This window comes from Copadichromis virginalis, linkage group LG10 (assembly GCF_057382275.1).
Source record: "Copadichromis virginalis isolate Kocher_CV1m ecotype Utaka linkage group LG10, C_Virginalis_male_GT1.1, whole genome shotgun sequence".
NCBI classification, from domain to species: Eukaryota; Metazoa; Chordata; class Actinopteri; order Cichliformes; family Cichlidae; genus Copadichromis; species Copadichromis virginalis.
This window is the reverse complement of record NC_140627.1, coordinates 31,919,109-32,432,943: the sequence shown is the minus strand read 5'-3', so window position 1 is coordinate 32,432,943 and position 513,835 is coordinate 31,919,109. Positions and strand designations below refer to the sequence as shown.

General features: G+C 41.4%; 1 protein-coding gene and 1 long non-coding RNA gene across 4 annotated transcripts; one reads left to right on the top strand and one right to left on the bottom strand.

Annotated features, from left to right (window-relative positions):
- Positions 1 to 57,290: 57,290 nt before the first annotated feature.
- On the bottom strand, positions 57,291 to 488,558 carry sgcd (sarcoglycan, delta (dystrophin-associated glycoprotein)). 2 transcript variants are annotated; one of them, XM_085471058.1, is made up of 9 exons: positions 487,789 to 488,558; positions 323,403 to 323,464; positions 218,132 to 218,317; positions 160,354 to 160,455; positions 146,779 to 146,866; positions 143,000 to 143,119; positions 91,642 to 91,714; positions 71,773 to 71,896; positions 57,291 to 63,324 (listed from the first exon to the last, which is right to left on the bottom strand). In XM_085471058.1, exons 3-9 carry the CDS (start codon positions 218,315 to 218,317, stop codon positions 63,139 to 63,141), a joined length of 879 nt encoding a protein of 292 aa, XP_085327184.1. In that variant the 5' UTR covers positions 323,403 to 323,464; positions 487,789 to 488,558; the 3' UTR covers positions 57,291 to 63,138. The 2 variants fall into 2 exon arrangements, with proteins under 2 accessions (XP_085327184.1, XP_085327182.1); XM_085471056.1 differs by lacking the exons at positions 323,403 to 323,464; positions 487,789 to 488,558 and adding an exon at positions 253,629 to 254,039.
- LOC146700815 (uncharacterized) lies at positions 188,172 to 192,480 on the top strand. Of its 2 annotated transcripts, XR_014922617.1 has the most exons (5): positions 188,172 to 188,557; positions 189,976 to 190,065; positions 190,402 to 190,560; positions 190,884 to 190,979; positions 191,390 to 192,480. It is a non-coding gene; the product is annotated as an uncharacterized LOC146700815 (long non-coding RNA). The 2 variants fall into 2 exon arrangements; XR_014922616.1 differs by lacking the exon at positions 188,172 to 188,557 and having other exon boundaries at positions 189,143 to 190,065.
- Positions 488,559 to 513,835: the final 25,277 nt, after the last annotated feature.

Genomic DNA, 513,835 nt, shown 5'->3' with positions numbered 1-513,835 from the left:
ATGCACAGCTGTTGTTTCAGAGCTTGTTAAATTTAGAAAAGTTGATACTTGAGCCAAAACAGTAAAACGCAGCATAAAACCGAAAAATTACCGAAAAGCACCACTGAACGACACAGGAAATCATTCCTGCCTGTGGCCATCTCCCTGTACAACGCATCCACTTAACACACTGTTTGCTGCTACAACTACACATGTTTCTTTTCCAACTATTTATTTATGAGTGACTTATGTATGTATGTATGTATGTATGTATATATATGTATATATTGTACTATTCTTAGTTAGTGTATTGTCTGTCTTGTCTTAATGTTGGTTTAAAATGGAGCACTGTAACAAAAAATAATTTCCCCCAGGGATCAATAAAGTATTCTGATTCTGATTCTGATGATTCTGAAAACCATCAAAACATTAGCTCCATGGTTCTTTTATTAGATCTATTTTAGATGAATTACTTTAATAATCCTGCAAATTCAATATTGTGTTTTTAAAATTGTATCAGAACTGCTTTTCAACTATTATTATCACCATGTGGATTGATTGTGGACTACAGCGACTGTAAAAAGAGAGAGCGAGTCCAGCAGTGGGTATAAAACGATGCTGGTTGTTAAAATCTGTCAGGGGGTCCATTATTAATTTCCCTTCAGGGATGATCTTTTATGTGCACCTTGCTTCTCTCGATTGATTGCCTCGCTTCTTACCTGAGGCCTTGGGCTACAACAAGTCTGAACTACCCTTAACCTTTTTATCACTGCATAGCATTAAGGCAGCACACACAATCAGAGTCCAGCCTGGGTTAAAAATGAAATCAGTTACGTGCTTGTATCTGAGTGTATTCATGCTTCGTATAGTTAGAGGTCTGAGGCAGCAGTGAAATGAAAAGCCAGACCCCAGAGGATTAAATTTGGGAGAATATGCTTGTAGTTCTTTGTGCGGGAATGTCATTGATGAGGCTTCACCTTCATGTAAAGACAAAGCATCTGTACAGGAACACCTGTAGCTTCTCTAAAATGAGCCTGTTGGCTCCCAAAATATCGATTACAGATAAATTTGACCCGTGGGAGGCTGTACCTGAGCTCGGCTCGGCTCGCTGTTTGATCCCAGCAGCGCTCTGCACCAATATAAATTTCTTTCATCACATGACCTCAAAGCCACAGATCAAAAGTACCAGCAGCTAAGTGTAACAACCAATCATGGCCTCGGTTCATCAGATGTCTGAGCACGCAGCGTCCAGCTGAAGGGGAGCGATTCGGTACCTCGAGAATCTGTTGTAGTGTTTGAGTGTGGAGAAAAGGATGAAAACCTCAGGCAGGCTCCGGTGATCAAAGACACACTGATGAGCGGCGCTAAGCTTTCCAGCACAGGTAAAACAAAACATTAAAAACACGCTCAGCAGTGATTTAAAGTCCTGATCTGATCAAGAGATTCAGAATTATAAATTAAAGGTGGTAGACGAGCAGGAATACGTACACAGAGCAAACCGTGAGGGAGGCTTCGCACAGCAATGTTTCCGATGTTAGAGCGGATCTTTGCTGATCACTTATTGTTGGTTTGACCATCATCACAAGGCAAAATAAATCGGAAGAGCAATGAAAAAGCATGCATGGGAATCCATAACATAGTAGTTGGATACCGTGTACTCAACTCTTGATGCATGCTCAGTCATCCAGATAAGTAAATCCGCAAAAGTTGATTCTGTTCATCTGGACGTAACCTTTTCAGTGGGAGAAACGTTTCGTCACTCATCAAAGTGACTTCTTCAGTCTCAGCGCACTGCAGGTTTCCCCGGTCTTATAAAGAGATTGGCATTGTGTGTTACGTCTTGGGATGAGAACGTGTTGTTTTTCCACATGGAAGAAAGAGTGGTGACACAATTAACTCTGCTGTGGATAGTCCACTTATCTGCTCAGTGAATTCAGTCTCAACATATGCTAGAATCAACTACTGTAACCTCCTAACATCCAGCAGGTCATCACAAACAGGTTTGGTTCATGTCTACTTCTTCATATGATTTTTTTAATCATCTGGCTGAAATGCAACCTAAGTGATGACCTGCTGGATGTTATGAGGTTAGTATATGGTAATAAATCTATCATATTTCCATGTAGCTAAAGTAGCTGTCAAAAACCCCCCAACTTTTTAGTCTTTTGTAGGACACAGTAGCATTAATCACACACCGTGAGCATTCTTCAAGTTGGGCAATAACTTCCTCAAAGTCTTCAGACATGCAACTGGAGTCTGTGAGGTCGCATTATTTTGACATATTTCGTGTAAACTGAGGACCTCAAATGCAAACCCATGACAAACTTTTTAAAGGTGAACCAAAAGCTGGTAAAACAACAAGAGCGCTGCGTTTCAGGATGTTAAGTTACAGAAACACGAAACTGATGCAACAAAAGCCAAGAGGAACAGTGGGAATAAATCAGGCATAACGAGACATGGCAAGTTAAAAACAACACAACACAACTGGGGGAACAAGACAGACAAGGCTAACACAAAGATGAAACTGAGGGAACACAAAGGGAACGCTAAAGGGAACTAAGACATCTAAAGCCATCTATAACTAAACTAGGAACTAGATGCACAAATAATAAAACTATATGTTTTTACTTTACTGTCAAAGTCCAGCTGGTTTTGTGCAGCAGTCAACAAAGCATAAGTTTAACTACAGTGTTTGATACACTGACCTCATTCCTCCAGTGTCTATAATAACCAAGACAAACTATCTGAAAGGCCGGCATGCAAAATTAATGTTACTTCAAAGCCAAAGTTCTCAGTTCAAACCGAGAAGAAAGCCTTGAGAACAGTGGTGAAAGCAGCATGATGTGGAAGCTCTCAGCAGCCTCAAAAACAACATCTCACACAGAGCCAAAGTAAGCTGTCAAAGAAAAGTCCAAACCAGTGTCCTCCTGCCTCACGTCTCCTCTCAGGAGATTGGCTGATTGGTAGTCTTGCTCACATCTACACACAGGGGACAGACTGAGCCAGGGACGGCTTCCAGGATCGGTGTCACACCTCAGGGTCAGGATCACGTCAGAAGGTCGTAAGCAGCCTCACAGGTACTGTAAACCCCCGTGTTTAAAAGTACCAGCTTGCACCACAAGATGGGGCAGTTAGTTACTGTAACCTTTATTTAATTAACCAGGTAAGTCGTTAAGAACATTTAATGGCAAAAACATCTTTAGCAACAAGTTAAAGAAGCAGCAGACATATGAAAACATCTCAGCACAGCACAGGTAAAACACCACCTCCTGGTGGTGAAAGTTTCAGTAAACCTTTGCAGAAGGTAAATACAAAAAGTACCTTTACCATAAATCTCCGTGAGTCAAGGATGTTCCTAATGTATTTAGAGAATGCATCAGAAAACAACTGATTTCTTATTCAGGCTGAACAGGGATTTGTTCAGTGGTTTTATTGTTCTGCACACTGCAAAGATCACACTGTTGACAGAACAGATGGAGAGCAAACACACAAACAGAGTCCTTTGTAACGACTACTAAATAATTCAGATCAACATAAGCTACGCCATCTTCTGAAGGATGCTGGATGTTGCTCCTTGTGAAGTCAGAAAATGACAAACAGAAAGCAAACTAATTAATCAGCGAGTTCTTGTTTTACCATCTGAAAACACAAACTCACAACTCGGTGATGTAATCCCGTTGATTATATTAATAACTGTTATGGAGGTGTAGCCAAGCAGCAGGAGGTTTGGTGGCCTTGGGATCACGCTCATGCTTCATCGAGCGGTGACCTCAAATTTGTAATCTTAAACCGGCAGGTAGGATTATAGAAATTACCCTTCAGCTGACCTTTCCCATATGCTTCCCTCTGAGTATGCATTTTATGTATTCTTGAAGAACAGACAGAATTTATGTAAGCTCAACCATTATTAACATTCATCTGTACCTTTGTCAGTTAAACTGGCTCATTATTATTTTATTGTAATGCTTATCTCGTCTTGGGAAACTGCAACACTAATTTCCTCATATCTGAGACAATAAATTAACCGTAACCTTTAATCTGTAATCAAAACAAGATTGTTATTTCCTTTCATTTAAAGTTGGCAGCACGACTCTGGTCAGGAATCTCCCAGCTGCTCTACGCACCTACTTATAAACATATGTGCACGAGGTGGGGAAAAACATCCAATGAGAACAGAGCAGGCACCACCACAAAGAGAGGAGCTTGGGATACACGTGGGTTTCAAAGCAGCTTGCAGAGGCGGCTACAACTGCAGACAGGCTACAGCAGCTTAAATACGGAGCAATGCAGAGATTTTCCAGCTGTGCCTTCTAATCTATGCTGCATTTGATGATCTGGGATTGTGGCTTAACTTACCTTCATGCCCTGCCTGACCTCCTTGTATATGAGCTACACATTTCCACCGTGGTTTGGCTGATTCAAGGGCAGGTTTCTAATACACATGCGGATTTAGACAACAGCAAACAGCAGTGTCCTTATTAGTATTTGGACAGTGCATAATTAGGGAATTCACTTACATAGTCTCCTCCAACCAAACTCTCTGAGCCCTGAAAGCAGACCGACAGCTGATCGGCCTCCATCAGAAACAGATACTGCTTCAGATGATGGTTTAGAGGAAAAAGAGACTGAGTGGCAAGGGAGTGTGGGAAACGAGGATGCAATTAAAGGAAGTGGGATCAGTGAACTGATTCTGCAATGTCAGAGTTATCACCAATATAAAGTTTGAGAATATTAGCTAATGGTCACACCAGGCCAAAGAGCACAGCCTGAGTGTGTTAAACTGAGCAACTATGCAATACAGTGCTTATGAATTTCACTTTTCATTTATGTGACTAAGATTTTATTAGTTCTTTGAAAAGTTACACCGGCTCAATGTGAAGACATTCACCCCGGCGAGATAATGAGATCATTGCCTCCTTTTTAAATATATGAATATTTGTGTAAGTGCTGGGTTGTGGTTTGCGTCCTCGGGGAAGTTTCTGCATAGAGGACCTTCTCAGCATTGTGGGTGAGACATTAGATGGTGGACTGGCAGATTATCCTCATAGTCCGCATGTTTGTTCCTCATAGTTTTGGAAATTTTTGAGGTCTTGAAGTCCTATTAAGCATAAAACTTAATCCACAGCTTGATAGTAAGAAAAAGAGCAAGAATTACAGTTATCTTCAGCTTTCATAAAACAAATGTGACCAAAACTATAAACTAGAAATTAGGTGCTTGCTCAGAGGGGTTCATTTGATTGTTGAGATTTCTTAGTCGTGTTGAAGGATCTTTACCGGGCAGCATGGTGGTGTGGTTCTTAACCCTGTCGCCTCACAACCTCAAGTGTGTTTGAATCTGGGTGGGGCCTTTATTTTGCATGATAGATTTGTATTATGATGTTTACATTTTGTAAAAGGTTGTCTGTCTCCGAAAAATCCGTCACCCTCTGCCACCCCAGGAGGGAGACAATGATTTTTTGGGCAGTGTTAATTACCCCCTGCACACTCTTCTTGTTGTGGCCCCTGCGTACCAAACATCCACTGAGGCACTGTAAGGCCAGCAGCAGCTTCTGGGCCGGGTTGTTCATCCTCAGGACACAGAGGACGTGCAGCCGCTGTTTTTTTTTTTACCAGGGCGATGGTGTTCTGGGTCCAGGTGAGACCGACGGTGATGTGGGTGTCCAGAAACCTGAAGGTGGAGACAGATTCTGTTCTCCACTTATAATGAGAGGGGAGTGGACGTTCAGCTTCAGGTTATTTTCTCTTTCTCCGACCTGTACGCTGTTTGATTTAAATCAGGGATGAGTCCAATCACAGTGATGGAATACTTTACAATGACGTTGGTTGGGTGGTTGATGTGCAGTCGTAGGTGATGATGGGGGGCCGATTCAGACTGATTGAATCCGGTTGGTTTGGAAGTCTTTGATCCAGGAGCAGGTGGCAGTGGTAACTGAAGCTGGTCCAGTTTGGTGTGAGGATGTCTGAGATTATGGTGTTATAAATGTCGTAAATGGTTGTCTGTCTCCGACAAATCAAGCTCAAAAGCACCAATTATCAGTCAGCATTTGTCAAAATATTTTCTGCTATTACGTGTTTTTGCTGCAAAGATCATTGTCGAGTCACAGTGCACAAGCGACAACCTCATTTTTCACTGTTAGAGACGTTTGTAAACTGTGATTGGATCAGCAGAGCTGGAGTATTTGACTAAACAGGATTTGTTAGGCTCCACTGAACCAGCACTAACACCTGAATCATATTACGTATGCATCTCGCCTCAAATTCAGCTTTAATGTCATTTCACTGACGGACTTCCAGGACGTCCCACATCAGAAGGCTAGAAAGTAATGAGTCTTCATATTATCAGACAGCTTCCCCTGACAGCGAGGCTGAAGAGTTAAAACCGCTTGTTATTGTCAGGAAATCCATTAAAAAGTTGCTTTAAAAAGCAGACACATTTTCCTCCTCTTCTGCATTATTAATAAATCGTGTGTCATGATTGCAGTTTGGATTTCTGACAGTCTTAAACTAGTTTTTAAAAGGGATTCTCACATGAATGCATTCTCTAAATACATTAGGAACATGAATGCAATGCGAGTAAGTCACTGACTGACGGACTTTGATGTGACTGGTTAACCGACTGCTCTGACACTCTCCACGTCGGGCTGAGTGGAGGGAATAATGCTCTGAGGATCAATACTAAACACATTTTATCCCCTGAAATCACATCAGGAAGACGCAAACTTCCAAACTGGAAGGACAAACGGCTTTTTCCCTTTCACCTTTGCCCACAAACCAGTCAAAATCAATCATGAAGAAGGACGTCTTTACGTCGCTTTGTCTTTTCAGAATAAAGACATACTAAACTGCCTGAAATTAATGTGTTAAAGGATTATAGCATTGCAGGAATAAACTTACCCAGATCCTTTGGTACTGTTGATGAGCTGACATGTTTTCACTCTTTCATGAAGACATTTGATGATCTCCCCTGCCCCCTTGGTGCACTTAAGAGTTTTGACACCTCTGCGTAGACCAATAGAGACGACCATTTGAATCATTTCTAGGTTTTTCCACTGGTAGCTGCTTCAAGGATTACTCGTAAAGCGTTCAAGGCCCAGAAGACTAAAATCTAGAAAAGGCAACAAAACAAAACAAAATGACAAAATGAAACGAAGAAACAGTCGAATTGCCGGTCAACTTTTCAAAAAGGAGGACTGGAGGGTGTGCTCCAATTATCGAGGTGTGTCACGACGCTTACCTTCCCTGGGAAAAGTTTACTCCAGGGTGATGGAAAGCATGTTCCAGCCAACCTGTCGAACCCTGGATCCTGGAGCAGTGCGGACTCCATCCTGGCTATGGACCAGATGTTTACCTCTGGAAGGGCCGTGGGAGTTTCACCATCCAGTCTGCGTGTGTTTTGTCGACTTATAGAAAGCTAAGGCTTATAGAAAGAGAGACTTCCACTAGCAAGATCCAGACTGGAAATTGCATGGATGGGTGATTGGATGGATGGACCACAGCACTGCGGCTAAAGAATTATCGGTAGATATAGTCAAGGCTTAAACCCCGAAATAATGCAGCTCGTATGGCCGACTGTAACGCCGAACACGATGCCAACTTCTGGCTTCAAATGGGATTCTAACCCCCCTCACCCAGGCACAAGTGTTCTTATAAACTTACCGCAGCACTTCATCTTACTTTGTAGCACTCAGATGATCTGGAGTCTCAATTCCTCTCCAAAAGCTTACATTTCAATATGCTGAAAGGTTTTGATGGATTTTTTTTGTCCAATGACATCAGAAACATGATCCTTTAAGCTCAGAGAGGGCCAGGTGCTAAATTAGATCTGAAGGGTATTAAAAAGGATAAAACGGATGATTAAAAACGATGGAAGATAACTTCATCGCCATGGCTACATGGAAAAGTTGTACAGTTATTTAAAGCTTCACAATAGAACAAAACAGATTTTTTATTTTGAACTTAAAAAAAGAAGAAAAAAACAGACTCAACAAAAACAACAACAAAGTAAAGACATCAAGTTTTCATGAATATCGCTTTTTAAAGTCAAAAAAGAAATGATAGATGTGTTTAGAACAAAAAACCCTGAAGGTAGAAACTACAAGTTCAAGCTAAGACAGAAGATTAAATGAATCTTTGTATCAAATATTATGTACGAGGTTCAGAGGAAAACAATGATCAGTTTGATTTTTGCAATAACATTCTAGTGTTAAAGTCGTTTACATATAATTACAGGTTTTAAATAATACAATTTTAATTTTTCTGCACCCCAAGTAATAATTTAGTCCTTAAAACATTGACACAAAAGCGTTGGCGGTATACTGTAGGGGCCTCATGCTCACTGATTGTGACTCTCACATCTGGAATCAGCCAAACATGGAAGAAGCAAAATTACAGATGTTTTACCCGTTTTTTTGTTTTTCTTTATCTAAATAAAAACATTTAAATTCTAACGTGACACTCCAAAACTTTCAGTCGAACGACCCGATTTACTCAAATGAAACCGAGGGATATGCGGGTACAGCATGGATGTTTGTACTCCGTCAGTGACTATGATTGCGAGGAGGTTTTTGCTGCAGCATCCTGTTCATCCAGCGCCTGCCAGCAACTATCTTCTCTAACGAACGAAGGTCTCCAGGTGCTCTGTGGGCCTGTGTGACCTTTGTATTTGTTAGACACCTGAGAATAAACAGCCTGGAAATACGAACAGGCTTTCCTCCTGAGTTCTAGTTCTCACTCAAGGATCTGAAAAGCATCCTGCTACTTCTGTTCCCTACAATCATGGCTGATTATATTCAACTAACCATTATTAGTAAACCGAGTCGCAGCTCTGCAGCACTTCTTCTGAAAATTGTTCCAACTGTAAACCTGGATTATATGGAAGTTCCCTTTGGAACGGTACCTTCCTAAAAGAGTGCACAGAGTGTTCGCCTCCCAATATTCATCCTGCAGCTTCAATCTGAGGAGACAACCTGCAGTGCGTCAGCATTTTAATGATCATTCCAACCTACTCTGAAATATCTTGACAGAAATCGAGGCTCAGTGAGGCGATCATAATGATGAATGTTTGTATATGCAGCAGAGAGTGCCCTGGCAGGACTGCTTCATAATTCAGAGACTGACCCAGAATTTTATTCTTTATTCTGAGAAAACCCCCAGAAACTGTATTTATAGCATCAGAGGACACAGAGTCTATTTTGGGCTTTTGATGATAAAGACGATGCAAAGAAAAAAAACTTGTAGTGTTAAAGCAGAAGAATGTTTGAGTCTGATGGTAAAGTCGGTCAAATCCTGCAGGCTTGTTTCAGTCCGGCACCTAAAAATGTCGTGCTGCAATATCGCAGGCGGGTTTTTTTTTGCATCCGCTCACAGAGCACCACTGCTGCTCCCTCCAACAGGAAGTTCAGCCTGAATGGTCAGAATGTGAAGAGGTTTGCGTCCCCGAGGGAGCCTGCTGACAGAGAAGCCTTCTCTTTCACACGGAAAAGTTACCGACTCTGGGTTTTGTCTACTCCTGAATAATTGAAGACGCCCGTGCATCTTGTGTGTGTGCGAGTGTGTGTGAGTGTGTGAGCTGTCTGAACACTGCCACCGTCTGTCTGACCTTGTGGCTCAGGAAGCATTCACACTCAGCATGTCTGAAGGCAACAGGAGCACAGGTGCACATGGCAGTGACGAGCCAATGAAGACGTGTCTGTTTGTTTTTCCTTTTTTTGTCATCGCGTCCTGCTTGACTTATGAAAAAGATGCCAGTCAGAGGCAGAAGTCATCCACGACGAGAGCGATCACACTGGACCTGAACTTTTTCTACATATTTTTGTATCTAATGAGATAAAAATGAAATCTTTCAAAGGAAACACGCTTTTAGTATTCTTCATTTGTATGCTCTTACTCTTGGTGTTCACATTAAACATGGCAGTGCATGTGCAAGCTCAGGCTTCACTGCTCTAAACACAGTCAGACGTTCCTTATACGGTCACCTCAGCCACACAGAGCTGGCTACTCAGGTTTCTCATGTGACATCACGCACACACGGCTCGAGATTTGTCCACCATATTGGGACACATCTCCCAAGGATGAATGAGTTTTCCCCGACTGGTTGGCAGTGGCTCCTGGACCAAATCACGCGGTTGCCACGGTTGTTTGGTTGGTCATGCTTGTGCGCAATTACTCTCTAACTACTAGCCCAGTAGTACTAAACTTGGAAAGGTGCGGTGCAAAGAAATGGAGAAGACTCACTTTCAAAGTAAAAGCTCTGCTTTGCAGCCAATATATTTCAAAAGGGGCAACTTTTATCTTGAAGATAAACACTCCTGGTTACCGGTTTGTGTTGAACTTTCCAGTTTCAGTAGCAGTCAGAAAGAAGCTGGACAGTGTGCATGTAGAGTCCACGCTAACCCTCAGTAAGAACAGAAGCCCCGCCCACCTGCTGTTAAAACTGTCCCAACTCAGTGCGGCTGCTAATGAGTTAAAACTTTTGTTACATTCTGTTGATAGTTACTTTTAGAAGGTCTTAGATTCTCATTAAACAAGCATTTACCTTTAAAGTCAGGCTGATGCTGTCAGTTTGGTCTCGTTCGTCCACATGACATTGTTCCATGACTGTTCTTCCAGGTTTCTTTTAAAGAGACGAGGCTTTCTGTGTGGAACTTTTTCAAGAAAACGGTTCAGCCCTATTCTAATTGTCCTGTCATAAACTTTAACCTTTAACATGCTAACTCGGGCCTGCAGAGTCTGAGATGTTGCTCTTGCGGTGTAACGTGGTGTAACTCTGAACGTGGCACGGTCTGACCTTGGCTCAGCTCAGTGTGATGTGAGCTTTGGCTGGCGTGCATCATTAGAATCACTTCCCACTGCCTAATAAAACTCCTTCGAGTGCTAATACTGAGAGGCTTCAGCAGTGGCAGCCATGTTGGTGCAAACGGTTTACAGAAAGCATTGGTTTGTAGTGCGTTAAAGCAGAACATTGTTCATATTAGGCCTAATCACGCTGAATGCATGCCGACGCTATCCCTTATTGGTCAGCTGATGATCCATGCACTGAATGTTTTGTGTAGGAGGTACAGAAAGCCGTGCACACTGGACAGAACTCATTTGCATGCAACCGTCTCATTGTCTGCACGCCACAGCACGTTGTGTAACTGCAGCATTTCTTCAGGTTGATTTCTACTGACCTATTTTCATCTCCCTGTGACTCATGTCTGGGTATCACACGGAGGCGGTCCACTCCCTCCATCCCCCTCTAACACCCCCTCCCATTTCCCACATTCCTCCAAAGTGACGTGTCCTGCTGTTATGTAACATCCATCGCCCCGCAGAGAGGCCCAAACCACTGCAGGGTCCTGACAGGTAGCTCCCAGGACGACCGTTTGCCTCCAGCTGGCAAACATTAATCCCACGCTCTGCTCGTTAAAAAAAAGAACAAAATGCCCCAGAGTGTGGAAACCATTATAGATACTGTAGATGGATCTGGAAGAGAGACAGACAAATAATAGAGGAGAGACAACGTAACACGACTTTTTCTAATTTTGCCTCTAAACCCACCAAAGTGGATTTTACATCAACCCATCAAAATGTGAATGAAGAGCCTCTAAAAGTGAGAAACTGTGGACAAAAACGTCTGTATTTCCTGAACAGTTCATTCAATACTCTTGAAAAAACCTTTGAAAAAAGCTGAAAGTCTACACTGTTTGTCATGCAGCGCCTCAAATTAAAGTTTATTCCAATAAGAATCTGTATCTCCGAACTCCTTTGTTCACTCTTTTTAGCGTGCCCACTTGAAATAATGATGAAATCAAGCTTCCAAACCACAGAAGGAAACCCAGTTCAGACTTGTGGACATCCCTGGACCTTTGTTTTGAGAGATGGAAATTAGCCCCTGAAACTTTTGCATTTTGAATCGGGTCTCAGTGGGGGCGCCCGGGATCAGAGCTCATTACATAAAAACAGGTTTTTTCTAAAAACGACCCGCCGGTGTCCGTCCTGAGAGGCGCTCGGGGTCCTGACCCTCATCTCAGAATCACCACAGTACACTCGGAGTCGGTCTCCGGCTCCCTTCAGGCTAATGCGCTCGCTCTGTCTCCTGTCCCGAGGTCATGCTGTAAACACTGAGGTGAGGCTGTAAGCAGTTAATAAGGAAGCGTACTGTGTGATGTTCCAGCCTTTGCTGCCGTGACTCTGTGATGTGGAAGTGGCCAGAGTGGGCCAAAGTTCATTTCAGTAATGCGAGAAATGAATCAAGTTAATTTTACTGTTTCCATTGTTGAGTGTGAGCTCAGAAACTTACAGTAAAATTAAAATATTATTTAACTTCTCTTTTAACTGCGCTGCGATCCAGCGACGTGTAGTTTGGATTCTTATGGGAGCAAACTGTGCGTATTGGTGCGGACTGGACTTCAAAGCGAGCACAGCAGGTTGTGCACTCACCAGCACCAACCTGCTCTGATCCCGGCGCCTCGCTTAGTGTCCTTTTATCAGGACCTCAGGTTGGCTCGTTTACCCACACAGCTGTTTGGCGTCTCCGGGTGATGCCACTGCTGACACTTGTCTTTTTGAGTTGACTGTCACGTCTGTTGTTTATAGCTGTGGCACAAACAGACCCACACAGCTGTTTGATTGGGACGTGTTTGAGACTTTATTTGAACAACAGCAATCTTTTGTTGGTTTGGCACCGTCCAGCTCTCTCTGCGGCACCTGAACGGCGTCTTTTATTGTGGAAAGTAGAAATGCTTCAGTGGTCATTTAAATTGGTGTTGGCAATACTTGCCCTAATTACTTGGTTTTGGATCTCCATCAAAAATTTGCAGTATCACACAGCAGTAGAGCCTAAACCAAACACAATAGGATTTCTCTGGTTTCTTTCAATAAAGCTCTTTTCAGCACCAACACCGAGTCCCCAAAGGTTACTGCTGTGAAGGTGTCTTTCCCCGACTAAACTAAACAAACAAGTGGAAGTGAATTTTAAAAAATAAGTGGGAAAAGAAAACACCGAGGTCCCAACGGGATGCAAACCGAGGTCTTGTAGATTAAATGCAGATTTCTCTGAAACAAACAGGACCATTATCTCACAGCAGGAATACTTCCGCAACATCAAAGGACACCGTGCCCGTGATAATGAGGCGCAGGAGGAATCCCGACAAAACGTGTAATCTGCCACCGCTACTGGCTGAAAATTGTGTAGCTGGTCTTTTTTCCCCTGCCGTACGTCCCCCGCCACATTTCAATAAATATATTGAAAAATTTCCTTCAGTTTCGTTTGTCCTTCCAAGATAGTGTCAAAAACACAACTTTATCGCCGTAATGTTGTCGGTCTGGAGTTTTAGTGCGCACACCTTCAGTGTGAGGAGCCTTTTTATGGATATGGTGGCTTTAAATTGAAGGCGAGTCATGGTCCCGTTCCAAAAGTGTGCAAAGCTGTCATCAGTGGCTACTCTGAGCCATATTTTAATCATTTTTCTACAAAAACACTGCAAAAGTGCAACTTTGGAGTCGCTTTCATTTCCAGCATGATTGCAGTTGCTTTGCTACAGATGTGCTTCGTGATTTGATGAGGAGGAGAAGCTGTGATGAAGGGAGCCGACGTGAAAAAGCGGGAGAATGAGACGCGGGCAGAGTGAATCCGATGCTGATTAGCATGCAGTGCTTCCTGCTTTCACCTGATTACAGCTGACTCCGTGTTGACAGTGATGCTCAGTATGTGTACAGTTGAGCTTGTCAGACCGCCTTAACCTTCCTGTACTTCCTGCGGCATCCTGCACGTGTCGTGTTTATCAGCCTGTAAAATGTGAGTCACTAGAGCCGCAATCTGTCAGGAGCAATTTCCCTAAAAGTGTACTCGATGTCGTGTTTATGGTCCAAAAATACGAGGCCCGCTTAGAATGAAGCTACAGACTGCATATCCCAAAATAAAGTGTGAGTGAGGGCTGCACAAAGCACACTGTCTGTAACAGTGCCATCATAAACCATCACATCCACTGTCAGGTTATAGTAGGAACAAAAATAAGAGTCCACATAACGCTTTTGTCAGTGTGATTCTGTCTCTAACATGAAAAGCCTGATTTAAAGCTGGCTTCTCATGTCTCCTTGTAATTACGCCTTTGAGATGGAGGTTGGATTTCCTCCCGTCTGTCAAAGGAAGTGGGAAGTGGACGAAGTCATGCGGAGGTAAATCTAACAAACAGTGCAGATGGGCTAGTGTGGCAAAAACAAGCTTCCTGTGTTTTTAACGTGCTCTGCTGCAAACTGACACTTTTTTCTTATTGTGAGCCACAGAGTGGATCATTTCCTGCCTCAGATATCTCAGGATGTTGTGGCAGAACTCACCTTACACAACACTGAATGTTAAAAAAGAAAAAACAAGCATGTTTATGGTTTTGTTTCCCACCTGATTCGCTGCCTCTGAGCTCAGCAAACTGCAGATTCTTCCACGCTGTAGCCGGAGACCCTGCTCCTGATCCGCCACCTTAAATTTGGGTCAGTCTGAAACAAAACTTAATGCAAGTGGTCAGGACTGGACTTCCAGGGAGAAAGTTTCTGAGCTGCCTGTAAGAGTTGATCTCAGATGGGAGATCAGCTAATTCATACCGCGCTCCGAACGTTTGATCATCACTGTTATTTACCTTTACAAAACACAACAACACAAACCACAAACATTAGATAAAAAACAACATTTCCAAAAGTGTCAAAAATAATTAATGTTTATTGAAATTAATTCTATATTTAGCTTGGACAGCTTGGGAGGAAATCCGTTTTAGTCATGTGCGATAATTGATCTGATACCAGCTTTAAACAGGACCAATACTGATACCAATACTTTTAACCTATCGGCCAAAAACAGATTTGTGAGATGAATCATTATGAATTTGCAAACTCTGATTAGACTTTAATGAACACTAAATGTTTTTTACTCAATTCTTTAACACAACCAAAGACACTTTTCAGCTTTTTGTGTATTTTCAGCTGTTTTTTGGAGTCCTGGGATGTAAATGTGCCACTTCTGTTGACACCGACTGTGCTTTAGGGTGTAAATAAAACAGACATCACAGTCAACACAAAAAGGTTCAGACAGTTTTCATAGTGCGTGAGAGGATAAAAACAAAGTATCGATCCCATCGCATTTGCATCTATCTGACACCAATACCAGAGTCAGTATCGATACGATCATGGACTTTGTCATGTTCTGTTTGCAACAGTTACACTTGTGTGCTTTAGTTATCGATAATGTTGCTTTTATGAACTCTGGCGCCCGCCTCCATTTTTTGTAAGAGAGTTTGGTTCCTTTTATGACTCAGGGACGTCGAACTCCAGTCCTCGAGGACTGTATCCTGAAACTTTTCCATGTGTTCGTGCTGCAACACACAGGAATAAAATTAGTACATCATTAGCAAGACTTGACTGGATGCCGAGGTGACAACCCTGTAACCCTACTCAAGTAAATTTAAATAAAAGTGTAACTTTAAAAAATAAAGTACTTCTAACAGTACTTTTATTGCATCATGTTCATTCACTCATGAGCTGCTGTAACATGAATCAAATGGCTGAACTGCCACCTCAGCATGCAGACAAGTTCTGTAGTCTTGCTAACAACCTACGAATTTTATTCCGGTGTGTTGCAGCACGGACACATGGAAAAGTTTCAGGACGGCAGATCGTGGACTGGACTTCAACATCTGTGAGCTACGTTGCTCAAGTTGTGCTTTCTAAATTAGTTTTTAAATTATTTCATTTAATTTTTTTATAAAGCTGTGATTTTCTATGTTACTTGTTGTGTAAAATTTCATGTCAACTTATTTTTTCTCATCTTGTTTCATCTTTTCTCAGATTGTCTTTTGTTTTCCTTTGGTGTAAAATATTGTAATTTTCATTTTGCACTGTGCTTCACAGGAGCCTCTTTACCAAAACACATTATTCGGTTGAGACAACAAAGCAGCACACGGTTAGATTTTTTGGGGGTAGAAAAACACTCAGCTTGTCATCCCAAATTACAAACAAGGAATGGAAAACAATTTCCCTCAATTTGTAAATCTGCTGCATTTTAACTGAATTAATGGATTTAAATGTTCTGTGAAGAAGCTTGACTGAATATTACATTCTTCAAACATCTGCTCCTCTCGTTAGCTCTAAGATTTTCTTTCCTTTCAGCCTTAAATTTCAGTTTTGGAGTTTCCCATATGCTCAAACTTGTGCAATGTTATACAAAAAGTCCACTTAGAGGAGTTGGTCCTTATTTTGAATCGTCATACATCTTATACTTAAATCCTCTGTCTGAAAAAAGCTGCTTTACCTCCACCCCCTTTACCTTTCTCCTGATTGGATGCCCCTCATTAGAAGAATTTTGCTAAAAGTGGGTGGAGCCTCACTACCGCCTGCAGTTTGGAAAGCAAACTTTTAGGAAGTTGGACGAAGTGGTGGCATCTTACCCAAATAAAAGTTCGGAAGTTTAACATGGGAGTCTGTAGGGATTGACTCTGTTTTGGCCTCCGGTGGTCACGAGAGAAATTTTTTTCGTGTCCATGTTGGCTTTATTTTTCAGCCCTCAGCCCTGGAGGTTGCCACCTGGTTTAAAAATTCATACTCTCTTTTTTCTGGCGCTCCGGGGGACTTATGTTTACACTGTCCACACCTTTAAATACACACCATCACCCGGGGTCACGAGGTGTTTCGCATCTTTCAACACTCCTTGCCTATCCAGTGTAGCCAGAGGCAATCAGGCCACGTCTTGGTTGCCATCCGTGATCCAGAGCTGTCTTTCCGCCTCTCCTGCTGCCTCTGTGATGCTCCTGATTGTTCTCTTCTTCTACTGTCCTCTGACCCAAAGCTGTTTTAAAGGCCTTGGCGGCTTCGATGGGTTTTCCACTGCTGCCGTCACCTTCGAGGACAGCTCCGGCAGTGCAGTTTATTTAGACGTTTTAACTTGGGAACTTTGTCATTGACTGCACACAAGGGAGGCTTCCCATTGAAGTGCTTAGAGATGCATCTGTGTGTTGCTCTTTTCTACAGCTGGTGAATTTAACCACACAACTATTTGTCATGCTAAGTCACCTCACTTGGTATGGTTGTGTTAGAGGGAATTCTTTAAATTAAGGTCCTCATAATAAGCTTTAAAGGTAACAAGATGTCCTGACAAGATGCTTATTAACATAATAATATGCACTAATAGGTCTCGTCTTTGTGTCATTATTAAATGTTTACTTGTTCTCCTTTTATCTCCTCCCACTCAGACTCTCAGGTGGACTCCCAGATTCACACCTGTTCTTGATTTTCTCATTACAGCACGTACCAGCACGAGCAGCCGTTATCAGCCACATAGTTGCCGACTGGTTTGCTCTGCTTACCTGCCAGAGCTCACCTGCCTGCCCACCCTCCACCACTCCTGAACTCCTGGAGCTTTCTGAGATCAATGCAAGCTACGACTCAGCTTTTTTCTGCATTAACAGTCTTCTTCCTGTGATCTCCTGCAGTCCTGTACCTTTTGTTCATATTTAACTTGTGTAACAATAAACCTTGTTAAAATGGCAACTCTGTGTCACTCTGAGTCCTGCGTTATAGTTAACAATCCTGACTCCATTTTACTCAAATCCTAACATTGATCTGAATGAGCTCTGGAGGCACCTGGATGGTACTTCCCATTCCAGACTTTGGAAATCGCTGCCCTAGACCACTGATACTGATACGACCAGCAGAGGACGGCCTATTTCTGATCATATGGGCCACATTAGCAACTCTGCCTTATCAGCTCTGAGCTGTATGTGAGGGGACATAGATTAAAATAAAAGAACAAGTTGGCATGTTGATGTGATTTCATCCACACATGCTGTACACTGGATCCTTGAAGCCACGATCCATCCATTCTGATCCCAAAGCTGCTCAACCCAGTTTTTCCTGAGTCTCAGTGTGTGTGTGAGAGAGAGAACAGAAACATGCCCTAACCTCCTCCATTGTCAGACATAATCTCACCAGTTAGAGGGATGACATGGTTGGCTTAGTTGTGCTGAACTCTGTCCGACGTGGATCCCAGTTTCCGGGGGTATTAAGGTAGACATGATGACATCTTTCCACCGAAGCACCAGCTACACTCACCACGCAGCCTTCAACCCCCCGCGCATGTTCCTCACGCTGAGCCCATAGGAACAGACATGATGGATTTCAAAGTGAAGTTGTGTTGAGTCTCCGGATAAAAGTGGGCGCTGTCAGGATCGCTGCTGCAGCAAACACATCTTTACCTGTAGATTGTCCTTGAAAGGTATGCGGGGGATGTAGGGGGACTATAAAAGTGAAAAAGAAACATGAGGGAGAATAAAAAGAAAATTGAGGAAGAATAAAGGAGACAAAAGGAAAACGAGGAGAAAACAAGATAGGAGAAAAAAATCAGAGGAGTACAAAAAGATGGTCAGAGATGCCCTGTGAATTTAACAGGATCCAAAGCAACATTGAAGTTATTCATCCCGTTTTGAGTAGAAGCTTTTATCAAAGTAGCAGTTGATATATTAGCAGGTTTCTCAAAGAATAAAAATCACCACATTCAGCTTTTAGTACAGTTTAATAAAGTGTGATCTCTCTTCCCATTATGATGCCTTTAAGTTACACTGGCTCCTCTTGAGAATACTGGTTGCCCAAAGACCCAAAACCTCAGAGGCTGTGCCTTTTCTGTCTAACTGCAAACTGGGAGAAGCTGAAACATAAGGTGTAAGCATTTGTTGTGGCTTTTTTTTACTCTGTAGATAATGGTTTAAAGGTGCCACCATTTACAAATTTCCGCCACAGAAGCTACTACCACGTTTTTTACTGGTTTGCGATGACCCATTTTTGAAGCCTTGAGCTAATCGTTTTCACCGTCACAGTCTTTTGTAAAAAGATGTGATAAATTGAAAACATATCCTGTATTATCATCATGGTGGATATAACATGCTCCAAGTCTGGGTTCAGGAAAGTTCAATGCTCCAAACTTTTCCTTCTAACAAGACTGATAGTTAGAGATGAATCAGGTGAACTTCAACCATCCATTAGTTAAGCTGCGATTAGCTTATTAAGCCTAATGTCATTAGCCAGGTGCTAAGTTTCACTTGGTTCTCCAAAGGAAACAAACACTGAGGTGACACAGAGTTAAATGTGCTTCATATTCTTTCATATCCAATAAAATGATCAGTGTTTAGCATCCAGGTATCAGTGAGAAATAGATTAGCTTAGGTTAGCGGTGCGTTAGCTAGTTAGTCCATCCAAAGGTGGTAACACTGTACCACAGTCTTTTTCTTTTAAATACTTTAAACTAAAAAAGAATCCATGGCTACAATTGTGAGTGTAAAAAATATGGAAATCTAAATAGCTGTAACATTTACAGTGTTATTAGTAAAGTTGGCCTAGTTCTAGTTGAGCTAATGATGTGCTACCTGTTGCTAACTATGGCTAGGCTAATATAAATACAATGCTACAGGGAAGGGTTAAATTGTTCTCAAAGTTCATATCACGGGTAGAAGAAGAAGATGCTGAAAACAGACCAAACATGAAAAAACAGACACGGTCTATCTAAACACAGGGTCAGTCGTTAACATGCTGGTGCGTGGTTTGAAGCGCTCATCCAGAGTTCTTAAATCTTAAATCGCAGGCCAAGAGTACATCTAAGAAACTGAAGTGTCTCTTGTGGTGGACTGTTTGACCGTTGTAGTTATATAAAGCGCGTTGACTAGTTGATAACCATTGTTGTCAACTAGTGCTATGTGAAATTGTATTAGCACACTGTAAGTATTCTTTCTGGATTTCACATCCATCATTTAGCGTTCAGACTATTCAAATTTCATTTTATTCAGATTAGTGCAGTTAAGTGCGTTTCATCACACATGACGAGGTGACAGGAAGAGCAACTGTAATACAGCAGAACAAAATAAAACAAGACAAACACTGAACTAAAACTAAAAGCCTGTTCTTTGGATAATTACCTGCAAGCAGATGCAGAGTCTATAAATGAACGCCACCAACATGTTGTACCTCATCAGCTTGTTATATGAATCCCTGCCATCGTCATATTGCAGCTTTACGTGGCAGAGAGTGTGCCAAAGATAAAGCTTCAGTGAGGCCAGAGGACCCTGAGATCTGCCAGCAGCCTCTCAGTTTCTCATTTACCACCGCTGAGCTATCAGTAGATAAATCAGTCCTCTGGCGTGGACATACACATAACCTCCTCTGGCCTCTCTATAGTCTTAGTTTTGGCACACACGCCTGTGCCAAACAGCTTCGGGCTCTGTACACATGAAAAGTCGAATGTCAGCCGTTTGTGCTGCTCTCAGATGTTCTATCAGGGGGGAACAGCCATCTTCTAATACTCCACTGCTCTGAACCTGCTGGATTTGATATATCACTGTAAGTAATCCTTCTCTCAGGCTCACATGAATGAAGTTAAGCTTGCTATCAGATGCAGCAAAATGTTTTACATTTTTATTAAAGCGATTCTTCATTTCTCTGCTGCTTTTAGTTTTCTGTTCTACAAAATTGGTTTACAGAATGTGTAACCTGCAGTACCTGCCTGTGCATACATTACTGGAAAAAAGCATTTGGCCTCTTCCTGATTTCTTAGTTTTTTGAATGTTTGTCATATTTACATGTTGAAGGTTATCAAACACATTTTTAGGTTGTTTGCCATCCTTGACAGACAAAAACTTAATCAAGTGTTTGTGATAACTGGCGATGAGTCTTTCACATTGCTGTGGATGAATTTCGGCCTTCTCTTCTTTGCAGAGTAATTTCAATTCAGAGCTTTTTTTAAGGTCAGACCAAAGCATCTGAATTGGATTTAAGTCCAGACTTCAACAAGACCACCCCAAAGCCATGTTTTAGCCATTCAGAGGTGGACTTGTTGTGTTCTGGATCATTGTTCTACTACATAACTCAAGTGATCTTGAGCTTCAGGGCAAAAAGCAGTCCCTGTCTGTCACCATTTTTGATGTTGTTGTTATGAGACAGATGAGACAGAGTACCGGGCTGTGGTCGACTCCTTTGTCACGTGGTGTGAGCAGAATCATCTGCAGCTCAACGTGGCAAAGACCAAGGAACTGATCGTGGACTTCAGGAAGACCAGGAAACACTTGACCCCTGTTTCAATCCAGGGGGTCAGTGTTGACATTGTGGAGGACTATAAATACCTTGGAGTACACATTGACAATAAACTGGACTGGGCTAAAAACACCACAGCACTTTACAGGAAGGGCCAGAGTCGTCTCTATTTTTTGAGGCGACTGAGGTCCTTCAACATCTGCCGGAAAATGCTGAGGATTTTCTATGAGTCTGTTGTGGCCAGTGCGATCCTCTATGCTGTTGCATGCTGGGGGAGCAGGCTGAGGGTCGCAGATGCCAACAGACTCGATAAACTAATCCGTAAGGCCAGCAATGTTGTGGGGATGGAGCTGGACACCCTCAAGGTGGTGTCGGAGAGGCAGATGCTGTCCAAGATAAAGACAATGTTGGATAACACCTCCCACCCACTCCATGACATGCTGGTCAGTCACAGGAGCTCGTTCAGTGAGAGACTGAGATTACCGAAAAGCACCACTGAACGACACAGGAAATCTTTCCTGCCTGTCGCCATCTCCCTGTACAACACATCCACTTAACACACTGTTTACTGCTACAGCTACACATGTTTCTTTTCCAACTATTTATTTACGAGTGACTTATGTATGTATGTATGTATATATATGTATATATTGTACTATTCTTAGTTAGTGTATTGTCTGTCTTGTCTTAATGTTGGTTTATAATGGAGCACTGTAACAAAAAATAATTTCCCCCAGGGATCAATAAAGTATTCTGATTCTGATTCTGATGACGTTATTTTTGTGTAATGCTGTTAGTTTTACATCAAATGTAACCAGACTCAAATCTTCCTAAACATTCAGCTTTTGTCCACAGAATATTTTCCCAGATGTGTTGGGGATCCTCCAGATGTTTGTCGGCATATGCTTCGTGTTGTTTTTGCTCAGCGGTGGTTTTCTTCTTGAACTCTCCCGTAGATGTCATTTTTGCTCATTCTTATTGTTGAATCGTGAACTCTCACCTTAACTGTGAGGCCTGCAGTTCTTTAGATTCTGTTCTGGGTTCTTTTGTGACCTCTAAGATCAGCGGTTTCCAACCCCCGGGGCACAGACCGGTACCGGTCCGGGAGTCGTTTGGTACCAGGCCGCGAGAGTTGAGGCTCGGGTGTAAATTGATGGTTTTTAGAGCTTTTATTGTTATTTTTTTTAAAATCGTTTTTATTGTTAACTCAGTTTCCCTGGGTCTTTCCCCATGTGTTATGAATAAATCTTCTGTTTTTTGATACTGGTAGTGGACATATGTAGTTGTATTTATTCGCGACACCTTAAAGGCCGGTCCGTGAAAATATTGTCAGACATAAACCGGTCCGTGACGCAAAAAAGGTCGGGGACCGCTGTCGAAGATGATTTGTTGATATGCTCTTGGAGTCACTTTGGTAGGCTGGCTACTCCTGGGAAGGTTCAACAATGTTCCACGTTTTCAGTTGTGGATAATGACTCCCATCGTGGTTCAAAGAAATGTCTTTGTAGATGTTAGTAACTTTGTTTCTCAGCTGTTTCTTTAGCTCATGGCACGATGTGTTGCTTTTATGAGATCTTCTAGCCTGCTTCATTTTGTCACATGGGTTCTATTTAAGCGATTTCTTGATTCAGCAGGTCCACCAGTAATCAGGCCCGGGTGTGGTTAGTGAAACAGAGCTCAACTTTCCAAAAAAAAAATGTTGTTAATCAAAGTAAATTCATGATTTAACAAGGGGGCAATTATTTTTTTCACATAAGGCCACAATTTGAAACGTGACAAATATGCAGATAGCACAAAGGGTCTGCTTTAGCATTACAAGTTTCTGCACCTGCTCAGACCTTTTCAGTGTGTGCCTGAGTTTGGCAGCATTTCATACAGGTGTAATCATTGCCATTCGATGCTACACACATACACACACAAATACACAGGTCTTACCAGGACATCTGATGCCAACAGACTGATGCCAGAGGTTAAGGTTAGCTTCTGCGGCGCCGTAGGAGCACAGCAACTAATAAACATCAGTCCAGCATTGTCTGTTTCCTCAGCACCTCGATGCACAGGTTCTTCATTAGCTCTTGGCAGCTTTGTGGCAGTCGGGGCTTCACATGCACCACTTTTTCTTGCAATTTACATGCCAGTTTCAATGAATAGTAATGAGCACCGCTGTTGTTGCGCTGTTTGCTGATGACCTTCTGAGTCTCTCCTGGCATAGATATTGTTCTATCTTGCTGAAATGAATTGCATACAAGTGGACCATCAGCAATTTTAATGCATGCTTAATAGGCCTTCCTGTATTTGACATCCACTGCTGCCTTCCATCATCCCTGTTAATACATGGCTGTGATGGCTTATATGCATTATACATACATTAAAGCAGATAAGCATTGTTGGCTGAGTGCACACAGGAGGTGCTTTGGACGCTCAATGTGACCCAGTATGTGCTACATATTGTCAAAAGTATTTCCTCGTGTGCCTTCACACACATATGAACTTGAGTGATATCACACTCTTAATCCATAGTTTTGCTACTATGACAGCTTCAACTCTTATGGGGAAGCTTTCCACAAGGTTTAGGAGTGTTTATGGGAATTTTCACCATTCTTCCAGAAGCACATTTGTGACGTCAGACACTGAGGTTGGTCGAGAAGGCTCGCAGTCTCCGCTCTAATTCATCCCAAAGGGTTTCTGTCAGGTTGAGGTCAGGACTCTGAGTTTGGTGTGGAAGTACTCGACGGCCCTGCACACTCATCCATGTCTTTATATGTTTTGTGCACTGGGGTGCAGTCATGTTGGAACAGAAAGAGGTCATCCATAAACTATTCCCAGCGTGAAATTGTACCGTTCTCCTGGCAACCGCCAAACCCAGACTCGCCCATCTGAAGCTTGATTCATCAGTCCAAAGAACACTGCTTTGCGTTGCCCCCGGTGATGTAAGACTTGGATGCAGCTGCCATGGAAACCCATTCTGTCTACTACTACTGTTTGTGAGTTTGGAGGTCTGTTGTGATTGACTTTGCAGAAAGTTGGTGACCTCTGTGCATCCCAGCATCAACTGATGGATTGGAACACCTGAATTTAATGATTTTGATGGATGAGTGAATAATAGAAACAAATAAAATCTTAATCCTATATGACAATGTGATCCTGACAGCGTGCCATCATTACACCTCAAACAGAGATCAAAGAGGCTCCTGCACCAGAGCGCAAAGTGTTGTGGCCGAAGTATTGTGTCATAATAAAAGAAATAAAGCTACTTCACATCTGAATTGCAGCACAGTTGTTACGGTACAAACTACCCAAAGATTTGGCATCTAGGATGTAAAGGGTGTGGCTCTGAACGAGCTGCAGGTGTAATGAATTGCCCGTAGTGAAATGACAGGTGCAGGTGGAAGATGCTAGGTTTTCGAATGCTACCATCTTCGGGTTTCACTTCTCCCTCTTTAATTTATTTGAAAAACATTGTTACTTTTTTGTCTCTTCAACCATTGATCTGTCCTTGATGTGAGGAAGTGAGTGACTATCTCCTGACATACAGCATTTCAGACAGCGGGATTTGTAACCCTGCAATAAGAAGGTCTAGTTATTTCAAGTTTTTTTCATGATATCTATTTAGTCAAGGCATTGAAAGCTGTTTCCCTCTCTGGCAGGGACTTCTGGTACCGTAGAAATCAACAAACGAAAGCTTAATATATAATTGTCTTGAAGGTTTATTTTAATATAAGCACTTTGGTGATTTCCCTCATTTCTATCAATTACTTTGATCATTTTGATATGTTTTGTGGACACTGGGCAGCATGACGGTGTAGTTTAGCATTAATACATATTAATACATTGTTCACGTGAAGGTGTGGATTTAAAGCTGCAGGTGGTAAACTTGTATTTACTTCCTGAGAACCATATTTGATATCACTGGAACAAGCACTGCAGGCTCTGGCTCTAATTAGCTGTTTAGGTTATAAGTTCACGCTCAACGGAGCGCTTACACCTTCTATGTGTCGGTACAAAGACACAGCTTATCTTCTGAAAACTGATAACATGAAACACATTTTTTTATTTTGCTGCTGTAAAACTGAACAAACATAATGATGCCAACCACTCTCCGGGAGTGTCCATCAAAGCGATTTAAAGGAAAGTCAGTTCCAGTCTGAGCGGCGGTGGTGGTAAGACGCACCCCTTTAACAAGCAGTAAAGGATGTGTTGATGTTTTTATTTCGTTATGTCTCGCTGTAAGAGATCATTAGGTTTGTTAAAAATACACTTTCAGAACTGACAGCTAACTGAGCTTTTTGTTAGCTTTAACTTCTCATCCACAAAAATGACTGCACTCCTACTAGTGTTGGATTCAGTCATGATTTGCTACTGCAACGTGGGCCACTTAGCGAAATTATGCCTTTAATCAATGTACCATGACTAAATATGGCAGCCTGTGGACGTGAAAGTCCTGTGGCAAGATTAAAACCTCGGTGTTTTGAAACTGTATGGCACAAGTCAAACTTATTAGCATATCACAGGTATACTCATGAAAATAAGCTAGGATTACTAACAGAACCTTTCAGTCGACACAATGAAAATGAGTGACTGAACCCGTGGATGGCTGCCCCTTCCTGAGACTGGTGCTGCCAGAGGTTTCTTCCTGTTAAAAGGGAAGTCTTCCTCTCCACTGTTGCCAAGTGCTCGCTCAAAGGGGTTCGTTTGATTGTTGGGGTTTTCTCTGAATTATTGTAGGTTCTCTACCTTACAACCACTTTTCCTACAAACTAAGTCTTCTAAAGATCTGACAACAGAGCATAAAGGAGGTGCAGGAGTTTAACTCACCTCTCAGACTACTTCAATCACAATAGGATGAAAGATAGATTTTTCTTGTCCACTGACACAAACACAGGCTCCCCGAGCTCTAATCAGTCTGTGTTGATCTGTAAATCGGATGATTATTGCCCCTTTTGTAGCATTTCTTTGGACAGGAGTGTGTGTGCATACGGGCCACAAAGAGCCATTAATGATAGACTTTGAAGTTTCTAAAGGCTTCACATGATTACACAGCTGCCGCACATGGACACAATCTGAGCATGGACGTTTTATGGCCTGCACACTTTCCCTTTGGACACCCGCAGTGCTGGCGGCCACTTGCTTGACAAACAGCGCTCACTAATTGCAACCTGCCAGAGACAATAACAAACCAGAGGCAGACATGCACAAAAAGTTTAGCTGAAGGAGAGCGGCATTTTTCGTATGTGAGTGTGATCAGTTTACGTTTCCCCTGTCCCGTCAGCCCAGATTCCTCCCAGCTGTGTTGCCCTCCTGTCTCTCATCCCCTGATTACTGGTGTGTGTATTTAAGCCCTGTGTGTTCTCCTGCCTGTTGCTGGTTTGTCTGTGTTCCTCCGTGTCAGTCTGTGTAACGCTGTTACCCTGTGTTCCACGGAGTCCTGTTCCTCGTCTGCGTCTCTCTGCTATTCATCATCCGTTGTCATATGCTCCCAGGTCTGTTATTTTAGTTCTCCCAGTTTAGGTGTCTTTAGTTGTTTGTTATGCCCCACTGTTTGTTTGCCACTACACCTCTGTAAATAAAACCACCGGTATCTCATCCACTGCCTGCATCTTGGGTCCTCCTTCTAAATCCACACGGCTCGCCTCGGCAGCCGTGACACAAACCCAGACAAATAATTAAACTCTAATACAAAACTCGAAGTATGTACCAGAGAGAAATGTACAAGGACACCTTATCCATGCTATTTGCGATGTTCAAAGAGAGCTATACTTGTTTACTTTCCTTTTTCTAACTGTGCTGTCTTGAGCTATAACATTTAACATGCTCAGACTGTAGAGTCTGAGGTCCTCTGGGGGTTTTTGGTGGAAGCTCCGCTCCTGTGTAGATTGACAACTCTCTTGAATGTTTCCTTTAGTGAATAATCTTTCTCTCTGTAGAATATTTGTTTTGAAATGGCCTGATAACAATTCTCAGATTGATTGGCAGCAACAATTCTTTAACGCTTCTTTAAGAGCATTTCTTTTGCCACTGGTTTCCCACACACCTGAATGATCAGAGCTGCTCACACTCACTGATGATCAATTAATCAAGCATATTTGATTATAAGCACCTGGCTGCTAGCTACTCTCTTAAAGAGTTTTTCATCTGTACATTTTCTTTTCAAGCCTTAAACTTGTGCATTCTGGGAGCAAACTGAATGCATCTGTGTGAACCTAAAGCCTTTTCTCAGCTATAAACAGAATTTAATTCAATTCAATTCAATTTTATTTATATAGCGCCAAATCACAGCAAAAGTCGCCTCAAGGCGCTTCATTTAGATTGCTGTAGACAGATTTTTATGCAAGAGAAACCTTTCTTTCAACTAAACCTTTCTTTCTGCTGAGAGTTTCATGTGTTTGGACTGCATTCACGTTCTTGAGTGTTTACTACTTGAGTTTGTTGTGGAAAGGGAGCAGTGTGTTCCAGCTCTGCCGGCTTTGCAAATTTGGGTGTCACTTCTCTTCCAAATGAAATGCAGAGCTGTTAAGATTCAACTTAACAACAGGAAATCAACACAGAACACATTGTTTTAATGAGGATGGATGTTTACATGTGATCATCAGGACTTGGAAAGCAGAGGCGAACCCATTAAGGCTCATATTACTGAAAAGTTCAACAAACAAGCTGCTCGTGAAGTAACTTTTGTGTACATGCCTTGGGTCTCTGTGTGTTTATGCCGAGTGGTTCTAAACAAAGCCAAATTCTGCAAAGCAACATTTTCTACACTAGTTCAGGCTGAATTAAACAAACTGTAATCACATTTAAATACCAGTCTGGGCACCAAAGCTGGCAAATCAAAACCATTTGATAATTAGACTCCAACATGTGTAAGCACAGACACTCTTCAAAGGGCTGAATCCAAACACATTGTCACACACCGGTGCATTACGGCCTCAGTCTATAGTGCCTTTATTCTTTGGGACTGGAATTTCAGTTTTTTTATTTGCGATGCCCACATTTGTACCCAACCAACCAAAAACAGGGCACGGGTGATTGTTTTGTTTGTGAGCATCTTGGTGTGGTGGCCCGTAGTTTGTTTCTGGCCAAGTGCTAGTAAAATTTGAAAAAGTAGACACGCAGAATCTTGATACATAATTTGCTAACAACTGCAATGCGACTACAATGTACTGATTCACTAATGGTTCAATTTAAATTGTCACCATGATTGTCACACATCCAAAACTGAGGACTAGTTAATGTTACTTGACTAGCAGCTGTGTGTCTGCTATACTTAAATACTATATGTGTATCAGATTTGACTAGTTAAACATAGTTTTCTTCCAACACAGATTGCTTTCCAACTATCGTGTAGCAGCTAGTAGATTAAGCTATTAGGTTCGGGTTTTCTTTTTTTGTTTTATGGCAAGATGACTGTTTGTTAGCAGTCATGATTAATGCATTCTAAGCTAGCATTAGCACTAGCTGGTGTTGCTCAATGCTGCCTGAATTTGGCCCTTTCAAAATGGTCAGCTGATTTACCAGTTATCATCAGAGGTCTTATGAATTAATTGATCATATCCAATAGAGAAAACATTTCGCTTCATGGGATAGTCAACCATTTGTCCTTGCTAGCAGGCGCAAGCTAGCATTAAATAATCCTATCCAGAAAATTTTGATCCTCAATACCAAAGAAGTAACATATTCCCTGTTTATTTTATTCCAGGTTTAACCCTGAGATTGGCTCCATTCCCATTTGACTATTGGGTAATGTCAGTTTGCCTTCTAACTCATCTAAATAGCTAACTATACCGTGTAACAGCTAGAAGGCTAGAAGATTATCTGTCATTTGGGATCTGTCATTTTCTTGCCCTTATGTAAAGTTAAACTGTGCTTTAATGTTAATTTTAGTGATTAGTCCAATCTAAGCTAACATTAGCTAGTGGTGCTCATTGTTATTGAGCAGAATCAGAATCAGAATACTTTATTGATCCCTGGGGGAAATTATTTTTTGTTACAGTGCTCCATTTTAAACCAACATTAAGACAAGACAGACAATACGCTAACTAAGAATAGTACAATATATACATATATAAACATACATACATACATAAGTCACTTATAAATAAATAGTTGGAAAAGAAACATGTGTAGTTGTAGCAGCAAACAGTGTGTTAAGTGGATGCGTTGTACAGGGAGATGGCCACAGGCAGGAATGATTTCCTGTGTCGTTCAGTGGTGCTTTTCGGTAATCTCAGTCTCTCACTGAACGAGCTCCTGTGACTGACCAGCATGTCATGGAGTGGGTGGGAGGTGTTATCCAACATTGTCTTTATCTTGGACAGCATCCGCCTCTCCGACACCACCTTGAGGGAGTCCAGCTCCATCCCCACAACATTGCTGGCCTTACGGATCAGTTTATTAAGTCTGTTGGCATCTGCGACCCTCAGCCTGCTCCCCCAGCATGCAACAGCATAGAGGATCGCACTGGCCACAGCAGACTCATAGAAAATCCTCAGCATTTTCTGGCTGATGTTGAAGGACCTCAGTCGCCTCAAAAAATAGAGACGACTCTGGCCCTTCCTGTAAAGTGCTGTGGTGTTTTTAGCCCAGTCCAGTTTATTGTCAATGTGTACTCCAAGGTATTTATAGTCCTCCACAATGTCAACACTGACCCCCTGGATTGAAACAGGGGTCAAGTGTTTCCTGGTCTTCCTGAAGTCCACGATCAGTTCCTTGGAAGTATTAAAGTATTAAACTATTAATTAAATTAAATTAAATTAAATTAAATTAAATTAAATTAAATTAAGAAGTATTAAACCCTGAAACACTGAATGAACATAAACCCCACATCATTTGGATTTCTAGTCCACAGACTCTAAGAGGCAGTCCTGAAAGTCAGGTTATGTCCAATTTCTTCCAATCCAGTCACACAATACCAGTAAACAAAGCTCCTCCACTTAAAATGCTACATAGTGCACCTTCCACCACATAAACAAGTTGAGAGAAACAAGCTTCCACCTTTCTAGTTGCAAAGTCACAGCATTAAACGGCTGCTTCCTCGCACTTTATTCCCCTGAAATGTTTAAAACTCCCATAAAGCATGCTGAAGGAAAATATCAATACAGCTTAATAACTGATGGAAACACTGCTGCAGGAAATAGGAAATTGCTCTTCCTTCAGTGTCCTTGGCCACTGGCTGCTCCTCGCTCATTTAAGACAATGAGATTTCTCAATTAGGCCATCCAGAGCTGATTATTAATCCAGCGGCATGATGTGACTCAGCAGCAGCTTATGAGAGCACGTTTCACCGCGTCTCTGCTCCCTTCACCTGTGCTTTGTTTCTTCCTCCCACTGTGGCACCGTTTGTTAATCCTGTCAGTTCCACTTTCTGACTGCTCTCGCTAACCTTTTGCAAAGCTAAAACATCCTGTAGACTTACATAGATGAGAATTATTGACACATTAATATGCTAACTATAGCAAGCAGTTGAAGGGAAATGGACTTTTTTCTATTCATTATTACCTTAAAATAGCAACTGGGGCCATAGAGTCAAACATATATACATAGCCCTGTTGCCATCTTCTGGAGCCAGATAGCTTGGTCATTTGGATGGTTCAGTTTAAATTCAATTCAATTCAGTTTTATTTACACAGCGCCAAATCACAACAACAGTTGGCTCAAGGCACTGTACATTGTAAGGTAGACCCTACAATAAGACATTCGGAGAAAAACCCAACAATCATATGACCCCCTATGAGCAAGCACTTTGGCGACAGTGGGAAAGAAAAACTCCCTTTTAACAGGAAGAAACCTCCGGCAGAACCAGGCTCAGGGAGGGGCGGGGCCATCTGACTGGTTGGGTAGAGAGAAGGAAGACAGGATGAAATTGGTGGTGAAATAACAGGCAAACTTTTAAAATGTGTTGGCTGCAGTAGTGAGGCAAAAATCTTACTTGCTGACTCTTGAAAGTTTCAAGTTTTACTACTGCTGCACTACTTGATGTTTACAGACAGGTTTGTGTTTTTTATACAAACTATTGGCAATTGCAGCAACCTGCCTGCAACCAAAGCAATCACAAGTAAGTTTTTGGTGAAGCACCCACTTTGCAACTGAGCTCACCTGTTGACTGCCAACAACCTCCAGGAAACACTGACCAACCAGTTGGGGAATATACCTTTTTCCCTCATGTTCAGTAGCTGTGTCACATCCAACCTATTGGACAACCTTCGAGCAATGTGTGCATGAGGTCATTCAAGCAATCTAAGTAGATTGCACTGACTGTTTAGTCAAGCTAGCTTCCATACAGAAGCCAACTGCAACCATGCGATGACAGTAATATGCATGATAGATGCAAACAGCTTAGGCTGCTGCCCCAGTAACGCTGGCCTGGATAAGTTGTAGAAAATAGATAGATGGATAATGAAACAAACAGCCAGCGTGAGGTCTTTATGGGACAGAATGTAATTTGAGATGTAAGGAGAAAGAGATTGCTTTCACTTTTTTATATTTTAATTATTACCTTTTTTAAGAATTCACTGGGCGTGTACTCCTTGCCTTGCTTGTCTTGACTAAATGCCCATTAGTTAAGAAATGCGGGATTGAAATGGTGTTGCACTAGATGTTTTTAATGTAAAATTTAGATTTAAATGTGAAAATAAAGCATACTCTTTTAATTTAGAACTACACTCCCCCTGAATTGAAGGTTATCTGTAAGTTCAGTAAGGAAGATATGTAATCAATCATCTACCTGCTTTGCTGGGCGTTAGTCTGTTTTTCTGTTCTCTACATCACTACCTCTTTCCCACGATGTCTCAATACGGATGATCTGATTTCGTCGTGTTGGTGTTCATCATGAAAATGTTGTTCCAGGTTCAACATCGCAAGTGACCAATCACATTGTTGTGACGTTATTCTTTTGCGCGCCAAGCCATTCGTGCATTTATGAAATCCCAATTCTGCTTACCGTTTATCAAAGGGTTAGGGTCAGAGTCAGGGTCCGTTGATCGGCGGACAGAGGCGGTTTCTTGCAGCTTAAGTACAGTTTTTGGTTTTACGCCGGTTTTTCCCAAAGTCGCAAAAGTATAAAGTCACAACATTCTGATTGGTCACTTGCAATGTTGATCCTGGAACAACATTTAGTATGATGATCTAGGAACAACACCAACACGACGATATCAGATCTTGCGTCTCAATACTGTCATCATTACTCTAGTCCAATCATCTTCTCACCTGCCTTATTTGGGCCAATCAGCCTACACTTTGCATAGTTTAAATCTATGCTCTCCATCATTCTACCTTTCATACTCTCATTCATGCAACACCACATCATCTTGAACTCCTCACAGACGCCTCAGTTGGAGCTGCAACCAAGTCTCAGACTTCAGCCTCACCACCACCAGAGTCTAGACTCCAGGGAGTCCTGTCCTAAATCCTATCACGCTGGGATTTCGTTCTGACATGATGGGTCATCGGAGTCTAATCGTCAAAAACATTCATTTATTTGTCGTAATTAATCATGTTCAACGTCTTTCAGCGATTCCTCCTCATATAAATGGTGTGATGGTAAACCAGAAGGAAGTCAGACATGCGTGTCGACATTTTGGGGAGACCTGAAAAGGTCAGGATGAGTGGAGCCTTTTTGAGCAGAATGACATGAGTGTCTTCTTTTTGGCATGTTCTGTTTTGCCTCTGTGAAGGGCTCAAGGACAGCCTGGCTCTTTGCTGTCTAGTTTGGTTAGTTGGTGCAGCACAAAATCTGATGATATGAATAATAAATGCGTCTCACAAAATTTCCATACCCCTGCCAGTAATCAGCTTATGCATGGTTGCAAGAAAAATGCAAAAGAAAACATTAAGTAATAAAACAGAAGCAGCAACGAATCAAGATTCTGAAAACTCTACAGTCTTAGAAATGGAAGCAGAAAATAAATATGGTGGAAAAGAAGCCATAAAGCAACATGAAGATAAAAAGGAAAACGTGTCAAGAGAAATAAAAGTGTTCTTCAGACGGGCTGTTGGTGCTCGTTTTCCCTCAGCGCTGAACACTCTCGTTGATTCGATTTATTGTTGTTACAAGCCGACGACAGACATGTGGGACGGGACGAGCTGTAAAGGATTATTACGCTGTAATGAAATCACATCCCAGGTTCTGGTGACTTACCACCCACAGCCAACTGAGGACAATTTTCAGAGTTTCAGTGTGGAATATCAAAGGAAGCGGAGCCGCTTCTCTTTTTGTTTAGAACAGACAGGTTACAGAAGTGGCCATCTTTTTTGGCAGCACTCAAACACGCCGCTCTAAACAGAATGATACACATGGTAAATCCTTATTGGGCTTAAGGTTAAAAAAATGTTACTCCACTCCCTTCCTCTTTATACGCTTACACAGAGCTGGGATATAAAACTGCTCTGGAGACAGGAAGTACTCTCAGTGCAGCCGCAGCACATATAAGCTGAGGTAGTCAGGTTTGTTGGTGGTGATGATTAATAATTACATACATGAGTAGCTTTTCTGTGGTTTCTGTCATTACTGAATGCATGAAACAGCTTCATTTCCTCATTGCGTGCAAGAGCCTGCAGTAGTAATGTCTGTACATCATCCCCACTGTTCAGTGGGAGCTCCTGGGTGCAGTGGGTTGATTTTGCACTGTGTATGTGTGAGTGGAAGACAGATCCATGCTATCTGTCTTTTAGCAAGTGTTTTAATTACGGCTGCTAATTGAGCTGTTAAGCCAACCTCTGTCTTGATTATACATCTTCTAACTGCTCTCTGGGCAGCTCTGTGTTTTTTGGCTGCAGCAGTGCTAACACCCCATGTACTTATGCACACATGTTTTATAAAATTAAAGTTAATTAACTTCAGTTTTATTTCTGCAGTGCCAGCTCACAATAGTTTCCACAAAGCACTTTGTAAAATAAAGAACTTACAATATTAGAGAGAGAATCACTGCGATTATTCGATCCCCTAGGAGCAGCACTTGGTGACTGTCGGGAGGAGGAAATCCAGTTTAAAAGGAAGAGACCTCAAACAGAACTAGGCTCAGGTGGGTCAGCCCTCTTCCGTGACCTGATTGGTTGTAAGGAAAAGAGAGGTGAAAAAGTGACAATGAAACTTCTGGTTCCTAGAAACTGTAGGTAAACTCTAAGTAAGCCTGCAGTCTGACACCAAAGTGCTGTGCTGGAATAATATGGTACTATGTGGTCACATGGTTAACAACCACCAATGGGTAATTGTTGGAAGTGGTTTCTGCAGATTGTTGGCAGTTGCTGTGAAATCTATTGCTAAAGCCTGGTCACACAAGCCTTGAGAATGGTTGGTCACTGCCAGGCAACCATTGGTTGCTACTAAAAATGCAATATTCCCTAACCAGTTGGAGATTGGTTCCCAAAGGTTTCTTGCAGTCGTTAGGTGGTCACAGAGGTATATTTGCCGCACCAAAAAACAACCTTGTGATTGTTCTGGTTGCGGCAACCGCCTGTAATCCATATGGAAGATTGTGACTTGTCTGTAAATGCTCGCCACCTGCTGGTTGCGAGGGAGTTGCTGATTGGTCTCTAGTCCAGCACAGAAGCAACAATGTTTTTTAGCAACACCCTGGACCAGGATGAAACCCTAAAATAATATTTGATCTAATAATTGTTCCATCATGAACATCTTAATACTGTACCTACATAATACATACGATGCAATGCAACAGCCGAGCAACATCATGTTATATTTTAACTTTAAAAAATGTTTTTTTAAATTAATGTTCTTATACATGTTCAATACCATCTTAGTATATATTATTTTATTGTTTACTGTGTAACTGACAGTTGTGCCACAGTCTTGGTCAACTTGGTCTTCTTTGGTCCTATTCATTCACTAATAGTTCATTTAGAAGTTATTTTAATTATTCTTTTTATTATACATTAAAACGTCCAGAAACTAATTACTTTAGATTTTTATTCTGTTTATACAAACGTTATTAAAGTAATTTCTAATTGTAACAGTTAATTTTTTATTTAATATTTACTTTTTTTTTGCTTTTTTATATTTCTATTATCCTCCAGATTCTCTAAATCAGCGGTCCCCAACCCCCGGGCCTCGGACCGGTACCGGTCCGTGAGTCATTTGGTACCGGGCCGCAAGAGTTGAGGCTCAGTTGTGAAATGTATGGTTTTCAAGGTTTTTATCGGTTTTCAGCGTTATTTTGTTATCGTTTTTATCGTTAACTCGTTAACGTTAACTGTGTTATGAATAAATCTTCTTTTTTTCGGTATCGGTACTAGTTTTATTTTGTTGTATTTATCCGCGACACCTTAAAGGCCGGTCCGTGAAAATATTGTCGGGCATGAACCGGTCCGTGGCGCAAAAAAGGTTGGAGACCGCTGCTCTAAATCATTCATATTGTTGGTAGTTTTCAAAAAAAGGTTTCAAACTGTATGCACTGGGAAAAAAATAGATGAAAACTTTGAAAAAAAGGTTTTTATGTGCCGTACTTTTTCTTCTTTTTAGTTTTAGAGTTTTAGAGCAAATGACTCCACAGCCTGCAGATGTCTTTAAATCATCGTGCTGATGAATGCTGGGTAAGCATTGTGTGTCACTGATGGCTCAGCTGTTTTCAGGGGGGATGAGTTCATTTATTAATCACCAGCCCTCCAGTTTGTGTTCACTGATAGCTGGCTGTTATTAATGTCTCTTTGGAGACCCACGCAGACCCTTTGTTTCGCAGTTGTTGCTTTTTCTTGGCTCACTGATGCTCACTTCTTCAGGCTGCAGTCATGGAACCAAGACAAAGTCCTCTACACACCCGTGAGCCAAAACACTGTGACCATTCACAAACCTTTTCTTCCTGCAGGTCCCTACGATGGGCCTGTGTCTGTTATAAAAATGCACGGCCTGAAGAGTCTGTCTGGTACTACTGGGATTAAAATGGATGCAGCATCTGTTGTGCTTCATTTCTGTTGCATCAATTAGAGTGGAGTTGCACTTGAGAACTTTCACAATAGCCTTAAATACGTTGGTGTCAGTGACTCTTTGTTATCTAACTGCAGCCTGGTGATAAGGATAAGGAGAGTTACAGAATAAGAATCAAAACACACACACTGCCAAGGTCAGTGAAATCTGCAATCGGTCAAACATGTTGGATAAGCTTAATCCAATGTAGCATTCACAGATGCTACAAAGCAAAATTCACAGTTGATATTTGCAAGATTGAGACGGGAGATTTAAGTACACCATTTAAATCTGCATCAGCGTTAGAGAGAAGAGTCAAGAATCATTGCTACATCAAACCTGAGCTGTCCAAGACTGCAGACGTCTCCCAAGGCTCAAAGTTCCCATCATTCTACTCATTAATCAAATTCCTGGTTTCAGAATGATCTGCATCTCCAGATATACCTGGAGAAATTACTTTGGATAAGCTAAGGCCATAGATGTCTGTGAAGTTTCTCAGTCATCCAGGTCATCGTAGTCAAAGGAGCTTGCAAAGAAAAGCGTCTGGACTTCTTTAAGTTGCTTGAAGACCACCACATCAAGAACTCCACCGACTTCACCGACAAGGTCCAGAAACTTACCCTGGATCCAGATGAAACCATGGTGTCCTTTGATGTAGTCTCTCTCTTCACTTGCATACCCACCACGGAGGCCGTGGAGACTGTCAGAAAACGACTACAAGAAGACAGCTCCTTGGAGGACAGGACCAACTTCACACCCGATCAGATCTGCACACTGTTAGACCTCTGCCTCACCACTACATATGTCAAGTACAACGAAGGCTTTTACAGACAAAAACATGGCTGTGCCATGGGCTCCCCCGTGTCACCTATTGTAGCCAACCTTTACATGGAGGAAGTGGAAAGGAAGGCTCTTGGCTCTTTCAAAGGAAGAGTACCCAGCCACTGGTACAGATATGTGGACGACACCTGGGTCAAAATCAAGACACAAGAAGTGGAATCCTTCACTGCGCACATTAACGCTGTGGATAAAAACATCAAGTTCACCAGGGAAGACACAAAGGACGACTGTTTGCCTTTCCTGGACTGCGCTGTGCACATTGAAGAAAACGGCAACCTCAACATCGAAGTTTACCGAAAGCCCACACACACGGACACACACATGTAAAGGAAGCACTCGAAACGTGCGGCTATCCTAAATGGGCGTTCTTAAGGTCAGCAAAGACGCACAGAAAAGAAGACCAGACACCAGCGAGGGAGGATAAGAAGGACAGACGCAACAACATTGTCATCCCCTATGTAGCCGGTGTATCAGGAAAAACTCAGGAGAGTTTTCTCCAAGCATGACATCCCGGTGCATTTCAGACCCAGCAACACGCTCAGACAGAAACTGGTTCACCCGAAAGACAAAACGCTAAAACACAAACTTAACAATGTGGTGTATGCTGTACAGTGCAGCGAGGAATGCTCAGACCTCTACATTGGAGAGACCAAACAGCCACTTCACAAGCGCATGGCACAACACAGAAGAGCCACCTCCACAGGACAAGACTCAGCAGTCCATCTGCATCTTAAGGATAAAGATCACTCTTTCGAGGATGCCAATGTTCACATTTTGGACAGAGAGGACAGATGGTTTGAAAGAGGAGTGAAAGAAGCATCTATGTCCACTGTGAGCGACCATCTTTGAACAGAGGCGGGGTTTACGACACCAACTCTCTGCCATCTATAATCCAGTTTTGAGATCCCTTCCCAGACGCCTTAACGCCCACTCACATCCTGGGCCATCTGACCTCAGGAATTCGCATGATAAGGTGGGGCCAGGTTTCACAATGAACTCACCCGAAACTCTGGCTGATTGTGACCCACACCCAGTTTCACACCTTGGCTCAGGCGATTAGAGGATCATCAGGGGGTCCTTTTGTCCCTCTGTGGGGGGTCACTCCCACTAGGTTTATATCTGGGACTCTCCACCATTTGACCTTAGAACTGAAGAAGTTTCTCGGATGAGAGGTGAAACGTCTTCAAGCAACTTAAAGAAGTCCAGACGCTTTTCTTTGCAAGCTCCTTTGACTAAGGCCATAGATATTAAAATAATAATAATAATAATAATAATAATAATAATAATAATAATAATAATAATAATAGCATATCTCAGTGGTGACTTTAATTTAAGCCCTAATTTTACTTTATATTTTACATGTTTTCTGGTAGCGTGGTCATTATTAATGAGTCATATTGCTAATGTGGGTGCCATGACATTTCATGATGATGTTATAGATTCTTTGAAGATGTGTACAGGGTATTTGAGGGGTTAGCGATGCCTTAAATCAATAACAGTCTCTTGTGTTTCCATGTATTGAGCTGGAGGTTGCTTTCAAGGCACCAAGGGGCTTCTCTAGCTTCCACCTCTTTTTATCGCTTTGGTTGTTAATCCAGTTGTGTCATCTGTATATTTGAGAATGATGATTGAGCTGGGTTTTAAAGTAGTTTGTGTTGAGATAAAGGACATATTCACAGGGCCGTCTGTACCATGTTCAGCAGCTTATTGATGAGAATGACTGGATTTAATTATATTAAAGGCCAAAGTGAAGCGAATTTAAAGAATACAGTTTTGAGTGACTGTAGATATTGTTGTGAGATGTCAGAGGTGGAAATGCAGACATAAAAGAAGGAAAAAGCTAAATTCATTTAGGCTGGTAATAAGCCGAGCGCAAAAACAAACAAACAAACAAACAAAAAAAAATCTAAACCAAGCCTGAATGTGAGAAAAATCCAGTAGAAAACAAAAATCATGCAAAGAAACTACCAGGACAAAATGAGGAGGAGAGAACAGGACTAAACACAATACTGTGAAAAAGAGCTTCAGGAAGTCTGGAGAACTATTGAATCCAGACCAAGAGTTAAAGTCTGGCTCCTTGGAGCCAATATAAAGCAAAATATAAGGAGGGTTTGCTCAAGACGCACAGCACTGTATTCACACTGAGGACTAACTCGGTAACTAAAAGAGTGGAATGAAACATAGGTTCATTCAACTAATGCAAAGCATGAAAGAAAAATAACCTTCAAAGTAAAACAGGAACAAAAAATACAACTAATACTGGTTACATAACTCTCACAAAATGTGCAGATACAGAAGCTACAAGACAAGACACAGGGAACACTGAGCGAACTAAAAACATGCCAATAGGTATTAAACTTAAGGTAAGAGCTAAACCTTAATTCCCAGGAATTCAAGAATGTAAACACTGGAATAGTAAGCTGATCAAAACAGACACCTAACCTGTCATAACTTGAAATGCTTTTTTTCAGACAGTTTTTTTCTAGTCATGGATCTGCATGATGTCATAAACAGCAAATATTCCTAATATGGTCATCTCAGCAGCAGAAGCTCCACCCTCCTGCTCTAAGAAAAGATAGGGCAGCCAATAGGGCGGGGCTAAAGCAGCTTGTTCCAGATGGAGAATGAACTGTGGGACTGCATCACTGAGATAGCTAAGGATTATTTTGAACTGTGACTCATGCAAAGCTACTCTAATAGAGTCCCAGAATAAATATACACAGCTTTCAGTATAGCTGAACTCATCATGAGTCTGCTGGTTTGCTCTTGTTATTTTTTCTGAATGTGGGCATCTTTTCAATACCACCTCACACTTATTACAGAAGAGAGAGACTGGGTGGATGAGGGAGGACAAGAAGGTGGTTTATTCATCCCATTGAAATCACTGAGATCGTCAGCTTCACTTAATGCATTCCTGTCTCACTTTCCTTGCATCTGTCCCTCTTATCATTCATTCATTCATTCATTCATTCATTCATTCATTCATTCATTCATTCATTCATAAATAATCAGTTTAATAACCCCTCCATCATCCATCCATCCATGCTCTGTCTGATTTCAGCAGCAGATTGTCTCTTCTCCTCCCTCCTGATTCTCTGTCTGTTCTATTCCAGAAGATTCTTCTCTCCAAAACAAACATGGCCGTCTGCCTCACAGCCCCTTGGGAGCTTCCCGATGGCAGCTGATAAACACTCGTACATCTCGTCCTCGTCTGTCAGTCCCGACGCCTGGCGTGGGCAAAACAACTTTTCTAAATTTGACATAATTTCTTGCTAATATTCTGCCTCAATCTTCACGGTGTCAGGAGGCGACACAGGAAAACAAATTATGGCGTGAAGGGTGTTTTCTTTTGTTATTTTCCCCCCTCTATCTAATGTGTGTGTGTGAACTCATTAATGCCGGGTGGTTAGTTCAGCTGTCAGTTTGAGGCACTGACAGCGCACACAAAGACATGTGCATGCTTACACAATGTTGTGCACACACACACACACACACACACACACACACACACACACACACACACACACACACACACACACACACACACACACACACACACACAGAGAGAGAGAGAGAGAGAGAGAGAGAGAGAGAGAGAGAGAGAGAGTCGGGAATTGAGCAATAACAGTCAAAAACACTATTTGTGAAAAAGCAATAAAAATGAATTTTTTTCATCTGAAAATGAAAAAAAAACCTGAAATTGGATCAAGTCTGAGGCCATTATGGACACATTAACCTAAAGGCCCTGCACAGCATCACAGGTATATTCAGTTATTAGACATTCACTCCAGATGAAGACGGACCTATATTTGCTGGGAAGTAAGTGTATAAACATACTAATGAAGCTAAACAGTTTAACTTGTCAACATAGCAGCTTTTTTTGTCTTGACAAGCCAAAGTTTCTGCAATTAAAAAAAAGAGCCAAAGGTTTAATTCCACTATATGGAAATAAATATTCCACATAGTCCCAGCTAGTCAAAGGAGCTTGAAAAGAAAAGCGTCTGGACTTCTTTAAGTTGCTTGAAGACGTTTCACCTCTCATCCGAGAAGCTTCTTCAGTTCTAAGGTCAAATGGTGGAGAGTCCCAGATATAAACCTAGTGGGAGTATCCCCCACAGAGGGACCAAAGGACCCCCTGATGATCCTCTAATGGCCTGAGCCAAGGTGTGAAACTGGGTGTGGGTCCCAATCAACCAGAGTTTCGGGTGTGTTCATTGTGAAACCTGGCCCCACCTTATCATGCGAATTCCTGAGGTCAGATGGCCCAGGATGTGAGTGGGCGTTAAGGCGTCTGGGAAGGGATCTCAAAACTGGATTATAGATGGCAGAGAGTTGGTGTCGTAAACCCCGCCTCTGTTCAAAGATGGTCGCTCACAGTGGACATAGATGCTTCTTTCACTCCTCTTTCAAACCATCTGTCCTCTCTGTCCAAAATGTGAACATTGGCATCCTCGAAAGAGTGACCTTTATCCTTAAGATGCAGATGGACTGCTGAGTCTTGTCCTGTGGAGGTGGCTCTTCTGTGTTGTGCCATGCGCTTGTGAAGTGGCTGTTTGGTCTCTCCAATGTAGAGGTCTGAGCATTCCTCGCTGCACTGTACAGCAAACACCACATTGTTAAGTTTGTGTTTTGGCGTTTTGTCTTTCGGGTGAACCAGTTTCTGTCTGAGCGTGTTGCTGGGTCTGAAATGCACCGGGATGTCATGCTTGGAGAAAACTCTCCTGAGTTTCTCTGATACACCGGCTACATAGGGGATGACAATGTTGTTGCGTCTGTCCTTCTTATCCTCCCTCTCTGTTGTCTGGTCTTCTTTTCTGTGCCTCTTTGCTGACTTTAAGAACGCCCATTTAGGATAGCCGCACGTTTCGAGTGCTTCCTTTACATGTGTGTGTTCCTTCTTTTTCCCTTCAGGCTTAGAGGGAACATGTTCTGCCCGGTGGTGTAGGGTCCTAATTACTCCAAGTTTGTGTTCCAAAGGGTGATGGGAGTCAAAGAGGAGGTACTGGTCCGTGTGTGTGGGCTTCCGGTAAACTTCGATGTTGAGGTTGCCGTTCTCTTCAATGTGCACAGCGCAGTCCAGGAAAGGCAAACAGTTGTCCTGTTTCACACCTTGGCTCAGGCGATTAGAGGATCATCAGGGGGTCCTTTTGTCCCTCTGTGGGGGGATACTCCCACTAGGTTTATATCTGGGACTCTCCACCATTTGACCTTAGAACTGAAGAAGCTTCTCGGATGAGAGGTGAAACGTCTTCAAGTAACTTAAAGAAGTCCAGACGCTTTTCTTTGCAAGCTCCTTTGACTACGATGACCTGGATGACTGAGAACCTTCACAGACATAGTCCCAGCTAATTTAATAATCTACCTAATAATCCCTCCATCGCTTGCACTTATCTGTGTTTTGTTCAGCAGAGAAGCCCAGACCTCACTCTCTCCAACCACCTCCTCCAGCTCCTTTGGGGGAACAGTGACGCATCATCCCAGGAGGGTCCTCCTCCTGATACCCTGAACACCTTGCCTCGGAGACGTTCAGGATGCATCCTGAACAGATGCCCGAATCACCTCAACTGGCTGCTTTGGATGTGCAAGAACAGTGGTTCTACTCTTAGCTACCCTTTCGAAAAATATAATTTCCTCAGCTTGTATCTATAATCTGTGGATGTAGCTCACGAGGTACAGCAGGTCATGTACTAAACAGAAGGTTGGTGGTTTAAATGTTAGTTGATGCTCCAGTCTTCATGCCAAAGTATCCTTGGCAAATACTGAACCCCAAGTTGCTCTCTGATGTGTTCATCGGAGTATGAATGTGTGTGAAAGTGAGATAGAAAGCACTGAAGAAAAAAGAGCTTGTATGAATGGTTGTGAATGGATGAATGAGGTATGTTGTATTTGGTGCTTCAAGTGCTGTGTGGAAACGTGCGGTATACGAACCAGTCCATTCTATCCAGGTATGGGTAATCACTACGCAAACCTTGTGACCATAGGTGAGGGTAGGAACGTGGGTTCACTGGTAAATCAGCAGCTTTACGTTTACACTCAGCTTTCTCATCACACAGAATCTGCATCACTGCATCACCAATCTGTCTGTCAGTCTTGCTCTCCCCTCACTTGTAAACAAAAATCCAAATTCCTCCAAGCAGCCAATGTCCAAAAGGCCTTCAGAAAGCCAGGAGAACTTTAGCTCAAGACTAAGGACCCTGGAAAGAAAGCAACTGGATTTCTTCAAATGTTGTGAACTGAAGAAGCCTCTTGGATGAGAGATCAATGCATTCAGAGCAGTCGCTTTCCTTACTTTCTTTAGATTACCATAACCAGGATGACCGAAAACCTACACAGACAAACTGCTCAAGGCTCAAGAAAGGCTGGCTCCTTGGAACCAAAACATCAGGAAATGGGGGTGGCTCAAGACTTTTCCACAGTCCTGTACACACAGATGCACTGTCACTTCATTAGGTTTGCCAATTTAACAGATTTTCAACATAACGTCTGGTAAAGCAGGTGTGTTACAAAGTGGCTTGCTGAGGTTGAAAACAGGGTATGTGCCAAAGCATGTCAGCTCATGGGGACTGGCACTAAGTTCAGCTTTTACGAGCCGCCCGGTGAAAGCAGCTTGAAGAAAAACAACCCTTCTGACAGAATCAATGAAATTAATGTTCACATTAATGCCTACAAACCAGTCAGTAGTGTAGAACACACTGAATAAAATGAATTTATTCATCATATTCCTCAACAGTACGATATGCCAAAGCTGTCAGTCTGTTTTGACTTAAATGTAAGAAGGAAGAAAGAAGTTTAACACGTAAGATGAAGTCTAGAAGAACAGATCTTTAAATTAAAAAGAATTTTTTTTCTGCATTGAATGTTTTATTGCAATGTGATGGAGGCAACATGTTAATAGGCCTGTCGGCTTTTCTTCGCAACAGAATAGAGCTGCCATCCAGATGAGAAAAAGGATTGTTAAAGTGAAATCTCACAAACGAAGAAAAAATCTCTTTGTGGCCAGAATTGCTTCGTTAAACTGGTTTTATGTCTCCTGCTGCTCAGCTGCATTCAGAGCATTTCTGATTTTGTACTTAATTTTGAAAAGATAAACAACAGGTGACCGGAGGCACTACAGGACTTTCTAAACCTCACTGGCAACATGAACAAATATCTACTGAACGATATCTCAGGATCTCGTGTTCGACAGAAAGATTTGCATTTGCGGTGTTTTTCCTAAATATTCTCTTTGAACTGAGCCGACGGCATAATGAAGTCTACATCAGGTGCATCAAAGTGAAGAGATCCATTTAAGCAGAGCTACTTTGAAAGTTGTGTTTCACTCTTGTACAAACTGATGAATGTTTCACTTTCCTGATGTTTTCTTGCTTGACAGGCTAATAGCTCAGGGAATGGGTGTTCTTAAAAGCACATTAAATGATAGGAAGTTTTACTCCTCCACCAACTTTCCGGACTGATACAGCTAATGTTGGTAAGTTTAAATGCGGCGATGATGAATATGATCTACAAGCTTAACTTTGTCTTTGTCGGCTGTTATCAGAACATTTTCCCAACTCGTTTAATAGACGTCTATGAGAGAACAGCCCTCAACTCCCTTGCTCTGTGACCTCAGTAAACGCTTTTCTGATGGGCTTTTTTTCCCCTGACTCAATCACTAGTTTAAAGTCTTGCTGAATAAAATATGATGTACACTTTGTGAATTTTGAACCTCATTGGTATCCAGAAGGACAATAAAGCAGGCGTTTGTGATGGATAAGCTGTACTTTTTAATTGTATAGTGTACCTCGGTTTCACTCTTATCATTCAAAGGGCGTTAGCGAAAAGGATCAGTGTGAGATGTGTCTGTCCAAAGGATATGAAAGGTCTCCTTTTTACCTACAACTTGATACCACATTTATGCTGTAGTCTTGATTCCTTCTGCATTAAAGTAATTTTCTAATATTGTTGGATTTTAAGACTGATAGCTGGTGTTAGCGCTGCTGCTGTTAGCACTGCTACTGTTAGCGCTGCTAGTGTTACCGCTGCTGCTGTTAGCCACACTCAGCAGGTCAGTGCAGCACATTTCAGCAGCATGTTAAATACATTTTGACTGTCAAAGAAGAGTTTTAATGGATTGCTTACAGACATACAGCAAATGTTAGGTTGTGCTTGAGTTTTTGAATGTTTTCTGACGTCCCTAATGCTAACTAGCTGCTGCCTGCAGCATGGACTTGGGAAGAACTTCATTTTGTCTTACCACTCGTGTTCGAGCAGGCATTTACTGAGTAGCTTTGATTTCTAATTTCCATTTGCTCAGCAGGCCAGTGTCTCTCATGGGTTCATTTAATTAATTAAGGTGTAAAGTCTAAAATGACCCATAATCCTCTGTGAAGTTTTAATTCAACAAGCGATCGCATGCATGGAAGTATTTGTCCAGGAAACATGAATTTGATGCGTTTATTGGCAGTTTCCGGGGAAAAACTTGTTTTAGTGACAAAGAGATTCATGCGATGGGCCACTTTTTATGACACAACAAGAAATCAGATTTCATTTTGTTACTGGGGGTACACTCTAATTCCTCATATAAAAGTATGGCCTCTAAATCATATCAGTATTCAGTGTTGATACGAAACTCATGTTAATGTCAGATGATATTAAAGGGCCCCTTTGTCTCTTTGTTTACATCCCAGCATGGCAGGAAGCCTCGGTGGATATCATCAGTCTCACGGCTCCCGGCGGTCTCACACTCTCACCATCACCCACTTGTTTTCTCTCCCTTTATAGCCATCTTCTCCTCCCCTCTCCATCTTTTACAGCCCAGCAGAGAAGCAGGGCTCAATGAATTATCAGCCTGTAATTAAAAAGTTTACTGTCTTGATCGAATCTTCTTCTGAAGAAGAAAAGATATGGTCATGGTTAAATTCAAAAGGGTGATTGGCTTTATGCTGGCGAGCATTTTAAATAAAATATACAGTATATCATCTTTATGTGGTATACTTATGGTTTCATACTGCACAGCATCAGTATTTTAGTGTTTAAGGAAAAGAGAAAACCGGGAGGAAACACAGCAACTTCAGCATTTTCCTGATAAGCTATATTGCTATTACATAAATATCTATATCTATCTATCTATCTTTATATATATATATATATATATATATATATACATGCATACTGACAGATCAAAGTCTTGCATTTTAAATGCATTTCTGTTCATTCATGCACTTATTATATGGCCAAACTTTAAATCCTTGAAATAATTTCTTTGCTTCTATGTTTAGTCAAGTGCTTTTAGTACTTACATCTACCTTTCACCATGTTGCGCCTTTACTCTTCTTATTCTCGTGGCTAGAATGAAAAACAGAGTTAATAGAGCCGGCAGATTACCAGCCTGGTGTTAGCAGCTGATGGATCGTGAGCCTGGATGGCCAGAGTAAGGCTGCATGCGGCAGCTGACCCCAGGAGAGCCTGGCTTTGTGATACAGGGCCCAGGCCTAAGCTTAACTTTCTTATGAAAGAAACCCCGTGACAAATAGACTCAACCAAGATGTACTGCAGTCTCTGTGTGTGTATATATGTGCAGAACCTGATATATCTTATTCCTGTGTGCCGCTGAGCTCCATGGTTGGCCAAAATCCTATTTAAACTGGGGGACATGTTCCTTCATTTCCATGAGCCCACACGGTGTAGTCTATTTCCACTCACTCCCACATAAATCATCCTGCTGCCTCAGATGCTACAGCATCAAATGTGAAAATAGACCCCACCAAATGAACAGTTTCCTCCTCCTTTATTGTACTTTGATAAACGGTGGTGTCCAGCTGCTTGGACGACGTTGAACGTCGTTGGGGTTTCAGCACAAATACAGCGCACCGGCAGCTTTATCCCTTAACTCGTTTGTATTACAGCTTAGCTTCCAGTATCGTGTCTCAGGCTGTAAAGATTTTCTTATGGATCAACCACAGCCCTGCAACATACTGTCCACAGTGTACCCCGCCCCCCACCCCATGGTAGCTGAGCTAGGCTCCTGTGACCCCAACTGGAGGAAAATGGATGCATCATATAAATTTTGTGTTCTTTTTAATTCATTGTTTGCTGGCTGTGTGGGTTCTGAGTCAGAGCATTGAAGTCTTAAGAGACCTGAAACATTAGCAAGCATCCAAAAAAGTTTAGTTCAGCTCAAATGCTTCAGGCCTCAGACACACAGGGTTCTGATTGCTGGGCAAACTGGCACCAACTGGTTGATGTGGTTGCTGGAGGTTGTGCTTGAAAACGTGCCACTCTGCTGGAGATTTCTTCCAGTTAAAAGGAGTTTTTCCTTCACACTGTCGCCAAAGGGCGTCATATGATGTCGGGGTTTTCTCTGATTTCTTTGTATTACTTTAGGGTCTTTACCTTACAGTATAAAGCACCTTGAAACTACATTTGTTGGGATTTAGTACTTTATAAAAACAATTGCATTGCACTGAAAAAACTCTGACTGTAGACTTATGTGAATGGGGCTTTAGTTATTCATTTCACAGTGACTACCCATATGGAAAAGAAATAGTAAAAACTTATATGTGATTACTCATGAAAGTGGCCACTTTCTCATTACTTTCATACATTGTTTTAGTAAGTATCCAAAACATACAAGTTTCATTATATAATTTTTCAAGGGATCTTATATCTGTTTTCACTCTTATATACTTTTCATACAAGTTTCACACAAGACAGATACAAACTTTATAAGATTTATATCTTTTCCATATGGGTACCTGTTATAGCTGCCAAATTGGCGGCAGTGTCTAAAATGCCAGTGACTGAGGATAAGCCTGTTTACATTTGGTTGTGCTTTGGTTAGTTTCCTGCTCTTTCTTTCTTCAATCAAGCAACATGTAATATATATTTCAGGGTGTTAAATACTGGTGTTATGTCAGGTACCAAAGATTGCAAAGCTGTACCAAGGTGCCCTTCTGCACTGGTGCATTGATGCACCAGCTGCAGATATTACTGGGTGCCAAGAGAAAAAACATCTTTTGAAGACATGCAAAGTGTGGATGTTGGAGGAGTGGTAGTGGAGCAAGTTGGATGTTTGTCAGTCATGAGTCATGTTTTGTGCTCTGCAGTGTTTTGTTCACTTTAAGCACCCAAATCTACTTGATCAGGTTCATGAAACAACATTTATCCTGCAACAGTGCTGAAAAAGTATGCCCTCCCACTGTGGGTAAATGAGGCACTGAGGGGTCTTTTAAAAGCATTTATACATGATGAGTCCTGGAGACCTGTCTGACTTGTGACCCAAACCTGGTGCATCCTGGCACATGTGCCAAAGAACACCCAGTGCACGGAGGCTTTCACGAAACAGCAGCAATAGAAGCACAAACCTTCAACAAGTCCGTATTTGTGCTATGTTTTGCACAGTAGTGAAATGCTGTTTTGCTTATTAGGAGACTACACCCTAGTGGGTCGTGCCAGGCCCTGAGCTCTACATAGCCTGTGAAAATGGTCACCAATGTAAGATTATTAATCAGGCTTTAGTCCCAACATTTGCATTTATGCAGCCAAACCGACTGCACAGCTACCCTAACGATAAATAAAGTATCCATACCCTGGCAGTATAGGGTGATCGAAAAGGCCATTAAAATACTTTTAAGCTTAATCCAACTGCTTTGCTGCCAAGCAACCACCAGTAATTATAAAATTGCTGCTCTTTCCTCTGTAATAGAGCAGGGAATGCTTTTCTTTCCTACGCTGAACACCTGCAGCTAATTAATCCACAGCTTGAACAGCAGACCTCCTGCTGTTAAGAGCAACAATTCATTAAAGGTTTCTCAATACTTCAAACAAAGTTTAGAGATTCAATTACCTCCAGCAGGTGTAGCATTAGCAAATTCAATTTGATTTAGCGCTCACAACTTTTCATTGCAACCAAAACAAAATGCTAAAAGAGGCCAATTAAAGAGAAAATGAGAATCAGCAATAGAAATGATCCTTCTGAGATCAGAAGACCGAACTGTAGACTTTGACCTTTTTGTGCATGCACATACTAGCGTCAGAAATTCAGGACAAAGATGCCCTTCACAGCTCATAAAAGGACTGAATCAAACATTAGCCACAACAATGCCCTTTAACAGACGTTCACCCTCTCCGCATCATTTAGTTGTTACTTAGTCATGCATGAATGTGACCATTGTTCCCTCGTGTGAATACAACCACTGTGATACCACTGTATTCATGTGATTCATGTGAGCATTGTGGGAGAGAAAAATGGAGCGGTTTTTGATCGCAGCCAGCAAGCGCTCAGTCCAAAGCCCGAAGAAAGAAAATGTTGGCACCTCAGAGCGCACAGAGGGAGAGAATTCCAGCATTGCACAAAGCCCTTGATCAGCACAAACCCAACTGACAGACCGCTGTGCTATCGAAACACAGACGGACCTTTTTATGTTTCTAATTACAACAAATGCAGTTTTGCATGGGTCAGGAAGTATTGATGTGCACAGGAGATCTCCAGGGATAAAAATACTGTTGTCCAATCACCTCAACAAGGAGCGCAGCCTGAGTACTCCCACAGCGTCCCAACGAGAGGTGCACAGTGTTCCTGCAGTTTCATTTCTGCGGGTGGAGTTTTATGTAGTGTTTAAAATAGCAACACCCCAAAACATACACTTATCAGGTGTGGGGAAGCAGACCCTTTCATACCAGAGGCCACGCCCCTCTCTCAGGTGCAGCCAGTTCCCAAGAGAGAACAAGTCAACTTCCTTGCTTCTAAGGCTACGTTCACACTGCAGGCAAAAGCGCATCAAATCCAATGCCCATATCCGATCATGGTCTGACAGTGTGAACGGCACAAATCCGATATTTTCAAATCCGATCTGGGTCACTTTCGTATGTGGTCCTGAATCCGATACATATCCGATGTTTCAGAAAGCGACTGCTGTTTGAATGGTCAAGTCGCATTAAATCCGTCTTTTACGTCACTGACACAAGACAGACGCCAATTATCAGCTCCGGAGAAGACATCGTGAACGCTTCCTGGCCATCCGGTGAAACTGCTGGGAAGACAACGTTGGAGAAACGTGAACATTTTATTTGTACTGTATAATCTGCAGATTCTGACAGAAATCTGCAGCTATCCTTTGAAGCAGCGCTCCTCTAAAACAGCAATAAGGATCATTATTAGGCCAAATGTAAATAACAAAATAACTTTATAACTTAAAGAAAAAGTCCGAAACAAGTCTTTATATTAAGGCCATCAGTCAAACAATACTGTTGCTCTGGGTCTAAACAGAGCGCGTTGTGTGTGATGTCTTCTTTTGCGCATGCGGGCCGCTTTGAGCGTTCACACTAGAGCACACTAGGGGTGGCTGTAGCTCAGGTGGCAGAGCAGGTCAGCCACTAATCAGAAGGTCTGTGGTTCGATCCCAGGCTGCCTCCTGGCTGCATGCCAAATATCCTTGGGCAAGATACTAACCCCGTGTTTGCCTACTGGTGGTGGTCAGAGGGCCCGGTGGCGCCAGTGTCCGGCAGCCTCGCCTCTGTCAGTGCGCCCCAGGGTGGCTGTGGCTACAATGTAGCTGCCATCACCGGTGTGTGAATGACTGAATGTAGTGTAAAGCGCTTTGGGGTCCTTAGGGACTAGAAAAGCGCCATACAAATGCAGGCCATTTACCATTTTTTATCTGTAGTGTGAACGAGCAGTGTTCTCGTGTGTGTTATAGTTCCTCCCACCAGAGACACGAGAAGAGAGGAGTCGAAGCCAAATGCTACGTAATGCTGACTCACAAAACTCCAAATTAGGGCTGGGTATCGTCACTGATTTCTAGAATCGATTCAATTCCGATTCACAAGGTCCCGAATCGATTCGATTTAATTCGATTCGATTCGATTCGATTTGAAACTGGGAAATTTTGACAGTCAGAAATATTATAATTCAGATCAGTACATTTACATATTTTTGTATCAATAAAAAGGAAGCTGACACACGCAAGACTTTATCACAGGTGTGAGCGTCACAGCAGATGCCTTTGTGATCAGCGCAAAAAGGGCGTGAACACAAAGCGCGGACCCGCGGATCAGAATCAGCGAGCTGTCGGCTTTCAGCCCCGACCGTCAGCTGAGAAAGGCGACATCTCACTGATTCTGATCGGCGGGTCCGCGCTGTGTGTTTACGTCTTTGTGCAGAAGCCGTGTACCTGCTCTCATTTACTGTCTTAGCTGTTTGGTGGTTGTTGAAATTTTGTGATCTTTCACCTGAGATTCTGGCATTTCAGACAAAATAAATTAATATTAAAAAATCGATTCAGGATTTTAATGAATCGATTTTACGTTATCCAAGCCAGAATCGATTTTAATCGATAAATCGATTATAAAAACCCACCCCTACTCCAAATATCCAAACAATAACTAGGGCAAGAACAAGAATTCCAAACACTAGGAATTTTCAGAGAGGAAACACAACAGGTTGAACAGAGGGAAACCAGACGATATATTCAGTCACAGGATAACGAGATGAGAGACAACAGGTGGGACGCACAGCTGAACACTATAGACATAACAAGGCAGGGGAAGGAAACGCAACACAAGTTACCAAAATAAAGCAGGAAGACAAAACTAAATGAGGAACGAGGGTTACCTTGACACTGGGGAGGAACGGGGAAGACGGGGAATATAGAAAGACAAAGGACAAACGACAGGACTTGGACAGAAAGGAAGACAAGAGGAAAACAACTAAAAGCAACCTGCACGTCAGCTGAAACAAGAGCAGAAACAAAGAGCCACAGAAAAGACTTCTTCATTACTAAACAACCACTCAACTAAGTAAATACCAACTATTACAAGGACAACAAGACACAAACGATAACTAGGGTACGCACAAGCTCACAATAAATAATAAGTCAAGTGACACACACTAGCTGACCAGGTGCAACCTTTGGGTAGATTTCATATCACTGGTATTCTGGTTTGCTATCACAGGCCACAACACCAAGAAAAGCACAGTGGGGGGGGACTGTGGAGAAGGCAAACGAACTTAACAACTTCTTCAACAGGTTTGACCAGCCCACAACCCCCCCACCCTCACCTTCACTACAGAGTCCTCTCCCCACTCTCCTGCCTCCCTCGCTTCCCCCCCTTCCTGACACCATGACACCCCCCTCCTCCAATCCCTCTCTCAGCAGCAAGACATCTCCCCCCCTCCCCTCCTCCCAAACATCTCCCAGTGTCACAGTGGATCAGGTCAGGAGACAATTGAGGAAGCTTCGCCCCAGAAAGGCAGCAGGCCCAGACAAGGTGTGTCCTAGGATGCTAAAGGCGTGTGCTGCTGAACTTGGGGAGCCGCTACAACGAGTTTTCAACCTCAGTCTGCGACTGGGGAGAGTGCCCGCCCTATGGAAGACATCCTGCATCGTCCCGGTCCCCAAAAAGAACCGGCCCAATGAGCTGAATGACTTCCGACCGGTTGCACTGACGTCACATCTTATGAAGACTCTAGAGCGGCTCTTCCTCAACCTCCTCCGACCACAGGTACAACATGCCCAGGACCCACTACAGTTTGCATACAAGGTGGGTGTCGGAGTGGAGGATGCCATCCTGTACCTCCTACACAGAGCCCACTCACACCTGGATGGGGGAAAAGGCACGGTCAGGATCCTGTTTCTTGACTTTTCCAGTGCCTTTAATACCATCCGGCCCTGTATGCTTCAGGAAAAACTGAACAGGATGGAGGTGGACCCCTGCCTGGTGAGGTTCTGTCTGGATTCTGAATGTAAGCAGTTCATTTATGTGCATGTAGACGGCCACAGATTTGTGATTCCTGCCAATTTATTACAGTTAACGGCCAGTTTGACCCCATTCAAATGCAAACTGATGACTGCAGTGACTCACAGGTTCGAGCAGGTGAGCCGTATGCTGAAAGGCTGATGAGCTGTTTAAATCAGGTAAATTGTCCCTCAGTGGGAACTTCCACACCAGACCAGCCTCACTGACCCACCAGTTCATACTAATAAATATATTTTCTGTAGTTTGCGTGAAGCCGTTTTGCATTTCTCAGACTTCACTCCTGTCCGTGCAGCTGACAAGCTTTGTAAAAGAGCCACTGCCTCACTGCCAGCTTTTATTGGAACAATAATCGGAGAGAAAAATGATCATCTTTGTGTGAAGAAACAGCTCTTCTACTACAATGGCACATTATGTCAAAAAGACCTTTCTGGATGAAAAATAAACAAAACACTTGACCTTGAAACGTCCTCAGAGCCATCAGCTTTGTTGAAATGAGATCAGCTGAATGACATAATCACCCGTCCCACTGGTTATCAGAGAAAGATGTTTGGAAATTTCTGCAAATCTAATGCAGGACAAAAAGCTTTAATGACGCACTAAGATGAAAATTTGCTTGCGGCATATCTGTTGCTCGAGCTCTGCCGTCGCTCTGTGAAAATTGTCTAATGAGCCGACCAGCCGAAGCACATTTTCCAGGCCTCCAGCTGTTCAGCAGCACAGATCACTCTGCAGCCTCGGCAGCGTAAGCCGAAGAAGGCGAGGAGCGCTCCTTAATCTGGGGTGGCACCGGTTCTCTCAGCTGATAACACAGCAAAACAAGATGGGAGGCGTGACCCCATCTGCACTCTGGCACAGCTCAGAGTGAAGGTCGGGTGAAGAAGATCAAATTAAAAAGACGCTGCAGGAAATGTAAGTTTATGCTGAGTGAATGTGGCCGCTGCTTTCTCACAACAGCCGAAAAGTCCTCATTTGTCTGTTTTTAGGGGGTCAAAGATTGACTTTTAGTGACAGGAAAGTTTCCGGAAGAGCAGTTGTTGCCCCTCTTGGCATCTTGGTGACGATAGTGGCTTTGACTTAGAAGACTGAAAATAAGTTCTCCACTTTACTCTCCAAGGCAGAAAGACTTGGACTCGAGTAACCGTCTGCAGATTCTTACTCTTAAAAAAAACACAAACAGACAGTTGGGACTACTTTGTCTGGAATAAAAAGCCTCATTAATGCCTAGCAAAAAGCCCCAGGGAGTGCTTTTTGTTCAAACCGAAGAGTGCCTGTCTCTTTTACTTCACTGATTTTTATTTGCACGTCGACCAGTTTTACACTCAGAGACAAAGAAAGCCATCAAACTTCGGCGAACCAATTTCACACATATGATTACTCATGCCGTCGGAACGATAGCGCCGCAATGATGATGAAGAAGAAGACGTCAGCAAATGTGAAAACTAGATGAAACAGGAAACGACATCAGATAACGACTCCAGTGGGCCGCCGTCTTCTGTGAAGATTAAATCCAGCATCACTGTTGAAAGTCCCACGTTCAGCTTGGATCGCGCTCGATCATGACAAGCACGATGTAGGTATGGGAGCGGCATAAACTTGAAAGGATGTATAACTGCTCACATTTTGATCTTGCCTTGTCTAACAGAGATTGTTATCTCCAAAGTGAAAGTACCATTTAAAAGTTGCATTTTTACTGTATTCAGAATGATGTGGCAAGTGAAGTGGTATTTTTCTTTGTACAGTCAGAGATTTTCACATTTTCTCCACATTTTGAGTCAGACGTAAATATTCTGCACTGAGGCTAGCTTTTGAAACTATGCAAATATTGTGTTGGTCTCCTTTTGCTGCCAAAACAGCCCTGACCAGTCGAGGCATGGAGTCCACTCGAACCCTGAAGGTGCGCTGTGGTATCTGCACCAAGATCTTAGCAAAAGTCCTGTAAGCTACGAGGTCGGGCCTCCATGACCTGTTTGTCGCTGAGATCTGGAGAATTTGTTCTCCTCAAACCATTCCTGAACAGAGATGGGCAGTAACGCGTGTAATCTGATTACTTTTTTCAAGTAACCAGTAAAGTAAGGGATTATTATTGCAAAAAAGTAATTAGATTACTGTTAGTTTACTGTGTTACTAAACCGTGATTTTGTTTGTGAGCGTGTCTCAAGACAATGACGTGCGAGCGTGCAACAGTAACGGTCGTGTTCGGATCAACAATGGATCATTTGAGTGCGGGAGACAGTATGACCGTGCAGCGTTTAAAGAGTGGATGTACTCACATTACTTGAGTTTGGTTCTGTAAAGAGTGACAAAACACTAGCGTCCACTGTGCACTCTGAAAACTTCTTTTTACAGCGAAAATGAAAACTTCAAATCCGAACACGCTGCCACGGGAATGTGACATTCACAGAGAACCCCCTGGATCCCCCCACTGACATGACCGCTGCATCACCGGGCAAACCTCCACCCGCCCCACTCCTGCTGAACAAGAGCGACAGGACTTAGTGCAGCTGAATCTTTGATTTTATTTATTGTTTACTGTGTTTTACTTGCATCTATTTGAATATTGAGTGTATTTTATATGCTGGAACATGCAGAAAAGGTTTAAATGTTAAACTAATTTCTTCCAGTCAGAGACTGTTGCATATAACTTAATTTTTGCTTGATGCAATGAGTTAAAAGTTAAAAGATTAAAACTCATAAAACAAGTTTTATAAAGAGATTTTTTAATTTAATTACATTTTATATGATGAAATATGCAGAAAAAATAGAATTGGGCTGAAAGGTCTACTGCGTCATTACGTACTCGGGTTGTGCATCCTGTTTTTAAAAAGTAACTAAGTAATAAAGTAACTAATTACTTTTGAAAATAAGTAATCAGTAAAGTAACAGGATTACTTTTTTGGAGAAGTAATCAGTAATGAGTAACTAATTACGATTTTCAAGTAACTTGACCAACACTGCTCCTGAACCATCTTTGCTTTGTGCTGCAAGAGACCACAGCCGTCAGGGTGTGCGGTCACCATGACAGCGTGTACATGGTCTGCAACAAAGCTCAGCTGGTGATACGTGCCAAAGAAAGATCCATATGGATGGCAGGACCCAAGGTTTCAGAGCACAGACATTTCCTGACGCTGCCTCGCCTCCTTCCCATAGTGCCTCCTGGTGGCAGGTGTTTCCCAGGTAAGCGGCGCACAAGCACCTGACCAATCGCGTGATGTAATGGAAAACGTGAGTCATCAGACTAAGGCACCGCCTACTGTTGCTCCGTAATCCAGTTCTGATGCCCACGTGACCATTTCTCGTGCCTCTAGTGTGGTCAGCAGCTATGCAGACCCACACACTGTGATGTTCTGAGTCTTCTCTGTGGATCCTCAGACACTCATGACCTGGTCACTGGCTCACCACTCGTTCCTTCCTTGGACCACTCTGCCCGCCCCACAGGTGCTGCAGGTTTTCGACGCTCTGACCCATCTATCCATCACAGTTTGGTCAAATCGCTCAGATCCTCACACTTTCCCCTTTTCCTGTTTCTAACACATCAGCTTTGTGGACAGAAAGCTCACCTGCTCCCCAATGTCTCCCACCCACTAACAGGTGCTATGATGAAGAGATAAATGATGTATTCACTTCCCCTATCAGTGCTCATTATGTCACGCCTGATCCGTGCGTATATATTAATGCAGATTTAGAACAAGGGCATAAACTCATCGTCAGCCTTGTAACATATAAATAAAAGTACATTATCTTGAAATGTGTGCGTAACCTTCTCCGTGCTCCATTCACCTTTTTACAAATGTTTGCAGTGCAGATGAAAAGTAATTGAGTCCAGCGATCCTCAGCCTGAGGGAGCAGAGGACTTCCTGTTTCCCTTTGAAATGTTTTTTACTCAATAACTGTCAGATTCACATGAAAGTCCGATTTTTCTCAAACTGCCTGAAGCCAAGTGTATAGAAACCTTAAAAAAACCTCCTATATTTACACTTTTCTATTGTTAACTTACTGCTCCATGACATTGTGTTTTTTGGGAGACACATGCATTTGAGATAAACTTTGTTTTAAAAGAGAGATGAACTAACCATCAGCACGAATCCTGTGGGGAATCAGCTTTTGTTGTTGAACTAAAGTTTAATTACACATTTTGTTGGGATTTTTAACATTTCTGAAACCATGCGTCATAAAATGAAAAAGGAGGCCTCAGTCACACTCAGACAGTCTCTCGTGGAAACTTCACCAAACAGTTGGGTGGTTGTTGGCAGTTAGAGGCTGTCGCTAGCAGAAATAGGTTAAAAGAGGGTGATGCATCAAATGCATGCTTGTGATTGCTTTGGTTGCTAGCAGATTGCTGCGGTTGCATTAGCTTGCATGAAAGATGGCAACTTGTCTGCAAGTACAAGCCTACTATTTTTGCAGGACTCACTGACTGGACACAGGTGCCAACAACCTCCAGTTACCGGTTGAAAAATACTCTTTCCCCTGGCAGCCGGTGGTTGGCAGGCAGTCTACAGCCCGGCTCAGGGCTTGTGTGATCGGAGCTTGCAGAAAAAGGCACGTCATTAACTGTATCTGTAATTCCAGTGTAAAGACTGGGGATATTTCCCATAAAATCAATGGACAGTTAGCTACTGGTACACTGGCAAAAGTTAATGCTCATTCTTATCAAGACTATAATTAAAAATTATACTGAAATATGAACATGTGTTGCTAGTGAAGGAAATTAGCCAGGACTTTGCCTTTGTTTCAGGATTTGTAATTCAGCTTGTGGAGTTGCTTGCGTGTCAGGGAGGATCCAATGACCACTGCACTGATTTAAACAACGCCTTTTTATTTTGGCATCTTTGAAAACTACTCCATGAACGGCAGTTTCAGATTCAAAATGAAGAAAAATATAAATACTCAGGATGGATGTTAACCTCAGTGCGTAGCCAGAGACAGAAGTACAGAGCGCTCAGCATAAACACAGGGCTGGAAGAACTGCTTCCAGAGCAACACCGCCCGGTCAATCACAGAGATCGATCAGCAACAGCCCGCTGGATGAGATGAGCGATGGCTAATGAGTAATTATTTACTTTCTTAAGTCCTTTTACTGTGAGTTAACAACACCAGCTGCTGTTCCTTTCTTTTTCTTTTTGGGTATGCCCGATCAAAACACTTCTCCTCAGCCCTGTGCCACATCCCGGTCTCTGCTTTCTGTTTCTTTGTACTTCTCTGAGCGTCGTTCAGTACGTTCTGTGGAGCAGAAGAACCAAAACAAAACAAAAGCTCACTCGTAGTTGCACAGATTTACACACGGCACACTTTGAGAGAATGCAAAGACCTCGGGCCCAACAGAACGACAACAACAACGGCAACAAAACCAAATGAAAGGCAGGTCTGTGTGTGACTGGAACATCTGAGCTCAGCAGGAGAGACGGGCGTAGGAAGGAGAAGGCAGAAAAACAAAACCAGCTTGTTCTCCACAGGCAAACATTGTATACATTTCTGTACATGCTAACTCAGTGGACATCCTCTAACACTGTTATTTTTTTTGCCCCTTTTGGTATAAAAACACATACTGATGTACAATATAAAAAGAGATTTTCCTTTTTGTAAAAGAGCAGTGTTTCTCTTCTGTCAGTGTGAATCATCTAATGCTGCAGCGACAAGGTTACATTATTTACATATACAACCGTATAAAAAAGAAGAATTCCTCCTGTGTACATGTAGTCAAAAAACAAATACATCAGTTAGGTTCAGTTTTAGTGGTGAAATATTTGTGAAGGTCCTTTAATATACAGCGACCGAGAAGCTGGAGACAGCAGGAAGGTTGGTACACCCGACTCTGGAAAAGGATGTGACACACGCAACAACTGAGACATGAATAAAATAAATGCTGCGCACTACTGTGACTGCGTTTAATAGGAAATGTCGAGTTCCTTTTCGGTGCATCGATGAAAGATCTTCACAACTTTGCACTTCCAGTTATTGCATCTTAAAATGTGCTTTAAGATGTAAAATGCCTCAATTTCTGCCACATTTACACATCACAGGTGAGCGATGTTTTCATACCACCGGCTGGCTGCCCGACCCAAACGGAAACAGAAACCGAGGGGGAACTCAACGCATCGTCAGTGAATGCTTTTGCTGATGTATTACTACAGCCTTGCAGATATGGTAATTAGGCAACCTTCCATACTTGCTGCCGCAGATTTAATTCTGCAGCCAGACATCAGCCAGACAATATTGATACTGCACAGTTCTGCAAGACTTGGTGGAAAACACTTTATGTTAAATTGAAGATATTCTCGATAGCTTTCGACAATATCTGTGCAGTATCGTAGGATGGTTTTGGGAATTTCCTTCTGATCTCAAAACACTACATTGAACTGACAATGTCAAGACACAAAGACCGAGTGATACACATGAGATGTCCTTTGGTGCCAGCGGCAAAAGTGAGGCTGGTCTAACCCACAGACAGTATAAAAGATTGGCACACCAACTGGATCTGAAAAGCAAAGTCACCCCAGAAATAGGGCTGTGCGATATGACCAAAATCTCATATCCCGATATAAGACATCTATCGTCGATATAAATCACAAAAATGTAACATTTTCTGAAAATTCTGTGAATCTCGGGCAGCTCGACTTGCGTGAAGTGTTTCCAGCTGCGCGTCATGTAGCTGGAGTTGAGTGTTTTAACCGATGCATGAAACGATACATTTTTAGACATAAGTTGAAACGGCCGCCGTTTTCTTTGTGAGTATTTATTACACGGCGTGCTGCGGGGAAAAGCCTGTTCTAACGTTTGAGTCTAAGGTTTATTTTTTAGCTCCTGACGGCTCTTTTTACTTCTCATCCGTAAATACTCTGCATCTTTCACATGATTCAGTTTATTTTGAAAAGTCTCAACAGGATCTTGAGCTTTATTGTGAAAGGTTTATGTGGAACATAAACAAGCGGACACGCGATGGTTTTACCGTCGTTGTTGCTAACCACAACGCATAAAAACAGGCGCTTGTCCGTCCGTAGTGTGGTTATATTAAATATACGAGAAAGAGAGAACTTTAAGAAATTAATAATAACTACAGTGACCATCAAAACGATGAAAAAATGTTGCCGTAAACAGTTTATTTTGCGACACCACGAAACAAACGATAGCGTAAAATGAAACGATGTTTTTATATCGTCATCCGATATATATCGTTATATCGAACAGCCCTACCCAGAAATGCCTGAAACCTGCATTGCTTTTAATGGCCACCAGGGGGCGATACTTCTAGAACAACAAGATGGTGAAAACAATCAAATAAAGCTTCACAGACTTCACTAACCACTGGGCAGTCATGAAGGTTCAATTCACCTTTCATACTGTTTTTAGTCTTAATTTTGATGACAAAACAAATTTCCCACGTGTGGGACTAATAAAGGTTATCTTATCTTATCTTATCTTATCTTATCTTAACCATAAAAATTTAAAATTAATTTAGATTCTGGTTGATCATCGCCTCCAAGATCGTCCTCTGAAAATCCGCATGAGCATTTGGATGGATGACATTTGATGACCTCTCCTGCAGCTTTAATGATGAGTTTTGACAACCATTAGAATAGATCCAAGCTACTCTTTCCAAGGGTAGCTGCTAAACCAAACACCCCCTTGTGTATTTCTCTTGGACGCCAGCACTTGTGACAAAATGGCAGTACGTGACTGGATATTTTTGAGCTAGTGGTTCAAGATAAGCAGTGGAAATCAAAGACACTGGCAAATTAAACTCCAAAGGATCACGTTACACGTTTTAACCTCAGATTTTGAGCATGTAAAGCAACAAGAACTTAAAGTGATACTTGAAAAAAACAAAGCCGGCACTTCCTTTTGCAGAGTCAGGTGTTGACAGCAGGGGGCGCTACAGTCAAATATGGAACAAAGGTCTTTGCATTCGCACACAGGGAAAGATTTGTGATGAAACACAACTGAAATCAGAGATCATAATACTCACTGATGCCAAAGAAAGTCTGGGTGATGTGCTTTTTCTTGCCACAAGTGCATCGACGTAAGGCACAGGCACAGTTCCCCTCTTTCAACAGAGTGGCTCGCTTTAGGTTTTTTTGTGTATTTTTATTTTTTTAAATCTTTTTTTGTCCTTTTTAAAAAAATGTCCCAGTGCAAGAAACAAGTAGGGTGACCACCGGCGAGGTTCGAGCAGCTCACGTTGGATGTTTGTGTTTTTATATGCGAGGTTTGGAAATATCAAAGCTGTTGCTGTTTTTCGTCATTTTCTTCAGTGTTAGGACGACAGGAGGGAAGCCGATGCTCTCTTTTCAGGGGTCAGAATTTATGCAGGCAACAACAACAGTTAGCATACAATCAATACATGAGATTAAATAAAATATCCACAGAATTCAAAGTTAACACAGTTTGCTTTAAATGTTTAAAGATTTCGAACAGATTAATGCTTCAGCCTCTGGTGCCTTGTTCATGTCATATCACGAGGAATACAAGAGTTAAGATTAAAAGATTAGGCCGACAAAGTGAGTCTAGACTGGAGATCTGAACCAGAGACCTTCTAACACAATCTAAAACTGCAACTCTCCAACGTTAATGGGGCACGTTCAAGTGATCGTCCGGAGTGAAATGGGACCCTGTGGGAGAGAACAGGAATAAAAAGATCAGAATTCCAACTTTAGAGAACAAAAGTTGGAATTTTGATCATTTTTCTTCTGACAGTTTTAAATTTGCTTTACCTTATAACACAAAGCGCTTATAGGTGACTCTTATTGTGGTTTGGTGCTATATAAATAAAAGCCACCCCCAACCACCACACCCATGTGGAAAACATGAACGTTCCTGATGTGGTTTCATTATGCTTTGAATGTTAAGGGAATGATTTCCGTGAGAAAAACGTAACCACGGGATCAGCGTGCTATGGCTTTACCGTTCAGGATCACCTCATACAAGCATGAGGCCACCACACTAACATGTTCTTCCACTTGAAACATCGCTCTTTGACATATTTTAGGATGTCCAGATGCACAATTATTTTAACTGTTTAGCTCCATTCCCTTCAACTGAAATTTGATAATAATTCCTCTTTTTTGGCTCGCTTAGATTGACTCTGATTTTTACACAGACACTGACGGAGACTAGTGTAACTACACTGGCAGTTGATGGTTGCTGGACTGCAGGTGACCATATTGTGGCGTACTTTCTAGACTCGCTGATCTGATGGTAAAGTTAACTACATTGAAGAGAAAGTAACTTCAGGGTCCCGAGAAAAACTCAGAATTCTGAGATAATAAACGGGATGTGAAGGAATCCCTTCACATCCCGTTGAAGGACAAAATTTTAGATATTTAATAAAAATTCTGCAAATTCAAAGAATATGAAAAGATTTGCTTTAGAAGAAAACAAACTGAGCACTTTGCAGAACATGCAGTTTGTTTCTTTGAAGCCAAATATTTTTTGGAAACGAACAGAAGCCCAGCTGAGTAAAGGCAATATGATATGAACATGGCTTCACAGTCTGATAAGCATAGCAACTTGCACACGGTCTTACTGTCACAATTTAGCATCAACATATCCCCACAAAATCAAACAAACTCATAAAGGAACTGTGACAGAGGCACGCTGTAAATGGTGTTTGCTTAAAATTGAACTTAAAAAGTTTTGAAAGTCTTTGCGTTCGTTTTATGTCCCGATCGAACTCTAGGAACATTCGCCATCAGTAGTTCTCAAACTTTCTTTCAAAGGCTGAAAAATGTTAGGATCCCACAGTTGTTGGATGCATATACGTGTATTTGTTTTATATCAAACATCAAAAATACAGAGAGGATCCAAGTGGAATCTTTGTGAAACAAAGGTCTTTCCAGGCTGTCCTTCCTTCAAAAATCATTTCTCTAAATTAGCGCCCACCCTCTAGTTTGAGAACCACTGGTGTGAAGTTTAAAACCTCAACTGAAGCAAGCTACAGGGAAGGAAAGAGAAGATGGAGGCAGAGGAAAAAAGGAGGTGATCACCCTAGTGATTCTCGTACTGAAATGCTCTTGACAGAGAAAGGGAACACGTCAGCATCTCTTTCAGTAACTCTCTGGAGATCCTCCTTTTAGTTTCTACCAGGAGGCTTCTACAAGCAAACAATGTGTGTGTGTGTACCATGTTGACGTGTTAAAATATGTGTGGTGTGATTACAGATCTCTGCGTATGACTGTTAGGATCACACAGATATATTACAAATACTGGCCTTTTGCTAAATAGAGTCAGTTTATTCCCAATGTGACGGAGACCTCAGCTGTATTAAAAAACTTTTTCTTTGTTTCTTTTTGTTCTTGTAATGATCTCTATGTGTGAAGAGCTTAGCGGAGACTTTTAGGTTCTCATGATGATCGACTTCAACTCAGGAAATTAAGGGAAAGAAAAAGGTTGCATTAAACTGGAACATGTCAGGAGCTTAAAACATATCATTTGGGCCTAAACATCAGTCTGTGATTGTAAAGTGTTTCCATCACTGTGTCTGTGTAAGTACAGTATCTATGATTGTTTGTCCATCAGCTCTGGCAGTCTTTGTATTTCTGTACGTGTTATCTGTGAATCAGTCCTAAAGGCAGGCGATATGTGTACATCTGTCTGTTTAGCCCGTCTCTCTTTCAGGATGCGTTTATTTATTTTTGTACGTATGAGTCCTAGAGGCAGACGTTGTTGCTGATCTGGCAGGTGGATCCGGTGCCAGCCTGGGACAGGAAGAGCCTCCCGTTGGGGCAAACGCAAACCTCGTAGACAGTCTGCCTGGTCCCAGAGGACGAGGAGCTGGTGGAGGCCTTCCCCTCCGGCAGCTGCAACAGCCGAATCCTCTGAGCATCCAGCGAGATCTGCCGTAGAGGGAGAAGAGCAAACTGGTGAGATTAGGGAAAGTAAATAAGAGAAATGAAATGGGTAGAGATGTAGAAACAAAGCATGAAAAGCAGATGGTTGAAAAGTCTGGAAAAGACTGCTGCAAAAATTAGCTTTCTTGCATCCACATGTTGAGGTACATAGTGCTGAAATTTGAAATTATAGGTTGGTGAGGTGGCAGAGTTCAGCTCAGCACAGTCCCCATCACAGCGAAAAGGTTCTGGATTTTGGATTTTGGACTGTTGAAGCCCAGAGAGAAATCATGCAGGCACACGGAGAACATGCAGAAACGTGCATGTCAGAATAACCAGTTACTCTAAATCGGTCAGCTGTGATAGTCGGCAGCAGGCTCTGTATGTTAGACCTGCGATAGATGTCACAGCTGGTATAGATTCAACACCCCCCCCCCAAACTACCTTCAGTTAGATTAGTAGTTAAGAAGAAAGATGGATTTATGGACACATCGGTGCAAAGACCCATCTGAGTTAGCTAACCCAGTTAGCTGAATTAGCTTTGTTTTTGTGTTTGTGAAAGATATCACAACTGTTTTTATGAATGTAAAGCATAATAAATAAAAAGCAAGGTGACTAAATGCTGCCCTGGTAAATTAAGGTATTAATATTTTATTAAGACACAATGCAGTTAACTGTTGGTTCTGAGATGTCACACAGTCACCCACCACTCGTTGAAGCTAGCTGTGACTGAAAGTTGTAAAACAGCAATGGGAATGCTAGCCTTGCTAACCAGGACTGTTCTGTAGAGCTAAATAAAGACTGGCTGTATCGTGGTTGTGTCGGGAAACTCCAAGCGTACGTACATACTCGTGAGCAAAGAAGGCTACTTCTGCTAGCACAGCTAATGTTAGCTGCATTAAGTAAACATGCTATTCGTGGGGAGAAATTGTCCATTTCATTATTCTCAGACTATTTTCTGAGTGTTTTCTTACTCAATGACTCAATATTCTGATTTCTTCCTCCCGCTTAATCAAATATTAATCAGTTGCCAGGAGCATCCACACTAAACAGAGATAAGAGTCTTAGTTGTCTCAGAGAGACGTCGGCGGGGGTGGAGGTTCAGCTGCCTTTCTGCTTTGCACTTAATTTGGCTGACTTTTTATTTTCATCTCCTGATTGTTAGACGTAGGCACTACAGACTGTGTTTGCTTTTGAGAAACAGGTTTTTGGGGTTAAAACGGGTCACAGCAGTAACCCTGCTCGTTGGTAAATGATGACTCAGGAGTGACAGACTAACCTGATGCGTCAGTGCAGTGACACCTTATTCAATTTAGATTCAATTCACTTTTATTTACACAGTGCCAAATCCCACAGTTATCACCTCAAGGTGCTTTATATTGTAAGATAAAGACTCTACAATGACACAGAGAAAACCCCAACAACCAAACAACCCCTCTGAGTAAGCACTTGGTGACAGTGGGAAGGAAAAACTCCTTTTTAACAGGAAGAAACAGAACCTGGCTCAGGGAAACACGGACCTCTGCTGTGTCTTGTTGTGGGTTAGAGAAGGAAGAATTCTGACACTAATTTCCACCCCAGAGTTCCTGGGATGTAATTCCTGCTTGTTTTCTTAATTTTCATTTTCATGTCAATGATACTTGGCATTTTCACTGCTTTAGTTGCTGGTTTTCATTTTAACCTGAATAATCTTCTACATATTTTATGGACTCAACTCATCAGTCATAGTTTATCATCTTTACTGTCTGAAACAGAAACTGTCTCCCGTTTCAAGGGAGAAAGAAACCAGATAATTCATCCTATAAATTAAAAAGTTGCACTGATGCAAACTCATTAACATAATTTGCATAATGTTATGAACAGAATCAACTTGCTGAGATTTTCTGACTTGTATGATTGAGGATGGATGAGTGAAAAATAGGTGTAAATCTTATACATATACGTTGTTGGTATATACCAACAACAAGAACCTTTGTGATCATCTGACCTGCAGACACGCAGAACTGTTTTCTAAACCTCTTAAACTCTGTTTCCAGCTTTTCTCAGCTTTGACAAATTTACTTTTACTCTTCATCTTTATCTTTTCTCCTCCTTCAGGGATTAAAACTGATGACATTTTGGTAAAAGGCATGCCTCTGCAGTATCCTGTAGGACAACACCGCCTCAATCTAGAGAGATTTCTGCACAGATGATGCCAGGCAGGAGCAATCTCAGTGACTTTTATCATAAATATGACTCTACTGTGCAGCGATGCTGTTAACTTCAAATCCAACACATGACCTTTACAATTCATTCCACTCATGTCCACTGAAAGGGCTGGAAAACACTGGGAAATGTGGGAGGAAAAATCTCAAGTCAGAAAAACTGGATAGTTGCTGCAGTTGAGTATCCAGGTCACTTAACATTCTATGCAACCAACGAAGGGGAGAGCGAAGGTGTCAGGAGTTTCAGACACTATTTATGTGAGTCAGAAGTCCTGAGAAGGAAAATAAAAGCCAAGGAGAACGAGTGAATGATTTACTTTGAGGGCAGCTAAGAGTGACAAGAGAAGAAGAGCGATTCAGTTTAGCTGAGGACTGGCTGAGTTCAGGAGAGAAGAGAAAGACTTCTTGGTGACCAAATGTAGTTGTGATTAACATGCTAAACATAGCAAATACAGTACAGTGTTGTAGTCTTATACCACCCATCATTTCTTTCTATTTTGCTAGGAAAATTGGAAATAGGTGCAGAGATTTATTAAAACCTGCAAAGATACATCGAAATACACCATATAAGGCAAAACACAGCATTTGTAAAGTATTTGGACTGACCACCTTAATTCCTCAGCACAGCCTGAGCTCTTTGGGGAAGCCTTCTGAAATTTAGTCCTCAGGAATAGTTCTCCAGTCTTCTAGAAGCGCATTGAAAGCTTTTCTTTGGATATTGGCTGCCTTTTGCTCTGTTCTGTCAAGATGATCTTGGACATCTGTCAGATTTTCATACCTCATCCTTTTCTCCCTGTTTCCCATCCTTAAGATTGGCTTCTTGGTCTATTCTAAAGGAAGCCACTTCCATTTGATGATGCTTTGAAAAAAATTGTAGATTGCTCAACTGAAGGACCAGATACATCCTGTGTCAGGGCCTTTAAGGAAATCACTTTCAGATTCTCCTTGTCTGCTGTAAATAGTTTTTAGACTTCTTCTGATCTCCACTTGTCCAGTTTCCTCAAATTTTTAAGGACACACTACATATCTCGGCATTGTGTGCGGTGTTTGTGACTAATAGCTCCTTGGGAATTACATTGTTGTTGCAAAAGTATCAGCTAAAGAAATGGGAAAAATGTGTTTAGCAACAGACTGCTAGTAAAAAGTTCTTGAAGATATTGAAGAATTCAACAAACATCAGCAGACAACAAAAGAAAATTCCTCAGAAAATGGTCAGGTACAAGGACTTGACTGAAGGAAATGACTGAAAAAGCAGCAAATGGTAAAAGAAAACATTTGAAAGACCTTCAGAAACCCTGGAGAACTACTGAACAAGAGCATTAAAAACTGTCTGGCTCCTTGGCCATTAGGTCCATCTAGGAGGTTTGAAATTTGGAAAACTAAAAACTGTGCACTTATTAGGAAACCACACTGTGCTTTGGACCAATCAAACCTGAAGGTAAAACTAGAAGTTGTTTAACTGGTTGCCTGATCATATTTCTCCTCAGCACTTAGACTTCACTGTAAACTAAATTGCCCTCTACAGCAGGTGTTTTGTTTGAGGAGGCCCCAAATCCAGATGAACAGAGTTTTATTTTGGGATATTTTCAAGTATTTTGTTGGCAGAGAGCCCCAAACAGGGTAAATAAAAAGCAAAAAAGCCCTCTACAAGTTTACAGTCGGCTCATTCAAAAGTTATTCCTCTCGTCTCCTGAGCAATAAAAGGAGAGCAAAACCTAAGAAAAGTTGTTCTGCAAGCTGCTCCATAAACACATTAACCCATAACTCATTTTACTCCCCTCATTGATTGGAACAAACCATCTCTCTCGGTCTGCACAGCCACAAACCACCGCTGCATGAATCCCCTCCTCCCCCCATCCTCCCGGGGCTCGTATGAGGCTGGTGTTGCACCGGCTGCGGACAGGAGGAGCTCTCCAGCCATAAAAAGGTAAAGGAGCCATTACGGTGCACCTCGGGGAGGCATCGCCATCAAATGACCTGGAACACTTTTAAAGCAGAGTCTCAGCTGACTTCCTCAGACAGCTGCTGTTGAATAAATCTTTCACCACGAGGGGCAGACGGTGTGAGACACTCCAGAACCTGTGTGTAAATGTGTGTGTGGGCGGCGGGATAAATTCGTGTGTCTGTGTGCTTGTGATGGGCAACAGTACAAACAGGTTGGGCAGGTAAAGGTGAGGTGAGGTCAAGGTATCAGTTCGGTTTTATTTCATGTCTCCAGAGGTTTTCTGTTGCTTCCTGCAGCTTGGAGGGAAAAGACTCCCGTAGGAATACAAATGTTCTCTGCATGAGCTATATTATCACTTACCCTTTTTCCCCGATGCTGACTTCTGTGGCTTTTTTAGCCCTCAACACACCGCATATTACTTCCATTTAGCAGGGTGGAACGACCACCCTGCTAAATGGTGATAGGTACCTGCTGTTAGGAGGAAGACATCACCTAATGGCTAAGCTAATATTTCTTTAATGGTTGTTATCAGTCCTGTATAATGCATACATCTGCAGTTTTTATTATCTTTGTCTGATGTGCATATTTGTGAAGATATGATGGTAAATCCATCCAAGTGAGCCACGCACTATATGAGCAAAAACATCGGGCCACATCTACACTAGCTTTTCCAAAAGCCGTGCCCCTACTGCAGCTTCCACTCTTCTGTGAAGAATTTCTACAAGATTTTGAAGCATGCCTGTGGGAATTTTTGTCAGTTTATCCAGAAAAGCTTTTGTGAGGTCAGACACTGGATGTTGTATGTGGAGCCCAGGCTTGCCATTTCCATTGTAGTTCATCTCAAAGGTGGTTGATGGGTTTGAAGTCAGGGCTCTACACGTTTTTCCACACCAAAATCATCCAGCCATGCTTTTACGGACCTTGCTGTGGCATCCTATTACAGTACCATGCACGAATTCATTGAGCGCTTTACAACAAGACATTCTTTGGGAAATGTTTGCAAAGGCAGACTGCATGGCTAGGCGCTCGATTTTTTACACCCATGTCAATGGAACTGGGAAGTGAAAAAATATGTGGCCTAATACTTTTGTCCACGTATCTCAAAAGAGAGAACCCTGGTTCCACAAATGAACACTTTTAGGATGGGCTAAGACCGACATTTACTCACGTGTGATGTGTAATAAATTACTTTTTGGAGCAACGACACCAACACTTAACAAACACCCACATTTGTTGAGTTTATAGATTCGACAAGGTAACGTTTCTTTTTGTAAATGTATGTACAGTTATGGTTTCAGACTCTTGTGCATCCGAACTTAGCTTCTAGTTTGTTTCTCTGTATTCTGTCAGAGAGAAAACAGCTTTCGAGGGTCTCGTGATGAAAATGTTTAAATGCATCTCCGCGGGCTTCACAACAGTTTGTGCTTGCATGTGATGACTTTCTTGTGTAACTGCCAGTGTCTTCCTTGCCCGTCTCAGACAGACTGCGTGGCCTTTCTTGCTAACTGGTGCGGGCTGTGATGTAAATCTGCACTGGTCTGTCTCACCTTGGTGGATAACCAACAGAGAGTCAATTAAGGTTGAACTATGACAGCACCGGTGTTCAGCTCACACTTGATGCAGCGTCCTTGTAATTAAACATGCCAGCAGCTACACATGTGAAGTGCAGCCTGTCCAGATGGCTGTAACAAGGACGCCTTAAGTCACTGCGCATGTGCGCTCGGGAATTACGGGTCGTTCTTTGCGTGCTTTAAAAAAATGCTTCGAGAAGAGTGTGCACGACTCTATTTCATTATCTGCCTGTGTGGTCTGTGGGTGTCTAATAGCCAAAACCTTTCTGTAATTGCAGTGGCGGCGCCTGAGGAGAGAGGGGGAGCGTGAATGTGTGTTAGACAGAGGTTTGACAAATGGACATTTGCAACCCTAATGGAGTGTGAGAACGCGATTCTAATTATATGCACTGCCCACCGTTAGTCCAACAGCCTCATTTCTGACCACACATCCATGAAATCTGTGAGATTGCATTTAATTGGACTAAACTGGATTCAAGGGCACCTTCCTGAGACCGCCTCCCGCCCGCCCTCCCTCCCTCCCTGTGTCCATCTCATATCAGCAGTCTGTCTTAATGTACGAAACAGTTTTTGTGGGAAACTTTTAAACACTTTCTTCTTCCTAATCCTCCTCCGCTGATTTTAGCAGATTTGACATGACACGACTGGTGCAACCTAAGGAGGGAAATCCTTTTATCAGCGCAGCCGGCCGTGATGAATGTGAAGACTGATGTGTGTAACGAATCAGGGGATGGTTGGGGGAATTTAGGAGCAGGAAGGAAAGGATGAAAGAAGGAAGGAAGCAGCATGAGTGGATGAACGAATTTGGAAGGTGGGGGGGTAAACAAGCAAAGTTTACGACAGAAAGAGGGCAGAGAAAGGAGGAAGGAAGGACGGAAAACTGGAAAGATGGATGGAAATGGAAGCTAGCAGCACATAGGAGACACTGTGGGGAAATAATTAGTAAAAGGAGGATGAGAGAGTATAAAACAGACCACCAATCATCTTATGTTCTCTTTTTTCCGCGAGGCTCTTACAGATCCTGGTGCACGGCCAGCATGTGGGAAATTGCCACCAGCCATTATGAGAACGCCGGCCCATGTTGGCGAAGGAAGCCAGCTATTGTTTGGATCGATGTTTGCTAAAAATAAGTTTGGACAGGAGAAAATGCTGAATTGAGATGGATCCCCATCAGCCAGCATGGCCGCAGGACAAGAAAAGTTAATTTGTTAACTTGTTGTCGGTGCGCAGAGCGAGAGCTTTGTGCAAAAACCACTTTTAGAGTAACAGGACTCAAAGACAGGAAGAAGTTTTTACCTCAAACCACTCATTGTGTGCTTGATGGCTAACAGTGCAGGCACAGATTTTTAAAAGAGAGGAAGTTAGATACACAAGGGCAAACAGGCTATGTGAATCTATGTAGCGCTATAATGAATCCTGCACAGGTTGCAGCATTCATACTGTGCAGGCAGAGTCAATGGCAATGTGATGCTAATGCAGTCAGCCCCACCCACGTGCATGTTAATCAGAAAGGGCAACCAATCAGCAGAAAGCTGGCTATAAATGAAAGGAGGTTTTGATCTGAGGAGAGCACATGTATGAATACGTTTACTGTATTATCTTGAATTGTAAATAATGCAAGTCTACCAGCATCTAAGAGGGTAACATGGAACTGAAAGTGAATATAATCGATTTTTTTCTTTCCTCTAGTCCTTAAAAAGAGACGCCGTGTTTCAGATCGACGATGACCTGAAGGCTCGGTATAAGAAAATAAAGAATATTTATTATTCGCTGGGATTTTTTTAGCTAATTGAAACTGTGTTGGAATACATTCATACATACAGTCACTTCTGCTGGCACCATTTTAATGAGGTTAGTATGGGAAGCTTCAAACTAGCCTGCTGGCCCTGTTTGGTGGAGTTCGTTAAAGTCGATTAGAAATGAATGAACAAAACTCCAAATGAGACAAATAACACTCATTAAAAAAACTGTCATTTTCATAACGAAGAGAGTGATGAGCAGAAGCAGAGAAATCTTAACAGCGATTAATCAATTATTCTTTTAATCGCTGAAAGCTACTAAAGAAAAAAATACAAATGAATAAAAAGATGAAAATGCTTCTTCTCACAGCAAAGTTCAGGACGAGTTTGGTGGTACAGCAGCAGATACTTGTGTTTATCTGCCAGATGGCAGCGTGGTAAACAGGCTGTGGATGGAGTGTGGGTGTCGTCTTTAAATATCTTTCAGAATTTTATAAAAATAGCAGCCTAGTTTCATTCCTGGAAATCTTGAGAATGGAGGTCAATGCAAATAGATGCAGTTGGTGGTTGAAAAGTTTTTTCTCATCTTTGTGAAGAAAAAACACAAAAATTCCACTTTTAGTGGCTTTTTGGTTTTTAAAAAATGCTGAGATCCTTTCTGATTCAAAGGCACTCTTCAGAAAAATATGTCATATTGTACATTACGTTGCACTTACACATGTAAGCAAGCAACCAAAAATTGCAGATACTAATTCTGCAGAAATCAAGCTAGAAGTGGGTCCATAAATTGCAACAGATAGTTTAGGTAAAATGTTTAATTGTGGTTTAACAGGGTCTGAACTCTTGACTCTTTGGCTTTCTTGACTCGTCAGACTTATTCTTACCCCGAGACCCTGGTGTGGTGAGATCTCATGCCAAAATGCAGAAAATAACATCCCAGTTGTATTAAACCCAACATAACCCCATAAACTCCTGCTTCGGTGGACACACAGTACCTCTCCGTCTTTGGACTCCAGTCGCAGCTCGCTCCTGCAGATGGCCTGGATGTCTCCGGCCTCAGCCAGGATCTGGATTCCCTTCGGGGCCTCCATCAGCAGAGAGCGGGTGGGAGACTCCAGCCTGGAAACATACAGAGGCAGCAGCTTACAAACGGCAGGTACAACGTTCAGGGTGAGGGGCTGAAGTGAACTCTAACAGGGTAAGGAAGAGCACCGATTCATGTGTGATGGGTGGTGAATAGTTTACATGATACATATGGCACAGGAGCCTTCAAGGTTTACATGGAAACCAAGCACCAAGTTAACAGATGTATCAGAAAATAAAGATTAAATTCAGCAGTTGTATAAGTTCTATTAGTAAATACACCCACAGCCAGTGCTCATCAGTATCAGACTGAAAGTGGAAACGTTTTAAAAACTTGATTCACGTCAAACTAACATATTTATGTAAGGAAATCTGCTCATTAGACTACTGCATTACAGACATTTACAGCATTACTTTTACCAGTAAATATTTGTTTCTATGAATAAACAGTTGTATAGAATTATGTGAAGGCCGTTTTGGGTACGTGGAGCATCTGTTCAGCTAACAGAAAAACCAAATGAATGGATTATCCACTTCTATTTGTGAATGACAGTGGAGGTTCCAGACCTCTGAATCGCTGCTAACATGTCTTCAATTCCTTCAATGATCTTAAATTATACCAACATTTGTTTTATACCTAATTCACCAAGACGTCAACAATTTGTAGTTAGAATAAGCCACAGGTTTCAAGATGTCCAGAAAAGTTACAAATTGGGAAAAAAGTTGAAAGTGGATGTAGAGTACTGTGCTATCTCTATATTTTGCTTCCAAGTGTTGAGTGAGCAACAGTGGTCAAGCCAAATATTGACTTTCAAGCTTGTTAGAATTGTACAAGCTCTGTTTTTGCCTTTTATCCTCTATTTCCATCTGTGTTTGCACACGTTTCATGTTTTTCTAGCTAAATATTTAAAACATGAGGGCTAAATCAAGACTTGTGCGCACAGTACTCTATTACCCATTTTTATGTCTTTGCGGTTCCTCCACAGTGACCTGAACTTACGTGTAATGAAAAAACAAAAACAGTCTGAAGAATTGAAGAAAAACGTGAGAACAGCCACTCTGAAACCAGTGCTGTGAATGGAGCACAAAGTGGATCTGACACTCGAACACTACGGCCCCTCTCTGCATGCTGTGGCTGTTCAAAATTTCTGCATGAGGATTAAAAAAAAATCAGCCCACTCGGCTTCACATCTTGACAAAACCACTCAGAGGCACAAGCCGATCTCTACAGGAAGCTGCAGAGATGTCAGAACGCCTCACGACAGTCAAACCTAAACAGGAGCGCTCTGTACACTTCCTGTCTTCCTGTCACCACGCTGGTTGTGGATAAAATACGTGATGGTTTTTTTTCCACATGGAAGGTTTTAGCTGATACCACAACGAGAGAATGCGAGGTTTTGTTCTGAATGAAGCGTAGCTAACGAATACTTGGATTCTTTGCAGTCAGCGACTGCCTGAAGTCTACAAATGATGGACATCACCAAATGTTGAGGTTCCTCGCTTGATGTTCTCCGTCAGGCTTTGACTGTAGTCACCCACAGTTGTTCCCTGTTTGTGGGTCTCTCTGCATTCTGTTTGCTATTTAATAATGCAAAACCTGCTCTGCTGGATACGAATCAGATGACAAACGTGACAATCAAAGAATATCCCATTTCTTTGCACTGAGAAACTCGTGGATTGGATCTTTTGACGCAAAAGAATCCAAAACCATGGATCTTTAGCAGTTTGTTTTGGGTCGTTATTTGCTGTCTGATCAGGTTTGCTCTGTTTTCTGAGTCTGAGCAGAGAGAACAGCTCTGTACACATCAGAAGTCATCCTGTTTCTATCAGCAGTTCCACTGGCAGCCACACATACAAACTAAATCCACCGTAACTAACAGGTGATGCAGTATACTGAGAATGTGAGTGTTTCTCTCCTACTTCATATTTTTTCACCTTGGTTTCATCTGTCCAAAGATTTTTTCCAGAACTTTTCTGAAACAGGTTCTTTTACAGGTTTTCTTTGGAAAGTGTCATCTGTCCTTAAAACCAGTGGTTTGTGTTGTAAAGCTTCTGTGTTCATGAGGGCGTCTCATTTATCCAGAACAATGATAGGCCCACCTCTTTGAGTGTTCTTAATTTGGTTAAATGTTGTGAATGCGTTTTTGTTGGAAACAACGTTGTTATTGAGTTTAGCTGCCGTCTTTGGTCTTTCAGGCCTTTTGGTGTGGCTGGAGAGTTTATTATAAGCAGCTGCAACAACCACCGTGGGTTGGTTGTTGGGAGGCAACCTGTTTCCAAACAATTGTGATCCAATTCAGGCTGGTAACATATTAAAAAATTCATTTATCATCTAAGAATTATACACAGACTGCAAACACAACCCAGCTAACGTAATCTCTAGCAGAGTCAGTCTGTGCCGATGAGCACAACTCAACTGCAACACAGCTCTTGGGAACAGGGTCTCGTTTCAATTGGTAGCATCTAGTTGTGTTGTGGTATTCCTGTATAAATGCATGAATGCAGCGTGCCTATGTATAACTCTTCAGGTAAATTACTATCCTGCAGCAACTAAATTTCCGAATATTGTATACTGAATATGATTCAGACAGTAACAGAATTGCAAATTTTGCAAAGTTATCATAAACAGATTGCATGTAATTGCCAAACTGACCTCATTCAATTGCAAACCGATGAGAGCGACAGCTGTTGGCTCCGCCTATTTAGGTGAAGGTCAAGGTTCTTTATTTGTCACATGCATAGTTATACAAGTATAACACACAGTGAAATGTAGCCTGACACGCTCCTCGACATGTGCAAAAAAATTGGGGGGGGGGGGGTGTAGAGGAAAAACATTATATATATACATATATATATATATATATATATATATTATATATGGAATATATAGGAATTGAAATGTACATTGTGCCTTGGTTTAGTGTCTGGAAGAGTCCTGTCTCAGTCAATTAAAGATGACGTGAGAGGGCGGGTGTGTGTGTTTAGGGCACGGATGGCTTGGGGATAGAAGCTCCTCTTGAGTCTCTCTGTCCTTGCCCGGAAGATGCGGAACCTTCTACCAGATTGCAGAAGTTGGAACAGTTTGTTGCCAGGATGGGACGGGTCCTTCAGTATCTGCGCTGCTCTAGTCCGGCATCTCCTGGTGTAGGTGTCCTGAAGCGGGGGGAGAGCAATCCTGCAGCAGCGTTCTGCTGTACGGATCACTCTCTGGAGAGCTTTTTGGTCCTTCACACAGCTGTTCCCAAACCACGATGTCATGTTCTGTGTGAGGATGCTCTCCACAGCGCCTGTATAGAAAATCCTGAGGATCTTTGGAGAGACCCTGAACTTCCTCAGTTGTCGTAGGTGATACAGGCGCTGCCTAGCCTTTTTGGTCTGGACCTGAATGTGGGCAGCCCATGTCAGGTCTGAGGAGATGTGGACACCAAGATACTTGAAGGACTGCACCCTCTCCACTGGAGCTCCATTGATGATAATGGGCTTGTAGTCTCTGTGCTGACCCCTTCTGAAGTCCACCACCAGCTCCTTGGTCTTGCTGACGTTCAGCTGGAGGTGGTTGTCCTGGCACCACGATGCCAGATTCTTCACTTCATCCATGTCGGCCGTCTCATCGTTGTTGGAGATGGCTGGGTGCCATCTCCAACAACTGATGACACAGTGGTGTTGGGTACACCACTGTGTCATCAGCAAACTTCACAATGGTGTTGGAGCCATGGTGTATTTACTGCTTTATTATCATATGAAGACAGCAGCCGACGGAGTGGTCACAGATCCAAAGGAACCACTTTAGTGCTGCTATCTCCAACCACTGTTTCCCCCGTGTGGCCGTAGCTTTAGCCTCTGTGCACTCAGAGTGTTAATCTGAAGCATGTTTTCACTCTATTTCCTCAGCTGAGACTCTGTTTCCAAATCTTTTTTCATGCATTTAAAACCCAGATAAACATGATGTGTTGACTGGTTTATTTATTACAGCAGGGATTCTCGTTTATAAAGTAGAAAGGTAAGACAGAAACTACTCGGAGACGGCATTGCTGAAGAGTTTTTTGGCGGTGGTGGTGGAGTAAGAAACAAACTCATAAATCAAAGCTTCTATATGACTTGCAAAGTGTGATTAATCACTGGCTCTGTGCATATTTTTAGTCTACTGTAAATTACCCTCTAAAGTTTCTTTTAACTGTATTTTAAAGCTAAGATTATAACGAACTCCTCCACTCTTTAAATACACAGTCTTGAACTGGAAGTTGTGTATCTGCTTGAACACTCCGCTTTAAGTTTAAAATGCACAAATAATTACAGGAATACTTATGTGAAAGGTGTAGAAACATCGATTGCAGTGAGGAACTATTACCCAGCTCTGCAGTTCAGCTAAGTACTACTAAACATTCACCTGAGCAAAAAACTGCAAAGTAAATTAAAAGTGTGCACACCTGTATTTTCACATTTTTCCTTCCTGTCAAACATGATGAGAAAAGCTAGAAATAAGAAGAAAGTTTAAAAAAAATACACTATAAATTTCTGAAAATCCATATAACAGAACTCTGAAACTGTTTATATGCAATATATAAGAAATCTATATGAGAAAAATCACAACAGGGAGTAAAGTCATGCAAGTTGCATCGGTGAGAGTAACAGAGATTACAGAAGAAGCACAAGAATAAGATGGTAGATGAACCCATGTGTGCTAACAATCTCTAGATGCTGGTGTCATCCCTCGAGTTTGCTCCTGGCATCATTAATGAATAAATTCACCTGGGTGGTGACCTGCGTTCCCCCGAGAACAAAGAACACTGAGGCGCTGTACTACAGTTGCACCAGATGGAAATGTTGAAAGAGGCAAGAAAGAAAACCAGCAGCAAAGTTCACTTTAGTTTCAGAGTTCGGCGTCGGGTTATCTGGGAGGAAAGAAATTCCAGGATTTTCTTCGTTTCATGACCAAAGTAGCTTAAAGCTCTTCAAATGACAGGACGTCAGTTCAGAGGAGTTTAATATGGAGAGAAAGATAAATTTACAGTACTGACTTTTTTATATGCGTACGATTGTGTTATTATTCTAAAGTCCTTCTAGAACAGGTTATTCATTCTTGCATTAAAAATAGAAAATCCTGCTTGTGCTGATGCCACATATACCTGTTTAAAAAGAAAAGAATAAAGCTTTGTTTTCAGTCACACTTTGATAGTTTGTTGCAGTCTACTTGGTAAACGGACTGACTCTTATGTAGCGCTTTCCACACTACCTGAGCACCAGAGCACTTTATACAACATACCTCACTCCCATACATACAAACACTTTTTTCTATGCTTAAGTGCTTGTTGTCTAATATCCACACAGACTCACACTCCAAAGGATGCATTGGAGAGCAAGTCCGAGGATATTTGGCAAACGGGGCTCAAACCACGAGATTACCTGCTCTACCCCATGAGCTACAGTAACTCAGCCAAGGAAAAGCAAAAATGGACACTAGCACTGGACAGTTGTTGATTGGCATTTTTTTCGGGAGGCAAGGACATGAAGACCAGTCTCAATTCCTTCTGTGGCATTCAGTGGTGAATTTATCACAAACAACATGGATCCATCCTGCCTTGTAGTTTCAGGTCAGGGTGGTGGAGTAATGATGTGGGGAGATATTTTTTGGATCCCACCAGCTGAGCCTCTTCAAACACCACAGCGTACCTGAGTATTGTTGGTGACCACGTCTACGTCTTTATAACTCTGTATCAATGGATCAAGCTTGGCTATCTAAAACTGGCCTCCAGAGTCACCGGAACTCAATCACATCTCTGATGTGGTGGAATGGCAGAGCTACATCGTTGATGTGCAGCTGACAAATCTGCAGCACGTGTTGGTAGTGATGCTATCATGTCAATACTGACCAAAATCTCTGAGGAATGTTTCTAGCATCGCGTTGCATTTCATAAAGACTTAAAGAAACAAGAAGGGGGTCCAACCTGGAAGTAGCAAGGTGTACGTAATGAAGTTGGTGAGAATATTGGTAATTATTTCCTATTATAATGTCCCTGACATTACCCTTGGTAATAAAGTAGTTTGATTAAACTAAGAAGCCATGCTGACATGTTGTTTTTTCATTTAAAATCCCAGCAGTTACTGTATTTGTAACACCAGTGAGCTCGAACTAAAGAAACCTCTGTTCCAGGCAAATGAGCGAATTACCAAATTGAAACTTCAGCTTCCTTTGCTTTATCCCTTGATCTCTGCCACAAGGGTTAATCCCCACTGCATATTAATTACTGCACATTGAACAGAGGCTGGTAATTAATTAAATACATAGTCGTTAATAACATAATGTCATTGTGGCTGATTGACTTGACCGCGTGCTTAGTCTTTATGATAAGCGCTCTTATAAAGACGTGCTCTGTATAGATGGTGTGAATCAGTCCTTCGGTTAACTTCCTTTCTCTGCTACTGAACATTTCTGACGAATCACTCATTACTGTATATCAGCCCCGTGCTCATTTCTATAGTTTTTGCCTGCCGTGATCGATTTGTATTCTCAGCGAGCTGTGTCACTGGAGGGCAAATAAAAACAGATTAGAGACAACACAATTTAAAACTGTTGTATCTGGACATTAAGAGAGCATGGACTAGACTTTAATCTTACACTTTGCAAAACAAGGGAGTAAAAATTGATCCCATAGAGGTGGTTCGGAGAATACTGAAATGCCTCTTCAAGCCAAAGAAAAAAGCCCTGAATGCCGATGACTGAGAACATCCAGCTCCTCATTACTCTTCGGACTTTTCTCATCGCCTCTCAAATTCAGGGTTTGAGTGCAAGTTTGATGACGGAGTATCACGATGAGTGTTTTCAAACTAAGTAACCCACTTTTTTGGAACCTGACCAACTGTATTTCAGCTCCTTGTCAACTCTGGTAGCACTCAGAACATAAAAGTCACGTCAGTTGGTGGATGTGGCTAAAAAACCGGAGACGCTGTAGCAACTCATTCAGAAGAGAGTCCCACCCTAAAGCATAGCGTGCTTGATCATCTGTTTGACTCTAACGGGGAACATAAATTACAGCATAGCCATTGTATTGCATTCAGTAGGATTTCAAACTAGTGATTAAGGATATAAACTCATCAGCCATGCGTATAATACAGTTATGTATCAAGAGAGCTCACTCCTGTTTTCTCATGGACTTCTAGGTCAAAACGCTATCAGTTGATGACGATGTATTACTCGCATCACTTTGCTTAGAAGTCGGAGGAACCCCTGCTCCAAAATCAACACCTTCAGGCTTGATAGATATTAGAAGGCATTTAGCTTTCCTGTTGACAGCTTAAGTGTTTTATTCAATTCAATCTTATTTATACAGCACCAAATCACAACAATAGCCGCCTCAAGGTGCTTTATATTGTAATGTAGACCCTTACATACAGAGAAAAACCCAATAATCATATGACCCCTATGAGCAGCACTTTGGCGACAGTGGGAAGGAAAAACTCCCTTTTAACAGGAAGAAACCTCCAACCAGGCTCAGGGAGGGGCGGGGCTATCTGCTGCAAACGGTTGGGGTGAGAGAAGGAAGACAGGATAAAGACATGCTGTGGAAGAGAGACAGAGGTTAATAACAGATATGATTCAATGCAGAGAGTGAAGAAGAAATACTCAATGCATCATGGGAATCATGAGAATCAGCATTACTAAGGGAGGATTCAGGGTCACCTGGTCCAGCCCTAACTATATGCTTTAGCAAAAAGGAAAGTTTGAAGCCTAATCTTGAAAGTAGAGATAGTGTCTGTCTCCCGAATCCAAACTGGAAGCTGGTTCCACAGAAGAGGGGCCTGAAAACTGAAGGCTCTGCCTCCCATTCTACTTTTAAAGTGTACTTATGTAGTTTTACAGTCAGATGGCACAACAATAGATATTTTGCCACAATGACAACATGTATTCTTTTAGAACAAAGGTGAGGCTTTCAAACCCAAGAGCTTTATACTAGCTGTCAAGCATGGTGGGGGGTCGCATCATGCTCTACAGATGTTTTGCTGCCAGTGGTTTTGGCACAAAGTGGATTGAATGATGAAGGAGGACAACTTCACCTCAAATCAACAGCAGGATGGTTGAAACACAAATGAGTGTTCTAACAGGACAAAGATCCCAAACACATGGATACAAAGCAGGCAAACCTCCTAAATCGTAAGCTCCTAAAACCTCTAATTTTAATTTGTGACCACATTTAACAGCTGAGTCCATGCAAGGAAACCACACTGCTACCAATTCTGCCACGAGGTGAAAGTAGAAAATACAGAACACGTGATGGAGCGAATTCCAACAAAAGGTGCTGATAAAGAAATATAAAAAGCATAAAATCTAACAAATCACAAGAGGTAGACACAAGAAGGAGGACAGGAATATTTATATACTGAAGGTTGATTGACAAATAACAGCAAGTGGGACTAGACACAAGTGAAAACCATGAAACAAGTAAAATCTGCACAGGATATGAAAAGAAAACTAAGCTTCAAAGTAGAAAACAATCGTAAAGCAAATACTAAACACAGACTAGAGACATTAAAGGTAAAGAAGGATGAAGGTATAAACAGGAAAGACAAGAAAGAGGCAGGAACGAGGAGATACTGAGGGAAATCCAACGGAAACTGACTTTAAATAATCCAAAGGTCAAAGGCTGCTGCTCGTCCTTGTCCTGTATAAATAAATAAAAATGAATACACCGCAAGACGAAGAAGTTTGTTCAGCGTTCAAAGGACCTCAGACATATTCTGTGTCAGTGGAAGGCAGGTTATAAAAAGAAATCCTCCTCTATTACTCCTTCTAAAGGCCTTCCTCCTCTCTCATCTCCGCTCATTCTCCCAGGTTGCTCCTCGGGGAGTCAGACAATGAAATATTTCTCTCTCCCCGGCTTGTATCCGTATTCATTTCCTCTTCACCACCCCTGCAAATTGAAACTTTGTCTCATGCTCTTTCCCATCTCCTCACCTCTCGTTCTAATATAAAGTGTTTTTCATATTTTAAAAAAATCCAGACTTAAAACAGAAGCTGTGTGTACAGAACAGATGTCAAAGTGAAGAATGCTTCTTTAATGTGATCCTTCCATCAGGCTGTGGGATATTTATGTACTTCCACTTTATAATAATATATTCCTCTGCCTGTTATTCGTCTTTTGACTCTTACCTTTATTCCCTTGCTGTCGCCTATTAGTTTCGCGGCTGCCACCGCCTCATTTCCCCACAGCGATCAATACAGTTTCATCTCGCTCTCTTTCATGTCTTCCATTCCACTTTTGGACATCCTCATTTCCTCTCTCTCCTTTCTCGGCCCTGCCTCATATCTACAACTACAATCAAAGGTTAATAACTCTTCACACTTCCTCCTCATATTGTCTGCCTTCAGATAACAACTGGTGTGTTTTTTTTAATGACATCGACTGTAAACTTGCACAGACCGAAGCCTGCAGGCGGCGTCTGCACGCTCCCCGTTGGCTGCGCCTGACTCCTTTGTCCTTGGCCACGGCGCCTTCGCCTGATTAGCTGCCACCGTTTGCAGCGGTCAGAGCTGTTTGGTGTTATAAATATAGTGTAAGCTATGTTGAGTTGGAACGGGCTGCCTTTGTGCTACATAGAAAATCATAGGTTAAATGGCAATCTGGGGCAGTAAGAGTGCTGCTGATCGCTTCGCGGGGCTTTATGATTGGTCACTCGTACACTCTGCTGGAGAGCAGGCCATCCTCTCAATTACCAAGATCAGTGTGAGCAGAAGGTGTGGAGGACAGCGAGGAAGAAGAAAGGAGTGGGTGTGATATTAGAGAGGACAGACAGAGGGGGGAGGAGGGGAAATAAGGGCTTGGATGTGCTGTCTTAATTCTTTTCTCTTGGTTGTGATAATGCTCAGATGTGCTAAATGTGCCTGCAGAGGGAGGCCACCTTGAGTCGTGATCTCTTTTGTCATGGCGCTATCTGCTGAATAAATATTTCTTTTTGTTGTTGCAGTTTTGTTCTTTTTCAAACTGCTTAGGCTCGGATTAATGAAACAAAAAGAAAGGGTGACATGGGAGGACGAATGAGGGATGAAAGGAGGGAGATCAGAACCTGGTGTGACAGGGAGAGGTGAATGAAGATCGAGGTAATTGAGGCAAGAAGATGAGGATGAGGAGGAGGGGCAGGGTGAGGATGGAGAGAGAAGACGGCAAATGAAAGCGAGGCGAGAGAAGGGAGAGGAGATTGGAGATGGAGAGGAGGGCAGATGGGATATAAGAAGAGGAGAAAGAGCTGAAGGCAGCGCTCATTGAATCTGTGATTTCTTCACAGATCACAGTGGTCAGCTTGGTTGGCAGCGCCGTGACTTCTGCACTATAATTTCAGTTTCTGCAGCGCTGTTGCCTCGTGCTGAAGTACTCTAGAGGACAATAAAAACACGAGACAGAGCGGACGTCCACGTGAGAGTTATTTAATACAAAAGGAACAGGTGATTTTAAAGCACCTTTAAGGTCAAGTCCTTTCATTGTGAACGTTCACACTGAGCCTCAAGCAAGTGTTTAAATCTGTCCAAAGCATAAAAAGCAGTCTGAAAATTAATCTGTGGGACAGCTTTGGAGTTTGGCCCCTTCTCTTCTATTGGCCCGCACTGCTGTCACATGACTATCAAGGCTGTGTCTCTTTGCAGCAGCAAAAACGTCTTGAAGTAAGGCTCAAATTCAGGACGTTCACAGAGTTTTTGTTGTGTGTGGTTATTTATTCTGTTTTCTATAGTTTTGCATCTTGATTGTTTCCATATGATCTCTTCATGCTCTTCTTCTTTACCTTAAAACAGGAAGAATCAGCGCACATCGTCACCGCCGTGAGGCTGGCGTCTTTCTCAGCACTGATTTTTTGTGCCGAGGAGATATGTATTACTCCTAGATTATTGATCAGCTGTTTGTCCTCTATAAGACGTGGTTCTGATTGGATATTATTCCCATTGGTTGTGGTCATGTGACCTATCAGGTGATTTAAGATGGAGCCGCCCTGTGTTTCATTATTTGATGACGAACAGGTGTGCTTCACTGCTAGCTTCGATAAAGAAATTGCATTTCTACAGTGTGTAAACTGTTAATCCTCTACACTGCCCTCATCATCCCAACCTGTATGTATAAATGGCTGCACCTGGCTTCCTCCCTGTGTTCATCATTCTACCATCAGCACACGGGGATGTTACGGCCCTAGTGGGCCCTCCTCTTGAAATTGCCCTTGTGTGGGTGTGGTGTTGTTCTCTCTCCGCCTCCTCGTCTCTTGCTCCTCCTACCCCTCTGTCTCTCTTTCACTCTGCCCTCTCTCCAGGACGCACCTGCTGCTCATTACCCTCATTTGGCAGCTGGACCGAGTCAGCAATCACCTCTCTGAGGTTACATAGGCTGGGGGAGAACTGTGTGATGTGGGGGTTGGTTTGTTTCTGTGACTCTACACTGTTGTTCTAGGTGTTGGAAAAGACCGCGCGTGTGTCCTGGAGTCGTGGGAGTTTGTGGGGTTTAAATAGAAGCCGACTGAATTCAGTTCTATTCAGACTCACTTTCATTTTCAGTTTGTTTTATTAGGCCTAGTTAAAATGATGAACCTGTTAGTAGGGATGCACTGAGCTGATATTTGGATTGGTTTGGATATCGTGACCACGGGCTGATCTATTCAGTTCAGTTCTATGTTGCTCATGGTTTACTGTGTCATGGATTAGCAGCAGCGCACTGCCAGCAGCTTTTCCTTTACAATATGTTTTTCACCGAATCACAAACTGTGGTCAGGAGAGTTGACATGACGGCTAACACGCTCCCGTCTGCGTCTCGCTCTCCTGCTTTCGCTGCTGTGATGTTCTGTCTGATGCTTGTTGGAAAGGTTTTACTGCACTTACGGCAGCACAACATGTCATCAGCTCGATATTGTTTAACTCCACCGGTCTCTCCAGCTTCACGCTACACCTAACACGTGTGGTTACAAGAGGAGGTGCAGTCGCAGGGAAAGCAGGCAGAAACTAGCCTCATTTTCAAAGGCAGCAGGTGGGCCCTTCTGGCTGTTCCAGAACATACACGGTACAGGAAGACGGATGTAATTTCTTTACTGGCTTTAATATTTTAAGTATTTATTAGGATTTTTAAAAAACTGTTTAGTATTCAGTATTATTTTGGTTTTACTTGCCTGTCGAAGCCTTTGCGTCATCATTAGAGTGTCTAACGGTGCTAACAACGTTAAAATGATAAAAATGTAATCAATACAGGCAGAAGAAGAGTTACTGGAGTTACTGGAGGGAACGCTGGGTTCCCGACTGTCTCTAACCTTTTTTGTTTCTGTCCATCACCATGGTCTCAGTCCCAGTCCCATTACGCTACCGTGCACGGCGAAGCGCTACAAGATACACGAAGAACCGAGGGACAGATCAGGCTAATGCAAGTCTACCAAAGTTTCCATGAGGACCTTCACGTGTTATTTCATTCAAAGGGAGAAAAAGTTCTTCTCACTGATGCTCCCATTTTGTTTCTGTTCTGCTTTTTTGTTCTCTTCCCCTCCTGCATTCGCTTTCCTTTATATTGCTTCATACATATATTCCCTTTATCTCTCAGTTGGTCGGGATACAAATGAAGCTGCGCTTTCAAATTTGCCAGTGCGGGCGAATCACAAAGGCATTCTTCAGATGCAAAGACACATCCTGTTGACAAGGTATTACCACGCAGATGGATGTAACGGTTATGGCTTGATGAGAAGCGGCGGCTCTGGCTGGGATGTGTGTCTGGCTGCCCGAAAATGTGTTAGGGGTTAATATGATATCCTGAAATAGGATTTGATTCCTCGATTGCTACCTGCCAAGGAGCTGGGAGAGATTAGGGTAAGATTAGATTTTAGCCATGCACCAACGAGCTCGCTCGCCTTTTTCTGACATAATTGGATAGTTTGGGCCATATTTCATTCTCAATTGGCTAGTTGTCACCAAAGATGCATCAACAAAGGGGAAGAGGGAAGAAAAACTACGCCTGACTATAGACTCTTGTGTTGTGTGGACAGTGACCTGACGACAGGCTTTGGAGTGTCACCTAGGAAACGATGTATTGCATCAGTGATGTAAAAGTATCACTTTCTTATTATTTGAACGAATGATTCAGAAAGGAAGCAGCAGTGATTGATGCTTTCAGTTCATCTCAATGCAAACACCACTGAAATGCTCTTATTAGTTATTTGTCGTTTTCTATTTGACCCCTAAATCCCATCAAAGTCGTCTCCATAGCTTCGCTTCTATCACACGAAGCTCTTTTTATTTCAGTTCTCTTCAAAATCCCCTTTTGTCTCGTTTTTCTCTTACACGCTCTTTTTTTGGTAACTCTATTCTTCTCAGACTTTCGGACAAAAGTGATCCTCTTTCATTTTTTCCATACTGTGTTTTTTCTTAATAACCCCCCCCCCCCCCCCCCTCCCAGTTTCTTATACTTTCAAACTCTTTCACTGTCACTTGCGTCTCTTTTGTTCTCACCCCCTCTTATTCTTTAATCTTCACGCTCCATACTTTTGTCACCCCTTTTCTCCCCCTTTTCTTTCTCCAGATTTTCTCATTTTCACTTCACAGTCTTTCTACCGCTGTCCCTCTCATTCAGTTCAGATCAAAGAATACCATTGTGCTATATAGATAGAAAGATCATGCATATAACATTTACTGCAACAACATGAACATTTTCCGTCTAAAGAGCACTGCAGTCTGCTGTAGCTGGAGTGCTGCTGTGTTAAGGCCAAACCTTTGTAACTGCTGGGGTCATGGTAGGTTAATCCAGTGGTTGCAAATGGTGTACTGGACCGCCTCGAGGCATGTTGATGCGCCTTGAGGCAAGTCCAAGTATATTCCTAAAAAGAATAATGGAAACTCTGCAGTCATGTGATAAAGAAAGTTTTCACAAGACTCTGCATTTGAGGGGTAAATAACAGCTACATGCTGTCAATCATATGTAGCTGAACAGCTGATCATCAGGAAGTGTGAGCACCTCTACAAAAGCAGAAGTTTTGGTTGTTTGCAGGTGTGAAGCATTCAGGTGTGCATTACCAAAGCCATAATCTTTAAGTTACTATAATGTTACCATAAATTCAACCCAAAGTCAGACCACAAGTTTGATCAGGAGCAGGACAATGATCCCAAGAACAGCAGGAAATCTGCAGCAGAAATCAAGGTGTTACCATGGCCCAGCCAAAGTCCAGACCTCTGATTGAAAGGAACTAAATGAAAACTAAAGAAGAGTGGCCCAAAATCTCTCCACGATGATTCACATTTCACTTTGTGGGTTTAGGGTAAAGTAAAGATCCACATATATTCTTATCATCTCAAAAACAAAAGGACTTTAACACTAAAAGGTATGTAAGAGTGTTTCTCTGAAGGATACATTTTATAGTTTCTGAAACTGTTTGTTTGGCATGTAGTTAAAAATGCAACCCACTGCTAAATGGTGTCTACATGAACACGTGGATGTTGAGAGGTTAATAAGCGAAGAAAGAAGATTCTTGTCTGTTGACAGCATTATCTAAGCTACATCTTTTATTACTTCAGCTGGACTGAGGTATTAACAGCTCTAAGCCTTAGCCAACTTCTTCTGGAGGGGAGATGATGCACTAAGGCTTAGATGGTGACAAGCAAGCTGAAATCACTGGATCTGAACCAAAGACTGTTATTTGCTTTCTGTTGGATAAGATGGAAGAAGACGAAGTACATGCTAAAACAGGACTGTCAGAAATGACTACTCGTTGGAACTGTTTATAGACAAGTGTTTTAACACACCACGTATTGTTTTTTGGGCTTTAGCCTAAACCTAGTTCCAATGAAGGAAAATATTAATGCTTCAGTTGACCATGAATTTTTGGAGTTTTCAAACAAGGTCCAAAAAGGAAATGTTGGATGAGTTTGGTGTGGAAGAACTTGATTGACCCACATAGAGCCCTGATCTCAACCCCATCAGGCACCGTTGGGATGAACGAGAACAGAGATTGTGAGTGTCCCACGTTGGTGTCTGACCTCAGAAATGCTCTTCTGGATGAACGGGCAAACATTTCCACAGACACTTTAAAATCTTGTAGAAAGCCTTCCCAGGAGAGTGGAAGCTGTTGTAGCTGCACAAGGCTCAATTTGAATGGGATGTCGTAAATGCTCCTGTAGGTGTAATGTGTAGATAGGCTCACACAATACTGCTGTCTATATAGTGCATGTGATAAAGCAAAATAAACAGCTTACTGCTGCCTGGGTTAATCTATGGGATGCCATTAGGTTACTTTGTTTAGGTTGTTTTGCATGGCCAGAACAGTTAAACATGTTACATATAGAGTAAAGAAACTGTCCACTTACTTCGATACACCGAATTTTAGTTGTAAGAATCAATGTTTAGGTAGCAGCATTACAAAAAGAAAGTTCTCGTCCTTTGTGTCCTTTGCTGCAGTGCAAAAACAACACCCTACTTCAAGTATTGAGGAAAAATGTCGGTAAAAGCTCACAACCAAGGACACCTTGACAGAGAACCTGTGCTGCTAAAACGCATCGAGTAGATGGAGCCAAATAAAATGAGGAAGTACTGCCAAGCTGCTTTTTCACTTTTGGGATTGATATGGAAAGCTAGAAGATGAACAATACCAATGAAAGCAGTGAGCTTTATTTGTAGACAATAATTAAGTAATTGACCAGGTTGCAACAACGAGAAACTCCACACTGAACACATTTTGCAAAACGTACAGCACCAGGGTTTGTTTGAAACAGCTGTTCTGATTCAGTCACAGTAAAAACAGCACGGCAACATCCCCACGAGTATGACAAACTGGTGGTTGACTGCATTGAGTGTACAAGACTATCAACCTATGGATGACTAGTTTTGATGGCAAGCCAATTGCACAGGTTGCCCGGTGGGAGGTAGCATGCCTCCAAACAATCCTGGTCCAACTTGGACTGAGTGCAGTCACTCTCAGACAGATTAGTGAAGGTTTGCAAAAATTTGCCAGACAGATTGCCAACTGGCTGGGTTCAGTTCATGTGAATTTCTGTTTAATGCGAATTTCTGTGTATGCAAACAGCAACAGATTTGCAACAGATGGGAACAGATGAGCGATTTATAACAGTTAATTGGCAGATTACAGATTGCTTTTAACTGCCAATTTGACCAATTACAAACTGATAGTGGACTGACTCCATCCTATTGTTGCTTTGACTGTTGCAACACACCAGGACTTGCTTTGACCTGGTTCTCATCTTCATAGCAGCTGTTTCAAAGACAATGAGAGCGAAGTTCATTGCACACAGGTGCCATTGTCTCCAACCACTGTTTTCTGGATCACGACTGTAGATATAGGGCATCAGGGGATTGACTTTTTGCCTTAAAAAAAAAAAAAAAGAAAAGATATATATAAGTCTGTACTGAGTGTGTTTAGCAGGGCTGGAAGTTAAACTTGTTTACATTATGAGCTACCTTGCATAAAAAAGTGCTCTGATGGATCTATAATTAATAATGTAAGCATATGGATGTGCTGGGAAAACTGCAACGTTTTTATGGTGGCACTCTAAAAAACAGCAACTGAGTTTCTATATCTGTTCGGTTTAAGACAAACACAACTTGGTCTGGAAGGTTAAAATTTGATTTTCCTTTGGGGCAAAACTACTTTGTAAAGGTCAGCATACTTTCTGACACCCTCAGTCTCTGGACAGCATCACATCACATCCTTAATCAGGGTCATAACTTTACAGATATTTGTAATACACCTTTAAATCTATCTGATTTAAGAATTTAAATTAGTTTTGACTGTAATGTCCTCTTCTCCATGCACATTACAAATAAATGAAGCAGGGCCAGAAACTTCTACTCAGCTTGCGCATTACTAATGGGATGGAAACGCCACAAGGCATTCTAGGTCTGTTGCTGTTTACGTTATACCTAGTGAGTAATGACCTTTTTTGTTTTTTAAATGTAGTTTTATATAAACTTTGCCTGGTGAAGCACCTCCGCGATAAGCGGTGGCATCACCCAGGAGGATACGCACAGAGAAACAGACCTAAATAGCCTCTGGTTTACAGAATTACAAACGAGCTTCTTGGGCGGACACGAATGAGAAGTGAAAAAGTCTGTATTTCAGTAAAGGCAAATAAAACTCACTTCTCCATCAAAACATACCCATCAAACACACCCACCCACACACTCGCAGCATTTGTTCTGGTTGATTAGCGTTCTGCTACTGTAGAGTATACGTGGGTGGATCTGTGATGGGAAGTGGAGCAAATTTAATAGTTGCAATAGGAGAGTGAGAAAGACACCAATTAGTTTCTACACACCCCGTCAGTCCTGAGGAGAGGTCTAATCAGGTAAAATAGGTGAACAAACATTATTAATAAACAAGAGCTCAACAGAAAAAGGCTACCCTCGCTGACCAGTATTAATCTTGACCGTGTGGACGTTATCTCTTCTTGTTCCAACTTTCCTTTTTCCCTTCGCAGACATCCCTACGTCCCGTTATCCACAGTCACACCAGGAATCCGTCTCGCTCACTTTCTGCTCTGATTGACTGTCATCACATCTGACAGCACAGACGGGAGAAAGATGATAAACAAGACGTTTACACCACGGAGACATCCACGCCTCACACACATGCAAACACACACCATGTACACCGTGGAGAGGAACGACGAAGTACGGAGCCACACACTCAGTCTGAGCTGAATTTGACTGATAGCTGTTCTACCTCAAAATCTTTCATCATAGTCATCATCTGGCTTTAAGTGGTTTATTCTGTTCATTGTTTTACAACAGTTCACTGTTCAATTTTACAAGAAGGGACCTGCGAGGCTGAATTAATCAGGATTTTCTTTGGGGAAAATGTCAGGGAACTGGTATTGTCATGTGAACGAGCGTGTGGTGATCAAAGTGTGAAGGACGTCAAAATCACAGCTTCATTTAAATGCGGGTAAAAAGGCGAAGGAAACAAAAACCCGAAAACAACAATGGAGCCGAACAGGAACAAACGACGACTGGAGAGTCACACACCATGAGAGGACCCGACATGAACACAGGAGGAGATTAGGGCAGAGTGGACACACCTGGAGCACACAGCTGAACAGACTCATCACTGATGAGGACATGAAACTGACCCTGAATCAAAATGATACAGGAAGTGACTAGCTCAGAGACTAAGGCTGTATCCCAATTCAGGGTCTGCAGCCTTAAAGTACGCAGCCTCAACGATCCTCAAGGGCCGCGTACTCAAAGACCGCTAAGGCCGGAAGTGCGAGGCTTGTGAAATGGGACGGTCTAGCCTCCGTTGCGCTGCCCAGGTTGCCTAGCAACCATGATACTAACAGCTGGAAACGTGTCATACAGCTTTGTTTGACAGAAATGAAGGAGAAAATCTTTTGTTCATTTGTTTGTTTCTACATGAGCTTTGATCATTCTCTGATTAAGCTCAGCTATTGAACGGCGTATATTTTAAAGTAAAGGCTTTAAAACCAAGTTAGTACAAACGTCACTAATGTCACATAACTTTGCCGACATGTGGCCAACAGTAATGTTTTAATGTTCTTCGTTATTAAACATTTGCACATAAATAAGTGACATAATATTCAGTACTTACTTAAAGTTTACTCTTCGGCTGCCCCTCATCCGCCGTTTTTTTTCAGCAAAGTTATCCACACCCACCGCCGCGCTATGCATTCTGGGATATGTTGGGCCACAAAGTCTACACCGCCACATCCTTAAAATTCAGGGAAATGAAGGACGCATTTCAGGGCCGCATTTCGAGCAGCCTTTGAATTGGGACAGCCTTCGGCGCACCGCTGTGACGTAATCGGCCTTGAAATGCGGCCTTTAAGGCTGCAGACCGTGAATTGGGACACAGCCTAAGACTAAGACATGAACTTGTCAGAACAGACGGGGAAAACAGAAAACGATGGAGACAGAACACAGGGACACGACTGGGACATGACTTCACATAGGTGATACCAATCACAGAGACGGGATTAGGACAGACTGGAAACGAAGGGGAACTAACATGAAGAACCAAGACATATACATAACAAAAGTCAAAGGGTTTCAGGACCTTGAACATATCTAATTCCAGATAACCAAACCAAAAATCCAGAACAGGCTTCAAATAGTGTGTCAGAGACCCAGGACCATGACAATTAATGGGAGAATGTCAGGGAACTAGTATCGCCAAGATTTAACCACTTTTTATTAAAAATGGAATATTCTCCCAGAATAATCATATTAGCTGTTTTAATTTTTATTGCTGTACCACTTAAGTACTGCAGTAAAACAACTCATAAGTGCCTTAATCCTGCATTCTCTTTAATGGCCTACAGGGGGTGACTTTTCTAGTTGCAAAATAAGCCTCATTGTGTAGAAGTCTGTGTGAAAAAGGCTCTCAGCTCCTTTTAACTGTTATGTGAATAAAAACCTCGCGTTTTGTGATATGTTTGTGGTCTCGGTTATACTCTGAAGTCTTACTGAATACAAGAGGGTGATCATTTTTGCAACTTATTGGTATTATTAAAGTCAGAAAGGGCATCAAAGCAGTGTAATCTTTACGCTCCTGCCATAGGAGTGCAGTTGAAGTGTACCTCAGTTTTGTCAATCCGATTCACATTCATTCAAATGCTTTTCCATTAATTAATTCCCATAATTTGTGCCATCTGTGCGGTGTACCGATGTGATGGATTGATCTGGTTTTCTGTGAGCACTTTATTTCACTACACTGCTGCAGTATTTGTGAGCTTTGACGTGAACTCAGGGTACATCTGTTCATGTATTGCATGAGACCGAGCGCTTGCTGTGTGCCGTGGAAAGACTCACCGCAGCTCTTTGAACGGCTCAGCTCTGACATGCGGCGTCTCCACTGATTTGCTGAACACGGCTCCTTCGGCCCCTGAAATCACAAAACACAGAATCAAACCACAAACCCCTCCTGTCCGATCAATGGACATAATCTCCAACACTCTGCTGATCTATACGGCTCCAGTCAGCAGGCACAGCGGCCCTCAGCTCAGCTCGCATCACTGATATAGTAGACACACACACGGATACACACATTTGAGATGAAAAAAAGAAGAAGCAACAATCGGGGCAAATAATAATGTAAAAATAAGCTTTGTCTGCTGTTTAGATTCCTTCAGCTTTTCTTCATCACCTCCTCTAAGCTGTGAAGTGACTCTCAGTGAGAGAAAGAAGCAACTGCTCTTGTTTCATGAAGGAACCCAGTGTGTGTGTTTCAGACATCAACATTATTGAAAAAAGAGAAAACACGAGACTGTTACCCAGAAATGAAGTCCCCTCCAAAGTCGAAACTTTATTAATAACCCACAATTTCACTGTTCTCAGAACTCATATATACTTCCCTCTATCTTTAGACTCACTGTTTGGAAAAGCAGAAATCATCTTATTGGTGTAAAGTTCAGTAGTTTTGCAGAGAGCTGTGGTTCCCAAATGACATGCCAATAAAAAAAACAACAACTTCAACTTATAACCGCACAAAAAGTTGTAAATGATTTACACACACACACATTTCCCCTAACAAACCACCAGTGCAGACAAACTAAGGACCAGCTCAAGAGAAAAGCTGCTGGTCTTTTGGTTTCACCCAAACTGGACACGCCAACAGCACTCAGTCCCAGTTTACCATCTACTGGAAGGTGTTGGCTAATGCTAACATGTTGCTTAGCACACACCTGGACAGCAACCATCTCTTCTTTCAAACATCCCAAGTCTTAAACTCAAACATGTCTGCCCCTGGCTCTGATTCTACTGGACGCCGCTTCCTGTTTAAAGGGAGTTCTTCCTCCCCACCATTGCCAAGCGCTGCTCATAATGGATTGGTGGTTCATTGGGGTTCTTTTTCTTTGATGTACAATATAAACATCTTACTACACTCGGATCTTAATCGGACATAGCAAGAGTGATTGTTGAACTGAGGGAAGGTTTTGCTCAGATAATGTGCTTAACAGACTTTGTTTTGGTATAAAATGCATTGAACAGGTTGAGAATTGCGGTGATAACATGAACTGCAAAGAAGTGTGATTGCCAAGCTTCTCCTGGGTACCAAGAACATAGGAAGTATTTTCTAAATCTTCCATCTGAGCCTGAGAAACACTGGTCTCAACATCTTTTATGTAACACTGACCAGGCCTTTGTAAGATGGGAATGACGCCAGCTCTTATTCTTGACTCCAGGCTGTTTCTTATGTTAGACTCCTGAAGAACTGAGAAAAACATAAATGTTATTTTTGTTTTCTGATTTTCTTTGGATGGACAAAAATAACACCGATATGTGGATTCACACTCACGACTAACTTTTGCGTTTTTATGACGTGTATTAAAAACGACAGCCTAAACGAGGCCATCAGCTAAACCATATTCTGGTTGTTTCTGACATTCTGAGTTCCTAAATCTCCTGCATATGACTTATAGTGCAGTGCTTGTTAAAATACAAAGTAATGCTCAAGTGGTCCTCAACCCTGGGCCCTGATCGATCGTAGCACCAATATAGCAGCAGCAGCGGGTCGTGTAAACTGGAGCATTCAGGGACATCAAATCAGCCAAGCATCAGGTGCAGATCAATGGGCATGACTAAATACATTTCAAAACATTTTGACACGCTTCTGGAACCCCAAACACTCCTCGCTGTGAGACAGGCTTTTTAAGTACCACGACAGATGAGGACTAAAAGAAAAAAATTCCAATTATGTGAGACACAATATTTGCAGACATTTAACCTCAATTCAGAGCGATGGAGTGTGTTTGTACAGGTGAAGCCAGCGTCCCTCTCAACCCGTCAAATCTTTGACATTTCTATTATGAGACTGTCAAACCTACAAGAGACCAAAAGGTAACAGGTGATGACAGATACAGTACTGGAGCCACATTCTGCTCCTCCTCCTTTTCTGACTCTGAGGAAGACCATCATTTACAAAATGAACACCATGTTCATCAAGTTCAATAAAACACAAGACTTATGACTAAGACCAGAAAGTCATCAGGAAAATTACTTAAATCTATTGGTTATAAAAAAGTTGTTCCCTGTTCAGAGCAGTCTGGCCATTCTCCTCTGACCGCTGACATCAACAGGACATTTTCTCCTAGAGAACCTCCGCTCGGCGGATATCTTCTTCTTTTCAGACCATTCGACATAAATCCCAGAAATGGTAGTGTTTGTGCCAGACAGGGATCTACTGGGATTTTCAAACACCCATGCCACCTTTCAAAGTCTCTTAAATCTTTCTCACTCTGACGCTCTGTTTGAACTTTAGCAGGTTGTCTTGATCACGTCTACATGCATAAATTCATGAGCTGCTGCCAAGTGAGTGGCTGATAATTGCTTCAAAGAGCAGTTGAAAAGGTGTGCCTAATAAATTGGCTGGTAAATGTATATGACTTTAATGTCAATTTTTTTGCTACATTCTTTGTCCTCATAAACATAAACAAAGACCATAAAACAGCTCAAATATATCAAATGAAGGGTTTCGTTATTTAAATAATTAACCATGAAGTTAAATATACTTGGTATAAATCAATGTATACCCATCAAGTAGGTTTCATTTGAACGGTTTCCATTACATTTACTGTTTTTAACAACTCTATATACCGTATTTTTCAGACTAAAAAGGCGCACCGGATTGTAAGGCGCATTAAGCGAAACAAAACAGTCAGATAAGTCAAACTTTTCTCAACTCATTCTTCTTGCCTCCTCCACTTCCGTACCATTGATTCATTAATGTTGAATTATCTGGCAGCTGCTCTATTCCCATGTTGTTGCAGTATATTAATGGCTAACCTCGTATTGTGGATGGATGATCTGAAGTTTGGTCCGTTTACAACATCCTACGTTGCGATTGCATTTGTCCATAACCATCGGGAACGCTCACGTTAACAAGTGGAAAAAGGTTAGCGTTCATCCTCCAGCTTCACTGTGTTTATGCTATGCTAACATAGCTGTGTAGCTAGCTAACGTAGCACATCATTATATACCAGCTAGCCCAACTTCAGTAACCCTACAAACGTCACTGCTGTTTAGTTTTCTGTCTTCATTTATGTTGGAAGTGACAGCAGAGCTGTACGTCTTAATTTTTTCAGAAATCTCTCAGTCAGAACATGCTATATCATGTTTAGATGAAAACTAGCGAGCTAACTCCCTGCTAACTTCAAACTCAGTTAAATCTAATAAATTCTGTTTTAATGACAATAATAATGGATTGCATTTATATAGTGCTTTTCAGGGCCCTCAAAGCGCTTTACAATTCCACTATTCATTCACTCCCACATTCACACACTGGTGGAGGCAGCTACAGTTGTAGCCACAGCTGCCCTGGGGCAGACTCACAGAAGCGGGGTTGCCATATCGCGCCATCATTTTCATGGATGCTAAAATTAATTGTTACACCTGGTAAAGCAGCAACGCTGATCATTTTAATAAAGACGAAAGAATTTAGACAGTTTTTAACTCTCAGTGATGCCGCAGTGTTCGTTTGACTTTGGGACCTGAAGGGACGGAGTTTTAGACAGGATACTCCGCGAGGCTCCTGACTATGGTAGCTGTAACGCTCCAACAATCCATCAAGAGGTGCGGCTTCGTAGCTTACCAAGGTCGTACAAAAACATTTTTTGACAGATTTTTTGAGCGCTGTCTACCACATAAAATCGGTTCGAGGTCAGTAAGCACAACCAGAATTCAGACATAAGGCGCACCGGATTATAAGCCGCACTGTCAATTTTTGAGAAAATTAAAGGATATTAAGTGCGCCGTGGAAAATATGGTATACAGATTAGTGAGCATTTTGGGCATAAATATTTGAGTGTACACTGGCATTCTTTTATATACAGAAAGAAGCCATTTCTTAGTAAATATAAAAAAATATATATATATAAAGAATATATGCTGCTAATGTTGGTAGAAACAAAGTGCAACACTAGTTTTGAAGCTACTGAAAGTCTTTAACAGCACACTCACCTGTACAGAAACAGATTAGTTTGTTCGATGTGTATTTTTTATTTAAAAGGCATTTAATGCACAAAACTCCCCGATGTGTGGATGTTTACACTCCTGGTCCTTCGAGAACCCTTTTCATTACACAGATCAACCTGTCAGCCATTCAGGGAAATAAAATCTGTTTACACAAAGTGGTGCTCCAGCTCGGCCTTATGGGATAGATGACTCTCCTCTTAATCACTGCTACAGGTGAAGCTGCTTCTGTTCTGCTTTGGTTTTCACCCAAATGGGCGGCAGTTGTCACGACAAGATCAGCAGCATCGGATGTTTCACTTTGTGTGTCAATATATTTTACAATATTTCAGTCCACGCTGGAAATAAATGGGAACAAGTACTTTATTCTTTTCAATCTGCATTTTAAAAAGTTTAATTTCTCAGTTTTTTTCATGTGAAATTGAAGGTTAGAGAAAGACAAATAACTATTTCCAGCAGCCCATGAAAGCTCTGGTGACTTTTAAAAGCCTCCTGCTCAGTCAGTTAGAGATGCAGCGCGTAGATGTAAAGTGAAGTGTAAGCCTCAGTGCATGTCACCCCTCCCTCTACTCTTTCCAGCAGAGAAGTGAGTGAAGATAAAACAGAAGCCTCACATTAGAAATCCCAGCTCTCATTTGGAATAAAAAGAACAAAAAGCTCTTTGCCTTGCTGCCGGCTGTCACTCTGCTTTAACGCACTAGTTTAAAGGATAAAACCAGTGCCACTTTATTCTAATTCCACCACCTTTATTAGCCCATTTAAAAAATTCAAATTGTACAGACATTTTTTAAAACTCTCTATTATCAAATCGCCCAGATGTCTGGAGCTGCCGTTTTATTTGCAGTTGAATCATTTTTTAAAAGAAGATAACTTTTATGTTCCTCAACAAAGATTCTCCAGGATAACTGCTTTTAGAAAAGGCAGTTTTAGAGACACCGTTTCCTAGAAGTGAAGGTGTATTTTTTATTAACATATTTTGGTGGATTATCGTTCTGTATAGTTCATCTTTAGCGTTCTATTATATCTTAGTGTTTGTGTGTCCTCTTCAGAAGTTGTCAACGTCTCTTTTAAACATACTTTCACATTTACATGCAATCATTCCCATTCTGTTCCCTCAGTCTTCTCTGGAGTTTTTCCCTCTTTCTGTACCAAGTTTGTATGTTTGAGCCTTGGCCTCATTGTTAGTTATTTCCTGTTTTATTTTGTTAGTCTATTATTACTCTCACTTTGTATTTCGTTCTGCTTCCCTTGTCTCATCTTCTGGGTTTAGTATCAGCTGCCCTCCCACCTGTTTCCTCTCGCCATCGTTGCTGTCTCCGTCTCCACTGGTCCGGTGTCATGTCCTCGCTCATCATTGTACGTTTCTGGTTTCCCTTGGAGATTTCAGCTGATTGTCAAGTGTTTTGTACTTTCTCTTTTACCCTTTTGAATGACCAACATTAAAGCTGAGTTCAAGTTCATTTCTGCCTCCTGAGTCCTGCGTCTCGGTCTAGATCCTGTCTGCCATATAGCCACTTCATAACAAAAGTAGAAACAGCTGAGATCCAACAATCTGAATCTTTTTAATCTCTACCATTCTTGAAATGACAAAGTAATTTTGTAAAGTGATTTAAAATCTGAAAATAAAAAAAATGGAAGAAAACTGTTGCTAAATTTATTCACAGCAGAGTTTCATGACCTCCAATTCTTCCATGACAGTTGGGGCTGAATCACATAAAACCAAAGTCCTTGTAATTGGTCCTGAGTGTATTTTTAACAGTGTCACTGCCTGCCTAGTCTAGTCCAGTCTTGCTTCAGTTTCCCCGTCGAAAGCTGGTAAAAAACATGGCAGCAAGGCTCCCCACAAAACCTTATTCAAGTTCAGTTTTATTTACACAGCACCATCTCACAACAGTCACGTCAAGGTGCTTTAAGGTTAAGTCTAAGTAATGGAGAGAAATTATATTACAATGATACAGAGAAAACCCCAACAATCAGATGACCTATGCACAAAGACTTGGCAACAGTGGGAAGGAAAAACTCCCTTTTAACAGGAAGAAACCTCCAGTAGAACTAGGCTCAGATAGGAGCAGCCATCTGCCATGACTGTCTTCCTCTGACACTGTGGAAGAGCCAGAAGTGCATTAGAGCTACAGAATCCAATGTAATAATTTATTGTAGAATGTAAATCTGCATTTTAAATCATCAAACTGAACGTTGAATACGAGTTAAAACAATCAAATATCAGGATCCGTCCTAAAATCTGAAATAAGTTGGTGTGGAAGCTCTTCATGCTCCCAGTAAACACCACGCACTGTCACACCAGATGTTATATTTGTGCCTCGCTGATATTATTGGTATTCTGTAGTGGGAACACTTTTTTTCAGGCAGAGTGTGACGACTCCATTCGTGTGCACCTCCATGAATAAGACTTGATTTATCTGATTTTTCTGGTCACAAGCGCCGCATGAATTCTGAGCAGACAGCAGCAATACGTCACAGCGCTGACATGTTCACGGGCCGGCGTGGGAGGGGTCGAATGGGAAAATAAATGAAGCCATTAAAGATTAATGTGGCCGTGCGAGCAGCTGCGTGGCCATGCGTGGCCATGTATATGTGTGTCTGTGTGTGCGTGGAGGTGTTTATGAGGGAGCAGTCAGACCAGGGGCAGATACCATCATCTGTGTCTTGAAGTGTCTCGGAGGTGATGAAATACAGAGACACGCGAGGCCTAGAAGATGCTCCCTCCAGGAATAATTCCAGTGATTGGTGGCCGTTGTGGACTACACATGAGCAACAATAACGCTACACCAAAGTCCTGAATTTATCTTCAAGAATTTATGTGAATAATGCAAAATAAGCTGTACACATTTTTCACATGCTGAAAAACTTCTGTGTGTTCTCGTACTAACTGATATATTTGTTTTTCACCAGCCGATCCAACTTAGTTTCAGGGTAAGAACAACTACGCTGATAATAACACAAACAAAAGGAGCAAAACACTTGTCATCACCGGAGAGACTTGAAGTGGATGCCACATAGAAATGTCGCTATTTGGCCAAGGGTGTCAATTAAAAACTATTTTGCTGGTAGAAAGCCAATGAGGGATGATGCCAATCCACAACAAAGCAACCAGAAAGACATATTCTTAATCAGAGAGTTTCATTAAAAATATACTACAGATGCACAAACACCACAAACCTGATGGAGAAGTCCAGTTTCTATTAGCTGAGCTCGAGTCTTGCAGAGAGCTAAAAGGGCCCAGCTTCATTCAACGTGACTGAGAGCTGATAATGCACATTTCAAGCCTCAACACAAATTGAAACAGGTTAGGGACACCAAAGTTTAACCACAGTCCAGCTGGTACACAGGTGAATATAAGCAATAGAGACCAAAACCGTCACAGTGTTCAGGTTTTTAATGTCTACGGGGATTCACTCACTCTTGCACTGATTAGAGGACCTGCAGTTTTGGGACCCAGTTGCCACCTCTGGGGCTTCGTTTTGGAGCCACACTTGTTGATGTGAGATTTGATGTCACCATGCTTCTACGTGTCGGATAATAATTTTGCCTTTGTTCTTTGATCTTTTGAAGAATCTTTTCTTTATTCCGTCGCCTATATCAGCAATATAAGTCTTGAGTTGCATGCATCTTCCAGACGTCCATCAACCATCTATCTTATCCCGGGTGCACTGTCACCAGCCTTTATTGGAGCTACCCTCTAGGAACATGCTTTTAATGGTCTGAGTCCAGTGACCCAAACTTGTTTTGATGGCAGATGGTAAGGTTTAAGACGCTTCAGATACAGTAATCATAGAAAAGTTGATTTAACATTGTGGCCTTCACTAGAACTGTGAGCTACACCCTCAGAAAAAGGTGTCCAGTAATAGTCCCTACATCTAGACACCCTTAGGGCCAATACTGGACCTCAAGATAATTATGTGTATTTTTGAAGGTCCTAAAGATACATACAGGTTTGCAAGAACTAAAAAGGGTCATATTTGCAACTTTATTTTGGTAGGTCCAGTATCTGTTCAGCTAAAACAAATTAATTAAAATATGAGTTTTACTCTTATTTTTGAAGGTCTTGACATTTCCTTATTTATTCAAGTTAAATGAAGAGCTGATTTCGTTTCTGTGGGTTTTCTTCTGCATCTGTCATGTTTATTGGTAGCATGGTGGTGCAGTAGTAGGGCATGTGTTAGCCTTCCTGAGGTCTGGTAACATTAGCATTTGTCGCAGATATTAGGATATACCTATATGCACCATACATTACATGAAAGTACAAAATAGTCATTAGAAGTTCAAGACTGCTGCGAGTAAATGCCCACTGTCAGAGGTGCAATGTCAGTACATTACAAAGCATTGCCCCAGTCACAATTGTGTACTCCGAAGTTACTGAATGTTAGTAAATGAGCTCCTCACTCTGTCTCTGAGGCTGAGCACAGACACCCTTTGTGTCATACATTTAGCAGTAAATATACAGGTTAGCCTTCAACGTCAGCTCTCTTTCCATGACAACAGGTAGCAGGTATAGCATCTACACCTCTTCAGATGGCACTGATAGATTCTGCGCGTGCTGAGACAAATCCCAGAAAGCTCCCGGGGTTTCTAGTTAGTTGCTCAAACTCAAATGAACATGAACAGAAAGAAAGCGACAGATGTGTCCCCAAATCTGCCACAATTCCCTGTGGGTGGAAAAAATATGCCACTAATGCACAATAAAAAAATGTACAATTTGAATTTAAACTATCTTCACTTTATGGCCATGGCCATGCAATATACAGTGCTGGGTTTGATACAGGGTTTGATCTTCCATGAAATTTAATGTCACTTTCTTCCATGCACACACCTGCTGCTCACACAGTAAGTCGCTAACGTATATGTTCCCCATAAAAAGTGCATTTACATGATAATTATAGGAAGCAGACAAAGCCCTGCTGGATGTAATTAACCAGCAGTTACACATTCATCTTTCAATTCAATCTCATCTAATTTGCACGCACAACTAACAACTGATTAGATGATAACAGCCCCGTGGGATCTGTAACCTTTCAAAGAAAGCCACACACACCCACATACAGATCCATAAAATACTGCTGGTGAAAGCTCAGCAAATCTTTGCTGCTGTTCCGGTTTTTTAACCATGAAATTATGACCGCTGACTGGACGTCCAACTGCATGAAACCCACTCTCATCCTGTCAGAGAAAATTCTGCTCTGACGGCGTTGGATAAAACCGATTTGTGATGTTCAGTGCACTGCGTAGTGATTTTGTGATGAAGTGTTGTAATTTACTTTCCTGGTACACCCAATTTCCCTCAATCTGTCTCGAACACCTCTGCTGCAACTGGTGATTGCCTACATTTCCCAGAATGAGTCTGAAAGCTGAGAGAAGGTGTTTGTTATCTGGATGTGTAGAGAGACAAATGAGAGTGGTAATTGATTCGAAAGCACTGAAAATGTGAATACGAGCGTGATGACAGGGTTTAAAAAGCCCAGTTATCAAAATAACAAGGTGCAACATATAATTTAATACAACATACTAAACACAAAACCAGGGAATAAAAATCCCGCTAACCATTTCAAGTATATAGCAGTGCTAATGCAAGCTAATTCAAGAGGCAATGCTAATGCAAGAGGCGCTTACCGCTAAGCTAATTTTAAATTTTTCAAATGTGGAGGCAAAAAAATCTGTTTGGGTTTTATATAAAGTCTGTGTTTTGTTTTTATTTACCACTCCTACCTGGTTTGTCAGTGGCATTTACTACACTACGACTCATAACGACCCAGGAACGAGTGTTTGGTAGTTAATGCTAGCTAATTAGCTCTGATGACTGCTTTGACACTTTAGCGTGTTTCTACTGTAAAGTCCTGGGGGCAGTGAAAGGAGAAGGACTACGGTGGCCCTGAGAAGTCAAGCGCACTGCAACTTAAGAAAGCAACAGCAGATAGCAACAGCAGAAATACTGGAAAAGCACGCCAAACAAGACGGAGGTTGGATAAACGCAACAGCTGCTAAAGCTAAAAAACCTTTTAAAAAGATGTGAAAACAAAGTAGATCCGTGTTTTGGGAATAACACGGAACAGCTGCGGAAGTCGCAAGCTAACGGTAAACAGCTAATAGCAAACATTTATTTACAGTATTATATGAATCTTGTGATTAAATCTTTTTCTCCCTCACAACACAGATGAACCTTTTGCTTCTTTTAAGTGTGTCTCAGTGCGATTGTTTGAACATTTGGTTTTCCTGACGTCCATAGCTGGTCTGTCAGGTTATTACGCCCCCCAAAACACTACTGTTAGATTGTGTTTTTTCCCCTCTTTCCTTTCGGTTTTATTCAGCTTCCTTTGCATTTTCTGTGCTTTTGCAGAATTTTTCTGCAAACTTGAAAACACTGCAGGGCTCTGGCAGTGAATCAGCTGTTTTGAATATCTTAAATCATGCGGTTGGTGCTGCATGTGGGAAAAAGCCCAAAACTTGAAGTTTGTTCATGATCTTTATTTTAATTTCTTTCAGAGGCCACTTATTTGCCATACTGCCGGGCACACTTTGATTTAGAAACTTTGGCGTGCCCTCCTTGTGTCTTTACCATGCCTTAAAACTTTAGTCGTAGTTCACTGATGGATGAAACTTGACAAACTGACACGATAGCACCCCAAGACGATGACAGTGAGGGGCCAGTCAAACTCACGTGGAATCACAACTGAGCCGTTATCACATGAAATCTGCAAACTCCTGGAGGTGAGGAGCCTCAGAGTCCTGCTGGCCGGGACCCTACGACACCTCAAAGTTTAATTCTCTCCGTTTATTAATTCTCCCTCTCCCCCTTCCCCCTCCTCTGCAGAGTATGGCATATTCTTCCATTTTAGTATTTCAGTCAGACTGGAGGTGTAGCCTGCAGCCTTTTCTAATAAATAGCCAGCGCTCCCTGCTGAGACGCTTTGCCCTTTCTCCTCTGAATGGTGGAAGGAAATCAGCAGCTTTTTATTAAAGAGGGCAATTCTGCATGTCGACAGTAAGTTTTAGGCTGTCAAATAGTGTATGCAGCCAGCGGATTAGTGGGAGTAAAGAAGGGGGAGTGAGATCAAAGTAAGCCCTGGATATAGAAAGGGAAGGAAAACAGGGGGAAAAGGAAATGAACATCTCGAAGTAAAAAAGCAGAAGGAAAACGTGAGCGTGAGTCAAACGGAGAAGCTAACTATGGCAGCCAGGTGACAGATGGATCCCTGCTGCTCACCTCCACTTCAGCTCCTCACGTACAGTATCTAGTCAGCAGATTACAGACTGTAAGGAGAGATGTGAAAAGCCACCGACAATTTCTCCCACACTGCAGGTGAATATAAATCATTTACCCTGGGTTATATCGTTCCCTAACTTCTGCTCTCTACAACTTTTTTCCCCCGTGCCTGAATATGCAGCCAGAGATGCCGCCGGAGTGACAGGCGAGCTCGACAGTGATCGCAACAAAAGCATGAGACAGCATAACGAAGCTGGTGTGGCAGAGACGACAGTGTCAGCCGCCATCATCCATCGCAGCCCGCGCCGAGTGACAAGCTGCCATCCTGGGCAGAGTGACACTAAAGCGACGGTGTGCTGTACGAGGAGCTGCTTGTGGCTTGGAAGATTAGAGCGCGTGCAGTTTCTGGATAAATCTGGAGAGGCAAATTTGTCGAGACATGCTGTAGATGAAAGATGAAACTTGGCTTAAAGATTACAGAATAAGAGACTCGATGGCAGAAAACTCACTGCAGGAAAGAGGCAGGTGTAGTCTTCATTAGCACTATTCGCCACAGGCTAGCATCTAATGCTGACACTGTGTCACTAACATGATCCCAGACCTGCAGGACTCCCCACTAAGTCTCGAACTGAGCGCTACCTCCTTCTGTCTTGCGGACAAATTGGCTCCACTGCAAGCAGCTGACCTCTCTGTCATTCTTGCAGCGATGGTGGGATATAGTGCTCGGTTTTCAAGCCCCATTCTGGTTAATGTTGCGAGTGCGGGGTGTCTGCCAGAATATTGCACACCACTGGGTTTAAGTTGACCTCCTCCTGGGTCAATGCAACAAGAAATATCTTTAATTTTAGACAATAGCTATAACCTTCAGCTTAATGTTATGTAGTAGCTATTATTCTCATAACAATTTTCAAAGAGATATTAAGTTAACAAAGAGAATATTTAGTTTCAGCTGGTATCCACTCACTTCAGGCCACGGTCACAGACAGCTCTACACACTGGCTGGTGATAGTCACACAAACATTGGTGTATTTGCTGATTGGTTGTGAGAGGTTAGAGGTTCTGTTAGTTGCTGTAAAAGTCCCATTCATGCAAGCTCCCTCTAAAATCCCTGTAACACGACAGCATCACGTGGTCATCACGATTGTTCAAGAATAACTGTATTTCATGCTTCTACTCCATGGGCCTAAAGGCAAGGCCTGCAGCACGGACAGAGATGTTCAGAGAGACTTCATGACGAGATCACCTGATAATTTCTTATCAGAGAAGCAGAGGAAATTGAGCCCAACGAGGTTCTTCATGCTGCATAAACATGTCCTGATTTAGAGCCAGCACCTTTTCAAATTAACTTGGAATCAAAGATTTCATTTCCAATATGCGGATGCCAGTTACCGAAGCAAATATACTGACTAGTATGACCAAGCTGTAGCACAAATCTGCAATCTCATGATTTTGGTACAAATGATCGACTGTATCGACCATTTGTTTTCTTTTTCTCATTACTTTAAATCATTTTTAGAGCAAGTGGACGTTGTGAAAGCAGGTTTTAGCTTTTGAGTGCAACATTTGGGCTAAAATGTGTAAATGCTCTGCAGAGTAAGAATGGATGTGATGGCGTCTCGTGAATGTTCTCTATGATGGACTCACTCCCAGCTGTTAAATCCCACACATACATCCTGAATATTCAACTACACGGCACGAATCTCAAAATACCCAGTGGACAAACATTACATGTTAAGGCTAATTTATGTAATGAAGTCCTCCTCTTAAAAACTGTCATTGATTGAACTTTTCCCATCAAGCTGGATTTAAGAAAGTAAGTGTAAAGCAAGTCTGCTAAGGTCTGCTAAGTCAGCGAGGGTCCGTCTGGATATCCAAGTGTCTGCGGAGAATTTCAACTCCAGTGCCCCAACTACACAAGCGCCCAGGCACCGGACTTCAAAGTAGTGTAATAACAGTGTACTATTCTGCAGTATAATCTAAGCTTTACAGAATTTAGAGCTTGTGTAGCGCCATCGTGGGCTAATGCAGGATGTGATGTCACTATAGGTTGGTTGGTTCCTGCTAGTAGACTTTAATTCACGTGCGCTAATGATTGACAGCACCAATAACTTGGAAAATAAGGAATCTAAAACAAAAAAACTAAAACAGGAAACAGGAAACTCCACCAGCCAGCTGTTATGCCCGAGTTTGTAGAGATCTTTATAAATGAGGACAGAGGAGTCAGGTGCACTGCTGGTTCACCGGACCAACCACCTGAAGTTGACACGCTCCATGTTGTCTTTGAGTTTTCCTCGTCAGTTCAGGGTGCAGACAGAGCGCTATTTTATCCATTTAATTATTAAAGTCTAACCCCCAGTTATCTCAGGGTTAAGCCTTTGTTTTGGACTCTTTTATGTGGATACAATCAAAGTCATGAGAAGCAAAATAAAAGTGCCAGATTTGATCAAAACTGCTGTTTTACACTTACTAAAATATGTTATTTAATTTTAAAAAAAGCTAAAAGGAATAAAGTATCCACATCTGACCAGGTGTTGCAAAATTACGAATTAAATTTGTACGACAAATAAAGTATTTCACTCTGCCACTGCAAGGCCAGCAGGGGGTGCAGCGGGGTGCTGAGATATGTGGTTTTACGCTGCCTTTAGGATCTTAGTGGCGGTAATAAAAGTAATCCCAACTCTCAGAGCACGAGCAAAGAAAAACTCATGCAGAGCGAACTAGAAAGAACATGACCGCATGCTGCATGAACAGACCAGTGGGGGCCAGCGAAGCTGAGGAGAGACGGGACAGACAGATGGACGTCACTATGTGCACAGAGACTAACGTCGCTCAATCATTAGCAGAGATTGTAAAAGAGAGTTAAGAGCCCGAACCTTCACGTCTGCCTGTCCGTCCGTCTGTAAGTGTTTGAAGCCCGCAGCCTGAGGGGTGGCGGTAATGAAGTCCTGAGCCTCTAATTGGAAAGAATGATAGTGTGCAGGACGTTTGATATTCCTCTGAAAACAGGCCTGCCGGGGACGCCTAGCTGAAGAGTGCTGGTCCAGGCTGATTAGTGTGGCAGTGTGTCTGTGTTAAGTTCATTTCAGTTCAGTCAATTGCCCTTTGTACATCTTGAAAAGAGCATATGCTGTACATTCAGAGGGCTTTTGAGACGTATTTTCTGAGTCACCAGCAAGTTTCCACAGATTTAGATTCCCCTTTAATCTGTCCAGCAGTACTGCAACAGACACCCAAGTAGAACCAGGGTTGTTGTGTATTAATGAAGACTTTGATTTATATACGGCCCCACAAAAATCACAAAACTATTTGATTTGAATTTAACGGTTAAATTTACCCGCCCACTGTTCAAGATCGTTTTCTCGGCCACGTGCACGTAGTTTCCAGCATGCCGGCGATTTTAAATTCCTCCATATAAGTCCCGCTTTTTTACACTGTGCATCATCAAGAAATCAACTTTGTGTTTATGCACCTCTCTGCATATAATCATTAGTTATTATTAATCCCCGCCTCTCTTCCACAGCGTGTGTTCGTCCTGCCTTCCTCCCCTCACCTCTAACCGGTCGCAGCAGATGGCCCCGCCCTTCCCTGAGCCTGGTTCTGTCGGAGGTTTCTTCCTGTTAAAAGGGAGTTTTTCCTTCCCACTGTCGCCACAGTGCTTGCTCATAGGGGGTCATCTGATTGTTGGGATTTTCTCTGTGTTATTCAGACAACTGTTGTTGTGATTTGTGGCTATATAAAAAAAATTGCATTTAACTGAATTGTGTTTCAAAGTGACCTAACCATTAGTGTCGATGAAAGCTGCATTTCTGGCCTACATGCCAAACATTTTCAGCAGATTTCAGTGAAAAGTCCACAGTTTCCAAGCCTGAAGGCAGCACATCAGGTTAGACCAGAATGCTTTCACATTCACAGCGTTTCGCACTATAAATCCCGCAGGGTGTGAAAGTTAAGGCTGATTTATGCTGTAGTGTCCAGCAGTGTCTAAGTGGGAACAGCACACACCACATACTGTGGTATGTGCTAGAGCCCCCCCCCCCCTCCAACATATACAAATCTTCACTCGCCACACTTGGATCCTTGCCTCTTTCCACTTTCCAAAAGTGAAAATCAAGTTCAAGGATCACTCTGCAGAATGTGCACAAACAAAGCAGCCTCAGAAGAAGGTGCAGGAGAAGAGCTTCAACGAGAGATCGGCCAAATTTACATCAGGTAAAGTTCCTGACTTTTAAAGGCCGCTCCTGCCACTGTTTTTATTGTGACACTTGACAGATGTGTGTGAATTTATGGAAGATCATTGGATGTTTCAGTTAAAGAGCCATCTTTCTCAGTTTGTGATGACGCTGACTTAAAAACAAATCCAACTTTTATAAACTGATGTACCGACTGTGAAGTTCAGTGCTGGACTCCTGCAATGCGCTTGAACAACACATGGTAGAAATCCTGTAACTGTATGATTCAGAGCTAAGAACTCAGGGTGATGAGTTTGGAGTGAGACGTGTCACGCTAATTACTGTAACCCAACCCAGAAAACACTCTGATTTTTAATAAAGCAAAACAAGTAAGTTTTAGTGCCTGAACTTAATGACAGTAAAACCAAAGTAAAAGGTGAGCAAACCAAAACACACGGCTCCCAAATGAGGCAGAGGTCACATGTCAGAAAGGGATTGGGAGTCAGTTATGGAAAGAATTCAATCGTAAAGAAAAGATGAGGGTCTTCAGGACTCCAAAGACAAGTGTTCTTATAAATAAGGGAAATAATAAATGGTGGAGAAACTGTGGTATGGTTGGAGATCTTACCCACATATTTGGGAACACTCCAAACCTTGGACACGATGGAGAAATATCAAGGAAGGACTGGAAAAAAAAGTTCCAGGTGTTGACATTCCTTTGACCTCTTATGAACTTTTATTTTTCTTTTGGAAAAAACAAAACAAAAATATATTTTACACATCTGATGATGAATGCAAAAAGAATATTTGCCATTAACTAGATGAACCCTAACATGGTTAAACATGCTCACATGGTGGGAAAAACCACTGCTATCCCACAGCTTAAATGTTTTTCATGCAGATTTTCTAAATGCTTTGATTGTAGCCAAATAATGCATCCTACGCTCTTTTCATATCATAGATTCAATCAAAAGTCTGTAATTTCAAAAGTGGACTAAATCATTGCAAACTACAGGTCTGAAGAGTTAGACTTTCACTTCAGAGCCAGAAAATGAAAAGTCTAATTAACTCGTGGTTTCTGTCAACCTCTATTTTTGGCCGATTGTTGATATAAGGCTCATACACGTGCAAATAACTGCACAATGATTTCAATTTCAGAGTTTAATAAGAGTATATAGCGAGTGTAGGTGTGTTAATATAAAATTTAAATAACTTGATTTGATAAGGTAGAAAATCTGAGCTTCTAGCAGAAAAAGTAGTCTCGTTTGACATTGAAATAATGCAGTGAAAGGTGTGTTCAGGTCTCTAGAGCATAATTTCCACCTCATGTTATAATGAAGTACTATATTTTAATGTTACAGGCCATTAACTACGACTGGTATATACTTTATATCACTGAGGACCATTTTCTAAAACAGATTGGAACGGATTGATTTCCTTCCTTCTTGGCTTTCGCTACTGAAAAGCAGCTCGCAGAGATCTGAACGTCCTTTATGGACATTTAGTACGGCGAGGATTAAAGGTCCGAGACCACTAGTGAAAATACTTCAATCGCTTATTTGAACTTGAACTTGACTCCTCAGAAACCTTTGGTCCAGCCATCACTTGTCGAGGCCAGCTTTGTTTAAAATAGTCTGACACTGCACACCTGATTTATGTTGCAGTGCTTCTGCTGGAAACTTGAGGCATTTTACAAAAGAGTTAGGCCCCAATCACCCAGGCCTATGCAATGATCAGGGACCCCCGGGAACCAGTGGGTTGACAAGTGGTTGCTAGAGATTGCTCACAATGGCTAGAAGAAAATGGTTGTGAAGACGGTGCTGGACTAAACACCTCCCTGGGAATGATTTGGTCGCTGTCAGATTGCTGCAGCTGTCGGTAGTTAGAAGATGCCAATGACTCTTTTAAGAGTTCAATGCCAACACAGAACATCTGTGTTTGCACCTGCGGTTACAGCTGTTGAAACTTACTGCTTTCAGCAGACAACTTTTACTTTGAAGTGAGAGTTGTGTCGAAGTTAGCAAGTGTAGGCAAAGTGGCATCTTCCATCTTTTTTGTGCCACGGACCAGTTTATGTCCGACAACATTTTCACTGACCGGCCTTTAAGGTGTCGTGGATAAATACAACAAAATGAAACCAATAACGGTACCAAAAATAAAAAGAGAAGATTTATTCATAACACACGGGAAAAGACCCAGGGAAACCGAGTTAACGATAAAAAAATAATGATAAAAACCCTGAAAACTATAATTTCACACCCGAGCAGCCCGGTACCAAATGACTCCCGGACCAGTCCGGCTGATGTAAACTACAGGTAACTGCAGTAATCACCAAAGAAAACACAAAGAAATATTTTGGTGCAGCACTGTTTTCCTCTTTCCAACCAATTTCATCTACTGACAGCCGGCAACTTCCAGCAACCAGCTGCCAACTGGTTGGTGAAAACATATTTTCCCTGCCAGCTGGGGCCTGTCGACCAACAAGTTTGGGCTTTTTTTGCAAATAAGATCGTATCCACTGAAATCTGTGCAAAAACTCTAAAATAGATACAATTTAAAATTTCCAGCTTCGTATTGTTGACACATTCGTGTAGCTACTGCTGATTGCACTGCTGCCCATCTTCACCTTTTAAAAGAGATCATTAATCTCAAAAGTTATATTTTTCTGGTTAAATAATTTTCTTGTTTCATTTTGTAAACACATTAAACTCACAGTTTAGGGTTTAGGATATCTTTTTACTCCACACGTCAGAAAATACAGCCATCACCATGGCTTTAGGAGTAAAAACAATCTTTAAATCAGGATATAAATGATATATGACCAAACTCCTCTCTGAAAACTTTCAGAATATAAATAGGAATTGCACTTGAAAGTTATGTGGATGTAAGTGTTACTGACACGGGGTCGGCTCAGAGTGTGAGGGAAACTCATTCTGGGCAGTGAGCCTTTGAAGATGTGTTTTGGAAAGTTCCAACACTTTATTGATTTTTTTTCTTTTTTACAACCCCAATCCTCCCAAAATTGGGATGCTGCCTAAAATGCTAATAAAAACAGAATGCAATGATCTATGAAGTCCATAAACACAGAAAACACAACACATTTTACTACTTTGTGAAAAATATGAGCTCATTTAGAATTAGGTAGCTGCAACAAGACCCTCCAAACATGCTTCGCCCCGGGGTCTCTAACAGCAGAGCAAAACAAAATAAATAATAAACGGTCAGATGTTCAGCTCAGCACGGCAAAGCCAAGCAGGTCAGCAGTCATGATGATCCATGTATAATAATTACACTTTCCTCAGTTGGAAGCTTTGCATGATCTGCATGTTTAGACCTGAACTGCACGGACAGCATTCAGCACAATCAGCGTAGCACATGACAAAGTCATCAGTGACATGTTGGCTACTTGTTCCAGATCAATATACCACAGCAACCCTGATGGGGCACAAACAGATTATATGTAATCTATCATTAATAAGAGGCCACCAGTGTACAGTCAGTCTCGTGACAACCCTATCGTCTGAATGTGGTCACTTCTAGTTCCAAAACAGCAAGATGGTGACGGTATTTTAGCCACAGTGGAAGAATCCAAATGGGTCAAATCACTGTGGTTGAATTTTCCTTACAGGAACCAACATCCTCCGAACGTTAATATAGACAAAAGCTTTGATATCTGGTGTGTGGAGGTGAACACACGTGAACATGTAAAAGACAGCACAGAGACTGATCTTACTCATCGAAGACTTTTCCACACACGTTTTCGATTCCGCGTCCTCAGAGGTCACATCTCGGACAGGCGACTGCATTCATAGAGTTATTTTCAAAGGCGTTAATGGTCGCCGAGGGAGGAGGGAACCCGGCCGACCCATTACCAGTGTTTCCTTTCATGTGCTTCTTAACTGCGCTGTAATCAGTCCTCATCTGCTGCTCAGTCGATGTGAGGCCTGCAGACTCGGATCGATGTGGCCCACCTGCATTTACGCACACTCGCCGCCTCCACGCTCACTCTTTACCACTCCGTTCGCCTCGCCTCTCCCCCCTCTTCCTCTCATCAGCTTCCCCTCTCTCTATTTGCCTCGTAAACATGTACAAACAGACTGCATGAGGGATCGATAAAACCCATCCTGGGGCTTTATTTCCACTTCCTCCAGACAAAATATCACACCTCCTCCTTTGAAATGATTTCATCAGGAGGTTTTCAAAAATGTGACCTCACTGATAGTCAAACTTTCTTCTGTTTTCCTTTGTTTTCGCCCTCCTTTATCTCTTTTTCACACTCTTGTTTTATGTAAATCCAAATTTCCTCCTCCACTTTCCTGCATCTCACAACTCCTCTCTTCCTCCTCTTTCTTTGTCTCCCTCCTTTTCTTCTTCTGCTGTTCACAATCCCTCAGAAAAATCCACTTGTTTTCTCCACCATCTCCGTCACATCCTTTTTTCCTTTTTGGTCATTTTCACCCCCGGATCCCTCTCCTTTCTCTCTAATCCCCCCTTTCCCTTTATTCCTCCTATCGTTGTTTGCTCCCCTCTTGGCTCCCTCATTCTTCACCTCCCACATTTCCATCTTCCCCTCTGTATCACACGCTCCACATATTACCATTCATCACCTCCGTTTCCTTTTTCTTAAGTCTGCTTGGGCCCACACACCTTCATCCTGCTTTGCTCCTTTAATTCCTTTTTGATATATTCTTCCACACTGTTTCCCACAGAAATATAATATAGCAACACTACATACAATATACATGCACTTTGTGACAATACATAATGGCTTCCTCTCCAGTGAGTCCCTCGGACACGACTCCAGCGGATGTCGGTGGTTCTGCACTGTTTGCTGCAGCAGGATGTTTAACAGCAGATGTCCACATCAGATTAAGGACTGCTGTCACCATCTGCAGCCCAAGATTGTGGAGCTGGAGTCTGTTACACCACGAGATGAGAGACTCTTTAAATGGGCAGCTGAAGAATGAACCTGGATACACGAGACTGTGATGAGCTATGAGATCGTTCACTAGTAAACTGAGCTGATTGGTCCGACACCTTTCTCTTCTCCACCCACCTGTTCCTCCACCACAGGTGGTCTTTAACTCTTCCTTTCAACCATCTCACATCCCCCATTCTTCTTCTACTCATCCTTGCTTTCTTCATTTTTTCTTCCCTTATATTTGACTGATTCTCTCAGTGTTTCCCAAATAATTTGATTCTGTTTCTGCACTTGTACTTTCTTAAACTAATTATTAATTAAAATAACAATAGTCAGCTGCCTCTCCAGTGACTCCCAGGTGAACGCAGTCGTGGGATGCAGCTGGTCATGGCAGGGCTTGAACCAGTTATCTGCCTGCTGCTCGCTCTCGTTTGGAGCTCTTCGCTTCCTGTCTTTCCCATCCCTAGAAATTCCCTTCCTGTCTCTTATTTTTTTCTCCTCTCACTTCTTAACATTTCTGTCATTTGCCATATGCATTAATTCCCTTCCTTGCATTCATCTTTCCTTTGGTTATTTGGTTTCCCTTCCATCTCCGCTCTCAGTTTTCCTCCAATGTTCTGTTTTTTCTTCTTTTTATTCACAATCCAAAGCCAAAATCAATCAGAAATTTATGAAGCATGCAGCAGGATAAATCAGTGGTGTTCAGAGGACTCATGAAGATTCGCTTGATAATATTTCATGTTGGCTGGCGACTGTTACCGATAAGGAACGGCAGCAGTGGTGAAGGAGAGAGAACTGGGAGAGGAGGAGGAGGGAAAGGAAACAGGAAGAGAAATGTGGTGGGTAAAGAAAAATGCCCCAAGTGAAGAGAACAAATAAGACAACAAGAAAATGGAAAAGGAAATATTAACAGTATTTACAATCCCTGTGATAAAACAGACACACTAGAATTTCTGTCTGCTTGCTACTGAGAAGTCATTTTGTTTATTCACACCGACCCCATTGGTGGCTGGCTGGGAATTATGGGTAATATAGGGTATTATAAAGACCTGGAGAGATATTACAGAGCCAGTGGGGAACTCTCCGTGCTGCAGAGCTTTCACACAAATCTTATTGTATGTACAAGGTGCCACAGCCAAGGTGAATAAAGAGAGTGAAGCCAAGCAGTGTACTGCTGCTGTACAGGTCAGGACAGGTGCAGCTGGAAGACTGTGGAACAAATAACTGTAGAAGTTAATAAAATGCCTGTGAAACCAACAATGAAGGTGGGTGACGGCATTAATTAGTGATGATACCGTCCCACTTGGGGAGGATGGCGATCAGAATGTAACTGAGCCTGATGCACAAGATGACTAAGAAGAAACACAACAGCAGCTAGCAGTCACGTTAGCTAAAACAGTGACTGGAGACTGTAAGAAAGTTATTGTGAAAGTGTGTAATTAACTTGCAGTCTTGTTGCCTTTTAAGTAATTGTAAGACCGGGATCAGGTCTGCAACTTCTCGCAGTAATGTGCCGTTTCATAGTTGAGACAGAACCTCACAGATCTGAAATTTAGAAATTTAACTGGGCAATAAATAGGCACCTGGCCACCTCACTTTTACAAAGGAATATAAATGCATTACAATCAACTTGCAACTGAGTCAAGTTGCAAAGAGATGTGTTGCAGATGATTGGTGCTCATCAGCGCAGACTGTCCATGACGCAGCGTGTTGGCAATCTGAGAATGATCGCACTTCAAGTTGCATCAAGACAGTTTGGAGACAAGCGGCATCCAACCAGGCGACCATTCACTGGACAAACACTATATTTTTGTAGTTGCATGGAGAATACTGTGTTTTACTCTAGTGTGATTGAGCCATTATCCAGCTAGGCAAACCTGTAGAGTTTAACCTTCACCCTGTTGGGCCGCAATGCTAACCATTTTACCACTGTGCTGCTCTCAAGCTAGCAACACAAGCACAAAACATTACAACTAAAGCTTTGGGCAAAGTACTGCTGAGCTTTTCTGAAGCATGTTTAGATGCTGTATCTATTCACTGCCACCAGGGGGCAGCGCAAAAAAAGAAATAAATATTGGCATCGGCTGGTAACATGGGTTACTCTTGTATGTTTGAGCTGTTGCTGGTCTTTTAGCTTAGCTTCCACCACTGAGAACACAGGAGTCAAAAGGGGAAGCCCACAGAGAAGATTCATGGATGTAGTGAAGGAGGACATGCAGAGGGTTGGTGCGATGGAAGATGCTAGGGATAGGGTGATACTGAGCTAGGTGATCTGCTGTGGTGAGCCCTGACAAAAAGAGCAAACTAGTTGAAAAAAAAAAGGATTTCCAACATGCTGCAGAAACCTTTTCCTGTTATTGTCTTCATTTCATGATATATTTTACAGTTAATTAAAGCTAATATTGAATTCCTGCCCACATTCACAACAGATCAAACATGCGCACGCGCACAACAAGCACGACAACACATTAAACTCCTCCAGTTACTTTAGTTCCATGGTTGCTGCAGCCCACAGAGGCTCTGAACAGAAAATTGGAGTTGCTCTGCAGCCTGTCAGTCAGGTGATGTGGCTGCTGAGCTGCTGGAAGAGGTGACAGCAGCAACTTAAACCGCTGGGGAGGCTCTGATGTATTTTTCTATTAGGTCTATAACCCAACCAACCATCTGTTCAAAAAACCTTCCTCTGGGAGACCGTACCGGGCCATTAAGACCACAACTACCCACAACCTTAAAAGCCTCTTCACAAGAGCTGTCAACCCCACTTGCTAACACTCACATGAGCAGCATGTACACATATATCTCCCCAAAGGCAAACTGAGCCCTAGAAACTGTCCCAGCAATTCCACCAAGCATTGTACAATTTCAGCATTACTATTCTTGTTTTTACTGCATTACACAAGGCAGAACCAGTTTACAGGTTTGCATTTACTGGTATTTCATTCATGGACTTTTACTTTTACTTTAATGCATGACAACAGTTACAAACTGTCAATGTATTTGGCAGCAAAGCAGAAAAAGTACAAAAAACCCTCATTGTGTATTAAAAAAAAACACAAAAAAACTCAGTGTAGCCACCATGACATCACCCCTGCAGCTGGGAGCTGTTGATCACAGCTTAATATGGATTCAGTTTTACGTCTTTAACATCACTTGAACAACAGCAGATAAGGGTTTTAAACTTTAATGTAAAGACTCCACAGTATTAGAGAGAGAGACTCCCAAAAATCCAATGGTCTCCTCTGAGCAGCACTTGGCAATAGTGGAGAAAGAACCCCCTTTTAACAGGAAGAAACCTCAGCAAAACCAGGCTCAGGGAGGGGCAGTTATCTTCCTGTGTCTGATTGGAGTGAGGGGGGAAAGAGACGAGAGAAAACGGGTAGCATCACATGGGGCTTGAAAAGAGGGGAAGGACAAGAAATGCATCATGGGAAGTCCCCTCATCACTCTGAGCCTACAGCAACTAAACTAAGGGATGGTTCAGGGTCTCCTGGTCCAGGTCTAACTATATTTATCAACATTTGAAGCCTAAGAAGGTGTCTGTCTCCTGAACCCAAACTGGGAGCTAGTTCCACAGCTGCCTCCCATTCTACTGAAACTCAGAACCCAGAAGTAAGACTTTAGCCTGAGAGAGAAGTCCTCTGTTTGGAAGATATGGTACTATAGTGTAGTTAAATATGTTGGGGGCAGATCAATCTAGAGAAGGATTGCTTTTACCTGAAATGGAAACGATCAATCAGACTTTTATGTAGTTACACCTCGATTATTTTCATTCATTATTTTTTCCCTGAGCAAATCTTCCCCGTATTGCCTACAATACCTGCGCGTCTGCTCGTTGTCTCTCCTTAAAGTTTAGGGTTCAGGTCAAGATGGTGCTGATCACTTGTATCACCACCATCCTTATTAATGAACTACTTCATCCTTATCCAACTGCTAAGTCTCTGAAATCAGCTGATCAGTGCTTGTTAGCTGTACACACTAGCTTAAAGGTTGAGTTAAAGATGAGAGCAGCCTGTGTTTTTAATGTTGTGGTTCCCAAACTGTGGAAATCACTTTCATTAGACTTAAGAAAAGCACCATATAAACAAGAGGAGAAATAACTTTCTAGGCCTGTCAGAACTTTAATCACCATCTATAATATGAACTGCACATTGTATTCAGCGTGACTTAAAATAGTTAAGGAGAACAAAACTCATGAGGAAACATTTACTCGGTTCATTTCCTCAGGGTTCTACACAGTCGCCCCCTGCTGGACATCAGAAATAACACAATTTAAAATGTGTCTAAATCAGGGGTGGGCAATCTCAGTCCACGAGGGCCGGTGTCCCTGCAGGTTTTAGATGTGTCCTCGAACCAACACAGCTGATTTAAATGGCTAAATTAGCTCCTGCAGTTCTCCAGAGGCCTGGTAACGAACTAATCATGTGATTCAGGTGTGTTGACCCAAGGTGAGATCTAAAACCTGCAGGGACACCGGCCCTCGTGGACTGAGATTGCCCACCCCTGGTCTAAATCCATCTTTGTACAGTCCAAGAAAGACCAGCTTATTTGGGAATATAATTTACTGGGTTATAAAAAAAGTAGCAGATTAATGATGGTGAACACGCCTCATAAGGTTTGGTGTGAAATGAAGTCTTTAGATTACATTTGGGGTTTTTTAGCCAATAAAAAAAATTATTTTTGGAGTTGCGTGTAGTTTTGTATGCTGTAAGAAAAAAACCCTCAATAACTGAGAATCCTTGGTTTTGTCTGCTGCCTGCTTTGTTAAACCGATGTCTTCTTCTTCTGTTTCATTTGAGCAGAACCAAGATAAAGACACGCACAGCAATGTGAAAGTCTCAAAGTGGTCCCGAAAAAACATGGAGGCCGAAAGAATGCATTCTTCAGTTGGCCATGAATGAAGCCAACATTACATGTGAACCACAGAGTATAATAATCAGACCTCCGCTGTCACTTCAGCTCGAGGCGGCGTCATGATGGGTCGTGACTGCAGACAAAGGGAAATACAGTACGTCTGAACAATAAGTTAGATCAGAGAAGTTCCAAAACAAGAGCCGCCGGTTGTGGTTTCAAAGAGTTATATTATTTATTCAGCCTTTGTGTTATAGATCAGGATGTGTGACACTTTCTGAAAGCTGTATTTCTCTCCCGGGAACAAAACAGGCCATTTTAATTAAGATTGTGTCTGCACATTGACAATGTGTCAAAGCAATTCAAACACTATCCAAAGTTAATTGTCTAGCGAGATGAAAGACTGCGAGCAAACTGCAAATGTCAGGCTGCATTCAAATCCATAATTAACAGAAATGTTGTCTAAGTGGTAAATTATTTTCAATAAACGTGTAATGAATGTGGTTATAATCCCAAACAATAAACCGATTGCAAACAAAATCTGGAGTGTTGTTTTTTTGTCACTTTACTGTTGGCCTGCCGTCTCTTTTGCATCAGTAGACTCCACGTTACCCCAGCATGACCTGATAATGTTGCTCGTGTGAGGAATGTTAGTTGGTTTGAGGTCAGATGACTGCGGAGGAAAGTCGGTGACAGTCAGGACGCCTCCTGTCAACCATGTTGCTACAACTCTCACATGTCTGTAAACTGCTGGGCTTCTGTAGTAGTTTGTCTGAGATCACAAGCAAACACACTCGTTTTAACAGGTGAACAATGGCTGCAGGTTGGGTTTCTTCAACAACGAGTTAATAAAATCCATCTCAACATCATCTGAGCTTCGAGGGATGGATACAAACTCCAACATGTTCAGTGGAAATAAACTGATTACATCATCTAAATCAGGGGTAGGCAACTCCAGGCCTCGAGTGCTGGCGTCCTGCAGGTTTTAGATCTCACCCTGGGTTAACACACCTGAATCAAATGATTATTTCATTACCAGGCATCTGGAGAACATCAAGAAATGCTGAGGAGTCAGTTAGCCCTTTAAATCAGCTGTGATGGATCACGGACACATCTAAAACCTCCAGGACACCGGCCCTCGAAGCCTGGAGTTGCCTGCCCCTGATCTAAACTGTATATGTCAGAAATCATTGTCATCTTAAATCGGCATGTATAAGTAATCTCTGCATCAAAAGCTCAGTTTAGACAGTGTTTTTTTCTAGTCTTGGATCTATATGAGGTCACAGAGAGGGGGCTTGGTTCACCCAACTGAAAAACAGCCGGCATGCTCAATCATCCAGGTAAGTAGATCCCAAAACGTTGATTCTGTTCGTGTGGACGTAACGTTTTCAATGGGAGAAACGTTTCGTCGCTCATCCAAGTGACTGAAACGACTGAAACGACTGAAACCAGCCCACTGAATGAACAATGGGCTGTGAGGTCAGTTCATTGATCATTAATATGCAAATCGTCATGACCATTGACCAACAACTACTGTTCAAAGACCATTGATCAAAGACCAGTTTCAGTCATCGTGCAAATGTACTGTTTATAAGGCTGGGAAAGCCTGGATGAGTGACGAAACGTTTCTCCCAGAAAACGCTACGTCCAGATGAACAGAATCAACCTTAGGAAAGAGGCAAGTCCACCTCAATTCGTATAACATTATCACATTCGCCTCAAGGAGCTTTATATTGTGAAGTAAAGATGATAAAGGGAAGTCGGGAGGTAAAGGGAAGGAAGCTACAACAGCTGGTCTCAATGGATGAACCCAGAAGTAGAGAACTAAGCATTATTATGAACTGAATCGTGTAAAGCTACTGTAGGAGAGACCAGAAATAAAAATATGGAGCTGCTCATGAGCAGACTTGGAGAACTAGCTGACTGTTATGGAACAGGTTTTTTTGGGGATAATAGCTCGTATGTTTTAGCTTTTGACCAACAGAAGAAACCAAACGTGCCACGCTTGTTTGTTCAGGCCATCTCCCAGGATTCCTGTTACAGGAGAATCCAGTGGGCCTGTTTGCAGCGTGACTAAGCAGCTACAGATGATGGTGCACGAAGATGCTATGAAGAATAAGGTTTTAATCACAACACTAAATTCAAGTTTCAGCAAAGACGACAGCTAATGGCAGGAGGGCCCGCCTTGCATTGCTTCTGAATGAAAGACTGAATCCACCACTATATCTCACAGCAAGCAGCGAATGAAGGCGGCATTTACCGAACACATGCGTCCTGCTGCTAAATGGGTTGCTGCAGATGTTTGTGTCTATATTCAGAATCAGATTCTGACTCAAACACACACGGATGAATTTGATTCATCAACAGCAAGAAATAGTTTTTAGCAAACTGTTTGCTGTTAACTAAACTCAGAACATTTTGCTTTCTGAGCTGGTGCTATGAGCTAAAGCACCACCTCATCTGGAAGCTGTAAGTGCGCGTGATCTCGAAAGCAAAGTATCAAATAATTAAGGCTTATTTTGAACCGTGAATCATGCAAAGCTAATTGAGCTGGAGCCTCAGTTATTTTCATTATTTTCCAATTTGCATGTAAATATGGAGACGATTTGTCTGCAGCTAAGCTTTACTGCATGCGAGCATGCACATGTAGAGTATGCATGTATAATGTTTTTATGTGTATGAAACACAAGTGCTACTGAACCTCAGAGAGTTACTTAAGAGAAGGAACCTTTGTTCTTTTTATTAACGGCGTCTTTCCTCGGCTGAAACTTTGTGACACAGTGGGAGACAAAGAGCAATCTTAGCAATTTAGCTACCTGCAAAGCACATTTTTCCCCTTGTTTGCAGCCCTTCATTAAATTCAATGACTGCTATTAGCTACAAGCCAGATATAAGAGCAATATGTCGAAATTGTCTTCTGGAATAAGGAACCCCCTGCAAGTCGCTGCTGAAGATGCTCAAGGTGGTCCAGTCCAGTGAAATTGGTGTCATCCGTCTGCCTGAAGTGCATCTCTTTCCCTTTACCAACTAAATTACATAAATTTGTATCTGAGGAGGCCGTGAGATTCACTGAAAATAAATAGCTTCTGGTCTCGTCTCCCTCGAGCTCATCCGGAGGTCTGGCCGTCACTCTGCTTTTTAAATGCTCTTTCCATCCCCGTTCTTCCCGACTTTTATTGACTCAAATTATTCTTCCGCCCTTTTATTCCTCTTCTTCGCCCTTCACAGTTATCTATCAACCTTTGCTTCTTCTTCGTTTCCTCTGCCTCCACTCAGCTGTTCCTTTTTCCCTTTGCCTCTTCTTCTCTGCTTTTTTGGGTCAAATTTCTGCTTAATAGCTCTCGTGGTTAAGCCCAAAGAGGAGGCAAAGACTGGGAGGATGAAGGTGAATGTTGGATTTGATGGAGCGCTGATGAGGGTCTAGGGCCTGGACGGGGCCTTGGGGGGGCCTCGGGCTTTAGTCTCACAACAGGACAGTTAGATTGCACATTATCATGAAATATATTTAGCTCTCCTCCGTCTCATTATACCAGGTCAAAGTGAGCTGGAGGAGAGTCTGGGCGGAAGAGAGAAAACGAGCCACCGGACACATTTAACGGGGAGGGGGCGAGCAGCCCACGGCGCTAAAAGACGATTAAAATCCTTCATGACATGAAAAAAAAAGAAAAAGAGAAACTGGCTCGTTTGTGGTTTTGAAAGTGTTGCTTTGGGTAATTATATGCACGATGTCTGGATTTAAAGCCCACATGACTTATATTAGTATTAATTTAATCTTCTATGCATTTGTTTGTCATTAAAACTCATGAAATTTGAATAAGATGTCTGAGTGACTGCACACTTCCTTTCTCTGGAAGCTGATGTTAGGTATTTAAAACTGACAACACTGAATTCAGAAATATGATTAAAGGGGATTTGATTTACCACATCTTTCTATATCAGTTATTCGCTACAGTTGGTGACGATATTTAATAATAAGAATGAAGATCAGCCACTTAATCATTTGATCTAGACAAATTTTACTCGTTTTTATCTGAAATTACATATTTTCTGTTGTTTTTAATGGAACTTGGTTGGATATGATAGTGTCAGACGGTGGCATCGGACACAGTAAGCTCGGATGCTGCTGCACCTCCAACATAAAAACTCTTCCAGTTATGAGGTGTGGTCCAAAAACTCCAAATGTTGGGTAAAGCTAGCACATCACCTTCATTTCAGGGTCCAGGGTCACTGTGGGGCTGGAGTCTATCGGGGGAAAGGTGGGATACACCCAGGATAGTTTGCTAGTCCATTGTGGGACTTCAACAAATCATCAAATATTACTTCCTCTTTACCACAACAGGCCGCTACAGTGTGCTGTGGTCTGTCCATCTGCCAGGCACTTAAACTCCCCACTTAAAGCAGCAGCTTCAAGCTGAGCCATCTAGCATCGATGTTATTCAGTTATCCTCCTCTGTTACTCTCTTATTCTAATAGTTACTTCTGGCTTCAGGATGAGAGACAAAAATAGGAAAGCCCAAATCCCAAACTTGAGGCTCCCGGTGAGTACGTACATGCATTTCACTGAAGTGTGAGCACCTCTATAAAAGCAGACGTTCTGTTAGTTTGCTGGTCTGGAGAATTCAGGTGTGTTTTAACATAATGGAACAATCCCAGCAAATTCAAGCCAATGTCTGTGGAGTTCTCAGAGAAACTCCAGAAACTGCATCTCGGGCTCTGCAGGCCGTACTTAACATGTTAAATATGAAGTTCATGACAGTGAAATCAGAAAAAGACTGAACAAGCATGGCTGTATTGGAAGGATTCCCCTGGAGAAACCTCTCCTCTCTAAAGATGAGACAGCAGCACAAAAAACGACAAGAGCTCTGGGATAATGTCCTTTTGGACAGACCAGACCAAAGTGGAGATGTCTGGTCAGAGCTCAGGGCGCCACATTTGTAGAAAACCAAACCAGCACAAAAACACTTCAGACCAACTGCAAGCACGATGCTGCAGGGGTGAGGAGTTTGGCTTGTTTTGCAGCCGCAGGAGCTGGTCACCTCTCAGCTAGAGCTGCAGCGGGTTGAAGTCCAGACCTCAAACCTCAATGAACTGAAGCTGCACTATAAAGAAGAGGAGGCCAGATTTCCTCCCCAACGATGTGAGAGGTGAGTGGTTTTACAAGCGCCTCACAGGACTGTACATATACACTCGGTGGGTTTAAGGTCAAACCTCAAACAATGGTCTGAAATAACAGCAGCTCACAAAGTCCTTAAAACCACTCTTTTATTTCCTCTGTGATGAATTTATTATACAGCTGATTTAAAGAGTGATTTTAAAGCACAGACAACAGACCGAATGATATAACGCGTCTCAAAACTCGGCCGCTCATTTATTTCCATTAAAATCCTCACTGTGCATCCCTCCCATTCAATCAGTGCCTGTTATGATGATAATGAGAGAGCCATATGGCAGACACAAACACAAATGAGGGCAGGGCTCAGGCAAATGACAAGTATTTACACAACAGCAACAAAAAAAAAAAAGGAAAAGAAAAATCCATCGTGACAATTAGAACACGACGTGTAGGTGGGACGACTCGTGTTTGCTGTGTACATGTTTGCTTTCTTGTTTGTGCATTAATCAGCACCTCTGCAGCTGTTCCAGTCAAACCCAGGAAACACGAGGAAGAGGAAAGAAGGCAACGTGCGTCTGTCAGCCTCGGGAGCCTGGGCTCGATGTGATTTAATCTTACAGACAAGAACATTACCAACAGCTTGAACATAAGAAATATGAAAATGCTAGTTTAGCGCTTGGCTAAGCGGTTAATGTTAGCCTGTCAGCAAACAGGAGATGGAAACTGCCTGATGGCGAGATGCGGTTCTTTTGTGCGGGTGTCCTTTCTACAAAAGACAGACGATTTTAATCTTCTGACTTCTCCAAGTCTTTATTTGTTGTGCACAGTAACCCTGGTTTCCAGGCTCATTATCAGCACAAAGTGGACTTATTATTTTCAGCTCCATATTTGTATCCTTGGACTCTCTAGAGTAGCTTTGCATGATTCTCAGCTCAAAATACAACTCGTTCTCACTCCCAAAGCTTAATATTTGACGCTAGGTGACAAATCGTCAACATATTATGCCTCCGGGCAACCAACACGTCCCTAAATGACGAGATCAGAAAAATGAGGAAACATGAGAACCATTTAGAATCAATTTACACATGTTCGTTCATTTTACTAAAATTGCTTTGGAAAACACTATTTAACGTCATTAACCTGCTGGTTAAGGTTCGGGATGAGGTTTGGCTTAGGGCTGGAACGTGTATTACCGCGGGAGCGTCATTCTGCTGGATTTCATCCATAACCTGATGCGTAGCATAAGAACGTGGAAGGTCACCTTTCGCATTCCTCAGTAACGCCGCGGGATGTGACAAATCGTTGAGATGTTACGCCTCGGGAATGAGAACATCCTGCAAAATAATCCTCACTTACGTCACACTGTGTGTTGTGTCAGGCCCTCGCTTCGCCCTCTGTTTGAAACAAACCTTTTCAGCCGCTCTTCATGTAAAGCCACCCTCCCCGTAAAGCAGCTTTTTCTGATTGGCTGCACATTGTAAACAGAAGGTGGAGCGAGTGCAAATTCACATCCGCTCTCGGTTTTGTTTCTGTTTGCATTGCTTCCGAAACAATCTGCACATTTGCTCTCATCACTGAAGTTAAGATCTGGCGAATGAACGTGTGTTTTGTCAGCCGTCTGCAGAAGCAGAGACAGAGCAAAGCGAAGGGCCATGATGTAAAAAACCAGGACAAAATTTCAATCTTAAAAACTCTCAAAAGAGTTTTTTCTTGTTTTCTCTTCTTCTTCAACGCAAAAACAGATCTTAGAGGACTGTGAAAGTCACCTTAGAGGAAATTCAGCCATCAGCGACAAAAGAATGGCGTTATGGCTGTCGGTTATGCTTCCATGCTAGATGTTATGAGTACATTAGCACTAACTACAGTTGGCCTCTCTCTCGCACACAGATGGCCCATTACGTGTTGAGGGGGGATAACGACAGAGAGCACATTACGCTCCTCTACTGCCTATAGGACGCACACTGCCTGTCGCTGACATATCTGCCTTTTGAAAACAAACAAAGCCAGCCGTGATCGTTGCAAATGGCTTTGCCGGGACCTTCGCCTTGTTTGTCGGGGACGGCGTCTGCTGTGGATGCCCAGAGCACAGGGGAGGAGAGATGGCCGTTCCCTCCAACGTGCTTACAATCTAATCTGGCTTTGTGGCTGCTGGCACTCGGATTTATATCAGGGCTGTGGGAGACGTCCTCAAACTCCTCAGCCAGCCAGGTGTGAGGTGCGCAAACACACACACGACCCGCAGCACACACAAAGGTGTAATTTTTCATTCAGGTGCACAGCGGACAAAGCTTCACGTTCACGTCACAGGACCGCTAAGGTGCAAGGCACAGAGATCCAGCCAACTTGTGATTGTTGATGTTGTTGGGAGGAAAAAGTTTTGGAAGACTGTTTCTGCACCGCCTGCTCCATATAAATGTTGCTTTTACACTTTTAACTTTCAAATGAAATGAAGTTGGCGCCACCTGGAATATATCGATTATGACCCCATTTTATTGGTGTGTTTGAAATCTAATGCAGTCCCCAGGAGCTGCAGTCGCTGGAGGTTTAATGGATCTTTCATCATCTCCTTAACATGGTCAGCTGACAGGAGTGCAGTGGCTGCACACACGTGAGCACATTTCCCTTTCAGCTTCGATAAAGCCATAAAATGTAGCCTGCCTCCGTCTCGGCTTGAATAAATTCTCGGCTGTGACGTCGCCCCGTGCAGTAACTCCACAGAGTCTTTTATGGTCTTATTATGGCTTAACGGTGTCCACTCTGAGGAAAGGAGAGCTGGAAATAAAAGCGTGAGCCTGAAGCTGTCGGGGTGGATATATGACTGAGACTGAGAGAGCTTTGATGGAACATAAAGATGAAGATCATCCAGGTAGTTCGTGAAGACAGACATTTCCTCAAGTGAAGGTTTACCGCAGTCCAGGGTCTTTATAATGTGCTGCACGGAAACAGGAAGTCATTCTTTTGAGTCAAAAGCTCAGGCTTTAGACCTCACACTGTTTTCTTTTCACTCCTCGATGTGAGAAAAAGAGGAAAAACCCAGTGTGGTTATTTCAGCCTCAAAGCTCTGGTTGTGAGCGCTGAAGGCCCAACAAGCCAATCCAAAGAAAGTTGGCTCAAAGGGCAGGTGACCTAAAAAGATTGTTTTAAACTGGGTGAACCAAGGCGCCCAGTGGGAGTAAATACGGACCGTTTTAAACTTTAATAGTCTCCCCATAAGACAAGCCACCGCATTATATAGTTACGCAAGGCTCTGTTAATTGATAGAATCAAAAGTGCAAAAAAACAAGACTTTCATAAAGTGTAATGTCATAGGAAACCTTACAGGTGTTTTCTTACACAAAGTTTTAAAAATATATTCCTGCAGCGAATCACGTTTGAGAGTCGAAGCCTCCGAGGCGCCACTCAAAGCTTCTTATGATCCCCGAATCATAGCAAACGCTTCCCAGCTCAGTCAAAAGATAGAGACCTGCGTTTTATACAACATCCTACGAGTGTTCGCAGTGAACAAACATGCAGATCCAGTCCCAATATTCAAACACGAGTTTGTTCTCATGAATAGACTCAAGCAGCTGTAAAAAGTCATTTTTAATAAATGATAAACAGTGTTTGGTGTTAGTGAGAGCAAACTGATTCCATCTTATTGCAGTTTATCACCGTCTGGATGCATCAAGGCTACGTTGAAGATTACGGCTGACTGCCAGTGGCTGCAGACCTGGTCCTTGTTTTCTAAGCACCATTGCAAATAGTTGCAGTCTCCAACCACCAACCCCTAAAGACGAGGTGTCAAACATAAGGTCCGGGGCCAGAATCAGTGACTGTAACTAAATTTCTGTAACTTTTCCTACTGATACCGCTCTCCCCCAACCACCACCACCACAGCCATTCACACTACACCAAAGTAATTAAGTAACAAATAAACGTTAAAAGACAGAAAAGCTCCTGTTTCTTACAGTGGAGTCTGTGCAGTGAGCTGATGCTTCATTAATTTACCACAGCAGCATTTCTTTATAATATAGATAAACAAAGACCCACAGTTGAAACTGCATTTTGTTTTCTTATATTAAGATATTGCAGAGATACTAAATGTGTAGTTAAAGACAGACAGAAGACAGTCCACTTAAAGTGGATCAAAGCGAGCTGCACGTGTCTCACCACTTAAATGAGTTTGACATCGCTGCGATAGTTTGAATGCAGCGTTACGCAGTGATGCTGTAGGACTACATGTGCTCATGCAAAATCTTTCTGGAAGCCACAAACATAAACTCATTAACAGTTGTGCAATTACTGCAAAGCTCCTTCCTAAACCAGTGGTGAGAGATTCCTAACTTAATGACAGCACGTGTGGAGTCACCAGCAGCTGAACACCTGCTGCTTCTCTCACCCCAACCGGTCGCAGCAGATGGCCCCGCCCCTTCCTCAGCCTGGTTCTGCCGGAGGTTTCTTCCTGTTAAAAGAGAGTTTTTCCTTCCCACTGTTGCCAAAGTGCTTGCTCATAGGTGGTCATATGATTGTTGGGTTTTTCTCTGTATGTATTATTCTAGGGTCTTACAGTATAAAGCGCCTTGAGGCGACTGTTGTTGTGATTTGGCGCTGTATAAATAAAACTGAATTGAAGTTTGTTAAAGGTTAAAAAACAAATTAGACTTTTGCTACACATGCATGCAGCTCCGTACTCAGCATGCTAATTCATGTTGTGGACACAGTAAGCTAAGAACAGGTTTAAAAATACACTTAAATACATAAGTACTAGAATAAATATGCACTGACAAATACTGCCGCTACACAAAAGGAAGAAGCTTATAGTTCTTAAACAGATGAGGTGTCCTTTCTGTATAGTATCACAATACAACTGAACTTCAAGAGCAGCATACAGCGGGAGAAGATTGCTCCTGGCAGGCACAATTCAGGGCCAAAAAAGGACCCTTCTTCCTCCGAGGGGCTCAATTGGTTTGATATCCCAGGTTCAAAATTCTCAAAAGTCTCTCTCTCTCTCTCTTTTTTGCCCCGTCTTCTTTGAAATATGGTCCATGACACGAAATAGAAACACATTAGAAGTCCTCACAAGAATTCCTGAGAAACGACACGCTCCCAGGGGCGAATATTCACACTGAGGCTTCATAACATACGAGGCGACCCTGGAGCAAAAAGGTCTGGTGCAAGGTTAGCTTCAGGCTACCGAGGGTCCACAGGGCAAAGACAGACGCAGAATAATGCCAGCTCCCTCTGAGCGCTTGGCAGGAAGACATCAAAACACAAACAGACTTCCCTCATTACAAAACAGACGAGGCAGAGTCGGTCAGACGTGTCAGAGCGAGCGCGGAGAGGGCAGCTGATCCCCGAGCCCTCTCTGGTCACGACCCTGCGATCAAGAGTCTGCTGGAAGCTGGAAGGTCGGCGTTGTTTCAGTAATGACCGAGAATAAATCAGATCCTGAAGGGGAGAAAGCTGAGGTCAAAGGCGTGGGTAAAATAATTCCAGAGATCAACTGTAGAAGAGCAGAATGAGAAAGGCTTCTCTTTGTATGGAGCTGTCCTTTCAAAAATCTCCAATTAAATTCCTTCTTCCTGTCTGTCTGACATGAGGATGAATGTTTTAATGGCGATTTTTCTCTTTCAGAGCCCCAAATGCAGCTCCTGGACTTCGATCATCAAAACAGGTGAACGCATAAAAGAGGTCGAAGCTAAAATTGTTCTGCAATTTGACCTCGGAGTGAAATAATCTGCCCTCTGGTTTAAGATCGGCCTGTCAAGCACACAATAAAGATGCTGAAATAAGAGGAAACTGAGGGTATTTGGAACAAACTTTTTGCTCTTCAAGCAAGAAGTTTTAGTGAAGATTAAAACTGAAGTTGGTGTGTTTGGAAGATGTAAGAGCAGAGACCAGCTCCAACATGGCGTCCATAGACCGTGGAACCTCAGTGAAATTCAATAACTTGTAGAAATGACAGGCGATGCTATTGCAGAGTCATGAACGCAGCTGCAAAACACACAGATTAGTGACCGGCACTCAGCTTAAACTGAGTATGTCTGGATCACCTTCACCTCCAAATTACCACGAGGAGCCTGAGTCATTTTAACTCAGACTCTTTAATTCTGTGACTAGACAATGTCATTAAAATCAGGAACATCCTGTCCATGCAGCTTTTACTTCTGTGCTGAACTTTGGTCATTCTTGTCTCGGATGTTTGGACTGTCTAACTGCATCAGTGCAAAGTCCAACAAAGCTGTGAATTGTTGGAACATTTTAAAAACCGATGATTGTGTGCTTGCTTCCTGAACCCTGGAGGCTACAGAGCGACAAATGGAAGAACATGATGAGCTTTATTTACTTTGCTCCTTCCACCTTTGAGACCCCAAATGAAATGACATTAGAGTTGTTGGGCTACATTGGTCTCTAGTGATTGGTTGGGGAAAATTGAATTCCCCTTCCACTTAAACGTTGCTAGAATCAACATAGCGTCAGACTGACATCGGACTTGTAATTCCTTATTTTCTGTTTGCCCTTGAAGTTTGAAAATCCTTTATTAGACACAGAAGGTTTCCCATGTTAGCGTCTCTTCATCAGCTCCTTGTTAAAATCAGAATTGAATCTGAACTCACATCTTCACATACAGATGAACAATCGGGCCTCACCACATCTTGAAGGCCTCATAGCACCCACAGTGTATACGACTGTTGTGTGTCGTTAACCTTTGTGTGCTCCCACAGTTTTTACTCTGTGTGGTTTGTTGTTTGCGCGCTCTTCACCTGCCCCAGCTGAACATGACTGACCCAGCCTTAGGCTGGATCTCCTGCAGGTCCCACCCTGGTTAAGGGAGTTCCTCCTCCTACTGTGGCCAAGTCTTGCTCATGGTTGGGTTTATATATTTGGGGATGCAGTGGCCCAGGAGGTAGAGCAGGTTATCTACTAATTGCAAGGCTGGCGGTTTGATCCGTGGTTGATCCAATCTGTATGTCAACGTATCCTTGGGCAAGATACTGAACCCTGAGCTGTTCCCAATGTGTTCATCAGAGGGTAGATATTAGACCGAAAGCACTGAGATGCAGAAAACAGTGCTTGGATGAATGGGTGAATAACAGATGCGCTATAAATCTCTCCGGGTGCTCAAGCAGAGCAGAAACAAACTATATAAGAACCAGTTTAGTTCGGTTTGACCTAACTGTCATCTTGAGATGGGCCAAATCACATCTCAGGGCCAACTTAAATGTGTTTTTCTCTGATTTACATTAAAATCACTGCACAAAACCCAACACAGTATGAGAAATGCACGGGTCTACTTTGTATGTCCTCACAAAGCTTCAGCACAACTTAGCAGTGCAGTACTGTATATGGTTCTGCTCTGCAGACAGACTCAGGGGCTTCAGTATGGTTTCTACTTTCAGTTGCAAAATCATCTGGAAAGAGAGAAAAACTGTCTGCAAAGGGCTTATTTATCCCCTCTATTACCTCCATCCAGACAGCATAAATAATATAAAATGACATCGACTGCTAGAGAGAAATACTGAAAGAAAAACATTAGATTTTTAGGAGCCTTTTAAAATGTTTTCTTTGAGACATTAAGGAAAATGTAATTGAGACAAATGGGGCAAAGGTGTGGAGTTCGGAGGTTCACTGAGGTGCGCATACGTTGCACAGAGATATTCTGTGTTTTGCAGCTCTACAGAGAATCCAGAGCACCAGACTTTGGCCTGAAACGGTCTGTTCAGCCACAACAATAAGAGACGAGGATTTTACTCTCTGTAAATCAACTATAAGAATCACACCACTGAAAAATTCATTTTCCTCCATCTCCCTGGAGTCCTTGAATTAATATTTGATGCCGTTCTATTTTACTCTCTCAGTGTGAGTGTTACATTATACAGTTAAGCTGTGAAAGTGTTATGAGTTTGGCATTGTTTTCATCCATCTGCCAACTGAAACGCTTCCTCTGATCCCACTTTTAACACATCCTCTGTGGACGAGTTTCTGGAGTGACCACAGTGTGCAGATGTTGTCCCGTTAGCCGTGATGTGGCATCGTTTAAAACAGCCCAGAGAGATTTTTTTCATCTTAAATTTAAAACTGTGTAAACAGAAATTCAAATATTAAAATATTCTCTTTCACACTTTTCACTCCTCTCCTCAGAAACCTGTGAACTTGCACTCATCTGTGTGAAGTCCCGAGTCCTGACACTGAATCTTCTGAAACTTCATTTCAAAGCACCAAACTTAAAGAAGTTCGCAGCTGTCGGGTCTTAAAAGTTAAGCCATCGCTGAAGCGTCTTAAACTGCATTCTTTCTTATGTCCAGCAGGAGGCCGAAGGTTATTTTGGCAAAAGAACATTTGCTGATCAGTCATTCAGAAATTTATTTCTTTGATTAATTTTGAATTTGTGATGATTCACCTTTTAAGATTTGAACTCCATTAACAGTTTTACTTCTAGCCTCTAACAGCCACTGCTCCATTTCATGACCATTTCCTGCTAATAATAAAATATAAGAAAATTTAATATTTTTTAAACATATTACTGGAAGTTTTAAACTAATTTAAATGAACAATAAATAAAGTGTTTATATTTATTTTAGTGCTGTCAGCGTTAATCTCGTTAAAATGACGTTAACGCCATAACCACATTAACAAGGAAAATCTCCATTAGCGAGTTAGCGTGGATCGCCCCGTTCAGCCACGCGCAAACTCGCTAGCGGAGATTTGCCGCATTATGCCGGTTATGGCGTTAACATAATTCATAAGTTTTTTAATTCCAGACTTTAAACCAACCATGGTGGATCGTGTACTGATGTACAGTTCACCAAAAGCTTTCTGCGGTACTCCTTCCTCCTGTTTTTCCTTCGTTTTTTAGTCGCAATAACAACTGTCACTACCCGATCCGTACCGGAAACCCGATCGGTACCCCGCATGCGCGAAAGGTGTCTACTTCCGGTCGAAGCATTTTACGATAGTTACAGGTCAGAGTATCTGTTAAGATGTTAAGAATAATAAGTACCTCTTAAAATGTTTCCGATAATGAAAAATTTAATATAATGTAGACAAAAACAAAAAAATAAAACGATAGTGACGGATCAGGGCTCCCCGATCCGTACTGCGCATGTGCAGGGGTTTTCTTCTTCTTCTGTTCGTTTAATGGCAGTTTACACCCCAGTGTTCGAGGATACTGCCACTTGCTGACCGAGCGAATGTAAACTGAATTAGCGTCATTACAAACGTGTGTTAAATTTGATTTATTGATAGTCGAGTGTGTTTATGCTTGTCTGTGTGGAGAGGATTGATTGGAATAGTGATGATGATGTCCGCTATCACTGTCAATTGCCAGTAAACACGTCATCTGGCTGCTGAATCTTCACGTGACATATTACAAAGTCTGTATTATTAATTCTGTAATTAGGCGCCATTCTTCTTATTTTACGGTGCTGTTGTTCAATTGGGGAACGCTCTGTGTTGAGGAGAAAAGCATAAATTTCTTTGTATACGGATTATCCATAGTTTAAATGTCCCGGTAGTCGAAAAGGAGGCAGAGCTGTTGAGAAATGCTAGGAGCTAACTGGGCGCTAACAGTATCATTCAAATATATTGAACGTCGCAATGCTGGCAAAGAGAGGAAGTAACGTAAGATTTGCGCATGCGGGGTACCGATCGGGTTTCCGGTACGGATCGGGTAGCGAAAACAACAACAATAAAAAACCCCCAAAGAAGAAAAGTTTCTTTCTTTTGCTACTTTTTTTTTTTACGAACAGCTTGCCTCACTTACTAAATAGCACCACCTTGTGGCAGAGGCTGTGCAGTCCACATCCAAACATGGAACAAGAAAAAAAAAAAAAAAGGATAATTGATGTTAACATTAGCTGATCGTTGACCATTTGTATGTGATCAAATTGATTAATTACAACATTAATGGTGAGGTACTTTATATCTAACAGAATGATTTCCAAAACATTCAACATGCAGAGACCTGAGTATCACAACATCAGTTGTCCTCTTACCAAATTCTGCAAACATTCCTTGCATCTTTTTGCATAAACTAGAGTAGCATTAAAGCAAAAATAAACCAAGCACTTGTATTTCAGCCCGGTTTATTTCTCATGAAAAAGACTGTTATAGTTTGAAGGATTGTGCTAAATTTGAACAGAACAGCGATGGGTGAGGAAATGAGCACAAGACCCCGGCAGCTTTCCAGAAAAATGATCTAAAATCACTGAAACAATATTAAGTCTCATAACTCAAAGTGTATTTAAATGGTAATTTTTTAAATGTGCTTGCAGTCATAATTGTTTCAATGAACACTTCATTTCTTAAAATAAAAATATTAAACCCTTGAGGAAAAAAACGTGTGTTTAAAACGCTTAAACAATGCGAATGTCTTTTCTCTGGGTAAAGCTGGGAGGTTTCCTCTAAATTTGTCTTCAGCGAATCGTCTGTACAAATGCAACATGCTTCCATTTGGCCAAATCTGAACTGATGATTTTTAGCAGCGAGATGGCTCACTGTCACCTCCGACTGCCGGAGAAGATGAAGTCAGTGCAGTGAAAGCTTTCATATGAGATCGCACACAAGAAAGAAAAGAGAAAAATCGTTTGCTTTCATGATGCTTTTCTGTGATCACACCACCATCCTTGATTTGCCTCTGCAAAAATATGAAAAAGGCTGAGAACTATAATGTGGAGTGGTAATTACTCAGTGGGCGCATCAAAGCGGACCAAGTGCTGATAACGCGCCTCAAACAGGGCAAAGACTATTGCAATTACCTTTCCCTCCACTCACCTTTCTTTTCTTCCTCTCCTCTGCTCTCCTCTTCCCCCTACAGTCTAGCCTGCACTATCATCAGGGCCTGAATACGCTGGAATTGGCGCAGGCTTCAGAGAGTCAATGGGACATAATTGAGGGTAATGAAAGGAGTTTAATTATAATTCCAACAGACAGGAAAAGAAAGAAAAAAAACATTGGGTAACGTTGTGATTTTTGCAAGGCCTTTGGATCATTTTGGCAAGCTCTCATTACACCGAAGGCAGTGCGAGGTGTTTGTGTGTGTTTACATGTGGGGATGAAAGAAAGAAAAGCACAAAAATATTCTTAAAATTCACAAAAATAACAGAAATTTATCTGCCTCCCAAACACAGAGGGATTACGAGAGCTTAACGCAGACGAATTATTTTATGTTTATTTGGTTCAGAAACACATTTTACCTTCAACTCTGACGGCTCAGCTTCAATTCCCAACTCAGTCCAATTAGTTTTTTACATAAAGGTCTGTAATCACGCTCACTGTGTCGGCCTGCCAGACGGCACACGTCTTACAAAAAATCACTGCTGGGGTCTCAAAACAACATTCTCAAACAACTTATTTGCATGGGCAAATACATTGGGCAGGATACGCAATGCTCATATTGAACACCTCCCCAAAATAGTCACTGCAAACATTTACATTCGCCCCTCTGGTAACTTAAGACTGATTAACTTTTTGGCAGGGCCATCGTGCTGCAACACTGACAAGCAAGTCAGCTCTTCTTCCCACCCAGCATTAATGCCACGGCATCCTGAAGTGTGATCTTATTTATATAGCGCCAATTTACCATAACAGTTACTGCTTTATATTGCAGTGTAAAGACCCTACGATATTAGAAAGAAACCGCACCTCCGATGAGCAAGCACTGGGCGACAGTGGGAAGGAAAAACTCCTTTTAACAGGAAGAAACCTCCAGCAGGGTGGGACCATCTGCTGTGACCGGATGAGGGTGAGGGGCAGGAAGACAGGACAAAAGACAAACTATAGGAGTGAGAGCCAGAGATGAATAAGGTGCATAAACACGTAGTGAGTGAAGAAGAAACACTCACTGCATCATGGGATGTCCTCCAGCAGCCTGGGCCTCTTACAACCTAACTAAGGGCGGATTCAGGGTTATGTGACCCAACCCGAGTTATATGCTTCAAATTTAAATTAAGCCCCAAGATCGAAAATGACAAACATGCCTTTGTGACTGAAATATCAAATCTAAGGTCAGATTTAGTGTCCAGCAGTAGGACAAAAGTTCTAACTGGCCAAAGATACTGACAAAGTTAGAAAAATCGACATGAAAAAACCTGACATGATGCATCTCAAGGGGGTTTTTGCTCTAATTACAGTTTAAAATAGAAGGCCACTGAAGGAGAGCGCATCCTCTGCAGAGGCCACTGGCCTCTCTCTCTTTGCTGAAAGTGATCTACGTCCACACCAATTCTCTTTGTCCATCCACTTTCTCCACGCCTGGTTTCATTACGTGAGCCTCGGTAGTTTTAACACAAAAACAGAGACACTTCGCTGAAAACAAACAGCTCTGTCGTGTCCTGATCTGTTGCCCGAGCAAGCATTGCTTTGATCGCACCTCATAAGCACAGCTCATTGTCAAAACGCTTTTCACATTGACTGATTCTGTCCAATGCCAGCACTCTGGTCAGAGCAGGTTTCAACTGGAATCCAGTCAAAGCAATGAGGGGTGATCAGATTTAAAGGAATGGGCCTGTAAAAATCACCCATACCCATTTTATTTGGTCACATATCCCCTTTTAGTTCGTTTTTCTGGGCATGTCTAGACAGCTGCTATTTTTAAGATCACCAGAAGTCACATCCTGATCTCTTGAAGAGTCCACAGTTTCTAAGCCTGTAGGCAGTGGGTCAGGAGAGAGTGAAACCAGGACAATGCTTCTCTTCTTTTCCTTGACATTCAAGGGGTTGAATTCGTCCCTCAGGGTTAGACTGTCAAAGTGCAGTAGCATCAAAACTATCTGAACTGTGGTGCATGCCAGCGTGTGGCAGCACACAGCACACAATCTTCCCACGCCACCTGGACCACTCACCAGAGTTTCTTAAAAACAAAGTTGAACAATAACCACTGTGAGACGCTTCAGGACATCCAGCACTGACAGCAGAACACGGACATGGACGAATGGCAATAATCCTGGGAAATTGGGAATAATCGGTTAATGCCCACATTTCAATCTCAGATGAAAAACAACGTGTCGCGCTTTAATATTTTGGACCATTTTGTTCAGGGACATCCTCGCCTTTACAGACACACACAGAGGAAGACATGAAGAAATCAGTAGGTAAAGGAGGAATGGACTGGACATGGGTAACAAAGATTACAGATGCAAAAATATAAGAACTGCCAACTGAATCATGAACATAGATCTACCTTGACTGCAACAGAGCTTGGCATAGTGGTCTGCCTGAACTGTGTCCAGGAAGATGCCTTAAGACATGACAGTTTAGGTACTGCGACCCTGATAAGGACAAACGGAAGACAATGGATGGATGGATGAAGCTGTTTAATAGCAGAAAAACATGGCTGTGGATCAATGGGTCAGAGGAACTACGTAAACTGCTGTGGATTGCAAAGCAGCCTGCAGATGCAATGGGATGCCAAAACAGACGAATCAGATGTGGAGGAGGTCATCAGCTCTGTCATGTCAAGTGGTTGGGCAGTAAGATCAGCTGTAGCCAGCTACAGTAGCCGATCTACCTGGACCACCTGGATGTTTTTGACATTAAGCTCAATTTTAAAGAACCAAAGACCGAAATCTACCAATTTAATCAAAATTGTACAAAAGCAGAAAAACATGACTGACAACAGCAGTGATAACAGTTAAAATAATCTGTATTATTCTAGAAAAGTTGGAATATTCCTGCATTCGTAAATATATATAATAACCTCATACTGTATTTATCAGCACAGTCGACCGCTCTGCACTTTCTCAGCTCTGAGGTAAAAACCAGTCGGCACACTCACTCCACATGAGCGAGCAGTGCTTATTTTGGAGCTGCAGTTTGACTCGAGGAGGGTCCGAGCAGCTCACGAGGAGATATGCTGTGGGAATATCAGCTGACCCAGTGACTTACAAACCTCTGCTCCAGCCTCCCTCTGCTGGCCTTCAGGCTTTTTATTTAGCTCACATCGACCGGACACGCCGACGTTTCACAGTCAAGCAACACATTCATAAATGACTCTGAACACATGCGATCCAAACTATGTGCTCAGAGTTTTGCAGTTTATACTTCTGTTTCATTTTTTTCTTACTTTGACCTCACTTTGATCTCCAGCATGCCACACGTGTTTGTTTACATCGACTCTCAAGCTCAGAATGATACTTTACCTTGATGTAGTGCAGTTTCACTACACTATAAAACTGAACCCTGATGCAGTAAAACTGAAAGGAATTCTGACACAGACATGACAAACAATTAGACCACACTGTAGGTAGAAACCACAGTTCAGTTACATGTTTTAGTACGTAATAATAATTAAAACACTCAACATTTCTCCTGAATGTGGGGGAAAAATCCTGGGGAAGATTATAAGCAGCCATTACAGCTTGAAAAATGTCGTTGATATACAACAAACGTAACCGACGACGAAAGTCGATGACCGTTCCAGCTCCTTTTCCCACAAAGCAAAAAGCTGCTAAAATGAGCAAAAACAATCCACATAAAGGATTTAGGTCAGGTTTGACCCATCCTATCATTACATTCCCTCTGTTTGTGTTCTCATTTACTGTCCGTCAGCTGGGAGCCTGCCACCGTGTCTGACTAGACTATAAATAGTAGAAGGCACTGATGGCGGCGTCATGGATTTCCAATGACCTCAGTTGGACCAATTAAAGTTACACACAGGGGATAATTATGTATTTTATTGGTGGGGAGGAACGATGGGTCTGGTAATGACATGTGGCAGCTTTATAAGCCTCCGCGGTGCCTTCATACGTCAATGGGACAACAGAACCGACAGCAGCTCGTCTACAGCTGCTGTTTCAGCCGTCTGTTAGAAGAGCGCACTCACATGCAAAGTTAATAATGCATACTGTAACTGTGTCACACACTGCTCTCCAACTGTTTGTACTAGTCAAAGACCAAGCCATTGCACGTCCTTCCTATTCATGAACTAAAGAGAAAACAGAGAAAGGGACCGAGTGGGTGTAAGCAAGAAAAACGTGTCCAGTTGGATCTGAATACCAGAAATATATTCAGTCCCAGTGAAGGCCACACTCGGAAATGAGAATCTACTTTATTAGAGGTATTTTTGTCAGATCCTTTTTAGATATATATGTCTACTTCTCTACATAATTTTATGTTTGCTATAACACTTATAAATCATATCTTTTGTTAACATCACTGGTCTATTTAAGTCAACAGAAACGACACTATGTTTTCTACGAGTCTTAACCTGTTCTCAAAGTGATATTTCACAATAAATGCATTTATATTTCAAGCAAGTCATCAGACAAATACGTCTGTCTAAGGGCAACATGACATCATAGATGCAACAGCAGCGTTGACGGGGATGGAGGAGGTGGAAAGAAAAGATACCTCCTCCATCCCGACCTCCTCTCTAAAAGATTGTTGCAGTGCTACATACAACATGTTATTTCCACTCCTGCCTTTAGATGACAACAATCAATATTCGCAGTTCAAACTCCATCTTTAAGATCCCACAACAGCCAAATAAACAGAAGCAGTGACAGCGAATATAATATCTCTGCCTGATCTATCCAGGACTCCAATATTTTTTGAGCACGGACCGAATCATTTCTCAGAGCATGAAATGTGAAATATAAAGACTGAATCTTCCTTCGGCTTGTTCTCGTCTGGGGCTAAATTCTTGTACAAGTGTTTTTGTGTTAATGACAAAATAAACTCGAAGCGAAAAAAGAAAATATACTGTAAGAAGTGAAATTCAGGTATCGCAGCTACACTGAAAATCTTCACACGTTTTTTTTAGAAATTAGACAAATGCAGCGAAGCTCAAAGACAAGATTAAGAAACACAGGAGTAAAACAATAAGAGACACGAAGCGCAGTTCGGTCTAACACACCTACATTCAGAACCTTTGAGAATAACAGAAATCTTTCAGGAGCTGAAAGAGCTGACTGCGTCTGCCGAGGCAGCCGATGCCAAGGTGTTTGATTTTCCCCGTCGCCTTGAGCGGCCTCGTCGAGCAGCTGTGGAGATAAACGGAGTAATTGACAAATTGCGGGTGCTCTCTCTCTGCCACCGCTCCCGACTGCTTTTTAGTGTTGTTGCCACGGTGGACTGAGCTGCTGAGAAAGCTCGAGTTTCATTCAGATTTCCTTCGTTTTTCCTGCCGCGTCTGTCTCAAGAGGGCATAACCTGGAAGTACGAAGGGCTCTTTGAACTGTGTTGAGTAAAAGAAGAGTTAGAAGAAGCAGCTAATGAAGCTGGAATTCAAACTCAGGCATAACTGCACACCAACAGCAGCACTGATCATTTCAGTTTGTAACCTCCTGCAGAAATATTAATGAAATTATCTGATAAAGACTGTCAGTGAGGTTTGTGCTTATTTTTTGGTGAGTGAAACTACGTATTCGAGCAGCACTCCACCAAAAGCAATCACAACAGCAGCTGTAGCGCTGTGTCAAGCCTTCGTCTCTTTATATTCTGTTTCCAAGGAGCCAGACATTCCCGTCATTTTTAAAGTAGCCTTGATTAATGGCTCTCCAGGCTTACTGAGGGTTTTCACAGTCTTTCTCTGGACATTGGCTGCTTTTACATTCACCTTCAGTCCGATCCATCAGAGGAATGCTTCTTTGAGCTATTTAAGCATAAAAACACATGTAGCTCAACAGGTGAACCAGTGTTGTGTCTACACATAACAGACAACTTGAGGCACTTTTGCAAAAACACGTAATCTGTTCCCATTTCTTTAGTTGAAAGAACAATAAATATCAAAACTAACATCATCAATGAATATTTGACATGCAGTTTTCCTAATTGGGCTTCCATCAAGTCAGCAAAGTGGCACAGAAAAGAAGATCAGACACCAACTCGGGAGGAATAGAAAGACAAACGCAACAACATTGTCATCCCCTATGTAACCGGTGTATCGGAAAAACTCAGGAGAGTTTTCTCCAAGTACGACATCACAGTGTACTTCAGACCCAGCAAGGACAAGACTCAGCAGCTCATCTGCATCTAAAGGACAAAGATCACTCTTTTGAGGACGCCAATGTTCACATTTTGGACAGAGAGGACAGATGGTTTGAAAGAGGAGTGAAAGAAGCATCTATGTCCACTGTGAGCGACCATCTTTGAACAGAGGCGGGGCTTACGACACCAACTGTCTGCCATCTATAATCCAGTTTTGAGTTCCCTCCCCAGACGCCTTAACGCCCACTCACATCCTGGGCCATCTGACCTCAGGAAATCACATGATAGGGTGGGGTGGACCTACACCCGTCTTCACACCTTGGGTCGTGTGATTAGGTAGAAGATCATTAGGAGGTCCATTGTCCCTCTTGGGGGACACTCCCACAGGGCTTAAATCTGGGACTCTCCACCATTTGACCCTAGAACTGAAGAAGCTTCTCAGATTACAGGTGAAACGTCTTCAAGCAACTTAAAGAAGTCCAGACACTTTTCTTTCCAAGCTCCTTAGACTACGATGACCTGGATGACTGAGAACCTTCACAGACATCAAAACGAACAGTTTGACAGGCACTAAACAGAACGTTTGCACCAAAATAGGGACTCTCCAAGAGCATGAGCTCAGCACAAACTCAGCATATCTAAGCACAGTGTGTAGTGTTCTTAACTGGTGTAGTATATTTGATCATTAATTATTTTTTTGTTTTTGGGACGTCTGCATGCATCATGCATCGTCATTCTCCTCCCTGAAATTTTTAAGCAAATGCAAAAAAACTGGCAGATGTAGCCAATATGATAGAAATCAAAAATAATATGCAAACACTCCATTTTTTAAATGGAATTTTATGGCAATTATTTCATGATTCAGGCTTTAAATTGTCAAAAAAAAAAAAAAAAAAAAAGCTGCTGAACATGACAAGTGGAGGAATTCAAATCAGTTTATTTATACAGCCACAAATCACATCAACAGTTTCCCCAAGGTGCTTTATATTGTAACCTGAGAGATGGATCTGATCCTTCAGTTTGTCCACCTACTGTTCACTGAAGCTTCATCAGAAATGGCCTAAGTCAAGGGTGGCTGTCAATACGACATTTTCAGGAAGGGAAACGGGGAGAAAAAGTTCATACATCTAAGAAAGCACCTGACTGACAACGATCCCAAACACGCTGCCAATGCAGTGAAAGCAAACCTGGACCGAAAAACACCCAGAGCCTGATCCTCAACATTACTGAAGCAGAGTGGGATCATCCTGACAGACAACAAAAAGGGAGAAACAACCAAGGAAGAGCTTTGAATGTCTTTCAAAAAGCCTGGAGAACGATTCCTGAAGACTACTTATAGAAATCCAGAGAAGCTGCCACACATACGAGCAGACCATATATTAACTTTCAAACTTGTTACAATTATACAAACTCTTTTTTTTGCCTTGTTTCCATCCATTTCTCATTTAGCAGTATATAAAGAAATGATTTGAGACTTTTGTCCTGTTTTGTACCTTTGAGGCTTGGAAATGCATCAAAAACCAGTCCAGAAACCAACGGGTGAAGTCAAGGTGGCTACATCCATCTTTTAAATACAGTCTGGTTATGCCACCAAATGTGAGACATTGAAATAAATATTGCAACAAAAGCTACACCTTTCTATTAAACAACTCACAGCGCTACCTGTCCTTCCTCTCCTCTGTGCCGTCCGTCACCAGCCTCCGTCTGTGCCTCCCTCCATCAAGAGGAGCACTTTGCAGAGACCGGTGACAGTAATAAAGTCTGACTCAGTGAGGCTGGAAAGGATGTAAATGAATGTAGATGAGGAGGAAGAGTAATTGCTCACACAGAGTGCTGTGAAAGGTGTGTGTCAGAGAGAGTGAACCCTTTGGAGCTCTTAACTGGAAATGGGTGGCCCAGTCAAAGAGGAGAGACTTCAAATATCTGTTTCTCTATTAATGTTGCTGAATGGATGGAGCAGACGGGCGAGCGTCGGTGAATGATGGCAGATGCAAAAATAATGGGGAATGATGTCACAGAGGAAGCAGCAGAGAGAAAGAGAACGTTTTTAAGTAACAGGGAGGGAAGGAAGAAATTAAAGAAGGCGGCTATTATCTCACTAAATATTACATTTTTTGTATTACTGTTCATCTCATTCAGGAACGTACACTCATTCTGTTGGATAAGTGTGGAAAACTGATGTAAACACGCCAAAAAAAGTCTATAAAATGGTGCACACAACACCTACAAAAACTTCTGTATGGCAGACTACCTGACCTCAGTTTGGCCAGTCTCCTTCTCAAAGCGTACCAAATGGCTGCTTTGGCGTTTTCAGTGCATCCCTGGAAAGGTCTGCTTTGACCACATATTCCCTGCACTTTGAGATTTTACCACAGACATCAAACAAACATCAACTTCTGCAACCTGACTTTCATAACGAGGCGCCTTCATCAATGACTTAGACCACATTACAGTTTTCCGTGGAAGGCTCCACCATGCCCATTCCTGATCAACACCTCTGGATCTCTTAGCGATTGTATTACATGCCAATTTATCCTCCCCTTGCAATAATTCCTGAAAAGCCAAGAATCTTTTGCCCACATAAAGACAATATTCACTCAGCATGGCCCTAGAGTCTAGATCAGGGATCTTGAACTCCAGGCCTCGAGGGCCAGTGTCCTGCAGCTGATTTAAATGGCTAAATGACCTCCTCAACATGTCTTGAAGTTCTCCAGAGGCCTGGTAATGAACTAATCACCAAGGGTGAGATCTAAAACCTGCAGGACACCGGCCCTCGAGGCCTGGAGTTCGAGACCCCTGGTCTAGATGGTTCATACAACTCTATCCTAAGCCATCTCCGGTGATCAGCACAACCCTAGCCTCAAACCCTAAAACCCACGACCCCATCAGATCAAGAGAGTGAGAGAAGAGAGTGAATGCAGTTAAATGTATGTTCTGGAAAACCATCCTCAGCTCCAGGGGAAAAGCACGACCTCGCAGGTTTCATTCACTGTCACCATAAATCAAAATCCCATTTTTGCAGCGCTGAAAACACAGTTTCACCCTCAGCTCATTAACGACCCTCAGGCGGGGCATCCATGTCAAACAGAGTCTCTGTTTAAGTCAAAGCTCCAGTCTTGTGACATGACCTTATGAGAAAGGGCCGTCAACATTAAGCTTAAATCTGCCACTTCCTGCAGGCAGACTCCGGGATGATCCTCTCTGTTGGAGCGTTAATTGTATGCAGATGCTTTGTTTATGCTTGTATTCATGATGTTGTCTGTGAGCTAATTTTGTCTTCACCATCCTCCGTTACACCCCTCTGCTCTCACAGGAAATCATTTGTCGCAGCGGCGTCACTCAGAGGCCGACTGGCCGTGGCAGTCAGAACAACTCTGTCACTTCTTATCTCCCGTCATAAGCACAAAACTCATTTGTCTAAAGCACTAACATGTCAGCCTCTCCCCCCCCCCAAGAGTCCTGTTGATGAATATGAGCTCCCCAACACATCACTCTCTTACCTAGCTTGAATTTCTCTCTCTGGAAAAAAACAAACAAACAATCCTCCTCATCCTTTTTGCTAGTTGTCATCTTACTCCTGGCATACACGACTACAACCAGCAGAGATCTGAGCCTTGCTCTTCTCACTATCGACTGCTTATGATGCTAATATAAGCATTACATTACTCTGCTTTGCATTTATTGTATGTCAGTTTGACACATTACATCAGCTTGGATACAAATGCATGTGTGTGTCTCAGTGTGTTTCTCTGTGTGTGAAAGAAAGTAGTATATCTTAGCTAAAGCAGTTACTACTAAGATAACCCCTAAAAAGGCCACAATAAAAGTCCTAAGAATCTCAAGTTAAAGCTTTTTACCTTCCCAAAAGTGAGTCCACCAACAAACAGCAGTTTTAACTCCTTATTAACAACATCGCAACAAGAGCCGCACCTATAAAACAAAAGGCCACGCACTCACGCACATCAGCCATTTTCCCACTTTAGATCCTAACCGAGTATTCAAGGCTTTTGAAGGCGGCCACTCACCCATCACTCGGAGCCGGTCTGCGCCCACCACCACCTCCTGCTCATCGGCGGAGAACAGGAGCTTCCCAGAGGTGGATTTCACTTCAAACATCTTGCCTCGTGCTTTAAATCCACTGGATCCTGAACCGAAGGAGAAGAGAAGAGAGAGGAGACATCAAAGAGGAGGGACTGGAGCTGATTTCTTACCGAATTACCCGAGAACATGAAAAAAGCACCCTGGTGGAAGATGTGGGACTTATGACCAAACCTGTAATATTGATTTTGTTGTGATTCATGAGACTACTGAGAAAATGTCCAACAAACCGATCCGGTCTTTAAGTCTGACGTCATTAGCTGTGCCTGGGCCCAAACTCAGCTGCAGGCCCCAAAGTCAAATGAACACTGCGGCATCACAGAGAGTTAAAAACTGTCTAAATTCTTTCATCTTTAATAAAATGTTACATCTCTACCAGGTGTAACATCTAAGTTTAACATCTAGGCATCCATGAAAACAGAATTTATTACATTTAACAGAGTTAGAAGTTAGCAGGAAGTTAGCTCGCTAGCTTCCATCTAAACATGACATAGCATGTTCTGACTGAGGGATTTCTGAAAAAATTAAGACGTACAGCTTTGCTATCACTTCCAACATAAATGAAGACAGAAAATTAAACAGCGGTGGCTTTTGTTGGTTTACTGAAGTTGGGCTAGCTGGTATATAATGATGCTACATGATCGCTAGCAACACAGCTATGTTAGCATAGCATAAACACAGTGAAGCTGGAGGATGAACGCTGACTTTTTTCCATTCAATAAAAGTTAATGTGAGGGTTCCCGATGGTTAGGGACAAATGCAATCGCATGGCAGGATGCTGTAAACGGACCAAACTTCAGTCAGGAGAACAACTGAGATCATACGAGGTTAGTCATTTATATACTGCTGCTGGGCTGTAGTTACATCGTAAGGTTTTAAAAACTAAGCTATAAAATGAACAGTGATAATAAAAACCGAGAGAGGCCGACAGTGATCACTGACTGTTTTTAGGGGCTTATTGAGATTAAATAGAACAAGATACAAAGCATTAATATATGTTAAGAACATACATACATAATATATGTTAAGAACACAACAGCCTTAATAAACAGTCATTTTTTATCACTTAAAGACCGGATTAACTGTGTGTTCTGATCAAATGTAACCAGAGTCAAAGGAGGGATAGACATCCCCTTTGCTAAAGAGGCCACAGGTGTGATGTCATATTTAATCGCAGTGCCTTGTGATATTGTTGTTTGGTCACCAATGCCTAATCCCATTAGTGGAATTGCTGATCATTAATTCATATTGAGCAGACGAGTAAATGCCAATGTCAAGTGGCTTTGAAGGACAGGAAGAATGAAAATAAGGCAACAGTCACATATCAACTAAATGTCACTGTCTTTTCCTTTTATTTGGAATTTTGTTGCTATTCCTAGTTTATAAATTAGAAACAAACCGTTCTGATCTAATTAGAAAGCATGAATTATTCAGCCTAAGCCAGTTTAAGATATTACATAGAACAGAATAAACAAGGAAACATCTCGAGTCTAGTTGTGATCAAACGTTTAGAATTCCAACCATCCAGTTGTGACCTGTTGGTGGAAGCAATCCTCTCTGCAACACGGTTGTGCAAACCAGACATATTTCACTGAACGTGTGCCGGAAAGATCCTCATGCACCAGCTGACAAAACTCTGACTGGTGTCACAACAAACAAGAAAATGTAGACAACGCCACCCAATCCCAAATTGCTTTGTCTCACGCGGTGGTAGAAGACACCCAACGCAGAGGCTGACTGATTGACACGCGCACAATTGATTCTGTCACTCTCCATCTGGGGTGTGGAGTTCCTCCCCATACACCAACGCCGCTTAGTCATCAACGCATCCGAGCAGACTTCATCTTCCTCCTCTTCAGACTCGGGAGGCAAATGTCAGCTTGCTTTTTAATGTGAGAGACGCCTCCCGAGCATGTTTACGCCGAGTGATTTCACCAAAAACGGTCAACTCGATCAACGTGACAGGTGGCGAATGAAGAGATGTAAAGAAGAAAGCACAATCACAGAGTAATGGAGGAGAAACTGAGACCTCTTCTGGCATACTTAAAAGGATCAGAGGAGAAATAAAATCACGACGTGTAAATGCTTAATTATAAATAAGGCAATGACTTCTGATAGCAGGAGCAGCTGCTTCAAACATGAGAGTCTGGATTAGAAACGGTTCTCAGAAAGAAATTTGGGAGTTGCAAAATATTTCACATGCTGTAGAAGAACATATGCTAAACAAATGTTCCCTTCACATTCTTGAATCTTTGCAATATGGAATAATTTTAGCTTATCAGACCTCAAAAATTCACTGTGATGGAGAAGTGATCAAACTACTTGACTTTGAAATATCTCCTGTGAATATTTTAAAAGCTATAAGAAGTTATTTGTTGGGTAATGGAGCTTACACTAAAGCCTGTAGTATGAAGCAGGATTAGGTCGCAGTCATATGGGCCTAAAGACCTCCAGCTGGTGACCCCCAGGCAACTTCCAGTTGCTGGGGAAAAAGGTCTACTCCCTGACTGACTGGTGATTGGTTGCTGAAGGTTGCACAGATGGAACCAGAAACCTCCTTCTGATTGCTTTGGTCGTTACCAGACTGCTGTGGCTGCAGTTTGGATGGAAGACGCCGAATTGTCTGCAAACAATTTTTCTTTATACGTGAACGGTCTCCATTTACAGTTTTAAAGTTTCACTTAGTGAGTCGTTATTAATAGCAGACGAGCTAGCGTCTTTATTGCAACCAATGTGAGACTGTGGCAATCTAAACCTGACCAAAGCAGTCAAAAAGAGGTACGCACAGAGGGTTAACAAGGAGTGTGGTAACTCTGTGGTAACTTATGCTGAAGAGCCAACCTTCGCTGGAGTAGATTATCTTCTGAGTATTAGATTCGAGGTACAAAACCGATCGGTTCTCTGATCAGCACCTTTTCTGGAGGATTTCTCAAACCTTGCTGAGCTTTTGCTGCAGCAGCTGCTCTGCTGTACAAGCTGTGTTTTGGGTTCAATCTGCATATTTTACAAAGATAGTGCAAACTGTAATTTTACAAAAATAAAGCTTTGCCGCAAGTACAACTGTCCATGTTTGTGACATAATTTCCTCTAGGGATCAATAAAGAATTCTGATTCTGATTGGTTAGATCCACCAACACTGCCATTCTCGTGTGAACATGCTGACAGCTAGACTGTGAAACTCTGTGTTGACTTAACAACTTGGTAATCACCATCATGTGACCATTTAGTCCAGTTGGCTATATTTTTGTTATCTGGTTTCACTTTCACTGACATGAGCAGAGTATGTCAAACTTGTCCTTGTGATGGGCTGACGACCTGTCCAGCATATAGCACACCTAACCCTATCACGGCCCGGATGGACTCCAACCCCTTTGTCATCCTGAATTGGATAGCAATAGAGAAACTGAATGGACGGAGGTTTTGAAAGAATTGGTCCAATTCTTAAATGAGCCTCATTGCGTGGCTGCTATCTTTGCCATATCTCTCTTCTAAGACAAGTTTTAATCCCAAACAGCTTTCTGGCAAAATGAAGGTCAAGTAATAGAAGACAAAAAGGCGTCACCAGTTCCTGTAACATAGTTCATGAATAAACCTGAGGGGAAGAATCAAAGGAACTCAGATCTACTCCAGTTTAACCGCTGCCTGTGAATCTTTGCAGATTCTAATGAAAACAATGAAAATCAGCGTTTCTCCGGCAGAGTCTTACCTGTGACGAGCTGTGTGAGCAGCTTGTTGTTGTTGTTGACGATATTGACGGACACATTTCTGGATGACTGCAGGAACAGTGGGCGGCCCTGCGGAGAGATCGACCAGGTAACTCATTTAAAGCAAGGTGCAACTGTCATCAAGCTGCTAATGCTTATGCTTCTTCCTGCTCCTTTTTGAACATGGACGTTATTTGGAGTTGTGGTTGCTCGTTTTCCTTTTGTTTGCTTTGTTCATTTGTCTCTTTTAATTCTATTTTTTTTTATACTTTTTCAACATGTTCAAAATAAAGATTCAATCAATCAGTCAATCAATGCTTATTTAATCATGTGAAGTCCAAGTTTTTATCGATGAGGACAAGTAACCCAAACCCTGTTTAAAAAACTAGTTTTATCTGTTTCAGTTAGAATCTTTATTTTTCGTCCTCTGATTGCTGAGACTCTGGGATATTTTTCAAAAGCCAAACATCATACATTTTAATATATTTATGTGTCCAAATTTACGATAAGGGTTACTTATCACCGACAGCGACTTAGACTAAGGTATAAACACGAGTCGGGGACTGAAAAAAAATTAAAAGGAGTACAAAAAAAGAATGGGCCACAACCACTGCTTCATCTTCAACCTTTTATAAGATTTACTTCGCTTCTTCACATCACCTAATTGCCTTGAATTTTTTGGGCTTTCAGCAAAGAAATTGGGTGCAGTTGATTTATAACTCAATACAAAATAAGTGGTGATTGCACGCGAATCCAGATTACCTTCGCTTCATAGTAGTTGAAAATTTTAAATGATTAAAATCCAATATCTAATGTTGATGGTACAATTTTATACTGTACTGTGATATAAGAATGCAATATCTAAGGATGATGTTACAACTGAACCACTAACCAGCATTTAGCTGAAAGCACTCCCACTGCATGGCCATCGACTCTCTCACGCTTGCATTGCGTTTGATTTTGTTGCCTTATGTCTTTGCTGTGCTGGTCTTATATGGCCTCAGTCAGCTGCTAGATAATGAAAGTACAAATGCATCCACACACACATAGAGATGGCCACAAAGGTGTGACTTCAGACACACACACCGCCATAACTGTCCGCACTCAGCCTCCTGCTCCGTTTGATAACTTCCATTTCCCAGAGTGCCCTGCATTAATCTGTAATGCTGATCACGTTGGACACTCTGCGCTTTCTGTGCCCGACTAATCTTCATGCCTCAGTCAACTTCTTAATTAGAGATAACGGCCTGACCATTGTGCTGCGCTCGTAGCCGAGGAGGGGATATGCCTTGTGTGTATATTACAGATAACATTATGGCTCTTGCCAAACTTATTGAAGTTCCCACAGTAAATACATCCAATATATGATACACAAGTAGGAACTTATTACAATAACAATGAGGTGTGCACTGAATGTAAAACTAATAAGTTGGAGAACAGTTGACACTTTGTGTTGCATTAACTGTGGACTCGTTTCTGAATGTCACTTTGACAAATATTGCCCAGGTGTGTGTGTAAAGCACTTTTAAGTAGTTTTAAAACAGTGTCCTGAGGTAAACAGACTGTACTTATATACTGCTTTTCTACCCAAATTGAGCACTCAGAGAGTTTTCGTACTACAAGCCTCATGCTTCGACATTCACACACAAACGCACGTTCTGATGGATGAATCACGGCCAACTTGGGGTTCAGTATTTTGCCCAAGGATCCTTCGACATGCAGTCGGAGGAAGCCACAGATCAGACCACCGATCTTCCAATTAGTGGATGACCCACTATGAACCACAGCTGCCCCGAGGTGCCATGGCAGTAAGGTTAGATGTATTTATTTTTAACAGTGCGTACTAGTCGAAAGAAAGAGATAATTCACTCCAAAGAAGATAAAGTATCTGCAATTCAAAGTTTCCCCTCAAAAAAGGGAATTTATTGACTATTTCCAGAGTTTTCTACTAGTTGCTAAAGATTTTTGGTTAGGAGAAACAGATACCAGTGCAAAAACACTCAGAGCCCAGGTTTATAAGTGCTTCTGAGTCAGAAAGATACTAGAAGCTATCTGACTGGGATGCACTTAAACATCCTTAAAACTGCAGTGAGTTTCTTTACTGACAGCTCAATGCAAAGCGGAGCGAAAGCCTACCCAGACACACAAGACGAACGGGAGGTGACCATGTGTTCCCAGACAAACTGAAGTACTGGAAAACCTCATAGCCTCCAGCTGAACAGCTCTAAAGAGTGAGCAGAGACTCCCCAGCATGCTGAGGCACAATAGCAAACTTAACAGTGTTTACAGTGAGCTTCACTTAAATGCATTTTTAATAAAGAGTCACAATAATGACCAGAAATATAAGGAGGAGACGCGGCACTCCAAGAATCCTGAATAGAAATGCTAAAGATCACAGCTGCCCTTTTTCTATTAGCTGATCATGTTGCACTGATGCAGCAGTAGCAACAATCAGAGGGTCAAAGAGAAGGTTGTCAAGAATTCTCTGGAAAATGCTGCCACCATTCCCGGAGCATCCCGCAGAGCTCCTTGGGCTCTGACTGAAGCAACTGTGCTCCCCTCATCCATAATGTGAATCCGGTTAGTGGCTTCATTGGATGACAATGTGATTTTTAAACCTTATTTTGGGTCAAAGTGTGCAAACCTTTGAATGGGCTTTTATCAGATTTGACCTGCATTTCTATACACTCAATTGGAGTGCAGAGCTGCAGTAACCACTGAAATTGAATTTATGGCGCTCGTTCCTCATTTAAGTGCAGACTTCAAAATAACCATCTGGATTCTTTCCAAGATAACTGCTTAGATTTGCTTTTAGAAGGACTTTGACAGTGACAGAGACGGTGTCTCATACAGAGATCATGCTACATGATGCATTTTGTGTTTCATCAGCCATACAGACAGGACTTGCTATGATAAGGTAAGGACAAATGACAGACTACTCACTTGCCAATCACAGGCTTTTCCTGACAGGAAAGTTAAACAATGGCTCAAATAAAACCGTTAGCTTTTAAATCTTTCCACTTTTAGGCTTTTTCAGGCCACTTCTGAAAACAAATCTTCAAAGTAAAACAGGAAAACCAACCCAAGAGAACACTGAATGAAAAAAAAAAACACTAAACAAGAAGTCCAGGACATGGAAACACACAGTGCTAAGGAAGACTCACTACTAGAATACAGAAACACTGGAAACAAATACTCAATGTTCCAGGAAATAGACTAGCCCTGGCGCTTATTTCTCAGTCTTCCATGTCATGTAGTTTTTTTGCAGTCTGAAACTGGCAGAACTCACTACAACTCACTGCAGGTCCTGCTTGTACAGAATCAGTTTAACTAAGCTTTGCCTGCAAATCTGCATCCACTTGTTTAATATCACTTTTGAGGAGCTGAGAGAGAGTCCACGTTATATTATTCATACATTTCCTGAATATTAATGTTGTGTGGAATGTAAAGTTGGAGATAGCAGTCATCCCTACTGCTATTATGAATGCAAATCTAGTGATACCAATGTTTTAACTATATCACTGGCTCATATATTATTAATACTAAGCACTAGAGATATATTATAATATATCACTAATAGAACTGCCTAGAGTATTATTTTGTTTTCAGCCTGTTTGCAGTTTGGATTTGATTTTCCAGCCCTGGAGGATGCTTCATGTTAGAGCGCTAGCTGAGGCTGGCTCCAAAAGCAAGTCGAACCTCACACTAAATACACACTAAAAATGCATGTTGCCAATCTGATATAAAAATGGGAACAGCCTCTATGGATAGTTTCCCCCTTTGTAAGAAATGTAAAGTGGCTGAAATTTATTTATTTTTTTTAACTTGTAGCTGGAGCTGCAAATTCCAGTCACTAAACTGAGCCTGTGTTTGTGCTGCTGGAGCCTTTTGAACAGACTATGTTATATTAAAAATCCGTGCTTCAGTTTGGTAGATGGTTCTGTCACAGGCGACCTTCAGCAGTCACTGGGACGTCAGCGTCATGGTAACGGTCACTCTGAGTCTGTGGGCTCTCTACTTTTACTTATTTCCTGATGGATTCTTAGTTTTCTGTGTTTATAACTTCTTCATGTTTTTTGGGTGCATTTAGTCTCAATATCTTATTTCCTGGTTATGTTAGCATTTATTTCTTCACTCAGCGTTTCTTGTCCCATCCATCCATCCTCTTCAGCTTATCCATTTCAGGGTTGCAGGCGGCTAACACAGGTCCGCTTGTGTCAATTCTCCAAATATTGATACTTGCTTGTAGTTTTACTTCCCTCTTTTTTTCGCAACTTCGCAACAGCCTCAATAATCCGCTCGCCTTTCGTTGAATCCCACCTGTTTTCCATGTCTGCATTTTGGGCCCACAACATCACACTCCACATGGTCTGTATAATCTGTATAAACGTCATAGCAGAGACAGAGACAAGTAGCTGCAGCAACAAAAGGATTGCTCAGAGTTTGAGTGAGCAGCACGCTCAGCCTAGGCTGATTGTACTGGACATGTACTGGTGGAAGGAAACCCATCTCCAAACAATCAAGGACCAGCTTGGGCTGACTTCTGTAACATAACTGATTACAGTGTCATCTGCATATTGTTGTATTCTGGTTTCATTCCTATATAAAAGCAAGTTACTTACAAAATTAGTTACTAGGTTAAGTAACTTTATATAAATTTCTGTTTATGTAGAAAACAAAAAATGTGCAATTTTCAACAGTTAAATTTTTCTATTTCTGCAAAATTCCATTGAAGACAGCAACTGTATTTGCAGAGTATTTTCACACCCGTTCCCCATCTTCAAAGCAAACAGTGTGAGCTCATTGCATAAGGCTGCAGTAATTTTGGTCGTGGTCATTGCTCGGTGTTAGCGACTGTGATCAAAAAAGACCAATGGGTGATTTTACAGTGGCTACATCCGACCTTTTTACACAGCTTATGGCTTTTGGTCATCATTAGTTCATGAAACCTCAGTTTCTCTCAGAATTGTGACCCAGGCAGTTAATGGATGAGATCTGTCCAAATTTTTCACTGCATGCCTCACTGCTCACATCTTACTGTAGCTGTAATGACCTGCATCACTACTAAACTCACACAGAAGACATGCTGATGGATTTGTGGCGTGAATTCAGGTAGTAAGCTTACAGATATAAATCAATCCGATAACTAATTCTTTATTAATGTATGCTTTTATGATTCTCCCATTAATCAGTCCTTCCCAACTTGGAGTTTTCCTGTCAAAGAAACTTAATGTAGCTCAGTATGTGGAGCCAGACACACTTAAACTAATTTCTTTGGAAAGTCCTCCAACAGTTCAGATATTTTAATCTGGACCAAACCATGGAGCTGTCATTTCCTTGGGTACATAGCAGCCACACTGATTTTAGGTTATGAATACTGACATAACTATTCAGACATTTCTTATTACTTCTATGGCAGTACACAGCAGATGCCAGTACTAATCGATGAGTTTAGCCAGCAGCAAATATTCTTGGTTAACAACGAGTCCTGAGCTTTAAAATCATCACCGTGTTCCAGCAGCAGGTCGCTTATCGTTCCATCTTCATGTAGGGTTTTTTTCCCCTGAGATGCCTCAGAGAGGCTACAGCAGGAGTCCTTCAGGGCTGTTTGTGTACACTACACGTGTTTAGTTCATTGCAGTGCGGTGCCTTTGATCCGCTCGGTCTCCCTCTTCTCTTTGTTACTAATGGAACAGACCATATTACTCCCAGCAGGATGCCTCTCACACAGAGAGGAATTTGGAGGGAAAAATAAATAAAAAATAAAATAAGAAGGGAGAGAGGAGTTAGGCGAGAGACCAGAAGAGAGATGTGTGAATTACAGTTGGTTATAGAAATGTTTCTTGGTGGCAGAGCTGCTCCGGGGGTTGAATTAAATCTCGGTGAGATGGGCCAAAGAACCAATATGTCCGGAGTAAAACATTGGCTGATTTTGGAAATTTGGGTTGAATGAAAATAAATCCACAGTGTCGAGGCTCACTTTGAAGAGCTCAAAGGTAATTTCAAGATGCAGGAGATGAGCAGTGACTGAATAGGTCTGGACGGTTGACTAATCTATGAGCTTAGTTACTCAGTTATCGTTTTTAAAAGACACCATATTTGTAAATATTCTAAAAATATCTGGTTTATTTCAGTTTTGTCCTTTTGATATTCAGGATCGGTTCTTGTCCTCCAACCAAACCATCACATTGGTTTTTTGTTCTCATACTAAGTGTTCCTGAGACATCAAACTTTTCTTTGGTAAAGCTCAGATCTGAAAGCAGTTAACGTGGACGAGGTATAAACACCTTTGATTTGGAAAATGCAGGTCCTACACACCTTCTACGTGCACTTTGTTAGAGCTCACTTATCTTTACATGCACATAACCACAAGTCATAAAAACAGGTCGACACAGAACCAATCCAACGCTTTCTGAGAATTTCTGACAGTCTGCATTTAAAGGTTGATCAGGAACGAGCTCATAAGAGACACACGTCATTATTAGTTGCCTTAACACAACAGTTGTATTAATTAGTAAATGTCAGTGACTGAGAGAAGCATGTGTGTCTGTCAGTGTGCTTCGGTCACCATAGAAAGACATTTAGACAGTTCACAGAGATACTTTAACTTAAGTCAACATTTATTTTGATTTACTGGAAAATGCACAAGAGTGACTCTCTGCTGCTACATTAGATATTTAATGTTTGAGGGTTTAAAGGGTTAATGATGGATTTTTACGCCTCAGTATGTATCTATAAAAACCTGATGCCCACTAGAAAAGATTCTGGTTTTCCCAGGATAGAGGGTGGTCTCTGCAGAGACAGAGACCACCCTCGCTAACCTCTGATATCATTTGGCTCTACAAATATGGCTGAAATATGACCGAAACCTGCTAACCTGAGGGTGACGAGTTAAATGCGTTTTAACCTTCTAGATTAAAGTACTCGAGAATCTTTAGTGCCAACCGATTTACCGATGCTTCTAACGGCCTGACTGATGGCAGCTCTTCTGGAAGTCTCCTCTTATGTCAGCCCCGAAGCAGCTAACGATGGTTAGATTAAAAGTTTTGTACAATTAGTTGCCAGAAGAAGTTTGCTGCACTTGACGCCCCTGATTTGAATAAAATAGCTTGAACTTGAACTCTATGCAAATGCGGAGCAGCCAACTTGTTTCCCCTTCACTTTAAACACAACAAAGAAGGCACTGAGGACCTGCTGACAGAGACACGTCTTACAGCAGCTTTCTGTCGCACTTTGATAACAACGGTAACTTCACTTAGACAAGCGAAGCATAAAAGGAAGCAGGAAGAGGAGCGTTGGGAAATACAGAGCGGACTGCTAAATTTTTATTTAGCGGTTGTTGTTTACCCACTCCTGGTCGACTGTGTACTGGTCTTTTCCCATCGCCTCCTCCTGGTTATCATTATTCCTCTCATATCCTTTGCTCAGTCATCCATCCCTCTCTCTGTCCCCTTAAGCTCTGCTGTTTTGTATTATGTCCCGTCTTTTACTTGCCACTTGCCCTTTCTGTTCTCAATCTGCTTTTACGTTCATCCCTCTTCACGGTACAAGAGCAGAAGGCATGATCTGCACTTTCAGCGCTGGTCTGGTATTCATATTTTATGAGCTGCTTTGCTAGTTATCGGCCATCTATCCTGATAGACGAGTTCAAACTTTGGCTTTCACCTAACGAACATGTGGGAATGCAGAGCCCAATTTATGCTCTGGGGATTTGTTATCCCCTGTTCCTGCTTCTTGGACAAGTAGTGAAACCCTTTTATTATGAATATTCCACAGTGCTATGATACTGCATTGCAAACACGGTGTGTTTGTTTGAGTTGGTGTTGAACTTGGCTGTCTCCTGCACGCCGCCTGTCAAAGCAAGCTTGCTGGTGTTCTGATTCAGTCCTCCTCCATCTGTCTCGCTGTTTCTGTCTCTATTACTGCTGCTCCTTCTTCCTCATCTCCATCTCCGTTGTTGATATGCTCTCCTCCGCTCTCTGACTCGCTCCTGTATCCCCTCTGCATTATCGGACCATCTGTCCACTACCTGCACCACAGCAATGATTGCTCCCAGAGTAGAAAAGACAAAGGGAGAGAGACCCTATCGCTTTATTGTGCCCATCTCTCCCATTTCTCTGACATCTTCTAGGCCTGGATGCTCGTGTAGTTGCTGTTTGGACACCAGGAAGCACCCCAGAATGTTAATTTGTAAAGCCAGCATAACAGGGGACCTCAGCCAGACAGCATTTCGATTGGTAAACACCAAAAATCCTACTGCAGGAACACTGAAACTGTAGCTGAGTGCAGAACGCGGGGAGAAAACGTGCTGATAATACTGACGTGTTTGCTGCTCCTGTTTGTTTCCTCAGCAAGTCTGAAACATTTGCACTAGTACAGCCACACCGTGCTCACCGTGATCAGGCAACAACCTCCCTGAGGCTGAAAACGAAGCCAAAAACTGCATTTCCTCTAATGGCCAGTTCAATCCTCATAGACCTCTATGTTAAAAGGACCAGCTCCTCCAGCCATGAAAAAAACCAGTTTCCAGCCTGCCACTAAAAATTATTTTACCCCTTCCTGTATCATAGCAACTGCACGGGGAGGGTGATGCCTTTTTTAATATACCTCACCCAGTTGGATTTTGTTAAGGTTTGAAGTCTTGGGTGACTTCACCGCGGCCAAATGTGATGCAGTATGGAAAAAAACGACCAAACAACACAACCAAGCAGTGACGGCCTTTACAACACTTCAAGTGTTTCTCATCTTCATGTTGCTGTCTGCAAATATCTCCCAAAATTATGTCTGAAAAGTGGAAATGAACACTGGAACGTTTTGCTTCCAAACCTCTGAGCTTGTAGCAATATTGGTAAATAAAAGGGTTCCTTTTACCCCTTCTTCTCTCTGGCTGATTTAAATGGACGATACGTTATAGTAACCGGATCAATTTTTAATATTAATGTTACATTAGCAAATATATATTTATATTAGCGTCCTCGGCCTCCTGCCTCGTTTGAATACCCATTTACTTATTATGGGTGGTGACTTTGTGCTTGGACCCTGATGGATAGATCGTCTGTAAGAACTGGATACTCGACAACAAAGTCAGCTTCTTATTTACAGTCCTTTTTTTCAACCTACGGCATCTCGGACATTTGGCGTTTTTTACACCCACAAGACAGACAATATTCCTTTTTTTCAAATGCTCAAACCTACAGTAGAATTGACTATTTTGTTACTGATAACAAACTAACCTCTCGTGTTAAGTCATGTGATTATCAGCCTATTGTAATATCTGACCATGCGCCCTTAATATCGACACTGCATATACCCGGTATGGAGTCTCCTAAACGGATGTGGAGATTTAACTCTCTTTTGTTAAGTGATGAAAACTTTATAGAATTTATTTCGGATCAAATTACCTACTTTTTGGAATTTAATTTAACTCCAGATATTTCCATCTTGTCGGTCTGGGAGGCTCTTAGAAAACATTTTGATCTTCTGAAGATCTGCTTAGGCAGCCCAGTAGCTTCCAACTATGTTTTTTCCCCCTTCAATGTCTGATGCCACATTTCAGGGCTGGCAGAGGCGAGGGCTGAGATCTTTAAAAGAACTACTCATTGACGGCACGTTTGCCTCATTTGAACAGCTGACTAATAAATACAACTTACCCCCCTCTCATTTTTTTAGGTATCTACAAATACGACACTTTCTTTCAGGCTCTATCCCAGGGTTCCCAAATAGACCCCCTAATGATGTAATGGATGACATTATGTGTTGTAACCCGGCTAAGAAAAAGGCCATACCATCAATACTTGTTCTGATTTTGCGCCTGGGTTCTTCTTCTATGTCTGCAATTAAGCGATCCTGGGAAGAGGATCTTAGAATCTGTATTGCTGAAGCAGACTGGGGCAATGTTTTAAGTAATATTCACTAGTCCGACATGTGTGCAAGACATTGCCTTCTACAGTTTAAAATAGTGCACAGGGTTCATCTCAGCAAATCGAAATTGGCAAAGATGTATCCCCAGATTGACCCAACGTGCGAAAGATGTAAATTGGCAGAGGCCACCTTGATCCATGTGTTTTGGTCTTGTTCTGGACGGATGTCTGTGAGGCTTCGTCATGCATATTTGGAATGAGAGTGTCACTCTCAGACTTATTGCCTTCTCTACACTATTGGCAAGACGTCTAATACTTTTGAAGTGGAAGGACGCAGCCCTGCCCACAGTTTCGCATTGGGTTAAGGATGTTTTATTTCATCTTAAATTAGAGAAAATTAGGTTCGTTTTGAGAGGCTCTGTAAATAAATGTAATAAAGTCTGGAAACCCTTTTTGATATTTTTTGACCAACCATCTACATAGGTTCAGTTGTTTGCTTATTTTTTCTTCCTTCTTATTCTTTACACCTTGGCTGGTGTTATTTTGCACTAATTGAAAGTTTTTCCTGTTAAACTTTTGATTACTTGACAGCGAACAGGGGTGTTGTTTGTTAGGGTGGGTTTTTATTTTAAATTTTCTCTCCTCTTTTACTTTTATTTGATGCTTTGTATTTCATTGTGGAAAATCCATCCATCCATCCATTCGCTACTGCTTATCCTTTTCAGGGTCGCGGGGGGTGCTGGAGCCTATCCCAGCTGTCATAGGGCGAGAGGCAGGGTACACCCTGGACAGGTCGCCAGTCTGTCGCAGGGCTAACACACAGGGACAGACAACCATTCGCACTCACATTCACACCTAGTGACAATTTGGGTTATCCAATTAACCTATCCCCACAAGCTGCATGTCTTTGGACGGTGGGAGGAAGCCGGAGTACCCGGAGGGAACCCACGCAGACACGGGGAGAACATGCAAACTCCACACAGAAAGACCCCGGCCTGATGGTGGAATTGAACTCAGGACCTTCTTGCTGTGCGGCAACAGTGCTAACCACCGTGCCACCGTGCTGCCCCATTGTGGAAAATAATAAATATATTAAACACCAAAGCTCTGAGCTACGAAGAGAAAAACCCACCCCAACGTGTGTGTGTAATGACGTGCTACAAGTAAGTATTTATCTATCTGCATCACTATTAATTAAGTTATCGAATTCAAAGAGCATGAAGGGGATGAGTTTAAGGTAAGAATGTATGTATTGCATTCTGTGTGAAGTTTGGACTGTGGGTGGAAGCCACAGGAGCCACTGTGCAAAGACAAACATTTTAGTTTAACTGGTGATTCCAAATTGGCCACATGTGAGCTTGAATGGTTTTCTGTCTCCCTTGAAACTTGTCCACAGTGTAGGAGGCTGGGGTAGGCACCAACTGTCTGATGACCCTGAATTGGATTAGCAGAAGAAAACGGATGAATGGAAATAAAACTGGATCCTGTTGTTGCTGAAGCCCTCTGATGCCATGAAACATTCATTCTAATCTAATATTGTTTTATATTACAATATAACACGATTTAACAGGATGACAGCTTGACTTTTTGGTTCGTTATAACACGTGGTTCGGTTTTATTGTTAGAAAAAAAAATCAGTGAGAATTAAAATCCAATTGTGACCTAGCAGCACACAACATGAGTTGATGGTAACCTGGCCTGATCCCAACTTAGAGGCACACAGACTTTGTCTTGTGTTATTACTAAACACAAGAGTTCCCTTATATATGTTATAAACTGTTAAATTGCTAATATCCATAAAATATATTTATATTAGTATGATATTCGTTACCTGGGGCCTCAAATATGGCAGTGAGACACAGACTTAGGCATTAGAGAGAAGGTCAAACCACGAGCTCTGTTCATGAAGCTCAAAGGAATTCGCTTCATGTCGAGGTTTTGGACACGTCAGACTCAGAGGATATGCAGTGGCTGACAGCCATATCTTATGGGACTTGAGAATGCTTCAGGATTCCAGAGGAGGCGTGAATGCGAATAGTAGATTTACTGAGCTTTAGCCTGCTGGCATTATAACCTGACCCAAATACATGTGGAAGGAAAAGGAAGTCAGATCATCGGTTACTCTTCTGAGAACACGCGCCTGCTTCAACATAACCTGTTTTAACATAGTTTTGGATTTCTTTTTAGGTTCAGACATTTGCTGAAATCAGCTTGTCGTACGTGCAGCTGAGTTGATAGCACTCGGAGTCCCAACTGGATTGTCTCACATGCTTAATTCTCACTGTAGGAAGCTCAAATTCCCACTACCACACCTACAATCATTAGACACTTCACACCTTCTCAATCTCACCTCATTTCGAGTATTATCAGTCAAGTGTTTCACAGCGCACTAAAAAGTATGAGACAAACTGTATTTTTGCTAGAAGGTAATTTGCAAAGCAGTTTTTAGTTCATGTGATGAGTGATAAAAAAGACTAAGTGCTAATGTATCGATGAGCTGCTGCTGCTGATTTTAAAGTATTTCAAATGGTGATTTAACCACATTTCACACATTGCTGTGGGATACGCTGACTCCCTGTGCTACGGGAATTTGTAGGGCCAGGTTTGACTGTTTTGGATGGTTTGGATAACAAAATGAGCCAAAGTCACACTGAAGGTGATAACACAAGACCTAAATACAGTAACTCACAGTATTTTGCCATAATGGAAGAATATAAAGCAATGGCGCTCTAACAGGACAAGCAAGGCAAACTGTTTTTGCCTTGTCAAATCTAAAAATAGACACAACGTAATAGTTGTCAAGGTAAAACAATCTCCTTCCATCTTAGACAGTAACGCCATAAATGTCCTCACCAGTTTGCGTCCATCCTTTACTGGCTGCAGTCGGCTACTGTAGCTAAAAGCATCACTTGTTTTGTACTTATAGGAAACTGTAGCTGTCTCCGTTTTACGAGTGGTGGTTTGTGCATGTGCACTGTGGACAAACCTCTATGGTAAACTGATGGGAAGCCAGCTGCTGGCTGAGCTTTCACTACTCTGAGATCTGCTGTGCTTTGTGTCGAAACAGCTAGAATGATTAGCTAAACAAGCTTCAGTGATTTAGCATCATAACAGATGGGTTTAGTTTTGCTACCCACCTTTTTAAAAGTGTGTGATGTAGAGAAGGTAGAGGAGGATTTACAGAATATTAAACAGAATTAAGTATATAAAATGAGCTCAAGCTTAAACATATGCAACAGTAATATTAATGTATTTAACGCTGATGGGGAACATTTTTCTGAAGAAGAACATTTTTTGCTAATACTTCATGCACAACTTTCCATGTTACAGTTCTAGGTGTACTGCGGTGTTTTCATCATTATTGCTTCTTGTCCTAAAGGAATGGTTTGGAAAATTCCTGCACCACTTGTCATCGTCAGTCACAGCAAGGATGTACTCACTTGCTTTACTGTGTAGACTCCCATGTTAGAAGATAAATATTGTGCTCATACCACTGCCTTTTTCATGGCTCTTAAATGGTGTGCATGAATGTAGCTGTAAGGACCATTAATAGCAAAGTCACCCATGTCTGAATGACAAAGCTTCCAGTTTAACAGCTTACTGAAGGCACAAATGTTCCGTAGCCTAATCCATGTTTAAAAAAGGGTCAAATTGCAGGATGGATGTGTGCAGTACAGTATGTACCAAGTAAGGTGTGCATTCATGCGAGTCACTTACTGGTTTGGACTGGATTTCTTTGGCATAGAGGGGTTGGAGGAACTCAGAGTCCCCCTCCAGTTTCAGGCCCTTCTCTGTTATTCTGAGGTTTCCCATCCCATCCTGTGCAGGAGACAGACACGCTCTCAATTAGGACATTATCTTCACATACATATGTTATTTTTATTTCTACATCCAGCCAAATTGCATTACAGCAAATACAGATCACAGATGTGAATTTCAAATGAATAAAGTGTTGATGCTGCTGGAGCACAATCACTGCAACAATTACTGCTTGACAGTCTGGTATCAACAAACAGCACTTTGCACTCATTTAACATGAAAGTGTAATATTTGTGATTATATATGCAAAGCCCAGGGTTCACTTTCTAGATCTGCATTTATTAAAATAACCCCAAATGATGGGAAAACACAGATCTGTGCGAGCTAAGGTGAAACAGACTCATTTTCCCAGAATCATCTGAGTCTGCATGCAGTTACATAAAAACAGCTTCACAGGATTCAAGGAGGACATACAGACGATACGGTAACACGATGAATTCAACCTTTATGTATATTTTCTTCTTGTTCCAAACATCGAGTCTGAGCGTTTACACGCGCTAACCCTCTGCAGGCTGCTGTCTCCGTGTATTCTGTGCCAATATGGGGCTCAACCTTGAACAGGAGTTGCTGTGTGTGTCCAACACCTGCCACTTTATTTCGGACACCTGCAGCTTGATAACAAGCACCTGGTATTTATCTATATGGCGAGATGGCTGCGTGCAGGGGAAAAAATTAAACATCACATGCACACCTGATGGTACGAGGAAAGATGTTATTTTGTTTCACACTCACAGAGATACAAACTCTAAATACTGTACACAGAGCATATTAGACAAATTAAACTGTATCTCTGGGTGAGCAGCTCCTCTAATCTCTTCTAATCTTTTTTTAATGCAGTGATATTGGTTGAGACTTGACTTCAGCATTAGTAATACAAACTAAGCCATAGGCTAACATGATGTGCAGAATTCATACATACAATTGAGCAGTTTGTTTAGATATTTACAGCAAAAGGGTGTTCAGTATGTAACTGCAGCCAATGCAAACTGACCAGAATGCCTCGAAGAACTGAATATGCAAATGACATGAGGGATATTTCCATTTCAAAGCAGGATTCTGTGATTTGCATCCAATATTGTGCCAGAAATATTAAATTTATGCCAGGAAATAGCAGAGACAAACACTTTTAAAATTCAGATGGTCAGAAAACACATTAACCTATCGGTTTTATCGGAGACTGGTGTGTGATCTGGTTCTTCAGTGTAGGAAAGACAGTCACAAATCGCCCAAAATACAGCTGCACACTGTGCACTGCAGTGCTCTTACAGAACTTATATTTAAAACAGAAGTTTAAAAAATTGAAGGTGAATAGAGTCAAATTTGATTCGCGAGTTGGCAAGACAACTTTGACCACATTACAAGCAAAGCACAGACTCTATAAGCAGGCTTTGAAAACAGGAGATAAACATTCATGTTGTAAAATTTCATCTTAATGTGGTTGGTTAAATGGTACGCATCAGTCCCACAGGTCTACAGAGCAGCCGGTGAACACCTGGCAACCCCCGGTCATCCGGTTGGCGAGTGCTGGAGGTTGTTGCTAAGCACAATGTAAGAAAGTGCTGCACCAAAACCTCAAACTTTTTGCATGTAAAGTTGCTCTAGTAGAGTCAGGGAACAGTGAAAGCCAAATGAGTCTAGTTTATGTGCATTTAAAATATGACTTTGTTAAAATAGATTGTTTGTGTTTGTGTGAATGTCTTAAATAATCAGGTCACATCTTATCGTAATGACCTTGTAGTACCATATCACCTCATTAGAGCACTTCGCTCTCGCTCTGCAGGCCTACTTGTTGTTCCTAGAGTATTTAAAAGTAGAATGGGAGGCAGAGCCTTCAGTTTTCAGGCCCCTCTTCTGTGGAACCAGCTTCCAGTTTGGATTCAGGAGACAGACACTATCTCTACTTTTAAGATCAGGCTTCAAACCTTCCTAAACAAAGACCCACAGTTGAAACTGCATTTTGTTTTCTTATATTAAGATATTGCAGAGATACTAAATGTGTAGTTAAAGACAGACAGAAGACAGCGAGGGGAGTTTCACTTGTCCCGTCCACTTAAAGTGGATCAAAGCGAGCTGCACGTGTCTCACCACTTAAATGAGTTTGACATCGCTGCGATAGTTTGAATGCAGCGTTACGCAGTGATGCTGTAGGACTACATGTGCAAAATCTTTCTGGAAGCCACAAACATAAACTCATTAACAGTTGTGCAATTACTGCAAAGCTCCTTCCTAAACCAGTGGTGAGAGATTCTTAACTTAACGACAGCATGTGTGGAGTCGCCAGCAACTGAACACCTGCTGCTTCTCTCACCCCAACCAGTCGCAGCAGATGGCCCCGCCCCTTCCTGAGCCTGGTTCTGCTGGAGGTTTCTTCCTGTTAAAAGAGAGTTTTTCCTTCCCACTGTCGCCAAAGTGCTTGCTCATAGGGGGTCATATGATTGTTGGGTTTTTCTCTGTATGTATTATTCTAGGGTCTACCTTACAGTATAAAACACCTTGAGGCGACTGTTGTTGTGATTTGATGCTATATAAATAAAATGGAATTGAATGTGTGGAGAACACAAGAAAGAATGTTCAATACCAAAGTATTACAGAGGGAAGTCTGACTTCTTTAAATAACAAGCTAATGGAAATCTTAAACTAAAACTCGCCAATCCAGAGTAAAAATTCGTTTTAGTGTCGACTCTTTCAGGATCCAAGAAACAAGTTCAGATTGTCCCACTCTCGAAGTCCATTTACGAAACCTGCACCCACAAATGCTCATGGATACGAAACACCTGATTGGGAAATTAAGCAAGTTAAGGTGGCACAGGGCAAATACTTTACATTCTCAACAGAATCTGTGCAAACATATCTGCAAAAGTGAAATTACAAGAAATTAGTCACAAAGCAAATTCTCAAGTGCTTCGAAGGAGCACAAAATACTGTCAAGGTATCTGAAACGAAACCACATCTGTTACAGTTCATCGTTCTCCTTCCGTCAGATTGTTATAAATACAACAGAAGTTGCCAATCATTCGAAGGTATTGCAGCCGGGTTACAGAGGCTTCTGTTGCCTCCGCCTGTCTACAAAGCAGAGACCAAAGGATATTAACCATTGAAGATAAGAGGAGATTTGGTGAGAGATCTGCTATTGAGCTGCTTTGATTCAAACACAACCGGCTCAGCTGACCCTTCACTTTCCATCCAGTCATTATATAGATTATATGAGATTACTCACTGGATTGTCTCCAGATAAGAGGCGTCAGTGTGATAGTGAAATAAAGAAAAGAGAAAAAAGCCAGCTATCTGCTCATGTGATCTCCTTCTGCAAAGACTCTTCTTTTTGTTTTCCCTCCGTCTTTTGATCCCCGGTTCCAACGAGCAAATGGAGATCAGGACCCTTGAAATCCCAAAGTAACTGAGGATGGTTTGCAAGCCTCCTCCATGTAATCCGTCCCCCCGCTGTGCAAAACGTATTAAAATTCTGGCACCGCTGCAGAAACGAAGAGGTGAGTCCTGGACGTGTCACGACTGCGAATTATCCCCTGGTGGAAATCAGCGGGGCCGTTAGCGAAGGCCCACAGATGTCATTTAAACTCAATTTCTGAAACTTTGATGACGAAAGCCAACGGTAAGAAATAAGATGTGTTTATTTTCCGTCTTCTACATTTTTCAGGAGCACAGGTACTCTAAGAAAGAGGTAACCAGAGATTCATGCGATGCATGTTTACTGAAATGTCCAGCAGGGGTTCGGCCCAGCGGAAGGTTTAAAATCCCTGAAGATGCATAAAGCTTAAAAATGTTGTGCTTCAGACAGTTCAGAATCTCTGTTTCTACATTTCATACATTTTCTCCTCTGCTGAGATATCAGAATACGCTCTTTCTCAGTAGGCCGACATTTAGATAAACAACTTACATGGATTTGCTTCTTTCAAACACAATGGTTGAATGTTGAGGTTCAGAAAAATCCAAACTTAATTATGGGATAAAATAATAAAATAAACTGACTCTCATGGACTTTTCAGCTTCATCAGAAATGAATGTAAAGTCCATTCAAGAGCCAGTAATCATACTGATGGCAGTGTTACTCACCACCAGGGGTGTAATGAGTAAGGTTATACCTGAGTTTTGTGCATTTCTCTAACTTTGGTTTTTGGTTATGATCCAGTCTCATTCAAGTGGTTGAGCCTGAGGAAAAAAAATTTTATGAACTCTATTATTCTGATATATTTCCGGTTTACCATCAAAGCCCCCCACGCCTAACTATTAATCATCAGAGGGGCTCCGTAGATAAGTGATATGGATGTGCCTGAAACCTTCATTTTTCTTTTTATGTGACCACCAGGGGGCAACGCCTGTGGTATTGGGGTCTATGGGAAAATGGCCGTTGCTCTTAATGCGCAGTAAACATTTTCCTGACCAGTTCAATTGCTTGTTTTAAGACTTATTATATAAAAATCTGTTTATTTTGTGAATTATAGTCCCTAATACAGTCAGAAAGGGGGATGAAGCAGTAAGTGTTTACCAAGCATACAGTGGCCCCTGATTCCACAACCTGGTTTCAATGAGGTTGAGCAAAGCTGGAAGATTTCTACACATGTGATTTCCTTATTTTATATACGTTATGTTGAGAACATAAATTAATCTTGTGGGAAGATTGGATACAACACAAATTTTGTGTAATTCAGTTTAGTTGTATTTGCATAGCGCCAAATCAAACAACAGTTGCCACAAAGTGCTAATGTTAGCTGTTTGGCTAGTTAACAGCTATCATTTGTAGACACTGAGGTTACAACTTGGTGTTGTGACATAGTTTAGCATTTATGCATATTCAATTCTTGTATTAAGTAAAGAAGAATTGGACACTATGTGCAGTCTAAGGCTAAATAAGTTATAAAAGTTGATAAAATGTAGCAGCTAGTGCTGGTAAGCCCTGTTATATCATCACAGCATGGGTCTATTAAAATTCACACCCTATACAAGGAAGTATGCAGTAACATGTACTATGTGAACATGTCCAAAGAGAAGTATCCCAGTTAGACACAGTATCAGAATCATTACAGCTGCAGAGGGAGATAGGGGTCGCTAAACAAACCGTTTAATATGAGTATGTTTATGTATTAGTTTGCTATCAGAGTTTAACTGTCTCAGCACCACAGAGAGACTAAAAGCTGGGCTGAGTTTGAAATCAGTTCCTTTTTATTCTACACTACACCACATTGGCTGCTTCTAAATGTGAAATACATGCTTTATATAGTATCCATAGCATATGCACTACCCACACTTCAGGATTCAAGGAAATAACTTTGAACGTAACCTCGTCTCGACTCTTTCAGGGGGAACAAGAGACACAAAATCCTCAGTCTGTGTTCGTGACTCTGCTTTTGTTCTTTCAATTCAAGCCAGGTATTCTGCAAATGACAAAGTCTCCCTGCTGCCACTGTTTTAACCAAGCAGTTTTAATGGTTCACATTATGAGTGAAAGACTCCAAGCTGTCATAGCTGTGATACAAGGACTGCAGGACAAAAGCAACAATTTAAATTTCAGATGTATTTTTGGATATATGAAGCCACACTGACGAGGTGACTCAGGTGGTTATCTGTGCAGCCATGTTCGATGTGACATCATTCTTTCTATAAGATGGAAGTTGAAATCTAATTCTTCACCTTTCTGAAAAACTGCAGTTCGACTCGCCTCACCTTTTCCTTTTTTATTCTCTGCAGTGAGCAGTGCACTGCAGCCGGCACAGCGAGCCATGAATAATTCAGGATGGCTCTGACCAGGACAGAGGCCTCTGAACACTCAGGTGTGCCTTCTTACCTCTTCTCTCCTACCCTCTACCCTCGTCTCCCATTGTTCTCTTCTTCGTTGCGATTCGCAGTTTGACATTAATCATCTTCTTGCAATCCTGCCCCTTGCTCAGGCCCCGTGCTGATCATCCTGTTGTCACTTTTAGATACCTCTGGCTACGTGGTTTTTCCTGGCCCCTGCCTGCCACTCTTTTATTTTTACTGTCACTCGATATTTCTACTTGAACAGCAATAATACATTTTCTTCCATTACATCCATTCATTCTCTTCACCTCTGTCCCTCCTTGTCTGCCGCTTGAACTGAAAGGTGCTGCTACTCAGGCGGCATGAAATCTAAAGTAGCCTGCTGTCAGAGCCAAACGAACAGAGCAGATTATGACATGATTCAGACGGCAGCCGTTGCTTTGACAATAACGCCTAAACTGTTCAACAACACTGAGAATATCACTAAGAGTACTCAGCATCTATAATTTTATCTCAGAGCTGCTGCTGTTGACTATTTAAATGCTATTTAATGTGCACCAACAGCCTTCACAGTACAACTGCTTATTTTTTTTATTCAGTGTCCAGATATTTTTACTTCCATCATGAAGTCATTACCCTGAAGCCAACCAAAATATGCTCTCCATGTTCACGGCTCTTGGTCATCAGTAGCTTTTTGGGGAATGTGCAGCAAAAACTATGTAATTAAAGCAAAACTTCAGTAAAACAATGATCGGCTCCATGTGCCAGCAACATGAAATGCATTTCTAATGCACCGTTTCCAAATCAAATGGAGAGAATTCAAGATACTCAGTGGATAGCACCAGTTTAGGAGAAGCTTTTGACACAGTAACATGTTAATATTTTAGCAGTAGATCGGCATTTTGTGAGTAATTTTATGCCCAATAAACAAGCCTGTCATCCATGGGAGGATCTGCCAGTCCTACTTTATTCTCAAAAGACCACAAGCAGCTCGACAGCAACGTTACCATCAGCAACCATTATTGCCAAATCCAAAGCCACTACACGCTGTTGGGTCAATGCATTTTGCTTCTCTGGGGTCTGAAAGCCACCACTCGCCTGTATTTGATGCAATCTATAATCAATGGTATACTGTAACTGTGATCAGGAGTTTCTGGAGATTTTTAAAAAGGTAAATTGATTAAATTTATATATAGTAATACCATTTTAACAGTAAGATTTAATAAATATGACATTTTTATCTAACTTTTATGTAAAAACTCATTATAGTAATAAGCTTTCTTTCTTTCTAAGTTAGATGTCAAAAGCCATATTTCAGCTATGATCACAAATTAACAGCAGAGTGCAGTTAACAACAGTACATTTGCATTGTAGCAGTGTTTGACCACATTTATAGGTAATTTCATTGTTTTCGTGCGTAAAAAAATCTTTTATTTAAAAAACAACAGACAGCTAACGTTGATTAGGGTTGTGATGTTAACGTTAACATTAATTTTAGTAACTTATTTCTATTTTTCTGGCATCCAGACTACAGATTTTTTTCCCCTTTTACACTGCAGGTCTCTTATTGAAAAAGAGTGCACGTCATTAAGAGTGAAAGCTGGGGTTGGGTTACAAAGCAGCTTGCAGAGGCAGCAGGATCCCTGAGAAGACTAAAACAACTAAACGAAATGTGAGATTTGGCAGAACTGGTGTTAAGATTAGCTGCTGAATGGGTTCAACTTCACACACTTCACTTTTTTTCTCTTTGTAAAACATTTGTTATTTAAAAATCATGTAAGTATAAAATGTAGGAAGAGTAAAATCAAACCTCTCAATCATAACATCGAATCAGTGTTCTCAGAAGTTAAACCAGGTGAGCTGCAGGAATATTTGCCTACATTTCAGATAAACCTGCCCATCAATTTATGCTGTTTAAACTGTCGGTGGCAGCCTTTAGCTCTTAGCTTGTGTCTTATTTCCCTTACATTTGTGAGGCCATGACAGCTTGGTATATAACTCATCAGACATATACCGAGCTCCCTCCGTGTCCAGGACTCCTTATCTTAATCCCTTTTTTTGCTCTTTGTTCCTTTCTCTCTCCACAGCATTTGCTGCAATAAGGACTAAACTGATCTCCACTCAGCCCGGCATTCCCTCCACTGTCACCTCCCCATAAGCCTGATAGTTATTGAGAATATATTGTTTTTCGTGCGTGTTTACTTGTTTCATTGAGAATGTGTGCTATAGCCATGGCTTCTCTGTTTACCTGGACCTGTGTTGGTGTATAAGCGCAGGAAGAAATGTCTGTCTTGCAAATAACATTTGTGCCTCTCTTATTCTCCAGATTTATTTGGCCCAGCTGTGTGCTACAGCAGAGACAGAGAGGGGTTGATGACAAGGAAGGGGGAGAGGAGCAGCGAGGAGAACAGGCACATATAAAGACTGATGTAACACTGGATCTTCTCTCTGCTCATATCTGTCCTCTTATCTGTATCCTATTTCTCTATCCACACCATCTCTCTCTGTCTGTCGTGCTCCTGCTTCTCCTTCACCGAAGCAGATGTCTTCAAAGAGCCAGTAGTCGCTGCTGTCAATAATGTGGAGCTCTTGGCCTATTATTGAGCGTCTGCATCGATATGCATCAAGCCACCACCCGAGGCTAAAGCAAATATAGCCGTCTCTGGGGGAAATACTACAAGGAGCGAGACTTTTTGTATACCACCGAGCTAATCACACTTCTGCATGCTTAAAAGTAAAAGCTGCGTTTGAATACTCCTACACAGGACAAGTTATTCTGGGATCAAGTGCTGCACAGTTCAGTGCTACACTTGAAGAAAACTAGGCCCATAATAAAGACGATAAGATGCATTGCCAGAGGGTACGTTAATGTAGGTGGATACTTTATTTTTCTGTTTTCAATAAACAGAAAATATAAACTCTTCTTTTATTCTCACAGAGTGTGACGAGCAAACATCAGGAGCTGTGAAATACAGAAACACTTGTCCTGTACATGTCTACAGTAAGTGCTCTCCTCTGCCTACAAACAGGATCAGAAGTCAGTGACAAACAACAACCCAGTAAGATAGAACTCGTGTAACTGGATCTAACTAAGCTCCAACAAAGAGGCTTTTTAAAATATTTTTGGCTAAATGTAACCTCACTACATTTGGTGTGGTATGTTCTTTGTCTCCACTAATACTTCAGTTGAATTCTCCATTTAGAGCCTGAGGTTTTAAACTGGATACACTTAAATTATTTGGTAATTCTACATCGGCAGGTATGAACATGAATAGTCATTCGTCTCTCTGAACTAGCCCTGCGATGCACTGTAACCTGTCCTGGTGTACCCAGCATCTGGGATAGCTTCCAGCCACCCCCAGGACCCTGAATTAGAAAAGCAGTTGAGGGAATGGCTTGATAGATTGTAGGCAGAGGATGCCAGCTACACTTCTATCAGTACTTCTACTGGGTTGACTCCCTTTTGCTTTCAGAACTGCCTTTAATCTTTTTGGCAAAGATCTAACAAGGTGTTGGAAACATTCCTCTTGATGGCACCACACAGTCCTTGCATGCTTCGTGTTGTTTACACCACATTCTGACCCTACCATCTGAATGTTGCTGCAGAAATTGAGATTCATCAGACCAAGCAATACTTCTTCCAGGTTTGGTGAAGCCGTGTGAACTGTAGCCCACGTTTCCTGTTCTTTGTTGATATAGGTAGAAACCATTCAGGTCTCCTGCTGCTGTAAACCATCTGCTCATAGGTCTGATGTGTTGTGGGTTGATGGTTCCTTTTCTACGTCTTTGCTGTAATGAGTTCATTATTTGAGTTATTGTTGCCTTCAGATTGGTTTGAAGCAGTTTGACCATTTTCTGCAGTAGAAATATTTTCATCCTTTTGGACCATGGTCGTGTGGGAAGATCCCAGCATATCAGCAGTTTCCGCAATATTCACAGTAGACTGACACCAACAACCAGCCACAATCAGAGCCACAAAAATCACCTTTCTTCCACATTCTGATGCTCGGCTTGAACTTTAACTTCAGGTTGTTTGGCCTTTTCTACGTGCGTGTGACTGGCTAACTAGATATTTGCATTAGTAAGCAGTAGAATATGTGTAAAACAGACTAATAAAGTGCCTGATGAGTGTGCAAATCACCACTGATAACAGCTGAAAACTACCACTTAATGGGCTGATAACCTTTGAAACAAGTGCAAAGGCAGGTCATTGGTATAAACAGAGCAAAGCTCACAAGCAGACTGTTCTTAGTTACACAATCCAAGTTCAGAAGGCGGATCTGAAGGACCCACAGTAATGGCAGCAGAAAGAGATCAAACTTGGAGTCTAATATTAATCCAAGTTTGTGTAAGTGCATTTGCTCCCAAAAGGCAAAAATAATAACATTGGTTCCTCTTCACAGGGCGTCTTGTGTAAGGTGACATGTAACCTGACAAAAACAGGGTACCTGGGCGTGAGGAGTGGGTCATCAACTAATTGTAAGCTCTGTGTTTTGATCCCCAGCTTCAGGACATTGAATAATAATAAATAATAAATAGATGCACTGGGATAAATTTTTCCCTCGACTCGTCCATTTATGTGCACAAATGTGTGCATAACAGATAAAGTGCTGTATGCACAGAACAAAGCGCCCTATGAATGCGTGCATGAATGGGTGAATTTGGCTTGAAGTGTGAAGTGCTTTAAGCGGTCGATAAGAGAAGTGCTATATAAATACATTCCATTTACCTTATCAGTGTTTGTTTGCCGTAACCACAGTTTTTCTCTGGCTTTAATCAAACTGGACTTTCCATTTGCCAATAAAGTAGAAAGCTTACACTACAAACAAAAACTTTGGCCATCAGAACAATCTGAAAGATGCTATGTTCACAGTATTTTCTGCACACGCAGCAGCAGTGGCTTCAAATAATCGACTGACCCGAAATTGACTGTGGCAGCAAAGATACACAGGTTGAGTCCTCCCATTTCAGGGGAAATCAGGCTGCGTTTCTTGGCTCCATCAGAAGAGGCCTTTGAAACAGGACTTCAGACAATCTAGCCCCTGAGCAGGGACGCAGCAAGAGACAAAACAAACCCTTTCATGAATTTGTTACAGTCAGGGTGAAAACGGTAAAAGCCCAACAAATCTGAGCTACAGGTTCTCGGGAACTTATACTGTCCACCACAATATGCTGAAACCTTGTCTGCACAGGCTGCTTTGGTCATAATCCTTGTTTAGTATTTGTTTAGCATTAAATAGCTGCCTGTGTAAACCATGTCCTTCAGGTGGAATTTGAGTCTTAATTCTTTACTTAATTCCACATCGGCTAATAATAATAAATATCTCAAATGTGAAACCGCAAAGCATTCTTGCTTCAGAGATACGCTTTTCTCATCAATTTCTAATGTGACGAACAACAAAATCCCACAAACTAGGTGAGGGGACAAATGTCACAATCACACTTCCAGAAGAAAAGTTTGAAGTCTGGTCACATTTTACTTTTCATTTTGACTCTGTACCCCACCTCTCACCCTGACAGTCGAGAAAGGCTTCAGTGGTTAACTGGATGGACAGTTAGATGGATGGATTGTAGGTAGAGGTGGATATTCCCAGACACCTCAGTATATATCATCACATTACTTCACTAACGATGACATTATTGTGATTTTTTACATTTTGCAATATGCTGAGTAATGCAATAACATTTATTTATTCCCCTTTTCAACTGCTAATTATATCCTCGACACTAAAATTTGTTCAATTCAATATATTAACTTATCTCAGTTCAGCTAGTTTAAAGCAGATTAACACTGTGATTCAAACCTGCTATAATGTTGTCATAAGACAGAGTCACTCTGTCTGGGATTGAATGGGATCAAGCTGGCACTCACACGCAACCTGTTTCTGATAATTCAGCTATTAACTGTGAAAAATCACATATGTATACATATTTAAATAGCCTACTCTATATAACTTGTCCATGCTCTTAAACTTTCTTTTATTATTGTGTTTATTTCCTGTTTTTATGCCTGTCTGATTTGCTCTGTACAGTGTCCTTGGGTGTTTTGAAAGGTGCTTTTAAACAAAATGTATTATTATGATTATGATTATTGTTATTTGTTTCTGTCTACACAAACACAAAGAAACGCACATATAACAATTACATTTATGTTAAACAACCTTCCTGTTCTGCAGGAAGGTTGTTTAACATAACATAATTTTTTTTGGTTGAGTTGATTTAGCATAGAATAGAATAGAATAGAATAGCCCTTTATTGTCATTGTACATGTACAACTGTGCACTAATGTAAGTTTGCTCAGACGCTATCTCAGGATTTTGGTGATGTTCTCTCTCGTTCACAGTATTTTGACCCCCGACCCTAATGGATTGATGGTTATGTATCCCATGACACTGATGATACCAGTGGAGCACTTTTGCCCACGGTCTCTTCACATGTGTTTTGGATGCTGAGGGATTTCTATTGAACTCTGTTTTTTAACTGCAGGTAGAAAATCAAAGGTTGAGGTGCACCAAGTGTGCAACAACGCTGACTGGCCGTGACCGAGCACCATTATGTAGCCAGGTGAAAACCATTATGTGGTCACCACCTTACTACAGGGAAGAACTGTGTTTATTGTCTTATTAACCAACATAAACCTGCTTATGTTTCAAATGCAAAAGAAAGAGCCCTCCGGCCGGCTGGGAGCCCACTCGGAGAGTAAAATTTAAGCACCTTCGGACAGCAGCAATGTGTTTCCTGCAATCCATTCCCTCTACACTCCCGCATCACTGAGTGCTCTTTCAATCAGCCTCCGTTGTCCCCGTGTGGCTGCCAGAAGCCAACATGGCCAAACTCCAAACTAATACATTTTCCAATTGATCTATTTGATAACAACAACAACAAAAAGTTTTCCCTTCTGTCCTACAGTGTGAGCAAAGCACCGCCTGGCGCAGCATCGCTTTGAGGCCGCTCGCTTTCTCTCGTTCCACAGGTGATAGCTGCAGCGTCATGTAGCTACACACTGTGATGGCTATCAGTGGAATTGGCTTTGAGATTGCTCTCCGCAGTGAACCCCCCGCTCCTCTGATTGAGGCCCTCGATGCATCGCCACATCATCCATCAATGGGATGGGAAAGCAGATGGGGGCGGAGGTTCGGTGGAGAGTGAACCCAAGAATGAAAGATGAAAGAAAGGAGTGCAGGAGGGAGGGCTGATAAAGTCGGGGACAGATAAGACTGGGTAAAATAGATAGATAAACACAGAGAGCAAGATAAGGGTAAAGAGAAAATGAGTGTGAATGTGAGGAGAGGCAATGTGCCGGAGCGCAAATGAGGTGAAACATGCTGACTGGAAGTGAAGTCGAGAGAGGAGAGAGAAGGGGAGGAGAGGGAGATCACACGAAGACAAGAGGAGGAAAAAGAAATAAACGTGGGAAAAAGGGGACGAGCAGCCAGAGTGTTCATGTCCACACTAATGTGGATGAGTCTGAAATGCCATCTTTTTCTCTCTGTTTGGGTATTCCATCCAATTTAAACCACTGCTTTCCAAATCTTAGCAGTTCACAAAAGCTCTCTAAGGTATAAAACACCACACAATGCAGTCTGGAAGGAGGCAGGAGAGCTTTTTAAAACCACTCCGCTGTGACTGCCTTTAAAGCTTTTACAAACACACATCACCCCTCGTTTCATTATACAGGGTGGGCCATTTATATGGATACACCGTAATAACATGGGAATGGTTGGTGATATTAAAGTCCTGTTTGTGGCACTTTAGTATATGTGAGGGGGCAAACTCCTCAAGATGGGTGGTGACCATGGTGGCCATTTAGAAGTCGGCCATCTTGGATACAACTTTTGTTTTTTCAATAGGAAGAGGGTCATGTGACACATCAAACTTATTGGTAATGTCACAAGAAAAACAATGGTGTGCTTGGTTTCAACGTAACTTTATTTTTTCATGAGTTATTTACAAGTTTCTCTTTGTTCACAACCATTGGCATGTCGAAGAGGTTAACACGTGAGGAGCGGATCGAAATCGTGTTGATATCTGGTGAACGCAGTAACCGGGTCATTGCAGCAGATTTCAATGCAAGACACCCTACGAGACCACCCATCTCCCATGCTACAGTTAGCAAACTGCTTGCTAAGTTTCGTGAAACTGGTTCAGTGTTGGATTTGCCAAAATGTGGACGCAAGATGAAGAAACATCAGTGGCTGTCCTAGCTTCATTCAGCAAGAGCCCACAGCGTAGCACTCGCCGCATGTCACTGGAGAGTGGCATTAGTCGAACATCCCTTCGGCGGATATTAGCTACTCACAAATGGCACCCTTACAAACTCCAGCTACTGCAGCATCTTATCGAGGACGACCCAGATCGGCGCACAGAATTTGCAGAATGGGCAAAACAAAAATTGGAACAGGACCCTCAGTTCACGCTGAAGATTTTGTTCAGTGATGAGGCAAACTTTTATGTGAATGGTGAAGTTAACAAACAAAACCACCGCTATTGGTCTGACACTAACCCACATTGGATGGATCCCTCCAAGACTGTTGGAACAACAAAAGTGATGGTTTGGTGTGGTATATGGGGCACAACGATAGTGGGTCCATTCTTCATCAGTGGAAACCTCAAGGCCACTGGATATTTGAAATTGCTACATGATGATGTGTTTCCCTCTTTGTGCACTGAAGCTGGCACGTTCCCTGAGTTTTTCCAGCAAGATGGTGCACCACCACCACCCGATCTGACCCCCTTAGACTTTTATCTTTGGGGTCATCTGAAGGCAGTTGTCTATGGTGTGAAGATACGAGATGTGCAGCACCTGAAACTACAGATACTTGATGCCTGTGCTGGCATTTCTCCTGCGGTGTTGCTATCAGTGAGTGAAGAGTGGGAGAAGAGGGTTGCATTGACAATCCAACACAATGGGCAGCACATTGAACACATTTTATAAGTGGTCAGAAACTTGTAAATAACTCATGAAAGAATAAAGTTACGTTGAAACCAAGCACACCATTGTTGTTCTTGTGACATTACCAATAAGTTTGATGTGTCACATGGCCCTCTTCCTATTGAAAAAACAAAAGTTGTATCCAAGATGGCCGACTTCTAAATGGCCACCATGGTCACCACCCATCTTGAGGAGTTTGCCCCCTCACATATACTAATGTGCCACAAACAGGACTTTAATATCACCAACCATTCCCATGTTATTACGGTGTATCCATATAAATGGCCCACCCTGTAGTTTGCGAGGAAGATTTATTGAAATATGCAAACATGCATGGAAATACAGTTTGTAAGGCAAAACAGAGTTTGAGGAATTCTAAGAAGCTTCAAAGTCGGCGTGACCACATTTATTCATCAGCACAGTCTGAACTGTGAATAGTTCTCCAGGCTTCTTGAAGGACATTCAAACACTTCTTTTGATGTTTCCTTTGTTCTGTTTTCTGTTAAGATGATGTCCAGTATACTTCAGGTCCAGACTGTGGGGAGGCCATGACTGATGTGTTTTTCTACCCAGGTATCCCATATGGAAAAGAAATAGTAAAAACTTATATGTGAAAGTAGCCACTTTCATGAGTAAATCATATAAGGCTTACATGATTTACTCATGAAAGTGGCCACTTTCTCATTACTTTCATATATTGTTTTAGTAAGTATCCAAAACATACAAGTTTCATTATATAATTTTTCAAGGGATCTTATATCTGTTTTCACTCTTGTATGCTTTTCATACAAGTTTCACACAAGACAGATACAAACTTTATAAGATTTATATATATATATTCCATATGGGATATTTTTACTGCACAGTGTGTTTGGTTTTGCAGTTTTGCATGGTTTGTGTTGGCAGAGCCTCCACCATAGATGCTCACTGTTGTACCTCTCTCCACACAGACTGATGACAATTTGAACCACATGTCACATTTAATCACTCCATCAGACCTGTTGCCACTAATTTCCAGTCCAACCTCAGCTCTTTTACCGCGTTTTCCTTCCTTAAGAACGGCCTCTTGACAGACACCTTTTTTCTGACGAGGGGGCCAGGGAACAATAGGATCAGCTGAAGGGTCAAATGCATCTCTCAGGTCGTGTGTCGGGTCTTTGATGGATTCCTTCCTGTTTTTTTTAAGGACACAACTTTCAGATACTGTCGATCTGCAGTAAACAGACTTTAGGCCTCTATTTCTGTTAGTTAATCTAAAGTATTTTGACAGTATGCAACTTTTATTACTTTGAAATTACTGTTAGATGCTATAACGCTATAGCCAACGTTATCTTTCTAATAGCTGCTTATGCATAGACACAAGGATACTGTGCAGACTCACAGAAGCACAACATTTAGATTCTTACTTTTGGGTGATCTAACTGCTATCATTGTAATTCTGTAATTTATTTTAACAAATAGTCCTCTTTATATTAACTTTCCATACTAGTGTAGAAAGGAACCTAATGGAAAAACACATGTCTCTTGCCATCCTCTGCAGGCTCAGTTTGATGCTAATGTAGAAATCATTAACTTTCTGAATTATAAATCATAAAAGATTGAATGTTTGTGAGGGCATCATATGAATTTTAGGATTGTTGGCAGATTGTCAGCACATTTAATGAAAGTCACCATTTCCCCTACATAAGAATAATTTCCTTGCAAACAGCGTAAAAGCATCTATTTGCTCTCATTAAAAGATAAAGAGCGCAGGCAGGAACAGGTGAAAGTGTTGCTAGTCTTCTCTGAAACTCAGTCTCTGCTCTCTGTGCCTGCGGCTGTCAGTGTCACAGGCCGATAGATTTCCTATTAACTTCATCGTCATCTGGGATGGATAGCGTGGCCCTCCGAGGCCGATGGCAGCGCACCATCAAGGTCTTCACACTGACAGTGATTGACGTGTGAATACACACGCCTGCAGGCTCGCTGTGCTGGATAAGAGACACATCGAAGAGGGTGGCTTCTACACAAGATGCCACGCGGCCAGTGGATTTACAGACGCAGACAAGCAAGGCTGTATTATTCGCAGCACACAGTAGGTGATATGAAAACAGCTGCAAGATGAAGCAGTTTAATCTGACACAAGCTGACATTCTGCAGGACAACAGTTGCTGACCTGATTAGTCTCTGATTGCAGGAATGACATTGTAGGGCTAATTAGGGGCAATTAGGTGCAACTACTCTGCATTCATCAAAGGGCTTTATAAGGTTAAGGAAATGGAAACTATTTTAATATTTAGATTTGCTAAAGAGAGAGAATGTTTCTCTCATATTAGCTACTCCAGTTAAGTCAAATTCAAAATCCTGCTCCTCACATACAAGGTCTTAAATAATCAGGCCCCATCTTATCTTAATGACCTTATAGTTCCACATCACCCTATTAGAGCACTTTGCTCTCGCACTGCAGGCCTACTTGTTCCTAGAGTATTTAAAAGTAGAATGGGAGGCTTTTAAGATCAGGCTTCAAACTTTCCTTTTTGCTAAAGCATATAGTTAGGGCTGGATCAGGTGACCCTGAATCCTCCCTGAGTTACACTGCAATAGGTGTAGGCTGCTGGGAGATTCCCATGATGCACTGAGCGTTTCTCCTCACAACACTAACACCATGCAACCAAGTGAATGCCTGCTCAGTTTCCTCTTACACTTTCTCACTCTTTTCACCTTCAAACGTTGCAGTGATGGTGAGTATCCATAGGGATAAAAGCACACACACACACACACACACACACACACACACACACACACACACACACACACACACACACTGACAGTCATCATAGTGGTGCAATTATCTGCTGATTATTAAATAATTACTGCGGGCTAATTGGAAGCGGTTATTGTTTTTATGGTTCTCGGAGCAGCTTTGTGTCAGAGTTTCATCAAAGCCAGAAATGAGGATCGGTCACTGTCACAGCCACGACCACAGCAGTTTACTGCCAAATGGGAAGATGCAATCATGTGCCGCTGCAGTGCTGCTAAACGATGATTACGAGGTCCCACATTTTTAAGGCCGACTCCAAAAGCGGGACAATCCATGTAGACAGGAGAAATAAACACATTCATAACGTCTGTATGGATGATGATTTTCTTATAAACTCCCACATTTCAACCTTACTAAGTCTTGAAGTTGTGCATTGTTTGAAGTGTTGCTTTCATTAACAAGTAAAATTCAATCTGAGTACAAGTATCTGACAAATATCACGGCTCGTCCTGTGGTTAATTGTATGCATGGGATGACCCCGATGAAGGCCACAAACCAAAACGTGTTGGTCAAACAATAAAGTTGTTCTTTGTACTACAAGCGTGGCTGCAGCTTTAATTTCCTTGGGCATTTCGTTCTTCTTCATGCACCTTGGAAGTAGACGAAGTTGTGCAGGAGAACTCTGTCTCTGCTTGTACTAACAGCAGCAGGTTTCTGTGTCTGTGTGATGGACCCGTGCAGTCATCAGGATGCACCCTGATTAGGAGGCTGATAACGTAGCACGCCACTCTATTAAATATTTGTCTGCAGCCCACTAAAACCGTCTTTGCTGCAGTTTGGGTGAGAGCTATCCCATTACTTTATCTCTGTACCACTAAACACTGATTACCTTGTACCTGTGTGATGCACCCATGCAGTCAGCAGATGCACATCATTAACCATGCCTGCGATTGCTAGCTGATAACCTAGCACTTCATTCTTTTGTCTAAATCTGGCTGCAGAAAACCAAGATGGCAACAGCCAAAATGTTACAATAGATAACATCAAAGCGACTATACACAGAGCCCATGATTGTCAGTCAGGTATCTCAGTGGTGGGAAGCTAATGCAAAAACAGACGTGACGATGAGTAGGTCTTATTTTAGAAAATACTACAAGTCAATTGCGGGAAAAGATTGAAAATTCCAGAAAGGTAGTAAGTGAACATGTTTATAAGTGAACATTAAATCATATCATTAAAATATTCATCAAATCAGACATGCAAATTAAATCTGGATTATATCTGTTTCATGTGATGGGTAGAGGCTTGCTTTTCTGCATAATGATTACGGTACTGTGGGGGACGAGGAGGTTAAGAACCTGTTAAGTGATCATAATGAAGCAGCCTCAAAAAAGCTTAAAATAGAAACTTCACTACTTGTGTAAACATGCAAATTTAAGAGAGTTTGGTGAAAACTAAGAAATGAAACTCAATAAAACTGCGAGACAACCTATTTTGGATGAATCTGTTAAGAGACAGACTGAGGAATACAAAGTCTACCCCCCCCGACAACCTCGTGGTAGTCCCCTCAGCTGAAGTACAAAGCGCCGCGGCAGCGCCAACAAAGCTCTCCCTTTGATCTATGTCTCCTCCCCTCTCCTTCCTTTCTTTGGAAGAGACAGTTTAAATGAGGTCTTTGTGCTGCGCCCGAAGCTCGAGATGCCATCGAAGAAGTCTTCAATAAAAAACCTTGCCCTCATCTGCACCATGTAGAAATTTACGATGCACAAACTTTCATTGACTCTCAGGGTTGCTCAGATTGAATAGCCTTGTCTTCAAGGCACAAATGCCATCAAAGGGAGGGGAGGTCTCCATGTCCTCAGACAGACAGGGGGAGGGACTGGGACAGACAGACAAAAACAAGACAATCTGACTGATACTTTCATTTCAGGTTTATACAAACTCATGAAAAAGTCTGATCTGGACAGCTCCAGGTACAGAAGCAAAACATTAATGCTTTCGGTTCTTTTAACGTTATTGAACATCTAATAGAGAAATCCATAATCTTCTGTAACACCATAAAACTTTTATCGAAGTCTATAAAGAGTTTATTTACACATACACAAAATGTTTTTAGTGCAGGATGAATAATGAGGTTACAAGCAAACACAAGATCTCTTAAAGCGGCAGCCCGGCTCATTGTGATCCATCGACAGTGGTACCGACACTTCACCGGTGAATGCCATAAAAACGTGACAATGGATGGAAAGACATCTAATGGATGGACACTTTATAATAGGAACATTTTACACTGCACAAAAAAGTTTGTTTGAGACTTTGACTTCTCATTTTGGTGACACAGCTCGGCTAAGTTGGCTAATGGCTAATGAAATATGACAGAAGAGTTAATTAACCTCACAAAATGGGCACTTGAAAACCTCTGCAGTAAATGTGGGCATTTAAGAACAGCATCAGAGATCTCAGCATCAGCATTTCTGAGACACACTTGCTTATTTTCTTCTCAGCAGGTATGTTGTCCTAGACGTCGTGGAGGCACAACGATGCTACTCCGACAGACTGGATTATGCTACAGGGCAAGTCTTCTTTTGGAAAGACAAAAATTCCACATTTACAGTCTCTGTTTAGAGGTTGTTGGACTGCAGCACATACAAAGCAAACATCTGTTACATCTACACTATCTGTGGTTAACATAACCTTCAGAAAATGCAACATCTTCTAATGTATGAATATCTGCCTGTTTAGCATGGGGTAAAACAACCACAGTCTGAGGTCCACATGCACAGCTCAGACTGCAATTGACTCAATCCCTGTCCACACAATTGGGGGGTCCCACGAACCAGCAGATCCAGACCTGCACACGAGATGCTCACCTTCAAGTTCCCCTCAAGGCTCAGAAATCTTCACTTCATTAAGATTTTCTGAAGCGTTCTTTCTCTGATCCGTCCTCTGGTCCAATTTTGCCATGGAAGACCCTATTAAGGGCTAGTGCCCTGGACAACACTGCTTCCAAGATCCCATGGACATGCAAACCTTACCATCACGGTAAGGTGATGATTCATCAGGGCTGAGCTAAGTCTTAGGGATAGTGTGAAGAGATTGGACATCCAGAAGGATCCTGAAAGAAGCCAGTTAAGGTGGTTTTGCAATCAGGTTAGGACGGGTGCCTCCCTTTGGAGGTTTTCTGGGCACACCTAACTAGGAGGACACTTCACAGTAGATGCAGAACTCGCTGGAGAGGATTATCTCTTCTAAAACCCCAACTCACCCTCATTTTAAACCACATATTTTAGTCTGAGCTACACTAGCTTTACACAATCCATAGTTCAAAGTTTTAGCTCCATCATTGGTCGCTTTCCGGCAGCTTTCCTCTGAGTTGCTGCCCTCATAAACAAAAGGTTTGAACAGCAGGTGTGAAGGATCTCTGTGCAATGAATGGAGATGACCATATTATGGGTAACTGTACTCTGTGACATCATACAGAGCCAGGAGTAGAAAAAATGTCTGAAGGTTCTCAGTCATCCAGGTCATCGTAGTCAAAGGAGCTTGCAAAGAAAAGCGTCTGGACTTCTTTAAGTTACTTGAAGACGTTTCACCTCTCATCCGAGAAGCTTCTTCAGTTCTAAGGTCAAATGGTGGGGAGTCCCAGATTTAAACCTAGTGGGAGTTTCCCCCCACAGAGGGACAAAAGGACCCCCTGATGATCCTCTAATCGCCTGAGCCAAGATGTGAAACTGGGTGTCGGTCCCAATCAGCCAGAGTTTCGGGTGAGCTCGTTGGCCCCACCTTATCATGCGAATTCCTGAGGTCAGATGGCCCAGGTTTACGACACCAACTCTCTGCCATCTATAATCCAGAGTTCCCTCCCCAGACGCCTTAACGCCCACTTACATCTTGGCTCAGGCGATTAGAGGATCATCCGGGGGTCCTTTTGTCCCTCTGCGGGGGGTCACTCCCACTAGGTTTAAATCTGGGACTCCCCACCATTTGACCTTAGAACTGAAGAAGCTTCTCGGATGAGAGGTGAAACGTCTTCAAGCAACTTAAAGAAGTCCAGACGCTTTTCTTTGCAAGCTCCTTTGACGAGTAGAAAAAATGTCTAAAAACAGTGTTTATTTCAGTGGACTAAAGCATGAGCTTTTGGGATAACCTCCAATACCCCAACCTCATCATTTTAAACTTTTGCCATGTTAAATATGAAGGTCCACCATCGTAACAGTATACACTTGACAGAAAAGAAGGTAAACCAAACTAAGTCCCCTTTAATAGTATAGTTCTTCTTCTGGAAAACATCTTGGTCCAATACACACCCAGGAAAGCTTCACTACTTCTCTCTGACTTAAGACAATCTGCATTCAAATGCGTTACATCAACGACTTTGTCTATACGACAACAATCCAGCCTAAATTGAACTATTTCCCTTTGTGTTTGTTTTAAAGGCAAAATCCTGCAACCCTTAAGTCGGCTTTTCCAACCAAACACGATTCAATCAGATTTTTGTTTTGGCCTCAGATAATCATTCATATCTTACAGTCAGTGTCCTTTTGCTGCTGAAATAATTACTCACTCTGGGACAGATAAAGTTGACCTAAGAGCGATATTCAAGGGAAAGAATGTCACAGCATACTTCGCACTGTGATTCATTAGTAGTAAAGATGTCAAGGTCTTGAAAAGTCATGGTTTGTTCTTTCAGTAACTGGTGGTTTTGAGTGACTGGGTGGATAGACGGATTTATTGGTTCATATCAGTATCTTCAGCTACATGGCGGCCAGATAAGCATGGCAGCCATGCTTATCTGGCCGGCAGCCGGCAGCCGGTAGGCCTATTCAAATGTTACCAAAAATAGCAAAGAAAGTTGCCTTCTTTTTAAAGTGTGTCCTGTGTCCTTCCACTCTAATATGTCTGCCTATGTGACTGTGGCGAATGATTAACAAAGTGAAGATTCAGACTTTATTTTAGTTTAAATTCAGTGAAGGACATGAGGACAAATAAACAGCTACACAGTACTAAATGTGGCTAGAAGAACGCTCGCCAGTCTCTGCTCCCTGAAAGGTTAATAAGAAAAATAAAAAAGCAGATAAGACAGATTTGGCAATGCTTAATGCAGCCTATCATCTTCTTTATTCAGCCGTCTGCAGGAATTTTGAGAAGAAGACGGCCAATTTCTTCACCTGTTATTCACATTTAAGGAAGCCAGCAGAGAAGAAAGTAGAGAAATAACCAATCTGTCCACCTGTTTATGTATTCATGTATTTATATTTGTCGTCCCCGTGGATTGTACTGCCATGTGGCGGGGCAGTGATACATTTATTTTCAAATGAAAAATATACAGATGGGAAATACTTCTTGTATTCAGCTTTTGTAGCACTGAGAAGTCAAGCCTATTCTCCTCCCTTTCCCACTCATTCTTCACGACTTTTTCTTTAATACGTTTTCTTCTCACATGGCTGAAATGTGTAGGCTATGCATGGAAAATAATCTTGGCAGCTACTTTCCCTTCTGTTCAGTCCACTATGCTGTGTGTTAAATTGTATGCGTACTCCCCCAATGTTATCTCCCTCGAATCCGCCTTGTGAAAAAAGTCAGGCGAGTATGACTGGAAGTTGTCAGCTCTATCTGCCACTCCTGCCTTTTGATCTCTGCCTCATGGGGCTTTACTGAATGAAGCGAAGTCATGCATACACACAACATCACACAGCAGACAGAGAGATGTCCTCGCTTTCTCTCATACACGTGCACTGCACAGAAAGGTCCATGAATAGAACACCAGCAAACACGCACTCAAAACATTATCAAAACACGCACGCAGGAATGCAGACATTAACACTGCCATCCATTTAGTTGTTGCTACCCTAAAAAAATCCTCCAAGGGTGTCGAATACTGATGTTTTGTTGCGACCTGCTGATGTCACAGACACGCACTGGGTGTCCTTTTGCTTGTCTTTTCTGTGTCGTCTTTCTCCTCACCCTCTCATAAGATATGCATATGTATGTAGGATGGGAGCTGAGAACAAAACCAGTAACTACAGTTCCATTTAGTCTCATTTAGGCCCGAGTCCCAGAGAGCAGTCGGCAGTCACCGGTTGCTAGGGAAATAGTGCACCTCCTGAGTGGTTGCTGGCAGCCACTAAGTGAACCTGTAGGTTGCTGCAGTCACCTGCATTTTGCACAGAAAATGAACAGGCTGGTGCTTTTCTACTCTATTGGAGCATGAAAAGCACGACAAGTCTCATTCTCCAATGCAGTTTTTCCGATGCCTAAATGCTTCAAAGCTAACATTCACAGTCCAGTGGCATTGGGGAGCATCTCAGGGTTCAGCTTCTCGAGCATACTTTGGAGCAGGCTTGAATTCCCTGCCAAATTAAAACTTGAACCTTTTGAAATGTGTGGGTAACTTTTATGTTCTCCGTTTCCAGTTTATGAAATACTTCTACAGTTCTTCTAGTGTTTGCAGACAAATCAGCATGTTCAAATTATGGGTTTGCAACCTAAGCAATCATGAGGTGGTTTGTTGCATGCACCATATACCCCTTTGTGACTGATTTCACACAGCAATTGTTAGTAAATTCCACCAACCACTCACCAGCCTGTTGGGGAACACACTTTCTCTAGCAGCCAGAGGTTGCCTGAGGCCTTAAGAGCATTTTGTGTTTGGTTTCACTCACTATTTGGATAGAAAAGCACGGTGATTCGATTTAACTTAAACCTTTTAACTAAATAAAATACGCTGAAGATGCTGAAGGCAGCTGCTTGTCTCGGTCAAACACAATGACTCTTCAAATAAAGGATACAGTAAAGGCGAACCACAGCGGACGGAAGGGGACATAAAGAGATTCAGACAGGTTCACAGCATGATAGACCTTTTCTGAAGAGACTGTAACAGATGGAGCTGATTTGATCTAAAATATCCCCGAACCTGAACATTTTGTCATTGACTGAGACAGTCAGGTTCTTTCTCACAAGAACACCTGATGTGTGAAGCAGAAAGACCGAGCAGCTCTCACTGCTAGACTGGACATAATAGCAGCCCAATCAGTCAATATTGATCTTCACAGCGGGTCAAAAGAGAGACGGCATTTATCTGCATGAAATAGGACTGCAGCAGTGACAGGAGCACATCAAACAGTTAGAGAGAAGATCTGTCTCTCTAAAGGCTCTCTCTGCCAACAATAGCAGAGTTTGTCAAAGTTTCACATTTATAATCATTACGGCTTTTAAACTGTGCACAAGCACAAAGTTTTCCAACATTTTTTTACTTGACTCATAGTTTGCTTTCTGTAAGGAGCTACCTGGAGCTGTTGGAATTCAGTTCAGTTGTATTTATATAGCGCAATCGTCATCTCAAGGTGCTTCATGTTATAAGATAAAGACCCTAAAATCCTAAAGACAGCCCCATCGATCCAACAAGCACTTTGCAAGCATGGGAAGAAAGAAGTGCCATTTAAAAGGAAGAGATCTCCAGCAGAACCAGGCCCAGAGAGGCAGAGCCATCTGCAGAAAAACAGAATCATGTCACACATTTATAGTTACACAGAAATGCTTTAATGCAAGAGATACCTCTCAGCATAATTTGCATTACTGCTGAAGCACAGCAACTAAATAAGCCTGTTGTTTGCAGGTGCTTTGGCAGATGTTTTTTATTTAACCTCTGCTGATGGTGTTTTGTAAGCTTTAGGCACTGCTTTAGTTTATTCCAGGCTCAAGTACCATAGTCACGGTGTCATATTGGGTGACTACAGAGAAATCCTGACTTTTCTGCGAGCAATAGATGGCAGAGTAGATGTTGCTGAAAAGGATGCAGAAGGTAGTAATATGCAGAAGAAAGAAAACAAATGGACGATGTCAGCGGGGGTGATGTGCATGATACTGGTTAGCTACAGCATGTCACAGTAACCCCGGGTATACCAGCAACACTATCCTCTTTGGCTTTGCTATGTTGTACCCAAAACCTTTTCGACTGGCTGAGTGATCTAAGCTTATACTGGTCAAGTAAGCAAACCTTAATTGTGTGATGTCAGGGCGTTGTGAGACATCACAGAAGCAGTCCAAGATTTCTTTTCTTCATCCATCGTGAATAGAAAAAAAGTCATCAACAGCTATGCACAACCCCCATTTTTGTCCCTGTCACAAAACATTGGGAATAGGATTAGGGAAAAATGGTTACGCATCGGGATACAGTAACAACGTCAGCATAGGACCCTTTCCTGTGGAATTTACTGGTTTCCCCTGTAAAATGACACCGAAGTGATGCAAATGGATCCAGACCAAGTGTCAGCATAGGTGCTGATTCCGCGGGCGGCATGCATCCAGGTTAAATTTACATTGGATTGATATAAGGACTTCAGCTGGTGTAAGAGCAGCTTAACGGAAGGGACTGCCTGTCTGGTTTTTTCACTGTCAGTCTCCAAAACCTGCCCTAAAGATCCAATTTCCAAACTATTCCTGAACTCCTGTTCAGAAAGGTCATCAAAGAAATTGAACACCAAACAGCCGAGGCATAAATCATCACCTGTAAGTACGAGAATGTGATGGAGGGTTGACTGGAAACCAGACCGCTGAGACTCAACTGCTGAGCTAACACGAAAACTAAAACTATGACGTAAAAGAAGCAAAGGGTGAGGGTCTGCAGTGCTGGATCCTTTACATCGCATAGACTTTAAAGTCATCAATCCGCAATACTGATTGACAGTGGGACAGCAAACTGCATTATAGGTATTAATTGCCTTGCTGCTGTATCGAGAGCTCTTTTCTCCTTAAATACTGGACGACAGTTTTGCTTGTTAATTCAGATTTGCTTACACGTCCTTTTAGATGTTTAAAAAATGTCTAACAACGAGAACTAAATGAAACCCAGCAGTGAAACAATCCCCCCCCATTAAAAAACAGAGCTCTTACGCTCCTCTGGGATTCACACCACTTCAAAGAAACCCTGACCTTCCTACTTCCTCTGCTCCTCTTCAGCACTTCTTTACACCTCTTTATGACTCACTTACTTACTCTTGTTTATAATCTCGCACCTTTTTTCTCTCCTGTCCTTCTTAGTATCTTCTCCTACCTTGTAAGATCTCTCTTTGCTTTCCATCTTCCATCGCCATCAATGAAACGAGACATTAATCAATACAATCACAGATCTCCAGGAGTCAAAGAATTTGTTGATGTTCTGGAAGCTTTTTTTTAAGTTCTTCATTAAAATGTGCTCCTTGTGAAGCATCCAAAATAGGCATTTGTAAATCTGATCATTACCTGTGAAGCATATTGCACAACAGGAAGTGTGAATCTAAGATAACACAGCGAGGAGTCAAGTCCCTGGAGTTGGGTCTCTGCAAACATTAACTTTGTGTTGGCTTCGTTTGTGAGATAAGGTGCAATTTTGCACCACCTCAGTGATTTATTTGATATGTAATTTCCTGTTAACACAGTACAATTACCCGGGCAGCCTAAAAATGTGACTTGTGTTACCAAATGGTTTATTTTGGCTCAAACCTTGGCTTAAGGCTTTTACTAAACGAGTTGTTTTTTTGTTTTGTTTTTTACGTTTTTTTTGTTTGTTTTACAAAAAGTGTCTAAAGGCATATGAAAATGCCTTTAGACTGCTGTGACTGAGAGGGACGTCAGCAAACCAAGCTGAAAGAAGTCCAAAACATTAATGAGGTGAACGTTGTCTCATTCAAGCCATCATTACGGCGCCTGCTTAGATTGAGACTGGCATTCACAGTTACTAGCTTTTTAGCAAGCTTCCAGCTTTGTGGTTAGTTAATGGTAGGTTAGTTAACAGTGTAGGGATGCAGTTAATGGTTTTTAGAAGTCCTGTTTTGAGGCTTTGAGATTAGCATTTCCACTGGAGCCATCTTGGTCTGGAGACACATGGACTTGGACACATCCCCCCTTGGCTAACGACCTGTCAGTCAGCTACCTCCATGTTTTTTCACGTTTACGGTTCAGTTTGTGATTCAGTCTGGCTCCTTTGAAGAACCACTGTGGGTTTCTGATCCACCCAATCACCTGCTGGGTATTTAAACTTTTATTCTTCTTAATGAGATGACAGTAAATTTCTAAAATTCTGACTTCCACAGCGATGCAATCTTTCAAAGATCCAAAGTTTGTGCCGTGATTGTGCTCATTAGTGGGCTCTACATCGTATGGTTCATTGTTCTTTTTAGTTACATTTTTCCACATAGCGATACAGGGTTCATTCAAGTATACACTGTAAAAACGATAACTAGCAATTGTTGATTTCACTAAAGTTTTTAAATTAAACTGAGTTAGAAATAAAACTTTCCATTTACAACCTAAAAAAGCTTGTCTACCCAACAAATTTCTTTCATTGTTGTCCTAACTAAGATTTTCTAGACAGCATAACAAAGATTATCAACTTTTGAGCAGAGTTTCTGAGTCAAGTTGGGAACCAGTGGGAAACCCCGTAGATGACTGGCACATGTGGTCTGAACAAGTTTGAACTAAACCAAACGGACTTTCAACTGAGCCTGAGCAGACCTGAGCTGTGTGATAGTGGTTTACCATGTGTTCTAGACTAAAAACCTCCTAAGAAAATTTGAACCATCGTGGCTAGATTTGGATGTAAATTGCAATTTTTCGACCATTGAGGATTTTCACTTCTGCAGTTGGAGTGTATAATTCTTTTGGACAGGTGCTGGAGCTCCGACCATTTACCCTAGCAGGTAAGCTAACTACATGTGTTATTAAGATTTTCTACAAGCGCCTAGGCTGCATCCTCCTGAGGACCCGGGAGGATGGAACTAGTAAAACACTGAAAAAGGCCAACTATAGCATTTTTAAGTTATCTAAGTGACTTAATTGATTTCCCCCCGGCTAGCTATCGAGCTGGTGGGTAACAGACGTCTCCGAAAACGTCGGAGCGCTTTTGCAAGCATATGTTGTCTTAATAAACTGAACAGATATTAGCAATTTACACAGCTACATTAACGCCTGAAAATATCTTAAAAGTTTATTTTGTGACCCAGAAAGAGTAATATTAAAACTAATTCCACAGGTAGAATTTGCACATGCGCAATAAGGATCGGGGAGTCCGATCCGTAACTTTTTTTTCTTGTTTTTTTTCTACATTATATTGAAATGTTTCAATATTGCAAACATTTTAAGTGATGCTTATTGTAAGGAGGACGTATTTCTCGGACACATTTAGAGGAGTCCACTATGAATTTGGGCAGCCTTCGTCGCGCCGCTGTGTCGTAATCGGGCTACAAGCAGCCTCTGAAGGTTTTAGCTCAGAGTAGTGGCCCAGCGCAAAAAGTAATGTTTAATGTTAAACACTCTGATATTTAGACAGACATCACTAAATGACGGTATCTCACACTGGCTTTTTACAGCACTTCTGCCATGGTAAAACTTATTAGCTTATTACCCGTTTTGTAACCAGTTTCAATGTTATCTTTGCATGAAAACGTTATGTTAACCTTGACAACAAACTGGGCCAAGCACGCGTTGTCATGGAGACGCTTTCATGGGTCGGTGTAGGATATGTGCGCCAATTATATGACAGTGATATAAGTAACTTGCATATTGTCTAATATTGTTTTTTCACTTTTTCAATAGCACTGTTACTTTAAAGTAATGTTTAAAGCTGACTTGACAGTTTGTCAGCTGGTGTAAGATTGCCTAATGTACTGTAAGTTAATGTCACACGCAAATTAAAGTTGTACTTCATGCTCTGTATTATAAGATTGCTACATTTTCAGAGCTTTTTACATAATGGGGAAGGAGACAATATTTAAGGAATGATTGTGTGTTGTTGATGTATATTGTGTTACAGATAGTATTATTTTTTCTTTAGTTATTGCATTTTTTTTATCATAGTAACAAAAAAATGTTTGAATTCAAGCTTGCATTTATGTTACATGTCATGTATGTTATCAATCATATACTTGATATAGTAGACAAGTGGTTATATGTAAGTTAATATGATTCCTTACATATTTTTTTCATGATGTCTCTGGTTTTGGCTTGTTGATGTATTCAGCTCCTGCATCTATGGATTCCTTCTGTGTGTTAGATATGGATGTTTTATCCCATTGCAAAAGTGCTTTTGGCAAAATTGACTATGTCTCTTGTGTTTCAGGGGTGGATTTCATGCAATGCCGATTTTGCAAATTCACAAGCTCCAGTCAAGAGACTCTTTTGAAACATTTCCGCCTTCATCACGGACAAGGTGCACATTGGCCATGCATTCACACAGACTGTGTATGTGTATTTAAAACACCTGGAGCATTACGATCACACCTCTCAAGGTCACACTCAATAGTAAAAATCCACAAAAATTCCACATTTCAGTGTGAACATAATATATATTTGCATATTGATACTGTTTTTTGTGGAGGGTGTTTCTATTCCTGTGCAAAATGTGTATTCATGAGAGATTTTTGAAGTAGGTTTTGCGGTTGATAACACAGTCAGGCATACAACATGGTGCAGACTGTACAAGGCAGCTACCCAGAAATTTTCTGTGCTGAATAAATGGCAATATTTTGGTTATTGTCTTGTTTAGATATCTGAAGAATTTCATCGGATCACAAGCAAAGACCTCCTGGGGACGTTCAATGCATCCCTCGACAAATTTGTGCCTGGCCTGCTGAAACTATACCGGTCTAAGAAGGAAGCTCTTGGTGAGGACATGGAAGACCTCTTGGATAAACTTGATGAACAGGTAAGTGCTCCTTTACCTGACATTTTTAGAAGAGAGTATACCTTGGTCATAACAGAAAAAAATGTTGGCTTCAGCCAAAACACATCAATGGAAATGAATGTCATCAGTCATTACTTTGTTTTTATTTGGCGGTATTTTATTTAATTTGTAAAAAGAAAGTAAAATCGTTAAAATGGTGTTTTGTTTTTTTAAGTTTTACATGTTGCTGGGCCTGATCTGTATTTTATTTTCATTACTATAAGAGTTCTGATTTTGCATTGTGTGTAGGTACACCACGTTACTATACTAATTTAAATGCTTGTTTTCCACTGAATACTCTTTAGACATCTGACATTGTGTCCCACCGAAAGACAGCAGCACTGAGAGGCCTGCCCATTTTCCTCGGAGAGGATGCAACACAGGTTTTCCTGAAGTGCTTAGTAAGTACAAAAAAGTAATGCAAGAAAAACTAGTTGCTATGAGATGTTTTTAAAAGATGATTTAATCCAAAATGGAAATGTCCACTTCCTCAGTGCAGTCCAGATAATTTTATGGTGAGGATTGCAGTTGTCATAACTCTCGCTGCTTTTTTTTCTGCTGAGGAGCACCTGGGCATTTTTAGTGGGAGTTCAACAGCAGAAAATATTTTTGTACAAAACTCATCACAAGGTTGGTTGGTGAAAGATATTGTGCCGTTAATTAAAGGAAAATAAGCTTTTTCTTTTTAAAACCTCCATGAGTCAAATGAGCATCATGGTATAGAGGTTAAAGTTAAGATCTTTAGAAATGTACTTTGTCTTTAATTTTTCTTAGCTTTCAATAATTCATATTTTACTTTTCTTCTCTTCAGGACACTGACATTTTGGAACCAGTGTTGAACGGTGCATCAGTTGCCATCCTCACCATCCTGCAAGATGACGATGCCAATACTTCTGTTTGAGAACAGGCTGTTGTGTTGGAAGGGGACATCGTGCTACATAACATTCCAGACCTCTCTACTGCCTTGGCATACCTCTTTGGCCTTCTGTATGCCCTCAACATTGATTATCCAAAGCAGATGAGTTTACCTTTGAAGCAATTCAGGGCATCTTTTTTGAACTCGGTGGCTCTCGATGCTCACAGCGCATAAGGTCTCTAAAAACAAAGCTTTTGCTGTGTCTGTTAATGGGGAAGCCAGACATGAGTTTAACTTGTTCTTAAACATGTTCAAGTGCATTGTAGAGTCATGTAAAAAAACAAACAAAAAAAAAAAACAGTAGTTCAACCCCTTTCCCTCTATATAATTGTTCACCTGTTACAAAGAGTTGCATATTTAGTGTTTGAACTGTTAAAATTAATTAGGAATAAGTGAAGGAAAGAGGGAGGAAAGGAAGAAGGGAGAAAAGAAGGAACAGTCAAAACAGAATGGTTCATTTTGACCTGGTCGGTCAATATGAAGGTGAAGTGAATAAGTGATTATTTGAAATGTAAATATTAGTCAGATGAATCTGTATTATTGAGAATCTATGGTGAAATTTTGTCTTGTAGGATTTTAAAAGATTTGTTATAGTGTTTTTCACTCCACCTGAAGCATGGAACTGGTATTTTACCTGATAGTTCGCTGTTCATTGATGGTAACATTTCTAATAACTTTTGACTTCTGTAGTTCATCATAGTGAGCCCATGTAAAATGTCAATGTCTGGGTACATAGGCAATTGTTTGTTGCACTACCCTATTTAGTGTGCAATAGTTAAGTTAAGCTTTTACAGGACAGTCAGGGTGTGAACGTGAATGACTAAGCTGCTGGACACTTTTCTTTTTTTCTGGACTCTGGAATTTTAATGTCTCTGCTGGGGTGCTCAAAGCACCCTAAAGAAACTGGCAACACGTTTTTTTTCTGTTTGTTTGCTTTTTTACAGAAATTCACCCCACTGCCCATGACCTTCTGAAATATACTGAAAGTACTGTTGAAAAAAATAAATACGTTTTTACATAACATTCAGTTGTGCTTTGTTTTATTCTATATCTGTTTGAGTGTTTTTTCAAGTACGATAACAGCATACATTTTTCTTTATTAATATTGGTAAATTTTCAACTCACTGGAGTAAGAATTGTATGATTATTCAACAAGAATATCTGTGTTTGGTGAATTTAGGAATACATGGCCTTGGAGGGAATAATTTTATGTTAATTCAACAGGAATATCTTTGTTTGGTGAAGGCAGAAATACATGGCATTGAAACCAGAATTTCTTTGTTAGACTTACAGGATTATCCTAATTAGGTGAACAAGTAGATCCAAGTTGGCAGAACATGAAAATATTAGTTAAGTCAACTACAGTTGGCAGAAGTTGAGAAAACTCAAAAATCTCTTGCATCATGTTGCCTTGAAATTTTAAGTTTTCTCAACTTTTTCTTTTTTACACTGTATTTAGAAAGCGACTGAGTGCCTTTTATGTGGAAGTTTTCTTTTGAAAAACAGCAAGAATCGTTTAACAGCATGCTAACTGCATAGCTAGCTACACTGAGTGCTTGTCAGCTTTAAAAGCTCTCCAGGCTGTTTGATCTCCTTTGCGCTCTCTACGTCCTGTGGCCTCATTGTTCTGATTGGATGGCGCTTGCCTGTTCGAGGCTTAGACCGTGTTTAAAAAAAAGCTTTTCAGACTGAAAATCAGGGAGAAAAGAATTTGATTGGAATATTTTCACTCATTCCATTGTTTAGCCAAACCTGTTATGTTCTTTGTTGTGAAGGTAAAAACTAACTTTAGCCAGAGAAAGAAAGAATGCATGATGACACAAAGAAGCCAAAGCAAATTAGTTTCTTAGCGAGTAAACTACTGGATGACCTGTTGCTGGCATTAGCTGACAGACTGGGCGTGAAGGACCTTGCTCAAGGGTATGTCAGCAGTAGTAATTACGGGGATAGAGTCCTGGTGTTTGAGTCTGTCAGGCTCAAACTAATAACCCTCACGTCACAGTCGTTTAATCGTTCACAATAGCCACTTGATGCCTCATTAGCAGAGTATTTGGAGGTTTTGTGTGTGTGTGTGTGTGTGTGTGTGTTTTGTGAGTAATCAAACACCGACATCACTTCGTGCAGTGAACATCTAAGCCCAACAAAGACAGTGTTTATCTGCCAGTTAACTTCTGAAGCAGAGCTACTTGTTACTTCTTCTTAGTTGAGAGATGATGGGAATGTATTTTTTTTCATCGCACCGCTGTCAATATCAGGCTCAATACTGTTCGCAAAGCAGCAGGCAGCATGATGGATGAATCATTACTTGAGTATGAATTGAGTTTAAATCGCTCGGCAAAGTTTGACGCCTTGTTATATTCTTGAACTTGTCTTGAACCCGCTTCAAAAGCCTTCGTTTTAAAAAAAATGTCTGTAGTCAGCTGCTCCACTCGACCAGGAGGGAGACCAAACCCACTCAGACACACTCCCACTCAAACAAAATCACATGAACTGCTCTGTCATAAACAATGTCTGGATAAATCACTTTTCTTACTCTTACAGAACAGCAGATAAGAAAGTAAAGAAAGTTGCATTTAAGTAAAGAAACTTTCTGATGACAGTCAGCAGGAATTCTTCAGATGATAACATTATCAAATAATCTACAGAGTATTTCTTTGATTTAATTTAATTGTTTAGCCAGTAAAAAAAAAAAAAAAAAGCCCACCGCAGCTTCTTTGAGCAGACGGTTTGTTTTCCAACTGTTTATTATATATGAGCAGATGTTTGAACACTCAGGGGGAGAAAGAAAAAAAACACAATAAAAAAGTACAAGTCCTTGGGCAGAAAAACAAAGATCCATTCACTTATTAGCACCGAGATGGCGAGAGATTAATTAATCAAATTCAGCCTGTGCTGACACGTTAGACTCGTCTCCAAGCACACCATTAGACATATGACAGGAATCATGTTGGTGATAAAAACAAGAGAATGAAACCCTAAAAAAGTCTCACGGATACATCTTTTATTTATAATTTGAGCAAATGAATTAAAATTACTGGCATGAAAAACAAACTAGAAATTTGCATTTTTGTGCACGGTTTCTAACTCCAGTCCTGCACGGGCCGGTATGAACGGAGCTAGTCTATGCACGTGCTAATCGGTCAGCACGCTGCTGTGATTTGTTCCACGACGGTTAATGTCTGGACCAGTTAAGTTTTTAAGGAGACCTAGTTAATTACACATTAAGGGAAAAATTCATGTTGACTGTCAGTGTCTGATGAGGCTCCTTCTTTTTACTTGTTTTAACCTTTGTATGTCTTGTTTGGTGCAGGTGTCAATTACTGGATGTGGAGTGACAACAGCCGTTTTACTCCAACCACAAATCACAGCTACAGGTAATTTTACCCACTCGTCTCCCCACCGGACTGAATGCGCTAATCAGTGATTGTTGAATGTAATCTTGTGTCGTAAACCGCGCATCATTGTCCATCCAGGCTACCTCATCAGGACATATTGGTTTCCGTTGATGATAACCAACAGTTTACTTCTTTCAGTCTATTTCTAGCCTTCAAATGAGTTTCACTGAAATATTTAAGCTAGACTGCAGCAATGAACATGTGTGAAGCACAAAATTGAAAAGAACTGCTAGAATTTTGACTGAGATGCCACTATTACTGAGAAATGGGGTGCAGTAAAAGTCCATCCATACAAGTACAGTCTACACACGTCTACCCCTAAAGATGATTATTGGAGTAACAAGTTCAAGTATCTCTGGATCATTTTTACAAGTAATGGGAACATGGAGCGCGAGTTGGACTGGTGGATGGGTGCAGTCCCAGCAGTAATGTGGGCCCTGTATCCAACTGGTGAAGAGAGAGCTAAGTAGCTGAAATTAGTGTAATTTGTAGGGATGCTGGGCTCAGCCTTAGAGAAACTGTGAGGAGCTGGGGGTCTAAAAGAGCCTGTTAAGGGGGTTTGGGAGCCCAGGGTGCCTCCTGGGCACCTCCCTTTGGAGGTTTGTTCCAGGGATGCCAAACTGGAAAGAGACCCTAGGGCAGACCAATTGTTTATATTTCTCAGCTGGCCTGGGAGTGCCTTGAGATCCCACAGGAGGAAGTAGAAAGCATAACTGGTGAGAAAATGTCTGGAATACCAGCTTAGTCTGGTGCCACTGCAACCCGACATCTGATAATGAATGGATGGAGGACGGTAACTAAGTTTATCTTTGAAAGACTGAAAAGAAGTAAAATGAACTAACATATTTTACTGTTTGAGATCCAATATCACAAAGCAGTCTGTTTTTGACCAAACGCAAAAAGAAGTTATAGTAAGGGAAAAAGCTTACTTGTGAATTTCAAGGTTTAACTGCTTATTTAAGCTTAATGAAAAGCACTTAAAACACTCTGTGCTGCATTTGGAATGATTATATGGTGGTTGGAAGTTTAACAGATTCTGGGCCTTTATTCTCCCTGTGCCTTGTGCCTTTTCTCTGGATGCACTGTGTAACAGCAGTCTGGTGAGGAAGGAGCGGCTAGCAGGTCCAGCGAGAGTGTGGTGTGGAGGTTAGCCGGATAACTCGAAGCCAGTCAGTTAATTCAAACAGACTTTTATTCATTGTCAGCAACATAAGACCATACAAGCCTGGTCTCCACGGCTCTACTCTGTTTGTACATACATGAGCGGGGATCGGTAGTCGCCGGCGCCAGCCTGTTACAACAGTAAGGTTTCTCCTGAGAACATGACATGAGCTGCATGTAATGACTGCCGCTATACTCACACACCCACTAGACTCCCCCCAACTACTATAACAGTAGGGAAACCACCCCCTAGTGGTGCTATAACACAATAAGGGTTGTTGCAACTGGTTCCTGCCACACTCCCAAAGATGTGCTTGATGGGGACATTTGTGACTCTAAGTTGACCACTGGTTCAGATGTGACATAAATACAGGCTTGAGTAGTCAGTGAGACTAGATAAGTGCTTTACAAATGCAGCTCAGTTTTCATATAGATACATGAATAATATATCAAATAAATTCCCTTTCAAACCTCTGTATTAACCTTATGCTGGGCGCACACTGTGCGATTTTTGGCCCATTTTGAGCCGATTTTTGAGTCGTGCGACCGTTTTGGCGATCGGCCCGATTTTGGCCTTCATTGTGTGTCGTGCATCGTGTAGTATACATGGGGTAACGAGAAGCGATTAACATCTCACGATCATCCCGATCATCAATCGCTTGGTCGTGATGATTTCAAACCTGTTTGAAATTTCAAACCCGTTTGAAATCCTCGCGACCGTCGTGAGGCTGTCAGCGCAGTTTCTCACGCTGCTCACGCGCAAACACAAATGTCAGCGAAAAAGACGGCGCAGCACGGCAGTGCAGCGTGTGATCTGGACACAAGCGATGGAGGCACAACTTGTAGAACTATGTCAAGCTCACCTGAGCCTTTTCGATGTGGCCTCACAAAATTATCACGACCACAACAACCGTGAAAATAGGTGGATTTACATTGCTGCTCAATCACAGCTGCCTGATCATGTTTTTCATTAGCAATTTAGCAAAGTTGATGGTGGTGGTGTGTGTGTGTGAGTGAAAGACAGAGAGGGAGAGCAAGCGACAGAATTTCTTTTATAACCTTCATTTTATGGACGCACAGTGTGAGCACTCAGGTCGCATCAGAGCATCGGGCCGTATAGTGTGAGATCTGCATCGTGACCTATGAACTTCTAACCCCTGCGAGTCAATCGTGCAGTTTGAGCAGAAGCTGGCTAAAGTGACTGGAAAAAAAACAAAAAACGCACAGTGTCTGCCCAGCTTTAGAGCATATGGGCCGCCTCTGTCAGACTAGCAACCTGTCCAAGGTGTACCCCACCTCTCGCCCTGTGGTAGCTGGGATAGGCTCCAGCCCCCTGATAAGGATTAGAGGAAGAGACTGGACGTATGAATTAATTCCCTTTTCACATCCGTGTGTCCTTGAAAAAAGTTGGTTTTTGTACTGTTACATTAAAGAACAAAATTGCCACCATAGGTATAAACCACAGGGATACACATAAGTGCTGCCTGTCAGTGGTACTCACAGGTCTATTTGAGAGGGTGTGATCCCACTGACAAGACCACTGTCGGTATCAAATAAGGTTCTTTATTTCTTTAATTTTCGAGAGTGTGCAAGTCAAAAGAAGTAGTTGTTTATAACAAAAACAGGGACCCTTCCAGTAATGGTGCCGAGGTTCCTGCACTAGGGAGTAATTAGACGTGACAGTATTAAACACCCTGTTGTCAAGACTGAACAGCTGCCAATGCGGCGTGTGATGTCAGCTTGACTGCTCAGTTGATATTCTTATTTTTGGCAAATAGGATACACTAAACTGCTTTTGCTTCCCTTCAGTTACTGCAGCCTTTTGCAAGCCACTTTGCAACCCATCTCCAGCCCATCTACTTTTACATGCTGATTTCTCTACCAGGGGTCTTGATGGGGAAACAGAGCTCTACTGAATGAAAGCAGGTGGAAAGAACGCTCTCTTTGACTGTGATATTCTTGACTGAAATGGCTTTAATGTTCTGTGTTTTGATGTTCTTTCATGAAATAAAACGTTGTAATCGGTCTGATTTTGGGAGTAAAAATGCCCCCAGATTGCTTTACTTGATTACCACAATTAAATGTTGGAATTTATGTCTCTCCAAGTTTGCATTTAAGAGCAAGTTTTGAAATAAACTTGAAATAAAGTACAGCCATCCATCAGCACCCTTAGCAGTGGTAGGTGTGTACAAATCTTCATGTACTTATTTTCGTTTGGGGTTCATTAAATTCCTCTGATTGTTGTATTTGGGAGTTAAAAAGCAAGACGAGCATTAAGTACGTTAAGGGCAAGATTTAAACATCTCTCAGCCAGCAACCCGCCAGGCCATTCTTTTTCATTTATGTGTGCTTTTGTGTTTTTATCTCCTCATGTTTTGTAATTATGCATTTTGTTGAATGTCTTGCAGCGAGCTAATTTTCCCATTAGGGGCTATAAAATCTTGAAGTTTAGGTTTATTAGTCATCCCCTGAGTGCTGAATTCATGAATTTAGCAGACTCTGCCTCAAATATAATTAGTTTCTTCGTCTGTAACTCCATTTCACAGTATTAAATGTACGGCTTGCCTATTGTCCCTCTCTCATTACTTTAATTCAGCTAAAATGAATTGCATGTGAACTGTGAAAACAGACCGGCGAAGGTGTCGGGGTCGACCTTTTTTCCCCTCTCCCCTTCTCTTTCTTGGCTCTTTCTTCAATCTCTCTCTCTCTGATGACCTTTCAGTAAAGGCTGCTGAAGGTGCACGGGTTTAATTGTCCCCAGTGCGAGCCAGTAACTCGGATCTCATCAACAGGATGGGATTTAATGCTGCCAGTATCCAATTCTGCATTCTAGTGGCAAGAATGGGCTGTTTGGATGCAGCCTGGGACTAATTCGTGGGGGAGGAAGCTGGACTTGAATGAAGAAAACCATGTGAGCCTCGACCCTGACTGCTATTGTTTTTTTTCTCTTTTAAATCTATTTAAAGTTGTTCTTAAAGCCAAAACTCCACCTTCTTATGACCTGTACCTGTTTTTGTCAGGTATTACTGTAACTTTCTTAAAGCCAGATTGCAGACAGATGCATATTACAAAGAAGATCTAAATAAAGAGTTATGTGTTAGTCAGATTCTTTAATTTATTTAATGTATTGAATGGTTTCAATTCAAGTGCAGTGATAAAAAAAACAAAACAAAAAAAAACTGAGCCACTGATGCTGCCAAAACTGGAGCAACAGTAAAAACTTAATTTCCATTTAAAGCTTAATTCAACAATTTTTTTCTTCAAATCATTTGCCTCAGAGTTGTGGGGCGAGTAGCAAACAACTTTATTTTTAAAACTCACATCATTTGATTTTATTAGAGTTTAAAGTCATTCAGTATTCAAACAACGGGACATTTTGAGTGACAGCTGGGGGCTCCTGTCTGCAGGGCTTTACCTCTTCTAATTGGCGTTGATGAAGATGACCTCTTAGCCCTGTTTTTAGTGTCAGTTCCTTCTGGAGCATTTTTTATGTAATCGTCTGACAAATAATACAGAGTCCAGTGAGATTAATTGAACCATTCAGTGCATTTCTGCCCCAGTTTTGGTGTGCGAGGTTCTAGCGTGTTAACACTAACGAGCAGACACACATCCGTCTCATGCACATTTGCTGTTTGTGGATGTAGCTTGCTAACCAAGCTAGCTAGCTGACAGTGTAACACTAGAGGCAATCTGGAAGAGCCGCTCCACTTCTTAACCAAACACTTTCCAACCAGTCATGACAGATGGCCGCGCCTCTTTTATTGCAAGATCTGTACCTTACAAAAATAAAGCTCACTGAGGTAGCTGTGATTGTGATTTGGCGCTACACATCATCAAGCTGATTTTTCATTTCAGTTTAAGTTTGTATATAACAAACACTGAGTGGTGTACTAAGGATTTAGGACAGGACACCCTCCTTTCATAGTGCCTGTTTTCAAACATTAACATGATAATTAGAAAATTATTCGGGGTGTTACTTGAGCCTGAGGCTGAACAGTGTATGTATCAGAACCTTTGCTGTGACTGTATGAAGCCAGAAATATCACAATCCAACATCATGGTAAAATTATAGGTGGACAAACATTAAAAAGAATAATGTTGTTTGTTCTTTTATCTGTAATCAAAGGCATCAGCCATAATCATCTGCTCCATTAGCACCCGCTCCTCCTCCACTCCATCTTCTCTTTTTTTTTAAATTTCTCCCAGCCCACACCTTTTTTCACCCATGAAAAAGCTTATCAATGCTACTCGGAGGAAGGCAGGCTGCAATCAGAGGGAAAATTACAGCTCTTTCTCCTGTCACTATCACCAGCAGTTCACAGCAGACCCAGGAATGTTTATCTTCAAATGCATTATGACTAAAATGCTATCTGCAAAGAGAAAATGGTCTCGTATTGTAGCCTGTCCTTTTTTTACCTGCTGAAATAGTTATAATTGCATTTTCAGGAAAAAAATCACTTAAAGAGTTAAAAAATTTAAAGACCTGCTTTTAGGAAAAATGCTGCCTCCTAAAATGTAAGCATGCAATCTAAGTTTAAATGCATTTTTTAAAATAAAGTTTAATAGAGTTTTTAGAGCAGCCTAGGAGTAGCTGGTTACACCATCAGTGGTCTCACGTCTGTGTGATTTGCAGATGATGTGGTCCTGTTAGTGTCACCAAGTGATCTGTTGAATGCAAAGTGGCAGGAACAAAAAGTTAAAACTTCGCATCTGAGGCCGTGGTGCTCAATCGCAAAATCAGGTGGATTTTCTGCTCTGGGCTGGGGATAAGTTGTTGCCTCAAAAAGTTTAGCTACCTTGAGCTCTTGCTCTGAAGTTGGGGAAAAGCAGAGTGTGAGATTGACAAGCGGATCAAAGACGAGCTGAGCCTCAAGGCACAGCTGTCATTTGATTGGTCAGTCTTACCCTCAAATACGGCCACAAGCTGTGGGCAGTGACTGAAAAATGAATGAGAGGTCGAAGTCTAAATGATTTCTGGCTTTTTCCCCTTTTCTTCTACTTCCAACTCATCAGGGCACAAAAAGTTACAAATGCTTATCGACACAGATCAAAAACAAACTTTTGGTTTGTCTTAAGCAGAGAGGTTTACTCATCATCGCTAACAATCACTTTGAATATTTGGGGAGCTTTTTGTCCTGTACTGAGACCTGACAGCATCAGCAGCCTCTGCAAGACTCTTACAGCTTATGAGTCACAGCCCACTCCACTCAGTGAGCTATTCCAGTGCCCCCCCCCCCCCCCGATAATGACTGCGAATTGAACAGGTAGCACTGGAAATGACCTTTGCTTTGAAGTGGTTTTGGGTCCACTGTCAAAGATGGACGAGGAGCTCAGTCACTCAGGAGGTCTGTTCCTCCTCTACATCACGAGTAGCCAGTTGAGGTGTTTTATGAATATAAGGCGATTTTATTTAAACTGTTTTTCAGCCATAAACACAATACCTCTGAAGTGAGGCATTGTGTTCATTGCCAACGACCAGGAAACTTCAGGATAAATCAGGATAACTTTGGGAGAATTGATGACTCCGGGATCGCCTCAGCAGAGCTCTAAAAGAGCAGGAGATGGAGGCAGGAGGCCTCTATTAAGCAGACTACTCTTGACCCAAAGTGTAAGAAAACTGAATAGATGGATGGATGAAGAGAAGGAAGCACAGAAATACACAAGAAAATAATGCTACGTGCAGTTAAACAGTTTTAACTGACCCAGTTCAGCATGCCAAGAATACCTCCCTTGGACAAGATGGCGCCTGTGTTTGGCTTTGCCGCTTGTGCCGCTAGTACAGCTCGCTGGTATAGTTTTATACTGGCCGCTGTTGTCACTTGCAATATTATTTTTACCGTCCTGTGTTTTGATTTTGTCTCTGCCACCAATACTTATGATTGGGGCATGATGTTGTATATCAAAGATTCAATGGAGAGCTACTGTGACAGCTGGGACAGTTACAGGAAATTTTTCCCTCCACCCTTTGTGTGTTCCTCACCTGACTGCATGTTACCGTACATATCGGTGGGATTTAACACGAAGAAAAGAAGTAGGGGAACCAGGGCCGGTGTCCAGGTGCGACTGAGAAGGTACCGAAGATTAGCTTCTTGGATGTGGGAAGAATCCCGGTGCCTACGACCAATTCATCTACTGTCACCTGGTGCTGACGCTACACTTCAGTTCCCAGCTCGGAATCTATGGTCTGATGGCCCCAGACGTGGCAACAAAACATGGATTATATACATCTGAAGGAAATTTGTTCGTCTGGCTGCTCCGTCATCGGAGCTCCACGTCTTTCGGGACGTGGCGGAGGTCTCGCTGTTGTGCACCAGGACAGATTCACATGCAGACTGATGAATTCGGATTCTTTTACCTCATTTGAACTTCAGATGATCAAGGTCGGCTCTTTGCACACCTTTTATTGTATTTTAATCTACCGACCTCCTGGCCCTGCCGGAGTCTTTTTAACTGAATTTAACGACCGCGCACTTGTTTTAAAACTCGTGGTGATCGTGCCTTTCAGACCACGGTTGTGGAATTCTCTCCCACTGTCTCTTCGCTGCACGGACTCCATTGATTCTTTTAAGAAACAGCTGAAGACATTTTTATTTAGAAAAGCATTTGATTAATTTCTTCTTATGCTGTTTTTATAGTTTTATTGTTTTACATTGTTTTATTTACTTACCTTAACGGTACTAAAAAAGTCCCAGTGCCTTCAGGCACTCCAACATTGCAATGAAAAGCATCCACAGCATGCACTCTCATCCACCTGTGATACAATCAAAAATCACTCTTGTACTGCAATCGTTGGCAATGACACAAAATGATTATTATTTGCAAGTGAAAATTCAATTTAGCGCTAAATGCGGTAAAGCAGCGTTTACTAGAAAAGGGCACATTGAACGAAGGAGAAATGTCAGGCACAACTACGGGCTGAAGAGAAATACAAACAATGGTGGTTATTTGCTTTCAGGACACCTTAAATAGCCTCACCCAGAGGTTAATAGAAAATGATACTGTTTTAAGGCGGACTGAAGACTCTCCAGCTGCCACTGCACCACTCTGGCTCAAATCACTGGGTCCCATAAACCAGCACAACAACAAGCACCACAGCTTTTTATATGACAGGCCGAATTTAACTCAGCTGTGTGTGTGTGTGTGTGTGTGTGTGTGTGTGTGTGTGTGTGTGTGTGTGTGTGTGTGTGTGTGTGTGTGTGTGTCTCTGAGCCATAAATATGGGTGGCACTCCTCTCACAGATTACAGGAGAAGGTAAACAACTCGGGGGAGCTTTGAGGTCATCTCCCCTGCTCTGTATATTACAAACTGCTCCAAAGCCTCTACAATTATAACCGAGTATGGGTCATCGCATAAAGGACTGGTAAAGGCCGCCTCAACCAATCGATGGTTTGGCTTTTCTTTGGTAATCTTAAGAACGGGCGTATTTTAGCCCAAATCATGAGCTTTTCTGCAGCTAAATAACGAGGTTAGCATCTGAACCTGATTTAAAGGAGAAGCACACACTCAGGACATTAACAGCTATCTGGATGAGTCACATGGTTTATGCAGCCTACCAGTGGACCCAATATTAGCAGCATCGGGGCATTGTAACACCAGCATTAAACAGTGAGCCAGAGGTGCCAGCGCATTTTGATATAGTATTAGTATTCAACACTGTCCACTTCTGTCCACTTCCTGTCCACTTCCTGCTGTGACAAAACAAATTTCCCACGTGTGGGACTAATAAAGGTTATCTTATCTTATCTTAACTCCCTGGAATAAGAATGGTTTCAGGTACTGGATTTAGCTTCTGGTTGTAGACTCTTTAAACCTGTATCTTCTCTACAGACCTGCTGGTCTTGGTCCCCCGTTCTCTTGATTGATGACCTCAGGTAACACTGGTGAGGTCACAGCCTCAATTAAAAGTTTCAAGTCCTATTGAGTATAACATAATGTTCATTTTGTAGATCATTCCCCCTCTTTGCCCAATTTCAAAACACCAAGATGACCACAGCCAAAACACTCAACTCGAGGCTTCATAAATGCACTTCACTAACCGGTGGGTGTAGTTTAATTACATTTTATTTATATAGCACCAAATCACAACAACACTCACCTGCTTTATAATGTAATGAACAAACACTTCCTTTCAACAGGAACAAGCTTCCAGCAGAACCAGGTTCAGGCCAGGACTGCTATGGGTGACGGGTTGACTCTATAGCTTCCATCTGTATATACAGACTATAATGTCATAGATACAGGATTTACCCTCTAAGGACTTTTGCTTTGAAGTTCATCTCTGCTAATGAAAAATGTAATCTGTGCATTTGTGGGTCAAAAACTGCTCTCACTGTAAAATGTGAAACAATTGCAAAATGTGATCTGTGTTTGTGTGCATGCACGTGGGTGAGTGAATAATAAGTTGAGAGTTTTCCAGGAGCTGCAAAGCTTCCAAGCCTGTGCTAGCTGGTACCATCTTGGTCTAGCACCAAGCAGCTCCTCTATGTTCCCTTTGAAACTTGATAAATCTTGCAGGCAGAGATGTGTAGACATTTCTGTGGGAGATTTTTGGCTTATTAAAAGATACCATTGTGGCAAACATATCATTTTTTTTAGGATGCTAAAAGGGAGCACGCTTTCTCCACAAAAAAATCTGTTTGGAGTCACAAACAGCAACAGAAAAATTAAAAAAAGACTTTTACTGAAGCAAATTTCAAAGGAGATCTTTACCAGCCTGAAATCTTCCATAGCTGTGGAAGATTTAACATTCAAAAATAATCTGCATTTGTCTTGTACTCCTCCCTTCATCCTCTGTTTGAAACAAGCTGTTTTACCTGCCATTATGCCAAAAGCACCTGTCTTCTGATTGGCTGCCCCTCAGAGACACAACGTTTCAACAGCAGGTAGGTGGAGCCTTAATGCTCAGACGTCTATTTTGAGTCAAGTTTAGGCTGAAAACCTGAAAGTGACCATTCAGAGCATTTTGAAAACCACTGATGGCTGCCGTTGCTACCTCTCAGCCTCCCAATAGATTTACCTGTGGTATTATTGTGTGGTTTTCGGAATACATGACCTCTGACCTTTCCATTTCAAAATCCTGCATTGCCTTGTTCTCAAGTTTGATCACAAAGTTGAGTGACCACGCTGCGATAACGCCCCATAAGCCATATAGTTTAACCACGGGGTGTCCAACTCCAGTCCTGCAGGTTTTAGATCTCACCCTGGGTCAGCACACCTGAATCAAATGATTAGTTCATCACCAGGCCTCTGGAGAACCTCAAGACATGTTGAGGAGCTAATTTAGCCATTTAAATGAGCTGTGACACGTCTAAAAGCTGCAGGAGTTCCCCACCCCTGGGTTAAACAGACAAAACTAATTAAATCTCTGGCACAGCTAATTATATGAAACTTTGGCCATGTTTACTGTGAACAACCACTATTGTAAAAGCAGGCAAAGCACAACACAGGTCCCCTTTAGTTACTTGCACTCCTTTGAGGTTCCAAATGGCAGCAGGATATAAAACAACCTGCTCACACGATTACCACTGGCTCAAAGTGAAGGAATATGTAATCTTTTTTAACTTTCCCAAGAGCACACAAGATAATAAGTGTAGTTGAAAGGTCACTTTGACAAAGGGTGGCACAGAAAGCAGCGTTTCAAATTAATGACAACACTCCAACAGCCAGGTTAAAGAAGCTTCTTTTTTTCTAAGAAACTTTCAGGTCTGACTTTCTATTTTTAGTCTTATTCAGTAAAATTCCCCAGAGGCGCCCTGAGACGTTCGATAAAAAAAATTAATAATGCCGGTTTGGGTGGAGGAAGAGTGTCTGCATCTCTTTTATAGGGGAAAAGGATTCTCAAAACAGAACCAGTGAACACAGAACAAAGAGCAAAAACACAGGCGCACATTTAAACTTTCTTTATCTATTCTAAAAATGACAGCAGCTCCAACTTCAAATTCAGAGACAGTTATGGCCTTGCCAAATTTACTGATGGGATTTGCAATTAATGAACAACCAGCCACAAGTAAACAACATCTGACAGAGAGCATTCTGGGAGTTGGTGAGTGCTGGTGGTTTGACTGGAGAGGAAGGTCAAGCTCCCCCTCTGGGTTGGAGCTGCTGGCAGCACCGGCCTCACTCTGGGACTCGATAGAGCTGAGGCTTTTGGTTCTACAGCCCAGTGTGGTGCTGCTGCAAACCTCCACCTGCTGGCTCCGGCACTGTCTCCCAGGAGCAGTGATCCATATCACGCAGTCACAACAGTTCACCTAGCTTTGCTTTAAGTACAGGCTCCGGTGGGGATAGCGGGTACAGGAGAGTGTTTTCTCTTATTTGTCCCTCCCTCCTCTCATTAATCTCTCGCTGGCAGCAGGGAGCGGGCAGACCGACCGCGGTCCTGTTAAAGTGCTCCACTGTAACAAAGTTAACTTCTGCCCGTCTGCATAATGATGTTTTGTAAATCAATTGCCTTCTTTGAATATGCGCTGTGTACACAGTATTATGAATGCCTGAAAGGACCGGGAAATTATCTTTTTTTTTTTTTTCTTTTTTTTTTTTTTTTCTCTCTAAATGACATCAGAAACAGCAGTATGCGACATTACGTGATGGCAGAGCTTCAGTTCATCCTTTGTCATTTTTTTTTTTTTTTTAATAAATAGGACAGGGGGAATGAATGAGAGAGAGAGGGGGAGAGAAAGAAAGAAAACCAAAGGGGAGAAGAGACGGTGAGAAGGGGGGGGAAGAGAGACAAAAAAAAAAAAAAAACTCCTGGGTCACCTGTATGGAGAAAAAAACAAACAAACAAACAAACAAAAACAAACAGAGGAGACAGCAAACAACAAAGAGCAACATAATAATAGAGAAAACAAAGCACCATCACAATAAACTAGCTAGTCATAGATATCAGTATTTACTAAGTAATAAACGATATTGTGCAGCACGCAAGATAGACAGCGCACAGTGTGCTTTGAGGCAGCAGCCAAGAAAGCTTTAGTCCGCGTCTGTGAATACCCATGTGTGCATACCTGTGTGGATCAGCATGCTTGCATTCCAAAGGTTTCTCCATGTAATGATCTGCTAGGGAGTGTGGGGGGGCCACAGCCCCGTCCTCCAGGGTGTGAAGCGGGTATGGAGGAGATCAAAACTCCAGACATCCAGAGGCCCCCAGAACACAAGAGACCATGGAAGACCAACAGAGGGGCAGCCGCGCCACTGTTCCAGTAAGAGCTGAGGAGAGTCCCAGATGAGGGCTCGCCCAGCAGCCGCGGAGCAGAAGTCAGGGGGAGTTGCAGTGACGCGCCCGTGAGCTCCGCCGGCCCCCAGCTGCGCCTGAGTGACCGAGCCCTAGGCCGAGAGGCCGGGGGCACCCCACCTCCAAAGGGGCCCGAGCGAGCCCCAGGCCCCAGGCCGGGAAATTATCTAAAACGGTTCAAATGACATTATCTAGATTCAGACTCAGAGATGATCCAACCTTTCTGTGATGGACTGTGACTTCTTCTTCATTTTGATTCAGATCAGAAAGGTTTTCAGTCCCATTCTGGCTGCAGATACTTGAGTATTTTCGATTTAAACATGTGCACGATGACCGAGTGCAGTGGTTTCACATAAGCCATGTTTCAGTGACTATACCACCATTTCTTCAGCTTTAAAATTAAACTATTTGGACTCAGCTGCAGTTTAGGTAAAAGTAACCTGTGTTACATTACAGTAATACTGAAATTTGATACACTGCTTAAAGAAATTAAAGGAATGCTTTTTAATCAGAGCACAGCATGAAGTCAGTTAATCTTCTGGGATATTCATCTGGTCATTTAAGTAGTTTCATGTGCTTTGGTGTTAATGAACAGGTGCACTAGAGGGGCAACAACGAGACGAACCCCGAAACAGTTGTACCGCTGCCCCTGCGACCTGGACCCCGGGGGAAGAAGATGGGTGGATGGATGGGTTTCTTTTATCTCTAGTCTTAATCCATACTGTACAAGTGATGCCTTCAAATTGTTTTTTTCAGTTTTATTTGTCATAACTAAACCACAAAACCAACACCAGTGGTGCAAGATTTAAACCCAAATACTTGGGAAAATATGTATGTCTATATATATATTTTTTAAATGACCCCAGGCCAGGATTTATGATTTATTTGTAAGACTGAAAGTGTACATTGGGAAATGGCAACGATCCCATCCTGTGAATGAGACACTAAATGAGGCTAAGGTGGAATCAGAAAAGGTTTTTTGGACCAGCCTGGAAGGACATAATTCCTCTCAGGGTTTTTAAAATTGTATTTCTTTGACTAGGTGTGCGTGGGGGGCAGATGAGGTTCAGATAATCAAGATGAAAGGAAGTGTTCACCGAAGGCTCTCGGTTACACTGGTCGCCTCCTACCTGCAGCCAGCTCCTCTGGCTGAGAAACAGGCCTGGTTTGCTGGAGTGGAAAGCCCGGGTGGGAGGGCAGCTAATACATCACTCACCCTCCCCCCTTTAACTCATTACCTCACCGACTCCAGTCCATGTACATGAGGTGCAGCCCGTTTAATCTGTCTCAATCTGAGAGTCCCCGGCTGTCTTTGCTGCAGCGGCAAGCCTATTTAAAATAATCGGTGGCTGAAAACGCAGCTCTACGAGCTGTACGTCTCCTGAGACAGGCGAAGAAGTAACAGACTTGTACACAACTGCATGACGAACAGCACACAGGCATAAAGTCAGCTGGAGCCTGATTGAAGCTGCAGATCGTACAGACAAAGCGCATCATTACAGCCTACAGATCCTGCACAGATCCACACTTTCAGAGCAGATCGGCGCGTAAGTCTCCTGCCACATTATCCGCTCTCTGCACGACTGATGCAGCGATTAGTTTGTGGGTCTCGCAGACCTTTTCAGACAGAAGCAGCAGCACAAGAGCAGGAGCCCACGGGGGATTTCAGCTGCACTGTTGTGGCTGATGACATAATGAAAAAGGAAAAGTGGGTGAAATGAAAGTGGCTGCTCTAATTAAGTACAATCTTAATTAGCAGCATTTTAACTCTTCATTTGAAATTTATGGTGATTCTATTAACTTTTAATGACTTGCCTGCCCTGAGCTCTTCTTGTTTCTGACACGGCCTCTGAAGCCCACCTGCAGGTGGCCCACCGTCCACAGCTGCTTTAACCCCCACTATAGAAATGTTCAGCATTGCATACAAAACACCCAAGAAAAGTGTAAATATATTGGAAATCAAATTAAGAGGACAAAATGATCCAGTGCTAAAGATATTCTTCAGTACTGATGGAAAAACGAAAGTAGATTCTTACCCAGGTTAAACTAAATGTTTAGGAAAGGTTCCTAAATGCTTCCTTTATTATCTCCTTTAGCAAAGGAGACACTGGAGAATCCTTCCTAACGTCAACTTAGATTTCAAAGCATCAGGTCATTCATGGAAACAACATAACTGACAGGCGATGCATGTAAATGCATATCTCAGTCTGGATGGGGTCACTTTTACTAGAATGATAATGAAAATCTTAATAAAGGCAGGAGTTAAAGTGGATCAACTCTTCAGTGGGAAGTCTATATGTGACTGAACAGCAAGGTGGAAGAAGAAACATTTCCCAATAAAACCATTTTATTTCAACATTATGACAGACGAGTCTTTTTTTAAACCTTAATTATAATTTATTCTTAATAATCAGGTGATATTTTTCAGATGCATGTCAGCTCTTACAGCATCCCTGAACTAACACAGCTGCAAGCAGGGCATTAATGCTTAGCCAAAGCTGTGCATGTGATGCAGCGAGAAACGACATTAGTAAAAAGTGAACGTCGCTCCAAACTTGTCACTTTCTGATCTGAAGCCTCTCGGCTGGAGGCGAGTGCTCAAACCCAACCAAACGTCTCATGTAAACGTTTCCATTCATTTCCACGCACATCATTTTTACACTCCATGGTGCACAAATAATTGAATCGCATTGGTGTATCTTTGCTTGCTTGTGTGAACTCACAATTGTTCCAATTGCATCAATTGATAATCTGCTGACCTGCACTAATGCATGACTTCAAAGGGGCCATTTGTAGAGCATGGAGCTCTCAAGTTGAACTTTACACACATTTTCATAATAGCTCAGAATACCGAGGACAGCATTTCCTCAGATGGGGAAAATGTCATGCGTGACCTGATGCGTTTCTGCTCTAACAACCAGCAGCTGCATCAAGTGGATCTGATGCATTGATTTGTGGGATGTGTTTGAGCTGCAAAATGTCATTAGAAAACTTTCAGGACACCATAAGAAACTACATGTTTGTACTAGGTCACGGTACACTTCACTGATGTTTGTTCCCCTGAAAGAGTTGAACTGTTTGTCTGGTACAACAGGCTGATGAAATCTAAGTTGGTGAAATATATCAAAGAAGATCATTAGTGAATCCCTCCATGGAGGAAAAATACACTCAAAGCATTTGGATGTTATGCAATTTCTGTATTTTTGCCTCGATAGGCCACCACAGAGGATTGAGATCAAACAGTCAAGATGTGTTTTAACACAAGGACCCATAAACTGTTTAGGAACTTTTGATAACCATTTTTTAAACATAGTTCCCCATTTTCAGAGTCTGAAAAGGAACCGGAGGGAATACCAGAATTTTAAATATGTGGATTGTTTTTAATACTTTAATATTTTAATACTACTTTTCTGTTAATAATTGTCTGAAGCTAGGGGGGAAATGAGCGGTTGCACTGAATTCTTTTGCATTTTGCAAATGACTTGCAGGCAGTTGCAGTGCTCAATTTGTTGTCTGAAGGTTGCACATGCAACATTCCCAACCTGTGGCCGACCTCTGCACAGGTCACCTGGTGGGAAGTGATCACAGTCTGGCTTGGACAAAGTTCACTCACTCAGTGGTTTGCAAGCACTCGTCGTCTAATCTAATCTATAAACAACGTCTAACAATCGATTTGAGTCATTCTGCAACTCATCTGACTCAACTGGTTGCCAAATGATTCTATTTAAGTTCTATTTCTATATCAAAGCAAGGCTGCCCTTATTCTATTTTGCAGTTGTTATATTTTGTGGTTTTTCCCATTTCTGGTCTGTGAGGTAAAGCCTTGACTGTAGACGGCAACAACCATTTTGTGATTTTCACGGTGTTATTACAAACAGATTACTTGTAATTATCACCTTGAAACCATTTCAGTCTGATAGCAAACGGACTCGGTCTAACTGCCATCTTATCCCCATCATGAGTTGCTGTCGAGACTGGAGTTGATAGAATGTGGTCACAGATCAGGTCCTCGTCTTAGAAGCAACAATTTCACCGGACACTGTTGCAGTAATTGTGGTCATGCTGAAACTCTGCACTCGGATTACATGTCGAGTATGATTTGATTTAAAAGTTACCGTGCTGGTGCACAGAGACAAAACTACAAAAAGTGGCCTAAATTTAAAGAGATCTCTGGCAATTCCACCTTAAAAGTAAGAAATGTCCACCTGCAGTGTAGCAAACGACTGGTCGCCACTGACGCCAGGCCTATAACTCTTAACTCTTAACAATCATACATGCAGGGTGCTGTTGGAAGGAGGTTGTTTAAAGACCATCCAGGCAACAACAACAAGAAACAACAAGAGAAAACTATCTACAGCCATTTTTTGTAAGAGTGAAAGGCATTAAGGCTAAATGTAGGAGGATTTGATGTTTTGCTATGAGACATTTATGCAGGTCACTAAGTGGCAATATAAAATTCACATTAATAGTAAAAAAAAAAAAAAGCTCATGTGTACAAACATTTAGTGCCAAATTTTGGCATGCATACCGACACAGTACGACAAAGGTTAAACTTTGATTAAGGGGCGCTCGCTGTGCATTACTAAGTAACCTCAGAGCCTCCTGCGCACACAAGCATCCGTCTCCCTCATGTCCACTGCTTGTCCATATTCATTATTCACACGTTTCTATTATTGCAGTCTGGAAGTGACGGAGTTATGCAGAAATGAAACATTTACACTAAACCTCCTGTTCCTGCTCAGCACAGCTAATTTGAATACATTCATTGATTTGATTAAAAAAAATGTAAGAATTAAAAGTGATAATTTGACTCTGGATTAAACAGCAGACGCTGTGCTGGACGTGGCGTCCCTACGACGTCTTTAATTACCTTTGATGAGGAGAGATCAGGTTTGAATTCAGATTTGTGTAAATGCTGACCTTTGAAGAACTCTGATCATCGTATACGGGAGAAAGAACCCAGTGCAGTTTAGTGTTTAATTAAATAACGTTTTTTTGTTAAAACATGTAATATAACACTTTGGTTTAGCAGTTAAAGTAGGTAGTTATTTGGTGAAGTTTCCAAACTTGCAGTCTGTTAAAGTTGAAAATACTTCAGTTTTTTATTGTAAAGATAAACAAGTGTTTGAGTCTCGTGGACCCCCACTGTCTTCAAATCAAACACAATTGATGTCAAACGTTTGTGCTGTGAAAACTTTGGTTTGTGCTGTTTTTTATTTTAAAGATATTACTAAAAGTTTCTAGACCAGCCTCTTTCTTTACTGTGAAAAGGTTGTAAAACATAAACCAGTGTTGGATATTTTTTTATTCTGATCACACTCTTTATAGTGAAAAACTAGGTTAACTTTCTTAAAATAAATTATGCATTCTGCATTGAATTTGCAAAATACAAACCTCCTTCTCCCCATCCAGCCATACTCCTCTCCTTCATCTGGCTTTTGGATATTTAATTTCAATAATAATCATAATAATGAATAAATAAATAGTAAATAAGGTGTCAGCAGCTCTGCCATATATGCAAGAGCCTTTTCACATAAGTCTTTATATTTTTGTATGAATTGTTTTCTGGACTTCACTGGACGAGAGTAAAAGAAAGTAAGAACAGGGCTGAACTGTGAGCACTGGCTAGCTTTTGTTAGCCGCTTAGCTTTTGTGTCCTGGACCAAATAAATACTGAGACAGGGCTGCAAGCTGCACCTGAAAAGCATGTTAGGTGGTTCAATATAGTACTACTACTAATACTGCCCGTCCGAGGGTGTGGCCACCAAAGGCAGATCTCCAGAGATTTGTCCTGGACCATTTTTTCTAGTTGCATCCAGGTGTAGCCCATCTTTTGTGCTTCTGCCTCGAGGTCCGTCACCAGGTGTTTCTCTCTTTTGCTTTCCTCTGCCTGACTGGTGATGTTGGTTGGTGGTTTGCATAGAGCGCGCCCTACCCAGCGCCATCTTTTCCGCCACTGCCAGTCCCAAACCCAGATTAAAAAAAAGAGGAGGGTAGGACGTGGGGCCCGGAAAAACCTCACCTGCTACAGAAATGCTAAAAAGAAAAACAGGGACTAACTTCCTGGATGACCGTAGGTGGTGAAAGCCACCAAACCAATTCTTCTTTCGACCAGGAGAACCTACATTGGCACATAGGACGTCAGGTGGAATATAGTTCTAATAAAAATAATAATTAATGTTTAATTTGTTGTGGGGTCCACCTCTGTCAGAGGGACTTGCTGATTGGAGCTGGAGGTGGAAGCAGACGTGTCTTTCCTTGGTTTGCTGCGACTTTAAGTCCTTCCCTTTTGAAAACCATCTACCACATTTCAAATGATTTCCTTATTCTATACTCAGCAGGGTGACGCATTAAAAACATTCTAACATTCCCTGTGCAGCTCTGTCAGAACATACGGCTCAGCTTCAGAGAAACTGCTTTCTGATTTATGTAGATCTCATATTAAAGCCCCGCTGTGAAGCAGACTTCATGTTTTATTCACAGCAGCGGCCATGTGTTGTGCGCGCACGTGTTTCTATGTGCAGTGTACTGAAAATGTGTCTTGTACTCTGTTGCATCTGACTCGTCACAGGGACAGTGGATTACTAAGCAGGGAGACAGACGACAACAGCAAGGAGAAATAAACGGGAGAGAAGGGAAAGAGGAACAGTCTGAGGCACTTAAAGCTCATCTCGGAGTCTTAGAGAGAGCAACGCGGTTGATTTGGATGAGCTGGGCTGTGTAAGGATCAGTTTAACATTTATTACGCACACAATTTGTGATGTATAAAAAACATGAACTGCCAAATAGTTAAGTGGGATTAAAGATGCGCACGAGCACATACAGTAGATATTAGATTACACATCTTCAACAGAACCTTTTAGTTTGTTGCTTTGATGATGCTGTTTTTTGTTAATATAAAAGACTTTTGTAAAGTCTTTGCTATAAAAACAAAAATTCTAAATTTGATTTGTTGTATTTGCTGATGATAAAACAGGTGAGACGGCAAATTTCAATCTCTTCAAGTCCAAGATTGAAGCTGATGAAAGTCAAGAATCACCTGGACAGAAGCAGTGGCAGCCTACCTCACCAACTCTGTCTGAGCAGCAGTGAAAGTAAAGCACCACCAGAAGTCATCAGAACCATGATATACCTGCTGAAAAATGGCCAAAAACATTGTCTTTTTAGTGTTTTTGCCCTTTTTAACTTACTGGTTTTATTGTATGTCATGTTTTGAAAATGGTCTCCAGTATTTTCCTTTTCGGTATCAAATTTAGATTCTAGGATCGACTGCAGAAAGGCAGCAGAGCTGGTGAACCTCACACAGCCCAGTCTGGTGAAATGTAAAATAATTGCATGATAACCTATAAAAATAAATAAATGAAATCTTACCCGTTTCATCTCATCTTTGTGTGTGGCTGTTAGTGTCCAGAGTTTATCAGGCTGACAGCTGTGAGCAAGAAGCTCTTCTTCAGCGTAAGAGATTTATGATTACATAAGTGAGTTATTATCCGTCTCTCCTCTGTCTGTGGAAACTCTCCGATAAATACAAAACAGAAAACACATCACGATGAAAGACACTCCATACAGTTAACTGCAATGTTCTTCAAGACAATAAAAGCCTTTCTCCGCCACTCAGATCAAAGCTGTGTTGACCGTCTTGTTGTTGACGTGCAGTCTTAGCGGACATGTGAACATTCTTATTGTACTTGTTCTATCGATGGGCAGCGCACGACACCAGGCAATAACACAGAGTACGAATGAATGATAGGCAGGGAGCAGGCCATCGACTGCTGCAGCCTCCAGGTGAAATAAAGTGGAATTGTTGCCGTATTTGACAACTAAAAAACTCACTTGCGTGTGCACAACGTCGTGTTTCATCTTCTGTGAGCAAAGCAACAACCACTGCATCATCTGCAAACATGTTCACCTTCAGCTGCGACACCATTCGGTTGAGACGTGCTCTCCGAGTGTCAGTTGCAGATAAAAGTGCACAAACGCAGCACATTCGTGTTGTTTTGGTCGATCACGATGACGGCTGTAGGTCTTAGTGATCATGGCGATCATGTAAGCTCTTTATGTTTCGTGTTTTTGGTACAAAAACTAGTGAGTGAGGATTTCCAGGGTTTGTTAGCACTGAAACAAACAAACCAGTGTAAACATGAGTATTCAATCACGCATTAAACGAAAAGATTCAGGAGCCGATACATTACTCCGTAATTAATGAGCGGCGTATTTCCAGTGATTCTTAGTGGATTTCAGGATTGTAGATAATGACGAGAACAAACTGATCTATATTGATAAATCAGAAATGATTCATGAATATCATGAATTATGTGATAATGAGTACACTGACCGCTTTATCATGAGTGGTCCCTGATTAAGTCAGGACCTGCCGACGAGCAGCACAAAGTAGTTAAGGATTAGAAAATATCACCGAGTAGTGAAAGATGCCTCATACAGCCCAGGCAGGGAGTACTCCCACATTAATTCATCAGCATAAAATAATTACTTGCTCTTTCTGTGCTCTCTCAAGTTAAGTGGTGCATCAAACTGAGAGGCTACTGAGTACTGAATCATTACTGTCTGTGAGTTAACCCCAGCAACACACATCAGGCACGACTGCATCGCCTCACAGCTCTGAAGCTGGAGCTGATATTCGTTCCTTATTCCACCAAACGCTCTGAAGCGCATTTCACAAGCGTCCCAGAACCGCTCTCTGCTCTGTGCCACTTAAAGCAGCGTCCGGTCTGTTTTCCACAGAAGCCACTTCAAGCTTTGCAGAGCTGGAGGGCAGGAAGTCAGACAGAGAAACGCAAAGAGAATCCGGTCAAGCTCCAGAATGAAAGACCCCATGCTGACTAAACGGCCCACTGCTGAAATGCTCCCGGTGCGATTTGAACTGTGCGAAGAATGACACAAAAAGAAAACCCTGCATCAAACACGGGCCAGATCTCAGCTCGGCCTTTGATTAGAACAGTCAGCTGTTTTAATTTCTCTAAGCTTACATTATGCTCATTAACACACGAGGGAAATCCCCCATCAGTGAAGCGGACCGGCAATGACCGACATCCAGCGATGTTAACAATTTGCATCATGAAGCCAAAAATAGATCTGAAGCGTTAATCGATAAAAGAGGTTAGACAGGATCTGCTGTGCATGGGAGCATGACTGCTGGTTACACTGGTGACACTGGTGCCAGTTTGGATTCAGGAGACAGACACCCTCACTACGTTTAAAACTTTCCTTTTTAATAAAGTATATCGTTAAGGCAGGATCAGGTAACCCTGAATCCTCCCGTTTTCACGCTGCAGTAGGTCCAGGCTGCTGTGGGCTTCCCATGATGCACTGTTTATACACCACTCTGCAATAGTTATTAATAATCTCTGTCTCTCTTGCACAGTGTGTCCTTGTCCTGTCGTCCTCCGCTCACCCCTAACTGCACGTGGCACATGGCCCCGCCCCTCCTTGGTCGTGCAGGAGGCTTCTTCCTGTTAAAAGGGAGTTTTCTTTCCCACTGTCACCTGGTGCTTGTTAGGGTCTTTACCTCACAATATAAAATGCATTGAGGAGACTGTTGGGTGATTTTTTACTATGTAAGCAAAACTGAATTGAATCTAAATGAACTGTTTTTTTGCCATGAAGGAGGCTGGGATACTAACAGGCCTGTGGTTCAGATAACATTAGCAGTTCAGATCTGTTGTTAAAGACTTCCACTTGGATATGAGCAGACAATGACACTAAATGTCTGCAACAGAGTGAAAGCTCATCTACGTTAAATATATAAAAATACTGCTTAGCAAATGGGATCTGTGGAAAGTGCTGTATGAAAACAATCCGGCAGTGCCTGCTTAGCACAGAAAATAGAGCAATCTTGATGCAAATTAGTCTGCTGTGTGATTCTCCGGTAAAGTTATTCATATGTGAAAAAGCGGAGCTCCAAGCGTTTGTTTTGTTTGATGTAGTGGTAGCACGGAGGAGCTCCGGGAGGAGGAGGAGGAGGAGGAGGAGGAGGAGGGCGACAGCTTTACAGTTCAGGTTTTATCCTTTAGATCAGGTTCAGTTAGACAAAACGCAGTCTGTGTGGTGAGAACAAATTGTTTTGTGATTGTTTTTGTTTTTTTACAAGATGGAGACAAGTTGCAAAGGAGGAGCAGAAGAAAAAAGGACCGCAGCTGAAAATGGAGTTATACAGAGAAGTCGTATAAAGACAGTTTCTGAAATTAGCTGTAATTTCAAAACAAGTCCGAGACGCCTGACGTTTCTCTCATCACTCAAACCACCTGCAGAGGCAGTCGATCTGCCGAGCATTTCACCAACAAAGAGTGCAATCAACTGCATGAAAATTTAAAAAGCTATCACATCTGGAGCTTATGAACAAGCGAGCCCTGATGTGTTACGAATAAATAATAAATAAAAGCACAGCACCGGAGTGAAGCAGAGGTTTAAATGTCGCGCGGTTACAGAGATGAACCTCAAAGGCTAAGTATCTAATGATTCTGAATGGGCCATCATTAGCTTCATATTTCATGTAACATAAAGGTTGATTTGAGCTTTACATCATAACTTACAAAACTCCTTTTATCGCTACACCGCAACCTTCCACGCCATTCAGGTCGCTGTGGTACGCGCTGACCCGACGTGTACTTTTATTTCTCAGGAGGTTCACGTCGGGTCATGTAGAAGGTGGTGGTGTAGGGTTAAGATGGAGACCCAGTTATGGCGGAAGTTAAGATGTAGATGTGATGTAGACGTTTCACTCACATGTAAGGAGGAAATCTAAGCGGTGTGATGACTGTAAAACGAGCATTTTAAGGTCATGTGAGGAAACGCCAGCAGCACGCAAATGCTGAAAAGGTGCAACTTACTATGGTGAAGTTCATGACTTTGAGGATCCAGATAGTTAGTGCCAAGTTGATCAGGATCAGGATCATCAGCAGCAGGACGAAGAAGTAAAGGCAGCGTTTCCTCCAGCCGTATATTCCCACTTTGTACACTTGTGGTTTCTCTGAACTCTGGACATTGTTCCTATGAGTGCACTGTTCTTGGGTCATCTGAGAGGAGACAGAGAATAAGAAAGGATTATAGCCGAGGGCAGCACGCTGACCTTAGGGTTGCGTACTGCTAACAAGACTGTTTCTCTGGGGTTTGATGAAAGCCCGGTTCGCACTGACAACATTGTTTATTTGGATAGCTTTTATAAGGCAAATAAGTGTCATGATGCTGTGTTTTTGTCCCCTGTGGGCTGCCGTTTCATCTGAAGAGATTACAGGGCATCTGCGTAGTTAAAGCTGCATTAAAGCTGCAGTAGTCACAGATCTGTGAAAGGCAAATAAAACCAAACAGCACAAAACCAACTACATAAAACATCACAAGTACAAAACGGGCAATCCACTCCCCTCTCAGTTTTAGGACCCACTCCTAAAATAAGCACCGTGTATTTAGTCAGTGGGTAAATGTGCTTCACAAACTGCAAAAAAATAGTCATTTCTGACATTTGGCTTCACACAGGATTCTTCCAGAGGCCTAAAGTATAAAGCAGGACTTGGCTGGATAACTTCAGGTTTAATCTGGGATTTTGACTTCAGTAACTCAAATAACCACGATGAAGGTGAGCAGAAGAGCATCTTTGCAGAAACAACATTTTAAGCCTTGAAGCAGACGAGCTACAGCAGCAGAACACCATCCCTGTTAGCTGAAACGGAGGGTGCAGTTCATACAAGCTCACCAAAATCAGATAAAGGACGTTTGCAGCAGGTTAATACGTCACGTCACAAATCAAACATCATCTCAAACTGGTTTCTTGAACATGAGTTCACTGTACCCAAATGTACCTTACCGAATGCCACCAAGCTTTATGGAAGTTTTCAAAGTCAGTCTCAGCAAGAAGTAACCAATGAAGTGTTGGATTAGCGCGGGTGGCCTTTTCAGCACCACTGGCATCAAAAACATGTTTTGGTCGCACTGACGCAACATCTTTCAAACAGTAATGGTAAATATTTCAGCATTCATTAGGCAAAAGAGCAACATTTCTATTCATCACGGTCCAATCATCGTTTGTCTTTGAGCTCTTATTGGGTCTTCACCGTCTCCTGAGAAAACTGTCTGCCTGTTTAGCTGCTAAATGTTCCACTGGTGCTGGTGTGGAACAGCAATAACAGCATCAATTTACTCTAATCTGGCCTTTATGTATTCAGCCATTATTGTAGCCCCTTGGGGCTGCAGGATGGAGCTGACTATGATTGCTTGGATGCAGCTCTGCGGAGCCACAGAGGAAAATGACTTTAAGATAAGAGATTGGACACAACTGAACATTACTACAAATAACATGCCGTAAACATTCCTCTCACATACTCCTATCCAATAGCTCTCATTTGAGTCACTGACTGGCCACTCAGTCCTTGGCACAATGAAAGAGAGTTTAGTTAGCAATCCCATTGATTGATTACCCCATAAGTGGTCTATAACTCCATTATAACCCCTTGCCCCATTGATGTGCCGATAGCAGCGATTAATGATGATTCTAATTGTCTGCCTTTGATGATGAGGAGGCATTGTTCACTTCTAGCGCCATAATAATGGCCTAATAACTCTGTGGAAAAATACAATTTACTGTCGGTTGCGCTTTGGAGTGCGTGCCTCACACCACCCAAGCCAATTGTTTTTGACAACCACACACATTACCCGCTAACTGAAACAAATGGCACAAGACAGGGCCCCGGTGAGAGTGCTGAAGGCTACAGAGGAGACTCCAAAACACCAGTCAGCAAAAATGGGGAAATCTCATTGTGTATGGTCCGATTTTCATTTCTGTGTGAGGGGAAGATGCAGAGAGCTGAAGAGGTGCAGCTTAGCAACGTCCAGGCTGATAGATAAGCTTGAAATAAGCAGTGTGAGAATAAACAAAAGCCAAGCGAGGCGCAAAGCTATCCAAACGGAGATGGTTCTAAAATAGCATTTAAAGTGGACACACACACACATTCATGTAGGGGTGTGTGTAACTGTGAATCTTACTAGTTTTAAGTGCAAAAAAGCTGAAGGTTATTATCCTCGTGGCAAATTTTCTCCTTGTTTTTCTGGCTCTGAATTGGCCACCTTCCTTAATCTCACCCGTGAAGCTGTGATCATCTTGTCTGCTTATTTCAATTATCAATTATTATTATCAATAAGCACCAGAGACATTTGAGTTTCTGAAGAACTGAGGATACAAATGCTTCCACTGGATGAACTGGACTTGAAAAGCCACAGAAAATGTCAAAGGAACTCTGCCCATTTCTGCGTGAAATATCAGGGGCCGTTACACAAACACGACACCAACCCTGAGGTCTTTTGGCAGCTGGGATCAAAACCCCAAGGCCGTGTGTGATGTACGGGCCGAGGGACCTCTATAGCTCTTCCTGTACATAGTCCACTCTGAAAATCACTCAAAGCCCTCCACCACAGTGAGAAGGCACAGAGGGAAGAGATTAGCCTGAAGGCGAATGTCAGTTTAGTCTATTTAGGTTTTCACGCTCATCTATAGCCTCAAGTCGTGAATACCGACCAAAAAATAAATAAATAAATAAAAAAAATCAGGCTGCAGATACAAGCAGCAGAAATGAGCTTCAGGCCACTGGCTGCTGCTCTTCTGCGTCCCCATAGAGAAGGAGAGAGGGAATTTTCAGTTGCTCTGCTCATTCCTTCATCTGAATCCTGGACATCGGTGACCAAAGATAAGAATCCATTTTATTTATTTTTTAATTACATTACTGCAGTGTGGTAATTACAAGTTATCTGTATAGACAAAATCACAGGTTCACCCTTGATTATCTGAGGCTGACCTCGCAGTTTACCACCAGTGCCCGAATCTTTGGTTCAAAACATAAAACACGGGCACGAACACAACGACCAACAGCTGCATGAGCCAAAAGTGGCCAAGGCTGTTTGATCAGCTCTCTGGCAATATCCTCGCAGAGCCTGGGAGAGGGAATTAATGATGCCCCTCATCCTGCACAACACTTGCTTTTCTGCTTCCATCTGCAAGAAGCCCTTCCAAATATGGCTGCGAGTCATGGCAGACAAACCGCTGTCCTGTCCAATCACCCGTTTCAACAGAATCCAGTTCAAATGACATTTGTTTACAAAAAGAATCCCGATTATGAAAACACACAAACATTTGTTAAGCTGAGAAAATTAAAGAAGTTTGCGCAGAGTTAAAGTCTTCAGAAAGAAATTTGGAAACAAGTAGTGAATAAACTTTGAGATGAAGCTGAGTTGAAGTGAATAAAAACACTTTCTAATTCCCCCAAATCCTCGGGCCACGCCACTCAACTTTCAATTTCATTCAGAAATAAAGCTAATATCTTGATTTGATGTGGTTTTGTGCAACTCCCACAAAATCTGCTTTGCAGAAACAAAACAAACTGAACTGAAAAAATCCTTGAAGAAAAACCCCCACAAACGCACACAGAATGCTTCAGGAGTTGCCAAGCTTCTCCAGGTGTTGTGGAGACGACAGCCTCGGCAGCTTGGCAGGAAAGCAAGTCTCCCAGTGACACCAGCATCAAGTCAGATGGAGAAGTGTGTGTGTGTTCCCATCCATTCATGTGTAAATGTGTCACATTTCAGAAAAAACCTTCCACGATCTGAATGCTTCTGTACTGAATGTGTTTCCAGTCAGGGTGGTGAAGGGTGAAGCAACGTCTGCAGCAAGCAGGAACAACTACAGAAACAATGCCCCCCACTGAGACTCCACCTCCCACCTGTATGCGCTGAAGGATAATTGCTGAAGTGAATGGTGTTTCTTTTCTTTTTATTTGGTGTCTGTGCCACGATGATTTGGGCTTACAGCAGCACTGATACAGGACTCTCTTCAGATCACACTTAGGTCTAATTATGAGATGTAACCCTGAACCTCATCCTGTGGTTTCTTTCCACCATCATCTTTTCCTCACACTAATGAAGTAACTGCAAAAGTTGAGTCAATCAAAGAAATGTCAAAAAACTAAACAAACAATTTATTACAGAAACTGGACTCCTGGCTGGTCCCCTGGCAGACAAACCTCCACCACCACCACCCTTCCAACCTCTAAATGCAGACGTTTCCACTCCTTAAAAACAGGCTGTTACTTCTTGGTATCCAGTTATTGGCTGTCAAGTACCGACGCCGAGGGGAACCTTTCTGTTTATATCTCAGAACACGGCGGCTCGACAGACAGATGGCAACATTATTCAAAAATTCAAACGCAATAACAAATTGCTAATGGTTTTCAAAGTTTCAGGAAAGTGCACATTGCGTTAGTGGGTTCTTATTCCTTTACATCTACAGTATTACGCTGTGGATCTACTCGCCTCACAAAGTATATCACAAATCAAATAAATGCACTGCAGTGATGAAATATAACGGCTCTCTCCTCTGTGCTTTCTACACAATTTCCATCCATGCACAAAGAGTTCTGATAGCTTTCCAATAACCTCTTAGGCTAGTGGCTGACTGAGAAACGAATATGGGGCTGGGTTCAAGCAAAAATAATGGCCAATCTCATCAGAGCGGAGGTGTGTGTGTGTGTGCACGTTAAGAAAGTGGAGCCGAAGAGCTAGGGAGGAAGAAAATAAGTGGCAAATTGGAGGCAAATCAAAATCATTGGCCTTTGAGTCTTTTTCCCTTCACGGCTGCTTTCCAGTGGTGCCACTTGTTCAGCCAACTATTCATTCAGAGACCCTGAAGAAAACCCAATTGTGGAAAAACAAAGTCTGTCCCTGATTAGAGAGAGAAATGAGGTTTTACTAAATGTTATTGGTCATTCCTGCTGCCAAATAGTCGGGCAGCTCCACATTAGGACTTTTATAGACAACATGTGGATCGGTACCAGGACCCGATGGCTGCTGCCAGTGGATTGGCTATTATTGGGGCTTGCATGCCTCAAAATGTTTGAATACATGGAATGGCTGACAGCCAGAGGGAGTTTATTGGCCATTTCAATGTGTGAGTAAACAAGCAAGTGGAAATAAATCGTAATCAGCTGAATGCAAAGCAAACACTTCCCAGACTGTTGGTCATTTAAGGGAACCTATTGTGCTTTTCCCTGTTTTCTGTTGTGTTAATGTTACTGTTGCAATGACAGATGCTCATATTGAACACAGCTCAATTATGAGATGAGTATTGTAGAATTTCTGCTTTTATTTTTGGCTCTGTGTGGTTTCACAGAGTGAAGACATCCTGAGCAGAGTAGGATCAATTCCCAGTATGATTCAAATAAGGATTATTTTGAACTGTGAATCATGCAAAGCTGCTCTGGTAGAAAAACAAACAAAAAACCTGGAAATGACTGGAAAAGGTCCGCTTTAACCTCCAGACAGACGAAGCTCAAGCGTTTTCTTTAGTTGGAGCACCACAGCCTCAGTTTTTCAGCTCCTTTTGTAAAACTCAACAAGACCATCAGAGATCAGCAGTGATGCAGTGAAAGTCAGTGGGCGCAAAGAGCAGAAGAAATGTGATGAAACTCTGATGAAAGCTGCCTCCCATCTAAACAGGCTTTCGTTCAGGAAGTATTTAGATATGAGGCATTCCAATAAAATATGTATTCACAAACAAAATAAACTAACAATGTTTGCTATCGACACTATTTAGGTAATTTAATACTGCATCATCCAACTATCACTGCAGGAACCTGGCTACCATGGGTTGGGGGTGCAGGGAGCAAGCCGGGGACGAATAACAACTAATGTTTAAATACAGAGTAAGTGAAAGAAAGTGGGTATTTTTGGTAGTCAGACTCGGCTCCGTCTCCTTCTGGACACCTGGAATGTCTGTGTTAGAAGGCTGGAGGTGTGGTGGCGACTCTAGTGTTTCACACATTAGGTTTGGGAACTAAAAGGGAACAGATGATGTTTCTGATTCACAAAAACAATCCTGCATGTTCGAAACTGACAGGCTGGGAGCGACAGCCCCGTCTCACTCACGCTCTAACACGGTATGTCATCTATGAGCATGGAAATGAAGAAAGGCGGCTTCTCTTTATGGGTTTAAGGGTCTGTGCGTCACAGTCTGTTGGTATTGTTGGACCAATGGTCTCTTGGACCATTAGCTGACCAATCATGTTATCGTGATATCACAAGCTATGGAATAATTTTAATCCTAAACCCTTTCTACACAAATTTTTAATAAAATCAACATCGCTTGTTGTTTTACTTTGAAGAAGACCCCGTGTCTCCTGAGAGAAAGTCGTGATCTATTTACTCAGTCCAGTTTACACCAACGTGAACTTTGCTGCTGTTTTTGCTACACTGGCCACACGTTTTCACTTCACGGAGCTCTGACATCACACATGGACGTGTGTGTTCAGGCTAATTTGCAGTTGTCTCTCTGAATGTGCGGGCTCTGCACACCCTTTCCACTATAGCTTCATGATTGTTTTTTGATTTGTGTAATTAGATTAGTCAGGTTTGTTTGAAGGCAAAGGCAGAAGATGTATTATGTTGGCGAGATAAACGAACCAGAAGCACCTTTTATGTTTCTGTTCAGTGTCAGTAGGTTAAATGGTTGTGCAGTTATTGCACTTGGTAAATAAAGGGTTTTTTGACCCGTATTCTTAAGTGCTCCAGCAGTTCAGCCTTTTGTCCCACTTTGTTGCCCCTCATTAACACTAAGGCCATGCACTCAGTGCTGCACCACACTGCACCGTCTCACTGGCCCATTACAGATGAAACAATACTTACAAATAACAGTAAATAGTGTAATGAAAGGTGTGACCTGCCCACAATCAGACACAGCTGCTTTTTATCGATTAAACAATAAATATAAAAAGAAGAAGAAAGCAACCAATTTTACTAGTTTATTCTGCCATATAGGCGTGAAGCCAGGCCCAGAGCCAGGCCTGACTGCAGGGCATAATGAATACTTAAACAGCTGAGTAACTTCCTTTTCTTTTATAATTGGATACAACTATAAAGAAGGTTTATTCTTCACCTCTTTGTTATTTAAGTGGCTTTAGCAGGCCTGTTGACAGCATTGTTGAGCACATGATTAGGATAATTTGGCAAAACTGTTCTCCTCTACGCCAGGAGGAAGAATCGTATCGGTTATGCACGGTATCTCAACACACTATTATTTTTTTAAAGAAAAATGTGAATACCAAAATCTGTGCTAGCAAGCACACTCAACAAGCAGCGGGTGCTGTAACGCAGTCAGTTCTTCTTTTACTTTTTTACTCTTATGCTGTTTTGTAGATCACAAGGTTTAAAACTACTTATAAACACACACACAGAGTAACTCCACCAGAGTGCCTATTTCGGGTCACTTTTGCCAGTCCAAGCCCGGGTAAAGGAGCAGGGTTGGAATTGTGACATTAAAAAAAACAATAATTGCTAAAATAAATTTAATTTGTAGTTCTAAATAAACTCTAAATGCATTTAGGACGTTTTTTACTCACTTTATGTCTCTTCCACGATGTTATTTCTCTCTCCAACAACATAGGTTACAATTAGATTAGCATCGCCTCTGTCAGTGCGCCCCAGGGTGGCTGTGGCTACAATGTAGCTTGCCATCACCAGTGTGTGAATGTGTGCGTGAATGGGTGGATGACTGGATATGTAAAGCGCTTTGGGGTCCTTAGGGACTAGTAAAGCGCTATACAAATACAGGCCATTTACCATTTAGCATGACCAATTATGCAAATTAGGCGATGACGTCATTTAGCGACTTCTAGCGACTTTTAGGACAGCCAATAGCGATTTTCCTTACTGAGGAGTTGGCAACACTGCTTGCAGTAGCACAGGAACAGAGCGGGAGGGAGAGAGAGAGAGAAAGAGAGCCAGGGATAACAACGTCACATTAGAAAGGTATAGTAATCATCCACAACTACCCATATGGAAAAGAAATAGTAAAAACTTATAGAAGACTTGCTTCAGATTTGGCCTACTTCATATAGTGAATCTTATAAGGCTTATATGATTTACTCATGAAAGTGGCCACTTTCATATATTGTTTTAGTAAGTATCCAAAACATACAAGTTTGATTATATAATTTTTCAAGGGATCTTATATCTGTTTTCACTCTTTGTTTTTCACTCGTTCTGGTTTGTAAGTGTTTTGTGTTGTTTCACTTTAAATTAGTTTAAAAGGAAAAAGCTGAAAATTTAAATAGTTAAAAGTTGAAATGTGAATAGTTGTTTTTTGTATTATATGATTTATTTATTACATTTTATGTGGAGTGAATAAATAAAAGTATATTTACGGTGGCCCCTACAAACAAAGCACGTACAAACTCCACAACATGTACGAACTCCAAAACACATAAAACTCCCTAGCACGTACAAACTCCGAAGCACGTACAAACCTTGAAGCACGTACAAACTCCAAAACACGTACAAAACACAACATAAGTGCTCCAGGATGTGTTGAGCTTTTGCTACCTAGTGGCTACACAAGCCAGGAAGTACCAACAACCAGATTTGGTGTGCGGTAGTAACAGGTAAATGAACATTTTTTTAAATTATTTGAATATATATATATATGAGTTCTTGTGTATAAATACACAAACAATACACATATGCTTTCAATTGTGTAATTTAAGTGATCTAGTAGCTCTGTTTTGGAAGTTCAGTTAACACAGGAAATGTGTTTTGGACTTTGTACGTGCTTTTTGGAGTTTGTACGTGCTTTGACTCTAGGGGCCACCGTATATATTTATATATAAACATATATAAATAGAACCACTTATTTTTTACATTAGTAATTCCTTTCATGCATAATTTTATAATGTTGTTAATAATAAATTAATTAAAGCAACAAAACAACCCGAAGAGCCGGTTGGGAGCCGAAAAAGCCGGCTCTTTTTAGTGAGCCGAGCCGAAAGAGCCGGTTCTCTAAAAAGAGCCGGAAATCCCATCACTATAGCTAAGCAGCCAGGTGAACATGTGGAAATGCATTTGTGTGCAGTCCTCCAAAAAGCCAGCGTAGCTCAAAGATGATGCTAAAGGTTTAGAATGAATGTTGAAGTCGGCAGTTTTCATTGTTTCCAACAATCGTTGCTCTTTAATGTCACGGGGGAAGGTAAAGGACCACCAACAACACGAACGGTAACAGGAGTATCCCCTGGTTATTTTACATAACCAGACTCTGAACCTGGTGACATTAGCACTAAGAGCATCTACACACAGTTCTCCAAAGCTCTACATACCACCTATGCACTACCAACACAGCACCAATCACGGACTTTATCTAGCCTGATAGTTCCTGTGGCCCTGTTACCATGGTGAATGAACTCATGTATCAAGGTTACATTTGAGATTATACAGTATCTCTCTTTTTAAAGAATAAAAAATAAATAAATGTCCCTGACTCCAGCAGTAATAGTTTTATGCTCTTTGGTATGCTTTCATAAGTGCACTTTCTCTGTCTGTGGAATATTGAAGCTCCATTTTCATAGTAAAATATCTGAGAATTATATTTCTTTATTCCTAACAAGGAGAGATGTCGAGAAAGTTTCCATTCTGCTTCATCTCATAGACAGAAATCAAAACAGACATTAAAAAAAAATGTCTGTTTCATTTTAATTTCATTTGTTCGGCTTTTGCTGTATTTACTTTTAATAAACAGAGAAAATTAAAAGACAAACTGTGAAATAATTCTTACTTTTTTTCCCCAAATACTCCAACATGAATGTAGTTTAGAAAGAAAAGAAGTTGCCATATATTTTGACATTAACTACTACTACTCTGCGCCCAACGAGTGATGTCGCAGTAGTTCCATCAGCTAACTGCTAACAAGCATGGATGGAAGAACTGCATAAACTGTACGGGTGCAGTGTAGAGACAGATAAAACACTAGAAGTTCACCCACCAAAACCGAAACTTCATCAGATGAATCCAAAAACATGGTTCAGTGACTTAGTTGAGGTAAAAGCTAGCATACAGCTAGCATTAGCATTGTTTTGTTTTGTTTTTTATTTTGACTGCAAATTTTGATTTAGATTTAATCACTGTCTTTTGACTAAAACATTTAGTTAAGGCATAGCAATTCTTGAACTTTAACTATACCTAATCTAAAGTTGAGACAGAATAAAATAAGTTGTTTTTTTTATGTTTTTACCAGTGAGCTTTGTGGCACATGGTTTAATAAACATCTTGTTTTCCTTGACATTCAATATGAAATGTGTCCATTTGTCTGCTCTTCGCTTCCTTTAAAATGTTTTCATGAGAAACAGGAAGCACTGAAGCTAGCTAGTTGTACCATTTCCCCAAATGGGAAATGGTACAACTAGCTAGCTTTTTGTTAGCATGCCGTCTGTGCAGATGTTAGCAAAGAGCCGATATCGTGTTTCTGTCCTAAACTAATTTTGACATTATTGCGTGCTCTTGTCTTTTCATGCAATATAAATAAAGGTATTGTTCACTTCACTGCGTCATCATTTTCATCCTCCGTGCACATGAACAGTAGAATTAATAATACGAGTGACACCAGAGAAAATTCTTATATCTTTAGCAACATCTCCCTTTTAGGAAGCATCTGAGTGACTACAGGCCAACACTTAAGTTGTAACACATTCGAATGTGATCCTCTGTACCTCTTATTTTGTGCATATACAGGCTCCTGTGCTCAGACGTGTGTAAAAAGTATGCAGCAGAACATCTAACACATGCAGGTGCTATTGTCTGCATGCCACAAGCACAGAAACATCAGTGTTTGCTAATTTTAGCTGAAAACGTGCCCTCAGACATACGAGCCATACGAGCAGAACCTCATCATAGATCTACCTTTATGAACAGATAGGCCCGTGAGCCCTGAGGCCATACTTCACAAGTATAATTACAGTAACTTAATCTTTAATGTCACCAAAGCTAACAGGTTCTCTGCTAGCATGAATTTATTATCTGTTAAAACGTTTAATCACAGACTGGATTTAACGCGGAGAGGAGCAGAGAGGACGTCATCACATTAAAGCAGAGCAAAATAAAACCTGAAGATGTGGCTTTCGGCAAGAGACACGCAAGTATTAGCGGAGGGAAAAGAGAATCGGAAAGAAGTGGGAGTGACGCTGCCAAGCTCCGAGTCTGGATCGGCACCCCCTGTGGTGATTTAGATGTTTTGGACTTCAACCAGACAGAGCTGAACACCCTCCAAAGTGTGCTCAGACAGGCAGTGATGGGTAAGAGAAACAGGGAGGGGTGGGGAGAGAGTAGGGCGGTGGGGGGGTAAATGAGGGGAAGAAACAGGAAGAGCTGACATGATGGCAGTATTTAGACAGAGAGGCAGCAGACTGGGAGGTAAAGATGAAGAAGCATTTCCTTGGCAGCATAAAGAGGCTCCTGGGATCGACTTTTCCTGCTTTTACCATCACCAAAAATAACATGAGGCCCTAAATCCCTGCATTTAACCCCTGTGTGTCTCTGTTGGTAGTGAAGGAGGCTGTTTCTTTCCTTTCTACCACTGTAGGGAATATTATTTTTATTATTAAATCGTATTTCTCTAGGCTGCTAATGTTACCCCTAATCGCTTGCACACTCGTTGCACATAGTGTAAACTTTCATGCTCCACGGGTGCTGAGTTTTTCCTGTTTAGATAAAATCAAAATTGCAGCTTTTACTGAGATCTCTCAGATTTGGTAGACCCTCCCACTGCAAGTCAAACTCTTTGAATTTATTGTGCTGCTTTTGTGCAGCATTTAGAAATGTTATCCTTTAACTAATCTCTCTAAGAGAATTAATCCAAGTGGCGTCAAACAAAGCACAGACATCAAACTCACAGCATTTGCATGCTGCGTTTTACAGCAACATATGGCTGCTCTGCACGCCACATATTGCTGCATGATCACTGTTGCATGCACCCTTCACCAGTGAAACATGGCAACCCTTCAACGTGGAGATGGACTTGTTGTTTTTTTTTGGAGGACTACACTTTCAAAGAAGCTGATTATTTTCGTGGTTATAAGACTGTTTTCTCCCTCGGCATAAAAGGCCTACGGGGTATCGTCAGTACTCCACGGGGAAGGGTGGGTGGCGTGGGCGACCGACTTTGGGAACACAATATCTCGTGAATGATCAAATTGATACCACAAACGCATCTATTAAAAATCAACAGTGAATTTAAGTCTCAGAGGTCAAGTCTTAAACACGATAACTCAAGAATCGTAAGTATTTCAAATTGATACCATGGTGCAACTCAGTGACCTCAACCTCGTGATGAAGGTCAGAGGTCATGTTTTCTGAAAATCTCATGGATTTTCAAATTTATAGCTCACATCTAAGGAGAGGCTGAGGGGTAGCACTCGCACCCACCAGTGTTTCTTTAACGTAGGAACTGAAGCTCGGCTGTTCACGTTTAGGAGCTCATAATGAATGAACTTAAATAAATCAATCGGCCCACCTCTGGTTTTTCAGATCACACAGAAATTGTTTAGGATTCAAGGAATTGTGATATAATCAGAGTTAACGGGAGCAAACAGATCCCCAGCAAGGCGACACTGTCGTCACATTAACGTGCCGTAATGAACTGAATCCACTCGTCACATTACTAGTTACTAATCGAGTTGTCACCTGCATTGCATAAACTCTTCAGATCTCTGTTGGAGAATGAATGAATTATCTGTTGTGAGGAAGAAAATGAGGCAAAGGAGGAGAAAGAAAGGCTTTAGGTTGGTGTGAGAGGAAGCAGTCGAGAGTCCTCTTAGATGAGACCCAGCGCAGTGACAGGTCAGCACTGTGCTCCTCGCCGGTGTCCCAGGAGTGAGACACTGATGCTAAATTGTGTGTCTTTTTTCCCTGCTCGCTCGCTCGCTCTCTTCTCCCCCCACCCCACTTTTTATTTGCTCACTCCTTACCAGCTACTGGCAGTGAGAGGCTAACATCTTAATCATAATTGTGTCATGAACCATAAACACTCATACGCTCGGCCGTGGAAGCAGCCTTGGGGGAAGTATCGGTGTTGAATAATAACAACAATAACTTTAGTCGCAGAGCACTTCTGCTGAACTTTTCACAGCTTATTTGTGTTTACATATAACGGCCGACGCTGACGGCTGGAGGGGAATAACAATGCAAATTTATATTTACAGCGAATCCACGGATTTTGTGTTAACACGTCGTTTTAGTCTCACATTGTGTTAGTACTTGTTTTAATGACATCGCGGCCTATAAAAGCATCACTCAGTGCAGGATGCTGGTCTCGATGGGGAAACTAGTACATGGATGTTAGCGTAGCTTGTTCTGAGGGGGTTTAAGACGTCTAAAAGCTGCTTCGAGTTGCAGCACATGACAGGAGGCAGAGTTAAAGTCAGAGTGGGTTTTCCTCTCTGTGAAGCAATGAGCTGTGGTTCAGTTACAGGAGGGCCCAAGAAAAGAGTTCATGAAGTCAACTTCATCTTTAGTATAGTTTGTAGTTTTATTGAATCTTGTATTTCTTTCTGTATCGCTGCTTGGTTTGGTAACATGACTCAGAAGAACAAGGATCGACTGGGAGTTTTGGGAAAAAAAGCCAGCAAAATCTCAGGACGTTGGCAAGACGGACTTTTGGACATTTATAACAAACAGGTGCTGTGAGGCTCAATCTACTGTTAATTGTTTTAAGCATCCACTTCACAGCGAGTTCGACTTGTTGCTCTCTGGTCGTCGTTTTATGGTACCTGTGAGGAAGACCAAACAACTCCAGGTTTCTTTTATCGCTACTGCACCCGTCTCCTTAATAGTAACTAACTGTCTCGTCACTTTTTATTATTGCTTTGTTTACTCTTATTGTTGCCCTTGCTGCTAAACTAAATTTCCCCTTGCGGGACAATAAATTATTGAATTGGATAGAATTGAATTGAGTAAAATAACGCTAACATCCAAAGCAGCCTTGCAAAGCCCAGACACCAGATTCACGATTGTTTCGTCAAACCACCCAACAACAAATTGGCATTTAACAGATTTGCAATGAGCTGTGATTCAAAAACAAAATACCCCGTAAGTAGACCGGTAATCTAAAAGTCCACGAGGATGTTGTTTAAACACAGTGAAGAGAAGGAAATGTCAGTGACTTCCACAAAAAGTATCCTTCTGGTGACCGACGGGCCGCACATTCAGCACATCAGCCCTGGTCTCTTCATCAGAGTTCATCACCTCTCTCTGAAAGCATTTCCAACATGGATGGAAACATTGTTGAGTTTACATTTTCCTGGTGCAGATGTATCGAGCACAGGCTATTTCAGGACCATCAGCAAGTTCAGACTCTGATGCCTGTTTTTGCTGCTTTGCTGATGTGAATAGTCCAACTGAATGCACAGTTATTGCAATGCATTTCATTCATTTTCGTCCCGATAAAATTCTCGTTTGCCAGATTTCATGTCAAGATATCCAACAATGTGCAGTCTGTAGGAACAAAACTTCACATCACAATTTTTCTTTACAGCCATTGTCAACATTTTTTCCATATTTGCACATTTTTCACTTAAATTCTGTGTTTAATAACAAATATATATTTCTTCTAGTAATTTCCAAGTATTTTATGTGTTTCGGCTCTTTAATCAGCATCAGTGTGGCGCAACAACTCGACTTAACTGCTATTCTGAAGCTGCAGACGAGTGAAACTTCTGTTCTGTGCTGCAAAGTACTGCTGGCACAAAGACAGGGGATCCTCTCCAGTAGAAATCGTAGCTGGTGTAGTGCCTCAGTCTCTGTTCGCTGGTATTATACAGGAACTGACAGCGATCCAGGAAATATCAGACACCTCCTACTGGCTTAGCTGTGCATCCGTTAGCAGCATCTTTCTGCCTATCCGATGAGTCCTTGTGGGATTTTTCCAAGAGGGCTTGTGAATTTTCTGAGAATCAACCAGATGGCACACGACTCGTCTTTCCAAAACCACGGTAAATAAATATTAATGTCAGCCAAAAGCAGCTTCTTGGAAACGCATTCTTGGAAGCGTGACTGGTGTTTGCTGTGGGCTTCCACATGCCTTTCGAGATCAGCAGGGGTTTACCAAATAAAAACAGTTCTTGCAGCTCTAAATCAGGCTTCGGCATCGACGATCCGTCAGGAAAGAACATATTTGCTAAAGATGGCATTCTGTCATTACCATAATGAATATTTCAGTGTGAGCAGGGCAAAAAAGAAACACTGCGTTTTCATCACTGATCCAGTTATGACAGAATCACTTTCTAATTCTTCACCTCTTATTTTTTTTCGGCCATGTTGACATGACACCGTTGTCGTCTGCACATCCATGACCCAAAGGTGCTCTGTTAGGCTGACATCTAGTGATGGTGGAGCTCAACTCATCTTCATTTCCAGCAAACCAGCTGAAGATGATGTGAGCTTTGTGGTAGGCGTGCCATCAGGAGATGGGTACACTGATGTTCAGCTGGTCCTCAGAAGCCCAAACTGTGCTTTTGTCTAATTTGGTGTGGATTATATCCAAAACTGTAACTAAAACTGGAAGCAGGCATAAACAGAACGTACATCTTTTGTTATGGTTGTTTTGGTTTAATGTCAAAGTGGCTGCACTGACAGGTGCTCCAGCAGGGGCAGCTGTTACCAACAGCTGTTTGCTGGGCTCCCAGTATCTGAACTAGACTGTGTTTGGTGCCTTCTGGAACATTTTTACTGGCCGCGCTCCAGTGTTGGTAAATAAAATTCAAGTAAAATTAGACAGCAAAAAGAGCAGGCTTTGCCTTAACCTCCTAAGACCCGAACTTTTCCACAGCATGCATTTTTAATTTCTCTTTGATATTTGGGCTGATTGGGGCCCAATGAATGTAAAAACAAAGAATTACCAGTTTTTGTTTTTTACCTTATTTTTGTTTTTAAGAAAAATAAGAGCTACATATGATCATATTCGTTTAAAATTTTGATAGAACAGTAGCAGTATAATGTCCTCGTAAGTGGATATCAGGCCCATGTAGAGCAAAATTGAGTATTTTGGTCTACATAACCCAAAATGTGATGTCCACATATGTGGACGCCAGGTCCTAGGAGGTTAAAGCAAAGTGGTTCGCTGTATGAAACAACTGATATAGCGAATGTACTTAAGAGCAGGAAAATATTACTGATCCAGAGTGATGATCGGGATCTGAATGTGACATTGCTCTGAGGTCGCTCTTCAAATTAATATTTGTTCACCTTTGGTGATGAGGTGCATGACTTAGGAAACTCATTAACAGGTGAAATGATCTTTTGTAGTCTTCAAATGTCATCAAATGAAGTGGCAGGTAACCGCGGTCTCCATGGAAACCGCACATTATCTGGAAATATCGTAATAGTGTGTTTTCATTTATCCACCACTAACAAATGTGAAAATTTCCCACGTGTGTAACTGATAAAGGTTATCTTATCTTATCTTATTAAGTGATGAAGTGAAGAGCGTGATCTGTTATCATGCATGTACAGAATTACAGAAATAGTTTTAGAAACTGTTGTTTTAGCCATGCGATACAACAACGTCCTGCAAGTTTGCATTTACCGCACTTTTTATTTTCTTCCCAGGAGCCACACTTGTCATTTTTTTAAAGTGACCTTGAGCAGTTGTTCTCCAGATGTCCTGAAGTTCTTTCAAAGTCTTTGGACATCAGCCCCATCACAAATGGTCTCAGTGCAAGGTTAGCTGTGAAGAAGCCATTTTTAAAGGATGGGAAACAGAGAGAAAAGGCTGAGGTTGGGACTGAAGACAGTGACAACAGGAATCCAAAACTGAACGACATCGATATACATGAAGCCATCATTAAACCACAGTGGACACTCTGTCATGACGCAAATACATTTTAGCTGTTTTCAGATTCTGTTAACTTTATGTCCAGTATAGATTAGAGAATAAAATCCACTGCAGTGCTTCTAAGCTGCACATGCCATCTGTTTTCCAGCCTGACATGCCTCCATTCATTAACAAGTTTGAGGAAAAACTTACAATGTATCAGCTTTCACTGTGTCTCTTGCATGAAAGCACATTTCACTTATTTTTCAAGAGCGCTCTCTGTGAAGAGCACTTTTACCCAAAGTGCTTTAGAGTGATGTGAGCCCTTTGGTTTTTAGCACAAATGGGACCAAATAATGAACCTCCTGAACCTTCAGTGCAGCACGGAGTTAAAAGGCACATAATGGCGAGGCGTAGAGACAGGCAAGCATTCACACCTACGGCCGATTCACCAGGTAACCTGACAGAGTATCCACAGGAAACCCACACAGACCCGGGGAGAGCACGCCGACTCCACACAGAAAGGAGCCGGACTCACCACATCACATTAAAAAGTTTAAGAAGACAACGTAAAGATACATGCAGTAATTAAAACACTGAAACAAAACTTTTTATGAACTTTGCATGGTTTCAATGTCTTAATTACGGTCTACTTGTACCCCTTCATTAAACTTTAATCATTATTAGTTATGAAGTTAATTCAAACTCTTTTAGTTTATACAACCTCACGGACAGGCTGTTTCGATGTTACCCACACTCGACAGGTCTTTGTCTGCTGTTCTTTAATTAGAACACAAGCAGAGTCACTCTGTAACATGACCTCGTTTGTTTTGCAAAACTTAACTGGAGACAGTTTGAAATGATGTCGCTGAGCGAAGCATCGCCGCATCACCGCACTGACCTGTCTGTGCTCTCACAGCAGCACCCACGTCACTGCTTTGTTTATTTAATATGAAAAGAAGTGCACCTTAGCAATAAATATGATGTAAAAATCTTATACGGCTCAGCATTTACAGCTTTGCTTTTTCAAACCTCGATCTTTGATGGTCTTTGCTTTCACTTTAGTTTCCTACAGTGGAGAGTGCTAATAGGGGAGCATCGCTTTGAGCCATGTCATGTTGAGGATAAAATCATAAATCATATTAAAACAATATAATTCATCCTAAATCGACAAGATTGAGTTAAATTCAAGTTAATCTAAAATAATGTTGCTAATTAGCTAAAAGTGCAACTAATCTGCTTAAATACTTTTAGTGTTTAGGTTTACAGCGCTGGACAAAGAAGGGTAAATATCAAAACCTCGAACAGTGGAGGGATCACAGAGGGATCCTCAGAGCTAAAACGGACAACGGTCAGATGCTGGAGTTGCTCTGCAGAGATTTTACCGAATCCTAAAGTTTTGGTTTGTTTTCCACCGCTGAATGAAACCAGGGGGAGGGTTATGTGACCTTTGACAAAGGCAGGGTAAGTGAGTGTGAGGGTTTGTCTCGACAGATCTCGACAGCGGCTGAGTGGAAGAGGATTTAGTCAGTCTATTAACGAGCACAGACTGGCTGTCGAGTTGAACTAAACCCTGCGTGCATGTGCTCCACATCCTCTCCAAAGCCGCCTCTGGGGTGACTGTGGCTTTTTTTCCTCCAACACTGTTGTTACTTTTGAAATATATTTGTTAATTTTTATATGCACGGTTAAAAATGATAACCTTAGAAGTTATAAAACTCAAGAAGTTAAACTGTCAGGATTAAGAAGCTGTTTTTGAGCATCATCAACACATGAGCAGCATCCAGCTGGTGTGCAGTAGCAGAAGAAACTCAGCATGGAGAGAACATGCAAACTTCCCACTCAACTCAGTCGGTTCATGAAATGTCAGAACATCTATTGATTTTTAGTTCTTCACATGAAATCCATCTTGAAGAAGATTTTGCATAAAATAACGCTGATCGCATCTCGTGAACATGTGCTTTGCCAACTGATTGCACGGCTCGGTACACCGGCCTGATGAGGAAAAGCTGGAATGTGGAGTCCAGGCTGTCGGTCTGGTGACTCAAACAGGCTCTTCTCCACACAGTCCTCATTTGGCAGCTAGCCACAAAGTGAACAGCCACTTACTGCTAAAGAGACAGCTGTCCCAAAACGTCGGCTGCATCCTTCGGAGGCTGCATTTGAAGGCCGCATTTGAAGGCCGATTACGTCACAGCCAGGCGACGAAGCCTGTCCCAATTCGTCGACTCCTTCAAATGCGTCCTTCATTTCCCCGAATTTGAAGGATGGGTTGGGTGTGTCCTTCGTGGCCCACCATAGCCCAGAATTCATAGCGCGGCCCAGCCAAATTTCAGTTTCCAACAATGGCGGCTGCTACTAAGTTTTAAAATTACTCTTATTAATCTTTCTGGGTCACAAAATAAACTTTTAAGATATTTTCAGGAGAGAATGTAGCTGTGCAAACTTCAAATATCTGCTTAGTTTATCAAGACATCGCATATTTGCAAAAGTGCGCCGACGTTTTCAGAAACGTCTGTTACCCACCCGCTCGATAGCTAGCCGGGGGTCACTCGAGCCGGCAAGAGCAGCGGACTCCCGGCTTCATCATTTTCAGACCCCTGCTGTCTTTCGCTACTCAGGTTAAACGTGATATATAAGTCACTTAAAAATTTAATTATTTGGCTTTTTTCTGTGTTTTATTTGTTCCAGAGTAAATCAGTTTGGCTGAGATCAAAGTTATTAGATTATTAGATTAAGTAAAACTTTATTAATCCATCGGGTGGGTTCCTCCGGGGTTTTCACACAGCTGAACACGTAGACCACGAAGGCCGGGTCCTCCGAAGGATGCAGCCAACGTTTTGGGACACAGCTACAGTGAAAGTGGACAGTAGATCCTCGGTTTCTTAACATAAAACTCATCGTTCCAGCCAGGAGCAGCACTAAAGTGATCCACTTAAACTGATTTCTAGTTTTAGTGTCGTTTTCTTACTCTGAGTTATCAATTCTGTCCCTAGTTAGCTAACATAAACTAATGCAAGTCTATTAGCTGCAACCAACCAACCACATGACGTCATGTTCCATACTGACAGAAGATGGCGCTAAACACGTTTTTAAACTGTAACTTTGAGCAGTGATTTGTTGAGAGCAGAGCTCAGTGCTGTAAATTAGCTTTTAAGTCTTTAGTGTTTCATGTCCTCTTTAAAGAGGAAAGAACATATTACATGGAGGCGGGAGGAATCGATAATGGAGCAAATTATCTCACTGGTCACATCTGAGGTAAACACCAAACACAGGAACCTCTTGCCTTATACTCTGTGGCTGCAGTGCAAACCGCTGATCCACCGTGCTTGCTTCATTCATTACACCATCTCAGTTTGTTTCATGACAAACTAGGATTTAGTCCCTAAATGTATCAGTCAGAGAAGATCTATCACGGGCTCACCATTCATAGAAACACACAACAATGAAGCATGTGGACGTGACTCAAAGGAACACCGCTTCTCTCCACAAAGGGGTCAGTTTGAGTGTGCTATAGTGGGGTGACCCGGTAAAAACAACAAGTGGGAAACTCTGGAAATAAGTTGCCCAGATGTTACTGAAGAGCAGAAATCACACTGAGAATACAGCCCAGATGTGACAGATTCACATCAGTATTTTGTGAAACTGGAAAATGTCAGACGCTGACACGTCTCACTCTGCAGGACTCAAATGACATATTTCTGATTTTTGTTCCCCCTCTGCCGTTACATCATAATTACTAATTAGTTAATTCTTAATGCCTTGGTAAACACCAACAGGCCATTTTCGAGTATATTTAATTATAGTGAGGTCACTGATTTAGCATATTACACATGCAGCCCGTCAGGATTTTCATGTATTATACAATCTTATTCTTCTAAACCTCTTTGCATTCATTTCCTGTGCCGTCACAAGCTGACTGATGGCGGTTTTGACTTCTCTGCACTTCAAAGATGGTTTCCGGTAAACATCTGTGGTATTTACTGCACTCTGCGCTCATCTACAGCATCATCATTATAGGTGCTCGCCGCGGTTGTCCATCTTCTCTGATGCGGACCGAGCATTCATTTGTATGCACACTGCTGCGTTGTTTGGGTGTCTGGGACTATTTAGAACAACAATTTCTTTGGTAAGTGCCAATCGGTCATGCTGTACTCTCTCAGGGACGTGACAGAGTTTAAAAAAAAGAAGTCAGCAATAGGTATGCACACACAGAAGAACAGAAACAAGGGAGACAAAAGTGGAAAAGACAAGAGACAGACAAAGCAGGAGAAGCTAAAATACCTCTCAGGAAAAAAAACATTGAAAAACATCAAAGGAATGGAGAAGAGATGAGAGAGCGAGGAAGCATGAAGGGAGACAGAGAGAAAGAAAAGGGAGAAGCAAAGAGATCACAACCTTCACAGCAAAGGTGAAAACTAAAGACAGTTAAAGGTTATAGAACAACAAAGATTACAGAAAGAGAACGGACGTTTTGTACAGTTATGCACCGTTCTTTGGAAATACAGCTGAAATACTGACGCCTTTGAGAATAAAAACAGCAAACTAAAGTTCACCATTTATAAGATTTGTAATGGTTATTTCACTAATTGTATGTTCAAGCTTTGATAGCAGCAGACGTATGATGTTGTTTCCAGTTTTTGTGACCGGGAACAGCGTTAGAGTTAGTTTACAATGTAACGATTAATCATGTCAGAGCTCTCATCTTCAAGGTGGTGCAGATCAGCTGGTCTGCTGGACTCCCAGTGCAAAGATTAAAAAACACAGACGCATACGATGAGAATAGGGGTTATTTGATTAAAATCGATTCTAGCGTGAATAATATCGATTCATTAAAATCCTGAATCGCTTTTTAAACATAAATTAATTTTGTACGAAACACCAGAATCTCAGGCTAAACCTCACAAAATTTCGACAACCACCAAACAGCTAAAAACGTCAACTGCAGCAGGATTCTGCACAAAGACGTAAACACAGAGCGCGGCCGCAGACGTATCAGGATCAGTGAGACGTCAGCTTTCTCACCTGACTAAACGGACACGCCGTCGGGCTGAAAGCCGACAGCTCACTGATTCTGATGCGTCGGCGGGTCTGCGCTCTGTGTTTACGCCTTTTTTTGCGCTGATTCTGAAGCTGCAGGTTTTGTCTCTCTCCAACCAAATTTGACTGAACCAGCAGCAAAAGAAGATCCAAACTACGCTTCATGTTTCACTTCACATAAACATCGTCATGAATTCCCTCTGACCTTTAAATCACACTTCATGCACAGCTCTCTCTCTGTACTTCAAGACCAGTTTCCCATCTAAAAATCTGTTTTCTGCATTGTTCGCTTGCTTATTACGCACCAGTCTACCATCATGTACGGCGCTGCCGGCCGCTGTGTTTGTTTGTTTGTTTTTTAATTTAACTGACGTTCGACAAGAAAGCCTCATTTCCGCTGTTACTGACGAAATGTAAACTTTTTAAAATTACGGGAAATTTCAAAACGCTCAGCTGTGTCTCTAATTAAACCTCTGTAACTTTGCTCTGCTTCACTTCAGCAGCATCAGGTAATGTTTATATGTTGATTCATGGTTTTCTTCTCTTCTTGTTCTACTGCAGAATATTTAAAGCTATCTGCTATAAAAAGCCAGGAAAATCTCCTTCATGTTTTTTTTATGTTTTATGCTCTGTTACTTTGACACAAAGGCATCTGCTGTGATCCTTACACCTCTGATGAAGTCTCACAAGTGTCAGCTTTCTTTTTATACATATAAAAATATGGATATGTACTGATAAATGATTGGAATTATAATATTTCTGACTGTATGAGGCAAAATTTCCCTGATTCAAATCAATTCGATTGAATCGAATCCAATCGTGAATCGGAGTCGAATCGATACTAGAAATCAGTGACGATACCCGGCCGTAGGTGAGAAACTGAAGGCATGAGGATGAGTAGATGTGGATGTGTGGGACAGAGTGGGAAAATAAAAAGATGTATGTACTGTATGATAATGCAAAGCTTATGTCCTACACTTTATGGTGCAGTAAGAAACTAGAGTGTAGTCGCAGCCTGCAACATTTTTTCAAGTCTATTTAATATGATATAGTATGAAAATTAGAAACAGTATAAGTGGCCTCTCATGTCACTCTTGGTTGTTTTTAAAGCCCTATACATACTGTTTCAATAGCGATGTTCATATCTAGCTTCAAACAATGGGATCAGCATTTATAAGAATAATAAATATGATAATATGAGCAAAAAGTCGCTGACCTGTTGTATCTTGTGTTTACAAAGTGTAACCAGTTGGAAAAATCCCAGCGTAAAAGCAGAGGAGCTAAAAATGCCTTTTTCCAGACACAGGATGAACTGAGACGCTGCACCGAGGATCAGTATGATGAAGGAATATTTTACACAGTGAATCATGCAAAATTACTCCAGTCGAGTCTACGAATAAAAATATGCAGTAAGAAATGAGCATAATGGCTCCCCTTTTAAACTTAAAGTCAAAGTTAGTGCTTTTTTCTGCTTCTGGTTTCCCCAGGCGGTGTTTCCATGCTTCGCTGCAGCAGAGGGATACTTCCTAGTAGTATCATGCAGATCTATTGCTGGGCCAGAACACATTACATCGTGAAGAGAAAGTCACCTACCAGGAGCTGCTGGGTTTCATCATTTTTTCGGACAGATCAAATTCTGCACAGTCGTCTTTCAGCAGAAGAGTTTTTTTTTTTTTGTTGCGTGTACGCACAGCAGAATAAGTTACCAAGAACTTAGCATACACATATCACGACCTCTGCTTTTAAACCCCGCAGGTACAGACAGATTAGAGGCTTCACAAGCAGGGACTGCACATCACCTGTGTGAGAGCACAAACTACTCCCCAAACCCCACTTGTTTGCTACTAATTGGGTCTAAAATATGACAAACATATTGCTAATTATCGTAATACTTGAAGTCCCTCATCATGTTAAGTGCCTGTAATCAGCCTCAAAGTCGTGTAAACAGCAAATCAAAGTCAAAATGTGTTAGCGGTTCACTTTAACACGAGTTCTTGCTGAAACTGAGGAGATTCTTCATCGTTAAAACGATGGACTGATCAAAAAGATGTCAACAGAAGCGGGCAGAAGGACAAGGAGCTGTTTTTCTTTGTTTGCATGAAAACAGAACTAATTACTGTGAAGGTGATTATTTTTTTCACTAAGGGCCAGGTTGGCTTTTATCACCTAGTCAAGAAAATCATCAATTTGCAAAAGTCGGGGTATCCTTGTCAAAAATAACATTTGCTTAATGACTGGAAAAATGACCCTGCAAATAGAATTTATAAATCACACGATTCGGGTCAACCTATGATGCGGTAAAGTTTTTCCAGCTGCAGTCATTTATATTTGGCTCTGACGTGGGACATCCCCACGTCTGCACAGGTTGGGAAAGCACAAGGTGGGGATACTACCAGAAGCAACCCCACCCACACAAATGCATATGGAGGTGGGCTGCAAAGCAGCTTGCAGCTCAGCAGTAACTGCCGCTAAATTAAAATACAATACATTTATACTTTTATATTAAAATCCTAACTACAAACTCACTGCACATGAACAGAACTGAAGACAGCACATTTACAATTTTACAGTCACAAGAGCAACATATGTTTAAAAAATGAACAATTTTACCCTTACAGTGGTTTGAACTAGTTTAAATAAAACTATTTATCCTATAATGAATCTGAGATGCTAAGAAGACAAAATTTTCAACAGCATGAAGCTGATGATAACAGCATCGGCTAAAAGTTTAAGCTGGAAATCCAGTCAGTTGGAAACTTTCAGCTCTGGCGAGTCTTTCCCAGCCACGACTTTGGTCGAATAAAGCACTGCAGAAATGCCTTTTTAATAACAATTCCCAGCTGTTAACATCTGAACAAACAGACTGATTGATTGTAGTTGGGCGAGTGACAAAAACACACACGAGGAGTTGATTGCAGTTATTAAACCTCCACAGTCTGAACATATCGCAGCCTTTATTGCGAGGTTTAGAAAGGCCAACTTTAAGTATTATTTTGCTTTGTTAAAAATACGATTTCGATGTTTCAAATTTGTGGTTGCAATCACAGAGCTCACACTGTGCATAATCAGTCCAGTTATAATAAGTCTTATTTCAGAAAATAAACCATTAGATGCTAAAGTTTGAACTAAAGAGAGACAAGTTTTTCGCATTTTATTAATTGACTGATTTCTTTTTTGAGTCGTGGTTTATGTTTGAAAGCAGGAAACTAATTATATGTGTCTCCAAGTTTGGCCAAAGTCTGAGGAAGCCGTAATGAAGTGCAAAGACTGCGAGCTCTGCCAGGCCATCACACTAAATAAATAAAAACCCAGCCTCTTAATTGACCCGCCCGATGGCTGGATCACACTTTGATAGAAGATAAATAAGAGGACGACTGTAATGGATGGACCCTGCAGGTGTCCGGTCGGTTTTACAGACGCAGCTCATTAAACTGATGGAATCGAGGAAGCACGCACATCTCCATGAATATAATTTCAGCCTCTCTGTACATTTTGTTCGCTCGGCGTCTGAAGGTTTAGGTGCTATTTACCCTGCAGCGAAGTGGACACAAACAACGGGCGGGGGGGAGGGGTATAATTTCCATGGAAATGACTTTGCTGTGCAGTGCCAGGCGGATGTGGGAAGACGTTTGCTCCGCTCAGTTTGATTCCTGCTCCAAAGTCCAATCCTCAAATTATCACTCAGTCAGCAAATTCCCCCCTTCTCTGCTCTCAAACCCCACTTTTGTCCCTCTTCTCATTTTCCTCTCAAACCGCCCTGAAGCTCTATCTGTCCATCTGTCTGCAGGAGAGAGGAGACAGTATCAGAGACATTGCATAAGTGCAGACGGGTGTTTCACTGAGTGCCACGATAACTCTGGTTTAAACCAGTAATATCTCATGTAGAACATGTGAGCAGTTCATAAAAGGTGTCCATCAAACTACTGGTGCTCATGCAAGGGGAAAAAACCCATAAAAGCATAAAACATTCAAAACTAGTAAATGGCCTTTATTTGATAGAGTTAAAGAGATACATGAACGTGTATCGGCTTGAGTCGTCTTCTGGGTGTAAAGATAAAAGATAAAAAACACAGAAATTACAGCTTCATGCTCCACAGGTGTGTCACAGTAAGTGCATGCATTATTTCTCACAGCCTCTAGGGGCAGTGGTGAGTACAGCACTGATCTAACCTTTTGAGGCTCCGCCCAGGAACTGCTGAGCCCTCTGATTGGTTAGAAAAGTGTTTTTTAAAACAGTCTGAGATATGTAGACACACACAAAACATCAATAACCATAAAACAGAATCAAAGACACTGGAGTATTAAAAATGCGACACTGTTAGCGATGGATTGACAACACCATCGGTAGGTGAACTCTAGTCAATTATAAAAGCAGTGACCCTACTGTAGGACCAAGGTACTGACTATAAACAACATGAGGGGTCAAAGTGTTCATTAGCACCGGATGTACTGATGGCCTTAAGGACATAAATCCAGTATACCGCCCTTTGTTTGATGCACTTGATTTTGTCCCCGCCCCTGGCATCAAGACTAATAGTTTCAATATCTCACACTCTCAGTGTTAATCACTGTAATGATGTGCTTCTGTGTACTGTTAGGCCATGGGATACCTGCATTCACCCACCGCGTCCCTGAGTCTCCTTTAGTCAGACAGAGCCGACCACCAGAGCATTTGAGTAAGTATGCAGCACAGATGACACCAGTTTTATTCCTAAATACATTTTCAGGATGTTCTCATAATGTTATCTAGTAAATAAATAAATGACCACAGTAAAAACTAACTACAGACCAGTAAGTCCTTAATTGTTTGAGATCTTCTGGAGCTGATTCCCGTGGGTTCAGTAAAAATCTTGTGCACTCAGCTTCATAAGTTTGCTCTCTCTTTGGTTAAACATATCATAGATGTTGTGAGTTTGAAGAAAATACAACATATTCAACTTTTCTAAAGACCTAAAGGAAAAAAATTACTATTGTGAATAAATGTTAGTAGTCAATAAATTAAAACTGCAGACGTGGGAACACAAGCTGGTCTTTAGATTAATGTTGTAATTTCTTTGTTGTTTGCTCCATCATGTCCAACCAGCACGGTGGTAATACGAGCCAGTGGGAGAAGATTTGTGGCAACAATAAAATGCAAAATTCAACTGAATGATTTTTTAAAACAAAGGCTCTGCAAAAAATAGTTTGTTATTGATGAAATAGACTTATCCTTTCCTTTACCATCCCTATCCTGCTGAGAGCTAAATGAGAAGAAGCGTTCTCGTGTCTCTGGACAGCCTGTAGAGCAGAGAGCGGAAGCAGGAGGAAACAACTCTGCAGTCTCGTGTCAAAGAGCAAGGATGTTTTACTCTGCATCGCTTTTCACAACTTTCCAGACTTGAGGTGGTTTTATGGTTGCAAAAAGACCACGAGGCTTACTGCCAGATGGTAAATATAATGTTCTGCTGGGCAGCCATATTGCAAAAAAGCTCAGCTAAACAGTTTCCAGCAGCACTGGGAATTATTCAAATGCATATATCTCCTGTAGTGTGGAAGAAACTGTCACAGTAAAAAAAATTAATGAATGAATGACTCAAGAGTTTTTCAGCTGACTGTATCATGCACGTCTATTGCTGCATGATACAACCAGCTGAAAAACTTCTTAAATTATTATCCCAGGCACCTCATTTCTTTAGCGATCTCTGGATCAGATCGGGCTAAATGCCAACCTCGTGTATTATTTGCATGACAGTCATCTGTTCTCTTCTGCTTATTTAAACTATTGTCGTGGAGAAGCTGGAGTCTATCCCAGCTTCCTGCAGTGAGAGGTGGGTTACACCCTAGACATGTCCCACTCTGTCTCAGGGGTGACACAGGGAGACATACAACCACCCAATTTAAAGCACCAGTTATCCTAACAGGCCTTTGGGCTGCGAGAGGAAGTCAGAGCAGTTGGGAGAACATGCTAACTCCACAGAGAAAGGTCCCAGCCAGACGGAGGATTTGAACCTCTGTGTAACAGTGCTAATGTATATGTTTGGGGATAAAGAGGGTGAAGGGCAAACATTGCTGATTATCAAACTAAGTTTAGTACCTGCTGTTAGCTAGCACACATTAAATGTAACTTAAACTTGAAACTTTTGTGTTTCCCGTTACATTTATTAGTTGCGTAATCACAGTCCTTACAACACTTAAGGCATAAGAAGATCTTTCTTATCCTCTTACGCTCTTAACCAACAGGTCGCTACTTACAGCGTTGCAATAAATAAAATCATATCAGTATATATTAAAAGTATAGACGATTATCTTTGTGAGGAAATCGTGTGTTAGCAAATCTTGTGCCAGTTGGTTTTTTTAAAGCTGTTCTGAGAGTGACTGAGGAGCTGAATGCACCAAACAGCTGATGTAAATTCATGTCTGCGTAAGCAAGATGTCAATCAGCATCGCGACAATGTGACAACAAGCTGCAGTTTTGTGACAGTTTCCCTGTTTTTGTGCAGCTGCAGACACACAGACAGAAATAAAAGTCTCTCATTTTCATTGGAGGCAACATGTTGCTCTTATTGTGTTTGTTTAGCTGGAATATAAATGCTAAAAGTGCACACAGTGATTGTGTAATTTAACCCCAAGCTAGCAACTCTGTTTACCTGCTCTGCCTTTGCCTGATTCCTTCTCTTTCCTTTCTGTGGTCCTGTCTTCTTTAACTTTACTCAAATCTGTTTTCCTCCTTCTTCTTCATAATAATAATAATAATAATGGATTGCATTTTTAAAGCGCTTTTCGAGACCCTCAAAGCGCTTTACAATTCCACTATTCATTCACTCTCACACACTGGTGGAGGCAGCTACAGGTGTAGCCACAGCTGCCCTGGGGCAGACTGACAGAAGCGAGGCTGCCATATCGCGCCATCACCAGTAGGCGGAAGGAGTAAAGTGTCTTGCCCAAGGACACAACTACCGAGACTGTCTGAGCCGGGGATCGAACTGGAAACCTTCTGATTACACGACAAACTGCCAACTCTTGAGCCACGATCACGATCTTACTTGGTAGTGTTCGCTCTTACACCCTCAAAAGTGCACGTTCAGAAGTTAAAGCTTTACAAAGGCAACGGGAATTTGGAGGGAAATGTTCAGCACCTTCATAATAGCTGAGTTGAGTGGTCTCCCACCTGTTCAGTGCAGTGAAAGCTCTACAGCAGAGCTTGGTGGTTTGATGCTAAATGCTGATCAAGGCTGAGAGCAAAGCTGGTCTTTCGAAGCATGGGTCTTATTGTATCTGCAGAACTGCGCCTGTTGGGGAGGATGAAACCTTGGAAAACAAGCTAACAGCAAACAGCTGACAGCTCGCAGTGGCTCCTCCGAAAGACCATGTTGACTTTAGTAAGTCAGCGGGTGGAAACACTGCCAGGGTTACGGAGCCATTACGATGCCTAATATTAAGCGGTGTTAAAAACCTGCATTACAGCAGCCATGGATGAAAGTTACAACCGTGCCTGGAGCTGCTAGCTGAAGTTTTTGTTAAACCAAGGACTTTAGCATCTTTGAAACAAGGCTCACGGTTACTTTGATTCATTTATTTTATTCTGCATTAATGACATGCCTAAGGCCTGCCTTTTTTCTTTTTGTATAAATATTATCAAGTGTCTGCGGCCGTGCTAACAAATCTGTGAGTCTTTACTCGAGCTAAATGATAATGCCACAGCACCAGTCCTTTGGCAAAAACAAACATGGTGAGCTAGATCACTTTTGGAAGCTGACCTCATTTATTTCATGACTTTTTTGGTGATGTTGGAAGAAATCTGGTCTGATGGTATGTAATGACCTGACCCACAGGCCTGAGGACTTAGTGAGGAGACAGTTGTCTCCTGGCTGAGTAGCAGTCAAACTTGGAAACGTGTTTTTGCAAACAAAGTAACAAAATAAAAATGTCCATAACCACTGAAGCCAACACATTTTAAAAAACGGCAACTTTTACTTTGAAAAAGGAGAATGGTCACCATCTCCGGCGTGTGCTGCACTCTTCACAGTTTCCTTACTGTTTATTAAGTTTGCAGACAAGTGGGCGTCAACTGCAGGCAGCCGCAGCAATCTGCTAGTGACCAAAGCAACCGCAAGTTGTTTCTGAAACCAACCTAACACCCTAGTGACTGTTGGTTGATTGCCAGCGACCATCGATAGTAAAAAGCATGGATGTAGCTTCCTGGTAGGAAAAATGAGGATTGTGGAAGTCCCATAAGTCTGCACTTCCACAATCAGAAACTGTACAGATGACCACCAGATGGCGATAGCTGTGATTGTAAAAAGACTTCCAGTCTCGTATAGGAAACAGATTCCTGCTGAGATTATGGTCTCAGTCACTCATTGTGGGTCATTAGAATAAAAAATTACCAAAACGCATGTTTCAATATTGAGGATAAAAGTCATTCGCTAATGGACGTGCGATTTCACAGTCAGCCCCGCCCCTCCTTGTCACATCTGTTTATTTGCAACCCAGCGACAGTGAAAATGTTCATCTCGAGGCTTCAAAAAGCTTCACAAGCCAGCGAGTGATGTCACAGTAGCTACATCCATCTATGCTAGCAACCTCCACCAACCACTCCCAAACCGGTTGGGGAATTCCAGTGATTACCGGGCAGTACCATGTGGCGTTTACACCTGTGTGACTGGGGCCCGAAGTCAGAATCAGAATATGTGACAGATTAATTTCATACATTACAATGTGAATGGTTAAAGGATTCTTCTCAAAGGTTAGCATAAACACTGTGTGCAGATATTATGATGCTGTGTCTGCATGAGTGCAGTGTGGTTGTACTTGTCTTTGGCAACAGGCAGCTGCAGACAGCTGAGAGCAGACAGTAACGAGTACATGAAGAGACAGAGAGTCGACTGGGGGTTGGGAAGTGTGGGGATATCTGGAGCCGTGACTCTGTTCCTGTGGATCGACAGCTGCGATGTGTCCTGAAACAGTCGACTGTGTTACATGTCAGAGTCGCAGTGGGATGCAGAAGTTTCCTGGTGGAGTGCAAACATAATCGATGTATAAATAGTGGAAGGCAAAAATAGACGGAAAGAGCTGCTGGCTGCACGTAAGCCTGAAAACAAAAACATCATATTTCGATCCTCGGGTAAACTCTCCTGTCAGTGATGTTGTTAAATCACAAAACTGCTTCAACAACACTTTTATGGCAGTAATATCAACTTTCAAAAATCATACCAAGTTTCTAATAAACTGCAGCAACTGAGAAGCAGTCGTGAACTGCCTCCCATTCAAACATCGCAGCAGCAAGAAGGAATGTTTTACTGTCACCTCTGAGTTTTAAACTGCTGGATTTGACCTTTAGATGCAGCACGTAGTCATCAAAACTGATTAGTGTAATGGATAAATTAACAGTTCTTTTCTTATATAAATCAATATATTTCTGTAGATGTTAGACATTATCAAGCATGAAGTGTATGCGTACACACACACGCACACACACTAATTAGTGCACCAGAACAGAAGCAGAGACTTCTTGCATGGTCTGTGCTGCACAGCAAACCACATTGTTTCAAATAATTCTCTTAAAAATGCTTCAAAAGGCACAAATACCACAAACATAGTAAGAGGCCAATTTCAGTGGCCCCAATTACCAAAGCTAAAGGCTAGCAAAGAGCACTTGGCTACAGCTCGCTGTGTCAGGATACCTGTGAGTGAAAGCCACGCCCCCTTTCTTTAACCCTTACCAGTATTCAAAATAAAATTCAACTCCTGTGCAGCTGAAGGAAGAATCTCTCCACAGAGGCCTAAAGAGTTTTTTCCACTTAGGCTGTAACGTGTTAATACTGTTATTTCCATATTTTAACACAGGGCTCTATGGGCCGACTTGCTGTGTAGAAGTGAATACATTGGTTTGTGTATTCCTGAGACGTAGCTTCCCTCAGTTTCCTGCAGGTTCCCTGAGTGGCACACCTTAGAAAGCATCACCTAATCACCATGGACAAAAGTATTAGGCCACACCTCTTAATCTTTGACTTTAGGTGAATTATTCAGTGCCGTTGCCACTAGCATGTAAAATCAAGTCCCAGCAAAGCGGTCTGTCTTTACAGGCATTTGTGAAAAAGTCGGCCGAGAGTGGTAATATTGCAGGAGCCAATATTGCAACAAGTAAGACTGTGGAATTTCTTCCCTTCTAGATATTCTGTGATCAACTGTAAGTGTTGTTATTGCTAAGTGGAAGCATTTAGGAAACACAGCACCTCAGCTGTGAAGTGGCAGACCACCTAAAATTAGAGGGGTCGCTGAGTGCAGAGGCGCCAGTATCCAACTCTGTGCTGACTTAATAACTGCAGAGCTCCAAACCTCCTCTGGCATTAAAATCAGCATGAAAAGCGTGAGCCGGGAGTTTCATGGCACAGCTGTGAATGTATAAATATACAATGTTCAGACTCGTGCTTAGTTTGGCAGCTCCTGTGCTAACTGTTCTCTCTTTGTGCTCTGGATTTCCTATTTGTGTCAGTCGGCCTCCAGGAAGCCCCTGGAGGCCCCTGGAAGCCTACGTCAACTGGACAAAGCTCCTCTACCGACAAGTCACCAGCGTGGTCAGAAGCCCAGTGGGAACATCGCCGCCCTTTAACATCAATGTGGGCGTCCACCAAGGCTCGGCACTCTCCCCGCTGCTCTTCATCCTTTGCATGGACACTGCGACGGCGGATCTCCAGTCACCCCATCCCTGGACACTTCTCTACGCCGACGATGTCTTCCTGGCCGATGAATCGCGAATAGAACTGCAATACCAAACGCAGCAGTGGAAGACTCGCCTAGCTGACTTCGGCCTGAGGCTCAACACCAACAAGACCGAATACTTAGAGGCTGGCCCCCAGACCGACGGCACGATCAGCGTCGATGGAGAAGATCTGGCGAAAGTACCTCATTTCAAATACCTCGGATCGATGATCAGCAATGACGGCGATATCCTACTAGATGTACGAGCCAGGATCAACGCAGCGTGGATGAAATGGCGCCAAGTCACCGCAAAGCACGAACAAGCCCTTCACACGATGGAAATGCGGATGCTGCGATGGTGCCTAGGCCTAACACGATGGGACCACGTCATGAACACCGACATTAGAAAGAGGATGGGAATCGCGCCAATCACAGATAAGATGCAAGAAGCGAGGCTGCGGTGGTACGGACATGTGGTACGGAGCGATGAGAACTCAGTGGTGAGAACAGCACTGCGGCTCAGCCCCCAAGGACGTCGACCTAGAGGCAGACCAAAGCGGAGATGGATGGACCGAATCAAGGACGACGTGAAGAAGATCGAAGCCGATCTGACCGACGCCCTTGACCGACCCAAGTGGAGACGACTTTGCAGAAAAGCGGACCCTGCAACCGAGCGGGAAAAACGCTAGGAGGAAGAAGGCCTCCAGGAAGCCCCGCCTGTTGTTTTTTATTCGTCGAGTCGCACAACCTTCCTTCCTACTCTGGCTAGGTGACAGTGGAGCAGCCAGTGCAAACCACATTTCAATAAGTGTAAACTTGTGTTGCCAGACTTATGTTTCACCGTGCATGCAGAAGTCTGTAGAAAATCTCACTCTCAGCACAAATATTGGGATGAGAACTTTACATATCCTGATACAGCAAATTTAAATATTGAAAAGTCATCATTTTTCTGTCTCGATATTACCGGCTTCTCATAAGTGTAATTGTAAAAATATCTTTCTTTAAGTCTAACAGCATTCAGCAGAGCAGGTATGTTCACGTACAGCAGGGCAGAAGCAATGTACTGTATCCAACCATATTTTGGGCAATAACTGAGTGCAGGGACAGAACTTTATGCTGCATGGAAGTCAACACCATCCCCAACATCCCCAAAGCAACAGCTTTACAACCACGAGCCCAAAACAAACATCCTCAGGCTCCACAAATAGAAGACCCTCGGGTCTCCTGGTCAAGGCCAGAACCTTGGTCAGTAAACACTAAAAATCTCAGCTGCAACAGAAATGAAACACAACAATGCTACAGCCATTGAGTCACAGCAGGGCTGCCTCTTAAATGAATGTGCCACGCTCGGCAACCTTCGGATAATCATTTTGACATAAATCACAAAAAAGCAACAGGTACGCCCTGAAAATCCACACACACACACACACACACACACACACACACACACACACACACACACACACACACACACACACACACACACACCTGAACCAGCATGCTCTCAGCAAAGTGGTAAAATTCTAAATTACTTTCAGTGGCTGTTTTCAACATTTGAAATCTGGTCAATGTTGAACGATTCGAGCCTGGACGCTGTCCAAAGTGATTCTCTTTCACGTGTAGCACGCAGCACAATCTCACTACTGGAAACACTCTGTTTGGTCTCAGTAACAGAGAGTGTGCAGGAGGAGGCCACATGCTCGCTCGTTGTAAACGCACTGAAAAGACACTACACAGACTTTGTGTCACGGTGAGGTGGAAGATGGTGGAACATTCATCCAAATCATTGAATTCAGGTGTTCCAATCACTTCCAATCAAGCACTTAGACATGCAGATTGCTTCTCCAAACATTTTTCTCCAAACATCCCAGAACAGTTAAAGATTCTATAGCTGCACAGGGTGAGCCGACACGATGTTAAACCCTATGGATTAAGAGTGTGTTATCAGTCAAGCTCATATGTGTGTGAAGACACAAGACAAGTTCAAGACAAGTTCTGAGCTTCAGCGAATGAATGAACACTTTCCTCACTTACTAGCAAGAAAAATCCACTCTGCCTAAATGAAAGTGTCTAAAAGTTTGCTGTCAGAAGTCAAGTTAAAATGGTCCTAATTTGAGGTTAATGTGTTTCAACACTGTTTCATTTGAAGCTCTAAAGTCAGCATTTTAACTTCCCAACAGTAGTGCGTGTGAAGCTGGGCTCAGAAGAACCAAAGCTCCATCTGAGTGCCTGTAATGATTTAAAAACAGACATGACTTTTGCCCACTGAGCTATGTGACGAACAAGACCCTCACTCCCCTCATTCCCCCACCAACACACACGCCCCCGTCACCACAACTGAATCCACACACTCATCCGTCCCAACCAGAGCTGAACCGGAGTCCGTGTTGAAGCATGTGCCTCCTCCTCCTCAGAGACACACAGTAGCCTGCAGTCTGTCCACATCCACCTTCTTCTTACTTATTTATAGCATCTTGTTCCCCAGAGGTCCAAAGTAATTGAAACCAAATGTGTTGCTGACACTGATACAGAGAGGTGGAGGGGGGCAGATCAGCCCACCCACTCACCCGCCTCCTCCTCCTCTGCTTCTCTATACCCAAAGATTATAGACCAGAGGTGAGATTTACAGTCTTGGAAACAACTTTTCTTTCAATTTCATCTAGAAATAGGGGGAAAAAAAGTTTCTTCCAACTTTTCTGTTCACAACAAATAACTGAATTAAATCGTGTCAGTCTCAGGGGCTCTGCATTTATAAAGCAGTTATAATGTTTTGCTTTTTTTCCCAGGCCAGTGAGCACCAAGTGGAAGAAAAAAAAAAGCAGTTTTCTTCCATCTCCCCCCAGGAGAAAGAAGCAAAGTAAAAGGGACTAACTTTAATTTGCTCTCTTTTTTTAAAGCAGGCAGCTTGCAGCAATCAAAGCTCAGTCCACCTCCCCACCCACCAAAGCCACACCGACAACCACAGTCAATGAGCAGACCCAACAAGGCAGTGAAAGCAAACTTACCATGCTTCCTTCCCCCCCTTCTTGTTTGTTATTCCTCTCTTTAGTCCAACTCTTTCCTCCTGGGCTCCTGTTGAGCTCTGCTTCAAGTCGAGGTGTGTCAAGCAGATAAAAATGGAATGGAGCTGCTGCTAAGAAGCTGCATGAGGCCTTCACTGACCAAGTCAGACAGCCACCCCTCTTTCTTTCTGTCCCCTCCCTGCTGCCTTGCTCACTTGTCAGCTTTTCCAATAACAAACCAATGCCCGCCTCTTTTGGCCGAGTCCCCGAGCTGTGAGCCGCTTCCTGAATGCGTGGTGGACTCCCGTGACCCAGCTGTCTCCCTCTTTTCTTTCTTTTACTTTTTTTTTTGCAGCTGCTGCTCTGCTGTGGAGAGTCCTGTTACTCCAGCCCTCTGTCTGTGAGCTGCAGCCCTGCCTTCTTGCCTTCCAGATTTAGAAACAGAGACACATGTGGGTATGAAGTTTAAAGAGGCGGGGCTTGCCTGAGAGTGTTGTGTTGTCATGACGACCCCTCCTTGTCTACATCTAGAGTTCTGCCCCTGTTGTGTTTTATGAGCAAATACATGGAGCGAGTTGGGATTTTCTGTGTCTGCAGTCTGCACACTTTCACTTTTCCACCAGTCATTAGAATAAGAATCAACTTAGTAAGTATATTTATATGCATTTATAGAATCTGCAGGCAGGGAACAAAATGCCATGCACTGGACCACCCAGACTGGACCACCCAGAGATCAACCTCTGTCAAACTGTTCATGTGAGGACTCGAACAGAGGACTCGGAACTCTAACGTATCAGCTTTCATCTGGTAACAATTTAACTTTTAGTTACGCTTAAAAAAAAAGATCAAGTTTCGTAAACAATGAACAATACACGGAGCAGGAAGTGTTGGTCTGGATATCTGCACAGGAAGCCAGAAGAGGTTTCTCAGATTTCTTACACACTAACACACTTCTGTTCTAGCCTAAGGTAACTGCAGATATTTGATCCATTTATTTAATTAGTCTAATTAATTAAGTGCTTATTATAATTTTTCTGTTATTATGTACTTTATCTACAATTAGAAGGTAAAGTAAGTGTCAGAAAAATGTGAAAAACACCCAGCACTCCACCCTAGAGCACAATAATCCCTTTTCCAAAGTACCGAATGAATTATTGTATTATTACACAGAACTACATCCATGCATCCACCCAAACTGCTTTCTTATCTGATTGCTAGGACACTGGAATACAGCCCAGCTGACACCAAGCTATAGGTGGGTCACCACCAGTGTACTTTACACTAAAGGAAGACGCCCGAGTACTTGGAGAAAACCTGAGACAGACAGGACTGAGCCGACCAGCAGCCTCAGTGGATCTTGACTGAATATAATAGATATATAAAAGATAGCTTGTAGGTCTAAAACTAATAAGCCTGTATGGTCAGGAGAAAGCCATTCGTTCTAATGAAAAACAGGGAAGGCCTCAGGAGGACATAGAAATCTATCCAAAGATGGCGACCTTAATCTATGACCTCAGCTTTGATGACCTGATGAGTTCTTGGTCTCATTTATTAGTTTCAGGTCTTATTCAGTAAAACATTATGGATTTTTTTTTAAATTACAGTCCTCATTAGAATAAAAATGGAAAGTAAAACAGTTAAAAGTTGTTAAACTTTATAACTCACAAGTAGTTAAACTAAAAGTGTTCAGCGTCCCTTGGTTTCTCAGTCGGATCTGCACTCGTGTCCAGTTCCATAACACCAGGATGGTGATGGTGAAATGCTCAGCTTGAGGCCAGGTCATGTGACTCACACAGGATGTCAGAACAAGGCGCTGGACAAAACCATAATTGTGCACGGTTCTTTTCTTTCTTTATTTGGTTCAAATTAACTCCATTTTGCAAATTTACATTTTTCTACTGGAGTCTCCAGTGTCATGTCAGATGTCGGTGGGCCAAAAATAAACTTGCTATTAGTTGAAGTTTCAAAATCCAATCAATTACAGCCTGAGTCACTGCTGCTAATTGGTGAGTCACACTCACTGACAGAGTTCTAAAAATGTGGAAAGATTTTGAAGCAAAATTGTAAAAAAAGCTCAAACTGACACAAGCTAAGCTAAAAAGACAGAGCCAAAAAGTGGAGGGGCAAACAGCCCCTTGACCCCCTGATTTCCAGCACTCTTGGCTGTGAGGCAAATTGTCCCATCTGCAGAACTCTTCACCACAGATTCATTTGCAGCAGTAACACATTCTGCGACCCTTAGCGGCCCTTTTGCCTGCTGTCTCATTGCATCTCCTTCAGATTGAACTCTGTCTCATGTTGCACAGCAGTGCTACAGGCGTGCGCACTGCGCTGCAGTGTGACACTGAGTGTGACAGCAGGTCAGAACGTGCTGCTTGTGCTGCTGTTCCATTTTACTCAGACATATTTGTGATAGTTGTAACATCAGGAATGAATTGAAAATTAATTTTGCAGCAAGATAACAAGCCCAAGGGTCATAATGAACTTCCCATGACAGACATACGGTCCACGCTCATCTCAACATCATCTCACATCAGACTGTGTTAGGAGACAGAGACAGAAGACACAGAGAAAGTTGAAATCCACTTTACAACCGTGGCGAGTGTTTCTGGGAGAAGCACTCCAGTTTCAGAGGCAAAGGGAGGTCACGATAAGCACTGGTGTAGTGCAAATTTTCCATATTTTGTTCTCTCTCTGTGAAGCTAATAATATTTTTGGCACTGCCTTTTGGTGGGTGTAGCTTCTGCACACTTCACTTTATGAGCCTGTTTGTTGTAGTTACTCATGTGCATTCATATTCTTTTCCCTTTTATTTTGGATTGAAACATCACAGCTGCCCAAGTTTCAGCGACTCGAGACCGAGAGGGGAGCGTGCGCGCGCAAGACTCACCATGTGAGTTCAAGAGCGAGCGATTTACAGAATGCAAATTCCTCTCCTCCACTTTAATGTTCTGTGGCCTGACAGCGAGGGAGGAAAAAGCCTCACAAAGCTTCTCCTACAAAGCTCCACTTTCTTTTCGCCCCTCGTCCTCCCTCTTCTCGCAGCCACACTGATCCCATTCTCTTTGCCTGCTTGTTTGTGGTGAGACTGATTTTGTAGGTTGGGGGAATACTTCATGCTTTGATGTTACATCCAGGAGCTTCACAGTACTGCGCCTTTGATAAGAAAATGCAAGGTGCTTTTATTATTAAAAGAGGTTAAAAATCCTTTTATATGCCCATGAAGAAGGTTAAGCTCCAAATACATCCGCACTCCAAATTCACATTTGTAAGCCTGGTAATTTCTACATTTCTCATTCTGATATCTATATATATATATATATATTTGTCTTTTCCCCTTTAATTCTCACATAAGCCACGGCGAGAACGCAGCCACCCTCTCTTAGAAGCGCTGCCTAGAAAGAAAAGAATAATAGCGATCATTGTCTAACAGGCAAGACAAGTCCAGAATCTTAAGTGGGCAGCTGGGATGAAGGCTGCAGAAAGCAGGGGAACCTCACTATTGTCCCTTGGCTGCTGCCGGAGCTCCACTTGATGATGTATTAATCAATAAATAAAATGGGAAATCCCTAATAGGCTTGTGGTGAGGAGAGGAGGAACACAGTGAAGCTCCGTCTAATAATGAAGATGCAGCGTAGGCAAAGCCGCAGGGGAGGCGAGGATCTCATACACAGACAGATTGTTAAAGAAGAGTTTAAAAGAGGCGATGGTGGAGATACCGGAGCGATAGATGGAGTCGGTACATGCTGCAGAGCTGATGTGGAAGCAGAGAAGAAGATGAAGTCTTTCAGATAAATGTCAGTGGGCGGAGCTGAAGTCTGAGTCCAAAAAAGGATGAAAGCATATGAAGCCAATTTTCAGCTAGACTAGATTATTCATCATGTCTAAGATGGCATCAAATCCTCTTGAAAAGTGTTGTTGGTAAATTTTCATAGTTGTGTAGAAAATACACACTTTTCAGGAGACTTGAACTTCTTGCGGATTCACACTCGGCACGCTGGCAGCAGTTTATAAAATTATTCCTCTCATCACCTCCCTCTGAGTGCATGTGAAGGACCAGTGTAGTAATTATTCTCAACTTTAACGGCTCACGCACTCCTTCGGCTTCTTTCAGACGAAGCGTGGGAGGAAGTGCGCATAGGCAGGAGGACATGAGCCCTGTACGCTGCCCTTTTACCTCTGTCTTAATATATCAGAAACACAACATTTCAGCCTGTAGACATTCAATAGGCAAACCTTCATCAGGAGTGTGCAGGAGTCTTTTACGTGTAATTACTCAAATTCACTGGGCTCATCTATGTTAGCTTGTTTGGACTCTTGAAATTGAGATCTCGAGGTTTTTATCCTGATATAATGAAACTGTGTTACTTGATCCAGTTCAAGACACTAGAACCTGGGTCTGGAAAGCACGACAACAAGCTCTCTATAGCTACAGCAGTGTTTTTATCGGAGCATACCGTGAAAAGTTCAACTACTCAAAGCCAGATTAGTCAGGAACAAAGCGTGCCAGAGTGACGAGGGTGAAGGTGGAAGCCATTTGTGGAAGAAACATGTGAAAAGACCTGCTTATGTGTAGTCACAGCTAATACGCTTTAGTAGGCACAGTGCTGCCGGAGAGCACTGGAGGATAAACTAAATGATCAATAATGTCATAACTGAATTTAGTTTTCTGTTATTTGATTGAAAACATCAATTCCAAGAGGCTGATAGCGAAACCAAAGTTGAAGGGCCACAAACTGCAGTTCCCTTAGATGCCACAAGGGGCTCGCTCCAAAAGGGAGCAAAAAACTGGCAAAAATCTTTGCAGATTCCTCCTTCATAACAGGAGCACAGACTCTCTGCCATGTTCGTGCTATCAGTGCTTTCACAAGGAAACTACAATAATGCAGCGTAAACTCCAATAATCAGACAAACCTCGAACAGGCACTTGGTGTTTGTGGGAAGGAAAAACTCCCTTTTAACAGGAAGAAACCTCCAGCAGAACTGGGCTCAGGGAGAGGCGGGGCCATCTACTGCAACTGGTTGGGGGTGAGGGGAAGGAGACAAGACAAAGACACGGTGTGGAAGAGAGCCAGAGATTAATAATAACTAATGATTAAATGCAGAGAGGTGCATAAGCACCAAGTGAGTGAAGAAGAACCCCAGCACCCTAACCTACTGCAGCTTGTGCTTCAGTTGACATGCCAGTATTTTATTTGCCTGTAACTTTGAACTAATTAGCCTATATATGTATGCACAAAGTAGTTCATGAATGTGGTTTGTTAACCAGGTTCAACAGTGTTTGCTGATGACATAGCACTCATTCTTCTGGCTTTAAGAAACATGGCAGCAGCAGTCAAACTGCTACCACGCTCACTGCATCCATGCTTCATGTTGTCTAAGGTCCATTTGTGCACTGAGTAAATAAAGGAAAGCATTTCACCTCAAAAGTTGTGAGCAAAGGGTAAATGGACTGGTAGGTAGGTTGTGCATTACTGCTCCGACTGAGCAATCGAAGCACTTAAGGTAGCTGCTGGTACAGAAAAACACTTGACTGTTGCCGATGCGTTACACAACCATAAAAAAAGCAACAAAACAGCCGTGTGTTTGTGTGTGCTGATCGCCCCGTCGTGACACGAGACATACTGTTATGGAACATTTCACATTATACTCACCTAAAACCGGCTCTAAAGAAAACGGATGTACAGGACAGAGTCAAACTGGAACAAACTGTCACTGTTTTAAGGTTAAAATGAAAAGTTCTTAAAAGCAAAATAAAAACTTTTTGCTCTGACGTCTGCGAGGACTGATGATATGGTATTAGGTATTTTTATGCATCTGTCACATACACTGTAGACTTTATCTGTTTTGAATTGCTTGCAGTTTGTTTCCTGGCATATGTGTCTCTGTAATTTACTGCAGGATGATATTTGAACGTTTTGTACTGTTTTCCAGTGTGGACCCCAGGAAGAGTGGTTGTTGCTGTGGTAACAACTAATGAATAAATAAAGAGTGAAAGAAATGAAACAATGAAACAAAAACATCTTTGACATAACTGAACACATGAATAACTATGTGTGGGAATAGTTTAGATGCTCTAACAACACATAAAATGAATGATTTTAGATATATTTGTCGAGATAGGAAGAACAGATAAATGACAAATGTAGTTGAAGTCAGGTACCTTTGATTCAGGCACATGCAGGATCATTTCATTTCTGGGTTAAAGCAGACAGCACTGTTTGATGTTACATAACTGCTTTGATCAGAAATCACAGCACAGTTTATATTTTGGAACCAGTTTCTGTATTTTTTTTAGCATCTGTCTGAATCTATCGATCAACTCTTTAGCAACAAGAATCCCAGTTTAACCAGTACCTCCCGAGTTCACAAATCTCTCCAAAGGGAACCTATTCTGCTCATTTCCAACTCAATATTTTTTATTCTTGCACTCTACTCAAGTTGTTTTGCATGATTCACAGTCCAAACACAATTTGTATTTAACTTGCTGGGCCTTGGTGCAAGCCAGCAGTTTGACCAAAAGCTGTTTTTGCCCCTTGTAAACAGTAGGTTTAAACAGCCTGTACTCACAGCCACCTGCTACCAGAGCTGCATGTCTGCGATGAGCATATTAGCATTATCCCCCATCAGAAACTTCATACAGGTACAAGTCTAGACAAAGGTGGTAAACTGAGTGTTTAGACGGGACTGTAGCCCGGTGATGCTCCATCAGGACAAGCAAGACACCTAAAAATAGACAAAAATTAAAACGTGCAGAAGTGAAATGTGCCATAAAACTTCTTGCCTGTTTGTATCCTTTATATCGCTGCCATCTTGTGGCTGCAATGGACTATAGTTGCTGGAAGACGTGCTTGGCTTGGATCCCACTGGAAACTGTAGTGTGTCTCCATTTCACTGATGTGTCCATCTGTTAACAAAGACTTTTGTGGACAAACCTTCAGCCTTCAAAGGAAGCCTGATGGGAATTTAGCGAGAGGCAATGACTCTGCTTTTGCTGCTCTGAGATCAGCTACAAGCCATCCTGAGTGTGGAAACGTATCTACCAGTGATAGATGAGTTTTCTGATACTTATCACTTTGGCCAACATGTGTGATGTGGAGACGATGGAGTTCAATGAGAAAAAGTTTTCAATAACTCTTTTAGCACATTAGCAAAGGAAAGCCTTGACGACGGAGAGAGATGATGTCATATCCTGTCTAAAGAATCTCAGCCAGCACTTTCACTTGGTTGGTTGGTGCGAAGTTGAATCAGCTGTTTTGCCATTACACATTTTTCATTCAAAGTTTAATCCTGCTGTAAACATTGACAGTTAAACATATCACACACCACTCAAGCCTTTAATTAAATCTGTGATTTAATATTAATATTACCGCTTTAAAGGTCAAGATGTATGCTTGTTTTCCCAAACTCATTAACAGCAGCTTTTTAGAGATAAGTGGTCCTATGAGGACAGCCGCTACAAAAATACCTGAAATGAGCTCAGCTTTCAGCAGTAATGATGAATGGGAGATCATCCCGGTGGTGGTTACACCCAGAGTCATTACATGAGTCTTTCCCATCACAGGGGCCAACAGGTTACAGCTCAACCATCGTGTGCTCACCTGAGGCAAGGTTTGAGTGCGGTTTAAAATCCCAGGGAAGGAATCTGTTCATGAAATAGTTTCATGTGTACTGAAATGTCTTCATGATGTTTTACTGTGTCTTTTGCTTCTAAAATATCCATCATCAACTAATAAATTTTTTGGTAACATTTTTGTAAGAATTTTAACTGTTTAACAATACAAATAACAATGGTTTACAATGCTTGAGCTACTAAGGAGTGCAGACGAGTGAAAATGTCCATGTGGAGCGCAGAAAGCACTTGTGCACAGCACTGCTGCAGAAGCTTCTGGCCCATAGGAGCCATGTTTACTATGGGTCCCCACCACTGAAACATTCTCTGCATAACAAAAAAAAGAAAGAAAAGCCTTTTGCACTGCCCAACATTGCTGCACATAAACTGCAGAACTTCCCCACATCCCCCCTGCAAGTTTTCCCCTCGCAGTGTGGCTCAGTCAGCGGCTGCTTAGCTAAAAACCCTGCGCTCCAGGCTCCACCTTTTTCATGTTTAATTCATCCAATTAGATTACTCCTGCCTCCGAGAAACATCTGAATAACAAATAAACCAATCTGTGTGTTCAGTTCCTTTTCCTGTCACTTCATAAATTCTCCTCTGTGTATATGGATGAGAGAACGGCCTCGCCGACGTGTTTGTGCGAGCTCAGACGAGAGGCCATGTCACGCGCTGCTCTCAGCCTTCTTGTCCATCGTTCACGCGTCTATCAAGTTTCGCCGAAATCTCTGTCCGTGTGTCCGTCCAGATTCATCTCTGTACATTGTTCCCATAGCGATACATAATGAAGGCTGTTTTTCATCATGTTTTTATGTGACTCGCTCTGCACCGTACAGCAGAGTGTCTGGATCGTTCCCAGCCTCTTTCTGTCTGCGTCTGAAAACCTGCAATTATGAGCCCAGGCTGGCCCAGCGACGGGGTTTTTAGAGTCGGTCTAAATGGCTGGATATGGATTGTGTCACAGATGTCATCATGAATAAATACAGCTATTTATTTCAAACTCCAATCAGACTGCACGCTCAATTGTTTACTCTTTTGTTTTCCTCCTCCAGCTGTGAGTCTGATTGTTATTTCTGCTTCATATCCACCTTTAGCAGTTTAGAGATTCCTCAAAAAGACAATCCTTGCTCAGGATTCCTGTGGCTGAGCATCCATAATCAAAGGAATGTTATGTGAAAATTGACTAAACATCATAAACATCTCTTGTTGGGCCTTTAGTTTTACTATTTGATTTTATATGAGCCGGATTCCAAAGAGGTAGTTTATTTCAAGCTAAATCCATATTTCCATTTGGGATGAAAATCATTACCTCATATTCCTCGCTCCATATATTTCATGGTTCTAAACCAATTATTTTTATAAACAAAGCAGGACCTGAGTCCTGCAATAAAAGACTTCTCAAGCTCACAATTGATTGTTTTGTGAATGCAGAGGTGCACAGAGTTGATATCTGGCTTTCACTTCCCACAATAGCACAACAAGCTCCTCATAGCAGAGAACCAGGAGTGATGATAGTAACTGTGCTACTTAAAGGCTGGAAAAATGATTTACAGTCATATTAATGATAACTAATGACAACAGACCACTGATGACAGTCGGTGGTTAAAGCAGCGTACGAGCTGCCAAAAAAGATGGATTTTAAGACCCCACGCTGTATATGTTCACAGATTTGCTGGGAGAAACAGCAGTTAGTCACTGTTGTTCAAAACAAGAAAACAAAAACAGCCGTAATGACACGCTGTATAAAATGATTACCATGCTGCACTAAATAAGACTTGAAATTAGCAACTAAGCTTAAAGACTCGGAAGTCAGAAATCAAAGTGCAGGGCTGTTTTTCATAGAATTCTATGCAAACTGCTTTTGCGACCTTAGACAGTATAAAAGATGGAGCCGCTGTTACATCATCCACTTCTTTAGTCAGTGTGACCCAAAATGAGTGACTGAGCCATAAACGCAGCATCAGAGCTGCTCTGTAGAACTAGACGTCATTTTGCAACCACAGCTATCGAAATTTAGACACTTCTTCATCCAGTTCTTTTTCCCAGCTGGGTAGCTACACCAACCAGAGCCGCCCCCTGCTGGCCCTTTGAATTAATGCAGGTTAATGGTAACCCTTTACGTACAGTCTAGCGCAGGGATGTTAAACTCATTTTACTTTGAGGGTCACATACAACGCAATGTGATCTCAGGTGGGTCGGACACGTGAAAGTCTCCTTCCTGTGAGTTTAAAGACGTTTATTGAGACTTTTATTCTCTGAGGCATCTTAGTATAAGACAAATAAGTGCAATTTCAGCAGAGCATCGCAGTTTTTCTATGTTATAAAAGAAATGCTCCTGTAGTAAATGATAGAAATTCATCAGCACGACTCTTTGGGCTTAAATTGAGAGAAATAAACGGGTAAAATTACAGAAAAAACTCTGATATCTCTTTGCTGTAATTATAAAGCCGAAAGTTTGTGAATTCACAGAAAATACCTTTTTGCTGTGGACTCATTTAAAAGAAACAAAAAAAAAACAGGCTTTTCAACATCAGATGAAAAAAGATGAAAAAAAAAGATTTTTTTCTGTCATTTAATGCTGTAGTAGGAACCATGTGTGGAGATCTTTATCAGAAGGAATCATTAATACCTATTTGGATCAGCTCGACGTGACTCAGCTCAAGTCGTTTACCATTACAATGGAGTACAACCTAATGTGGGCGGGGTCGTTATAGTAATGCAGCCGAATGTCTGGTGATGCTATTTGTATGCAATGTGAGCGCCACAACAAGCGAGGACGTCATTGCGATTGTATACCTGCTGCCTTTTGTCAGACTCGGGGACCACAGTCTTGTTTTTTGTGAAGCCTTTTCCTTTGATGCTGAGTTTCAAAAATGGTGGTTTTGATTTTTGAGAAGGAGATGCTCTCAGGAGTCATCGAGTGATGCCACTAACTAGCCAATCGGTGAGATGAAGACTGATGACATCACATTTTCGGATTGCCTCTGGTACTAAAAAAATACCTGGCACCAGGTACTATCACCTAATGGAAAAGCCTAAAACCCCATTGCCAGAGTTTTAATCTTACAGTAAAACGGAGTTATCTTGAACTCTTGACAACTCTCGATTAAGTAATCCTGACTTAAAATTCGAACTTGTGTGTCTATTTCTATCATGTGAGGCTTTCCTTTGGCCAGCTTTGTGCTGTGCACCATAAAAACTGTATACAGTATTTCATCAGTACTTGACCTATGACTCTATTATTAAAAGCGTACAGTATATATACATCTTCCCCTGCTTGAGTTTCACGGTGGTCTGCTGTGTTCCTCTCCTTTCTAGCGTTTCTCTCTGCCAGGAGGCACATCTTTTTCTATCTGACGAGCTGAACTCACAGAAATCACCGAGAGCGATGTGAAATCACAAGCAATCAAAGAAACTGCCACTCACCACCAGAAGATTTCAAACATATACACGCTAGTCACATTCCAGCTCTGTCATCTGCCTTCAACTTTGTCCAACGCCGTTATTTTTTTCTTCAAAAGTTACAGTTGTAGTCATTTATATGGCTTAGAGGGGGATTTCTGCTATCATAGCTTGACAGAAACCACTCTTATCTATTCTAGCGAAAACGCTGCTTTGTGGGGCAAAAAACAGGCGGCCGTGGTGCTGTTTGCAGGGCTGCGACAGTCAAGTTTCTCCACATGCATTTTTAATGAGTTACGATGGCCTTTCTGCTGGATGTGCTATTTAAACAGAAATGCACAGTAATCATAATAAGGGTAATGCCATGAGCGTCCCACGGAGCAGCCGTACTGATACCGAGCCATGCTGACGAGACATGATTGTTTAACCCTGGGATGAAGACATCTCCACTGTTAAAATACATGATGACCCTGTGTATTTGTGTAATTTTGAAAATCACGATGAGCTGGGGACCAATTTAAAAAAAATCAAATGTGAGCTTAATGTAAATATGAGGCTATCATTTCATTAAATAAACTTTAGCAGAAAAGCTGCGATCATCGCAGAAGCATTTTCAAGCTGTGGATTCTGTGTCACTGATTTTCAGGCTAAAGACAGAAGGAAACCATCTAAAGGTTAAGGCTGGGGGGACATGAATGACATTTTGCAGTGAAATTGAGTTCAAAGTCTTTGGTGCTGGTGCTTTAATTTAAGAGCAGGAAAGTGTAGCCTCACTGGAGTTCTTACAACACGGGCCTCTGCTCCTGGAGGCCAAGCCATCAGACTTTAGCTGAGGGGCCATCGACCTTTACTTATGAAACCCAGGCTGATTAAGGTGGAGCTTTGAATTCTAGTCTCTGATAGTATTAGGCTATACTTTTAGGCTAAACTTTTACTTTTTGTTTTTAATTCACTTAATGTTTGAGCCCCTTCTTACCTGTCTGAGCTCCTCTCTGTTTATGCTCCAGGAAAAACCATGAGGTTTAGCTCAAAATTAATGCTATCCATCCTGCGGTCTAATCTCAAATCTCGTGGTGATAGAGCCTTCTCTTCGGCAGGTCCCAGACTTTGAATAGTCTTCCCCTAAATATTAGATCTGCACAAACACTTGATCAATTTAAATCCCTTCTAAAGACACATTTTTATGCCCGGCTTTTAACACACTATGACCCAAACATTTTGGTCTTATTTAACAGTCTTAGTTATTGTTTTGATTCTTTTATTGTCTCGTCATTGTTTTATGTTGTTATTATTGTTTTACATTGTTTCTTTTTAATGGCATTTTTAGATTATCTTTGTGCAGCATCGTCTGTCTGGAAATGTGCTATATAAATAAATTTGACCTTGACCTTGACCTATACACATTCAGGTAGCACTCAAAGCTCAGTAAACACTGGGACACTTTCCAGATTTAAGCAACAAAAGGATGAAGACCCGACTCTTTGAACTCGGCATTTAGAGCCCTCAAAGATTTTTATTTCTTAAACACTCTGACTGAACTTCTTTCAACTTCAATTTTAAAAATTTAGACCCAGCTTTATTTTTTTGTTACTACTGGCAAATTCTGAGGTTAAAAAATAAATGGAGCTAAAACTGCTGTTGCATCAATGTGCTCTTGAGGCTGGCTCCAAAAATGACCCAACTGATTTCCCTGTTATAATACTCAGCTTTAACTGTTTTGGTATCAATATCTAACTTTCTCTTCATTACAATCATATCAGTTTATTTAAAAAAATAAAATAAAATTCACCTATTAAAATTCTATTAACACGTTAAATTTGCATTATTTGGAGCGTGAGCACTTTGAATTGCAGGCGTGTGCTGACACTGACGGCTGTATTTGCAAGCTTTCTGCTAAATTTCACCTTTTCTACTTGAATCCCCAAAAGTTGATTCTGTTCATCTGGACGTAGCGTTTTGTGGGAGAAACGTTTCATCATCATCCAGGTGACGTCTTCAGTCTCAGCTGACTGCAGGTTTCCTCAAACCTGCAGTCAGCTAATAATGACTGAAACCAGCCCAGTGAAGGAACAATGGGCTGGGAGGTCAGTTCCTTCATCATAATTATGCAAATTCTCATGACCATTGATCAACAACCGCTGATCAATGGCCATGAGTACCATTCACAGTGAGTTGGGGAATGGCTGCAATCACAACATTGTAAGATGGTGAAAGATGTACCCTTAGGCCCCACCCCCCTCAATTCAGAGATGGTCTTTCCCTTTTCAAATGGCCTCCTTGGCTCCGCCCTCAAACCAGCATTCCTCCCTGTCCAAGATGTGCACATCCTCATCATTGAAAGAGTGTCCACGGGCCTGTAGGTGTGAATAGACGGCAGAGTCCTGGCCTGACGAGGTGGCTCTTCTTGTTGTGCCATCCACTTTGCAAAGGTTGTTTGGTTTACCCGCAGTCAGCTGAGACAGAATCAAACTTTGGGGATTTACCTGGGCACGCATCAAGATGTTTTCTACTTGAACTTAGACCTCAGTCACACACATGTAGAGCCTGGTCTGTGCTGCAGGAGCAAAATGTATTGTTCGATCAGTTTGCAGGAGGATGCTGAAGATGCTGTCGCTAGGTAAAATTAGCTGCAGAGAGGGTTTGATTTGTACGGCTGGTATTAGGTTGTCATTGTTGCCCTGATTTTGCATGGAATGTGCTGACTCGTCTGTAAACAACTGCCATTTGCTCTTAGATAGGGCTGGGTATCGACTTCGATTTCTATAATTGATTTGATTCAATTTTGATTCAGACAGAACTTTTATAATTCTGATCATTTATCAATACATGTCCATATATCCATGTATAAAAACAACGATGACACTTAGACTTCCTCAGAGGTGTAAGCATCACAGCAGATGCCTTTGTGTCAAAGTAACTGAGGCTAAAACAAATAAAAACATGAAGGAGATTTTTTTTTACAGCAGATATAACTTTAAAAATATTCTGCAGTAGAACAAAAACGGAAGAAAACCATGAATCAACGTATGAACATTACCTGAAGCTGCTGAAGTGAAGCAGAACAAAGTTACAGAGGTTTTATTAGAGACACAACTAAGTGTTTTGCAACTTGGTATCATTTTAAAAAGTTTAGATTTCTTCTGTATTGAACAGCAGAAATGAGGCTTTCTTGTCGGAGGTCATTTTTTGGAAAAAACAAAAACAAAAACAGCAGCCGACAGCGCTGTAAACAACAGATAATGCAGAGAACAGATTTGAAATGGAAAACTGGTGTTGAAGGACACGGAAAGAAAGAGCTGTGCATGAAGTGTGATTTTATTGTGGTGGAAGCAAAACAGCAAAAGTAAGAGAAAACTCATGATGATGTTTCTCAAACGTGAAGCGTAGTTTGGACCCTCGTTGGCTGCTGGTTCAGTGAATTTTGGTCTGAGTGACAAAACCTGCAGCATCAGAATCTGTGAGATGTTGGCCTTGTGTGAACGATCCGCAATTTGTGTTTACATCTTTGTGCTGAATCCATGTCGCTGCTCTCGTTCGCTGTTTTAGCTGTTTGGTGGTCGTTGAAATTGTTTTGTGAGCTTTAACCTGCGATTCTGGCAAAATACATTTATATTTAAAAGTTGATTCAGGATTTAATGACTCAATATCACGGTCCTCAGACGAAAATTGATTTGAATTGGGAAATCAAATTTTTAAACCCACCCCTACTCTTAGAGCATTAGTGAAACTTGTGTAAAAAGTTGTGCTGAATAGCTCAGCACATTTCAAAAGTCACAACTCTTACTTACTTTACTTTTAAGGAGAATTGTTTCCATTTCCAGTCAACGTTGCACATTTTACAGTTTCACTGGTACTTAGTGAGTAATTTGCAAGTCTTTGCACAGTCAGGTTCGCCAGTTTTATATTAGTATCGTTTTATATTTATCAAGCCAACATCAGACTAAAATCAAGGGTTCAGTAGCATTCTCAATGCAGTAAGTAATTCAAAGAGCTAAATGTACACAGCCCATAACAAAGTTAATTAAACGCGCTTCAGCGCACGGCCCTCGTGAGCTGACTAACCTGTACAGACAGCTCTCGCCTGCTTTGCCCTATGGTGCCTCAGAGTTTGATAGCCTGGGGAAGTTTTGACATCCGGGAGTCAAGAGAAGAGATTAGAATTAAGCGAGACAAGGTACATAGAGAGAAGCCCAGCAGGTTAATGATCACTGTGCCACGGCAGGCTCCAGCCATCTGGTTAGCTTGTAATAGAAGCTGTTTCTGGTCAACAAAGATGAAGCTTTAACGGTGGTAGGATGTAATTCGATGGCACGGTGGCCAAGAAGTGGAAATCTGGGAGAAGGTGCTTATTAAGGTGTGAGGTACAGTGCAGCACAGGCTTCCAGATAATTAAGATATGAGCTACAGGTGACAGTGATGCTAACAAGGATAGAGGCATCGTTGCCTCTTAGTGAGCAGAGTCTGTCAGTATGACAGACAGCTACTCTCCACAGTGTGACCTTATGCTGATCAAGACTCCACGTGTGAGAAAACTGCACATTCTGAAAAACAAAGTTCACCTCTGGATGTCACAGAGCGCTAAAAATGACCAAGAACAGACTCTCTGACAGCTCCTTTGAATCCAGTCCAGATGCTTCTTCCTGTTAATGTCGACCACAAGCTTGGATCTAAGCATTATATGACACGTGCAGGCTGTTCACCCCCTTTTGTCCTTTATGTTTTCTGTATTTAATCATCAGCAGTAAAGTGTAACAGGTGATTAAACTTTTACAGGACTGTCTTAAATTTCAAAACAACTGACCTTGATTTCATTTGCCTGTTGAGTTGTCAACAAGTGGTCCAGCAGTGACCATATGAGCTTTCAGTGTCCCTAGTTTACCACCATCTTTAATAAAGAAACATACTGAAGCAACTGAAACAAGGTTATTGGAGAAAGAGTAGATGGACCCTAAAGGAAAAGGCTTTTTAGAAATGGAAACCAAAATACAGCTTATAAAAAGGCGAGTATTAACCTAAGTAGCTTTTTCGAATTGACCAAAAGAACAAAGCACCATTCTGTTTTCAGGTGACGCCAACAAACACTCGAAAAAGACGGACTTTTACTTCGTCTTCACAGGTGATGTTTGTAAGACATAAAATATTGAGTCAACCTCTCTCTAAAAGCAAAACATGTAAAAAGTCTGCTTTGAGTGCATTGATGAAACTCATCCAATTTGACCCTTGTGCTAATTTTTACTCTTTTATTTTCCTTCTAGTCACATGATTCATATTTAAAAATCGTCCTTATTTATCGTAAACTGTGCCTACATGCAGAGCCTAAGTTCATCCACTGAAATAGGGAGTTCTCGATCCTGCCTATAGACATGCTTTTTTCTCATTGGATGCCCCTCACCTGGCTGATGCTGACAGAACCAGGTGCTTGTGGGAACACCTGCTTCACTCGCTCTACAAAAACAAATCTACTGACTTCCTAAAGAGCTTTCCTTTACAGCAGAAAAAAAAGCCAACACACCGAGGGTATTCCGGGTTTCCTGAGGCACAGGGATACCAGTTTAACCAGTTACTCTTCAGTTTCCAGGATGGAGAACAACAAAAACCTACAAAGGTCCACTTCAGGACACAATCACGTGACCTTCCTCAAGAAGAATTGTTTGAATTCTGTCTGGGAGCACTTTTCGTCTTTGCGCCTCAGTTTAGGTTGGTACTGACCAGCCTTCTTGCCAGGATTTGTTAGGCAGGGAAGATAAAAGCATAAATCACAGTTTGGCTTAAAAGACAAACATTATGCTTCATACTTTTCAATGTTGAGCTCCTGGGTTTACGTACATATTGAAAGATTATGCAAAAAGTGGTACTCAGTGCTTTATGATGTGAAGTGTCAGTCTGTGAGTTGGGAGTGAGACTAGCTTAAAACCATTTTTGGCTATCTTATAAAGCCTTTACATTAGTCCTAAGTAAACACTGAAGGCAGATGGAGATGGATGTTGGGGCATATCTGCTTTATCTCACTTTGCTCAGGTTTGTTGCTAAGGAAATGCCCTCTTGTTGACTTCAACCAGATACAACAGTAGACGAAACTGTGGGAGCAGCAGCCTGAAGCCTGATGTTTGGCTTACAGGGATTACTTCTACATACAGTAATGTCCAAAAGTCTTGTGCCAGCACTAATTTCCTGCTGTTTTGCTTTATTTATTCAAGTGGTCTTAAGAAACGGGGATCGCTCAAGAAAACTTAAAAAATCCCTGTTGCATCATGGTTTTCTAATTTTTTCAGTCCTGGTCTTGGACCAGACCATTTTCAGAGGAATGCTCTACTGTTTGTTAAACCATTCGACACTGACCTATGAGTCATGAGTCTAACTTGAGGAATGAACCAGTGTTGTTACTAATGTCTTTTTTTTCTACCAGCCTGTCATTATTTGCTCTCCTTTCTTCAGCTGAATCTATGAAAATGCCATAGATTTATATGAATCATAGATGGGCCTCACCAGAGCCCAGACACTGACAATACTGAAAAAGTGTGACATCACTTTGACAGAGACAAAGAAGAGCTTTAGATGTCCTTCAAGAATTCTGGAGAACTATTCCTGCTTAAAGAAATCTAAAGAAGGTTTAAGATGCTGCGGAATAAAGGTGGTCACAACAAATATTGACTTTCAAAACTGTACAAACTCTGTAAACTATGTATAAAAAGATACTAAAGGAAACAAAGTAGGTGCCCCTTAAATGAACATTATGGATGTCCAACTATTTTTGCATTCAAAAGGAGATCTGAAAGTCGCAGTTGAAAGCACAACATCAGTCCATCTCATCCTGCTACATTCACTGAATTTCTCCTTCTCACACACCACCCTCATCTTCCCAGTCGCCCCCATCCAGACAGCAGGGAAACATATTGCTCCTATTATACGCTGGCCTTTGGTTTTCCATAGAAAGCAGTGATTGTGTTTCCGCTGGAGTGCGGCGATGTAGATGATGGTTTTGGCAGGCAGCAGACGGGGCTGCTCTGATGAGCTAACACTCTGACGGAGGAGAATGGGACAGGAAGAGGCATGAAAAATGGTGCAGTGTTTAGCGTCGCTTGGCACCGATGCCGTGGGTTCACTGAGTCAGAAACGAAGAGACCGTCTTTGTGGGGTGTGACTGTCACTGCTGGATGACAGATTGCATTCTAGGGCCTCTGAGAGAAGCGCAGAGGATGAGATAATGGTTATGAAATAAAAGTCTCCCAAACTGTGAAAACAGACAAAATACAGCAGCATAAACTGCCAGTTTTAGGTGAAATATTTAGCAATACAACAAAAACCGTATGCAGGAAATGTCATCACCAAGCAGCAGCACATTCACACCATCAAAACTCCTTATTGTGTTTCAACAGCTGTATCGATCTGTTAGCATTTTTTGGCACCAAACACCACTGCTTGGCACTTCAGGAAACAAGCTGACAATCCAGCTTTAAGAAGTCAATAAACTGGTTTCCAAAAGGGTTGAATCAGTGCTCCCTCTCTAAGATTGGGATTACAGTAGTGTTGGATTAGTATAGGGAGTTACTAGACTTAGCAGTAGTTTTGATTTATCACAAGGTTATTTGAGTCTCATTAGATAAAAAATGTACTAATCTGAAGTCAAACCTCATCAGGTCATGAGGTCCTGTCCCTCATAGCCTGCATGTTGTTTGGAGTCCTGTGGATTTGAGACTGTACCCCCGTACAGGTTATGACACTGTCCAACCACATTAGCCTAATATCACCAGAAAATTACTGTAGGAAATCTGCCAGGACTCTGAGTGCTCACGTCTACTATTAGACACTAATTAGACTTCCACAAGAGTGTAGCACAGGCACAAAAGAAGTTTACTTTAAAACTTGTTGTGCAATGTTCCAGTGTTTGTATTTTCCCCCTTTGCCTTTATTAAAAAAATATTTTGGTTATTGGCAATTAGATGAACTTATTGTAATAGTAGCTCTGAAGAAGTCGAATGCAGATCTCAGGGTGGAAAACAAAGTGGACATTACAGGGTTACAAGTATCTACAAGCTACAAATAAATGTAGTTAAAAGCCCAATAAGTGTATTTTTCTCTGATCTCTGTCTTTCTCATTATTATAAAGGTTGAGTTCGATAAGTCTTGCTCCAGACCATAATTACACCATAATTTATGATCAAGGTGTCTAATTAGGGTATGACTGTGAATGTTTACAGCTAATACAGAACATGTTTGCATCAGATTAGACTAAGGGATGGCCTGTTATGTCTCATTAGTGAACTGCAAAATAAACTGCGACACATTATTCTGACTAGCATGCTACCAAACCCCGAGTGGCTTTTATGCATGAAACAAACAACATTATCATTCATTTGAAATCTTGTGTTTGTCCACTCAATAAAGGTTCATTGTCTTTGGTTTATTCTCCAATGACCCCTGAGACAAATGTCTGGCTATTTAGAGGCAAAATAAATGTTCCACTTTCTATTCCCAGGTATTCAGTTTATCTAACTGTTGGTGTTGGAAGGCGGCTTGCTTACACTGGATTTATCGGAGTGTTTTCCCCCAGGAAACAAACGCTCGGTGCACGAAAAACAAGTTCGAGTGAACATACAGTAAATGTGCTGTAAGCGCTAACAGAGACTATAAAGCTGCAAGAACTGGCAGGCTGGTCGTAATTTCACTTTTATTTTATATCATTTGTTCTACTATTAATATACAAATATACATATTAGTCAACAAATTCAAAGAATAAAATGAGTATACTCTTCAAGCAAAGTAAGTCAATAGAGACTGAGTGAGTGGGGTATGTAGGCAACAAGCGAACAGCGATGGCAGCAAGATGCAACACGAGCAGAAGACAACTGTGATGCTCCAGGCCATTTTCTTTGGGGTCCTGACTTTTATGCAAATGTAACTTAGACAGGGTTGTGAAAAAGTACAAGATTCCTTCTTGATTTCAAATTTTTTGCATGTTTTTTACTCAGTTGCCTGTTTCAGATTATGCAACAAATCTTAATATTAGACAAAGATAACCTGGGGAAATACAAAGTGTAGTTTTAATTATGATTTCATTCATTAAGGGAAACAAAAGCAGTGTGGAAAAGTAATTGTCCACAAGGACTCATCCAGGTCATGAATTAACTGTGATTAAACGTATTATTTGGAGAGCTGAGTTCAATTTTGCTAGCCAGACCCAGAAGTAGGCTAAAAGCTCAATCCACCATCTAAAGATATTCAAGAACAGATGATTAACAAAAATGCCACTAACATCTCAGTCTGGAAGGGCTACAAAGACATTTTTAAGGCTTTGGGACTCCAGTGAACCACAGTGAGATCGTTATCTACACATGGAGAAAACTTGGAACTGGTGTGAACCTTCCCAGGAGAGGCTGTTCTACCAAAATACTCAAAGAGTGCATTGACGACTCATGCAGGAGATCGTAAAAGAACCAGAACAACATCTAAAGAACTGCAGGCCTCACTTAGGTCAGTTAGGTCAGAGTTCATGATCCAACGATAAGAAAGAGACGGGACAAAAATGCAGAGCATAAAGAACACAAAGGCTCGTCTCACATTTGTCAAAAAACATCTTGATGATCCCCAAGATGCAGATGTCTGGACTAAAATCCAGTGGAGCTGCTTTTGCATGACCTTAAATTAAAGGAATTCTGAAAAGAAGAGTCGGCAAAGTTCCTACGCAGCAATGTGAAAGACGCTTGGTTGCAGTTTCCTGCTGGACTGTTATTAGCTTTACGGGTAAATTACATTTTCACCAAGTGTGTTTGGGGACCTAAAGAATCTGCAGCAAATGTTTTGGATCCTGATTCTACAAAAACACATTTAAAGGCCTGTGGAGTCCCCACCTCAAAGGGTCAGAATGAGGACAGGGGGAATCTGTCCTATTCCAGCCTGCTGGTTTTACTGTTGGGGCCGGTTTTGCATTTCACTTTTTTCTCCACTTTTCTCATTCATCTTGGCTTGATAAATAAGGGTCACAATTCTTCAGCACAGCTTAGGTCATGAGCATGAGAAAAGGCTTTTAATCATGTGCAACATGCATACCAAGTGTGTTCCAGCCAAGGGCAACCAATAAAGAAAGCACTTACAAAGTGACCGGCGGAACTTCTCAATCTGAAAGCTCCTGCCAGACTAAACAAACAGCAGCCGCCTGCAACTACCAGAATATTGTGACTTTGAGGAACCTTTGCATAAAGCAAAGTGACACTAACAATTGTCACGGTTCGTCTAAACGAGGGGGGAAAAGGGTTGGAAAGACAGGTAGGAACATGTGGAAAAAGCACGAAATTCGAATCTGACTCGACTGCAGAAATCCACTTATCTGGCTGCTGTCTGGTTACATTCAAAGCTGAAAGCTGAAGGCATTTGAAATGTTTCTGTGATTTTGTGGAGAAAATGCAACAAGACACTGAAAGCTTCAACAGCAAGGGCAAGAAGATGCACACAGGAGCGTGAGGAATCTGCTGTTAGCTTGACTGTCATTTTTCTTCCTGAGCATTTTGCCCTTGGCTAGATTTTCCACAAATTTCCTCATTACAAAACACAATGTTCCGCAGCAGAGCCACGCACTGCCAGACTAGTGCCAACAGGAAACGGTTGTTAAACAGCAGGAAAAACATTTATTGTTCTAATTTCTTTGAGCTACATTAATTTTTTCCCCCTCACAGCAACAGTCCAGGTGTGTGAAATGCAGAATGTCAGAGGGAGACCGGGGCTGCGTTTGAACCTTAGGTGTTACACGGTGAACGGTGAAGGAAACTCTGGGAAGTTGTTTAACTTTGATATTGGAGCAGAGTTTAAAAAGGAAATCAATTATTAAAATGTAATTTTCAAGCAAACGCTGCAGCCAAAAACACAAAACACAGGAGCTAAAGTTTTATAGGTTTGAGGGTCTCTTGCTCCTAGCTTTATGTTAGCATCATACCTCTGTTTGTAGAACAGGAGGCCGGCATGCATCACTGCAGGCCATGCATCCATCCGCCTGCCAATCTCCCACTCAGCTAACCCTAAGATACTTAAACTTCTTCATGTAGGGCAATAACTCATTAATAACATGCCCATGGCCTCAGACTCAAAGGTGGTGCACAAGCAATGTCTTTCAGAACTTTTAGGGTGAGTTCACAGTGAGGGTCAGTGGGTAGATTGGAGTACAGGTGATGTCCAGCTGGCAGTCGAATGGCAGCGTTTTGCAGGAAGACACTGCAGCAACAACTTGTCTGAGAACTTTAGTGATGAGTATGTTCCAAACAAATATGAGTCTCAGCTCAGTCTTCACAGTGAAATCTTAGTTTGCCTGAAAGTGAATCATTTTTAAAACATTTATGTTTTGGTGCAAAGGAAGCCTGCACACACCTGAACACGGAGCCTGTACACACCTGAACACGGAGCCTGTACACACATGAACACGGAGCCTGCACACACATGAACACGGAGCCTGCACACGCCTGAACACGGAACTCCCATCTGTCACTCGACCTCAGCACTGTGTCGTCCTCCTGCATCACTCTCAGAAACCATAAGGGTGCTAATAAAAAAGCCTGCACAAATAAAAAAGGAATACAGAACGGCGGGAAGCTGAAAAGACGTGAGTGTCAGCCAAAGCAGTGGAACCCGGGACCCTGAAACAGGGTCAATACGTTTCCACTTAACAAGCATATGGTTCCTGCCATCCTGCTGTGTGAAAGTTTGTTTTGCAGTAAAAACAGTGTTTGTGGATTAGGACGTGGTAATTAGTCATTCTTATTCAGAAATGCCAGCACAGAGAAAGAAAACATAATTAATTCAGGGTCTACCGTCACTCCCCACAATCTCGGCACTCGGCAGCTTTCCTTCCTTCAGTCATTAACCTCTTTAACCTGAGGCCGCCACTCATTTCATTTACAGGATTATAGTTTAGTTGTTACTTGGGACGACTCACGAATGCCGTTATTTGTAATATGAGTGCTACGACTGATTTTCTGAGAAACAAAAACGCTCTTATCCATTCCTGCTTCATTGTTAGCTACTTTCAATAGATACAACTGGCTACTGACAGCTGAAGACCATGAAGGAGTCCAAAACATAAAAAAAATAATTGCTTTGGCTCAGCTGTACAGAAAAATGACTTCAATTTCCACTTTGTTTTATGTTATTTTGTGCTTTTAATGAGTGATCTGTTTGTTTTGTTGGTGTTTTTTTTCTCTACCTTGTGCTGTGAGTCACGGGCACCTTGTTTCATGGTGGTATCAATGTCTTTTCATTTAGTATGTCTTTGTAAAAGCACATTTAGCAAATGCATTTCATTTTTCTTCTTTTTTTTGTATTCAGTTGATTACTTTATAACACTATTTAACCATATTTAGATTTCCAACAATCACAACTTTAATTACACACAGTCAATTTAATAAGACGCTGCATGCAATAAAGGAATTTTAAGGGATGTGTCTAAATAAAGAAAATGAATATGAAGATAACATATAACCAGCATTTTGTACATACAATACAATACAACTTTATTTATACAGCACATTTAAAAACCAACGGTATAGCAAAGTGCTTCACATAAAACAGCAGGTTAAAACATGAATAATATAAGACCATTAACAAAGTACTGAATATGCTAACAGGTCAATGGCACTAATTACACAAGAATAAAAGTGAATATCAACTCAAACTTGCTAAAAACAGACAGGTTTTAAGTAGAAGAAGATATATAGAAAGATAAAATTTGAATCGAGTATAAAATACAGGCGCTATCTAACTAGGAAAGAAAGATTAAATAAGTGAGTTTTTAAATCATGATTTAAATAATTGGATGGAGTCAGATACGCGAATAGCAATGGGAAGGTTGTTCCACAGGTTAGGTGCAGCCAGGGCAAACGCACGGTCACCTCTGGTCTCAAGCCGAGATCTAGGCTGTACCTAGAGTAATTGGTCCGATGATCTGAGGGTTCTCCCGGGGGTGTATGATCTAAGAAGTTCGGCGAGATAGCTAGGTGCTGTTTTACTTATAATTTTGAAGGTAAGGTAAAATAATTTTAAATATTTTAAATTCGATGCGGTATTTGATGGGGAGCCAGTGCAAATCAGCAAGGACAGGGGTAATAGAGGCAAACCTTCCAGTACCAGTCAGAAGGCGTGCCGCAGCATTTTGGACAAGCTGTAATCTATGGAGAAGAGTAGCATGGAGACCAAAGTAAAGGGAATTACAGTAATCTAATCTATCAAAAGGCACGAATAAGCTTTTCCAGATCCTTATGTGGTACGTAATAAGACGCAATTGGTAGAAGCTAGATTTGACTACAGAGGACACTTGTTTGTCAAATTTGAGAGAGCTGTCCAGCAGCACTCCTAGGTTACTAACAGTGTCAGAGAGAAAAGTGGCGAGGGATCCAAAGGTATCAACTGGTTGGCCCCGGGGGAAATGACTGTCAAACATCACAATTTCGGTTTTCATTTCTTTTAAGATAAGAGAGTTGCCCAAAAGCCATTCTTTGACTTCTCTCATGCACTCTAGGAAGCAGTGCAGTGACAGAGCAACATCGTCAGTTAGCTGAAAATAAAATTGTATATCATCAGCATAGCAATGAAATGACATGTTGTATTTTTCAAAGATTAAGCCTAGAGGTAGCATATAGAGTGAGAATAACATTGGGCCCAAAACAGAGCCTTGAGGCACGCCACAGAAGAAGGATGCAAAAGAGGAAGAATAGGTACCCAGAGTGACAGGATTTAAACCAGTTAAGAGCGTCACCTCTAATGCCAACTGTATGTTCTAACCTCGTTAGTAGAATATTATGGTCCACCATATCAAAGGCTGAGGACAAGTCCAGTAAGACTAAGACCGCAGAATGACCTGAATTGGCAATTAGGAGACGATCATTAAGGACTCTCAGCAGAGCTGTTTCAGGGCTATGACGTGGTTTAAAGCCAGACTGAAATTTATCACTGATGTTGTTCGCATCCAGATAGGCCTGGAGTTGCGAGAGAACTATCTTCTCCGAGATTTTGGACAGGAACGAGTTTGTGAACTACAGGCCGATTTCCAAAGTCATTATGATCGAGGCTCCTTTTTTTGAGAATAGGCTGCACTATGGCATGTTTAAAGGCTGACGGAATGCAATGAAGAATTCATTAGAGTTAAAGTACTGGGCCCAGTTCCATCAAACCCATCCTTGATAATGCGTGACGGGAGAATATCATGTACAGAATTTGTATTTTTCAGCTGTTCAGCTATTTGCTTAAGGGCAGTAAGTGACACCAGCCCAAACTGATGAAAGGTTGATAAACATCCTGGGGTGAAAGCAGGGCTCACAACTAAAGGGTGTGAAGACTTGAGAGATAAAATTTTATCTGTGAGGTAATTTAAAAATTGTTCACAGAGAGCCGGAGAAGACACCGTCGGCATTTCATGACAGGGATTGACCACTGAATTAAAAATTTTAAACAGCTTTCGAGGATTATGGCCATTAGTCTCAATAAAATCAAAAGAAAGCCACTTCAGCCATTTTAGCAGCGTTTTGAAACCTCAGGCGGCTGGTACGTAAGATATCAAAGGATACCTGGAGCTTATCTTTTTTCCACCTCCTCTCGGCTCGGTGACACACACGTCGTAGGGCACGTTTAGAGTCGTTTAACCAATGTCGGGAAGCGGTTCGAGGACATTTCATTTTAATAGGTGCTACAACGCCAAGGATAGAGGAGCATGTGGATAGCAAAGAATTAGCAGAATTAGGATCCGAACCATAGAAGTGAGAGAATCGAAGATTTTAAAGTGTTTGCCGGTCATAAGTAATTAGTACATTGCCACCTGATGACCATATTACCAAGAGAATGAAGAGTACAATGCAAAAGTCAAAAAAGAGGAGTCGAAAGGAGAGGCGAAGACGGCCTGCCGAGCACACTGGCGCCATCTTTGAATTATGCCTGAATGTTAAAGCAAGGTTAAAACACATACATTGCACCATATAATTGCTAAGCTATAGATATGTACACAGCAATGATTATTTCTTGGAAACTATCACTGTGTTTCACTTTTTTTTTATTTTTTTTTATCTCTGGTCTCATGTGCACATCAATTTATCAGAAACATTTTCACACCCAGACTGAGAAAAATCGACCGACACACACACACACACACACACACACACACACACACACACACACACACACACACACACACACACACACACACAGAGCTTTATAGGGCAAATTCCATTTGCCCTATAAAGCTCCCAAAACTCCTCGTCTTAATTCTTCCTTTCAAAAGCAAAGCCAGGGGAGTAATCCACAATCTCAGGATCTTCTATTTCTTGGCTTCCAAATGCAAATGGAAATCCTTGTTCTACAAACGGCTTATTGAATGGCTTAGAGAGGCAGCTGCTGCTTCTCATTGGTTCATCTATTGATGGTGAGGACCCAGATGATCCCTTGAAGCTCTAATTTTTCACCCTATTCAACCAGAATGATAATGTAAGTAAAAGCGGATGACTGATTAGTACGCTGTAATTACATTTAAAAAGAACACTCCACACTTCACTTCGAAAAACTTCATTTATATTGAGAGTCGCTATTGTGAGTCAAATGCGGTGTTTTCAAGTTCAGACCCACTTCCCTCCAGGAAAACCAACATCGGCAGACTTTGCAAGCTGTTAGTACGACTGATAGTTCAATTTTTAATTCAGAAGACATCTAAAGAAATATCCCAAACTAACCTAACAAATGGAGGCTTTTGTCTTGCTTAAACTGATCTTTTTGAATTTTTAATCAAAGAACTGAGCTTTGGTGCTTCTTGACTAAAGAGCAAAGTAAATTTCAAATAAACAGACACTGACAATTTAATATTTTGTGCCGTTGCTTAAACCCTACGATACTTTGTAAGATTATTCCACAAACTGTAATGGTCCAGGTTTTCATACCCAGAGTTTGATGGTTTTTGGATGACTAAATAATAACAATAACAACAACAACAATAATAATAATGTCTACTTTATCCACAGTCAACAGTTATTAGCATTAAAAGAAAGGGAAACTGATCTGAAATGACAGCAACTTGGCCCTGAGGTGGTAAGCCAGGTTTAATCACAGAGCACATGTTGCACACAGGTCGCCAAGCTTCTGCAGAGTCGATCGCTACAGACCTCCAAACTTCACGTGGCCTTCAGATTAGCTCAAGAAGAGAGCGTAGAGAGCTTTGTGGGTTTGCCAAGCAGCTGATGCAGTGGTGTAAAGCACAACAGATTATATTACATGTAGACATATTTGAGCCTGTATGTATATTTTTGACCCTGTGTGTGGATTATAAAAAATCCCCCCAAAATATTTAACTATTAGGGGTGCAACGTTACACAAAATTCATGGTTCGGTTCGATACTTTGGTGTCACGGTTCGATATTTTTTCGATACAAAAAAAATGTTCATGCCTTTTTAATTTGTCATTTATTAAAATTATAAATATATATTTTAACTCAAAGGTACAGTTTTTAAATTTAATGTTGCTGAAACAACAAAGGGATAAAAATATAAATCTATCTGATTGAGAAATCACTCATCTTTGGAAAAGAGAGTTTATTACAGAGAAATGTCTCTTTTCAAAATAAAAGCTACACTATACGCTTCTTCTGGGCTATATTCTCAGCAGCATATTAAACATATCAGGTCCCCATAAGGAGAATCCTGTGCTAACGGCTGTCTAAATGACTCTGGTAAAGTTTGTAGCATGCGTGCTTGTTGTTTTTGTCTGCTTCCACTTGTCTTTGCACTGGGATGATGTTGGCGTAAATGTGCAGTCATATTCGTTGTGTTCCCACTAGTGCTGTCAGCGTTAATCTGAAATGACGTTAACGGCACAACACGGCAAATCTCCATTAACGAGCTACAGTGGATCGCCCCGTGCGTGGGGCTGGACGGTGTCAACACGTTAACAAACAAACTGCGCTAACGCAGTGGTTCCCACCATGTAATTGAGCATTGCGTGGCACATCCAACATACTGTTTTACTTTAGTCCGTGACGCGCTTATCTTCAAGGTCATACTTCACATGAAAACCAAAATAGTTCCAAAGGCCAGATCTGAATGAGGGTGGGGGAGGTTCAATTTGCCATGTTGCAACAAGCTTAGCTTCTGTCTTGCTAGCTTGCGCTGCGCTCAGTGGATCTGCGCTCGACAGTGGAGCCTAGGCAGAGTAGTCGAACGCAGATCCACTGAGGGCTCAACACAGACAGCATCGTCAGAAGAAAAGTTGATAAAATAAATTACAAATGTTGTATTGTTCGATACATATGTGTACCGAACCGAAAGCACTGTATCGAACGGTTCAATATCGATACGAGTATCGTTGCACTCGTTACTAACTATATATAACTAGTGCACCCAATTCTTGTATTTCAAAGTCATTAAAGCAAGGACAACCATCCCACCCTGAAAAATGAACTGTTGAAAGAAATCATGATGAGTGTATGGAAACTTCTGAACACAACTGTGCTCATCCATGGAACCTCCAGCTGTCCTCGTGGTCGTTCACAACTGGGAACAATCCTAACCTTAGCAGTTCCTCCTATAGGAACAGTCTGAGTGGTTAAGGTTTGGCTGGTCTAAAGCTCGAGTTTAATATATTTTGGTTCATTTCACCTCATGACATAAAGAAACTGCTTTTGTGCTGAAAATCGAGAACGCATTAATGTTAAATCGTCCTATAAAATATGACAGGATGGACATCATTTATATGAAAATGTGAACGTGATTTTGAGCATTGCCGATTTTACACATCATTAACATGAATTCCACATCAGCTTTGTGTTAAGTAGTTAAGACTGATCTGAGCAGATGAGGAGATCCTCTATCTGATCAAACGCAGACTGCTGTGCTTGTCACCATCACAAAAATACAGTTTGCAACTCATTTCTTAAAAGCAGACAATGACACAAAAGTGAACTGATGTGACTCAAATGGAATCAAACTGAACTGACTCGGACGGGAGCAAAAGGAAGCGGCATTGAATTTGCCATCTATTGCAATGAACTCAACATAGAGTACAAACCTGTGCTGCTGGCTGCTGATAAGCAGTGTGTGTGTGTGTGTGTGTGTGTGTGTGTGTGTGTGTGTGTGTGTGTGTGTGTAAGGCCTGTATCTGCTGTTTGATCAGTGTAGTTGGGATTGTTGTTACTGAATGTCTGACACTTCTATGAGTTGCTCTGTTTGGCAGATGCAGACTGAGCGTCGCGTGAGCGCTGGCAGTCACCCAGCTCCACTGTAAGCTGTATGTGTGTGTGTAAGTACAAGATCTAACACACAGACAGCAGAGAATGTGAGTCCGCATGTGTGTGTGTGTGTGTGTGTAGTGTGAACACAATGCTCGATGTACAGCGAAAACAATGTCAGAATTGGATCTCTTTCAGTGAGGCAGAGGAGCGTATAGGAGAGCATAGCTAAATATTTGTTCCCCAGTGGTATATGCACCAAAATAGTAAGTCTGCAGACAACAGAATAAAGTATATTTTCTTACTTTTTTATGTTATAACAACCTAAAAATGTCAAAAAGGTTGGCATGGCTACTCACTGGAAACCTCAGAACAAATATGTTGGTCTGAGTTACGATCGTTGTTTGTTACGTTCTGTTTCCTCGCCGTCTTCCTGTCCCATGTGGCGGCTCTGTTCCCATAGCTACCCGTTCTTTAAGTTTACTCTCTGCATTATTTAAAAGGTTACTTCTTTGAGTGGCTTTCTGGACTTTAGTTTCCCTTCCTTCTTTCACTTCTTTCTTTTTCCTGGCTTGATTGAGTTCGCTTGTGCCTTATTATCCATTTCCCCCGGCGTGTCTGTATTGTCTGCATGACCCCTGAATCCCACCGAGCTTGGCTGCCTTATGCAGCCTCACAGATCCAGACTGAAACAAAATGTCATACAAACATATTTGCTGTCACTCACTCATACAACACCTGAAGACTTTTGAAGATTTCACTTTCTTGTTGTCATTCCCAGATGCATCTGCACAGTCTGTCCTCTTGTGAACTGTCCGTCACAGAGTTAATCACTGGCGCACCAGCTTATTTTCTATCAGTTTTAAACTGAACAAAGAGGAGTGAGCGCGTGTTATTATATACAGCAACTCCTTTTTATTCATGCTCATAAAAAGTTCAGGAGCCATTTCACAGCTCTCCTTGCAGCCCTGCTCGGAGCCATAACAGAGACTCAGCTCAGAATCTGCACTAATTAAGAAATATACAGTATGACAGCCTCATCAAGTACAGCTGCCAATCACGAGAGAATATAATTAGAGGGGAAGCATCTGATGTATATCAAAGACAAGACTACTTCACCCGTAGGTGGCGGAGAGGAGCTGAGGAGTTAATTGCTAAACTACTGATTGTGGACTTTGAGGAAAATGTGACACGTTCAAGAAAAAAAAAAATATAGCAGCTCTCTATCAAGAAATGCTGTAATGATGAAAAATATAATCAAAGTGAGTAAGTGAAAGAAGAATACATTAAAATAAAAAACAAAAAAACAAAGTGATGCTAAAGGCTTCACGCCTGAACTTATCATGAATTAAAATATAAAGTATTTATAAAATACTATTATTAATATTGTGTCTTTATATATGTTTTGTCAGTCGTTATATATAAGTGGTTATTAATCAAGAATGAACATTTATATCTGTATTTATAAATTACACAGAGAAGTAATGATGAATTAAGCCCTCACTAGTACATTACTAATGCTTAAGAATATGACAATATTATATAAGCATTACCAAAGTATGGATGTGTTGGTCTTTAAGCTGAAAGGATGAATAAATCCCAAATTTGGCCCCAAATTGCAGAATCCAGCATTGAAAGTGATGCAGTTTCTTTACATCAGTGAGACTGAAGCACATTCAAGGCGAATGACTGTGATGAGAAAACCTACAGAGCAGAAAGCCTGAACACGACAGAGGGTGTCATATTGACTCAACACTGTGGAGTTTGTTCTCTGTTATTAATATTGTTTAATCGGTTTAGCTCGTGCTTATAGAAACACAAGAAAAATAAGAAATGACAAATGTGAACTTCCTAATATACAACTGCAGAGGCAGGTCAGGTTATTAATGATGATACATTTCCTGCCGTTGGAATGAACTGCAATTATTTATTTTTAGTGAAGGTCTGCACAATTTCCCCCCTTTTATTTTTCCCCAACACTTATTAGATTCTGTTTTTTCTAATGAGCAGAATGTGAGGTCACACATTACTGATGCATTGCTCAGGAAGACATACAGACTTTTAAAAACATCTGATTAGGAAATAATTAGGGTTAGAAAACAGTGGGTAAAATATTTAGCTAATGTCTTCAAACTGATGTTTCATATGAAAAGTGGCACGGTGCTTTCTTAAAAATGACTGATTTGGAAAAAGTGATTTTTTTCTTTAATAATTCCTGTTTAAGTAATAAACCACAAACTATTTAAGTTTGTTACACGCTTTAGCAATAGTCCATGTTTTAGCGTCAAACTAATTAATTAGTTTCATTAATCAATCGAACTAAGTACTGAGAGTATTCATGCACAATGTACTTCTCAGAATTATTACATTATATTACAACATCATTACTGAGTAATTAATCTGTAGCTGAAGATGACTTTAACGACCTATATAGAGCTGGCTCCTTCTATCTATTTGTATTTCTATTGAATATTACTGGATTTATACGTAGAGGAAATATAGAGTATATATAGAGTATAAGAGAGCAGCTTTATACTGTATAAATAAGTACAGATAAGCATTAAAGTACATTAAAAGTGCACATTAGGAAAGTACTTGAGTAAATGAGAATGGTACCAGTGGGGGCTATTCATATTTCCAGTTCCACTGCCACAATCTGGATTATAATCTTTTGATTATAATTTAGGTGTGCTCTGAAAAAAATAGAAAGAAATCTCTATCTAAAGTCCTTAAAATGGAACCAAAGCCATCGCTCCTGCTCACCGAGAAAGAAATCTGCAGATGTGAACGTTTCCTTAAGTGCTAAGTACTTCAGGCGCTGTGGTTCTCTCACTGTGGAGCCCAAATACAGACTCTGTTATCTAACATTTAAACCAAAGTGTAAATGAGAGAATGGGTTAGAGAAGTAGGACGTGCTCAGTGAACCAAAGATGAAGCTACGTGAAAAATGAAACTGTCTTTAACAGACAACAAGGCAAAAGTGGGGAAGTCGTGTCACATTCAACCACTCAACTTTAGTGAGAAGTGACGCTGATTGCATATCTATAAATAGCTACTGTTTCTCTAACTCTGGTTTTTTTTCTTGTAGAAGAGCGAAAGAAAGGTCGAACTTAAAGCCTCGCGGAGGCTGTCTCACTGTCACTCGGCAGCTGTTTGAGTTTGTGATCCGCAGCAAGAGCAGGAGCTTTAATAGATCACAGAGAGACTACCGCAGGACAGATATACGAGCTTAAGAGACAGACAACACAGGTTATAAGTGTTTGAACTGTAGCACTCCTAAAGTTAGGAAAACCATATTTACAGAGCCATTTTCTACTAAAATGAAATGGAGGTTAGAGCGCACAGTATGGAACTGGAGAGCGAAAAACGAAAGTTCTTAAGGACTGATTGCAAGAAATGAGATGAATTATTATTGATTAGTTAAACAGAAATGGTGATTCGTTCATTTATTTTATGTGTGAATGTCGCAGCAGGATCAAAGCTGATCTGTGCGTCAGTCTTTTCATACATATGTAAAGACGGTGTGCTAAAACCAGACATTGATTTTCACAGGTGTTCTTTAGTGTCACTCTTGAATCGATCGCTGGTTGTCTTCATTTGCCAAGAACACGTGTTTTTTTTTTCCTTCTGTTCTTTCAACACTAATTTTAATCTCTTCTGAGGCCTCTGTGTTTATGCGCAAACCTTTTCTCACCTCGAACACTGATCACAAAAGCAGTGACCCAAAGATCAGTAAGGTTTGAAAGAAATGCATCTTGCAGATCAATCATCACTTCTTTTTCGATGATTTCCACACAGGCAGGTTTTGAAGCTCGCTCGCAGAATAGATGCCACCAACGAACACATGGTTAAATGTTCATTCTTGGAAACAGCGAGGTAAAGCTGAATAATCTTAGAGAAATGTGAAGTTCAAATGACAAAGCCTATGCAAACAGGTGAATCGAAGCAAATCTGCACCGTGTGACAAGGATATAAAATATATCAGAGAAAGTATTCCACCACAGAGTGTGGATTCTCTTAATGCTACCAGCAGTCAGGGGTGGGGGACGGGCTTATTGTCACATTTTGTGAGCAGCTGGAGAGGTTTGATTCAGGTTGGTTTTTATATCAATGGGAATAATGGAGAGAGGAGAGCGATAGCAAGTTATTAGTTATAGTACAGAGAAATACTAAGTTATTTACTTGCAGCTATAGGCTCTATTTTGGAGGAAAGAACTTCTCCTACTGGCCCTTCAAAGTTCAAAAACACTTCAGCAACACTATGTGAAAGATTGAGGAAAGTGAAAGAAATTCAAAAACCAAAGAGGGAACTTTGTCTGTATTATAGTTGAAAGTGCTACAGTCGCTGCTGAAAGCAAGACTGCTTCGTTAGCTAAACAAAATACTGTACAACTGTGTGACTATAACGTTCATATAACAAGGAAAAGAACCTTGTCTTTATCCAACTGTAGACCACTTGATTACCGCGACTACATCACACGGAGTAAAATCCAATGATTACGACGAATCGTAAGCAGAGATCGAGTTGATGTGGCCAAAAGTCTCCTGCATTGCTGCATGATTTCATGCACTGCTGAAGCATTGCTGAGGATGTTACAGTAGAATTCAGCATTGAACGTGTGACTGTGGAGAACACACTCCTTATGTACCAACATTTGGCTTGGATGGTGCTCACCCTCCTACTCTTTGGTTTCTTCAATTCAATTCAATTCAATTTTATTTATATAGCGCCAAATCACAACAAAAGTCGCCTCAAGGCGCTTCATAGATACAGAGAAAAACCCAACAATCATATGACCCCCTATGAGCAAGCACTTTGGCGACAGTGGGAAGGAAAAACTCCCTTTTAACAGGAAGAAACCTCCGGCAGAACCAGGCTCAGGGAGGGGCGGCCATCTGCTGCGACCGGTTGGGGTGAGAGAAGGAAGACAGGATAAAGACATGCTGTGGAAGAGAGACAGAGGTTAATAACAGATATGATTCAATGCAGAGAGGTCTATTAATACATAGTGAGTGAGAAAGGTGACTGGAAAGGAAAAACTCAATGCATCATGGGAATCCCCCGGCAGCCTACATCTATTGCAGCATAACAAAGGGAGGATTCAGGGTCACCTGGTCCAGCCCTAACTATATGCTTTAGAAAAAAGGAAAGTTTTAAGCCTAATCTTAAAAGTAGAGATAGTGTCTGTCTCCCGAATCCAAACTGGAAGCTGGTTCCACAGAAGAGGGGCCTGAAAACTGAAGGCTCTGCCTCCCATTCTACTTTTAAATACTCTAGGAACAACAAGTAGGCCTGCAGAGCGAGAGCGGAGCGCTCTAATAGGGTGATATGGTACTACAAGGTCATTAAGATAAGATGGGGCCTGATTATTTAAGACCTTGTATGTGAGGAGCAGGATTTTGAATTCAATTCTGGATTTAACAGGAAGCCAATGAAGGGAAGCCAAAACAGGAGAAATATGCTCTCTCTTTCTAGTCCCTGTCAGGACTCTTGCTGCAGCATTTTGGATTAGCTGAAGGCTTTTCAGTGAGTTTTTTGGACATCCTGATAATAATGAATTACAGTAGTCCAGCCTGGAAGTAATAAATGCATGAACTAGTTTTTCAGCGTCACTCTGAGACAGGATATTTCTAATTTTAGAGATGTTGCGCAAATGGAAGAAAGCAGTCTTACATATTTGTTTAATATGTGCGTTGAAGGACATGTCCTGGTCAAAAATGACTCCAAGGTTCCTCACCGCGTTACTGGAGGCCAAGGTAATGCCATCCAGAGTAAGAATCTGATTAGATACCATATTTCTAAGATTTTCAGGGCCGAGTACAATAACCTCAGTTTTATCTGAATTAAGAAGCAGAAAGTTAGCGGCCATCCAGGTCTTTATGTCTTTAAGACATTCCTGCAGTTTAACTAATTGGTGTGTGTTATCTGGCTTCATGGACAGATAGAGCTGGGTGTCATCTGCATAGCAGTGAAAATGTATGCTATGTCTTCTAATGATGCTGCCTAAGGGAAGCATGTATAATGTAAACAGAATTGGTCCTAGCACTGAACCCTGTGGAACTCCATAATTAACCTCAGTGTGTGAAGAGGACTCTCCATTTACATGCACGAATTGGAGTCTATTAGATAGATATGATACAAACCACTGCAGTGCAGTACCTGTAATACCTACAGCATGTTCTAATCGCTCTAATAGGATATTATGATCAACAGTATCGAACGCTGCACTGAGGTCTAGCAGGACAAGCACAGAGATGAGTCCACTGTCAGAGGCCATAAGAAGATCATTTGTAACCTTCACTAAAGCTGTTTCTGTGCTGTGCTGAGCTCTGAAACCTGACTGAAACTCTTCAAATAAACCATTCCTCTGCAGATGATCTGTTAGCTGTTTGACAACTACTCTTTCAAGGATTTTTGATATGAAAGGAAGGTTGGAGATTGGCCTATAATTAGCTAAGACTGCTGGGTCTAGAGATGGCTTTTTGAGTAAAGGTTTAACTACAGCCAGCTTGAAGGCCTGTGGTACATAGCCGATTATTAGAGATAGGTTGATCATATTTAAGATCGAAGAATTAATTAATGGCAGGACTTCTTTGAGCAGTTTTGTAGGAATGGGGTCTAAAAGACACGTTGATGGTTTGGAGGAAGTAATTATTGAAGTTAACTCAGAAAGATCAATTGGAGAAAAAGAGTCTAACTTAATATCAATGGTACTAAGAGTAGCTGTAGATAATATTACATCTGTGGGATGATTATTGGTAATTTTTTCTCTAATGATAAAAATTTTATTTGTGAAGAAGTTCATGAAGTCATTACTAGTTAACGTTAAAGGGATGGTTGGCTCAAAAGAGCTCTGACTTTTTGTCAGCCTGGCTACAGTGCTGAAGAGAAACCTAGGGTTGTTCTTATTTTCTTCAATCAGTGATGAATAGTAAGATGTTCTGGCTTTGCGGAGGGCTTTCTTATAAAGCAGCAAACTATTTCTCCAGGCTAAATGATGATCCTCTAGATTTGTGACACGCCATTTCCTCTCCAGATTACGAGTCATCTGCTTTAGGGTACGTGTTTCAGAATTATACCACGGAGTCAGGTACTTCTGATTTGAGGCCTTAGTTTTCACAGGAGCTACAGTATCCAGAGTCGTACGTAGTGAGGAGGTGAAATTATTAACAAGATAATCGACCTCTGTTGGGGTAGCGTTCAGATAGCTGCTTTGCTCTGTGTTGGTACAGGGCATTGGAGATGATAACAGTGGGTGGATTATATTCTTAAACTTAGTTACAGTGCTTTCAGAAAGACATCTACTTTGATAAAGTCTACTCTTCACCGCTGTGTAATCAGTTATTGTAAAAGTAAATGTTATCAGGAAATGATCAGACAGGAGAGGGTTTTCAGGAAACACTGTTAAATGTTCAGGTTCGATGCCATATGTTAGAACAAGATCTAGAGTGTGATTAAAGTGGTGGGTGGGTTCTTTTACATTTTGAGAGAAACCAATTGAGTCTAATAACAGATTAAATGCCATGTTGAGGCTGTCATTTTTAGCATCTACATGGATGTTAAAATCACCCACAATAATTATTTTATCTGAGCTCAGAACTAAATTAGATATAAAGTCTGAGAAATCAGACAGAAACTCTGTGTAAGGCCCAGGTGGACGATAGATGATAACAAGTAAGACTGGTTTCTGAGTTTCACAGCTGGGGTGGACAATGTTAAGCATCAGGCTTTCAAATGAATTAAAAGTCTGTCTTGGTCTTTCATTAATTAATAGGCTGGTGTGAAAAATTGCTGCCACACCGCCCCCTCGGCCTGTGCTTCGAGATTTCTGGTAGTTAGAATGGCTCGGGGGTGTTGATTCATTTAAACTAACATAATCATCCTGCTGCAACCAGGTTTCTGTAAGGCAGAGTAAATCAATTTGTTGATCAATTATTAAGTCATGTACTAACAGAGACTTGGAGGAGAGAGACCTAATATTTAATAATCCACATTTCACTGTTTTACTCTTTGGTTCAGATGTGGATACTGTATTGTTCTTTCTTTGTGATTGTTTATGTTTAAGTTGTTTGTTGCTGGTTTTTAGTTTGTTTTTTGTCTGTTTGGGAGCTGACACAGTCTCTATGGAGATGGGTTTTTGGGGGGGTAGCAGGAGGAGAGAAGCTGCAGAGAAGCGTGTAAGACTGCAACTCTGCTTCCTGGTCCCAACTCTGGATAGTCATATTTTGGGGGGTTTAATAAATTTGTCCATATTTCTAGAAATGAGAGCTGCTCCATCCAAAGTGGGATGGATGCCATCTCTCCTAACAAGACCAGGTTTCCTCCAGAAGGTTTGCCAATTATCTATGAAGCCCACATCGTTTCTGGGACACCACTCAGACAGCCAGCAATTTAAGGAGAACATGCGGCTAAACATGTCACTCCTGGTCTGATTGGGGAGGGGACCAGAGAAAACTACAGAGTCCGACATTGTTTTGGCAAAGTTGCACACCGATTCAATATTGATTTTAGTGACCTCCGATTGGCGTAACCGGGTGTCATTACTGCCGACGTGAATTATGATTTTACTGAATTTACGTTTACCCTTAGCCAGCAGTTTTAAATTTCCTTCAATGTCGCCTGCTCTGGCCCCTGGAAGACAATTGACTATGGTTGCCGGTGTCTCTAGCTTCACATGTCTGAGAACAGAATCGCCAATTACCAGAGTTTGACCCCCGGCGGGTGTGTCGCCGAGTGGGGAAAAACGGTTAGACACATGAACGGGTTGGTGGTGTACCTGGGGCTTCTGTTTAGGACTATGCTTCCTCCTCACCGTGACCCAGCCGCCCTGATTCCCCAGCTGCTTGGGACCTGCCGGGGAACAGCTAGCGGGGCCTACGCTATTTTCGGCTGCACCAGCTACAGGGGCCTGGCTAGCTGCGGGTGAATGAAGGGTGCGAAGCCGAGTCTCCAATTCAGTAATCCTGGCCTCCAGCGCTGCAAATATGCTACATTTGTTACAGATATCATTACTGCTAAAGGAGGCCGAGGAGTAACTAAACATCTGACACAATGAGCAAGAAAGTGCAGGAGGGACAGGTGAAGTAGCCATGGTGCTAATGAGTCGGCTACGAGCTAAGCTAGGCTAGCGAGACAGTACAGAGACAGTGAGTGAATACTTTGGCTATAAATTAGGTAGTGAGTACACAGAAAGTGTGCTTCGGAGGAAGCACGTGAAGATTATACTATGAAAGAAGAATGTATTTAAAAGTTGTTAATTAAATCGCTAAGCAAATAAGCTACTCAGAAACACCACTGTGTTTGAGCAGGAACAGGAAGTGATACTCTACCACAGAGCGAGCGAACACCAAGTGACAGCGCCACCAAGGTCAAGCAAACAGACAGTGGAAAACTCTTGTTTGAAGAGTTTTCCACTGTTTGGTTGTTTGGAAAGATTCTCGACATGACTGGGACGCTCTGGTGGGACCGTAACAGAGCTGTGCATAAGCCAGTGTCACAAACACCAGTGACCTGAAGCAACGTGATGAGTGAGACTCGTGTTGGGCAGAAAGCAATTTCTTTAAGTTGGTGCTGCTCAAAGTGGTTCTCCAATTTAATGAATCATCAGGCATACTTAGTTGTTTGACCCTTTGTTAAATATGTAATGACATGGTGTAATATGTTATGTGTTGTAGGTTGTATCTACCTTATTTTAAGACCTCATAATTATCACATCCTGATATATGAAACCTTAGAACTCCCAGTGGATGTACTTTCTTTTTGCTATGACTATATGTTTATTATATTATACATCACTTTATTTTTTGAGAAGAATGGGAAAGGTTCTTATAGAACAGCACAACACATAAACACAGTTAAACTTTTAGATGCGCTCTACTTAAACAGCATGCAGTGATCAAACAGCAGGTCCTTGGGGGAAATGAAAGTGGAGCATAGGCAGGTCAGTTAAGCCATCACCTGTGCTCAACTCATGCACTTATGGGGCTTATGAAGATCTTATTTCTGCCTCTACAACTGACAGCAAAATCTCCAGCGGCCTCATTACCAATATCATATAAATACATGGCCTGGGACCTTGATTTGTTCAATAATTCAGCGGCGCTTCTCTCTTCTCTCAGACTGCTGCCAAAGGCAAGTCTGGAGGATGGTGTTAATACTGAGTGCAAATAATTGCAAGTAACTGGATGAATACATCAGGAAGGGCGCACGAGAGAATCTACTGCTGGTGGGAATTCCCTAGATTATGCTTTTTTTTGTCCCACTTAAGTTACCTGGGTATGTTTTGCAATTTACATTTTCATAGTAGTCCATGTTTTTACAGAGTGCTTGGCAACTCTAGCAGATAACACGCATGAATAAAAGGAAACCAGGAGGTCTGTTTTTCCTTTTATGCAGATTGAAACTGTTAGTTTCTAAACACAAAGTGAGTAAAACTGAATAAGGCTGCAGTAATTAAAATTGCTGGTCAGTGGGGGTTAGAAGAGGAAAGCACTTTCATAAGGCAGTGTTATCTGAAACTGAAGTTATCCAGCTTTAGCATTAGTAGCAGTGTTTATTACCAGTGCTAGCTACCCACCTAGCTAGCACCATCAGCTAGCCTAGCTTCCTCCTGCTTGCTGAAAATTGTTAGTTGGTCTCTATCTTAGCAGCAAATAGCCAAGCTAATCATTTTCGACTGTTGTGCCAAAATAGGTATTCCTAGTATGTTTCATTTAGCATTTTTACCTTCCAGCGGTGCGTTCAGACAGTTTTAGGAAGAGAATATCACCTGCTAAAGTAGCTATAGATAACTCTTCAGTAAAGACTTGCCTTGTTACGCTTCCAACAGATATTAAGATCCTTTTTTTCTTCTCATTATTTTATTTTTTCTCTAAATTAATATTAAGCAAGTGTAGCACTTAAAAAATATCGGGAAACTATAAATCTATGCTGTCAGAGCAGATGAGCAGCAACAGAAAACCAAACCATATAAATTTGGAATATAGATCATTTCATTCAGATGTCTGCTGTCAAAGTCTCCCACAGAACTTAAATACTGCAAAGCAGAAAACATTCAAAACAATGTCATTTTTTCACTGTGTTAAATCACATTAAAAACAACAACAACAACATATCATAGCCAAAGCACAAAGCAGACCTAATCTTTCCTGTGATGACTACACAAACATTTTTAATACTCTTAAAATGCATTTATGAGGAAAAAAGCTTTGGAACTGATCAGGAATAATGTAAACATACGTTTTTGTAGCTCCAGTAAGTAGGGCAATAGGCATTTTCTATAAAAATGTAAAAATGTTTATGGTGTAGGCAGCTGGCCTTGAATGAATACAGCATCTTCTGCAGGGTGATTTGTCTCCAAATGTTCAGCAATTTATTTTCTGTATGTACTGCTTATAAATTATGTGACAACAACAAGAAGAGGGGGGTAAAGGAAGGGAAGGCAGAGGAAAAGATTAAGTAAGAGAAAAGAGAAAGAAGAAACCCGACGATAAAGAGCTACTAGAGTCTGCCAAAGCAATTAATTAGTTTTACCATCTGTATAGCAGCCAGTGTGTTTAGTGAAAAATCAGAACATCTCTGTTAATTTGCTCTCTGCATCTTGTGCTTGTGTTTTTATTTAAAGCATCATAAATGCCTGGATGTATTTAAAGTTGTACGGCATTTTGTTTCTTTCTGCAAACTTTAGAGGAACGTGAATAATTCATAATGTTTATCGACCTCTGTCAGGGACCAACAGAAAATGCAGCAACATCGATTGAACCCCTTTCACGGAGTCTCTTGCACGGCTCATATCATTTGAGACCTCTCATCTCTCTCTAAAGCTGAATCTTTGTTTACAGCAGCCATCTTGCCTTAAAGTTACAACTGAAAAAAAAAAAGAGAGGCTTTTCCTGCTGAACCCTAAAAAGAGCTAATTTCTTTGCAGTCATTTGTAATATTGTTATATGTATATGTGGTCTTTCTGCAAAACGTCAATGTTTCTGTTTGTTAGAAATCGGGAAAATGTACATGCAGAGTGCAGCCAGACACTCGTAGATATGAGGCAGGAGTTCAGAAGTCATTGTTCTACTTCCAGTCAGTTTCCAAAAGAATACATAAAAAAAATCCCAATGCAACCTCCCATTTTTACCTATTAGCAGGGTGCTTACCATATTTTTTACCCTTGTGTGACTGAACTATTTGTGGCATGGGTCTGGCTGTCAGCTCTACATGTATGGATGCTTATAAAGAACCCACTGCAGTTACATTTAGGTGCAGTGGGTAAAGACATTTTTCAGCTTGCGGGGATATTGCTGTGAAGCTGTGTAGCAGTTTTTAGTGCTTAATGCTAAACAAACTGTAAGTGTCAATGAGAGTAAAAAGAGAGAAGAAACGGGCCCACGCTAAGAAGATTCTGACGCTGCAGCCATTCCTCCTGCATCCTTATGTGGTTAGTGTTGCTCTAAAAACATGACTGTTAGTTCTTTCTGTCTTTTATATGAAATGCACATAAAGAAAATGTTGTGTGTTTCTTTTGCACTACAGAAAATGGCAGTATTTGTAGGACAGTGCTACTTCAGCAGTTCACAGCAGGTTTATTGTAGTAAGAGAAAATTGTGATGCCTTGTATAGATCAGAAATGCACACATGTAAATGACACTGATCACCTTTGCTTTTGCCGCCGGATGCCACCATCATTAAGCAAATCTGAGACACTTTTTGCCGTACTTGGTGTACTTTACTGTAGAGACAGTGCAGAATTACAAATACTCCTAACAGGAGGTTAGAACCAAATGTATTTTCTGATGCGATTGATGTTCTTCAATATCTGTCTGATGAGGTTCAGGTTCATGTTCTGTTGTGTCAGCAGCACTGTGGGAGTGGAGCCTGAGTCTTTGATGCAGAGTCAGAAATGAGGACACTGTCCATGATCATGGCACATGGCTGACCCTCCCTGAGCCTGGTTCTGCTGGCGGTTTCATCCTGTTAAAAGGAAGTATTTCCTTCCTGCTGTCACCAATAGCTTGCTCATAGGGGGTTGTATTTTCTGTAATAATGTATGGTTTTTAAACCTACAATATACAGCACCTTCAGGCGACTGCTGTTCTGATCTGTGTCGCATTTAATGCTGTATGTTTTCATATTTAATTGTTGTTCTGTGTTTTCTTGATTGTACTGTGGATTTATTATTTGTCATTTTATTTTTTGTTGTACATTCTCTGTGTTACTTTTCTTATTTATTGTTTTTGTCTGACCTACAGATAAAAAGTAGCCTTTTGGCTTATTATAGCATATTTACATTTGTATGTTCATTTGTATGCACTGTCCCTTTTATATCAATAAATTCAATTTCAAAACTCGTCAACGTTAGCATTTTGGCCATCATGTTGTTTTCTTTGGTAGGAACATTTAGTGACGTGAGGATGAAGTTATCGGGTAACAGAGCTCAGGGCACAGAAACAGAACTCTGCACAGAATACGTGAGTTTCTCTCAGAAACTGTAAGCCATGTTGTTTGTTGGGTAATTGCTTTAAAGACACTGACAGCACAAAAACAGGAGAGAGGTCAAGAAGTGTTTCCAATTAGTGAAGGTGACAGTTATGAATAAAACTGCCTGCATGAATACACCTGTCAGTCAAACCCTGAACTTTGGGCTTTAATTTAGGCTGAATTATTTAAAAAAGAAGAAGAAGAAAAGCACCATTTGTACAGACCTTTAAAGAGGAAATGAGCTGTTTTAGCCTTTTTTTTTTTTTTTTTTTTAAATATAATCCCTCTCAGGCTAAAAACAGGTAAACTTGGGGTGTCTATGGGGGATTTGAGGAACTGCAGTTTTTAACGCTCTCCTTTTGGCTTAATGTTCTTTGCCCTGGGGGCTGGAACCATAACGAAGCTATGCCTCTCCAAGGAGCACTTTCTACTGCACACCAACGTGGTAAAACTAAACTTAGATTTAAAAAGGTGAAATTTGATTGTCCATCTGAACTGATTTGATGGCTTCTTTCATTTACTTTCATCTCTCTCGGCAGGACGTTTCTTGAAGGTAAACAAAAAGACTATTTGCAGTCGGTCAGCTGTGCAAATTCATGTGTTAAAGTTCACCAGACTGAACTGCGGGCAAAACATCCATGTGGATTTATTTCTCCTCTGCAAGCAAACTCACTCAAAATGTGTTGGCACTAAATGATTTCACACTGAAATTTGATTGAAATGTGGGTGTTATACCAAGCCCCAGCGCTGACAGAACAGCCAGTGATGGAAAAAAAACATAAGAAGGCAAGAAAAAGGAAAGAAACCAAGTGCTGCTTGCATATAAATATAAAATCTCCCACTGGATTCAATCCAAACTCCTCAATACATTCATGGCTTCTTTCTGTCGTTTTGTATTCCTCACCCCTGCAGAAAACCATTATTGTCTTTCCTCTTCTTTTTCTGCAAACATACAGCTGTTTCTTTCCCTGCAGTCTGTCTTTCAGCCACTTTCTCTGTGTTTAATAGCCATTAACCACTAACATGTACTCAGTAGATTTCAGAGCAGATGATTCTCCACAGAGCCACAGCACAAGCCCTTCTTCCTGCTGGTTCCACAAAGCAGAGAGAAAACATACAATCAGCGAACAGCTTTTCCTGTACAGCAGCTCCTGTGAAGTAATGTTGATGACCTCTCGTAGCCTCCGACTGTATCCGGTCATTAAGTGATGACGTGGTCAAAGGAGCTTGCAAAGAAAATCCTACTTCCGGGCCTAAAGTAGTCTGCGTTTAATATGGCTTTTGTGTTGTGAACATGTTTAATGTTTTGTATTTTCTTCTATTTAATCTCAAAAAGCTCCTAAAACAGTCAGTGATCACTGTTGACCTCCCTCGGCTTTTATTACCGCTAATCATTTATTTAAGCTCAGTTTTTAAAACCTTAGGATGTAACTACAGCCCATGCAGCAGTATATAAATGACTAACCTCGTATTGTGGATGGATTATCTCAGTTGTTCTCCTGGCTGAAGTTTGGTCCTTTTACAGCATCCTGCCATGCGATTACATTTGTTCCTGACCACCGAGAACACTCACGTTAACTTTTATCGAGTGGAAAAAAAGTTAGCTAGTTTATATTATGCTAACATATCTGTGTCACTAGCGGTCACGTAGCACATCATTATATACCAGCTAGCCAAACTTCAGTAACCCTACAAACGTCACTGCTGTTTAGTTTTCTGTCTTCATTTATGTTGGAAGTGATAACAGAGCTGTACGTTTTAATTTGTTTCCAAAACCCCGCAGTCAGGACATGCTATATTGTATTTAGATAGAAGCTAGCGAGCTAACTTCCTGCTAACTTCTAACGCCGTTAAATGTCATAAATTCCGTTTTCATGGATGCCTGGATGTTAAACTCAATTGTTACACCTGGTAGAGCAGAACGCTGATCATTTTATTAAAGATGAAAGACTTTAGACAGTTTTTCAACTCTCAGTAATGCCATAGTGATCGTTTGATATATGGACCTGCAGCGGAGTTTAGGCCCAGACATGGCTAGTGACGTCAGAATTAACGACTTTGGGATTACTTGTTTGTTGTTCTTGTTTATGTTCTGGTCGGCATGGGTGTTGTTGCACAAGGGACCACAGCCTGAAAAAGTCGTATGCATCATCCGGAAAGTAAAATAATCACGTTGAACCCATCTTTAATAAAATGGGCTACATAATCCGATTAAAAGGGGCAAAATAATAGCCAAAATGAAACGTGAGAAGCTGCATGTAATTTTTTGGCAGGAAACACATTTATCTTCTTTAGAGCATGAAAAATTGAAAAATCTCGGATTCCAGAATACCTATTACTCGTCACATAAATCAGGCCGCAAAAGAGGAGTAGCCATATTGATCCCCAATGCTGTTAATTTTGAATTGTATTCAGAGATGAAGGACAAAGACGGGAGGTTCGTGTTGGTAAAGGGTAAATTAGAAGAGGAGGAAGTAACATTATTTAATGTATACGCTCCGCCAGGAAGCACCAAATCCTTCTATAAGAAGCTACTTGATTTAGCGGTCTTGGAAACACGAGGAGTTTTGATTTTTGGTGGAGACCTCAATGTTCAACTCCAGCCAAAACTAGACTCATCCAACCACCAGCAGAAGAAAAACTCAACTGCTATCATGGTCCAACGCAGGCTTATAGAATTGGGTTTGATTGATGTGTGGAGATCCTCTCATCCAGGGGATAAACAGTTTACCTATTACTCTGCGTGCCATTCAGTTTATACTCGTATTGACTATTTTTTTATGTACAAATCAGACTGGCATAAGGTCGAGGAATGTAAAATCGGGGTCAGAGATTTATCTGATCATTCAGGAGTGTACCTAACCCTGAACCGCGCTAAACAGCGGACAAATACACTTTGGAGACTCAATACCAGTATTCTGAATGAGAAATCAGCACAAACACAAATCCAGCAGGAATTTGAAACTTATCTACAATATAACGACAATGGCGAGGTATCTCCAAACACTCTATGGGACGCAGCAAAAGTTGTCATTAGAGGTAAGATTATTGCCCTCACAGCTCACAGGAAAAAAGAAAAGCAGGAAAGACTTGAGAAGCTACAGGGGGAATTGAAATCGCTGGAGTCAAGACATATTGCCCAAAAAGACCCCCAGATATTGGTGAGTATGAATAAATTTAAACAAGATTTAAACGGCATTTACGACGAGGAAATTGAAAGAAAGCTCAAATTTACAAAACAAAAGTATTATGAGACGGGACCTAGGGCGCTGAAGCTTCTGTCGTGGAGGCTGCGAAAACAACAGGAAAAGAACAGAATTCATAAAATCAGGAACCCTGAGTCCCAAATTATTTGCAGTAAACTGGAGGATATTCAACGGGCATTTGAACAGTATTACAAAAACCTATATACCCAACCTCCCCTGGTAGAGAATACGACGATGGATGCCTTTCTAAGCTCATTAGACTTACCGTCTATAGGAGAATTGCAAAATAAGAAACTTATGGCTGAGATAACTGTTGAGGAGCTGCATAAAGCTATTTCCAGACTGAAGGCGAATAAGGCACCAGGCGCTGACGGTTATCCGTCCGAATGGTATAAAGCATTTAGGACAGAAGTAACACCAGTGCTGCTTAATTGCTTTAATCATACGCTAAGAACAGGAGTAGCCCCACAATCCTGGAGAGAAGCAGTTATCTCAATTATCCCAAAAGACGGCAAAGATACAAAAGAATGCAGCTCGTATAGGCCAATTTCTATCCTCAATGTGGACTATAAATTATTTGCTTCAATATTAGCTAAGAGACTGGAATCAATTATCCCGGAGCTGATAGACTTAGACCAGACAGGCTTTGTCTCAAATAGACAGACTCAGGACAACCTGAGGAGAACGCTACAAGTGATGGATCACATAACATCAGGAAATATTAGTGCAATGTTGGTCAGCCTAGATGCCGAAAAGGCATTCGACTCGGTGGGTTGGGAATATCTATTTAGGGTACTAACAAGATTCGGATTCAAAGATGGCTTCATTAAATGTATCAAAGCACTGTATTACTCCCCAACAGCCAGGATCATGATTAATGGACACCTGTCTCAAAGTATTACTTTGAAGCGAGGGACACGCCAGGGCTGACCCTTGAGCCCGTCCCTGTTTGCCTTGTACATTGAGCCTCTGGCTCAGGCTATTAGAGAAAACTCTGAAATACAAGGAATAATGGAGGTGGATGGAACAGGATGGAGGTGGACCCCTGCCTGGTCGCTTGGATCTCCGACTACCTCACCGACAGACCACAGTACGTCAGGCTGAAGGACATCACGTCTGACACAGTGGTCAGCAGCACAGGAGCACCACAGGGAACTGTGCTGTCCCCTCTTCTCTTCACCCTGTACACCTCTGACTTCGGCTACAACTCTGAATTATGCCACATTCAGAAGTTTGCAGACGACACGGCCATCATGGGGTGTATCTGGGATGATCAGGAAGAGGAGTACAGAAGTCTGGTGAGGAACTTTGTCGCATGGAGTCACACAAACCACCTGCAACTCAACACCTCAAAGACTAAGGAACTGGTTGTGGACTTCGGGAGGTCTAGAGCAGGTCCACTGCCGGTTCAGATAGAGGGGGAGGAGGTGGAGGTGGTCAACAAGTACAAGTACCTCGGGCTGTGGATGGACAATAAACTGGACTGGTCATGCAACACAGAGCACCTGTATAAAAAAGCCCAAAGCCGACTGTACTTCCTCAGGAGGCTGAGGTCTTTTAACATCTGCAGGAAGCTCCTGAGGATGTTTTACCAGTCGGTGGTTGCTGGAGTACTTTTCTATGCTGTGGTGTGCTGGGGGAGCAGCACAGCAAAGAAGGACTCATCCAGGCTGGAGAAACTGATCAGGAGGGCTAGCTCTGTGGTCGGCATGAAGCTGGACACTCTGGTGACAGTGGCAGAGAAAAGGACATTAAAGAAACTGATGGACATTATGGACAATGCCAGGCATCCTCTGCACACGGCCATAAACAATCAGAAGAGTCTGTTCAGTGACAGGTTGCTTCTCCCAAAGACAAGAACTAACAGACTTAAAAACTCCTTTGTCCCACACGCCATCAGACTGTTTAACTCCTCTCTGGAGGGGAGAGGGAGGGGAAACAGGAGGACAAAGGAGGGGGGAACAACTAAGCTGTAGTGCCTCTTCACCTCACTGTACAATACCTTTTGTGCAATACTTTTGTAAATAGTCAACAGTGCAATAGACCTCAATACTTGAAATGTGCAATTCACTTGTATTTTTATTTTTTATTCCTATTTATTCTATTTATCCCCTTCGTATATTTTATTTATATTGTCTCTGTATTTATATATGTGTGTGTGTGTGTGTGTGTGTGTGTGTGTATATATAATATTCTGTAACTCTGTAACTTCTGTCGGTGCTGTGCTTTTTTGGAAATCGAATTTCCCAGAGGAACCCACCCGAGGGATTAATAAAGTTCTATCTATCTATCTAATGATCGGGGGTGAAGAACACAAGACCTGTATGTTTGCGGATGATGTTCTCCTTTTTATTACAAATCCTGAGTCTAGTTTGTCCCAATTGATGACCTTACTAAAAGCCTACAATCACTACTCCGGCTATAAACTAAATATTCAAAAAACTCAATCCCTTACGTTCAATTATACACCTCGACCGGAAACTGTAAAGAAATTCAGCTTCAAATGGGACTCTCCTACAATAAAATACTTGGGAGTAAACCTAACGAAAGACATGTCTAGACTCTATGAAATTAATTATTGCCCCCTCAACAAAGAGATCAAATCTGACCTAACTCGGTGGTCTCTCCTCCCTTTGGATATGAGTAATAGAATAGAAATAATTAAAATGAACGTTCTGCCTCGAATTCTCTATCTCTTCCAGTCACTACCCCTGGAGATACCCCAAAAACAATTTGACGAGTGGGACAGATGGATCTCACGGTTCGTCTGGAACGGCGGAAAAAAGAGAAGGGAGGGAGAGCTTTGCCGTGCTTACAAGATTACTACTACGCCGCACAACTGAAGCCCCTGGTAAACTGGTGTTCCCCAAACTATGAAGCTAAATGGAAAAATATGGAAATTACACAATTAGACTTCCCATTACAGTCTCTTTTAGGAAATAAGAACCAAGCTGAAAAATTTTACAAAGATTTGAACCATTTGACCCGGTTCACCCTGAAACTATGGTTCAGGGTTGTGGGGAAACTACAAATAGAAAAGCAGGCTAAGACCTTGAATTGGATAGCTTATGACCCGGAGTTTGTACCTGCCAGGCTGGATGGGACCTTTAAACAGTGGACTCTGAGAGGAATTACTTCTTTTTGTTCACTAGCAACAAATGGGGGATTCCAAAGCTATAAAACCATCTCAGATACATACGGCAAAGCACGACTTTTTTAGATACTTGCAGGTCAGAGACTATTACAACAAGACGTTGCTAATCAGAGATGAAAACGAATACAACCTAATTCATATCTTTCAAGAGGCATACAAGAGAAATGACTCTAAAAAGATGGTCTCGAAAATATATGGTAGTATACAAGCCTCTAAAAATCACTCTACGCTGTACATTAAGCATAAATGGGAGAGGGAATCAGGCTCACGAATTTCGGAGGACAGCTGGTGGGGAATATGTGAGTCTCAGGCTACCACTGCAAATTCAAGGTCCTTAAGAGAGTTTGGTTGGAAGAATGTAGTGAGATTCTTTAACACTCCTAAACTCACAGCTCGGCAAACAGGCTCACAGAGAGGTTGTGGATCCCCTATGGCAAACCATTTTCATGTCTTCTGGGCCTGCCCAAGGATTCAGCCATATTGGGGGGAGGTGGCCCTTGAGATAAACAAAATAATTGGGATTACAATAGACTATTCATTTGATACGTTGTATCTTGGCAAATTGCCTATGGCACTCCCACATAAAGATATTTATTTATTGAAAATACTTTTGGCTGGCTGCAGGAAGGTCATAACCCGTAGGTGGCTAAAAGCAGACCCTCCAACTCGGGCCCAATGGCGTGGGATAGTGGAAGAAATTTTTGGAATGGAAAGGCTTACCTTTGTCCTTAGACTCGAGCTCGAGAAATTTAAGAAGCTCTGGGAAAAATGGGTTGTGTACTCCCCTTTGCACTGAATAAATGAATATTACCATGATGTAAGTAGATGCTATTACTGGAACTGTGAATGTCTCCCATGCTGACCTTAAGTTTTGTATTCCCATACTGTAAAATGATAAATAAAAAGTTATAAAAAAAAAAAAGAATTAACGACTGGATTACAGAGGATGGCTATTGAGGTCGTCTCACTTTAACAGCTCCTCAGATAAAAAGCAAAATTTGGTTTTTCATTTTTTCAGGGGGGGGTGGGGGCTTTGTTTCCAAAAATATGTAATCTCTTTAAAAAAAACAAGGCTTCTACAATTGATGCATCTAAGACATATTTCCAACCCACAATGCTTTGATTACTCTCCTTTTTACAGTTTATTACACATGAGTAGATTCATGTGGTGCTTTCTCCCAAAATTCAAAGCAAAGCAACTGGAAGTTGGAGGTGGAAAAGCTCTACTGACTACAGTTAATTAAGACTCTTGTGGCAGACTCCATGCAGACTGTCTTTTGCATGGTCAAGAGTTAATTAATGTGATACAGGGCTGCCTCTTTTATATTGAGCTACTGCTCACTGAAGTACTTGAAAAGTCTCCTTCTCCTCTTTGCACACACGTCACTCTGTTTTAAAGATTTGTTGTGCCCTTTAAAGAGTCTGTTGCATGCAGAGGTACTCAAAGTTTATCAAGTTTTACTCGGTTAACTAATAGAAATATAATAAATGCACAATCATACAACAAGAGCTATTACAACACTTAAGTGGTCTCCACCCATCGTTTGCTCATCCTGTCTTGTGGAGTGCAGTTAGCGCGCGCTCCAGTGATTCTCAGTCGAGTTTACATTTGGATTGCCAGCTGCTAGCATACCCTGGTTGTACTCGACGGTGTGTTTTTGAGAAATGAAACAAGTTTTCTTGGGAATAGTTTTCTTGCATTGTGCTTTGAGTTAGTAAAAAGGATGTAAACTCAAACAGAGACCTCAACTCACTACCACCAAAGAACTGATATCCACATACACCTTTACAAACACCTTACAATACTCATTAAAAGACTCAAAAACAACAAAAACTTACACAAATCCACTGAGTGTGCTAAACTATACTACATTTGCATCTTGCACATGTCTTTGTCTCTATAATACCAATAATGTATACTTTATTGATCCCAGTGGGGAAATTCCTCTCTGCATTTAACCCATTCACTCAGTGAAGCAGTGGGCAGCCACTGGGCACCTGTGGAGCAGTGTGTATGGATGGTACCTTGCTCAGGGGTACCTCAGGGTAGCCGTTCAGTGGATTTGAACCCCCGACCTTCCGATTATGGGCCACCACTCTACCTACTGAGCTATCCCTGCCCCAAAGGCAGAGCAGAGAGACTGCTCACCCCCCGTGGGGGAATCAAACCCCGGTCTTCAGTGTGACAGGCGGAGATACTAACGACCACCTCTGACAATATCCTGACAATAACTCAACCTGGTCCTCCGGACGTGGCGTCCATCACAACAACCGCAGCGTCCTGCGACGTGCCACCTCCGGTGACCTAGCTCCTCGGACACGCATGGCTTTATTTAATGTCAGGTCGGTGGCGAACAAGGCTTTTCTTTTAAATGACTTTTTCCTCACCGCGTGACTGGACATTTTACTCCTGACGTAGACCTGGATTTCTCCCGGTGAGTTCATCCCCTTCTCTGAGCTTCTCCCCCCAGTCTGTGTCTTTTTTAGCTCGCCAAGGCTCACTGGCAGAGGTGGTGGCTTAGCTTCGGTTTTTAAAAATAAACAAAGTTTGGCTGCTACCCTCCCCTACCTACCCTAGCTTTGAAGCTCAGCTACTGGAGATGACTGACTCTTCGACTACTCTGTGTGTTGTGGTCTACCGTCCGCCTAAATACAACAAGATTTTCATCTCTGAATTTGCTGACGTTTTAGGATCTGTTCTTTTTAAATATGGCTGTGTTCTTATTACTGGCGATTTTAATATACATGTCTGCTGTAAGGATGACCCGTTAGCTAAAGATTTTCTTGCATTAACTGACTCTTTTAACCTCATTCAGTGGGTTAATGAACCAACCCATTCTAAAGACCATACCTTGACCTGGTCTTTTCATATGGTTTGGACATTTGCATCAAGGATATAAAAAATGATGGGTTCTCTGACCACTCCCCGGTCATCTTTGATGTTGACTTAGGTAATACTGAACTGCACCTTGAGGCCCTCCTTCGCCCTATGCGCATAGTTAATACTGAAAATGTGGCAAATTTTTCTGTTTCTTTTTTTAATTGTTCTACCTTTCATATGATTGAGGACTTTGCCAACACCTTGTTAACCATATGCTCCTCTATCCTTGACACTGTTGCACCTATTAAAATGAAGCGCCCTAGAAATTATTCCCAATGTTGGTTAAACAACTCTACACGCGCCTTACAATGTGTGTGTCGCCGCGATGAGAGGAGGTGGAGAAAAGATAAACTCCAGGTGTTTTATGAAATCCTACGTGCCAGCCGCTCGAAATTACAAACTGCTGCCAAAATGGCCAAAGCGGCTTTCCTATCAAAAATTATCTTGGCTAATGGTCACAACCCCTGAACGCTATTTAAAATTTTTAATTCAGTGGTCAATCCCTGCCCTGTTATGCCGCTGGTGTGCTCTCCGGCTGTTTGTGAACAATTTTTAAAACACTTCTTAGATAAAGTTTCATCTCTTAAGTCTTCACTTCCTTTAATGTCTAGCCCTGTTTGTACCCCTGGTTGTTCGTCTACTTTCCATCAGTTTGAGCCCGTGCCACTCCTTACTCTTAAGAGTTTAGTTGAACAATTGAACAATACTAATCCTATACACGATACCCTCCCGTCTCGTATAGTTACGGACTGCTTCGATGTAATTGGACCCAGTATCTTCCTTACTCTCTGGCTGCATCCCGTCAGCTTTTAAACATGCTATAGTTCAGCCTGTTCTTAAAAAAAGGAACCTTGATTATAATGATTATGTGAATTACAGGCCGATCTCTAAGCTCCCGTTCCTGTCCAAAATCCTCGAGAAGATAGTTCTTCTACAACTCCAGGCGTACCTGGATGAGAATGACATTAATGATAAATTCCAGTCTGCCTTCAAACCACATTATAGCACTGAAACAGCGTTGCTCAGAGTCCTCAACGATCTTCTTCTAATTGCTGATACTGGACGCGCTGCGGTCCTAGTTTTATTGGCTTTATCCTCGGCCTTCGATATGGTAGATCACAATATCTTATTAGCGAGGCTTGAGCATACTGTAGGCATTAAAGGTGTTGCACTTGATTGGTTTAAATCATACCTCTCCAATAGGTCCTTCTAGGTCAACCTGGGCACTCTTCCTCCGCTGCACCTGTCGGCTGTGGCGTGCCTCAAGGATCTGTGTTGGGCCCGACTCTTTTCTCACTGTATATGCTCCGTCTAAGTGCAATCTTTGAGAAATGCTGCACTGCCATTCACTGCTATGCTGATGATATACAGATCTACTTTAAACTAAATGATGATCTTGCTTTGTCCTTGCACTGCTTTCAAGAGTGCATGCGCGAGGTCAAAGAATGGCTCTTAGCAAACTCTCTTATCCTAAATGATAAGAAAACTGAAATCGTGGTGTTTGGCAGCAATGTTCCTCGTGGCCAACTTCCTGATGCCTTTGGTTCCCTTACCAGCTCCCTTTCTGACACTGTTAGCAATTTGGGCGTGTTGCTTGACAGCTCGTTCAAACTCGATAAACAAGTGTCTGCTGTAGTTAGATCTAGTTTCTACCAACTGCGTCTCATCTCTAAGGCTAGGCAGTATGTTCCGCATAAGGACCTGGAAAAGCTCATCCACACCTTTGTGACTTCTAGGCTGGATTACTGCAATTCACTGTATTTCGGTCTTCATTCTGCCCTTCTTCATAGACTGCAGACAGTCCAAAATGCTGCGGCACGCATTCTGACCAGAACTGGGAAGTTTGCCTGTATCACCCCTGTTCTAGCTGACCTGCATTGGCTACCCATTAAATACCACATCCAATTTAAAATACTGCTGCTTACGTTTGACCAACAACACAGCACCGAGCTACCTTAGTGAACTCCTTAAATCGTATGTTCCTGCCAGAGCATTAAGATCATCTACTCAGTTGCTCTTGGTGCAGCCTAGATCTCGGCTGAAGTCTAGAGGTGACCGGGCGTTTGCCCTGGCTGCACCAGAGTTGTGGAATAACCTTCCGATTGTGATCTGGGCGTCCGATTCTATCCAATCTTTTAAATCATGGTTAAAAACCTAAGTCTAAGAGGTACGAGCATTAACAAGCAGGAAAAGCGAGATTAAACATCTCGCAGTATAATCTAATAGTTTAATCTTGCTTTTCCTGCTTGTTAATGCTCGTACCTGACTCTTAGACTTACTTTATTTTTCTTTATACATTTTTTTTATGGCTTGTGCTTTTACTATGTTTTTACTTGATATGCATTTTATACTACCCCTGTGTATTAGTGGCAATGACCTGTGAGTATATTTGATACTTTGCTGAGGCCTTTTAATACTCATGTTACTTTTCTGTCTTTTATGTTAAGCACTTTGGTATACCGCTGGTTTTTAAATGTGCTCTATAAATAAAGTTTGTTGTTGTTTGTTGTTGTTGTTGTAATCAGTGTTGCTTGAACCTTTGATGTATTTTGTTGCGTATATTTTCAGTGTGTATTTGTTTTTGTGTGTCTGTTACTACTTTGTGCAACTCCTGTTGATCAGACTGTCTTTGACATAATATTCTTGCTAAACAGATTTTTAATCTCGAGGGTCTGCTTAAACAAAGATTCAGTTATTTTTATTATAATAGGAGTTTTTATGAGTCCCTTGCACATGAAAGGATATCTACTAATTGTGCTAAGCAACAGGGTAATGAAACACTAGAATTTACACAAATAACAAAAACTGAAGCAGGCTATTAGTACAATTAACAGTGCAGCAGGTCATGTTTTTTGTCAGAAAAATGCCATAAAATTCTCCAAAAGCTTGGAAACTACCAACATGGTCAAGTGCTAACACCACACTGGGGCACACATCTGTCACTCGTAGTAGTCCCACATGTTTCTGCGTTTCTGACTCTGCGTAATCTGGGTTGCAGATTACATCAGACTGAACCACTTCAGAATATAATGGAGACCTTCTTTTCATACTGTGGAAAGCAAACTGATCTTTTATTTATAAAAAACTGCTGTAATGCCCCTTTAAATACCAGATAATTGTTGGGGGTTTTTTGTAATTCACTGATAATGATTAAGCGCTGAAGGTCTTTAGCTTTGACAGACTCCATATGAAAGGGATTCAGAGGCCAAGCTTATTCGAATTTTTGGGCAGCCTTTGACTTGCTCTGCATCAAAGTCCTCCGAGATCTCCACTCTTTGTTCTGTCTTGAGGGATGAAGACATGGTCGAAGACAATCAGGTTGCCATGCCAACAGTGTGGCACCCAGCAGCACTACCACAGCGCTGTCTCCTCTGACTGAGCACCTTTCTGTTCTACAGTATCCCACTTACACTCTGAGAGGAATTTGCATATCTAAGCTTCCCAGTTCAACCTGCTGGTTTTGAGCAATTAGCGGATGAAGCACTATATTAATGAGCTCTACAGTGGTTATTAAAGAGCAGAAGGGAATTGTTTATTTTCTTTGTAGTTTTCTGTCTAAGCAAATCGTAAACTTCTCTCTTCTTCTGTAATTACTTTTCAAGGTGAAGTCAATTATTTTAAACCTTACAAAACAGAAAACACTTCTGCTTTGGTGTGACAGCAGTCAGAAAGGCTGAAGGTGTTTTTACAAACAATAAAGTGCATGACAAACTATCTTACACCTGACTTCTGTAACCATAGACCTTACAGGTGTAGATGGAAGTTTACACACACTGATCATGGGCAAGGCTGTCATGATAATCTGAGACTTCTTGGGTGATTTCTTGGGTGAGATGGAGATAGATGGATAGATACACGCCAAATAATATTTAGCTAAATTTTCATTAGTAAGTTGCACATTGACCAGATGCTTTGGGTAGCCATCAGCAAGCTTCTGGCATAATTCTGGCTGATTATCTGACCAATTCCTCCTTCATTATTTCGTCAACTTTGTGCCAAGTGACCAGCAGCACTGGCACAAGGCCAGGACATGATGCTACCACAGCCATGCTTGACAGTTAGCAGAGTGACGTAGCTTTGAAAGACTCAAATACTTCTTGTCATTGTAGCCAGACAGCTCAGTCTTTGTCTTGTCTGACCATAAAATGTTTCTTTAGAAAGCAATTGGATTGTCCATGTGGGCAGCTTGAAGATTTCTATTTTGGAGGAGGGGCTTCTTTCTTGGTTGGCACCTTCTTAGTCATGGCAATGTAAAACCTACGACACTGTGGGCAGCGAAGCCAGCATTTCAGCAGTTTCCTGTTCATGACAGGCTTAAAGTCGTGGTGGTTTCTCTCTCCTAAAGCTGGCAATGTCCTATTTCAGGCATCGGCAAACTGGCTACACATGTGAATAACTTTGTACTTATTTTCAGTGGTTTGAGCCAATGATGCAGGAATCTGTAGTTACATAGAAACGGCTCCAAGTGACCTTCCCCTCATGTGTAAATCTGCAATTGTCCTTCTTGTTCACTGGTCAATCCAATAAGAACTGTCAAACATAAATTTCTTTATGTTGTCAGTCATTATCCCTTACAAGAAATTAATGCACCTTGGCTTTGTAAAGTTCAAATACATTGTTAAACCTTCAACTCTGAGTGTTAGAATATCTAAATAAGTCTATGCACATCTGTAAGTCTGTGTTTGTATCTATTTTTATGTGTTTATGTGTTAGAGGAAAGCACCTTTAATCATACCCTGCTTTACTGTCGATTTCACTTTATAATGAAAGATGATTTACAAAATTAACATCATGTTGTGTTCAGAGCTGAAACTAATTACTGAGAAAAAAAGTCATCAAGAGAATTTTTACTGACAGCTGAAGTGAAAAGAATAACTTTCTCACAGACTCGTTTAAGATTTGACTTATTGTTGGAAGCACAGGACTCGCGCTCCTGCTGACCAGTAGAAAGACCTGAAGGCACTTTGTTAGTGCCACAAATCTCAAGTCTTAAATTTATTCCAAATAGCTGTTAATGGCATTGATTTCACACGTCTGTTTATGATTCATTTGCCATCAGAGTTTCGTTTCAGTGCCGTCGAGTTCTCAATTATTACTTTGTAACTATCACGTTATTCCTGCTCACAAACGGCTCTCACAGCACCACAATCCCAGTTAGAGTAAATTACAGTCCCCTGTTAAGGTTTTGATTTGCAGTCATGTCATCATTTCAACGCTCAGCACACTTTGTTAAGCTCTCCTTTAGTGCACACAAATCCACACACTGACAGCAGGACTCCATCCATCTGAATGCTTTTATATTTATTGTTTTCTTGTCCATTTAGAAGTGCAGGACATTACTACTGTCATGTATACGTGAATAACATGGACACAGCTCCACCCCAATCAAACTAAATCCACCAGATTTAGTTTGATTGGGGGTCTCCAATATGCAAGCTACATACTATTTGTTGGATACAGTCGAAAGCCAGTTTGTCTGGACTTTTCAACAGCTGCTGCATGAATTACAGATTCACGTCTGACTGAGTTTGTGTCTGAAAATCAACAAACTTTTTTATTGTATTTGCAGAGCTTTATACTTCAGACTAGAATCAAAATGTCCTGACAGCTGTGATGGATGCTAAGACTTCACTTGAGGATGGCTGCTGGGAAGTAAATGATTTAACTATGAAACTGAGCTTGTGTGAGACGGCTCACCTGCCGGAGGTTTTGATAGATCATAATCATTATACCTTTAGGTTCCCACTCAAAGTCAGGGATGATCAATAATTATGATTGATTATTGTACAAGGCCTGCAACATCGGGACCACACGCATGGATTCTGCTACTTTAGATGCTCCTGAGAAGCTGCAGGTCTTTAACCAACTTCATGGAAAGACTCCAACAAACAGCTGCTGGTTTCAGGGCTCTCAAAATGGTTTAGACACGTCTTCTTCTTTCATTTTAAAAATGCAGCCAAGCAGGATTGAAATAATGATGCAGATGCTGGCTCAACTTTTTTTTTTTTGGTGAGTGAGCAGTTTATTTGATGATGCTTCAGGATCATCGAGTGCCCCGAAACTGGAAACGTGGAGATAAAACGACTCCCTAATGCAACGTGGTCAATTATTTCTTCATTTATCTTTTAAGCCTGAAGCCGGTTCATTAGTGTCTTTTTTCTTGAGTCACAACATCCCCACCGGCTTCTATTTGTGCGCTTGTTACCTTTTTTCTCATCACTCCATTGTGCCACCACTTCCCCTGTATCTTGCCGATCGCTGCCTGACGCTCACCTTTTCCTCTTTTTCATCCATCCATCAACAAGCCTTCTCTAGTCACTCCCCGCTTTACATGACATCCTTCCTGCTTGCTTTCTCTGATCTCTTTGCCATCTTTTCACCGCCACTTCACTCCCACTTTCTCTTGCTTTCCCTCCCATTCAAAACTGATTTGCTTTGCGCCTTTGCCCTTCACCCTCACTCTCAGACACGCCCAGAGAGAGAATGTGACAGAGTACAGTGAATTCCCAAGCTGGGCTCCCACTGCATTTACATTCTCTAATCTTGTAACAAAAGGAAGGAGGTGATGAGCCGGTGCCTCGTGGGAAAGGTCAAATTGCTAACTAATCTGCCCTCCCCTTCCACCCCCACTCATCCCACTCCTCAGCCCCTCCCCAGTCTTCCCACAGCGCTCTGCAAAAAGCCCACTGTGTCATTGCACTCATGTCTGGAGGTCACTGTACTCCACGGAGCGACCTCGCAAGTTTTGTGTAGCAATTAATTACCGTCACCGTGGCTGGCACATATGGGCCTATTATCATAAGGCCTCATGGGAGGATACTACTTGCAGCCATTATTCTGTGGGAAGTGACAGGGAACGTTTTAAAATGCCAACAGGCTTTTACTTCCACTGCTTTGTTGGTCCTGTAGTCAGGACAGACACGAGCAGGCAAAGACCGCTGGCTATTTTTAACAACATTCCCGCTTCATGAATATGAAGGGTTTGTTTGTGCAGCACACCTTGAACCATTAAGTGGTTATTAAGACAATTAACCAAAGTTATAATGAAGAGGCAGTATAAGGATAAGGATAAGGATCACCTGATCTGTCACTACAAGGTGAAGACAGATCACTGAGATATTACAATAAAACAGGGTGAAAGTGATGACTTTCAGCAAGGATCAAATCAAAGGACATCAGCCGACACCAGTTAGCCAGTAAATTAGCAAATGAGCTATTTTAATTATTTTCTGTTCTCTTAAAGCCGTTTAAAAATAATAATAATGCAATTTTCATCCATCAATTTTTCAGGTTGCCGGGGGCAGCAGTCTCCCTCACCCTGGATCACGTCTCCCAGCTCTGATTGGGGGAAACTGAGGTGTTGCTAAGCCCATCGAGAGACATTGTATTTCAGACATGTTTGGGTCTGACAGCAGTCACATCTCACCTAGGAGGCATCTGAGTCAGATGATTGAGCTGGTTGCTTTCAATGTAGAAAGAGCTTAGCTGCGCTCAGCTAAGCTCCTCATCAACAATCAGCTCATTTCCACTGCTTGCATCGGCAATCTTATTATTTTGGTCTCCACCCACCGCATGTGGCTAAAGGTGCAGGTGGGAATCTTCCTTTCATGGCAGCTCGTTCCTGCGTCATGTTCCAAGACCCTGCGAGAACTTGAGGCAGAAACTCACTGTTAACCTGTTAATAACTCTTCTCGTACATCTTTCAGCATGAAACCTTGGTTCCAAATTTGTTTGCAGAGAACGAAATCAGGAAAGAAAAATATTTATGAATCCCAGACTTGAGCACAAAGGTCACACACACAGATTAACAACATCAGAATCACAAGAAACTACACTGATGGTGGTAAAATCAATCAAAGGCGCGTTCCACCTGGCCATCTCTGTTTTTCTGACTCTGATTCTTCATTTTATCTCTAACTGAACCACTGTCCCGAGTCTCAACTGGCTGAAATGCCTTTTTTATGGATCTTTTGCTTTCAGACAACAAAGCTGAACTAAAGTAAGCAAACACACCAAATACCTTCTTCTGTAAATGGTAGAAAGGTCTGCATCACTCACAGCCTCGCTGAATTCAAATTGATTTTAAAATTTTTATTAATCACTTTTTAAGCTCTCGTGGCTTTATGTCTACTTTATAGATTTACTCACACCGTATGGAGCTGCCTGCGTTCGTTGGGTCAGACCCTCCCACGGCCCACCTCATTACAAAGAGATGTTTTCTGTGAAGCTGCAGCAGCGGAACTCATTACGGATAAGTTCTCAGTATCTACTTGTTAATCACTCCTCAAAACTTTTACACAAAGGCTTGTGTGAATGCATCCTGTAACATTTGTCATTGAGCTATACTTAATAATTCTAATAATAATAATTCCATACTATTAACACCTTTTTTCAGGTATTATGCCTTGTTTTATATATTTGTTTATTTTAGCTGTGTGCTCTCCTTTATTATTGAATATGCAGAACACAGTAAAATGTAACTTTAAAAACCCTGGTGTGGAGACTTGGGTTTCAGCACCACGGACAGCGACAGTCTCTCAACAGATATCTGAGCTTTTGGACGATTAGGGAAGATGGAAGAATGCATCTGGAGTAAAATTCAGAAAACAGTCCACAGACTGGAAACAAAACATCCCAACAACAAACAATCCCAAAACATTCATTATTACTGGAGAATCCAGTCGCTGTAAAAGCAAAGCTGAAACACGCTTGTCTTCTTCTTGTGTTGAGACTCTGATAATCTGATAATCTTCTTATTTTGTGGGAAATCTGTTTAAATATTTTACAATCTTCAGACGGCTGATTTAAAAAAAAAAAAGTTTAACTTTATCGACCATCATGCACCCAGATGTGACGGCTCTTTGAAATGCATAGTCGCTGCAGCCGCCGACTAAACTATAAAATCTGCCTCAGCTTCGTCCACACATTTATGTTTTCTTAATATTTTCTTAATATTCATAGATTATGGTGAACACAAAAATGTCCTTGTGTACGAGGTCTCAGCTCTGCTTTTTCAGGACCATGGACAGCGACCCTCAACATGAACGTGCTCTTAAAAAGCCTAAAATAAAACTCTGACAACACTAAATCCTCAGAATACTGCTGAAATATTATTACTTCATATTTATTGTGGGATTCACTCCCTGGGGAATTTGCCACCTTGAAGCTACAGCACAGGTTACTTCTGCTGAAGATGAGTTTCTTCTCTAAAACATTGTTAGATTTGTTTTCGTCATGCGTCACTTAGGAAGTGATGATCAACTGCAAACCATCGCAGTCCCTTCTTATCGAGCTCAAATGTTTTACCGTGTCAGGCCACACGAGCTGTGCACGTCTCCGCTGGGATCAACGTTTTGGTTTCATTGTTTTTAACCAGTCGTTAAAGCAGTGAGAATTTCTCCATCCCTGCTTTTGTCTTCGAAACAGAACTTCCCTGCATCCCAGCTCAGCATCCATTTTTTTCTCCTGCCTCACCCATAATATTTCATTTTCCCCTCTCCCCTGTTCTCCCTCTGGTTCTCAGGCTCTCTGTTTTCCTCTCTGTACTTCTGGCAGTGCTAACGGGCTTTTCGAAGTGGCCTTCAGAAGCAGCTGGATTGCTGCCGGGAGCCTTTGGAGACCTGCCAGGCCATCATATGCCCCTCTCCACTTTATCCTCCTACGGCTGCCCGTCTCTGTTTCTCCGTCTCTACAAATTTTAATCTTTCTTTTTCTTGTATGCATCCATCCATCTATCCATCCTCCTCTTCCTCTTGCAGATAGTGTTTTATCCGTTCTCCTCCCTCTTCCGCATCCTATTTTTCATCTTCCTCCCTCCTCCGACTCTCATCCTTGTTGCTTCTTGTAGAATCTGCAATAAAATCATAATCCAATCTGTGTGGCACATGGTTCTGTCAAAAACTAAATTGGGATTTCATGAAGCTAAACTATCACAGTTCTCCACGAGTTTCTCTTCAATTTAGAAAATCTAATGATTGTGTTTCTATGCAACAGGTGGCCCGGCAGTCTATGTGAGCGCTTTTATGTCCAAGCGTATCTCTTTATTCTGTTATGTAGTTAAGCACAAGGTTTGTTCCCCCCCTTTGGCTCCTTTGGGAAGACTGAATGTTTCTGACCAGAAGACTGTTTTTACCTCATGCTATGTCACAGTAGAAAATATTTTGTATACTTTATATGTTGTACTGCTTTGCTTACTCCGAGCCACTGCTGTACTTTTGCATGATTCAAAATCAAAATAACCCTTTTAAAGAAGTCATTTAAGCTCCTCTCCTTTTCAGAGTACCTGCCTTTAAAGCAACTTGATTCTGATTTGAAGAGCAGGTGGGCGGGGTTTCTGTGGTGTCTGTGCTCACAGCCAGCCCCGGTCACACAGGGCTGTAGACCGCTCAGTGACCAGTAACCACTGGTTGGTGAGTGGCAGTCACCCTGTGAAACTGGTTGCAAAGAGGTAAAACCTTTTGCGATTTTGCGTTTCGGGTGCTAACAGATTGCACCGGTCACCCTTTGTTTTCATGGCAGATGCCAACTTGCCTCACAAACCTCTCACTAAGCAGAAGCAAAACTGTGAATAAAGAAAAACGAGACCCAAACTGGAAACAGAGCCTGAGGCTGGGTTCACGCCCAGGCTTTTACTTTGAAGGGGAAAAGTTTCTGGTTTTGGTTTGTGTAATTTCATGTTTCACTCCCTCTCAGTCGCTAGTTAGTGAATGTCTGCAGACGGCCGCAGCAATCACAGCAATCACAAGGTTTTGGGTGTGGTTCGACTTTGCTATCGATGCATCATCCAGCTACTACCTTCATCTTTTAGGCCTGTATGAGCGAGGTCTCAGAATCTTTACATATCATAATAAATAGCACTTCATTCATTCATAATTGTCCAATTGAACTCCTTATTTATTATTGCAGTTTGCAGATAACTGCTTTAACTATTAGGATAATGATAATAATATATTTGCAGAGCCAGAGTCTGTATAAGTTTTTCTTTTTTTATGTTGCTGATATTTATCTATTTGTTCTGTTGGTTGGATTCATGTTTTTTGTCTATTCTCTTCACCGTTTGCTACTTTGAAGGGAACTGGAGAGTGTTAGGACAATATTTCAGTTAAAATTAAATATTTCTAAACATATGAAGAATAAATGGAACAAAATGGATCCTTTGTGTTTGGACTGTGACCCTCATTTAAAGAGAACACGAATGAACCAACGCCTCAGATTCAGTTTCATTGTTCTCAGAAAATGCAGCGCTTATTCCTGAAGCTCGGATACATTAAAATGAAGTGTTTGTCATTCAGCTGTGATTTCACTATGAGCTGGTTTCATCAAAGAAACAACAATACCCGTTTGATGAAAGGGGCATTCAATTAACTAATAATTTACAAGCGACGACAAGCTCCAAACAGTCGTATGTCTTTTGTTGCACTGAGAGAACATTATCAAGGCAGAGAAGATTACTCCAATTATATTATCGAAGAAACATCATGAGCTTGGAAACCACAACCTTTAGAATGACAGTCTGCAAAGTAAACTTATTAAAAGTGTTTGATTTAAATATATAGAAACCGTTTTGCTGCTTCTTAACTCTGAGCATTCGGCCACTTTCCCCCAGCGTTACGTGCACTTTATGGAAAAGCTGCAGGACTCATGTCTCATCTCAATTTAAATGAGTTGCTTAAATGGATTCTTGGTTACATGTAAATGTCCTGAAGCTCTTACCTGAGGCAGAGAAGGTTTTTGCTGGCAGAAGTTGTTGGATTTAGCAGAATTAGTGTTCACACAAAGATACCGATCACACTGTATAACAGTTTCATTTTTATTTCAGATAGACAGGAAACAATTCAATGACTTTAATAGAATCGAGTAAAAAGCAAAGTCAAAGAAATCTGTGCACATTCATTGTTATCTCTTCAGGTTCCTGTTCACGATTTGCTGCTGTGCTTCAGATTATTGTCTCGTTATATGAATCAAACTGATGGTGTCATTTTTTGACTCGATTATACTTTGGTCAAGTCGATGACTGCACAGGCCCCGCCTCTGCAAAACAAACCCAAATCATCCTCCACACTGTCACGAACTTTAGCCTTCAACACGCTAACTGAAATGCATCTCTTGGGTTTTTTGCAGTTCCTCCTTGGGGTGATTTGGCAGTGATGTCTACTATTTGTGGCAGTGTATTAAACCACACACCTGAATGCTCCAGACCAGCAAAATGCAAAATACTCCTTCTTTCACAGAGGTGCTCACACTTGATGATCACTTATTCAGGTGGGTTTTCATACATACTTTCTGAAATCGTACTGAAGTACAGTTTCCAACCCCAGTGATGTCAGGCGAGGAGCAAAACTAGGAGCACGCTTATCATTTTCCCCCTCAACATTCATCTCGTGGTGCTTCACACTGGGTTTGTAGTGTATGGAGGTGACTGAAGAGAATATTTAGATGAAATGAACTGAACTGTGGTGCCTGTGGGAGAGTCATCTAGTGGCTTCACTGACTGTCCACACACTTACAACTTTATAAAAATCCTGATGAAGGAGATCCAGCTCTAGTACGAGGGGATGAAAAGGATGTTCAGGTGATTTTAAAAAATAAATAAATTAGAGCAGCGCCAACTATCTAATCGACCGAATTCACATCAGTTAAAGCTTTTGATTTTTACCTGTAGGGTATCCTACCACAGACAGGCCGAGATTTCTGATAACGGTTACAAATCTTACCTTAAATCAAAAAAGATCTGCGCTTGTTTCAATTTGATGATGATGGAAAATTGCTGACAGAAGCCACAGACCTAAAGATTTCACTCTCCCTGCAACATATTCTGGTCTTTCAAGAGCTTTTGGAAACTGAAGGATTGTCACAAAAGAAAAAAAAACAATCCACCAAGCTTGTTTACTTGTAGTGAGGGGATAAAAATCATCCATTTGAGGCATCAGGCTGTAACTCATGCACAAGATTGTTGGCAGCTTCGCTTTGAAGCACCAGTTGCAGCACCAAAGTGTTTCCTAATGCAAGATCTGGTAATCAGTGACCTCAACAAGCAATCTGTCAGCCAGTGGCTCGTCTAAAAATGTTTTTCCTCTTTTCTTTTGCCAAATTCACATCAAACCGTTCTCTCTGCTCTCCTGTTTCCTTCACCTTCCCCAGACAGATCTGTTGTCTTACTTTGTGGAGTTTTCTTTGCACAGATCATCATCCAGCCCTTGTTTACGTCATCCCACTGCTGAATCATTAGCATGCTTTCACCAACACCAAACACTACCACAGGCAATAGTTTTGCATCCCTTTGTGGGCTTTTTTAAAATTTTTAGAGCCACAAGTCAGGCACGTAATCCCAGTGTGTTAGAAAAAAAATGCATATTCACTGTCAGGATGCTTCTGCAGTGCATGTAAACTGATGAAATATGGAGCAGATCCTTGCTGGAAACATTAAAAGTGCTCAGTCACAAAGCAAAACTGAGACAAAAACATGTGTGCTCCAGGGCATGTGCACACTCGCGCACAAACATAAAGGCGCAGACGTGCAGGCTGAATATTAAATCTTAACGTCTTGTCAATATTTACATCTTTGGGGAGACTCGCGTTTCCGAGTTTCGTGAAAAATAAACCGAAGGGCGGCAATCGCTGCTGTGTCCTGCATCTCACACATGGAGCAAATATAAACGGCAACATGTGGCTTCCATGGCGTCATCATAGAGACCAAGAGTATTCGTGAACTATCTATTTTAACTACCAATACATTCTTTTGACATCAAACTTTGAATAAAGCAGCAGGAAACAAGAAACAAAGCTTTACTGTGACAGTAGCTGTGTTCCAAAACCTAGGCCGTATCCTTCGAAGAACCCGGCCTTCGTGGTCTACGTGGGCCGGGTCCTTCGAAGACTGAGAAGGCCGGAAGTGCGAGGCTTGTGAAATGGGATGGTCTAGCCTTCAGATGTGCATCACCAGCTGTCTCAAACATCTCACACTTCTGTGTCATCAGTTTTCTGTTTGACGATTATTCAGCTGTGTGAAAACTATAACTCTAATCTCAGCTAAACTGATTTACTCAGGAACAAATAAAACACTGAAAAAAAATCATATCATGTTTAACCTGAGTAGTGAAAGACCGCGGGGGCGTTGAAAACGATGTGCCGGGAGTTCACTGTTCTTGCCGGCTCTAGTGAGCTAACCCCCAGTTAGCTATCGTGCGGGTGGGTAACAGATGTCACCGAAAACGTCGGAGCACTTTTACAAATATGCGATGTCTTGATAAACCGAGTAGATATTTGAAGTTTGCACAGCTACATTCTCTCCTGAAAATATCTTAAAAGTTTATTTTGTGACCCAGAAAGAGTAATAAGAGTGATATTCAAACTAAGTAGCTGCCGCCATTGTTGGAAACTAGAATTGGCTGGGCCTAGCTATGAATTCTGGGATATGCTGGGCCACGAAGGATACACCCGACCCATCCTTCAAATTTGGGGAAATGAAGGACGCATTTGTCCGCCGCATTTGGAGCAGCCCTTGAATTGGGACAGCCTTCACCGTCTGGCTGTGACGTAATCGGCCTTCAAATGCAGCCTCCGAAGGATGCGGCCTAGATTTCGGGACACAGCGAAAGTCAATACTGTTGTTTCCTGTTTGGCACTGAAGCGACTGAGGCGGCAGAAATACGGAGCCACAGCTGTTTTACCCAGGTGTCCATGTGCTATATATCACAGACTGTATATAAAAGATAGACATAGCCACATCATATATTTTTTAAAGATTTATAGATTTTGTATTTGGTTGTGTATTTCTTTATAAATCCAAACATGACCATGATCAGCTAACATTATCACACTCTGTTGACTTGCTGCAATGCATAGACACAGCTACCAGTTAAGTGACAAGAAAATACTGGAATTTAAACTAAAACTATAGCACAGTTTTCTGGAACGGGCTGCACAGTTACATGGAAAGCAGGCTGTATCATCTGTGCTGTATTTGTATTTTAAAAGTGCCGATTCTACAAAGACAGCCAAGAGGTCCAGTCCACTGACTCAGTGTAACTGTGGTTGGTACCTACATGTTAGACAAGTTTAGACAAGACCCTAATAAAGGAAAATGTGTAGATATATACTCAAGTTAAAAAGTTATATAAAAATATCAAAGTGAGCCTGTTCATTTACTGCTCTTGACAGTGCTAACGGCTCCTCTTCCCCTCTTCGTTCACGTCAACTTCTTCTCCCAGATGCTTTGTTGGATTTGCTTAACAGTCATGTTTGGTGCCAAGTTGCCATCTGAGCCACATTACAGTGAACCTTTGGGCTCTCCAGTGTCACCTCATATCACAAAACAAATAAGACCTATTCCTCAGATGAATCTGGAGCCAGGTGCTGATCCCAAACCTGACCTGTGCCCTCAGAATCACACTTAGATGCTGCTCTAAATCCTCACACGGTGCAGTTGACATGCCTGGCAGTTTGTTGTCGTTCCCGGGTAGCCTCTCTGTTTGCTTCCGTTTGATTTCATAAAACCATTTTGTGTTTTCTCGCTTTAGGAAACACGTGTGAAATCAGTCAAACGGTTCTGGCAATATGACAAAATGCGCCACCAGAGTATAGCCGACTGCTTCTGGCTTTTCTATTCATTTACACCAGCACAGCAGAATCAACAGTAAGCAGCGTCTGGCGCCCATCTCAGCCCAAAGCAGATGCTGCGTAGGCCAGAATTCAGGAGAGGCACCTGTGCTTTTCCGCTCCACTTAGCTAAGAAACACTGAATCATCAGTGCTGGAAAGAAATTGAGTGCTTTGCTTTAGTATTGCACTTCATTACTGCACACTGCCATAGTACATTTTGGAAACTTATCTCTAATAATCTAATCCCGGGTATTCACACTCATTCACTCTGAATGGCCCTTATCAGTTGTTATGACTCCTGATAACCTCTTGTTGTACATTCTAGTAGGTTCAGTGAGCAGCTATCGTCGTTCTAATCAGTGACAAACAGAAAGAAACTCAGATGATCTGGCAGACCTGTAGAAGTCATGTGCTCATGTTAGGGAGGTCATCAGGACTGCTAACATTGCTCTTTAAGAAAAGCTGGAAGATCTATGGACACTAAATGATGTTATACCAGAGCACTGAACCTGTTAGCAGCTGTGAGAGGCCACAGACTGGTGATATCTCTGGGAGAGATGACTCATAATGGCCATGCAAAGCTCTGATTATAGAGCGGCAACAGCAAATATGGAAGATATCTGTGTTGAGCTATTACATGCACATGAGGCACTTTTCTGACTGCCATAATAAATAAACTCCACCTGGGGAGCACTTTTACAGAGTGCAGTCACTATCAAGGCATTCAGCTTCGATCAAACTCACCGAATATTTTTAACAAACTTCTTTTTAATCAGATTGAAAACATTTGAGATGATTTCGGTTCCAGAGTAAAACTAAAACAGCAGGAATAAACACTGAAGTGACACTGAAAGTGTCTGTGGAGAAAACGTGTCTTTAACCTGCAGCCCTCATGATGACCAGCAGGAGTCTGAGAAAATAACCCAACTTCTTACCCCATCTTGGTAATAAGATGAGATCAGTGTATTGACTCAAACAGCAAAAGCAACGATGGACTTCCACCAGACACTTAAATATGTCCAAATATTTTGTGCATTAAAACATTTTTCTGACTCAACGGTTCTTAATGCAGCCACTCGCCCATTTCACTGGACAAATTTGCAGCATTTAGTTTTTCAAAGCAAGCTTGATTTTTAAATTCTAATAAACAGATGTGACCAATCAGACCGCTGCATTTAGCAGCACGTGTGCTCGTAACTCAAATTGTGCACCAGCACTGAAATCTCATTGAGATGGAAATAGTGAAATAATCCTATTTGAGCTCAGACACACAACTAGACGACTCGCTGAAAGTATTCGTCTGCCTCCTCAGACGTGGTTCCAACTGCACTCACGTGAGCTCAAACTCTGACATCGTCAAATATGTACAAAAGTAGTTGTGACTGACCTGCACTGAACTCCTGGATCCAGCTATGCTGCTGCCACTTTGGATAAACTCAGGATTCCCGTTTCTTCCTTTTCTTGTTCAGGAACATCAGGATCAGCTCATCGTCGCTTCATGTCGACTTCATTTTTTTCACAAAAACGCTACACGCTCTGTGTGTGTTTATATTACACAGCGAGTTCAGATCTGGTAAATTCTGGATAATTTCGTGTTCGGTGCGTAACGGCCTTTAAATGTCCAGAATGACACCAGTTTTTAATCACTGCAAATGCAGTCCATTTACTTTTCTTCTAACTGCTCAGATTAAAGTTGAAAGGTTCTCAAGCCAAGTGTGGTCCCACTGTGGGAAGTGTGAGCATGACAGCATCTCTGTGCAACTTTCACTGAAGCATAACAAACTAAACTCAGGGTGTTTCCTCCTAATCGTCTTCCAACTCGACCACATTCCACATGATAAATTTGACTTTGCAAGACTTGAGAAACAAAAAATCCAGTTTTAAAACATCAAGCACTCAAATACTCAGCTTGTCACGCTCTGCATGTCCATCATTTATATACAGTCTCTGTGGTACCCATCACTAGAGCTACAGTGACTAACATACTGAAGTATTGCCATCATGAACACACCGACTGTTGTCACATACACCACCCCCGGGACTCAGCACTGCTCAAGCACCAAATACACATCATCCATTTCAGAAGAAAGATCCAGACATAAGAGTGCTGGCAGTGCTTTGGCATGTAAGGTAATTCTACTTCATGTTTAGCAGAGAAGTCTCTCTTCCAGCACCACTGTGACGTTGTACAGATACACTCACACAAGCATGCAGGATAAGAACAAACACACACATAAAACAACACACATGCAGAAATTGAATCACGCACTCACCTCAGTGTATAAGTGTGCTGATTCGGAGTTTCTGACAGGGTCTGGGGGATTTCTCTAATCACCTGGGATGAGGAGGTAGAAAGATACGGTCAGCAGGTGAAGGATGGGCTGCCTCTAAGCTGATCATCTCATCCCAGACCTATATTATTATTTCCCAAGTTTCTCCAATTAGGGAGTGCTGATGTGGGATCAGTGCACAGATCTCCCACAGTCATCGCTTTCAGTACAGAGAGAAGAAGCACAACCGGGAAGAACCGAGGGACCGGATCAGCAGAATTCCTCAGAAATCCTTCACAAATGAAGCTTCACAGAACTCTGGAGGTCGTTTCGACTCTCCGAGCCCTCATTTCAGCTCAAGTGAACTTTGGCGATTTCATGTTAAATCCCCGCGGTTTAGTCTTTTAGCAACGTAGCAGGTGGCAACAGAATATTAAAAAAGCGATATAGCGATTCATCACCTGCTGTGGCTTCTCTTGATGCTTCCGTATAGACGAAAACATTAGTAAACAAACTTAACCTTGCTTTTTTAATAAGTCCTTCGCCAGCTCTGCTTCTGTTCCTCTGTTTTTAAAAGTGTCAGCAGTTAAACTTTCCTTTGTTGCAAGAAAAAAACTTATAATAACCTTATAATAGATTGCACCTGTCTGTCAGGTTATCGTGTATCTGAAAATAACAGAGCCGGAAGGTTTTTTTGCACACTGCAGTGGGGTTGATGGGAGAAAAAAGGGTCATAAGTCACTGATTTTCTTCAAAAGCTGAATCAGTGTTTATGATGGATTGCTGTGTTTTGACAGCTGATATTGTGGCATCAAGCAAACACAACACAGCAAATGTGATTAAAACTCACCATCACCCAATCAGAAATATCTTTTAATATTAGACCAAACAAAAAAAGAAAAATTAACACCAATGCTTAGATTGAAAAACTGAGTAGTCACTAATTGCTTGCCTCAAACAAATCAGGGTTTGATAAATGGTGGAGGGAAATGAATCATATATTTACATTTTGTTGTTTTTCTTCCAAAACACAGGAAGTCTGTAATTTGGTCTGTCTGAATTAGTAAAACAAAGCAGATACTTTCATCCATGTTAGGTTAGCCTTCTTAAGATTCATGAAAATATCAAAAAATTGCATTAAAATACAATAACAACATGCCAATGATACATATGGTTTGTTTTAACTGGAAACGAACACCCTGATCTTTTCTTATCCCATCTGTCCTCCCCAACCTCACTCATGGTCTCACGAACTTTGTGGCTGAATAAAGCTCGCCTCACTTCCTCCTTTACTTTCATCATAATTGTAAAGACAGTTAGAGAGCACCAACAATATAAAGGTCACAGTCATGGGTCAGAGTATGCATCTTACATAAATGACCGTTGACTTTCTCTCATGGGAAGATGTTTTATACCAAAACATGAGCAGAAGAATACCAGACACGCTCCGACCTAGAACCGGACTAAGAAGTGAGAAAGAACTACTTTCATGAAAGAGCATACGAATAACAGAACCAAAGTCATTTAATTAATATGCATTTCATGCTTTCACATGATATTCCATGCCGTGAAAGATACTTTGGGCACGACTGAACCCAACCATTCCCCTACAACAGTGCAAGTTCACAACAATCATATCAAAGCTTTTTATAGTTCAAGGCAGAGGAAACCCAGTGAACAATCCCAGTGATTTGCTATACGGAAGCTTCAGTGGATTATGAACGAGCTTCTGACATGAACAGATCTCCTGGACCAGCAGCGGTTATGCTAGGTTAGCATGCATTAGCTACCGTGGTCTGTTTACTTACAGCAGCTGTTTGGTTTCCTGCACTATAAAACTGTGCTTTAGCTTCACTGAATGCAGTCTCCAATGTGAGGTAAAGATTACATTAAATGAATACCATCATATATAAACTAATGTAAACATATAAAATAAAAATAGTGCACAAAATGAACAAAATATGAATCATGGGTAATCTCGCCCTCTGCAGAACTGCTGTACTTTGCAGCACTTTAATCCCCTAAAAGAAATCTAAGAATGACGAGAAAAGGGGAAGAAAAAGCAATTTTTTGAGGAGAAGTTGCTTTACTTTTCTGAACACCTCCTGTCTCTTTACATGATCCCAGTCTGACTTCTTGATGTCGAGATCAGGGCTCTGCGGGAGCTTGATGAATTAATTTTGGTCCAAGAGTCATGCTTGATGGTGTTGCATGAAGAAACAAATCTGACCATGTAGTGCATAAAAACATTTACACAGCGTTCTACATTCACTTGTACAGTCGCCTTTGTCTCTCGCATTTTTAATTAAAAAATAAATAAAAATGGAGTTTCGAGCAGCGAGAGGCGAGTCGTGCATTAAAGTGTACCAGCAGCACTAAGTGTTGGGACTCTGTCGTACGATGATCATGATGATGCATTGAGGTTGAAAAGCTATAAAAATATTCTCCAGCCACAAAATCCAGTGTCAGTGGTGACACACCTGAACTGGATCCTTTAATGGCTCCCTTTTAGACCGGGGAATAAAAATACTGTTTAAGGAATTAGCAGCTCAGCGGAGTGGAGATGTGCAGCATATGGAGGTTTAAAAATGTGGACGAATCAGCAGCTTTTACTTAACAGCAAGTCATGAAAAAGCTTTCAAACTAAGACTCATTGAGTGCGCACATGGTTTGCAACAGTCTCGGTGTGGATATTTGCATATGTGACAGAACCTAAAGTGACACACATAAAGCGCATAAGCTCAGCTGGCTCCGTTTAAAGGAATAAAGGAACACTCCAGCACTCACACCACACTCTGCTGCTGCATAATTCCTCACATGTATGTGCACAGGATTTTGCTGGTTATGCTTAGTGAACGTGGGTGCAGGTTGCATAGCCTTCCACGTGGACTTGTGTGTTATATTTGAACCTAATTAGTGGAATTAGTTTCTCACTTTGTAAGGAACAAAACATTGATTTAACCCTTTGTGTCAGGTAAGCAGGCATTAAAGAAGAGAACAACTTCTGTCATGTTTGATTCATTTAATGGCGATCGTGGCTCAAGAGTTGGGAGTTCGCCTTGTAATCGGAAGGTTGCCGGTTCGAGCCCTGGCTTGGACAGTCTCGGTCGTTGTGTCCTTGGGCAAGACACTTCACCCGTTGCCTACTGGTGGTGGTCAGAGGGCCCGGTGGCGCCAGTGTCCGGCAGCCTCGCCTCTGTCAGTGCGCCCCAGGGTGGCTGTGGCTACAATGTAGCTTGCCATCACCAGTGTGTGAATGTGTGTGTGAATGGGTGGATGACTGGATATGTAAAGCGCTTTGGGGTCCTTAGGGACTAGTAAAGCGCTATATAAATACAGGCCATTTACCATTTAATGCATTTAGCAAAAGTATTGCATCGTGTCCATCTAAGAGATGTTGATGCAAGTGGAGGAGTTCATTATTAGGCAGTAAACTAAAGTACATCTAGATACCAAAAACTTTAGAAGTGGACAAATCAACAATCTGATACTGTCAAGGCTGCGGCGGCAGTCGTGTGGTGTTGTGAGTAGGGATGGGTACCGGTAAACGGTAGTAACCAGACCGAAAAGCAGCGCACATTTCAGTGCTTTATTTCGGTGCTTTATTTCGGTGCTTTTTTTTTCCTGAGATGTGATACACTTCAGATTCTAGCCAATCATTTTACGTTTCCAAGGATAGTAGGCGGGCCCAGGTACATACGTTCTTTTAGAGCAGAGCTACAGATTAAAAATGCCCAAGGCGAAGCGGTCAAAACTCTGGCTGTACTTCACAGCAAAAGATGCAAACTCAGCAGCCTGCAACAAGTGCTTTAAGGTGATACTGTGCAAAGGAGGTAACACCGCGAATCTGATGAAACACCCGGCGACGCATAGCGGGGGTTTTTTTAAAGCCGAGAAATGCACCGTACCTACTGCGGGTGTGGTGCCTGTTATCGGTCCCGGAGTTAGCAACATCCCCCAAGAACCCGACAAGGAGAGTCCTGGCCCCTAGCCCTGCCAGTGTAGCAGAAATGATGACGGATGATGATGGCAGCAGCAGCAGCCATTCTTCTCTGCGTGAGTAGCTTAATGTTGTTCGTGCTTAATTTACGTTGTGTACTCTAACCACATTATTACATTAATGCACGTAAGGTGAACTAGCAAACACCGTAATGGATACATGCGGCTGTCTTCTTGTTTGATGGCAGATACTCCCTTCACCCTGGCCAAAAAGGTTAAAATGACCAAAGAAAAATTCAAAAACAGTTAAATATGAGAGGCTTTTGGACAAAGTTTGTCTTTTTTCCATTGTTCAAGCACTGATTCCAGCCAAGAGTGATACCATATATGCCCCATAGCTGCAGAAAAGGTTAACATTGTTATCTTTTTACAAAAAAAAGAACAGCTAAACATGAGAGGTTTTTGGACAAAGTTTGTGTTCTCCATTCTTTAAGCACCGGTTTGAGCACCGTTTAAGCACCAGCACTGTTTCAAAAGTACCGATTTGGCACCGGTATCAGATAAAACCTAAACGATACCCATCCCTACTTGTGAGGAATGACCCAAAATGCTGGCACTGGATGTTATGCAAGTGAGCTTTGTTGCAGAAGGTGAAGACAACAAAAGCGAAGGCAGAACTAAAACACAACCTACACTCGGAAAAACGAAAGAACAAACCTGAAACCATACAAAAACAGGATGAAGAGCTGAAATGTTGGGCAGAGATTACACCAGGTTACACAGACAAATTGACAAGGAACACAGGCGAAAACACACAAGGTAACGAGTGAATGACACCATCTGATCTGGAGAACGCAACATCGTCTGTCAAACATGGTGGAGGCAGTGTTATGGTTTGGGAATATTTGACTCTCAATAGAACCGAGTCATTAGTGTTTATTGATCGTGCGATTGCTGATAGAAGTAGCAGGGTTAACAGTACAGTGTACAAGACTATACCCTCTGCTCAAACTCAGCCAGTGTCTGCAAAATTGGTCCTATAGCACAAACTGATTATGAGTTTCTCGAGGCAAAATAATGGGATATTCTTCAATGGCCAACTCAGTCACCTGATCTCAACCCAACAGAGACTATTCTTCAATCCCTGAAGACAAAACTGGGAGACTCACAAACAACAAACGAAGGCAGACTAAATATAAAAAAAGTGATACTTTGTTAAACCTCTTGAATTAAAGCTGGGAGTCTCGTCTTGATAGTTTCATTTTAAAATCCACTGTGGCAGTGAACTGAACTATGATTACATCCATTGTGCCATTGTCACAAAACCTGTGGTACCAATAACTATACTGTAGTTTTAAAGATGGAAAGTTTCTTCACACTGTCATAAAAAATACATCTTTAATGGCAACTTTACTTTTCCAGGAACGACGGAGACTTCAGTAAAGTCTACAACACAATCAGCCACGTTTGGCCTCTCGGTCAAAGAAGGCGAGAGACTCCAAGTTTCTGCAGCCACTTACTTGTCATTCTGGTAATGCAGTGCGAGGGCTACACCCTCCTCCTTAATTTAATTAGATTTTCATCTTTTGAGAAAACACTATTCATTCCCCACATGTGGCTCAGGGCCACCCTGCTGACAGAGACTGAGCTGCGAATGCATGACACTCTTACCAATGTGACTTTTGTTAATCACTCCTTTTCTATTCTACACGGAGAGCACAAGAATACAGCGCCCATTACACACACCGCCAGCCAATTAGAGCAGAAAGGTGAATTAATGAACAGGTCGGGGCAGGTTAATGAAGGGTGGCGCTGATCTGCTGAGGACTCAAATTAAAAACTGTATCCTTTGTCTGAATAAAGTTTTATTCAGCCAGCTTCTCCCTCTAACTTGCTATTATCATGTTTGTGCTATCGCGGTGCAGTGACGGCGGTGTCAGACTTTATGCAAACAAAAATAAAGTTAAAGCCAGAAGAGGAATGAGGCTGAATGATCAGAATAATTACAAATGACTGTGCTTAGTTCAGATTTATTTGGATTTTACAAGAAAATGAATGTTCTGTATCAGAACTGTCATCACCTGGAGAAAATTTCATGCCCTGAAATGACACTGCCAGCCTGTCACAGGGCTAACTCATAAACACAAACAACCATTCACACTCACATTTACACCTATGGGCAGTTTAAAATACCCAGTACAGCTTTATACTATCAGTTATTAGTTGCTATTACACTGGAATATTTTACCATTCGGGCCGTAATCTCTAAAACAAAATAAATCACCATATCTATTAAGACACTTAAGAGAGGGGTGTCAAACATAAGGCCCGGGGGCCAGAATCAGCCTGGCAATGACTCCAATCAGGCCCATGGAAGAGCTTTGGAAAATGTTAAGGAGGGCATCTGTTTTGTTTTGTTTTTTTGGACACACATATATATACATACATATTAGGGCTGGGCGATATATCGAGTTTTTAAAAAATATCGATATATTTTCATACGAGATATAAGATGTGACAATATCGTTTATATCGATATAGTCTATGTTACGTTATAATTGTACTTGTGGAGCCACAAGTTTGCCTCTCTTTCGTCCACTTTGGTCTCTACGCAACGTTACTCGGCCTCGCCTCTCCTTCACTGAACACAACTCCCCCTCCTCCCCCATAGCTTCACCTGCAGGCAGCGACAAGATGGACACGGCAAATCTCCGTTAGCGAGTTGTGGGGCTGGACGGCGTCAACGTGTTAGCGACCACGCTAATGACATGCAGCCCACAGGGGCTGCACGGCCTAAAATCCTTTCATTTTCTTAAAAGTTGACAGCGCGCCTTATGTATGAATTCTGGTTGTGCTTACTGACCGCGAAACGATTTTATGTGGTACACGGCGCTCAGCAATCTGTCAAAAAATGTTTTAGCTCGACTTTGGTAAGCTACGGAGCTGCACCGCTTGATGGATTGTCGGAGCATTACGGCTACCGTAGTCTGGAGCCTCGCGGAGTGATACGCACTGTGGTTCAACGTAATATTACCGTATTGTGTGTGTATAAGGGCCATAAATGGCACCTGTTAAGAGACGTGGTTACAAAGAGGATTTCAAACTCAAGGCTGTCAGTCACGCAGTAGAAGTTGGGAACAGAGCAGCTGTGAAATCTGTCTTTATTATTATGCTCAGCGTCTATTAGTTTACATTTTGACGGCACAATTATGAGCCTTTTGTTATGCACAAAAACAACATTGTTTTCTTTTATTTATGGAGCATTATTATTTAATAAATGCCGATAATTTATTTTTAAGTAATTTCTTCATGTAAATCTATGCTGTATGTAAATAAAAATGCTTGTGTGACATCTGGGACACAGTGTGATTAAGAACTCTCTTTTTGTTCTTAACTTATGGCTTTAAAAAAATATCGAGATATATATCTTATATCGCCACCCAGCTAAAAAATATCGAGATATGAATTTTGGGTCATATCGCCCAGCCCTAATACATATACATTATATATACTTCACACAGTTAAACAACAAAACAAAACAAACAATAAAAAAGCATTTTTATGAATTAACAGGTCTCTGCTGTTTGATTACAGGACAGTCTGGGAAATGAATGAGTTATTTCACACATTCATGCTGACAGATTTCCTTCCTTTACCACATTTATTTTTCCTATTTTACTTTCATAGGGATACACACTGACCTCTTTACTTTAAACTTCCAACAGGATCCAACATTCTAACAGACAATGGTGTATTGCTGTCCTCTGTATTTATTATTACCTCCTACTTTTGTTCTGCTGCAGTTTTTCAGCTTAATTCAAACAAGTGTTAGCAATGAAAGTCGCCTACTCCATAACCTCCGTGACTTGCAGTACATCTCCTTTAAAAACTCCCACTCGCCTCCAGGTTCATATTTCAGTGTTTCTGTGTTTTACAACAAACACTAAAATTATTCTATGTACTGCTAAAAGTCCAAAGGTCAGGTGAGAATTTTGGCAAAGATTTAATACCCGAGTTATTCTGCAAAAGAACAAAAAGTAAAAGAAAAACTCATCTTAACACAACATGGCTTTATACTGCAGAATGTAGAGACGAGTCAGTGAAAGTAATCACTGAAAAACAGGAAGCTGGTGTTTGTCATTGTTTATAGACAAAAGTAATAATGTGCTGTTAGCTGCAAATCAAGGGAAGGGTAGAATTGGAAAAACATGCAAAAATTGTCAGAGAAGTACGACAGACAAACACTAGAAACAAATGTAAGGAGCTCAGAGAACACGTTTCCATCTGGAGACTCGTTGTTTGCAGGATGTGATTCCAGCCCACAGTCAATTGTTTAACGAAACAGAAAAGAAACTGCAAACAAAATTGTGAAAACTGAAGGTTTCAGTTTCCTGGGCAGTCTGCAAAAGTAGCGTTCGACAGCACGCGGGGCTTCAAAGAACTCAGAAACTCAGCACAGCAAATATCCTGCGAGTGCCTGGTTAGGAAATGAGCAACTGTAAACCAATCCAGCTGTACTGAACCAACACGCCCACTACTTTTCAACAGGAGAGGGAGGTGATCGTGTCCGCACAACTCACATGAAAGCACACCTGATATCAGAGACAGGAAAAGAGAAAAATAAGTGAGCAAAAAAACTGTTTTGTTTTTTTTCTTTCAAATGTGAACTTTGGCTTCACAGTTTTTTCTCCTCTGTGGCTGAAATGTGTTAAAAACATGTGAATAAATGGAAAAAAAACCGTAGCTTCAACAAGAGAAAAGGAAATTAAAGAAAGATTGACCAGAAACTGTCTGAAAAGGACTAAAAAGCTATTCCCACCGACACTGACACCAGCTGACACAGCTGCTCCATATTCCAATTTTGTTGCTCTTTTCATACAGCTCGTCTTCTCTTTGCACAGACTCCCATCATTGTTACTCTCGCTCACAGTTTCATGTCTGCTGTCTTGATTTAAATGTTTGGTTCTTTCCATCTAATCTTCCAATTCTGTTTCTCTGCCTCCGTCTCTTGCAATCCGTCTCTCTCCCGCTAAGAGAGATTAAAGTGGAGGCAGATGTCGTGTTAATGGCCATCAGCTCATCCTGTGCAGACACTTTCACAGTCTGCGCTGACTACCTGCTTAATTAGTCAAGAGGCAATCCCCCGGCAATGAATCTGGCCCAAACTGCTGCTGCACGCATAGAAACATGGACCTACTGCAACCCTGATTTTGTTTTTTCAAAAAACAGTTGGCCACTGTAAAATAAAAATAGAATTAAGGGCAAAAGGTTGCAAACCCTGTAATGATAGACACATAGATGTACAGTGGAGGGGATATTTTTTGTAAAGCACCGAGCACAGAAGCCCCACCCAGCTGCTGTCAGACTGGTTATGAGGAGCAGCCACAGAAGTGGGGATGAGCTAAAACAACCCGTCTCAGACAAAGACTGAGCTGAGTACCAGTAAAAGGTGGATATGTATAATTTACGGTACTGAATCATTAAAAACTGCTGCAGCAGGGTCTAATAATATTAATATAGAGCTGAGAATAAGCAGAACACGTACTCTTTAAGATCAAAGTACTAAACTGATCAGTCTACTTGGTAGAATTGCAGTGCCAACATATCTTTAACTGACAGAGCAGGGTAGGTAGTTTGAGCCATGCATGTTGTGGTTCTGCCAAACCACACACTGTGAATCACGGGCACTTTGCTACTTACACAGAAAAAAAGTATCACATACATAAACTGCGCTCAGATCAAATTACAAGTAAAATAGTTAATATTTTTATGTATATATTTTTTTAAATTTGTGCCTCAAACCTGCTTGTCTCACAACATACCAGCCATTATTTTTACCCTTCATTTGATCCGGGTAGCACAAACCTAAACCTAAACCTCAAAGTGATGATCAGCCAGAGTGACCTCAGTCTGATGAGCTACAGCTTAGAAATTCACCACAGTGGAACAAACCCACACATACAGTTTCAAGCCTCCAAGTCCAGCAGGCAGCCACCAGGTTTTCTTAATTAGTGCACAAAGCTTGTAGGAACAGTGGGTGAACACACTCGCACTCTGCTAATGAGTATGAGATGTGATAGAAATGCCAGCATTATGTTCAGTGCTTTGGGGGGTTTATGATGCTTTATATTTTTATGTAAATTTAGCTTTTGCCGTTATGTTACGGTTCTTTTTGGCATCATTTTTTAAGCCTTTTTCCTTCTGTGTCATCTTTTATATTTCTGAGGACAGGCCTGCATTTATACTTGTTTGGAAGCTTTCAGTGAAACACCATCATGTGGTTCTGATGAGTCCTCATCATTTAGGCCTTTTTTCTTGTATGTATAAGAAAAATGATCTGTGATATGTTCACATCACATTAAGGTAGTTTTTAAAAAAATATATATTTATATACTAGGTTGTCAGATTTGGTCAAAATTGAATTCTTCTGACATTTATCAGTGTTTTATTTCATGCTGTATGACATTTTCCCTGCTGTGAAGTACATTAATAGAAAAGCAGAGAGTGTTTTAGCTTCAAACTAGACGTTCAGGTGGAGTTTTGAAAGTCAAAAACAATCCCAGTTTTTAAATTGACATATTTTCTTCAGTATTCTTCCATGTAATACTCCATGTAGCTGACATACTTAGTCGTACAGTAGCATTTCAAATAAGTTTGTTGTACTCTGCTGTGTGAGGATGATTCGCCGCCTGTGAGCGCTTTGGCACGGGCGAGGTGCCCACGGCAGCACCTGCTGCTAGTTGAGAGTAAGAGCGATACGTGCTTTCACGTCAAAAAGTGGTCAGAAGTTTCCCTTCCACTTTTTAGAAAAAAAGTCACTAAGGGGGTCTGAAAACTTGCTAAATATAGCAACAAAGTCGCTAAGTTGGCAACACTGGCTATGCCCCGTTAGCATTTTTATTTTTACCACCAATATACAATTTTTTTACCAAATGGTAAATGGCCTGTATTTATATAGCGCTTTACTAGTCCCTAAGGACCCCAAAGCGCTTTACATATCCAGTCATCCACCCATCCACACACACATTCACACACTGGTGATGGCAAGCTACATTGTAGCCACAGCCACCCTGGGGCGCACTGACAGAGGCGAGGCTGCCGGACACTGGCGCCACCGGGCCCTCTGACCACCACCAGTAGGCAACGGGTGAAGTGTCTTGCCCAAGGACACAACGACCGAGACTGTCCGAGCCGGGGCTCGAACCGGCAACCTTCCGATTACAAGGCGAACTCCCAACTCTTGAGCCACAATCGCCCCGTATACTACTTTGACCTCTTGTGGTTGGCAAGTTGCTGATTGTTCTTCTTAGAAACCATGTTGGTACAAACAGAGCACTTCTTGTAGCTATATGTGGCTCAAGAGTTGGGAGTTCGCCTTGTAATCGGAAGGTTGCCGGTTCGAGCCCCGGCTCGGACAGTCTCGGTCGTTTTGTCCTTGGGCAAGACACTTCACCCGTTGCCTACTGGTGGTGGTCAGAGGGCCCGGTGGCGCCAGTGTCCGGCAGCCTCGCCTCTGTCAGTGCGCCCCAGGGTGGCTGTGGCTACAATGTAGCTTGCCATCACCAGTGTGTGAATGTGTGGATGACAGGTTGTGTAAAGCGCTTTGGGGTCCTTAGGGACTGGAAAAGCGCTATACAAATACAAATACCATATGTTTTACAAAACTGGAAATTGTAAGTGTAAGTAGCATGTTATAACAGCTGCATGCACTTAGCATTTTAACAGTTATGCAGACAGAAGACAAGGCTGTAAAGCTGTTAATGTCTGATGCACATGAGATGAAAGACAAATGAAAATGAGAAACTAACATTAGGGCCAACAACCCACTATTGAGCAGTTCCTGCATAAAGCACGAACACACCGATTGCTTTTTCTTCGACTACACCGTTGCTTACCCTTTCAAATCTAATCTACTGTCTTGTATTTCAGCCAAAAACAGTCTGAAGAGGACGGCCCCTGGATAATGATGATCTGCACAGTCACTACAGGAACGTTCAGGACATCTGTGTGATCCGGTAAATTTTGAGGTTCAGTGAAGCTTCTGGCTGTGAAGACAGGGATAATAAACCTTCCTCGGTCTTTCAGCTCTCACAGCTGTGATGACTTATTACCACATGTATCAAAGCTGAATGTTATGCTACGTCGCCGCATTGACGTGACTGCATTGTTTCTGAGAACCTCGAGGCAGAGTGTGCTTATCCTCCCTTTCTATATGTCTTAAAATCAACTGTGGAAATACAAAATTCCTATTAAAATATCACTTTATTGCTGAATCCTCTTCTTCTTTTATCTCATTTTCAAGCATGCAGTGAAGTGGACATTAAAAACAAGAAGGAATAACAAAAAGAGAATGTAAAATTTGAATGTCTGGATCATCATGAACCCAACTCACTTATCTGACCTGAGAAAGTTCTCTTGTCCGTTCTCTACTTGAGGTAAAACCATCTGGCAACGATCTACACTGAACCATAACACCACAGATAAATGAATGCCAAGTAGATTTCAAGACTGTCTAATGATTCAGCGTTAAAAGAATTATTTCTGTGTTAACAAGACTAAAACGCTAAAGGTCCCAGAGGTGAGTGGGGAGGGGGGCTAACATGAAGGCTTCTCCAAAGTGATAAATGTTGGTCTTCTGGGCAGCCCGGCTGTAACTCACGCCTTCATGAAGATGCTTGACACAAGGTCAGAAGATCAAGGAGTTTTCTCAGCTTTACTTTAATGTCTGCAGGTCTGAGATACTAAGAAGACTCACATGAGTTTAATAGAAAAATGAAACTAGGTGCTGTGTTTATATAATTATATTGGCATACTTGTAGCAACAGTTCAGCCCCAACAGCACTGTGCACAGCAGAGCATCACAGCCTTAAAAACAGTCACAGAACACGACTCGTTTGTGTTCATGGACACAAATGAACCTTTTTTTAATCATGTGATAAACACCTGCCACACCGTCTGAGTAATATTTGTTCATTTGTGCTAATGGATATGAAGAGCAGTAAAATTTAGCTAATTTAGCTGTAAGAAATACTTGATGTTTCGATTTAATTTTAAGCGTTAACTGTGTGCTTCACAGCTTCTTTATTTATTTTTTTGTTTCCTTGTTCATGTGTCCGAGTCTCAAAAAGCTGTATATGCTGATTGCACAAAAGATGTTTTCATTTGAAACACAGTCAAGTACAGTACTTTTGTTGTCCCATTTATTGCCAAGTTTGTTTGATTTTTATTTTATTTTTTAAAAAAAGGACAATTTCAGCCCTTCTCCACAAACAAAAGTTTCTAATTTATTGCTTTGCTTCAACTTCAGGTCAGACTAACAGTGAAGCGTCATCTGACCTCTGGCATTTACAACATTTCACTCATTATACCTTGAAGGAAAACACGGCCTTGTGCCAGCCCCAGCTGTGCAGAAAACAAAGCATCTAAGCAGTAACTTCTGTGAAACAGCTCCCAGCCGGAGGTTGATCAAATGACTTCTCCAACAAAATGTGCAGAGATTTAAATGACATGTCAAGACTCCTCCATGCATTTCAGGGAATGAACTATTAGTTTCCAAACATTAAATATGCAGACACGCGATGCATTTATATCCAAAAAAAACCAGATGTTTTGCTGTTACCACATTCAGCCTTCGTTTTTTAACGGGGATAGACGCTAGACAAGTTAAGAGTAATGAGGTAAATGTCAGGCTACCGATGGTGGCTGAAACGGTGCGGTCGTGGACTACAGCTGAGAGTCACAGCACACTGAAGTTAAAGCACACGTGCTGTTTGCCAGCTAAAGTCGAGGAGGTCAAAGCAAAGAGGAGAGCAATTCATCACAGCTGCTTGTCAGTTTAGGCGTTGATCCTGTGTAGACAGATGTTGGTGCCTGTGTGGACACAAGAGGTGAGCGTGTGTGCGTTGTATCAGCGGTTGAGTAGTGACTACAAGAAGTGATGCAGGCGAATGGAGAAAGTTCAACTCAAAGATTTTACAAAAGATCCACCTCGGAGCGCGCGTGAGTCAGCATCGCTGCGCGGTTTGATGGCTACTAATCTGCTCTGAAGAGACGGCGACAGACACACCGAGTGCAGGAAGTGAGATACGGTATGATGGCGGACACGATGAAATGAGCTGAGGGCTAAAAAGATATTGAGAGTAGGCTGCGAAATGAAATGACGAGCAGAAGAAGTGAGGGTGGAAAGAGACATGAGCAGAGCGACGAGGAAATTAAGAAGCTTCTCATTTCTTCCACTGCAGCGATTAAGACACACACACACACACACCACCGTGTTTTCATATCTTTGTGGGGACATCTAATTGACGTAATGCTTTTCCCCTAACCATCAAAAATGAATGCATAAACCTAACTGTAACCTGAGTGTAACCCTGACACTAAAAGCACATTTTGAGTCTGAAATATGCCTTCAAACTAGTGGGAACTGGGATTTAGTCCCCATGAGGGCTGTGGGTCCCACAACCATAGTAAACTTCCAATTTCTAGTCCCCACAACAAAATGTAAACACACTTGCATGCACGCACACACACACATAAAGATCTCTCCCACCCTTCGGCAGTCCCAATCCCATCTAAATCTCAGCATAGCATTTAAAGAAAGGTGAATTATACAATGTGTGTGTGTGAGAAGAGGAAACCCCTCCTTCCCAGCTGATGACCTTTGAGATTTACTGTTCTCCTCTGATGTAGCATTTCATGTCTGACTGCATCTGTTCAGGCTAAAAAAGGCCAAATGCAAGGTACTGGTTATCTGTAGGTGAGGCGCTGCCTTACCGTCATCTGTATATTTTACTTCACTGCAAAGTAAGGAATACTGTTTGTTCTGGATCCACACCAGCGACTGGGGGCAGATTTTCGTGAGGACATTGCTCTCTGATCCTCTCAACTGTGGAATTCCCTGACCGAGCGTCTCGGGCAGCCCGAGGCTGAAAGGCTGGTTGTCAGTTAGTCTCCGGAGACTCTGTGAAGATCCTCCATCCTTGTATGGTCTGGAAGGTTTTGCCTCTTAGTTCAATTCTGTTCATTCCTGATAATGGCAGCCTCAGAGGGGCTTCTCTAAAGTCAACTGTTTCATCTCAAAGAGTATGCACCGACTGATCTGTGATCTGCAGGTTCATCAACTATCAGATTTTTCTCACCACCTTGCGCAGAACGATTGTGGGAAATTGACGTAAACAGTATTTGCCAGTATGAATAGCAAATTAATGCTCCTTTATGACAAGGAAGGCAATCGGTTTCATCATATTATGTTTAGTTGCTGTTAGGTTGTAGGATTAACGTGGTATAATCTTAGGATAATAACATTCACCGGGCTGCAGGTTCAGTGTTTGGGTCAGGCTAACATCCAGTTTCCCACAGGTAGAATTTACTTGGACAGCCCACCCACACAGGTTAAAGTCCATCCAATTATACTTGGAAAATTTATTCTGGAAGTATTTATTAATTTAGTCATCTTAGAAAATGAATTAATCTGTGACTGCTTGATTTTTATTCTGCCGACCTTCTAGATCCAGCCTTTAGTCGTATGGTTCTCTATCAGCTCCCTTGGTGTCCAGGCTTCTGTTGTCGTGGTAATGGATATGATTCACATAAAAATGGAGTCAAAGTGGAAAAAAAGAAAAATACATCTGGATCTGTCTGCTGACAGTTTTTCAGGGTTTAGCCTGAATATGCCGTTAATACAGCTGTTCCTCTTCCACATGTCAGATAATGTTTATGAACCCAGATATATATTTTTAAAAAGCTCACTTGTTGTTAAATTATTGCCGATGTTTCAAAAACTGTTTCCTTCCATAAACCAAACCTTCTGGTACTTTGCCTGTGAACTCTGCACTTCCATATTCAGATATCCAACAGCCAGGTTTGAACCCACACATTTTTAGTTTAGGTTTCAGTTAAAATGCACAAAATACATTCATCTTCTAGATTTTAAAAATGATCCTGTTTATCACATGTGTGGATTTGTTGAGTTCTGTTTTTAAAGCCTAAAGTTGAGAAATCATCATGTTAGTTGTCTGTGAAGGTTCTCAGTCATCCAGGTCATCATAGTCTGAGGAGCTCGAAGAGAAAAGCATCTGGACTTCTTTAAGTTTCCTTGAAGGTGTTTCACCTCTCATCTAAGAACCTTATTCAGTTCTAAGAGCATTTGGAGGAAGGTCCCAGAATTTAAGCTCTGTGGGAGTGTCTCCAGGAGGGCCGTGGACCCCCTGTTGATCCTCTACCTAATCACATGAGCCAAGGTGTGAAAACATGTGTGGGTCACAATCAACCAAGGTTTCGGGTGAACCTGTTGTGAAAGCTAACCCCACCCTATCATGTGATTCACTGAGGTCAAATAGCCCAGGATGAGAGTGTTTGTTAAGGCGTCATCATGTTAGTTTTGAAAGTCGATGAAACCCTAACCAGGGAGTGGTCATGGATGGATGGATGGATGAGGGAGAGATAGATGGATGCATGTTTTACCATCTAAGTATATATCATGATGGTGAAATACATGCTGTGCAGCTGGAACAGTCAGGCTTGCCAGCCTCGCTGTGCCTCCTGGTATCACTGGAGCCAAAATGAGGCCTGCCTGCTCTGCATTCAGAGGTTTGCATTCCTTTGAATGTGAGTTATTCCAGATGCCAACATTTATCTGCTAGAAAAAAAAGAAGCAAAAAATATTTGAAATGAATGCCTGTGGAGCTCTGGCTGCAGTGAGTGTAAGGGTATTAGGGTGTTATCTACAGGGGGTGCAGAATTATTAGGCAAGTTGTATTATTGAGAAATAATTTTATTATTGAACAACAACCATGTTTTCAATGAACCCAAAAAACTCATTAATATCAAAGCTGAATGTTTTTGGAAGTAGTTTTTAGTTTGTTTTTAGTTTTAGCTATTTTAGGGGGATATCTGTGTGTGCAGGTGACTATTACTGTGCATAATTATTAGGCAACTTAACAAAAAACAAATATATACCCATTTCAATTATTTATTTTTACCAGTGACACCAATATAACATCTCCACATTCACAAATATACATTTCTGACATTCGAAAACAAAACAAAAACAAATCAGCGACCAATATAGCCACCTTTCTTTGCAAGGACACTCAAAAGCCTGCCATCCATGGATTCTGTCAGTGTTTTGATCTGTTCACCATCAACATTGCGTGCAGCAGCAACCACAGCCTCCCAGACACTGTTCAGAGAGGTGTACTGTTTTCCCTCCTTGTAAATCTCACATTTGATGATGGACCACAGGTTCTCAATGGGGTTCAGATCAGGTGAACAAGGAGGCCATGTCATTAGTTTTTCTTCTTTTATACCCTTTCTTGCCAGCCACGCTGTGGAGTACTTGGACGCGTGTGATGGAGCATTGTCCTGCATGAAAATCATGTTTTTCTTGAAGGATGCAGACTTCTTCCTGTACCACTGCTTGAAGAAGGTGTCTTCCAGAAACTGGCAGTAGGACTGGGAGTTGAGCTTGACTCCATCCTCAACCCAAAAAGGCCCCACAAGCTCATCTTTGATGATACCAGCCCAAACCAGTACTCCACCTCCACCTTGCTGGCGTCTGAGTGGGACTGGAGCTCTCTGCCCTTTACCAATCCAGCCACGGGCCCATCCATCTGGCCCATCAAGACTCACTCTCATTTCATCAGTCCATAAAACCTTAGAAAAACCAGTCTTGAGATATTTCTTGGCCCAGTCTTGACGTTTCAGCTTGTGTGTCTTGTTCAGTGGTGGTCGTCTTTCAGCCTTTCTTACCTTGGCCATGTCTCTGAGTATTGCACACCTTGTGCTTTTGGGCACTCCAGTGATGTTGCAGCTCTGAAATATGGCCAAACTGGTGGCAAGTGGCATCTTGGCAGCTGCACGCTTGACTTTTCTCAGTTCATGGGCAGTTATTTTGCGCCTTGGTTTTTCCACACGCTTCTTGCGACCCTGTTGACTATTTTGAATGAAACGCTTGATTGTTCGATGATCACGCTTCAGAAGCTTTGCAATTTTGAGACTGCTGCATCCCTCTGCAAGATATCTCACTATTTTTGACTTTTCTGAGCCTGTCAAGTCCTTCTTTTGACCCATTTTGCCAAAGGAAAGGACGTTGCCTAATAATTACGCACACCTGATATAGGGTGTTGATGTCATTAGACCACACCCCTTCTCATTACAGAGATGCACATCACCTAATATGCTTAATTGGTAGTAGGCTTTCGAGCCTATACAGCTTGGAGTAAGACAACATGTATGAAGAGGATGATGTGGACAAAATACTCATTTGCCTAATAATTCTGCACTCCCTGTAGGTTTAAAATACATCCAGTGGGGAACCCAGGGCGGATGCAGCTGAATAGGAGGGGGGTGGAGGAGTCTGTGCAAAGAGAAACTCCGGGGCAGATAAATGTTTAAAACGCTGACTGAATGTTATTTGTTGACATTTACCCACAGTGGGGCCCAGATGTTTCAAGCATGGCAGGGCTGCCATTCAACATATTTTCAACCAGTGCCAAGGAAGAGGGGAAAAGTGATTAAATACTGTCTTCAGCAAAGGGCACAGGCCACTGTTCCAGAGACTTGGAGCTACTGCACATGAAACCCAAATCAGCCAATTGTTCCTGCCAGCAGCGCCTCTCGCGTGGAGAAAGAATATAACGAACAAAAGAAAACTGACACCAAGTCAAATCAAGTGAACACAGCAATTGATACATCTTTTGTGCAGAATCTTTGTTTAGCTAAAAAATTAAGTGGTTAGGAATGAATGCAATTATTAATGCGAATATACAGAACCTCTAAAAAACCTGGGTCAAGATTTCTGATATTGGAAATGATCTGATTTCTTTTCAGTCCAGCGTTGACCACTCATCTTTGGGCTTTGGCTGCTTCCAGAGAAACACATGAGAGGTAACATCTTTGCTGAAATGCTATCACGAAGACATCATCTATTATTAGGACATTACTTGATTGGGGCGGCCGCGGCTCAGGAGGTGGAGCAGGTCATCTACTAATCAGAAAGTCTGTGTTTCGATCCCCGGCTGCTTCAGTCTGCATGCCAAATATCCTTGTGCAAAATACTCACCTGAAATTGCTCTCCAATGCATCCATCGCAGTGTTAGCTAGAAAGTTAGATAGGAACCGGTATGAACAGGTAAATAAGGCATGCTGTATAAAGTGATCAGGCAGAGGAGGAAAGGGCTGTATAAGGACCAGTTTATTTACCATTTATTTTGAGTGGTTTTTAGATTAAATGATTAGTCAGTGATTAGCTGAGGGGGTCCTATAACCAGTCTTCTCTGCCTGCTAAAGCGTGGCGCGCTCTCCCTCTTTCCCCTTCTCATTTTTGACACCTTCCATTTAGTATTGGGCAGACGTGTCCACAGAGATTTAAGACCTCCTTAAATCTGATGTTTTGTTATAGTCTAATTTTACAAGAATGAGTGTAAATATTTCATGCAACAGTTCTGTAATTGGCTTTATCATGTTGGTGTTTTTCTCAACACATATTTTATCTCCTGAATGACGAAATAGGATTTTAATAAGTCACAAGTTCCATTTTGAAATTTGATCTGTAGATTTCGTCTCCTAATGGATCATTAAAAGTAAACTAGAAGGCGGAAAAGGAGAGAAAAACTCACTATCAATCAAAACTAAATCCTGTGGGGCAGAAAAAGTGGAACAGACTACAAAAAAAAAAAAAAAAAAAAAAGCAGCGATGGAGTCGCTAAAGACAAAACCAGAGAAAGAGCTGCAAAGATTTAGAGTAAGAAAGCATGAAAGGAAGAGTAGGTAAGAGTGAAGACGACCAGATGAGACAGCAGAAGAGTGACGGATGAAAAGTAAGAGGAGGAAAGAAGGGAAAAAGGCACAAACAGAGAAAACAGAACAGAGATCCTAACCCTGCTGCAAGGCCTTCTGGGTAAAAAGCATCAATAATCTCTCTCTCTCTCTTTCCTCCTTTTTTTCTTCCTCTTCTCCATCCTTCATTTCCATCCTTCAGGATGTTTTTTCAGACTTTGAACTCAGAGAATTTTATCATTCTTCACCCCAAGGGACTTATTCCGGTTTAAAATCATTGATACTGATTACTCCAGGCCCTGTCATATTGATTTTTGAGATTTATTGTTGGCCGACTCCCTAACAGAGGTCCCTGGCCCCTGTGTCCCCGGGTTGGCAGTCATTTGTTAAACACTCACCCCTCCTGACAAGGGACACACTGAGCTAAAGTGCACACACAAGCATGCAGATAAAAGCGCTACTGCTGCTGTAACACTTTGAGATGTTTCACAAAGACTCCCATGTTGAAACACTCTACAGCAAAAAGAAGCACATTTACAACCTGATTTAAAAAAACTATTCTCTTCATCTGCTTTCCCTTTTAGATATGAGTCACAGACAATCAAGGCTGGGTGGTGACCCCGACTGACCACCCCAGTTGGGGTAAACACATTTCTCCCAAGCTGTGATTGCCACGGGGATCGCTGAACGGTCAGGCCTGTGTGACTGAGGCCTTCACAGCAACTGCCTGCAATCACTCACCAACTAGCTGAGAAACTTATTGTGCTGTAGCTTGTGACCAGAGATCGGAAATGGTTTGCCATTCAGTCTAAAGGCCTGTGGGACTGGCACTTTATCAGTACAAATGCGTATGTTTTTTTCAAAGCTCACACTTTAAATTTCATAACAGAGCAAAGCTAATTAAAAATTGAGAACATATGGCAGGTGCCAAGTGGGTGCTAAGAATTCTTGATGCAAATTAAAGTCGCCGATCCTCTTACTTGTAGTGTCGGTGTTTTTAGGAGCATTCTGAATGAAATTTTCTGGCGAAATTCACATGAAGCTGTGTCAAACAGAGCACACAAGTCTGTGTTCACTTTTTGTGATGTTTCAGCATTAGCCTGTCATTTACTGGTAAGTGCTAAACTTGGAGTCTATCAGCACCCCTAATATCTGATCTAAATATGACCACTTCTGTTTAAAAACAGAACAACACAAGGTGTTAACAGCTGTAAAGAAAAGCCGAGGCTTCATAACGCATATCCACAATCTGCTGGGCCATGACAAAGTTTCTACAGCCATCTTTTATATACAGTCTATGGGCCAGAATGGAAGATAGGACGCATTGCCAGCCGTGAAGAGAGATGCCATTAGTTTGAATAGGGAAACACTGCAAACACAATGGACTCTCTCTAGAGGAATGCGTTTAGTTATAAGTATCCAAAGTGACTGTTGTGTAACTAAGGGAAAAAATGCTTCAGAAAGAAGTTTAAACTTCCTCACCTCTGCACACCGGCTAAAACTCACCGTGTGAAGAGGCCATGGATGCCAGTTTTGGAATGCTACAAAACTTTGAGTCACAGCTTCCCTACATTTTGCATCGGAAGGGTCATTGTCATCTGCTAACAAGCTTTTTGAGAAAGCTCACATACAGACGGAACACCTCTCCTGTGTGATCATCCACTCCAGCACAAAATACCACAGTTTTCATTATTTGGTGCCCTAAAAGCAAAAGAAATGCATACAAGCAATCACGAGTGCCGTTGTCATCTAAACGTGACCAAAAAATGTCTGCAGCACAAACTGTCAAATTATTTGTTACATGTTACTTGCTACAACATGTGGCCACGCCCCATTTCTTCATTGGCAGCTGCTCAGTTACAAAACACACATGTAAATTTAAAACCTGCATCGTGCACACACACACACACACACACACTCTCATAATACACCAAGCAGCAGCTACTTGAACTTGGTTTTCATCTCCAGTTATTATCCAGCTTTGACTCTCCCCACTATTTGACCTTTACGCACAGATCAGGAAAAGCAGCTCAGTGTTCTTCTCTCATTAATTCTTCTCGCTGCTGAACAAGAGCTGAACAAGGAGAAAGAAAACAGCAAGTTCAGAGGAAAGTGGGGGAATAAATCGACTGTAAGTTGCCAAGATGATTTAAGAAAATGACACAAATTAGTGAACAATCAAGAAAGTAAAAGAAAATACCACCACACCAACGGGGTTCGGTGAGATTTAGGAGATAATCCAAGATGACAAACAGACTAAAGTGATTAGAACAACAACATCTGAATAAACCTCTTATAGACGTTTCATTACCTTTGCCTCATAGACCTTCAGCTAAAGGTTCCACCAGGCCTGGGCCTCTCCGTTTATGTGACAGCATGCAAGCAGATTACCTTTTCCACTCTGAAGTGTTCATGAAGCAGTTATGAATAATAATTGTAGACTCAGGAAATCCACAAGATCTGAAAGAATAGCAGCCCAACAGTCCTAAACTCCCAGCAGTGCTGAGAGTGCCCTCCGGACCACAGGGACCTTCACTTTATGAGATTTTCTTGACAAAATTAAGATAATAGTTCCAATTTTTTCTTATGTCAACTTTGTACTTGTGGACACATGACGTAGAATGAACAATCCTGCCCTGTCGCACAATAGTGCAGGATAAACGCCTGAATCGTTATCGGGATCTGAGCTCCCACCTTTGGTAAAAAAAAAAAAATATCCAGACAAATCTGACTTTTTGAGTGATATTGCTAAAGAATGAAAACGTAGCAAAAAAATAAATAAAAGAGCAGATTAGCATCGTTTTATGTGCTGTGATGAACATAATGTCCGGGTGACAAAACCAAGCAGAGTATTGACTGTAGTATATGTAATGTACTGACTCCTGCCAAGGGGTCAAATACTGACGTTCTGCAATCAACCTGACACACTGTAATACTATCCCGAATGCATTTTACTATTACTGAATTATCCATCGTTTACCCAGGTAACAGTCTGGATTCAAGAGAGAACCGTCCAAAAGGGCAGAGAAAGTACAAATATGACACATAACAAGCAAATAAACAAATACAACTGATAACAACCTATATGAATCCTGTGTAGGCAAGAAGGTTGCAGCTTGGGTTAAAATAGACGTCATGGCAACTGTAGATTGTTGAAAAATGTCAGCTTACACTAAAAGCATGGCATGTGACACCAAAGGGTCCTGAACAAGCATCTAAATGTGTGGAGGTGGGTGTGACAGACAAGTGTATGCACTGCCATAAACGTGCACAGACACCACTGTGCAGGTTTATCCTACATACATGTACTTTGTGCATGTAGGATGTTGGTGAACAGCAGAACAGCAGGATCGGAGGATTTGATGCCCCGGGAAAGAGAACTTTTCATCAGGTCCATTCAGTATGGGAACATACAGTTTTCTCAGCCAGCATGCCACTAGCGTCACAGAAGCACCAGTTCCACAGTGGTCTGCAGGACTGATGACGCACTTATATCCTCTGAATAATGATTTTCTTACCAGAAACCCTTTAAAACAGGAGGTATTTTAGTATTCACCCTACAAAATGCTGCACTGAAAGGATAATTAGATTGCAGTAAAGCTTTTCATTAACCCAACTGAAGGACTGCATTTAAGTGAAAAGTAACCTTGATTTATATTTAATGTAACTTAATATTTATTTGTGGTTGCTGCATTAGAAAGCAAAGTGTAATGGAAATGAATTTGAACTTTTCCTTTAGATGTGTGCTGCTGCGCTGGTGCTCAGGCTTTGGAAACGTGACTGCGACATGCCTGAAGCTCAGACACCGTCCTGCAGCAGCATGTAACGCAGCTTCAGTTTAATGTACGCATTTCTCATATTCTCACTATACACAGTTCAAATTAATGTTAGTATTCTTCCCCTGCATATGTTAGAGATGGCCTCGTGATACCTGAGCGGAGAGCTAAACAGGCTGCAACAGATGCGACGGCTTTGCTCACAGTTGTCATCACGATGCGAATGTTGTGCGCGAGGTCGTAGGAGCGGGATGAGGCCCTCCTGGGAGCAACATGACCTAAACCGCCCAGCGCGGCACCACAACCTGCATGACTAATGAAAAACAAGAATAACAAGGCAATCTGCTGAGCCCCCAACAAGGCACAAGGGCGGTGCTGGAGGTACGTGCTCACACCACATACAGCGACACACAGCAGCACATCTTTCACGCTGCGGTACGCTCAACATTCGAATCAGTTCTAATGAGAATTATTCTGCTTAACGTTTATTTTTTGTGACGTATTTTGATTTTCTGATTGATCTGACGCTCTTTGGGCTGAATGATTTTCTGCCATGTTTGACATTTATGTCTTGTGTTGATGAGGCACTGCTGTTTACACCTGTTTGACTTCAGCTTAACCAGCTCTGTGCACATTTGGGGAGATGTTGTGGTTACAATCTCCGTATGTTCCCTAAACATGTCACATGTAGGCGGTTGATATTTCTGCATTGGGTTTTAACATACTGTCATTGTCATTTTGCTGGTTGTTTGGAAATGTTTAACATACCACCCAAACCACATACAGTGGGGCAAAAAGTATTTAGTCAGCCACCGATTGTGCAAGTTCCCCCACCTAAAATGATGACAGAGGTCAGTAATTTGCACCAGAGGTACACTTCAACTGTGAGAGACAGAATGTAAAAAAAAAATCCATGAATCCACATGGTAGGATTTGTAAAGAATTTATTGGTAAATCAGGGTGGAAAATAAGTATTTGGTCAATAACAAAAATACAACTCAATACTTTGTAACATAACCTTTGTTGGCAATAACAGAGGTCAAACGTTTACTATAGGTCTTTACCAGGTTTGCACACACAGTAGCTGGTATTTTGGCCCATTCCTCCATGCAGATCTTCTCGAGAGCAGTGATGTTTTGGGGCTGTCGCCGAGCAACACGGACTTTCAACTCCCGCCACAGATTTTCTATGGGGTTGAGGTCTGGAGACTGGCTAGGCCACTCCAGGACTTTCAAATGCTTCTTACGGAGCCACTCCTTTGTTGCCCGGGCGGTGTGTTTTGGATCATTGTCATGTTGGAAGACCCAGCCTCGTTTCATCTTCAAAGTTCTCACTGATGGAAGGAGGTTTTGGCTCAAAATCTCACGATACATGGCCCCATTCATTCTGTCCTTAACACGGATCAGTCGTCCTGTCCCCTTGGCAGAAAAACAGCCCCATAGCATGATGTTTCCACCCCCATGCTTCACAGTAGGTATGGTGTTCTTGGGATGCAACTCAGTATTCTTCTTCCTCCAAACACGACGAGTTGAGTTTATACCACAAAGTTCTACTTTGGTTTCATCTGACCACATGACATTCTCCCAATCCTCTGCTGTATCATCCATGTGCTCTCTGGCAAACTTCAGACGGGCCTGGACATGCACTGGCTTCAGCAGCGGAACACGTCTGGCACTGCGGGATTTGATTCCCTGCCGTTGTAGTGTGTTACTGATGGTGACCTTTGTTACTTTGGTCCCAGCTCTCTGCAGGTCATTCACCAGGTCCCCCCGTGTGGTTCTGGGATCTTTGCTCACCGTTCTCATGATCATTTTGACCCCACGGGATGAGATCTTGCGTGGAGCCCCAGATCAAGGGAGATTATCAGTGGTCTTGTATGTCTTCCATTTTCTGATGATTGCTCCCACAGTTGATTTTTTCACACCAAGCTGCTTGCCTATTGTAGATTCACTCTTCCCAGTCTGGTGCAGGTCTACAATACTTTTCCTGGTGTCCTTCGAGAGCTCTTTGGTCTTGGCCATGGCGGAGTTTGGAGTCTGACTGTTTGAGGCTGTGGACAGGTGTCTTTTATACAGATGATGAGTTCAAACAGGTGCCATTCATACAGGTAACGAGTGGGGGACAGAAAAGCTTCTTACAGAAGACGTTACAGGTCTGTGAGAGCCAGAGATTTTCCTTGTTTGAGGTGACCAAATACTTATTTTCCACCCTGATTTACGAATAAATTCTTTACAAATCCTACCATGTGGATTCATGGATTTTTTTTTCACATTCTGTCTCTCACAGTTGAAGTGTACCTCTGGTGCAAATTACTGACCTCTGTCATCATTTTAAGTGGGGGAACTTGCACAATCGGTGGCTGACTAAATACTTTTTTGCCCCACTGTATGCCACACAGTGCTGTGCAAAAGTCTTGAGCCTCCTGTCATTTCCAAGTATTTTGCTTTCAAGGAGCCAGACTGTTCTGTGTTCTGGGGGCCTCTGGATGTCTGGAGTTTTGATCTCCTCCATACCCGCTTCACACCCTGGAGGACGGGGCTGTGGCCCCCCCACACTCCCTAGCAGATCATTACATGGAGAAACCTTTGGAATGCAAGCATGCTGATCCACACAGGTATGCACACATGGGTATTCACAGACGCGGACTAAAGCTTTCTTGGCTGCTACCTCAAAGCACACTGTGCGCTGTCTATCTTGCGTGCTGCACAATATCGTTTATTATTTAGTAAATATTGATATCTATGACTAGCTAGTTTATTGTGATGGTGCTTTGTTTTCTCTATTATTATGTTGCTCTTTGTTGTTTGCTGTCTCCTCTGTTTGTTTTTTTTGTTTGTTTTTTTTTTTCTCCATACAGGTGACCCAGGAGTTCTTTTTTTTTTCTCTCTCTTCCCCCCCCTTCTCACCGTCTCTTCTCCCCTTTGGTTTTCTTTCTTTCTCTCCCCCTCTTTCTCTCATTCATTCCCCCTGTCCTATTTATTAAAAAAAAAAAAAAAAAAAAAAAAAAAAAAAAAATGACAAAGGATGAACTGAAGCTCTGCCATCACGTAATGTCGCATACTGCTGTTTCTGATGTCATTTAGAAAAAAAAAAAAAAAAAGGAGCCAGACTGTTCTATAATTTCTTAAAGTGGCCTCAAGGAAGTTCTCCGGGCTTTCTGAAGGTCTTTCGAAGTTTTTCTTTGGACATCTACACAACAGACAACAAGTGAAGGACAAAAGAAAAAGGGGTGAGCCTAAAACGATTTACAGCAGATGAATCGTATCTGAAAGTCGTGTACTTAAATCATACAGAAAAAAAATCCAGCAAAGACCTGACACATGACCTCAGAGAGCCGTCTGGCTCTTAAGTTAATCCACTGACTGTTCACTAACTGTCAAGACGTCATTCTTAAGGAAGGGAAATGGGCAGAAAAGGCTGAGGTGTGTCAAAAATCCGAGGGATCAGATCTGAGGATCTAAAGGTTTTTGTTCAAATTATCATCAATATGTACAAAGGAGGTCAGTCAGTGTCTACAGCCTGTAAAACACAGTGGAGGCTATGTCATAGTTTGGATCTGCACTTGCTGTTTGTTGGTTTTGTGTTGGAGATCTTGTAAAAATTATGGAATTATAAACACAGGAAAGTACCTTCAATACAATATCATCTAGAAAGACAGCAGACATACGAAGAAGAGCTCTGAGAGCCCTTCAGGAAACCTCGAGAATCATTCTTGAAGATTACTTAAAGGAATGACATGAAGCTGCCTCAGAGTTCAGGCTGTGTTGAAGATTAAAGTTGGTCATACTAAGTATTGAATTTTGAGCTCTTAAAAATAGTACAAACTCTGTTTTTGCCTTACATACTGCATTTTCATGTGCACCTTTCAACAAATCACTTCACCCTTTCCAATCAAAAATGTGTTGTGGCTCACGACTTTTCATCAGGACTGTACTTTCCTGTGTCCAGAGGATACACCAAACACCTCGTTTCCTTCAGAACAGCCGTATTTACCAATAATCTCGTAACTCCTCTCTACCACCCAGAGACCGCCTCAACTCCTCCCTGAAATCAATATTCTTCTGAATTTGTATGCATACTTATATATGCCTGTATCCGCCTTCACTCTCTTCCTCCCCTTGATTTCCAAGGTCATTCTACAGACTACCATCCATTCCCTCCTGACGCCACCTTGGAGTCTCCTAAATCTTTCAGATTGAACTTTCTGCATAAAATGTAATCCACCTGAGTGCACCTTCCACCAGTCTTACATCACCTTATGTTCCTCCCTGTTCCTGAAATGTGTATTCACCACAGCCAGTCCATCTCCAGTGCTCGTGGCCTTGCTTGCCTTCCACCTTGTCTCCTGCACATACAATATGCTCACCTTCCTTCTCTGTATGATACTCTCCATTTACTCTCCCTGCATTTAGCATCCCTACTCTCACTCATTCGAACCCGACCTCGACCGGTCTGGTATGGAAATCTTATTCTCGATGGTCTGCACATTTACATTACTAAAGATTTTTGTCCAGATACCCTTGCTGACATCCCATATGGAAAAGATATATATAAATCTTATAAAGTTTGTATCTGTCTTGTGTGAAACTTGTATGAAAAGCATATAAGAGTGAAAACAGATATAAGATCAGGTCAGATGTCTATTCATATTAATATGTCTATTCATATTAATGTACAGAATTCACCTGCTTGCTGCTACTACTGCTACTACTGCACATTCACCCAGTGTATATACTATATATATATATATATATATATATATATATATATATATATATATATATAATGTTCCTCCTCTACACCCCCCCCCCCAATTTTTGCACATGTCGAGGACCGTGTCAGGCTACATTTCACTGTGTGTTATACTTGTATAACTATGCATGTGACAAATAAAGAGCCTTGAACCTTGAGATCCCTTGAAAAATTATATAATGAAACTTGTATGTTTTGGATACAAAACAATGTATGAAAGTAATGAGAAAGTGACCACTTTCATGAGTAATCACATATAAGTTTTTACTATTTCTTTTCCATATGGGATGTGATGCTGGACATAACCTTCCCCATTCATGTCAGTGTGGGACCAGCACTGGGAATGCACTGGCTTTTGTGGCTCATGTCTGGGTTCAGACACTGTTGATGAACAATAAAGTTGGTCATACCCAAATACTGACATCCAAGCTCCTCAGAACTGTACAAACTCGCTTTTTGCCTCATACTGTACTTACATACTGTACTTCCACCTATGTCTGCATGTGTTTCACTAAATTGTCTCACCTGTTTCCCCATTTTTCTTGTCTTGAGTTTGACAAATAAATTAAATAGTTGCATGTAAATAAAAAAGAAAGGAAGAGAAGCACGGTTCATATTCAGATTAAATAAAGTTTGTAATTTGCAGTGCAAAATCCAATCAAAAATTCAGCTCTGTAAGTGTTTGTGTATCGTTTTATATTCAATTACCTTTAATTCCGACTCAAATTACCTGTAACATAACTTGAAAATAAATCCATGTTCCCAGAATGCATTTTCAATGACAGACCCACTGATGGCTCTGTAGGGTTGAAGAGGTTAATTAGCTCAATTATCAGCATCATTCACACAGTTATTGTTTAGTAAACATCACCTTATGCACCTACAGGCCAAAACAAATAGCAAGCTAAAAGATGGGACTAGAATGACAGCCAGAGAGGGGACTTTGAGTGTAATTTCAAACAATGACTTTTGATTATAAATGGATTATAATGACATCTTCTGGTTGAATTAAAGTGTTTTGTTAGCTGTCAACTATGCGAAGGGAAAGCAAGAGTCCCAGTGAAGCAGAAACACTGCAGCAGAACAGAAAGAGACCAAGAAAAATAAGACAAACGGGTAAAAAAACAAGTCTTTGTTCCCTCTTCACTGTACCATTACTCTGAGATAAGAATCACTACTCACAATCACATGACATCCCTTTGAGAAGACAACAATGGCACAGAAACGTGCATTTCACTTTTTAAGTCCTGATGAAAATTGATTTTCTTTCAAGTCTTTAAACTGATTATCCGTTTTATCAGTTGCACTGAGATGCAGATGTCAAAACTTTTCATTCGGGGCCTGTCTTGTATTTTTAGATCAGAATCTCAGTAAGTACTAAAAGCGGACTCTTCCTTTAGGGCATAATAATTCAAGTTGTCATGAGCAATAAGTGACTCATTCTTTCTTTTCTGAAGTAAAAAGAGAGCAGTGAGAGGGGGTGGAGTGTGACCAGTGTACACATTTTACATCGGATATTTATGAACAGTACGGCTGTTTTTACAAAGGACATTTACTTCACTAAATTCCCATTCAGACCAGAAATCTTTGGGGTTTTTCTTTTATGCTGATCCCAGGGTTCCAGGGAAAGTCTATAAAACATCTATAAAAAGTCCATTTTTCATCTGTTTTTTTTCCTTTTTGGGGGGTTAAGAGCCTGTAAATGAACCATTTTGGCCAAATCTCAGTAGAATCATTGACCTTATTTCAAGCAGCAGCAGCAGCAGGTGGAAAAGATTGAGTAAATGCAGGCTAAACTACCTGCCCAGAACCATTCAGGCGATGACGAAGCTAGCACTTAGCTGCTGAACACAACTGTCGCACTTTGCTGAGATATCTCCCTTAAAGAAGTAAAAATAAAACCAAAAGTCTTTTGTATTTTGGACTGAAATATATCAAAGAGACAAAAGTGCACATCTAAGTAATTGCTGATGTTACTACTCGCCGCCTGGGTTTTTAATCGTGTGACAGTTCATTATCAGTAATTACAGATTTCTTGCTTTGACGCAGTGAAGCAAAGTCAAACGTTTTGCTCAGTGGAGACGGTTTTCTATTGAAATAAACCCCTAAACATTGTTCGGGTGCTTTTAAAAGTGACTCAAATGAAAACCTGTTTAGAAACAAGTCCAACATTCAGTTCATCTCATTTAACTCAAGTTCGTCTAAACTAGACTGTAAATTCATGAATACATTTAATGTAATGTAATTAACCCCCCCCCCCACCCCCCACCCCCCTCTCCAGACGGTCTTTGTGCACAGCACTGACTGTAATGTCTTCTTCCCAATTTCAAAGTTAATCTGAGCACTTAAAATGCCAAGTTGTCATGCTGTGCTCGGCCGACAGGCAGATTTGTCATCGTGGCGTGTGGCCGTGCAGCCTCTGACGCCCTGATGGATTGTGGGACAGAAGGTCATGGTGGTGGTCTGGGAATTCCCCCCATCCACCACCACCAGCAGCCCTGCAACATCCCTGTCATATTCTGAAGTATCACATTACTCTTCACCTTAATTTCACCCTCTTCTTTCCTCGCCTAAAAAATATTTTGTCTTCTGAAACCTGATTTGTTTTTATTGTCTCACTGCTCTCTACTCAGCACTTCCTGGTTGAACCAAACTGGAGGTGTAGGTCCAGCAACTGTGGTTCATCTGAGCAGTATAACTGCAGAGATGCAGGAGACAGACAGACAGACAGACACGTATGAAGAAGAGCATATCGATTACATGCATGAAGAGAAAGTAGCATGCTGACATACAGCAATGAATGAATGAGATTCAGATAATGGACAGCTATCAGCTGAATGCGTAAAATGGAATAAAGTCTCTGAAGCTCTGTCCTTGGTCAGACGTTACATTCATGCACTGTCTACAAGCAGCAATGATGTCCTTGTGACCCAACACAGAGCCGAAACACCCACAGAAATCAGATATCGTATTCCTGAAGGCTCCAGTCAGACTAACCTTTGCCTCGGGAACCCCCTGAATTGTCCGACCTCACCAAATAGATGGGTTAACCCTAAAATAAGTCCACTACAATGTAGAAGGCATGGTTCGCAGGTTTATCAGAATGAAGATGGTGCTTTAATTATGTATAATTATTTATATTAACAGCAAATTAAATTATTTTTAAGTATGAAATCAAAAATTAGGATAAGCTCCACAAATATTTGAGGAATCTAATATTAAAAATGTCAAAGCCAAGGCTAATGAAATATCCTTGAGAAGCTTTCACACATTTAATCTGCTCAGTCGACCGACATCTGACTTGATGCCCTTCGAAAGGTCGAAAGCAAACAGGGTTACAGTCCGAATAATTCAAACTTCAAGAGCAGCGCTGAGGCGGAAAATCCAGTCTAACCCTCAAGGTACAGCTGCAAGGTTTGCTGTCATCACTGTTGGTAGGGAAACAAAATGCTCCAAAATGATTCTGTCACTGATCATGTGTAACAGTGTCATGCTCGCTCAGACAGAACCGCGGAGCTGTAACGTAAACTGGCTGAAACTGGCGCACGCACCAAGAAGACGAGTGCTTTTAATCCATTTCGATGATGATGAAGGTCAGCTGGAAACGCTGGTTAAATTGAGTGTAACTAGCACTTCACCATCTCTCTTCCTCCATCATATTTCCTTAAGCTGTCACAGCTTCACTGTCAATTTTGTTTTGCTTTTATTTTTGCTGTGACGGAAACAATTCGCTGACTCTTGTTTATTAGATTCCTGCATTCCAGCCACGACTGGATTATCTTTGTTTTTCTGTATGCACAGTTAAAAAACATCTGTAAACATACAGGACAATGAAAGAATTTTACACAAATTCTTTTTTCCAACATTTTTTTCCACACATGGATTTTTTTCAATTTACCACTTAAGGAACCCACTGTTAACTATATATAGGAACTTGTCCAGTTTCTTTCAGTGCATATATTTGCAAATTAGGGGTTAAATTTGGTACACACATGTAACTGTGGTATAATTCTGTTATGTATAATTTTTAAAAGCATGGATGCATCATAATACTAGATTTGGTGCTTCCCCGTGTTCTGGCCACTCTCCTTTTAGATCAATGATTTTCAAACGTACATTTTTGAGCTCACTAAAGAGCACGACGAGGCACACCTGTAATCTGAGGGGGGAAAGGCTTCCGGCATCCTTCCAGTTCCTCTTTCGACTGAACTGTCAGATGAATCTGCCCTTGCATGAAACTCCACTCCATTTTTCACAGTCACAGGTGCACTCTTGATTTATGTCTCTTTTCCCTCCATCTTCTTTCTGTAAAGCAATTTGACACAATCATACGACCTCGAGGGCCGATCGTGACTGACACTTTCTAGACTTTTCCTTTTCTGTTGTACTTTAGTCTGGTTCAGGGAACCACACAACTTTTTTTGGGTTTAGTAAAGACTCTGTTTATTGGCAAGATTGTCCACACTTTGTTTTTCCCCATGTTTAGTCATGACACCAGCAGAGCACATTTGCCTGCAGCCTCATAGCATCTATTTCAGACACTGAGTGACTTCTACCGAATCCATCTGACCTCCCTTCACGTTGAAAAGCGGCACGAAAAGCATGTTAAAATGTGACACACACGGGTCCTCGGGACGTATCTGTATGCGACCAATTTAGGAGTGAGAACTGGGAGGGAATACAGATGTGCAGCTTCCTCATTTGGTGTGAGAGCTCTAACACTTATTATCGGGTTCACTGGGAGGAACACCTGAAGAAGATTTATACCAGGAGGATGCAACATATAATCAGATACATTACCTACCTGCGTAATTACTTTTTCACACACTGCTACCATCTGGGCAGTGTTACTGCAGCATGAAGAAGCAACTATTCAACTCAGTGGCCAAGCCGGCTTCCCAGAAATTACATTTACATGCTACTCAACCGCTCTGCTAAACATGGGGCAGAGCACGCAAGCTAGTTTAGGCAGGCAGCTCGTGCTGCACCGCGTGAGACACATTTATGTTTACATACATCCTCCTTCTCCTGAACACAGTCTCACAGTCTGGAAACATATTTATGTAAATGACCTCATTAATATTTTGTAAATTGGTTCATGATTGGCTATTGATGCAGCTTGGACCTAGCTGATGCTTTTATTTAGAAAGTTATAGAGCGACAAGGTGCCGTAAATCAAGTGGCGTAAACATCTCTACAGTAGAAGCGCAAGTTTTCAATGCACGGAGAGAAGGTGTGCTCAATGGTTAAGGAACGGGAAAAAAACGGCTAATAAGGTGCAAATCTGAGTTGCAAACAGTTCTTTAGCACCTGGATGATGAGGGAACAAGTTTGTATCAAAGTTTGTCCTGTAAATATTAGAGATGGCACGATACCACTTTTTTATGTCCGATACCGATACCGATATCATAAATTTGGATATCTGCCGATACCGATATGAATCCGATATGGTGTTTTTTAATCAACAAAACTGTTTTTTAAATATCTTGCTGCATTTTGTATAAGTTCATACTCAAGTTTAAAACAACAACTACACTAAAGCTGTTCTGTTATACCTGTATGCAAAAAAAAAAAATTTCATAGTTCAGCAATACTGATCAATCTAATAAACTTAAACCTACACCATCCTCCCTATTCTGGTATTTTAAAGAGTACTTAGCATAAATATTAAGCAACCTAACTAATAGGGTTCCAACTCCCAGCAACAACAAAAATAAATAAATAAAAAATAGGGAACCACCCCTCACGCTCCACCTCATGATGCTTAATCGACGTAATCAACCTTAATTTGATGCAGTGTGAAAAAAAATGCACAGAAATCAATTATTTTTCAAGAAATATTAAATAGATTCAACATCTTTCTTCAACAAAATTGCAGACTGCACAGATGGTACCTTCCCAAAGGAAAAAGTACTATAGCTTACTAGGGTATATATATTAGACTTAATAGTTACTATATACAGTAATTGACTTCTATTCATTTTGCATCAAATTAAAACTTTGGGTGTCAGATAATTACTTATTAAAAGCTCGACATTTTAAATGAGAATAAGAAAGAAAAGTATGTCTTTGTGCCCCCTTTTCCCTGTTAATGCCCTATCGGCCCCCCTGGCTAAACTTTGCTAGATCCGCCCCTGCACAGTTACCAGCGTCAGCTACGTAGAAAAAGATCCTCGAGTAGAAAGTAATATTAAATACATTCTAACAACAGCTTATCAAGCTTAAACGTGCTGCTGTTGTTCAGCCGCTGGTTTCCTCTTTCTGGTGCAAAGTGGGCCAAAAGCAAACTAGAGACATGGACTCGCGACAGAAAAGCCGATCAGCTGATCGTTAAGCAGTTTCATGATTGAAGTAGCAGCAAGAAGAGGCAGTCGCTCCATATATCGTTTGTTAAGCTTAATGCAGGAATGCTTTACAAACATTCAGAGATGGACTTACACACTTGCTTTACTTCTCTCGGGATAACTTTGTCGGAGATGAAATGCCGGGTTGCTAGCGAAGCTCCACATGCTATCCAGACCACCGACAGGTCCCGCATGCCACAGCCGCTCTATCAGGTGACGCATACTGCTCCGACGTGCTAACGTTCTGAGGTGAGTTACGGCGTGTTGCAAGTTTTGTGAGCTGCTTTCGTGATATTTAATGGATCGGATTACATTTTTTATTTTTCTCCGATATCCGATCCAGTAATTTAGGTCAGTATCGGACCGATACCGATACGTAATATCGGATCGGTCCATCTCTAGTAAATATGTACTTTGTGTGCTCACGCACCTCGTCATATTTAGGCAGCAATGCAACAATTTACAAGTTTCACTGTTATATGTTATGTAAGGTAAAGAAAATTAATTTGTGATTAATGAATAAGGCAAAAGGTTAAAGGTACCACACTGTTTGAGTTACTAATGGTCCTTTATTCTCTTTATGTTGTAGCTCTTACGGTGTGTTCACATACACGGCTGTTTAATTAAAGGATTGTGAGCCATCAGTTTGAGAGGCCATCTTTTCAACCAGGGATGCTACAATTTAAGCTGCCAAGTTTGCTGTCTTTGCATGTGACATATCAGTGTCGCTGCTGCAGTCTGGTGTTTCAACCCCTCCAACGCCCCACCATCCACCTGTAATGCTACATTTTAAGGGGATACAAAAGTCGAAGGCGGTTGTCAGCATTTTGACCGCAGACACTAAACATCTAACCAGAGCCTTTATTATTATTCCAACAGCAAACACTGTGACTCGTTTCCTTCAAGTCAACCTGGACGTCAATATGTTGTTCAACGTTTGACACGTGCAGGAAATTTACATGATTAACAAATTCATTTTTTTTATAAATATAAACATAGTTGTTATCAACATGATACATATGAATATGGATTATTTATAAACACACGCGATTTATTATGGGTTAGCCTGCTGATTTATTCACTACATCTGGTGTTTTTTGTTATTTTACACGTTCCTGTTTTTCTTTAATGGGTTTATTTATTTTAATTAATTAGCTATTTGTTTGTAACCAGCTTAAAACTGTCATTTATTAAAATGTGTTGAAATATTAAAAACATTGACATCCATGTTAAAATGTAAAATAATTATCGTTAAAGTATTTGGAAAAAACATTCTCTTTAGTGGCCCAAACTTGTACAAATATGACTTGTAAAGGACGTCACTCTGATGTCACTTTGCACAGTGGGATAATGAACCAAGATGGTCTATAAACAGAACCCTATGTGAGATTGAGGAACTGCAAATAAATAGCTTGCTTCTTCAGGCATGACGCGCTACTTCTAGATATTTTCAGCTTCCTACTTGTGATTTTCCAGCCTACATAAGACTTGAAGCAGACAGGCATCAGGGCTAGATTACATGCCATGTGTAACTTAAGGAAACGGGCTTTTTTTTTTGTTTACGTTTAATTATCCGTGAAACTCATGGAGTAAACATGCAAACTGTGTTTAGCTGGGTTTTAACTCCAAACGCTTTTGTGGAGAGCCAAGGGTACCAAGCTCTGTTCCACTCTGCATAACCATAAAAAAGTTAGACAATTTAGCCTCTCCGAGCAGGTATTATAAGGCAGCAGAGCAAATAGGACTATAATGGGAATATATATAGGAATATAAATTAAATAGTCAGTGAGCATTTTGCAGACATCTCGAGTATTTTGTACCTTGGCAGATACTTCATATAATACGTCATGCACTTGACCTTCTGTTTCAAAGAGAAACACATTTTCTTATGCAAATTACAAGCAGGAGCATAATTTGAATGAGTCAAGGTTACATTAGCGGTTACAGACTGTGTAAAGATAACAGGGCGAAAAAAGCCAAACCAAAATACACTCACCCGACACTGTATTAGTTTCACCTGCTTCTTAATGCAAATATCTAATTAGCCAATCACACGGCAGCAACCCGATGCATTTAGGCATGTAGACAGGACTAAGGCGACCTGCTGAAGTTCAAACCGAGCATCAGAATGAGAGAGAAAGGTGATTTAAGTGACTTTGAAAGTAGCATAATTGTTGGGGCTAGACGGATCTTTTCCCATCTCCAGTCTTTAAAGAGAAGATCTGAAAAAGGGAAAATATCCAGTGAGCAGTACTTCTCTGGGAGAGAATACTTTGTTGATCCCAGAGGTCAGGAGAATGGCCCATATGCAAGCGAGGCATTAGTAACTCAAATAACTACTTATTACAACCAAAGTAAACAGAAGAGCTTGCAAAGAAAAGCGTCTGGACTTCTTTAAGCTACTTGAAGACGTTTCACCTCTCATCCGTGAAGCTTCTTCAGCTCTTAGGTCAAATGGTGGAGAGTCCCAGATATAAACCTAGTGGGAGTATCCCCCCACAGAAGGACAAAAGGACCCCCTGATGATCCTCTAATCGCCTGAGCCAAGGTGTGAAACTGGGTGTGGGTCCCAATCAGCCAGAGTTTCGGGTGTGTTCATTGTGAAACCTGGCCCCACCTTATCATGCGAATTCCTGAGATCAGATGGCCCAGGATGTGAGTGGGCGTTAAGGCGTCTGGGAAGGGAACTCAAAACTGGTTTATAGATGGGTGAAAAACTGGTTCACCCGAAAGACAAAACGCCAAAACACAGACTTAACAATGTGGTGTATGCTGTACAGTGCAGTGAGGAATGCCCAGACCTCTACATTGGAGAGACCAAACAGCCACTTCACAAGCGCATGGCACAACACAGAAGAGCCACCTCCACAGGACAAGACTCAGCAGTCCATCTGCACCTTAGGGATAAAGGACACTCTTTTGATGATGCCAATGTTCACATTTTGGACAGAGAGGACAGATGGTTTGAAAGAGGAGTAAAAGAAGCATCTATGTCCACTGTGAGCGACCATCTTTGAACAGAGGCGGTGGTTTACGACACCAACTCTCTGCCATCTATAATCCAGTTTTGAGATCCTTCCCAGACGCCTTAACGCCCACTCACATCCTGGGCCATCTGATCTCAGGAATTCGCATGATAAGGTGGGGCCAGGTTTCACAATGAACACACCCGAAACTCTGGCTGATTGGGACCCACACCCAGTTTCACACCTTGGCTCAGGCGATTAGAGGATCATCAGGGGGTCCTTTTGTCCCTCTGTGGGGGGATACTCCCACTAGGTTTATATCTGGGACTCTCCACCATTTGACCTTAGAACTGAAGAAGCTTCTCGGATGAGAGGTGAAACGTCTTCAAGTAACTTAAAGAAGTCCAGACGCTTTTCTTTGCAAGCTCCTTTGACTACGATGACCTGGATGACTGAGAACCTTCACAGACATAAACAGAAGAGCATCTATGAAAACGCAACACGTGAAACCCTAAAGCAGAAGGCCTGCAGTAGAGGACGACCACACTAGGTGCCACTCCTGTCAGCTAAGAACAGGAAACTGAGGCTACAGTTCGCACAGGCTCACTGAAACTGGACAACAGGAAATAGGAAAAGCGCTGCCTTTACTGAAGAAGCTCAATTTCTTCTGTGACATTCAAATGATAGGATCAGCACGCATGCATTCAACGCCTGTTGTGATTTGGACCTGTATAAATAAAACTGAATTGAATTATATCAATGGTTCTGGCTGCTGCTGGTACTGTTTGCAACATTGTGGGTCCCTTAGCATCAGTCGAGCATCATTTATACACCACAGCCTACCTGAGCAATGTTGCCGACCACATCCATCCCTTCGTGACCACAGTGTACTCATCTGCAGATGGCTGACACAGTAGCCATCCACAGTGACCAACTCTCAGTCCATAGAGAACCTTTACAATGTGGTCTGTGAGCAATGTTTCCCGCAACTTGAAGAAATTAATGCCACAAAGAGTTGCAGCAGATCAGACAGTAAAACACGGTCCAATCCAGTACTGAGCATGTGCACTTACTAAAGTGAGTGTTTATGTTTTTAAGTATCTCATTGCTTTAACTTGGAACCCACAACAAAATCTGCAACACTAGAAATTCAAACTCATGTGGAAAGAATAATAGTAATAAAGTTAGAATTTGCCCGTCTGTTTTTTTGCTCGTGTTTCTTTTAGTAGATTTCATTATGCATGAAGTGCCACTAAATAACCGCATAACTGCCTTCTGCAATACTGCTATTCTTGCTTGTACTTGAACAGCAGCGGCTTATTTTTTTCAACTTATTGTGAAGTCAGAAAACATCTTCACACTCTTTATAGGATTGAGAAGAAGCGGACAAAGTCTCTCTGCTATCACAATAATTTAAAAGGTGTCAATCACATACACACTGCTCACAGAAGCTTTGAAGAACATTTCCTCGTCTTTGCCTCCTTAATCATCTTTTGTTTTCCATCACTTTTTTTGGCTCTTAATGCACAGAGGAAAAACAATAGCATCATTAAAATGAAACTAGTGCTGCTGTGGCCTCGAGTAGAGGTTAGAAAAAGAGTGGAGGTGGGTTAGTGTAATCACTGTTTGTCTGTTACGCATGGCTGAACAGGAACTGAGCACTGAGGTAGAAATTACACATGAATAGAGTCTTTTACCTTATGAACTCTGACACGCAGAAGCCAATCACGTGCTAATTTGCCGCACACAAGAAAAAGGACGTGTCTCTCTGATACTGTGGCCTCTCTTTTTAATAAATACCATCAACACTGTTATGAAATGATAATTAGCGCTCCGTTTTCCGGGCACAGCTTCACTCATCGCTATGTTTACTTGCTTAAAAGTGGTCTACACAACAACGTGTAGATACAACAGTAACTTGCCGACAGTCAGTAAGGACAGAAAACCATACGAGGACAATAAGCGAAAGAAGCTCTTGTTATTATTAATCCTGTAGCCACGTCTGCTAAATGCAATAAAACACTGCAACAATGGCACTGCAGGTGAAGAGTCTGTGGGCGACTACAAGGGTTTTAAGAACTTCACAGAGGCACAATAATCAAAGCTTCAGCAAATTACACAGCTGACGCTGCACTTAGCTTATTCACTTGACAAATACACTTGACATGCATGGAAAGCACTGCTATTTAGATATTTCGAAAAAAAAAAACACGTGTTTCTCAGTATTCATTAAGCCAGTGCACAGTATTTACAGTCGTTAATACCAGCAGCAGTATAGAGTGTTTTCATTATTCATTATTTTTACCCTAAAGCTTCGATGCAGCATCACTCTGAACACATTAAATATCTGTGAGGATTTTCGGTCATTCACCTAGATTGTTAAGACTTTTCACCTAAAACAACTGATGGAGAGTCCTGCAGCCTGTTGGAGGCGGTCCTAAGGGTTGTTATCAACTATTAATCACGTGAGTCATCACGTGTGCTGAGGTGTGACTCCTCTGTGATACACTCTTATTTAAATCTGTGCTTTTGGTTAGTGAAGTAAAACCTGTCAGCTAAAGGCGGTTGTAAATATTCGCACCACTTCCCAGTAGCAAAGCGCTTTACGTTGAGAGTTGTTAAAGAAAGCAAAGAGCCTGTAACTTAACTAAACAAACTGAGGTGCCAGACTTTGGCGCTTTCCTGTCTCTGTGTGAGATCCAAAGCTTTACGTTTGAAACTGCCTCTACAGTAGCAGATATAAGTCAACAACACATTTTTATACACCGGTATTATGTCTGATCACTCAGTGGAAAGTGTCTCGAAGCAGTGCTTCACTGTCTTGTTTTATAGTGTTTTCTAGAGGACCGTTTTTTCTCAGAACTAGTCAGAGCTACAGTCCGTAAACCTAAGAGAGACCCTAAAAAAGGATAGAGTCCTGAAAAGCTGCTAACCTAATGGGTCGGAAAACAAATAAACAGCCATGAGGTGATAGGGGGCATAAAAATGAATGCATTCCTTGCAGGGGTCACTTTATGTCTGTCTGTGCATGTGTGCGTTCGTGTGTGTGTCAGTTAATGAACCCTCCAGAGCCAAAGCGAGAGGCCCCCACCACTCTTTTACAAGATAATTTTACAGCTGCAGTGAATCTCCAGGAAAGCCATTAGTGTGTGTCTGAGTGTGTATAAAGGCATATGTGTGCTCCCATGAGGTTTTGTCTACTTGATTTATATGCCTGTGCCGCTGTCTGTGTTTGTCTGTGGCGTGTGTGTGACCTGAAACAGTGCCCTCCTATTTTACCGTTTGCAGCAGTGCTTTCAAACCAAAATAGAAAAGGAACAAATAAAGTATTACAACGCTAAAACAGGCCGATAGTAAGTCAGACGGCGGCAAGCTGCAGCAGAATACTATCAGAGCTGTCTTATGGAAAGGTCTAAGGTTGTTGGATTATCTCAGTCAAAGTAAAGCCAGCATAATATTATGAGCATCAGTAAATAAAACCACCTTGCAAAGTAAAAGTCATCATCACAGAAGTTCAATTATTGTGTTCTGGAGTAATCATGATAAATGTCTTATAACTGAGTAGCTGTAATTTAGATTTGTTTTGTTCCACTTTAACAAACTGTTGTTTCTACAGTCATACACTGTTCTTTATGAATACAGTCAAACAATTAGAATATCATTAACTTCTGTTCCTTTAAAGGGAATAAATGGACAGTGAGATACTGAACATTTCCATGATATTAAAGTATTATTTCTTCTTTTACAAAAGTCACAGAGTTCACTGTTTGCTCGAGTTTGATGTTTGTAAAAATCATTTGCATCCAGTCAAACTGTTTCTTTGAGTCAATAAAATAATTAAAAGGTTGGCAACACGTATCGTAGAAACCCAAGTAGATGCCCGCTGGAGCACAAAGACTCATGGGATTGTAAACGTTTGAATTCAGATAATTCATTTAGTACTGCTGTGATGGTTTTTATCAGGGTGAGTGTTAAAATGTGAATACAGCAATATAACTGTAACCTTGCAGTGCAGCAAACACAAAAGCTGATATTTTCCATAGTTTTAAAAAGATCTACAGTCTTTATAGAAAGAAACTGCTGTTGCAGATTACAGGAAGGACACTGTAAAACAAAGGTCCAATGCTGCAAAACCTGCTCGAAGTAATTTCCTGTAATTTAATTGTGATAAACTGACAAACTGCGAAATGTAATGGATGAGAATACAGAGCGTATTCTTCTTCTTCTAGTGACCCAATAACTCTCTGCAAGCGGGGGAGGTTACAGTAACAACTTCATCCATGGGGAAAATCTATGCCATTGCTTTGAGATTCTGTGTGATGTAAATTACATTAGTTACTGATGGATGCTGCTCAGAGTGTATGACTGAATGGACTGAACTAGAAATGCAAAGACAAAAATCCTTAACATGCGCCTGTGGGAGGTCTAATGTAGTCCCTTATAAAACTGTGACGCTGGTTGTGTCTATGGTTCACTGGCATCTGTAGATACAGAGGCCATAACTAGAGTTTAGAAAATGTTACTTAGTTGATGGCCGTGGCACTACTGGGAGTCAGATTCACACCTTGTGCCTAAAATAACCAATTATCATCCCTCATGAATCAAGCATCTCCCTTACCTCTCCTAATCAGACAATCAGAGGGACTATCGAGTAGGCCACAACGTTATAGAACACCTACAGTGTATTTTCAAAGTAAAAGCCGTCTAAAACATTACATATTATTTCATATCATTATTTACAGCCTTGAAAAAAATGGTGTTCTTTCCTCAGTGACCTCATAGCTCGTTATGGCCAATGTAGAGACAAAATAGTCCCAGTAATAGATTGCATCTTACTTACTCTTTTGAACACAAATAAATCTTCTGTTTAAGAGTCAGACCATCATTCAGCCTGAAAGGCTACATATACAGTAAAATGAAACTAATCTGGTCCCAGTTCACTCTAAATTTCCAATTATTAAATTTCCAATTATAAATTATACAGAGCTGTTTTTCTGATCCCTGGTTTTCAGCTGATGGAAATATTACCTTGCAGCAGAAACAGGTATGTTTGAATGTAACAGCCCTGATCCATGGTTACTACACAGAAACTCCCGCAGGTGCTTCCAGATTACAGGATTAAACATAACATCCTCACATGTTTACCTTGAAACAAACGAGACGGCTTGGAAGAATTAACCATTCTTCCTTTTAAAAACTCTAGGTGGCAGACACTCAGAGAACTAGTGTTACAACCAGTAACTACTGGTTTTTTTCCTCTGTGGCCATTGTTCCCACACAAACACTTTCTAACAGCATCACCACCCACTTAAATAGTAATTATCTTACAAGCTTTACCAAGATTTGATTTTCTTTTGTTTTTATAATTTTCAGATCAATTTAATGTTCTATAAAAAAGTGTATACTTGCCACACGGAGCTTTATGGTCTATGTCTGCATGTCAGTGATCTGTGAATAAGGAAGACTGCTGACTGTTGATCGTACTTTGCATGAAAGACAACTGGCTTGTTTGCAAGACGGATGTGACTGATGCCTGTTTACTGGTCTTAGACATTAGCCATTACTACTACAGCCATTATATACTATAGCATGACATTAACCCATATGACATCCAAGGATTATAGTGAATTTATCAATTTTTCAAAAATCCGAACACGACTATGTTGTTACCATATCCAAATGCTCCCTAATAACTTTTGAATTTGGTTCTAGCACTTTATTAACATCTTAAATAGATTTTGAAAGCAAATGACAAAATGAAACACAAAATATTAACTCAAATTTAAATTTGCAAAATGAAGTGGATTTTTCAATAATTATCATCATGCTACCACATTAAATGATTACTTTGAGAATTAAATCACTTTAATTCAGTTCAGCTGTTGATGACATGCGAGCCGTGGTCATCTTTTAAAAGGTGTTTAATGAGAGGTAATTCTCCACAGCAGATGGGAGGGAGGGACAGAGGCATGAGAGCTACACTTTAAATTCTTTGAAGATGCAAATCACCGATGCATAACCAGAGCATGAATACAATATTACCCAGTTTAAAAAACAACCTTCGTCCCATCACTCCAGTGCTTGGGAATGCTATTTTAAAGCTTTTAATGTGTTTTCTGAGTACAGAGGTGCTGAGGGGCACACCTGGGTTCATCCAGCAGTTATTCCACAGCAGCTGGAGGTGGAGTCCTTCGCTCAAGTATACTTGAGAGAAGTTTTAAAAGGAAGGCAAATTTTCAAACTGAGCTGGCAGACATGTACCTACACCTCCGCCTTCAAGTGTTTCTTTTTTTTTAAGTCCATGAGCGTTATCAAAGCTGGGAACGGCAGGCTTTAAATAAACTGAATGCTGCACCTCCCGCCCACCCTTGCTTTCTTTCTGCGTAAATCGAAGCACTTTGATTCACTGTGTGCATGATAACGGTGCACAACAGCACTTGTTGAAACTCAAGAGTAACATCAAGAGGACAGGGCTGATATGGAATACTGTGTGCTTGAGAGGACAAGAAAAACTGGCAATGCATTCAAAGTGTTTGGAAACAATAATTCAGGCAGTGAACTGAACTTAATACCAAGACAAACTCTTTACCATTTCCTTATGTAACCAGTGCCAGAGTAGCTATGAATTTGGCTGCTCTGTTCATTTAGAGGGAAAGTCATCCACATTGAAACCGACCAACAAGTGGAGTCACTGAGTTTTCAAGGTATGTTATAACTTTGGGGTCAAGTGAAAAACACAGAAACCATTAGCTAACAAGCTTTTAAATAGAGAATGCATACAGAGCTTTTCTATTCTCCGGTCCTTCCCCCCCCCCCCCCCTGTTGAATATCTAACCAGTGGAAAGCCTCCTGTTAGTAAAGCAGGCAGGCAGATGGTTGCTGTGAGCATTGTTCTTCAAAAAAAGCGCACTTATATGGGTGCCCACTCATGTTGGGGACACTACATCAAATGTGAGGCAGGAAAAATATGCTGTAATCTGGGATTTGGGATAGAGACACAGTATGTCTGTGAGCTTAACATTAGCTCTAAAGCTGTCCAGACTATTGCTTCGTGCTAAAGTTGGATTCATATTTAATGGCTTTTGGAAAGACTCCCTTTCCATTTGAGCCTTGCAAGTGGCAGCGACACAAGATTCAAAAGAATCAACACCTCAGTAAGACAATAATAACAATAAGACCGAACACAGGAGCATGTTTGCCAAAGTTATATTTTTTTTTATGGAGTATTGGCATGAGTTTATTCAGTCATTTAGTCTGTTTTGGAGGCGTAAAAGCAGATAGAAATTCATTGGAAAAACAACTGGGTCAGAATCATCCAACTTTATGTTTTTTTACCAAATGAAAAACTGCACAGTGGAGACGGTGATAGCGTATGTTTTCACATGAACATCAGACAGATAATAGATTATCAGTCTCTGCGGTGCTGTTTGCAGACACAATTCTATTGTGCTGAAATCTGAGCCTTTGATATCCTCTCTAAATGCAGCTGGAATCATATATCCACGGCCATTATACTGGCGACAGGGTTTGTAGAGTTAACCCTCTCTAGGCCGATGCATCATGGGATGTTTTTTAATTTGGTATTATGGCATGAGCAATAGCTATTAACATAGCTAATGTATTTAATTATCCCCCCAAAATTTGTTTTTAATTCCTTTTTAAAGTGGATTATAATTTACTCAATATCGTTTCATCAAATTGCCTAAAATAAAAGCAAAATGGATTGTTGACAGACTCAATCAGTATTACTTTACACATATCAATGCAACCCCACCAAGCTCATTGTGAGTCACTAAAATTGGTTTTAATGAAATTTACAAACTAAAAAACAGACAAATAACATAACTTGGTACAATTTTACCCATTCAGCTGGCTGATATCCAGGTGCTCTGAGCCTGCGTTGCTTTCTTTTCATGTTGGAAGCAAAGCATGAATACCTCACTGTCCTTCCTGCTTTCGCTCTTTCAGCATCAGCAGCTCTGGTATTCTCTTTATGCATTACAGTGTGTGTTAGTGTTTGGATATCACTGTTTTAAATGACTGTAATGTTAACATCTATGCATATAAGCTCTGATGTTTGAGGTCCACAAATGCAAGTACAGCTTACATGTTGTCATCACCTTTGAAATAATAAAGATCAGTGTTGATGTTGTGTTCACTGCACTCATGACTTGCTTTGGATTAATATGATCTCCTTTTCCTTAATAAGAGACCAACAATAAGATTTTAACTTACCCACATGTGGTAAACTTACCCTGCATGAGTGGATTTCCCCTGAGCAAAGCCTCAAAAACAACAAATAATCAACAGCTATCATTTTTGTGATTTGGTTCAGACAAACACTGACTTTTCTGCAGTATTACATGAAATACAGCACCTGTACTGTTGTTGAATGTCATCCTGTTTCACTTGTATCTCCTGACAATTTCCCCTGCCTGCTGTGTGATAAAACAGAAAGGTCATTGAAGTAATGTAAAAAATAATGATAAGAGAGATGAGGGAGAAGGAAGTCAGTGCAGGAGGTGGCAAACAAAGAGGCACCGAGATGAAACATTTGGAGGTCATGATTAGATATTACTGCTCTGCTGTGATGAGTGGCGATGATGAGGGGATGAGGAACTTCGATAAATTGTTCTTCAGAGGTTTGTTTTTTTTATCTGTGAGAGGCAGAGGGAGAAAAGGAGATAGGACAAACATAAATTAGAGAGGAGGAAGATAGAGAGAAGACAGGGAGGAACTGACAGCACATTCTGAGAGAGAAAGGGAGATCCAGCCAACTGCTGACTGAACCTATTGGGGTGTAATGTTGCCATGACAATGCTAACTTCAGCTAATGGCACAGAGTAGTTGTCAATATTCCCATTAGGTGGCACGGGGCAAAACTGGGACTAGACTGGAGCTGCTGACAGATGCCAAGCTGTAGCGAGTCTGTCGTAAGCGCTGGTGCTCATAATGAGAGCTTCCACCAGCGAAGAGGCATAAATTCATGCACGGCTGAAAAATGTCTCTAACTAAAGAGCTGTGCTGATGTGAGGAGAGTTACATCATAGACTGTGTAACAACAGTGTTGGGGCCATTACTCCCCCCCAAAAAATGTATTACACATTACTTAATGCAGTTTGAAGTCAACTAAAATCTTGCTTGTTGAGCACTTTGGAAGCTTTCCTGGTGTGCGTGTTTTCCCTGGTGTTCCATTTGTGGAGGAAATAAGTCACCTCTTGTTACTTTCCTAAGGTTTGGATGTGGGGCTTTAATTCTCCATGCTGAACAGCTTGTTTCCTCTCCTGTTGTTTTTCACCTCGTTTGCTTTAGTTTTAGAAAAACACACTTTTCTAAATTCCTTCACAACATTTGGAAACGGTGTCAGACCTACACTCAAACCTGTCTGCTTTCCTCTTCATTAGGCTACAGTCACAGAAAATCACAGCTGCTCAAAACTTGAGGTAGCTTTGCTCTTTTTTTTGTCATTTCACAGTTTAAAACATATATTGTTATAATCACAAAGAAAATTGGGATTAGGTTTACTTTTACAATGACAGCTCACACCTTTAGACTCCATCAACATGTAGCACGTTGTTTAGAGTGGTTAAAAAAACACAAGTTATGCATTTTTCTTTTGGATGTGGTTGCAAAGCAGCTTACACATTCAGCAGCAGTATAAGGTTTGTCAATATTAAGTGTGAATGCAGTCAACTGTAGGCTGGCATTAGCAGATCTGCTGACATTGCTGGCTGTGGTTGATTTCCTAGCTTTCCAGAACTCTGGCAATGCTCAATTTGTTACAGTCTAAGCAGAAAGGTGGGCTCCACTACACTCCATGTGCTTTAAATATCTTGTTTGATGAACCTCAATTTAAAACTGATCAGTCATTCAACGGCCGAGGCAAACCCTCGTGTTTTGGCATATGTATCCGCCAATATTCTGACGGCGTAAAAAAATTAGCACAAATTTGCAGGCTTGCATGAACATGTGTCATAAAGTCGAGTGCTCCAAAACTAATGAAGCATTCAGCGAGAGTAGCTTCAGCATCTCATAGAAACACAGTGACCCTCTGTGACCGACGCCACTGGTCTTTCGTGCCACACGGTGCAGCCCCTCCTCTGTTCCACAGCGATGACCATTCAGGTCTAATGACAGGAATGTCTGTTCCATCTCTTAATATTCTGTGATTATATCCTCATGAATATTCATTTCCTAGGAGGGCACAGACTGAATGAGATAACACTGGCCCCCCGCTTTCATCTTCTCATTAAGCCCCAGCGGTATCCTGTTTCTCTTAACTATGAAATATTACCTCTTTTGTATCACAAATTAATCACACTCCTTTGATACGACTGTTTTGCTTCACTCTCTGATATAACCTGGCACACTAGACCCGTGACAGGGACATCCCTTTTAGTCTTCAGTGATATTAATGGTATTTTTGCATAGATTTAGGAAGTCGGACTATTATTAATCTAACTTGTTAAGCGCGGTACCCGTTTCGTCTGTAGAAATTGAATTGTAATTGCTCTAATAAAATCCCATCATCGGAATACATCAAGCGATATTTTATAATAATTACCTTATAACTAGCAGATTTTTTAATTTACTATGATGTCTTTGCCCTGGTTGCAAAATTACAATTGACAGTTTGACTGTAGAGAAGAAGGGAGCAATAATTCCAAAGTGTAATTCAACAGTGGATTGAAGGTATTACTTTAATGACCACCTTGAACATGATGTGAATATTTGATGGGGTTTGCTGCTTTGCTGTAGAGATGTCTCGCAGGTACTGCATTCACTGGTTTGACAGGTTTGTCAGACTGATTTCGAAATTGTGTCTGGTGCAAAACAAAGTTTCTCTGTGGCTTCACCTGATCGTTCATTCAGCAGACTCCAAAGTGTAATTTGTTTTCTCTGGTTAGAAACTTGAGCTGAAAAGGGAGCTGCATTATGTATTACTCAAGCCTGTGCTACACTTATAAATCACCGCTCCACTGTGCTACAGTTACACGAGGGAAAGACTGGTTGGAGTCTGTGGCATGACCAAAATGATTGCAGTGTGTGTGCAACGATTCTGATGCTTTTGAAACGGTTGCTTCAGAGATGGTATGCACCAACTTGCAGTCGGTTGCGGTCTTCAAAACAACTTTGGTGAGCCAGGACGGCACAAAAGACAGCAATAAAACGACAATGAGATGAAGTCAGTTTGTCTGAACACACAGAAATTTTACTCTAAATTCAAAGTGACATATATGCTTGGAAAACCTGCTTTTATATACCAATATAATCAGAATAAAACCAGCTATGCCAAGTCCTCTTTTGCAAAGAGACACATTGCAGATGGGCTGCACTTACTGCCACACACTGACTCAGATCAACTGCAAAAGTTTTATTCTCCCACAAGTTATACTTCCACCACCACTGTTGCTGTTCTCCCATGGACTTTCAGGTCTTTGTTTCTATTATAACACTCGCTGAAGCCGAGTGTTTAAAGCAGTCTGAAGTCTGAGCTTTTGGCTCACAGGGCTTACTTTGTTTCGACCACAGCGTCGACCACTGGAATAATGTATATCTACATATCTATATGACAGAAAATATAGAAAAGCACAATCCCCCAAGCTTGACAACATGTCAAACTGACAATTTGTCATTCACGCCCACATTGTGCTATGATGTGAGAAACTAAGCAAGGTTAGAACTTCCCCTCAAGGATACACAGCTATTTGTGGTAGTATGAATTTGTTCCATGTGAGACTGTCTGGAAACAAGTGTTATATTTAAGCAATATCAAGTCTCCCACTCTCTATGACCACCAGCTTTTATCCCTTAGGGAGTAACTGTGGGTGTTCAAACCACCTTGGATGTTTGATATGTTTGGGCAACACATTGTTCAACCCCTTCTTTTCCCAGAATAACACAGCGAGTGACCTCGTGAGCCTGAGATTGCTGACTTTATGCAGTAAGAGGGCAGGTCCACTTGGTTCCGATAGTATCTAAGATCTTAAATTTTTTCTCCAACTAACAACACTAGTTATAGTGCATGGAAACACAACCACTTGAGACTGTGATGAATCACTACACTTAAGTTTTTAATGGTTTGTAAAGGCCATTGTTCTTCCAAACTTTTTGTGCAAATTGCCCCATTTTTATCCAAAACTGAAGCAGGTTTTAATAGGCACCAAATCGTTTATGTCTTACTTTTTAAACTGTTAATCATTAGTAATACCAGGGTGCATAATTGCAGAATATGGGACATATTTGACACGTAATTCCTTTTCTTGGCTGTATAATACCACCCACTCGTCTACTTTGCCTCTTTAACAAGCAAAAACTGCATCCAGCTCACATAGTTTTCCTGGTAAATCACAAGGCAGAAACAGAACTGACAGCATGACGCACGTCTTAGAAGAACAGCAGAGTCACAAAAAATGATATGCTAATAAAGAGAGCTGCTGTGAAGCTGAATGGTGTCAGCAGAATAAGGTCTTGCTGTTCATTATGACTTTTCAAATATTTGTCAGGCTACAAAACTGAGTCAGCCCCAATCATTTCCAACTTTACAGCAGGAATCTGTAGAGAATCTGTAGGCATGTTTTTTTTAAACTCGCCTGTATAAACTTTATTAAGTCATCTAACAGGTGGCACAAGACTTTAGCTGTCTGCTAACTCAGCTAATTCCCCTGTTTAACTCACAAATATTCCTTGCTATGTATTGCAGCAACCAACCATCCATCCATGAAGTCTGTGCTCCTATTTTAGGGAATAAAATTCAACTTAGCATTAACTGCCAGGTGGTGTCTGTTTGCTGCTCTCATATGGGTTTTTCCTAGGAAACTTGCTAGCATTACCTGATAGCCTAACAATCGCTCACACCCAAATATGGTTAACCAAATATTTAAAAAACAGCCGGCTCACATCAATTTCAGTTTACAATCAAGCTGTTTTAGCAAATTAATAAATATCCACAAACTAGCTTTTAAAATTTACCAATTTCAAGTAAAACAAACTCTTTAATGTGATTAAAAAAAATGTAAAAAGCTGCAGTCACTATACTGTCCTTATATTACATCGTAACCAGATTCTGTTTAGACTAAATCTAATGAGAAGAAGATATGCTTGGATCATTTAATCAGCTGTTTTCCCCCATACAGACTACTGTCAGATAGTTATATTTTGTCATATATTTATTCACTTAAAACTAGAATAACTCACTAAATGCAGTACACGGCTATGCTACTTGAGACTAACTGCTGGATGTTGAGTAACTTTCTACAGTGCTGGACGTAGTAAAGTAATCGTAAGTTGCCTACAAGGTCACGTTTCTTAAAAACAGAACCTCACCTGGTAAAAACTGTATCATTCGCTCCGAGGTTTCACCGTATGACAACACACGGTGGCACAAATTCTCAGCTGGAGGAAACTTAGTCAAATCAAACTGATGCTTTGAAGTATCTCTGATCAGTGGGGAGCCTCACTTGAGTGCGAGCATGTGGAGAACAATCACAGAAGCAGTGATTATAAAAGTTTTTCAGTGGACTTTTACAGACATGCGATCCCTTATAAATTCTCATGTGCCTATAGACCCACACACACACACACACACACACACACACACACACACACACTCAACGACCAGATAAACAGCAGCCTACCTCCTGGCTGGATTACTCACCAGCTTATAGTGCAAGCCGCTGATTTATGGTGTAATCTAGTTCAAGGAGGGAGAGCTTCTCATACAAAGAGGCAGAAAGACCAGCAGTGACCTTTGGTGTCCTCCTCAGCTTGTCAACAAACTCTCAGTACTACTTGGGAGAGGACAATGCTAAATTAGAATGCACCGAGCAGGTGAATAGCAAAAAGTGGACTGATTTAATTCACTACCCGGTCAGAATGATGATGGTAGCGGTGGGGGTAGTGGCGGTGGCCGCGGCTTCTTCTTCAGGATGGGTCCATTAATCTTTTTATGAGCAGCAGCAGAGACTCAGGAGACTCAAACTTCTTCTACTTAGAAAATACAATGAAATTCATGGGACTCTGCTGGTAGATTGTCTCTACAGTGAAAGGGTTGTGGGTGTCTCAGAAATAAACCACAAACCCTAACTTGAAAACTGGCTGAAAATTCATAGAGTTATAACGCAAATTCTAGCTGCTCCCCTATTCACAAGCCCAGCAGGTCCACATATTTGGCAGTTGTTGTTTTTTTTAATGCCAGATCCCCTTCATGATTAGTTGTATCTCCTCCCGAGATTCAACTGGGAGTTTTGTCTTATTAGGTAAAGCAATCAAGTTATGATTTCTATTTTTAGCAGAGTTTTGTTTTACTCTAAACAAGCTTTAAGTGACAAAACTGATTAGTGAAGAGAAAAAAAAAGCTCTTAAAGAGGGTTAGAGAATGGTAGGCAGTGGATCAAACCACTGGGAGTTCTGTGAGGGGGAGCCGCGTTTTCAAAACACTATTCCAAAAAAGGGTGGGTCTGGACGCAGAGGAAAGAAACCCAGTGGGTGTCGCATCCTTCCTGCTTGTTTCTCCTGCTGGTGGACCTGCTCACAGTTACTCATGCCTCGCCTCCTGCATATGAGCACAGCCTCTTTTCAACTCTTTCCCTGCTTGCCTGGTCATTCTCTCAGCTTGTGTGGTAGCAGTGCTCAGGCTCCCAAGTCCTCTAGTATCTCAAGTAGTTTTTTGAAGTGTGTTTTTGCCCCAAGACTTACCTTAGTCTCTCTTCCTGTGCCTCAGATCTCCACCTTGTGTGCCAGCCTGCATCTCTGTGAAGCTCTGTTCCTGGATCCCCTGCCTGCACACTCTCCAGCCACATAGACTTCAGCAGCTCATTACCTCAGAGTTTATCCTCTTCTATTTGAAATAGTAATGGTTTTCAGTTTGGATAGTTTTATTTTGAATTCACCTGTTTTCTTGCTTTCCACTTATTTTTCTCCTTTCTTTCATTTCCTTCTAATATTGCGCACCACCTGTCACAAATTATCCCATCAGTCTTTTCTCCTTTTATACCGCCTGTTGTTCGGCTGCCCTTTGACTGCTACTTTTTCACGATCCAGTTTTAATTTTGCATTCCTTATTTCTTATTTCCAATTTTGGTATTTGTAGAATTTCCAGTTTTGTACTTTGAGTCCCTGTTTCATTTTGTTCTAGTGGTTTTTTCTTTGTGTGCCTGTGACCTCAGGGCTTTGTGCTGAACAGTCACATCTTACCTTGTTACACACAGTGCTGACCTATTTTGCCATGATGGGTTAGAATGAGAAAAGGTCAGAGCATCACTATTTTTAATGTGGTGGGCAATACCAAGATTTCATTGTAATCTGGCAATATTAGTGAGACAAAGTTTGCCCCCAAGCAGAAAACATCTTTGATGAGTATAAAATACAGACATTTAATATGGAAAATACTCAATATGAAGGAAAACAGCAGGTATGGTCACCGAGTACATAAGTTTATATTGCCACAGAGCTGTCTTTATACCCATCCATCCATCCATTCGCTTCTGCTTATCCTTTTCAGGGTCGCGGGGGGCACTGGAGCCTATCCCAGCTGTCATAGGGCGAGAGGCGGGGTACACCCTGGACAGGTCGCCAGTCTGTCGCAGGGCCTGTCTTTATACCCCTTCCCTCTAAATAAAGGAACCTACCAAACAAGCAAAGAGTCTGTCCTCCAGATCCCAAAAAGACACTAAATAGTAGAAGGTCAGGTCTTTAAATGGGTCCCTGTAGCTTTTCAAGCCTACTCCAAATCGGTGTGACCTCACCAAAAAGAGGATTCAACTCTAAAAAAAAAATCCATCACATCTGCCAGATCAAGTCTAACGGCCTTCCTTGAATCTTCCTGGGAGGTGGAAAAATCAGATGTTGTGTTCTCAAAAGAGCATTTGAGGCAATCTGATGTAATACTGTGAATGTTAATATGTATAAAGTCAGCATCACAGGGATGTTTGATGGGAACTTTACAAAAAGGCACATCTGTGGCAACAGAAAATGCACTTAACCTGCAGTTTGTGACAAGAAGCAGCTGCACAGTCGCAGCTCCAAATGGCTCAGTGCTTTGAACTGACCGTGGATGAAAGAGTGCTTATTTATATCACAATGTTTTATTAAAGGCTCAAAATGCGTTATGGGTGTAAGCGCCACATAAATGCACTGCGCCCATCTTCTCCTCCCACTGCTAGCACGTCTGCCCTTAAATTGCCCTCACACTTTAGTAGGTCAACAAAACGTGTCTGATCTCATCTCTCTGCTTGAGCCTTTCTGAGATTTTCCTCTGAGCTCCCCTGATTCCTGGTGAGGCACTCCTCCTTGACACATTCTTATCTCGTGTAGACAAAAATTTTGCTTTTGATTTTTGGATTATTTGTTTGCTCTCACTGCCTTCACGCAGCCAACACTGAAACGGTTTATCTGACCTCCTTTATGCTCTACCAGCTCAAAGTCAAACTGGTCTGAACACTACGAGCATCAAAATAATGAAATTATAGTGCTGATGCCGTTCATCAACTTAACATTTGATGCACACTTCTTCTGACGCCGAAGCTTCGTTTCGGTAAACAGAACGAATCTCGAGCATCTTAATTAGCGGAGACAGGACACTCGTCTCCATCGAGGAGCAGGTTTGATATTTTTAAAGTGGGTCAGTATCTGATGAGGTCTGCTGCTTTGAGCCTGATGACTGGCGAATACTTGCAGCTCTACTCCCATCTTAGATGTGATGACAACGCCCCTATGTTTAATCACACCAAGAGATCGTCATAATAATCATCGAATAATAATCAAGGGATAATCGTGGAATTCCTTTCAGAAGACTGAAAACATGATGGCGACGCTGATGCTTTTGCATGATAATAAAATTAGGAACAGAACATGGCGACGCGTCACCATCTCTGCTGTAAATCACAGGAGGATGGGAAAAGGTACATCTATTATATTTCCATGCTACTGAGTGACCAGTCAAACCCAGTTCCCTGTATTTAAGCACATCTGAATACATTTAAAAGAACCATTTATTATCACAATAGTATAAATTTTTAAGTGAAAAATTGCTCTACTGTTGTCTGGATAATGTAAAATTATTTACTAAAACTGTGTTATGCATTATTGGTCTCCCCAACCGGTCGCAGCAGATGGCCCCGCCCCTCCCTGAGCCTGGTTCTGCTGGAGGTTTCTTCCTGTTAAAAGGGAGTTTTTCCTTCCCACTGTCGCCAAAGTGCTGCTCATAGAGGGTCATATGATTGTTGTTTTTTTTCTCTGTATGCATTATTGTAGGGTCTACTTTACAATATAAAGCTCCTTGAGCCGACTGTTGTTGTGATTTGTCGCTGCGGAGAGTCACAGATTTTATGCCCTGTGGGAGGGTCTACCCAAGAGGGATATGGACCCCCTAATGATCCTCTACCTAATCACAGGAGCCAAGGTGTGAAAATGGGTGTAGGTCACAATCAGCCAGGGTTTCGAGTGAGCTCATTGTAAAACCTAGCCCCACCCTATCATGTGATTTCCTGAGGTCAAAAGGCCCAGGATGTGAGTGGGTGTTAAGGTGTCTGAGAAGAGATCTCGAAACTGGATTATATTTTTTGAATGGTTGCTGATGGGACATGTTGACAAGCTGGATTATATTTTTTGAATGGTTGCTGATGGGACATGTTGACAAGCTGGATTATGAGACTTTTCCATGTAGAATCTAACTTCAGCAATGCACGGAGGTAAACAACGTCTGTGCCTAAAAAAGCAAAGTGGATCTTGCAAAAGTCAAAATTACAGTTATCAAAAGTCTGAAAATGGCTGTGGTTACAAAACCAGTCTGTGTCTTTACACGGCTTTCTAAGTAAGCTATTTTAACAGATAACTTCTGTTTTGTCCGGACAAAACACTCATTACCATGGCAACCAAGAAAACATACAAAATATGTGTCAACCATTATATTTTCTCCCAAACTGTGATGTTATGACCCAGGTCATTGTTGCCGTGTGGTGCTGTTACTCGCCACACCAGGCGGGGGCATTGTTTGTACTCTGTGATGTCTGTGTTATGTAAGTTTCCAGGTGGAGGCTGACCATTGGTGGAAGAGGGAATGAGGCCAGCTACAAATTGGGACCTGACTGGGCCGGCAGCCCCTCCTCCTACTTCCTGTTTCCAGTGAGCTGCGCGTTTGGGGCCCTTCGTGCCGTGTGACGGAGTTTTCCGTGATGAGAAGAGCTAGGCTGCAGTAAAAACAATGTAGAGAGTCGTCTGTCTGGACATAGTAGCTGTAGGGGTGGGAAGCCGTTTCTTTTACAACCTTTTTCTCCTGTTTCGGGTAGGGAGACAGGTTAGAGGCTTGTATTTTCTTTTGGAGTTGACTCACTATAGGTAAGCTAGTTCAGATTCATTTCCAGTGTGTTTTGTTTGTTGTTTTGGCCATGCCCACCCTGACGCTCGCTACCTGTCAAGTCAAAAGTAAGCTATAAGAGAATGTGACAATGCCCAGTTGTGTAATGCATCTCCCTTTATAAAACTCGTCCTGCCTGAAAAAGATCCTTTTGCTTCCTTGTCTCCATGCAGAGCTCAAGATGGTACACACACACACACACACACACACACACACACACACACACACACACACACACACACACACACACACACACACACACACACACACACACACACACACACACACACACACACTTACTTCTCTCTTTACATCCCCATCATCATCCAATCCCATCCTCATCCACACATTATACACATGCACTGTAAGGCACGAGGCAGGCTGATGGATGGGCCTGCTTCAAACGGAGCAATGAAACAATTATTCCTGCGCTCCATCTCTGTCAGGACTTTGTTCAGAGAGTTTACTGGTCGAAAAGAAAAGAGCCCGTGTCATCATTTGAATAGCAGGTGTGTGCTTGTAAGTGTGTGTGCTGGAAAGTTTTCGACTACATTAAAGTATTTAGTTGAGAAACCGAAGAACGTTAGAGGCTCTAAAGACAAACAGCGTCCTGAGAGTGCCAGCCTGACTGATTCCACAAAACTAAGTCCATGTGTTCAGTCTCCGTGAAGGATGGACAACATGCCATGACAACATGACGGAAAAAATAATTTCAAAGTCAAACTGCTTGGTTTCCTGCAACTACAGTTAAACCTGCAAAATAGACACTGATACAGTCAAGCATGTTCATGTTCCAAATATTTTCTGATTGTGGTTTTTTTGTCAGGTATAACAATACTGAAAAGAAAAAATTAAGGTGGCAGAAGACCAGCACAGCTTTACATGTATCCCATCTTTGAACAGTGAGGGGCCATTCACAGCCAGATTGAGTCCCTAAACTAGAGGACAGTGTTTTATTCAAACAATCCCAGCATGAGCTCAAATACACTTCCATGGCCCCTGCATAATTTCCTGGGAGGCAGATGCCTGTTACTGTGGAAGTGGTATGTGTTAATTATAAATACCTGTCAGATACTGCGGTCAGCGCAGCATCGTTACTGCTGAATTAATGAAGCTACTTAAAACCAAAGGTTATTAGTGGATTGGAGGGAGGGCTGGAGGTGGGTGGAGCAAGTGTGTGAATGAATTACAGCATGGAAGTGTGACGTTATTTTACAGACTAACTGGAGGTATGAAAAATGTGTTTCCTGCAAACCTCAAGTCTGGTCAAACGTATAATTTCAGTCCAGTGTTTAATGAATTATTTTTGGCCTTTTATCTACTTCGTCCTACACATGGGAGGCAAAATCAAAATATATCAGACGGTCCAGTTCAGTGACACCAATTAGCAGAGGAGAAGCTTATTTTACACCTTAACAAAAAAAACTAAATGTGTGAATTCGTTTGAGATATTAGCCCAGCATTCAGTTTTTCTAAAATTAGATATAAAGACAAAAATTGTTTGTGCATGAGGCTGTAAACGTGTTTATTTTATTAATTAAGTCGGCATTTTAACACGAAGTCTGTGGGGATCATCTTGCTTACGGAACCGGCCTCAAGCGGCCAGACAGTTACTGGCAGTTCGTACCAGCTTCAGCTTTCATCCACAGTGATCATGCCAGTACATTTAGCTCAGGACGTTTAAGTATGCAAATGTTTCCTAATACAAATATGTTAGTGCTGTCAGGGCCTTGAGTCACACTCTAAAACGCGGCAGACTTTTTATGAATGAGATGAATGAGCTGGTGTCAGCATGTTTGGTTGGGGTCAAACTTTACACCCTGGAAACTTAAAATATGAAGCCAGTGTGGACGTGGTGAAAACTGCAGTTCTTGAGGCAGGAAGTCAGTCCCCTTAGACTGATAGGGACTTAGACAGGGACATAAATGAGCAGATTTAACATTGAGCTGAGGTGGAAGAGGGAAAAGTTAACAATTAGAAGTTGTGATAATAAAGTAACTCAATTAAAACAGAACCTTTTTGCAGTTCCAATTTTGCATTGCAATAACTGAGGCACAACAAATATGTGACAGGAGACTTTCTACTGCGGCTACACTTATGTACAACAAATGACTGTAAATGAAGCAGATCCCACAAGGCAGAAGAAAAAGCAAAAGTAAAGCACACAGACGGCTGGCAAAAGGGAAAAGGAAGAAAAAAAGTGATGAGACTAAGAACTAGAAGACGGAGGTTTGTTAAAACAGAGCTCCTGATACCTTGTAGGAAAATGCTGCGTGCTCATTTCTCCTCTGTAATCCTGTTAGAGGATGGAACTGACTTCCATTACAGGGACATTATCAGCCTCTCCACACGTATGGCAAAGAAAATATGAGCACAAACATAATTCTTATTCATCAGCCCACAAACACACAGAGCCACGTTTCTCCACCTCAGCCTCTTCACATTGTGTGGATCCAGGATGTGAACTGAAACAGCACTTACTCTCATTTACTGCCTCTCTGGGAAGCGAGTAAAGACAAAATATCACTAAGAAACAAGTTAGATGAGTTGCCTTTGATAATCTTGAAGGCAGTCCTCTGAAGGTATCTTTGAAATTGGTTACCTTCTTCATTTTAATATTATCTTTAAACATGAGTAAAAACTCTGATTCGCTTTTTGGTTTTCCAAATTTCATTTTCCTCAAAATCAATCCAAGCATGTCATCAAATAAACCAAAATCTTAACACATCTTAAAACTCTTTGTTTCTCTATTTTTGGTGCAAATTCATTTAGTTAGTTATATTAGTTAAATAATGCAGAAGTGGAAAGGCAAACATATGCTGGTTCATATAAAGCCAACTTGTTTTTACACCGATGAACAGGCAGAGGAAGCAGTGAGGATGGCTGGAGTCCAGCCTGCTGGATCTCTGCAGGTTCGAAACTGAAGATATTCTGATCTCTCTCAAAATATGCAACCCTGAAAAATCAATTCATGTGAGCTGAACAAAGCAGAGCATCAGTGTCCACAGTTTAATTTAATTATCTCCAAAAGGAGGCGTCCGTCAATAGCACACGACCACAATCAAAGTATATGACGCAGAGGTTGAGGTGATTCATCCTATATAGAGAATACAGTAATTATCTATTTCACAACTAACCTAATAACTCAGACAGGAGAAAAATTATTTCCTCAAGTATTAGACTTTGCAGATACACGGGAGCATCCACTTGGGTCCAAGTGACATAACTTTTCTCATAAAAAGTGGAGGAGTCTGCTGTGTGTGTGCCCTGCTGGATCAGGTAATAGTATTAGGGCGTAGGCTTGATCACTGCCAACCTGATATCACAGCTAAGCGTGTAACAGACACTCTAATCCACTGTGTTCATTTCACGCTTTGCCTTTCACACATGCAGAAGTTGCATTACCAGCAGAGGGAGATAATATGTTCAGTAAGTCACCAGTGACCGAGAAAAGTATGAAGTATATTCCAGGGTCCTTCTATGCCACAAACGATTAAGCTTTGACTAATATGTATTTACGATTATTCATTGGCTTGCAGTTTGCTGCAGCGTACTACAACTTCTGCATGTGTGCCCATTTCATGCTTTGCCTCTCCAAAGCATGAAATGGGCACACATGCAGAACACAGAGGACCAGTGTGTCTATTACACACTTTGCCGTGATACAGAGTTACATTTTTCATTGAGTACGGCTACTTTTGTTAAGGGAACATTTTACTCTACACTGCAAAGTTTTCTTGAACACAACCAAGCAGTTCTCAATGATTAAGTCTAACCATGTTTTTTCACTACCTAAACATACAATAACCAATGAATAAAACAAGTGAAAAAAGTTAAAAACTAAAGAAATCATTAGATGAAGAAAGCAAAATAAAAGAGGTAAGTTAGTCTCATTGACATGAGACATTAAAATCTCTTTTTCAAGAAAGACCAGGACAAGAGGGCAGAAGTTACAATAAATGCCACACGTAACAAATAAGAGCCACAGTTTCAAGGCTGACAAGTCTGAGAATCATGTCACTACCACCACTCAAACCACACGCTTTAGATCTCTAAAGCAGCGGTCCCTAACCCCCGGACCGGTACCGGTCCGTGAGTCGTTTGGTACCAGGCCGCGAGAGTTGAGACTCGGGTGTGAAATGTATGGTTTTCAGGGTTTTTATCGGTTTTTAGCGTTATTTTTTTATCGTTTACTCGGTTTTCCTGGGTCTTTTCACTTGTGTTATGAATAAATCTTCTTTTTTTCGGTACCGGTACTAGTTTTATTTTGTTGTATTTATCCGCGATACCTTAAAGGCCGGTCCGTGAAAATATTGTCGGGCATGAACCGGTCCGTGGCGCAAAAAAGGTTGGGGACCGCTGCTCTAAAGTACAACCATTTTCTCTCAGCAGTCAATACATGAAGGCACCAATGTCAGAGGCCTGCTCTTAGTGTGGCAGAACAGCCACGTGTATATTATGTCTCACACCAAAAACATGTTGGTGGCTATGTAGGCTTATTGGCTATGCATCAACTGCTCCCCCGTGGGGTCTGCAGATGTCCATGAAGAGCAAGCCTTAGAAGTCTTAACTTGATTGCTAAGCGTACAAACTCCATGTTTCGATTTATTTACCACCCTGATAGGAAAGAATCTTCCAGAAACAACTGAGCACAAGCTTTAAGAGGTACCAAGTTTTTGTTAAATATACATTTGCACTGGTAATATTGGGGAGCTGAGATGAGGCACAAAGCCCAAAAGATACTAAAAGACAAAACCATCTCACAGCCACAGTCTGTTCATCCTGCTGCCATCTGGTAACCAACATACCGTCCTCTACTTTATCATCAGACTTCAGAGTGACTTCTTTCCACACTCTAAATGCTTCACAGTTCAACAGAAATAGCAGTTTTATTTTTATGAATTTATTGTTGCTTCATTTTTCTTAGTAGGATAAAAAGCCTCTTTATTTAATACGGAAAAGTACAGATGAGAAAAGAATAAATTGGCTCAACGATGAGGGAAATATTAGTTGAGATTAGCTGAAACAAATCCCCCGGAGAGACACGTTGCTGCCATCGCTGAGACTAGTTCTCCTGGGCATTTCTTCTCAGAAGTTTCATCATATACTTGGTGACAGAGGGGAAGACAAACTTATGTTACAACACACCGACACTGTGAACCCTTTGACGCTTAAGTGCATAAAAATGCAAAGGGGGTTTTCTTTTTTAAAAAACATGTTTCTCATAAATACAAATGTCTTTTAAACAAATATGTTCTACTTCAAAGTGGATATAGTAGACTCATTTTGTGCTCTATATTTGCATTTTTGAAATCCACTAGAATAGCTTTGCATGACCTGCAGTTCAAAATAATCCTCCTTGGGTGCAGCCCCTCAGTTCATTCTCGGTCTGAAATAATCCAACCTAACTCCTGTCAGCTGCCTCTCTTTCAAATGGTAGTAATGTATAAAAACAGGTACTTGGTTTATACAGTGCGTACCAGTGAAGTTATGTGACGTGAATGGAGGTGAGAGCTGGTACTGTAATGATTAATTAACAAGTAAAAGTAAAGGAGCTCCATCCAACAGCTACTGCTGATGAATACTCTGCACCACACTGTCCAAATGTTTTACAAACCTGCTGAAATGGAAAAAGGGAAAGCAAAATGGGATGTTAAACTTCAACATAATAGCTTGGCTGCAGTAATCTACTGCAGTGCCATCTAATCATCAGTAACGTACGTACATCGGAATGTAGAAATGGCTGCTAAGTGGTGCAATTCATTCAGTCTTGTCACATTCAATTTACCTCTTTTCACATTTTGCTGTTCTTGTCATACTCTTAGTGTTGGTAATTGCCTCTGCAATGAGAGTGCACATTTGTGAGTTAGAAAGGCAAGAGACACCTGGCTTTTCACCTCAAAATTTCAAAGAATAATCTTTTAGATGAAGATGTTATCCCTTAATCAATGCACATCCATTTTGTCAAAGTTTAATGCCTGTTTACACCCAGGAGACTATTACCTTCCCTCGTGCTTTTAAAAAGATGAAGGCAAGTAATCAACCTATCGGAATATTTCTCCACCGAGTCAATTTGTTAGAAACCGTAAAAGCAAAGGAATTTTCTCAAACAAAAGTTACAGATTGAAGAATGTTTGCACATGAGTGTCAAGGTTAAAGCGAAACCGTGAGGTGCTGCAGGATGGGAAACATGCACAGAGAAACAAAATGCCAACTGTATCTTTAGGAGAAAACAACAAAATGTATGGAAGCCTGGGGGTTATGAAGAACTCTTCTGTGTTCTCACTACAGGGTTATCATCTGTCAATGTTTGATGGATGTTTGTTCTTAGTCAGAAGAAGGGGCTGAGATGTCAGAAAAAAACTTCACCAATGGGCAGGTCTGAATTGTGCACATTCAAAAAACATGTATTGGAACCAATGAGCAAAAAAACCTATTTTGTAGCCCTGTGTTTGCACCAGCATGAGCCGAAGACAACATCACTTTCACTAGAACAAATAACAGTTCTTTCGGTTTTCTGTAGTGGTGTTCATCCAGAAGTGGGGATTAATGCTGAAGACTGAAAACTACCAACAAAGTATCTTTCAAGTACCTTTCTGTACTTGTTCTAAAAGCATGTTTTAGTTTGCTGAGCAACAACAATTTCATGAGCTACCAGTGACTTCGACTGGAAGCAGACTTACAGAGACAACATGCAATTTATAAATACAATAAATTTTTCTAGTTAAAGAAACTAATCTGATGCTCAGATTAAAGGGGGCATGAAATGCTACACACATAAAGGCTAATTTACACCACTGAGTCCTGCTCTTTAAAACTGACAACTAACTCTGTGAAGCTGGATTTAAGAAATCACCGCTCGAAGTTAAAGTTTGAAAGACATGTTTAGCACCATCTTCTGTCAGTACGGAATGTGACAGGATGTGGTTGGTTGGACGGTTCCAGCTTATAGACTTACATTAGTTTATGTTAGCTAACTGGGAACAGAATCAATAACTCAGAGTAAAATTACAACACAAAAACTGAAAATCCGTTTCGTGGATCACTTTAGTGCTGCTCCTGGCTGTTGTGGAGATACAGAAATTCTTTTATTGCTGCCATATAACCTGCATCATTATAATTGCATTAATAACATTCTTTACAGCATTATTCCATTTAATAATATTTCTCACAGTATTGATATTGCATTAAAGCTGTTTATTGAAGATGTTCATTTAAGGATCCTTTCATTATGTTAACTTTTATTACAGGTACAGCCAGGGGTATTTCATACACATTGCATAATGTTTGTGCTCATTTAGAGTTGTTGCTCAGTCTACAGAGGGTCTTAAGCTTTGTGAAGCGCGAGTCTTCACAATCTATTGTGAAAAGGACTAAAGCATAGAAGGATAATTACATGCATGCTTACAATACACATATAATCTAGGAATGTGTCAGGCCTGAGGCCTTAACTCATTTAGCTTCCAACTGCATTTTAGTCTACTTGGTAACAGATGACCGGAGTCAACAACCAGCCCTCAGAGACCTTGAAGGCTTGAAGTTTTTACCTTGTTTGGAAGGTGTTATAGAAATGAGAAGTTCTATGTCTGTTTATAGCCACCTAAGATGTACCATTTACTGTAACTGATGTCTTTAACCTATTTTTAGGCCATGGGGGGGGCGTGTACCTCACTGCTTTATAAGTGTTCTCAACATGTATTTTTGTCAGAAGACATGTGCTGATGTTTTCTCCTGGGTTAATAAACTCATCGTTTGATTGCACTTTTCTGGGGCCTCTGTGGTTTGTGACACTGCTCTACATTGATTGATTTCGCGACACTGTAACAATGAGTTTTATGCTAAGAAACCGAGGATATACTGTCCATTTTCACTGGATGTCTCTTTAGCAGGAAGTGGCTGTTTGCTGTTTGGCTAGCTGCACTCAAACAGGAAAATCCAGGACAATCATTTAACACGCTCTCCTCCACACAGTCCTCATTTATAAAGTGCTGTACAAACCAGAACATTTTCTCGTTTGAGTGCAGCTAGCCAAACAGCGAACAGCCAGTACTGCTAAAGAGACAGACAGTTAAAGTGGACAGGATATCCTCGGTCTCTTAGCATAAAACTCATTGTTACGGTGTCGCGAAAGCAAGACTACACATGTCAAAAGGCACCAAACAGCAAATTGTCTCTCCATGTGTCAGGGAAACCATAAACCTCCTGTTTACGAAGGGCAGCCAATCAGAGGAAAGTTGGTTTAAAGGGAGAGGAGCAAAAACTGCTTATTGCAGACAGAATAAACTAAAAGGCTTCACCAAAGTCAAGTGAAATATAAACAGGGATCATTTTTACTGAGTCTTAAAAGTCTACCATATGGAGGTAGAAATCAGTAGCGCTTGTCAGGACAAGCAAGGCAAGCAGTGCTTATCCACTGAAATATAAAAAGACACATCAACTGAACACAGAAAGTCAAAGCAGTTTCTCTCCTTTTAGCTCAGAAAGTGTTTTGGCATAAAGCTTCACTCATGCCTGCTCACTCCATCCATTACTGCCATCTCCTGGCCATAGTTCTTGCCTCTGGAAGCAGGATTAACTCAGCTCAACAATGAAGCCACTGAAATCGGTGTGAGGTAGCTGTTTTTATGGGTGTCTCCTGTTAACAATGCCTGGAGCATGCTAAGCTAGAAGGCCATCAGCTTGCAGCTGGTGGTGCATGCATATAGTGGATAAACCTCTGGTCCCTGACAAGAGACTGATGGGAGATTAGCATGACAGGTAAGTTGCCGCAGTGCCTGCTTTGACTGCTCTTGGATCAGACAGCATCTGCACTTTGTGTGCATTATTATTGTGTAACAGATGAGTTTTCTCTTCTTAATTTCTGACAGCATGTGTGATATACCCAACTTTTAATGGCACAGTTATCACGTTAGTAATTAATGCTTTAATTAGTAAGTATAGTAAAAGTTTTGACTAATGAGGGAGAGGTTAACTCCTGCCATGTCCAATTTAATAAAACAAACAACCAGTCATGATTAGCATCTCTGAGAAATCACTTGATTAACCAAGTGTACAAAATGTAACCATCTGTTTTGCTAAGACACCACCTTTATTCTTCATGAATTTTGAAACAGTGTACTTCTTATCAGTGTAGATATTCACTGTTAACCACAATAAATGCTCAAAGCTGTTTAATTCATCTGTGATTTTTTTAGTTAATATACCTTTTTCAAGGCAAGGTGTAGTCCTATATTTCTGAGCTCAGGCACAACAGATTTTTAGTAATATGTGGTCTTTGCAGGACAGCCACTCCAAACATGATTTTACAGAGTGTATAAAACAAGCACTTCATACTCTGTTTGTTTTTCTAAAAAAGTCACCACACATGGTTGTTATAGATCAAAGATGAAGTCAAGATGTAATTCATATAAAGACAAAGAGAAAGTGAACCAGAGAAAATATTCAGCAACAGAACAGACAGAACAGCTTGAATTTGAATAAAAATATCAGGTTTTACCAAAGTGGTGTTTGTTAAAGCTTTATGGTATACCCTGCTTCAGAAGCATTATATATTATTCCATGTGCCACACAATTTTAATCAGTAATTAAAAATAATAAAGAATCTGAGTTCAGCTCAAAAAATGACTCACACAAAAGCTTCAGCAAACACTTAAATCATATTCATTTAACCTAGTTTAACTCCATATCTTCCCCTTGGCCCCACATGCAGTGACTGTTTGCCCCACAGCTGGAGAATGACTGCACAACAGAATTATTTCAGCATCCTATTTTCCAAGTAACATTATTCATAGATTTCTGAAATAACCACACTCCACTGTAATACAAGTCACAGATCCTAAGGTATAGACTAATGTAGTAGCCTTAAACTGATATTTCAACGTTGGACAGCAGTGACAAAATGCTAGTTGCACATGTAAACATACTGAGTGTCAAGATCCCAGATTTATTTTACTGTTAAGAAATGGTTTACACCTTCATCTCCTTCAGGTTTTATTTTGTTGTTTTTTTAATTGGTTACTTTTTAACATATTCTTTAAACTACTGGTAGCACACCCCAACCAAACTGCAGCTTTTTCCAGTTATACACGGAGGCACCTTCACAAAATACAAACTCAGTGGAGAGCTGTGAATTGTTTCCCTCCAGTGAGGCCACCACTTGAATTTGTTCTCTCTTTCTAATGTTAATCACCAGTGGACCCATGTTCATGTTATTAACAGCCATGACTGGTTCAGGGACTTTAGCTCTGATATCAGGCAGCCATTTACAGCTCCAGTACCAAGCCTCCAAAGTATGTTAATGGATGAGATATATAAATAATGAAAATAATCTCTTAAGTTTGCGAGTCACTGATGAGCAAAATCCCATTTTTAAATGTAGCTATTTTCTATAATCAAATGCACCTTGGGCCACCTTCATAACACAAATATGATGATCTGCAACATACTTAATTAGTGCTTTTAGCAGGTAATGGGATCTGTAAAACCGATAAAGCACCCACACTTTTAATTTGGCCCATTTATGTTCTTTTTAAAGTGTAGATGTTTTGATTTCCACACTTATGTATGTTGAAATAAGTGCACTGATTTCAAAATGCATTGTGCTTGACTTGCATGTAAATGTTCAACAAAGAAGTAACTTGTTGAAAAGTGACGACAACAACGGGAATTCCTGGAGTAGCCACTTGAGGGCCTCTATGACATGGAAGTAAATCACACATAGGAAATATTTTTTACAGCCTTGTAAAAATAAGTTTGGTCTTCACTGGTAGTTTCCCCCGTTCATAATTTTGCCTGCCAGCAGTTAGCTGTTTGTTTTGGATTCATGATTCATAACTCAAATAAATCTCCCAACCATGTTTGTGATGATGTTGCTCTTTTAAAGCATTTTTAATAGAGTTATTAGACAAATGATGTGCACTGTTGTGTAGTCCAAGAAATCTGTGCTTTAGTTTTGGTGTGTAAAATTCTCGTAGATGGAACAACTGAATGGATGTTACAACTCCCAGGCCCCGTGTGAGGTCATTGCTTCTTTTTCTGACGTTTTTGGATAACAGCTTGTTGGGAATCGCCTTTTTATGCAAAAATTATTATTTTTGTTCTCTCAAACTGTGTGATCTTTAGCATTTTTTGTAACTTCAATTAAAAAATGGCCACAAATGGTGTGCTTTTGTGACAGGCTTCTGAAAAATGTGCCTTAAGATACTGGTTAACTATTTTTTTTTTGTTATGTGCAGACAACACCGCTTTAACTCTTGAGTTAGGTGCATATTTTCAGTACAAGGTCATTAATGGGTTAATAACCTTGTACTGAATCATTTTAATATTTTGAATCAATTAATAATTTAATAAGGGTGATTTATTTTCCTCAAGCTAGAAAAAAGAAAGATTTGGTGAATACCTGTGTCTCCTCAGAAATTATTATTATTGCTACTGAGCTTCACCTTGAATCCAATTAGGCTTACACTCGATGTTGTCCTATTTTAAAAGGAAAAGCGATGCCTTGTTCAAAGGTTGAATCGAGGTACAAACGAAGGTTAGATTTTTCAAAACTTCTGTTTATACACTGAAGAGTAGTCAGTGTATTTGTGAGCTGCTTTGAAGAAAAAAAAAACATTCACACAGTGTTATTTTACTCTATATTTCCTGAACACAGCTTTCCCAGGAGGATCCAGCATTTCAGAGCAGACTCCTGAATGACATTCAAAGTTGGTTCTAAAAGTAGCTATCGACTCTTTAGGAGAAAAAAAAAAGTCAAAAGTCCACCAAAATTAAAGCTATCTTTAAAAAGTGAAAATTCCCAATATGTCATAGCTGCATACTGTGAACTATTTAAACAGCTGTTTACTATGTTAGAGCCGTCCTTTATTAATTTAGGTAACGAGGTAATGAGCTCTCTCAAGCACAACAAAAGATTCCATTTTAATGTCAAAGCAAGTCTCAAGGTTACCTAAATGTTAAGATATGGAAATGATATTAAGAAGCAGGAACTAGATACAAAGGCCTTGACAAATAATCTTTGCCTGAAATGCTAATTCCACCCCTCTGGAAAAAGACCAACGTCTGCCTCGGTCACTTGCAAACTGCACTGCAAACAGGCCAAGGGCAGCAAAACAGAGTTTCTGCATTACCCATCCACAAACAGAATATGATGTGATCTGGTAAAGCATATGGTGCATAACAAATAATATGAATTAAAGTTCATATCACGAGTTGGCAACACAGCTGAAGTCCGATGTTTGCCACCATCTTTGTGGTTAAAACTTCTAAAGTCTTTTTTTGTCTGAAGACAGAAAGTTCACCGTCAGCACCAGGTTTTCTCCTTGTCAAACATAAAGGTCTTAAAAGGATTTGAAGTGAAGCTTAATAACGTAAATAAGGGGCTAATTGATCTTGATACCTTTAGCAAACTCATAAAGCAAGTTTATTAGAAGAAAGGTCTAATTTATTTGAACAGGCAGCAGTAGGGATCTAAAAGCTGGATTCATAAGGCATTTTTTTCCTGCTCATTCTGTCCTGTTGGTGAAAAAAACTCTGGGGGAACTTTGTGACTTTGGTTGGAATTACTACTTCCTCTTGGGATCTACATCTTTCGTGGCTGGGAAAGGAAATGTTGACCTGGCCAGGCAACTTTCTTTTCCCCTCTCTTCAAATGTAGCGGGAGTTGGCCAGCTTTAGCTCTTATGAATGGTTTTAATTGATCTATGAAGTGATTTATCAGAATAGACTTCATGATCTTACACTAGGTGGCATTTTTAAGTGACAGCAAAATACCTAGTAGGCCTGAAAGCTGTATAGGCTTGGCAGCCTGTAATTACAGAACACATGTTTGGTTGTGTATGCATTGAGGACGGGGGGTAGCGTTCCAACACTTAAAGCAGCATTCAAAACATCTGTCATAGGATAAAGCTCTGTCAGTGCCTGCTGAGAAGTTAATAAAGTCAAACTGTGGCGAAATGAGATTTACGTCCCCTTTTGTTTCCTTAATAAACTGCCAGGAGCTGCATTTGACTGCTGCAAAGTCAGATGAAAATGAAGACCGTGTTTCATGTAATAACTTATAAAGAAAAACAAGAAGAGTAAAAAAAAATACAGACAGATAGAAGTTACAAATAATACTATATCAGTGTTTTCCTAAAATCTCTGGTGGATGCACAGTTTTGAAAAAAGGATCACAGTTAGGTTATAGATCAACCACCTTTTTGTTTACCACTCCATCACTGGTGAAAATGGGGGGAAAAGGTAAAAGTAAAGCCAGAAAGAGATAGTGAGGGGTAAACACAAAAAAGAAAAATGAAAGCGAGGAAGAATGAAAATGGGGAAAAGCCAGACTTTTTCTTTTTTTCTTTAAAAAGGGACACAGAAGGAGTGAGACGTGGTGGAGCGAAGCAGGTCTTTATTTACACTGTAGGATTTATGGCGTCCTGCATATGCTGTGTGGCAAGGGAGCCGTCGCCTCCTGGCCGGAGGAAGCAACATCATTTCACGCTCGAGTGCCCGCTGCGCCGTCAAGTGTCCTGCCAAAAAGCACACGTCTGCAGAATATCAACAAAATCCCCTGACCTTTTCCCCAACAACTGCTGTGTTCATCTGAGTCACAGCACAGAAAGGCCTCTCTCTCGTTACACTGGAGCCTCTGTCTCCCTGCTGAGCCTAAACGCTCGCAGCCAACATGACTCTCCCATCACATCTGAGCATGTTACCGCCTTAAAGAGGTTTTTTTTTTCCATGATGCTGGTCTCTTAGGAAGAAATGAATGTTCTCTCTGAAGAAGCTCACACGATCTTCACGTTTTGGATGCATAGAGCGCACTCTATCATTTAGTGCTTTTATTAATGTTGCAATATTATTTTTTACCTACTTTAAAGAGAATATGTCTGGAGGATTTGCTCAGTGTGATTCAAGTTGGGTTGTAAAGACAGACTATTCATTTTTTCTTTGGGTTATTCATGGTATGAGGACTTCAAGTTCACATAACCACCAAATACCTCAATTTTTTCAGATATCTCTGGTGTCTCAGAGATACACACAAAGTCTTAATTGGTGTTGGCAATTGTAGGTTACCAAATAGTTTTTCTTTATCCGTGTCTGTTAGCAGGACCTTTTTTCTTTTGCAATAGGTCATGATGATGCCATCCATTTTTGACAATTCTCACGACTGCTTAAACCTGATGCACACAGCACTGAACCAGCAGCATATGCTCTGAGACACCTGCAGCTTTGACAGAAACATAGTTTTTTGTTACTTTGCTAAAACCCCAGACAGGCAGACAGAAAAGACCCTTATGTGAACACAAGGGTGATTGTTTTAGTTGCTAGCAAATGTCCCTGGTCAACCGTAGTTTGCATTTACGATAATGACCTGTGCCTTACTAGAGATGGACCGATCCGATATTACGTATCGGTATCGGTCCGATACTGACCTAAATTACTGGATCGGATATCGGAGAAAAATAAAAAATGTAATCCGATCCATTAAATATCACGAAAGCACCTCACAAAACTTGCAACGCGCCGTAACTCACCTCAGAACGTTAGCACTCGGAGCAGTATGCATCACGTGATAGAGCGGCTGTGGCATGCGGGACCTGTCGGTGCTCTGGATAGCATGTGGAGCTTCGCTAGCAACCCGGCATTTCATCTCCGACAAAGTTATCCCCGAGAGAAGTAAAGCAAGTGTGTAAGTCCATCTCTGAATGTTTGTAAAGCATTCCTGCGTTAAGCTTAACAAACGATATATGGAGCGACTGCCTCTTCTTGCTGCTACTTCAATCATGAAACTGCTTAACGATCAGCTGATCGGCTTTTCTGTCGCGAGTCCGTGTCTCTAGTTTGCTTTTGGCCCACTTTGCACCAGAAAGAGGAAACCAGCGGCTGAACAACAGCAGCACGTTTAAGCTTGATAAGCTGTTGTTAGAATGTATTTAATATTACTTTCTACTCGAGGATCTTTTTCTACGTAGCTGACGGCTGGTAACTGTGCAGGGGCGGATCTAGCAAAGTTTAGCCAGGGGGGCCGATAGGGCATTAACAGGGAAAAGGGGGCACAAAGACATACTTTTCTTTCTTATTCTCATTTAAAATGTCGAGCTTTTAATAAATAATTATCTGACACCCAAAGTTTTAATTTGATGTAAAATGAGTAGAAGTCAATTACTGTATATAGTAACTATTAAGTCTAATATATATATACCCTAGTAAGCTATAGTACTTTTTCCTTTGGAAAGGTACCATCTGTGCAGTCTGCAATTTTGTTGAAGAAAGATGTTGAATCTATTTAATATTTCTTGAAAAATAATTGATTTCTGTGCATTTTTTTTCCACACTGCATCAAATTAAGGTTGATTACGTCGATTAAGCATCATGAGGTGGAGCGTGAGGGGTGGTTCCCTATTTTTTATTTATTTATTTTTGTTGTTGCTGGGAGTTGGAACCCTATTAGTTAGGTTGCTTAATATTTACACTAAGTACTCTTTAAAATACCAGAATAGGGAGGATGGTGTAGGTTTAAGTTTATTAGATTGATCAGTATTGCTGAACTATGAAATTTTTTTTTTTTTTGCATACAGGTATAACAGAATAGCTTTAGTGTAGTTGTTGTTTTAAAGTTGAGTATGAACTTACACAAAATGCAGCAAGATATTTAAAAAAACAGTTTTGTTGATTAAAAAACACTATATCGGATTCATATCGGTATCGGCAGATATCCAAATTTATGATATCGGTATCGGTATCGGACATAAAAAAGTGGTATCGTGCCATCTCTATGCCTTACTGCTTGAACCAAAACGTTTCAAAGAAAAACATTTTACTTTAAACAAACTCTGTTTCCAGTTTTTGTGGCACTTTTCACAGTTTTACTCCAGTTTCATAGTAGTGCTGGCAGTTGGCAAGTGTTGCACACAGTTTGTCGTCTTCCATGGCAGCTGGAAAGAGGGTACTAAACCACCTGTGATCGCCCAAAGTTTACACAGAGGACATTGACTTGTCTACAAACATCATTTCTACTTGTCAAGTTGTTGAAAAAGGTTGACATAAACTGCAAACGGAGATAGTTTGCTTTCACAGTACAAGTTTATTTGAACATGAATTGTCTTGGTTTCCAGTTTGTATTGCACTCTTCAGTTTCAAAACTGAGCGATTAGTTTGCAGACAAGTCGGCATCTTCCATGCAAACCAAGTACAACTACGCAAATCTGAGAGCGATTAAAACTATCACAAAGAGGTTTGTGGTGAAGCCCCATTTACCTCCGTACAACCAAGTACACCTAGAAACAAGAAACCAGTCAACAGCCACACAATCTGTAGCAACCACAAACTGGTCTCTAGCTTTGAGTAGCTGTGGCCTAACTGGCTGCTAGGACTATCTTTAGTATCGCCAATATTCAGTGAGAGCCAAATGATTAGGTGTCCTTGGTTTGAACCTGCAATAATTTAATAATGTTAAAATTATGGTTAAATTTCTGTCAATGGCGATTCAAAAATTGTGATTTGTTGTCCACTTATTATTCCAGACGTAAAGCTGTAATTATGTATTATTTGATTTCTTCAGGACAATTATGGGGAGAGGCACAGGAAATGAGAATGTTAGCAAAGACTACTCAGTAAATTTTTCAGATGGAGATCATTTATTTGAAGTTATATTTGTTCACTACTTTTAGCTTTGTTTTGTTTTCCAATTCAATGACCTGCAACTCTCCTAAAATATCTGAACATTTCTGGCTCTCAGTAAATGATCCACACTGTATAGAAATTAGTTGCTTTGTGATTTTGTTGTGCAAGAAGGAGCACTGAGTGAGGTTACCATGATTTCTGCTGAAAATGCAGAAGCGCACCAAGGGCAGGAAAAAAAAAGGCAAAATGCTCAACAGAGATATATCATATTCATAGCATGCATTGTCATAGTAATGAGCAACCACAACAAGGCTCTGAGATGAATATATACATTTAGGGCTGGGCTATATCATACCGTTCACGGTAATACCGGTGTAATTTTGGGCAACGATAGGAAAATGAAATATCGCGATAGAATATGGGTAAAACACGCATGCGCAGTGCCTAGGTTTACATACGCACATGGCGGCGACGCAGAATGAGAAGAGCGAACGCGGACCGTTAAATGAAACTGATGAACCAGGATTGGTTTGTAAAAATGCTCCAACTTCAGTGGTGTGGAACTGGTTTAGCTTTCGTCTGTCAGATACACAACAAAGCACTATTTTTGGTAGCGCATGCTAGCGGGCCGTCGTTATTACCGTGTTGTTTGGGAAATACGGCGCACTTAAAATCAATCCTTTGATTTTTCTGAAAATCGACAGAGCCCCTTATAATCCCGTGTGCCTTATGTATGAACTCTGGTTGTGTTTACTGACCTCGAAACGATTTTATGTACACGGCGCTCGAAAATCTGTCAAATGTTTCAGTACGACTTTGCTAAGCTACAAAGCCGCACCGCTTGATGGATTGTTGGAGCATTACTGCTATTGTAGGCAGGAGCCTCGCAGAGTGATACGTACTGTGCTTCAACATAATATTACCGTATTGTGTGTGTATAACCTCTTTTTAAGTTTTGTGGATATTATACATGGTTATGCTGAGGATATGTCGGCCAGTTTCCACTGGAAATGCCTTTTAGTTAAACTGTCAGCGAGGAATTTGCATTTGCACTGTTACATTTTTATCTAACTTTAATGCACATAAAAAAAAAACAGCTGCTTGTTTAAGTGAAAATACATTAATGGGGTTTTTTGCACTAATAAAGTTGTGGAGTTGTAAAGTATTTTGTCTAGTGTCAATTATATCGTCAGTTATATCGTTATCGCAAATTTTCAAATGTACATCATGATAAATATTTTTGGTCATATCGCCCTGCTCTATATACATTATTTCAAAAGATTTTATTTAGATTGTTTTGTTTAAAAAAAAGTTAAAGTCAAACTACTCATTATTGCTTTAAGTCCAGCTGTTAGACGATGCAGATGAAATGCAACATAATTTCTCATTTTTTAATTGCCTGCTTGCGTAATAACAGGACACCTGATCTTAAATAGTCAAATGGAATTCAGCCATCACTGTTATTAGTTCCACTTTTGCTTGACAAGTCAAAATGTCTGCCCTGGGGGGCTTTATCAATGTCATCAGGCTTGATGGATGACCAAATTTGTGCGATAATGAGGCCAGTAGTGGCTCCACAGTTGTTACAGCAACATCACATCTGACATGTCTCCCAGTTTCCATCCTTTCATCTCCCTGCCTACAATCTTTCCCCTACTCTGAGGTAAGCTGCCCAGATAGTCTTTCAAAATTACAGAGGCCAGGACCACAGAGATGGGGCCACATAACCCAAGCTATTGTTACTTCTCTGTAGAGATGGCACAATACCACTTTTTTATGTCCGATACCGATATCATAAATATCTGCCGATAACAATATGGATCCGATATAGTGTGTTTTTTAATCAATAAAACTGTTTTTTTAATATCTTACTGCTTTTTGTATAAGTTCATACTCAAGTTAAAAAAAACAAACACTAAAGCTATTCTATGCAAAAAATACACTGCACCCAAAATATTTCATAGTTCAGCAATATCAATCTCTCCGATCAATCTAATAAACTTAACCTACACCATCCTCCCTATTCTGGTATTTTAAAGAGTGAGCAACCTAACTAATAGGGCTCTAAAACTCCCAGCAAAAAAAAAAAAAAAAAAAAAAATAGGGAACCACACCCCACCTCATGATGCTTAATCGACATAATCAACTTTAATTTGATGCAGTGTGTGGGAAAAAAATGCACAGAAATAAATTATTTTTCAAGAATAATTAAATAGATTCAACATCTTTCTTCTACAGAACTGCAGACTGCACAGATGGTACCTTCCCAAAGGAAAAAGTACTATAGCTTACTAGGGTATATTAGACTTAACAGTTACTATATACAGTAATGGACTTCTATACATTTTACATCAGATTAAAACTTTGGGTGTAAGATTCGGATAATTATTTATTAAAAGCTCGACATTTTAAATTATTTGTGCCCTCTTTTCCCTGTTAATGCCCTCTCGGCCCCCCTGGCTAAACTTTGCTAGATCCGCCCCTGCACAGTTACCAGCGTCAGCTACGTAGAAAAAGATCCTGGTGAAGAAAGTAAATAAATTCTAACAACATCTTATCAAGCTTAAATGTGCTGCTGTTGTTCAGCCGCTGGTTTCCTCTTTCTGGTGCAAAGTGGGCCAAAAACAAACAAGAGAGAAAAGCCGATCAGCTGATCATTGATCAGTTTCATGATTAAAGTAGCAGCAGGAGAGGGAGGGAGAGAGAGAGGCAGTCGCTCCATATATCGGTTGTTAAGCTTAACGTGGGAATGCTTTACAAACATTCAGAGATGAACGTACACATTTGCTTTACTTCTCTCTGGGATCACTTCCTCGGAGATGAAATGGCGGTTTGGTAGCGAGGCTCCAAATACAGCCGCTCTATCACGTGACGCTCACTGCTGCGACGTGCTACGGTCATGAGCCGAGTGTAGCAAGTTTTGTGAGGTGCTTTTTTGATATGTAATGGATCGGATTACATTTTTTATTTCTCTCGGATATCCGATCCAGTAATTTACGTCAATATCGGACCGATACTGATACATAATATCGGATCGGTCCATCTCTACTTCTCTGACAACCAGTACCACAGCACCCAATAGTACCATAAGCAAAATTATTAATTCAGATTTCTCTTGTTTATGTATTACAAGTAATGCATTGATTTGCTCTTGATGAATCAGAGGAGGACAGAATATATACTGCAGAGGAAGCAAGAAAATTGTTGGTCTGACCCTAAATTTCTGCTCGACACCACTGGGGCAAAATCGTCACAGCTCTGCATTCTTGCATACCAGAGAAGAAGAAAGCCACAGAGACTCAATGTGGAGGGGATGGGCTTTGTCATTTATGATTTACTGGGTTTCTCTGCACACAGCTGCTCTGTAAAGGTCATCTTGTGGATTTTATTGGTGGCCCTGCTCGCTTGTTTATATTCAATGAACAATTCAAATGCCCACAGCACAGATATTAAAAAGAAAGAGTTAAATCACAATGACCCCTTTGCCAAAACGTTTACATTTCAACTGACTTAAACTAATTTTACTTTTCTTATTATATACTCAAATTGTCCAATGTCATGTAAAGTAGATCTAATATGGATTATTTTGAGTAGCTATATAAAAAAAGTATTTTTCATGAAAATGGCATATAAACTGCACTGTAGCCATTTCACTTAGTAAAATGTGTTTTTCTTCAATTAAAAGCCAAAATCCTGCAAGTTTTTTTAGTCTTCTTCATCATTTGAGACTTTTTTCCAAGTATACAAAAGTGTTTCTTTGTATGAACACTGCTTTGATGTTTATACGTCTTTTGTTGAATCCATCCCACACCAGCCTGCCAACACCTTCTGCCACCTCTTTTAAAATTCTCTCCTGCATTCATAATGCTCTCTCCTGCATTCGGCTCTGCACCACAATGATATCCAACAAAAAGTAGCTGGATGGCAGGTCTGGCCGAGAACAAATTCCATTACGGTTCGCTCCAACAAAACACACAAACATTGCCGTTTCAAAAATGTAGAACCTGGATTGCAATGCATTACAAGTGGGTATTAATACAACCCTACTCACACTCTCCTCTGTGTTTGTTTGGGCTTGGTCTACAGCCTGGTGCTCATTTATGAATTATTCCTCTGTTTGAATTGTAAGAAAACATTTGCACAGGAAACATTTCTGGACTCTCCCCAATAATAGCGCCACACCACACTGCTAGTACTCGCAAAGACACACAGCCATGAACATTAACGAGAGCTGAATCCTTGGAGCTCGAGTGAACGCACATCCGAGTGTTGTTTGGTTCAGGTGTCCCTGGCTGCCACCTGGACCAACTTCCTCGCCTCTGCCATGTTTGCTCAGTGATAGCAGCCCAGCTGTGCTTTAATAATTACTTACACAGATGGTGCCGGGGATGCTGCTGGTGCTCATGTTGGTGGTGGTGGTGACGAGGCAGTTTTTATGTGATCTTTTTTCCTTTGCCCTTTCGTGCTTTGTACTTTTGTCTTTTGTATGACTTTAGGCTGCAAGTGTACATTCATCATCTTTTACACCCCATGCACTAGACTCTTAGACCATTTACTACCAAGGCACAGAATGCGTACCGTATGGATGCTTGTGTTTAATTCTGTGACCATGCTGCGCAGCTAATTTCTAGAATAAATCTTAAGATTCATGGCCACATGCAGACGATAACACAGTCTTTCCATGTGTCTTTTTTGTGTTGCCATGTATTACTAGAGGACATGGATGTTTTTAATGAAGAAAAAGAGGTTTTGAAGTTGTGATCATCCAGCAAAATAATAAATGAATACAGATTATTGGTGGAAAATATCAGTTTTCTACACACTCTAAATAGACGCACACATGCACACAAAAAGGGGATGAGCAGGTCAACAAGCACAAGCACACTGTGCGGCTCTGTATTACAAAAAAGGTGTTGTTTGGACCACAATGGTGATGCATGACTGCTGCTCACATGGTCCAATCACATTCATAATAGAGGCACTCTAAGAAATAAAGAAATATGCAATCCGAGGATTGGAGGATGATCCTAACAGCTTGTTTCACACAAATGATGCATTGAGCAGTCAGTGTAAGACAAAGATTAGTTGAAGCTGTAAATCACACAGCTACTCTATTGGAGACCACAAATATAATTATATGACCATAAGCGTGCTTTAATTCAATGAAATGTAAGATCTCACAGCTGCTTGCAAAAAGCTTAATATATACAAACACCAGATAATATTTTTTATATGAAGAAAGAACACAATTGATGCTGAAAGCATCCCGAAGGACAGGAGACAGAGTCCTAAAGATGCAGGAGAGGGCTGCAGACTAACAGTCGCCTCGAGCGCTAATATAATATCACCCGTCTGTCCTCACGCCTTGTCTGACTGAGGGCCTTGCGTGACCACCACCTAATAAAAACACAAAGCAATGACTAGCAATTCCAACACCTCTGTGATGGCATCTTCATTCCATCAACATCCCCACCACTGTCAAAGACATCCCCTCCTTTGCTGTGGTTCAAAGTTGTCTGAAAGTCACGCCTAGAGAGCAAGCTTGGGACTCTGAAGGAAGTTAAGAGGCCGTGATAACAGCATTACATGCCTCACCACCAACAACAACAATTGGCTTCCTCACCCATGAGTATGCGATACTCCAGCCAAGTGCCGAGGCTCCAGGCTGGGAAGTAAGGGCATGGAGCCCCCGGGAAGCCGGGCTGGCAGGAATTTGGGGTTTGGGCGGTAAACCAGTGGGCTTGGAGTTCATTGGGAAGGTCTTTGTGCTGAAAGAAGTGATCGAGATTAATGCCAGCACCCACGGGTGAGCAGACCCACAGTAGGTGATGCTCTCTCAGTGCGGCCAGCCTCACTAAAGACACTCTGCTGTCCTTGAAGTGCGTGATTATGCGGCATGTTGCCCCAAGATGATGAGAGAAGAGACAGAGCATCTAATAGAGACTAACAATTGTTGCGTTCTCAATTTTAGTCCCATAATTCATGCAAATGTGCCTGGGGAATGTCCCTTTGTCCAATTCTTCCCTTTCTCTACAGCTTATGCTTTCTTATAGCTTTTGGAGATTGACTTTGGGTTTGACTTTGCCTGCTTTCCCCCATTCTTGATTGTGTGTTGATGAATTACATCTTGTTATATCATTTCCCTTGTATTTATTTGTCCGTTTGTTTGCCTCTTTTCCGGCCTGCTCATTCATTTGTATAGGGGGCAAAAGGGGTGTGTGCACTGAATTGGAAAGTAGTTGCAAGTGGAGCTCCTGACAAAAATTAGTGGGAAAGAGAACAGAGAGCTCTGCTGATAGAGAGAGAAATAGATTAAGTGGTTGTGGAGGGGAAGTGGAAAGTAGAGAGACATTCTGGGAAATTTGGGAGACAATGAATGAAGAAAAAAGGCGAGGGAGTGTGGCTTTACCTGCAAATGAGTGGATATACTGTCAAAAAAGAAATCCTTCTCCACTATCTAATTTTCTCGCCTGTTGCAGAAAGAGTCCTTCCTGGCAAACGACTCTAAATCCTAATGCAGAACTGATAGAGCTGTAAAATGAAAAATAAAAATACAAGTGAATACCAGCAGTATGGCTCCACAGTGCTGAATATAGCAAAGTAATAATTCATACTACAGTCTGTTGGGGGAATTTGAAACTCTTTGAAAGTTTCTAATAAACAAAGGCTGTCGTCTGGCTTGCCAAGAAGTTCCTTCTCTAAGCTATAACGTTCCAAGCGTCCGTTCAGGTACACTGGAGTGAAACACCAATGCACACAGAGAGAGATACCAGCAGAAACCAACCTGCTCTCACAGAAATGTGTGAAACTTTCCAATCCAGTTCTCCTTCTCAGGACAACACATACATCTGTCGGGTGCCTAAACCACAGACGATATTTACCACATGGACAATCTGAAAAGTTAAGCCACACAAGTGTTTTCTCTCTAGAAGCTAGCAGAATTACAAAAGAGTAGACGTTATTAATTATTAACTTCATTTACAGCCTCAGAAAACACTTAAATTCAGAGTCACTGTTAATTTGAAGTGTTTTGGAACGCAGCTTTGATTTGGTCGCATTCAGAGTCTGATAGAGGAGAAGGTAGGGAATGGTTTACAGCTTGCCCAACTTGTACTAGACAAGCAGCCATAGCGTGAGCGGGCAGTGCTCTCCGTTCTTAAAACCAGAACTGAACTAAACAATAATTAATTTTGTTCCCAAAATGCGACACAAACTACCACTGGTAGACAGACTTGTGACTCACTACTCTGCCATCCTGTTACTGCTTTTTAAAAGAGGTTTTATTTGTAATTTTGCCTCAGCAGTGTGTTTTAGCATCTACGGCTCTATAAGTGCGCATGCGCCAACCAGCGTGCAGCCTGTTACAGTCGCTCCTGCTTTTCTCTTAGTTTAGCTCTTTTTTCTTACGTATTCTTTTTTTTTTCTGACTTGTATTTTCCTCCGTTTTCTATCTCTTACTCAATCATGTGGATTGAGAGAGTTTTTGTTCTTCTGGTGGCCGTGGAACTGTTACTTTTATCATGGAACGGGACCGCTGCACATCTCCTACACGCACGGACTGTTTACTCCAGAGATCAGCTGATCGCCCTGATGCCGGCCGGCTCGCTGGCCAGGCCCGCAGAAGTGCCCGCAGAAGTACCAGCTGAAATTTGGAGGAAAACACATCGGGGATGCAGAGGTCAAGGACAGAAGAGAAGAAAAAAGGTGACGGTGAGACAGCGGAGGCTCGAAGCGAGGAGGAGGTTTAAACCGTGTCTGCCGTCTATCGTGATGGGAAATGTGCGATCGTTGGCAAGTAAAATCGACGAGCTCTCAGCACTGGTACGGAGTCAGAGGGAATACCGAGAGTGTAGCCTGATGTGTTTCACCGAATCATGGCTGCACCAGGTCATTCCCGATGAGAATGCTTCCGTGGAAGGCTTCCACACTGTTCGGGCGGACAGGGACAGCATCGCTAGCGGTAAGCGTAAAGGAGGTGGGCTTGCTGTTTTAGTTAACAACCGGTGGTGTAACCCTGCCAACATAACAATCAAAGAAAGGACTTGTTGCCCGGACACTGAACTGTGTGCTGTTGGACTCAGGCCGTATTATTTACCCAGGGAATTCTCTCACGTCATCTTGGTGGCTGTTTATGTTCCCCCCTCTGCTAACCCCACAGCTGCATGTGACACTATCCACTCTGCCATAGCTCGGCTACAGACTCAGCACCCGAGTGCCTTTATTGTGATCTCGGGTGACTTCAACCATGTATCACTGGACAATACACTACCAACATTCAAACAATATGTGGACTGTCCCACCAGGGGAGAGAAAACTTTAGACTTACTGTATGCTAACGTCAAGGATGTATACAGCTCCTCCTCCCTCCCCCCACTTGGTAGGTCAGATCATAACCTGATTCACCTCACCCCCCGCTATGTGCCAATTGTGAGGAGGGAACCTGTGACCACCAGGACTGTCAGGAGGTGGTCAGAGGAGGCAATAGCGGAACTACAGGGCTGTTTCGAGGTGACCGACTGGGAAACACTCTGTGAGCCTCACGCCGAGGACATCAATGGGCTTACTGAGTGTATCACAGACTACATAACTTTCTGCACCGACTCCATTGTTCCAGCTCAGACTGTTCATTGTTACCCAAATAACAAGCCGTGGGTGACTAAGGACATCAAAGCCCTCCTCAACAACAAGAAGAGGGCTTTCAGAGGGGGCAACAAAGAGGAGGTGAGGAAGGTCCAGGTGTTACTAAAGGACAAGATCAGAGAGGCTAAGGACAATTACAGGAGGAAGCTGGAGTGGAAACTCCAGCAGAACAGCATGAGAGAGGTGTGGAGGGGCATGAAGACCATCACTGGATTCAGGCCAACCAACAGCAGGGGAGCTGAGGGAGGTGAGAATAGAGCCGACGAGTTGAATCTGTTTTTCAATAGATTCGACACCACAGTGTCTGCTCCCACCCCCACAACCTCACCTGCAGTCAGCCTGGAATCCAGAGCCACACCACTGTGCCAGCCTCTCTCTTCACATGTTGCCTCCTGTGAGATTCCTGACACCCCTCCCCCACCCATCACCTTCACTCAATACCAGGTTGAGATGCAAATGAGGAGACTTCACTCAGGCAAGTCTGCTGGACCAGACGGAGTGAGTCCCCTTGTCCTCAAGGCCTGTGCCCCCCAGCTGTGTGGAGTCTTTCATAAACTGTTTATGCTGAGTCTGAGTCTGCAGAGGGTCCCGGTGATGTGGAAGACATCATGCCTCGTCCCTGTACCAAAGACGCCACGTCCCAGTGGCCCCCAGGATTACAGGCCCGTGGCACTGACCTCCCACATCATGAAGACCCTGGAAAGGCTCATCCTGGACCAGCTGCGACCCATAGTAAGACCACATCTGGATCCCCTTCAGTTCGCTTATCAGCCTCGTCTCGGAACAGAGGACGCCATCATCTACCTGCTCAATCGTGTCTACACCCATCTGGACCAGCCGGCGAGCACTGTGAGGGTCATGTTTTTTGACTTTTCCAGTGCTTTCAACACCATCAGGCCGACCCTCCTGGGTGATAAGTTAGCAGCGATGCAGGTGGATGCTTCTCTGGTGTCCTGGATTGTTGATTACCTGACAGGAAGACCACAATATGTACGTCTCCCACAGTGTGTGTCTGACAAGGTGATTAGCAACACAGGGGCACCACAGGGGACTGTCCTCTCCCCCTTCCTCTTCACCCTCTACACCACAGACTTCAGCCACTGCACAGAGACCTGCCATCTTCAGAAGTTTTCTGATGACTCTGCGGTGGTTGGATGCATCAGCAGGGATGATGAGACAGAGTACCGGGCTGTGGTCGACTCCTTTGTCACGTGGTGTGAGCAGAATCATCTGCAGCTCAACGTGGCAAAGACCAAGGAACTGATCGTGGACTTCAGGAAGACCAGGAAACACTTGACCCCTGTTTCAATCCAGGGGGTCAGTGTTGACATTGTGGAGGACTATAAATACCTTGGAGTACACATTGACAATAAACTGGACTGGGCTAAAAACACCACAGCACTTTACAGGAAGGGCCAGAGTCGTCTCTATTTTTTGAGGCGACTGAGGTCCTTCAACATCTGCCAGAAAATGCTGAGGATTTTCTATGAGTCTGTGGTGGCCAGTGCGATCCTCTATGCTGTTGCATGCTGGGGGAGCAGGCTGAGGGTCGCAGATGCCAACAGACTTAATAAACTGATCCGTAAGGCCAGCAATGTTGTGGGGATGGAGCTGGACTCCCTCAAGGTGGTGTCGGAGAGGCGGATGCTGTCCAAGATAAAGACAATGTTGGATAACACCTCCCACCCACTCCATGACATGCTGGTCAGTCACAGGAGCTCGTTCAGTGAGAGACTGAGATTACCGAAAAGCACCACTGAACGACACAGGAAATCATTCCTGCCTGTGGCCATCTCCCTGTACAACGCATCCACTTAACACACTGTTTGCTGCTACAGCTACACATGTTTCTTTTCCAACTATTTATTTATAAGTGACTTATGTATGTATGTATGTATATATATGTATATATTGTACTATTCTTAGTTAGCGTATTGTCTGTCTTGTCTTAATGTTGGTTTAAAATGGAGCACTGTAACAAAAAATAATTTCCCCCAGGGATCAATAAAGTATTCTGATTCTGATTCTGATTCTGATGAGAATTAATTGAAGACTACAACTTCTTAACACCACCTGACATTGCAGTGGCATTTAATATCACAAATGACAGGAATGTGTTAAAAATGTGTTTCCACTTGTGTACTCTTGTTCCTGACATCTTGAACACGTATGCCTAAGGTGGCATTGATTGGGTCGATCGCCCCCCACATCTTTTCCTAATCACTTTTCTTCAATCTCCGTTGACACGGCTGTAGCTCAGGAGGTAGAGTAGGTCATTTACTTATTGGAAGGCTGATTTCTGGCTGCTCCAGTCTGCATGCCAAACTATCCTTGGGCAAGATTCTGAACCCCAAGTTGTTCTCTGATGCATCCATCAGGGTGTGAATGTTATATTGAAAGCACACACTATATAAGAACCAGCCCATCTCCATCAAGGAAAGATGTGAAGGGGAAATCAAAAGGGCCTTGGGAAAAGATTCCAGATGATCCAGTGTGCATTTTTTTGATGCTGTCAAAATCCCTGAAATAAAACTGATCCAAAATTGATTCATTTTGATCATTTTAAATGAGTTAAACATAACTCATGTTACAAGTCATTTCACAAAAGCAGACAACTTCATACAAACAGATGACAGTAACCTCCCAAGTCATGGCACAGGCTGGAAAACACAGCGGTAATGCACAGAATGGTTTGCATCACTTTTCAGTCATTTCCAAGAGAAGCCAGATATGTGGCTTTAAATTGTGGGATACCTTTCATAAAGGATGGTCCAGTGTACTGTCTGCTAAAAGAGGCAATAAAGGAAGCACTGAAACACCTCTCCTTGGTACTTAAAAAACTCTTGTCTTATGGCTACAACGCAGATATCATCCCAAGCAGAACTGACAAATGGACTCCAACCATGTTGTCATTCAGCAGACACAAAGTTACATTTCGTTATTTCAGCTTGAAGGTGTAAGAACAAAGTATTCTGTGCACTGAGAAAAGTTCAAGAATTCTAGAGTATGAAGGTCAAAACCTTACAAAGTGACATGTCTATCAAGTTCCAACACATAAAGGGAAAAAGACCTAAGTCGTCAGGCTTTTTCTTCACCTGCATCAAGTGTCAGACAGAGTTAGCTTTCACAGTATCAAAACTAATGTGTAACTTTTAAGAAGTAGCAGCGTGCAGTAATAATCCAGGTGAGCTCCAGGATAAATGCATTACTGGAGCCCTGTACAGTGGCTCCCACCGACAATCTTGCTCCAGCAGTGACGTCGTGATTTCTATCCCTTCAAAGGCAGCAGTGTAAGCCTGTGGATTTGTCAGCGTCCCACTAGGGTCTTAGCTGCTGGTATTATAGGATTCCTGAGTACTGGTGGTCCTGGAGGACAGTATGACATTACAAGCACCCAGGTGCAATAATCCACTTTCTATACGAGCCCATTGTGATAAAGCATAAAAAAGCCCCTTTACAGCGTGTCACCAAGGCAAAGCTCCTCTCACTTTCATTTTGATTCTCAAACAGAAAAAGACTACACAGCTGCAGATGTCTGCAAAATCATCTACTACTGTATTAGGGGTTTTTTTCTACAAAAAACAAGGGTGTGAATGCCAGAACATTCTTTGTGCAGCACCGTGGTTATAATTGCCTTCCCTGTTAGAATGTTGGACACTGTAAATGGGACACTGTCCACCCCTGTTTTTGAGATAGTCTGGAGCAAACCAAGCCAAGCATGAAGGGATTAGATCAGGATTAGAATTTTACAATTTCATATATCCATTTCACTCAACTGTGAGGTAAACGGGAAAAAAGATACTGTCAATTTCTGTACACAGCCAATGTAGCTCTGAAAATGTGCACTGCTTTTCCCCAATGATAATCAAACCATAGCCAACACGTCCGCCTAAACCAGGGGTATCAAACTCAGTTTCACGGGGGGCCAAAATTCAAGCCACACTTTAGGTCCAAACAAGATAAACATTTTTTGAACACACTAAAACAATGTTTTTTTTAAACATAAATATTAGGAATATTATTCCAGAAAAAAATAAAACTTTAACTTTAAATATTTTGCCTTCCCTAAAAATATATCCTGTCAAAATTATGCAAGTTAGAAATATGAACATGCTGCCAAAACCCCAGAAAAAATAAATGACAGCACACACAAGGTTGGAGCCGCATGTAGACGAGCAAAGTGCCCTGACTTTGTTCAACATTACTTGGCAACAGGGAAAGTGAGGCAGGTTGCACTGGTGCATTTGTGACAGCTTCACTTGAAACGCCTTCACCGCATCATAAATGCCATGTTCATGAACTGACAGGTTTCCTCGCTGAGCTCAAAAACTCTATTGGGAACTTTTCCCCAACTCAGCCAACAGACCTCTGTATGATAACTCTGAATCGATTTCCCACATAAAAGACTGAAATTGACGGTGATTTAAACTTTTAGCTCAGATAAAATTTACAGTTTGCGTTACGGTGATCATTACATGCTCCATTTTTAGGACTTTACCACACAGCGTTTCCTGGTGTATGATCTGCTGTTAACTCACCAGTACAGTTCTCCTGCATCTTTACTAGATCCTACATCCTGCACAACACCAGCGCTCCATCTGTTGTCCCAGGGCAGTTTCATGTCGGTTACACTTTGAAATACGTTTTAAAAAATGTCTTTTCCTGTCGTTGTCCCGTGCATCGATTTAATTTCCAATATTTACACTCCACGGATGAAGATGGTCAGCTGTGCAATGTCCATCATGTCTGTACTTTCATCCACAGCAAGAGAGTATGCAATAAAGTTTTTGCTTCTTTCACACAACTGTGTTCTTAAATCAGTGGCCATCTCACAAACCCGATCAGCAATCGTATTTCTGCTCAGGCTCACATTTGCCAAAATCTGCGTTTTGTCAGGACACAAGACGTCGCACAGCTTCATCATGCAGCTCTTCAGAGTGGTACCGGGCTGAGTTGACTGTCTCCTCTGCTACATTAAAACTTGCTTTCACAACAGCTTCACTTTGTGATTTTGCTCTGGTGAAAAACATCTGCTGAAACGTCAGATTCTTCTTTAGCTCTTCTACCTTCTGTAGTTTCTGCATTTCTGTTTTTCAGTTTATGTTTTGTCTGGTAGTGCCTCTTAAATTAAATCCCTTAATTACAGCCACATTAGCTCCACAAATAAGAAATGGGTTTACCAGCAATGTTTGTAAACATATATTCAGTCTCCCGCCGCCGGTTTTCAGAATCAACTTTTCTCGTCACCATTGTGAGGGCTAGCTAACAGAAGTTTGACTTGATTGAGGCCGGAATGTTCCCAGGTAGCTGAGCGTTCGACAAGGAGGCTGCAGCGCTGCATTATGGGATCTGTAGTTTGTGTGTTATTAGTGTAATGTTCTTATTCCTCTACATGGTACCAGGAGTCGGGTTAAGAAAAAGAAGCAACGCAACAAGATGGATGCAATAAAACCGCCAAGTCCGTTGAAACTGACTGGAAACGTGGATGCAAGTTGGAGGACTTTCAAACAGCAGTTCAAACTGTATATTGCAGCTGTTGGAGTGGATCGACGGGCAGATGAAAGGAAAATAGCCATGCTGCTCACCATCGCCGGCACAGAAGCAATAGAGGTCTTCAACACTTTTGTGTTTGCTCAGCCCGAGGACAAAGATAACTTTGATGAAGTCATGAAGAAATTTGACGAGCACTGTCTGTCAAAGAAAAATGAAACATATGAGAGATACGTCTTTCGCTCACGCTTACAGCATCAGGGTGAGTCATTTGATACTTTTCTCACAGACCTCAAGATCAAAGCTCAGTCCTGCAATTTTGGTGATCTCAGAGACTCTATGATACGAGATCAAATAGTGTTTGGAACTAATGAGAAGAAGCTCCGAGAGAAACTGTTGAGAGAAACAGAACTAACGCTGGAAAGTGCTATAAAGATAAGTCAAGCCAGTGAGCTAGCACGACAACATGTACTGACGTTTAGAGAGCCTGTTCAAGGAGCAGCGCAACAGGAAAATGAGGCAGTGAATGCAGTGTCGATTAAAAGAAAGCCATGGAGTAAATTCAAAAACAACGACAACAAAAACAGAACGTGTGACAATGAAATGTTCACTTGCAAGAGATGTGGAGAGAAACACAGACCAAAACAATGTCCCGCATATGGAAAAAAATGTGCAAAATGTAAAGGACAAAACCATTATGCAAAAATGTGTCTCTCCAAAAACAAGGGACAAAAAGTACACACTGTGCAGGAAGACACAGATGACAGTGATGATCTAAGTGAAACATTTTTCATTAAGATGGTGTCACATGAAGAAGATGTCAATGCACAGTCTTCAAGACATAACACTGGCCAAAGTGTTAGTTCAGTCACAGATGATAAATGGACTGCTCCACTGTTAGTCAATGGGACATTGGTAACATTTAAAATTGACACAGGGGCCAAAGCTAACTTGATCAACGAGAAGGATTTCAAGGCACTGACTGAGAAGCCTAGAAGATTTACAGAGAAAGTCACGCCGCTGAGGGCCTACAATAACCAGCCAATACAAACAAAAGGTGGATGCAGACTTAAAGTGACAGCAAAAGGCAAACAGCATAACATTTTGTTCACCATCGTGCCTGATGGACACGAGTCACTTTTAGGAGATAAAACATCTGAGGACTTGGGACTAGTAAAGAGGATCTATCAGATTAATACTGACGCCATGAAAGAAGCCAAACAAGACAAAAGACTGGAACACCAAGGGCATGAAGGAAGTTCAGACATTATCAGTAAATTTCCTTCAGTCTTCAAAGGACATGGAACATTGCCTTACACCTACAAAATCCAGCTCAAGGATGATGCCGTGCCTGTGGTGCATGCCCCAAGGAGAGTGCCTGCTCCATTACGGACAAGTTTGAAAAAAGAGCTTGAAAGAATGACTCAAATGGGTGTCATTGAACGAGTGGAAGAGCCCACAGACTGGGTGAACTCTATCACTTGTGTCAAGAAAAAGAATACAGGTGCCTTAAGAGTCTGCCTTGATCCCAAAGATCTAAATGAAAATATTAAAAGAGAGCATTATCAGATCCCTAAGAGAGAGGAAATAATGAGTGAAATGGCAGGAGCTAAGTTTTTTAGCAAACTGGATGCATCACATGGATTTTGGCAGCTGAGGCTAGACCCAGAAAGCAGCAGGTACACTACCTTTAACACGCCATTTGGGCGTTACTGTTTCCTGAGGCTCCCATTTGGAATTTGGAAATCAGCACCAGAGATCTTCCACAGGGCAATGGAGTCCCTGATCGAAGGGCTGGAAGGCACCAGAGTCTACATAGATGACCTCATAGTCTGGGGAAATACAAGGCAACAACATGATGAAAGGCTGGAGAAACTTTTGTGGAGAGTTAACAAGAATGGACTTAAACTGAATAGAGACAAGTGCCTCTTTGGTGTTTCAGAGATGACCTTCCTGGGAGATAAGGTTACAAGTGAAGGGGTGGAACCTGATCAGTCAAAGGTACAAGCCATATTGGATATGCCAGCACCCACTGACAAAAAAGGTGTCTTGCGAGCAATGGGGATGATCAACTTTCTGGGTAAGTTCATTCCTAATCTTACCTCCAAGACAGCATGCCTAAGGGAGCTGCTACAGCACAACACAGTGTTCGAGTGGACGGCCCGGCATGAGAAAGAGTGGAAAAAATTGAAGGAAACTGTAACTACAGAGCCGGTCTTGACATTCTTTGATCCATCAAAGCCAACAAAAATTTCAACAGATGCCTCAAAAGATGGCTTGGGAGCAGTTCTGCTCCAAAGGAACAAAGACAAGTGGCAACCTGTAGCATATGCGTCCAGATCTATGACAGAAACTGAACAACGCTATGCTCAAATTGAAAAAGAGACTTTGGGCTTAGTGTTTGGGTGTGGAAAATTTCACAGCTATGTATATGGATTACCAACCTTTACAGCAGAGACTGATCACAAACCTCTCATCTCGATCAGAAAAAAGAACCTCAACGACATGTCACCCAGAATTCAGCGCATGATGATGGTGTTGCAGCGCTATGATTTTGAGCTGATCTACACGCCTGGGAAATATATCGTACTCGCGGATCAAATCAAATCAAATCAAATCACTTTTTATTGTCACATCACATGTGCAGGCACACTGGCACAGCACATGCGAGTGAAATTCTTGTGTGCGAGCCCCACAAGCAACAGAGATGTGCAAACACAACAACACAAACGAGCAAAATACAAGAATGGCCAACCTGAAACTAATAAATATATGTACAATATATAATAGTGTATGCATTTCTGGATGTGTATACTAAATATTTTCCTACGTGTGTGTGTGTGTGTGTGTGTGTATACACATTTTTACAAATTAAATAGTAAAAAAATAAAATAAAATAATAATAATAATAATAAAATATATAAAATATACAGAGTTGAATATGTGCAAAACAAGTGGCATTTATATACAGTGTGGAGTGGAATGCTTTATCCCGAGCGCCAGCACCAAGTGGTGACAGGTTAGTCAGCACTACAGCCGAGGAGGCTGAAACACATGTAAACATGGTAACTGCCTCACTCCCAGCATCAGATGTCATGTTGCAGCAAATTGTACAGGAGACGACAAAAGATCCAGTGCTGCAGAAAGTATCCCACCTTATACAGAATGGGTGGTCAAAAGGAGTCTGTCCAGGGTTGTACTCTGTGCGAGCTGATTTATGCATGGCTAATGGTCTGGTGCTGAGACAAAACCAGATTGTCATCCCTCAATCCATGCAGAAAGATATGCTTCAGCGTATCCATGAAGGACATCTTGGAGTGGAGAAATGTAAAAGGAGAGCGAGAGAAGCAGTTTACTGGCCAGGCATCAACAGGGATATTGAAGAGATGATACAGAAATGTGAAACATGTCTCAAACATCACTACAAACAAACAAAAGAGCCAATGCTGGCAGCAGATCTACCCACTGCACCATGGCAAAAGGTAGGCACGGATTTATTTCATCTGGATGGCAAGGACTATGTTTTGGTGATCGACTACTATTCTAATTATCCAGAAGTGGCACAGCTTTCCAGTACATCAGCACAGTCAGTCATCACACACATGAAGGGCTTTTTTGCCAGACATGGAATTCCACAGTGTGTCATCAGTGACAATGGTCCACAATATGACTGTAGAGAATTTAGTGACTTTGCAAAACAATATGGATTTCAACATGTCACCTCTAGTCCCTTGTATCCCCAAGCGAATGGACAGGCAGAAAAAGGAGTCCAAATAGTAAAGAGATTGTTCAAAAAAGCAAGAGACAGTAAGACCGACCCTTACCTGGCTCTGCTAAGCTACAGAGCTTCATCACTGGAGTGTGGGGCATCACCTGCTGAGCTACTCATGCATCGCAAGCTCCGCACCACACTTCCACACATTTCCAAGGAAAATGACAATGCACATGACAACAAGCTGACCGACAAAAGAATGAAACTCAAGCACAGACAGAAAGGGAACTATGACAAAACTGCAAGGCGTCTGGAACCGCTTCAGGAAAGAGATGTTGTGAGGATTGCAGGTCCAGATTTCTGGGACAAAAAAGCAACAGTTCTCAGCGAAGTAGGGCCCAGATCGTTTGCTGTTCAGACAGAGAATGGACAAGTGTTAAGAAGAAACCGGAGAAGTCTATTAAAGACACAGGATGTTAAACATCAGGACACAGAGACTGGAACTGAACAATGAGGTGCTAACCCTGTTGAGCACCACAGTGAGCCTCCTTCACCTTCCCCAATGTCTGAGATACTGAGAAGGTCTACCAGACCTAAGAAACCTACAGAGAGGCTCATAGAACAAGTGTGAACTGTTGTGGTAAAGAATTGTTAAAAAAATAATAATAATAAATCACAAGTAAACAACGGATAATAATTCATTTAGAATAGTAATTGTTCACACTTAATTGATACCTGCTGAGTTATGTGTTATTGACTGTTCAAGCTGTCAAAGGTGAAGAGTTCTAATGTGCTTGAGGGCTGTATGGGATTCATTTGGTTCATTCTGGAAGATGTAAGGTATACATTTGGATTTATTTTGTTTGACTTGTGCTACAATTTTTGGTTATAAAAAAAAAAAAAAAAGAATACTACTGAATGTAGCTTGTTGCACAATTTATAACATGTTGAATGTTAGACAAGAATGTTCAGATGTTACAGAGTAACAGTTCTCTTTGGAATTGTGGTTAGTATAACACCAACCTGTTTGGAAAGGGGATGTAATATAGTTGCTATTGTTGAAGCTACCCACAGGGGGCGCTCTGTAATCAATGACATATACAGAATAGAAGAAGAAAGTGATCGTGGTAGAAAGAATAATAAACAGCTAGCTGAAGCTAGCACCAGGAGCAATTCTTGATGTTTTATTCATAGAGGAATAAGAACATTACAATTAGCACCTCATATTGCCGGGCCATGCATAACAATAATAATAAATCCATTTAAAATTATCTCGCGGGCCAGATATAAATGTACGCTGGGCCGGATGTGGCCCGCGGGCCTTGACTTTGACACATGTGGCTTAAACAAATGGCGGTCTGAAGTCGCTGTCTGTGGTGCTGAAATACTTCAGAGTCAGATTTTACATTTACATTTTTAGGAATGCAATAATTTGCAAATCTTATAAAGCCATATTTTATTAACAGTAGAATATAAAAAACATAAAATGCTTAAACTGAGAAAATGGACCTTTTAGGGGAAAATAATGCAGATACAACTGGACTGATAAATTTATCAGAAGTGCTGTTGTTGTGCCTCTTTAGTTTGCTATTAAGCAAATTCCTGCAGGACCACTATGCTATGTAAAGAGAAAGAAAAGCATTCTATTAACTCTTACTGACGGAAAATTAAATTAAAACAATAAAAAAAAACAAATCAGTGAGTGTATCCAAACTTTTCACTAGCGCTAGATTTTTAATAGATCATATGCTTTACCCCAGTAATACACATTACACTATGTATGTACTGTTTGAGAATGCAGACATGCCAATCAAAGTTTTTACAGGATTATATGCAGTCCTGTGAAAAACTAAATACTACTTAGTACATCTATAAAAGGATACGTTTTAACAGTGTGCTGGTCCGGAGCACTCGGATGTCTGTTAACACAATAACTCATTAACCCCGCCAACTCACCCCAAGTTCGGACTGTGCATGGCTTGTTTGGAAGGGCTGCTGGGAGAAAGAAAGCCTCTTCTCTCTAAAAACAACATGGCAGCACGGCTGAGGTTTGCAGCAAAACTCAACAAACAACAAACAATGTCCTCAGACGAGACCAAAGTGGAGATGTTTGGCATAGTGCCACATGTGATGATGAAAACCAAACAGCAAATCATCACAAACATCTCATACCAACTTGTCAGCAGGGTGGTGGACGAGTGATGATTTGGGTTTATTTCGCAGCCACAGGACCTGGGCATCTTGTAGTCATTGAGTCGACCACAAACTCCTCTGTAAATTATTGTGAGGCCTTCTGACACCTAAAGCTTTGCTGAAATTGGTAGGACCATGATTCCAAGCACAGCAGCAGATCTACAACAGAATGGCTGAAAAAGCTTAAAAATGAAAGAATCAAGGCGTTTCAGTGGTTCAGAGTCAGTGTAAAGAAATGCCCACCAACCTTGATGAACTGAAGCAAAGTTGTAAAGAAGAGTGAATTGAAATTGTGATAAAGTCACACAGAAAACCATTACTTCAAGTTATTGCTGCTAAAGGTGGCAGTCCAAGCTACTGATTCATGGGGTGTACTTAGTTTTTCACAGGATTGCATAGAGTCCTGTGTAAATGCTTTCATATTTTAGAACAATATCTCACAATACAATCTAGGTAAACAATAACCCTGCAGACACCTAAGAAACCCTAGTCTCTTACATGTTTCCAGAGCAGACGATGGTGGACGGTTAGCTGACCGTATGCCATGGTGAACATCATCCAAATCCAACATCATTCAGATTCATGTGTGTAAATTTTTTAACTTAAACAAAACCACATGGAATACCTAACAGTTAGACTATCCCCGCTAACATGGAGGAAGATTAATGTCTGAGCAATAAATGCTGAAAAATGCTACTGGCTGTTTACAAATGCTTTCCATTCCGCTTTTGACTCCAAGTGAGCCATTTGTCACAAACCAATATGCTGAAAATTACTGAATGAGCATGCTGCTGATTTCAGACCACGGAAAAAAAAGATACAGGACATATTTGTGTGCTGCATGTGTGCAATAAATTAGAAGGAGATTGCATTGTCACCGACTGTATTGGATTCAAATATGCTTAGCACTATTAACATTAATATCCATCATGTATTAAATATATCTCTTCACATGATACAGACCTGCGGGGATTAAATTATTCATTATGCCTATTTCCAGACTGGAAGACAAATGCTTGGTTGCTGAGGGGAAAAAATAAAAACCTAAAATAGGGTAAAGAATGAAGAAAACAGGTCTCTGTTTAGACACTGCTTATTTATTATCAGCATTACAAATAGACAACCACTTTTTAAAGGGGTAGTTGAACCACTTAGTCACCTTTTGTCTCTCCACTTCATTCCCACAGCTTTACAACCTGCAATATATGCCGATATTGGCAAGTATGAGACAAAAAGTCCATGCATTTACTTCCTTCTGCCTATCCAGTTCAGGGTCACAGGAGGGATGGAGGCTATCCCAGCTGCCGTGGAGCGTAGGGTGGGGTACACCCTTGAGAGGTCACCAGCCTGTCACAGGGCTGACACAGAGAGACAGACAACCATTCACTCTCACTTTCACACCTATGGATTCACTAATTAACCCAACCTGTGGGAGGGAGGGAGTCTGACTACACAGAGAGAACATGCAACGTTCACACAGGGCCTTCTTGCTTTGAGGCAACAGTGCTAACCATCATTTCACCATCCTGCCTGAGTTTCAAAATGTCAGAAGCAAACCATGTTATGCTAAGAAGCAAGTTATGCAATGCTGCTGACAAAAATAGGTTCTGAGTGATGAAAAGGCTTCTTTTGTGTTAAGCTCAAGCACTATTTCTCCTTTTTTTTGGATGCTGATATAGAAGAAAAATAGAGTTGAGTTGACTTAAAGCATATCTAAGGTGTAGTAGCTTAAACTACTTGGTTTATGGGAAAATATGCCACAGAATGACCAATCAGCCATTAGAAAGCACTGATTGCCCTGGTGGCCCTAAAAAAGGACAAAGAAGGCAGAGCTCATTGAAAAAAATATCAATGTTGAACCAAAGATAGTTGCTTATTTAGGTCAATGTCATTCTAGTGTTCATTTCTACTGTAAGTTAATCAAAAAAGTCTTATTAAAGGGCAGGAAAGGTGGACCATATTAATGGCAAGCAGTGAACGGATGTAACGGTACTGACAACATTTAAAATGTGGTTCGAGTAACATCGAAGGTGTTGAGGGAAGCACAGGATTTGATAAACTGATCATTTTACTTGGAAGGTGCAAGTTCAAATGAATTGATCATCATTTAACTACCACAGAAAGCATAAAGTACAGGATCCAAGAGAGCACAGCGTACCGAGTACCTTTTTGCTAACTCACGGCCTTCCCTTTCCCCAGATTGGTAAAGATTGTATTGATTGAACACTGACACAGCAAACGCTCCAGACCCTGTAAGCATCAATCTGTGCCTCTCACACTCAGCTGATCACGAGGCAAGGATTTTCTCTGCACCATAATAACCACTCGTCTCTGTAGCCAAAGGGTCAGAACAATGTATAACACTCACCTGCTTAAAAAAGTGGTTTGAGCTCTTTGCGTCACTCAACAAATCACAATTACGTCAAAGCACTGAATCCATCTGAGAGATTATAACATGAGATATCACAAACAGGTCAGGGATTAGCATTATTATACTATTATTTTTATTTATAAGAGTTAAAAATAAAGGATGGCCAATTTCTTCACGTTCTTCTCTGTCACAGACTGACCTCTGAGTCCTCATCTGAGCCCATATTTATATCATTTGAGTGTAAAATGAAACAAGTAGAAATACACTAAGAAAAAAAAAGGTTTCACACAAAACTCAGTTTCAGGTTTTAACACCTGAAGGGTCAAATGTCACAGTTTTCTGTTTAAATCAAACTCTTCACATCTTGGAAAGCTCAGCTCAAACCTAGAGATGGACTGAATCCGACTGTAACACTGAGGACAATACTGTCGACAGTTGTGGTCAAAAGTTTCATGTGACCACTTTAACATCTTTAACGACTTGAAGAAAAAACAAGAATTGGATGCACAAGAGCACGACTGAGCTGTTATGGTGTTCTTATGTTTGGGAGCCTCACCTTTACTCTTCTAAACATACCTTTTGTCACTGTGCCCAGCTAGCTCAGTCTTTGTCTCGTCTGACCATAAAACTTCTTTATGTGGGCAGCTGTCCAGGTTGAAGGTGTTGTGTTTGGAGCAGGGGATTCTTTCTTGGTTGGCACACTCTCAGTTCAAGGTAATTTAAAATCCACTTCAGTGCTCACTGATACTGTGCTTTCAGGAGCCTCTGGTTCTGTGCAGTCTTGAGCCTTGGTGGTTCCTGGGTTGCTCTTGATCTTTCTGACCAATTTTCCCTCATCTGAAGGCGACAGTTTAGGTCTTTCTTCCAGACTCTGGGAGTGACAGCTCTCACTGACTCACAGCAACATACAGTGTTTAAAAATGATAATCCTGTAATCTGAAGTTGTTTAGAAGTGTCTCCAATACACTTATTCTTACATCTTCTGAGTTCTTTGGGCTTCTTAGTACTGGTCAGTCTAAGGAATGCAGTCAAACCAGTTCTTTTCATGCAGTAAAAGAGAAACTACAAGCTGTAATCAATTATTATTTCTAATGAGAAGTTACTTGGCCTTAGTGTGTGTGTGTGTGTGTGTGTGTGTGTGTGTGTGTGTGTGTGTGTGTGTGTGTGTGTGTGTAGTTGAATCTGTATGTATACTTTTGACCTAGTGTAGATTAAAGAAAATAAATAAATATAAATAAAAAGAAATTCAAACTTGTGCACCACAGTCATTAAAGATGTGTGCTGCACAGCCATTTCACTCTGGAAAGAACAACTCAAATCTATCATTAAAAGCTCAAATGTGCAATGAGATTCATGCTCATGATGAGAGTGTCTAAACTTTACTCTTATGATAGTAATCTCTCAATCAGAAGATGCAATGCCTTAAAGCAGCGGTCCCCAACCCCGGGCCTCAGACCGGTACCGGTCCGTGAGTCGTTCGGTACCGGGCCGCGAGGCTCAGGTGTGAAATGTCTGGTTTTCAGCGTTATTTTGTTATCGTTTTTATCGTTTACTCTGTTTTCCTGGGTCTTTTCACGTGTGTTATGAATAAATCTTCTTTTTTCGATACCGGTACTAGTTTTATTTTGTTGTATTTATCCACGACACCTTAAAGGCCGGTCCGTGAAAATATTGTCGGGCATAAACCGGTCCGTGGCGCAAAAAAGGTTGGGGACCGCTGCCTTAAGGCATACCTTTCTTTATCATACTGTACTGTAAGCTAGACCATAATTTCTAAAGTAAATACTGTATTAAATAAGACTTAAAAACAGAAACTAAAAAAAAACTCATCAGAAAAGTGTTTATTAATCTCATAAAGAGCAAAGAATTTTTATTTTCCGACTTTTATACAATCAGGCATCTTTTTTCAAAGAGACTCTCCAACCTGCAGTGACCATCAGAGTTTTTTCCCACAAAAACTAGATGCTATTAAAAATATTGGCTGCACAAAATCTACGCTCAAAATTTTACAATGAGAAAATATAAATGTGGTTTATCAGCTAAAGTAACCTCAGATAAAATCAAGCACTACATAGTTTCCTTAAGGACAACAGAAAACAGTAAATCTGTTTGGCTGCAGAATCACGCAGGTGAAGTAAAGCTTTGATTACTTTTAGACATCTGATGTTTCTGCCAAAATATTCTGGACAGGAGAGTGTAGCCTAAGGCTGGCTTGCATTTTGGGGATTAAAGCCTACATGTAGTTGTTAAATTTTCATTGCTGTCAGAGATCAACAGCTGAATGAAACTGGTCAAAGACTATGCTTTAGTATAGCATTTTAAGTCTGACTAAAGCGTCCAGAATAAAAAAAAGAATCCTCTGAGATCGTGATGGGCCCCCTGCTGAATTTCACCTCCACAGCATTTTGCAGAAGAGTTTTTGAAGCCTTGTCTACACAGATGTTGGCTGATCTACACATTAGCAAAGTTCAGAGCTGCTGCTGCTGCTCTGGTCTTCATTGTGTATCCAGACAGAAGGCATTCAGGCAGCATATTAAGCTGAAGGTCACCACAGTTATGTGCAATAAATAAAGGTCAAAAGTCTAAAAATAAGCCATCTGAAATATAGGTTGTAGCCATTTATCCATTGTGCCACCTGTGTAGACGGTATCCATGCCTTTAAACAACCACCAAAAAATTGGGGGGCGGGGGGGGGCGGCGAGAGAACTCGACAGTTTTCTGTGACAAAATGGAAACACTCAAACTAAATTTGAATGAAATTTAGGTTAACACAATTGCATCATGTTTGTTTTCACCTGTAGCAGCTCTGTTACCCACAGGCTGGATGGTCACCAAAGTCATACTTTGAAAAGGGAATGTTATTGGCTCAGCAGGTGTTATTTCACTTACTGGAAATCATTTAAAAAAGGCAGCCTGTTGGTGTTTAAACAGCTTCTGTTGTTTAAATGTGATTAGGCTGTAAACAAAATCGACATGAAAGTCAACACAAAGACATTCTTCATAGTGCATGTTTGAGGTTTATGTTTTAATTTCCCCCAAAATTATTTATTTAACATTCCGTGGGCTACAAACTGAGGGGATAGAAACAAAGTATCAAAACTCCAATAATCATATGACCCCCTATGAGAATGCCGTTGGCGACAGTGGGAAGGAAAAACTCCCATTTAACAGAAAAAAACCTTGAGCAGAAAGAGAATTAGGGAGGGGCGGCCATCTGCTGCAACTGGTTGGGGATGAGGGGAGAGAGTCGGAACAAAAGACAGGCGATCAAACTCACATCAGATCTTCAGAGATTTGTGTCTGCAGCAAAATGCATAAATTGGCAATAAAACAAATAAGACAGAACAAATTCAAGACAAAATAATAGTCTTAGAGCTCAAAGGCTATTTTTATAGATTGTTTGCAAACTTATTTTGTTTTTCTTTGATTTTCTCAAAATTAGATATAAACAACAATGGCATCAGTATCACAGAGGAAATAAAAGCTGGATAAGATCATTTCTTAATAGTGGTCTGAAGCGATCAGCCGTACAGGACAGTTAGCGTCGAGCGGTGAGGGTCAGGGCGCCATCACTGAACAGGAGGATTACTATTCGATTTGTGCACTGATGCTCAGGGACGCGAGAGAGGCAAAAATCAATGATTTAGAAATATAGATGCAAATATTCCAAACAATAACGCTGCTGATCATGCTTCTTTGGGACCTGCTAAATAAGCCTCTCTGAGCTCTAGACTTGTGTAACAGTCTATATTTAGTGGACGTGCAGCTGCAGAGTTTCATCCTACCAAGATTGAAATCTAATTACAACATTTTGGAACTTAATGATGGAAACTGTGCTTTTGCTTTCTCACATTTCCATTTTAATTTTCCAGGTGCAGCTTTCAGCCACGAGGCAGGCTCAGGTGTATGCTCAGAATAGCCTGGTGCTCAGAAATCCATGTCAGGCAAAATAATCCCATTTACTTCATTAAAATGTAATTTTATGGCTTCATAATCAAAGCTTTCCTTCTAACTTGATGTGATTCGAGCCAAGTCAAGCAGCTCATTGTGTTTCAGACACAATGAGCTGCTTTGCTTGACTTTTTCACATAATCTGTTTGTCAAAGGGTTTGGATTTTTGGTGTGAGTGTGAACCGACACAAATAATGACGAAGATGATGAATGATTAACATAAACACACTGGCCATTTCATTAGGTACACTTGTTCAGCTGCTTTTTGATTTAAATATTTAATCACCCAATCACACGACAGCAACTCGATGCATTTAGGTATGTAGACATGGTCAAGACGACCTGCTGAAGTTCGTCCTGAGCATCAGGATAGGATGCTCAGTAGACTGTTGATCTACTGGGATTTTCGCCACAGACACAGACACACATTTTTAGGGTTTACAGAGAATGCTCCAAAAAAGACAAAAAATATCCATTGTGGGGCAGTTTTATGGGAGAAACTATCTTTTTGATGCCAGTGGTCAGAGGAGAATGGCCACACTGCTTCACGCTGATAGGAAGGCAATGCTAACTCGAATATCAGTGAGTACAACCAAGGCATGCAGAAGAGCATCTGCATGTGAATTAGCAACATGTTGAACCTTAAAGCAGAATGACTACAGCAGCAGCAGGCCACTCCTTTCAGCTAGGAATAGAAAACTGAGGCAACAATTCACACGGACTCACCAAAACTAGACAATAGAAGATGGTGCACCATTTGAATGGCAGGGTCAGAAGTTGGTGTAAACTATATGAAAGAATGGATCGATTCTCCCCTTTATTAACAGTTGAGGCTTATGTTGGTGGTGTTGGCATAATGTGTCATGTCACAAACTTAAGTCATCTGAACTTGGTTTCTCAAACATGACAGCCTGTTCACTGGTCTCAAATGGCCTCCACTGTCCACATAACCTTTTAATGTGATGGAAGAGAAAAATCACATCATGAAGATGGAGCTGACGAGTCTGTGGCAAATGTGGGATCACAGTTCACATCGTGTCGATCTGTTGTCCAAAATCTCTGAGCAACGTTTCCAGCATCTTGTAGAATTTGTATCACAGAAGATTAAAGCTGAAGGCAAAAGATACTAGAGAGTCGGTGTACCTAATGAAGTGACCACTGAGTATCTATATGAACATAACATTCAGAGATAACAAGAAGGAAAAATCTAGCTGTAGAGTACAGACCAGGTTTTCATGTCTCCAAGCAGTTTCACTATTATCATTATATATTTCTCAATTTTTCTTGCTGTTTATTACTCTTATCAAGAGTTTCGGAGTAATTTGGAGGTGACATTATATAAAATGGCACCTGTATATACACAATATCTGGGTCCTTTGGGGTTAATTGAGTTTTCCATATTGTATATCGACACCACGCACACTTTAAAGGATCTGCCAAATGAAAACTCTCTTAAAGTTCTTATCTTGCTTTGTTGAATTAATTTGAGGTATTATCACCGATCCTGTTATCTCTAACATTTAGTCAACATGACAGTAAAACACATTCAAAATAATTACAAGAGTGACTCAGAACTTCCCCAAAACAGCTTGAACAAATACACGTGTGATAATAAATCACGCCATCTCTTCTTTGCGACACATATTTACATAGGAACACAACCAGACGTGTTGCACCAATCAGTGCAGATTGATTGCAGCGTGGCAATCCGTCTGCATTTAGAAATGGGATGGCAGTTATTTGCAAACCATTGCCAGTCTGACTGAGAGGAATTGTAATCAGTTCAAGTTGGAATCAGATTGTCTGGGAACAAGTTCCCTCCTACCTGGTGACCTGTGCAACCAACTTGCAATTGAAAGGCGAACCTAGAGATTGAGGATGTTGAACACTTAACCTCTGGTTGATCTGTTGGTTGCTGCAATTACTTGCACTCAGCTGTCAAATGCAAAAATAAATAAATAAAATAAAACCACTAAAAGCATGTTTAAGTGCCTTAAACGTGCCATTAAGTTACCTTAAGTTTCCTGCACATTTGATTTGTGATCTAAGTAAACATCACTTTCCTGGTGAGTTTGCACTAGCAGGTGGGCATGGAGTAGCCTCTGTTTCTCCTTCAGACCCACCTAATATTAATATTCCATTATGGGCAAGTGATAAACACTAAAGAGTGAGCTGTTCAGTTTCTTTTTACCCTTTTGTGAAGAGGTACATTTTTCCTAAAGTCAATAATAGCATCCTAGTATTTACTACTTAATGAGATCACAGGAAATAAGCCTTCTGGCTGAGTTAGCAGAGCAGTGTTAGTATTACAGTCATGCCTATTTTCAAGACCAAGATGGCAAAAGCAGAAATTCTTGGCTTCAGAGCAGTAGTATGCAAACCAAAAGTAACAATGTGGCACATTCATGACTGAAAAAATAATCCTTGGGGATGATTTACCTGCATTTGAGCAGTGTTGTTTGTGTGGGAATAATTTTGTTTGCATTTCCAGAAGACTGTGGTGAAGCACTAACATTTTCATTTCTCTCTTAAGGACACTCCAAACTTGCTGTGCTTCATCATGCTAACCAAAGGCGCCCACCCTTAGGTAAACATGCTTTACCAACTAATTTACAGACTTTAAATATGACAGGCTCATTTTCCTCTTCTAGTACACTCTATTCTTATTAAACCTGTTGGTTTGGAAGCCATAAGGGGAAAGTAACTGAGTTCAAGTGTAGCTGAGGTTTGGAGACAAACGACCACGGGGAGAATGTGAATCCACAGTGTCTTACAGAGCTCTTGTGTTAGAAAATGAAATGTCCCGGGAGAAAGTGTTCACCACACCACAGAGTCATTAATTCTGCATCATGACCTGCCTGTCTGCTGGCAGCAGCCGGGCAATGTGTATCCTGTGGCATCATTAGATTAGGAGTCAGATCAGAACAGCTACAAATAACGCAAAGGCGGTGCTGTAGGATGGGATCAGATGGGAGGTAATGCACAATATGAGTAAACTGAAGGAGCGATTTCATGGAAAAAAAAAAAATAGGCATAATAAAATTAGGCGACCTGTAACATTATTTTCCACAGTGCCATCTCTGAACAGTGTTTCGTACACTGAGTTTCATTTTGCTGTGTTTACAACCGCGCAATTAGAAATTCAGGCAGTGACTGGTTTAAATCACAATTACAGAGACAGCTACACAAGTGAGTCACATTAAGTTAAATACCAATTAGCAGTATGTGCCAGTTTTAATAGAGCTCTGGCAATTAGCATTATTATGTGTGTTTCCAAGGCACAAAAAGACAACTTACAGAAGTCACTGCCAATCTCCGCTTAATTGGTTCCAAACTTCTGCACCATAGCAAGAAGCAGCAGCTCAGCGATCATGAAAAATGCTTTTAGGAAGACTTTTGGGCACGACGAAGGTGGACTCTCGCCAGAGTGGCTAACTAGTAGCTACACAAAAAAAAAAAAAAAAAAAAAGACTGTGGACTTAACATTCTTACTGTTGTTTTTACTGTTCACTCTCAGTGCATGAGGCTCCTCCTGGGCAGTCTGTAACTATCACCAAAGCATCCAAGATGTGCAATCTGTGCAAACTCTGACCCTTGTTTGGCCATTTCTGTTCTCACAACTGTCTTTCCAACACTGTCAGCATCACATTGACTCATATCAGAAATGCTAACAGCCTATTGGTAAAACCTCAGAAATGTCAGAGACACACACACAGTCTTCAGTAAAAAACTTTGGGGAAACTCAGTCCCTCCATTTCAGCTTCTAGTTTCCAGTAACTGTTGACCAGTCTTGTACTGGGCTTCAAATCTGGAACAATGTTGACCCTTTGCTCTTTCAAAGCTTCTGTTTTGCATTTACAGTAATGTGCAGACTGCTAACTCAATGGATGAACCATTATTGTGTCAGCACATAACAGACAATTTAGCAAACAACCAGTTTTAAACCGTATCTTCAGGCACTTTGTTACTAGCAGGAAGTCTCTTTTAGGTTTTACTTTGAGGAAACAAAAACTTAGAGAAGAAAAAAAGATAGTGGCCTAAAAATAGGCAGAAAAATCCACAGCAGATGATCAAAATCTAAAAGTCATTCAAAAACCTGAAAAATCCAGAATAGACTGAACACAAGACCTGAGAGATGTATCTGACCCTTCAGCTGATCTACTGTGTCATTGAAATGGTCATAGCTGGTAGATGAGTGGATGATGGGGCGGGTGCAGTTTTCTGGAGGAGGAGTTGGCCGTCCGATTGGGGTCTGGAGTGTGGGGCCTCCCTGCTGCTGCTGAGTCGGGGCGGTCTGCTTCTCTCCACCTCAGCGAAGCGGGTAACACTACCTGGGTCTGGGTGCAGTTTCCCCCTCCAGGCGCAAGGGTACCTAGACCTGGGGTATAGAGTACGCTTGGAGAGTGTGATTGTATGTACAGTGTCTATTTATGTTTGTCTCCACGTTGGGTGAGTGCTGAGTAATTGCATATGAGAGCATGAGGGTGGGAATGGATGTTTGTGTCTGTGTGTGCCTGTTTGTTTGTGTCTATATGTCAGGTTGGGTATCAGACGCCACCTCTCTGGGGACATCTCAGGCCCTCCAAGGTATGGAGGCCTATCTCCCCCACCACTCCCCCTGCCAGTGGCGGACTCCCTCAGACATCGGTGCGTTGGTGGTTCTTGGTGTCCGGGGATGGGTGCCCAGGTACTGTGGGATTACACACCGGCTCACTCCTTGGTGGCTGCTTGTCGGGGCCTGGAGCCTGGGGCTTGCTTGGGCCCCGTCGGGGGGTGGGGTGCCCTCGGCCTCTCGGCCTGGGGCTCGGTCATTCTGGCACAGCTGGCTGCCGGCGGAGCTCACGGGCACGTCACTGCAACCCCCCCTGGCTCTGCTCCACGGCTGCTGAGTGAGCCCTCATCTGGGGCTTTACTCAGCTCTTTTCGGGGATAGTGGCGCGGCTGCCCCTCTGTTGGTCTCTTGTGCTCTGAGGGTCTCTGGATGTCTGGAGCCTGGATCTCCTCCATACCTGCTTCATGCCCTGGAGGACGGGGCTGTGCCCCCCCCACACACCCTCTAGCAGATCATTACATGAAGGAACCTTTTAAATACAAGCGCGCTCACAGGTGTACACACGGGTGCTCACACACACAAACTACACCCTTTTTGGCTCCTACCTCAAAGCACACTGTGCGCTGTCCCGTGTGTAGCAAGTGGTAATAATATAAAATAAACAATAAAAGCAAAGATGAATAGAATAGACCAATAGGGCAGGGCTGGGATGGTCCATTTGGTAAAGTAAATCCATTGGGCATCTTTCTTTGCCTTTAGACAATAATTCTGATGGCAAAAGAACCAAACTGGACAGGCGGAGAAAAAAAAAAGGTCATAGCTGTCAAAGCGTCATGGCAAAGGAAGTGAAAGAGAGAAAAGCCAAATTACAGTGGCATCAAGTTCTATGGAATGATGAATCCACATGGGAAATTTTTGGCTGCAATTTTTGTCAGTATGCATGGAGGACATCAGTACAGATGTGTAACAGTGGGTGTCTACAGCCTTTTGTAAATCATGGTGGATACCCTATTTTTGGGGGGTTGATTTTCAGTCAGTGGCATTTGAGATCTTATGAAAACTGCAGGAATTATGAATGTAAAAAGAAGTGTGGTCAGATTTTTATCCAATCACGTGCGTTCCATCTGGGCAGCGTCTGATTGCCAGCATCTGGAAATGGCTTCCTTTTTTCAGCATGAAGTATTTAGTATTTAGTATTTATTTATTTATTGTCATTGTCAAGAACAATGAAATTGCGTTTGGGGCTTCCATACAACCCAAAAAAAAGAAGAAAATAATAAATACCTCTTAGGTGAAAAAACACACAGTGCAACCGATCAGTCGTGGATTGTCCTCCTAGACCTCTGACCTCAACAATACTGAAGCAGTGTGGGATAATCTTGATGCATAATGGAACAAAAGGGAACCAACATTCAAAGAAGAACTTCAGGAAGCCTGGAGAACTATCCCTGAAGACTGCATAAGACAAGGCTAGACAAGAAAGCTTCCTCTGAGGGTTCTGGATGTGATGAAGATGTGGTCATACCAAATACTGACTTTCAAGCTCATTTAAGTTGAATAAACTATTTTTGCAAAACATACAGTGTTGTATTACCATGTATATTTGCACATTTCAATAAATTATTTTTTAATTTTAAATTTTCTCATGTTAGTAATGGCACTAAACCAAAGTCATATAGCTCCACTTTTGAATACCCAAAGGTAAAAAGGTAGAACTTACACAAAACTTTGGGTAAAAGTGGAGAAGTTTTAAGTTATTCTGGCCATGCTAATAAAGACAAGGATGGAATTGTTGTTTAAGGTCAAATTAAAAGAAAAACATAGAACAGATTTTTTTTTCTTGCATACATTTGAGTTAGTTAAAAAGAAAAAGGTGCATTTGCACAAAACAGAAAAGGAAAAAAAGAATGATACTCGCATATAGACTCATTTGTTAGAGCTCATTTGTGGAAATATGAAATAAGTGACAGTGACAAGTGATGGAGATTTAAAATGCTGCACAAATGTGTCAGTCACCCCTGGATGTCTGTCATATTTTTCAGCCAGAACTGTGAAGAGTAAAAACCACTCAGATTTCTCAGAGTCTCTCCTGCATGTGCTCTTCCTCCCATTAGCACAGCAGCAGCAACCACTGAAACCTATTACTTCTAAAAATGCTGCAAAATAGACCTCAGCAGACATATTGTTACTCAAAACTCAAGCCTTTCAAACCACCAGTTGCCGGTTCATTGCCTCAGTGCCTTCCGGCAATTGAAAGAGCACAAAAAGATTTGATCAGCTCCTGGGAGTTGAGCAACAGTGCAGCAGTGGTGAAAATGTGAGCCTTTCTGATATAGAAACAGGAGCAGGGTTTTTGTTTTCTTCCCCAAGTTATGTGTGAGCGGCGTTATCAGTACATCACTGTATACTGCTCCCTTATCTTCTTCTTAAACAGGCCTAAACGTACACCATGTTGGCTTTGCTGTAAATGCAGATTTTTAAGAGCAGTAGCTAATCCGCCTGCATGATCATGTCTCCTCTTCCACAGCAAAACCTCTGACTCTTTGAAAATAACATCAAGCTAAGTTTCCTGCTCTCGCCTGTTTTCTCATCCGTCCAGCTGGAGGCTAAAGGAAACAGAATGCACTTTTATTAGGGCAGCTCTGAGAAAAATGTAAGCATCACAAATTAGCTTGTGATCTGGTTTGGGTGTTCATTCAAGTGGAGTGCAATTCACATTTAAAACTCAAAGGTCTCAGAATCACAAACGTCAGTCTTGGTCCTCGCCCGTGATGTGGCGCTGAAGGTTTTTCCCTGAGAAAATGACTGATTGTGAAGTCATCACAGTTAATGCGGCTTCAGCTCACAGACTCATGTCATGACTTCAGGGCCATCCACACAGGAAGTGATTCACTCATCACAGATTGCTTTGCAGCTTATTTGTCCCTAGTGGACATCCAAGGCTCTGATTACCTAGCTAACACTCACTGTCTACTTTGCATCACCGATAGTCCTTTTGAAAATTTGCTGCTTGGCATCACTGAATGTTGGTCACAATGTTGCCGGTGCTAACCCGTGTTAGTTCTTTCCTGTATGGATGCAGAAGCAGCATAAAAACAACATATGAAATGAGTTTGACATTAAAAAGACATCCACATCTGCAATGTGCACAGAGGTCCTATGGACGTCAACAGTAAACGGTTAGTAGATGTAACCTGGTGGTACAAAACATCGCCTTTGTCACGGTCTGTGGAGAGTAGTGGACCCAAATGCAGACAAACAAAACATCGACGAAACAGGATTCTTAACGAAAAGCTAAAAGCATCATTTATTGTGGCTGATGAAGAACACAAAACAAAGGGCTAGGCAAAACAATTCAACACTAAACTAAACCTAAACAGGGAAAACTACAAAATAAACGTGACAACCTTAAACATTAAAATCTGGCTTGGACACGAGGAAACCTTAAGACATGGTGTGATAATAACAGACGACCTGACAACGAATAACAGAAAACTCACTCACTCACTAATTACACAGAGAGGAGACGAGGGGAGTGGAAACACACGGGAAACGCAGCTGATACAAATGAACATGACGCCAACACATTGAACGTGGAACAGGAGACTATCAAAATAAAACAGGAAATAAAGATGCAGACCTAAGGCACAGAGAGAGGGACACGCATACTCACGGGGAGGTGAACATAAAGAGTGAACACACGACAGACTCACATGGGTGACACGGCAGTAAGACAAACACATAACCTCAGGAATAAATCATAATGAAGGCAAACCACAAAACTCAAATATATCAGAATATAATACAACACTAAACTGCGTTTAAACAGGAACTAAACCATCAGATGATACCAAGAGAATATACAATTAGCTCAGGATGCTGTGTGAAAAGACCCAGCATCTCACTTTGCGCAGTGAGTAGCAGTCAGGACAGACGGCCTCGCCCCTGTGCCTTCCTGTTAAAAGGATGTAGTTCCTTCCCACTGTCTCCAAAGCACTTGCTCATGGGGGGTTGCCTGATTGCTGGGGTCTTCTCCGTTTTCTCTGCAGTATTGTAGGGTTTTTACCTTACAATAGAAAGAGACAACTTGAGGCCTAAAAGATGAATTGAAAAATTGAATAGCACTGAACTGAAAAGTTTCTAGATAACTTTGTTTAATATTCATAAAGAACATCTGAAAAAAAAAAGATCATCTTGGAAATTCATGACTGGTTTCAGGGCTGCATTTCATCTGACTGGCAGTATGACATTAATAAACTATAATAAACACACCAACTGTATTCACTGTTACATTCAAAGAAAGCACCGAGGCTTCCGCTCAGGAAGAAGATAAAGTACCCCGACAGTCCCGATGATGTGATGAAAGACAGTAAAAACAAGCAACTGCAGCGACTGACAAACAACAATAACAACAACAACATAGATGCTCCATGCATTCTAGATGGAGCTTCTTTTTTCAGATTTCTCCCCCTGACTTTATAATGATTGAAGAGCGCAGATGCACCAAGGGAAAAGGCAAGATTAAACAGTGCCAACAAAGACTGATTGCCTGCATAGAAATGTCAGCACGAGTCATTTCTGAGAGGAATCACAGCAAGAAGTGACTAATTCAAAAGGCAGGTTTCTGATGAAAAAGGGGCTTTCTCTCCCAGCTGACCATAAAAGAACTGACAAAGAACACGGGCGAGGAAGAATCAGTGAAGAAGAAAACGTCTATTGGGAAGGGAGGTGGGAGGTTAAAGGGAAAGTACTCCCCTCACTCTAATGACATCCGTGTTTTACTTTTTGGGAACATAACAGAGAATAATCATGATAGAAAACCTGATGTTAATTTAACTTGAGATCTACACCACTGAGTGGCACCAGTTGTAGATATGTAGCCCAGGGAAAAATTTCAAAATGAACCTCGGATGGTAATATAAAATAAACTCACTCAGCTGAATGAATATGCAAACACAGCCACTGCACAAGTTACCCTACAGCTTCAGCTTCAGCTCTTTTTTTTTAATGAGTTTCCATATTTTTACTTGAGGCACGGCCTCCAGATGCTGCTGATGGTTTGTATGTCTCACTCAACATGAGCAGGTTACAGACTTTATTTTTTCCAAAAGAGTGCAGCTATTTGCAACATTGCCATTTTAAACTGTCTGCTCTTTTAATCTAATTTTATCCACGGTCACTCATTGTTAATATTTTAATATGCTTTGTGCTTAATAGGTACATAAAAGGTACTAAATTGAAGAGTGATTTTTGCCACATTTAAAAATCCATTCAAACTCATGTAAAAAGGGTTCAATAAATTATGTATAACAGAAAAGCCGGTCTGGTGTCCCCATTAACAGACTTTAAGGCATTTGGCTGCAAAGTTCCTTGAGGGATTTGGTTTGACCCTCTGTCAAAGTTCATGAGAGCTCTCGGAACTCGTGGCAAGAGGTACTAGCGCACGCAGGCTTTCAATTGAAATCAGTTATACAGCGATAAAAAGAAACAAAAAATGGTTAGACATTTGAAGCCCTTTTAATCTGCATATCTGCAGACAATGCAGGGTTGCTATGGATACCGCAGAAAAACAAAAGAGAACAGAAACATGTTGAGCACCAAACAACCTGAAAGTTATACTAGAAAAATACTTTCATGAGGAATCTGAGGAATGTTTACATCAATTATTAGTTATTTTTTAAATGTAAAAAAGTCTAATGATGATGCTTTGAAAATGTTTGACTCGAGCGCTACACGTGCACACACAAGTCATTTCATTTAAGTCTATGAATGCAAAAGTCTTACCACTGGGCAGCCATCTTTGTAACACTTCCCGGCAATTATCTGGGCAGTTATATTAAAGCTCACATGTAAATGAATGCAGAGAGATTTCACTTTTTGAGTGGCTCAGTCAGAGAAAGTCTTTGACATTTCAGAATTCTTTTATATTTTATGATCAAGACTTTTTAAGTGCTGCGTTTCCTTTTTTTGCAGCATCTCTGATAACAGCCACAGTCTGACAAAAGAAGAAGACTGTACCATCACTCTGGGAGGTGACTTTGGCATTTATGTCTTAATAGTAACTTTGATATCCAGGCACCAGTGACTGTAACGTTTCACTCCAAAAAAGTTCAAGTTAATTTTCCTGCAGTTATAGTATTTGTTACATTATATTAAAGTAAATGTATACATACTGTAATGCAGCTGCCATGAAGCTGATGTAATGTTCCAGGCATATATAAGGTTTAGATTTCTAAGTCCTCCAGTATAGTGTCCTACTGTAGATAAATGACTATAGACTAAATATACGGGTACTTACAAAGTGCTTTTCTACTTTAATTGAGCACTCAAAGCGCTTTGTATTATGAGCCTCCTTCAGCCAATCACAAACACATTCATGCAGGACTTTTTTTTTAGGCTAAGTGCTTTGTCCAAGATTCACACACAGACTCTGATGGATGCATCAGGGGAAACTCAGGGTTCAGTATCAACACTGTCAATTCTCTAAGAATAAGTTAGATATAAAATATTTTTTCTTGTGGTAGTTTTCTCACACTCATGTCTTCCTCCGTTTCACAATCAGTGTCAGTTTATCTTTATATTTTAGTAGGGATCCATCCAAAGGTCAGCACATCTCTTTCTGACCCACAGACTTTGTGTGTTTGTTCTAAACTATCAATGTGTGACTTAAGTCACGGCAGCATTTAAGTCTACCATCCATCCACTTCCATTTATTCAATTAAGGGTAGCAGGAGGGTGAGGAGGTGGGGGATGGATGCTGACTCATATCCCAGCTGCCACAACCGGTAGGGTACACCCTGGACAGGTGACCACTCTGTCACAGGACTAAAACAGACAATCATTCCTCTATGGGGAATTTTGAATCACCAATTAACCCAACCCCACAAAACTGCATGTCTTTAGACTCTGGGAGGATACCCAAGAAAACCCACACAGACATGAGGAGAACATGCAAGACATTCTTGCTGTGAGGCAACAGCGCTAATGAATGAATGTAATTTGTTATAAAGGGCTTTATTATCAAGGACTTACCAAGAATTTAAAATGAATTTTTCAATGAAAAAACTTACATCAGTCATTTAAAAAGTAAATATGGAAAGCTGCTCTAATTTTCACTTGAGGCAGATTAGAGCTTGTTAAAAAGTAGAATTTGAAGTGACATGAGTCCAAAAAGTCCTTATCACCTCTGTGTTTATTCAAGGCTTTGAGTGGAACGTCCTAAGATAATTCACTCCAGCAAAAAAAAAAAAAAAATGACACTACTTAGCATTCAAAAGGCCAGTACCAGCAGATAAATCCGCCTCTTATCACTGGACCGGGATGTAACAGAATTGAACTGTATTAAATTATTCCCCCCGCTTTTTTTTTTCTTCTTCTTTTTTTTTTTTACGCTGAGAAAATATTAACATTTTAGATAAAATACTGAACCCCAAGCTTTTATCTCACTCCATGGAGCTTATTATTTTACACTCTGCTCCTCAATTTGGGGACAGAAATAAGCAGAGATAATGGAAGGTGTTTTATATTTCATTCTGAAGGTTGTATAACAACTTTATGACATGGAGCTTTCCTTTCAGACGGCCATCAGGCGCCAAAGTGTTGGAGGTCTTTAATCAAAATTTACTGGAGTGTCCAATTATATGAGCAGTTTTACTGGTGCATTAGCAAAAAGATGAATGTCTTCATTCAAACCGAGATGAGGGATGAGTCACTCTACCGAGGACTGTGTTGAAGTTAGAAAATTGATCAGTTCAGATACAGGGATGCATTATTGATCACCAACATCAACGACTCTCTGGCAAAAAGACCATCAATCTGGGATCCATTTACAGGTCTATCCATGTTGGCATGCAGTTTTTCTGCTTTCCGAAAGAATTTGTGATTGTACAACCAAAGTGAATGTAAGATTCCCATAAGAGGTTTTCATCTGTTTCATCCCTGCGATCAAAAAAAGTAATATGTCTTGAAGGCAGTTTATGAGCCAAGTGGCAATCTCTGGGGTTAAAAAAATGATGTGCCAGAAATAAACACTTTGGCTGATTAGAAAAGTAAGTCGGTCCCCAGAGACCCCCGTGTTAAAATGCCCAAGTCAACAGCATTAAAAAGCTGTTTACAGACCAGTAAAAACGTGGTTTTGGTCTCTATGGATAGTTTCCCCCCTTCATAACAACCTGACGGACAATGTTTTTTCCTACCCCTTTTGTTTCACCAATTTAGATTTTGTTTGCGCTAAAGTTAGGTGCACGGCTTCACTGAAAGATGTAGCTGAAAGGTGTCTTCTGGACCTCTCTTCGACTAATTTGCACTACTAAATTCTTAACTACATTCATGATAGTGGGAGTTGTGCCATTTGAAGGATTTTAATGCGATTATTGTGTAGTACAGACCAAGAAGTTTATGCTTGAGTTTTGGTTTTGATTTGAGTTTTGGTAATTTTTTATTGGCATTTTTACATAATTATGAAAAATTTTGTTTCAGGTAGTGCAATAAAAAAAAAAAGAATCATATGTTTGTGTTAGACAGTACTTCTGCTAACTTGCGCCATATTTATGTTGTTGATCAGATGGAGTTGGTAAAGTACCACTACGGTGCCACTGCTTCTGTCTAATTGCTTGTTGAACGCTTTCGTCACAATTTTCATTTAACAACATCTATTTAACACTATCGTTACCCATACGGAAAAGAAATAGTAAAAACTTATATGTGATTACTCATGAAAGTGGCCACTTTCATGAGTAAATCATATAAGGCTTACATGATTTACTCATGAAAGTGGCCACTTTCGCATTACTTTCATACATTGTTTTAGTAAGTATCCAAAACATACAAGTTTCATTATATAATTTTTCAAGGCATCTTATATCTGTTTTCACTCTTATATGCTTTTCATACAAGTTTCACACAAGACAGATACAAACTTTATAAGATTTATATATATCTTTTCCATATGGGTATGGAGGGCAGGACTAGTAACATCTGTTGCCTAGCTACAACATTAACGCTGCTATTTTCTTATTAGCCAATGCCTTAATGATAACTGAGCAGACAGCTAATGTGGCTATGAGAAAATTGATGGTTAAATGTTTAATGTATAACATGTGAACAAGCTAAATTGCTGTCGAACTGGTAGCTTTACTGACCTTGTGAAATTCCTCATATTATTCAGTGTCAACATCAGGTAATCAGGAAATTAAGGATTCTCTTCTGCTATTCAACTCACTGCTTAAGTGGTGATTGCAGCTGGTGGAAATATTGTCGCTGGCTTCAAAAGGCCAGCATCTGGCCATAGACCTGGCCTGTCTTCTTTTGTTTCCTAGCCTTGGGCTACTGGCTATGGTAAACCACAATGCTAGACACTAAAACATGGGGGAAAGGAAGCAGGTGGTGCTCTTTAAGATGTTCTGTCTGTGCTTCTACAAATTTCTTTGCATTTTTACCCAATATTGTGTTAATGTTTTTTTATTTCACATTTCTAGGACATATCTGTCTTTGACCTGTGCTGCACTGTTGAAGGAGAGTGAAGGATGTTTTCAAAGCCCACAAAAGGTTTAATGATGGTCAGACAGGAAGCCTCTGACTCCCTGCCAAGTCTGCAGTCACCCTATCCAACTGGACATTCTGCTCTTACATGATCCCAGATGAAAAGATATAATTAAATAAACCCAAGACTCGACCGACAAACAGACCCCCGAAAACCACATAACACCCTGAGCGCCTGCGGTAATGGCTTCGTAAACAGCCCACTATTCTGCTACGTAATGACCCGTGAAGAAACCCTTCTGTGAGCCAGTAGCTAAATCTAGCCGACTGCTTTTGGCCTGCTCGTGAAATGTGCTCTGACACTAGGGTTGCCAACCGTCCCTTAAAAAACGGAATCGTCCCGTATTTAGAAACAAAAGTACACGTCCCGTATTGAGCTAATAAGGGACGCACTTTGTCCCGTAATACAGTGAGAATCAAAAGTAGTCTATAAATGTTAATGGAATTAACGCTTTGTTTGAAAACATAATTCCCAGCCCCTCTCCTGCTTTGTGACCAATGAGCTGACAGCACACTTATGACAATTCGAGTATGACAAGTCAGATTACCGCTCATCTCATTGGTCGAGGAAAGGTCGCTTACGGAGAAAATACCGGAAGACAACAGATGACAACAACAAGCATGGCCAACAGGGAAACAAACGCCGACACTGCGGTGCAAGTCTCGGACGGCACACTGTGCGTCCATAAAATGAAGGTTATAACAGAAAATCTGTCGCTCGCTCTCTCTGTCTTTCACTCACACAGACACACCACCACCATCAACTTTGCTAAATTGCTAATGAAAAACATTGATCAGGCAGCTGTGATTGAGCAGCAGTGTAGATCCAACTATTTTCACGGTTGTTGTGGTCGTGATAATTTTGTGATGCCACATGGAAAAGGCTCGGATGAGCTTTCCAAAGTTCTACAAGTTGTGCCTCCATCGCTTGTGTCCAGATCACACGCTGCACAGCTGTGCTGCGCCGTCTTTTTCACCGACGTTTACGTGTTTGCGCGTGAGCAGCTGCGGTGACACCCTCACGAGCGATTGATGATCGGGAGCTGGTCGTGAGGTGTTAATCGCTTCTCGTTACCCCACGTATACTACACGACGCACGATGAAGGCCAAAATCGGGCCGATCACCAAATCGGTCGCACGACTCAAAAATCGGCTCAAAAATCGCACAGTGTGAGCCCAGCATTAGAGCAGCAATGTTTGTTCGCTCAGAGAAAGAAAAAAAAAGGCTGCAAAAGTACAGGGAGGAATGGGAAAAGGAAAACACCTGGCTGGAAAAGTGCACTATAAAGCGCACTGCACTGTGTGCTGGCGCACTTTTTCCATAGGCATGCTTCTATTGGTGGGCACATGAAGAACATGAGGGGCATGAAAGCTCGGGGAACCCTTTACCAATTTTTTGTCCGCCAGGCCACGGCAGAAGCAGATATGGTATGTAAACACTGGTTTGTTTTTTTTAAACCCTCTGGTTAAGGTTAATATGGGCATGTGCGGTGAATATCAGGGCTATGTGGCCAGAAGTGTGATAATATAACTTATTTTGTGTAATAAACAACTGCAAGGATAGATGATTACAACAAATAGATCACTAATACATAAAAGTAATACTCATGAATAATGATGATGAGTTATGATGCGTAATCATGGGAACAAGTGGGTTTACAAACAGGAGCAGCTGATTAGCATTAGAAAAGCTGAAATAATACCTCAACTGAAGCCAATTGTACTAAATGCACTAAATGTGCACTGTTACAAGAATATTTTTCGTTCTATTGCTTTCTATTAATTTATATAATTTTAAGTTAAGTAGGACAGAGTTCTTTTAAAGAAAGATTTACTTATATTCTCAAAGGTTAAGCATGACAGGCTTCTGTTTAAGAAAGAGACCTGTTTTACTGTGTTAATGTTGTCATTGTGAGCTAAAAATAAATGGCTAAATGATCATTTGTTTCCCATATGGTCATATCACAAAGAATATGCATCTGCTTAAATCAAGTTCAAGTCAAATGGTTAAAAAATAATTTCACACACAAAAAAAGAGCTACCACACTGGGAAGGGTGAAGACAACTGGGTTGCCCGGCCCTGGCCACGAGGTGTCCCTTATTTATTTTTCAGGGAGTTGGCAACCCTATCTGACACTGACAGAGTGGGACAGGTGGCAGAGGCTGGAATGGATGCCAAGGCTGATTGATAAAGAGTCGCTCACTGATGCTACAGCCGAGAGGGGTCTGGTGCACTGCAACAAAGAATTGGAGTCGCTGAGGGGGTCATCAAAGCTCTTCCAGGTCACTTACTGACAAACTGGAGCGACAGAGCTGAAACTTGGTGTCTGAAAGTTAATTTGCCATTCATTTGTCATGCAGAGTGTGATTAATAGTTGTGGCAGTGTAAAGTAGATGTACCAGAAGCTACATTATTATGGAGAGAATGCATATGTTCCTGCAGATCATGTCAGCCAATCAATCCATCAAGACACTACAAGACTCGTTCCAGCCAGCTACCGTGCCTCAGACTTCTTAGCGCCGTCATAAATACGCTAATGGCCGTGGAATAAACAGCATGATTCAGTTTGAACTGTATAAAGACACCACATATATACTATAATTGTCCCACCCAGTCCTCCAAACTGAGAAACACATGAACCAATTATGTTGTTGCACCTACCTATCACGAAAGTCTTTACCTGTATGGTGGAAGGTCAGAAATTAACATACAACAGAGCAGCATAACGTTGAAGATCAGGACAATAAGAACAGCCAATAAGAGTGAGATAATAAATACACAGAATATACAGTATATGCGCTAGCCATGCCAGTCAGGTGAGATTAAGTTTACATATTTTTCTCACTGGAGAAAGCAAATTTGCATTTCTATATGATTAGCCGAAGATGATGAGATTGGAGCTCCGGATTGAGCTTTTAATTTAAGCATTAAAGTTGGGGAATCTTTGCCCAAGGACAGTAAAAGTAAGAGTATGTAAGGTAAAAGTAAGGTTAAACCCTGTTTTGGACAAGTCACTACACATAAAGTGGTTTTATTTTATAGATTTTGCTAATCATTCTATAGAGTACCACAGTTTTATGATTATAGTAAAAAAAACCCTAAAAAATTAGAAAGATGCTACAGATTAAATAAAAAAAACAAACAGAAATACAGTAGCAATACTTACATCAGTCAATTTGTCATAACTTTGTGTGTTGTCTCTTTGGTAAGTTCATTAAATTCACAGTACACATGCATCATATCTGCACAAAAGCTTAAAAAAACGACAATTACAGATATTTATTATATAGATATTGAATGATTGACACAACACTGATATGTCATTTTTAGTTAATATACTCGATTCTCCTAGAGAGCATTGAAATTCAAACTATGGTTCTCTCTGCAATTTAAAGGGCTTTTCACCAACATGGCTGCCAAGTGTCGGGCCTGGTTTCTAGAAGGATAACTGCCAAAGCCAATAATATTAGTTTCTAAAGATTCTTCTGTTTTGCTGGACGTGTGAGCATTAATAAATGGCCCTACTGGGTCTTTTTTTTTTTTCCAATGCACATGCTTTTACAGTCAAATTCTTAATCCTTGGCACGCAGAGAGCTTTCATTGCCATGGTGATAAGTGAAGGCCTGTGAGCTGGTTTTATCAGGCCTGTCTGTTTTGTGTCATTGCTGGACTACAAAATTAACTTTGCGATATTCAAGAGAGAAACCCTTTTTTGTCACATGTTCTGCTGCTGATAAGAAATGACATGATGAATTGTCTGCAGCTTTGTAAGGACTGAAAATAAGGCAAACAAGAATGCAAAAACTATTTCAGATACTCTTACTTCCAGAAAGCACTAGAGAGGTTTAGCTGAGACATTAGAGTCATCTAATAATAGGTTCTTTTTTCTTTCTACAATGCTGAACAATGGTATTACAAAAACAAGTTTAATTGGTTTTCAAATTCCAAAAGATTAATTCTGTTCATCGTGAAATATTGTGACGAAGTATTCTGACATCTGATCTGTTGATGATACCAACAAATTCAACCAGTACAGCCAGTTTTAAAGGACTCTCAGGATTTCTGAGTAGCTGAAAGTTAAGACTTCAGAGATGGTTCCTGGATCTTCCACAGATCCAAATTACGCTTTATGTACTTTGACTAGATATACAGTAATGTACAAAAGTCTTAATTCACCTCTCATTTCTTTATATATTATTGAGAAAATGGGAAGTAAACAGTTTACTGAAATATGCAAATATAAATTTAAATGTGGTAAAAACAGAGTTTGTACAACTGTAACAAGCTTGAAAGTCAAGATTTGCTACGATCACCTTTAATCTTTAACACAGCCTAAACTCTGTTTAGCTGTCCTTCTGTACTTTCTTGAAGTAGTCTTCAGTGATAGTTCTCACTCTATGCATCCCACACATTACTGGAACATAACTCATCAGGACTTTATGGTAACCAGTAAGAGTTTGATCATTTCCGAGAATACAGTCATAAATTTGAAATACAAATCTTATCATTTTTCAGCTCACACAACCTGCTTTTCACCACTTTCCTCGTCCGCATACTTGCGTCACAGATGGTAAGCTTTTTAGCCCACCTACACAAAATTCATTTCAGTGCCATGGAAATACCTGAGTGCTAAGAGTAGCATTACCTTAGTGTTACATTTTACAAAATATCATCTGTTCTTTTCTTTTAGTGTTTAAAGTTAAAAGCCAACACTGTGAGTCATTTAGCAACCAGAACAAATGTTAATGCGACAAAAAGAGCTGTCAGTGACACCACGGCTCGCTTCAGTCAACAGGCTGAATTTCTCATTTCCAGTTTGTCACATCACCTTTCTTCGCCTCTAAATATCAAACCGTACTGTAAGGTCACCCTTTAACTAAACACAGCCACGCTGGAGACCCAATCGCACGTCCACACCAATCAAATTTTAAACACAACATAACTAAAATTATAAGACAACATTGCAAAATTAAAGTTTTCCTATCAAACATTAACGGTCCCACGTGTCTCTGTACTTGCTGTTGCAGAAGTGTCCTGCACTCGAACACTCGAGCACAAATTAATAAATGAAACAAGTGCGCACAGCTGTACTCCTCAGCATGTAGGCAAACAGTGCAGATAACTCAATACAAGGAGGTAAAGTCTCTCTTTGCTCCTTTTCTCTCTTCTCCATCCTGTCACCCACCAACCGCTTGTGGCAGATGGCTGCCCCTCGCTGAGAAGTCTTTCTCCCATCATCATCAAGTGCTGCTCATATGGAAGCAACAGGTTGTTGGGGCTGTCTCTATAATATTTGTAGGGTCTTTACTGTACCTTAAAACACAAAGCGCCTTGACATGAAAAAACTACAAAACTGCGATAAATTAAGTTAAATATACCTATTTAAATGTAGTCATTTGATGTTATTATTTCTTTATCCTTTAAAACATCTCATCATCTATCAAGATGCTTTCTGAAATTTTGTTTTGGTTTATTAATTTCTTATAAATGCAAAATTCATCACTGAGCTCAAACGGATGTTTTACGCCGATGTATTCAGATCATTTTTGGACTCTAATCTTCACTCAGATCATTACGTGTTTTCTCACTCATGAATGATTCATCCACGTTCATGCCGATGTCGAGCCAGCGCTAACAGAAGAAGCAGACTCCTTTGTGGATGCTGACATGACTTAACATGTCTGCACGGACAGCTGCATCTGCACAGCCTGTCAAAGTGAGAGGAAGCTGAACAGTAACGTCTTCTATCAAGAGGTTCCTGGCAGAGGTCAAGGATGATTACAGCAGAGGTGGCGTTTTCCCTGTTAAAGACCAACGGTCATTTTAATGGCTCTTCAGCAGTCATTAAATTGCCACCAAGCCGGCACACAAAACCAAGGAGAGCCTCTGAGCAGGCAGCGGGTTCACTCAGAGGATACGTTTTATTAACGACGCTCAAGACTTTAGCAGATGAATCATCGGAGGAAATAGATGAAGGGGAAAACAGGGGAGGAAAGGAAGCTGCCTGCCATTGTTTCCACTTCTGCATTCAAAAAAGATGAACATGTCCACCCCCATGTTTGAATTCCAGAGGATATGACAGGTCTTCTGATAGAGACGTGGTGCTGCTGCAAGGCTGAATGGCATTTTTATTTTTTTTATGTCTCATTTCTCATACAAAAAAGGGGCGAAAGTAAAAACAAAGCAATTGTTGTGGGTTTATTCTTGCTCAAATTAAACTTTTACCATGAATGATTGAGGACAGGCATGATACGGGTGAATCACTGCAGCTCAAATTTCTTACAACTCAATATCCAGAAACGCTCAGATGCAGTTTGAATAAAATGCAGTGGCTGGAAAACCATTTAAACTCCAGTTAAAAAGACTAAAAATGCAACAATTGTTTGTTTTAAACAAAAGCACTCACTTTTTAATTTAAGCAAATTAAAAAGGAAAAAACAAAAGACTGAAAAAGTTGTGTAATGCTAGAACACAAACATGTAGTGTTGGTATGACAGTAAAGATGGGGAGAGGTTCATGTTTCTGAAAAACCTTATAAGCATGCCATTTGTATCATGCCAGCATGACGGGAGATAAACACCCCTTGACTTTTAAAATTAAGATCACCCCTGACAGATAGCCGCTCCGCAGTGAGTCTGGTTCTGCTGGAGTTTTCTTCCTGTTGAAAGGAAGTTTTTCCTTCCCACGGTCGCCAAAGTGCTTGCTCATAGTCATCTGCTTATTGGTACTCTCTTTGTTTTATTGTAACGTCTGAACATTTGGGAGGATTCATAATTTATGCTAGATAGAATTAAAACAATCAGAGAATCTAGAAAAATCTTATACAATAGAGACAAGTAGTGGAAACAAACTTCCATAGTTTCCATAGCGTTAATAAAATAAAATAAAAAGGAGTTCCAGGCAGAGCTAAGAAGAGCTTCCAAACTATTATCTCAAAATTTTGTGAAGTTTAATTTCCAGGTAACGTCTTGAAATTTTGAGTTGCGTGATTTTAAGTATTTAAGTTAGAGATATTAAACTAGGATAATCGCTTATGGAAAAAAGTCATAAAACATAAAAACAACCAAAATAAACTTCAGTGGCAGAAATAAGTTTCCATAACAAATAAATGTTTAAAGGCTATAATCATAGATAGCGCTGCATTAAATCCACACGACTAGTTCTGCTGCACTACCCTCCTTTAGGCTCTGAAAGGCCTGTCGTGCAGCCACTGTGTTCTGTTAGGTTGAGTTCAGGTGACCAACTTGACCTTTAAAGAACATTCTTTGCCTTGAGAAACCCTTGAGTTGCTTTTGCTTTGGGTCTTTATCATTTGCTCTTTGAAGTGCTGTTTTGATTGGTTTTGCAGCATTTGGCTGAATCTGAGCACAGTATTGTCCTCAGCGCTTCACAGCTCATCCTGCTGCTCCACCAGCAGCCATACGCGTCCATGCTTCTGCCTCTGCCATGTTTGACAGATGATGCGCTATGCTTCGGATCATGAGCTGTTTTTCTCCTCCTCCATACTTTTGTTTTCTCAGCTTAATGATGCAAGTTAGTCTTGGTTTTATGTGTCTAGAGATTTTTTTTTCCAGAATTTTGCAGGTTCTTTTAGAGGTTTTTGTGGCAAAGTCCAGTCTGACCTTATCTGTGTGACCAATGATCTCTTCATTTTAGACCTTCAAACAATGACATTGACTTGGTTATATGTTGTAAAGTTGTTTTTCTTAACCTTGAAAAATAATTATATCATCTTACACTTTAATTGTTAAGTCTTTCAGGTTTTTGTAGAATGTGTAGACTTCTAATGTTTTTCCTCTTTAGGTTTATTTTGTTGTTGTAGCATAACGATGGCTATAATTCCTGATGGATAATGCCATTTTCTTTATAAAACTCCTGGAATTAAAAATGAAAGTCTGCACTTGATTATTTGATTTAAATTTCATTGTAGTGGTCTACGGAAACAAAATCACACCAACTGTTTCTCTACCAACATTAACGTTGGTGCAAAACAAAGTTCAAACTCTGTCACACAAACACAAATGCCACCACCTTCCAAATGCCGGTTTAGTTCAGCATGTGGAGCGCCCTTATGGCTGAGAACGGCCGACCCAGGTTCGAGTCCGACCCACGGCCCTTTGCTGCATGTCTGTCCCCGCTTTCCTGTTGTTTCTTCACTGATCTGTCTTATAAAGCTGAATCAAGAGTCTTCTTATCTGCACACAGTTGAAAAACCAGCAACAATGACTGGGGAGGGAGCACATGGCATGACTGACCTGCACATCTGTGAAGGCCTCATCTTTTTTGGAGTTTTACAATCCCAGTGATGCCGACCAAAAACATTTGGCACGTAAAAAGAATTTGACAAAGAAGGTCCTGAAGTGTTTAGCAACAGTCCAACATTAGAGTTGGTACACCACAGTGGGAAGCACTAATGTTAATGAAGTTTGTTACTGTCGTTAAACTTAAAGTAAACATCATAATTTTTCTCAGTAAAGGGTCGTGCACGTTAGATGAAAGAGTTAATGCACACGCCAGGCTGTGAGACATTTCAATGTAAAACCGAGAGAGCAGATAAAACACAGCAATTTACATTTTGGTCATAAGCAGCTTGAGAATGTTTGAGAAATTATGAGATCGTGAAGATATAAATTTAGTTGCCACATGCTGCTCACTCTAATGCTGCCTATAATGTTGAGAGAAGAAAAAGCTGATTTTTGTGCTTTCGGTGGTCTTTAGCTCATCAATTCCAGCTGTGCGTTCTAGGGCATAAGCAGTTGTCCTTTTAAATGTTGTTTTCCCAAAACACACATTTAAAATTCAACCATATTACACATTAAAAAACAGAAGGTAAACCTGACTCTGAAACAGAAATCATTGTTATGTATTCAAACAACATCATTTTGTAAAACAAGCATATTTATCATTCCCAATGGGCATGAGCAAAAATAAAGCTATTGGAAAACAACCCTCCCTTGAACCTTGGAGGCTGAGCTGAAAGCAGTTAGGCTCTGCAGCGCTGAATCTGAAATTCATTTCCCTGCTGGAGTACTGAGGATTTTTTGGTATAACAATGATGAAAACGCACAAACGCACATCCACAAATCACACAATCACCCTAGACGGCGGCTAAAACCCATGTTTTTGTTTGAAAATGAAATGTTGCTTCGTCTCCCAGCAGGCCACACTGAAGATTAACAAACACAAATCCAACATAATTAGAAAATCCAGAAATACTGACTTGTGTAGCAGCAGCTCTGTTTGCCAGACACAAAATGGCACAGAGGCCGACTGTGGTCCATTTAATTGCAGAGGATTTTGGTTCTCGCGAAAACTCGGCACCAGAAATAAAGAACGACAGCCTTCAAAGGAAACGTGGAGGTTTCAGCCACCTGCTCAGCTCAAGACTTTCACCGCTTTGTAGCTGAGTCACTTTGGATTTCTGAGCAGTGTGCATTTAAAGATGACATGTTAACAACAGGAAATTCTCCTGATTCATCAAGTGACAGTCCACTGACAACTTTACTCTCCAGTATGTGATACAAGCAGTATCAGGTCTGCACGTAACTAATAAATAGAAGTAAAACTTTGACCTCATCCTCAACATTTTTTATTAAAAAAAAAAAAAAACAAACTACATAAAAAAGCATAACAATTTGTTTAAATAACTTTTTAATGTTTCCGTTCATCCAGCCTCGTCTTTAAAAATTACATTCTCATTACCTTAAATCACAGTTATTATGATGGAAATTCATTTATTTTAATCATTCTATTCTCCCTGTTTGTGATCCTTATTGCCACGTTAAGCCAGTCATAAAACATACAGAGCTTTGTTGGTGAAATCTGGCCTCACAGCAAGAAAAAACTAATCACTAACCACCTGACAAACTCTTTAGAGACACTCTGGTCTTTTTTATCATCAATTCCTTTGTTAGGAAAGAATATTTTGTTTTCCTTGTAATGAATTCTGAAACAGGAGTGCTTCATCTCAAAGCGAAAGGACAAAAAAAGGTAGCAACACATCTCAGTCAATAAATCAATGTAAAGACACAAAACCAGAAATGGTGTCTAAACATTTGTTCAAATAAAAACACTGAAAAATGGCACCTTACCTCTTTGTACCTCATATCGTACCTGTCCGGCTGCTCTGATCTGTCTTTTCTCAGGAATCTGGAACATTCTCCTAGAATTCTATTAGGCTATAGAGAGTTGAGGAACAAGGCTAACAGATTGATAATATTCTCACAACATGACACTTTGACAGTCTTCTCCTGACCTACAGCATCGCTGTCGCTCTTGGACATATTTTCTGCCACCGTCTAATTAAGCACAACACCCTTAGTATTAAAAAAAACTGTAGATTGACTGCTTGGGAAGATGGACTGGCTGACAAGACAGCTGAGTGCTTAGACCAAGAGTTTTCTGTCACAGCAGAGGAGAGCTGGTCCTTCAGTCCGTCAGGGAGGCTGGGAGGACGTGTCAGCGCCCGCTAATGTTGGATAGCTTGTCGACTCTGCGGGGGCGGAGGGGCGCCTGCCAAGTGGAAGCTTGACCTCATCTAAAGGGGATCTTGTAGGGTCATTAGCTGAAATAATTGATTATTTATAGTCAGATCAGAGATGCCCTTGATGGCCAGCAATGGACAATTGCTCAGCCAGCCGGTGACAGTATATAAATCAAACCACATTTTCTTTATTTTATTTTATGGTTTTAAATCAGGGAAGGTGGTGATGTTAATGACACAAACCGATGTGTCACAGTGTAGGCACACACTGTGACCAAAGTCATTTAAACACACCTGATTTTATGATGGATTTGCCCGCTGCTGTTTGATAGTTAGTTAAAATTATATATTTTATATTGATGTACATACACAAACACTTTACTCAAGAGAAAACGTATCTTTTAACTTTCCTGGGTTAATATCAGAGAACATGTTTACATCTGAAATAACATTTGAGAGAAATTATTCATAGTCTTTATATCTGATGAGGTAGAGTGACACTTAATAAAGAAGAAAACTGATGCCAATGCAGCAATCTCCTCACTGCCAACATTACTTTATCTGGACACATTTGTGTACTTCTGATCTGGGCTTTTGCTTGATGGCTTAAACTTGGGACGAGACCTTAGTAAAAAACAAAAATACTGACTTCAAGCTAGTCCGTATTGCCCAAAGGCAGCAAACCTCACCTTTGCTTTTTCTGCTCAGTGATCAGCACAGGACTCTGTCTATATGTTGTGGAGATTTGCTACTTTGAGAATTCAGGACCCCAAGTCTGTTTGCTTTATTGCCTAACGCTGGATTTATACTACTGATCCTTACATTGAAGAAATGCACCCTAACCTACAGTGACCGTCATCTCGGAGAGAAATGCAACTATACCTCACAGCCACGCAGACCTAAACTGTGGTTATACCTCATCTGCAGACCTACTGGGTGCTGAAGTCTTGTTTCTTTCCATACTGCATTAGTAAAAAGTCTATGATCAGCTCAGTTTCACTCGTGATGGCAGATCAATACAGACACACCACACTTAAGTTTTAAGGCAAACAATTGCTCTTGCATAGCCTCTGCTGGGTTTTGATCCAATGCAATGAAAGGTGTTGCGTGAGTTTTAGTCCAAACCCAAACCTCATGGAAATGCTGTTGCCTCAATGAACTGAAGCAAAGTTGTAAAGAAGAGTGGGCCAAACATTTTTACCTTTCCTTTAGTCATTGGTGCTAAAGGTGGTTACTATAAGCTCTTAAAGTATTTCTGGATTGCATGGACTTTCTCGTAATATTAAAGAAAGAAGAACATTCAGGTAATGTGTGTAACAAAAAAAAGAATTCTCCATTTAATGTGTGCCTGCTTTATTTCACCAGATGTCTTGGAGTGGACAACCATGACTGAAGCCGATGTACCTTGATTTGTGATTTATAAAGTACAGGGTGACCCCAGACAGGAACAAATCCCTGAAGTAAAATTAAAGAGCCTTCCTTAAAAATGTGGCTATTGCAGTCACTGCAAGGTTCCCCCTCAATATATATCCTGTGTCCAAAACTTCTGGCAAGCCAGGATGACCTCTTACTCTGCCTCCTCTATTTGATGTCATTTTCCGCTAACTAAAAAAAGAACCAGAGCTCCATCAAAAACCTGCCTCGATGGCCCTGCTGCTGTTATCGGCATGTGTCTGGCTTCTTGGTTTCTCCCAGCTCATCATCATCTTTCTGAAGACCAGAGAAAAAACAGGCAGGACAGAGTGGACGAGAGGCACAGCTCCATCTCAGACCTCAGCATGATTTTAAATGACACCATTAAATGTGGCTGTAATTCTCATTTTATCTGGTCTCACATGTATGCTGAAATGATGACCTCCTGGGGCGTACGCAGGCTGGACGCTCGGCTTCGGCAAAGAAAGCCAGCGGGGGAGCCGAGAATTAATGCAGATAGCCAGAGGGTGCGTTATTAGGGGGTAGAGACAGATTGTTCCAGCCTATCATAGGTGAGGACCCCCCCAACAGCAGGATGTGGTTTATGTCGGGTCAGGTTATTTTAGACAAGATGAATAAAACATCAGCTGGGTTTCACTGTGGGGCCAAGATGGAGCTGATCAGGCCAGAGCCATATTCAATGTCAAATAATGTCAGTAATACAGAGTCAGTAGAGTTGGCAGTGCTAACTGCTGTGCCAAAGTACAATCTAGTCACTGCTAATATTAAATCCATCTGTCTGCGCACGTCTCAACAGGTTGTCCAGTGAGGAATACAGCTTAATAATGTGTTGTTTTGTAAAGATTAACCATTAATGCACGATTACGTAACAGTCAGATGTTCTGTAAATCCTCAGATTCTTTTCATCATGCAGTTTTGCACTGCCGTTTCTCACAGGAGCTCTGGTTTGTTCTCTGCTCACAATAAACTCATTAAAATCATGCAGGTTTCAGTGTCTTACAGGAATAATGAGTACATGCTGTTTTGTCTTAAGATCCACTAATCAGAAATTCCATACTAACCACTTAAGGAAATGCTAATTATGAGATTGTGTTGAGTTACAGAAGCTAGATTGGATGTGACTGGGATGTCGGCACACTGTAATCAAATCTAATTAGCCTCAGGGTGTACATTATAATAGGTATAATGGAGTGACATAACTAGCTATAAATTTAGAAAACCTACAGCCAACACAGAGTCACCACATTTTCCAACACATATGGTATTGAAGTATGTGAGGAAGCTGGAGTACCCACAGCAGGGACAAAGAAACTCTACACAGAAACAGGAAGCCATCGGTTTTGAATTAGCAACCTGATAATGCTAATTACTGACCTGCACTAATCACCAAGTAAGATGATTTCTTTTTAAAATGTACAAATCTCACTTTTAGACGACCGTTTTGTCTGCATAGTAAAGTGGATTGTAGATGTACGTGAAAGCAATGAGCAGCAAGTAACCTTTTCAAATGGAAACAGGGTGCTAAAATATCCTTTGGCATTGCAACAGCTACTATTACACATACCTAAGCTTAGCTAACAGATAACTGCACATGGGGTGTCAAAAGAAGAAGTCCAGTCTGTCTTCCTATACTTCTGCCAATCTGGTGATTCTGCTGGCTGGGAGCCGGGAGGGAAGAGAGTTCAGCAGTCTCACAGCCTGGTGGATGAAGCTGTTGGTGAGCCTGGTAGTGCGGGAGCGGAGACTTCTGTATCTCTTTCCAGAGGGCAGGAGGCTGAACAGACAGTGCGCGGGGTGGGTTGCATCGTTGACAATTGTGATGGCTTTGCGGGTGAGGCGAGTGGTGTAAATGTCTTGCAGGGAGGGGAGTGGTGCACCAACTATCCTCTCAGCTGTTCTCACAATGCGTTGTAGAGCTTTTCTGTTATAGTCAGTGCAGCTACCGCCCCACACAGTGATGCAGCTGGAGAGGATACTTTCAATAGTGCCTCTGTAGAATGTAGTCAGGATGGGTGGTGGAGCACTTGCCTGCTTGAGTTTGCGCAGGAAGTAGAGGCGCTGTTGTGCTTTCTTGGCCAGTGATGCTGTGTTGGTGGTCCAAGAGAAGTCCTCACTGATGTGCACCCCCAGGAACTTGGTGCTGCTCACCCTCTCCACCGCAGCGCCGTCGATGGTCAATGGGGGGTGACAGGTGTGGCCTCTCTGGAAGTTGACAATAATCTCCTTGGTCTTACTAACATTTAGCAGGAGGTTGTTGTCTCTGCACCACGTGGTCAGGAGCTCAACCTCTTTCCTGTAGTGGGTCTCATCGCCCTTGGTGATGAGACCCACCAGCGTTGTGTCGTCCGCAAACTTCACAAGGTGGTTGGAGCTGTAGGTTGGTGTGCAGTCATGTGTCAACAGGGTGAAGAGCAGAGGACTGAGCACACAGCCTTGTGGAGCCCCTGTGCTCAGGGTGATGCTGTTTGAGACCTTGTTGCCCACACGCACCGCTTGAGGCCTCTGGCTGAGGGAATCCAGCAGCCAGTTGCAGAGGGAGGTGCTGAGGCCCAGTCTGTCCAGTTTACAGATGAGTTGTTGTGGTATTATGGTGTTGAATGCTGAGCTAAAGTCTATGAACAGCATTCTCACATATGAGTCTTTCTTGTCCAGATGAGTTAGGGCTGGGTGGAGGGCAGAGCAGATTGCATCCTCTGTGGATCGTTTCGCTCTGTATGCGAACTGGTATGGGTGCAGGGTGGGAGGTAGGGTGGATTTGATGTGTGACATGACTAGTCGTTCAAAGCACTTCATAATAATGGGTGTCAGTGCCACGGGGCGGTAGTCATTGAAACAGGCTGGGGATGGTTTCTTTGGCACAGGTATGATGGTGGCAGTCTTGAAGCATGATGGAACAGTGGCTTGCCTCAGGGAGGTGTTAAAGATGTCTGTGAAGACATTCTTCAGCTCCTCTGTGCAGTCTTTCAGCACACTACCAGGGATGTTATCTGGACCCGCTGCTTTCCGGGTATTGATGGTGATGAGTGTCCTCTTCACGCTGGCAGCAGACAGGCACAGAGGCTGGTCGTGTGGAGGTGGTGGTGTTTTCTGTGGGCGTGTGTTGTTCTGTGATCAAGATGGCGCCGAGTATGGCAGCCTCGTCGCGAGCTCCCCCAAGCAACAGCTTTCTTCTGTGTTTAATTTTACTTTTCCTTTATTTTTTCACGAGCAGCACTTGTCTCCTTGTGTACGACCGACAAACCTTACTGGACATAAAAGACGGTCTTTCTTATAACTTTCCGGAGTTCAAGTTTTGCAACACGGACGCTCCGTTTGCAGACCCCCCATTCATCTCACCTGAGACGCCTTTGTTCTCTGGCCCTGGAGGCCGCAAACGCCGACGCAGAGGGAGAAGATCTGGCGTTCTGGTTCGACTGAGACGGCGCACTTACAGACCACCGTTACCCAGTTTATTACTGGCTAATATGCAGTCTCTGGAGAACAAGCTGTGCGAGCTTCGGGCACGGATCTCATTCCAGCGAGAGATGCGGGACTGCTGCGTGATCTGCCTCACAGAAACCTGGCTATCGGACAAAGTACCGGACTCCGCAATACAACTGCCGGGGTTCTCTGTGCACCGCGCGGACAGGTCACAGGATCTTACTGGGAAAAGCAGAGGCGGTGGTGTGTGTTTCATGATCAACAACAGCTGGTGTGATTATGCGAACGTGCACCCGGTCAAATCCTTCTGCTCACCGGACCTGGAGTACCTGATGATTAAGTGCCGGCCATTCTGGCTACCGAGGGAATTTACAGCAGTGATTATTACGGCCGTTTACATTCCCCCACAAGCCGACACTGACCGTGCACTCAGGGAACTGTACAGCGCGATCAGCAGCGAGGAAACCGCACACCCAGAGGCAGCGTTTATCACAGCCGGAGACTTTAATAAAGGAAACCTGAAGAAAGTCTCACCAAAACTCCATCAACACATCCTTTTCAACACACGTGGAAACCGGCAACTCGACCACTGTTACACCTCTTTCCGGGATGCGTACAAAGCCCTCCCCCGCGCCCCATTCGGCCAATCAGATCACTGCTCCATCCTGCTCCTGCCCGCCTACAGGCAGAAGCTGAAACAGGAAGCTCCAACCCGGAGGGCGGTGCACTGTTGGACGGACCAATCGGAGTCTGCGCTGCGGGACTGTTTTGATCACGCGGACTGGGAAATGTTTCACGTGGCCGCCAGAGACATTGATGAATACACAGACTCAGTCTGTGGATTTATCAGGAAATGCGTGGAAGATGTCGTCCCATCCAGAACAGTCAAATCCTTCCCAAATCAAAAACCCTGGATTAACGGAGATGTTCGCGCGGCACTGGCGGCACGGAACACCGCCTTTGCCTCCGCGAACACATCGGACTACAAACACGCACATTACCAACTCCGGAAGACGATCAAAGCAGCCAAACGTGAGTACAGGGACAGGGTGGAACAACAGTTTGACAACCCTCGGAGTATGTGGCAGGGACTAAACACGATCACAGACTTTAGAGGGAAAACCAGCACACCGCAGACCACGGCCTCTCTGTGTGAGGATCTAAACATATTCTACGCTAGATTCGACACAGCGAACACCATGAGACCGGACAGTGTGCGCACCGCGGATGATGTCAGTGCGCACACTGTGTCTGAGGAGGATGTGCGGAAGTGCTTCAGGAAGGTGAACGCACGCAAAGCTACTGGTCCGGACGGGATTCCCGGCCGCGTCCTCAGGTCATGCGCGGCTCAGCTGGCTGGAGTGTTCACGCACATCTTCAACCTTTCCCTCTCTCTGTCTGTAGTCCCAGCCTGCTTCAAAATGGCCACCATCGTCCCTGTACCCAAATCCTCCACCATCTCCTCATTGAACGACTGGCGACCTGTAGCCCTGACCCCCATCGTAAGCAAATGCTTCGAGAAGCTGGTCAGGGACTTCATCTGCTCTGCACTACCCGACTCACTGGACCCTCTACAGTTTGCATACCGCCACAACAGGTCCACTGATGATGCCATAGCCCTGACACTACACACTGCCCTGTCACACCTGGAGAAGAGAGACACGTATGTGAGGATGCTGTTTGTAGATTACAGCTCAGCATTCAATACCATCGTTCCCTCGAAGCTGGACAGGAAACTGCAGGATCTAGGACTGAGCAGCTCCCTCTGCAGCTGGATCCTTAGCTTCCTGTCTGACAGACGCCAGGTGGTCAGACTGGGCAGCATCACCTCATCCCCCATCACACTGAACACTGGTGCTCCACAGGGGTGTGTACTGAGCCCTCTCCTGTACTCACTCTACACCTACGACTGCACAGCCACTAACAGCTCCAACATCATTGTGAAGTTTGCGGACGACACTACAGTGGTGGGTCTTATCACCAACGGTGATGAGACGGCTTACAGGGAGGAGGTCAGCGCCCTGACCCACTGGTGTCAAGACAACCATCTCACCCTCAACGTCGCAAAGACAAAGGAGTTGATAGTGGACTTCCGGAGGTGCAGAGAAGTACACACCCCCATCACCATCAACGGCGCTGCTGTGGAGAGAGTGAGCAGCTTCCGGTTCCTTGGCGTACACCTGGCTGAGGATCTTACGTGGTCAGTACACACAAACAAAACAGTGAAGAAGGCGCAGCAGCGCCTCTTCTTTCTCAGGAGACTGAAAAGATTCGGCATGAGCCCCCGCATCCTCAGGACCTTCTATCGCTGTGCCATTGAGAGCATCCTCACTGGATGCATCACCACCTGGTATGGCAACAGCACCGCCTACAACCGCAAAGCTCTCCAGAGAGTAGTGCGGTGCTCTGAACGGATAATTGGAGGTGAGCTTCCCTCCCTCCAAGACATCTACAGGAAGCGGTGCCTGAGGAAAGCGGGGAGGATCATCAAGGACTCCAGTCACCCCAGCCATAAACTGTTCAGACTGCTTCCATCAGGAAGGAGGTTCTGCAGCATCCGGTCCCGAACCAGCAGACTGAGAGACAGCTTCTTCCATCAGGCCATCAGACTGCTGAACACGTCATAGACACCTCAGCTTCACTACTGGAACTTCAACATTATGCACTCCACACTGTATACGAGAAGCGATTAACACCTCGAGCAGCTCCCGATCATCAATCGCTCGTGAGCCGCTCACACTGCTCACGCGCAAACACGTAAACGTCGGTGAAAAAGACGGCGCAGCACGGCTGTGCAGCGTGTGATCTGGACACAAGCGATGGAGGCACAACTTGTAGAACTTTGGAAAGCTCATCCGAGCCTTTTCGATGTGGCATCACAAAATTATCACGACCACAACAACCGTGAAAATAGTTGGATTTACATTGCTGCTCAATCACAGCTGCCTGATCATGTTTTTCATTAGCAATTTAGCAAAGTTGATGGTGGTGTGTCTGTGTGAGTGAAAGACAGAGCGACAGATTTTCTGTTATAACCTTCATGTTATGTTGGCACAGTGTGAGCACTCAGGTCGCATCAGAGCATCGGGCGGTATAGTGTGAGACCTGCATCGTAGCCTACGAACTTCTAACCCCTGCGAGTCAATCGTGCAGTTTGAGCAGGAGCTGAATAACGTGACTGAAAAAATCGCACAGTGTCTGCCCAGCTTTAGGTGTACTGTTGTCCGAGACTTGCACCGCAGTGTCGGCGTTTGTTCCCCTGTTGGCCATGCTTCTTGTTGTGGTCATCTGTTGTCTTCCGGTATTTTCTCCGTAAGCGACCTTTCCTCGACCAATGAGATGAGCGGTAATCTGACTTGTCATACTCGAATTGTCATAAGTGTGCTGTCAGCTCATTGGTCACAAAGCAGGAGAGGGGCTGGGAATTATGTTTTCAAACAAAGCGTTAATTCCATTAACATTTATAGACTACTTTTGATTCTCACTGTATTACGGGACAAAGTGCGTCCCTTATTAGCTCAATACGGGACGTGTACTTTTGTTTCTAAATACAGGACGATTCCGTTTTTTAAGGGACGGTTGGCAACCCTAGCCTTAAGTAAATACTGTAGCTTGCTAACATTAGCTTAAACTTGACACTGTACGCTAAAGTAACCCTCTGAATCTTGAATGTTGTTTTCTGATGCCAGTTTAAGTTTTTCTATTTTTTCAGCATTTCAGCCCTTGGCTGCAATTGTCTGGCTGACTGCTTTTCCCTCCAGTGGGCATGAGTTTCAGAGAGTATGGCACATTGTTGTGCATCTCTGTGGCGCAACACTTAGTTAGCTCGTTTTCAAATTTATTGACGGACGGTTAAAGTGTACACAGAGTGGGCACATCTTGACTTGTGGAAACAGTAGTGGGCAAATTACTGCAAGTCACCAATCTGTGACCTGTAACATCAGATAAGTTGCTGATCTCGCTGATGCAACAATCGGCTGCCTCATGCAAAAGCATGCATACATTCATCCATGAACACAATGTTGCAAACACACACATAAGCAGTGCAGTCTTCCTCTTGGTCCTATTGCTATTGTCTCCTGACTGTATTTTCCCCCTACCATTGTGTAACCTGTCAACCCCTGCCAAAATGTGTTTTCTGTCTCCCTATGGCTCTGTGCACACATGTGCTACGTTCCAATTATGTGAAAAGAGGCAGAAAGAAAACTAGGTTGATAAATCTGTGGAGCTTTTGACAGTGAAATGTTTCACAGGGTGGTACTCTTCCTTTTCCCCCCTCTCCATGCCTCCTTCCTTACATTTCTTTCTCATGTATCAATTCCCTCATCCTTCCTCATGTGTCACATAAGTCAGCCCTTAGTTACCTGACAGCTCTTTTCTCTGCGAGTGCCTCTCAGACAAAGAGGCACAGAGCTTGCAGGCCGACAGAAGGTGAGTCTGACTGTGTCAAAGAGACAACTGGGTTCTAATTATAAGGTTGCAGAGATACTGTGTTTGTGCATGCATGCATATACCTCTGCATAGCTGTGAATGTGGAGGTTTTTATTTGGTTCGTGTGTGTGTGTGTGTGTGTGTGTGTGTGTGTGTGTGTGTGTGTGTGTGTAGCTTATCTCAGGTCCTGCCATCTGTTGTTGCTCAGCTTTGTGCAGAACAACCCCCCCGGTGACCTGATCACAGTAATTAAGCTAAAACCATCTTTTTTTAATTTAAAAATAAAACTACAATTTAAAAACATCCTCATGTATTTTTATATGTTGATGTTAAGGGTTGGCTTTAGGGTTGATAAGGATCTGAGATAACTGAAAAATGTATAAATTTCTATACAAAACTGCAAAAAAAAGTAAACAAGTTTAAGAGGTGGCATGACGTTAGAAACATAACTTGGATCTCTCTGCTTAAAAAAGTATTTAAAAAAAGTATTTCAGTATTCTGTCTCTCTCCAGAGCACTGGGAAAATCACTCATGTGGCATCAGCACTACATGAAAATCTGTAGATCTTGCCCAGCTTTCATGGGTGAACCCTGCTACCAATGTTAACTCAAATGATTTCAGTATTACTCATATAGCACCAAATCACAACAATAGCTGACTTAAGGTGCTTTATATTGTAAAGAGAAGACCCTTAAATATACAGAGAAAACCCCAAAAATCAGACGACCCCCTGTGAGCAACACATGGCAACAGTAGGAAGGAAAACCTTCCTTTTAACAAGAACTCACTGCTGCAATTTGACTATGGTCGCCGGGATGGGCTTCAGCACCTCCAAAGATCCTGATTTTGACAAGCAGAAGAGAATGGATGGACGGAGAGAGCCGTCGTGATGCCTCACACTGATTTGTGGACTGGAGTTTTTGGTGATTCTACCACGCTCACATGTTGTTTTTTGGAGCTGTAGTTAAACCAGAGTTTCACTCACCAAAACGAAAGAGCTCCAGTTCAGTAACTGGAATTAGAGGAAGTGAGGCCCAACACCTTCTATGTGTATCTGTGTCGCCTCCTGCTCAGGATGCTCTGAAAGGGGAAATTGGTATCAGGACTAAAACAGATTTTAAACCAGGCTATAGACATACCAGCAATGTCTATAGCCTGGTTTAGACATCAGGGTGATCGTGGCTCAAAGAATTGGCAGTTCGTCCTGTAACCGGAAGATTGCCGGTTCGAGCCCCGGCTCGGACAGTCTCGGTCGTTGTGTCCTTGGGCAAGACACTTCACCTACCGCCTACTGGTGTTGGCCAGAAGGGCCGATGGCGTGATATGGCCGCCTCGCTTCTGTCAGCCTCCCCCAGGGCAGCTGTGGCTACAACTGTAGCTGCCTCCACCAGTGTGTGAGAGTGAATGAATAGTGGAACTGTACAGCGCTTTGAGGGCCCCGAAAAGCGCTATATAAAATGCAGTCCATTATTATTATACTATTTCACTGCTGAAGCTGAGCATATTAACATGGACGTCTCTGTAGATTGAGCATGTAAACCATAGTTAAAGCAAAAAATAAACTAAAAACAATGAAAATCTAATTGCAATAATTAACCCCACCAAAAAACATTTACATGTAAGCAAAAATCTGAACACAACAGAATAAAAAATGATTAAGCTCACGGCACATCACCATACATTACATAATATTTGTAATGCAAGAATAAAAACATGACGGTGCGACACTCTGAATTACTTGCACTCATAAACACAGACTGCAGCTGCACTGAGATTATTAATATAGATATAATCTGTTGAAGGATCGCTGAAGCTCCCGTGTCCCCTTCGAGGCTAAGCTAACTGTGGAGAGCATTAACAGGGATTCAAATGATCCTGTGAGGGACACGCTATCGCTTTCAAACCAATTGGGACAGGTGCCAAATCACCAGCAGTGAAGGTGCACTTTTCTCCCGTCCTAATGGCCATAAAGTGAATATACATCTCCTAACCATCATGACCACTAAATCTTAAAAAAAAAAAAAAAAAATCCCCTTCTCCATCATGGCACTAACCCACAGTGGAGATGATATAACGTGATCGTAAAAATGTGGTCCGTGGAGAGGTGGAAACTCTCACCTTTTTTTTCCCCCTCATCACTGATAGTTTGTTTCCCCCAGGAGGTCTCCCAGCCCCGCCTCGCCTGCTTGGCTCCCAGCATGCAGCGGGGCTCGATGAGCGTATCACCGTGGTTCATATCAGTCATTGTAATGGTTTCTGTCCTCACTTGGAGCCCTGTGGCCACCGATGAATAGGAAAGAAGTAATTTATTTACACTGCTTCCATTATCATATATTCTTAGTCCAGTCTTATGTACAGTGAATACTGATGTCTGTTCACATTATACTGAGGTATACCTTATACATCTTTATGTCTAAGCCCTTAAAATAGAAAGTATAGCGTGCACCAATTACATGCTGAGTAAAGGAAGAAGCTTTTACTCAGCATTCATGAGTTCAGGAACGATCAACTTAACAAGTGAAGAATATAATCCATACAAAAACCCGAAAACTAACCCAACAAATGTTTGCTAAAGCACTATACCCAAAAAGACAGCATAAAGAGAAAGAAAAATTTACAAAAAATGCATGATATACTCATTTGTGCATGTCTAAAAGTGGGGAGAGAAGCAGACAGAAGTCACAAAAACAAAAAGTTAAAAACCACAATGAACTTCAAATAGCAATTTTACATTTCTTCTAGAGATGGCAGCAGGGAATTAGGACCATGGCATGTCAGAAGTGGTGCCATCTAGAACTTGGCCAGGCTGGCCGTGAGCTGGCATCGCCAGGCTGTAGCAGGACAAACTCTCCTCTCTTTCCAGTTCAGTCAAACACATGAATTAATTTCACCAATGGATGAATAGTTCTCTAAAGGTCAATGCAGCTCGGCTAAGTGTGCAAATACATTAAGGTGCAAACGCAACTACACTCAAATAGCACCGACTTTTGTCTAAGAATACAGCAGCTTAGTTTCCTCTCATTTACACTCCATCCAGTCAGCATGAAGCCAGCAGCTGGGGAACCATACGTTGTTTTTAACAAATGATTTACAGAAAGATCTTTGGACATACCGTCTTTAGATTGAACCATCTAAATAAATGCTGGGTAACTGACAAGTCCTTCAGAAAAACTGCAACATATGGCCTTTACTTGGCTTCCAGAACAAACCCCAACTAACTTCAGTTTGTCGATCCTTTGATATGCTTATTTAAGCATGAAAACACTGACTAAAGCTTTGTTTGCTTTGAAGCTTTGATGAAGCCATTTAATCGTTTTCCTCCAGGGGCTTCTACATATAGGTCAAGCCCAACGTTTCAGCCAGATGTAATGGCAGCAGTGGCTCAGCTAGTACTCTTCCACATATCTTACTGTAAAAAACAGAATGTGTAGATTTATCCTGTCAACTACTGCTGCACATCTGCATCATGCTTTGCAACCCACCTCCACTCCAGTTCCACTCCACTGGCTTAAGGACGTGTCTCTTGTCATCGGTGCTTGGTCTGGTCTTTATGTTTGGTGGGTGGATGTATGCACATAAAACAGTGGAGAATTGTGCTTTTGGCATATAAACACAAGCCTGGAAAAGATGCTAGCACATTTTCCTTTTTTAAATGTTGAAATAATATCAATTCCATGCCTGTAAACAACATGTTTGAGGCGTTCACCCATTTTATGTGATAAACTGACACATCCCGGCTGTAATCCTACTGTTAATTATATAATTCTTTCTGAGATTTACAGATAATAACATGAAGAGACAGAAAAACAGAAAAAATCCAATGGTCATTTTGCAAATTAGCTACAGGAGAAAATAAGAAAGACTGACAGAAAAGAGAGAAACTGAAAAAAGGATGATGTGGAGAGAATAAAGCTGGATAAAGGAAGGACCATCTAGTCTTATATGTGACAACTTAATTGGGAAAGCGAAGGCTCCATTTATTGCAGGGAGAGAGAAAGAGATACAAAAAGTCTTACTTAACACAATTTCACAGAAATATTTCTATAAAAGCACCGTTTTATGTTTGATTTTCATTTTTAAAAGCCTTTCACTAGACCCTGGATGGGCCAAAGCACACAAATCTGTTTTTATAAAATTATTTTTGAATAGCAAATAAGGCAGATTGTGGCATCACGAACAATTACATTAATTGCAGAAACTCATGCTGTAATAGGGCAACATCTGAAGACTGAAAGAAGGCCAGTTTTCATGACTGGCAAGATGACCTAAGGTGGAGCTTTAACCTAGAAATGGACAAAAAAAAGGACAAATTTTGGAAGCAGAGAGCTCTCCTGCTGCAGCCTCCCCTCTATTCCAAGCAGCTGTCACCAGATGAGCACAGGCGTATGCTGATTCTTGGGCTTCATACTGAATTTAGACCTCACTGTCCCAGGTGAAGGTCTACTCCTTAATCAACTGCACTGTCAGATCTAAGGTTCTATGTGACTTATTTCTACTCTTTATGGGGCTGTGCAAAAGTCTTGAGACACCTGTCATTTCTTTACAATTTGTTTCTAAGGAGCCAAACTTTCTTCTACATTTTTAAAACAGTCTTGAGCAACGTTTCTGACTTTCTAAAGGTCTTTTTAAGAAACGGAGTGAAAATGATGACGTCTGTCAAATTACTGGACTGAAACTCAGTAGGAGCAGGTGTTACGGCGTGATGAACCAAAACGTAACATTTCTGTTGACAATATGTGTGGAGAAGATAACAAGAGGGTTACAACAGTGTTACTGAGGCAGCGTGGGATCATCTTAAAACACAGAACAAAAAGCAACCAACATCCATAGAAGAGATTTGAATGTCCTTCAAGACCTCAGGAGAACTACTCCTGAAGACTACTGAAAGAAATCACAAGAGAACTGCTTCAGAGGGTTCAGGCTGTGCTGAAGAATAAAGACGGTCACACCAAATATTGACTTTTAAGCTTTTTAGAAATGCACAAACTCTGTTTTTGCCACATTTATAGTTTGTTGCGTATTTGTATGCTTCAGTAAATTACTTGCTATGTTGCATTTTCCGATCAAAATATAACAAAGTCAGGGGTGGCTCAAGACTTTTCCACAGTATGTACCAAATAAGACCTAAAAGGAGAATAGTACTCTTTCACTATGGCAGGGTGTTGCAGGTGATTGTTAAAAGAACTCGGTATACTCACTCTTACAAAGTCTTAACAAGGCCAACTTTGAAATTGCTGACATCAGGGAGTATTAATGAACACGCAACCTGTTTCCGCTACATCAGCTGCTACTGATCTTTGAGTCATCCAAGCAAAAATAAAAGTCATCAAACTCGAAGGATGAACCCGTATTTTATAATAAAGTGCATAACAAGCAGAGTGTTAGTTGTCATTTATTTTGTATGTCTACAACAGCAGCAGTAAACACGGCTGCTGTCAGGTGCACGGGGTTGACAGGAGACATTACAGCGACTCAAACAGTTTCCTTCTCCGGCCTTCAGCCGCTGTATGAATCTACAGATGCACTCACAGAAATCCCATCACCAGGTAGGATGTGATATCACGTTGTTTGCCAGGTGTCCAAACCCACTAAGATGAAACACCTGAGGAGGTGCAGAAATAAGAATGCATGATCCACTTTCAGGTTATCTGTTGGTGAACCTGAAACAGGCTGTGGTTTTAACACACCTATTCCCTCGTGCACCAGACGTGGACCGCTGACAGATTTGCGAATCAGCTCAAGCCGGAGGACAAATGAAAGTCAGAAGCCATACAACTCCTAACAAGTTTATTTTTACAGAGCGCCGGCGTCATTGATGATCTTTCCTTTCTTCTGTTACAGAATGGGACGCTTTTGATGGAACAAAACCCGCTTGAACACTGAATCTGGGGCCAGACGGGTCCTCTGCATTACGATTCTGCCTGGAGAATCGCTTTCACGTAGAGCAGGTTTTATGAAGCAAGCCCTCTGATGCTGTTATCTACAGCGGCACTGTTGTATGCATAAAAGTCTTAGTCCTCTTTCGCAGGATTATAGCAGGAGAAGAGTCACTCGGCTCGGTGTGTGTGTGTGTGTGTGTGTGTGATCATGCACAAACACTGCACGTATCCCTACTTCTTTTACTCAACCCACCCGATTACATACCTCAGCAGCGAGATAGGTTTGTTATGACCGTGTTCTGGGATTTTCTAATGTGGTGTCCCCATCATTACATCATCAACTTTGGGCCCATTAATAATTCAGAATATTTTATTGCACTTAACCTTCCCCAGTGCTGGGAACGTGTCATTAAAATTTTGGGACTTAATATAAAAACAGGTAATTGGGCCTTCCCATGAATTTCTGTGAGGTTGCAGATTACTCCCAAAGATCAGGCTGTGTGATAGATGGTGACATCACTGCTGGGTATCATGGAAAGATGGAGCCATGGCATGACTTTATCTTTTTGTTTATTTGTCTTTGTTTGTTTTTCAAGCAGGAAATCCAACAGCCAATGAATCTCCAAAGATTAATGGATTCCACTACCCAGCAGAGAGCCATGAGCAGAACTCTGGAAAAAACTACAATAACTGACAAAACTGCCCCCCAAAAAACAATACACTTACATTAAAAAGAAGGCAGGTTTGCAGCTCATGTCTCGCAAATGGAGTTCAGAAAACGTGTCCATTACCTGCTGATTCTGCATACGCACACGCAGATCTCAATATAACCAGTATCCGAGTGGAAACTATTATGTCATTTCATTAAATACGGTCATAGGAACCTACTGAGCATACCAATAGGTGAGAAAACACCCACTAGCAGCATGTATGGGAATGATAACACCTGGTAACGGCCATTTAATGGGCTAATATCATTGAAAGCTGCAGGAGTGCCCCTCCTTATTTTTGTTGATGCACCCTCACATTGGCTGATACATGGCGGGAGAAAAGGTTGAGAGTAACTCCTTTTAGTTTGGCTTCTTAGCGAAAATGAGAGAAGAAATATAGCCATGTATCACACCAAAGGAAAAAGGAAGCCCCCCCAAAATCCTAATACGACCCTTTTAAAGTCTCCACACAAATTCCCATCATCATAATGAGATTTTAATGAAGCATGTGATCCTGCACTCACACTGTGTCAGTTTGCTCTATATGCTTCTATTGCACATTACAGATGGAAAAAGCGTGCATATCTTCATAACTTTCCCCCTTCTCCTTCACATTGAAAACACTGACTCAAAGCAGCTCAGTGCAGCTAACAGAGCGTGCCATCACCCACGTCATAATCCAACACTGACAACACTGCATTTAAATAAAAATCCTACACGGATATGTTGATCTGGAAAAAACTAAAACATAGAGCCTTAAGTGTGCAGATGGCATTATATAACCATTTAATGCGCTGTAATGGGTGATTCATAACCTTTTCCTATGGTTGAATTAGCTTTCTTGTATGATAATCCATGTACCTGCTGGTAGCATGGAAATCTACAGTTAGAATAAAGAAAACATCAAAGAGCCATCAAGACGAATCCACCGCAGAAAATGCGGATGGAAATGAACACCCTGTAATGTTTTCTGCTGTATGTGCTGGAACACATGCTTTAGAAAATAAATAATTATGCACATTTTAAATAAATAATAAATTCTCTGTTGTAACCTCTGTGACTGAATCGCTGCGTGCCAGCAGACTTCTATTAGACGGAGACACGGCAGTCAAAGGTTGTGCCCCAAAAAACAACTAAGACAGGAGTTATACTAGCCAGTCATGCTGTTGCACTGATGCATGCATATAATGGAGGAAGCACGCTGTCTGTTCGGTGCTGATCCTGGCAGTAAATACACTCTGGAGTGCAAAATTAATAATATTAAAGCCATAATCATGTGAAACTATTTTTACGTGTGCTCGAGGTTATTACTGGTGTGTTTGAGGAGTGGACCCAAAAGCAGACACGGGAGAGAGGAAACCAAGTGTGACAAAAAGCCAGCCGTTTATTAGGCTAAATCCATAAACAGAAAACAAGGCAAAGTGACCTGGGGAAAAACTAAAACGTAAACTGGAATAAACTAGGATTAACTATGAAAACTGTGACAAGAAAACATAAACATGAAGCTGAACCTGAGCCCTGACCTGAAGCAACACAAACAGATGACCCAACACTGAACAGAGGAAGACAGAGGACTTAAATACACAGGAGGTTAATGAAGGAAGAGGAAACACCTGGGGAAACACAGGTTTTTCACTTGACAGACTGGTTACACAATATGGGATCAATAAGAAATTTTTTTTAGAATATAACCAAAGTCCATAGTAAAAAAGAAATTCAAACCGGGTCAAGTTGAACTACAAACACCATCAAGTGTGGTACAATTTCTTACTCTTAAAACCCCCAAATTACTTTCCAAAATATACAGAATGCTTTCTAAAACAGATGAATCAATATCACTTCCTATTGCAAAATGGGAAGCGGATTTATCAGTTAACTTAGACCTAAACTTCTGGTCTCAGATTTGCTTAAAAACCTTTCATCTAATTAGAAATCCAAGTCTTCAATAAATCCAATACAAAATACTACAGAGTGCACTATAAAGGTCATCGGATGTTCAAGATGGGCTTTACGTCTACCAACAACTGCTCACACTGTCAAACCAACTCACCGGACAATCATATCCACGCTCTTTGGTTCTGTCCACCAGTTCAGAAGTTTTGGCGCGAGATATGTGAAGACTTATCGAAGTGTCTGAAATGTAACGTTCCAACTTCCCCCTTAGTGTGTTTGTTGGGCAGCTTAGATTGTGTCACTACAGAAAAGAGGTTGGGTATCAGACGCCACCTCTCTAGGGACATCTCTGGCCCCCCAAGGTATGGAGGCCTATCTCCCCCCACCACTCCCCCTGCCAGTGGCAGACGCCCTCAGACATCGGTGCGTTGGTGGTTCTTTGTGTCTGGGGATGCGCATTCAGGTACGCACCGGCTCACTCCTTGGTGGCTGCCTGGAGCCTGGGGCTCTCTCGGTCACTCTGGCGCAGCTGGCTGCCGGCGGAGCTCGCGGGCGCGTCACTGCAACCCCCCCCTGGCTTTTGCTCCGCGGCTGCTGAGTGACCCCTCATCTGGGGCTCTCCTCAGCTCTTTCCGGGACAGTGGCGCGGCTGCCCCTCTGTTGGTCTTCCTTGGTCTCTTGTGTTCTGGGGGCCTCTGGATGGCTGGAGCCTGGATCTCCTCCATACCTGCTTCATGCCCTGGAGGACGGGGCTGTGGCCCCCCCACACCCTCTAGCACAGGGGTGTCAAACTCAAATTCACAGTGGGCCAAAATTCAAAACTGGAACAAGGTCGTGGGCTAACATTAATATTTATTGGAAAAAAATCTTCCTCCAGATTTAAGAATGAATCTCTTCTTATGGAGTCAAACAAGTTTTGCTGAAAAACTGAATATGGAACAAGCAAAGCTTAATACTAAACAATATATATATTAGCTGTATAATACCAGTAGGCCAGCTCTAATAATAATTTGGTATGGCTTCGCGGGCCAAATGTAATTAGGCTGGGGGCCAAATTTGGCCCACGGGCCAGAGTTTGACACCTATGCTCTAGCAGATGATTACATGAAGGAACCTTTTGAATACAAGCGCGCTCACAGGTGTACACACGGGTGCTCACACACACAAACTACACCCTTTTTGGCTCCTACCTCAAAGCACACTGTGCGCTGTCGATCCTACGTGCTGCACAATAATATTCAATATTTAGTATTTATCGTTATATTCACATAGATCATCGTGATGTTGTTTATTATATTGCTCTCTTTTTTGGCTTGTTTTCCCTTTTTTCATTCTCAACAGGTGGTCCAGGTGATTGATATTTGTATATTTGTCTGTTTGTTTTGTTGGTTTTTGTTTTTTGTCCTTTATCACCGTTCCTTTTCCCCACTGTTTTTCTTTCCCTACCTCTCTTTCTTTCTCCCTTTTCCTTCCCTCAGTCATGTCTGTCCCGTGTGTAGCAACTAAAAAATAAAAACAAAGGTCAATCAAACGGACCAATATGGCAGGGCTGGGATGGTCCATTTGGTAGTAAATAAATAAATAAATAAATAAAATAGTAAAGTAAATCCGTTGGGCATCTTTCTTGGTCTTTAGACAATAATTCTGATGGCAAAAGAACCAAATGAGACAGGCGGAAAAAAGAAAAAATATATAAATACAAAATAAATTCAAATGCTGGGTCACAGACCCAACTCCCTGACAGAAGTATAACTTTGGGGCAAAGTCACCAAACCTTTAAAAGGTTTTATTGTCATTTGAACTGGTCATCCAATTAAATGAATATTACACGCATGGCTCCGTTCCATTTCACTGACATAAGGACGTAAGACTAATAAAGTTATGCTCCAATTTTCATTGCGATTTGTTAGCTCCATGGAATTCACCCATAAATTATAGGGAAGCTAACCAAACGTATTAGTGTTAGCAATTAGCTAACACTAGCAATTAGTATTGCTGATAATCTGCTTATTCTCCAAATATAGCCTCAATGGCTCCAAAAACACAAGATAGCAATTGTTCATATGCCAGACCAGATGCCATAGTCATAGTATGTGATGGGCTTCCATTTATGAGGCAGTTGGAATTTGCTGGAGCAGTATGTGTGTGGTCTAAATCATTTAAAACAAACCAGGAACTCTTTTCTGAAAATTTGCTCATGAAGGGAAAGAAAGTCCTCGGAGCTGCAGTCAAAGTTTTCGGGATTGTGACAGTTATTTTGGTAGCACTTTTTACTACAGCTAGGTAATAAAGGGGTAATAGTAGGGTAATGAGGGGGAAACAACAGGGTAATAATGTGTTATTTTCCAAGTTATACTATAAAATTACCATACTAATAACCATGTAATATCCAAGTAATATGTAGCTACAGTGGTTACAGTTGAGTAATAGTACACTGAAATTTATGTAATAGGATAATAAGAGCCCCAAAACTGGGGGTAATAATATGGAAATATAACTCCGTAATAAAGTGGTAATAGTAGGGTAACAGTGAAAAAAACAAGAATAATGTGGTAATTTCTAAGTTATTACCACTCAATTAGCCATGGTACTTTTTGTGGAATAAGCAGGAAACAGACCTTCAAAATGCAAAAATGCCAAATTTAATTTGTACACTTGACCAGCTGCGGGTCAGGACGGTCCGAACAACATATCAAAGTGTATTTTTCGAAATGCTTCCCATGCATCCAGCCGGGACAGAAAACAGATCGTTTCTGTTTGCTACACAGGTTAGAATTATTTTTCTGGATTTCGAAAACTGCAAAGACTTTAACAATATGAGAGCCTAGATGGATGGGACATACAAAATACCTCACACACAATGCATTTCAAATGTAATATTAGAGCTACTGTGGTGGCTCACAGTCCTGGCTCTCATTTTGATTATGCTGTTACTGAATTTCAGCCAATCAATCTGACATGCCCGGGGCGTCATTTACTGGCTGATGGGTGATGTGAGGGGCGAGAGTGGTGGATTACCTTATGCCATGCTTGTTAAAAGCTTTTATTCTCTGTAATCATCTCTCTCTGGAATGCACAAAACTCCCTTAATTAGAATCCAAGACTTTATTTCCCTCCCTCAGTCTTTTAATTCTGCATCGTAAAATTCAAACCAAGAGCCTGAAGTCAAAATTAGCTTTTTTTCCTGGCAAGGGAGCAAGTCCGGAGCACCTGCAGGTCAGAAGAGGCGGTTTGCAGGTGCCGCTGTTATTGCTGCAGGCGAGAGGCCATGAGAGGAAGAAATGAGTGGTGGAGTGTTTTAATAAGGACCCTTTTTGGAACACTTGTGCTTTATTCTGTCCCCCTGTAGTGGAGAGGGTCGATGCATCAACCTATCTGGAGCAGCATTTGCCCTCTGAAGAAGGTGAGGTAGGAATTACAGAGGATCCTCACACACACACTGACGTTTTCAGTGATTACTTGTGATATTTCATTTAAAGAGGTGTCAAGTGGGTTGTTCTGTTGCAATTTTATCTTTTCCCTCTCCTCTTATTTTTGAATATACAGTACAGATGTACTCCTGATCCCAAAGCTATTAAAACTGTCATTTCATTTATATTCAGGTTAGGCTATAAAAATGCACTCAGAGAAATGTTGGTTTTTGCTTGTTTAATCTTTATTTCTTCCATATAAAGCTGTGTTTTTGTTGCAAAAACATCCGCAGCAAAATCGCAGTTTGCCTGCTGTTTGGGTAAATCGTGATTTTCACTTTTTTTCCATTAGAAGTTACTGGGAAATAAAAATCACATTGAGTGCTTAAGTTAAAAAAGGTAATTTGCCTTTATTTTGTAACATTTAAGAGTAAATTGCCTGTAGTACCAACATGTGATAAATGCACGGAGAGGGATTTTTACAAGCTTCACAATCAGATACACACAGACACACAAACTGAAGCCGGAAAGACTTTTTGTGTCGTGCCTCTTCCAGTTAGCAGAGAACAAAAGCACCTCTTGAGCCCACAAAGGAGCAGAAAAACCGGAGGATTGTGGGCAATCTGCTGCTCTGCAGCTAAAAAGGTTCGCTGACACGCAGCAATAGAAAAAGCCTACTTGTAAGAGTGCAAGGACAAAGCAGATGTTCACCCTGACCCTGATGGGTCTGATGCCACATGACAGGAAGCTGCCACACTGCTGCACATTAAGTACACTTCATCAGACAAGAGCCCGACATAATGCATCACCATTAACTGGGGCTACAGTTTGATATCAGCAACAGGAGGAGCTTATTCAGCGCTGAGGAGCAGCTAAAGCAACTTCATTCCTCATCATCTGGAGGAAAAGAAAAAAAAGACAAAGGATCTGTCTTTCTAAGGTAATAGACAGAGGCAGGGCTGAAGCGCTTTTTCTCCAGTTTGAGGCAAAAAACAGAAACGATGCCTCCTGGATGTTTTCATACCCGTATGCCAGCTACATTGACAGCAGCATCCAAAACTTGACTTGCACTACACATCTCTTTGGCTATGACAAAAATAATTAACATTCAAACCCAACTATTTCCTAATAAAGCTTTTGATTGAGTTCAATAAGGAAGATTTGTGCGGAGGATCAAAATAGATAAAGATTAAAATTTCTCCCACCATGCCGGCTCATCGGTGCTCTAATGTCAATCAACCAAAGAAGCTAAAGGTTTAACCCACAGCTCTGAATGACAGAACTGGAAAAGAAATGTAGAAAGAAATAAAGAAATAAATTGTTTTGAGGGAAATAAATGAGAGAAGGTGGGGGGCGGGGTTACCGTGTTTGGTTTCGGTAACATCAGTGGCTGTGTGTGAAATAAAAAGTCCTCCTGTACTTGGAGTATAAATGGTGTTAGCAAAGGAAACTGCCATTGGGGATGTTTGATTATGTATTAACTTAACGCAAAGTGTAAGGGAACACACATTAGGGAAGGATTAAACGCATAAATAACTTACTGTACCTTCCAGGGGTGTTTGTACAGCATTTGGTTATGTGGGTAGTAAATGTTTCACTGCAACGTTTCACACAAACATATACATTTTTCAGAACCGATTTGCATTAGTCAGACCTTAAAAGGAGGGGGAGGGCGTCGGTTTTGACCAGGAACGGGTAAATGTTCTCTGCCTTTGCCAGCTCCAGCCACTCTTCTCCTCAAGATATCGTGAGTGTGGCCAAGCAGCCAGCTCAAATCCACAAGAGACATGAGAGTCATTACACGGGACCAGCTGTGGCTTACTCACTCTGGCATAGGCCCCGATCTGCTTGGTTTGGGCTTGATTAGCAAGAATATTATGAGCTTAGATGTAGAGAGAAAAATATACACTACATGGATGAATTTCAACATACTTCTATTTACAATGCTAATTCACAATAGCAGTCACTTCAAGACACTTTATATTGTAAGGAAAGGCCCTACAATATTACAGAATCAGATGATTAGCTATCAGAAAGCACTTTGGTGACAGTGGACAGGAAAAACTTCCTTTTAACAGGAAGCAGTAACAGGAAGCTATTTCTCACGCTCTGGATCGACAGCTGCCCTTTTCTGTATTCATTTGAAATGTTTTTTTTTTTTTGCCAGCACAATCTGGGCACATCAGTAAGGCTTCTTCAATCCTTTGGTTTCTTCCTTGAGTGCCTGTTGCACTGAACTAAGAGAGTAGCAGAAGAATCGTCCTCTATTATTTCCCCCACACAGATTTTCTGAAGCCTGATCGAGGATGAACCTCCATCACAATAAAGCCATACACTATTTTTACAAATCCCATCATGCCGTTTTGTTCAACTCGAGTAAATTAATTCGACGCTCTCAAAATTCAACACCAGTCTTTTGGGTTTGTTTCAATCGAGGAGGTGAAATCTTTCCATTTCTACACACGGCACAATGACAAGCTGGAGATAACTCCCCCTCCCTCCACTGATCTCAATTGGAAAACTATTTGGTGTGAAACTCTGTGCCTTTGTGGACTTTTTCAAAATTGTCCATTTTTCATTTCCCCTGCCTTCCCCCTCCATCCCCATCTGAATCTTTTAATTTACACAAGCCATCCTTGCAAAGTGTGGAATTAAGAAAATTAAAAATCAGGTAGTCATTAGTCAAAGCAGCCATCCATTCAACAGGTTAATATGACCATCATTCATACAGTCAATATTAGCTCACAATACTGCTATTCTCTGCAATTCAGGTCGTGGGTCCCTGAAGCTAACACTGCCCTCTGGTAAACAATGACACACACACACACACACACACACACACACACACACACACACACACACACACACACACACACACACACACACACACACACACACACACACAAGAGCAAAGCATGCATTTACACACATCTCCACCGGAAAAATAAATAATTAAAAATACCCAGATGCATTACCAATGATCCATTACAAAAGCCCATTCATACTCACATCGCACTCAGTAAGAAGCAGTTTACTGTGTGGCTCCGCTGCCCATTAAAAATAAAGAAAGAGTAAAAAAAAAAAAAAGCAGCTTCATTTCTGACGGACATTATATTCCACTCCGCCGAAACGTTCTTCCGCTGGGAACATCTGCATTAAAATGATAGGTGGTGTTATTGTGCACTTGTAGCCATGCGCCAGAGGCACTTGTGCTTAGCCGGTTACAGAGAGGAATTCAGTGGCCGGCGTCAGGAGATGGAAATCAAATAATGAATAAATTTTACATCCTGACTCATTCAATTTTCTCCCCGGCTCAGGGAAAGCGAGTCTTGTCTGGAAGCCGGTGGTGATTTCCTCTTTCATGTAAAACGCCATGGAACGTTAAAGTGCATAAATAAATACACACAACAACTGCAAGTACACACTGCAAGTAAAAGCCTGTACATAAAAGCATATCTGCTCACAGAGCTGATTTGGTTGAGCTCCCCCAAAGAATATGGAATTATTGGACATGCATGACAGTGGCTTGTAGAAACTACAATATGAAATCATTTATCACTAGAGCTTTTTTCTAAACTGAACAATGATTGAAAAGTGCCTAAATGAATATATTTACAGCTATTGTGTTGCACTAATATGCAAAACATGCGATCAGAATTTGCAGCATGTTTATAGAGTATGTCTTCTTTGCTTCTCCACTGTGCAAAAACACACCATGGAGCCGGTTCGTTACAGCAGTGGTAAGAGCGGTTTACTTGAAATAAAACAAAGCCCAGCGGGGGAGCATGAGCACCAATAACCCTGATGGATAAATAGGGAACACAACAAGGAGCTCAAACTGCATCAAAATAAAAACTCAAGCTGTCACAGCCTTACCTTTACCCTTTCTATAACTCAGTTATTTTGCTAAGACACGATATAAAGCACACAAGAGTCCTGGATGAAAAGGTGCACTTGCTAACGTTGTGAAATTTAATGTGTCTGTTAGACTGTGGGTAGCAGAAAGGAAACAAGAACAAAGGCGAGTGCTACAACTGATAAGACCCACTGTTGTTGCAGTTCAAGCTCAACCCCAGAAAAAAGCAAGCAAGAGAGCAATATTTATTTATAGAGTGCAGACAAGAGTCCAAGGGAGCTCTGCAGAAAATCTAAAGCAATGCAAAATTTAAACAACAGAACAAACAGCCATGAAATACAAGGATTTCAAATGTAAAGAAGACGGGAAATTTATATAATGAAAGAACTGGGTTTGAGAGCACTAGCGAATCAAAACGCTAAAGTGTTACTCAAGTATCCAAGTGAACAGACACGTCTTTAACGCACTTCAGACTTCAAAGGATCTTCAGAGGTGTAGCGAGAGCGTTTGGGCACAAAAGCTCAATCACCATGCAGCATTTCAACGTTCGTTCCAATAAATTCTGAATGTTCCAATTAATGTGTGAATCATGCTTCAGCAGGAAATCTGCATCAAATCTGTGGCAACATAACCTCCCAGATATGTAACTGAACTTTGGGTTGATGGAACAACTTCAATGGCGCGAAAGGCTGCGGTGAGGGTTAAGAGGGGCTTCCAGTTACATCTTAAAGTAGAAAAGTCTAAATTAAGCTTAACCATGCAAGTGATGAGTTCAGCTACAAAGGAGGGAGTCCGTACACCAGGAAGGAGGGAAAGAAGGAAGGAAGGAAGTTTATTCAGACCCCAAGGTTAATCAATATTCAAAGCAAAAGGCGAGAGAGGGCGACTTTAAAGGTTTTGTTCAGGCAAAACATGATCCTACAGTCTGTTCTTTAGGACACACACGTGTAGACTTACTGCCTCAACACTTTGTCAGAATCACAATCAGAATATTTTATTAATCCCAGAGGAAATTATATGGATGTTCCAGGGATGTGGATGCCTTGAAAGCCCTTGTGTTGCAACACACAAGTGTAATTTATTAACATGCAGAGTTGACGCTGTGACGTCTTTAGAGACACGGCATTCAAAGAACAGTGGAATCTACAGGAAAAGACTGCAGAAGAAAGAAAAAGGAAGGCATTTTAAACCTTATTTAAGAAGTTTATACAAAGATTCACATCAAATCTAAAATGAAACAACAACAAAACATGTCCATGTGATCATGTTAACTTAGATCATGCTTCGAAATGAGTGCACAGAGGTTTTCTCAAGTTGCTGTCAAACACCAATCTAAGACATGGAGAAGAAATCTAGCAGCTGCTGTGTCTGGAACACCTGATCTGTAGAAGCTTAGTTGAAATTTCACTTCAAATGATCATTAAAATGTAGTTTTATTCCATATTTTATTCTAAAGTTGTGGATACAATCTAGATTTGCCAAATAACTAACACAGACTAGCAGGCTGAACAAAGTGACTATGACGCCAGACTTCTGAGAACTGAAAGGGAAAAATCGTCACAAACAGCAACTTTTCTAATCCATGTGCTATGTTTATTCTTAAACTCTGAACCAGAGGCCTCTCTACCATTGACTGATGAACTACAAATAATGAGGAGCCATTTCCTCCCAATCAATTGTGCCCACAGTCCTACTGTAGAGAGACTGGGGTGAGTCAGGTCTGTCCTGTCAGAGCTCTAGAGCAACATGTATGATGAGACGCTCTGACTCCTTGAAGCCACATGTAATTGGATTCTTGTTCGTTTCCTACACTTTTAACATCGGTCTCCTTCATTATCTCTCTCTCAACTTCAGCTTTCTCCCTTTCACTTTGACCAGCCTCCTCTCTCATCTTCTCACCGTCCTGTCATTCTCTGCAGTTTTCCTCATCTTCCCTTTATTTTCTCCCTCCCATCTCCGATGTTCTACTTCGTCGCCTTCTTCGAGTTTGTCTCTTATTTTCTGCCTTTTGAACTCCTCTCTCACTCTCCCCTTCATTCACTCTTTCTGAAACAATAGCCATTCTTCACAAGCTGCTGGTATTCGTGCAGTCCAAAATCTCTTGGCGCACTGGTTATGCAAATGGTAAATGGTAAATGGCCTGTATTTGTATAGCGCTTTTCTAGTCCCTAAGGACCCCAAAGCGCTTTACACAACCTGTCATCCACCCATTCACACACACATTCACACACACATGCAATCCTCCCGCCTTTGTGTGAAAGCACCGGCTGCTTCAGCATCGTGTCGTAGAGCCACCAGAGCTTAACTTCAGAGTCAGAAACCACTTTGGAAAATAATAAAAATACAGTTTAAGTATGTTTTTGTTTTGTTCAGCAATCGTGTACCCTTGAGCTTGTCACTAAAATTCCTCGATGAATGATGAGCTTTAACAGCCAGTTAGCAAAGTGGTCATTTTTCAATGCCTTGTTTCAAGGTTCACCAATCATATACATTATACAACCTATCAGCAAGGCACCTCTGCCCTTAACCAAGGTGACGAATGTCTTGATTTACTACAATCAATAGCTCATCAGAATTATTCACCCCCTTTCGACAAACAAATCAATGCATATTCGTCAGCCCCGTGCCAACATCGAGCACCTCGAAGGAGCTTGCTTGTTAGTCAGAGTGCAGAAAGAGGTGTGCTGGACTCTGTTTTTCCATAATCAGTATTTAATCCATAACAATGTTGCTAGAATTTTGTGCAGAGTTCTCCAAGAATCATCAGAGATCAAAGATAAGTGTTAATATCTGTGAATTAGCATAAACTATTATGTATAGCATTGCCTTATTTGGTTCTTATGCAGAACGTGTCTACTCAGCTTGCACAGTCAACATTAAACAACATGCCTCGTTTGCTCAAGTACTTTTTTCCTGTTTAAGAGCCTTCTGTGTAACAATGCAATGCATTTTGTTTCTATTTTGAAAGGCCAGTAGCTCTTACCCACATGTTTTTATAAAAACAAGCACAGTCCTGAAAAATGTAACAAATGTATTCTTTCATTAAGGAAATACAGAAATCAGCTTCCACAGACGTGAACCCGATCGGTTCCAGATGATGCCAGTCACTAGTTTCAAATCTTAATTAATGCAACATTTTCATTTAAAGTCAGAATATGCTTCGCAAGAGATTCACTCCTGATTGGTTGGTCCACACCTTTTTTCACACCTTGGCTCATGTGATCAGGAACATTATCAATAGTGTGTCAACAAACCTCTTAAGGGACAACTCCCACTAGTGTTTAAAATCTGGAATCTCACCATTTGGTCCTAGAACTGAAGAAGCTTCTTGGATGAGAGATGAAATGTAATGAAGTCCTGCCGCTTTGCTTTCCAAGCTCCTTAGAAGCTCCTGGGCAACAGGTTTTGGAGCACATTTGACTGTTTGGGTAGGTGTGTCAAAAATGTCATAAAAATAAGAAACTGTACGTATGAAAGGACATTGAATACCATAAGGGCATTGCTTAGATACTATGGTGTCAAAGCACCACCATTTATACCCCCCAAAAATCCAACAATAACGGTGCTAAAATTGTGTGCTCGCTTTTTAAAGTAGCCTTGATTCAGGAGCTGAAGTCCAGATCACATATGAAATTGTCATTATTGAGAAAATGAGGTGTTTGTGAACTTCATTACTAAAGTCATGAGCAGTGTTCGTCAAGTTACTTGAAAATAGTAATTAGTTACTAATTATGGATTACTTCTCTAAGAAAGCAATCCCGTTACTTTACTGATTACTTATTTTCAAAAGTAATTAATTACTTTATTACTTAGTTACTTTTTAAAAACATGACACACAACCTGAATACGTAAAAACTTGATTTTTTTCTGCATATTTCAGGATATAAAATTGAATCAAATGGAAAAATCTTTTAATTTTATGCACATTGCATTAACCAAAAATTAAGTCATATGCAACGTTCTCTGACTGGAAGAAATGTGTTTAACATATAGCATATAAAATAAAATGTTTCGTGTTTACACTCACTCTTTTAAATAGATGCAAGTAAAACACAGCAAACAATAAATCAAATCAAAGACTCAGCAGCACTGAGTCCTGTCGCTTATAAGTCTATTCTCACCTGTTCAGCAGGAGTGGGGCAGGTGGAGGTTTGACTGATGCTGCAGCGGTCATGTCAGTGGGGGGGATCCGGGGGTTTCTCTGTGAATTTCACATTCCCGTGGCAGCGTGCTCGGTGCTCCCTCAGATTTGAAGTTTTATTTTTCTCTGTAGAAAGTTTTCTTCCCAAGCAGAGTGCACAGCAGACGCTAATGTTTTTGACACTTTTTACAGAACCAAACTCAAACCAATGTCAGTACTTCCACGCTGTAAATGCTGCATGGTCGTACTCTCTCCCGCACTCCACGTTATCCATTGTTGATCTGCACACGCCTGTTGCTGCCACGGACGTCGCTCGTACGTCATTGTCATGAGACACTCTCACAAACAAAATCACGACAGTTTTGTAATGCAGTAATGCAGAGGAGTTAGGGTAAAGTAACAGTAATCTTATTACTTTTTTTGCAATAGTAATCCCTTAATTTACTTGTTACTTGAAAAAAGTAATTGGATTACAGTAACATCCACTGAACTGTAGATCTGAACTAGTATTTTAAGGACAAGTTAAACAGAGTGTGAGGGAGACAGCTGGGGCACAGTGACACGATTGTACGTGTTGCTACTGACATCGTTCAACTTTAAACAAAGAAACATGTTTTCAGCAGGGATCTCCATGAAAGGTTGATGAAGTTAACTTTATCTCGGAAAACAACATCAGCAGCTGCCAATTGTCTGACAGAAGTTGAGTCATGAATTATCCACACAGGTGCAGGTGTGTTGGTGCGAAAAAAACAAAACAAAAGAAATGAGTGCAGATGGTTCTGCACACACAAATAAGTCTTTCAGTATAATTTTATAAAACAACAACATCGTCCTGCCCTCAGCTCCTCCTGCAGCCACACAACAGAAAAGAGACTTTAAAAACTTGTTGGTTTTCTGTTGGTCTTGACGGGAAGTTACTCACTCAAAAATAAAGCTCATCTAATATCAAAGGGAACTCATTATTCTTTTCTTTATTTTAGTGCATTCTGTTACAATAGTCAGTGTTCCCAAAGTATATTGCAGGGTATCACAAAGTAACCTCTTCTGATTACTCTGAACACTCAGACCTTAGACCTTTCAGCACACATTTCCTCTAACATGTTCAGCGCACAGGTTCACCCACCTCCTCCTCAAAGCTTGTTGTTTACGAGGGGCAGCCAATCACAGGGGCCAGCCTGTGTCAACAGTCAGTCTAATCCAGATAAAACGAAATTCTGCCATTTCTAAATGGTCCTCTATAACTCACAAAATGATTTTGTTAAATACATTCTTCATTTCCCTGACCCATGTCATTCCATCTCAAATCATCACATTTGTTAGAACATTTCCTGCTAAAAACTTGTTCAATTGCCAGAAAATTGTAATGGTTCAAAATCAGGACGATTAAAATATTTAAATTCTTTTCGAGATAGAATTTTTTGGAAAAACGGTCCATTGACCCCATTTCCAGACCCATTTTTTTGCACACCGATGTCTGGCTTGAAAGGAGGTGAAACGCTTGAGATGAATTGAGGAGCTGCAGCACTGAAAGACCAATCAGGATCATTTTTAGCTATGAACTGTGCAAAGTCTCAATTTGAATTACTTCCATTCGTGTCATTCTGTCAAAAACATCAAAAACAAAGGTTGTAAAATCAGAAGGGTTTCATTTTTAGTCATATTTATCTCAGGTTTACTGTAGACATCTAGTAACTGGCAGTGCCAAAATCTGCAGTCTCCCTATTGGCCACTTGAAGCTGGCTTTAGAAGACGGTCGTTTCTCTGGCTTGCTCAGGCTCGCATGATGACATGCCCGACCTCAGAGCAGACATGAGCACTTTTACAGCCCACACTGCCTAATGTGTTGACTTCATATGACACTTTTTCCACAGAAAGGCGACTCCCTTCACAGGACTTTAAACCACTTGTGTTTACCGCAACTCTACTGTAAAATGTATGAAAGCAAACAGCTTCATCTTTGTGCAGTTTCACTCATCATCGAATCTATTTGCTCTTCTTATGCAATGCTCCCTCAACACTTAGCCTGTCTGTTCACGCCTGTCTCCTCCACGCAGAGTTTACTAACCTTCGGATGGACCGTTTGTTGACTTTTGTTTTTCTCTGCCTGACAAATCAGGTCCTCTGAGGACTCAGACTCTTGACTGAAAGCGAAAAGTTCCATGTCGCTGAGGCAGGCCTGTCATCACCGCTCAGCTGCAGCGTGAGACAAAGCTATTCACGGAGCAGACAGGAGACGGGAGAGAGTTGTCGGAGACCGCCATGCTTTTAGTAACAGATTTGGACACACAGACAAGCATTGGAGCAATGCATGCATTTACACACATCTCTACATTAAAAGTAGACACACAAACACACAGTCCTCAAGGTAAGCACAATCAAGCTCCATCTGTCAGGAGAAACATAAAATCCTTTGTTTTTATTTGAGATTTATTAATTTTTCCTCTTTCGAGCATTAAATATTCATGTGAAACCAGATTTTACTGTTTGCTTTCTAACATTTAGCTTCAAGCAACCAGTTTTCACGCATTTGCCTGCACTGCAATAATAATGTAAAAAAGAAACAGCCATTACTACTCAGTTCCCACAAACACCTTGGTTTGAAAATGGCATAAATACTAATAATTTACATTCGTTACATATTTAAACTTTTTTTTTTTTTTTTTTAAATTCACACACTTCCTTAATATTCTGAAAATCATCTGAAACTTCACTGGCAGCCAGAGCTTGAACCCTCTTTTCGGTACTGCATTACTTTGTAACGTTTTTCTCCTTCCTTGTTTTTGTTACTCTACACGAAATGAAAGTTATACTGAAGTTTGTTGCACACGTAGTGTCACTGCTGTAAATCACCTGCAGCAGGGTTTCTTTTGCAGTGTGACGTGCTAAACTGTATTGTCATTTCCGTCTCCTGTAATGACTGAGTTGTTGATGCCAGACTGCAAAACACGTTTGGAACTGCACCACAATCAATATCTATCTGCATACTATGTGCTGTGATGGTGATGGCATTTCAGAAGCACACCTGAACTTTTCTTTTTGGAACTGGGAATACAGCAATCTCCTGCTCTGACAACAAAGCTGTCCTTCTCCAAAAGTCCTGTTAATTCTGTGTCCCAGACCTTTGGCTTCTTGAAAAGTCTGCAATAGGTTATCTGGTGAGCAGATAAGGTCAGCGGTTCAATTCCTGGCTTCTCCATCCTGAGATAAGGTAATGAACCCCAAGTTTCCTTCGATGCATGCACTGGGGTATGAATGTTGGTCAAATCACAGAGGTATAGAAAAGGTGTTGTATGTGAAGGAGGCTCAAATAAAGTCGAAAAGTGCCAGTCCATACTGTAAGTCAGCCCAGGGTTTCTCAGTCTAGCTATGAACAGGTTCACGTAAATGTAGCTGTGATGGAAACACGACCAATAAAGATAAAATAATTTTAGAAAAACATGAAGTGCTTAAGTAGATATTACAGGCTGGAAACAACTGCTGGCACAGACTGTATGAATGAATGTGCTGTATGAATATGTGCGAGCATTAAGCATTTCAGGGAGTAAGACTGGGAACGTGCTACTATTTTAATAGAGTTTAGCCTCTGTGAAGCCAGGAAAGAAAGCCAGCAAAAATGTGTGACTGTGAAATTTAACAGACTAATCAGTATCACAGCTCTTATCATTAAGACACTGGTGTAATCCATCAGATTCTCCTGGTGTACCCGGGAGAATCTGTTGGATCACAGTTGTTATTCCATTAAATTAAAGTTCAGATGTGTGGAAGTACTGTTAAGCCCAGATGGTGTTTAGGGGGTCTGAGAGCAAATAAAGAATAAAAATAAAAACTGAATTTAAATGTAGGCTTAGACTGCGTGTCAATTTTATATGGAGTCAGCAAGTACAAATAAATGTACTTGTACTTAACGTACTTATAGAATAATAAACGGTTTTAAATCATTTGCAGGCAATATATAATAAAGCAAGAATAAAGTTTCTTCTAATTCCCTTCATCAGGAAAAGAAAGCAATTGGACACTTTTAAAAGAAAACGTTATTAAATGTATTAAATTAATTTATAAGTTGCACAGTAAAGTCTGGAGATTTTCCAGGAACAGTGATGATATTCTTCCAGAGAATTAACCCGTCAGCAGGCAGTGTAATCTTGAACATGACCTGCTCTGGACTGGGTCAGAGTTACAGCATTGGTTACTATAGTGATATACTAACAAGAAAAACCACATTCATAACACTGAAAACCCGGAGCTGTCCCTGACGTTGCCTCTCTGAGCCTGAAATATAACAGCATTGTTCAGACCCAATGCAATCAAATTTTAAACCTGGAATTTCTATTGTGGTTTAACAATAAGAACAGTTGCCATAGCATTAAAATGATTATTAATTGAGACCAGTGTGACCAACAAAACAGGAATACTATTTGTTTTCTGGTCATCATTAAAGATGCTATTCAAAGTTAAACATAAGTGGGTTTCAAGCATTGTTTCATGTTAGTCATGTGATTAGATTTGTGTGGTATGGCTGACAGTTTAACAACATAAGAAGTTTACTGATTTGCCAAAGCTTAAATGGTCCATCTTCTCCTTGTTTGCCACCTGAGCACTACTAAAGTTTCCTTTAGAAAAGATGACTTTGTAATCGAGCCCTCCTGAGCTCTGAAAATCCCTGCATGCAAATCTCAGGCAGGGACTTTGAGATCTCTAGTTGGTATCTATTCTTAGAACCTGCTTCCATCATGTGACTTTTTCTCAACATTGTTTGCAACATTAATTTTGAATGCTTGACTATAAATATAAGTAGTAAAATACAAGTACTCTCAGTCGGTCTCAGATGAGGCCGTGTCAGGCTTGAGCGTGCAAACATCCAGCTGTTTCCTGGTTGCAGTCTATACCAGCGCAGATGTGCACAAAAAAAAAAAAAAAAAAAAGAAAAGAGCAGTGGGGGGGTTGAGACATTAAATTTTGACCAGTGGTGGGAGGGTTAACTCTGAATGAATGAGAATGCTCTTCACAAGCCCAGAGGGTCCTGCGGGCTCCCACTTGACTTCACACACTACACAGTGAATCAATACCTCTTTGATTATTACTTGTTTACAAAGGCAGTGTGGGTTGCTGCACCATTGCACTGGATTGCATTAAAATGTGCAGGTATTCACTTTATTATGTGCACTTATTTTGGTGGCACATTGAAATAAATATCACAAGAAGCAGCTCGCAATGGAACGCAGTCCATGATTTTTAAATGGAGTATATTATCTGTGCCCATGTTGATATTACAATCTTGCAATCCTCCTCCCTTCCAGCCAAATTGATCCACATCCAGAAGTTGTTTGAAAGGCTTGTACACATCTTCAAAGCAAATCTATTGACCTGCTTTGTTCTGCCTTTTCCTTCCTGTCACCATCTTCCCACTTTGTGCACATGGCTTCACACTGCTGACATCAAATACACGTGAGGCCCTGACAATTAGTGGGGACTGTTGCAGGGTAATTAGTGGAAAGGAAGTAAGCCTCCAATTTCCTTTAGCCCCCTAGAGAGCATCGATGGGCATAGACACTCATGCATGAACACATGTACAGTACACCAAGAAAAACACAAATACAAAGATTTGTTGAACAGTGCTGACAAACAGAAATAGTCCTTCATTTTTAATGCTGTATGGTGCTATGGTATGGAGCTTATTAACTGCAGGGCTGGAGTAGTAACATATACTAATACTACTAATAATAAATATTAAAGCAGGGGAGAGCAAAATGTTAGTGAAACTGAAAACAGACAAAATGCTACAAGGAAAAACAAGGCAGAAAAGAAGAAAACCGCTAAAGATGTAACGTAATAAAGAACCGGCACAAATGGCATTTTTACTAACCTACCTTATGCTATCTTTACAGTGGCTGTAATCAGTGTTTTATAATAAAACTATATCAAACGTGAAAGGGGTCTCCCATCATGATGAAGCTAGTGAGAATTATCAGCTGAATTTGCAGCTCCTCTCTGCTTTATCGAGCTTTCTATCAAGTTTCAGCTCATTGTGTTGCTGTTCAGTCTGTAAATTTACCGCTATAGTTCACTCAGACTGCGCTCATAACATTTTTCAGCTACAACAGAGACTTTTTCAGCAAAAATAAGCTCTTAAAACTCACTGCACTCTACCTGCTTAGCACCAAATGGCAGACGGGGACATTTAGCAGCAAAAGAGCCAAACGGTTCACTAACAAGTAAGCAGAGAGCAAAAGACTGGATGACATTCACATTGAGGAGTACACTATATTGCCAAAAGTATTTGCTTGTCTGTCTTCACACACATATGAACTTAAGTGACATCCCATTCTTAATCCATACAGTTTAATATGATGATGTTAGTCCACCTTTTTGCTTCAAATCATCTGGGAAAACATTCTAGAAGGTTTAGGAGTGTTTATAGGAATTTTTGGTCAAGGAGGCCTGACTCTCAGGATCCACCAATTCATCCCAGAGGTTTTCTATCAGGACTCTGTGCAGGCCAGTCTAGTTCTTCCACACCAAACTCATCCATCTCTATGGACCTTGTTTGTGCACTGTTGGAAGAAGAAGAGGCCATCACCAAACTCTTTCAACAACAAACTGCCCCCTGTGTGTGCTTGCTTTGATGAATTACTACATTATGTAGTTTTTTTATATATAGCTGTGTTCCAATTCAAGGTAGAGCATTGTTCTGTGCTTTTTAAATGTATTTATTTATTCTTTTTTATCAGCACCAGTTGTTACTTTCATGTTACTTTCATATTTTGTATTTATTATTGTTACTAATGTTCACTGTTCTTAGAAAAGTTTCACAAATGTGGTACAATACTGGACATAACTGGCAGTGCACAACTGTGCACATAAAAATACATTATCTATCCATCTGTTGACACACACACACACACACACACACACACACACACACACACACACACACACACACACACACACACACACACACACACACACACACACACGTATGTGTCCCAAGGTTAAACAAGGACACTAAAGGCTGTCATCAGACCACTAAAATGAGTTGATTTGTTTAAGGTGTCGTGATGCTGAAGGACACGGAAGGTTGTCCTCTGGCACCAGATCAGCTTCTAGGTGTTGTCCTCTGAGGTCTAATGTAGTTATGCATCACATGATCACGTGCTGTGCGCGTGTGTGTGTGTGTATAATTTGCGTGCACACAGGCCAGCATTTCTACCCTAAGTAATCCTTGAGTGATTGCTGGATTAGAGGGAAGAAACGGCTCAGAGCTTCTTCTGCTCTAATGCAGTATTCATCACTACACCTTTCCCAAAATTTATTATTCATGTTTCTTTACCAGCTGTCATGTCCAAGTGACCCATATCATAGTGCCGGCTTCTGACGGGAACACTGTTGTTGTCTGCTCTTGATCACCACCTGCAGTCCCCCACTGTTCCTATAAATCCCTCCCTTTATTCTTTCTCACTCTTTCAACAATTTTCTGCCTTGTCATCTCTCACCTTCCCGTCCTCCTCCACTAGTCTCATCTGTTTCCTTTTACTGTCTGTTTTTTCTCATAAATGTCTCAGGAGAAATGACAAAAACAATTCAAACTTTGGCACAAAACATGATGTGTGTCTGTGAAACCATTGGTTGTGGTAGAATATGCCCTGGTTCAAGTCCCTGCATTAGCCGGTTCTTTAGTGTAATAAATGAAACTAAGATTTAGCTCTTTTTTTGATTAACGACAAACTATTTTTGTTGTGATTTAAAATATTTTGCTGCTCTGCAGTCACATAGTGAAATTCTGAAAGCTTAAAAGCAGACAGATACACAATAAAGAAAAAGCATAAAATGTAGCATGGTACACATGATGTAATGGCAGACTTTAATGTGTATTTTGATAGAAAAAATTAAAAGAAAACTACTTAAATGTAGACTTGTGTGGCTGCAGAGCTCTGTGTGCACACTGCTGAGTAAAGACACACAGCACTTTTACAGCCCACACTGTAAAGCACTGTTTGTGCTCGCTGCAGTTTTCATTATGTGTGAATAAAAAGTTGCTAGTGTATTGAGCAATTATACCATTTTCCTCTCTGAAGCTCCAACTTAAGTTCAACATTGAAAGAGCAACAGGAAACCAGGACTCTGAAGGTCCCAAGGACAGAGACGCAGCTTTGACACCTAGCTCATAGCTTTGCACAACTCACTTGCACCAATTAAATGCTTATTCTGCTATATTAACCCTCTTATAGTCAACTATTACAGCAATATCAAAAACGAGATGCCTTTTTTCAACATTAAATAATAGCGCAAACAGCAGTAAATTGCCTGCCGCAAACCATTAGTAAATCTGGTGCTCGGCCAGAACGAAATCGATGTTGACACAGCAGATAATTATCACACGCTGACATCATTAAATTACAAATCATGAGATCTTTCAAGAAGGATCTGCAGCGACAAGTGACCATGTGTCAGCGTTTATTCGTTTACAGGTAGTATGAAGATGTGAAATGTTTGTACGATATAACAGGACAAAGAGGCTATTCCGAAAGTGGGACTGTTACTATATATTTATTAATAAGCTTCCTCTTTTACGGTGACATGATCAGTTGTGGCTTGCCTGAGTAATCACAGAGCTGACAGCTGGATGCATGTTGCTGTAATTAAGGCTAGAATTTCAACATATTATTCACTACGTTGAGTTTTTAAATACAAGACAGCTGGGTCAAAAAAAGGCTGTTAATAGACAGCCTTGGAAGAAGAAAATTATATTCAAAAATAATAAATTTATAGTAAAAAATTTGTTACCCTTCACAAGAACTCAAAGTTAAGGTCCAATTCAATTCACTTTTATTTATATAGCGCCAAATCACAGCAACAGTCATTGCAAGGTGCTTGGTGACAGTGGGAAGGAAAAACTCCCTTTTAATAGGAAGAAACCTCCAGCAGTACCAGGCTCAGACAGGAGTAGCCTCTGACCAGCTTGGAGTGACGGGAGGAGATCAAGACAAAAGACACGCAGGGAAAGAGAGACAGAAATAATAATATCTAATGATTAAATGCAGAGAGGTGTGTAAAGACAGTTAGTGAAAAAAGGTGAGTGTAGAAGAAACACTCAGTGCATTATGGGAAGCCAGTAGCGCAGACCTAGGGCAACCTAACTAAGGGATGGTCACCTGATTCAGCACCAATGACAAGATTTAGTTCAGTTGTTAAAACAATATTCATATTTAGAAATGAAACCACAAAAAAAATACAAAAAAATAAAGTTTATCTATTTAACTTGATAAACTGCCCTGAGCCATCCTACTCGACCTCTCTGCACTGAATCATATCTGTTATTAACCTCTGTCTCTCTTCCACAGCATGTCTTTATCCTGTCTTCCTTCTCTCACCCCAACCGGTCGCAGCAGATGGCCCCGCCCCTCCCTGAGCCTGGTTCTGCTGGAGGTTTCTTCCTGTTAAAAGGGAGTTTTTCCTTCCCACTGTCGCCAAAGTGTTTGCTCATATGATTGTTGGGTTTTTCTCTCTATGTACTATATATTGGTCTAGCTTACAATATGAAGCACCACAAGGCGACTGTTGTTGTGATTTGATGCTGTATAAATAAAATTTAATTGAAATGAACCATACATGCAGTCCCCATCACTGCGCCTTACCAAATTAAATTACTACAAACTAATAAAGAACCAAAGACTGACTCATTTCATAAAAACAATGCAAGTACACATTTAGTTTTTGACCCGTTTTTCTAGAGCATTCAAATCTGCATGAGTTACAAATGATTCAGCTCTGTAGGAACTTTTGTGTTATTTTGCACATTGTCTTATGATGTGGTAACAATTTCTTGTTTTCATTGACTTGCAGATATTTCAGTGACATCCTTCAACTCACTGGGACATTTAGAGATTTACTAGGAAAGTTTTAGCAATAGTTGGTGATGAAAGTCAATTAAATATTCATATGGTCTCAGCAGTGCTGCTAGCAGTTGTGTTGTCTGAACTGCCATTAGTCCTAACCGTGCCAATAGCAAGGGGCTGTCACTTCACGGCACCCACTCGCTCAACAGTGATTCATGTTAACGCTCACTGAAAGTACGAGTGCGTTCAGTGAAGACGACTTCCAGTTGCTTGGGATACCTTTGTTTTCTTTAAAACATGTTGAACGCTTTTCTTGTAAGAGACATTATGAGCACTTTGATGATGCCCAAGAGCACTTTCGTTCCACCACTTTTACTTTATCTACTACCGACATGTATGGTTCTTGTTTGCAGCCTTCGATGTGCTTTTTAAAAGAGAGCGATTCAGACAGGATTGTAGGAAAGGATGCAAGTAATCTCTGATGAGCTCTCCAGAAGAGCCAAAACAATTGCACACACAGAAAATGACAGATTTCTAAGAGATGATAAACTGTACACCAGCAAGAAGTTTGCAGTTGTTTCAAACCCAACAATCTGACTAGAACACCAAATCATTTATGTCCTTGGATGTGTTTTGCACCGTGGACGTCCTTTGATTGAGAGAAGACTCTGCTGTTACTATTTTCAGATACACACATTTTCAGTAGCTTTTCGAGGACTTTCAGCATTATGGCTCAAAGCACTCAAGATATTCAATTTTTATGGTATGTACGCTAGATGGACCGTAAATGCATCCGACTATTCTTGGAGCCGATGAGCCAGCAGCTTATATCCCATTTTCAACAAAAGCAATTCAATCTAGTCAACATATCCACCGAGAAAACCCGAGGAGCGACGATCCAAGGACTACAGGATACCTGGGAATGCAGTTTCCCTTTGGATTTCTGTACGAAGACGTGGTCCAGTGACACCATCACACGAGGGAACACGCTGGTGCCAAATTTTAGACTTACAGTGTCGAATCCTCTCTGTGTGAAAAATGCTGCTTAATTCAGCTGAAGTTGGCACACACTCTGAAACTGAACAGACTGTACAGCGAATCCCTGAATGCAATTACCCCACATCTGTGTTTCCATATACAGACACCACACAGTAATTCTATCCGACAGGGACTAACCTAGGCATTACTGAATACTTTTGAGTACTTTGCATATAATCTGGATGCCAAGTAGATCCCTACATGCAGGAAGAAGGTCCATGTCCAATGCCAATTACATGTACCACTTCAAATAAGTGCTAAGCGTGTCGATGCGAGCCGCTGAGTAATTCTGCTGTAAAAGTGTAGCCAGAATAAACCGACAGAAATCAGCAGAAGAGATTCTGATATCTAAGATGTGAAAAAATGAAAAACTATACCTACAAACTTGAGCTGGCTGGTTTTAGGAAGGACAACAAGTATAATATAATGAACCTTGCGCTCTAAAAAAGGATTCAATATACTCGAAATACCTGCAGCTCATCTCTAATTCCTGTGCACTCACAGCAGCAGACAGATCATGACAAACTCTCTGCTTCTAGAAATCCACTTAACACGAAACACCTCTGGCTTCTCAGCTGCAGTGCCATTCATTTCTACTGAGCAGAAACACACGGCGAGAGCCACACTGCTACAGACAGTGGATGATGCAGACAGTAGTAAACAGGACAGAGTGCCAGCCCCGACTAATGACAGAAAGCTGGGGCAAGCCCAATAGTGGACTCAGCTTCTGGTGAAAATTAGCTCTGGAAGACTGCAAAGTAACCAAGCAAAGCAACAACAGAATCTGCCACATCACCGAGACTGAGCCGTTTCTCTCCAAAGTGCAGAATCAAGGTTGCTGAGGATGAGCAGGCTAGAGTAAGCCACATTGCAAAGTAATAGCAGCCTTACCTCTTAGTCAGATGCCAAAATCAAAGGCTTGGGAAGTCAGAAAATCATAGAGCTGGTTAAGCAGCTACAGGAATTCTCAGCTGGTCAGAAGGAAACTCTTAGGATCCAATTTCTTCTGTTATTTTGGGGATAATCTCTTTAGTTTAGAGGCTGGAGTCCAGCAGCAGCAGCAGCAGCAGACGGCTCATTTCCATGTGCAACACAGGTGCCTCTGACATGCTTCTTCTTCCCTTCAGGGGACCGGAGCGCTTCAGACTGCGATCTGGCCGGGGCAAAGAAGTGGATAAGAGTATTGACAGCTGAAGTAGTAATATTCCTGTCGGCGCAAAGAACTGATCATCCTTCTGTGTGAATTAAAGCGGTGAGGAAGAAGATCCAGTGCACCAGAGCCGCAGAGCGCACAGCCGGCGCAGCACACTCTCTGTCGCTTAAATCCCCCCAAAATGGGCTGATGCTGGGCAGACGGCAGGCAGATCAACAAAGCGCGGAGAGAAGAGGTGCTGTTGCATCAACATTTCTCTGAGTCTAGTTTTCTGTTTGTTTAAATGGGGGAAAAAAAACCCTGGAAAAAAATCACCAAAAGAGCTCCAACAGAATCACCACCGGCATCATCTCCTCTCCGGGGCTTACTCAAGTCTGCACAGGACCGATGTGACTGAGACAGACAGAGAGAGAGAAAGAAAGAGTGAAAGTGTGCGCATGCATGCATATATGTGTGCGCGCGCAATACAGGAGGACAGGCGGAGAGAAGAGAGCGGAGAGATGCGAACAGGCAGGAGGCTGCGAGCGCAAGTGGAGGCAAAGAGCGATGTGAGAGGAGAGGACGCTCAGAGGAGGAGGAGGAGGAAGGTTGAGGGGGAGATGCCTGGAAGAGAGAAAGTGAGAGAGAAAGTGAGCAGAGGGGAGGGAGCTGCTTGCACCGTCAGTGACTACATTAACAGAACTGAGTAGGTGGAGTTTTCCTTGCAGGAGCTGAGCGGGGATCATGGTTTGAAATGGAGAGGGAGGGAAAAAAAAAAAAAAAGAAGAGCAACACACGAGAGAGGATGCAGAGAAGAGGCTGAGTTCTAAAATCACTGACAGAGGGAAGAATCAGGATGTTTAAAAGGTTAAAGAAACCTGAGAGGAGGGATTCTCTCCCAAAGCAAAATGGAATTTGTGCACAGAGTGGAGGTGGTGGTGTCTGCTGGGGGTTGGCAGAGTCCTCCACCTGCAGTGAAGCTGGCACACTGACAGCCCGCCTCTTGCCAGGGGTCGTAAACATTGATTAGAATATTTAAAGAAGCACGCGCTCACGCACGGGAAGGAAACACGTGGACACTTTAAGACCCTGGTGTAGGCGCACACACACACACACACACACACACACACACACACCGTATATTTACACAGCTGCACTGTATAAACTTATAAACTATTTATAGACTTGTTTCAGCCTTCTCTTTATTTGGATATGGATTTCACTTTATTGCCTATTTTGTGCTCCGTCTTTAATTTTTGACTTTATAGACATATTTATGTGTTTGATCATGTATTTACACATTTCATATACACACTTTGTGCTTACTGCAGATTGTGTTGTAACTGTAGGGAATGTGTGTGAAGCACTGTAGTATTTTTCCATGCAGATGCGTTGTTTCCTGTCAACACATTCTCATGTTAGGGGACCGGCGTCTGTCAGGGTCAAGCAGTAAAACTCACTATTCCTTCAGCTCTCCATAGAGTGCCATGTTACCATGCCTTCAGCCATGAAAATAACAGTTTCCTCTTAAAGTCGTAAAAAATAAAATTCTTCCATTCTGATACTTTCCAGGCCTAAAATCAGGAGTATGGTTCACTTGACTGACAAATATGGTGGCCTGAAGTTGTTGGCCCCCTCTCTGCAGTCACCAAAATGAAGTGAAGTGAATTTCAAGCATCAAGGTGCCAACTTCTAATCTCCCTGAAGAGATGAAGTTTAGGGCATGCTATGCATGTAGCATGATTTGATGCCTCTGGGAAAATCTGCCAAAAAAAAAATAAAAATAAAAAAAAATAAATAAATAAAGAGAAGCTTTGAATGTAGCTTTTGCCGATCAAAAATGAAAATTGATTCTGTGGAGCTCATTTTGCACCCAAGACGTTTTTAGAGAACTGTGTGCATAAAGAGAACATTTGAAGGGTGGAAGCAGACTGCCTGGATGACGTGTTCATCCAATCAGGTGCAGGTCAGAGTTTGTCATCACTGACACCTGCTGTCCTCCTACAGCCACTCTCTGCTAGAAGCTAACTCAATGAGCATCTTCCTTTTGTGACAGCATGAACACTGTGCATACACACCAGTGGACACCTACCATTTATCAGCCAGGACACCAGGAGCTTTCTGTTTTGCACTTCATCATCACACATTCTTTTCCTTGAATTTGCTGATTAGGTTTAATCACAAAACACTACTTGGTCTACTACTTCTGTAGGTAAAAAACACAAGCGGCCACCACAATTTGATTTATGATGGTTACCCGGTCTATTTAAATAGACGGAGTGTGATGAGATCTAACTGACAGATCTGCACTAAAGCTGGTTTGGTCACGGCACAGACAAAGCAATGTTATTCAAGGCTCTGAGAATGAAAATGGGATTGTTTTTGCTTTTCCTTTGTCGTGCACTTGAATTTATTGTATTAAAAATATGTATGCACAAAATTGCCTCCTCAGGTGACATTTTAAAGTTGAAAATGTTATCCTGTTAGTGCTCTGAAGTAGAAAAGCAATGCTTGTAATGCACCTTTGACATTTCTGAGCTTGCAAAAACATGCAAGTACAATATGTGCTTATATTTGTGTAGGTGTCATTCTAAAATGAGCACAATATATACACCCCACTGCACACACACACAGCGAGATACACAATTGCTTAAAGAGCAGAATTTTCCACAACTATACACACATACATTGCACCTGATACACGCACACACCTAATTTGCTGAGAAAGCTTTTTGCGCTGATGCAATCAATACTTGTTATGAAAATAATACTGGGCTGTTTGTTAAGTGATGGAAGGTTAAGGGAAAAAAAACACAGTACATAAATTCTTTTCATTGTAGAGGCACATTTATCAAAATCTGTTTTTCTTCTTCTTTGGTTGAGTGCAGCAAACAGCATGTCTGAGCAGTGCATGCAATTATAAAGACATGCTTCTGTAAGCAGCCGTCTATATTAGCAGCTGGAAAGCCAGCTTATTGCCCCTGAAGACAGAGCGTCTCAGGACACAGTTTATGGTCAAATGAAGAGGATAATTATAGGTGACCTTTGCCAATAGCAATTAAAATAAACCGTTTTGTCCCTAATTTTGAGCTTAAGTAAGGTAGGGTTAGCTTCAGCTCCAGCTTTTAGGTTTTTAGAGCAGGGGTGTCAGTCGATGCTATTATCGTCAACTGCATGGCATGCTTTTAAAAAGTAAACAAGCATTCTTAAAAAACACCTGCTGAAGAAGCATTCAAGGCAACAGCTTAGTGGAGATAACGCAAGTGTTCAAGGCCAGAAATGTGACAAAGGAGAGACAGATCAGCTTAAGAATCCTAAATACAAATATGTGCCTGTTGTTCTCTTTGATGCAGGACGCTCACTGATAGCAGACATGCAGAACTATGACCTGTGGGGTGGAAAGACTTTTTAAATCTTATTATGGGACAAATTTTCGTCAAAGATTTTTTTAAATTTGACTCATAATTCTAAACATGAAGTTCTGGCTGCCGAGCAGCGAGGACTTTCTGGAGCTGTCAAAGGAAAAAGGCGAATACGTTTCGCTCTAACGTCTGTGTAAAATCTCTCTAACTGAATGTTGGGATGTCCACTTTTTTTATACGTTATCAGCCCGCTGAATAACTTATCACTTGTTATCAGTCCCATACGTGAGGCCAGTAGGGGGCCTCCTCTGCCTAGTAGTGGACAGTTACAGTCCTGATCAAAAGTTTAAGACCACTTGAAAAATGGCAAAAGTGAGTGAGTGGGAACATTTCTCCAAGTGGTGAAGACGGCTGCACAAAAGGGGTCTACTGTCTGGAACTGTTCTCCATTTTTGTAAACTTTCCTGGCCATTCATCCCCAATGGGTTTTAATTGGATTTAGATCAGGGGAACACGCAGGATGGTCCAAAAGAGTGATGTTATTCTCCTGGAAGAATTCCCATGTCCTGTGGGCATTGCGTACTGTAGCGTTGTCCTGTTGAAAAACCCAATCATTACCACAAAGACAAAGTCCCTCAGTCATCAGGGATGCTCTCTGCAACACCTGGACATAACCAGCGGCCGTTTGGCGCCCCTGCACCTCCTGAAGTTCCATTGTTCCAAAAGAGCAATACAATTCCACATTTGGAGGTTGAGGGAATGGCAGAAGCTCAAAAAACAAACAGTTGTCAGTAGCGTGAAAGTTTGAGGTCTGCCTTTTGGACAGTTATGCACTGTTTAGGTTCCAAAAATCCAACCAAAGTACTCCGTCTACCTACGATTTACCACTGCAGATGCTATAGGCAGTTCTTTAAATGGCTGCATAATAAGTATTATTTTATTGCTCTCTGTTTATCACAGATTACAATGAATGAAAACTACCCATATATGGCATTGAAGGTTTTGGGCATAATGAAGTAAAGCACTGTCCTAGCATTACCTTTGCTTAGTTGAATTCTATATTTTATTTAATTTATGTGTAATTTTATTTTTGTGAGACTAGAACCTTCCAAAGCTGCTGAGGAAATCAACATTTTGAAGAGCTGCATGCAAGCTAAACAAGACTCTGCAAAATGTATGAGGAGCAAAATACCCAAACACCAACGGCTAGCTGTTATTCAGCTGAAGCGCTAAATCTGTCACTCAGAGGGAGTTTCACAGGCTCACTGTTGGTCATGTGGTAGAGGAAATGCTCCAGAGTTTAGCTTTGGTTACACAAAAGTGCTCCACTATTAGTCATTGAAAGTAATATAATACTGATTGTAGGTAAAATTATACTTAATATCTTAAAATCATTGTTGTGCTGACATTTCAAGTGTTTGTACTTAGTAATTATTGGACTCAGATACTCTGTATAAACTGCCAAAAAGAAGAAGATAAAGATGAATGTTTTCTCAGTGATGCAGTTTTATTGAAGTCAGATAATGCAGTGTTACTGCCTTATCACTGTAATCACTGCAGTCAGTTTTACAGCCTGATGCAAAAGAGTATGAAAAAAAAAGAAGAATGTAATTCAGCTGTTTTCTTTACAGTGTGGAACGATCGCTGTCGCAGACTCCACGCTGGTTATTTAAGAGGAATTAAACTAATAGTCTTGACTCAGCAGCGGCAGCAGCTGTGGCCTCATCCAGCACACATCAGTGCAAAGCTAATGCCAGAGAAAGTGTAAACTGGTAAGACGATCACTTCAGTTTTCTACTTTTGGCAGTGACTTCCTCCTAATTGTCATTTTATGTTTCACAGACTCAATGAAACAATATACTGGCTCAAAATCAGGAGGCAGTCGTGAGTCATCTGTAGAAAGCCACATGAGTTTGGAATGGCCGTTGTCTAACTGAACTGATTCTTATGCAATGCTATGTAATGTTATTAAGACTGACTGAAGTTGATAATGAGCGCTCTGTTGCTTTTCCCCCCCTTGCGGCTTACTTTAGAGATCTTTTTCTGCCATCTTCAGGTCAAAACTTTAATTTGTGCTTTTGTTTACGATCTACAAAACTAATGGCACATCATCAGCCTCAGGCAAACACTAACAGGCGACTTGTTCCACTGAGACTGAAATACCAGTTTGTGTTTAAATGCAATGTCAATTATTTACTTGATAAAGATGTGAAAGTAGAAAAATACCGGTGCAGCCTACACAGAAGTTTTCATCCCATTTTTTCAGACACATTTTTGATTGGCTCAGTTCTGTAGGACACTTTTCTAAAAGTCTGGCTTTTATCTTTTTGTCTAGTGGCTGTGAAGACAGCTGGTGAGCTGTCCTCATGGATAGAGTACAGGTTAACATGTCACTGTCTTTTGCAGCCTACACTGTGCCCTACAGGGAGTCACCACAAAGACACAAGGGCTGCACAGAGAAGAGAAAATGCAGCCACAATAAAGACAGAGAAACCTCAGATGGCCGGTGAAGCTGCTGAAAAGAAAATCTGAGGCTTTTTTTCCTTGTTGCTCATTTTCTGTTATTTTGAGCCTTTTTCCGAGTTTTGTGATGTGACAACGAAACCTGTGAGTCTCACAAAAAAGTATTGGTCAGAAAGATTTGTATCCATCTATAAAGCTAAAACTGCACCAGGGGTATCAAACATAAGGCACGTGGACCAGAATTGGCCCTGTGAAGTCTCCAATCTGGCCCAGGGGATGGCTTTAGAAAATGTAACGATTTTAGATGTATTTTAGCAGGTTTTAGGACATTTTCCACTGATAAAAGCTCCCCTGTCACCATGGATACTACACCAAAGTAAATATGTAATAGATAAACTATTAAAAAAAACAAAAACAAACAAAAATCAGTTTTTTCCACTATAAACTGAGAAATTTGTGATTTTTTTTTTAAACAGTAAATCTTCCAGTTTATGATTACATGACAGTCTGCACAATGAGCTAAAAAAAAAAAAAAGTCAATTTCTTTATCATGTAAAACAAACAAAACAAAAAAACTGATGTATTGTTGAAACTGCACTTCTTTTTCAAAGTGCCCCACAATGTAAAAGGAGTTTGACAGTTAAACAGTACCCAAGAAAAAGCATGTCTAAGAAAATGATTGCATAAAGCAGTAAGAACAAGCTTTCCTTTGCAAAGTTGCATTGAAACATTGGTCCTTCACACGTGAGGGCGGTGTGGATGTTGTCCCCCAGGAAATATTTCCCATCTGATGCTTAATTTCCTGAATTTTAATTAATGTGTTTTATGAAGCAGCTTCACCAAAATTAATTCTATAACAAAACACTGAGTGTATGTATGAGCTCATGATTTACTTTTACAAATCGAGAGTGGAAAAAAAAGCTATTGATAAAAAGATGCTGGAGGCATTGATTCCTTCTTGCACAAAGTTCTAGCAAAAATAATTCCTTCAATTCTTTTGTTTTTTTATATATTGAGGCTGTGCATCCCCATAAATGTACTCATTTAGTTTGCCGGGCTGTGGGAGTGTCGCATGCTGGAGTTATGACATTATAAATACGAACAAAATGTAAATTTTAATATCACCGAAGCACTCCAAAATTGAACGCTCATTTATTTGAATGATTGCTTTGACAACTAAAAAGATTTTTATCTTCTTTATCTTCTGTTAGTGTGCTTTTGCGTGTGGAGAGGTGCTCTTTGTTCAGATGGCGCCTTGCTGTAGGCTCGCTGCCTGTTAAAATAACTGTGAAACATCACTTGCTAATTCCTTTTGCCTGTCAGGATGTACTTGGCAAGTGAAAGCAGGCTGAGACTGCTGATGGTGAAACAGAGATGGATAAACAGCTCTTTGTACCAAATGGAAGCTACACAGCTAGAAACAAAGCTCACGCTCATCTAAATTATGCATGAATGTGATGTGAACTCATTGCTTTAATGCTCTCTTGGAAGTAGTAAATGTGCAGATGCTATGGGGGTAAATGTATATATGCCCAGAGCAGAAAGCACAAAGTGATGAAAGAAATTACACACAAGTCATTTCCATGTAAAAAGATGTGACTAATCTCGCACAGTTGTTGCTCGGGAAAGTGAGAAAATTCGGGGTCAGGTCGACATGTTTTTAGAAACAATAACAAAACATTAATGATTGTCAAGTCTCTCTCTTCCATTTCGCTGGCTGAGCTGTAAGAATGTACGAACAAAACAGAGACTAACAAAAGCTGAGTCATGCACATCACTTATACTGCTGCCTAAAAAGAAATGACTTACATTATAAAATCAGTAATAAAAATATGGATAACTCCTTACTAATGGATATTTGCTCGAAGAAATGATTTCATTTCATTTTCAAAGCTGTTTTGAAAGGAGGCCTGTTTTTTGTGCATTTGAGAGATTTCTTTAAAATATTCTTTTAGAAGCTGAAGGTTTGAGCTTTCTGGCCCTCAAGATTTCCAGAAGTCTGTAAAACAGTTCTGATGACCGCAAGTTATAATGGAGAAGAATATAATACAACTAACAATAACAGAATAGTGAGACGATGAGGGTACTCGAAGTGGTGAAGGTCAGAAAAGTTTAAGTTTTTTTTTTCTTTCAAGTTTGAAAGCAAATTTTCACGAAAAGCCAACCGGCTTCTAGTTCTGGTCACACCTCGAGTTCAGCCCTGGACACTCGTTCTCAACTAACTGCATTTGTAAAACCATTTGTCATTAAATTAAAGGCTTAATCATGGTTATTTTCATCACTGTATTTCATATCTAAACTTACCCTAGGCATTGCAATGTTGCATGCATTTTTAAAATATAATAATAATAATGGATTGGATTTATATAGCGCTTTTCAAGGCACCCAAAGTGCTTTACAGTGCCACTATTCATTCACTCTCACATTCACACACTGGTGGAGGCAGCTACAGTTGTAGCCACTGACAGAAGTGAGGCTGCCATATTGCACCATCGGCCCCTCTGGCCAACACCAGTAGGCGGTAGGGTAAAGTGTCTTGCCCAAGGACACAACGACCAGGACAGAGAACCCGGGGATTGAACAGGCAACCTTCCGGTTACAGATGCGCTTCCCAACCTCCTGCACCACGGTCACCCCGGTGATATTGCACAGCATTGTTTGTTGCAGCTGCTGTTACTTCTCACCCTGCTGTTTCCACAAACTATTTAGTGGATCTGCAAAGCATTTATGTCTTGATGCATGCATGCAAAGCATTTACTTAAACATGCAGTCACATTTTTAAGAATGCACATTCTGCTTGATAGTGTGGCTCATTCGGTAAAAAAGGAAAAACAGCATCCATAATAAAACAAACAAACCAAAAGAAGGATGAACCTAATAAGATGTGGTTTTCTGTTGCAGGTTTCAAAGAACAGCAGACTGAATGAAACTGACAGGCTGAAAAGTTGGAGGAGGGAAAGAGGAAACCAAGAGAGACAAGCTGAGAACAGAACGATGAAGTGCACTTATTGCATGTATGCTGTGCACCAGCACCAAAATTAGCTCTTGGTGGCCATGTTCCTGCCAGGGACACATCTGCGGATCTCATCTACTGTCATCTTCCATCCCCATCCCATCCCTGCAAAGTGTTTTGGAGAACTACTGTGAAGCAATGTAATATTAGTTTAATGTGCAGTCTTATCTGCATTTGGGCTTAAATTTGTAGTTTTTTTTTTAGAAGTCTTGCAGAGCACTTTCTAAGTGTGCATGCATGTGTCTTTCTGTAATATGGGTTAGTTAGTTAAGAATTTCATATCATCATATTGAGTCTTTATTTTAAAATAATATTCTTTTTTTTTTTAAAATCACACATCATTTGCATTTGATTATTAGGGTTGATCTGCAGCGAGAAAACTAGATAATAAAGTCTGACATGTTAGTTAGGTGTTTTGTTAACGAGTGGATCCTTTGGTCCATATTAAAAGAATCTGTGATGAGTTTCTATACTGTGATTCTGTTATTGTCTGTTCTGTAGATGTGCCTGTTCGATTTTTCTAGATAAGGCTCGAGAACCCTGACAATTCATATTTTAGCCAATAGACATGGTCACTTCTTCCTCTTGGACAGATTTAGAGTCTAATTTTACAAAAAATAGTTTATTCTTTTCCAAACCAACTGTATAGGCTGAATTCTTTTTGAAAAATTGCCTGTTCACTCTGAATGAGTGCATGCCAACACAAGCAGCTTTAGCCATATGCAATCATTTGGACTTCACGTACATTAATGCCACTAAATTACTCCTCTAAACTTTGCTTTTGCAATTATCTGACAAACAATATGGGCACCTTTGTGGTGTTCCTGTACAAGCCACCCAACATGCCTATGCTGCAGTTCTGGTGACAGAAATTCACCAAAACTCCAACACAAACTATGGATGTGGTTGTGCTGGTGAATCCATGCTAACTAGCTAGCTGGCTCGAGTTTATAATTTAACCTTCAACCCTCTTTTCTACTTAAAATAATTAATAGTAGCAAGAAACTGAGATTTTTACAGTGATAAGGCCCAGTTTGCACAAACTATGGACAACATCACAGTGCTTACATCCATCTTTTATATACAGTGTTTTTACCATGCATCAGAAATACTCTTTGAATTTATATCTGATTAAGCTACTACAGCCACACCAGGGAAAACGAGCTGCTGCCATTTGCCATAAAGCCTGCAAGAACAATGGGCACAGTAAGACAGAGTCCGATATCAGTCTGATGTCATTATTGCAATTGATCTTTCAAATTGTTGCTGGTTGCTTCACCTTCTTCCAATTGGTTACCGAATAGAAAAAATGCAATCACCAAGCAAACGCTGATTTTTCCAAGTCACAAGGAGGTTGTGCTATTTTTACCTCTGTGTGACCGAGTCACTACACATCCAGAAAACTCTTTGAATTCGTTTTTAAAAAGGGCTCGATATTCGATCGCACACTTCAGTAAACACAGCGAATCAGATCCAGTCTGCAGATACAGCTGCGACATTCATAAACACCTTGCTGCATTCATGTTGGCATTACCCGTTGTGTGTGCAGTGTAGCCTTGCTCTAAAACGCTGCAGGATTTTTCACATCAGTTTGGATGGGGGGGGGGGGGGGGGGGGGGTTGATGACGGCTTCACCTTCATCATCATCAGCTTCGTTGCAGTTTCTGATTAGCTGCTTAATGGGTTCACACGTCATTATGTTCAATCATTGTGGGAGTCCCCATCGTTCTGGCTGAATTGTGAAGCTGAGCAGGGGGAAAAAAAAAAAAAAAAAACCTGCCTGGCTGTGGTGGGATGACAAGACAAAGAGCTCTGTGGAGGGCAATGAGACCTCCAACATGCTGTTTGTTAGGTGTGTGACACACAAACAAGTAGCCCTGACTGACACGAGTCCTTGCTATTCTGCTTGATAAATCTGTACCCTGAAAGGCATCACGATCTCCTACAAAACAGCGGGACTTTGAAAAGGACAAAGATGATAAAAAAAAAGAGAAATCACTTCCCTCCATTACATTTGGTGGACTCCTGCCGTGAGATTTATTGAAATACAGCACTTCAACACATAGAGACTTAAGATTTTCTCCCAGGGGAGATGTCTGACATATGATGAAAAATAATAGACCAAAAAAGAAAGAAAAAAAACCTGTTATTTTTACACTGCAAAATGAAAAACTGGTAAAATCTTAACAGGATCATTTTACTTTTAATTTTTTGGAAAAGGTAGAAGTACATAATTTAACATTAAATCCTTGAAGACAGATATCCCTTTTCATTGCATTCTTGTGCTCTTTACGCCGCTCAGCTGCAGGAACGCGGTTTAATGAACCTTTCTGCAACAACCCAGAAACTGAAGGCTAACCCAGAAACCATTAATCACTGCAGGAGCCGTGGTCAAAAAGGCCTCTCGCAAGCTAAACCTTTACACTGTTCACTGCTACACAAACACTGGAAATCAAGTCACAATTAATGTGAACTGAAACATTACCAATGCCACAAGTCTGCACTCACCAGTGCAGAACTGTACTCGAGTGCAGATTCTTATATGAATAAGCATGAAAGTAAAAACTACAGAGCAAACGAAAATGCACCAGGGCATAGTTCTTCAACCTCTACTTCATTATTATTTATTAAATATGGAGTGATGGTTAACATCAGAGGAGTAGTGTTGAGATCTCTGAAGGGCAGGTGAGCTAATCCTGTCTGTGGATTTGCAACTAATCGGCAAACAAGCGTGTATTGGAAATATTATAGAGTTTAGTCCAGACTGAATTTCCCAAATAACTGCGAGGTGGATGAAGACTGCTGGCTTTGGTGATTCTCTTTTGTACCAGCTTTGGGTCAAGAAACAGAGCCTTTACTGATACCTGCGTAATGACAGTCGTGTCTTGAACATATTAACCCAACTACTGACATATCCATACCAGTCTTTTAATTGGTATTGGTGACACTGGTATCAAATTGATAAACATTTTTGAAAGTACACCACTACTTAAGTTTTCTAGGAACTTTCTTGGAGCTAATGTTTAATATTAACATAGTTCAGTCCATTTGGTTTGTTTGTGAGTTTACTGCAATAGTTATTTGTGATATAGACCCGTAATCACTAATAGCCGAAAAAGAAATATAACCAATGCTCGTATTGAAGATAACTGCAAACTAATACTAACATCGCCTTAGACGCTTACAGTAAAGAAGGGAACCACGCAGGATGGAGACAACGATCCTCAGTGTCTTCTGCATGCCCAACTTTCCTTGCCCACCTCATCTCAATGACATCTGTGAACGCCACATTTTCAAGATTACATTTAAAGAAATGTGCTTAAAACAATCCAGACAAATATGAATAAAAAAATAAAAAAAGAAACACATAATGTAATGGCTTGTACTATAACAAATCATACAATGTATTCAGTGTTTGGTCTCAAAAATATAAATGCACAAATCTGGATGCTAATAAAAGAAGCAGAAGATTACTAATTTCCTTTTAATAAATGTGACACCCTCAGACTGAAGCCGCTCACTTTAATTCCTTTTAACAAAAGATGCCACACTTAAATGAACTGAAGTTAATGAGTAAGTACTATTGTAGTGGTTTTCTCTGCGTCTTCGCACCATGTCACAGGAACAAAAAACGTACTTTCTCTAAATGGAAAAGACCATAAATGTAACCTTTACACAATGGAGTTATTTGAGATTTAAAATGTTTCTGCTTAAAGGGAGGTTTCAAGTAATAGGGCAGCAAAATTCTTATACGTGAAGCACCAATTATGCACAATATTAAATTGCACGAGCAGCTCAGATAATCTGTACTATCGGTTTATGTTATCACCATCGCTTCTGATTATTGCAGCTTCATTTATGAGAAGTTGTGCATTTAGCCATGCAACTGTGAAATGATTCAGTCCATTAGTCTAGCACTTTGACCTAAATTGAACTGCCATATAGATATTGTTGATTATTTGGTATCCAAACAAACTAACAGCGGTGATTCATTACAATCCCATTAACATTCTTGCTTACAGTCATATATAAGATCTAAAAGTTCTGCCCAGTTGATGTGATAAACCTGGTGTTTGTTCCAGACAAAACCTCAAAATTGCTTTTCTGAAACTTGTAAAAGAAGAATCTGAGCTGAATTTGACCTCCCAACATAGGAGCTCCATCTCCAGACTGCTTAAGAGAAAAACAATCCTTCTCAGAGTGACTAATATCATTTTGATGAGTGTTGATGTTCGGATGCGTTCCATCATTGTTTATTCGGGTTTTAGGAATAAGTTTTGACTGACCACAGCTTTCTATTGGACAGACTGAGCCTGTGGGTGGGAACGCCCATTACAGCTTTGAAATTGTTCTCTTCATATCCGTTAAATATTGGTTCTACTTGTCCCACAAATTAGATCAATATCTACTTGCTCTCAGTTTCTATTGTCAGTGGTGGCGATCAGGGATCCCTTGTCAGGGATCAAGTATGAGACCACTGTCATTTTATCTCTATCTGCTTCCAATGCTGATGTCTTACAGATCCACAAAAATTTAATTACACTGTTAACGAACCAGTGACTGTAGCATGCTGAGATTGTAACGATAAAAACTGGTTTTCAACACATGGCAAAACAAGTGATCTGCCGAACTTTGCTGTTTGGTTTAACAGTCAAACTTCAATTTTGCACAATCTGCAACAAAGCTGGTGCAGTTAAAGTTGTATGTTATTTAAATAAAATACACCCTCTCTTTTCTCCTTTAAAGACTGCGCACATGTTACATGCCCTCATCTCCTCTCACACCTTGACTATTTTAGCAGCGTCCTCACCAAAAACCCATTAATTGGCTCCAGACACTCCAGCCACCAGGCTCTTAACAAGAATCGATAGAAGCCCTGTGTTACTCTCTGTACATCCCACTCCCACTAGATTTGAAAATGGATTTTAGGATCTGTTCACTTTTCAGGCTTACATGCACTAATGTGTCATGTGTGTTGAGACACGCATGACACATTAGTGATCTGCTAACCACAATCTACACCGAAATCCATAGAGGCAGATATTTTTGGTTTTTAGTAATACCCTTTGTTTCATTGTGTAAATGTCCCTCTATTGCTGGATTCTGCAGTATTATCTTTTATCAGAGTTTGGCCAAGAATTTGAACTAAATGAAGGGCATTTAAACTGATTGCAGAAACAAAAGTCTAAATGTATTAAAAAAATTACTTGTTGGATGTACAAAAATAGACGGAAAAAACAAAAAACAACCACTGACCAAAAAAAGGTCCAGGTACGAAAAGGAAACGGGAACATTCAGATGATAAAACACACAACAAGGAGACATGCTGAATTATCAGTACACAAGAGCACGAGTGACAAGAGTCAGGTAAGAAAAAAAGGAAGGCATTTACAGAAGTGCAGAAACACAGGAGGAGAAACACCCCACAACACACAAAGTCAGTGATCATCAAAGTAACACAGGAATTAACTATAGCAATGACACAAGGCTGTAATATAAACAAAAACAGCACAAAGGAAGAAGCGACTTTAACCCATGCAGATGACAGAAGTTACTGAAGACATGTTATAGAGAACACGGAGGTGGCCTCCGACTCTGGAATCAAACATCCCGTCACATTTGTCTGTTTTCCACTCTTTTTTTTAAATGGTAAATGGCCTGCATTTGTATAGCGCTTTTCTAGTCCACAGGACCCCAAAGCGCTTCACACTACATTCAGTCATTCACCCATTCACACACACATTCACACACTGGCGATGGCAAGCTACATTGTAGCCACAGCTGCCCTGGGGCGCACTGACAGAGGCGAGGCTGCCGGACACTGGCGCCACCGGGCCCTCTGACCACCACCAGTAGGCAAACATGGGGTTAGTATCTTGCCCAAGGATATTTGGCATGCAGCCAGGAGGCAGCCTGGGATCTGATTAGTGGCTGACCTGCTCTGCCACCTGAGCTACAGCCAGGTGGTTTTTTTAATGACCAGAGGCGCTGCCTCCTGCAGGTCATTAGAAATACAACAACTGGCTACACTGTAGTCTACACTGCCTTTAGTTTACAAATTATAATATGATAAGCTTCCATATCTTGGTATCATAAGCTAAATGTAGCCAGTACAAAGAATGGCAGTAGAAAACATGGATCTTACAAATGACGGCATATCACTATAATTAATCACTCATCTATTGACCTTGAAGGAGAGGTCAGAGGTCAAATGTGCCATGATATTTTAAACCTTTATAAACTTACTATATGTTGACAGTACACATAAGAATCATAGCTTCTAAGATTTTTGTCAATTTTAAAAAATTGTCATGTTTTCCAGTAAACTCACAGATCATCCTCCAACCAAACAAATCAACATCTCCTTTAATTTCCTGTAATTTGTTCTCAGTGCGTTTTTCACTTGTGAGAAAAGAAATAAAATGTCAGGATTTACCAGAAAGCTGGTGCTCATCGCACCAGGTGCATTTACATGTGCAGGCAGAAGCTTGTGCAGTGGGCTGCAGCTGAAGCTGTTCGGTTGGGCCCCAGCAGTGCATGCAGGATGGAAATGCATGAAATTATCCTGAGCTACATCTAGAACTGACTTAACTGTGGAAAATCAAAAGGAATCAAAATGTAAATGCAAGCGCAGTCCATATTTGTCTTTTACCTTTCTAGCTGAAAGCATTTTCCAAGAAGTGCACAACCGTACAGTCTGCTCTGACGTATACATTTAAATACATAAACATACCCCCCTACCACATTACATCTCGTGTTACTGCCAGAATAAAAAGGAAGCACTGGCCCTCCAGACCAAAATCTCTCAGAGAGACAAGTGTGGGCAGGTTGTGCTCCCGCCTCTTGATGCCAAAGGAGTGTCTTCATTTGACTGAGAGTGGTAGCCTTGTATCAAGGCTTCCCACTGCACCAGCCTTCAGATCTCAATTTTCGAGATTTGTGAGCCAGAAAGTGAGAGAGGGAGAAAGTGAGCGGGAGAAGATAATCAGAATGAGTGAAGCAGCGAGACAGAGAGGGAGCGAGAAGACGACGGGGAAAGAAATTAGCAGGACTCTAATGTAATTATATTAGGGAGGGGTGTGCTCGAGAATATTTGCTAATAATTTTGAATATTTGAGGGATGAGGACAGGAGATAAAGGTTTTGGAAATAAAATAAAAATGACTGCTCGCTGGTTTCAAGCTCTCAGTTTATCGCAGGCTCACTAAGTATTGCTTGTTCAGTTCTTTATTGGATTCAGAGTCCGTTTTGCAGTACATTTGCAGGCAGCATGAAGTGATTGGAGTTTGAAAGTTTGTCGTGGATTTTGTCTTCATTCCAGCATTGATTTTAAAGGACTCTGGTTCTAATATACACCCACAGGACTGCACACTAAAAGAAGCCGGAGAAATGGGCTGAGAAAAGGGAGAAATGCTTCCATCGCATCATTAATGAAAAATCAAAATATAATAAAGCTCTTAAAAAAGAAAGAACACACAGGAACAGTAGTTGGAACGTGAAATTAAATTATGAGACATCAGTTAAAACATATTTGCACACTAAATGCAAGTATAAAGCTTTTCTCGGATATTTAAATGAGCCAATTTCAGCATTAAGCTTTTTAATAAAGTGCATCGTACACAATGAGAGGCGGTGAAAGGCGTACAGGAGGAAATAAAGCTGGAATTATGGTGTGGAAACGATGACGCTGCTCGCTGATTACATGGCCACTGGGAATCGGTGACAGCCTGAGTGGCAGATTTACTGACAAGCCGTCTGACTCACTGGGTGACTCGTGCTTATTTGTTTATGCTAAATTGGGAAGACCAGACATATTTAATGTACAAAAATATCAGGTTTATTTGAATGGAGCTTTATTTAAATATTAATCTCAGTGCTGGTGTGACCGGGAAAAGCTAGAGTCACCTGCGGTTTGGTCTTTCAAAATCTCTACTGGTTCATTTATGGTAGAGGTTAGCCGATCGATACAGATATCGTTAGGATAGGTCCCAAAGCTGGTCGATGCTTTGTTTCTGTCATGGTCCTCCGTTTTTTCCTGGGTTTGCTGTTTTCACCTCCTCCTGCAGGGCAGCGTTTGGAGCCCCCTTTACCCAGATCACTGTATATACTTACACAACTTTGTGGTAAAAATACATTCCCCTTTTGATTGCACAGTTTGAGTCCTGCCTCACCAAGTTCAGCATGTAGCACACTGACTTATGTTAAAGAAAAACAACAACCCTCAAACGTGCGCTATGAAAAATATCTGAACCTTTTTGTGCTGACTACCATGTCTATTTTATTTATAGCATGTAGCACATTTAAACAAGAAAAGCTGAACTGAGGGCTTTAGAGACGGGCACGTCCACATCTCAGGTCTCCAGAAATTAAAAATACATTATTATAAGCTGAAAGGTGTGTTTTGTTGTGTTAACTATTCTCTCCTGCATAAGCTCCCTTTAGAAGTTAAAAGTATCAGTATCGGTATCAGGATTTACTTGGTATTGGGTCGATAGCAAAATTAGCAGTATAGCTCAGGACTAATTTGTAGACAAGGAGCAAACTGAGTCCAGCTTTCAGAGGCTCCTGCAAATTCTTTAAATCTATTTCTGTCAGTGCTGCAGAGATATTCACTTTGTGATCTTAACACTCCACACATTTATACTGCATTCATACACCCTGCACTGTAACACACATCCCGATTACGGTCTCAGTTTAAAGTCAAGATCATTTAAAATGTGGCCAAAAGAGTCTTCCTGTAAAAAGAGAAGGGACACTGCTTCTACAAGCAAGTTTGGCCACTCGGCAGCAATTTTGGTACGGACTTTTAAAAATGATGGCTCATCCCGCTGGAGCACCTAACAAGAGCAATGCTCATTCGTGACTAGGGTAGGGAAGAAAAATGACAAGTATGCTCACTTACAGCTCACAATGAACATGCAGCTGTAACTGTGGTGAACCTCTGCTGTACATGTATCAGTGCAACAACATGCTTTAACAACAGTTTTTATGCTTCCTGCTCAGCTGTTGATTGGATCCTTCTGGGCTTCTTCTCACTTTGACCATTATAAATGTCTCCCACAGATTTCTATTCATTTAAGTTTCGATCCTTCCAGTCTTCAGCCCCACTGATGATCACACAATTCATGCACAACTAGAGGAATTTGAACAGCAGCAAATAGACACTGGTGAATTCTACAGGCAAATAACATGGGCAACATCTTTACACAGCTGGTAAGCACAGTCCATCCACTGTGATGTTTCAGCACCAAGATTTGATTTCTGAACACCAACCAGAAGAACAGCCTTAGCTTGAAGCTTCTTTGTCTTAACTCTGATCCTGGTTCTCTTCTCTCTCTTTCTGCGCTGATCACACCTCTTATGGCATTTGGTCCAGCAGCTCTGGTTGACAATTGGAAATTGTTTGAAGGTTTTTGTGCTTCCCTTTGATCTTTGTATGACTGAGTAGAGGACTTCTAGCTGACTTTACTTACTTAAGCAAATACTTCTTAAAGTGAAAAAGAGGAAAATTAAAAGCAAACGGAAGTTTAATTTCAGGAAAGCTACAAGCCACATGTTTCAGTGGTGAATTTAAAATTCCAAGTTCACCTCTAGCTTTGGTCTTTGTGCTGTTGTTATCCTTGCGAATGACGTCTAACTGCTGATGCATGATTCCAGCTTGTCATGCACCGACCGTTTTCTATTATCTTATGTGTGCAGCACATGCAGGCTGGGTGGAAAAAGCATGTGTGCAGAAAACAACAGAAGCCATTTAACTAATGGTGTCACAGGGAAAGCTGCCTAACAGGACAAAAAGAGGGAAAGAGTAGAAGAATGAGCACAGAGACGGACTCTGGCAGACTCAAAAACACAGACGATAGAAGCCTTAGTCATAAGAATACGCAAAGATTTTTACTGCAGAGCTACAACCAGACATGCAAGAGACAGCAGGTGGATGGGTTTCCAAAGATGAGGCAGGCTGAGGTAAAAGATACATGTAAGTAGAAGGGGAACAATGCAAACCAAGGAGCTTGATTGAGCCTGACACGCTACCGCTTAAACCACTGATATAATCTGGCGGAGAGTGGGTGGATGAAGTCCTTAAATACCACATTTAGATGATTAGTTGACACAGAAGAGGTGTACCAGCCAGGAATTCAGCAGGAACCAGTAAGTGGGCACACTCCTAAGTGGACCTCATAACCCCAGTGAAACATGTCAACTCGCACACATTGTGGAGTTACACACCGGGAGGGGGAAAGAAAAGAAAGAGAGAAACCTACACTGTAGGCAAAGGGAGAAAATAAACACAATAACATAATAACTATTCCTTTCACAGTATAACCACAACAACATACACGCCAATGTATGGGCCCCAAAGGCACAACTTTAAGTTGATGCATGCATATGATGACAATATACACTACACTGCTTTGAAAAGTCATCATAATTTCCTTTGAACATTTGAGACCTCGTGTGCATGCTCACCCACTCATTCTGTCTCCTTATAGATTATTCTTTCCATCTCATTTTTTTTGGGGGGGGGCAACTCTGAAAGCCATTCATCGTCCCGTTTCTTATTTTTTCTGCCACGATCTGCATGTGTGCCTCGAATAACTCGTGTATGTGCGTGCCGTGTTGTATTTGTATGCCTTTGTCATATCTGTTCATGCCGTGTCTCTGTTTTTGTGTGCCACAGCCAGAGGCAGTGGTGGGAGGTTAGAGGTTAGATGGAACCAGCTTTTCAAACCCCAGGGATCAGCTTCAACAACAACAACACCCCCCACCCAGTCTGTCTGTCTGTCCAGCTCAAGCCTCCAGCCCAGATGGTGCCAAGCTCAGGGATCACCAGGCTTGGCACTGACATGCAGACACACTCGTGAACACACATACACACCTCCTCGAGCGAGAGCTATACACTACATCCCAAAGTAACACCTCAGTACAAACTGAGCAGCACCAGCGCGCTCCACCCACCTTCCAAATCGAGTAAAAACGCAGAGCCTGGAAGCTCAAGTCCTGGACTTCCAGGAAAAACTGCAAGTGTAAGCAATTTGTGCATGTAGTTAAGTCAATGTATCATTCAGTGGAATATTTTAATTGAATGCATTATCAGTTTTACCCTAATCATTTTATAATGATGCCATGCTAATGCAGATGCAACCACAATAAAAGTCTTCATATTTATTGTCATGCACCAAAAGTCTTGCTTGAAATTAGAGCATGTTTGTGCTTTTCTCATAGGAGTCATTCAATGATTGGCATCAATACTGAAGTATGATTGGTGGTTTGCCTTTTGTTAAATGTGGGTGTTAATTCACAGCATTTGAAGAAAAAAAACTGTACAAGTTAAAGTTAGCTTCAGGATGAGTAAAGGTGCAAAATCCTAAATACCTACTTCACAGAAACAGGAAATAAGAGCAGCATTTGCATTTTTTAGAATAGTTAATTCCTCTGTGCTCATTGGTCCATGTGCTGAGCTGATGGTACAAAACAGGAAAGTGATACAGCGTGGCAAACACTTGTGTCTTTGTGACGCCACCTGTTGTCAGTACACTGACAATCAAAAGTAATCTAGTGGTTTAACACGCCGCCCTCTCTTCGAAATATGGTCACTTTTGATTCCAAAAAACCAACATGGTTGTGACCAGAATGCTAACACTGAGACTTGAGGGTCCATTCTATTTACATCTTTTATATACAGTGTGTAATAAGACTAACCTTTGTTTCCTTTACTTCTTACCTGCCATGATTCCCGGGAGTTGCCAGACAAAAGGTGGTGGCCAGGGTTTGAAGCTGTTAAATACAAGGATGGATAATTGGACTGCACCACCACGTCCTGCTGAAGGGGAGAATGTGTGTTTTCTTTAATTAAAAAAACAAGTATTTGTACTTAATTAAATATTGAGTGGGCAGCACGGTGGTTAGCACTGTTGCCGTACAGCAAGAAGGTCCTGAGTTCAATTCCACCATCAGGCCGGGGTCTTTCTGTGTGGAGTTTGCATGTTCTCCTCGTGTTTGCGTGGGTTCCCTCCGGGTACTCCGGCTTCCTCCCACCGTCCAAAGACATGCAGCTTGTGGGGATAGGTTAATTGGATAATCCAAATTGCCACTAGGTGTGAATGTGAGTGTGAATGTGAGTGCGAATGGTTGTCTGTCCTTGTGTGTTAGCCCTGCGACAGACTGGCGACCTGTCCAGGGTGTACCCCGCCTCTCGCCCTATGACAGCTGGGATTGGCTCCAGCACCCCCCGCGACCCTGAAAAGGATAAGCGGTAGCGAATGGATGGATGGATGGATAAATATTGAGTTTAGTAGTTTAGATTTTCTTCTTTGATCTTTATTTTATTAACAAACTAGACTGTACTGCATCATTTGTGTGGTTTATGATTGTGTTGTGTAGTTACCCCTCGTGTGTCATAGTGGGCTGATCAGCCATTATATACACCCCTGTGTCATTTCACTTTTAGGTCAGTTATGCTTGTTTGGGCAGTCATTTGGTGTCTTAACTTTGTAGTCTTTGCATGACTTTAGTTTTGTTTCTTTGACTTCTTTTATGAGCTCAATATTTATCACTTTTGTAAATATAATTTTGGGTTAAATAAATGGAAATCCTATTTTTCTAATAATTAATGTTACGATCAACTCCATTACAGTTCTGTTATTAATGTTAAACTAATATTGTGAATCACATTTTCTGTTAATGATTATATATTTACATACAATGTTGTATTTGTGTTTTCATGACTAAGGTAAAACAGGACATGACAGTTTTTCTCCAAAAAACACGTGTTCCTAAAAACAGACTCTGCTCTCTGAAACATTAGTTATGCATTAATCATCCATTTCTTAATTCTTCAGGCTAATTAACAGGGAAGTCTTGGACCCTTGACCTCTATCTGCTCCAAATAACTGAAAGCATGAAACAGTATATAAAAGTTAAATAGAATCCCTTCTGTGAAAGTTAGCAATAAGATGCAATAGTATGAGCCGAGCCCTCAGCTGATGTGGGCTGCTGTCGCTGGCATTAAGACTGTCTGAGCTTGTCTTTGTGGCCCACGTGAACTAATCCTATGCTCACGGTTTTATTTAGTACGCAGTAAATAGACAGTTTATATAGACAGTCAGAAAACCCTACAAACACACCTCTGCAGACCCTCTGTGACACCTTCCAGCTAAATCCACCGTAATCATTAGAATGATTTAGACAACAAGTAACACCAAAACAGACAAAACCTCCTCTGGCAGCAGCATGTAGACGAGCAATAGAGTATACTCCAAACATATGTCTCGATTGCTGCTGTTACTGTAGCCAGTGTATTTCAGTGTGTCGCCGTAAAGCCAGTGGGATTAGAGCCGGCCTGGGGTCAGATCTGGCCCCCTTATTGGATGTTGAAGAGTGACAATTTCGGAAAAATTACACTGAAGTTTGAGTTTTTAAATCTCACTGATTGCATGACTCATGATTCGATTCCCGGGCTTTTATAATTCTAAATATTACTCACATTTTTAATCTGTCTAAATCAAGGTGGTGGTTGAGTTGTGTTCGTTTTGTGTTATTTTGCAGTGTTTTCACTGCTCTGGTGTAAATGGTGTGATTAAATTAGGCTGTATGTGGCCCACACGCTAAAATAATTTTGGCACCTCTGCTTTAAACCATCTTTTGTTTCTCAAATAGAAACTTACATGCACAGTAGAAAGACTAAAAGGTGCTGCGTGCTTTTCGTATTTCCCTTGAAGCTTTTTCATTTCACGTATATGCTGGAATGTTTTTAACACAGAAAACAGAGATGAAGGGCTCGTGCTGCTTACAGCATTTCTCAGCACAAAAGTCAGCATAAAGCCTTTCTCCTCTAAAACGCTCCGTGCTAAATAACCATTCCTTTCATTTTTCTGGAAGATTTGTCCTTGCAAAACCTGTAATTTTCCTTTTTCTTGCCTGCCTTGCCTTTTAAAGACGGCTTAAGGAAAACAGTGACCTTATTTTAACCTGTATCACTTATCAGAAAAATATGAATGTTTTATTTGTATTCTTCAACGAGACTTATTTCTCCTCATCCTTCTGAATTGGCTTTTTCTTAGGAGATTCTCAAATGGAAATGACATGTTTGCTCTCCCCCGAGTGACCCTTGTTCATATTTATATACTTGGGAGGTAGAGCGGGTCCTCCTAACAGGATAGTAGACGTGCTGTATATTTTTTTGACAGGTCGATGAGACTGGAGAAAGCATTTTGACATCCATTATTATTATTATAAATATTAAATCAGCATAGCATTTTGTACATGACTGCACATGTCATTATCTCCCAGGAGAGATTCATGACTTTCCCCTAAGTCCTCCACCCTATGATGCAAAGATCAGTCTAGTGGTAGCAACAGAGGATCATTTCAGCTAGAACTTTTAATCATCCTCTTTACAAGGATCTACTAAAAAAAAAACATTTTGAAAGCTGAGAGGAATTACAGGAGTCGAAACAAATGCGACCGGATGAACGAAGAGCGGAAGAGAGAAAAAAAAAAATAAGGAGAAAGGTTAAAAACTGCAGAGAGGAAAAGTTTAGAGGAATCAATAATACATTTGTACCATTGTACATGCTCTTAATATTCAACAGCTTGCTGTTGTAAAACACAAATGATTATGACAATTGTACCAAGCAGCCAAGCGTGCAGCTTGCTGAGATATTTATAAGACATTTCGATAAAGGATGTCTCACAGTGGGGTGGAGTGTCTACAACATCAAACTCAATTGCTGTTCACCACAGTTTTTGTCACTTGGCATTTACTTCAACAAACCTCGATGCAGCTGGAAAATCATGACGAAAACTCATGTTTACTTTTATGCTGTCATAAGACGGCACGGTTATGTTCTGAGAACACCTGCTGTCTGTAGTCTTTCATTAATTTTATCAGTTCTCGTCTTTTTTTACCGATGAGTTTTGGTCGTGCTTTCATCCAGCCTATATCACCCGGACTCCTGATTCTCTCACAGGGCTGTTAAAATGACTGAGCCATCTGTCTTTTCTTTGCATTTTGCTTCTATACCACCCAGACTTTGTTGTAATAGAATAGGACTGCAATAGAGCATATTTATGGATTTAATGTTTAAAGAAAATGCAGGTGTAGGGTTGTGAGATACTGAGTGGATCCTAGCCTCTACTGATCAGCACAGGTATCATCTGCAGAGAGAGAGAGATCTAGGTGAAAGTGGATGAGCTTGTGAGTTGCAGCAACAGTGAAGATTTGCAAGCTGAGGCCTTACTTGAGATTTCAGGTGAGCAGGTGGGGGTCCAGGGTTCAGCTGGGCTCCTGTGGAGAGTGGGCATGGAGGTGAGTGACAGGTGGTTCCAAGAATCCTCGAGGAGTATCAATTAAAGGTTGAGATTGTGGGAACACTGACTTATACTTCAGAGAACAGGCTGTGGGCTTCAGGCAGGACACTAGCAGACAAACCGTGTGATGGGTTGGTGGCAGTAACACACAAAGATAAATACATATCTGAGTGAGCCTAGCTACCACCGTATGAACTGACTTAGACCAATTGAAACAGCAGGTACTTAAATCACAGCCATAATGAGAGGATTCATGCCAGGTGAGGAAGATCAACTCAGCCCAGAGAACACTGACCTGCCCACTTCTCCACCTGGAAAACAAAAACACACCCAGAAGCACCCACGACTTCCCAAACCCTGAAACTTTTCAGGCTGCTTAAGGAAAGAAAAAATAATGCATAATAATATATAGTGAGTTTGTTTTATTGCCTTCTGACTGTGAGACCAACAAGCTTTGGCATTTACAACCTAAGTGCAATGTGATGACCTTACATATTTATAAAAAAAACTTTTAAAAAACTATATTAAGACAAAATTCACTTTGCCACTGCAGTCTCACCAACCTTCACTCATTCAACATAATATGAGGTTTACAAATGAGCGAAAGCTCATTGAAGGCCTGACGGATGATTGACTGCAAGTGAAGGAAAACATTACAGCAGGTAACCGTAAGCGGCTGTACAGCAATGAGAAGCAGTTGCTACATGAACAACCACAAAATTATTAAAGGATAGGAAGCAACAGTAATGGAGCCGCTCTTCTGACAGACTCTGACAGGCAGACAAAAGCTAATCATCAAAAACATACCCACACTATCATCTTTTCAGTAATTGTAAATATGACAGAGAAAGCTACAGAAAGTAGTCATTTAGAGGAGGACTGCTTTACCATAATAGCTCAACCACAGCTCTAAATTACAGCAAAAGTCACTGTTGCAGACTGCTTTGCAATACATAACAGGAATTAAAGTTGCAGGATAATTTTGAAAAAAAGGATTTTGCCTTTAATCTGTCCTCATGAATCAACAGGACAAAAAAAGACGATCTTGCAATGAAATCACACCAGGAGCGGCTTCAACGAGTTCTCAGTGCATGCTAATCATGGAAAATGTGATATATGTGACTTTAAATCAGATAAGCATACAAACACAACATTTAAGAAGACTGTATGAGAGGGAAAGGGGAAACAAGCTCTTTAGCTTTTTTACCACTGACCCCTATTTTTAAACCCACTGGACCAAACTCACCTTTGATTTTGTTCTTTATTCTGACTTTTTATGCAGCTGTAAAGTTCTGTGACTGCGTCTCATGATATTATCTCACTGATAAAGTCCGTGTACAGACATACATGCACCTGCCAAAGGACACTGCACTTTCTCTGCAGTGAACTGTCCTCATCATAGTCCCGTCTCTAGCAGGAGTCCCCAGCAACACATTCATTTGCTGGGGCAAAACTGAACCAGAAACTAAACTGGGAACAGCTAAGGCTAACTATGAAAACTATGACATGGGAACATGAACATGAATCTGAGCAGGAGCATGAAAAAAAAACAAAAAACAAGACTTGAGTCAGAGAAAATCTGAACGGAAACATGAAAAACCATGAATAACCCCAGAACGTAACATTATCTCATAAGTAATCAAAAAATACAAAATAACTG

Bases quoted from the DNA above. Each gene is read 5' to 3' on its own strand.
- sgcd (XM_085471056.1), bottom strand. The intron at 91,715-142,999 runs GTGAGTGGCCGC...TTGTGATTTCAG, and splicing joins AGACCGGCTCCGAGTGATGG to GGGCCGAAGGAGCCGTGTTC. The intron at 71,897-91,641 runs GTGAGTCTTTCC...GTATGTTTCCAG, and splicing joins GAGCCGTTCAAAGAGCTGCG to GCTGGAGTCTCCCACCCGCT.